A 576,716-nucleotide genomic window follows, 5' to 3' on the forward strand; every position below is an offset into this window, starting at 1 on the left:
GGGAGGTGGCTTGGGTGCTCTAGAGAAGTAGGAGCTGACCCAGGTGAAGTACAAGAGCTTAGGGCAAATGAAGGTTCAGGTGCTTGGAGAAATGGAGATCTGCAGTGGGGAAGGGCAATTAGGGTGGCCTTGGACCCTAAAAAGAGGGAGGAATGCTTCTTCCTCTTCCTCTCCATAGGGAATATACGTGGTCCCTCAGTCTCAACCTAAAACTTAGACTCCTGTTGTCATTCAACCACATTAGGGGTCAAACTGGCTTCCTTCCATAGAAAATGCTTTGCAACCAAATCCCTATTTATAACCTTGTGGTTGGAAGGAAATGCGTCTTGGGTTTCTAAGCACTGATTTATACAATTTTGAAGCATGACCTTTTCATAGATTGGGCACTGTCTATAAGGTATCATTTATACGCTATGATTTTGTTGGTGGGATTTAGTCTGAGCGAGCTGACCTGGAGAGTTCCATCATCAAGCAAACATTCATCTGTCACGCATGTAATTTGGTGAAACCCTTAATGATGCACAATGGCTTTTATCATGTCTGCCTCTCGTCTTTATTTAGTCTGACTGATTAACTGGCTCAAATCCTCTGCCTGTGGGGAGTACAGATAAACAAAGGTTTAACAGATTCATGGATGCCTTACACTCTCCCAGGACAATGAGAAAGCAGGAGCTTCTCTGAGGTCCCTATCAGGGTGCTGTCTGCTGTGCAAGTAACCAGAGGCTAAGTGGGAACGAGAGAAGTCAGATTACCCAGGGCAGGGGGGCAGGTGGTGGGCCCTCTGCAGAGCATTATATCTGTGCCCAGTGAAGTAAGACATCTTTCCCCTTTCCCTTAGTCTGTCCTCCTGCTCCCTGCCCTACCCAGGAGAGCCTCAAACCAAAAGAGGGAAGAACAAAAGAGAAAGCACAGACCAGTCCTCTTTGGTCCTCTTCTCTTTGAAGGGTCCAACCAGCCTAGGCCAGGCCTGTGCCTTTGAAGGGAAGGAGTGGAGGATGGAACTTTAAGCTGGACTGGATGGAGTGGTGTGTGTGCATGTGTGTGTGTGTGTGTGTGTGTGTGTGTGTGTGTTGAAAGTCTCAAGAAAGCCATGCCCCATGACAATTCTGAAATGTAAAAAAAAACAAAACTGCATGTCTTTTTTAGTTATCTTGTTGCTCTCTATTAATTTAGAAAACCTATAAAAGTTAAGAATATAGCCTAATGGAATTTTGATCTTAAATCATCAATATGGGCTAATCATGAAGTTTTTTAGAAACAGAAAAATCAGATGGCTCTTCGAAATTAAGCCAAATATTACTACAGTTTTGCAGATTGAGAATTTTTAAATGTCCAGTTATGACCTTAAGCTTTCTGTACTTCAGTTTTCTACATTGGCGCACACAGTAGATTTTGCAAATATAGTAAAAATGAAGAGCTCTTTTTGGCAGCTGGCATCTATGCACCCAAAGTGTAGCAGCAACATTCTCACCTGTGAAATGGGAGAATTGCATTATTCTCTACATGTAGCTCTAGCTCTGAACTCCACAAAACTTAACGCCACTAAAAAGCATGAGATTTTCACAAATGCTAACCTCCAGGCTGAGAGCAAATGTCCCATGGGGTCATCATCTTGTATTATAGTATCTTAGGGCATGAGAAAATAGCTCAGGTTTTATGTTGTTTAATGACTCATTAGCTGCTAACGGTGGAGTTCTCCAGGGTCACTTTTGTGTCAAATGAATACATAGCTGTCACAACTATGAACTGTGCCCTTATTGTGGCAGAAATTTGGTCAGCAGGAAGAGACAGACTGCGTGCACTTGGAGGATTAGAAAAGGACTGTTTAATGCGCTCCGGTGCTGGCCCAGTGGAGTGACCTCCAAAGGCTGAGCCCTGAACCCGGGTTCCAGCTGCCTTTTATACATGATAAGCTTCCGGGTATTTGGGGGCTTTCTAGTTCCACCAGGGGCGGGGTCACTGCACTGCCTAAGGGGATTGTCTGCACCTGACTTACCTTCTCACTCTGAATATATAAGCCATCTAGAAATAAATAACTTAATTTTACTGCTGGACAGAATAGAAGACATAGAACTAAAATATCAATAGGTGGTAATAAACTAAGTAATCCAGACACCCTTGACCTCATTAAGTCTAAATCATAAGGCCGACTGAATGACATTTCAGGAAATTCTATTGCCACCTATTTTTATCTCAGTTTTTCTAAATCATGTGTGTGTGTGTGTGTGTGTGTGTGTGTGTGTGTGTGCGGTTTAAGAATGCTGGAAAATTTAGTTTTGTGAAAAATGAACAAAAGACTTTGGTGTACTATTTTAATTGCTGGAACTTAAGATTTCATTTCAATAGAATGTATTTAGCACAAATCATTGTAGTTTTGCATTTCTACTAAAAGTTGATAAGACACAATATGCTGGGTTTGTTGGCAAGAAGCCTATAATTAATAGTTTTACTTTCCAAAAATAATTTTCAAATAAATTTGCATAAGGTCAAATTTCCACACACACACACACACAAAATGGCCACCTTTCCAAAACATTCAAAAAGGTGAATAGGCCCTGGTCAGTTTGGCTCAGTGGTTAGAGTGTTGGCCTGCGGACAGGGAGTCCCAGGTTTGATTCCTGCTAAGGGTACATACCTCCATTGCAGTTTGTCCCGGCCCCAGTTGGGGTTGTGTGGGTGGCAACCAATCGATGTGTCTCTCTCACATCGATGTTTCTCTCTCTCTCTTCCTCCCTCTCTCCCTCCCGCTCTATCTGAAACAAACAAACAAACAAAAAAGAGTGAATAGTGGTCCACTGAGATTTTGCTACCTGGTATTTGTTAGTTCAGGTTGGGAAGACCAATGATCTGTCTGGACATAGCCCCCCACGGGATGGATGTGAAGGCAGGGCATGGGTAGGACAAGGGGAATTTACTGACATTGAACATCAGGGATTTCTAATGATTAAAACCAATACCACTGTAATAACCTGGTTATTAATAACAGGAAAGAAGCAAAGAGAAGTCAGATAATACAGGTGTGCCATTTGTACAGCTTTGCCAGGAAGCTGCAGTTTAACATTCTCCAGGTCTGTTGCCCGCAGATTGCTGGGGGAAGGGACTGGAAAATAGACGCATGCCCAGTAAGGTCTGGGTGATGTGGGAAGATGCTTGCCTATCAGTCACACCTGGACAGGTAATTGGCCGGAATAGGTGTGGCCACTGTAAGAGAGGGAAGATTTGATATTTAAACTCCTAAACAAAGGGAGTTCGCTCTCTTGGCTCACTTACTGCAGGGGGCATGATCTCCTGCATTTGCCCACATGGCTCACAGCCATGTGGATCCCACACACCGTGCATTAATGAACTGCAACTATTCTGATGCTACACAGATCCCAGCTCTACCATGGAACAGAAACTTTGGACACTGGCCTTACTTCTATCTCTGCTGAATCCCCAGCTACACCTCTTCCAGGACTGGCTTAGGGAAATGGGACTTTGCAAACAGAAAGATATAACTTCATGTAAATAAAGCTTTTTACCACATCTCTTCCTCACATAGGGGCCTCTGGAAATTCTTATTCTAGCGGTGCCCCAAGAACCCCACTCCCACTAGCAGCGGAGAAAGGCAATCCATGCAAGTCTCTAATAACAAAACCACAACTGACACTGATCCTCAGTTCTGCTCCCATTTCAACCCCTAACTATTTTTAGGGCAAAGAACTTGAGACTTTACATCAGAGGTTAAATTTAGTGATAGATGCAAAATGGAAAGTTAATGAGAACTCTCTTCCCACTCAAAACACATCATCAGTTTTGGGTAAAATGCATTTACCTCAAAAGCAAAAAAGAACATAAAGAAATGACAATGAAGAGAAAAAAGAGGGCTAGTCTGCCGGCTGGATCTGATCCTTGACTGAATTCCATTTGGCCTGTGGGACAAGCTCCCAGATCTGACTTGAGTTAGAGCTGCAGGAGTGAAAATGCAATGAGATATCACAAACATTTAGTGGCGATGTTCTATATTAAAAGATGAAGAAAGGATGCTTTATAGTTCCCTAAGCATAGAGAGACACTTTAAAAATAAAAAAAAATAGTCAGGGTGACCTCTGTGTCCCAGATGATACCCTGCAGGTGTACATGCAAGAGGGAATGGGGACAGTAACACATTTCTGGCCTACCACTCCCTCAAGGCTAAGCGCCAGGATGCTGGGATATCCTGCTTCACCAACTTGGGGTGAAATTATTATTCATATCAGTCTTCAACTCTTCTGCTACTTGAATGGTTTTTCTCTCTCTGCAGGGGTCCTCCCATAACAAATCCAAGAACTCAGAGATGGTCTTAGTTCACAGACTTGCTTTCTCTTGCTTGGAGTCAAAACTCAGGTTCGCCCCATGAGGCTAGAGGAAAACTATTACTAGATATTGCTACATGCTGAAATAGTTCTGAGATCTCATCTTTGGTGACTCAGGTCTCTGTTTACACACACACACACACACACACACACTTTTTCACAACCTTCACTGTGCCCAGAGTAGCCCTTCCATCATAGACTCGAGGCCATGCTGTGGGCCCAGGTGACTTGTGCAAACCTCTCTTCCCTTCCTCCTCCCCCACCATTTCCACCAGGTGACCTTCCCTTGGGTCCCTCTAGTCTGGGGTCTTCCTGTCAGCTGACCTCAATGAGATCACTTTTGCTTATTTGATATGTTTTATAATTTTGGATAACTTCAAATGGTTAGGGTCTCTGTGTCTGCCAATTCAAGAAGCTCCTTGGACTTTATGCAAATTTTTTCACCTCTTCACCACAACCTTTAAGATCCACCTATCAGAATGTTGTATTATACCCTTCCTTGGAGCAATGGATGTCCATTTGCATATATCTGCATAACTATAAGAGACCACACAAATGATTCTTCCTAGGAGGCCTGCACCAAGATGACTTGCTCTCTCCACCGTTTTGACCCTACTGTATGCTTCTCCCAGCAAGATGAATACAGACCCTTAGAAGGGTGACCAACTTTTTCCAAAAATCCTTTCTCAGAGACTGTTAACTAGATAGAAGTTACATGATGCTTTGAGAGCATTTTTTGAGGCTGGGAGCTCCAGGAAAGTTATTGATAACAAATAAACATTGGCAGGCTCTATGTGATGCCCGGCTCAGAACCTGATGTAGGTGACTCACAATGCTGGTCATCGTCCTAGAGTCAAATGGGCAATGCCTTAGTCCTCTAAGTTTGAAGAATAGAGGCTAGTAATGACCTGGGGGTGATGAACTATCTGTGACCTAAGTTAGAAGCAGGGAATTTCGATTTTACCCACAAGGTAGACAGATTCCCCAGGCTGGGCCACCTCGTCTCCTTCTTCATCCCGAGTCAGGGCTCAACACCCAGCCACCCAGGTCTCTGATTCACATTCACACTGGGAAGCTTCTTGTTCCCACTAAGGGGAGTCTCCTTCCCACCTGAGCTTGAGTCTCTACAGTGGAATCCCAGGAGGGACTCTCCTACTCCCTTCCACATGGCAGAGTATAAGAGTGCCTGGCATGGACATGTCCCTCTCTCCTTCTCTGCTCCTAATACTGGTGGCCTTTTTGTCTTCTGTATTCTCTCCTCCAGGGTCTTGCCAGTCTGAAAGGGAGAAGGTGCCATGGATAACCAGTCTAACAGAGCTAGACTGGCTCGGCTCCCTTCCAAGGGAGCTTCAGCTTCCACATAGACAGGAGCCATTTGCCAGCAGCTGGCCCTGAAAGGCTGGGCCAAATGCCCAACCTCACCAACCAATCACATGTACCTTCCAGAAGTTTATGCTGAAAAACCTGAATTTAAATTTTCCAGGTAAGCCCCCAAAACTAGCTCCCTTTTGTGACTCTTTCTTCCAAAGCAACGTTAGTTACCCTTTATCTGGGCTGTCACAACCACATTTAAAACACTAACTGGCCCGGCTGGTGTGGCTCACTGGTTGAGCATCGACCCATGCACTAAGAGGTTGCTGGTTCAATTCCCAGTCAGCACACATGCCCAGGTTGTGGGCCTGATCCCCAGTGGGGGGCATGCAGAAGTAGCCAATTGATGTTCTCTCTCATCAATGTTTCTATCGCCCTCTCCCTTCCTCTCTCTCTAAAAAAAAAAAATCAATAAAGAAAAATAAAACACTAATTGCCTCACATCTAGATTAGAAGCTCTTCAAGGGTAGGTGCCTTATTGTGACTTATTTTCTCATCTGCCAAATGGGGAACATTATATACATAGAGTCCTTAGAATCCTGCTTGGCACAAGTGAGCTCAGTAAATAGTAGCCATCATTGTCATTATAATAATAGTTTAGGATAAAATTAATATAATTACTATGTCCCTAGCATCTAGTAGAACACCAATCATAAGTAGGGCCTCAAAAACTGGTTGTTGAGTAGATGATGTTGCAGAAAACCATGAGGACACAGGCTTGCTGGACTGAGGGATGCATTTCAGGAAGCAATGGGAAGTCAGCAGATGGTAGCAGGGGTAGGAGTGTGCTCCGACCCCTCTTCCCAGGGCCCATCTTACTCTGTGAGAGCACAGTGCTTCCTCTTCACTGCAGCCTCCAGGAAGGGAAGGATGGAGTTCCTGTTTTCTGACATTTCCACTATTTAGAAAAAAGTTGAGGTTTCAAGAAAAGTCCTTCACTGACGAACTAACTCATCGTCTCTCAATGCTGTGTTCCTTCACTAGGTACCGACAAACAATGCGAGAGAGCTAATGCAGATTGCAGAAGCACGATAATTAGACTCACTTCGGGAACAGGACTGGAGTGATGAACGGTCTGTGACCTAAGGTAGAAGCAGAGCATTCTATATTTGCAATGAGCTTTTGTTGGCACAGAAAATGTTTTTTTAAGACAATACATCTATTCAGCTCCATTTCTGGGTGTAAACAGACTACACACTAGTTAAAGAGGAACCCAGCATTTTTGTACATGAGAACTACACCCCTGCCCCTTGTTAAGATTCTCAGCACATCATAAAAGCAACATTTGAAAACTTACCATTTACTGAATTTAAACCTCTGATTTGAGGCAACACAAGCACAAACATTAACAGATACACACTGGGTGCATTGTCTCTAACTTGGCTATTGGAGGCTTATTTACCTCTTGTATAGGCCTAAGAAACAGTACCTCATAGTCCCCATCTGGGGGAAAAAAAGGCCAAAGGCAATTCTTGCTCATGTTTTGTATTGCTTGAGCCTACAACCTGGTCACAAAAGATTGGACTTCAGACTGGTACTTGGCCTATAGGCAGACGTGCATAGCATCTGGTGGTCTTGTATAAGAGCTTTGCTTATCTGAGGCATCTTTTTTTAAAAGAGGGCTGGCATATGCCCTGGCCAGTTTGGCTTGGCAGTTAGAGTGTCAGCCTATGGACCAAAGAGTCGTGGGTTCAAGTCTGGTCAAGGGCATGTACCTTGGTTGCGATTTGGTCCTGGCCCTGGTTGGGGTCGTGTGGAAGGTAAACAATCAATGTGTCACTCTCACATCAATGACTCTCTCTCTCTCTCCCCCCCCCCCCCGCACCCCCCTTCTACTCTATCTGAAGGTGAATGGAAAAATATGTTTGGGTGAGGATTAAAAAAAAAGAGGGCTGGCATTAACATTTATAGCAGCGGTTCTCAACCTGTGGGAGACAACCCCTTTGGGGGTCGAATGACCCTTTCACAGGGGTCGCCTAAGACCATCAGAAAACACATATTTCCAATGGTGATTCATAACAGTAGCAAAATTACAGTTATGAAGTAGCAACAAAAATAATTTTATGGTTGGGGGTCACCACAACATGAGGAACTGTATTAAAGGGTCGCGGCATTAGGAAGGTTGAGAACGGCTGATTCACAGCCTTATTCTGGTCAACCAGGGAGGGCCACAGTTGGTAGCAATGGTGGAAACCAAGAGACAAAGAGAGAGAAGGTGTTAAGCTGATGCCATGCTGTCATATCGTAGAGCAGAAATTAGAAAGGGTGAAAAGTAAAAGCAGAGGCAGTCAGAGACAGAGAGATAAACAGGACCAGAAAAGTCACCGGAGAGGGAACGAGGGACATTTTTCCTGAAATGACAGTCACTAGAGCTGCTTAGGCTCATGCACAACATGTTACAAACAAAGTGATGAGGGAAAAGGTGGGGACAAACCATAGACTATAGAATGCTCAAATCAGAGAGGGTTTGGTGGATTCTGAAGTTTTAGATGCTGTCTAGAAGGGGCTTGTGCTGCCTTCCCTACGGGGCAGCTCAGGTGTTCCCAGCACTGATTGTACATTAGAACCCCCTGGGAATCTTCGAACAGTACCGATGAGGAGCAGCGGCCCCAGGCCAGTTAAATCAGAATCTCCAGTGGTAGGACCCAGGCATTGGTGTTTTTTAAATGCTCCCCAAGTGGTTCTCAAACTGCAGCCAAGGTTGAGAACTATCAGCTTAACTGCATTTAAATGACTGTTTCTAGTTTCCTGCTAGACACTTTCAGTATCAGTTTCCACCGACATGGGCAACTCCTGTGGACAGAGAGGAGCTTTGGGGCACTGGGACCTAATATTAGCCCTTCTCCTCAGTCTTTTTCAATTACTAAAACTCTCTCCCTGCCTATGTTAAGATGATAGCTAATTATAGGTAATAATTCTCTCTCTCTCTTTTGCTACTAATTTTTGTTAGAAAGTTTCAGTTTGCTGTTAATTCTCCCACTTGAAGAGATTTCTGTAGTGGTTCGGAGATGTAATTCTTGAGATATACTTTCTCTGGGGAAACCCATTTATTTATAGGAGTCACAGGATGTGGTCTCCTTTACTCATGTAGGGGCCCTCCACTTTGATGAATGGAGTCACTCAGTTGTTTATGAATATTTCATAGATCCAAACACAGATTAGCAAAAAAGAGGTTTTCTCCTCTAAGGTACTGTATAGTACCTTCCTTTCCTTCCTCTGAGCACAAAGATGAGGTTAGGTACCTGATTACAGTTTACTGTCCAGGCTCACCTCGTTTTTTGTTGTTTCGCACTTCACTTTTTGCATTTCACAGGTGTTGCGTTTTTTTACAAACTGAAGGCAAGACCCTCCACCAGCAAAAGACTGACTCGCCTTATTACTGTGGTCTGGAACCAAACCCGCAATATCTCCAAGGTATGCCCGTAGTGTGATAAAATTTCAAAACACTAATAGATGCAGCTGAGCTACCTCTTACCTATCTTTCAGTTTGGTTCGTGTTGAAAATACTCTTTCCCAACTTTGCTGTTCTGAGTGTCACTCTAAACAGTGCTTGCCTTCTTGGTCTGTTTGTTCCTGTCTTCAGCCATTGACATACTCCCTCAAACCCTCCTCTTTTTTTTATTATCCTCACCTGAGGACATTTTTTCCATTTTTGGTTCAGATAGAGTGGGAGGGAGAGAAAGGAAGAGAGAGAGAGGGAAACATAGATGTGAAAGGGACACATCGAGTGGTTGCCACCCGCACGACCCCAACCAGGGCCAGGGACAAACTGCAACCGAGGTACATGCCCTTAGCGGGAACCAAACCCGGGTCTCTCTGTACCGCAGGCCGATGCTCTAACAGCCGAGCCAAACCAGACAGGGCTTTTTTTTTATCCTCACCCGAAGACATTTTTCCATTTTTTGTTCAGATAGAGTGGGAGGGGGGTAGAGAGAGAGAGAAACATCGACGTGAAAGGGACACATCAAGTGGTTGCCACCCACACAACCCAACCAGGGCCCGGGACAAACTGCAACCGAGGTATGTGCCCCTAGTGGGAATCGAACCCAGGTCTCTCTGGAACGCAGGCCGACACTCCAACTGCTGAGCCAAACCGGCCAGGGCAAACCCTCTTCTTTTAAGTTCTCTAATGGCCCGGCTGGTGCAGCTCAGTGGTTGAGTGTTGACCCATGCACCAAGAGGTTGCCGGTTCGATTCCCACTCAGGGCACATGATCAGATTGTGAGCCAAATCCCCAGTGGGGGGCATGCAGGAGGTGGCCAATTGATGTTCTCTCTCATCAATGTTTCTATGTATCTCTCCCTCTCCCATCTTCTCTCTCTAAAATCAATTAATAAATAAAAAAATTAAAGTTCTTCTTCAACTGGGCCCTAATCTTTGCTCCTGCATGTTGGAATTTCCCTCCTCTCTCTGGTTCCTGTTTCTGCACTGCTCACTTATAGCTTTTAGTTTCTTCTGGCACCTTTAAACTCTTAAATTAAAAATATCAAAAACATTTACATCTTAGCTTTTTAAAAATTATATAAATAAGTTAATAACACACTGTAGATACCTTTCAAACCTAAGTTGGATTCCTATAATTCACAGGACAACAGTGTTTTTCCAGTTACTCTTGAAGACCTCTGCCAATTGAGTGGTGTGAAAGGAACCCCCTTCCCTCAGCGAGTGTCCTAGAGCAGTCCTTCTCACAGGCTACATGAACATGAATTTCCTGAGGGGCTTCTTGAAATTCAGATTTTGATTCTGTGGGTCTGGGTAGAGCCTGAGATTCTGCCTTTGCAACAAGCTCTCAGGTGATGTTGATACTGCTGGTCCAGGGAAGCTCATGGGGACTTCCCAGCAGCTTTGGTGTTTGCCCCAGATGTTTTATCACCAAAGCTTTCTCTGTGCTTGCTAATATGTTCTCAAATCAACTCTTAGCCAACTGCTGAATTAAGATTAGGCCAATAGCCTGCATTATTGATGTTGGCTCTCTAATTGGACTTTGAAATTTTGTATTTTTGCCCTAGCCTGTGTGGCTCAGTTGGTTGGAGTGTCGTTTCATACACTGAAAGGTCATGAGTTTGATTCCTGGTCAGGGCACATATCCAGGTTTGGGGTTTGATCCTCAGTCAGGGTGTGTGTGGAAGGCAACCAGTAGATATTTAACTCTCATATAGATGTTTCTTTCTCTTCCCCCTCCCTTCTTCTCTCTCTAAAAAAAATAAATAAATAAATAATAAAAAATGTTGTCTTTTCATTTTGCCAATCAATCTTTCTAGTTTCTGGTACTTAAATCAACATAACATGTCACATGCTTCAACTCTTGGTCCTTAATCATTCCTACATAACAATTCATATGCGACAGTGGTCATATTCTATCTTCATTTTTAAAAATTTGCTTTTCTTAATAATAGACTGTCTTCTTTTAGTTCTTTTAAAAAGTTCACTGTTTCTGGATTTATCAGACATGATGGGATTAAGAATGTTCATAATACACCTCTAAACAAAGCTCTGTGCTGAAAACTAATAAACTAATGAGGGGTCAAGACAAAAATGATTGTGATCAATGAATAAAGCTATTTTTTTAGTGATAGGCAGAGTGTTTTTGTTCTGATTTGGTGCTTTGTTGGAACCCATGAAATTTAGGAAATTGGAAGTTTATAAGTGAAGATTATTTAATTGAATAAAATAAAAAAACAATTTCTTATTTCCCAGTACCAGAGGCATCTGTCTCTCTAGATTTGGTCATTTGATCACTTACCAGGTTGTTTTGGGGAGGTGGAGGAAGGCTCAATAAAGAGTACCCTTCTCTTTTACTTGTCTGAATCAACAGAGAAATAAGACAATAACATCATCAAAAAATGGCTAACACATTCATTTCTGGTAAGGGTGATGAAGCATATACCTTATATTCATGGGTGAGCAAACTCCTATTACTAAAACTTAGGTTAAGACTTGCCCCCCCAGTCACAGAAAGCACTGGGTCACCTCAGGCTCCTCCCCTGGCAGCCTGACCGTATAGTGAGTGCTCTTTGTTGGAAGTTTGCACTCAAGAAAAAGAAGCAAGTGTAGGCCCAGACTTCTTAGTCCCTAGCTTACTAGTCAGCAGTCACCTCTCCTCCACCAGGAAAAACCTGGCATGTTAGACTAGTGGAGGAACCTCCTCCACCTGGAGAAAACATCAAGAGTGGAGAGGTGTTCTCCCTAACCATAAGCTGAGTACTTTATCTAATTTAATTCCAGAACAAACCAATCAACAATGGTACATAAGTTTCTACTATGTACCATTTACTATTTTAGGTGCTGGGGACACAGAGCTAAATAAAACAGAGTTAAATCTTGACAGTCAGGGCAGTTTACATTAGCATCTGTACTTGTGCAGCCTACCCTCCTCACGTCATCCCATTCCAGCTCTATCAAATCCTGTCTTCGTTTAAAATTGTGATATTTTTTTCTTCACAGATATTTTTTTCAACTAACTTCAAAATTTGTAATTATTACATTAAAATATTATTCATCTTGATTACTGAGCTTTTCCCTTCCCCCTTAAATTTTGCATCAGAGGCGAATGAACGCCTTATCTGCCTCACCCTAGTCCCAACCCTGGTTTTAAAATACATGTGTAAATAGCCCTGGCCAGTTTGGCTCAGCGGTTAGTGCGTCGGCCTGCGGTCCGGAGAGACCCGGGTTCGGTTCCCGCTAAGGGCACGTACTTCGGTTGCAGTTTGTCCCCGGCCCTGATTGGGTTGTGTGGGTGGCAGCCACTCGATGTGTCCCTTCACGTCGATGTTTCTCTCTCTCTCTCCCTTTCTCTCTCTCCCTCCCACTCTATCTGTACAAAAAATGGAAAAATATCCTCGGGTGAGGATAAAAAAAAAAAATACATGTGTAAATAAATAACTCTTTCTTATTTTTTTTTTTTATCCTCACCCGAGGACATTTTCCCATTTTTTGTTCAGATAGAGTGGGAGGGAGAGAGAGGAAGAGAGAGAGAAACATCGACGTGAAAGGGACACATCGAGTGGCTGCCACCCACACAACCCAATCAGGGCCAGGGACAAACTGCAACTGAAGTACGTGCCCTTAGCGGGAACTGAACCCGGGTCTCTCTGGACCGCAGGCCGACACTCTAACTGCTGAGCCAAATCGGCCAGGGCATAACTCTTAAATAAATTATCAGATAGTGATGTGTACTAAGTTAAGAAACGGGGCATATGATAGGAAGTGACTGGGTGGGTAACTTGAATAGTCAGGGAAGACTATCTACAGAGATGATATTTAAGCTCCGAGCTAAATACCATGAACAACCAGCTATGGGGCATGTTGGTGAAAAGCTTGTGAAAAGCCTCAAAGTAGAAATGAACCTGGAATTTGCAAGGAACACACACACACAAAAGGTTGGTGTGGCTTAAACGTCAAGGACCCAATAGGTGAGTAGTACTTGCTTTGGATAGAGTATCAGGAAGGGTTCAAATTTCTGGATTTTGCAAGCCAAATAAAGAGTTTGAATTTTATGCTTACTGCACAGGAAGCAACTGAAGGATTCTAAGCAGGAGAGCAACACGATCTGATTGCTCTTTTAAATAATTTTATGTGTCTTCTGTGTCAGAAATGGTTCACAGGGGTGTAGGTGGCAAACGAGAAGAATCAGGAGAGCTGTCAGTGTTCCTGGTGAAAGATGGCAGTGCCTTGGACTAGGGTAATGATAGTGAAGATAGGAAAGGGGAACAGGTTCCAGCATTCAGCATTACTTTAGAAATAGAGCTGATTGGCTTGATGTATTAATACATAGGATGAGGAAAGGAGAGGAACCAGGAGTAATGTCAAGTGGCTTAACTTGAGCAACTTTGTGGATAGTGGTGCTATCTACCAAAATGGAAAAGATTGGAGGATGTGCAGGTTAGGAGGTGAGGGTGCAATCAAGTTTTCAATTTTGGGTATGTTTGAGAAGCCTACACATGCCGAGTAAACAACTGGTGTGAGCAGGAGGCAGGGGGAGGACAGGGCTGAAGATGGAGATTTGGGTAGCATCGTGTCTTGATATAATTTACAGCGTGGTTATGGACAGAATAATCCAGGCAGAGCGCACAGGTGGAGATAAGTGGAAGACTGGAGATGAAGCTTGGGAGCAACTGTTGAAATAGGCATGGAGCCGAAGGAAGAGTGCAAGCATAGTGTCCTTGAGGTCAAGAGAAGAAAATGTCTTAAGAATGGGGCAAGGAACTGCATTGAGAGCCACTGAGAAGTGGACCCAAAATAACCCCAAGCCCAAAAAAAGTCAGGGCAGATGTGTACCAAATGGCATGGGCAACATGGTGGTCACTGGTGACTTGACAAGGCAACCTCCTTTGGTGTGAAGGGCACCAAAGCCTGATGGGGTAGGTTTAAGAGAGAGTGGAACCACGATGTGGCTCAGTGGATTGAGGTCATCCCATGGATAGAGAGGTCCTGGTTTGATTCCTGGTCAGGGCACATGCCCAGGTTGTGGGCTCCATACTGGTAGGGGGCCTGCAGGAGGCAGTTGATCGATGTTTCTATCTCTATCCCTTCCTCTCTCTCTAAAAAATCAATAAAAACATATTTTTTAAAAGAGAGAGAAAGTGGAAAGTAAGGAGGTCCAAACAGTTGATTCTTAATGCCACTTACTGAGGCTCAGAACGGTTAACTAGCTCATCCAAGGTCGACGCCAGTGGAGTCAGACCTTGGACCCAGAGTCTGTGAAACGAATAGGTGTATGCTTTGCAAGAATTTATTCAATTCTCCTCCAAGCTGTAAAACCCAACATTGCACTCAAAAAAAACTCTCGAGTTAAAACATTCTTTCTCGATACCACTTCCATTTCAAAGAAAAAAACGGAGAAGGCCTTTATTGGGATAGAGAAAGGTGTCCCAGCCTCTCGCTTTCTCTGCGGGGAGAGAAGAGCCGCCCCTTTTCCGCAGCCCGAGGCGGCGCGGCTCACTGCGGCTGCGCGGGCCGGGGCGGGGCGGGGCGACAGAGCACGGCCGGAGCGCAACGCGGAAGGGGCTGCGGCGGGGGGCCGGGGACCGAGGGCCGGGCGGGGGGCGGGGCGGGTTGCGAGTGAGCGCGCGCGCGGTGACAGGTGCGCGGGGCCGAGGGCAGCGGCGACCGTCTGAGACCTCAAGGGAGGAGACGCGGCGGCGGCGGCGATGCTGGAGACCTTGCGTGAGCGGCTGCTGAGCGTGCAGCAGGATTTCACCTCCGGGTGGGTATTCGGTGGGGGACGGAAAGGGAGAGGGGTCCTGGGCCGGCCCGAGGAGCTGGGTGTCCGCCCGGGACGCCGCCTCGGCCCCCTCCCCGCACTCCGGTCCAGTCCTGTCCCGCGCCTCCCATCGCCGCCCCGCAGAGGAAAGTAAAGAACTTTCTGGTGTCGGCCTGGCGGCACAAAGTAACTTAGGTCCCAACGGGCTGGCTCTGACTCGCGCCCGGGGTCCGGGGGTTCTGGGGACACTCGGGACCCCTCCCGGCTGCTTCCGCGGGCCGGAGGAGGGGCGTCACGTGAGAGGAGCGCCCCTCCCCGCGGGACCGTGGCCTCGAGCCCCCTCGAGCCCTCGAACTCCGCCAGGACACCTGCCCGCCGGGCCCTGGAGCCGCCGAGGCCCCGGCCGGTGTGGGACCGCCGCAGCTTTACCTGGCCAGGGCCGAGCAGCCTGCGTCCGGCCTCAGCCGGCGCCCTAACCTGGCAAGGCTTGCTGCCTCTTCCCCTTTTTGCTTTCTTTCCCTTTGCCCGGGTTTTAGCGTCTCAGCGAAGAAACTCTTGGGCAAGACAAACAACAAAACTGCAACAATACTATTTATTAATGCCTAGTGGTGGTCGAGAGCGAAAACCAAGCGCTTCCCAGACTTGGCTTGGAATCACCTGGGCACCTTTCACAGTCCTGATGCCTGGGTCGCATCTCAGGCCAATTAAGTTAGACTGGGAATGAAGTTTTAAAGACCTCCCCAGATGATTCCAGTGTGCCGCAGAGTGTGGGAATCCCAGGTTCTTTATCACATAAGCAAGCATGTTTCTGCAAGTTACTCAGATTGCCTCAGTTTCCACCACCCTGCAACAGGGATAAAGGATTTTTGTGAGGATTAATTCGTGAACATGTAAGACATGTCACTACTGTTATTACTTAGTGCTTAATTCATTTTAATTTTTCCATTTCGTTAGAAAGGTTGCCACCTTTATAAAGGATCTGTCACCTTTAGCTCACAAATCCTTTGGAGAATGCTCTGAATAATGAAGGCATCTTGAGAATACTGTTTTAAATTTCTAATGAGAAAGATGTTAGCTAAAATTTTATCTTATTGGACAAAAATGTTTAGTATATTGTTTGCCTTTTGTGTGCTGAGTAGCAACAGTCTGGCAAATAGTTGAGCACTTACCACATATAAACCCTTTTTGGTAGATTTGATGTTCTTACTATTAATTATAGATGCTCTAGGAGTCATTCATTGATGGTGTGCTTGCATGTTTGCATTTTTCCTATTTAAATAGTAACTTCTTTTCAGAATTATTGAAAAATTTTGGTATGACGATGGAATGAATGGTCTACTTGTAATATAAGCATGGTACACCTCTGTTATCATGATTTCAAGTAATTCCTTGATGGAATAACAGCCCAGCTTTTGATAGTTACTATAACTCTCCTGGTTGTATGGTTGTCTCAGAACCCATTTCTATGCAAGACCTTTGCTTAAGAAAGTTAAATTTACCTAGGAATATGCACTCTGGACCAAAACCATCCTGGGGAGCTGGATAACCTGACTTGAGAGAAAGGTTTAAGGCGATCTGATTAGAACCTCATGGAAACTAACTTATTTTTTTTTAAAAAAAAACCTTGATTTTCTGCAAAGCCAATCAACAAGTGTTGGAGAGGAAAAGTGTAGAAGTTATTCTTGCATATTCGGGAACAGCAAGCACTTAGTTTGAGAAAACAAGAACTTAAAATTTTTTATCAAAGGCCACTTCTTGAAAGATGTCATAGATTGGGGCCAGTTTGGGATTAGACAGCCTGAGAGGGCTTCCATTCCATTTAGGCCCTCTGTTGGCTTTCTCCTCATACAGGTCACTCTCAGCTGACGAACCACTGGCTGCCAGTGTGTGCCTGTTACCTGGCAGAGAAATAACTTATCTCCAAGTGATAACTGTCTTCCAGTTGACTGGAAACTCTAAACTCTGATGTTCACTTTGATCAGATCTTCAAATTCCTATGCAATTCTTACCAGGAAAAACCCCACTACTTTATTTTAGTAAACTCTTACATACTTAACTTGAGATTCACCTATTTTTACACAATTGAATATTTTGCCTTGCTCAGGAAAGATGAAATTAAACACAGCACATGTATATTGCATGAAAGCAATGAGGGATTCAGAGATGAAAGGGACATGGCTCTCACTTCCCTGAATTATCAAATTGGACCTGGCATTCCTTTAGAGTCAACCTTCCTAATGCCACAACCCTTTAATACAGTTCCTCTTGTTATATGTGGGCGTATCTGCATGTGGGCGGACCTGCCTCTCCAGGACAGAGGAGCGGTGTCTGGGTTCCTAAGACCATTGGAAATATGTGTTTTCCAATGGCCTTAGGCGACCCCTGTGAAAGCCCCTGTGAACCCCAAAGGTTGAGAACTGCTGCTTTAGACCAATAGGTGTTAATGACCACAGAAGCCAGAGCAGCTCAAATAATTGGAAACAAACTTCAAGTGCTCAGGTTGCCTCAGAGAATCAATCAGAATTGTAAGGCCTGGTGCTTTTCTGAGCTGCTTCATTGTAGCCAATGTTGCCTCAGTCACCAAGAGCACCATCCTCATCTCAGTGCTCATTTTCAATTTCTGAACATTTATATAAGTGGAGCTTAAATATAGGAAAATTAAAAATTTTTAAGTAAAATAAGATTATTCTTTATTCTCACAAGAGAATGTCAGATTAGTGATTAAAGCATGTCCAATAAATACCATCAATTTCTACCTATCATTCAAACTTAGAATGTAACTAAATGTCATCATTTAAGGGCAGTGTAGAGATCGCTGGTGGCCTGCAAGGGAGTTGTCCATGGACTTGCAGCCTTTTTGTAAATTTTTATTCATAATAAAATTATGTCAAAATTGAGACAGACCTAGAAGTCATGTCCCTTTCTGACATAAGTGGGTGGCTAGCTGGTCTACAGGCCGTGGGATTGAGGGGATTGGTTCTAGACCTCACTCTTCCCATCACTGAGTCCTGATTGGATTTAATTTACTCAGAACTCTGAGAGTCTTTTGGAGAGTTCACATAGAACATGTGCTTTTTAGGGACTGGCTTGACCTATGAAGGAAACTTAGATATACTGAAGTACACTCTTCACATTCACCCTGTTTTGTTTTTTTAAATATTAAACAATTTATTTTAATTAAATATTCAGAATAATTTTTGATTAAATAATTTTGCCGTTAACAATTAAGTATTTAGGAACAGCTAGTGTACTAAATTATGTTTTACTTTATCAGTTGTGTAAACAATATAAATATTTAAGAGTGTTGTCTGGCCGGTGTGGCTCAATGGTTGAGCACCAAGAAGTTGCTGGTTTGATTCCTGGTGAGGACACATGCCCAGGTTGTGGGCCGGTCCCCAATAGGGGGTGTGCAGGAGGCGGCCAGTCAATGTTCTCTCTCATTGATGTTTCTGTGTCTCTCTGTGAATCAATAAAGGATAAAAAAATTTTTTTTTAAAAAGAGTGTGTTGGTTGATGCTAAAATAATATCAGTTACCCAATAAATGTTACAGATGAATGAACAGGACCTTAAACAGAGTGTAATTGTGGATAATCCTCCCACACACAAAAATGTCCCTGGACATTAATGAGTTCATCCACTGATTGGCAGATGGGCTATCCATTTTTTGACCCCCTGGCCAACAACCCAAAAAGGTTAGCTTTCTGCCACACCAGCAAAGACCCTCAGGACACCAGTTCTCGCTCCCAGCTGGGAATCCGCTCTGAGGAATAAGGTCAACAGACAGTGACGCTGCTGGGCCAATCTGGTCCTAGTCCCTCCAGCAATGTCTGCACTGAGCATTGCAGCTCTTGTAGAAGGTGGTCATTGGCTTGTCTGCAGAGCAGGTCTGAAGCTGAATGAAATAGTTACCTCGGTATTCACATTTGGGACATACCTTTGCTGTAGAGTCAGCTTTCTCCCAGGCAGCTGCTCCACCAAGTATATCATCCACTTCTTTCAGCTTTGCATACTTCTGATTTCTTGTTACCTTTTGGGTGGTAGTGTGCACATAGGGGCAGCTGTTGCAGGAAAAATGGTGGCACTGCTGTCCCTCCTCTGCAGTGTGACAGCAAACTCAGTCCCCCAGGCTCCTGCAGCCCACTCTGGTCTTTGATTTTACCTTTGGAGTGGTTATGATCAAGGGCCCCAGGATTGACTTATTCAGGCATGCAGAACTCTTCAGGGAACTGAAAATCCGATTTACTTGTGGTTTACAGCTGCCTGTCACTGGCTGGCATTTTCTGTTTGTAATGCTCTGGTTCTTGTAGATAGGAATAGAAAACATGTTATTACTAGGTACAACCAAGACCACGGGTATTTGCCCCACAAAGCCACCTCTGCCCCAACCTCCACCCCTGCCCAGTATGCTCATTCTCTCTTCTCCCCTCCTATAGTATTAAAACCTTCCCAGTGGAGAGGCTCTATTCATTTAATTCTCACTGTGGTAAAATGGTGAGGTTTTGCCTGAAATGTTATCTTTTCCAGGACTATTCACCTTTTTAATACGCAGAAAGCTATCTCAATATTCAACATGATCTAATAGATATTTACTGGATTCCTACCAAGTGCCAGACGTTAGCCTATGCACTCAAACTGTACTTTTATAGAAGCTTTTCCCATTTTATTAAAAAAAAAAAAAAAAAGATTTAGCCCTGGCCGGTTTGGCTCAGTGGTTAGAGTGTTGCCCGCAGACCAATAAGTTGTGGGTTCAATTCCAGTCAAGAACACGTACCCAGCCCTGGTTGGGTCGTCCGGGAGGCAACCAGTTGATGTGGCTCTATCACATCGATGTTCTCTCTGTCTCTCTCTCCCTCCCTCCTCCCACCCTATCTAATGATAAATAGAAAAATATCCTGGGGTGAGGAATAAAAAATAAATAAAGATTTAATTAAGAGGTCACATGCTCAGTTTTGCAGAGCCTTTGCTAAGCAGTGTCTATATATTGATCTACATCCTGGGGCTGCAAAATTGACTACAAGGTTTCTGCCCTCTGGATGTCCTAGATGGAGGTAATGTAAAGCAAAGAAGAGGGAACTGAATGTTAAAAATATACATGATGTAGTATGTGAGCCCAGAGGAAAGAGTCATTCATTCAGGTGCATTTGTAGAAGGCTTCAAAGAAGAGGTGGCTTCTAAACTGAGCCTTGTTGAATGAGGAGGGGTTGTGATAGATTTGGGCAAGGGCCTCTCTTTTTATTTTTTATTATTTTATTTTTTTATCCTCACTTGAGAACATTTTTCCATTTTTTGTTCAGATAGAGTAGGAGGGAGAGAGAGAGCGAAACATCGACATGAAAGGGACACATTGAGTGGCTGCCACCCACACAACCCAACCAGGACCAGGGACAAACCTGCAATTGAGGTACGCGGCCTTACCGGGAACCGAACTCGGGTCTCTCTGGACCGCAGGCCAACGCTCTAACTGCTGAGCCAAACCGGCCAGGGCTCTTTTTTTTTTTTTAATTTTATTTTTTGTTACAGATAGATGTTTCTCTTTTTTTACCCCATTGACACCCTCCTCCCTATCCCCCCCGCCCCGTCCCCGTCTTTGTTGTCCATGTCCATTGGTTACGCGTACATGCATATAAGTTCTGTGATTTATCTCTTCCCTCCCTCACCACCCCCTCTTCTGAGGGTTGTCAGTCTGTACCCTTCTTCCATGTCTCTGGGTCTACCCTGTTCCTCAGACTATTATGTTTATTATATTCAACAAATAAGTGAGATCATGAGGTATTTGTCTTTTTCTGCTTGGCTTGTTTCGCTTAGGATAATACTTTCCAGGTCCATCCATGTCGTCTCAAAGGATAAGAGATCTTTATTTCTTACAGCCGCATAGTACTCCATTGTGTATATGTGCCACAGCTTTTTTATCCATTCGTCTACTGATGGACACTTGGGCTGTTTCCAGATCTAAGCTATTGTAGATAGTGCTGCTACAAACATGGGGGTACATATATTCTTTCTGATGGGTGTTTCAGGCTTCTTAGGGTATATTCCCAGAAGTGGGATCACTGGGTCAAATGACAGTTCAATTTTTAATTTTTTGAGGTAACCCCATATTGTTTTCCATAGTGGCTGCACCAGTCTGCATTCCCACCAGCAGTGTACTAAAGTCCCCTTTTCTCCACACCCTCGCCAACACTTGTTTGATGATTTGTTGATGGCGGCCATTCTGACAGGTGTGAGGTGATACCTCATAGTTGTTTTAATTTGCATCTCTCTGATGTTAGTGATGTTGAGCATTTCTTTATATGTCTCTTAGCCATTTTGGGGTAAGGGCTTTTCTGAGATGGAAGCAGTTGTAAGAGATAAAGCTGGAAAGGAAGTTTAGTATCTGATAATAGAGGATCTTTAATGCTTTGCTAAGTTAATTCATTTATCAAATATTGATTGCCTTCTTTCTCTGTGACAGGTGCTATTCCAGGAGCTAGGGATATAGCAGAGAACACACCAGACAGCAAATAACGTCTCTGCATTCATTCCAGTGGCGGGAGACAAGTGTCTAGAAGGTCATATGTACTATCACTAAAAATTAAGTGGGTTAAGGGGGATTGGTAATGGAGTGATTGCTACTTTATATAGGGTTGTCCTAGCTTATTTTTAGGTTGACTGAATCTTTTGAAGGTTTTTGTGGATGGGAGCACAGCGTGAGCCTGTCTGGATTTCTGGAAGGAGAATTTGGGAGGCACTGTGATGGAGGACTAGATATGGGAAGCAGGGAGATTACTTAGAAGGCTGTCATTATGGACCAGGTGAGAGAGGATACGGCAGTGCTAGTAGAAATTTAAAGGAAGGAATGGACATGACAGGCTCTGGTCAAATTTGTAAACAGTGAGATGTAGGAAGTGAAAAAGGTGGAGAAATTGAGTATGTTAATTTTGGAATATCTTATATAAATATGTCATTTACCAACATAAAATAATTTAAAAATAATTTTAAATTAATTTTAAAGGAGCAGTTGACAGGGAATATGTTGTGTGGTAACTTGGCAGCTTGACATCCAAAAGTCAGTTAAGAAACACTCAGGAGAGCCCAGCTGATGTGGCTCAGTGGATTGAGCATTGTCCCAGGGACTGAGAGGTCCCCATTTGAGTCCTAGGCGGGGCACATGCCTGGGTTTCGGGCTTGATTCCCAGTAGGGGGCGTGCAGGAGGCAGGCAATTGATATCTGTCTCTCACATCCATGTTTCTATCTATCCCCCCCCCCCCCAAATTGGTAAAAACCCATTTAACACAAAAACACTCAGGGGAGAGGTCAGAACTCAAATGGTGTATTTGAGATTAATTAGAACGTAGTCCAAATTTCTCTCCCTTTCCTGAGTCTGTGCAGCTTTTATGTGAATCTCTCAGGGTCCAGAGCTTAGGGGGTCATATGTACTTTAAAGTATGATTGATGCTTTTGTGTTTCCCTGACTTGTTTAAAAAAAAAGAAAAAAATTGAACATTAATGGGAAAATATAGTAGATTGGATTTTTATTCATAAACAGAATTTAAAGTCAGAATAATGGAGACATGAACATGATTAAAGGAATTGAACCTAAATGATAAAATATGCTAATATATTTTGTGGTGTTTTAAAACAACCATCCTCACCTTTTATAATAGCTGATGAGGACAGACGTGTAAGAAATTGAGGTGCAAGTAAACAGAATGCCATCATGGTCACTCCATGCCATTGATCAGGTAGAGAAAGCACATTTTCTGTTCATCAGTCATTATAATGCTCTGTGTATCATTCTGTTGATCTACCTATTTTCAGACTTTTGTCTAAGCAGTTTTGCCGTTACCTCCATTTTGTAGTAAGATGCCTCCATGTTCTACAAAGCTTGAAGAAATAAATATGCTGGTGTCAAATTAAGGTTAAATCTTTGGGACAATCTAAAAATAAATTATTGAAGCACTATGATAAATTTGAGGTTTAATGCTTTGAACTCAAAAGAGTACATTAGTTACTTTTGGCAGAAAATAATTGTCAGGTTGTTCACTTAAGTCTGTATATTAACATATTCACACAGCAACACTTACGTCTTCCTGGGAGTATATGGAACTTCCACTTGATTTCACCTCGGCCCAGTAATGTAATAGTTTCTTTTCTTTCTTGATGGTGATCCTTTTTATTTGAATCAGCTCTACAGTTTACAGAATGCTGCCAAAGTCATATTTGAAAGTTTAATTAATTCTTGTGGCAAGCCATTATGGTTGGTCAGTAGAATACTACCATTTTATGTTTGAGGAAACGGGGGTATTACATCTAGACCAGTATTTCCCACTCAGCATATCATGACATTGTGTTATATTGAGTAGATTTTATTAGTGGGTTGTTTCTAGCACTGTGAGAAACTTAAGTAGAGTTATCCCAAAATAAAAATGGTAAGCCATTTTCAGTTGAATTTTGGCTCTAAAATATATTTCAGAAAGGACCTTTTTGCTTTTTTTGTTGCTTGTTAAATGTGTCTGACCTTATATTTTTTTCAACTTAAGATAAGAGTCATTGTAACCTTTTTTTTTTTTTTTCTCTTCTGAACTTTATTGACTGTTTCCCTCTTCCTTCTAGCTATTTTATGTTTTCTCCAACAGTTTCTGTTCTGAATTTTGGCACATTGATGGTTTATATGGAGAAGGTGGGTTGATAAAAGACAAAAAAATTTTTTTACAGTTTCAGACATACACAAAAATAGAATAACACAATGAACCCCATATGTCCATTGCTCAGATTCATCAATTGTCAACTGTTGCCCCTTATTTGTTAAGTAAATCTCAGACTTTTCTATTATATCTCTCAGACATCAGTTTGCATTTGCATAAATGCAAAGCCAGTATCATACCTAACAAAATAAACATTAATTCTTTGATATTATCAATTATCCAGTCCATAGTCAGATTTCCTGGTTCTTAATAAATGTCTTTTTATAGTTGATTTGTTCAAATCCAGATGAGATCAAGTTCCACAGATTACATTTGGTTAAAGACCAGTTTTTAACGCAGATGGTTGTTAAGAAGCCACACAATAAGGGGAATCTCTCATTGATCCCTTAAGCAATTTTATTTTCAATCCCTGTAACATTCCCTCCTTCTCTTTTATTCCAAAGTAGTTTATTTATTTTTCTGTGGGGGATCCCAAAGTTGATACATTACAAATGAAAGATTAAAAGTTTATTTTATTTTTAAAGTCATCTTTATTGAATCCTAACATTACATAGTAATTCAAAGTTCTGCACTTTTATTTATTTTTATTTTTATTTTTTTGCCTCACCTGAGGACATTTTTCCATATTTTGTTCAGATAGAGTGGGGGTTAGAGGGAGGGAGGGAGAGAGAGTAACATTGACGTGAAAGGGACACATCGAGTAGCTGCCACCTGCATGACCCAACCAGGGCCGGGGACAAACTGCAACCGAGGTACATGCCCTTAGTGGGAACCGAACCCGGGTCTCTCTGGACCGCAGGCCAACGCTCTAACTGCTGAACCAAACAGGCCAGGGCAAGTTCTCCACTTTTAAAGATATCTACGATAATAACATGGCCCTGGCCGGTTTGGCTCAGCGGTTAGAGCCTTGGCCTGCATACCAAAGAGTTTTGGGTTCGATTCCTGGTCAAGGGCACATACCTCGGTTGCAGTTCAGTCCCCAGCCCTTGTTGGGGTCATGTAGGAGGCAACCCGTTGATGTCTCTATCTCTCTCTCTCTTCTCCTCTTTCCCTCCTTCCCTCTCTATCTGAAGATAAATGGAAAAATATCCTCTGGTAAGGATTAAAAAATAATAATAATAAAATAGTAACATGACTGGGATTAATGGTTTACATTATGCAGTAAATTGACTGAACAATAATACAATATAAACATTTTATAAAAGTGCGAGTGAAGAAAAGATGTGACGTTCAATATTAATTACTTTGATTGATAAAATAATACCACGTTCAGTTTATAGGAAATGATTTGAGTTTACTAAAAGTAAAAGAAATAGCAATAACAGTGATGATTTTTCTCATTTCTTCATGCAGTATTTCAGACTTGTGGTTTATTCTCTTCTCTATGTTATTGTAGAATAAGTATATATATATTTGGTACTGCCAAAGTAGCCAGTCTGCCTAACTTTTTTCCAGTATTCTTATGTTTTACCTAACAGATTTGCACTACTTTATTATTATTTTTTTTATTAAAGTATACTTGGTACACAATATTATTAGTTTCAGGAGTATAACATATTGATTCAACATTTATATATCTTTGTATGTGCTCACCACACTAAGTCTCATAATCATCTATCTAGTAACCAACTGTAAAGTTATCACACTATTTTTTACTATATTCCCCTTCACTTGTTTCACCCATTCCTCCTCCCCTCTGGCAACCACCGGTTTGTTACTTGTTTCTGTGAGTCTGTTTTTGTTTTGTTTTGTTTCTTTGTTTGTTTTGATTTTTTTAAAATGTTTTTATTGATTTTTTTAGAGAGAGAAAGGGAAGGAGAGAGAGAGAGAAACATTGATGTGAGAGAGAAACATCAATCAGCTGCCTCCTACACGCCCCCTACTGGGAATTGAGCTCGCATCCTGGGCATGTGCCCTGACCTGGAATTGAACTGGGTCCTCTCAGTCTATGGGATGATGCTCAATCTACTGAGCCACACTGGCTGGGTTTTTATTATTATTTTTTGTTCAGATAGAGTGGGAGGAAGAGAGAGAGAAAGAGAGAGAGAGAGAAACATTGATGTGAAAGGGACACATCAAATGGCTGCCACCCACACAACCCAACCAGGGCTGGGGACAAACTGCAACCGAGGTATGTGCCCTTAGCAGGAACCAAACCTGGGTCTCTCTGGACCACAGGCTGTCGCTTTCACCGTTGAGCCAAACCGGCCAGGGCTGGGTTTTGATTTTTAAAAATTCCACAGATAAGTGAAATCATGAGGTATTTGTCTTTCTCTTTCTGACTTAGTTCTAAAAGGTTAGAAATAAATATTTGAAATATCAACCTAGATATTTGTGAGATCACGTAAGAGTAGTCCAAAGAGGATCTTAGCAGTTGCCTTTCAATATCCTTGTAACAGCTAACCATATGAAATTCTCCCGAATCACTAAAAATAATACTACAATGATTCTGAGTGTAGTGCACCACTGTGTGTGACTGACTAGGATAATCCTTCCTAGCATGTCGCAACTAAGTGTCTTTCTCACACTTTGAGGTGACAATGGTAGAGTGTAGCTATCAAGTACTTTTCCTTCGTTGTTGCTTAACCTACTTTAAACCAGACTTACTAGTTTCCAAAATATACTGGGAAGTTTTTATTGTTTCTTTGGGACAGGTTTGATTTTTTAAATACAATTTCCTAGACTCATCTGGAAAGATATATACAACTTAGTTTGTAGTAAAGAGATTGAGTCTTTTTAACATTGTAGATAAATCAGTTTCATCGATATTTTAATTTTGGAAAAAGAGCATAGAGTAATATAAAAATCTTTGTATGAGCCCTGGCCGGTTTGGCTCAGCAGTAAGAGCATTGGCTTGCGGACCAGGGAGTCCCGGGTTCGGTTCCCGCTAGGGGCATGTACCAAAATAAATAAATAAATAAAATCAATAAAGAAAAATTTTTAAAAAAATCTTTGTATGAAATTGGCATTCCAATTCATTAATGTCATTTGATCAGAAGTATTCGTCTGGTGTTTAGCCAGGCATTGTTGACAGAAAAGATGTAATCCTGTGTCAGGGTTTGCATGTATAGTTGTGTGGGTTACACACTGCACAACACAGGGTTGGGGCATTTGTAAAAGGGTCAGCTTGTATATCAGAAGAGTTTCTGGCTAATGGCAGGACAGTGTCTTGAGGAAGGAGCACTTAGTTGTGTTTTCACAAAGGCTGCGTAGAGGCTAACGGTACTGTGGCCTGTGCATCAGACTGTATTTAGAAATGAATATCTGTGGAAGTAATCAAGCAGAGCATGTACAGCAGTATCGCAGATGAGCTTGTATCATACTTCAGCATTTGCTTTTTGGCAACCTCAATAATATAGTACAGAGTCCATAGCCAAAAGAAGGTAACAGTGGGCGTGTGAAGTGAAGTAAATTATACAAAGTTTATGAACTTTGTATTTTACATATAGGAAAGCCATTTTTCATTTTATTTATGCATTTTTGGCCCATTTATTTGTTTTCCAGCCCAATAATTTAAAAAAGCAAGTAGAAGGGGGAGAAGCTGTATAGTTAAATAACTCATAGAAGCAGTATGTGATAGCTGATAAACAGATGGCCAGTGGTAGAGATGGAAAACTGAAATTTAAAATAAATAAGACACAGGATCCTAAACAAACTGAAAAACTAGTGTAGATTGGTATCAAGCTGGTAAATGATGAGGCATTTCTAACTTGGAAACATGTGAGGAGAGGACTGTTTTGTCACAAAATTCATCAGTGGTAGTCAATAGCCTGGTTTACCATAAAATGTTTAATAAAACATCAAGTCCTCTTTAATGAAAGAGTTTTGTAATACATTTTAGAAAGCTTTGTATAAACAGCTAAAATTTCACCAAGTATTGGTACTTAAGGGATTGGAGTGCCTGGCATAGCATTTACTTAATAAGAATGTGCTGCTTAGTTATCTTTGTTAAATCTACCAAGCTCACCTATGTGGACTTTTTCTAATGATGCCAGATAAACGAGGTTTCTCTAGTCCTATTGTTATCAGTGGGTGGAGTCTCTACCACTGGGAGTGGGCGAGCCCTTCCCCACTGGGTGCTGGGGTCTTGTTCTTACGATATCTTGAGAAAAAGCATTTTCTGAGACTAGCACAAGAGAATGATTTTCTTTTTCTAAATCCTTATCCAAGCCCTGCTGGTGTGGCTCAGTGGATTGAGTGTCACCCCATGGACTGAGAGGTCCTGGTTGGATTCCCAGTCAAGGCACATGCCCGGGTTGCGGGCTCGATGCCTAGTAGGGGGTGTGTAGGAGACAGCCCATTGATATTTCTATCTCTCCTTTCCTCTCTCTCTAAAAAATCAATAAAAACATACTGAAAAATAAATCAATAAATAAATTCTCACCCGAGGATACTTTTCCATTGATTTTTAGATAGAGTGGGAGGAAGGAAGGGAGGAGTGGGGAGAGAGAGAAACATTGATGTGAGAGAGACACATCAACTGGGTCCTCCCACATGACCCCAACCTGGGCTGGGGATTGAACCTGCAACCAAGGCACGTGTCCTTGACCAGGAATTGAACTCACGACTCTTTGGTCCCTGGGCAGGCGTGCTAACCACTGAGCAAACCAGCCAGGGCAAGAGCATGAGTGGTTTTTATTTGTGTAGAATTATATCCCTGGTTTTCAAAGACCCAGTTCCCTTAGTCCAGTCCAGAGAGGTAGCTGGGAATTCAGCAGAGCTAGAAGCAGAGCCCATGTCCAAAGTTTCTGTTCCATGGTGGAGTTAAGTCCGGTGTAGTGTCAGGCTAATCACAGTCCATTAGTCCATTGTGTGTGGGGTCCACATGGCCATGAGCCATGTGGGCGAGTGCAGACCATGAGAGCCCCACAGGCCAGGGGTTAGGTGTGAGCAGTGACAGCAAGAAGGGCCAAGAGTGGAAATTCCCTTTGTACATGAGCTTAAATATTAAATCTTGAGCTTGTAGTGGCCACACCTATCCTGGTCAATTACCCATTCTCAAGTGTGATTGACAGGCATATATCTTCTTCCCATGTCACCCAGACCTTACTGGGCATGCATCTGAACTGCCTTTGTCCAGTCCATTCCTCCATCGATGGGAGTGGAGTGGGGAATAGACCTGGAGAGTGATAAACTGCAGCTTTCTGGCAGAGCTGTATAAATGGCATGCCTATTTTTTTTTAAGAATATGTTTACATTGATTTTTTAGAGAAAGAGATATAAATGTGAGAAACATCAATCGGCTGCCTCCTGCATACCCCTACTGGGGATCAAGCCTGCAACCTGGGCATGTGCCCGATTGGGAATTGAATCAGGACCTCTCAGTCCATGGGGCGATGCTCAGTCCACTGAACCACAACGGCCAGGCTGGCATGCCTCTTTTATCTAGTCTCCCTTTTGCTTCTTTCCTGTTAATTACTAACCAGGTTATTACAACGATATCATGATCACACTTAGGAATTATTTCTAAAGAGAGAATTTGGAACAAGAAAAAAATACAGAAATGTTTGCTACAAATTTTCCATTTGTAGTTTCTCACATAAAGACTGTATGTTTGTGTATATATGTACTACATATTTTTCATTTGTGATATATAACATATAGTAAACACTGTGTTTCTACAAATATTTTTTCTGTAGAAGTGCTTAATTCTTGCTAAAAAATTAGTTTATTTGACCCAAAATATGAACAGCTGTGAAGTTTACCATTGAAAAAATTTGTTTAGCCCAGCTGGTGTGGCTCAGTGATTGAGCATTGACGCATGCACCAAGAGGTCACTGGTTCGATTTCCGGTCAGGGCACATGCCCAAGTTGTGGGCCAAATCCCCAGTGCAGGGCATGCAGGAGGCGGCCAGTCAATGTTCTCTTTCATCGATGTTTCTATCTCTCTCTCTCTCCCTCCCTCCTCTCTCTTTCCCTAATATCAATAAAGAAAAAATAATTTAAAAAAATTTTTTTTGAGCTCTAAGAATATTTTATACTTTTTGCATTATAGGTTGAAGACTTTAAGTGACAAGTCAAGAGAAGCTAAAGTAAAAAGCAAACCAAGGTAAGCTTGTGTTAAGATTTAATTTGCTATGACTTAAATTTCACCCAACTTTTGGTTGTAGTTATAATGGAATAATTACTTAATTGGGTTTTATATATATATAGTGCATCTAACAACAAAATGATTGATTCTAAATTTTATAACACTAGAAAAAATTTTGATAAAATTTTTTGTAAAATGATTGAAAAAATGGTGAAGTGTAATTGTTTTACTCAGACAATCATTGACCATTGTTCAATCACAATTAATCATTTTTATTTGCATACTAAGAGCAAATGAAAAGCCCTGCATTATTAAGAAGCAAATTAATAATGGAACAGTACCTGGCAAGAAATCGTCTTTAGCCCTGTTACCTGTTTTGTATGAAAACACTGGTGTCATTTTTTAATAAAGTAAAGCACATGACCAAATTTCACTTTCAACCTAGAGATGATGAGCTTTAAAAAAAATTCTTATTTTGCATTACATTAAAATGTTTATTATGTGCTGAAAATAATCTATAGGGCAAAGTGATTGTTGATACTATATTATAGTGTATTAATTTTGAAATAAAGCAATACGTTTCTCTAAAAGTTTAGGTAAGTTGTCATTAGTGTTTTAAAAATATTTTACATTACAATTGAATGTCAAAATTCTTATATGTAACTTTTTATTTTTAAGTTGGCCTAAATCAGAAATAGTTTTAATGAAAAAGTGTTTCTCTCGGCAGGACTGTTTCCTATTTGCCAAAATACTCTGCTGGACTAGAATTACTTAGCAGGTAAGTGTTTTTATTTAAGTAAGAAGATTATGCTTGTTTCATTGTCTCAAAATACTTTATAATTTTGTAGGTAGAAACCTTAAAACAACTAAATTTTATCTAAACATGGTGATTGGAAATTATTATTCAATTCTCAGAGGGGCTTTTACTTTTCACTGATAATACAAATTCCCTTAAGACTTTGAGCAGATTGATCAAATTTTATTTACTAGTCAATACTTTATTATGTATATTTATTATGCCTCTGGTTTCTTTGTCACAAGAAAGTTGATTCTGAATTTGAGTCCTCAATAATTTTCTCATTTTTATTATTAATTTTATATTATTTCTTTTCCATGGTTTTATAGATATGGTTTTCTTAGATATGACATCATAAGCATAAGTAACAAAAAAAAAATTGATGAATTGGACTTTATAAAAATCAAAAACTTCTACACTTCAAAGAACACCATCAGGAAAGGGAAACAACCTGGCTAGTGTGGCTCAGTGGTTGAGTGTCGACCCATGCACCGAGAGGTCATCAGTTCAGTTCCTGGTCAGGGCACATGCCCAGGTTGTGGGCCAAATTCCCAGTGCAGGGCATGCAGGAAGTGGCCAATTGATGTCCTCTCTCATCGATGTTTCTATCTCTCTCTCCCTCTCTCTTCCTCTTTCTCTAAAATCAGTAAAGAAAAAATAAATAAAAAGGAAAAAAGAAAGGGAAACAACAAGCTATAGAATGGAAGAAAATATTTGCAAATCATATACCTGATGAGGGACTTGTATTTAGAGTATATAAAGAAGTTTATAACTCATCAATAAAAATACAACCCAGTAAAGAAATAGGCAAGGATCTAAATAGACATTTCCCTAAGGAAGATAAACAGATGGCCACCAAGCATATGAAAAGATGCTCAAATCATCATTCATCAGAGAAATGCAAATCAAAACCAAAATGAAATAACACTTCACACCCATTAACATGGCTATAATAAAAAAGACAGACAATAACAAGTGTTGTTGAGGATGTGGAGAAATTAGAAACCTTGTGCATTGCTGGTGGGAATGTAAAATGTGCATTCTGCAGCCACTGTGCAGAATAGTTTAGTTGTTTCTTAAAAAGTTAAATATAAACTTACTGGGTGACCCAGCAATTTCACACGAAGAGAATTGAAAACTTATGTCTACATAAAAAATTGTACATAAATGTGCACAGCATTATTATTCATAAAGCAGTATTATTTATAATAGCCAAAAAAGTAGAAGCAGCACAAATATTCATCCCCTAATGAGTGGATAAACAAAATATGGTATATTCATCCAATGGAATATTATGCAGCCCCCAAAAGAAATGAAGTACTGGTACATGTTATTATGTGGATGAAACTTAAAAATATGTTGTGAAAGAAACCAACACAAAAGCCCACATATTGTATGATTCCATTTTATTTATTTATTTATTTATTTTATTTATTTTTTTTATCCTCACCCAAGGATATTTTTCCATTTTTTGGACAGATAGAGTGGGAGGGAGAGAGAGGAAGAGAGAGAGAGAGAGAGAGAAACATCGACGTGAAGGGACACATCAAGTGGCTGCCTCCCGCACGACCCAACCAGGGCTGGGGACAAACTGCAACCGAGGTATGTGTCCTTAGTGGGAACTGAACCCAGGTCTCTCTGGACCGCAGGCCAACGCTCGGTAACTGCTGAGCCAAACCAGCTAGGGCTGTATGATTCCATTTATATGAAATGTCCAGAATAGGTGAATCCATAGAGACAGAAAGTAGATATGTGGTTGCCAAAATTCAGGGGATAGAGGGAAATATATAATGATTGCAAATGCAAATGGATTTTTTGGCGGGTTGGGGGAGGTAATGAAAATGTTCTGGAGTTAGATAGTGGTGATAGTTGCCCAACTTTGTGAATATACTAAAAACTACTGAATTATACACTTTAAGAGGCTGAATTCTATGAGTTACATCAATAAAACTGCTAAAAAAATAAATGTGGTTTTAGTGTGTTATATACAGTTTTGTACTTAATGTGTCATCTGGCAGATAAGTGGTAAAGATGTATGTGTGCAGTAGAAGGTATGGTTCTTTTCTTTACCTGCATTTATAATCATCATCATCTATTCTGCTTTCTCTTTTCTCATTTTTTTTTATTGTTTCTTTTTATGGATGCTAAGTGTAGAGATTTTTTTTCTTCTCTGAAATGAAAAGTACTCAATTTGATGTTAATTATCTGCTTGGTTTTGTTGAGTGAAAAATATAAGTGAACCTGAAAGGAAATATAGTAAAAATTAGTCAGAAGTATACTGTTTACTATTTACATGTTATCTTTATTTTTTAAATTTAGTGATTTAATTGAAAGAACTTTATTGAAAGATTTAATTTAGAGGTGTAGAGTTTTGTGTGTTGTTTTTTAGGATGGGGAGTACATTTTGGGACTTAATATGAAAAATTTACAATCATAGGAAAGTGTTTATAATGTGTCCATTCATTGCACTGAAAGTATTTTCTCTTAAGAACCAATATTGAGCAGAGGAAAATCATTTTAAATAGCAGATATCTAAGGCATCATTTTTTAATGGTTAAAAAATTGTGATAAAGTACACGTAACGTAAAATTTACCACCTTAACCATTTTTAAGTGTACAATTCAGTAGTGTTAAGTACATCCACATTGTTGTGCATCCAGTCTCCAAAACTTAGTTCATCTTGCAAAACTGAAACTATTGGTTAAACAACAACTCTCCATTGTCCCCTTCCCCCTGTCTCTGGCAGTCATCATTCTACTTTCTCTTTCTATGACTTCGATTAGTACTCTTGGTCCCTCATATTAATAGAATTGTACAGTATTTTTTTTTTTTTTTTTGACTGGCTTGTTTCACTTAGCACAATGTCTTCAAGGTTTGTCTATGTTATAGTGTTTATGTCAGAATTTCTTCCTTTTCCAGGCTGAGGCTGAATAATACTTTATTGCCAAGTATACAGTCATGTGCTGCATAGTGATGTTTCAATCAATGATGGACAGCATATACAGTGGTCTCATAAGATTATAATGGATCTGAATTTCTTGTAAGAAATGGGAGGATATGTGGTTCAGGAGCAATTTTTTTTTTTTTTAACTCTGACTGGAACAGTATCTGTGGGGGGTGGCAATAGATTTCCTCTCATTCACAGCACCTTAATTTTGAGTGCACAGATTACATCCCAATTGGTTAGCCACTGACCTGTTTCAGCACAGAGAAGCCTGTTTCCCCAGTGCTACATATTCAGGAGAGGAAGAGCTTTCAACCTTGTACCACTGAATATGATGTTAGCTGTGGGCTTATCTTGTATGGCCATTGTGTTGAGATACGCTCTTTCTATACCTGATTTGTTAAGAGTTTTTATTATGAACAGATGTTGAATTTAGTCAAATTTTTTTGTGTCTATTGAGATGATCATACGATTTGTTTTCTTTCATTTCATTAATGTGATGTATTACACTGATTGATTTGTGGACGTTGAACCATCATTGCATTCTAGGTATAAGTCCCACTTGATGGAGAATGATCCTTTTGATGTGCTGCTGAATTTAGTTTGCTAGTATTTTGAGAGTTTTTGCCCCTATATTCATCAGGGATATTGGTCTGTAAATTTCTTTTCTGATAATGTCCTTTTTTGCCTTTGGTATCAGGGTAATGCTGGTTTCATAAAAGTAGTTTGAGAGTGTCCCTCCTTTTTGATATTTTTTTTGAACAGTTTGAGGACTTACATTAATTCTGTTTTAAATGTTTGGTAAAATTCACCATCTGGTCCTGGACTTTTCTTCATTGGGAGATTTTTGGTTACTGATTCAACCTCCTTATTAGTAATTGGTCTATTCAGACTTTCTATTTTTTCTTGACTCATTCTTGATAGTTTGTATGTGTCTAAGAATTTTTACATTTTTTTTTTTCTTTTTATCCTCACCTGAGGACATTTTTCCATTTTTTGTTCAGGTAGAGTGGGAGGGAGAGAGAGAGAGAGAAACATCGATGTGAAAGGAACACATCGAGTGGCTGCCACCCGCACAACCAACCAGGGCCGGGGACAAACTGCAACCGAGGTACGCGCCCTTAGCGGGAACTGAACCCGGGTCTCTCAGGACCGCAGGCCGACGCTCTAACCGCTGAACCAAACCGGCCAGGGCAAGAATTTTTACATTTTTTTTTTTCTAGGTTGTCCAGTTTGTTGGCATATAGTTAGTTCATATTAGCCTCTTATGATCCTTTGTATTTCTGTGGTATAAGTTAAAATATCTCCTTTTTCATTTATAGTTTTGCTGATTTGAGTTCTCTTTTTTTTCTTGGTGAGTCTAGTCAAAGGTGTTGATTTTGTGTATCTTTTCAAAGAACCAGCCCATAGTTTGGTCAGTCTTTTCTGCACTGATCTTTATTATTTCCTTCTGTTAGCTTCGTCTCAGTTTGTTGTTTTTCTAGTTCCTTAAGGTATAGTGTTAGTTTTTTTTTTTTTTTTTTTTTTAATGTTTTTATTGATTTTAGAGAGAGAGGAAGGGAGGGAGAGAGATAGGAACATTGATGAGAGAGAAACATTGATTGGCTGCCTTCTACACTCCCCCTTTTGGGATCAAGCTCCCAACCTTGGCATGTTCCCTGACCAGGAATTGAACTGGTGACCTCTTGGTGCATGGGACAGCACTTAACCAACTGAGCCATACTGGCCAGGTAAATTAGGTGTTTTTATTTGGGAGTCTTTCTTGATTCTTAATGTGGGTGTTTATTGTTATGAATTTCTCTCTTAGAACTGCTTTTGCTGCATATGTTTTTGGTATATTATGTTCCCATTTTTTTCTCTCAAGGTAACTTTTTAATTTGTCTTTTAATTTCTTTCTGATCCATCATTGTTCAGGAGGGAGGTTTTTGGTTGCTGATCCAATCTCCTTACTATGTATGGGTCTATTCATATTTTGTTTCTTTGGGATTCAGTCTTGGTAGATTTTGCTTTTCTAGGAATTTGTTCATTTCATCTATGTCACCCAATTTGTTGGCATATGATTATCTATAGTGCTTTTTTAAAAAAGTTTTTCACATAATTTTATTATATCCTTTAAAGATAGCACTAAGTATTAATTAAATGGTTTCATAGGTAAAATGTATTTTCTGGGAGTATTTTTGACATCTTTGTTTATTAAACTTGGCAGATACTAAGTTAGTCTTTTCATTTGAACCCCTTTAGTATGTACCACAACTTAAAATATAACCTAAAGATAAAGAACTTTGGTACTCCATGCCATCCTTGTAACTTAACACCATATCAAATGCTCTAGCATTTCATAAACTTGTTTCTTAAATATAAGTATGACTCTTGACCTTGATCATGGTTTCCATATTCACTTTTAGCTACTACATCCAGGATTTCAATGACTCATCATTTCTCTCCACCAGTCTCTCCTGGAAGTAACACTTGGTGTTCAGATAGCACTATTCTTATCCTTTTTATTTCTGTAAAATTGATAATATCTCCCTTTTTTTCCTAATTTTGTTTGAGTCTTCTCTTTTTTTAGTCTATCTAAAGGTTTAATTTTGTTAATCTTGGAGAATCAAATTTTGGTTTCATTGACTTTCTCTATTTTAATTAGTTATTTATTTAAATTACTATGAACTCATTGTTGTTGTTTTTTCATTCTTTGAGTTATAACCCATTACTATCATTATTTATTGTTTTGCTCAAATTCTCCCAGAATTGGCCATTGGAAGCTCCTTCAGGTTGACTTCTGTGTCCTTATAACATATCCCCATTATCTTTTTTCTTTTGAGCTTTTGTTTTTAGACACCATAGGATGTTCCAAATTCATGTTTGTTTGTTTTTAATCCTCACCTGAGGATATTTTTCTATTTATCTTCAGATAGAGTGGGAAGGAGAGAAAGGTAGAGAGAAAAACATTGACGTGAGAGGGACATATTGACTGGTTGCCTCCCGCATGATCCCAATCAGGGCTGGGGATGAACCACAACCAAGGTACGTGCTCTTGACTGGAATCAAACCCTCGGCACATTGGCCCACGGGCCGATGCTCTACCACTGAGCCAAACTGGCCAGGGCCCAAGCGCATCTTTTAATAGTATTTTTAAATGTCTCAAAACATTAACATTTTGAATTATTTTTTGCATTTTGAACCATTGTTTGCTTTTCTTAGGTATGAAGATACGTGGGCTGCACTTCACAGAAGAGCCAAGGAATGTGCAAGTGCTGGAGAGGTAGATTATTGGCTACTCTTACACTTGTGAGATATGCTGATTTTTAAGAATTTTAATTTGTATTTGTATTAAAATGTTTTGCAGGATATATGAAATTGAATTTAGCAGTTGATTATGAAACTCCCTAAAAAGGCACTTTTTCATAATATCTCAGTCAGCTAGTTTAGTTAGGCTTAGGGAGTTTGACTTTTATTCTCAAGTCACAAATATAAGTATTTAGTTCATCTAGGTATAATGCTGTAAATTTTGAGTCTGATGCTTTTGCATATGTATATGTAAATTATAAGGTATAATTTCTTTTTACCCACCATTTAAGAATTTCTTATTTTGGACAAAAGCTTAACTTCGCTCAGTCTACCTAAAATCACTAATCTGTTTAACAAATATGTGTACAAATTTCTGGAGGGATCAGCCTTAATTCACTTAGAATATCAGACTATCCTCTAGCACTATGTATAGATTATATAATAAAGATAAATGACTTGTAATTAAAATTATTTGGTACATGTACTTAAAGCTTTATGAGTCAAGATCAAATACTCTGTACTATTAATGTCAATCAAACTTTTTTTCCTAAAAACACTTTTGTGATTCTGATGTTACCATTTACCTAAATTACTGAAGCTGTAATATTTATGTAGAACAGAGTAATGCATATTAAATGTAGTCATTGGTGTTTGTCTGAGAAATTATTGAAAAGGGGGGAATGTAGGTTTTTGGCCCTAAGGTAGACCAGGTACTTTGAAAAGTCCAATAGATATAAAACACTTAAATCCTAGATAGTTTAAAAAAATGTTTTTTAATGCATGAAGCTCACAAAAATTGAGGGAGATTCTATCATGCCAAAAAAGTGAAAAGGGAACTAAAATCATAGTGGCAGAAAAAAACAGCCACAACCTGGAAGTTGGGGTCAAATGCTAAAACGAAAGCTTTAGAGATTTATGGGGATAGGAGACTTTGTCTGTGGGGAACTGAAATGACTCCTGCATAAAGCTCTTGGATTTTTGAAGTGGCTGCATCCCTCAGTGAAAGGTTATGCTGGGATATAAGAAAAGCTTCCTGTTGGCAGAAGGAGGCAACAAGAAAACCTGTCTGTGTTTATGACAACTTGGAATAAATGTAGTCTCCTTTTTGAGTTTGTTACCATGGTCTTGGCCTCACATGAGTGTGGGGCTCTAATTTATTACACTTCCTGCGTGGTCATGGAACCATTACATTAATAAATGAAAGGGCCAGAGGTGACTGTGTTTCTCGATACCCATCAGATACAAACAAATTCTAGATGGATGAAACTTTGAAAACCAAGCTCTCTCAAGATTCCTACAGGTTAATTTCTCACCACCACCTCCACAAAAAAAATGAGCAGACACATTACCAAAAGTTTGAGAGAGTCACTAGAACCAGAGTAAGATTTAGATCTACAAAGGACTTTAGATATTGCACTGTTGGATATAGACTATTAAATAGGTATATACAAAGCTTTTTTTTTTTTTATTGATTAATTTTTGTTACAAATGATTCTCCTTTTTTCCCCTACTGATTCCCCCCTCCCCCTTCCCTCCCTGCCCCTTCCCGAGATTGTTGTCCATGTCCATTGTTCATGCATACATGCATATAAGTTCTGTGGTTCATCCCTCTCTCACCTCCCCACTCCTTAGGGGATTGTCCTCAAACTGTTATGTTCATTATATTCCACAAATCAGTGAGATCATATGAAATTTGTCTTTCTCTGTTTGGCTTGTTTCACTTAGGATGATACTTTCCAGGTCCCTCCATGTAGTCTCAAAGGATAAGAGATCTTTCTTTCTTACCGCTGCGTAGTACTCCATTGTGTATATGTACCACAGCTTTTTAATCCATTCGTCTACTGATGGGCACTTGGGCTGTTTCCAGATCTTAGCGATTGTAAATAGTGCTGCTACAAAGATGGGGGTACATATATTCTTTCTGATTGGTGTTTCAGGCTTCTTAGGGTATATTCCTAGAAGTGGGATCACTGGGTCAAATGGAAGTTCAATTTTTAGTTTTTTGAGGTAACACCATCTTGTTTTCCATAGTGGCTGCACCAGTCTGCATTCCCACCAGCAGTGTACTAGAGTCCCCTTTTCTCCACACCCTCGCCAACACTTGTTTGATGATTTGTTGATGGCGGCCATTCTGGCAGGTGTGAGGTGATACCTCATTGTTGTTTTAATTTGCATCTCACTGATGGTTAGTGATGTTGAGCATTCTTCATATGTCTCTTGGCCATTTGTGGGCAAGAGCCTTTCTGAGGTGGAAGCAGTCGTAAGAGCTAAAGCTGGAAAGGAAGTTTAGTATCTGATAATAGAGGATCTTTAATGCTTTGCTGCACCAGTCTGCATTCCCACCAGCAGTGTACTAGAGTCCCCTTTTCTCCACATCCTTACCAGCACTTGTTGTTTGTTGATTTGTTGATGGCGGCCATTCTGACAGGTGTGAGGTGATACCTCATAGTCATTTTAATTTACATCTCTCTGATGATTAGTGACGTTGAGCATTTTTTCATGTCTCTTGGCCATTTATTTGTATGTCCTATTTGGAGAGGTGTCTATTTAGGTCCTCTACCCATTTTTTAATTGGGTTCTTTGTGTTCCTTTTGTTGAGTTGTATGAGTACTCTATATATTTTGGATATTAACCCCTTATCTGATGTATTGTTGGCAGTTATGCTCTTCCATATTGCGGGATCCCTTTCTATTTTGATGCTTGTTTCTTTTGCTGTGCTTTTTAGTTTGACATAGTCCCATGTGTATTAATTTTTTTCCTTTGTTTCTCTTGCCTTAAGCATTATATCAGTGAAAATTCTGATGTGTGTGATGTCTGAAATTTTGTTTCCTACATTTTTGTCTAGGATTTTATGGATTCATGAGTCACATTTAAGTCTTTTATCCATTTTGAGTTTATTTCTTTGTACAGTGTAAGTTGGTGGTCTAGCTTCATTTTTTGCATGTAGCTGTCCAATTTTCCAACACCATTTATTAAAGAGTCTGTCTTTACTTCATTGTATGCTCTTGCCACCTTTTTCAAATATTAATTGAGCATAATGTCTTGGGTCAATTTCCTGGTTTCTCTTCTCTTCCATTGATCTATATGCTTGTTCTTGTGCCAGTACCAGGCTGTTTTGATTTCAGTGGCTTAGTAGTATAACTTGATCTTGTACCTTGATCCCTCCTTCTTTGTTGTTTCGTTTTCAAGGCTGCTGTAGCTATTTGGGTTTTTTTTTTTTTTTTTTTTTCCATATAAACTTTTGGAGCATTTGTTCTAGTTCTGTGAAATATGTCATTGGTTTTTATGAATATTGCATTGAATCTATAGATTGCTTTCGGTAATATGGACATTTTACCGATGAATTACATGATGGTAATTCTTCCAATCCATGAACAAGGTATGTGCTTCCACTTTTTTATATCTTCCTTTATTTTATTTTTTTCAATGTCCTGTAGTTTTCTGCAAATAGGTCCTTTACTTCTTTGGTTAAGTTTATTTCTAGGTATCTTAATTTTTTTGCCGTGATGGTAAGTGGGATTGTTTTTTTAATTTCTCTTTGTTAGTTAATTATCGGTGTATAAGAATGCTTTGATTTCTTGATGTTAATTTTGTATCCTCCTACTGTGCTAAATTCATTTATTAAATCTAGTAGATTTTTGATGGAGTCTTGAGTGTTTTCTATGTGCAATATCTTATCATCTGCAAATAATGACAGTTTCACTTTCTCTTTTCCAATTTGGATCCCTTTTATTTTTTCTTCATGTCTAATTGCTGTTGCTGACTTCCAGTATCATGTTAAATAAGAGTGGCAAAAGTGGGCATCTCTGTCTTGCTCCTCTTCTTAAGGGAAATGCTTTAATTTTTGCCCATTGAGTATGATGTTGGCTGTAGGTTTTTTAATATATGGCCTCTATTATGTTGAGATATGGTCCCTCTGTTCCCGCATTGCTGAACATTTTTATCAGAAATGTGTGCTGAATTTTGTCAAATGTTTTTTCAGCATATATTGCTATTTTCATGTGTTTTTTTTTTAAATCCTCACCCGAGGACATTTTTCCATTTTTTGTTCAGACAGAGTGGGAGAGAGAGAGAGGAAGAGAGAGAGAGAGAAAAACATTGATGTGAAAGGGACACATCGAGTGGCTGCCATCCACACAGCCAACCAGGGCCGGGAACAAACTGCAACCCAGGTACGCACCCTTTGCGGGAACTGAACCAGGGACTCTCTGGACTGCCGGCCGATGCTGTAAACACTGAGCCAAACAGGGCATCATATGATTTTTATATTTCATTTTGTTTGTGGTGTACCACATTTATTGATTCACAAAATTGTACCATCCTTGCTTCCCTGGGGTGAATCCCACTTGGTCATGGTGAATAATTTTTTTAATATATTGCTGGATCCTATTTGCTAATATTGTTTTAAGGATTTTGGCGTCTATGTTCATCAGGAATATTGGCCTGTAGTTCCTTCTTTGTAGTGTCTTTATCTGGTTTTGGAATTAGAATTGTGCTGGCTTCATAAAAGTCTTCTTTCTTCTTGAATTTTTTAGAATAATTTGAGTAGAATGGGTGTTAGTTTTTGAATGTTCAGTAAAATTCCCCCGTGAAGCCATCCATGCCTGGGCTTTTGTTTGCTGGGAGTTTCATGATGACATCTTCAATTTTCTTAGTTGTTATTGGTCTGTTCCAGTTTTCTATCTCTTTCTGGTTCAGTTTTGGGAGACTGTATGATTCTAGAGATTTGTTCATTTCACCTACATGGTCCAATTTGTTGGCATTTCATTGTTCTTAGTAGGGCAATGGTTTAACCAAATGAACTACCCACCCAGGGTCTGTTGACTAGTTTAAATAAATTTTATGAACATAGACCATTGTTTCTAGCTTTAGTTTTCTGATGATTACATCACAGGTCATCTATGAAGACTGCTCAGCATTTTTAAATTTACTCTAAGGGATTATTTTATAACTGGTAGGCAATAGGCATTTTTAAGTATTTAAAATTTATGAAAATGCCACTTGAATAAAGCTTGGTGTCACTTTCCAGCCCAGTGAGGTTTGTATGTGAGAGATGATGTGGCTATTCCTGCAGTGTGGACTGAAAAACAATGGGGAGCTTGCTGGGTACAGGGTGAAGAAACTTTTTCTTGTAGCTTATTTCTTGAATTTCAATGTTGTGATTTTCCCAGAATACTATAGTGTAGAAACAAATAGTCTAGCACTATATGCAAATAATTTTACATCTTATTTTAATATTCCAATTCCTCTGAAGTTCTTTCTTTACTGAGATTCAGTAACAGTCAGTTGCGTTCATGTTTCAACTTGTGAAGATTCTGAATTTTGCCATCTTTATATTTATTGTACTATTGTGTAGGTATCTTTTACAATTCTTTTATATTACTGGCGATGTTTTCAAGAGATGACCTCTCCTTGCTCCTTCTAAATCTTATTCTAGGCTTTTTCCCCTCCCACCATGTTAAGACCAAAACAAAACTGGTAGAAACTGATGTCTGATGTCTGTCATTTTCTTTGCAGTCTTCAGGAAAAGAAGTAGAATTATTTTAGATTAGTCTAGTGTTACACCACCCTGCTGTTAGGAGTCTTTTACATCTGAATTACTTCTTTGTTAACATAAATCTTTTTTTTTTTCTGGAATTGATTAGTTGCCTCAATAATTTCTTCATATATAGGCACCATTTACCTTATGCATTGTGTTCCTATTAAATTTAAATTGAACCTTAATATATTCTAATTGCCTTAGGAAACTTTTCTGTTAGAAGAATTCTTTTTGTGAAGCAAATAATTACCTACTAATTATGTTTTGGTTGTTTTTGTTTGTTTTCTTTACAGTTGTTAATGGTAGTTTTTTGTTTTAATGTTCTAGATTTTGATTTTCAAATACAGGGTTTACTTAAAAATAGGTTATGCTTAAAAGCAATTTCTAAGGTCATTTTTGAACTTTCTCTTCTCTGAGTTAAAATGCACTGAGACAAGCAGTAATTTGAGGTTTTCTGTACTGAATATTAAGTTCTAAGAAAGTAAACAACTTCAGTCTTCTTTTGAGTGTCCTGTCACTTATAGTAACTAGAGGATTTTTACAGGTAACATCGACCAATTCTCATTATGCTGACTACAATTTCTTTGTGCTTAAAATCTGGTTTTACTTTACCTTCCCTCTTCTTTGTTGCAGCTGGTGGGTAGCGAGGTGGTTATGCTTTCAGCACACGGGGACAAAAGGAAGACGAGCCTGATAGAGCTACAGGAGCAGCTTCAACAGCTTCCAGGTCTGATAGCAGATTTAGAATCCACGACAGCAAATTTGAGTAAGTTTTATGTTCATATCTATATTTACATTTAGGAATGAAAATAATTAGGGCCGGACTTGGTATAATTTCAAAGCTTTCTAAGAATACATTAATTTTTTGGTTGACAGGTTTTTCGGAAAGTGGTTAAGTTCTAGTTAATTTCATAATCTGAGTGAGGATTAGACAGAAAAGGATTTAAATTGTAGAAATGGTTTCTAAAATATACCGGTAACTGTTTCTGGCTCAGTTCATCTCAGGAAATAGAGTTACAATTTTTTTTATTCTCAAGTGACTTAGGGTTGTCTTTGTGACATTAAGATCTCTGTTTAAAAGTATAAATATAGAAAATTAAAAGGGATTAGGGTGATTTTGTCCTGACTATAGTATATACTGTGGGAGTTGTTGCTTTTAAAATTAGGTCTGCTTAGCCCTGGCTGGCGTGGCTCAGCAGTTAGAACATTGGCCTGCACACTGAAGGGTCTCGGGTTCAATTCCTAGTCAAGGGCATGTACCTGGGTTGCAGGTGTGATACCTGGTCCTGGTCTGGGCGTGTGTGGGAGGCAACCAATTAATGTGTGTCTCTCACATCAGTGTTTCTTTCTCTTTCCCCTACCCACCCTTCGCATTCCACTCTCTCTCTAAAAATCAATGGAAAAATGTCCTTGGATGAGGATTGGCCACAGCAGAGAAGTTAGGTCTGCTTAGAAGGTCATGTCCTGCAGTGCTCTTTTTCCTCTTCAAACTGAAAACAGTTCAAACAAATCCAGTTAAATGAGCATACATGTTTGTCTAAATTTGTAGCTTGTGGACATTTATATTTCTTTATTGTGATGAATTATGCTGATAGTCTTAATTTCTAGAATTTGTATTTAGAAAATTAACTTTTATGTTTGACAGTGCCACATCTTAGGATAATATTGTGGCTTACTATTTTCTAACCAAGTTTGAGTTCTTAGTAAAGTAAATGTTAGGTGCTGTCAAAAAGATAAACTTTTTGAGCTAATAACCTGATCCAGTCTTATGGAGAAGAAGGTAAGAATACCCTTATCATATCTTCCTGTTATTCAGTATCACCTTTTTAAAATTATTTTTTAATCCTCACCTGAGCATATTTTTTTATTTATCTTCACATAGAGTGGGAGGGGGAGAGAGGGTAAGAAGGGGAGAGAGAGGAACATTGACATGAGAGGAACACATCAACTGGTTGCCTCCTGTATAACCCCAACCAGGGCTGGGGACGAACCACAACTGAGGTACGTGCCCTTGACCAGAATTGAACTCATGACTCATTCATCTGTGGGCCAATGTTCTACCACTGAGCCAAACAGGCCAGGGCCTTTTTTTTAATTAATTAATTAATTAATTAATTTATTTATTTATTTTATTTAAGCAAAACAAAAATGATTAACAAAATAAAGCAGCTTTTTCTGTGTAAATAAAGTTACCTGAATGATATTTGGAATGCTCTTGCTAATAACAGTACCTAATATAACCTACTATAACAAAACATCATCTTTAATCCTCCTATGAACCCTACAAAAGTAGTTTTATTGTCCCACTTTACAGATAAGAAAAATAAGGCTTGAAGAGGTTGTGAATTGCTTTTGGGTCACATAAAATGTGGCTCCAGGATCCCAGCCACAGTGATGATTCCCTCTGGGGGATGAGGCCTTTGGATGAGAGCTGTCAGTAGGCCTCAGGAACTGTGTTCATAGAGCCCTGGCTGTTACAGTTCTTTCTGATATCAGTGATTTGTTATTTCTGAAGGCAGGGCATGAAAAAGATGTCCTGGGTCTTAGGAGAAATGTGAAATAGCTGTGATTGCCCTCTGTATTTCTTCCTCTTGTGGGGGAAAAATAGCTTTCAAGATACTTTGCATTGTCTTCTTAGCCACTTTCTTTTTGCTTATGTTCTTGCATCTCTTGGAGTTGCTTGATTTTCATTGGTCGTATATTTCTTTGCAGAGACATTTTTCTATGATAACCCCCCCTCTTTTTTTTTCCAGCTTAAATTCTGTTTAGAAATGTTGTTTGAAACTACTCTGCTGATTAAATGCATTTGCCACAGTTCTAAATGTGACTTTTAGATAAGCCACATACACTTATTGGAATTAATGCTGATATTTTTTACAAGAGGAAAATATTTCAAAGCCAAACTTGGTGGGGTAGGTTGTATAAACATACCCATATCAATATAGTTTATAAATTTATTTCAAATGTTTGTTGAAATACTGAGTTACATAATTTTTGGGGGGTAGCCTTAAGATATCTCTTATCACCTGAATACCTTGAAATATTAACAAGGTTTAAATAGTCAAGCGATAATAAAACATTAAAATAACTTAGAAGAAAATAGTAAATCACCTATGTTTAGTTACAGGATTCTCTTAACTTCTTTGAACTTTTTACCTTTCCACTGTTGTATTTAATACCATATTCAGCCATTCCTTCCATTTGACAGGCTACTTAACTGTTTTAGTTTGGCTTTGTTCTCTTTAGAGTCTGCTCTTATCAAAGAGTAAAGGCTTTATATGATGTGATCAATTTGGACCTTGGATGATGCTTTAGCTGTGTTATCCTATGGCTTAAATATAACGCCTGCTTACTTAATTTCTTAGTAATTGTTGAAAATGGATAATCCATTCATGTTTTTTGTTTTTAGTTTTTTTTAAATGGGGTGTGATCCATCCAGTTTACAAAAGCTTGTGTAATAATTACTTGTAAAGCTTGTCATTAAAAAAAAAAGATAAAGGTATGGTTGGAACTGGAAAATAAAGGCTATGAAATAACTCACTGATCTAGGTTTGGATCCCAATCCCACAGCTTTATTTATTTAATTATTTAGTTAATCATTGATATGCAAGAATGCATTGATTGAATGTCTTCTGCACATGTCTTGACTGGGCTGGGGATTGAACCCACAACCCAGGTACTTGCCCATGGCCAGGAATCAAATCTGCTACCCTCCGGTGTTTGGGCTGACACTCTAACTGCAGAGCATACTGACCAGGCCCAACCCCACAACTTCTTTCTGTGAAATGCCAAGCAGGTTTCTTAACTGCTCCAAGCTTTAGTTTCTTCATATGCAGAATGAGGATGAGAGAACCTGCCTTATAGGGTATTTGTAGGGTAGAATGACAGATCTAAAGCACTCAGCACAGTGCTCAGTTCGTGTTACGTGTATGCTGGGTACCATGAGCTGTTTGTAGGCTCTGAGGATACAGCAGTGACTAAGACTGGGCACCTGCCAACATTCTAGTGGGAGTTTCTCAAGCCTTTACAGATTTACAAATTCATTGTTTGTTGACAGAGGGCTTGGATGGATGTTATGCAATTTAGCTTGTCTTGCAAAATAGTTTAGAATGCAAAACCATGGCATGAAATGTGATGAGATGAACAGTGTAGTCCTTTTTGCATTGAAAGGATAAATGGAAAATTGTCCAGATTCTAGACACTTTCTCATTCTCTGTAATTACCATAGTGTGTGTTTTTATCATAAAACTACTGAAATTTTTGAAAAGTATTTATTGAATTTTCTTAAACTTCCACTAGAGGGTAGTCAAATCCTATTTCTTTATGGAGATTTAAAGTATCTAGGGCTTGTCTGGATTTTCTCTATTGCTTAGTTTATTTTTTATGACCTACTTTAAAAAGACTGTTACCTTCATCTAGACAGAATATACTTATAGTTCTTTAAATAACACAATGTTGTAAGAAAATGAATTTGTAGCTTTTATTTTATTATTTGACCTAACGTGATATATTACTGTTTTGCTTTCTTCTATACCGAGTTTGAGAGAGCATCTAGCAGGGAGACTGTCACAGCTCTCACTGTTTCATGAACTAGATTATCTTATTGTCCCAGTTACTTTCTGAGATTAGACCCTCCAAGAAACACATTAACTCTCTTTAGATATTTCATAGTATGCTAAATGATCTAATTTGTTTTGTAATGGCTTTTCAAGGTAATTCACTTATTACCTTACTATCTTTACTGGATTACCTTATTAGATAAAAGGAGACCATAAGCATTTGAAAAATCTCGTGGTCTTTTAGTACCTGGCCTCTGTGACCTGTGGCTTTGTAGTCAAAGAAGATTTCTTTGTACCTTGAGGCTAATTATTTTTGTTAGGAAAGTACTCATTAAGTGTAAAATTACTAGTTTTAGCTGCTGCTTTATTTTTCATGTATCAGTGGTTACACTACATATAATAATATTGGAAACAAATGGCACAAAGAAAACTTCCAAACAGAATCTCTTTTCCTCTGGGACAGCCTTCTCACAAAGATTTGTGACGCTCTTTCCTGCACAGCTGTCATGCATTCCCAAATGGTTTTTCATAATAAATTCCACCAATCTTTTTCACTGATCACTAAATGAGACATATGCTGTTGTGACAGTGAGCAAAACAGTGAGATCTGAACTTCTTCCAAAGGTGTGTTAACATCCATGGAGGCCTGCTAGTGTTTTATGTACATGCATTTTAAGTTTGGTTACCAAATTTACTCATATGTGCAACTCATTTTGTAATACGACATGAGCAGGTTGTGACAGGGAAATAAAATTTATGAGCATTACAATTCAGTATAAAATATTTAGAATGTACATCATATATAGGCTTGTAATTATTATTTAAATAGATTTTTGAAGTTTTTAATGTATACAGGGAAGAAAGTTCATTTTTTGTCAATATAGTTCTTCTATATTTTATTGCTGATTTCAGCCTGTTATGAGTTAAAATGGAAAATTCCCATTGCTTCTATTGCTTATAACTCAGTGATAATGGGGGCTGGTTTGATACACTAATAACAAAATGCCATCATGTTGTTAGATGTTTTCTTTTTTAGTTTTTTTTTTTTAATTGATTATTAAGAGAGAGAGAAAGAGAGGAAGGGAGAGGGAGAGAGAGAGAGAGAAAGATCAATGAGAGAGAACATTGATTGGCCACCTTCTGCATGCCCCTCACTGGGGATCATGCCCATAACCTGGGCATGTGGCCTGACTGGGAATTGAACTGGCAACTTCTTGGTGCATGGGTCGACGCTCAACCACTGAGCCATAGCAGCTGGGCAGTTTGATGTTTTATACGTTCTCTGTTCATGCTCAGTTTGTTTATTTGCAAAATTGAGCATAACCTCCTAATATTTAAGTTAGATCAACATGAATCATAGATTTGCTTTCTCGGTTATTATTTTACATTTTAGAGTGATAGACTCATTTTGTCACAAGAAATCATTCCTAATTGAATTCAACAGACTAAGTATTATGGGATACAAAGATGGAAAAATACGGTTGTTACTCTTAAGACCCCTGCTGATTCCTGAGAGGTTGTAGTACACAAATAGGTGTGTAATGTCAGAATGTAAGCCTATGTAGTTTCAAAGATATGTGGCAGCACAGAAGAGGAAGAGAGCTCTGAGGGCCAGCACTGACCTGAGCCCGAGAAGGGAGCTCAGGGCTGAGCAGTGGAAGCCAGCAGGGACATCTCAGGGACAGGCAGGGCTCTCTCTGGATTAATGAATCCTGAAGCAAAGTAGAAGTGAGATTGGAAAAGTAGGTTGTGACCAGGGGCTGATAGGTCCCTGAATTCTAAGCATTGTTTTGTAATCCTCACCTGAGGATATGTGGCTTTTTTCTTTCTTTCTTTCATTTATTCTAGAGAGAAAGGATGGGAGAAGAAGAGGGAGGGAGAAAGGGAGGAAAGGAGAGAGGAAGGGATGGGGTTAGAGACAGAGAGAGAAACATCAATTGGTTGCTTCCCGTAAGTGCCTAGACCGGGGATCAAACCCAAAACCTGAGTATATGCCCTTACTGGGAATTGAACCCATGACCCTTCTGTGCACAGGACTGTACTCTAACCATTGTACCACACTGGCTAGGGCTGACTGTCACAAGCATTTTAAATCTAAATTTGCTGTTAAACACAAGAACATGATGCTGTTGGCCTATTCAGAAGGACATATACTTTGTTTCTTTCTTATTAGTAGTTGGTACTAAACTATTCATGTTTTCACCTGGTCCCCATTTTATGAACCAAAGTGGAGTAGGCCGGCAATTTCAGTTTGTACCTAGAACATGAAAAATTAATTAGCCTGCCAAGGGATCAACTTATTAGAGTTCCTGGTCTCCTTAGATCTGTAGTCAACCAACAGAGCTAGACTCTAAATGGAATTTGCTATCTGTCCAAATTTAAAAAAAAAAAAGATTAAAAAGAATATATGCATTTTCAAATGTAATTGACTCCATTAAATATTTTCTTTTTAGGAAAGTCATTTGAAATATAATCTCCCTCACTTACAAGAATAAGGGATCTTAAGTCTCAAAACAACCTTGAGTATTATTTACAAGTATATATGTTTGCCAGAAAAAAAATGAAAAGTTAATTGATATTTTGGTGTATTAGATGCATAGGTGTTACTTACAACATGATCATTACTGTTCTCAAAATTACTATTATTATTATTTTGTTATCCTCATTCGAGGACATTTTTACATTTTTTGTTCAGATAGAGTGGGAGGGAGAGAGAGGAAGAGAGAGAGAGAGAAACATTGACATGAAAGGGACACATTGAGTGGTTGCCACCACACAACCAACGAGGGCTGGGGACAAACTGCAACCAATGTATGCGCCCTTATCAGGAATTAAACCTGGGTCTCTCTAGATTGCAGGCAAATGCTCTAACCACTGAGCCGTCCTGGCCAGGGCTCAAAATTATTATTTAAATGACTTTTCCAAATGTAACTAAGCCCTGGCCAGTTTGGCTCCGCAGTAGAGTTTTGGCCCGCCGACCAATAAGTCTTGGGTTCAATTCTGATCAAAGGCACATACCTCAGTTGTGGTTCATCTCCAGCCCTGGTTGGGGTCATGAGGGAGGCAACCAGTTGATGTGTCCCTCTCATGTTTATATTTCTCTCTCTCTCCCTTTTATTCTCCCTCCCACTCTATCTGAAGATAAATAGAAAAATATCCTCAGGTGAGGATTAAAATAAAACCCAAAACTTAACTAATCTTTATAAAAATGTTTTTTACTTTTTTTCATAGTTTGACCATTAATTATTTATTTACTGCCAAGTGCTAAGTGAGCTACTTTACATACTTTGCCTCATTAAACCTTTTTGACAGCTTCCCAAGATGTGTATTTTTAGCCTTCTGTACACTGAGGAAGTATCTCATCTCATCTCATCTCATCTCATCTCATCTCATCTCATCTCATCTCATTTCATCTCATCTCATCTCTAGGGGGCAGAGCTGGGTTTCCAAGCTTGTGCTTTAAAGTCTACTCTTACCCAGTCCCCTTTATGCTGAGGATAAGTGCATGGTACTAAGGATAACATGAATACACCACGTAGCTTAGAGTTAAATGGATTCTATATTAAATTTAATTATTCTAGTTCTTGGCACTAATCAAAGTGCAATAGCCTTTTAAATAACCTATTAGCTAGGATCTTTTAAGACCCTGTCAAACTAGTTTTAACAGAATGAGCTGAATATTACTTCCTCAGGGCCAGTAGTACTACCTTCCAGGCTAAATCTCCCAGTTGTTTGTAACATTAAATGTAAAAACAAAAAATCTAAATAGCAACTAGTATAATCACATCATTTTTCTTGTTCCCCGCACATAAACTTGTAATATACTATTTATGACATTATTAAAAATTTTGGTACATTTTTAATAGTTTAAAATTTAGATTTTGCAAATTGTTTCAGGGTAGGCTTGCTATAATCAAATATATTAGCTGTTTTGTGTGGCCACTGAGGATAGATCCAAAACTATTATGAACTGCATTGTTATCAGCCGTTTCTAGACTCACCAGTGATACAGCAGTATGATCAAGGTCAGTACCTAATGACTTTGAGCAGGAGCGCTAAACTTGTCACCACGGTTGCTTTTCAAGGAAACTTTATTGCCCCCCCCCCCCATGTCTTGAAGCCCTAGACACTACCTAATAGGAGAGGGAGTTTTATAAGCCTACATACTTAGTAGAATTAAAATTAAGAATATTAGAAAATGTGAATGTTTCTGGATTTAATAAATCTTAGGATCAAACAAAGATTAATTGAAAACAGGCCAGAATTTGCATCTTAAGAAACCTAAAATTGCAAGTTAAAATTTGAGGAGATGCTACAAAAGCTAGTTTAGAAAGTCCTGTGAGCCCTGGCTGGGGTGGCTCAGGTGGTTGGATTGTTGTCCCATACACCAAAAAGTTGTGGGTTCAATTCACAATTAGGGCACATACAGCTTGTGGGTTTGATCCCCAGTCGGAGCACATACAGGAGGCAGCCAGTTGATTTTCTCTTTCACAGCTATGTTTCTCTCTCTAAAATCAATAAAAACACATCCTCAGGTGAGGATTAAAAAAAAGTCATGAAAATCCAGCAGATAAATGGAGGAATCTGACACACTGTAGTTGTATTACAGCTGCTAAGTGGAACTGAGGCTGGAAGGCTGCACAGCCAGCTTCCTCGCTGCTTCCCTGGCCTACAGGGTGGCTGTGACCTCCAGACCTGGGAGTCAGATCTCAAGTTGCACCTTCTCTTTCATCCATGTTAGATGCAGCTCCTCGAATCCTCACAGCACCTCGTGCCTAGGTCTTTCCAACTGTGTTGTCATTGAAATATGCTTCCCCTCTACTTTTTTAAAATCCTCACCCAAGGACATTTTTCCATTTTTGTTCAGGTAGAGTGAGAGGGAGAGAGAGGAAGAGAGAGAGAGAAACATCTATGTGAAAGGGACACATTGAGTGGCTGCCTCCCACACAACCCCAACCAGGGCTAGGGACTAATCCCAACTGAGGTACATGCCCTCGACTGGAATTGAACCCACAACTCATTGGTCTGTGGACTGATGCTCTAACCACCGGCCAGGGCACTTCCCCTCTACTTGAAACTCTTTGAGCACAAGGACTGGCTTTTTCATCTTTGTGTCGCAGAGTCCTCACATATGGTGAGTGTCAGGCCATGGTTCTGTTTTGAGTTCTAAAATCTTTGTCCCCTAAAACCTTTCTGTTGTCTAAGAAAGCCAGTCCTCACGCCTACAACTGTGAAGTCTGGTTTAATTAGCACCCTGTCAATTGGAACTTTTTGTCGTGTACTGTAGGAGGGACTCAGTTTTGACTCCTGACTGCCCTTCACTAGCTAGATGACTTTGGCAAAGCACTGAATTAATTTCTTAGGCTTTGGTCTTGAATCTTTTAAGTAAAGGATTTGACTAGATGATCTTCATGTTTCAGTAAAGCTGCAGAGCTCTGTGACCTAAAGGCAGAGTAGAGTAGTCAACGACTATTTGACTGGTAGACAGAGCTGAGTATCTTCCCACCGACCACTGACTGTGGTTACTGAGTATTTGTATATCTCTACAGTTCCCTGAAGATTAAGGTATACAATACGCTGTGGCAAAACAAATATTAAAGTGACTTTCAATCTTAAATATTAAATTATGTCCAGGCCCTGGCCCATGTGATTCAGTGATTAGAGCATCAGCCCGCACATTGAAGGGTCTCAGGTTCAATTCCCAGTCAAGCGCATTTACATGGGTTGCAGGTTTGCTCCTCAGCCCTGGTTGGGGTATGTGTGGGACATAACAAATCAATGTCTCTCTCTCTCTCAAATCAATGTTTTTCTCCCCCACCACACCTTCCACACTTTCTTGAAAAATCTATGGAAAAAATATCCTCAGGTGAGAATTAACAATAACAGAAAATGTTCAGTATAATTTTGTTAATTATATTTTGCTTTGTTCTCATTATTGGAAATTGATTATTCATGTGTGGTAAATGGGGTCATTGTGATATTATGTTAGACTAATCAAGATACCGTTTCCTCATCATCCTGGTTAATGTTATGGAAAGCTTCATCTTGAAAATATTTTAAATATAAAAATATACTCAACAAAGGTAATTTGAAGTATGTCTAATGTTGTTCAGTGTATTCTATTTTACTTCAAGAAAGTTTAATAAGCAGTATTAAATAAATGCAACAGTTTCCATTTTTAACTTTTGGATACTTTTTTTTCCCCATGATCAAGGATTCTAATTTTTGATGTTTGTTCTTTTGACGTTATATACTTTCAGCACATTTAGAAACTAGTTTTGAGGAAGTAGAAAACCACCTGCTGAATCTGGAGGATTTATGTGCACAGTGTGAATTAGAAAGATATAAACACACGCAGTCCCAACAATTGGAAAATTACAAGGAAAATAAAAGGTGAGTTTGAAAAATTGGTCACAATATTAATTTTCAATCTCAAAGTTTTTCACAGTACATTGCATGCTATTCTTTATATGTTTGTACAGATAAACGACAATTTTTTCAAACATAAAGCTTATTAATAAACTTTCCAAAACAAGGTGTATTTTTTTTTGGTACCATTCATTATCTGTCATTTTATGAAAATGAGTTCTGAAAACTAAGGACAGAGTCAAAGTGGAGGGGAGCAGAGATGTGGGCAAAGCTTTCCAAGAAATGAGTTGCCTTGACTTTGTTTTCTCCAAGTGGCAAATGTCTGAGCTGCTTTCCCCCTTTTACTTTTTCCTCCTTGCTACCAGAGCAGGTGGAAAAGGAACCTTGAGTTCAGGCTGTGGAAATCGGCTGGCTCTGTTGAGTTTCAATCTTGTCATATACTGGCTGTGAGACTTTAGGCAATTATTTAATCCACTTAGCTTCAATATCTCTAGCTTTTGGTGGTGAGGGCAGTACTGTACCCACCTCACAGAGTAATTAGAGGGATTAAATGAGATAATCATTATCAAATGCAATTAGTGCTCTGGTAGTATAAGTCATCATAGGGATTGTTATCGTGAGGCTGACCTGAACAGGAAAGGGAGGAGAGGTCTAAGGGTAACAGCCTACTGAACTATAACTGTGGCATGCCAACTTGTGCATTGACATTGTGGACAGGGTTGGAAGGTGCAGGGTGAGTCCTCTGAAGTCCATGGGAAGGTCCACAGTAGCTGGTGAGGGTGCCTGAGACTGTCCTGTGGGCAGAGCAGGAAGTAGAGGAGGGTTGATAGATGAAAGAAAATAGAACTCGTGAGATTGAAGTCCCGCTGAGACTGAAGAGCAGATTTAGTTGGAGAGGAAGAGGATAGGTTTGGCAGAGTGTACTTTTCATTTTAAGATGATTGATAAATTGAGTAGTTCTGGGTCTAGAGTGGAATAGGAGGAGTGGAATGCTGACATGAAGTGCTGGTCACTGGCTTATAGGAGGTTAAAAAAAAAAAAGTGAAACTAAGTCCTCACCAGGTGGCTCTGTTGAAACATCCACCATACACCAAAAGGTTCCCTGTCAGGATACGTACCTAGGTTGCTGGTTCAGTCCCAAATTCAGACAGGTACAAGACGCAACCAGTCGATGTTTCTTATCTCTTCTTTTCTCTCCCTTTCTTTCTTTTTCTTGCTCTCCACCTCTCCCTGCTTCTCCCTTCATTCCTCCCTCTCTCTGTAAAATCAATAAACGTATCCTTGAGTGACTGTTAAAGGAATACGTGAAGCTAAAATGTAGGTGCTGTGGATTATCACAACAATAAAGTATCCAGACTAATGCCAAGGGGTAGAGATGAAAACGAGCATTCAGAAATTCTCTGTCAGGTCCATGTGTCCTGCGGGATGGGTCTTAAATGTTAATGAGTCATAGAATCCCCTAGGAAGAATGTTTAAAATGTAGTAAATGTCAAAGTATTTTGCATTCAATTCTCTACTAAGATATTAGATGTGTGATTTAAATTGAAGTCATATTTTTATCTTGAAATGATTACTACTGATTTAATTAAAAATTATGAACAGAAATACAATTTGTTTTGGTTATTGTGAAAAGTCCTTGCTGATCTAAGCTTGAATTTCTTCTCTGCCACTTGCAACCTGTACGACCTTTCGCAAATGACCTATCTTTGGCTTTTCTATCTGTAAAATAGAGATAATGATACTTTCTTGCAGGGTTATGGAAGATTAGAGATAGATTTTTTTTTTTTAAGGGCCATATAAAAGCAGGCCCATTTAGCTCACAGAAATAAGAGGGGAAGAGAGAGAGAGAAGCATCAACTGGCTGCCTCCTGCATGCCTCACACTGGGGATCTAGCCTGAAACCTGGGCATGTGCACTGGACCAGGAATTGAACTGCCAACCTCTTGGTGCATGGGATGACGCTCAACCAACTGAGCCACCCAGACCAGGGCTAAAGTATCTTAGTCAAAGTACCTTTTGAAAACTATTTAGTCAAGCTACACACACATATGAATACATATATATGGCTGATTAATAATTGGTTAGAATAAAAAAATAATTTGAGTTGACAACACTGAGAAAGTAGAGCAGTTTTATTCAGTTAAATATAGATTAATCAAAAAGTATATTGTATTATTTTTACTATTTTCTTAAACTTATCTTTATTGTTGAATGTATAAAGATGTCCCTCCTTTTTCCCCTATTGACCCCTCCTCCCTGCTCCCACCCCTCTCCTGCCTTCCCCACACTATTGTCAGTGTCTATTGGTTATGCATTTACTTTGTGTATATAAGTTCTTTGGTTTATCTCTTTCTGCTTCCCTCCCTCCTCTCTTTGTGTTTTCTCAGTCTAACAACCAATTTGTACCACTTAATTCCTTCACCTTTTTTACCCATTCCCTCAACCCCCCTCCCATCTGGCAACCAACAAAAAGTTCTCTGTATCTATGAGTCTTCTGTTCTGGCTGTTTGTTTTGTTTGTAGATTCAACTGTTGATAGATATATGTTTACTGCCATTTTATTGTTCATATGTTTTATCTTTTTCTTCAGGAAGACCCTTCAACATTTTATATAACATTTGGTGGTGATGAACTCCTTTAGCTTTTTTTTTTGTCTGGGGAACTCTTTATATGGCTATTGATTCTAAATGATAACTTTGCAGGATAGAGTAATCTTGATTGTAGGTCCTTGTTTTTCATCACTTTCAATATTTCTTGCCTTGTTCTTCTGGCCTGCAAATTTTTTTGTTGTGAAATCAGCTGACAGTCTTATGGGAACACCCTTGTAAGTAACTAACTGCTTCTCTCTTGTTGCTTCTAAGATTCTCTCTTTGTCTTGAACCTTTTGCATTTTGATGATATTGTGTGTTGGTGTGGGCCTCTTGGGGTTCATCTTGTTTGGGGCTCTCTGTGCTTCCTGGACTTGTATGTCTGTTTCCTTCACCAAGTTAGGGAAGTTTTCTGTCATTATTTTTTTAAATAGGTCTTTGATTTCTTGCTCTGTTTTCCTTCTGGCACCCCTATGATGCAAATGTTGGCACGCCTAAAGTTGTCCCAGGGGCTCCTTACACTATCCTCATTTTTTTTTTTTTTGGTGTTCTGATTGGGGTTTTTTTTGCTTCCTTATATTCCAAACTGATGGTTTGCTTCTTGGCTTCTCCTACTCTACTACTGATTTTCTGTAAATTATTTTTTGTTTCAGTTAGTGCCTTCTTTATTTCTGACTGGTCCTTTTTTATGCATTTGAGGTCCTCACTAAGTTCATTAAGCATACTTACAATCAGTGTTTTGAACTCTGCATGTGTTAGATTGCTTATCTTCATTTCATGTAGTTCTTTTCCTAGAGTTTTGTTCTGTTCTTTCGTTTGGGACGTATACCTTTGTCTCCTCATTGTGGCTGCCTCCCTGTGTTTGTTTCTATGTACTAGGTAAAGTTGCTATGTCTTCTAGGTCTTGTATGATCTCCTTTTATAGTAGGTGTCCTGTGGCACAGCCTCGCTGATTACCCAGCTGTGCCCTCGAGGTGCACCCCTTATGTGGACTTTATACCCTTCTTTTGTAATTGAGTTTTGATTTGCTGTTGATACATTAATGGGAGGGATTTACTCAGACTGGTCAACTGCAAGGACTGGCTATGCCCACTGACCTCTGACTGCCTTAAGGATCAATCAGCTGTGCAGGGGCCCAGCACAAAGAGCAAGATTTACTTCATCAAGTCTCTGGTACACACTGAGTCCACACTTTGTGTGTGTCACTTGTGGAGGTGGTTGGGTGGTGGTGCTTCAACATGTTCTGAGGCTGTCCATTGAGTGTGCTGGCTCTGGGACCAGGTCAGCCACTGCCTGTGTTCTACCTGGTTGCCACCAGGCATAAGCTATAAAGTGATCTGTAGATATCTGCTTCTGGGCTTGGAGGTTCCCAGACAAAGCCAAATTGTGAACCAAGGCAGGTTGCTCCTAGTGCCAGGCCTGAGAGGTATGGGGACTTGCTGAGACCAAATGCTGCTTATTTGAGAGAATTTAGAAAAATCTGAAACAGGAGCCAAAACAAGCCAATCCTACAGTAAAGCCACCAGAAACAGCTTGGGTGGGCAGGAAAGTGGGTTGGGCAGGGCTTCAGGGAATCACCAGGGTAAACAGTATGAACCAGGTTGATGGAGTCCCAGATATAGTGCCCATCTGCTGGGCCCATGGGGGAAGGGCTCACCAAAGGAACAGTGGTCTCTGCTAGCATGTCTGTCTGGGCAAAAGCTGCCCTACAGTTCTCGCCTTGATGCCAAACAACTCAGTTGTTCCCATATGTCTTGGGTGCCTTTCAAGCTGCCTCCCCTATGCTAGAGCCTGGAGGTTGTGTGTCCCATTAAGTCTCTGCCATGGGCTCTTTAAGAGGAACTGCCTGGGACTCCAGAAGCCTCAGCCTCCCTCAGCCTCAGTTTCTGCTGGTTTTTAGAGCCAGAAGTTATGGGGACTTCTCTTCTTGGCACTGGAACCCTGAGCTGGGGAGGCCTGGTGTAGGACAGGGACCTCTCATTTCTCAGAGAGGACTTTCATAGCCAATTTGTACCCACCCTCCTGATTTGTATCTACCACACGTGGGTGTGAGACCAGCCCGTCTGCACCTCTGCCCCTCCTACCAGTCTCGGTGTGGCTTCTTTAATTTTATAGTTGTAGGACTTTGATTCAGCTTGATTTCAAGTGGTTTTGAATGATGGTTGTTCTGTATTTTATTTGTAATTTTGATGTGGCTGTGGGAGGAGGCGAGTACTGTGTTTACCTAGGCTGCCATCTTGACTGGAAATCTCAAAAAGGATCTTTTAAAGAATAAATCACATAGAACATTTACTATTCAAAGATGTCTTATTTACATTTTAAGCTCTTTCTTAGTTACTTCTACTCAATCTTTAGGTATCAAAACTGGGAATATGGGTAAGGTTAGTGCAGTGACACCAAATTAGTTTTGATTAATACAGAGCTTCATTTAACACAATGGGTTGAGCACAGCCACTGTCTTCACTGAAACTCTACTAAAATTATAATTAAGACCTTTCTAAAAGTTATAATTCATAGGAACAGAAAGATCAGAAGAGGGACTGCCACCCACATTTAGAATAAAGAAGGTGGATGACAAGTGATAGTGACTTAGCAGAGCAGAGGAGGCTGAGCCTGAGTTGAGACTCAGGTGCCTGCACAGGGCATGGAGCATGCTGACATATCCCCAGAACTCAGAAAGGCTCAGGATTTGAAGGCACCATGAACCTGAAATGGTAAAATGTTAGAAGTACATATATAGAGAAGTAGGCCACCTGGTTCTCTGTTCAGCCCCATGATTACCCCAACGCTAGGTCATTAAGTGACATTAGGTTGCACCCAAGAGGCTCCAGACTTGAAGAATCTGGACACTTTCGAGGGAAGGTAGAACCACTACTATCCTGAAAACATAGCAATTAAGTGAAAGTCTACATATTAAACAGTGAGGCTAAAAAACCTTCTTCTTCACTGGCTCCCAAACTCTGGCCTCCAAACTTACATCTCCTCTGCAGAATATTGGAGGACTCATCTGAGAAACTAATAAGCCGAAGGAAAAGACTTGCAGGTAAGGAATTTTGGGAGTTCACTGATGAAACAGCTGGGTCTTCATCTGAAGATGAGCCCCACACCTCTGCACATGACTTCTAATCAACTTTCTGGTGCCTTACTCTTAAATATGAATGGGCAGCTAAAGAGGAATATCCAATTGAGGAAATCTTTCAACATGAAATGGACCAAAATAAATAAAAAATAAACCAACAATATATACTTTTCAAACCCACAGAAAATTGAAAGACTGAGGAGAGCAAAAGAAAACTTAAAAGTTTTAGGTAATAGCCTCAGATATATGAGGCTATCTTGTAAAAGACCATTTTGCATTTATGAGACATGAACAGGATTCTATAGAAAAGGAATAATTAGAGAGTAAGAAAGCTCTCTTAGAAAGAAAATATAGCAGAAGTATAGAAAAACTGAACTGAAGCATTGCAAGATAATGTTAAGTGTTTATATAAGAGAACAAAAAGACTGAGAAAAGCTAAGAATGTTAAGAAAATTGGAGCATTAATTCTTTAGTTCCGTATCTATTAGGAGTTCAGAAAGAAAGGAGAGAAAAAGAGATACATTTATTAAATAATACAAGAAAATTGTTCAGAACAGAAGGATATGAAAGAGTTTGAAGGAGCCTACTAAGTACTTGGAAAAATATCCATTGTCAATACATATTTTTGTAAATTTTACTACTCTAGGAATAAAGATCAAACAAGGCTTTAGAAAGGTCTATAGAGGAACTTCAACTTTTCAACAATATGAAGTAGACAATGGTTTTTACTTTATTTTATTTTTGTATACTTAGCAAGATTTTCATCAAGTATGAGGAAATAGCCATTTCCACGCATACAAGGGCTCAAATTTAGCCCATGTGCACACTTACCAGAAAATTGCTGGAGGATGTGCTCTAAACACGAGAGAGTAAACCAAGAAGAAGGAAGGATGAGCCCAGAAGAGAGGTGAATGGCCCTGAGAGATCATCCAATTTAGAAAAGAAACAGAGGAAATTCCCAGAACCGTGGTGGAGAGCAGTTTCAGCGGGCCGGAGAGCAGGGCCGGTGCCATGAGCAGTGTTTCTAGGAGGGAAAAAGAAGCTAATAGATTGCCTGATATGTGTGACCATAGTAAGAGGAATTTTATAAGTTCTGATGGAGAGCTTAATGAATTAGTGAGACGTATGTTTTTTTTAAAAACTAAATAAACAAGTCAACTGTTAACACTAAGGGAAAACAAAGTTTTATAAAAAAATAAATATACTACATGGTTCAGTTATAAACAATATTTATATAACTTTTGTGATAATTAAATGTAGAATATGGATTTTAGCTAGAATTGTAATATAACTTTTTGGGAAGATGGGGTAATATTTAAAATAGAAAAAAATGAATAAATACTAGTGTTATTATTATATTATTTAGAAATATTATTATTTAGAAATATTATTATTTAGAAATATTATTATTTAGAAATATTATTCAGAAATAATGGAGGTAAATACCAGGAGAAATAATTGAAAGAATTGAATGTGGCTGCTTTTAAAAAAACAAAAAGATGAAGAGATCCAGGGCAAGGGACCAGTCTTTCATCATAAATAAACCCTTGTGGGCACTATTTGATTTAAGGAATGCACATGTGTTATTTTTGATAAACATAAAATTGAATTTAAAAATATTTTTATTAGATGAAACATTCACATGGAGTACTAGACTGAGGAAATAGCCACTAATAAAACACTTCATGAACAATTAAGTTTCAGAAACACTTTATCCTGTGTTTGCCTCCGGGAGGCAATACATGTCAGTGTATTGAGTTCTAAAAATTTCTGTAGTAAAGAAATTTGTTTGATTCAGCATTTCACAAATTACTTGCTTGAAGAGCCAATTTGCATGTAATATATATTAAAATTCTGTGACTAGGTAGTCTATGTAATACCATTTGAGAAATGTTCAAATATTGTTACAAAAAATTCAATTTGTTATCTGATCAAGGGAAAAGTTTTTAAAAATAAATTTTCTTCTTTTTTTAAAAAAGATGCCCTGCAAACTAAATGGATGATTTTTCTTTTCTCTCTCTGAGAAGATAATGTGTGAACAAAGGTTGGTTACATGGGTGTGTGTGTGTGTGTGCATGTGTGTGCACGCACATGTGTGTTTATAATGTCTGCACACACTGTAGCTTTCCAGAAAATCTGGGTAGACGACTGGATGGGGATGGGGAGAATGAAGGATAATTTCTCGCACACCTGCAGTGTGAGTAGTCTCTACAATAGGCTCCAGTGCATTTTCTCATTCAGCTCTCATCAGCATGTGGAGTGGGCAAGGAAGCCATTATTGAAGTTGAGGAGGAAATTGAGTTACATGAAATCATCTGGCTGTTTAGGGTCCAGCATCAGAGCCAAATGTTTAGACCCTCCGTACTTGTTTGGTTTTTTTTTTCTTCCACTTTTGAATGGAAACAAATTGAATCAGTCCCAGATATTGATATCAATGCACCTTTAGTTGTAAATGGAGATGTGATATTTTATCATACATTTGATGGACATTCCTGGCACAGACAATAGATTCCTACTTTCTACAAAAGGTGGGATGTGACCTATTCCCAACAGTAATGGTTGCTTATAATAGCAGTGGTTCTCACAGTGGGCAGAGGGAAGCATACAGCTTTATATATGTTCCTAGGGAAGAGTCTGATAGCACTACCCATTTAACATTTGAATAGACAGTTTACACCATTTATGCATTAAAGGGCCTCCTTCTTCAGCTGGTTATCTAATGAAAGTGATATATATTAAACTGTATAGTTGTAGGGAGAGAATAAGTATAAATAACTTTTCTATTAAGTCTTGTGCATATAAATGATATTACTATTACCAGTACCGTTTGTGGACAGGAATAGACACTGCCTTGATAGAAGGTAAAACAGAATAGTGGATCAAATGTGTCCATAGTCAGAAGACCACGTACTGATGCCAGTGGCTAAGTTATCAGATTGTTCAGAAGGTAATTTAACCATCTAAGTGTAACTCAAGGATTCCTTGCATAGGCTTTCATAAGCAGTAGGAGATACATTTTTCATCAAATAGATAGAGTTACTAATGCTAAGGAACTATACTTGTTTATGCTTTTGTTTTTTGGTCATGTGGACTATATATGTTTGGAAATTGTCTCATAATATTTAGTATATGAACCAAAATTAAGAACCTAAAACCATTTACATGGGTTTGCCTAGCTAGCAGTTAGAAATATGGATTTGAGATTTGAGAGTCAGCTCACATTTTTAGTCACAGGGTGTGGGGGAAAATTGATGATACATGTGTAATTTATAGAGGATGATTTAAGATAATTATATAAGCTTTGAAGAAAATAAAGCAGGATAAGGTTATCATGGTAAGGTTGGTGAAGGGCTGCTTTGACTAGGGTAAGCAGGGAATGACCTTCTGAGAAAATACATGAAAAATAAAGTCTGACAAAAGACAGCCATGTGAGGATCTAGGGTTATACAGTTACAAGCAGAAAGTACAGTAGGTGCAAAGGCGATAAATCTTGAACAATAAAGAAGTTTAGGAGAATGAAGTAGAGCTAAAAAAGAAATGTAGAATCTCAACCTTCTAAATTTTTAATCTTTCCAGTACTGCCATAACATTCCTTAGAATGCTTATTGAAATTCTCTCATAATAATTAGTTATATTGTACTTAAGTCAGACATAAATGTATAATTTAATGAAAATTTTATTTCCAAAGTTTTGGATCCTTCCTTTTCTCCTTCTGTATGCAGCATATTACCAGAATTTTCTGAAAATAGCTGCATCTTGAAGAACAGTGTGATTTTAGTAGTTCTTAATTATAAATGACTCATATTTTAACACAGTCTTTTCATTGGACTTGAAATCAGCTTAGAGGCATATTAAACTCTAAAAACATTCTCTTCTCACAATTCACTTAGACTTTGAAACATAATTGCTATCTCTGCCTTGTAAGTGGGAGTCACTGCTTCTATTTTTTTAATTTAATTTAATTTTCAATTTTATTTCTATTAGAGATGTTTCTCCTTTTTTACCCCATTGACACCCTCCTCCCCATCCTCCTCACCCCATCCCCAACTTTGTTGTCAGTGTCCATTGGTTATGCATACATGCATATAAGTTCTGTGGTTTATCTCTAACCCACCTCCGCTTCTTCTGAGGGTTGTCAGTCAGTACCCTACTTCCACGTCTCTGGGTCTACCCTATTTCTCAAACTGTTATGTTTATTATATTCCACAAATAAGTGAGATCATATGGGATTTGTCTTTTTCTGTTTGGCTTGTTTCACTTTGGATAATACTTTCCAGGTCCCTCCATGTCATCTCAAAGGATAAGAGATCTTTCTTTCTTACCGCTGCATAGTACTCCATTGTGTATATGTACCACAGCTCTTTTATCCATTCATCTACTGATGGACACTTGGGCTGGTTCCAGATCTTAGTTATTGTAAATAGTGCTGCTATGAACATGGGGTTACATATATTCTTTCTGATTGGTGTTTCAGGCTTCTTAGGGTATATTCCTAGAAGTGGGATCACTGGGTCAAATGGCAGTTTATTTTTAATTTTTTGAGGTAACACCATAGTGTTTTCCATAGTAGCTGGACCAGTCTGCATTTCCACCAGCATTGTACTAAAGTCCCCTTTTCTCCCCACCCTCGCCAACACTTGTTGTTTTATGATTTGTTGATGGCGGCCATTCTGTCAGGTGTGAGGTGATACCTCATAGTTGTTTTAATTTGCATCTCTCTGATGATTAGTAATGTTGAGCATTTGTTCATATGTCTCTTGGCCATTTGTATGTGCTGTTTAGAAAGGTGTCTATTCAGCTCCTTGGCCCATTTTTAATTGGATTATTTGTCTTCTTTTGTTGAGTTGTATGAGTACTCTGTATATAATGGAAATTAACCCCTTATCTGACGTATCATTGGCAATGCTGTTGGTATTTTGATGGGGATTGCATTGAATCTATAGATTGATTTGGGTAGTATGGACATTTTAATGATGTTAATTCTTCCAATCCATGAACAAGGTATGTGCTGCCACTTTTTTATATCCCATAGTGTGGGTTGCCTTTCCATTTTGATGTTTGTTTCTTTTGCTGTGCAGAAGTTTTTAGTTTGATGTAGTACCATGTGTTCATTTTTTCTTTTGTTTTTGTTGCCTTAGGTGATGTATCAGTGAAAATTGTGCTGCGTATGATGTCCAAAATTCTGTTGCCTACATTTTCTTCTAGAATTTTTATGGATTCATGGGTCACATTTAAGTCTTTTATCCATTTTGAGTTTATTATATCCATTTTGAGTTTATACTTGTGTATGGTGTTAGTTGACGTGGGTGGAGGGGTGTCGTTTCATTTTTTTGCACGTACCTGTCCAATTTTCCCAGCACCATTTTTAAAGAGGCTGTCTTTAGTTTATTGTATGCTCTTGCCTTCTTTGTCAAATATCAATGGAGCATAGTGTCTTGGGTCCATTTCTGGGTTCTCTGTTCTGTGCCACTGATCTATATGCCTGTTCTTGTGCCAGTATCAGGCTGTTTTGATTACATTGGCTCTGTAGTATAACCTGATATCTTGTATTGTGATCCCAACTACCTTGTCCTTCTTTTTCAAGATTGCTGTGGCTATTCGGGGTCTTTTTTGGTTCCATATGAACTTTTGAAGTATTTGTTCTAGTTCTGTAAAATATGTCATTGGTATTTTAATGGGGATTGCATTGAATCTATAGATTGATTTGTGTAGTATGGACATTTTAATTATGTCAATTTTTACAATCCATGAACAAGGTATGTGCTTCCACTTTTTTTATATCTTTCTCTATTTCTTTTTTCAATGACCTGTAGTTTTCAACAAATAGATACTTTACTTCTTTGGTTAAGTTTATTCCTAAGTATCTTAACTTTTTTGCTACAATGGTACATGGGATTGTTTTTTCAGTTTCTATTTCTGTGAGTTCATCATTGGTGTATATGAATGTTGTTGATTTCTTGATGTTAGTTTTGTTTTTGGTTACTTTGCTAAATTTATTTATTAAGTCTAGTAGATATTTGATGAAGTCTTTAGGGTTTTCTATGTGTAATATCAAGTAAACTGCAAATAATGACAGTTTCACTCCTTCCTTTCCAATTTGGATCCTTTTTATTTTTTCTTCCTGTCTGATTGCTGTGGCTAAGACATCCAGTACTATGTTAAATAAGAGTGGTGAAAGTGGGCATCCCTGTATTGTTCCTGTTCTTAAGGGAAATGCTTTTAGTTTCTGCCTATTGAGTCTGATGTTGGCTGTAGGTCTTTCATAATGGCCTTTATTATGTTGAGATATGATCCCTCTATTCCCAAATTGCTGAGCATTTTTATCAGAAGTGGATGCTGGATTTTGTCTAATGCTTTTCAGCATCTATTGACATTATCATATGTTTTTTATTCTTCATTTTATTTATGTGGTGTATCACATGTATTGATTTGTGAATATTGTACCAGCCTTGCATCCCTGGGATGAATCCCTCTTGGTCATTGTGAATAATTTTTTTTGATGGATTCCTGGATTTGATTTGCTAATATTTTGTTCAGAATTTTGGCATCTGTGTTCATCAAAAATATTGGCCTGTAGTTTTCTTTCTTTGTTGTGTCTTTTTCTGGTTTTGGAATTAGAATTATGCTGGCCTCATAAAACGAGTCTGGAAGTCTTCCTTCTTCTTGATTTTTGAAATAGTTTGAGAACAATGGGTGTTAATTCTTTTTTGAATGTTCAGTAAAACTTTCCCGTGAAGCCATCTGGGCCTGGGCTTTTGTTTTCTGGGAGAGTCTTGATTACCTCTTTAATTTTCTTAGTTGTTATTGGTCTGGTCACGTTTTCTATATCTTCCCAGTTCAGTTTTGGAAGACTATGTGTTTCTAGAAATTTGTCCATTTTGCTTAGATTGTCGAACTTGTTGCCATATAATTGATCATAGTAGTTGTTAATGATCTTTTGTATTTTTTTGTTGTCAGCTGTTACTTCTCCTCTTTTATTTTTGATTTTGTGTATCTGCGTTCTCTCTGTTTCTTGGTGAGTCTAGCTAAGGGTCCATCAATCTTGTTTATCTTTTTGAATAATCAGCTCTTTGTTTCATTGATCCTTTGAATTATTTCTTTGGTCTCCATGTCATTTATTTCTTTTCTGATCTTTACTATTTCCTTTCTTCTACTTGCTCTGGGGGTTTCTTTTTGTTTGCTCTAATTCTTTGAGTTGTGAGGTTAGATAGTATATTCGAAATTTTTCTTGTATCTTGAGGTAGACCTGTAGTGCTATAAACTTTTTTCTCAGAACTGCTTTTGCTGCATCTCATATATGTTGTGGTGTTGTGTGTTCATTTTCATTGGTTTCCAGGAACTTTTTAATTTCTTCCTCAATTATCTCGGTTACCCATTTATTGTTTAATAACATGCTGTTTAATCTCCATGTGTTCAAATGTCTTTGCTTGTTTTTGCTGCAATTGATTTCTAGTTTCATGCCATTGTGACCTGAGAAGATGCTTGATATGATTTCAATCTCCCCAAACTTGTAAAGACTTAGTTTGTGCCCTAACATGTGGTCTATCTTTGAGAATGTTCCATGTGCACTTGAGAAGAATGTGACTTCTGTAGTTTTGGGGTATAATTCTCTGTAGATATCTATTAAATCTATTTGGTCTAATGCTTCATTTAGAGTCTCTGTTTCCTTGCTAATTTTTTGTCTGGAGGACCTATCCAGTCATGTCAGCAAGATGTTGAAATCCCCTGGTGTGATTGTATTGCTGTCAATTTCTCCTTTGAATTCCTCCAGAAGATTTTTAATATATTGTGGTGCTCCTATATTGGGTGCATACATGTTTATGAAGGTTATATCTTCCTGTTGGATAGAGCCTTGCAATATTATGCAGTGGCCTTTTTTGTCTACAGTTATTGCTTTCATTTTGAAATCTATTTTTTCAGGTAAGAGTATTGCTACCTCAGCTTTTTTTCTTTCCCTTTGCTTGAAAGATGTTTTCCCATCCCTTCACTTTCAACCTTTGTGAGTCTTTTGTTGTGAGGGGGATCTCTTGTAAACAACATATAGATGAGTCATGCTTTCTTATTCAATCAGCACATCTGTGTCTTTTTATCTGGGCATTCAGTCCATTTACGTTTAAGGTGATTATTGATATGTACTTATTTATTGCCATATTTATTTAGTGTGGCTCTATTTTTCTTTCTATTTCTTCTACTAATAACAGAAGTCCTTTAACATTTCTTGCAGTGCTAGTTCAGTGCTAATGTATTCCCTTAGTCATTTTTTTTGTCTGGAAAACTCTTTATTTGACCTTCTATTTTGAATGATAGCCTTGCTGGTTAGAGTAGTCTTGGATTCAGATCCTTGTTTTTCATGACCTTGATTACTTCATGCCACTCCCTTCTGGCCTGTTGTGTTTCTGATGTGAAGTCAGCTGAGAGCCTTATGAGGTTTCTCTTTTGTAGGTAACCTTTTGCTTATCTCTTGCTGAGTTTAGGATTCTCTCTGTCTTTAATTTTTGGCATTTTAATTACTATGTGTGTTTGTGTGGGCCTGTTTGGGTTCTTCTTACTTGGGGCTCTCTGTGTTTTTGAACTTCAATGCCTTCTTCTTTGTTCAAGTTAGGAATGTTTTATGTCATTATTTCTTCAAATATATTCCCTAACCCTTGCCCATTTTTTTCCTCTTTGGGGACTCCTATGTTACGAATGTTATTACATTTATAGTTGTCCCGCAGTTCTCTTAAGCTATTGTCCTGTTTTTTAATTATTTATTCCTTTTGGTTTTCTGATTGGTTGACTTCTTCTACTCTGTCTTCTAATTCACTGATCCATTCCTCAGCTTCCCCTATTCTGCTCTTTAGTCCTTCCAATGTGTTTTAATTACAGCTATGTCATTCTTCATTTCCACTCGGTTGGTTTTCAATATTTCTATATCTTACTCATGGTGCTGATGTCCTTACTCATGCTGTTGAGGTTCCTCAAGATCATGGCTCTGAACTCTACCATTGATAATTTGCATAGCTGCATTTTATTGATCTCATCTTTGATAGAGTGCTTTTTTTTCATTTGGGATTTGTTTCTTTGTTTCACCATTTTGGCTATCTCAGTGAGTTTTGGAGCTTGCCAAATTTTTGCTGTGGGTATTGATGTTCCACTGTTTGTGGCTCCCTCTACTGGGTTTTGATGAGTCTGGATGGGCCCACGTTAAACACCACTGTCAAGTCTTAGTTTTCTGGGTAGATTTGCAAGCCCAGGAAAGGTTCAGTTATCCTCTAGCTTTTTCCTGGTGGCTAGTAGTCTCAGTTACTCAGCGCCTTGGAATGTAGCCCTGGTGTTTTGCTTAAGAGGATTTCTAGAGGGTGGGATAGAGGCTGGTTATTAATGAGCCTCAATTTGCATTTCTTTGCCTCACCTGGTAAAGCGTGAATCTCTGAAGGGGTAGGGGGGCTGCTGCTTTTCCCCACAGCTAGGGGAAGGAGCACACTGGCCATCATCGTTTGTGGCCGCAACTCAGCAAAAACTCTGAGTGCCTTCCAAATCTTGAGTGTCACCACAGAGTTCCAAACCAGTCTGCCCTCCCTCTGCCGTAGCCCCCAGGTGAGTGGCTGTGACTATTTTAGTGCTTTGTTCTGGCTCTCTGGGCTGTGGAGCAGGCTTGGTCTTTATTCCCCAAGGGCACTGCTCACAGCTAAGACTGCTGCTGTCCGTGGGCTCCCAGCCCCCCTCTCGCACCTCCACTATCCTACTAGAATCGAGTCAGTGTCCCTGGTTATATGGTCCTTGCGAGTTGCTTTTCTGTTGCTTTGTCCCATCGATTTGTCTTTATTTTAGTTGTAATTTCAGTTTGGTCCTGGGAGACAGTCTGTGTAGCTTCCATTCATTCTTCTGCCATTTTGGAATCCTGTCACTGCTTCTATTGATGAGATTTAGTCTCATGCATATTTTGAGAAAGTCATTCTTTTTGTTTTATGTATTACAGCTAGTGCTAAGAAAGTGTGCTCTTTTTGTTTGTTTTTTGGTCATGTGGACTATAGATATGTTTATAAAACTTTGTAAAAAAGCCTAACAGATTTATTTGAGATCTTATGGCATATCTTTAGTAGTATTTGACGAGTTTGTGTTCTAGAGGAGAATCTTCCAAGCTCCTGAGCTTTAAGAAATGACTGTCTAAACTCACCTAGACAAGTAGTGGGCCATAGGTCTGACCTGTACTTCCATTTCAGAAAGTTAAGAGGGTGGTGCTGGAGAGGCTTGGCAGGAGTATGGCACTTAGGCCTGGCTTGAACAGAAGCAACCAATGGCTTTCTCCAGGGTAAAGATGGCTTTGGATCCAAAGGAGGAGTTCCAAGGCCCTTCATCCAAGGGAGATGTGGAAAGGCGGTGACTAGGTTCTGCAGTGGAGGTCTGTTTGGATGCTGAAGGCAACGTAGATCTGGAGAATGTTCCCACAGGCAGTGCTTTTACAAAAAAGAGAGGACATTTTTATCTGCCAAAGATCAAGGAATAAGGACTAGATTTACTCTCCTGCCTGACACAGCCAAAAACCAGACAAAATAACTGAAATAACACTTTTTAAAGACACTGATCATTGAGCAGAGGAGACAAGTGAGCCCTGGTAGACAGGAAACAAATGAGGTGAGACCTGTGATTACCCTAGTATTCTGTCTTAAGTTTCTTGGCTATAGTATAGGGAGGAGGGAACTCAGGAAGAGCCTGGTAGATTCTCTGAGTTGAAGAGATAGAGTTGAGAGCCTGGGAAGACCAAGACGTTAGAGGTCACAGGACACAATGCCAGAGGGAGAGAGCTGTGCAGAGATCTACAGGGGTTTTCCCTTGAATATTCAGCAGAGTACTGATAATGTGTCTGAGGGAACTACCTGAGGCAGGAGGAAAGAAAACATCCAGAAGATTTAGTAAACAGTGCCTCGTGCCACACAGCGCCTGTTCCCAGACAGACTGGAAAACCTTACGTGATTCACAGGTCATTGGGAATTACATAATGTCACAGCACTCAGGAAGGTCCCTCGGTAGTGGGTATAATGAGCCTTGCTCCACACTTGCTTAACAAATTATAAAAGCAAACCTCTAAAAAGATGTTCTTTTGACTTGTTTTCAAGTAATTTACCCCAAAACAAAGCTCAAGAATATTTGTAGGAATACAAAAAATATCTAGCATCCAACAAAGTAAATACAGTGTCTGGCATTAAATCAATGATTAGGAAAACATATTGAGGAGATAACCAATCAAAGACAATTCAGAACTGACACAGATGTTACAATTAACAGACAAGCATATTAAAATCAGTTATCGTAACTATTCTATAAGTTCAAAAAATTAGCCCTGGCCGGTTTGGCTCAGCGGTTAGAGCGTCGGCCTGTGGTCCGGAGAGACCCGGGTTCGGTTCCCGCTAAGGGCACGTACCTTGGTTGCAGTTTGTCCCCGGCCCTGGTTGGGTCGTGTGGGTGGCAACCACTCGATGTGTCGCTTTCACGTCGATGTTTCTCTCTCTCTCTCTCCCACTCACTCTATCTGAACAAAATATTGAAAAATGTCCTCGGGTGAGGACAAAAAAAAAAAAAAAAATTAAGTAGAGATACAGAAGATAATATTTTTTTAAAAAACCCAAACTTGTATCTCTCTTCTCCATTTTGTCCTTTTACTGCTTCCCTGATTAGATGCCAGATTTTAGATGGTTCCCAGGTGGTTAATTAATAGTAAATTATATTGATTACAGTATAGTAGTCACACTTGCTAAGCCAGTGACCTCTTAATAAGAGACTATGAATTTGTTGGTTTCATGAATTTGTAATCACATCTTACATTTTCTTTCAGAGTGAAATCTAAGCTTATAAGTTGGCAGGGAATTGAACTTAACAAATTTCTTGTTCTAAAATGTTTGTTGGAGAATAAAGCTTGACTTTCAGACTTTATATGTAGTTATGAGAACAAATATAGCTAGAATATTTAACAGATTATTAAATTCTTGAGTTGACAGTAAATTGCCATCAATTCACAGACACCATTATGGTGTTTGGGGTGGGGGTTGGAGGTGGAGGAGGGTATAGAGGGGATAAATGGTAATGGAAAAAATCAAATCAAGTGAAGAATAACCATTCTAAAAATAACTCATAAAAAATTCATGTTCTGACTTAATTCTTTGTTTATTTGTTTTTTATCCTCACCCAAGGACATTTTTCCATTTTTTGTTCAGGTAGAGTGGGAGGGAGAGAGAGAGAGAAACATCGATGTGAAAGGAACATATCGAGTGGCTGCCACCCTTACGACCAACCAGGGCCGGGGACAAACTGCAACGGAGGTACGTGCCCTTAGCGGGAACCAAACCCGGGTCTCTCAGGACCACAGGCCGATGCTCTAACCGCTGAGCCAAACTGGCCAGGGCTCTGACTTAATTCTTTAAAAATAATAAATGCTCCTCTAATTTATTTACTGAACTTTTCCTCCCAGTTGTGTAAATACCTTTCTGTATATTGTGGTTCATAAAGATTTTTGTTTTCAATAGAGACAATAAAAACCTAAAGTGTATATTTGCAGTTGAGAGTTGTCAAGGCTAAAGATATAGCAACCTCAAGAAAGGTTTATTGAAATCCAGCAAAATATAATTATGATTATATTGGGTTTTAAAATAAAGTAATATTTTTTATTGAAGATAGATTGGTGATAGCTTGTACATTATAATTTACAGAGTGTGGAATAACTTTTAATGTCTTAGAATTAGTTTATTAAATTTGGAATAATATTTTATTTTGTATGTGACCCAGTACCACTTTGAAGTTTATTACTTTCTCATTGGTCACTGTTTTTTCAGAGATGCTTTCAAAAGTTTAAAATCCATTATTTTAGTCTTCAGGTGAGCATAGCTAAAACCATGGCATGGCCTTTTGCTTTTCTCTCTTTTCTGGTGTTCTTATAGGAGTCTAGAAATGGGACAGGCAGAGACACTCTTAGTAGTCTGCCCTACCTGCTCTGACATCAGTGACAGGAAAGAAGTATGGGAAACTCAGCAACAGGAAATGAAATGCAGCCCTCAAGGTTATATTAGCCCAGTTTTGCTGTGGCTAATAAACAGTCTCTTTCCTTACCTTCCTTCTGCCATTTCTACTCTTTAGTTCTGGGTCAGAAAATTGGCCTTAGTTGTTTCAAAGGGCATGTACTCCTTTTCTACTGGAGATTTTTGGTCCTGGATTTCAAAGAGGGACATTATCGATTTGGATTTTAAGAGAAGATGGTGGCGGGCAGGACCTGAGGGACGGTGAGTGTATGAGAGAGTGAGCTAGTGTGTGAGTGTGAGTGGACGTGAAGGTGGATGACCAAACTCGTGCAGTGCGGAGAGGCGGAGCAGAATGTTCCTGTGCTGTGGACGGGAGCAGCCGGCTACTGCGGTAAGTGGCTCTTCAGGGCGCTTCTCCCTGCACCATGGGAGGTTCCACCACTTTGGAAGACCCCAGGTTCCCTGGGAGGAGGCAGGAGGAGCACCAACATATATTAAAAATCTTCTGGAGGACTTCAAAGGAGAAATCAACAGCAATACAATCATAGCAGGGGACTGCAACACCCCTCTGACATTACTGGATAGATCATCTAGACAAAAAATTAACCAGGAAACAGAGACTCTAAATGAAATGCTAGATCAAATGGATTTCATAGATATCTACAGAGAATTATGCCCCCAAACTGCAGAATTCACATTCTTCTCAAATGCACATGGGACATTCTCAAAGACACAAGTGCACATGAGCATTTCATTTTCAAAGACCACATGTTAGAGCACAAACTAACTCTATACAAGTTCAAGAAGATTGTAATCATATCAAGCATCTTCTCAGATCACAATGGCATGAAACTAGAAATCAATTGCAACAAAAACATGCAAAGACATTTGAACACATGGAGGCTAAATGGCATGTTATTGAACAATGAATGGGTTACCGAGGCAATCGAGGAAGAAATTAAAAATTTCCTGGAAACCAATGAAAATGAACACAGAACAACACAAAATATATGGGATGAACTGAAAGCAGTTCTGAAAGGGAAGTTCATAGCACTACAGGCCTACCTCAAGAAACAAGAAAAATTTCGAATAGACTATCTAATCTCACAACTTAAAGAACTAGGAAACAAACAAAAAGAAAATCCCAGAGCAAGTAGAAGAAAGGAAATAGTAAAGATCAAATCAGAAATAAATGACATGGAGACCAAAAAAACAATTCAGATATCAATGAAACAAAGAGCTGGTTTTTTGAAAAGATAAACAAGATTGATGGACCCTTCGCTAGACTCACCAAGAAACAAAGAGAGAGAACCCAAATACACAAAATCTGAAATGAAAGAGGAGAAATAATAACTGACACCACAGAAATACAAAGAATCATTAACAAATATTATGAACAATTACATGGCAACAAATTTGACAATCTAAGCGAAATGGACAAATTTCTAGAAATGCACAGTCTCCCAAAACTGAACCAGGAAGAAATAGAAAACTTGAACAGACCTATAACAACAAAAGGAATTGAAGATGTAATCAAGACTCTCCCAGCAAACAAAAGCCCAGGTCTTGACCGCTTCACGGGGGAATTTTACCGAACATTCAAAGAACTAATACACATTCTCCTCAAACTATTTCAAAAAACTAAAGAAGAAGAAAGACTTCCAAACTTGTTTTATGAGGCGAGCATAATTCTAATTCCAAAAGAAAAAGACACTACAGAGAAAGAAAACTACAGGCCAATATCCGTGATGAACATAGACGCTAAAATCCTAAACAAAATACTAGCAAATCAAATCCAGTAATACATCAAAAAAATTATTCACCATGACCAAGAGGGATTCATCCCAGGGATGCAAGGCTGATACAGTATTTGCAAATCAATAAATGTGATACACCACATAAACAAATGAAACAAAATGAAAGATAAAAATCATATGATCATATCAATAGACGCTAAAAAAGCATTTGACAAAATTCAGCACCCATTTCTGATAAAAACGCTCAGCAATCTGGGAATAGAGGGATCATATCTCGACACAATAAAGGCCATATATGAAAAACCTACAGCCAACATCATACTCAATGGGCAGAAACTAAAAGCATTTCCCTTAAGAACAGGAAGAAGACAAGGGTGCCCACTTTCACCACTTTCTTATTTAACATAATACTGGAAGTCTTAACCTCAGAAATCAGACAGGAAGAAAAAATAAAAGAAATCCAAATTGGAAAGGAGGAAGTGAAACTGTCATTATTCGCAGATGACATGATACTATATGTAGAAAACCCCAAAGACTCCATCAGAAATTTACTAGATTTAATAAATGAATTTGGCAAAATAGCAGGATACAAAATTAACATCAAGAAATTGATGGCATTCTTATACACCAATGATGAAGTCACAGAAAGAGAAACTAAAAAAAAAACAATCCCATTTATCATCGCAGCAAAAAAATTAAGATACCTAAGAATAAACTTAACCAAAGAAATAAAGGACTTATTTGCAGAAAACTACAGGTCATTGAAAAAAGAAATAGAGAAAGATATAAAAAAGTGGAAGCACATACTTGTCCATGGGTTGGAAGAATTAACAATTAAAATGTCCATACTACCCAAAGCAATCTATAGATTCAATGCAATCCCCTTCAAAATACCAACAACATACTTCACAGGACTAGAACAAATACTTCAGAAGTTCATATGGAACCAAAAAAGACCCCGAATAGCCACACTAATCTTGATAAAGAAGAACAAAGTTGGAGGGATCGTATTACCAGATTTCAGATTATACTACAAAGCCACTGTAATCAGAAGAGCCTGGTACTGGCACAAGAACAGGCAGATAGATCAGTGGAACAGAATAGAGAACCCAGAAATGGACCCAAGACAATATGCTCAATTAATATTTGACAAAGGTGGCAAGAGCATACAGTGGAATAAAGACAGCCTCTTTAATAAATGGTGTTGGGAAAATTGGACAGCTACATGCAAAAAAATGAAACTCGACCATCAGCTAACACTATACACAAAAATAAACTGAAAAAGGATAAAAGACTTAAATGTGACCCGTGAATCCATAAAAATCCTAGAAGAAAATGTAGGCAACAAAATTTCAGACATCATATGCAGCAGAACTTTCCCTGATACATCACCTAAGGCAAGAGAAACAAAGGAGAAAATGAACACATAGGACTACATTAAACTAAAAAGCTTCTGCACAGCAAAAGAAACAACCACCAAAATGGAAAGGCAACCCACTGTATGGGAGAGCATAATTGCCAATGATACATCAGATAAGGGGTTAATTTCCAATATACATAGAGTACTCATACAACTCCACAAAAGGAAGACAAAGAACCCAATTAAAAAATGGGCAGAGGAACTAAATAGACACCTCTCCAAACAGGACATACAAATGGCCAAGAGACATATGAAGAAATGCTCAACATCACTAATCATCAGAGAAATGCAAATTAAAACAATGAGGTATCACCTCACACCTGTGAGAATGGCCACCATCAACAAATCATCAAACAAGTGTTGGCGGGGGTGTGGAGAAAAGGGGACTCTAGTGCATTGCTGGTGGGAATGCAGACTGGTGCAGCCACTATGGAAGACACTGGTGTTACCTCAAAAAATTAAAAATTGAATTGCCATTTGACCCAGTGATCCCACTTCTAGGAATATACCCTAAGAAGCCTGAAACACCAATCAGAAAGAATATATGTACCCCCATTTCATAGCAGCAGTATTTACAATAGCTAAGATCTGGAAACAGCCTAAATGTCCATCAGTAGACAAATGGATAAAAAAGCAGTGGTACATATACACAATATAGTACTATGCAGCTGTAAGAAAGAAAGATCTCTTTTCCTTTGAGACAACATGGAAGGACCTGAAGAGTATTATCCTAAGCGAAACAAGCCAAGCAGAGAAAGACAAATATCACATGATCTCACTTATTTGTGGAATGTAATGAATATAACAGTCTGAGGAATGGCATAGTCCCAGAGACGTGGAATTGGGGTACAGACTGACAATCCTCAGAAGAGGGGCTGGTGGGGGAGAGATAAACCACAGAACTTATATGCATGTATTCATGAACAGTGGACATGGACAACAAAGCTGGGGACAGGGTGGGGAGGGTGGTGGAGGGTGGTATCAGTGGGGGAAAAGGAGAAACATCTGTAACAAAAATAAATTAATTAAAAAAAATAATGAGGAACATTTTTTTCTCTCTCAGGAGGTTGCATATCATGTTTTATTTATGACCAATTCTTGTCCATATACTGTAATCAAAGAAGTGCATTATTGTCATAAAATAACACATTACTTCTTAGAGGAAGAGAAAATAGAAGTTGATATATAGGTATCAAGGATTAACTTAGTTAAAAATTTATCATTTGATATCAATATTCTATGCTTTTACATGTATTTTAAAAGTTGAAAAATATTCTTTAAATTTATAAAATAAAGAATGGACTAACTTGAGGAAAGTTAAAACACTATTTTACTTTATAAATGAACTTTTAAAAAGATTTATTAATGCAAATGAATACAGTTAAAGTTAAAATACTGTTAATAGAAAGGATTGTGTAAAGGTTGTATAATATGAAGAGACAGGTAAAGACCGATTCCATGGTGTACTTTAAATATTTAATCTGTAATCTTTTCTTAGCTTTTTCATAACTAAGTCTGTTGACAAATCAATCCTTATTTGCCTGACCTGTTGAAACTGTCCATTCTCGACTTTTATAACACTAGTATCCTTAGTTTTCTTCTTTACCTTAGGTTAGTTTTTATTTTCCATCGTAGATACTTTACTGTTGGTATGCTCTTGGATTCTTTTGTTGGTTATCACCTCCTCCCATTCTACACACCCTTCCTAGGTAAACCCTTCTGTATCCTTGGCTCATCTACTCTCCAGATGATGACCATTATCAAATCATTGTCTTCAACGTGGGTCTCTCTCTCTTAACCTTCAGAATCAGTTGCTACCTGGACATCTCTACTTGGACATCCCAACAGACATCTCAACAGCAGCATGTTCCAAATTATCTTTCATGACAAAATTTGACCTTTTCTTGTCTCTGTAAGGCATCACCCTCTACGATGTACCCACAAATGTGGGGATTGTCGTCTCTTTCTCCCTCTCCTACTGTCTTTACTGAGTTCCTAGTCCAGTCCAATATTTCTTGAGTCTGTTCTTGCTTTTCTGTCTTCACTGGTCATTTTGTAAGTTTAAGCTCACATCTTTGTAGCCTCAGATATATTGATAACTTAATTAGTCTTCCTATCTATAATTTTGTTCCTCAAACCATTTATATTACTGTTAGTGTTCATTTTTTCTAAATGCATATATAATTAAGGCTTCTCATCATCTTCAAGATAATAAATAAGTTGATGATGATGTTAATTGCATAACAGTAGCATTTCCCGAGCACTTACTATGTACCAGGTACTATGCTTAAAAATCTTAGTCTAAATTAACTCATAGAATTCTCATAATGCCCATTTGAGTTGATGTGCTCTCCTTTTTACCTCAAGAAAAATGAAATGAGAGATTAAATAATTTACCAAGAGTTGCAGAGCCAGGAAAGGGCAGAGCAACACCAGACCAATGTTTTTCTGACTTACAAATCTGTTCATACTGTTTATATTTTATTGTCTCCATACAAAACTCTCCATACTCTGGATTTGGATGCTGTGAAATATGAAAAGGATTTTGTTTCTCTTGGTGCATTGACCACTTCATCTCTTGTGATTGCTAATTGTAAAAATGACCAAGAAAAGCTTTTCAGAAGTAGTGCCACTGAATCAGGAATACATGTGGATGTGAGATGCATGACTTTTTTCTTTAATCTACCATCCACCCTACCCACCAAAAGCTCTCCACGCCTGTAAGCATATAGTTTCAGGTAGTGTGGCATGACTGTGGAATGCTGAGAAGCAACAAACCCTGCCTGGGTAATGATGAGTGATGGTGTGGTTTTTTTGTTTTGTTTTCTTAATCCTCACCTGAGGATATTTTTCTATATATCTTCAGATAGAGTGGGAGGGAGAGAAAGGGAGAAAGAGGAAAACATCAGTGTGAGAGGGACACATCGACTGGTTACCTCCCGCACAACCCCAACCAGGGCTGGGGACAAACTGCAATTGAGGTTCGTGCCCTTGACCGGAATTGAACCCATGACTCATTGGTCCATGGGCTGACGTTCTACTGCTGAGCCATACTGGCCAAAGCTGTTTTGTTTTTAGCCAATTAAAATTTTGAATATAAAAAATTAGTAACACAACGGTAACAGAATTCCTTTTATCATTTTAAAATAAATAATGTAACCAGTTAGTTTCTGTGGGTTAGTCACTGAACACTTCAGTACATCAGTGAGAATAAAGATACTTAACAGACTTCTTTTTGAAAATCATAAAATACCTTCCAGGGCATGTTGGGGTATCAGTGATGATGGCTTTTAACTTTCAACAGTTTCCTAAAAAGAATGTACTTTCACACAGCTGGGTGGACCCAGATGTTACCCGGAAATTTTGTGGCAGCTCAGAGTTTAATGTACATGACTCTGGTATTCAGTAGACTTGCTCTTCTATTTAGGTAACTCCCTGGTAGGGCTAAAATATCTCGAGTAGGTCACACTTGCATTTAGATAGGCTGCGTTTAGCCCTTGAACTACGTTGTGGATGATAAAGATTGCACACACTTGGAGTTAGAGGTGCGACTCTTACTCCCAGTCCTGTCACTTACTAGCTGTGTGGCTGTTGATCCTCAAGCCTTGCTTTCCTCATAGTAAATGAGGATGATGGTATCAACAAGAGGGTATTGTGGGTTATCATGTATGTAAGGTGCTTTGAACAATGTGTGGAATACAGTAAGAACAATAATAAATAAATGTTTCATACCCCTGTCTCATCCTTCTTTATCCTACCTGTCTCAACTACCTGCCTCCCCCTTCAAATCAAATAGATTTTCATGGAAAACAGGTCTAAGAAAATAATTTTCTTGCCGGTTAGGGGGGAATTTAATCCTCAGTAACTAAGTGCTGTCACCAATCAGCCCATTTCCTAGACCTTCATTATCTTTTTCTTTGCGGGAGGGAGGTCAGTTTTTAAAATTCCAAATCTTCTTTGTTAACATATCACTCAGATTATTTGCAATGTTAACTGCCAAGATTCTAGGATCCTATCATCTTATTACTTTCTAGGCTGTGCTTGCCCAAAGTAGATAAATATATGAAACTACACTATATTAATAGCATGATAAATAAAGACTTAGTACAGTTTTTACTATGAACTAGCTGCTTTTCAAGAAGCTTGTTTTACAGACAGTGTGTTTAAAATGTCTTGTTTTGTAACACATCCCCTGGACAAGATTTGTGTAAGAAAAAACAAAAGGGACTTTTAAGATGCAGACAGTTTTGAGAAAATTTGCCTCGAGCTGAAGGCCAACTTTGTTCACAGCCCCCACCCCACCTTCTGCCCTGGTGCTACAAACCCACCAAGCCTGTAGGCACGCATCTGAATGGCTGTAGAATGCTGGGAAACACCAGACTTGGTAATCGTAAGTGGTCGGTGGTTATTTTGTAAGAGGTCTTGTGAGATCTTACCTATGAACAAGTAGTCACAGTGATAGATTCTATCAGCCATAATGAAGGTCGCTCTGCAAGTGTGTTCTACACAAAAAGTATTGCTGATCATACTTTTAAAAAATGTTCCCCTAAACGTTTTCAACTGTGAAGAAAAAATGTTAGAGTTGATTTTGCAGTTGGCATTTTGAATGTGGTATTTTGCCCTGTAGAATCATTGTGTTAGCTTTTTAAAATGGATTTGTCCTAGGGAAACAGTTTAGTATGTAGAGAAAGTGTGCTTCCATCTGTGAGATGATTGTGTTTATGGGGACATTTATCCAGTGGTTCCAACCTGTCAGGTTCACATCTGTATGTCTGATGTAGTTGATGTCTACACATACACAGATTTAATATACTCCTTGCAACATTCCATAGATTTATTTATTAACGTGATGCCTTTTTTTATTCTGCCTCATAACTCAGCCCCTGTAGAGAAAATGATTAAATAGCAGTTTCACCCTTTAGAAATATTATTAGACTTTGAATCTGGTGTTATTTGTTGAATGCATTAGTTTCAGGGTTTGTTAGGCTAAATTTTGTAAAGACATTTGCTGAATTGAATAAAAATTAAAATATGGTAAACTCTAAAAGACGGCATTTCAATTATTTGTATTTGATCTTCTGAGAATAATATTAAACTGAAAAATAAGAGACTCTATTTAAAAAAAAGTGCAAGTGGTTCCCTGGCCGGTTTGGCTTAGTGGTTAGAGTGTCCTGTGGACCAAAGTGTTGCGGGTTCAATCCAGTCAAGAGCACATACCTCAGTTGTGGTTTGGTCCCTGGCCCTGGTCGGGAGGCAACCAATCGATGTGTCTCTCTGACATTGGTGTTTCTCTCTTTCTCCCCCTCCTACTCTGTCTGAAGATAAATGGAAAAATATCCTCTGGTGAGGATTAAAAAAGCCCAAAAAGCAAGTGGCAAACAAGTAATCAAATGAGATACTATATGACCAAGTGATTTTTGTTTGTTTGTTTTTTATAACAATAAAATTTTCGCCCTGGCTGGGTTGGCTCAGCGGTTGGAGCGTGGGCCTGCGGACCAGAGAGTCCCGGGTTCGGTTCCTGCTAGGGGCACATACCAAAAAATAAAAAGAATAACATTCTCTATAGTCACAGCAAGGGCTTCTTTGAAAAAGCAGACATTCTTAGTCATTCTGTAGTCACAGTACTTGATAATCATGATTTGCTGACTGTCTGTTGGAACTGACTCTGTGACTGCACATATATGAACAGGGCGGAGGAGATGTGATCTGTTCACTTCAGGAGCTCCGCACTGTAGTCGTAGGGATGACACCTGTATGGAAATAACTGCAGTACAAGGTAGTGCATTGAGGTGTTATACCACTGATAGAATTGAATGTTATATGAGTTTAGATAAGAGGAGATTGCTAGTTGGGTGTCAAGGATATCTTTTTGGAAAAGATGAACTTGAAGACTGTTTCACACTGATTATTGTCATTATTATTTCTAATAGAATTTGGAGAGTAACCAAAACTTAAAACTCCTGCTTACCCATGCCCTTTCATTTGGTTGAGTGAGAGTATGACATAATGGTTAAGAATGAAATATCTGCCATGTTCTTAATAAATATTATCTATCATCTCATCATTATCAGCTTTTCTTTGTTGCAAAAACTCACTGCAATCCTTGCTCCTCCAAGAAGCCTTTCCTATCAAACCAAAGTGTATGAGTTGCTCCTTTCTGTTTATTACTAGAGAATCCTCAACTTGTCATTACCAGAGCATTAATTTGTTACATCAATTTCAGATTGTTGCTTTATTTCTCTCTCTCACTAAAGTTCCTTGAAGTGATGGGATGTGTATATCCCAAACCTAGCATTATTCCTACTGCTATTCTTCACATTATTCCTAGTGTCTAAGGCTTAGTAAGTTTTTGTTAAATGATTGAAGTCAAAGATTACATTTGTGTAAGGAAATGGATATTAATACAAGGTTGATAGCAGTGATGATGGAGAGAATTGGAGGAGTGCAGGATAGGTTTTGAAATAGAGTTGACAGGATTTGTTGATAGATTTGGGTGTGGAGAAGGAAGGAGATGGATAAACCAAAGCATGAGGAACTTGGCAATGCCATTAGTTGAGATGAGGGGACTAGAGGAAGAATAGGCTCTGTTTGCAGATATTGTTCGAGATGCCTATGCCACTTTTGAGTAGAGCTATCAGATAGGCAGTTGCATGTGAATCGAGCTCAAAGAAGAGATCAAGACAAAAATATAGATCAGAAAGTCAGTAGCATATAAATGGTATTTAAGGTTACCTAGCAGGATGAAATTGTTTTGTGAGAAAATGTAAGCCAAGGAGAGACGAGGGCCCAGAGCCAGATTGCAGTGCTCCAGCATATAGTGGTCTGCAAGAGGTGGAGAAGCTAACAGGAGAAACCGAGGGAGCAGGAGAGAAACCAGAGGACTCTTTCTCAGGGAATTACCAGTTGGGTCATGTACTGCTTAAGGGATATAGATGAAAAGTAAGAAGTGATCATTGCATTTGGTAACCTGATGATTGTTGGTGACCTTGACTGTGCAGTGGTGGGGTCTGGAAGCCAACTGGAATAGGTTCAAGACTGAATAGGAAGTGAGGGTGTACAAATCTGTAGGAGCTAAATCCTTGAGTGGGCTGTAGGGATGGAAATTGTGTCTTTCAGCATCACCAGCCTTAGGTTTCCAACCTTCCAGATAATTTCATCAAATCCCAAACTGAACTCATGAAGCACTGCCCTCCAAAATCTTTTCTTCCTAAGTTTTCTATTATTAATGAACTCACCTTCCTTTCAGTGATCCAGACTAGAACCCCCATGGCTAATGTAGTCATCTCCTTCCTCCACTTATCTCCATGTAATTAGTTGCAATGGGCTGTTGCGTCTTCTCTGCAGCATTTTTCAGATTGGACTCCTTTTCACTGCCACTGCCACTGAAGTCGCTCTCGCAAGGCACTGATTAACTCTTCTTCAGACTCCTCTAATAGTTTCCAAAGTTCTCCCTGCTTTTATTCTCTCCCTTGTCAATACATCTATCCATCACAGCTAGAACATTCTTCCTAAACCACAGCATTGCTCATGTTATTCTTCTGCTAAAAATAAAACCATTTCCTTTTAGCCTGCCAGTCAGAACCCTCTACCTTTTAAACCTTATCTCCTACTACCTTCTCTTCATTCAGCCTGCTGCTCTGAAGTGTTTGCTGTTTCTTAAACGTAACTGGCATTGTTTCACCTCCACACCTTCCCTTTCGCCTCCCCTCCCTTCTCTTGTGTCTTCTGTATTTCCAAATGCTTATTTCCTCTAACAAATGATGGAGTCTGCCCTAAATATTAGGAAATGTCAAGGCTTTCAGTGCTACTGCTTTACTTGATCAGTTCTTTAAAGTTTTCCTAATACTGATTTTTACTTAGTTATTTGTACCACCACCATGTCAGCCAAGCTTCGTTTTTAGGAATTGGGTACAGATATGATTTACTGTCAGAAGGGAATTTTCTTGTAAACTTTACAGTTGTTGGTCATGATATTCTGTAGAAAATGTCTAGAAAAAGCCCTATGCTAGGCCTCTCCTCTTTTCTCAGTAGCAGCTTCCCACTGATTGTGATGAGGCAGCCAGAAGGAAAGGTGAGCATGTTACTTCAGATGAAACGCAGCTTTCTGCAATTGGGCGGGTACGCACTAATGTGCTACACTGGTTCTTTGTTTTATGGTTGCTGGTATTTGGGGGGAAGAACAGTGTCTGTGAAATTATTACTCTGAGTTTTAGCTTTTTTAAATGGGAGGTGCCATTTAGAAATTTTGCTCACTGCTACATATTCTTTTTTTTGTTTTTTATTAATTAATTTTTTTTTACAGATGTCTCTCCTTTTCCCCCCACTGATTCCCCCCTCCTTCTCCCTCCCTGCCCTTTCCCCAGCTTTGTTGTCCATGTCCATTCTTACATGCATATAAGTTCTGTGGTTTATCTCTCCCCCACCACCCCCTCTTCTGGGGATTGTCAGTCTGTACCCCACTTCCACGTCTCTGGGACTACCCCATTCCTCAGACTGTTATGTTCATTATATTCCACAAATAAGTGAGATCATATGAAACTTGTCTTTCTCTGTTTGGCTTGTTTCACTTAGGATGATACTTTCCAGGTCCCTCCATGTAGTCTCAAAGGATAAGAGCTCTTTCTTTTTTACAGCTGCATAGTACTCCATTGTGTATATGTATCACTGCTTTTTTATCCATTTGTCTACTGATGGACATTTAGGCTGTTTCCAGATCTTAGCTATTGTAAATAGTGCTGCTATAAACATGGGGGTACATAGATTCTTTCTGATTGGTGTTTCAGGCTTCTTAGGGTATATTCCTAGAAGTGGGATCACTGGGTCAAATGGCAATTCAATTTTTAATTTTTTGAGGTAACACCATATTGTTTTCCACAGTGGCTGCACCAGTCTGCATTCCCACCAGCAGTGTACTAGAGTCCCCTTTTCTCCACACCCCCGCCAACACTTGTTGTTTGATGATTTGTTGATGGTGGCCATTCTGACAGGTGTGAGGTGATACCTCATTGTTGTTTTAATTTACTGCTACATATTCTAAGAGAAGGAAAGCAGAAACTCTCTAAAGATTGTGGTCATAGAAAAAAGAATTACTCATTACAATAGCAACCTGGGTGATCTATCATCTTTTTCACCCATCAGTGACCTTAGGAAATTGCTACTAAGAAGTAAATTGAAGGTTATCTTTTCAAGATATTCTCTTATGATTCATGTTGCCTTTCGGTTAAGTATTTCAGCTTTCATCCCATTATTGGAATATAAAGTAGGTTTTAGGCATGTTTATTTTGCACCTAATCTTTTAAGAATTAAGTTGGACTGTTAGCTAAAGGGAAACAGTTGCACATGTTTTTTGAAAAGATGGGATTGAACATAACATTCTTTTTCTTAGTTAATGAACTATGATGCTGAAGCATTATTATGAAGAGTCAGTATTTTTAGAAAGAGAGGAGTGAGATGATCATCTGATTTAAGAACCTTTACTCGGCTGTTACAAGAATATGATCTGTTTGGCCTTTCAGTGGGCAGCTTGCTAGTCCTCCCTGCCAGCTGTTAATTGTAGTCAACTGTTTTGGAACATGAAGGCTGTTGTAGTTGGTAGTATGGAATACTGATTTGAAAATTCAGAATATCTCTAGATTTTTAGCAAAACCTAGAGTGCAAATAAAAGATAAATGTTTCATATTTTGAGTGGGATAACAAGTAAAGTTACCTCCTCAAAATTACTTCTTATTAGTACTAATAAGAAAAATATAATTAAAAATTTATGAAGGAAAACCTGAAAATAACTTGCTTTGACTTCTTTGTCAAAAATGTTTTGTTTTATGTTTGTTCATCTGTTTTCTCTCACTTTACATTTCTCCAGGAAACTTTGTAGTTCGGCATCCTTTTTTTTTTTTTTCATCCTCACCTGAGGACATTTTTCCATTTTTTGTACAGATAGAGTGGGAGGGAGAGAGAGGAAGAGAGAGAGAGAGAGAAACATCGACGTGAAAGGGACACATCGAGTGGCTGCCACCCGCACGACCAACCAGGGCCGGGGACAAACTGCAACCGAGGTACATGCCCTTAGCGGGAACCGAACCCGGGTCTCTCCGGACCGCAGGCCGATGCTCTAACCGCTGAGCCAAACCGGCCAGGGCTGTAGTTCGGCATCCTTAATTGACACTGACAAAATTGCCAACAACAGGATTTCCTGGAGGCTTGGCCCTTTTGTGTCAGGATGCTCTATGGACTTCAGTCTTTGATATGTGCTTCCCATTTTCTTAAAAGAGGAAATAGCCCTGCCGATGTAGCTCAGTGGATTGAGCATTTTCCCATGGATTGAGAGGTCCCAGTTTGATTCCTGGTCAGGGCACATGCCCAGGTTGTGGGCTCCATCCCCAGTAGGAGTCATGCAGGAGGCAGCCGATCGATGTTTCTCTCTCACGTCAGTGTTTTTTATCTCTCTCCTTCCTCTCTCTCTAAAATAAATAAATAAATGTTTAAAAATAAATAAATAAAAGAGGAAATAACTGCCCCTATTATGGATGATTTTTAATTAAAGATCTTAAAACTATTATTTAAAGTTTATCAGTGGAGGGAAAATTAAGTGCTTTTATAAACATTATTATATATACAAGATGGTTCATAGCTGGCATTAAAATGCTCTGTTTTCTTATAAGTGTTTCAGTATTTTAATAGCTAAAATTTTGGTAGAATTTCTTTTGAGTCATTAATCCGGCAATAGAAAAGCAGACAATGGTAAATGGTAGCTGTAGGCTAATTGTATTGGTAATTATAGTAAAACACTGGTATGTGAACATCCAGAGATATCACTCTGGGCATTTAAAGTTCATGAAAGTACATAAATGTTTATTATAATCTTAAGAGCCATTTTCACTGGGAATAGATTATTTTAAATTTGCATTCTTTTTTTTTTTTTTCCTACAGGAAGGAACTTGAAACCTTCAAAGGTAATTTTGTTTTTAATTCTTCACTTTAAAGTAGATAAGGATTAATTGATGTCAGATGTTCTTTCTTAATGATGATGAAAGAACTCATTCCTTTTTCTTTAAATCAGTTTACATAAAAAAAGTTTGCTTAATAGTATTTTGTCAATTTTATTTAATAACAAGTGATTCTGATATTCTCTTTTAGCTATAACACATGTACCAAGTGAGAGTTTCCACTAATGACCATCATAAGTAATGTGTTGGGACGGCACAGTGCTCACTTTGAGGCTGTTGAGAACCATAATTTAAGGCGATTCTGGTTTCTGTGGTGCAAACTCTGGACCACAAGGGACAGGTTATGGTGATAAAGATAGAGTTGTGCCCCTGCAATGGACCCCACAGTTACTTGAACCTGCTAAGAAGTGTTCAGGGCTGGATCCTACTCTGGGACTGTCTTGATTAGGATACGTCTCTTAACGTTTTTTAGGCTCAGTTGTTTTATCTGTAAAATTAAAAGCTCTGATGAACTATATTCTGAGATGCTAAAAGCATCCAGCATTGCTTTTTGCTTTTTTAAAAATCCTTACTGGAAGATATTTTTCCATTGATTTTCAGATAGAGTGGGAGGGAGAATGAGAAATATCGATGTGAGAGAGACACATTGATTGGTTGCCTCCCACACGACCCCTGCCAGGGCCAGGGATCAAACCCCAATTGAGGTACGTGCCCTTGACTGGAATCGAACCAGAGACTCTTTGGTCCAAGGGTTGACGCTTTAACTGCTGAGCCAAACTGGCCAGGGATCCAGCATTGCTTTTTAATTTTAGGGAATTTTTGAGGTAGAGCACTGAAGAATTCTTGGTCATGTTGACCCTTACTAATCATGGAGAAATACTAGTGAAAAATAGGGAAAACTACAGACTTTCCAAGCATTTCAAAGCCCTTCCAATCCGCTGGTTTTCAGTTACTCATTAGCAACAAAGTAGCAAAATGACTATTCTCAAAGAGACTCATTTCAGTTATATTTAACATATAAACTGGTGTTGACCTTTGGATTTACTGACTGATTAAAGAGTTTCTAGTATATTGTTTATAGTTTGTTTATGTGTGTGATCTGTTTGGATGTTTTAGAAGAAATGACTAACCTTCAAGACAAAAGGTATAAAGGCTTATTTCCACTATGACTATAATTGAGCAGACTTGTTTTAACTAGATTTCTGTTTAACTGACTACAGTTATAGTACATGATCAAGTTCATGGCCAGTTTGTTGAGGAAATGTTAAATGATCATGTGATATAATGTATTATCATGGCTATCATTATTCTTAATCAATTTGTGAACCATGACTCATGTATATGATTTTTTATCAGTGGTTTGCAAGAAGATTTGAAATCCTCATAAGATGGTCTTTTCCCTCTCAGTCTTTCTTTCAGTCAACTAGCATCTTCTTATATAACATCAGAAGAAAAAAAGTCAAGTTAATATTAAAAGTCAGAGACACTGATTATACAAAAAATGTCAACTTATGTCTCGTACTGAGGTGTTTTTTTTGTTTGTGTTTTTTTTAGTATAACTATTCAGAGAAAAAAAGGAGACCAGCAGTTTGCAAAAGGTTAGGTAGTGTTACATATTACCATATAGAATAATTCAATTTATGTTGGTATATCTTGTTTATACATACATCCCTAATTATGTACAACATTTAACAGTACATCCAACCCACCCACAGACCAGTTAAAGTTCTCAAGTTTGAACAAACCATAAATTGACTATTGTATTATATCAGTTTTTTTTAAATATCAATATTTATTAAAAATTATTTCCTCTTGAGTGTTTTGCTAATATTTTAAAAGTATAAGTAGCATATAATAAAAGAATAAATGTAACTGCTTTTCTGAGACATTATGTAGAAAATGAAAAAAAAGTCATTCAAACAAATTTTAACAATTTATTTTTGAACATTGTTGCCTTTGCTTTTATTTTTCCTTTATAATAGGGTGCAGGAAAACAAAAGGTATTACTTCCTCCAATTGTTTTTATTCCATTTATAGTTGTATTTGGAAGCTTTTTTCCAGATTATTGAAAAACTAACTTTTGGGGACAAAAACACAAAATTAGTAATCCTTAAAGTTAGTAATATAGGTCATTATCATCCACCGAGTTCTGCATTCTTCCACCGAGGTTAATGCGTCAAGTTCACCTTGCACTTATGCCACATGTAGCAAATCTTGACAGTATTCGTGAGACTAGTCATTGGTTGGTTACTGCTCATAGCAGGAAGGGTTTCAATATTCCTTAAATACTGCATTCCTTTAAACTTTCTAGTGGTAGTCACTTGGGTAACAGACAATAGAAAAAGGAGGGTAGCATCCTAAAAGTCTTCATTTTTTATTTTCAGTAGGGAAGGAATTCCATTATTGTAAGCACATGTAGAATGAATACAGACATACCTTGTTATATTATGCTTTGCTTTATGTCACTTAGAAGATATTGCATTTTTTTACAAATTGAAGGTTTGTGACAACCCTGTGTTGAAAAAGTCTATTGATACCATTTTTTCAAGCATTTTCTCGCTTCATGTTTCTCTGTTACATTTTGGTAATTCTCGCAATATTTCAAGCATTTTCATTATTATTATACTTGTTATAGTGATTTGTGATCAGTCAGCAGCGATCAATCTTGAGGCAAAATGGTTACAACTTGCTGAATGCTAAGATGATAGTTTAGATTTTTTTAAGCAATAAAGTAATTTTAAAATACATATGTACATTATTTTCTTAGATATCATGTTATTGCACACTTACCAGACTACAGTATAGTGAACACAACTTTTATATGCACTGGGAAGCCAAAAAATTTCTGTGACTTACTTTATTGTGACATTCGCTTTATTGCAGTGGTCTGTAACTGAGCCCACAATATCCCTGAGGTATGTCTAAGTTTTTCACATTCCTTAAGACATGTGAAATTGGCCATGAATAGACATGTCTATTACTTAGGAATTATCCATCGTTTTTTCCACTTTCATTTTAAAAATAGATTGTCCATGTATACATCTTGAAATCACTCTTAAGATTTTAAGTGTAAATCTAGAAATATTGTGCCAGTGAAGAGATAGACATAAGGAGATCTAAATTGGATATTTTTCTTACCTCTGTAAGATTTTTGACTTAACATGGTTTTAATATGCAGACTCTCTCTTTAACCTTTTCTTAAATGCCTTACCAAATTTAATCATCATACTCCATTTTCTCTGTAAAACATACTGACAGCCATGGCATGCTGAATGTTTGTGGCTGATAGGCTGCTCATCTGTATATCTTAATATTTTTGTTTCCACCAGATGCATTGAATGCTTACCCAGAGTTAATTGTGTTTGCTCTCGAGCTCATTGATACTTGTTATTGTGATATGTAGTTTAATTATCAGATAAAATGGTGAACCCTTTGTGTTAAGGAGAACTGTAAGAAAACTAAGTTGACTGTTTTGGAAGGCTTAATATAAGTAAGTAGCTTTAAAAATTGATGTAAAAGGTATTAAGAATTAGAAAACATTGGGGAAAAAATAAAAATACTGAAAGATTCTGTGCACAGATTGTTTCACATCTTAAATTCCTATTCTGCTTTGAAAAAACAGAGTGGAGATTTTACTCACTGCAGTATTGGTGGCTTATGCAAGAATTTTCAAATTAGTGGACCTATACGCAAAGAATTCATGAATAAAAAGTGTGCTTATATTTTAAATTAAAGTGACTTTAATGGATTTCTCTATTAACTGCTTTGTTAACAGTTAAATGAGCAACATGGGTTCCAGAGTATCATATTAGTAGAGTGTCCTTTGTAATCTCCTCAATATACAAACGCCCGGCCATGTCAGAAATGCGACTGGCCAGTGTGAAAACACGCTAGGATTTGGGAGTTGTTACGTCACAGCGAGTGGACCATCATGGGCATATGCGGAAAAGGACAGCAAAGGCCAACCTGATATGGTGGGATCACAGTTAAGGCTTAGCTCTGGAAAGCAGTGCCAGTGAAGAAGACAGGGCCATGGTGGTCAGAGAATCAGGAAAAACACCAAGACCGTTTAGTGACAAGGAAGGCCAGAGAGGAAAAGGTTAAAGGAGAAGTGGTTACCAAGGATATAAATAATGCAAAGAAGTTGAACAGAAAGGAGAAATCCCATTGGATTTGACAGTGAATAGGTATTTGGTGGCTGGAAAGCTATTTGTAAAGGGAAAACCCAAACTGAATGTCAAAAGTATATGAGAAGTGCCCTGGCTGGTTTGGCTCAGTGGTTTGAGCATTGGCCTGCAGACCAGTGAGTCGTGGGTTCATCCCCGGCCCTGATCCGGGTAGCGCGGGAGGCAACCAGGCAATGTGTCTCTCTCAAGTCGATGTTTCTCTCTCTCTCCTTCCCTCCCTCCCTCCATCCCACTCTATCTGAAGATAAAGGGAAAAAATCCTGGGGTGAGGATTATTAAAAAAAAAAAAAAAGTATATGAGAAGTTAGAAAATTATGATGTCATGAACTAACTACTCTTTCATGAGTGAAAAGAAAGAAATGAAAAGGTAACGAGATAGAATCAGAGTCAGGATCTGGGGAGAAGGTGAAATCAAGAGTGTTAAGGAGTTAAGATCCTAGAGAGGTTGGAAAGCAAGGATATTCAGTTAGGTTACCCTTGGAGAGGACCCAGGGACATCTCTTTTTCCTGAGACCTCAGAGAAGGAAGGGATGTCTGGTAATATGGGAAAAAGTTGACATGGAGGGAGGAAATAATTTTTTTGAGTCTCTAAAAGATCATCTGAATTTGCTGAGCTTGGCTCAGAAGTAGAAATTAAAACCAAAACAAATATACTTTGGTTAGCACAGAACTGGGGATGGGAAGAGCATATATGATGGATTAGCAGAGCATGGTCATCTTGGATGCTGATGAGAGCAGGATTAAAATGATTGGCCATGGAATTGAGGCTGGAAAGGAGAAGCCTGACTAGACCAGGAAAATAAGCAAGATTTATGAGGTACTGGGGATAGTGTGCACCCAAAGGTGAACACTTAAATAGTTGAGGTGGATCTTGTGGTCAAAAAAGGAATGTCAGTGAGATCTTAGAGGTGGAGCAGTTCCCAGTGATGATGATAACTAAATTTAAGTCAACATAGAAATTATAAGATTGAATGGGTTGTCAAATCTGAGCATTCTGAAACCATTAGGAACCTCACTTTTAGGATGACTTTTGGATATGGATTATGCATACTGCTGGCTTGGGCAGCCCTTAGTATGTTACAAATCCGAATATGGTAATAGATGGTAAAGTTGATAGAATTTGTTGGTTCAATTCAAGAGTTAGCTTAACTTCTAAGGCAAAACTGTTCAGCCAGCACTTGACAGTTGTTAAGTGTTGGAGACTCAGGTTGGATAATATAACTGTCCTTTGTCCTCAAGGATCTAAAGCACTATGGCAAAACTTATAGAACAGAAAGGCAAATGTATGATTTTATCCTCACCTGAGGACATTTTCCATTTTTTTGTTCAGATACAGTGGGAGGGAGAGAGAGGAAGAGAGAGAGAGAGAGAGACAGACAGAGAGAGAGACAGACAGACAGAGAGAGAGAAACATCGACGTGAAAGGGACACATCAAGTGGCTGCCACCCGCACGACCAACCAGGGCCGGGGACAAACTGCAACCGAGGTATGTGCCCTTAGCGGGAACCGAACCCGGGTCTCTCTGGACCTCAGGCCAATGCTCTGACCATTGAGCCAAACTGGCCAGGGCGCAAATGTGTAATTTTAATACATGTAAAAATATTGTGATAGAAATAAGCACTCTAAGGTAAGAAGAATTGACTATGTAGAGAAAAGCAGGGCACTTAAGCTGGATCTGTTCACCATGCTGGAAGGGGTAGTAAGAGCATTCAGGAAGAGCAAAGATGCAGAGATGTTTATTTTATTTCTAAAATACAAGTTAAATTTCAGCTTCTGGTTCAGTGAGGGAGCTACAGATAATTTGTTAAGGCTAAAGCAGATGGTGTGTGGGGTGAAATAGTGAGGGGCGAAATTGAAACGTAGGTGGGAAAGAAGTGATACACAGCCTTCTGTGTCATGCAAAGGAGTTTAGACTTTTTCCAGGAGTTTAGACTTTTTCCTTTGGGCAAGTAGTCTCCAAAGAGGGATGTGAGTATGCAAAATAATAGGAGTAGGGAAGAAAACTGGAACTTTTTTTTGCTTATTTTTTTATGTCATCCTTTTAAATTTTAGTTTTGTGTATATTATGTAATAAACTAGTACAGGAATTCATGTATGTACATGATATATAAATATACACATTTGGGGTACATGCTAAACGTTTTTGCTCATTGTGGGGGGTGCGTGGTCAAAAGAGCTTAAAAATTACTGTTGTTGCCCATAGAGACAGGGTAGGAGTGAGAGAACCCAAGGGGTTTTAATTAGGTGGGCAGGATTACATTTGCAATTTAGAAGACGTTTTCTGGGATCAAATAGAAGATAGATCGGAAAGAGTAGGTCTAGAGTAAGAGAAATGAGTTGGGAAACTATTAAAAAGATTTGAACTAAGGCAATGGTAGAATGGAGAGAAAGATCACAGATTCAAGAAACTAGGTAGAATAAAAAAGCAATTCTGATTTGTTTGTTCTTGAAATCTGTTGTTGTTGTTGTTGTTAATCCTCACCGGAGGATATTTTTCCATTGATTTTTAGAGAAGGGGGAGAGAGAGAGAGAAACATCAATGTGATAGAGACACATCTATTGGCTGCCTCCTACACAACCCAACCTGGGCTAGGGATTGAACCTGCAACCCAGGTACATGCCTTTCATTGGGAATCAAACCCATGACCCTTCAGTCCTTGGGCGGACCCTCTAACCACTGAGCCAAACCCACCAGGGCAAGAATTTCTGTGGTGTTTTTTTTTTTTTTATTTTGATCCTCACTGAGGATATTTTTCCGTTGATTTTCAGATAGAGTGGGAGGGAGGGAGAAAGAGAGAGAGAGACAGAAAAACATTGATGTGAGAGAGACACATTGATTGGTTGCCTTCTGCATGATCCCAACCAGGGCTGGGAAATCAAACTGCAACCGAAGTACGTGCCCTTGACCAGAATCAAACCTGAGACTCTTTGGTCTGTGAGCCCACGCTCTAACCACTGACCATTTTTTTATGATCCATTTGGACTTAATGTGATATAAATCTTATAAACCAACCAGGGCAAGAATTTCTGTTTTTGATGACTGTTGTGAGGAGTCTAGAATGACTCCTAGAATTCTGACTAGGGTAGTTTTTTCATTCACCATGATATATAATACAGGTAAAGGACTAGATTTGGGAGAGAATGGTAGTGAAATCTGCTGGGGTTTTTGGGAGGAGGTAGAAGTGTCAGTTTATTCATGATTGCAGGCAAGTTCCCAATAACTCCACAAAATTGCACAACTTTTTGGTATTAGCTAGATAGAGAAATGCTTTTTAAAAAGTTTTATTGAGGTTTGATTTATATACCACAAGATTCATTCATTTTTCAAGTGTGCAATTCAATGATTTTTAGCAGATTTCTAGAGTCACCATCACTACAGTCCAATTTTAGAACATTTTTATCACCCACAGCAATTCCTTTCTGCCCATTTGCATTCAGTACCTGCTTGCATCCCCAGCTCCAGGCAATCAATAATCAGTTTCTATCTTTATAAATTTGTCTTTTCTGGACATTTCATGTAAATGCAGGTATACAGTATGTAGTCTTTTTGCATCTGGCTTTTCACGTAGTGTTAAATTTTTGAGGTTTATTTATGTTGTGGCATATATTATAGATTGTTCTTTTTTTTTTTTTTTGCTGAATTAATATTCTGTTGTATGAGTGTACTACATTTTGTTTATCCATTCACCAATTGATGGGCATTTTGGATTGCTTCCAGTTTTTGGCTCTTGTGAATAATGCTGCTATAAACTTTCATAGGCAAGCCTTTTATGGATATGTTTCCATTTTTCTTCATTTTATAGCCAAGACTAGAATTTCTGGGTTATATAATAAGTTTATGTTTAACTTTCTAAGAAACTGCTAAACTATTTTCCAAAGTGGCTGTGTCCTTTTCTGTTCCCACCAGCAATGTGTGAAAGTTGCAGCTTCCTCCTCATGCTTACCAACTCTTGTTATTGTTAACTCTTCATCTAGGTATATGGTCTTTTTTTTTTATGATCCATTTTGACTTTATGTGATATAAATCTTAAGTTGTGTTTTTTTTACATACTGATATCCAGTTGTCTTGGAACTATTTCTTTCCTTTAAATTCCCCTGTAAGCACCATGTTAGCTGTGTCCCATAGATTTTATGTTGTATATTCTTTTTCTTTTTTTTGTTTCTATTATAGTTTATATTCAGTATTAGTTCATATTAGTTTCAGGTGTACAACATAGTGGCTGGACAATGATATACTTTACAAGTGTTCCGCCTAATATTTCCAGTACCCAACGGGCACCATACATAGTTATTACAATATTATTGACTGTATTGTTTATGATGTACTTTACATCCCTGTGACTATTTTGTGATTACCAATCTGTACTTCTCAATCATTTCACCTTTTTCACCCAGCCTCCCAAACCCCTCCCCTCTGGCTACCATTAGTGTATTCTCTGTATCTATGAGTCTCTTTCGGTTTTGTTTGTTCATTTATATTGTTCAGAACTGTTTTTTTAAAAGACTGTCTTTTTCCCACTGAATTGCTTTGGTAACTTTGTGGGAAACCACTGGCCATGAATGTAAGTTTGTTTCTAGACTCTCGATTTTGTTTCTTATTGTCAACACCACAATGCCTTGATTACTGTAGCTTTGTAATAAATTTCAAAACTAGCAAGTGTAAGTTCTCCAACTTTGGTCTTATTCAAAATTAGCTTGGCTCTTTTACATCTTTTTCATTTCTGTATAAATTTTAAGATCATTTTCTCATAATTTCTAAAAAGAGAAAAGAATTCTGGGATGTTAATAGGGATTGTGATGAATCTGTAGATCAATTTGGGGAAAATTGCTATCTTAACAATGTTGTGTCTTAAAATTCATGAACATGGACTGTGTCTTCATTTATTTAGATATTTGATCATTTTCAGCAATGTTTTGTTATTTTCTTTTTTGCTGGATTTATTTTCATTTAAAATTTTTTATATTGAGGTATAATTGACATATAACATTATATTAGTTTTAAGTGTACAACATAATGATTTGATATTTGTATACATTGCAAAATGATCACCATGATATGTCTTGTTAACATCCATTATTATACCTAGTTACAGAATTTTTTCATGTAATGAAAACTTTTAAGATTTATTCTCTTAGAAACTTTCAAATATGCAATACAGTGTTATTAACTATAGTTACTATCACCATGCTGTACATATTTCCATGACATATTTATTTTATAACTAAAAGATTTTACGTTTTGACCCTCACCCATTTTGCCTACCCCTATCCCACCTCTGGCAACCACCGATCTGTTCTCTGTATCAGTAAGCTCACCCTCCCCCTTTTAAAATTTAAATTCTACATGTAAGTGAGATCATATGGTATTTGTTTTTTTCTGTCTGATTTATATCACTTAGCAAGATGCCCTCAAGGTCTATCCATGTTGTCACAAATGGCAAGATTTCATTTTTTTTTTTAATGGCTGAATAATATTCCATTGTGTGTGTGTGTATACACACACACACACCATATATTCTTTAGCCATTCGTCTATTGGTGGACACTTAGGTTGTTTCCATATCTTGGCTATAGTAAATAATTCCACAGTGAACATTGGGGTGCAGATATCTTTTCAAATTAGTGTTTCATTTTCTTTGGATAAATACCCAGAAGTGGAATTGCTGGATCATATGGTAGTTCTATTTTTAATTTTTTTTTTTAAAGAACTTCCAGAACTTTCCATAGTGTCTGCATCAATTTGCATTTTCACCAACAGTATACAAGGGTTCCCTTTAATCTATGCAACACTAGTTATTTCTTGTCTTTTTGATAATAGCCATTCTAACTGGTGTGAAGTGATATCTCATTGTGGTTTTGATTTGCATTTTCCTAATGATGAGTGAGGTTAAGCATTTCTTCATGTTTCTGTTGGCCATCTATATGTCTTCTTTGAAAAATGTCTATTTAGAGCCTCTGTTCATTTTTTAATTGGATTGTTTGTTTCTTTGTTGTTGATTTATATGAATTCTTTATGTGTTTTGCATATTAACCCCTTAGCAGATGTATGATTTGTAAATATTTCCTTTCATTCAGGAGGTTGCCTTTTTATTTTGTTGATTTCTTTTGCTGTGCAGAAGCTTTTTGGTTTGACATAGTCTCGCTTGTTTATTTTGTTGCTGTTGCTTTTGGTATCAGATTCAAAATACCATTACCAAGACTGATGTGAAGGAGATTATCACCTATGTTTTCTTCTAGGAATTTTATGGTTTCAGATATTTTCAAGTCTTTAATCCATCTTGAGTAAATTTTTGTGCATGATATGAGATCTTAGTCTAGTTTCATTCTTTGCATGTAGTTGTTTTGTTTTTCTAACACACTTGTTGAAGAGACTATTTTTTCTCCATTATATATTCTTGGCTCTTTCATTGTAAATTAATTGACCATATATGTGTGGGCTTGTTTCTGTGCTCTCTATTTTTGTTCCATTGATCTATGTGTCTGGTTTTATGTCAGTACCACACTGTTTTGATTACTATAGCTTTGTAAAGTAGTTTGAAATCAGCATGTGTGATGCCTCCAGCTTTTTTTCTTTCTCAAGATTGCTTTTTTTGTCCATTTATTTTTAATTGAGGTATAATTGACATATAACTTTATAATAGTTTCAGCAAGTATACAACATAATGATTTGATATTTGTATACACTGCAAAATGATCACCACAATACGTCTAGTGACCATCCATAACTATACATAGTTATAAAATTCAAGATTGCTTTGTCTTTGGGATCTTTTGTGGTTCTATATAAATTTAAGGATTGTTCTATTTCTGGGGCTATTGGAATTTTGATATCTACATTGAATTTTGAAGATTGCCTTGTACATTCAATCTACATTGAATCTGTAGATTGCTTTGGGTAGTATGTACATTTTAACAATATTAATTTTTTCCAGTCCATGATCATGGAGAATCTGTTTGATTTTTTCTTCAGTTTCTTTCCATTAATGCACAGTTATCAGTGTACAGATCTTTCACCTGCTTGGTTAAATTTATTTTTAGATATATTTTTTAATCCTTACCTGAGGATATGTTTTTATTGATTTTAGAGAGAGAGAAAGGGGGAGAGAGAGGGAGAAACATTCATATGAGAGAGAAACATTGATTGGTTGCCTCCTATAGGTGCCCCAGCCAGGGATTAAATCCACAACCTAGATATGTGCCCTGACTGGGAATTAAACCTGCAACCTTTTGGTGCATGGGACAATGCTCCAACTAAACTGAGCCACCTGGTCAGGGCTATTCCTAGATATTTTAGGGTGCTATTGTACATGGTATTGTTTTCTTTTTTTTTCCTTTTTTTTTTTTTTTATTCTCACCCGAGGACATTTTTCCATTTTTTGTTCAGGTAGAGTGGGGGGGGGGGAGAGATGAACAGAGAGAGAGAGAGAAACATCGATGTGAAAGGGACACATCGAGTGGCTGCCACCCATACAACCGACCAGGGCCGGGGACAAACCGCAACCGAGGTACATGCCCCTAGCGGGAACCGAACCCGGGTCTCTCAGGACCGCAGGCTGACGCTCTAACCGCTGAGCCAAACCGGCCAGAGCTATGGTATTGTTTTCTTAATTTCTCTTTCTGATAGTTTATTATTAGTATATAAAAATGCAACTGGTTTTTATATATTAATTTTGTAGCCTGTAACTTTACTGAATTTATTTTATGAATTTTAACGAGGGTTTTGGGGTGGAGTCTTTAGGGTTTTCCCTAAATATTTTCTTCTTCTTGAGCGAATTCTGTCTTGAGCATATTTAATTTAAGGTGTCAATACGACATTACAGGTAGAAACGTCTGCCCAATGGGCTGCTGGGTCTCAGGAGAAAGATCTGAGCTAGATTTGGGCGTAGTCAGCATATTGGTGGGCTGGTGTTACCCAGGGAGAGCAGAAGAATAAAAAAGATGACAATGTATAGAAATCCAGGAATCACTAACACTTACTGGACAGGCATAAGAAGGGAACTAGTTGGGGAACTAGTTGCTTACAGTGGAGGCTGAAAACAGCCACAGAGGTAAGAGGAAGAGTGTGGTATCACTAAGCCTAGAACTTTGTTGTTGTTGTTGTTAATCCTCACCTGAGGATATTTTTCCATTAATTTTCAGATGAGTGGAAGGGAGGGAGGGAGGGAGAGAGAAACTTCCATGTGAGAGAGACACTTTGATCGGCTGCCTCTCACATGACCCTGACTGGGGCTGAGAGTTGAATGTACAACCCAGGTATGTGCCCTTGACTGGAATCGAACCTGCAGCTCTTCAATCCACGGGTGACACTCTAACCACTGAGCCAAACCAGCCAGGGCAAGCCTAGAACATTTAAAAGAAATGTCAAAGAAGCATGTCCTATTGTTGTGGAGAGGGCGAAGTGAAATATAGTCTGAGAAAGGTGATTTAATTTGCCAATTAAAAGCTAATTGTTGATGTTACTGAGAACAGTTTTAGCAGCAGGGTTATGTGTATGTGGAGTCAGGGTGGAAACCATACAGAGGAGAAGTAAGGAATGAATGGAATATTCTACCTTATTTGCCACTGTGACCCTGGGTGCGTGGCACTTTGGTACTTAGTAAATATTTGAATGAAGAAGGAAGTAGAGACAATGCTTTCAAAAGCTAAGGCTTGGGGAAGGAAAGAAGAGAAGTTGGAGAAGATTTACCTTGAAGAGAATAAATACTTCTTTCTAATGTGTGAGGAACTTGTTTACCTCCGTATGAAAAGGAAAAGAGACTGTGGAGAGGCAGGAGCTGAAGATAAGTGAGAGTGGCTGTTTGGTGAAGCTGTGATCCAGAACAGGCCGGAGGGAGTGGGATTTACAGCATATTATTTTGAAACAGAAAAGATGTGACAGGTGCTTGAAACTGTTGGAATTGTAATGATTTAAAATACTTATTAAAAATATATGTCACATTCCCAGACACTGGTTAGTGTTGCTAAATTTGAAGGAATCTTTAGACTAAAGCTATGTGAAAAATGAAGTGGGGGAAATTTAAAGATACCTATATGCTTTGAAATGAACTATATCCTTAATCTTTATTACTTTCAGATAGAAAGGTTTCTTCTCTCTTTTTGGTGTGTTGCTAATGCATCTTTGCACCTAAATGACAAATTCAGATGGATCTAGTATGTTTCCAGCCTTCCCCCTGCCTTTGAGCAGCATTTGGTATGGCCCTAGATCTGTGCATACATCTTTGCACACCAGAGCCCCCGAGAGCTTGCATTTGGCTTTTATAGAGGCAGTAGATTCCGATATTTGTCTTTTTAAGCCATCGGCAGAAAACTAACAGGCTTAATATAATTTATCTGGAAAAACCTGCTTCTGGCCTCAGCCTCACTTCCTTTGTTCTACATCCCAGAAGATGCACATCAGGGGAGCTGCCTAATAACTGGAGGTTCCACTTGACCAGCACTGAGCTTCTGTTTACTTGTTCAGTTCTCATATCCATGTCATCTCCAGGACTCAGCGAAAATAGTCAGAGGAATACCTGTAGGTGGAACTTTATGTTTTCTTCACTGCTTCTCTTTAACATTTTTATATCCTTGCTTGTACATTGCAGTATTTGCATGATATGCAGATGATATATTATTTAAAAGTAGAAATTAAATTTCAACTTGATTGGAACTTACAAGCACTACATTTTAATGACAGGATTAGTTTCTTTGTATTACCAAGAAGTACTAAATTAATACTCAAAACAATAAGTAAAAAATGTTGCATGGAAATCTAGAATTTTTGCTCTTATAATATTGTCTTATCATCTATTGGATGAAATTCACTAGATAGTCATTTTATGAGGCAACATTTATATTAAAAGATAAACATGAAATACCAGGAAAGTAATGTCAGCTATTAGAATAATAAGTGCAGTTCTTATGCTCCATAAAATTAATTTAGCATTCCTTTCTGCTAGTATGTTTATTTTCTGAGAAGCAGTTAATATAGTTGAATATGTGATTCATATTCAGTAACAGTGTAAAGTTAAAATTAATTCAGTGCTACTATATTGGTTTATCTAAAATGGCTGATTTACCAAGTGGATTTTGAAAATGTCATAATGCTTCATACAGATTAAAAATATATATTCTTTTCCTAATTATACAGAACTTCAGTGTACCTTATCACCTGTTGGCTAGAGGCTGTGGTTGCAGTGATGTCATATGTGACATTTTTAGAAATACATATACAAAGATATTGAACAGAAAAATTATACCTTAAAAGTTCATTGGTGGCTTATTTTGTTGAGTAATTTATTTTATCCATGGAGATAACTGAGGAATTATTTAAAATAATTATCGCATTTTTTTAAACTCCACATATACCTTTAAGGTGGCACATATTATGACATACTATATATCATGCCCTGTGAGGGTAGAAGCCATTTGTATTCATAGGAAAAAAATGAAAGAAGTACATGTCCCTAATCTCTTGCTCTGTCATGATTATTCTGTTTTTGAGATTACAAATTAGAATAAGGTACAGCAAACTTAAATTAAAGGGAAAGTTTCTTCTTCCTCTTGATCTCTCATATTCTCACCTTTCAAGCTCTTTAAGCTCAGGTAGACATATTAAGTGAAGCAAAAGATAACTGAGGAATTTATTATAACATTGGAGCATTATGGAGTGAAATTCTAACTTGAGGTATTACAATATTTTTTTTCATTATTAAGTGTTCATGAGTAAACTGATAAGAATGGAGGAAGTGAGAACTTTAGTGTTTATTTTTTAAATATTTTAAGGAATATATAATACCACTTTTCTCTCAGGCAATAGTGGTTCTAATAATAAGGATCTTAATATAGGTATAATCTGGTATTTAAAATTTTTTAATCATTCATTTAAGAAATTATGAAAATCATGATTTGTTGGTGAATACTGGCAAGATTTTCTGTCTGCTCTTCTTTTTACATCAATATGTCTACATGTATATTCCCTTTTAAAAAGCTTTATTATATAACTCAGTGTTTAAATAAAGTTAGTATCTATGTCCTGTAGTACAGAAATATTTATATCCTGTCTGTTAATTTTTATTCTAAGACAGATTATTTTTAAGACCTACTTGATTCTTTATTCTAATGCGCTGTCATAAGATGTCATACTGGCATGACCTGAATTCTGTAACATGATGTTTTGTAGTGAAGGGGAATTGGCATTCTAACAGCTTGTTGAACTATTAAACTACACTAATGGAGAGCCTTGAGATTTGGTCATGATGCTTAAATATTACCTTTCTGTGTTTTCTTATAATACACTATTATATAATAAATAATTATAGCAGTAGAATATTTTATAAATGTATCAGCACAGCTTCTTGCTGTGTATCATATATGTTTGCTATTATGAATAAATACAGCTATTCTGTTTCATTACCGTCTTGCTAGAACACGATATAAACGTGACAGCAAAAATTATAGCTTTCAGAAAACTAAATTCTTATACCAAAAAAGGAGAGTTTTATGAACATTTTATTTGTCAGGCTCAAAAACAGATTTTAGCTGTTGAATTCATATGGAGCTTCCTGATTTTGTCTCAGTTTTTTAGAAGTTTGTTCTGGAAGATAACCTATGGGATCTTGTAGCTCTGCTGATTAAACTGTTGCGGGCAGGTGATGGAGTTTACACCTTCTTCAAAGACTGATAGTGAAGTTGCCTGATGATTTTTATAGACTTCTAGGGCAAGGGAGCAGTGAAGTGGCCAGCTGCTCCCTAAACTCTCTTTTCTACTTAAATATTCATATGGCTTTCCTTACAGAGGTGTGCCAATACCACATATAAAAAATTTATATATGAAATTTGATTAGTTTGTCTATAGTTGAGGAATAAAACATTGTTTACCCTAAGATAAGGGAAATAACTAAAGAAACATTGGAATAGTATTTAGGGGGTTAATTCACTTTTCTGTTTTCTGAAGGACTATTTAAAGTATCTGCATAAAATAACAAAGATTAGTGTAGGAGCCCTGGCCAGTGTGGCTCAGTTGGTTGAGTGTCATCCTGTGCACCAAAAAGTCTCCAGTTCAATTCCTGATCAGGGCTCATGCCCAGGTTGCGGGTTCAGTCCTGGCCCGAGTGCATACAGGAAACAACCCATCGGTTTCTCTCTCACACTGATGTTTCTCTCTCCCTCTCCCTTCCTCTCTCTCTAAAATCAATAAAAACATATTTTTAAAAGATTAGTATGGGATACTTACTAATATGCTCTTCACTTTCAAGTCTCTAATTACAGTTTTGAAAACATACGAATAAGTACTGTGGTTGTAGATAAGATGGAATTGAATTGTCTGAAACATACTTTCTGAAGATAACTCATTAGTTCTAGTTATGTTTATTTTTATGGTTAAATTATATTTTCTTTTTATTGTTGATTTTTATTGCATATGTTCCCTATTTCCCCCCTCTTTGCCCTCCACCCAGACCCCACCCTCCCCTTCCTCTGGCCCTCACCACATTGTGGACTGTGTCCATGGGCTATGCATACATGTTCTGTGACTATTCTCATCATATTCTTTCATCCTGTCTAACCACCCACCTCCCCTCTGACATCTCAGACATGTATCCATGTCTCTGGTTTTATTTTGTCAGTTTATTTTGCTCATTACATTCCATATAAAAGTGAGATCATATGGTATTTGTTTTTTTCTCTTAGTGTAATACTCTCCTGGTCCATCCATACTGTCACAAAGGGTAAGACAGCTGCATAGTATTCCATTGTGTAAATGTACTGCAGCTTTTTTATCCACTCACCCATTTGGGTTGAGTTGGCATTTGGGTTGTATCCAGATCTTGGCTATTGTAAATAACGCTGCTATGAACAAAGGGGTACATATATTTTTTCTGATTGGTATTTCAGGATTCTTAGGATACATTGCCAGAAGTGGGTTGCTAGGTCAAAAGGTAGTTCCATTTTTAGTTTTTTGAGAAAACTCCATACTGTTTTCCACATTGGCTGCACAAGTCTGCATTCCCACCAACAGTGCAGGAGGGTTCCCTTTCCTCCACGTCCTCTCCAGCACTTGTTGTTTGTTGATTTATTGATAGTAGCCATTCTGGCAGGTATGAGGTGATATCTCATTGTGGTTTTAATTTGTATCTCCTTCATGATTAGTGATGTTGAGCATTTTTTCTTATGTTTGTTGGCCATCTTTATGTTCTCTTTGGAGAATTGTCTATTCAGGTCCTTTGCTCAATTTTTAATTGGATTGTTTGTCTTCCTGGTGTTGAATTGTATAAGTTCTTTATATATTTTGGAAAGTAACCACTTGTCAGATGTATCATTGGCAAATACATTCTCCCACGCAGTGGGTTCTCTTTTCCCTTTGTTAATTGTTTCTTTTGCTCTGTATAAGCTTTTTGTTTGATGTTGTCCCATTGTTTTTTTTTTTTTCCTTTGTTTCTCTTGTCATAGGAGATACATCAGCAAAAATATTGCTACAAGAGATGTCTGAGATTTTACTGACTATGTCTTCTAGGATTTTATGGTTTTGTGACTTAAATTTAGGTCTTTTATTCATTTTGAGTATATCTTGTGTATGGTGTAAGTTGGTGGTCTAGTTTCATTTTTTTTGCATCTACTTGTCCAGTTTTCCCAGCACCATTTATTGAATAGACTGTCTTTACTCCATTGTATGCTCCTGCATCTTTTGTCAAACATTAGTTGACCATAAAGGCATCGGTTGATTTCTGGGCTCTTTGTTCTGTTCCATTGAAGTATATGCTTCTTCTTGTACTACTACCAGACTGTTTTGAATATAGTGGCCTTGTAGTATAGTTTGATATTCGGTATTGTGATCCTTCCAACTTTTTTCTTTTTTCTCAAGGTTGCTGAGGTTATTTGGGGCCTTTTTTTGGTTCCATATAAATTTTTAGAATGTTTGTTCTAGATCTGTGAAATATGTCACTGATATTTTAATAGGAATTCCATTGACTATATAGATTGCTTTGGGTAGTATGGACATTTTAATGATGTTAATTCTTCCAATCCATGAACATGGTATATGCTTCCACTTGTTTGCACCTTCTTCCATTTTTTTTCTTCAATGTCCTATAGTTTTCTGAGTACCAGTCTTTTACCTCCTTGGTTAAATTTATTTCTAGGTACCTTATCTTTTCTATTGCAATAATAAATTCATTAATTAGATCTAGTAGTTTTTTTGGTGGAGTCTTTAGGGTTTTTAGTAAAATTAATGTGGTATAGAATACCAGTTGTACCACTGTGGGTATATGAGTATAATCCTGCTGTTTCTATTATAATTATAATAAATCAGAGAAAAGAAGGAAACTGCTACTTATTAAACATCTAAAATATGCTATTATGTGCTTTGCATGTTATAGTTAGTACCACAGTATTTCAATTAATCTACAATAACTTGTGAGATAAGAAAATTGAGAGCCAGAGAGGTTAAACAAGTCGCCCAGCCAGGGTGCATTTGAGCAAGGATTTAAACCAGGACTGTTTGGCCTCAAATCCTGTATGTTTCTCACTTCACCACAGTGATTCCAGGGGAAGTTCTGAAAAGTAAACAAATGAGATTTAGACTAATTTTCTGTTTCTGTAGTTTGCTTTATCTGTTTATTGCATTCTCCCATTCTCTTTAGTAGCCAAGTAGCTTAGTGACATTTCATCTTTAACTCCATTTTAACTGCTTACTGGTCTAGCTATATAGCTTTGTTTCACTTATACCTCACTATTTTAAGGACAAATACAAACCAAATACCAATGTAAGAAATGCAAGCTAATTGATGTTACAGAATCCAGAAAAGATTCTTAAGAATTTGGGATGTGAGCTGAGGCTCAAAGCAGGACTGAAAGAATGTTAAGGCCTCCAGATGCTGTCTCCATACCATGCCTAAATCTGGCATGTAATATTTTACTATTCTTTTCTCTTTTTTTCCAGTATGTTTTTATTGATTTTAGAGAGGAAGGGAAAGGGAGGGAGAGAGAGAACCATCAATGAGAGAGAAACATCGATTGGCTGCCTCCCACACAACCTAGACCAGGGCTGGGGATTGAACCTGCAACCCAGGTATGTGCCCTAATAGGAATTGAACCCTCGAGCCTTTGGTCTGTGAGCAAAACTGTGAGCAAAACTGACCGGGCGATATTTTACTCTTTTTAAAATACAAGGTCTTTTCTAGTTCAGATACTGATTTCTGAATAACAGTTTTTAAAGAATTTTAGACAATATCCCCTTTTTCTTCTTCTAGAATCATGTCTTAGGAAAACCTTTTAATAATATAATCCAACATCCTAGCCTATGTAGAATCCCTCTTTGGGCAATTCTGAAAGGTGTTTATCCAGAGCTTGTTGTACAGTCCTTACTCTCTGTTCATCTTCTTAAATTTCAGAGTCTTAGTTTCCTTCACCTTGTTTTTCATAATATCTGGTTGGAGATGTGTTATTCTCCTGGTCACCCATGTCTGAACACACTCCAGCGTTCCAGTCCCCTTATAACAATGGTGTCTGGAACCGCAGTGCTCCAGAAGTGGTGGCCAGCACCGCAGCCTTTCCACCTCTTCACCCGGTGAGCGCATGTTTAACACAGTGCCCAGGTCTGTTTAACATGGAAGTGCCCCTAATCTTGTTCTATAAAATGACTGGAAAAGCAGTCTGTTCCCATTGTAGGCAATTAGGAAGATACAAAAGTTACCAAGGAATAAATGGAATCACAAGTCAGAATAATTTAAAAAATTTAACACATGCACACACATTTATAGCGACATATCATCTGAAGTTGGAAGAGCATATAAGCTATTTTGTTTCTTGTTTTTTCACATTATGAGTATTGCTTCATGCCATTAATGACTTTTTAAAAAAATACCATTTCCTTTTGAAAATGTAGGTAGTTGAGAGTTTTGTGCTAATTATAAATTATGCTGTAATAAGCACCTCTATGCAAACATATTTTCTTAAGTTACTTTTTTAGAGTCTAAGGGTATTAACATTTTTAAGGTTTTTGGTATGCATTGACCATTAGCTTTCTAGAAAGGTTATTGTTTGAGGTGTGGTGGTGAGATTAAAGTTGATTTATTAGCCCTGGCCGGTTTGGTTCAGTGGTTAGAGCGTCGGCCTGCGGTCCTGAGAGGCCTGGGTTCGGTTCCCGCTAAGGGTGCGTACCTCGGTTGCAGTTTGTCCCCAGCCCTGATCGGTTGTGCGGGTGGCAGCCACTCGATGTGTTCCTTTCACGTCGATGTTTCTCTTTCTCTCTGTTCCTCTCTCTCCCTCCCACTCTACCTGAACAAAAAATGGAAAAATGTCCTCGGGTGAGGATAATAAAAATAAATAAATAAAAAAATAAAGTTGATTTATTAGTTTTTGTTGTGAACTGTTTTGTTCATGCTTCTGGCCACTTTCAGGTGGTGATTACATATCAAAACATTGTCATACTGCCCTGGCCAGGTGGCTCAGTTGGTTAGAGTGTCATCCTATGCACAGAAGGGTTGCAGGGTCGATTCCTGGTAGGGGCACATACTCAGGTTGTGGGTTCTGTACCCAGTTGGGGCACATACGGGAGTCAACTGATTGATATTTTTCTCTCTTTCCCCCTTCCTCTTGCTCTAGAATCAGTGGAAAACCATATCCCCAGGTGTGGATGAAAAGAAAATTATCATATTTATTGCAGATATTTTTCTCAACTGGTTACTTGTCTTTTGTTTGCTTTTTTAATAACACAGAAGTTTAATGTTTTTATGCATTCAACTGAATATTTTTAATGACATCCTCTATTGCTTTTATGTCTGAAAAGTTCTCTCCCAATCCTAAGAAATGTTAACTTGTAATTTCCTCCGGTTTTTATTCTAGCTTAATATATATTCACTGATTTTACTTTAACTCATCTAAAACTTATTTTGATGTACAGCATGAAGTAGCCACTCAAATCTTTGCTGTGTAGGTAATTTTTTTAATACATACTGTTGAATAAGTCTTTGCAGTTCTCTACCCCTGTTGTTGGTAAAGTTTAATTGCTTAAATTAAACTCTTTGCCTGCATGTTACCTGATCCTGAGCAGCTGAAGGAGGCTGGAAAAACTGTGCAGCCTTTCCCTGTTGTCTCACTTTAAATTTTGCTCAGAACACTAGAGAGCCTTAACACAGACTGGTAGTCTTACTACATTTTATTTCTACTCCTTTTTTTAAACTACCAGCATCCCATCCCTGTTCTTCATCCTTAATTGATTTTTTCTGATTTCACTGAGGAAGAAGCAGCAGTCAGAAGAGAACTTAGATGTGTTCCACTGACTCTTCAGGCTGCCTGTGTCTGCTTACTTCCTTGCTTCCTATCTGATGCTATGGGACTGTGCCTGTTCTAAAGCTACCCTCTTTGTGCATTGCATCCCATCCGTTCTCTCCTGCTTCAGGACTTTGCTTTTTCTCTTCCTACATCTTCAGTTATTACCTCTCTGCTTAATCATTACCAGCAGTTATTCTGATTTTCCCCATAGTTCTCATGTCTTGTTTTTAGTCTTCTTTGTGCCATCATCTTTCTCCCCCACCCCCCTAAGCAAGATGGTGAAGTGCTCTGCACTTGTCCTTGGACCTTCCCCTCACCTTCTGATGCCTCATCTGTTTCCAAGGCTTTAAATACCTTCTGATGTTAATGACTTCCAGATTAAACCGCTCCTATCCTGACCTCTCTCCTAAATTTTAGATTAGTATATTCAAGTCCCAGCTCAAGAGCTCTGCAGCTGTGCTTACAGGTCTAAACGTAACATGTCAAATCCTGAAGTCTTGGTTTCCCTTCTACCACCTTCCTGGCCTCTCAGTCTTCCTCCTTTACTTAGACACAACCATTCATCCCAGGGCTTAGGCCAAAACAAACAACAATAAACAAATAAAATGCTGCCTGATTCCTCTCTTGCTGTCATAGCTCACATCTAATTGATCAGTACATCCAGTCAGCTCTACCTTCAAACTAGGTCCCAAATCTAACCATTTTTTAAAAAAAATATGGTTTCATTGATTTTTTAGAGAGAGATAGAAACATTGATGTGAGAGAGATACATTGATTGGCTGCCTCCTGCACACCCAGCACTGGGGATTGAGCCTGCAACCTGGGTATGTGCCCTGACTGGGAATCGAACTGGGACTCTCAGTACACAGAACGACGCTCAATCCACTGAGCCACAACAGCTGGGCCACATCTAACCATTTCTTACTATCTTTTCCATTGCCGTCTAGTCCATTTTGACAGCTGCAGTGGCTCCTCACTGAGTCCCTGCTTCTGTTCTCACCCACCATACTCACAACACTCTTGTGCACTCCATCGTGCTTAGAATCCCATCTCATGTCTTGCAAGGTCCTTCAGACCCGGCCCCTTGCTCCCTGTCTGACCTTATTTTCTCCCTTTCTCTTCCTGGCCCCTTGTTTCTTTCTCCATCAGGCCCAGCATGCTCTGCTGTGGCTGTGGGTGTCTCTTCCCTCTGCCTGCATTGCTTTTCCTCCAGATAGTGACCTGGCCTATTCCTTCCTGTTGCCTTCTCAAAGTTATCCACATTTTAAATTGTACATTATTTTCTCTCTTTTCCTCTACCTGGTGGCTTTCTTTCTTTCTTTATTTTTGGTCTTATGTGCAAACCTGACACACGTTTATCTGGCTTTTCTCTGCTGTTTCCTGTGATGGTGATTGGCACAGGACTCACCGCAAGTTCTTTGGATGGGTGGAGTACTGTGACAGTACTATGAAAGCAAGCCATCTCCTTGCTTTCTGGCTTGGTCTCCCATCTAACTCTGTCTTCCAGATGTTGTCAGAGGCATCTTTTTAAAAATTCAGCTCTGACCATGTCACTGAATCTCGTAGTGGCTCCCTCATTCTTTCAGGAGTGTTTCCTAGACACTAGTAATGTGAGCTTCACTTTCACAATTGTTTTATATCCATGTACAATCTGTACTGTTTTTAACTGATTTTCTTTAAATCAACTCATTATAAAAAATGTATTCTAAAATATACTTATAAATGGAAAATCTGTGTCACCTTATATGAATAGAAACTAATTACAAAAGTAAATACATAACTATTAAAACCGTCTGTATCACCCAAATTGTCTTGCCTGCTGTACTTTAGAAAACTGAGTTTCAGGATTAAGTTCAAGCTTTTTAACACAATAGACAAAATTCTTGAAGGCCTGTGCTTGCCTCTCTGGCTTGTTGTTTGCTCCTCTGTGCCTCGTGCCTCCTGGTCCAGAAGCACTCGCGCACCATCGCGCTGCCGCCATGCCCGCTCGTCTCAGACTCCATTTGCTCACCCTCGCGCCCTCACCTGGCGATTACCTAGTGACCTCCTCTGGAAGGCCCTGCTCGACTCTCAGAAGCCAAGTTAGGGTCCCTTTTCTGCTTTCATTGCACCCGTAGGTGCCTTTCATCTAATTCACCGTATTAACTGCAGTAATCTGCACAGTGTTTTTTCCTCCTTGAGTAGTCTATGAGGTACCTACGGACAAGGATCCTGTCATATCCATCTGTGCAGGCCTCACACTGAGCCAAAGTTCTGTCAGTGAATAATAGGCAGATGGATGAACCTGGCCCTGGAGTGTGAGGCTTGAATGCAAGTAGGGAGAGTGGTAGGGCTTTTGGTTCATGGTTACTGAGATAAGATTGGCCCCTTTCCGAAGATCAGCAGACATTTCACCCAGTGGATGTGGGCAAGGAAGCAAAGCAGGGTTCCGGAGACCACTTGTGTTGTGGAGGCAGAAATGCTTGGGAAGGTGGGAGAGCTGCATTTGTTCTGCTTTGACGTTGCCATCACTGACTTGATTTCTGCAGATGCTGTATCCTACGGTGAGGGGCATGTGGAACTGGAGGTCAGAGAGTACTAAAACTCACAGACATTGGTCTGTTAAACAGAGAAAAAGGTTGGGAAGCATGTACAAAATCTTCCTAAGGAAAGGGAAATGTAGGGGAAAACATCAGATTTCAGCCTGGTATGTGCCCCCAGCGGGAACCAAACCCAGGACTCTCTGGTCCGCGGGCCGAAGCTCTAACCGCTGAGCCAAACCAGCCAGGCCAGAGTAGACTCTTGACAGCGATTTATATAAGCACTTTAGAGATGATTAGCCACAGAAATTTTATAGATTGGATAAATCAACATCTTGAGTTTATGAAATGATCTTTGATTGATTTATTTATTTTTGTAATCCTCATCAGGATATGTTTACATTGATTTTTTTTTTTTTAAGATAGGCACAGAGAGAGAGGGAGAGAAACGTTAATGTGAGAGAGAGAGAGACATCGATTGATTGCCTCCTGTATGACCCCGACTTGTGGCAGGGATCGGATCTGCAACCAAGATACGTGCCTTTGACTGGGAATCGAACCTGCAACTCTGGTCCTCGGGCTGACTCTCTAACCACTGAGCAAACTGGCCAGGGCTAGTTTTTGTTGTTTTTTAAATATATACCATGTATCAAAAATTTTTGTATGGTGATAAAGATGGAAAATAACAATATCTACTTTTGTAAATTAATGTTAACCATTGTAATTTAACTAATGTTGATATTAAAAGCTAGACTACAAAATATAGCTGGCAAAAACAGTATAAGTGAAAACAGTAACTTTGCTACTGTTTAAGGGATATACAAGGTTTAATTCTTAAACTGTGCAGTTCAGGTTGACCCAAGTATATGTGTGCCTATTAGGCATTCTAGCAGGTGATGAAGAGCATGGAATCTGGAGGCAGACTAGTAGTGCTGAAATCTTAGTTTTGCTACTTTTTAGGCCTCAGTTTTTCTCTCTGAATAAAGAAGCTGATAATAAGACCTACATCCTAGAGTTGCTGTAAGGATTAACTTAGTTAATATGGGTAAAGGCTTTATAGTGGTGCCTGATATTTGCATTAAAAAGTGCTGTATATAAGAGTTAGCTACTGTTACTACAGAGACTAGGTGAAAAGGTTAAGTGACTTGTTTTCCATTACTTGCTTTCTCTGTCTTGTAAGGTATAAAGATACAGGAACAACAGAAAAATTAAGTTTAAACCTCCTTGGGTTACAGAACTGAGTTTCCTGGGGGGTGGATGGGGGGCCATTAGAGGGATATCAACAGTTCAGCACACAAGCTGGGTTTGAGTTACCTTCATCACTCACAGCTATTGAGCAAGTGCCTTAACTTCTGAGTCTATTTGCTTATCTATAAAATGGAAGTAATAATACCTACCTCATAAAAATGATATGATCATTTCATTAGATGCAGAAAGAGTATTTGACAAAATTCAATTTATGATTAAAAACTCTTAGTAACGTGGGACTAGAGGGAGCATACTTTGACATTAAAGGTCATATATAGTAAGCACACAGCTAACATCATACTCAGTGATTCCTCTAAGATCAGAAACAAGACAAGGATGCCCACTCTCACCACTTTTACTCAACATGATATTGGAAGCCCTAGCCAGAGCAGTTAGGCAAGGGAAAGAAATAAAGGTATTCAAATCAGAGAAAGCCATCAACAAAATGAAAAGGCAACCTACTGAGTGAAAGAAAATGTTTGCAAATTATATATCTGATAAGGAGGTTAATATGCAAAATATACAACAAACTGAGACAAGTCAACAACAACAACAACAAAAAATAAACAGCTAAATTAAACAATGGTTGCAGGCTCTGAATAGACATTTTTTTCCCAAGGGAGACATACAGATGGCCAACAGATATATGAAGAGATGCTCAACATCACTGATAATCAGGGAAATGTAAATAAAAATCACAATGAGGTAACCACCTCACCCTTTTAGAATAGCTGTTATCAAAAAGACAAGTGTCATTGATGATGTGGAGAAAAGGGAACCTTTGTGTACTGTTGGTGGGAATGTAAATTGGTACAGCCATTATGGAAAACAGTATGGTGGATTTTCAAAAACTTGAAAGTAGCCCTGGTTGGGTAGCTCAGTTGGTTAGAACATTGTCCAGATACACCAAGGTTGCAGGTTCTATCCCTGGTCGGGGCACGTATAGGAATCAAGCAATGAATGTATGAGTGGGTGGAACAACAAATCGATGGTTCTCTCTGTCACTCTGTCTCCCTCTCTCCCTTCCTCTATCCCTAAAATCAGTCAATAATTTTTTAAAATTAAAAGTAGAACTACCATATGCTCCAGAATTCCATCAATTCCACTTTAGGTATTTATCTAAAGAAAATGAAAACACTATCTCAAAAAGATATCTCTACCCTGATGTTCATTGCAGCATTATTTACCATAGCCAAAATATGGAAACAACTCAAGTGTTCATCTATGGATGAATGGGTAAAGAAATTGTGGGGTGTAAGTGTAATGGACTATTATTCAGTCCTAAAAAAGAGTGAAGTTTAGTCATTGCCACAATATGGGTGGTCCTCGAAGGCATTATGCTGAGAGAAATAAGTCAGACAGAGAAAAGACATACCATTTGATGTTCTATATGTAGAATTTTATTTAAAAACTAAGGTCATGGATATAGAGAACAGATTGGTGGTTGTAAGAGATGGGGTGGGGAAAATGGGTGAAGGGTATCAAAAGATAAAAAAAAAATCATCAGATTTCCACATATAATTCTATTTTAAAGAATTGGTGCTTGTTGTCTTAAGCTCCCCACATTCTTTAAGTATTCAAATATAAAAATATAGAATGGGTATAATTCTTTATTAAGAAATGTTAATACATGTGATATTTGAGAATGTGTAGAAATTCCAATGTTAGAATTAACCCATTAGCTTGTTTTACTCTGAAGTCAGGAAATTTTAGTTCAAATAAATATAGTTACTGTTGAAAAAATGTGTAAACAATAACATAAAAGAGGTACACAGTGCATTTGGGAGACATTCAGCGGTTCTAGTACCAGTAGACTACAAGGTTAGCATGGCCTTGTTCAGGGTTACAAGGTGGGCCTGCCAGACCTAGAAGGTGGCCTAGAGGAAGTTGTCAGCATCCTTATAGTTATATCTCTCCAGTCCTGTGGAATTCTGTGCACCTGTCTTGTGAGTATATGAGTATCTTGGAAAAGATCCCACATGGCTGTTGAAACCCCAGGAGTAGTGGTTACAGTGAAACTAAAAGGGAGAAACAAGGAGGGAGAATTCTCCATAATTGGTGATGTGTACAGTCTTTTAAAAGATTAAAATGAGGTTTAATGTGACAGGCAATATGCTTTTTCAGTCTTTTAATTTACATTGATAGTTCTTTAAGTAAATATGAACTATGACTAGCTGAAATCTTTTCTTTGATCAAATAGGTAGTAAAAAATTATTATGCTTCCTCTTCCCTTTTTGTTACAGAAGTTTTAAAATATGTACAAAAATAGGATGAAAGCCCATGCCCCATCACCCAGCTTCAACACTCAGCACATGGCCAGTCTCCTTACCTTCTTACTCCTGCCCGCTACCTCCCTCCATTGCTTTAAAGCAAATTCCACATGTGATAGCATTTCTTCTGTATCTCAATGAATACCTCTAAAAAATACATTTTTTAGCATAACCAAAATACCATTATTATACCTAAAATAGTATAATTATAATTTCTTTAATACCATTAAGATAGAAGAATGTAATCCTAGGTTTCTTAGATTAATGAGTGAAATAGATGTTAAACTATATATTATATTTCTGTAATACCTAGTTTACTAATTTCTAGTTTGCTAAGAGAATATAGTTTTGAATTACTTTTTATTTTCATATTGTAGGGGTGAGAAAATATTTCTTCCCTTCTAGGGTCTTTGGCTGATGTAATAATTAAGTTGACATAGCACAGGTTAACAGGAGAAAAACACATTTAATTCTGTGTATACCAGAGCCCCGTAAAAGTATGAGACCCAAGGCAGGGCGAGGCTGAGGCTCGCAGGTCATCCAGAGCTGAGGAATGTGACAGGGCCTGGGCCCTCCAGAGAAGGAGGCCGAGCCACAGGAGGATCAGCAGAGCAGACCTTGCTAACCAGATGTTTGCCTCTGCCATGTAGGTCTTCCATGTAGGAAGGGTGTCTCTGGTAATAGCTCGCTCTCTGGGCCAGGTGCCCTATCTACATTCTTTTAGGGAGTTAATGGTGAGGTAAAAGTTCTTCCTGAGACTGCTTGGGTCTTGAGCTCAAAATAATACACGTACCAAAGTGGCACATTTTGGGCAGCAAATTTTGTTCACCTTTATATTGTCTAATATTCAGTCAACAAACTGCCTGAGTCACATTCAGATGTTATTATTTTATCAGAAACTTTTACCTTCTTTAAGTAGACATTTATCCAAAGAAGCCAAGAATATAGTCAACTTATTTAAAGCCCTGGAAGAAAAGACAAAGTAATAACTTTCTAAAGTAAAGTGTTTACTCTGCAAACAGAATTGGCAAATCTTAGGGGTCTGCTGGAAAAGGAAAGAACTTAATTTTTATTTGCTGGTGAGTACCTTGGTTTAGAAGATGGAGTTGCTGGTGGTGCTAGGCAGGTGCAAAAATAGGGCATCGTTGTCCTTCCTTACACAAGCTGACAAGATAACACCTTTTCAGGCTCCTCCTCTTTACCCTTCTTTGTTCTCTTGGGCATCTAGGTTAGGCTAAGGAGTGTTACCAAACAAAATCAGTGGGTTCGTTGCCCATCACCACAGAGTAGCCAAAGTCTGAGGCAGTAATTTTACCACAGAGAAAAGGGTTTTATTTGTCAGGTAGCCAGACAAGGAAACGAGAGACAAAGCTCAGACACATCTGTCCAAATAAAGACTTGAAACAAATGTAAAAAATAAAAGTAAGCTTCTGCTATTGATAGGGTTTTATTCTAACTGTAGTTCTGTAGTGAATCTTTCTGTGAGGGTACTGGATGGAAACAAAATGGTTTAAAAAGCAGGATTTCTTGTCCTGGCCGGTTTGGCTCAGCGGTTAGAGCGTTGGCCTGTGGTCCAGACAGACCTGGGTCCGGTTCCCACTAAGGGCACGTACCTCAGTTGCAGTTTGTGCCCGGCCCTGGTTGGGTCGTGCAGGTGGCAACCACTCGATGTGTACCTTTCACATCAATGTTTCTCTCTCTCTCTCTTCCTCTCCCTCCCTCCCACTCTGTCTGAACAGAAAATGGAAAAATGTGCTCTGGTGAGGATTAAAAAAAAAACGAAACAGGACTTCTCAGACTGAGACACACTTATTTGCAAGAGGGAGAAAGTATCCTCAAACTTAAACTGGAGGAAGAATTGTTTTGCTCCTGTGACGCGGTTCGTTCGGAAAGTGTTGCGGTGCTGTGCTAGCCATCAGCATTTCAGCAGCATTGCAAAGAGCATCTGAAATGGCCTTTTTTCTTGTGCATCTCTGTTTCTTAGGGCTTAGAATGTTTATTAACTCTGGTTAACTGTGTGAATTGACTTAAGAGAAAGGGGTATTTTGATTAATAATCTGTTCAGTACATCAAATTAAAACCATGACATAGCCCAGAGAAAGAATTTTGTACATCACCATATATTTTTTAATCTAACTAGTTTTTTCAGAAAAGTGATTTAAGTTCTAGATCTTTGATTAAGTCTTTGTATGGAAATATGTTCATTTTTATGGGTGTGTGTTTTGGCAGGTATGAATGGGGATGCTTTTTGGGGGACATCTTCTGTATTAATTTCAGTTTTTAGTTTATTCCAGAATATTATTTTAGTAAATCAGGAATTGATTTAGTCATTTTCTAGGCCAGAGTAGATCAAAGTGCTAAAATGTTTTTTGATGAAAATATGGAAGCATATAGCCATGTGTGTTTTCTTTTCAGATTTTTTTATTAGAAAATTATTTGGATTTAAATAACATACAGGTTGTAAGTGTATTTTATGAAAAGTGAAAGCTGGTTCTTTGGAGATGATGTAGGATTTGGCTTTCTGTTTCTTATTAACTGTTTATTTAAAGCATTAAAGTAAAACTGTATCATTTGCATATTGGTATCTGTAAAGGTTGTCCAAATGAAAATCAGATTTTTTGGTTTTTAATTTATCTTTATTGTTGAATGTATTACAGATGTCCCACCATTTTTCCCCCATTGACTCCTTGCTTCCCACCCACTACCCACAACCTCCACCCTGCCTTTACAGCTCTGTTGTCTGTATCCATTGGTTATGTATATACGCATGTAAGTTCTTTAATTCATCTCTTCCCGTCCCCACCTTGCCCCTTCCCTCTGAGATTTGTCAGTCTGCTCCCTACTTCCATGCCTCTGGATCTGTTTTGATCATCAGCTTATTTTGTTCATGATGTTCCACAAATAAGTGAGATCATGTGGAACTTGTCTTTCTTTGACTGACTTATTTCGCTTGGCATAATACTCTCCATGTCCCTCCATTTCATCTCAAAGGATAAGAGATCTTACTTACAGCTGCATAGTACTCCATTGTGTATATGTAAAATGGCTTTTTTATCTGCTCATCTACTGATGGGCACTTGGGCTCTTTCCAGATCTTAGCTATTGTAAATAGTGCTGCTATGAACATAGGGGCACATATATTTTTTCCGATTGGTGTTTCAGGCTTTTTAGGATATATTCCTAAAAGTAGAATCATTGGGTCAAATGGCAGTTGAATTTTTAATTTTTTGAGGAAACACCATATTGTTTTTTATAGTGGCTGTACCAGTCTGCATTCCCACCAGCAGTGTACTAGAGTTCCCTTTTCTCCACACCCTCACCAGCACTTGTTATTTGATGATTCATTGATGGCAGCCATTCTGGCAGGTATGATGTGATACCTCATAGTTGTTCATAGTTGTTTTCACTTGCGTCTCTCTGATGATTAGTGACATTGAGGATTTTTTTCATGTCTCTTGGCCCATTTGTATGTCCTCTTTGGAATTTCTGCCATAATCAGTGTTTGTTGATTCAATAAACATTTGTGCCTGTTTCTTTGTTAACCATTGGGAATTCAAAGTTGAAAAGATTCTTACATTCAAGGAGCTGACAATCTAGTAGGAAGAGATAGGAAAACAGTGAGGCAATTACTTTAATAAGAGCAATAAAGAAAGGAGTCTCTAAGTTGTCTTAAAGCTGTTGGGAAAGGTACTTGGAAGACTTTGGGTTAATGGTTATTTTGTTCTTTAAACCTTAACAAAAAGTAAATAATAGGATTGATTCATTTGTTAATTGCCCACTATGTGCCAGGAAGTGCCTGTTAGTAGGTATACCTATATATAATAGGTTCATACTTATATAATAACTATACATTTATGTGTACGATATGCATATATACATATACCCACATGTACAGACATATGAGGGGACATAAGAGATACCCTCATGGAGCTTGGTCTAGTAGAATGAGAGAGGCAGTTCACAAGCAATACTTACCATGGACACAGTTTAGATTGGTGAAGGGGATGGGAAAAGAGGGACTACCTGAGGTAGTGACTGTAAGTCTGAGACTAAAGGATGAGAAGAGAAAACCAATATGAATAAAGCGGGGAAGAAATATCTAAGTGGCAGGAACAATGTGTTTATAGGTTCTAAGGAAAAAAAGAACTTGACAGGTTTGAAACAACTGAAAGGCGCCTGTGTGGCCAGAATGTAGTGAGGCTGAAACACTGGCAGGAGCCAGACCCCAAAGGGCCTAATGGGGAATCATAAAGAGTTAGGTTGCATTTTGCAGTGGAAGGCCAACAAGGGATTCTGAGTGGTGTATGGTGGGGGAAAACATCTGATTGATCATTTTAAAAAACCACTCTTGTTAGGCATGTGGAAAATGGATAGTAGAAGGGCTAAATGGAGGCAGAGACTAGTTAGAAGTAGTATAGGGAAGGGGAGTAGGACGGAGGGAGTGGTGATGGAGAGAGGTAAAATCGCAGTCGAGATACTTTGGAAGGAGAATTGACAGGCTTTGGGGTAATTAGGTATTAGAGTAGTCAGCTTTGTCAACTTTTCAGTAATGTGAAGGTTGAAATATGTTCATTGGATTTGCAACATGTAGGCCATTGGTGACTGAGAAGAGCAGCCTCAGTGGAGCACAGGGAACATATGCCATGTTGTCTGTGTAGAGTTTACAGCAACCATCGTATTCTTGTCCCAGTTTTATTGAACTTGAGAGGTTTTAAGTAACTTTCCCAAACTACCCAGCTAGTAAGTAGTGAAGCAGGTGTCTGAATGTTATCTTTTTATTTATTTATTTTTTGTGGTATGTGCCCCTAGCGGGAACCGAACCCGGGACTCTCTGGTCTGCAGGCTGACGCTCAACTGTTGAGCCAAACTGGCCAGGGCGTGAATGTTATCTTGATTTCAGAGCCTGTGCGCTGTCTACTGCGCAAGTCGGCCTCTTATGAAAGAAACTAAGTGTTTGTAGAGGACTCTGCTTCCCCTCTGAGTGCCGGGTACGCGGGGCACTTCTGATTCAGTGCCGTAGGGGACCAGCATGTTCACATGAGGGTTTTTTCTTGTTTTTTTCTTAACATCTATATTGAGCTATAATTTATATATAAAATTCTCCTATTTCAAATATATAATTCAATGATTTTGCTAGTAAATTTATAGTTTTGTTACCATCAGCACAACCCAGTTTTAGAACATTTCCATGAGCTTATTTATTTCTGCCCATTTGCAATCAGTCTGAGCTCCCAGCCAGCTATTAATCCACTTCCTGCCTCTACAGATTAGCCTTTTAAATGGACATTTCATAGCAATGGAATCGTAACAATATGTGTAGTCTTTTATATTTAGCTTCTTTCACTTAGCATAATGTTTTTGAGGTTCATCTATGCTGCATGTATCAGTACTTGATTTTGTTGCTGAATGGTTTTCTGTTTATGAATATACCATAGTTTCTTTCTACACCCCATTGATTGTTTTTTGCATTGCTTTTAGTTTACAGTTATGAATAATACTGGTATAAACATCCAGGTGCAAGTCTGTGAGTGGATATATGATCTTATTTCTCTTGAGAAGATTTCTAGGAGTGGAATTGCTAAGTGATATGGTAAATTTATATTTAAGTTTTTAAACTAATTGTCAAACTGTTTTCTGTAGTGGCCTTACCATTTTACATTTCTACCAACAAAGTATGAAGGTTCCAGTTTTCATCCATGGCAGTGCTTGTTGTCCTTTTAAATCATTGTAGTGGTAGGGTGAAGTGATACCTCATGTGATTTTTATTTAGATTCCTCCTTTGACTAATGATGGTGAGCATGTTTTCATGTACTTATTAGTCATTTGTATGTCTTTGGTTAACAGACTATTGAAATAGCCCACCAGATGTGGCTCAGTGGTTGAGCATTGACCCATGGACCAAGCGGTCACCGGTTTCATTCCTGGTCAGGGCACATGCTTTGGTTGTGGGCTCAATCCCCAGTGGGGGGTATGCAGGAGGCAATCGATGTGTCTTTCTCATTGAAGTTTCTCGCTCTCCCTCTCCCTTTCTCTCTCTCTCTAAAAAATCAATAAAACATTAAAAGCAGCCCAGCCAGTGTGGCTCAGTGGTTGAGCGTTGACCCATGTGCCAAGAGGTCAATAGTTGGATTCTCAGTCATGGCACAGGCCCAGGTTGTGGGCCAAATTTCCAGTGGGGGCCATGCAGGAGGTTGCCAATCAATGTTCTCTCTCATCAATGTTTCTATTTCTCTCTCTCTCTCCCTTCCTCTTGCTCTCAAATAAAAAAAAATAAAAATAAGCATATTAAAACAACAACAACAAGAAGATTGAATATTTTTTCCATTTCTTAATTGGATTGTTTTATTGAGTTGAAAGAGTTTTTTAAAAAATATATTTTAGATATACATTTATTTCAGATATATGATTTTCCAGTATATTCTTTCATTGTGTGTTTTTTTCATAAAATTTTTTTAAATTTTAATTTACAATTTACATTCAGTATTATTTTGTATTTGTTTCAGTTGTACAGAATATACTTTATAAAGTGTTTTCCTCCTGATATTTCCAGTATCCAACTGGCATCATGTGTAGTTATTACAATATTATTGACTATATTTGCTGTGCTGTACTTTACATCCTTATGACTATTTTGTAATTTCCAATTTGTACTTCTCAATTCATTCACCTTTTTCATCCAGTCCCCCAATCTTCCTCCCCTCTGGCAACCATCTGTCTGTTCTCTGTATCTGTGAGTCTGTTTCTGTCTTATTTGTTCATTTATATTGTTCTTTAGATTCTACATATAAGTGAGATCATGTGGTATTTGTCTTTCCCTGATTGACTTATTTCACTTAGCATAAAAACCTCTAGGTCCTTCCATGCTGTCTCAAATGGTAAGATTTCATTCTTTTTAATGGCCAAACAATATTCCATTGCATATATGTACCATGACTTTCTTATCCACTTGTTTGTTGATGGACATTTGGGTTGCTTCTATAGCTTGGCTATTATAAATAATGCTGCAGTGAACATAGGGATACATATATTCTTTTGAATTAGTGTTTTGGATTCCTTCAGATATATGCCCAGAAGTAGAATCTCTGGGTCATAAAGCAGTTCCATTTTTAATTTTTTGAGGAAACTTCATACTGTTTTCCACATTGGCTGAACCAGTCTGCATTCCCACCAACAGTGCATAATGGTTCTCTTTACTCCAGTCCTCACCAACATTTGTTGTTTGTTGATTTATTGATGATAGCCATTCTGACAGGTTTGAGGTGATATCTCACTATAGTTTTAATTAACGTTTCTCTGATGATTAGTGATGTGCATTTTTTCATGTCCATTATTTATATGTCTTCTTTGGAGAAACATCTATTCAGGTCTTTTGCCCATTTTTTAATTGGAGTGTTTGTTTCTTTGGTGTTGATGTGTATGAATTCTTTGTAAATTTTGTTAAAATGTATTTTTATTGATTTTTAGAGAGAGAATACGGGAGAAGGAGAAAGAGATAGAAACATCGATATGAAAGAGAACCACCAATCAGCTGCCTCTTGCATGCCCCACTAGGGATTGAGCCTGCAACCCAGGCATGTGCCCTGACCAGGATTCAAACCAGCAACCTGTTGGTGCATGGGTTGATGCTCAACTACTGAGCCACACTGGCTGGGCATAAATTTTTTACATTAACCTCTTATCAGATGTGTCATTGGCAAATACATTCTCTTATTTAGTGGGTTGTCTTTTAATTTTGTTGATGGTTTCCTTTGTTGCGCAGAAATTTCTATGTAGTCCCATTTTTTTCCCTTGCCTGAGGTGATGTATCAGAAAAAAATATTATTATGAGAAATGTCCAAGATTTTATTGCCTGTGTTTTCTTCTAGGATTTTTGTGGTATTGAGTCTTATATTTAAGTCTTTAATTCATTTTGAGCTTATTCTTGTATATGATGTGGTGTAAGAAGTTGCTCTAGTTTCATTTTTATTTTTTGCATGTAAGTGTTCAATTTTCCCAGTACCATTTATTGAATAGACTGTCTTTACCCCATTATATGTTTTTGCCTCCTTTGTCAAACATTAATTGACCATATATATGTAGGTATATTGTTGGGCTCTCTGTTCTCTTCAATTGATCTATGTGTCTATTTTGATTACCATGGCCTTGTGTATGGTTTGATATCAGGTAGTGTGCTAGTACCATGTTGTTTTGAATATGTCTGTTTTGTTTACTATGGCCTAATATATGGTTTGATATCAAGTAGTGTGATATCTCCAGCTTTATTCTTCTTTTTCAAGATTGTTGTGGCTATTCAAGGTCTTTTGTGGTTCCATATAAGTATTTTGAATGTTTATTTTAGTTCTGTGCAATACGTCATTGGTATTTTTTTTCTTTATCCTCACCCGAGGACATTTTTTAGATATTTTGTTCAGATAGAGTGGGAGGGAGAGAGAGAGAGAGAAACATCGATGTGAAAGGGACACATCGAGTGGTTGCCACCCACACGACCCAACCAGGGCCTGGGACAAACCGCAACTGAGGTATGCGCCCTTAGCGGGAACCGAACCCGGGTCCCTCCGGACCACAGGCCGATGCTCTAGCCGCTGAGCCAAACAGGCCAGGGTGGGATTTTGATAGACATTTCATTGAGAGAGAAACATCATTTGTTTTTTTTTGTTTGTTTTTTTTTTTATCCTCACCCGAGGATATTTTTCCATTTTTTGTACAGATAGAGTGGGAGGGAGAGAGAGAGAGAAACATCGACGTGAAGGGACACATCGAGTGGCTGCCACCCGCACGACCAACCAGGGCCGGGGACAAACTGCAACCGAGGTACGTGCCCTTAGCGGGAACCGAACCCGGGTCTCTCCGGACCGCAGGCCGACGCTCTAACCGCTGAGCCAAACTGGCCAGGGCCGAGAGAAACATCATTTGGTTGCCTCCTGTACACACGCCCACAACCTAGGTATGTGCCCTGACCAGGAATCAAACACACAACCTTTTGGTGTATGTGATGACACTCCAAGCAACTGAGCTACCTGGCCAGGGTGATTTTCTGTTTCTTCTTTTTTAAAAAATTATTGACAGTAATACAGATGTCTCTCATTTTTTCCCTTTTTGCCCCCCTCCACCCAATTCTGGCCCCACCCTAGGCCTTCCCCATAGTCTGTGTCCATGGATTATGCATATATGCATATATGTTTTTTGGTTAAGCTCTTGCTGTACCCTCACCGAGATCTGTTATTTTGTTCCATGCATTCATCCCTCTGGACCTATTTTGTTAATTAGATTCCACATATAAGTGAGATCATGTAATATTTGTCTTTCTCTAGCTGACTTAATTCTCTTAGTATAATAGTCTCTCGGTCCAACTATGTTGTCTCAAAGGGTAAGTACTTCTTTTCTACAGCCACATAGTATTCCATTGTGTAAATATACCAGAGTTTTTTTATCCACTCATTTACTGATGGGTACTTGGGCTCTTTCTAGACCTTAGCTATTATAAATAACGCTACTGTGAACATAGGGGTGCATATATTCTTTCTGATTGGTGTTTCGGAATGCCTTAGGATATATTCCTAGAAGTGGGATTGCTGGGTCAAATGGCAGTTTCATTTTTAATTTTCTGACGAACCTCCATATTGTTTTCCACAGTGGCTACACCAGTCTGCATTCCTACCAGCATTGTACTAGGGTTCCTTTTTCTTTATAGCCTTGCCAGCACTTGTTATTGTTGACTTTAGATGGTAGCTTTTCTGGTAGGTGTGAGGTGATAACTCATTGCAGTTTTAATTTGCATCTCTCTGATGATTGGTGACATTGAGCATTTATTCATATGTCTGTTGGCCATCTGTATGTCCTCTGGAGAAGTGTCTGTTCAGGTCCTTTGCCCTCTGTTTCTTCTTGATTCATTTTTGGGAGATTGTATGTTTCTGGAAATTTATTCATTTCTTCAGATTGTTCAATTTGTTGGCATATAGTTGTTCCCAATATTTTCTTATAATCATTTGTACTTCTGTTGTGTCAGTTGGTACTTCTCTTTCACTTCTGATTTTATTTATTTAGGTCCTCTCTCTTCTTGATGAGTCTGATTAAAGTTTTAATGATTTTGTTTATCTTTTCAGAGAACCAGCTTTTGGTTTCATTGATTTTTTATATTGTTTTTTTAAAGACTCTGTTTCATTTATTTCTGCTCTGATCCTTATTTTTTTTTTTCCTTCTGCTCACTTTGGGCTTTGTTCTTTTTTTAGTTGCTTTAGTAAGGTTAGATTGTTTACTTGAGATTTTTCTTGTTCCTTGATATAGGCCTATAATGCTATGAATTTCCTTCTCAGGACTGCTTTTGCTCTGTCCCATGGATTTTGGGTTGTTGTGTTCTCATTTTCAAGGTACCTTTGATTTCTTCCTTGATCTCATTATTAACCTATTCATTGTTTAGTAACATGTTATTTAGCCTTCATGTCTTTGTGTGTGTGTGTGTGCTTCTTTTAATTAATTTTTAGTTTCATATCTTTATGAAAAGGTGAAGATGCTTGATATAATTTTGATCTTCTTAAATGTATTGAAACTTGTCTTGTATCCTAACATGTGGTCTATCCTAGAAAATGTTTCATGTGCACTTGAAAAGAATGAATATTCTGCTGCTTGGGGGTGAAATGGTCTGTAAGTATCAATTAAATCCATGTGATCTAGTTTGTCATTTAAGGCCACCATTTTCTTGTTGATTTTCTGTCTGTAAGATTTATCTATTGATGTCAATGGGATGTTAAAATTTTCTACTATAACTGAATTACTGTAGATCTCTTATGTTCATCAAGATTTACATATTTAGCTCTGGCCAGTGTTTCTTAGTGGTTACCACATTAGCTTCCACACCAAAGGGTTGTGGTTTCAATTCCTGGCCAAAGGTGCATACCTGGCTGCAGGTTCAGTCCCTGACCATAGTCAGGGCATGTGCAGGAGGTAACCAATTGATGTGTCTCTCTCACATTGATGTTTCCCTCTCTCCTCTCTACTTCCCCTTCCAGTCTCTCTCTCTTAAAAAAAAAAAAGTCAATGGAGTCCTGGCCGGTCTGGCTCAGTGATTAGAGCGTTGGTCTATGGACAAGAGAGATCTGGGTTCAGTTCCCACTAAGGTCATGTACCTCAGTTGCAGTTTGACCCTGGCCTCAGTAGGGGTCGTGTGGGTGGTAGCCAGTCGATGTCTCTCTCTCATGTCGATGTTTCTCTCTCTTCCTCCCTCTCTCCCTCCCACTGTCCCTCCCACTCTATCTGAAGATAAATGCAAAATTGTCCTTGGGTGAGGATAAAAAAAAGAAAAAGAGTCAATGGCAAAAATATCCTTGGGTGAGGATTAACAGCAACAAAAAGATTTGTTTTGCTTTGCGTATTTAGGTGCTCCTATGTTGGGTGCATAGGTGTATAAATGTTTGCCAGAGTTATATCATCTTACTGGATTGCTCCTTTTGTCATTATGTAGTGTTCTTCTTTGTCTTTGACTATAGCCTTTGTTTTAAAGTCTATTTTGTCAGGTTGTCAGATGTAAGTATTGCTACCCCAGCCTTTTTTCTTATTCATTACCATGAAATATCTTTTTCTATCCCTTTATTTTTGGTCTGTGTATGTTTTTCTTTCTGAGGTTCATCTCTTGTAGACTTTGTGTGTGTATGTGTATCTTGTTTTCTTATCCATTCAGCTAACCTATGTTTTTTTTTATTGTAGCATTTAAACCATAGTGATTATTGCTAGGCACATATTTATTGCTATTTTATTTTTTATAACTGTTCACTTTTTTTCCCTTGTTTCTTCTTAAAGAAGTCCCTTTAACATTTCTTGTTATACCGGTTTGGTGGCAATGAACTCCTTTAGCTTTTTCTTATCTCAAAAGCTCTTTATTTCTCCTTTAATTTTAAATGATAGCCTTGCTAGGCAGTCGTCTTGGTTGTAGGTTCTTACTCTTCACCACTTTGAATATTTCATGCCAATTTGTTCTGGCCCAAAATTTTTTTGTTGAGAATTCAGCTGGTAGTCTTATGGCCGCCTTCTGTATGCCCCCCACTGGGGACCGGGCCCACAACCTGGGCATGTGCCCTAACCGGGAATCGAACCAACAGCCTGTTGGTGCATGGGTCGGCGCTCAACCACTGAGCCACACCAGCTGGGCTTATGATTATCTTTTTATATTTAACCTTTGCCATTTTAATTATAATGTGTCTGGGTGCAGGCCTCTTTGGGTTCATCTTGTTTGGGACACTCTGTGCTTCCTGGACTTGTGCGTCTTTTTCCTTCGCCAAGTTAGGAAGTTTTCAGTCATTATTTCTTCAAGTAGGTCTGCAATCCCTTCTTCTCTCTTTTCTTTTTCTGGTACCCCTGTGATGTGGATATTGTTGCACTTCATATTGTCCCAAAGACCCCTTACACTATTCTCATATTATTAAAATCTTTTTTTATTTTTTATTTTTTTTCTGCTTTGATTGGGTGTTTTCTGCTTCCTTGTCTTCCAAATCACTGATTCAGTCCTCTGCTTCATCTAACCTAGTATTTATTTCTTCTACTATATTTTTTATTTCAGATATTGTATTGTTTATTTCTGACTATTTTTATTTTATGGTTTCTATGTCCTTTTTCTTACAGTTGAAGCTTTCACTAAGTTCTTTGAGCATCCTTATAACCATTTTTTTTAAATCCTCACCTGAGGATATTTTCCCATGGATTTTTCAGATAGAGTAGGGGTGAGGGGGAGAGAAACATTGGTGTGAGAGAGACAACATCGATTGGTTGCCTCATGCATGACCCTGACCAGGGCCAGGGATCGAACCGCCACTGAGGCACGTGCCCTTGACCAGAATCGAACCTGAGACTCTTTGGTCCACACACTGACACTCTAACTGCTGAGTTAAACCAGCCAGTGTCTTATAACCATTTTTTGAACTATATATTTGGTAGATTCTTGTCTCTATTTCCTTTTGTTTTTTTTTCCCCAGATATTTTTCCTGTTCTTTCATTTAAGGCATGTTTCCTTGTCTCTCCATTTTGGCTGCCTCTTTGTGTTTGTTTCTCTGTATTATACATAGATCTGCTATGTCTCTCAGTATTGGTAGGGTAGTCTTATGTAGTAGTTGTCCTGTGGGACCCATGGCACTGTCTCCTTGATCACCTGAGCTGGATGTTTCGGGAATGTCCCTTGTATGGGTTATGTCAACCCTCTTGATTGCCAGTAGCTCATTTGTTCATCAGGTCGACCTTCAGGCTGGCTGACTGTGAGGATTGATGCCAACTACAGGTACATTCTTCTGTGCAGGTGCTGACCACACAAAGTGGAATTCACTTCAGTAGAGTCTGATGCCTACTGAGAACTCTCGTTGGATGTACCACTTGTGTATCTACTTGGATCCTGCTCCGATGTTGTCTGAAGCTTGCCACTGGGTGTGTTGGTTCTTGACCTCTTGGTGCAGGTCAGTGTCAGACGCTGCCTATGTCTGGTCCTGTCCAATCTGGTTGGACCTACAAAGTGATCCACAGTTTGTGGCTGCCTCTGCTGGACCTGGTTGTGTGCAGGAAGAACCAGGCTCTGCACCAAGGTTGGCTTCCGCCAGCACCAAGCCCAGAGGAAGGTCAGCAAAAGTCCCAAGATACCCTGAGATCCACTTCTGCATGCCAGCTGCCAGTTAGGCTCAGTCACTGAAAGAGCCTATGGTGGTACTCAAGTTGCTTGAGGTAGGTTCTCAGGGAGTCACCAGGTAGGGGCGAGTGGTGTTCACCAGATTGACACAGGTTCAAACTCACTTTGCTAGTGCTGGGTTTGAGGCCACTCAGCAAAAGTCCCAAGGTACACCAAGGCTAGCTGCCACCCACTGGGTGCCAGCAGTCCTTTGCAGTGGGGTGGGGTCTCTGGGAGTCATCAGGGTGAGACCAGCAGAGTTTATAAGGCCTAAACAGACCTAGAGTGGGCCATGTGAAGAAAGGGCTCTTTACTGGTCTGGTGTGTGAAGGAATAATTGACCTCGTCCTAAAGTCACACAACTCAATCTGTCCTAGATGCTGCCCAACCTTTTGGAAAACCTGAGCTCAGCAAGGTGGGGACTCAGGGAGTTTGGAGAGTCAAGTTTGTGGATATCCTATGAGGGCATGATGCAGGTCAGGCTCTCGGGAAGGAAGGGGGAATGGCTCCCGCCCTAGAGCCACACAGCTCAGTCGCTGATACCCTTTGAGTCTGCCTGGACCTCTACACCCAAGATTCAGGCAAGTGACTCATCTGCAGGGTGCCAGCTGCATAGGGTGGGGCAACAGAGAGACCATAGGTGAGGTGGTTGCTTTCCCCCAGGCTGATGTCATGTGGAGTGGAGTGCTCTATCCAAGAAGGATGGCATCTGCAACGTGGGAGAGGGACTCAGTTCAGGGACCTTGTTGGCTGTTGCTTTAGTCCTCTCCCTTGAGCCACAAATCCCAGTCTCACCTCACACAATTCCAGTTTGCTCTGCCTTCCCTCCACCAGAGCCCAGGATGAGTGCTGCAAAGGAGATTTTGTGTGTTGGCCCTTTAAGAGGGCTTCTATGTCTCTAGCAATCTCCCATCTCTCCTTGGCAGACAGAATCTCTGCTGATTCTCACAGCCAGAAGTTATGTAGGCGCCTCTTCTCAGCTCTGGTGCTGTGGGCTTGGAGCTCGGTGTGTGGTACAGACTCCATGCTCCTCGGGGAACCTTTGCAGCCGAGACACTCCTCCGGAACCTCAGCCGCTGCAGGGGGTGCAGGGCCAGCCCTTTCCGTGTTTCCACCCTTCCTGCCAGTCTCAGTGTGGCTTGTTCTGTAAATCCTTGGTCATAAGACTTCTGTCCAGCTAGTCTTCAGTTGGTTATTGAAGTTGATTGTTTTATATTTTAGTTGTAATTGAATTTGGTCCTGGGAGAAGGTGAGTAACTTCTGCCTCCTGCTCTACCATCTTGGATCTCCTCTCATTTTCTTAATTGTATATTTTGAAGCACAAAAGTTTTTAATTTTGATGAAGTCCACTGCATCAAAATGATTTTAATGAATCCTGCTTTTCCTGCCATTTCCAAGAACTCTTTGCCTAACCCACAGCCATGATGATTTTCTCTTAGAAGTTTCCTATGAGCCCTGGCCAGTTTGGCTCAGCGGTTAAGCATCGACCTGCGGACCAGAGAGTCCCGGGTTCAGTTCCCACTAGGGGCACGTACCACAAAAAAAGAGAAGTTTCCTATGAGGTTTTATAATAGGTGGGGTTTCACCTAATTTTGGAGGTAACAGAATTTTGTGAGGAAGTGGTATTTATGCTGTAAATGGGATTCCTGAGACCCAGTTTTCAGTGAGTGTATATGGAGGCTTCCATGCACCAACAAGCAATTCTCCAACACCAGCAAGGTATCCAAGAATTCAAATTACACAGGAAAAGGGCTCAGCTCCACAAGACTGCCCGCTCCACCCTGCTGCCCTTTTTATATGCCGGTCACAGGCCCAGATTGTTACTCATGCTTCTGGCCCATTGACTGCAGATTGGAGGTTCCAAAACCTCTTCCAACTCAGAATGCCAAACACAAGTTCAAGTTTTCACTTGTACTTCTGACTGATTGGCTATATATCAAAGATTTTTATGACACCTCCTTAGGTTTGATTAATTGGCTGGAACTGTTCACAAAACTCAGAAAAACCCATTGACTCACTAGATTACCAATTTACTAAAAAAGGATATTAAAGGGTACGAATCAATAGTCAAATGAACAGGTACATGGGGTGAGGGCTCAAACAAAGATGCTTCCATTCTTGAGGAACTTGGGACCCAGCATGGTAGCACAGGGAAGTGTTCTGGTTTCCCAGTGTGGAAACTCCAAAAAAGAGCATTGAGCTATCCTTTTGAGTTTTAATGGAGGCCTTGTTACATGGTCATGATTGGCTAAGTCATTGACCACTGGCAACTGATTCAACCTCAAGCTCCTCTCCCCTCCCCAGAAATCAGGGGGTAGGATTGAAAGTTTCAATCCTCTAACCACGTGGTTGACTCCTCTGGCAACCAACACCCCCTTAAGTGGGGGTCCAAATTTTACCTCATTAACATAAGAGACACCATTGTTGTTCTCATCACTTAGGAAATTCTAAAGGATTTGGTAGCTGTGAGTCAGTAACCCTGGATGAAGACCAAATATTTCTGAGAAATATATTTTGGTCATCTGAATGACAAATATATATATTTTATATAAATCACAATATCATCTACTGAGATCTGAAAGTTGAGTAAGAGCTAAGAGGGGAGGGAAGAGATTTCAACTACAGGGAACAGCATGTGCAAAGCTCAAGGCTGACTGATTATGTCAGGTTTGAAGATGGAGGAGGAGGTCATTAGAGCTGGGTGGATTGAGTGCAGGTGGTGGTACATGATGAGCGTGGAGAGGTGATAGATCATTGAGCCCCTGTGAAGCAATCCTAAGAGCAGTGGAGTAAGGGAGGGTTTGTTAAGCAGGAGGTGACATCAGAAGCAAATCTGTCTGCTTTGTAGAAATGGATTGGAAGAGGGAGGGCCAGTGTAGATTTGGATTGACCAATTAGGAGGATATTGACCAGTTCGAGATAACAGCAGCTTGGACTCAGGGGAAATGTGAAAAAAGAATATTAGGGACACTGAGAGCCTGCCTGAATTCTGCATGGCTGAACTATCCAACCAGGAAATTATGGTAAGGTGAGTAAGCTGGGGTCTGTGGCCTCCCTCCGTTACCTAGCACACACCTGGCTTTGGTTCCGCTCGTTGAGTTTTGTTTTTTATCAGGAGGTAAAGTCCTGACAGCTTATACATGACAATTTTTAATTTTTATTTTTTGTTAATTCTCACCTGAGGACATTTTCCCATTAATTTCTAGACAGAGTGGGAGGGAGGGAAGGAGGAAAGAGAGAAACATCGATGTGAGAGAGACACATCATTTGGTTGCCTCCTGAACGACCCCGCCTGGGAATGGGGATTAAAACTGCAACCCAGGTACGTGTCCTTGACCGGAATCGAACCCGAGACTCTTCGGTCTGAAGGCCAGTGCTGTAACCGCTGAGCCAAACTGGCCAGGGTGGTAATTTAGTTTAAACATCTTCACTGCTTTCCTCCTCCTTCATAAGACTTTGGTGGGAAAATGGAAAGCAAGTTACCTGTGTATTAATACTTACTAAGTTAAGTACTTACTAATATGCCAAGCACTTGGCTACACACATAGAAAGTCATATGGGAAGGAAACTTCTTATGTAAAAAGTAGCTTATATTTTGGGGTTAAGTAGTCTAGGGTTGACCTACCTGTTCTGTGAATTCAGGAAGTTCTCAGGGGAAATGTAACTGTGGGGGAATATATCTACCCTTCTAGTTTCTTCCATTTGGTCTAATAACTCAATCAACACGAGAGATTAACAAGAGAAAATAACCTAATTTAATTACATATGTACCTATGGGAACCCCACATACTAAAGGTTCAGAGACGGAAAGGTAAAAGGAGGTATATATGACCCTCCGAGCTAAAGGTGGCGTACGGCACCTTGGGGCTTCGGAGGGGAGGTGGGTCACTGCAGGACGCGAGAGCAGAGGTTCAGTAACTAGATGCTTGCTCTGCCCTATAGATAGGTCATAAAAACTTATTCTGATGAAAACACATATGGGCAAGGCCCCCAATTTAGAATCTTCTGAGCCCACAGGATCTTGACTGCCTTCAGCAATCAAGTAGCACATCTTGGGGAGGCCTACTCTGAACCCCTTCATAACTGAGTCCAGTAAATACAAGAGAACAAGGAAAGTGACACGAACTGTGCACTCTGATCCACGAATTCAACAAAAGATGATTGAGAGACATTTTTCAAGCACTACAGTGTCAACTTAAGCTCTGAGCTTTTATTTTGGTTCTGAAAGATGAAATGTGGAAGAGTCTTTTCTGTGATTTTCCCAGTGTCCTTTAGTTCAGTGAATTGATAGAAGCAAGTTACTATTTCACAAAGGGTTTACAGTAAATCTAATTAGTTTTATCTTTCAAAATACAATAGAAAGCACTGGGATTTCTAGACTAATAGTAAAGAGTATCTTTCTCAGAAAACTAACACACGTTATTTTTACTAAGTGCTTTCTATCCAGTCTATGAAATTAAATTGATACCCGTCAACATACTTCCTTTTTTACAATTTTCTGAAGTACACCATGAGAATCAATGGTTTCTCTTGATTTAAGTTATAGAGAAAGAGTACGCAATGAAAAACTGCTTTAAAGAAAAGTAGAAGATGATGTTGAAATCCCTTTGCTGAATCACTTTAGCTTCTTAATGTTCTCAATGGCAAATCTAGGACCTTTTGCCTGTCAAAATTAAGAGTTTATAGTAAACTGGAAAATATTTCATCTTTTGTGTGTATGCCCATGATCATAAATGAAAGGAAATCAGTTTAGGAAAGGGAAGGGGCAAAAAATGAAAAGATGTAAAAATTATCAGACATCTGGGCTTTTTTTCTAAGGGATCCACGTGGGTTTTTATAAGTAAATTTGAGAAGTGGCATAGTTTTGTAAGCAAAAAAGACAAAGGTCACCTGTTCATTGTCATTAACTCCTTCGATCGTGAAGAATAAACAGATGTTTCTCTGCGTATGAGGAAAGGTGGTTAAAGGACACTGACAAGCCTAAAACAGTTTATGCCAAAATGCTAATCAGACCACCTCTGGAATAGTCTATCTGAACAGAATTTAAAATAGAATATATATGTTACACCGTGCCATCTCATATAACATGGCATTTGTGTGTTTAAGTGTTTAACAATCTTCTATCTTTAACCAGGGCTTAGCCTAAACATTTATTCTGAGTGGGTATTTCCTGAATGCTGTGCCTTCTTACTTCTGTGTAATTAGTCAGCAGTTTGCTCATTTCACAGTCACTTGAGTTCCTACTTTGTGCCTAGAACAGTGGAAAACCACTTAGTAAGAAAGCAATTTATATCTGCAAGCCTTTGTTCTAAGGTATAGTGACATCTGAAGAGTTCATGAAAGGACACTATTATATCATAGTTTTCAAAATATTGTGGTTCTTATTTTAGCTCAACTTGTAAGTTATACTTTTCTGTTACAACTAAAAAGGCTTCTTATATATGAATTACTGTAATTTTAATTGATTGCGTATAAGGAAATTCCCAAAATCTCTTGCATGTGTTGAACTTTATATGGAATGGACAAATATCCTTACAGGTCTGTGCTATTCTGAATAAACTCTCTATATTCTTTCATTTTCTTTGGCTGCTTTCAGTTGTTGTCAACCCCAAGGAAAGAGTCACTTCATCATTTTGTAAATATGAATTTTGGGGAGTGATTCAGAGGCTATATTTTGTTGATCATTTGTGGATGATTGATTATTTTTGGAATGCTATTTTAATGCTTTACAGGTTTCTCAGCCAACTTCTCATAGTCCTTGGGTAAGGGCATTGTGTGTATGTGTGTGTGTGTGTTTTAATTTATCTTTATTGTTGAAAGTATTACAGATGTCCTCCCTTTTTTCCCTCATTGACCCCCCTCCCCCACACCCTGCTCTTCCCCTGCATGCCTTCACTGCACTAGTCTGTGTCCATTGATTATGGGGTAAGGGTATTTTTGTACTAAAATGAATCTTGTTAAGCTCAGGTGGTTTTGAATATGTACTGCACTGATTATATGGATCAATTTAACATCATTGTCCACTGCCAGTCTCTGGAAGCCAGCTGTAGCCACTTCCTACACCCGCTTTTAGCTTTGAGGTTATTCCTGTTTGTTCTCAGCTGATATAGTGACAAGCCATTGTTTCCTGTCAGCCACGCTGCTGTTTCCTGAGCTGTGCGCTGTTTACCTTTTGCACTGCAGCATCTTGAACATCTGGCTGGCTGTGACTGCCTTGTGCAACTGCTGTTTCCCTGCCCCTGGACATTTGGTATTCATTGTGCAGTTTCCATTTTGTGATTGTTACCAGTTCATTCATCAGGCTTGTGCTGAGCATGTCATAGGCATTAAAGGCTAAGTTGCAAGTACAGGGAAGGAAAGGCTTTCTTCTCTGCTTAGGTCAGATGCCTAAAGCCCTGAAAATTACACTGAAAAAAGACAGATTAATAGGAGAAAAAGCATACAAATTTTATTTGATGTTAATATTCTAATTTTTACATATACACAGAGGCCTTTACAGAAAAGAAGTGAAGACCCAAAACAGCAGTTAGAACTGGGGACTTATATACCATTTTAACAAGGGGTGATGAATTTAACAAGGGGTGGGGAAGTAAGTAGACAAAGGAAGCTGGTAGTTGGGGACATCTAGGGGTGGTAAATATGTGGAAAAATAATGGAAGATAAGGGTTCTTTAGTAAGATTTGTCATGCAGGCTCAAGTTTGGTGCCTTCTGCGTTGATGAGTCATCCCCAGTGATTAAATCATCATCCTCTTCCTGGAATGGGGTAGGGAGAGACACCTTTACTGGTGAAAATTTCTATTTCCTTTACCAAGGGAAATTTATACCCCGATTTTAGACAGAAAAGGAAAGGTCAAAGAGCTTTTCCTGCACCTGCTGTTTCTGAGTTGCCTTCAGCTCAAAATAATCCTAAAGTCAAAGTGGCATATTTTGGTGTGGTGTATCCTGGTCCCCTTTAAAAGACATACTGTCTACCCCCAAGAAGCTTAGTGTCTGGTGGAGTGACAGGGGGCAAGCAAGTGGCTGCAGTGATGCTGTATCTGTTATGGTGGGAGCGTGAAGGAAAGAGAGCCTACAACTGCCTGCATTTGTCAGAGGAGGGCGACAGTGCAGCGGACCTGGAGGATGCACAGAAATTTGCTGAGTGTGGGTCTCTCAGCAGAGGCAAGTACACTCACGAAGTCGGGGCATGGGAAGAGAGTCTGGTTTGTTTGGGGACCATAGATGCTGGTTGTCATTTGTAACTGGGAAGGCAGTTTCTTAGGGAAACTTCCTGACTAGTGGTTTAGTTTCTAAGCTGTTCTTTCAAAAGTCTTCACTGCCCATTATGTAGTTGAAGAACCAGGAGAAAACTGGAAGAGCAGAGGATAAAAAAAAATCTATGGACACAATTTTGAATGAGGAATAGTGCATTTCCTCTTGTCTCTTTCACTGTCTGTTTCCTTTTCTGCCGGGATTATAACTTCATGTCCAGAGTCCCAGCTGAGGCCCCCACCCAGCTGCCTTCCCACTGTTCCTTTCTCCACAATCATGTGTCTTCCCTTTCCCCCCATGTCTCTGCAGCAGGGAATCTGAGAGAAGTATTAGGAGAAAGCAAGCAGAAAGTAATTCACTTCCTACACCCACATTAAATTTTGAATGTGAAAAAATGTCTTAAAGCTCCCAAATACAGTATTCTGATTGCTTTAAAGAGATATGTTAAAGCATACAAATCCCTAACTGGTGAAATTTCAGAAAACAGTATAAAGTGAAGGGAGAATATTCAGGCTACTCAGCATGCTGCCCCACACACCGACATTCCCCTGCTAGTCCCTTTTTCGTGTAACCCCTTTATCTACTTCTGACTGGTAGATCTGCTCAGGGACCATCTCCTGTCATCCCTGATAGCTGTACCACCAGCCTGCCTGGGAGACAGATAATCCATGTCTCATCTCCATCTCATTAGCTGCATGTGAGGAGGGACTGTGGTGGATGGAGGGAAGGGATCAAGGCAGCTATTCATAATACTAATTTATTCATAAGCCAGTCATTTATAAGCCTTCAACAGGTTGTCATTGAAAGTGATAAATCCCCATTTCCAAAATATTTTCTGGAAATAATGAGATTTCCAACAGAAATGGTCAGATTTCAAGCATGCTGAGATTTGACTGTCACTGAACATTTTAAAGGCAGTGTTTCCAACTTGCGGATGAGGACATTTATAATGAGAGGCCCTCGCATCCAAAAGCATGTTGAGCTTTGTGCCTTGTGTTTTGTCTTTGTATCTTATGTATCGTAAATGCATGTAGTATTCTGTTTTAAATGTATGTAAATGTTGTGGAAAATAAACTTCAGTCATTTTTAAAGTGCTACTGAATTCATAATAGGTTTTGTTGTCATATGTATTTTCTCAGTAAATTGTGAATAAAAGTACACCACTCTTAAACTTGAATAGGTTTGAAACCATTGTTTTAGAGTGCAATTTTGGACCACTTAATTTGAAATCACAGCAAAATAAGTAAAAAACGTCTTTAAAGGTAATTGTTTTGAATATTATTGAGTGTTTTTAAGTGATACTTAAATAAAGAAATCTAACATCTGAAATTAGTTTGTCAACATTGAGAGTCATTATTCTAATATGTGATCTTAAACTCAACATGATTTTGATTTCTGGCCGTTCCACAGAGGGATCATGGGAACTGCCTGCCTAAGTAGCTAGGTTCTCTCCCCTCAGACGGGCACGGCCAAGTGGGATTGGCAACGTCCCATTTTTAGCCCCTGCCCAAAATGATTAAGAGAGCAATTCCTGCTCTGGCCAGTTTGGCTCAGCGGTTGGAGCGTCAGCCTGCGGCCCAGAGAGTCCTGGGTTCGGTTCCCACTAGGGGCATGTACCAAAAAAAAAAGAGAGGGAGAGCAATTCCTCACTTAGCTTTATTCCTTGAGCTTTAAAGGCTTTTGGATTCTATAGTGTCCTAGTAAAATGCAAATGTTCAAGGGAAATACTAAACCCAAAAACACAGAATCTCGGCTCTGAAGAGATGAAAGGATCTTACCCTGTAAAAATTTTTTGCAGAGCTTAGTGGACAGCTAGCTGAGTATAAAATGCTGAGGGGGGGAGGTGACAACACAACCTACCGAGGGCAGGAAAATTAGCTCCAAGAGAAGAGGTCCAAGGTCACCATGGGGGCCAGAGGGAGCAGGGCTGGCTGAGAGGACAAGTCCACCCATCCCACTTGTTGCCCACACCCAGCTGCATGTTTCCAGACTTTCGTATTTCAGATCCCTTTTAAAAAGAAAAAAATCACCCTGGCCGGTTTGGCTCAGCGGTTAGAGCATCGGCCTGCGGTCCGGAGAGACCCGGGTTCAGTTCCCGCTAAGGGCACGTACCTCGGTTGCAGGTTGTCCCCGGCCCTGGTTGGTCGTGTGGGTGGCAGCCACTCGATGTGTCCCTTCACGTCGATGTTTCTCTCTCTCTCTGTTCCTCTCTCTCCCTCCCACTCTACCTGAACAAAAAATGGAAAAATGTCCTCAGGTGAGGATGATAAAAATAAAATAAAATAAATAAGTAAAATAATAAAGAAAAAGAAAAAAATCTTAAGTTTGTCTGAACCCTACTTCTATGTTTCTGGGTCTGTTTTGTTCATTATATTCCACAAATAAGTGAGATCATGTGATACTTGACTTTCTCTGACTGGCTTATTTCGCTTAGCATAATACTCTCCAGGTCCCTCCATGTCGTCTCAAAGGATAAGAGATCTTTCTTTCTTACAGCTGCATAGTACTCCATTGTGTATATGTACCACAGCTTTTTATCCATTCGTCTACTGATGGACACTTGGGGCTGTTTCCAGATCTTAGCTATTGTAAATAGTGCTGCTGTGAACATGGGGGTATATATATTCTTTCTGATTGGTGTTTCAGGCTTCTTAGGGTATATTCCTAGAAGTGGGGTCACTGGGTCAAATGGCAGTTTTTGTTGAGGAAACACTATAGTGTTTTCCATAGTGGCTGCACCAGTCTGCATTCCCACCAGCAGTGTACTAGAGTCCCCTTTTCTCCACATCCTCGCCAACATCCTCGCCAGCACTTGTTGTTTGATGATTTGTTGATGGCAGCCATTCTGACAAGTGTGAGGTGATACCTCATAGTCATTTTAATTTGCATCTCTCTGATGATTAGTGATATTAAGCATTTTTTCATATATCTATTGGCCATTTGTATGTCCTGTTTGGAGAGGTGTCTATTTATTATGTTCTCTCATATAGTGGGTTTCCTTTCCATTTTGATGCTTGTTTGTTTTGCTGTGCAGAAGCTTATTAGTTTGATGTAGTCCCATGTATTAATGTTTTCCTTTGTTTCTCTTGCCTTAGTCGTTGTATCAGTGCTTGGGAGGCTTGGGGAGCATAAACCAAAGAATTTATACATATAAGCATAACCAATGGACATAGACAACCATGCTTGGGGGGGAGGCAGGAGGTGGGTGTCAATGGGGGGGGGAAAGGAGAAACATCTGTAACAAAAATAAATTAATTAAATTTTATTAAAAAAGGGAGAGAGACCATCACTCTGATAGATTTCGAAGCATGGATTTGGTTTGGGATTGTTATTTCCCCATTTCTTTCTATATCTTAAACATTATTATATATTTATATAGTAAGCAATTTATTGGGGACACAGATTTCCAAAAAAAAAGAAAAAGAAAAAAATAATTTTTGTTCAGATAGAAACACTCAAATTATAGACTCTCAGATGCAGTGTTTTGACACATTCTTTGGGGTCAAACATAAAATTATAAGTGTTTCTGACTGCATTTTATTTTTATTTGACTCATGAGAAAGCAACCAAAGCTTATTTCCCATTCTGAAAGTAAGAGTAATCTCAGGGGATTGCTGTCAAATTAGTTCACATTTGTCAAATGGTTGCTTGTTCCTGAATAAGATACGGAAATCTAAATTTTTAATCAATAAAAGTTTAAACAGTATCTGTGTTTTTCTCATAATTAAAAAAAAATGCACCCATACTCTGTAGGCTTCAACACCAGGCCCAGTTACTACCAGTTTTTTTTATTATTATTTTATTTTCATTTTTTTTTTATCCTCACTCGAGGTCATTTTTCCATTTTTTGTTCAGGTAGAGTGGGAGAGAGAGGAAGAGAGAAAGAAACATTGACGTGAAAGGGACACATTGAGTGGCTGCCTCCTGCATGACCCAACCAGGGCCGGGGACAAACTGCAACTGAGGTACATGCCCTTAGTGGGAACCAAACCCGGGTCTCTCTGGACCACAGGCTGACGCTCTAACTGCTGAGCCAAACCAGCCAGGGCACCAGGTTTTTTGTTGTTGTTAATCCTCACCCTAGGATATTTTTCTCCATTGATTTTTAGAATGGAAGGAAGGTGTGAGAGAGAGAAACATCGATGCGAGAGAAACATGTCGATTGGTTGCCTCCCACAGGACCCTGATTGGGACTGGGGAATAAAACTTGCAACCCAGGTATGTGCCCTTGACCGGGAATCGAACTTGAGACCCTTCAGTCTGAGGGCTGATGCTTTAACAGCTAAGACAAACTGACTAGGGCCCAGTTGTTATTTTTTTAATATACATTGCCTCATTTTTAGATTTTAGATCTTACTGCCTTTTCTCCTTACTCCTCCAACTTTTTAGAAATGCATATGAGTTTAGTTTTTGGAGATTTCACGAGATTCTTTTATAAAATAGGAGCCAGTATAAGTTGCTGTTATAGGTACGAGAATTGTCTTACTGAGAAAATTTCATTAACACCACTTTGGTACTGAATTCCAAATGTTAGGAGCAAGGGGATGCTTTTGGTTTTGTATCCTTAAATTTTCTGTTGACAAAAAAAGTCATTCCTTCCTCCCAAATGTTAGATATTGTAAGAACTTGTTTTCTTAAGTTTAGAATTTAGGAATAGAAAATATTAATACGAAATCTAGGGGTAATCTGTTTTAACCCATGAACAGATTAACAGCCATGAATCCATAGCATGCTGAGCTTTTTAAAAACTTTTCAGTATGTGATTATTCATGTTGCATAACAAGCATGCTAGGTTTTCAAGGTTGGCAAGTTTCTGGTTAATGCAAACCTTTTACCTATTGATATTTACCATTTAGTCTGTCAAAAATTACCAATTTTCAAAGCTATAGAATGTCTTATGAAAGTTTCTAATAATTCAGAAAGGTTTTTAAATATTTTAATGCCTTAGGTTATCATTGCAATGAACTATTTAAACTATTGAAGCTCAAATATTTTGATTAATAAAAATTTCTGGTTGTAAAAATTCCAGTTAACGCTAGATTTTACTGTAGTATTGCTACATTAAAGTAGTATTTTAAATTGTGAATAAATAAGCTATAAGGAATTATAGGCACATAATAAGCATACTTATTAAATGTATTGAATAAATTAAATGCATGAATATCACATAGAATAAATAAATAAAGGAATACATTCATACATTGAATATTTTTAAATTAGGAATTATTTAAGTTTGTAATATCACTAAAAACAGTAAGGTATTGAATGTGTCACAATGCATATTATAGTTATTGGGGAATATTTTGTGTATAGGCTCTTATGCTTATTTGATTTTTTAGTTCTAAATCTATGTGATAACATTATAAAACGGTTATACCATTGAGGGCAAACAACTATCCACAATCTCACTATTTTTTCAGGAGTGCTTACTAGTTCTTTTTCATATGATGAGTTACACACATTTATCTTTTTATTCTTCTTTCACTTTTATCTATAAATATCTTTGTCATATTTATTAATGGCTACATGATAGCTCATCAGTAGATGTGTCATTTAATGCAGGAATGAGCTTCTTTATATAGGTAGCTCTTTTCTTCTCTTGGATTATGTAATTAGTATATATCTTTAGAAGAGGTAACATTAGGTGAAAGGGTATAGATTTTTTTAATGAGTTTTGATACATTATATCAAATTGCTTTTAAAGGGACTTTTAACAGTTTATACCATCACTAACAAAGAGTATCTCACCTTACTTGTTTATATATATTGGCCAATGTATTATTGGCCAAAAATGTTACTTTGTTTTTGATATATAGGGCTGAACATGTTTTCTCATCTGTGAATTATCTGTATTTTCTATAGAAAGGATTTTATTCGAGTCTTATCTTTTCCAACAGTTTGCTTCATTTTTTACTGTGGTAAAAATAATGGTTTTTTGCCACTTGTGGCACCTTTTTTTTTTTTTCCCTCAATCGGTCATTTCCCATTTTATTGTATTTTTTAAACATGCAAGAGTACTTAGTGTTTGTGTTCCATAAGATCTGTTGATCTTTGATAATCTCTTAGATAGTGTGGAAAATCCCTTATTGGTCAACTTTAAAGATTTAATTTTTTTTCATTTTATTTTTGATGTTTACTTATTTAATTCATCTGATATACCTTTAAATCGGTTTTATAATTGGCCAACTTGTTTCACAATACCATTTATTACAAATTATTTTACTTTTTCATTTGTTCTGATATTTCCTTTTGGCTTAATACATGATTAAGTCTGTTTCAGTGATATTCCATTTTAATGATCTATCCATCTCCTCGTCTTTTCTTTTAATTATTGTTTTATGAAGTGTTTTAATATCTGGTAAAGCAGGCTACCCTCTCTTCTACCTTTTAAAAAAATATGTGATCAAAGTTGTGATATCAGAATTACTGGGAAAAAATCTATTAGACAACTTTATATCCTTTCCCATATCTCATGATCGTTTTTTTGTTTTTTTTTAACTTACCTTTATTGTTGAATGTATTACAGATGTCCCCCACAGCCCTCCTGCCTTCCCTACACTATTGTCCGTGCCTATTGGTTATGCATATAAGTTCTCTGGTTTCTTTCTTCCTGCCCCACCTTCCCCCTTCCCTTTGAGGTTCATCAGTCTAACAACCAATTTGTACTTCCTAATCCCTTCATCTTTTTCACCCAACTCCCCTCCCATCTGGCAACCAACAACAAGTTCTCTGTATCTATGAATCTGTTTCTGTTCTGTTTGCTCATTTTGTTGTAGATTCAATTGTTGATAGATATGTATTTATTGCCATTTTATTCATATATTTTTTTCTTCTTCTTCAAGAAGACCCATCGACATTTCATATAATACTGGTTTGGTGGTGATTAACTCCTTTAGCTTTTTCTTGTCAGGGAAACTCTTTATATGGCCATCGTTTCTAAGTGATAGCTTTGCAGGATAGAGTAATCTTGGTTGTAGGTCCTTGCTTTTCATCACTTTAAATATTTCTTTTTATCCTCGTTCGAGGACATTTTTCTATTTTTTGTTCAGATGGAGTGGGAGGGAGAGAGACAGAGAGAAGCATCGACATGAAAGGGATACTTAGAGTGGTCGCCACCCGCACGACCCAATCAGCGCCAGCGACAAACTGCAAGCGAGGTACGCGCCCTTAGTGGGAACCCAACACGGGTCTCTCTGGACCACAGGCCTACGCTCTAACTGCTGAGCCAAACCGGCCAGGGTGACTTTAAATATTTCTTGCCATTCCACTCCTGGCCTGCAAAGTTTCTTTTGAGAAATCAGCTGACAGTCTTATGGGTGCTCCATTGTAGGTAACTAACTGCTTTTCTCTTGCTTTTCTTTTAAGATTCTCTCTTTGTCTTGAACCTTTTGCATTTTGATGATGATGTGTCTAGGTGTGGGCCTCTTGGGGTTCATCTTCTTTGGGACTCTCTGTGCTCTCTGGACTTGTATGTCTGTTTCCTTCACCAAGTTAGGGAAGTTTTCTGTCATTATTTTTTAAGTAACTTTTCAATTTCTTGCTCTCTCCTCCTTCTGGCACCCCCTAATGTGAATGTTGGTATGCTTGAAGTTGTCCCCCAGGCTTCTTATACTAGTCTCATTTTTTTGGGATTCTTTTTTCTTTTTGCTATTCTGATTGGGATTTTTTGCTTCCTTATATTTCAAATTGATGATTTGCTTCTTGGCTTCACCTACTCTACTATTGAATCTGTGTAAATTATTCTTTATTTCAGTTAATGCATCCTTCATTTTTGACTAGTCCTTTATCATGCTCTTGAGGTCCTCACTAAGTTCATTGTGCATCCTTATAAGCAGTGTTTTGAACTCTGCATCTGTTAGATTGCTTATCTCTATTTCATTTAGTTCTTTTGATGAAGTTTTGTTCTGTTCTTTCATCTGGGATATGTACCTTTGTCTCCTCATTTTGGCTGCCTCCCTGTTTGTTTCTATGTATTAGGTAGAGTTGCTATGTCTCCTAGGCTTCCTAGGGTGGCCTGTTGTAGTAGGTGTCCTGTAGGTCCAGTGGAACAACCTCCCTGATCACCCAGCTGAGCCTTCGAGGTGCACCCCTTGTGTGGACTTCACACTCTTCTGTTGTAATTGAGTCTTGATTGGCACATCAGTGGAAGGGTTTTACTCAGGCTGATCAGCTGCAAGGACCAGCTGTGCTCACTATCCACCGGCCTCTGATTACTTTGGAGGATAAGCTGTGCAGGGGCCCACCACACAGAGCAAGACTTACTTCATCAGGACTCTGGTACCCACTGAATCCATTCCTTGAGTGTGTCACTTGTGGAAGTGGTTGGGTGGTGGTGTTTCGATTTGGTCTGAAGCCGTCCATTGGGTGTGCTGGCTCTGGGGCAAAGTCAGCCTCTGCCTGTGTTCTACCTGGGGCCACTCAGCATAAGCTACAAAGTGATCTGCCGATGGCTGCTGCTTGTGCTGGGCTTGGAGGTGCCCAGGTGAAACCAAGCTGTGAACCAAGGCTGGCTGCTTCTAGTGCCAGGCCTAGGGCCACTTAGTGAGAGGTATAGGGCTCCCTGTGGCCAGATGCTGCTTGTTTGAGATAATTTAGGAAAATCTGAAGCAGGAGCCAAAACAAGCCAATCCTATGGTAAAGCAACTGGCAACAGCTTGGGTGGTCCTGAAAGTTGGGTGGTGCGGGCCTCAGGGAATCACCAGGGCGGGGCTACCAGTGTGAGCCAGGTTGCTGGAGTCCGGATATGGCTGCTGTCTGCCGCCCCAGGGAAGGGCTCACCAAAGGAACAAAGGCCTCCACCTGCATGTCTGTCCAGGAGAAAGCTGCCTCTCCAGCTCTCGCCCTGATGCCAAACAACTCAGTTCTTTCCTGTGTGTCTCTGGTGCCTTTCAAGCTGCCTCCCCCATGCTGGAGCCAGTCTCGAAGTGTCTTCTTTAATTTTGTGGTTGTAGGATTTCCATTCAGCTCAGTTTCAGGCAGTTCTGAAGGGTGGTTGTTCTGTAGTTTAGTTGTAATTTTGATGTGGTTGTAGGAGGAGGTGAGACCGCGTTTACCTACACCGCTGTCTTGGAAGTCCCCTGTCCATATCCCATGATCTTTGAAAAATTGAAAAGAATTTCAGTTTTTTCATCAGATTTTTAATTTTAAGAATATCAGTTCTTTTGTTAGTTTCTGTAGTATGTATAATTTTGATTCAAACTATTCACTTTATTGACATTTCAAAATGTGTTAGCATATATTTGAGCAGAATTTTCCTCAATCCTTTTAGGGCAGAAGCCTACAAATGTAAGTGGTTCAAGTTTATGTGATGCGGGGGCCTTCATATGGAAACGAAGACCTGAAGAAACAGACACATCTGAGTGTTGTTCTGGGGGTTGGATGGGGAGTGCGCAGTAGGGGAGGATGGGACAGGATATGGGAGACTTCACAAGGCCTATGGGCTCATACTCTCCTCAGAGTCCCTCTGTCTTGGGGATGAGGATGTTTCTTTCCTCCAGGTATGGGGAGGGACTTCTCACACGAGGGTCCCCTGTTTCAGAGGATAAAGGTGGCAGGAAGGTAGGAGTGACCTTCTGCCATTTTCTCAAACTTCTTTAGCTTAAAATATTTGCTATGTCAAGGTGTGCCATATTTTGGGGTAGCATGTTCTGAATGCCATTAATCTCATATTTTGACATCTCTTCTGCATCTGGATTGCATACCTTGTCTCATATCTCACTTTGGGTGTGTTTACTTTTTTCTCTTCTTTTTTTTTTTTTATACTCACCTAAGGATATTTTTTTTTTCATTAATTTTTAGAGAGAGTGGAAGGGAGGGAGGAGAGAGAGAGATGTGAGAGAGACACATGGATTGGTTGCCTCCCACACACGCCCCATCAGGGACTGTGACCCTTCAGTTCCAGGACCGACACTCTAACCACTGAGCCACACCAGCCAGGGCTCTCTTCTCTTAGTTTTCATTTGCATAGTTTTTCCTATTAGTTTTAAATACAAATGTAATTTTATGTTGTTTACATGAATGTCTAACTGAAGATGATCAGAAAACCTCTATATGTTGTCTCTGGAAATGGAGAGGATGAGAACATATCCTTGGTTAGACCTGGGGTTCAGAACAAGAGATTGATCTGGTCACCTTGTTTTTGTATCCTGCTGTATGAAGCCACCAAACCACTGAACAGGGACTGGCGGGGTTCTACAGAATGGGACAGAGCTGCTGTGGAGGGAACTGGCCCTGGGGCGCTGGTCTCTCACCAGTAAAGATGGCCGTAGGTCGTGCGTGTTTGTGATTATGCATTTTGGTGTTGCTGGAGATTTTCATTTTTAGATCATTTCATAGATATTTTTTAAAGAATATGGAGAGGACGTTTCTGTAATTTCTATGAATTTTGCCAGCTTCCCCCTTATATATATTTTTTCATTCTTAAAATATTTGTACAAAGTAAAAATTTGAATGAAGTGGGTGCCCAGACATAGTTCCCCTTGAGCAGTGGTTCTGAAATTCTGGTCCTGCAGTATCAGCATCACCTGGGAGTTGGTATACATGCAGCTTCTCTGGCCCTAGTCATTGAATCAGAAACCCTGGGCATGGGCCCGCCATCTGTGTCCCTCAGCCCTTGAGGTGATTTTGATAGCACTAAAGGTTGAGAGCCACTGGCCTACTTTCTTTATAACCCCTTGAATACATCCTTTAATGGTAGGTTTATACTGGTTTTCCCATCCTTTGTGCAGTAAAAAAATTTTTTAAAAGTCTTTGGAGTTTGAAAGGATTCCTGTAGAGATCTAACCCTCTTCCCTTCTCTCCTTCCCAAATAATTGTTATTGAATAGGTCCGAACCCTAAGTAAAATCAAGGAAAGTTTCAGATGTGACTTAAAAATGTTATAGGAAATGGGCTATTGTCTAAATATCCATAACACAGAGCTTCTAGCCTGGAATCTTTTAGTCCTACAAGACAAAAATGGAAACCACCCAACGAATGGGGTAACGTGAAATATGCTTCATATTTTATACAGCATTTTTATGTATTGTTTCTGGGGAAAGTACCTTTTGTCAACATATCACAGAAGAGCGCTTTCAGCAGAGGTGACCGCTGCTTGGTGCTGCGGCTCATCCTGTTTGTTCAGCTCCCTGTTGAGCCCTGTCGGGAGCACAGCAGTCTCCGCGCTGCCTGGACCCCTTTCAGGCCCCTGAGCTCTGCCGGCAGCCTTTGCTTCGAGCAGGTTGTAAGATCAGGAAGCTTCTGGCTACACACTGAGTGCATTTCTCACTTATCCATTAATCTTAAGTTTTTGGGTTCTAATCACTTTCTCAAGTAATTAAATGACCAGGAAAATGAATACAACTATACTTTCAGGTTTTTGTTAATAGTTAAATTTAATTTATTTTGAAATGTTACTAATTCCTTACTGCTAATGTGATTTTCATATAGTTTTACCAAAAAATAGATAGGATTTGGGATTACCTCTTCCTTCCCCATTGAAAAGTTAATAAAAATAGAAATATAGTATTTAAGAACTGGAAGTGATCTCATGGCTATCATCCAAACTCCTCCCCGCCCCCACCACCCTTGAACTGATGGACAGCCTGAGGCCTGGATGGTGACTGTGTGGCTCGGAGACCTGCAGCGACACCAGGCCATCTGGGCTGCCTTGACCCTCCCAGAAAAGATAAGGGACAGTTGAGCATTTTTGTCTTACTTTTTTCAGCAAACCTTGTACACGTTGTGTTTCTGCAGTATCAGTTTTGTTAATATTCTTGATAGTGGTCATTTCCTTCATGGTAATTGATAGAAATGTTTAAAGCGTTCCAGAAGTTTAGGCACTAGAAGAGTGTTTCCTGTGACATGGGTTTAGGAGGCAGCTGTGCAGTAGCTGCTCAGAAGCCCTGGACCTGGTGACGTCTCCTGAGGAGTTGCCGTGAGTTCTTTGTTATCTAAAAGTTACTTGTTCTGTCCGCACAACCTGCCGTTATTCTAAACCACATTTAGTAAGAACCATCCTTTCTCAGTTGCATGTAAAAGAAATAAAGTACCATTTGCTTCTTGATAAATGTGTGTAAGGGGTATGTGTGTGCACATGTGGTGTGTTGGAGAGAGGGTGAAGAAAAGTTTGTCAGAAGTCATTTCACTTTCTTTTATAAATGTGTTAACTTTAGCATGTACAGGAGAACTCATTTTTGAAATACTAGTTCTGAGGAATGAGGGCTCTAAAATACTTCAGAATACTCAGAAATAATATATGGTGTACAGTAACTTTAAGTCTGTCTTAGAAACTAATTGTTCATGAAAGCTCAACAGAAAACTTTTAAAAACTATAAATAATAGGGCACAGAATTTTATATTTTAAAAATCCATGTATAAAAATCCCAGTTCTAGAAAAATAATATTTTAATGTCTTTTTGGTTCAATCTGAGACAGTTTGTATTTGTTTTTTTAAGGTGGGAGCAGGAAATTGGGGAGACTTTTAAAATAGTCAAGTTTGTCTTATTTTGAAAAGTATTTTAAGGCAGAAATAAAACATAGCTGTTAAGTAGTAAAAGTACAGAATTGGTGGGTTTTAAGACTGGAAGGAAATCTTGTGTTGTATACCTTGTCTAACAGGTCCTCAGGTCCCCAGTAGAATGTTTTAAATTGTGTCTTACTATGTCCAAATGTAAAGAAAAGCAAAGTTGGAAAAAGAAATACCTGAAGGAACTAAAAGTACCCTTAGAAAAGAAGCAGTTATTAAAATGTGTAAGAGGAAATGGAAACTTGTTTCTAACAGGCACATACCCTGGGGAGAAGAAGGGCAGGAAGCGGATTTCCCTGCATCACGGTTAGTAGGGCTCATCATGGTGGAGATGGGAAATGGAAGAGCCACTTCGAACTGAACAGCACACTTACTTTATGACCCAGGAATTGCATTTTTGTACATTTATCTCAGAGAAATGACTTATTTCCATGCAAGAACCGGTACACAAATGTTCACAGCAGCTTTATTCACAGTAGCCAGTAGTGAGTGAATTAATTCAGTGAGGGGATGGCGAAACAAACTGTGGTATATCTGCACCATGAACTTCTACTCAGCCAGAAAAAGGAATAAATTATCAGTACATGCAACAACTTGGGTGAACCTCAAGGAAATTGTGCTGAGTGAAAAAGCGCCAGCCTCAAAAGGGTATATATACTTCGTGATTCCATGTATGAACAGTCTGTGAAGTAGCATAATTGTAGATCTGGAGAACAGGTTAGTGGTTGAGAAAGGGAGAGTATGATTATAGGAAGGTGAATGGGGCAGCCTAGTGGTGAGAGTACATTGGAATATCTGGATTGTGGTTATTACACCAGCCTGTACCTAAGACTGCAGAGAGCTCCCCCGAGCGTCCGCAGCACACACACTGGTGCATGGGAGGCTGGTGAGGCCTGAATGAGCTCTGTGGAGTGCACCAGTATCAGCTGTTTGGACTTTGATATTGTCCCTCCCTTGTATACCATGTTAGCACTGGGGAAGTTCACGATGGATGCACACTTCTTGACAACATCCCATGAGCCTACAACTGTTTCAAAGAAAAAAGTTAAAAACAACAATTCTGCCAGTGGTACCAAAAAATAAAAAGATTGAATATAGTAATTTCAGCTAGTTCAAGGGAAAAAAAACAAACCTCATGTATGGACACCCAAATGTTAGTTATGGTCATCTCTTTTGGTGATTTCAGAGATTTTTTAAATTCTGTCACACTGACAGACTTAGTATTGTCTTTCAGAAGTCCTGTAGTTTGACAGCCGGTTGGCAGTTAAGTCTTTACCAAAAACAGTTTGGAAAATACTTGTTTACTCTCTGTATTTAGAAATTTGTTTAGAAATCTAGAGATTTTCCATTTCTCCTTTGATCATGTCGCTTGTATTTCAGTATCATAAAATTCATACTTCCAACAATATAAAATCATCTGAACTGTAAATATTTAAATCATAGGTTTTAAGTTTGTTCTTAGTCTTGGTTATTTATCTTGGATGAAAAATTCTCTTAATCTTTAATATTATATAAAGATTACCAGAATTTTTCTTAACATTTAAATTCTGTTTCTCTTTTAGCATTGGAAAGATTTGCGTCAGCTCTTTTGCTGGAGGACTGTCCTCCCCGCCGCTGCGGGCCTTTTGCCTGCACCTCACTGTTCTTAGTCCTTAGCAGCCGTGCTAAAGGTTCAGTTGTGGGATAGGTTGAAACTGTTCCTAAAATTAGCTTGATGGATTTAAAAAATATTTTATATGTGTTGTGGAACCCTTTTGCCCCATTAAAACATATAATTGAGAATTGATCATGCCATCTTCACTGGTAATGGGATTTTTTATTGTTTTGGGTAATTTATCCATTTGAAATTGGTGGTGGTGGCTTAAGTGGAAGTTGCAGTCAGATAAAACTTGAGCAGTGGTCTGGAGCTGAATGAAAGGAAACACAGACCTGGGTGGCGTGGCATTAAATGATTGCTCCCAACTCCTGGTGGACACTGCTGCAGCTCTTTTGTGGCTTTTTCTTTGTAATCTTAAGGCTACGTTTGACGTTCTGTGCATCTTTGTGTTTGTCTTGCTTTCCCCAGTAGAATAAATGACATCTTAAATGCGAACAAGACATCATTTATTCTTGTAGAAGATGCTCCATACTTTATACTTTTCCATAGTCATTCTAAATTCACATGCTACTGAACCTCCCCATTTGAAATATTCCCTCAAATGTCCTTCCATCACTTCACTATTCCCAAATGTGGTTGGTTGTTGGCGGAAACTGGCGATGATTCCAGGACGAACAGCAGAGTTAGAACATCCTTGCTCAGAAGTGTAGCTGAGGGTGAACCTTCTCAGCTCCGAGCAGGACAGTGATCTAATGTGTGCCATGTGTTTTTCGTCATGAGCTGGAGTGCAGAGCTGGGTCGTGTGACTGCACCACTGTTCGGGGAGAGGAGCTTGGCGATAGCCCTGCGGTACCAGAGGGGCTCTGAGGCAGTGTGAGCCGGTGGGGGCCGTTGGAAATACTTCAAACAAGTGTGTAACATGTTTTAAAACTTAAAACAGTTATTTGCTTTCTATTTTTAAAGTCATTTTAAGTGCCCTAATCCAAACCTCCCTGTTTGTGAGGTTTGAGACATGAGGTTAGATTTCATTCCAGTACAGAAAACCTAAGATAAAAAACTATAGGACTTAAAATTGAGAAACATGAGAGAAATGAACTTTTGATGCCGAAGTCTTGAGAAGAATAAGTTTCCAAGTTACATAACTATGTCTCTTTGCCTCTAGATCTTAATTCAGTTCAAATAACACATTCTTTCATGAAAACCCCTTTGATGATTTCTGCATTGATCTTTGTTTTGGAGCTGCTTGTTCTGGACTTATTTTTTAAAAGATTAATTGAACTTTGTGTGAAGTGTTTGCAGCAAATCTACTTTAGGGTTGACTTATTCTAATGCACTTGGCAGTCATGAGACAAGAGCAGAGGAAAAGATCCTCTTCAGAGCTCATTTTGTCTGCCTTTGTGAGCACACTGAATTCCTGGCAGAATTTAGTCAGGGCACGGAGCAGTGGTGACTAGCTCTGAGTGGGGCCGGGTTAGGACGACTCTCAGCGTCATACTCATCCTGCCTGGTTCGTGGTAATGTTTCATATCTTCTCCTTTTCAAGAATCTGCTGCTTTAAATAATGCTGGTATTAATATTAGCTGTCAGCTACTGGTCAGTGCTGTGTGTCTGGTGATTCACGTGTTACCTCATGTAACCCTGACAGCAGCCTTATGAAATTGGTGTTTTACCTTTCTTGTACAGAGAAGGAGGTTGAGACACTGAGAGAGAATTATAGCTAGTAATAGACGTCTTGGCTTGGGCTCCTCTGGAAGCAGAGCCTGAGATACGGATTTTGCTGCAGGAAGTTTGTTTGGGAGGTGATCCCAGGAACAGGAGTGAGAGAGCAGAGAGAGCAAGCAAAGGAGGAAAAGCCAAAGAAGTTATTGTATTATTCAAGTTGCTGCCATAGCTGAGGGTCTGCAGCTCTTCCAGCGTCTCTGAGAAATGTTCAGAATGCCTCCTAGACTTGCGCAACCAAAGGATGGGAGACTGGGGCTTTGGTGCACTGACTTCTGTCACCCAATGGGTGAAAGCTGCTAATTCTGTAGAACTTCGGGGTTATGCTGGCTTGTCGGTTCCATGATTCAGAGACAGCTCTGACCAGAAAGTCAGAGAGATGCACAGGCATGGCCTTGAGGTGCGACCTCGTGGGCACACACAGGAGATCCCAAAGAGCTGCCTCCTGGAGTTGCAGCTGAAACCAGAGGTAGGTTGAGGGGATGTGGCTTTAGGTACCAGAGGAGTCTGCTAAAATGGACAGGACCCCAGCCCGAGTGATTGACAGATTACATCTCCCTGTAAACAAAGATATGAGATGGGTGTGTAAGTTAGGGTGACGTGGGCATACAGAGAATGCACATAGTGATTACACGAGTGTGAATCTCGTGCACATAGTCAATATTAGACATAGAAATCTGTGCTCGAGAAGATTTGCTTTCCTGTTTGTGTGGCTTTGGTTAATATTAATTGGTATTTCTTGCATATATGTAGACTAGAATAGAAGAATGCCCAGAAGATTCTAAGTATTGGAGACTATAATCAGTTTGGATTAAAAATATACTCCATTATCAAGTTTTTTAGACATGTCATGCCTACAGGATTAAATAGAACTCAGGAGCTGTGGAAGTTGGTGTTGGCTGTTTGTGGGGGAGGGCGGTGACTAAGGCAGATCAGCCGCAGGGGCTTGTAGACCACTGCTCATTGTGCGGACTGCGGTGATTGTTATTTTTTTGTTGTTGTTATTTAAAAAATGTCTTGGTAACATCCCAGAGGGTTTATAATTGACATATAATGTTGTGTAAGTTTAAGGCGTACAACATTGATTTGATACATTTATATATTGTAATATGAATACCACTATAGAGTTAGCAATGCCTCCATGACTTTACATAATTGTTTTTGTGTGTATGTGTGTGTTGAGAACATTTAAGATCTAGTCTTAGAAATTTTAAAGTATTTAATACAATGTTGTTGACCATAAGCACAGTGCTGGACATTAGATCCCTAGGACTTACTCATCTTCTGACTGCAAGTTGGTACCTTTGACCAATATCTCCCCAAGTCCCCACCACTCAGCCCTGGTAACCGCCAGTCTGCTCTGTTTCTACAAGTTGGGCTCTTAGATTCCACATACAAGTGCTTTCATGCAATATTTGTCTGGCTTATCTCAGTATAATGCCCTCAAGGCCCATCCATGTTCTCTCACATGACAGGATTTTCTTCTTTCTCGTGGTGAATGATATTCTGTTGTGTGTGTACACATCTTCTTTAGCCATCCATCCACTGACAGATGCTGAGGCAGTTTTCTGTTGTGGCTGTTGTGAATGCTTCTGCAGTAAACGTGAGTACAGCTAGCTCTCTTTGATATCCTGTTTGCATTCCCTTTGGCTAAATACCCAGAAGTAGATGGCTGGATCAGATGGTAGATCTTTTTTAAATTTTTTGAGGCACCTTCATATTGTTTTCCATAGTGTCTGCACCAGTTTTCCAGGACCACCAAGAATGAACAGACATTCCCTATTCTTCACACCCTTGCCAACTTGCGACTCCTCGTCTTTTTATGATTACCGTTCTAATAAGTGTGAGGTGCTGTCCCATGGTTTTGATTTGCATTTCCCTGATGATTACTGATGTTGAGCATCTTTTCATATACCTGTTGGATATTTGTATGTCTTTTTTGGAAAAATGTCTATTCTGAGCCTCTGTGCATTTTTTAGATCAGATCTTGTTTTAGGATTGCTCTGTTTTCTAGCTGTATGAGTTCTAATATCCCAAAGTTGTTGCCACTCCCCAGAGATGAGCCTGAGGGAGCAGTGCAGTGCGTTGGGTGAGATTATTTCTCAGTGTTTCGGGTCCCATATCTGTCCCAGGACAGTAAGGCAGCTGAAACTTTGTTCTCCTGCCAAACCCAACCAAGCATGGCGTCTACCTCAGTCTCGGTGTTGTAAAATGTTTAAGGTAAAGAATTCAAGTTGCCCTTTTCTCGATTCTTCAGCCTGTCAAATTTGGGCAGGGGCTGGAATTTATAGAAACACCTTATTTGGAGTATCCCGTCTTGGCGCATAATAGATCGCTACAAACTTAATGGCTTAAAACATCACAGATTGGTTCACCATCTATAGGTCAGAAATCGAGGCCTGGAGTGACAACTGGCTTCTCTGCTCTGTCTCACAGGCTGAAGTCAGGGTGTCAGCCAGGCTGAGGTCATTATTTTCTTACTTCCTCAGCCCTGTCTTGAAGGATCACTGCTCATTTTAATTACTAAGTTCTTTCACAGTATTTCATTTGAGTTTCGTATTAATACTGGGTTAATATTTCTGTCCCAAATTCTCAGTTGAGAAAGGCTAACTACTTAGCCAGGTTGCACAGTTAATAAACACCAAAGCCAAGACCAGACACTTTTCTGCTAGACCACAATGGCTACATTCTTGCTCTTTGAGAAACATTTGTTGAGTCCTTACTGTGTACTGGGCCCTGAGCTGGGTGCTAAGATATTAAAGTGAATTACATATGTGCACAGTCCTCCAGGAAGTCTGAGTCTTTACCTGTTGTACTGTAACGCATATGTCAGCCACAGAAGTTTGATCGGTGTCACGGAAACCTCAGGATGGAGTAGCAAATTCTACCTGAGTTGAGGGATTAACTGAGAAGTCAGTCTTGAAAGACGGGCATGTCTTCCTGGAGGAGTGGGAGATGTGTGTGGGAAGGTCATTCCAGGCAGAGGGAACAGAATGAGCAAAGGCAGCAGGAACAAGTGCAGCTGACTGGGGGAGGGGCGGTGGTTGTATTGCAGTCGGGCACCTGCCAGGGTTTGACATGGTCAGCTCAGGAGGCAGATATGAGTGAGTATTTATGCCCATTCCCTGTCTCAGTTTCTTCTCAGTCCTGACCCACATTATTCTGTTTCCTCAGCTGAACTAGATGCCGAGCACACCCAGAAGGTCCTGGAAATGGAGCACAGCCAGCAAATGAAGCTGAAGGAGCGGCAGAAGTTTTTTGAGGAAGCCTTCCAGCAGGACATGGAGCAGTACCTCTCCACGGGCTACCTGCAGATAGCAGAGAGGCGAGGCAGGTGGCGGGGGCTGGGGCAGGGCGGGCTTCTGGGGCGTGTGCAGATGTGTGGTGCTGCACCCCAGTGGGGCGTGGGGTTAGGTCCCCCAGAGTCAGAGTGGACGCATCGAATTTGTCTTGCTATTGTTTTTGCCTCTTTCTATAGTTCTGGGCTTTAGTTGAAGATATTTAGAAAACATAACAGGTTAGAGAAAAAAAGACAAAAGAAACATTACCCATAATTCTACAGCACAGAATAATTCCTAGTACACTTTAGAGAGGTTCTTTCCAGTCTATGTGGGAGAGTCCATTTATGTAATTGCTACCAAACTATACATCTGTCTGTCTTTATATCTACATTTTCTTAATACTGTGTGGGATCTTTCCCCAGTGTTATTAAAACTTCTTTTGGCAGGGTGGGTCCTAGCTGGACCTCTGTAACTGGTGCTGTGATCAAGTCCTAGAGGCACAGATGTTAGGCTGCATCTCATAGGTCCTCCCAGGAGCAAACTGAGGGGCAGAGCAGTAAGGGACGGGCTCCTCCATCAGCCTCCCTTCCTGGCCGAGTCGGGAGCGGCGGGCAGCGGGGCTGCAGGGAGCCCTGTGCAGCGTCCGCTTTCCTCTCCGCTGAGAGGCCGGCCAGACACCGTGCTGAAGCGTCTTCCTCGCGCCCCCTTTCTGTCCTCCTGGCACCTCCCCTTCTGGAAGCCCCTCCTCTCCCTGACCTCTCTGTGCTCAGCTGTCATAGTCTTCCCTGGTCTGCCTGGCCCTGGCCCTTGTCCTCTGTACCCAGGTCCTCACTGCAGCCCCGTCTGTCTGCTACCCTCACTCTGTTCCTCGTCGGTCAGTTGTGTGTCCACCCCCAGGAGAGGTTAAAGAAATCAAAGACGAGGAAGGAAAAAGTGTAGGGAAAACGAGTGGTAATGTAGATTTGAAGTGTAACCCCGTTATCTCCAGTCAGCTGTCCTCTGTACCCACTGATCTGGAGTCTGCATGTACAAGTCAGCCTGCCCGTGCCCTCCAGGATGGTCATGTTCAGGGTCTTCAGTGCTGGTGCTGGTGCTGGGAGCTGTCCCCGTTTGCTCTCAGAGCTGTGCTGTCATGGGCAGGCGCTGAGACGGACCGTCTTAGTCCACTCGGGCCGCCGTAACACACACCACAGACTGCGTGTGGCTGACGTGCGGAAGCCTATTTCTCATAGTTCTGGAGGCTGGAAGCCCCAGAGCAAGGTGCTGGCTGATTGGGTTCCGTCGGGGTTCTCTCCCTGGCTCCTCTCTCGCTGTGCCCTCACACGGAGAGAGCACCTCTCTGGTGTCTCTTAGGGGCACTAATCCCATTGTGAAGGCCCCACCCTCATGACCTCATCTGAACCTGATCATGCCCCAAAGGCCCCACCTCCAAATACTATCACAAGGAGGGTTAGGGCTTCGACATAGGAATTGAGGGGAGCACAGACATGCAGTCCATTCACACACACCCTGGCCAACCTGACCCTCGGGTTTGAGCATAATGAGACGTTACACCAAGAGGAGGTGAGACACTGAAGAGGACAGGAATAGAAATCCTTCTTGCTAAACACTTGAACTCTTCCCTTGTTCAGTTTAGTTCAGCCGACATGTCCTGAGCACCTGCTACACGTTCAGCACACTTCTAGGCCCAGAGGAGGCAAACAGAAAATGGCAGCATCTCTGAAGACGCTCCCCTTCTCAGGGAGACCCACGCAAAGCCTGATGGGGTGATGCCTAGCACGCCCGGTCTGGGAGCACCCGCTTCTGTTGGCAGTGAGCCCGACACGGGCCCGGGCGTGACGAGGGTCCTCGGGGCCAGCGCAGTGCAGCGCCGGGCAAAGTGCTCCTTCGCATTTGCTGGACGGGATCAGTTAAACATTAAGTAATTGAATTTTTTAAAATTTGGAACTCTTAAAAAATAATTTTCTTCAAGTTTTAAAGAAGTGTAGGGCTCATATTATTTTAAGGTAAAAGAATTAGAGTCGGAGACATGCTGCCAATGTGTGTGGTTTCAAAAGCATTAAAGAAGAAAATTGGAGGATGTGGGTGTTCAGCTTTCTGCATCAGCTAGAGCTGGGGAGACAGCGACACTCGGGCAGTCCCTCAGACGCCCGGCCGGGGCGTCACATCCCTCCTCACCGTGTGTCATCTCTAGGTTGAACATGGGGACGTTCAATTTTGAAGAAGCAATCAAAATAAAAATCTCTACAGTGAACATGGTATTTTGGACTCATTCTGCTAAATCAGAAATAGCAGTCTGAATTTTTCTCACTTTCCAAAGCATCATTTTTTAATTAAGACAGAGGCGTGGAGAGTTTTATCCAGAAAAGGATCCGAGTAAAGGGTGCAGGGACATCTGTGACCACTTGGACAGCGGTGAGCTGGAGGCCGCACAGAGCAGGGACGCTGTGTGTGTGAGGAGTAGAGGCAGCGCCGAGGACAGGGCCAGGTGCTGGGTGAGAGCCGGCCCAGGAGTAGAGGCAGCGCCGAGGACAGGGCCAGGTGCTGGGTGAGAGCCGGCCCAGGAGTAGAGGCAGCGCCGAGGACAGGGCCAGGTGCTGGGTGAGAGCCGGCCCAGGAGTAGAGGCAGCGCCGAGGACAGGGCCAGGTGCTGGGTGAGAGCCGGCCCAGGAGTAGAGGCAGCGCCGAGGACAGGGCCAGGTGCTGGGTGAGAGCCGGCCCAGGAGTAGAGGCAGCGCCGAGGACAGGGCCAGGTGCTGGGTGAGAGCCGGCCCAGGAGTAGAGGCAGCGCCGAGGACAGGGCCAGGTGCTGGGTGAGAGCCGGCCCAGGAGTAGAGGCAGCGCCGAGGACAGGGCCAGGTGCTGGGTGAGAGCCGGCCCAGGAGTAGAGGCAGCGCCGAGGACAGGGCCAGGTGCTGGGTGAGAGCCGGCCCAGGAGTAGAGGCAGCGCCGAGGACAGGGCCAGGTGCTGGGTGAGAGCCGGCCCAGGAGTAGAGGCAGCGCCGAGGACAGGGCCAGGTGCTGGGTGAGAGCCGGCCCAGGAGTAGAGGCAGCGCCGAGGACAGGGCCAGGTGCTGGGTGAGAGCCGGCCCAGGAGTAGAGGCAGCGCCGAGGACAGGGCCAGGTGCTGGGTGAGAGCCGGCCCAGGAGTAGAGGCAGCGCCGAGGACAGGGCCAGGTGCTGGGTGAGAGCCGGCCCAGGAGTAGAGGCAGCGCCGAGGACAGGGCCAGGTGCTGGGTGAGAGCCGGCCCAGGAGTAGAGGCAGCGCCGAGGACAGGGCCAGGTGCTGCGTGAGAGCCGGCCCAGGAGTAGAGGCAGCGCCGAGGACAGGGCCAGGTGCTGGGTGAGAGCCGGCCCAGGCTTGTCTCCGCGCCACCCGCTCCCGCTTTCTGCAGAAGCACGTCCCGGTCTCGTTTGCTTGCTGAGTGCCAGGGGTTGGCATTGCGGTTAGTCACATCCAGATCACTGTGAGGTGCCCTGGTCTGTACCTGGGCGTCCCCACAGTTAGCGCTCGGGGCCCTGTGCGTCTATGCTGAGCTGGGTTCAGCAGGGCCAGCCTCTGGAGCCGGGGTGCCCCTGGCCCTCACATACCGACTGCCCCTGGGGTTGCCGAGTGCACTCGCTGCCCGGGGAAAGAAGAGGCGATGTCGGGGCTGGTGAGAAAATTAAGTTAGAAGAGGTAACTTAATTGCCGGCTTATGATTTTAACTTTGTGTGATTATCTCCTCATGATGGTTTTATTTAGAACTTTGACGTGGACTGGTTTTTATTTTAAGTAGGACTTTTAAAAAAAGAACTGAAAGTAATGTAACATGCCTGTTTCCAGATTTAACGTTAATATTTTACCATATTTGCTTTAGAGTTTTAAAAAAATGTAAGAACTAGTCCAGACACATAAAATGGTTTGAGTTAGAAAGATATAGTATACATTTGATATGACTCCAAGTTACAAGAGCATCCTACTAAAAGTTTTAGATTTTTCATTTTATATTTGGCTCTTAAGTCCACGTCACTTGACTTTTGTTTATGTCATGAGGTAAGGATCGAATTTTAGTCTTTTTCCAAAGCAGGAACTGTTCACGCACCAGCATCTGTCCCTGCGTCATTCTTACCATTTCCACAGGTGGGGGTGTCCTGGGTGCTCCTTCTGTTCCAGGCTCTCCCCGGCCCCACGCCCAGAGCGCACCGTTGTAATTCTGCTTCTTCAGGCAGTGGCTCTCAGCTGGGAGCACTGTTGTCCCAGAGAGGACATTTGGTAATGTCTGGCGACAGTTTCGCTTGCCGATTGGGGCACCCTTCTAGTGGGTAGAGGCCAGGGCTGCTGCTGACACATCCTGTAGTGCAGGACAGCCCCTCAACAGAGAATTATCTGGTCCAAAGTATCAGTGGTGCTAGGTTGAGAACCCCGTTTGACAGCGAGGCCTGATGTCTGTGGCAGCCATCCCTGCACCTCTACACATTCACACATCCGTTTTCTTCAGCGTGGCCTTGGCTATTCTTGGCTCTTTGTCTTCTGTAAATTTTAATGTCAGATTTTCAAGTTCTGTGAGAAACCCTGTGCAGAGTTTGACGGAAATTGCCTTAAGTTTCTAGATTGAGTGAGAACTGATGGCTAAACAGGACTGGAATTTTCTGTGCACACACATGGTGGTCTCATCGTGTGTCTCCTGAGTGGTGGAAAGAAGCTGCCTCTGACAGCAAGACCCATGATTTCTGTGTGGGAAGAACTACCTGGTCCTTTTCTCTGGCAGTTAGTGACTTCCTGTTTATTGTTGATTTTAGCAAATTTTCCATGGAATTTGATCAGTGTGTCTTGTTTTCAAATATACTAGCATAACGTTATCCATAGTACTCTTTTAAGCTTTTGCCATATTGAAGGTTAGGTTTGCTTTTGCATTCCTCAAATTCTTAATTTGGGCCTTTCATTGCTTTTTTTTTTTTTTTGATGAATCTTAAATTATTCATTTTTAAATGTTTTCAACAGAGAATCACCTTTTAGTTTTATTCTTCCTTTCTACTGTATCTTTATTTCATTCTTCTCTTTAGTGGTGGGCATGTTCTGAGCTTTTTTCATTTAATTTTTATTTTTTTGATCTAATTTAAGTTGTACGTTTAGACTCAATTTTTAGACTTCTCTTAAGGTAGTCAAAACTATTAATTTTTCACTAGGGTACTATTTTAACATTATTCTACATGTTTTGATATATAATAGTTTCTGGGTATAATTTTCCTTTAAGATTTCCTATTTGACTTATGAACTGTTTAGAAGTTTGTTTTAAAATAATGTGTGAAGGTTTTTCTAGTTACCTTTTGTTAACCGATTTCTGATTAAATTTTAGTTGTGGTTGGAGAATGGGATATATATAAAATTCAGGACTTATTTTATGGGCCATTACAGATAATTTTTCTACATGTTTCATGTGTACTTGAGAACAAGATTCTAAATGATAGTCATGGGTTCTGTATGTGTCCATTTCATCAAGCCTGTTAATGAGGTTGTTCAAATTTCCCTATTACTATTTTTTGAATTGCTTAATTATCAGTTTTCAAAAAGGTATAGTTAACTCTCATGATCCTAGCCATTTTTATAGTCACACAGAAATTTTGAAATATCTTCCTGGAGAATTGAACCTTTAAAAAATCATTCAGTATAACTCTTTAGCCCAGTGTTGTTTTTGTTTCCTCTTATATCTGTTTTGTTTGATATACTATAGCTATTACATTGCTTACTTTCCATGTTTAAAAAAATGTTACTTGTTTCTTTTTGTTTTAGGAGTGTCTCCTATAAACAGAATATAGCTAGATTTAATCACTGTAATCCCGTTTTTTGTTTGTTTTTTTATCCTCACCCGAGGACATTTTTCAATATTTTGTTCAGATAGAGTGGGAGGGAGAGAGAGAGAGAGAAACATCGACATGAAAGGGACACATCGAGTGGCTGCCACCCACACGACCCAACCAGGGCCGGGGACAAACTGCAACCGAGGTACATGCCCTTAGCGGGAACTGAACCCGGGTCTCTCTGGACCACAGGCCGACGCTCCAGCCGCTGAGCCAAACCGGCCAGGGCTGTAATCCAGTTTTATAATCTCTGTTAACTGGCAAATTTGGTTCATTTACATTTATTGTGATTACTGACATAGCTGACTTCATTACCACCTTATTTGGTGCTATTTTCCTACTCTTTTCAGTCCATTTTTTTTCTCTCCTTTGTTTTAAAAGTTATACTCTTGCCCTCAAGAGGATAGCACAGACAGAAAAGAAGGGATCCTCTCTCCCTTTCAAAACTGAAATCAGAGCAAGGCCAGAAGCCAGAATGCCATGCTGATGGCCTCCATGGCCACACAAGGAAACCTGCGTGTCCCTCACTGTCTAGCAGCCCAGTACCCACAGAAGAGGCCCTGAAGAAGTTGCAGGATGACACTACACTGGTGTCCCTTGCATCTCCTCTAGGCTGTGAAGGTGAAGTAGCTCTGTGACAAGGTCAGTGCCCTGGTCAGGTCTGATGCAGAGAAGGTGGACTTGGCCTGGTTCCCGGCTACGCTGCTTTGGATATTGCCACTAAAGTGGGGTCATTAAACTATAGTAAACCTTCCCCCAGCTCAAAGTAAGAATTACGTACTATTCAACATTTATTTTAGTGCTGTACTTGTATGACTTTGTGGTGCCTAAAGACAATCCAGTTCTCTCTCCCCCAAATAAAACAAGGATCCTTACACGGCTGCAACCCTCATCGCAGCCTTCCACTCCTGTCGTCATCGCCCAGGCCTTCAGTTCTGCTGGAGTAAATCCCCCACATCGTACACTTCTGCGAGTACTTTATTCAAGGTTTTATAGTGACTCACAAACTTACAGACATTTTGCTGTTTAAAATTTCTTGCATCTCAGACCCCCTTCTGGGATTCACCACCATCTCCCCGGAGTGAGAGCAGGCAGGTCCTTCTGTCTGACATGCGGGTTGTCTTTCACTTGATCTTAAATGCTGTTCAGTGATAATATAATTTGAGAGCTGACGTTTATCTCACCTCTTTGAATTTATTATTGTCTTCTGCTTTTATTGTTCAGACGCTGTCAGTGTATTTTGTTGTCTCTCCTCCTCTGCCCTTCTCTTTTGAGGCCGTCAATTTCACTGTAACTGATGCTGGTCAGGGTTTCTTCTCCGTCTTGCATCCAAAATCTGGGACCTCAGGTCTTTCAGCAAGTCTCTGAAGATGGCTGCTCCCACACTCTCTCGTTTTGGAACTGTGTGAACTTTTGCATTTTTCATCTCTTCAGCTCTTTCCTATTTCCCACCTTTTTCTTTGCTGTATAATGGGGCATTTATTCAGTCTGTCTCCTACTTTACTAAGTTTCTCTTTGGTTCTCTTCTGCCCAGAGTTTAAGTTTCAGTAATCAAATTTTTCCTATCTGGAAGTTATTTGGCTGTTTTTCAAATGCCTGCTCTAAGTTTTATGCCTTGTTCACTTTTTTATTCCAGTTTTTATTTGATTCAGAAATACCTAGTCATTTAAAATTCTTGAGAAAGGATGCTAATACCATTTGTTTCTGACTTATTTGCATGCGTGTGCTGTAAATTTGGGATTCGATTAGAATGGATTTTGTGTTTTTACAGAAACACAGACCTGACCAGGGCACTGACCTTGTCACAGAGCTACTTCACCTTCACAACCTGGAGGAGATGCAAGGGACACCAGTGTAGTGTTATCCTGCAACTTCTTCAGGGCCTCTTCTGTGGGTACTGGGCTGCTAGACAGTGAGGGACACGCAGGTTTCCTTGTGTGGCCATGGAGGCCATCAGCATGGCATTCTGGCTTCTGGCCTTGCTCTGATTTCAGTTTTGAAAGGGAGAGAGGATCCCTTCTTTTCTGTCTCTGAGACCCACGGTTAAGGGTGTGTCCATCCAGAATAATTTGTATTTAGTTCTGCTAGGCACCGTCATGCCTGGGTGACTTAACTGGCTTGTGGTTTTCTGGACCACAGAGGTCGTTTAAATATGAACACCAGATGCAGGAGGCATCCCTCGCCTGGTACCTCGGCTGACAGACTCCTAGTGGTCTTAGTTTCTTTTTGCTGGTGGGCTGATGGCGTTCCGTCTTTGCTTTCACTGCAGGGAGCTCATGGCCCCGGCTCCCCGGCTCCCCGGCTCCCCGGCGCCCTCACATTGTCTGCTGTGGAGAGTGAGAGTAGAGAAATGGCACAGGGGCAGTGGAAACTTCAGCTGCAGTGCTAACTGTGGGGCAGTGGCGGGCAGAGCAGAGTGTGTGGTGGCAGCTTGTCAACCTGGCGCCGCTACAGGAATGTCAGCTCTTCCAGACAGCACCCTGCTCCCAACAGCCAGGAGCTGCCCGGTGCAGAGCGGTGTCTGCAGCACCTGCAGGCAGAGGGCTGAGGGTGAAGACCTCCTACTAGGGAAGGTGTGGAAGGGAATAGCCACCTAGTTTAATCTAGGATGGGTGTAAAGCACCAAACTGGGATGTGTCATTTACTATATTGCTCCTAATTGTTTTCAAAGTTAGAAGTAGCAGGAGGTATTTTATATCTAGGAAATACAGTGGTTAGCCTAGTGGATCGAAGTTCACCTTTTAGAGTGTTGTTGAAGATGATGTGTCCTTCCCTTCCCAGAGCCCATGGGCAGCATGTCGTCCATGGAGGTGAACATCGACATGCTGGAGCAGATGGACCTGATGGACATCTCTGACCAGGAGGCTCTGGATGTCTTTTTGAATTCAGGTGGAGAAGATAATGCTGTGCTGTCCCCCGTCTTAGGTAGGAGGTGACAGACTTGCATACACAGTCTCATATCAACATGATTCCCCTTCAGAGGGAGGACAACAGAGCAGAAATGTACATGTTCCTAAGCCAGTTAGCTGCCTGCTCCCCGCACCGGCTTCCCCGCGCCTGGGCGGGGCTTTCTCGAGGAGAAGTGCTGCCCAGACACCATCCCAGAGCAGGCCTCTCTTGACCCGCACCCTAGCTCCTCCGTCTCAGAATAGGAGTTTTTGTGGTTAAAGACTGGAATTTAGGGGAAGGTGGGAGCTCTCCTGTGTGGCTCACACACCTCGTGCTGGTCTGAGCATGAATTTGACATCTTTAAACTCCCCCCTCCTTCATTCAGCTGGTGTTTATTTCATCTCTTTTGTGAGCAAGGCCAAGATGTGTGTTCAGCATTTGGCTTATACTTTTTAAACAGGGTTGCAGCCCTGGGCACTTCACGCCTTCCCCAGAGTTCACATTCACTCAGCCAGTGTTTGCTGAGGCTCCAGACCTACCCCTGGGCTCCCTTCATTCCCAATTTCAGACTAGACTGGGGTGGGTTTCCTTATAGATGCGTCATGACAAAGAGAGTGTTGAGGTTTGCACACACACAGGGGAGGAGAGCGCAGCGCCCGGCCCTCGGGACGGCCCCCAGCTCTGCAGGCTCCAGGGCTGAGGTCAAGCCCTTAGCGTGCCTGCCAGCAAGTGCTGTTGGCAGCTTCTCAGCCCTCTTCTCCAGCAGATCTGTGAGAACAGTGCTGTCCCGGGAGGGGCACCCGTGCTGAGAGGCTGGGACGCTGGGAGTCAGAGATTTAGAAACAGTGACTCCATCATCTGCATGACTTTGATTCCTTAAGAACTTAATCTTTCTAGCATTTCTCTAATTTCATGAAGAGTAAATTTTTCTCCCAGCATTGCCTTCTCTGAATTACTCCCAAAGTCACAGAAGTGAGTCCAGGTTCCCGTGGGTGCGGTGCGCGCTGGGCCTGCGGCTCGGGATCCTGCTGGACACAGCGGGAAGGGTCCAGGGTCTTTCCATGTTGTGAGGGGCAGGGCCCGCTCAGGCCCCCGGATGACTCTGGGGTCGCCTAGCTTAGCCTCATTCTGCAGCCCCCAGCCCACCACAACCAAAGACCGACGCCAGCTATGGCAGCATGAGCTCAGACCACCATCTGCAGTGGCAAGTCTAAAGTACAATACTTTCATCACAGCGTTTTTCCTGTTTTGCAGGGCCTGAATCAGGTACTGGTCAGAATGAAATTACTCTTCAGGTTCCAAATCCCTCTGAATTACGAGCTCAGCCACCTTCCTTACCCTCCACCTGCAATGACCCAGCCACCCAGGACTGCAGTGAAGGTGGGGAGTCTCCCATCGTCCAGTCTGATGAGGAGGGCGTTGAGGTGGACACTGCCCTTGCCACTTTACACACCGACGACAGTGACTCCTAAGTCCGGCAGCCCCTTCTCTGAGCGCATTTAAGGAAGGCCAGCTGTGCTCAGAATCCCACTGTGAAGGCTCTTGATTGTCACACAGTTGCCAATAATTTGTGAGAAACTTGACAGAAGAAAAGCTAACAATAAAGTTTGAGGACTTCAAACTGAGAGGGTACATGGCCAGTCTGTACAGAAAAGGCCTCCAAACACACATCCTTCAAGCTTTAGAGCCCCCGAGGGGCCTGCAGGGTGGCTGGGCCAGGAGTCATCCCCTCGTGGGCTCAGCAGAAGCCCTTCCCAGAGAGAGGTCTGCTTCCCCTGAATGTAACTAGTCATACGTGGCTCTAACAAAACTTGGGTTTTCATCTGATCATTACAAAAGTATTAACAATTCAACAAATAACCCCTATTTTAACAGTACACACGTCTGGGCCTGAAGGAAGGGAAATAAACGTAAGCAAACCCATCTGCTACTCTTTCTCCTGACAAGGAGCTGGCCCCACAGAGTTGGGTCCCCCCTTTCAGCACCTATTGAGGGGGCGCCCCCTGCAGGCAGGACGAGGAGCCCTCCACCCAGCCAAGGGGCGGCTTCCTGGGAGAAGGGCCACTAGCAGTTCCCAGTGGCCCACAGAAAACAAGATGCAGGCAGCAGGCATTTGGCTTTGCTCAAAGGGGATCCAGCCGCCGGCAGATGGAAAGTGAGTGGGTCCAGGCTGTGCTGTCTGCGCCACTGGCCGAGGGGAGGGTTCGCGCCCTCTGCCCATTGACCGGGAAAGAAAGCTCATTTCATTCACTCATCTTCCACAAGACAAATGTCCAAAAAACTTTGTTTTTATTATTAAACCTTGTAGTACAAACCTGAAAAGTAAACAAAAAACTGGCAATAAACAACATGAAGTCTTCCCTCCCGAGGGAGGGGTGCAGAGCAGCGCTAATAAATTAAATGCCAAACTGTAAGCCGTAGGCAGAAGTTTACTGTCAAAGGAGGGAAAGTACACAGCAAGGCCATAAAAACCAGACAACCACATTGGAAAACACTTGACTCTGTTTATGTAATTGTTAAATATTCCAAAACAGTTCAGTCTTCTGCAACAACAACCAACAAAGTGGATCACAGGACGTTCCTGACAGTCCCACTGGCAAGCTCAGTGCAATATGGGTAGCTACGGGATCGATGAATCCAATTATGAAACAAAGAACAGCTTGTGAAAACAGTTTCCCTTCTTTATTCCACACAGACTGTACACACAACCGGAGAAGGGCAACAGCTACTCCATTATTATTTTTTTGTTGTTGTTCAGTGATGTAAGCAGCACTTATAAATGTTACAAGAAAAACCCTGTAAGCATCCAATCCAACCGATGAAGAAACTGAAATGTAAGGCTTTTCTTCATCTTGTCTTCTCACCCCCCTCCCCACTCCCACTGAGAAAAAGGCTCAAGTATTTAAAACAATTTACAGGCGTATGTACAAAAGGATGGGATTCTTTTTTTTTTCTTTTTTCTTTTTGTTACAACATGAAGAGAAAAAATAGACAAGATGAGCGCAAATGCGTTTTCACATTCAAAAAGAACTGCAGACCTCCTAGCGGCTCTAAGTGAGACCAACGAAACGACGTGAGAAGATTAATGCTGACGGTGTGGTGTGACAAGCAGTGAGATGAGATGGAATGTTAGAAAGATTGCACGTCTATGACAAGGAAGCACTTACGGCTCCAATCACGTTTCTCCTTTTTTTCCTTAAGGATGCTATTGAAGGGTTTTTTGATAAAGTAGCCAACAGCACCAAAAAATAACAGAATGGATTTCCTAATGAAATCAGGCACAGGTTTCCGCACGTGACCCCTCCAAGGCAGGCAGTCTTCCCCGCTCCGCTCTTCCTTAGACAGATGCATAGTGATGTGCTGGTAGAGAGAACCTCGGCACTCCGCTCGCCCCGTTTGCCCGTGGGTAGGAAACGTCTGCTTCAGCTGCCACAGCGCCCGAGAAACAAAGTGGGGTTCTCCGGTTTTAAAAATTACAAACTCATCTTGCACATGACTGAAGAAAAGACAGCCAAAGTAAAGCCATTTCTTTTCAAGTTTTGTGTGTGTGTGTGTGTGTGTGTGTGTGTGTGTGTCTCCTATCCCTTTTGCTCTCTAGAAAAATCTGCTCACATGACTGATGGTTTTAAAATTTGTTCTCCAAACTTCACCCTCTTCAAAAATGGGTTTAAAAGCCTTTTTTCCCCAACAGTTAAAAAAAAAAAAAAAAATCAAACAAAAAGGCTTTTGTCAGCCACAGGGGCGATACAAATTAACACGGCCCCTCAAGGGTTTTAAAACAGTGAATATACGGCAGTTTCAAAAAATCCGACTGCAGTATCTAGGTATTCTAAGTACAAAAAAAAGTTCAACAGTTTAATGCTAAAACAAAATTAGTTCTCTAAAACCAGAAGAAAATCTTCTTTAGAGCTAGTGCAAAGACAGCTTGTATCCTACAGCAAGTACTCCAAACTAGAATATAATAATTACAAAAAATAGATCTCAGTTGGCGGCGGCGGCGGCGGCCTCAGGACGAGCTGGCGGCGCTCCTGGATGAACTGGGCGGCAGCCGGCAGGGCGGCACGTCCACCGTCGCTCGCTTGCGGGGCCCCCTTTTTGGTGTCGGTTTACTGAGACAGTTCTCCATGCTGCCGTTCTTACCAGATACCTTGCCGCAGATCTGATTAACCAGACTGATGATCTGTTCCTGTTTCGGGTTGGAAGAAAGACAGAATTAACAAACCAGATGAACTCGGTCCCTAGAATCACCCGAGGGCCTCTGAGAGCAGAGCTGGTTGGCACAGCAGGGCTACCAGCCACCCTCATCAGACCACATCAAGATGCGGATTTCCGAGCCTTGCCCCAAGAGTGTGTTTCAGGAAAGCGGGGACAGACTTTAGAAATCTCCCTGATCGAACCTGAGATGGAGCGGGCTGGAGAAAGAGTCAGAGCCTTCTGAGGATGAGGCCCCTAACCGGGTACCTAAACAACATGCTGTCCTTGGGGGGCACCTCTGCCAGCTCGTATCTGAAAGCCAGCAGGCAGGCACAGGGCACGGCGCACGGACAGCCTGCCTTGTCCATCTCCGAACCTCCACTCCTCCTCCAGAGCTCGAGGGAGCCTGACAGCACCTCCTGGTGGCTGCAAGGTTTGGACCAACTAATGTGCTAAAGCCCTGAAATACACAAAGTCCTATAACTACACACTTATGTACTTGTTCCCTAAGAGCTGCAGCCAGACCTGGGTCTGCTCCGACCCGAGGTAGACTCCCTCGCCGTGCAGCCAGACGCCCCAGCAGGCCGACCACCAGGCCTCTGAGAGGCCCCTGCCGCCTCACAGCTCGGCAGCTGGCACCCTGGGCCCTACCTGGGAAGGGGGAGGGGTGGGGAGGGCTCTGCCGCCTCCACGATGAGCATTTAGGAGAAAAGTCCCGTGGGCTCGAGGCCCAGGTCCCTCAGCATGCTCCCTGGGGAGCTGCCGGTTCGCTGGCTCACCGGACACCCGAGCCTGTTCCCTGGCCTCGCAGACAGATGCAAACACTTGTCTAGACATATTTCCATAATTCCCCCTCCTCCTCTGTGACCGAGAGATGGCAAACAAAACGTGTTCTTATAGTTCACTCAAGAGAACCATTTATCTGTTGGTATCAAAAATACAATGGTTACTTTAAGTTAAACTCAATCATCTACTTTTGAAAGAAACCACAGGAAAGTATCAAAATAGCATGAAGCTCTGACAATAACCTTTTATAAAACCTGCTCTGGGCCAGGGATGGAGGGGACCACGTGGACACGGGGAGGGCAGGGGGCCTCGGATGCCCGCTCTCTGGCCTTCTGGACACAGCAACAGGAGGCGCTCGCTCATCATGTGGAAATGAAAGGCGAGAGGCAGAGAGTGAAAAGTGTGTGACAGGAAAGAAAGCTAAAGACGCCCTGGGAAGGGGCAGGGCCGTGCGTCTGTAAAATACCACCTCTGGGCATTTGAACATCAGACAGTAAACACGCTAACAAGCGACGGTGCATGGGACGGAGGTCACCTCCACAGCAGGATGGAGCCCACGCCCAGAAGGGGTTGTTTGCCGGGCACTCGGGGGCTCAAACGGGCTTGTGCTTGCAGGGCCATTTCTGAAATCCAAACTAGAGCTAGAAGTTCCCCCATTAAAAAAGTTCACTCGGCTGGTGTGGCTCAGGGTTGAGCATCGACCCATGCACCAAGAGGTCGCCAGCCCGATTCCTGGTCAGGGCACATGCCCGGGTTGTGGGATCCCCGGTGGGGGGCATGCAGGAGGCAGCCAATCGATGTTCTCTCTCTCATCGATGTTTCTCTCTCTCTCCCTCTCTAAAATCAATAAAGAAAAAAAAAATTTAAAGAAAGTTCAACTGCTGGCAGGACTTGCAGATTCTCATTCACTAACAGAGCAGACTTCTGAACACAGAAGACTAAGCTTCAGGCAACAGACACTATCTACGTACGTGACTCTTATTCCAGGACCTCAGCCATGTGAAACACCAGGCTACTGAGTGGGCTGGCGGCCGAAACTGACCCATACTTGGTGGAGCTTTGGAACCTGGTGGGAGGCCGGACCGCTGCCGAGGGCTCCGCCACTTACCAGAGCTGTTCTCACTCAGACACGGGGCTCTTTTGACCTGTGTTCTGACATTTGCTGTAAAAGTGAGGGGGCAGAGTGCTTACGGCCTTTGCTGAACAAGGTGCAGAGACCTGTTTTCAGCTTTCCAATCTTAGAATTTAGCCACAGGCTTGCACCAGGTCTGACCCACGGCTGGAACTGCAGGTGCTTGTCCCCCCGAGTCCTGCCTCCACACCTGGGTGTGTGACAGCCACAGGCAGTCACACTGCAATGGACTAACTCCAGGGGTGTCGAGGGGAGCAGGAGGGAGGCTCCAGGCGAGGCCCACGGCTATGCCCCCTGGCAGCCAGGACACCATGATGGCCACGCTGCAGATGCAGGCAGAGGCTTGGAGAAAGGGCCTGGGGCAGTGTGTGCAGCAGTGGGCCAGCCAGGGTGGGTGGCACGGTCCCCAGGGCAGCTGACGGGCTCCTCAAGAAGAGAGAGGTGCTCTCTGAGGGGCAGGGCTGTTTCAGGAAGCGCTGTCAGTTTACGTCTGAAAAGGCAACCGCACAGCAGCTTAGAAGCATGTGCGCTAACTGCTGGAGGAGGTGACAGACAGAGGTGAGAGCCTCAGATGCAGGGACCTCTCCCACAGCGTCCTCGGCTGAAGTTACTGCTTATCCAGGGGGAGTGGCGGGGCCTGGAGAGACTAACCAACTGGCGCAGGAAGGGCTTCAGACACCGCCCCTCTGAGGCCCAGGGGGTCTCAGGAAAGATGCCTGGAGCACAGGGGCCAGGAAGGGATGAAGGGAGGCTCATCCCAACTGGGTGGCAGCGCCTCCAGTGAGGGCAGAAGCATGAGAACAGGCTGGGCCCAGGGCTTGCTTGGAAGGTAGAACCAATGGGATTTACAGATTGGATACAGAACGTGAGAGAGAGGTTTAGGCTGAGGCCCTTGGGTGAGGGCACAGAGCCTGGTTCCTGCTGGAAGCAATCCCCTGCTGGGGGGGAGGGGGGGCTGGGGGCTGGGGGCTTCGAGAACGCCCCAGCCTCACGTGCCCCAGCCTCGCTGTGCTCCGGAGTGCCCAGCTTCAGGTTAGACAGCGCCTCCGGGAAAGGGAAAGGCCACCCGTGGTGTCTGCAGCTCCCGAGGAGAGGGAAGGCATCTGCTGGGTGAGGGCACCCAGACGCAGGCACAGCCCCGCCGTCCTGGCAGAGCGGTCGCTATGTGTGAGGACACAGGTGCCCCGCCAGCTATAGAGCCCAGCACGGGGCGGGGCTCCGGTGAGACGGAAAGCTCCCTCCCCCTCCAGGACCCGATGCGCAGCCATCAGCTGCACCCCCAGGACAGGGCCAGCACGTGGGCAGAGTTCACCACAGCAGGCTGGACTGTTCACTTCTTTACAGCTGAGACTCCGTGGGGCTGCAGCCGGGATGGCCCCTGGCCCTGTCCCTAGGCCCTTGCGACAACCTTCTGAGACCACAACCTGACAGACGGCTCTGAGACCCTGGAAGCAGCTGCTGCAAGTCCACACAGCTGCTGGCCTCGGGGAGGAGGAAAGGCCTCCTCTTCTGTCGCTCAGCTAAAGAACCAGCCCCCTTCAGCTGGGCTCCGTCCTGTGATGGGCCTGCACGGGCAGCCACTGTCCCTCCTGGACCTGGACCCTGGCTCTGAGGAACAGCATGGTCCCCCAGACAGTGTGGCACTGGGGACACCAGCACCCAGATCCTGGAACCCAGGCCCTTGTACACGGAGGCCCGGGCCAGGAATGCTGACGGAGAAGCCGTCAGGGCTGGAGCAGGCGAGGCGGCCGCCCTGCACGGGGAGGGAGGCTGTGTGGACAGGGCTCGCGTACCAGGCTACGGTGAACATGGAGGAAACTGGAGTGAAGCCAAGTCTGGGAAAGTAAAAGCTCCACAGTCCCAGTTCCTGGGTTTCTCCAGGTCAGGCCAAACCTCAGTTCCCCCTTCTTGGGACAGCTCTATCCAGCCAAAAAGAGCCATGCAGGACACACTTGGTCTTAGGCAGTGACAAACATCTCGAGTTGGGGGATGACAGGCCCACTGGCCCACAGAACCCCAGGGCAGGTGACACGGGGACCCCCCTGCAGCAGCCCCTTGCTCCTGGGCACTCAGGACACCAGACCCCAGAGGCTGCTGTGGGCAGGGCCTCCCCCAAGGGCCGGGACTGACCTCATCATAGCGGTACATCAGCTTCAGTCCGCGGCAGGACTTCTGCTTCTCCACGTGGCGCAGGGCACACTCCAGGCAGAACACCACGTTCTCGTTCTCCTGAACGACCTGCGAGGAGACACGTTCCTGAGGCTCTGAGGTCGAGGACACTGCTGCCAGGGCACGCGCCCCGGGAGGGGCACCGCGGGGAGGCCCCAGGGACCGCCCGGAGGCCTGTCCCTGACAGCTGTCCAAGCTAAGGAGTGTCCACTACTCGAAATCACTGGAAATCAATGAAAATAAATCCCCTGGAACAAGATTTTCAACTAGGAAATGAGTAACTGAAAGGTCGCCAAGTTGCACCTAAGGGTGGCCCCGAGTCCCGTCCAGACTTCTGCGCTCTCCTGTGAGAGGGTCTCAGGCTGGGGGAGATGGGGAAGTGCGGACGCCTTTGCACAAAGATTTGAGGGCAGACCCAGGACTCCCGGTCTCCAGGGTTCCAAGGCAAGGCCGAGAGCACGCACTGTAGGAGGAAGTGACGCGGGGGCAGACGGGCGGGCAAGAATGTGAACCTAGTGAACAAAAGTGCACAAACATACTAGGTGTCCGAGTAATGGAAACTGTAAGTATAAACAAAACCTCTGTGTGCACCTATGAATTTAGGGTACATGCTTTATAAAGCTACGTTCGGCTGCTAAGAAACGCCTGAGGGCAGCTCCGAGGTGCGGCTTCCGAATGCCGGGGTGCAGAGGCGCAGGGCGCTGTCCTCGAGCCCGCGGCGGTGGGCTGGGCCGCGCACGGAGCTCACGGGGAGCAACGCAATGGTTCTCTCCCATGGGAACAACCCATGCCGAGGGAGGAATGGACACAGAACTGTTAGGGAACTGACAAAATGCTATGCCTTCTCCTTTAGAAGACAGCATGGTTCTCGATTATGTCTTTTAAAAAGAAGACCAGATAAGAAGCTGTATAGTTGTTATGGACAGAATCATATCCACAGACACCGTGAATTCACAGGCTGAGGAATGTGACTATCTGCAGACGGGTGAGGAAGAGGTGACGGAGGTGAAATGGGCAAGTGCGGGGTCCAGCCCAGCACGACGGTCCTCGCCAGACGAGGGGACGGGGCATGTGCAGAGGGAAGACCACCTACGTGCCAGGAGGAGAGAGGCCTTGGAAGGAACCAGCCTGCTGACACCTCCCTCTGGGACTCCCGGCCTCGGCACTGGGCGAGACCGTCCGTCTGAGACCCCACCCACGGCCTCAGCCCGGCAGACTGATACGGGAGCTTCTGCCCTTCTGTCAGCGTCCTGAGCTCCCAGATGTGACAGAGCATCTGACTCCCTCAGGGACGGCTGTGTGGCCCCTCTTCTCTGCAGGGAGCTGGGCGGGGCCAGGCAGCGCAGTCAGACCTGGACACGCTGCTGCTCTGCATCTAGACAACCACGTGTGCCTGGCGGGGGAGATGCCGCCATGCCGGGCTGGGGCGGGCACTCACTGACCTCGCCCGAGGAAGAGTCCACACCGGCACTGGAGGCCACCCGTGCCAGACTGAGGCAAGTGGTGTGGGGAGCATCCTGCATGGAAGTTGGGGCACCCCACAGACCTGTCAGAGCAGCTTCCTAGTGGGAGGTGAGGCTACACCAGCCTAGCTGTCCACTCAGCCCAGATTCTGCCCAGCCCCTCCAGACTGGGGTGGGGGTCCCGCAACTCGGACACAGTCACAGGCAGGGCTGAGGCTGCAGCGGGCCTGAGCCCGAGCACTGTGGGAACATCCTGAGAGCAGGGAAGCCAGCCTGGGCAGACAAGGCAGGAGAAAGAGCTGGCTCAGAGAGGCCACTCTGACCAGAGACCAGAGAGTGCTGCTGAGGAGAAACATTCCTGTTGGCCAGAGACAGATTTCCGAGCCCCGAGGGGCAGTGAGCTCAGTCACACAGCCAAATGGAAACTGGGGAAAAGCCAAGGTCAGATGAGGCCCGGTGTGGACTTGGGCGCAGAGTGAGGGCAGCCCAGCCCCGCGCCAGGGGATGCCTGGAGGCCAGGGCGATGGCCGGGAGGAGGCCTGCTCCCCGCAGACAGGTAACCACAACGAGGAAGACCCTGCGGAAGAGGACGGGCAGAGCAGAGCCCACCCCACACCTGGGGTCTGCTCTCGGTCTCTGACCTGGACGCTGCGGAGGAGGCGCCTGACCTCTGAAGGTCAGGAGCCTGGCCAAGGTCCACAGCAGGTCCAAGGGCGACTGGGCGCCCCCTGTGGGCAGGCGTGGGTAGGAGCAGGGCGGGCCAGGGCTCACCATCGACAGGTAGCACAGGTGCTGGCAGATCTGACACCGCCTCTCCGAGGTCTCCAGCTGCAGCCACTTTCGAGGCTTTTTCTTCCCATCCGCCACGGTGCTGCTGCTGTCGTGGCTGCCGTAGCGGGCAGAGGAGTGGAGGCCGGCCTCGAACAGCTGCCTCCGCTGCCGCAGCTCCGTGTCCCTGTCGACACAACACAGGAGCCCGGCCCTCAGGAGGCTGGCACGGCTGCCTGGCCGGGTCCCCTCGCCTCCAGAGGGAACATGCGCGCCCCAGCCAACTGCCTCCCGTCCTGGCACACCCTCCTGTTGGTAGGGATGGTGAGATGTACATGCTCACCTTCCCTGGCCCCCAAGTGGGGACCCGTGGTCTTTAGTCAAAAAAAAAAAAGCTCAGACAACCCCCACAGCTTCCAAGGCTGCTCTGCTGACTGGGCCCTGCCTACGGTTAACAGGAGCACAACACCAGGGCACACAGGCAAACCCCTCACTGCGGCGTAAGGGGTGCCCTGCCCTGCAATCCGAGCCAAGAATGGATGCAACAAACTATTTGCCGGTATCGTCATCAAAGGTTCGACCAACACCAGTCGAAATCCGTGTGCTGTCCGTCAGCACTACCGAGTCTCTCCCCAGAAGGGAGAGATCACGAGGCTACATGGTGGGAAAAGAGAAGAGGGTTACACAGGAAGCCAAGCAAACAGTGACTTCTCAGCTTCTGTCCCGATCTGCTTCGGCCCCGGGAGGACTCCTGCGACACTGCATGACGGAAGCTGGGTGAGGGCTCGATGCAGGACGCGTGGCCAGCACAGGCCCCAGGGAGCTGCAGCCCACGCAAGCCGCCCAGCGGCCTCTCCCCCACATCATGAGCAGGCTGGCAAGAAAACCACGGGAGGGCTCTGCGGCCTCTCTCCGTGTCCACCCCAACCTCCAGAAATGAGGCTGCGGCCACCTTTTCCTCCCTGGCAACGTGCTGCTGGAACTGGGGTGCCAGGTACTGGAGCCCAGCTCCCGGCCATTCCCACAGGGGGACCTTTGCATCGGCACATCAGTAAATTCTGACTCTAAATGTCCAACATGAAAACAGGAGGGTAAACTTATATTTAAAAAAACAGAAAAAAATACACTCGAAAGGTTTCACCCACCTAGCCAAGTGGCAGGGGGCCGCAGCCCCACCCCGCAGAGCCCCGGGGTCTCTGGAGCCTGGGTCTGTTACCTGAGCTCATCCAGAAGGGCCGAGATGGCGCTGAGAGTGGGGCCGTTCTCCTTTTTGGCTTCTGCTTGTGCGATCTGGTAGAGGAGCTTCTCCATGGAAAATGGCTTAGCGATATGGCGACGCTTCATTTCCTGAAAGAAGCCGTCACGTCCCCTGAGGGTAGATTTTCACTACCCCCCAGACTTTTCTTTACTGGACAAAGGATGCTTTCCGAATTTTCAAATTTGGAGTTCCGCTTTGTTTCAAAGCAGCTGAAAATCATACAACTGATCCTTTCTGCCTGGGAGGGAAGCACCAGACACCAGGAAGCGCCACTGCTGGGCCACCACGCGGCAGGGCGCCACCTGGAAACAGTGCGACTCGCTCCCCGTGCCAAGCGTTTACCTCCAGCACCATCAGCCCGGTCCCCTCGATGTCACAGCAGACTCACAAGGGGGCCCAGAACCTTTCCTGACACAAGTAAACCCCTAGCAGGTCCTCTCTCCTAGGAAAAGCTCTTGGCACTGCTCAGAGGTTTCAACGGCATTTTCTGAAATTAAACACATCTAAAAAGGGACAGACAGGCTCACGCAGAGACATGTGCATTGTGTGTGTCCGTACATGCACGTGTACCACTACCTACCTTGGCCGTCTCGAAGCCCATACTTGTCCACTGGGTGGTGGCAAAGTGCACGGTCTCAGAGACGCTGTAGCCGCAGCACACTTTGGACACAAAGGATCCTGGGAAGCAGACGACGAACTGGCCGCTCTGCTGCACGGTCCTGTGCACCTTGATCCCCTCCTTGCACAGCACCTCCGGGGAGATCTGGGGAGGGAGGCCGGGGCTGACACATGCTCGCAGGACTGCACTCCTGGCTGTCAGCCCCGTCCTCCCGGTGTTACGAATAAACCCCTAACAGATCCTCTCTCCTAGGAAAGCATCCTGGCCACCTCTCAGACCCACTGCCCCACCACTGTAGCTGGCTCGCTGGGCGGGAGAGCCTCCCTTGAGCGCCAAGAGCTGGTGACTCCCAGCAGGTGTGCCACCACACACCCCGAGCCTCCAGGTGGGGCACCAGGACTGGAGAAGGGGCACATTCATGAGGAGATGGATTACATTTGGTATTGAAGATTTTTTGTTTCTCATTTAAAAAATAAAGATGGCTAACTCCTAAAACAACAAGGAAGATCTCAACTGATAATGGCCCAAGAGTGACAACAGAGCCATCCAGGTGCACAGCCACTATGAGGACACAGTCCTACACACCACACTGAGCCCTTCCTGTCCCCACTCAGCACTGCCAGGGTGTGAATAGGAACAAGTCCCAAATCTGGGAGGACCACTGGGCTGTCTCCAGAAACAAGCAGAGCCACAGGGGTACAGACCAGGGACCTTAGAACCTGCATCCCCAGAGGGGCTGTTGCTCAACTTCTGAGCCAGATCAGGGGCTCAGAAGACACAGGTAGCCCAAGGAGGGGTCAGCAATGGCCAGAGAGGCCTGAGCTCAAGCATCAGAACACAGCTCAAGGCTAGAAAGACTCCCAGGAACTCAACAGCCCCATGACTTTCTGAAAATGGGCTCAGCAGGTGGGAATAAAGGCACAAGCAGACCTCAAGTGTCCACCCAAAACCAGGACCTGCCCTGCCGTACACTCTAGTCTCCATGCACAAAACCAGCCCTGAAACAGACTCAAAGGCCATGCGCACGAGCCCAGCGTCCTCTGCAGTCTGAGGAAAAGACCTCTTTTGTTTGGTTTCCATAAAAGAGGACATTCGGTTTGGAGGATGCCTTGAGGATTCATTCTATGTTGTCCGCTTTGCCTCTGCCCCTGCGCCCGTGGCCCAGGTACACACCATGACGTTGCTCTCCAGCATCTGCAGCCCTGGCGTCCCGTTGGCTTGCAGCAGGGTGTGGACCACGTCCTCGAGCTTGCTCTCCTCCTCAGCAGGAATGCAATACCTGGGTGGTGAGGAGACAAGGCAGAAGCAGAGACTCGACAAGGACCCTCTGCCTGGGAGCACAAGCTGAGCCTCCCCTGCACCGTCCCTCAGAGAATCGCGCAAACACAGGCCTGAGAGTGGCCTCGGGTGCAGGAGAGGAGAGACAAACTCAGAAGAGGGACCCAGCCCTGGCGTCGGTGAGGTACCCCAGCTCGGTGACAGGCTCCATGGTTCCAAGGCCTGTGTCCACCCTACTCCCCGGCAACACCGCCGCAGTCAAACCACACACTCATCACTTATGCAGATCGGACCTATACGTGGGCCAAAAGCCTTCGAATCAAAAACAGATGTTTAAGCTCATATAAATCAGATCCAGGCACATCTGCAGACTCAACGAGCCCCTCGTGAGTGCTCTAGGCCATGTCTCAGCACCAGCCTGGCATCTGACACTGCTCTGTAGCAGGAGGCGCTGCAGGACGAAAACTCGGCGCTGGAATGCGGGTCCTCCGCCCTCTACCCGGGCCACCTCATGAGGGCCTGACCCTGCTCAACTTTCTGGTCCCAGAGCCAAGGGCTGGGGTAATCCGGAAAGGTAAAGAACCCCCCAGTTCTCCAAATGCAGAGAAAGTCAGGGCAGGAGTCGAGCCTGTGAGCACGGGGCCACCACTGCAGCCTGCGGATCGAACAGGAGGGGCACCCGGACCCAGGCCCCACCACGCGGGGGCCGTGCACATGGAGCCAGCCAGCCCAGCATCAGCGGGCAAAATACGCGGGACAGCCCGCCCCGCCCCACACGCCACCCCACACACCACCCCACACGGGGCAGGACAGCCCGCCCCGCCCCACAGGCCTGAGTCAAGGGAGCTGAGTGAGAACAGGAGCCGGGTGGAGGAGGCAGCCGCAGGGTGAGGCTGGGCCGACACACACCCACTGGGCTGGAGCTAAGGAGCTGACAGGGAAGACAGGGTGGGGGGAAAGCTGAAAGTGGGGGAGACCTTCACTGAGGGAAACGTCTGGAGCCTTACTGCAGTCACGGGAAGTGGGGGAATTACTGACGTCCCCAGAAGGAACATCTACAACATGAAGTCCAGGTGCCAGGCGGCCGGCACACGTGAGCTAGCTGTGCGCGGCCTCCTCAAGGCCTCCCTCCGTCTCCCCGCCCACGGTGCCAGTGGCCATGGCGGAACATCTGGGCGAGGTGCCCTCTGAGACCACAGCCCACCCTCCATCCCCAAGGTCCTCACAGGACCTGGGCCACAGAGCACCTGGAGCCACCCACCCAGCGACAGGCAGGCAGGCTGGGCCGGCCCGGTGCGGTGGCGACGCTGACCGGCTCTCCTCACTCTGGACAGCTGTCCAGCCCTCAGCCAAGCTGCAACCTGGCACCTTCCCACAGGCCTGGGCGGGCAGGCTGCCTGATCTCAGCCGCACTGAGGTGTCTGTGATGAAATCCTTCACTTAGAGGCCAAATCCCATTTCAGTTGCTTCACTGAAGTGGTTTTTATTATGCTCATGTTATTTCAATGCCAACATATTGTGTTACTGATTCGTGATTTACATCCAGGGCTTCTAACCTAAATCACATGTTCTAGGAAAAACCACAACCATAAAGTTCTCCAATCACATCCCGGCCTCCTCTTTATTCCCCATCAATGAGGTGCAGGAATGAGTCCTCAGAAAGCCCAAAGACTCATGTCCCTCCCTCTAATTCAGCCATTACTCCACCTTGTCCCCTGCTAGCTGTAGGTCCCCGCACACCAGGCACTGAGGGGTCTGCAGGCGAGCTGGCTCTGGGCACAGATCTCGTGGGATTCTGTGTACCCCCAGCAAGGCCTGGCATTGCCCACATGAGCTTCTCCATGAGAAACAGAACAGAGGGTCTCCCCAAGTCCAAGCAGCAGCACTGTCCCTGAATGAGAGCCAGCTGCTATCTTGGCTGTGCGGTCCCCCGTGGTCGGCCCCCAGGCCACTGTCTCCCAGCCTCCCACGGCCGCAGCCACTCACAGACTAAGGGTGCTGAAGACCACCTTCCTGCACACACAGGCGCCCAGCGGGGCCTGCACATCCTGCTCACTTCAGCGCCAACTGTCACTCACTGTGCTACGGCCGGGAGGCAGGGGCATCATAACGAGGCTGCCGCAGACGCTGCTCCGAAGAGCATGGATGTCAGTCCTTAGCCTTCATTTTCACGGAGAACGCCTGATCGCCCCATTAGGACAGTAAACACAGTGAGTGAGAGATGATCATGAAGCCCATAGACTATCAGTCGACAAGACATCTGATTGTTCGAAGTAATTTCCCATCTGCCACTATAAACAAAGAGCCAGCCACAGACCAGGCCTGGTTGGGGGTGACAGCCAGGCTCACAGGTGGGCACTGAAGCAGAATGCTTCCCACAAAGCAGACAACTATGTGCAGGGAGTCAGTATGTGCGTCGGACACAAGACAGCTCTGTCTCCCATACGACCTACTCTCTCGGCAGTGTTGGGGTTGGGAGGCACCACTCTGAAGGGACACTGAAAACAGCCACTCGCAAGGCCAGAGAGAGGGCCTGACATGGGGTGGGGACGGCTAGGCATGGCCACCAGTCACGGTGACTCTTCCTGCTCCCCACTCCCAGTGTGAAACAAGCACTTGGAAACCAACAACAAAAAAATAGTATCTGAGAAGGAAAATCAAACCGAAGCAGGCAGCTGACAAAAAAGAACATGCATGGCCTGCAAGTGCGTGGAGAGAAGCTCGTCATCAGAGCAACTGAGAGGTTCTCCACCACCTCCAGCGGAGGCAGCAACGCCCAGGGAGCTCAGACACACCGAAGCTCTGGAAGGCTGCCAGCCAACGAGGTGCTGGGAGGGCACCCCCACTGCAGCCCTGCCCGAGGGCTGTGTACTCACCAAATGCAGTCAGCACCAGTGTGTAAGTAGTCGATGTAGGGAAGGTGGTTTTGGTCTCGAGACCAGCATGAGGTAGAAAAGACCATGCCAATATTTAGCCAGGGAATTGTCACTCCTGAAACAAAGGGAGAAAACGGCATTCAGAGGGATGGCAGCAATGTCTCAGAGGAACAGCCATCAGAAATACTTTCTTCTCCCCGGATAACAAGAGAAAGAAGAAAACGGGAGTTAAAACCAGACAGACAAACCCATGAGGAGCTGCTTGCTCCCTCCCGCTTGCTGTACAGACTGGAAGCCAAGACGGACTCTGCTACAAACAGCAGCAGCAGAGCGTCTGAGCTCAGGCAGCAAGATGCCCCCAGGGCCGTGGCCACAATGACTGTTGGCAAAGAGCCAACAGCTGCTGGCTGCACCCCGAGGCTCAGAACAGACAGCAAACCTGAGCCAGTGTGCTGGAGGCAGGAGCACCAAGCCCCCCGAGAGACCTAGGTGTGGAGGGCCCCAGTCTTCCGTGACCTGAGGCCCCAGGACACCTGGCTTTCCGAATACCTGCACGGAATCTATCGCTCAGGAGCCTGCAGTAGTCCTAAGGAGTCAGGACCTCAGCTCTGAAAATACCAATTTCAAAGTGAAAAGCTGGCCCCTAAGCACCTGCCCAGCTTCTAGAGGCTGTGATTCAGTTCACCTTTCCACATATTTACGGACTTCAATTATGAACCTGTTTCTCGCTTTCCTGCAAATGAATGTCTTGAACATATAGACTCTATACCATAATCCCGTCACTGTCAGCTGTGCTCAAGAGGAGCTGCCCAGCCCCAGTTCCCCATGGGTGATGCTCAGTTTTCAAGCTGCCATGGCAGGGACCTGAGGACCCAGCTGACAGCAGCCACATCAGACTTACCAGGCACAGCACCGAGGTGACGCAGGATGGAGCCTGTGTTATTGGGGAGGACGGTGAGGTTCCATCCATGCCTACAGAAGAAAGAAGAGGGGCGTCACAGACTGATGGGAGGAATGCCCCCTAGTCCCCAGAATGTAGACAACAGAGTCCGACTTTACCTTGAAAATGGTTCTGACTTCCCCACAGGGAATCCGCTGCCGTGAGTGTTGGTGTCCACCTTGCCACAGTGCACAGCCACGTGGCAGTCCTTCTCCTCCACCAACCTCCAGTACTCTTGCTGTGGGGAAGAGGCAAGAGACAGTCAGCCCCTCCGCTGCGCCTGGGTCACAGAGCACAGCGCAGCCTAGCAGCAGGGACACTAACGCCCAACAGAGGAGCCCGTCACAGGGCAGCGATGCTCCCGAGACCTCTGCAGGCAGGTCCCAGAACTGAGAACAGGGCTCCAACAGACAGCTGCACACCCAAGTCCCTCACAGCACTGTTCACAACAGCTCGAGTGTGGAAGCCATCGTGTCCATCACAGATAAGTGGGAAGTCAGCGGGAACATCCATATACTGGCAACTATTCAACCTTCGAAGGAAGGAAAGTCTGACACGCTGAACAGGAGGCACTCAAGAACATAATGCCAAGTGAAATAAGCCAGTCACAAAGGACCAGTACCACATGACTCCACTTAAAAGAGGTGCCTAGAGCAGTCAGAGTTACAGACTAAAAGCAGAATGGCGGCTGCCAGGGGCTGGGTGGACAGGGTCATGGGGGTTGTTGCATAACAGGTACTGAGTTTCGGTTTTGCCAGATGAATCGCATTTTGAAGACGGATGGTGGTGATGGTTGCTCCAATGTGAATGTACTCACACCGCTGAGCTGTACACTTACATGGGCTAAGTTTTGAGGCTATCACAATAAAAAAATCATTTAAACGAAGGGGGTGGGGAATGAAATGATAAGGAGGCTGAAGACATGCCACTGTGGTCCTTAGACTGAAATAAATACAGCCTCCAGCTCCAGCATCTCAACAGATGCCTCACACACTTCTAGTAACCAGCCATCCTGACTTCTACGCAGGAGTGAAACTCATGTGCACCCATGCTGTGCCAGCACTTGAACAGACTGAGAAGGCGGACACAGCAGCCAGGGCAAAAGGCTCTAATGAGTCCAATCTAAACAAGTTTGGGGCAGAGAGCAGTCAGGGGCGCGCATTACTGACAGGTGAGCAGGTGTCCCCAGCTTACCTTTAGGCAACTCCCCACACTCAGAGGCATTTTTTTATTTTGTTTCAATTATCATTCCAGAATCACAGCATCACGTTCCCTAATTCTGGCAAAGCCCATTAAGCTGGAACCAACTTTTGAGAAGGACTAACCAATCACCACTCAGCGTCACAAAGCACAAGCCCACTCCGAGTGGGGCTGCCTGTGATGACACCACAGGCGCCCCCGGCACAGGGCAGCTTCTGTGGAGGAGGGACCAGCCTGGCCGGTTTGGCTCAGAGGTTAGAGGCCTGCAGACCCATGAGTCTCAGGTTCGAAGCAAGTCAAGGGTACGGACCTCGGTTGCAGTTCATCCCCGGCCTTGGTCGGGGTCGTGTGGGAGGCAACCAGTCGATGTGTCTCTCTCTCATCGATGTTTCTCTCTCTCTCCCCCTCCCTTCCACGCTATCTGAAGATAAATAGAAAAATATCCTCTGGTAAGGATTAAAAAAAAAAGGACCAGCCAGGGGTACCAAAGGCACCAAGCCAAAAATAAATTCAACATCATTAAGAGCCTGGATTTCTCAAACAGACTTCCTTGACTGGAAGGAGGAAGCCATAGTCTGACTGAGGGGCTGGTGACAGCTCTGGCCCTGCCCCCCAGGTGCTGGGCTGATGCGACCTCTGCTAGGTGAAGAAAGCCATGGGGGAGGAAGGGGACCCACTGCTAAGTGGAGGCCAGTCCAGCTGCTGAGCACTGGCCAAAGGCAGGCCTGACCTTCTTCGAAGGACCCAAAAGATAGCTTCAGACGAAAAGTTTGGACTTTAGAAAATCTTCCCATCATATTTAAATATTATGTAACTGCTAAAGCAACAGGTGGACTTTCAGAGAGAATGAATTCCCAAGTAGCAAATGAAAGTGAGCTTCCCTCGAGCTGTGGATGGCAGTGGACGCTGCACCGTGGGGACGCCCAAGAGGACGGGTGCTGTGCAGAGGCCTCTGTCCCACAGTCACGCTCTTCTCTTTGGGTGTCTCTGCCCCCAATGCCACGAGCACTTCGGAAGCAACTGTGATGGCCACACGTGTCCCAGAGTCAGGGCCTGGCTGACACTGTGGCTTTGGCAGGACCAAATTGGGGGGTGGGGGTGGGGCAGGGGCAGGCCACGGCAGCACCCAGAGCACAGAGCGGGGGCAGTGTGGGCACACGGCAGAGACCCCGGCCCTGAGGGCATGCAGAAGGCGGTACTGAATTCACCAGACTGGGGACGGGCCTGAGGCCCAGGCAGAACCACCCGGCCTCCGGCGATGGCTGTCAGCCGTGGGGCACCATAGGCATCGGCGTAGGCGGCTGGGGTCCTGCTTTGGCCTAGACTGTCCTGCAAGCCCCACTTCTGGGGAAACTTGGTCTGATCAGGAAGGCTGGATCCCCAGAGGTCAGCCCGGGTTTTATTCAGAAGACATGGTACCGCCGCTGAAGAACATTAGCATGGTCTGGAGCCTGTTACACACCACCAGACAGGCTGCAGTGACACCACCTGCTCCCCCACCGCTGCCCCGAACACAGGAAGCTCGGCGCCTCACCGGCAGGGCCGCACCTGCTGAGGGCCTGCGCCTGCCGATGGCAGCTCAGGGGCACTGGCCTAGGAGAGCGAACCCCAAGGCCTGGTTTCTGTCCTGGAGTGCCCCACACAGACCCCTAAATGGTCTGGACACAAAGGTGCTCACTATCCTTCCGACCTCACACTACCTCAAAGAACAGAGTTGGCAGAAACACAAAAATGGCAACCTGCCAGCCCCACTAAACCACCCAGAGAAGGCACAGCACACCTATGGTTTCCAGGGGTGCCAGACACCCTCCAGCTGAGGGGACGCTCGCTCCACCGGCCATATCTCTCTCCCTCTGGCTGGGTAAGTCAGGGACAGGCTGGGAGGAGACCCACTCTCCCCATTCTGCCTGGTTTTAACCTGAAGAAGTTTAGAGCAACAGGAGTTAAAACATTCGGCTGCCGCTCAAGTCCTCTCAGGCCACCGGGCCCTAAGGTCAGGGTCCCAGCAGGCGGGCAGAATGAGCTCAGCTCACCTCAATCTCAGCTGGTGCAGGCTCCTTGCTGAAGCACATGTTCATGATGTTTCTTGCTGTTCGATAAAACGTTGTTAAAGAAACAGACCTTCCCTGGAAAGAAAACAAAAACAAGCAAGTCCAGCTTAAGCAACACAGCTGAGCCCTAAGCCCACACCAGCCCCAGCCACGGGCTTTGCTGGCACCTCCCCACGGCCGGGGGTGGCTGGTTTATGCCCGGAGTTGGTACAAGCAGAGAAGGCAGGGAAGCACCCTCGAAGCGGGCTCCTCGGAGCCGCCAGAGGCTGGGGACACACCGCACTGCGGCACCAGAGAAACAGATCGGCCTCTATAGGAAGCGGGCTGTGCACAGGGGCCATGGCAGAACCAGTACACGTGAAGCCAGTATACGTCCAGGTGCTCTTTAAAAAGCAGCTTTCACTTTCTGGAGAACTGGGCAGAGTTCCTCAGTTTACCCAGTGAAGAAACTAGCCCCAAGAGTCCTCGTCACAGAAAACCGGCCAGACACACAACCTCACCTGGCGGATTCGAGAGGATAGGAGTAACCTAGTGACAGGCAGTGGCCCGAGGGTGCTAAGGGGCCTAGAGAACACAACCCTGGCCCACAGCACACAGCAGCCACAGAGCAGCACCCGGCCATCAAACTGCCCTGCAGCCCAGCTCATAGATTTGTTGTGATGAGATCTAAAAATACCCTTTACAAAGCAGGTTTTCAAAAAAATTCCAGCTTGGACCAACTCATTCTCATAAAATTAGCCTTCTTAGATACAAAGTAACAGAAGTAGAAAATATCTTATTTCATGTGTCGGCTACTCAGAGTCATGGGACTTAATCAGTGGTTCCAGCTGAGGAGGGCTTCGCAGGCGCACAGCCAGGAAACACAACCCAGAGCACTGCGTTTATAGTCCATGGGCCACCTTCTCCTTTTTCATAAAACAGTTAAAATGTGAAACAGAAGAAGATCATCAGCAGGCTGCAGGCAGCCGCTCCCAGAGCACCATCTCCGCAGTGCATCGCGGATGAAGCAGGGACCCTGAACCCTGTGTGTGTCCAGCGTAAGAAGCCGGGCCACACAACCTCCTCCCAGAATGAAGTGTGAGGGTGAAGGCCCCACAGAGGAACACGTGGCAGTGGGCGGCCAGCGGTGCAGCTTCCCAGCACGGGCTCAGAAAGGGAAGAGGCACAGTGGACACGACTCCCAGGTTCCCTACATGTGTGCAGTGGACCCAGCACCCAAAGTCCACACCGACTGAACCAGGAGGGCACACAGGCCAGGGCCTGCCTCCAGGCAGCGAGGGGAACCTGGGGGAGTGGCTGAGGGTGGAGAAAATCCACAGCAGATTTTCAACGTAGGGAGCCACCCCACCCCCAACACACACACGCACACGCACACGCACACACGCGCGGTCATGAGGTGGGAGCGGGGTTGTTGAGCGAAGGCAGCCAGGACCCTTACAGAACACTTCCGTCCTGATAAACACAAAACAGAGACACCAGGTGCAGCCTGTGCACCCCTCAAAGCCCAGGCTATCCAGCAGCTGCCTCTCTTAGCTCTGCCCTGGGTGCCCCACTCGCCCTGACAGACAGGAGGGAGGCGGCCCCAAGCCTGGCTTTAGAACCATCCAAACAGGAGGCCACAGTCGCCCGGATGAGCAAGGGCAGGCGGGCTGCCAAGCAGGAGTGTCCGAGACTCTGCCTCACATCTCTGAGGAGCAAGCCTTGCAGGACAGCTGGTGCTGCAGTGTGCCGGGCAGACTGGGAAAAGGGTGCGAGCTTTGCTGCCAGCCCTCCCCGCCTCCTCCCTGCAGAGCTTTAACGGTGAGGTGCGAGGGGACAGCTGTATCAAGGCCTCTCTCCAAGGGAGAGACTGGCCACGCAGGCTAATGGGTGGTGGTGGGCTATGCAGAAAATAACCAAGATGGCAAAGGAAACCAGCACTCCAGCCCACAAGGGTCTGGGCCGTCACTGCTGGAGAACCGCCAGGCCTGACTGGGCAGCTCTGCTCCTCCAGGCTGAGATGGGCGTGCTCAGAGAGCAGGCTCAGAGGAGAAACTGCATATGCATCCTAGGTACTGTGTCTCTGGCACCCGGGTTCAAACTTGGCTCATTCAACAAAACGGAATTCCAAGGCCTGAAGTGGGCTCACTGCTCCCAGGGGTCAAGTCACGGCCTGTGCAGCTGGCCAAATACGTGAGGCCTGGTTCCTGAGCACCCAGCCTCCCCACAGACTGCAGACACTTCTCATTATTACGTGTCCCAGAGAAAGCAGTCTGGTGGCTCCAGGACCCCCAGAGGCCATCAGGGTGGCCAGCCCCTGCCCAGCTCTCTGGGAGTCTGAGGGCCCCCTGCTCACCCCACACCCCGCCTTACAGGGGCCCTACCTTATATATACACTTGTGGAAGTCGCTGAGGACGCCTTTGTCCTCCTCCTCCTCTTTCACCACTTCCTTTTCCTGAGCAAAGAGTCGCCGCCGGCCTGTCTTGAGCTGGGCCTGGCCCACCTCCTTGAGCTTGCTGCGGAAGCCGTTCCTGGGGGCCACGCCATTGATGAGCCCGTTCTTGGGCTCGAAGCGGGGCAGAGGGTGGAACCGGTAGTCATGCTCCGTGTGGCCCTCCAGGGGCCCCTTCCGCTTCTCCAGGATCTCCTTCTCCATCAGCACCTCCTTCTCCAGCCGCCGGTGCTCCTCGGGGGACAGGGAGTCATAGGACAGCAAGTACTGGCAGTAGGCCTCCTGGAGCTTGGCCAGCCGGTCCTGGGCAGTTTTGGGGATTCGAAGCATGTCTGCTAGTTTGTTCCATTTTTTGAGGTCAGTCACTTGCTGCATGCCACCCATCTCGTTAATCAGCCGGAAAAAGCAAGCCAGGTCAAGCTCGCAGCCTCCTGGGGTGGTGAGGGGAGAAAACACAGGGACAGTTGGTGAAAAGGACCATGAACAAGACCTCTTTAATTCAACTAACAGTCCACAGATGCCCACAAGGCTCTGGGGTCAGAACAGCAAACAGTCACCTCTGGCCTTCAGGGAACTCAGTCTGTGCAGACAGACCTTTAAGACAATCTTGGGCACTACGGGGACACATAAAGCTGATCGAGGGGTGGAGAGTAACAGGGCCACCGTCTCAGATGGGATAATCAGAGAAGGTCTCCCAGAGGAGGTGACCTTTAAGCAGAGGCCAATGGTAGAAGAGAGCAGGCATGCAAATCCAGGGGGAGAAACTTTCCAGTGTCCCCTCAAACGGGCAGCGCGCACTGGGAACACCCTTCTCACACACCCAGAGGCAGGTGCAATGAGACCAGGAGCAGTGGCCCATCCCTGGTGAAGGAAGGCAGGGGCCAGCTGTGCCACTCAGCTGTGCCCACGCCCAATGTCACCTGGAAGAGCTATAATGTCAGCAATCATACAGGCACGGCATGTGCTGCCCGTCCTAATTCCCCTCTAAACACACCCCCCCACACACACACCCACACCCCACACACACATGCCCAACACACATGCATGCTCAAAGTGTCTTATTTTCACTCCCACAGTATTTCCAGGACAACAGGACGTGGTGGCAAGTTCTCACTGCAAATGGACTGTGAGATGCATGTCCACTCAAGTATGTTGGAATGTCTGAACAGTAACCTAGATGCGACCTTCTGGCCAACAAAGGGGGGAAATCTTCCAGAATAAGCATCCACCGTCTGTTAAGAGGTAAATGCACAACAAAACGCTAAGTGAGCAAAGTGGAAAGGGAAAAGTTTTAGGTCTTTGGACAACAGGGACATATTTCCATCTAGTAACAAAAGGGAAAGCAGCAAGACTGCATGAGAACAGAACTCCGGAGGTGGGCAGAGCATCCCAGGACCCCGGATGCATGCCTGGACCTCAGGCACACTGCGAATAAGATCAGAGGACGAGCATGCAGAAGATGGTTGTTTGTGAGCAGAACACCAGAGTGAAGGGACTTCCCGGGACATCAGCCAGATTCCTGGCTCACTCTGCTGCCTCTCAGTGAGGAGACTGCGGGGCTGGCAGGCAGCAGCCCTCTGTGCACGGGCAGAATGCGAAGTCAGTTACCCCGCGTGCCACAGAGGTTCAGATCACAGGTCTCACAAGAGGGGAGGCCAGCCACACTTTTTGCCCTTTTCTCTGAGATCATTATAATCCAACAGCACTTAAAAATTTACACAGTTCTCGCAAATCCATTAGACTCCTCATCGGCCATGACCAGCCCGTTCACAGGACCACCTCCCTCACTGAGACTGTGCTGACGCCATTCCCTGCAGCACAGCCGTTTCCCAAGGGTCTGGGGTGCTCATCGAATTTTGGTGAATTCTGGGAAACTGCCTCAAAACTATTAAGTCCCTTGCACTTCCAGACACCTGAGCTCAGACCCACAGCCCCAAGCCTCTGTCAGGAAAGGGCCAGGTTAGCAACCCTCCTGGGTAGTGACAATGCTTCACACACCACAGTGACGTGTGCACTTGACTCTGGCTGCTATGGGAGGGAGTCACGGTTAAAGAAATCCTACTCTAAACAAAAGTTGGCTGGCTGGCATCATGACATCACATCTGAGTACTCTACCTATCCCTAGAAGGCCACTGCTCGGAGTGAGTAGTGAGACGGGTCATCTGACTACAGCTCTAGGGACCTGGTGCTGTTCTGAGCCCCCAGCAGCCCGTGTGCGCACAGGGCACAGCCGAACCGAGCTCCTGAGACACACTCCCCCGCTCGCCCATTCCCACACCCAGGTCACTACAGCACACGCCATCCCTGACAAGGGACCACAGACGGAGAAGTCTTTCCAGTGCAGTGCCCTCACAGGCATTACCACTGGCAGGCCCCTGCTGAGAGGGATAATAGAACCTCCATCTCACAAGGAATGCATCTTACTGCTGTTAGATGTCTCCCTTTCTCCCAGCCTCTGAAAAATCAGGCTCTCCAAAATGGAGGTGGGAACATGCTGTTTCCTTCCATGGCTCTAGAGATGAAAGTGAAGTGAATGACCTTACCCAGCTGTCCCCCAGGAAACCCCATTCATCCCTGACAGAGTGAGTTAATCCTAGAAGTGCAGGACCCAGGGTAGAGCGGACAGGGGAGTGTGATGCCCTGAGAGTGACGCTCTGGGCCCAGGGCCCTTGATGCTGGGATGTGTGCCCACTGGAGCCACTGAGCCGAGTTCTGCAACCATCCCAGCCACAGCTGGGCCTGCTCTCGGGAGAAATGTGCATGTTCCCTGACCTGTGGGCTCCACGGGCCAAGCTGGTCACCACAGAAACAGAGGCTCAAATAAAAGCGAGGAGAATGAAGAGACAAAGGTCAGACAGAAGAAATGGATTGGGGCTACAAGAGCTCCTGGGTCGAAATGTGTTGAATTCTAACCCCCAGTACCTCAAACCTGACCTTGTTAAAATGGGGTGAGTCTTAACCCAGGTGAATAGTGTCTTCACAACAAAAGGAAGAGACACCAGGAGCAGGCACACAGAAGAATGGTGATGTGAGGACACAGGGACAAGCAGCCCTGGACAGGTCAAGGGGAAAGGCCTCAGGGGACGCCATCCCTGCTGGCACCTTGATCTTGAACTTCCAGCCTCCAGAACTGTGAGCCAATAACTTCTTGCTGTCTACGTTCCTGAGTCTGGCACACTGCTAGGGCAGCCCAGTAGATGAACCCACAGGGGCAGCATCCCACTGCCCAGGACTCTGCTCTGGTCCCTGCGGGCAGCAGGGGACCACTCATCTGGGAGAACCCAGGCCGAGATACCACTAACGCCCAGGAGCTGAAGAAAAGGGGCCTGCGCTCCTCCTGAGCAGTGGGCGAGCCCGGAGAAGCGTGTCCTCCTGTGGAAGGGGAGAGAGGCTAGCGCCACGGGGCGGGGCGGTGGGCAGGGAGTGGTCTTACCTATGAGCGGGAGCTCATCCATGGTGATGCCCTGAGATCTGAGGTGCTTCTTGATGCAGGCCAGCCGCTGCACGTTGGGGCCCCAGCGCCGGCCCAGCTTGTGGATGTGCTGAATCTGCGTGACGAACCGCATCTCGTCGTTGAGCTTGCACTCGGGCCGCCAGTCCGGAGGGGGGATGACCCTGCACATGCCGTACTTCTCCACCTGAGCGCGCACCGACTCGATGTAGACGAGCGGGTCGTGGAACTCCTTGGCCGATGGCCTGAGCACGGGGATCTCGTCCATGGCCGCCCACCCAACCCGGCTGGCCCCTTTCTCGGGCTTGGCCGCTGCCTCCTGCGGCTTGTGCAAGGGCTCTGATTGCGAGGTAGAACGATTTTCACAGGAGGCGCCGTCCGCCTTGCCATGTGCTTGTCTGCCCGGCATGCTCCTCCCAGCTGCGGCCCGCTTGGGCCGGTTCCTCTCCAAGCTCCGCTCGGGCACTTCCTTCTTCATGTGTCCGTTCAGCAGAGCTCTCTCCACCGGGGCCAGGGATGGGCTGGGGGCCGGGGCCGGGGCCGAGGCCACCACTGCCGCCTTTCTGCCAGGGGCTTCGGCAGAGCTGGCCAGCCCTTTCATCTTCTTAGGGGGTGACTGCGGCTTCTCCACCTGGTGTGCCTCTTCCAGTCTCCTCTTGGAATTCCGCAGCCCCTCCCGCAGCTGCCGCCCCCCCACCTCCTTAGTGCATGACTTTGGGTTCAACCTGCCACTGACCTTGAGGCCATTGACGGCGGGCCCGGTGGACTTGGACGCCCCCCCGAGGGATAGCACCTGTTTGCGGGTTTTTGCATTGCTACTTTCGGTTTTCCCTGAGATTGTGTGGTTGACAGCTGAACTGGGCTTGTGGTGATTGGGTTTGGTTTCCTTGACCAGTTCTCTCTTGGCTTTGGTGTATGTGACAGTCCCCTTAGTCACTGTTGCAGTGTACTTCACAGTTTTGGACGGTGAAGGTCTGACTTCGCGCATCTTTTTGGCACTGGTTGCACTTGTACCCAGAGATGACATTCGAGTGACTCCGTTTACCTTCGAAACCTGGGAGGCAGCAGGAAGGGCAGAGGGCAAAAAAAGCAGAATCAGCACTGGCCAAGAAGGCAACCTCCACCACACACTGTAACTAGAGAGAGACAAGGGCTACCTACAAAGGCAAAAAATATACCGCCTCGAGCTAAACTCTGGGGTGCTCAGTATCAGAATTTCTGCACAATTCCTCACCCACCCTCCTTTTCCTGGTGTGTCCTAACACGCATGCCTGTCCCCAGGGCCCTTGCAGGAAATCAGGTGCTTCACAATAAGGACCTTTCCAACATGCCCACCAATCACCTATCACAGGTTAGGAGCACTTCTGATAGGCAGATCCTGCCCATCTAGGGGAGAAAGAACATGTACAACACTGACCCTTGAATAATGCAGTGGGTTAAGGGCACCCAACGGCACCCAACCCGAACCTCTATAGTTGAAAACCCACAGTGACTTTCTGATTCCCCAGACACCCAGCCATCCCTTGGTATCTGTAGGGAATTGGTACCAGGACCCTGTGAACACCAGAATCTGTGCCTGCTCAAGCCCCTTATATAAAATGGCTTTAGAGCGATGTACGCAGCCAGCCCTCCACACCCAGACTCCCAATAGCGGTTTAAAAATACTGGGTTTTTGCTTGTTCTTTTGTTGTTATTCCTCACCCGATGATGAGAGTGGAAGGGAGGGAGAGAGAGAGAGAGAAACATTGATGTGAGAAACACATCGATTAGTTGCCTCCAGCACAACCCCAAAGGGGACTGGGAATAAAACCCAGGCACATGCCCTTAACCAGAACTGAACCCAACTGAACCTGCAACCTTTTGGTGTGTGGGCTGACACTCTAACCACTGAACAACATTGGCCAGGGCTGAAAATACTGTTCTTAATCCATGATTGCTTGAATCCAAGGATGTAAAACCCAGGAATATGGAGAGCCAACTGTATATATTTATTGAAAGAAAGCCATGCATAAACGGATAAACGGGCACTCCCAGTTCCAGCCAAGTCAACTGCACACACATGCGCGCGCGCGTGCACACACACACACACACACACACACCCCTCTGTTCTAAGAAAAGACATGCTTGTTCTGTGTGCTAAATAAAAACAAAACAAAACAAAAACGTTATGGAAATAGAGATCAACAGCCCTCTTGTGGTTCAGTTCCAATGCAGACATGTTGCTGCTGCCTGTAGCATCTCCTCTCGTGTTTCAGACTGGCCCCTGCAGTGCACTGCTGGATGCCAGGGGTGGCTACCCCTCTTCTGCATAGGTGGCTCCTACTTCCCCACCCTCAAAACACTTCCACATCCAGTTCCACAGGAACTGGGTCAGGAAGCAGCCTCTGTAAGGGCCATCTTACAGCATGGACATCACGATGATTCCATGACACACACGTCACTCTCGTTTACAAAGAGAAACCAGAGTGATACCAGAAATGCATTAACTCCACAGGATGAGGAAGGGCCCTCCATAGTAGCTGCTGCTGGGTCGGCAGGTTTGGGGTGAGCACTGAGTCATCACTCTGCCTCAGTGACCTTGGACATGTCATTTAACATCTTGGGCATCAATTTCTCATTTGCAACATGAGTTAAAAAGACTAAAAAAAAAAAAAAAAAAAACCCACAATTCCTGGGAAACAAGAGCAGAAACAACAGCTCTCTTTCCTCATGAAAAACCTCGAGGAAGGGGGTGGCGGCAGAGGGAGCCTGCAGCAGCCCTCTCTTCCCCCACCGTGGGCTGTGTGGATGGCTCACCACCAGAAGCGGAGTTCCCAAGTCCAGGGTCTGAGCCTCAAGTGACCTTTGCCCTATGCCCAGGCCCAGCCCCAGCCCAGGAACAGGAACAGCTTGCTTAAGTGGGGAACAAACACAGAGATCACACTGTCCCACAGGCGTCCAAACCAGTGGTTCTCACTGAGCCCCCACCCCCGAGCTTCCTACCCAGTAGGTCTGGGATGGGCCCCAGAATCTAATTTGTAGCGAGGTGCCAGGAGATGCTGGGGCTAATTTGGGGATATACTTGGAGAATCACTGAATCAAATTATCGGCAGAAAGTTCCAAAGTTCCATGCAGAAAATGTACTCTGCCAGCCGGAGGTCAAGTGCCCTGAGAAGCTGGAATGGGTGGACTCAAGGGCCCTGAACTCTTTCTGAGGTAGAATCTGAGAGATTCTGCAAGTTCCAAAAGCAGAAAAAGAAAAGAAGCCATTGAGATCTGTATTTCTTTAGTTGCCACCAATTTTACACAGTCCAATGACAGCCTCAGATTCTTGGTAGGAGAGCAGGCTCCATGAGCCAGAGCCGAGTGTTATGAACGGGTTGTGATGAGCCTCCTGCACCTGGACTCAGTGAGGTGCCAGGCCCCACTGGAGGCCGCAGGGGAGGCCCAGGAATTACAGCCTGGATTCCCCACTGCTTTCCACCCTACAAAGAAGCCCACCCAGGGTGCCCGTGTTTCATGGTGCCCCCAGTGCACGATACAGCTGACAAGCTACCCCAGGCACTGAGTGGTCCCACCAGCTTGCCGTGTGCCCTAAAGGGAGGGACAACACAGAACCAACAACCCAGGACCCTCCTGCTGACACACAGATGCCTATTCCTTGGCCACGTACTGTCTCTAGGGGCCCAATATTTAATTGGTACCAAAGAAAACAAAGGAATGGAAGAAGGCACTGTTGCTGCTTGCTACCTAGGTCCCCCATCCCCACCCCCACCCCCGCCACATTATCAATCAGTACAAAACACCAACACTCGGCAAGTGCACCACACAGGGTCTGGTATCACTGCTGCGCATCCTGAGGAAGTGCTCACTGTACACGAGAGAGGGGTCATCTTAGTTCACCGGAGGATCAACACAAAGGTGGCTTATTGCAGAGCCCTCCAAGGTGCCATAAAAACACGTAACTTCAGGTGTCTTCAAGTGCTTCCTCCCCTCAGCTCTGGTATGGATTTCTGACTTTGCATCCTTCTTACCCCAACTCTCACCCAGATCTGCTGGAAGTGGGTTGTATGCAGCTTTTTCTCCGTGGCCCACCTATACACCCACCTGTCACCTGTGGCTCGGGTTACCCCAGGCACACAGCAACCTGTCCAAGTCAAAGAAGCTATCTTCAGTTCAACCAGAAATTCGATTGTCAAGCTGTTATTCCCCACTAGAGGGAGCCATTGAGTCGGCGCCTCAGCCTACCTGGAGAAGAGCAGGTAGGGAGCGGGAAGAAAAACGTTTGTTACTTGAGAATAGTCCCTTTGGGCTTTTAAAGCTTGAATTAAAAAACAAAAGAGCCTAAAATATGCTAAACTCTACTGGACAGGCCATGAATTATGGAAGAGGAGGGAAGGCCTGCTAGTGTGGCAAGCTCCTCGGTTAGAGAAAGGGTCTAAAGACCTAAGTTAATGAGCCGCAGGACAAGGCAGAAGGTAGCCCCACTCTCGGAAAGGAACCCCTGGGTTCTGCTGGAAGTCCCTAATTCTTTTTATAACACCTGCTCCCACTACAGGCAACTTACCCAAACCAGATACCACTTGTCAAATGTGCAATTCGAGCCACCATGCTTTCAGCCAAGGCAAGTTCTGCCTCTTCTACCGGGTGCTCATGTTTCATCTGTCGGAACTGGGAGAACAGTCCCAATTCCTCGGTCTGAACAGAGCTGGACCTCTCAGAATCTCACAGGCCAGGACTCTGCAGCCGCCCCTGTGAGACCTCTCCTCAGAGGGCAGCACAGCCCCGCTGACAGGTGATGGCCTCCGCACGACAGCTCGGCCTGGTGCCACAGCGAGCAGAGCGAGTGCCCGTGGTCAGCCTGACATCTGCATCCTCTTGCAAAGCACTCGTATTTCTGTCCAAGCGAAAAAAACCTCCTCAGGACGCTACTGGAAAACTAACATTTCGAAACCCTCTCTAGGTGCAAGCTCATCTGTTTTCCATCCTGAATGTCTGCCTTGTACTGCACTGAAACTGAAGTGCTATTTTAAGGAAACAAAGAATAGCTTTCGCTCCTTTGTCAGACACCTACCACACCTCCAGATTATTAGGGGGGGGCAGTGCCCTGCCAATCCTGGGGCTGCTCTATACCACAACCTCACATAACGGAGACATGTGTTTGGAGTGGCCCCTCACACCAAGGGAAGGGCACAGGTCAAGTGCACTCACACGCTCTGGTCTCAGGGCCGAGGGCCTGTAAGAAGCTTACAAACCAGACCTGGAATCGGGCCAGGCAGTGGGGAAAGTGCAAGCTCCAAGCAAAGTGTGAGCTCAGATCCTGCCAGAGCACACAGGGCAGCCTCCTCGGCAGCACCCCCAACACTGGACCCCTTCAATTGCCCACCCACACTTCACAGAATAACATGTAGCCTTCTCTTTCAGGCTGACATAAAAAATTATAATCGTATTTGAAATTAAAGATCAGTGTACTCTTTGGGCCTCTATCTTTTAGTCACTTGAAAGAAGAAAGGTCAGAGTCTAATAATTTGCATCAGGCAGCTATAAAGGAATCTACAATTCACTTTTATCGACCTTATTTCTAGAGTAATTAACTAACAGAATTTCATAATTTCAAAATTATCTTCATTCCTCACAATATCCTTGTGAGGAAAGTTGGCATAATTGGCTCCAAAAGAACAACATGGCCCAGAAAAGTTACATATCACATCTTAGGTCTCAGAGAATGCCATGGTCAAAGCCAAATTACAACTGGATGCCCTGGGCCAATCCATCCGGGTTGACGGGGGGAGAGGGAGTGGGAGAGGGGGACAGGGAGTGCGAGAGGGGAAGGGGTGATGGGAGGAAACCCCCGAACATCAGCATGGTCACACCCCACCTGCAAAGATGTTAACCGCAACAAAGCAAGCCCAGCTCCTGCACTTACTCAGATGGCAGGAGTCTGCTCTGTCAGGAGCACCCAGATCTCTCCTCCAGTTCTGAGGCTGCGTGTGAAACAGGCCACCCATGCATTCCCCAGAGCAAGGGGCAGGGTGATCCCAGGGCAAGGGGCGCCTTCTGCTCCCCTCAAATCTTTTTTTTTTTTTTATCCTCACCTGAGGATATTTTCCATTTTTTGTACTGATAGAGTGGGAGGGAGAGAGAGGAAGGAGAGAGAGAGAGAGAGAGAAACATCGACGTGAAGGGACACATCGAGTGACTGCCACCCGCACGACCAACCAGGGCCGGGGACAAACTGCAACCGAGGTACATGCCCTTAGCGGGAACCGAACCTGGATCTCTCCGGACCGCAGGCCGACGCTCTAACCGCTGAGCCAAACTGGCCAGGGCGCTCCCCTCAAATCTTACCTCCATTGGTGCAAATGCCCGGTTCAGTAATGAAGGGAAATGGTGCACTCAAAGACAAGTGCTAAGAGCTGAAGAACTATGACCAACTGACACAAGAGGTTACTCAACCCAGCCTCATACTCAAATGTGACCAAGAAGAGTGTGTGTGTGTGTGTGTATGACCCCATGTGAATATAAAGTCACATACTCATCCCTTACAAGCCCTTCATTCCTGCCCCACAGAGGGGTCCTCACCTTCTCTTGGTCCCTTTTGAACTGTTCTCTTTCATAAGCAAAACATCTGTGGGAGAGCTCTACACAAGTGCCTGTCGGACCTCAGCTTTGGAAACGGAATGGAAATTCTTCCACAACATCGAAACCAAGGGGAGGGTGGCGCCCTATTCTTTGTGCCTCTCAATCCTGAAAACAGGGCACCCAGAGCCTGGGGGCCAATTCCACAATCATAATCATGCCCAGCCATTCTAAGAAAACGAGAAGAATGTTTAAAATACGCTAAAACCACTTGCTTAATCTCAAGATAACACTGCAAAGGATTGAGTGGAAACATAAATATGAGGATTCTTGCCTTGTCCACCCCACCCAACTGAAGAGCTGGGTAATATTTAAAAGCCATATGTTAGCCCTGGCCGGTTTGGCTCAATGTTAGAGTATCGGCCTGCGGTCCAGAGAGACCTGGGTTCGGTTCCAGCTAAGGGCACGTACCTCGGTTGCAATTTGTCCCCGGCCCTGGCTGGGTTGTGTGGGTGGCAACCACTCAATGTGTCCCTTTCACGTGGATGTTTCTCTCTCTATCTCTCTCTCTCCCTCCCACTGTATCTGAACAAAAAAATGGAAAAATGTCCTTGGGTGAGGATAAAAAAAAAAAAAAAGCTATATGTTAATACCAAGAACATGTGTATGTATACACACACTCCTATGTATGAATATAGTCAGGAGAAATAGGTAACATTATTAAGAATGAGAAAAGACCACAGTAAAGAATTACTCAACAAAAGGAGGAATTCCACTCTCTTACCATGACAGTGACCATGTTCCAGTCCTTCTGGAATACTGCCAGCTAAGAAATCTCTTCAGTCCACCCAAGCCCCACCCTGAACCAATCTCTAAAGACAGAGTCTCCAGTCCATTCTAGGGGGAAATTTAACTGTGTGATAAAAATCTCAATGCAGGCAGGCACATCTATGTTCCCCAGGGCTCACGAACTTTAAAATGGAGTGAGAATAGGAGCAGAGGGGTCAATGAAATGCCACTCACCTGGGTGGGACAGCCCTTCCCTGCACTGCCCGGGGCACCTGCCTTCATCCCACCTCCCTCCCAGGGCCCCTAAGGACAAGAACACTGTGACTGCAACAATGGCTGAGCCCTGAGGCCATCCTTTAGAGCTTCCCCGACAGGATCTGTGTTTTCTGATCTGACTGAAATGGGGGCAGTGGGCAGTGCACACTTGCCCTGAAATGCACTCCGCGAGTCAGTGTCCCCTCGCCCGTGCCCCATCACACGCACACAGCTCAGTGGTACAGGAGGAGCCCAGCACATCCTCTGGTCCCGAGCCCTGGTGGAGAGATGCTCACCTGCCATGTGAAGGCAAACAGATGAGCAGTGCAGGCTCGTCCACTGGCAGCGGGCAGTCTGCAGACCTGTTTCAAGGTGTAACTCCTCCACTCTTAGCCTAACCAACAATGGCCCCCAGGACTCTGCAACTCATCTGGCACCAAGGGGTTCCTATTCCAATCTGTCCCAACATACAAGATTCAACAGATCGTGGCATCTGGCCATTACAGCATCCTCCGGGGGTGCATGCGAGTCCACCATCAGCCCTGTGTGACTGACCTTCACAAAAGGAGAGGTGTGCCCTCACACTCCTGAACACAGGTGGTATTTCTCTCTCCCCGCCTCTCCTCTGAGCATCTCCTTTCTGCTTTTTGAGCCCTTGAAACATGGATTTCCTAAGGTTACTACTCAGATTTTCCCTTCGGTTACCATGGTGACTGACATGGGTGGTGGCATCTGACAGGCAGGCACCCTCTGGGCCACACGACGGTCACCTGTGTGGCAGGGCCGGGCTTTACCTGTTTCCGTAAGTCCTGAGCCGACCGATGCAGAGGGTGGTGGTGGTGGTTAGCAGCGGGCCCCTTGGTGGAGGAGCCCGTGGAGGGGGCTGTGGGGGGCTGGTTCGCGGGAGCCGGCTCCCTCCGGCTGTCGGCCCGGTGATCACTGTGCTTCTCCTTGCCGGGAGTGGCTTCTTTGCTCTTGTGTTTTTGAACAGGTTCTTTCTCCCGTGATGACCTGCTGGAACCGTTGAAAACTAGGAATAATGGAGAGGGAAGAATAGAGTCACGACACTGAGCATGCTGCCATGGAACCTAAACTTCTGACATCACTCTGCACATCAAGTCCCCCCACACTAACAAGGGCAGCCCAAGTCAGAACACCAGCACCAGAACACAGAGGCACACTGAGAAATTATAAGCCTACCTTAAGAATTATTTGCTTTGGTTGAAATGAATGAAAAATCCATTTTTAGAAATCCCTATCAAAACACTGCAGCAGGCCCCAGAATGTCAACATCGCGCAGTAAACACGGAGAGAAATCGAAATGAATAAACGAACACCCAGAGCCACTGCAGGAACAAGAGCAAGTCGTGGGTAAAGATACAGGGCGTCTAGAATAAGATGATATAGTCTCAGATTTTTTTTTATCCTCACCAGAGGACACTTTTTCCATTTTTTGTTCAGACAGAGTGGGAGGGAGAGAGAGAAACATCAATGTGAAAGGGACACATCAAGTGGCTGCCACCCACACGACCCAACCAGGGTCGGGGACAAACTGTAACCGAGGTACATGCCCTTAGCGGGAACAGAATCCGGGTTTCTCCAGACTGCAGAGCCAAACCAGCCAGGGTGATATAGTTTCAGATTTAAAGTTATGCAGTTTAAAGCAGAAGCTCTGCCAATGAATATGGGTCAGGGGTGCAGCTGCTCAACCTGGCTCATCAGTGACCACAGAGGAGGGAAGGGGCAAGGGGGCTTTGAGCCAGACCCCTTTCTACTCCAAAAGTCATAGCAGCAGCAACAGCTAGCACTAACATGTGTCCCCCACGAACCATGAAAATGATGCTCATGCTGGGAAGTGCACTCAGCTTAGGCCATATTCTGGTCATGTTGGTTTTATAGATGAAGCCAGCAGGCATGGAGAAGGTGAGCGCCTTGCCTGGGCCATGCTGTCTGTCACCAGCACATGACCACAGTCTCCGCTCTGACCTCACAGTGGCTCTCAGAGTCCATCACAAATGTGCACACTGGATCCCACCCACTTGGGGGGGGGGGGGTGTCAAAAGAGAACAGCAATGCTCAGGGTTTTCACAGTTCACTCCAAAGAGGCTGCTGTTGAGCTTTCCCTGCTGTATAGCTAGGACTTGCAAACCTAGACAGACTCATCAGGTCCAGGCATCAGGGAGCCTTTCCTATCTGTTCCCCTCACACCCACAGGTCTCCCCCAGGCCTTGTCTGCGCTACCCCACCAGCTTTAGGCAGAGCCATATGGGAAGCAATAGCAAACCTCTGTCGCTGTCACTTTTAGACAGCTCCTGGTGCATTTCCTGACAGAGAAAGCCTCAAAAGGTCACTGCATCTACCCAGCCATCGGGCACCTCCACCTCTAGGCCATGCCCTTCTCCCTAGCAGTCAGGGCCTTGTAGAATTTCAGGCAGAACTCGCTACCTGGCCAGGCAACTGAAGAGAGAAAATTCTTCCTCCTCTGAGCTGAAATCTTTTCTTACTGGCTTGAAGAAGCAGAAGTCAAAGTCTCCAGCTCCTACCTGCCCTTGGAGGCACTCACACAGACAACTTTTCCCTTTGGAGGCTGCTCTCCTCAACTCGTATCCACAGTTCCTTCAAAACGCTCTTTCACCCTGCACCTCGTTTAAGTGTTGGAAATATTCTCCCTCTTGTTATTTGCTTTTCCGTCTCTTGTGCTAAGTCTGCTGCCCATTTTTCAGTTTCTTTCTTTGCTTTTATGCCTAGAAAGCCCTTCCATATTTTCAAATGGTAAAATAGTCCTCTAAGTCTCCTCCTAATTGTTTTTTGACTCAATTGGTTAGATTTACTTCTGTCATTACTTTGTATATGGTACACCACAGACTTAGATTTCCCACATCTGGAACGCATGTGGACCCGATCCCTGATGTTCCTCCCAGCCCCAGTGAATACATAGATTCTAATGAGAAGTTTAGGACTGAAGTAAAGACCATGCCACATCAGAATATAGGCTGTGAGCCTGTGCTACTAGATCAGCGGTTCTCAACCTGTCGGTTGCAACCCCTTTGGGGGTCGAACGACCCTTTCACAGGGGATGCTTGAGACCATCAGAAAACACATATTTCCAATGGTGATTCATAACAGTAGCAAAATTACAGTTATGAAGTAACAATGAAAATAAGTTTATGGTTGGGGATCACCACAACATGAGGAACTGTATTAAAGGGTGGTGGCATTAGGAAGGTTGAGAACCACTGTCCTAAATGCTCAGTTACAGAAAAAATGGGAGTTTCAAGTGGTTGGCATTTATTCTAACTGTAAATAACAACACATTGTCAGGAAGCATCCATCATACCCAAGCTGGGAGTATCCGTGCTTGCTTCAAGACAAATTAAAAGCAACATCTGTAAAGAGTCATACTTCAATGTGATTAAAAATCAAGCCAAAGAACATGAACGTAGGAAATTCTTGACCGTTCACCAATTTTCTACAGCAGTGAACATAGCTCCTTTATTGGAACATGGCACAAGAGGTTGTGTTTTGTGTTGTTGTTGTTAATCTTAAATATTCCACAGTTCTCTGTGCTTTGTTATGGACACTGAGATGTGTATCAAGGTACAGCCTGCTATTAAAGAAGTACCAAGTCTGTAAAGACTTATTTTTGTTCAGATTTTAAAACAACAGTCTATGGGGTTTGTTCCCTCTTCATGACACTATATGAGCAGTTAAATTCCCAGCCGTACTGTTTAACAACTGGGCAAGTTATTTATACCCTCAGTTTTCTCCTCTGTACCTAGGATAACAGGTGAGCTCCTAGCTTAGTGTCTGTGGCTCAGGAGGCCTTAACATCTGGGGAAAATTATCACTGCGTATTTACAAGGACCATCATCAGATTGAGGCAGGTTCTCTTCCTGCCCCAACCTCCCTACAGATACAGTATAAAGAAGGGTTCCCAACACAGACAGATGGGCTGGCCTGAGCAGGGCCTTCCCCACCTCTGCTTGAACCCAGCTGCTGCCTCAGAATATCCATCTCACGGGAAAAAGAGGTGCTGCTAATGCCCTGCCCATGCAAGAAGAAATGCAATGCTAAAAACACACTCCCCCATCTCTACCAGCTTAATGAGTGAGTTGAGTTTTGGGAGGGGTCCCAGAATCGCTTTCAGGGGATCCTCTATGTCAAAATTGTTTTCATAATTATCATAAGACATTATTTGCCCTTGCCCCACCATAATGATATTTCAATGATGGTGATGGCTAACAGTGGATTAGCTGTCAGGGAAATGCAAATCAAAAGAACATGAGATAGCCCTGGCCAGGTGGTTCAGCTGGTTAGAGCATCATCCCCATATGCTGAGGTTGTAGGTTTTATCCCTGGTCAGGGCACATAAAAAAATAAAAATCAACCAATAAATGTATAAATAAGTTGAACAACAAATAAATGTTTTTCTTCCTTTCTCTCCCCCCTTCTCAAACCAATTAAAGAGTGCATGAGATGCCACTCTACGCCCGTGAGGATGGCTATGCTCAGAGAGATGAATGATGGAGTGGTGGTGAGGACCTGGAGAACTGTTGGTGGGAATGTAAAATAACGTGGCCACATTGGAAAGCAGGCAGAGCAGTTCTTCAGAAGGTGAAACAGTTACCACGGGACCCAGCAATTCCATTCCCAGGTAAGTATATAAAAGAAAATTTTTTTTTAAAGGTCCACAGAAAAACACTTGTACACAAAAGATTGAAGCAGAATTATTAAAAATAGTTCAAAATGTGTGTGTGGGGGGGACGCAAAGGTTGGATGAACTTGCTACTTAAGAGAAACAAGTGGGTACTATCCGTCCATAAAAGGGTTCTAGTACCGATGCACAACGTGCACGGACCAGACTCAGAAAGAACCTGGAGACAAAGGTCACCTGCCACATCCTTTGATGCACATGAAATAACCGAGCAGACCAATACACAGAGACAGGAAGTAGCCTGGCGGTTTCCAGGGACTGGTAGGTTTGGGGAAATGGGAGTGACTGATAATGGGTACAAGTTTTTTGGGGGGAAAGGTGCTAAAAAATGTTTTCAAGTTAATTACAGTGAGGGTTTCACAACTGTGTGAATATACTAAAAACTACTGAATTACACACTTTAAATGGGTAAGTTTTATGATAATATGAATTATATCACAATAAAACTATTTTTTAAACAACAACAAAAGGTGGGTAAAATGGCTGGTGCCTTAACACAAATTAGCGCAATGGACAAAACTATGTTAATAATTACAGTCCTCTTCATAGCAGGTTAAAAACAGACAAAGCCAGCGTCGTTTAAGGATGCAGTAAAGCAGTACAAAGTGTTAATAGTATTAAATCTTAACCCTTGAGTACACATACTTTATGTGATAAGATAACTACAAATAAAGCACTTCTCCTACATACCAAACATGACGACCATTTCCAAGGACAAGTACTTGCAAGACTGTTTAAATTGCAAGCTAGCTGCTTTTTTATGGAATGCTATTTTTTATTTGAAAGAACCACCAATACAGTTATTTGTCAGCCATTTTCTCCAAAATGAATAAAGTACGCCTGTCAAGGAAAATAACTAATACTTATTGCTACCAGTGATAGAATGCACAATTTCAAGCAAAAATTTACAATTTTGAAAAACCTTTACCTACCTGCCACCACGAGTCTGGCAGCCTCTCAACACGTAAGGACGTTTCTGATGAGGTCGGGGGAGCTGTGGGGTTCTTTGATACCACACATGAAAGGTGCAAACATTTGGAAGAGGTATATAACTCAATGAACCGTTATTTTCAAATGGTCACTACCCGACATTACAAAACCATGTGTGGATAAGAGCTCTATTCAAAGTGGAAGGCAGACCAATGAGAAGTTCACCGATACAGGTTCAGTTCCCTATAACAACTGGCATTTAAGAAACTAGCACTGGTTGAGTAGAGGTGGGCTGTCAAAAAATAAAATACAGTAATCTGCAAAGGCTCCTCTCCTTTCCAGCTACTTATCTGTCTGATTTTTTCCACACATACCAAAACCAAAACAATACTGTGAGACCAAATGTAGAAGCAGACAAGAATTGACTTAAATATCTTGTACTAAGACAAACATTTGGGGGGGGGGGGGGGAGGATAAACCACAGAACGTCTATGCATGTATGCATGACCAATGGGCACAGACAACAAAGCTGGGAATGGGGGGGGGGGGGAGGAAGGTGTCAATGGGGGGAAAAGGAGAAACATCTGTAACAAAAACAAATTAATAAAAATAATTAAAAATAAATAAATAAAAAATACAAAGCTAAAAAAAAAAAAGACAAACATTTAAAGAGATTTGCAAAAATGTAACACAATGCAACTCTCCTCACTATATTTTGGTTTTAGAATCTAGTTACTTTTCATAAAATTGTTATCCGTGTTAACATGTAATGGGCCTCTGTTATTTTTAAGTGAGTAAATATTTTTAAATTTCCACCGCTATAACTATAATGTGATAAATATCAATAAATACAATCCACATCAATAAAAGCCTTTCAGTAAATATGAAGGGGTCTTGAGACCAAAAAGTCTGAAACTGCTAGGCTGGACTACCATTCCCAAGGTTAGTTACACTGTGGTTCCCAGAGACTTTGATGGGCCACATACTTGTATCTATACCTGTCAGCCACCCAAATGCTCAGGCTATGAGACAATGCTTCCTAAATTTGAATCTGCAGAAATTACTTGCTAACTATTTGACCTTGAGCTGGTGACCTACCTGAGCCTTAGTTTCTCCACTGACTATCCATCTCATAGAGTTGCTTTGAAGATGTTCATCTAGAAAAGGGCTTCAGCAGGGCAGGAAGCAAGTGCCAGGTAAGTGTTAGATTGTCAGGATCACCACACTACTTCCAAAGGCACCAATGGTCAGACTACGTGGAGCAAAGCAGTGACAGGAACAGAGCAGTGCTCACAGTCCCACATCCCTCCTTTCCAAATGAACACAGGGCAAGGCCAGCTGCAAACTAGGACATCAGGGAAATTCATTAAGAGTGGCACTGTGGGTGGCCAGCAATTATCTTTCTGAGATCTTGAGGAGTGGGGGTTACCCAGATCCTTCCTCAGCATTATCTGCACCTGAAACAAATGCACAAGTCTTGTTCTACTCTACACCTTGGAGGGGACGGCCCCTCACAAGCACTGTATCAACTCCACAGGAAAATGCTCTGGAAAGCAAAGCCCTGCAAATCAAAACCAGCACTGTGGGACACCATGATGACAGACAGAAAGGGGGAACCAGAGGAGACAGGAAGGCAAGTGCCATTAACATCACACACCAAAATGGCTGCTCTGTGAACTGCAGTACTGTGTTCTACTAAAGACTATTTTGATCAGATAATCAGAAAAATACAAAAATGAAAAACTGAGTAAATTAACTTTGATTTTAATTTAAACAGTGAGATAGTTTTCAAACAAATCCACTTTCTGTAACCATCTTATCTTGCTATTTTATAGGAGTGATATACCCAAATGGCAACACAGCCAAAAAGTCAAATTGTGTGTTAAATGGGAAGAAAGGGGGAGGGGAGGTCTGGGCAAAGACGATGGAGCCAGAGAAAAGGTATATTTTGTCCTCAACAGCTCATTAATTTTAAGTGTCGTGGGAACCTGCCAGTTTTACCCCTCCAAGTAATTATCTTTTGTCTTCATTTGTAAGATTCTCAAGAAGGGGAGAGAAGGGAAAACAAAAAAAAAATGTTCGCTCTCACAGGGAAAGACTAAACCCTGTGAACATAACAGACAGGAAGACCGAGGAAGGTAGATGTATAGAAGACCATGTATACTGTCCCCAATTAGAGGCAATAATCGGACTCGTTTCTTTAAGGGAGAGGAAAAAAGCATTTATCACGGTTAACCACACTAGGAAACTAAATTGTACACAACTATGAATAGTTCTTACATTAAGGAACAGAGATAAATATACTGATTTGTACACACATACTCTGAAAGTTAAATGGCCTATAGACAAGTGTTATCACAACACAGCAAGCAAAATCTTTAAATCCAAAGGATGATATTTTCATTTAGGGTCACTTCATGCCTAAGACTGGCTCCCAATAAGAGATGAAAATGAAATGAGCAAGAGACGTTACTTGAGAAACATCTACCTGCAGTCCTGTGAACACTGGAATGGTGGAAAGCTACACCTTCCAAGGAGGAGCTCACAGTTACAGCTCCAGGGCGTTTGTACTACATGATGTTCCCCTATAAGCTCAGTTCACAGTTAGGTCACAGAAGTTTCCTGGGGGAGATCCACAAGGCAGTCTATGAAAAGATGGTCACAGGTCTTTAAAACCCTCAGTACAGACACAGCCTCTTGAAGGAACGTGGAGAGCTTGGTTTTGATTTCTAGTTCCCAGATCACCATACACAGCTGTGCCTCCGTTTCTTGAACAACAAACCAGCTGCCTCCCCTGATCTGCCCTCCAGGAATCACTGATGTATTTAAAATAAAGTATATAAAGTGCTTTGTGTTCTTCAGAGAAAGAAGTTATGCAAATACAGTATAAGAAGGCTGATCTTTTTAAAATCTCCTGCTGCAATGGCGGAGACAAGACCTCTTCTGAAAACAGTAATTCCTTTAAACAGAGCCATTTCCGCCTGCCTCCATGACCTGCCCACACCCAGGCACTCCGATCTTGCTAATTATTGGTGTTAATCAAGGCACCTTGTCTGAACACCAGGAGATAATCCTGATGTTTTTTATTAGGTGAGTCTTGCTTGGCGTGTAACAAAAGTTATATATCTTGAGATGACTCAGTGTCTGACCTGAGATAGTAAGGTTCTGAAGCCTTCACCTCCTTAAAAGAGAAACATGGACAAGAATCATTACTGAAAGAAAGCTGGGCTGAGATGTCTGCTAACAGACACACAAAGGACAAGAAGGAAATAATGAACACAAGGCCGGAGGACAGGACTAACCCCAAAATTACATAAAATAAGATGTGCTCCCAGTCCCACCCCCAAAACAAATCAAAGGGACAAAAAAAGAATCATTGTAAATAAAGAAGAATGTGTTACAGAAAGGAAAAGAGAAGCCCGCCAAGTTTCTGATCTTGAGCCAGATATTTAAATGTAAGCTTCATGTCATTACAAGGCGTCCCGACTTGGGGAAGACAGACTCCATCAATTGGCTGGCATTAAACCCGTGTTACTGTACAAAAGCCGCACTTGCTCCCTGGAGCCAGTTCAACTTTGAGTCACTATTGTCTGAAAACAATGGAATGTCTGCCAACCTGTGCCAGCAGTTCCAAAGGATTTTAATGCAGCCTGTGAGAGTGCTGTAACCCAGTTTGCCCTGGGCGAACACAGCTCCACTAAAGCAGCTACCACATGTAAAGCAGGGGAGGCAGCAGGACTCGGTTAAGACAGCAGAATGCCCCTTATGATCTCGCAGCACAGTCCACCCACTCTGGGCACCAACCTCAAGCAGAAATGCATGAGACCAAGCATCCCTGACTCCAGCATCATATGCCTGTTCTACTGGTTCACATGGCATTTGCAAATCCAAAACCTCTCTTGAATTCCTACACAGTGAAATCCTAGCTCTTTGGTTATACATAAAACAGGAAATAAATCTATTAAAAAAATTTTTAATTGAATTTTCTTTTCTATGCAAGAACTTAAATTTTGTATGTCATAAACTGTTTTTTTTTTTTTCCTTAACTCAAAATTTGGTTGCCACTGGCCCCAGGTCTAAAATTGTGAATTCATTTTGTGCAATGATGTAAAATAACTACCAGCATTGGATAGAATTGGCATTTAAACATGTTTCTTACACATGTTCTTAATAACTTCTGATACTCAAGTTTAAACGGGCATATGATCTTTATGAGAATATAAAGGTCAGGGCAACAGAAAGAACATAAATCAGGATGAATGGTTTTTGTCACTGAAAAATGGTTTCTTGGCCCACTTGGCCCCCAAAGGAGCTGAGGGAAAGGATGAGACTGATAGCTGGTGACTAGTCCTGCGGCTGGTGCTCACATCAAGTTGGCTATAAGGCATTTGCATTTTCCAAAGTGCTGGGCGGGGGCATCTGGGTAAATGGCCTTTGGGGATGGCAGGCAGTGGGCAGAGGGATCTCCTGCTTTATCACTCTCAGAAACAAGACAAAGAGCACAGAACAAGGGGTTATATGCAGAGGGGACATGCATTAACTCCTGAAGGACAAGTGAATAAAGTGTTCTGCAGTCTGGGGTTTCATAAAACCCTGTACTCAAGGGGATGGCCAACACATCTGAAGTAAATGGCTTTGGCCCACCTTTGGACTTGAACAAGGACTGTGACTGTTCACAGCACACTTGAAGAGGGACACCTTGAAAACGTGTTAAATTGGAAAGCATCCCATATACACATGGTCAATTACACAAGAAGAATTGGTCATTTTCAGAATAAAAGTCTTTTACAGAAAAACTACAGAAATATTTGCATTGTAATAAAGACTGTTTTCTTTTTTACTTATTTATTTTAATCCTTACCTGAGGACACTTTTCTATTCATCTTCAAATAGAGTGGGAGGGAGGGAGACAGAGGGAGAGAAAAGGGAGAGAGAAACATTGATGTGAGAGGGACACATCAACTGCTTGCCTCCAGCACAACCCCCGATCAGGGCCAGGGACAAACCGCAACCCAGATACATGCCCTTGACTGGAACTGAACTCTCGACTCACTGGTCCGTTGAGCCAAACAGGCCAGGGTAGGACTGTTTTCCAGGTTCCCCAAATAAATATCAGGGTCCCACTATTCTATCACATACACTTCCTCCCACCCTCCAGCCAGGAAACATAACTTTCAAAAATTCCATGAACACACTGTACAGTCTCTGGAAACAACACAACTTCCCAAGTGACAAATGATTCCCGTAAGCCAGGCTAGATCAATTTAACTGAAAATATTAAATATTGAGCAGTTAGGTGAACAACTCAGCAATTTAATTTACAATGTGTATGATATAAACATATCCCAGCCAACTATGTACAACAAAACTGATTCAAGATTCTAGGATTCTAACACATGATACTAATTTCTTCACACCTGCAGGGTATTATAGTTCTTTAGAATAAAGAGTCATGGGCATGGGCCCAGTGACAGGAGAGGAGGCAGCGCCCCTCTCTGGGAACTCGCCAAGTGTAGGCACTATGCATGTTACTCATTTAGTCCTAACAGATTCTTGTTTATCTCTAATAAACTGTAATGCACACATCATGTAATTCGCCCAATTAAAGTATACTGCCCGACAGGTTTCTGCATACTCACAGAACTGTCCAACCATCACCATCCTATAAATTTAAAACGTTTTCATCACCTCAAAATGAAATGCTGTGGCCATTAGCGGCCACTTCCCATCCCCCCCCCACCCCCCCAGCTCTAACCCTAACGGAAAAAGCTGGTGTTATCATTTTCCAGAAATGGAAACTGAGGCCTAAAGGGGCTGAATAACTGGCCTAATGACACCTGGTTAGGAAGACGTATGTGAGCCAGGAGCTTCTCTTTCACCACCAGGGGCACACATCACTTAGTCCATCACTGAAATCTGCACAGCATCTCACTACAAAAGAGATGCCCATACACTAAATTCTGAGGGGCACTGGCCTACTGGGGTGTGTGTATGTCCCAAAGAGCCTACTTGGATCAGTAGAACAAATGCTTAAGGAAAATAAGCAGAAATGGGGACAGGTAGATTGTCCCAATGGACAGCTGTTACGAGGGTCCTTCGACCACACTTGAAACAGCTTGGTCTGGTAAGGTCAACAATGTCACACACTCACAGTGGTAACAGTCATCTCTCAGCCCTCACTGTGTCAGGCATTTAAACACACTAACCTTCAAGGATTCTTTTATCAATTTCAAGGTTGTTCTGGGCCTCCCAATCTTTTCAATCACATGTGGTGTTAATGATAATAGTCAACGAGACACTCTCAACCAGCACGCACTGTTCTAACAAACATTGACTCATTTGAAAAGGCTCGTATTATCTCTTCTTTAAAGTAAGAAAATTAAACCACAGAAAGGTTGACCGAGGTTGCAGCTGTGACTATGTGGCCCCATGTGTGGATGAGATGGACAGTTAGGAACAAATACTTTGTAACCTGATTCTCCATGGACTGTTCCTCTTAAAAACAAACTACTAGCCCATATTCCAACTTTTTAAAATATTCACTTGTGCCCTGGCCAATGTGGTTCAGTGGTTACAGTGTTAGCCTTCGGGATCAAAGGGTCTCAGGTTCGATTCCCAGTCAAGGGCACATACCTGGGTTGCAGGTTCGATCCCCAGCCCCAGTCAGGGTCATTCAAGAGGCAATCTATCGTGTCTCTCTCACATCAATGTTTCTCTCTCTCTCTACCCCCACTGTCTGTCTCCCTCTCCATCTTTAAAAAAAAAAAATCAATTGAAAAATGTCCTCAGGTAAGGATAAACAAACATAAATAAATAAATAAATAAATAAATAAATAAATAAATAAAATTTACTTGCCTCTGAAGAAAAATAAATAGATAATAAATAAATTATAATTAAAAAGGAGCTGCCAGAGGTTAAAAAAAAGTAAAGAGGCTAGTGCATGAAAATGCCAATTGAAGAAAAAAAGCATCTGTCAGCTAGAGAGCATCTCCTCATTTGCACAGAGCTATGGTGGGACCCTGGCCCTGCACACCCGCCCTTTGCCACCCAGACGAAGGAGCCTAGATGCACCTCGGCAGCAACCACAGTGCAGAAATGTGGTAAACTCAGTCCAAATGATTGCTTTTTGGCCCTCATGCAACATGCCCCCAGTGTGAATCCAAAAGCAATTAAATCATTCCAGCTGGGAGTCCAATGACATGTTGTTTAAAAAGTCTTCTGAGAAATGTCCCTGTTCAGAAAGAGATGAGCACACAAAGGAACAATGGTCTCTGCTATTCTATTTTTCATAAGTGCAGAAAAGCATTTGAAAAATATACAATACGTGGCTAATGTGAGCAATGAACTTTCACCAAGTTCTCTCTGCAAAGGATGACGAATGCTTCACCACAATGACAATACTGAGGAAAAAACAAAGCCAAATTCATTCCAAACAAATGTATTAATTCCTCTGGTCTACCTCACTTATCCTACTGAAAAGAAATAACCAACTATGAGAACTTTTCAAAAACTAAGCCATTTCGAATATCAACTTCCAACACCAATACCCACAGAGCAGTATTTTGATTGTGTAGTTTTGTTTCCAGATAGTGATTTCCTCCCATAAGGGCTCTACCATTAGGATCATTTGAGGTTCTATATATTAAAAGAGTATTTCGAAAACTCTGAAACTCTGAAGAGCTACTGAAACAAAAGTTGCTGGGGGCATTGTTATTGTAACACTTAAGTGTGAACCCAAGGTTTAAAGCCCGGCTCATGATGTCCCTGTCACTTCAGATTATGAATTTTAATATACAAGCCCATTTCCATCAGGATGCTCAGTGGATTGTAAATGAGAACGTTAGAATCCTGTGTCACGTCTGTGAAATGCAGCATCTGCCTGGGGACAGGCTCTTGCAGGAGACGACTGGGTGAGTGCTCTCACTGCAAGGAAGAGGGTGCTGCCCAGACAGGCCCCGCCAGGCATGACTGCAGCACCGAGCTCACGGTGAGCTGGCAGGGTCTGTGCCGGGCTCCTGCTCTGAAGGGAACCCAATGCTTCACTCAGCTTCAAGTTTTGGGGACACACAAGATAAAGTGGGACACCATCGGCAGTTTGGTTTCCAGTTTCTTCACGTTTACACAGCCTAAATACAACCGTTCTCCTGGACGTGTGGTCCAATCAGAGTATCTGGCCAAAGCTGCCCCAGGAATAATGTTAAGTTTTCCATATTTTGTTTTCTGTGCATTTCTTTCCCCACGTTTCAGTGAGGGTGATCCTCCTGAAGGAAGATGCTGGTGTTGCTAAACTTCCTGACACAATTCAACATCCCTAAAAACAAAGTGGGGAAACGCACCAGGAGAAATCCCACCACAGAGAAGCCTGAGAAAGCAGCTCGCTCTCCACTTTCTTGTGTGACAAAAGTCAACAAGTCTGAGGCCCTGCTTAACTACACAATTATTATGTCCTCATCCAGGTTATTCTTGTTAGAAAATGTATTTTAATTTTAACACTTGTACACCCCCAAGTCAGAAATAAAAAGAAAATGGAAAACTGGGCAGGACAGAGCCCTGGTCTCTCACAGACTGCCCCACCTATTCTTTCTGCACTGGCAGAGAACTCATTTTAACTCAAGAACAGTGCTGATGCTCATCAGGTGCCCTCTAAAACCAAAGAATGATGGGTGAGGGGTAGGAAAAGTACAGGATGCAGGACAAGGGCATCAGGGGTCACCTGATGGTAGCAGGTGTCATACGCTGGGCCCTCTAACACATTCTGGAGAGGGGCAAATCCAGCTCTCACCGGCACGGCATGGCTTTGGTGCCCTCTGAGGCCAGCCACTGTTCATTAGGAGGCAACTGGGCATCAGTGCCTTCAAACCTAATCAAGCTTGGAGCTCAGCAGGTGCTCTCAGAAACTGGGACAAAGGTTCAGTTTTCTAAACAAGAAGAAGGCCTCCCTTGAACCTCAGAGAGAACAGAGAGTTGGCTAGAACAGGTCCTGGGTAAGCCTGGGGTCTAACATGATTCTCATGTACAAATTCACCTACCATCTTTCCACTTTCTTTAAAGATAAAAAGCACTGGTCCAAAGCCAGGTCAAAAGACTAGGTAAACACCTTGTGTACTCCCACAAGAACTTTCTATCACAAGTGAACCATCTAAAGGAGTATCTCTTTCATTGTTGTCACATATCACATTTAAACAAACATCCCCTGTTAAAATTCATGGGTACCCATTACAAGGAATTTCAAGGAGTTCTGCTCCACACGGACAAAGAAATGGGTCTCAGCAAAAGCAAAGCAGGAAAGACAACTTCTAGCTGCCATGGGAACTGCTGCCAGCATTTGTTGTGTATGTCTGACAATGACAGAGTCACTGCAAAGCTATCCTCTTCCCTGAGATGAGCACTCGGTCAATTCCTTGACCCTCATCCCACCCCCTTCACATAATCCCTATACCGTGCTTCCAGGTACGCACTGCCCCTTCACATCATTACCCTGCAGCTCATGTCAAGAAAGAAGTAAAGATAATATTATCCACGCACACAGAAGATGGTAATGTTTGAAAATGGAAGTTGAATCTAGGAGAAAATGGTCTAGTCAATCAGCAAACTCTAATAAGCTGTACAAGGGGGACCTAAGCGCGACTGCGAGCACAAAGGGAATCGACTCACCTGATTAACACAACTAGGGATTCCCGACCCAACCAGTCAGAGAATGAGAAGCAGTATCTCACACACCCATTCTGATACAGTATTCGTGAGTATCCGTCTATCACATGGATACATGGATACTAACCGATATGAGTCTAACTTCATGTTTTGTTCATATTTACTCATGATTCATATTAAACCAAATGTAAAACTGTAAGATTAAATACCTGCCCAAGAATTTTTTTAAATCCCTACAAGGCTCCTTCCTGCTTCATTCTATCTCAGGAAGTTCATGCATTCTGACTGCTTCAACCAGCAACTCCGCAATAATAAACTCCCAGTCTGTTCTCTGTGGTTCTGCCTTTCACCGTCACTCCAAACTCAACAGATAATGAAGTTCCTAACAACCCCAAATCAAACCCCTCCCTGATTCCTGAGATCACCTTCAACCCGCCTCTCCAAGCAGTTGTGAAAGCTGACCATTTTTGCTTCAAAATGCTCTTACACTCATCTGAATCACTGTATGACCTCAAGTCCAGCCTCTTATCTGCTCTTTCCTGGCTGAAATCCTTGGATTCTCGTCTTCTCTCCTTTTACTTCAGACTGAACCTCGTTGCTGGAGGAATCATCTGAACCTGATCTGTTTCATCTTATTGCCACATCTAAAATCAGTACCACCTCCCAATGCTCTACATTTGAGTTCTTCCTCCTGTCTAGGACATATGTTATCAACGCTATTCTGGTTCCCAGTTACCCTGAACTACACCCCTATACTGTGTCAATGTGCTACCATTCCACAAGTTATGTGTAATTTCACAGGTCATCTCTACACCTGTGCCTGTATTTCCACACACATATGCAGCTCTTTCAACTATCTAGATTTTCTGATGACCACATTGCAGATTTAAAAAAAAAAACAGAAATGTTTTCCTGGCCCTGGCTGGGAAGCTCAGATGGTTAGAGCATCGTTCCCATACACCAAGGTTGCAGTTTGATCCCTGGCCAGGGCACATACAAGAATCAACCACCCTCGCTGGTGTGGCTCAGTTGGTTGAGCGTCATCCTGTGAACCAGGAAGTTGCTGGTTTAGTTCCCAGTCAGTCAAAGGCACATGCTTGGGTTTGGGGCTCGATCCCCAGTAGGGGGCATGCAGGAAGCAGCCAGATGTTTCTCTCTCCCTCACCCTCACTATAAATCAATAAACTATTCTTTAAAAAGAATTTGTTTACAGAAACCAACCAATAAATACATAAATAAGTAGAACAAATCAATTGTTTCTCTCTCAAAATAACAAAATAAAACTTTTTCCTGAAAGGTTAATAAATGACCATTTTGTATTATGCTCTGGGATGATTAACCCCATAGCCCCAACTAAACTTTAAGCCCTTATAACGTAGTTCACATCTTTACCATGTGTATGGACTACCTAAACACAGTCCTAAGCCAGAAGTGGGACAGATGAACAACCATTAAATTGACAAAGTAGAAAAGTCCAACAACAATGAGAGGCAGACAGACTCCCATCATGTCTAAGCTATGCTTGTCTGGAACCTCTATTTCCCAGAGTCCAGAAAGACAGCTCAGTGCACAGCCGTGGAGTGAAAACAATGAGACGCGCTCCTTTGCCTCATCACTACCAACAGCACTGACTTTCTGCCAAGCACACAGAGGGACCGACTTCTGAGTCTCGTGGGAAACGCAGAGTCTAGCAGAGCACCTGGGAGGAGCCTGGGAGGAGCGTGGGAGAAAACAGTCTCAAGATCTCCCTACCCCACTGTCATCGCTTCGCTCTGCTTTCCTTACTTTCTTTCCCACACTCCATGCTAATTTTGCTCTTCATCAAATCCTCAACACCAACCCCATCCTTCTATCTGTACCTCCTCATTTTTGTACTGATACCCCCATGATTTATATTACCATGACCAACTTTTAGTCCCTTGTTATCCCTCAACAGGCGATTGCCTACAATGGCAGCCTTCCAATGTGTTTCCTCTTCTTCGAGTCACTTCCCTTTACCTAATCCTCATAATCAAGGTCAGCCTAATCTGTTCAGAACACATCTCTAATTAAGTCACTTCCTTGTTGAACCACCACTGGGCACTTTCCACTCGAGTCAACTTACATAGTTCCCTCTCTCTGAGATCCAGCCTTTTATCTTCCTCCTCTCCTCCTCTACTATAGTACTCCAGGAAAAAGTCAGCCTAGTTCATAATATATATGCATTTACCTGATTTCATATGCTGAATGATGGTTTCTTTTCTACACTAGAGCTCCATCTGCTGAAATCACAGTAAGTTGATCACAAAACTTTCTTCATGAAATCTTAACACCCCGTGATTAGACAGAATCTCTTCTGATGCCTAGTACCTGCAGCTCTTATGGAATTTATCATCATCTCCACAACATAACAGTATCTATCCTCACCTTGACAATCTAGTTACCTAGTAGACTTGATTGTACTGTTATACTAATCTCTTTGCTCTTAACAAGCTATCAGCCTGCTTTCATCTTCAGCTTCTCAACAGATGAACTGTTCCAGCTCTTTGGACTTTATCTTTAAATATCTATCTCTATCTCTATCTATAGATATATTTTAGAAAGAGAAGAGGGGAGAAAAACAGACAGAAACATTGATGTCTGCCTCCTGCATACTCCCTATCAGGAATCGAGCCTGCAGCCGGGCATGTGCCCTGACTTGGAATCAAACTGGCAACCTCTTGGTGCGCAGGATGACACACAATTAACTGAATCACATCGGCTGGGATTTTATGTTTTGTGGGGCTTTTTACTCAAAATCAATACTGAACCCACCGTGCCCATTGTGGACGTGCTTGTGGGTTTTTCCTTTCCTGGGGGTTGACTGGCATGAAGATGAAGCATTGTTGGTGGCTGTTTTGACGTCTTCTGTCTCATCATCTTCCTCCTCGACATCCTCCTCATCCTGAGAGCTTCCAAAATACACCATGCTGTTGGGCAGCGCAGGAGAACCTGGGAGGTTTAAGAAAGAGTGTTCATCAACACAGGCTTCCAGAAGGAGCACTTCAAATAGACATCTATTAAGTTTCAAACCTAAACCCACATGACTGAGCAGACAAAACCAAATATTAATCTCTACTGCACTTTTTACTTATTTTTCAAATCCCACACCCCCGAAATATCCTCCATGTCCTTTTGACAGATATCAAGCAAAACTTCCTCAGCAGGAGGATGATACTGTCCACCAAACATAACAAAGCAAAAATTTTTTAGGTCATCTGAAGAGTTCAGGGGTGGGGGAAAGACCACCAAAGACTGACATGAGCAAGAGAAAAAAAAAATCAATAATAATTATATATTTATTTATATATATATATATATATATATATATATATATATATATATATATATATCTCCACAGTGTTAAGCACATGAGACTATTCTGGGTTATTGCCCACAACAACTTTAATCTTCTTTCTCATAAAATATTTCTGGGAAAGCTAATACCAACTGGCAAAAGAAGTAATAAATATGTGAAATTCATTTCCTCTCTTGCCCACTTTACTGTAAATGAACTAACATATGGTCACATCAATAAAGATATAAGTAACCTCCCAAATGGAGATCTCACAATGCAGTCTTAAGTTGAAACCATTCCTGTCCAGTTCAGAACTACATGATCCAAGGAGATGGCACTGAGTGAGCACTCCAACGGCAAACCAAATACTATCTGCAGAAATGCAGCAGAACACACACCGTCAGTCCCCTTCACTTTTCACCGTCAGTCATGACCTTCCAATATGCAAAACCTCCAAAGTTATGAGGGGCTCACCACTGGTGGAGATGAAACTCCAAGGGGATATATGTGGCAAAAAAAAAAACACAAAAAAAAACACACCTCAGTGGATGACAGAATTGGATCCAGTCTGACAGAAGACATTTACAGTGATTTGGTTCTTCGCCCTCCCTTTTGATCACGTCCAATTACAGACAGGTTTTCAACAGAGGAAAGGTTCTTAAAATGGACAGACTTTGGTGGAAATCATTTAATCAAATAAGAGTTAGAAAGGAATTATCTAGCCATATTCCCACTGGGACAACTTGTTCATTCTTGTTCTAAGTGGTATTACAATTAATATAAGACTGAGGATGACTAGGAAAAGGGGAGACGTCACCGTCCCAGCTTCCTAATCAGAGCGTTAGGCAGGACGCTCACGGGTAATATACCAACACTGCTGGGGCTGTCTTTCCTAAATCTAACTTTACAGGTGCTTAAGAAAAAGCAGGAGAACTTTTGTCATTTACTCAAAAGGAGATTTGAATTAAAAAAAAAAAAAGAAAGAAATTTAACCATAGGCTGCAACTCATCTTAGCATGTAACATAACATAAGCAATACATGTTACATGCTATCAGACAGTGGGAACTTCAACACTTGGAAGTTATGAACTCAGCAGTTACATTTCTCTCTGCAGTAAAATGACCGGGGATAGGTTACATAATCTCTTCAAATTCATTCCAGATCAAAACATCCACGTCTAATTTCTTCTGAAGAAGAGCCTCCCTACACTTGACCTCAAACACACTAACTAGTGACTGAAATCAGAAAGCTGGGTCAGCATCAAAAGAGCAGGTTTCGTTCACCCTGGCGGGTTTGGCTCAGCTGTTAAGAGCATCGGCCTGCGATCCAGAGAGACTGGGGTTCGGTTCCCGCTAAGGGCACGTACCTTGGTTGCAGTTTATCCCTGGCTCTGGTTGGGTCGTGCGGGTGGCAACCACTCGATGTGTCCCTTTCACGTCAATCTTTCTCTCTCTCCCCCTCCCTCCCTCCCTCCCTCCCTCCTACTCTATCTGAACAAAATATGGAAAAGTGTCCTCAGGTGAGGACCTTAAAAAAAAAAAGAGCGAGCAGGTTTCTGTGCAGACCCTGCAGTCACCCCTGCCACCGACTGCCATCTATGGGAGGGAAGCAGGGTTTTGGCATGTCTTTCAGGAAGAAAGCCATTATCCCTCCAGCCTTCTTCTTTCTCCCCTCCGCAGAAAATGCACTAAATTCTGCAACTGGGGTCATTTAGGAGTGATGTGAAAATAGGGAAAAGTAAAACTCATAAAAAATATCCTGTCCCAAGAGAATCAGGTAAAGTCCACCTAGAACACCTGAGAAAGAAACAAGGAAATAACTTTCCTTTACAGGATCTGTTTAGGATATATATATATTTTAAATCTTCACCCAAGGATATATTTCCATTTATCTTCAGATAGAGTGGGAGGGAGGGACGGAGGGAGAGATAGAGAGAAACATCAACATGAGAGACACATCAATTGCTTGCCTCCCGCACGAGCCCGAACAAGATTTGGAGAGGACAGGGGAACATTAAGTTTATGTTCCAAAGAACTAAAACGGAGGAGAAAAACGTCTAGAAGCACAGTTCAGCATCCAAGTTTCGGTAATATCCTAAAGAAAGTGTACAGGGTCATTTCTTCAACAAAAGCAGAAAACAACTAATCTTCTAAATAGATCTGTTTTACCAGCTTCTCAGTAAACGTAAATAAATTGAAGCAAACAGCTAGGTACTCTAAAAGAAAGTAAGAGACTCATATTAGGAAGGTTAAAGGAGACAGATGACCACTAAAGAACAGAAGGGACTTTGAGGGAGTCGCTCTTTGACAGAAACTCAGAAGACAAAGTCCTCTGATGGAACTGGCTCTGCAGTCAGAAAGGACACAATTTCTTCTAAGTATGGGGCTCCAAGGGACAGAACCCCAACTGCCTTTCACTAACAGGTGATTTGGGTTCTATTCAGGTGATGAACATGTTGGACTGGACCTAAAGGTAAAGCACCAACCAAAAAAAACAGTAATGAAGGGTTCTTAAAGCAGATGAGAAGTAGAAAGGCTAGTATGATACAGGGAAGGAGGAAAACTCCTGGGAGAAGGGATAAGCGGAGGAGAAAGATCACTGCTCAGTAACAATGAACTTCAGGTGGGGAGGTGAGTTGACTACTAATAGTCCTTAGTTCAAAATATTAGGCTGGGACCCATTCTTCCCTCTGGCAAGTGCCACTCTTCTGAGTATGGTTAACTCTCCTTCCAGGTTTCATTTCATTCAGAAGCCACTGCCAACCCATAGCCTGCCTACCAGGAGCAGCCTCATGAACTGTTAGCTTCTCTGCACAAGAAATAGGCCTCCAGCACTTGAATGAGCCCCTCAAACCTATAATCGAACTAAAGCAAGTAGAAGAGACGCCAAAGCTCTGTAACCAGGTAGCAACTGTAAACCCTCTACGACCCCACGGGCACATACACTTGCAAAGTAATGGAGAGGCCAAGCTAGCAGCCCAGGCCAGGCAAACACACAGCCCTGCAAAAGCAGTATCTCTCCTCCTCCTTGAGACAAAACCATTTAGATCCGCTCATATTTCTTAATCAAGGCGACAGAGAAACATTGACTATTATATGCTAATACCTAGAAAATAACTATATAACAGCTTCAAATATATAAAACAAAAAGCAACTGAGAATCCAAACCTAGTTATGACATTCATATGGAATGTATTCATTTCTTTCTAGCTAAGAGCTCAATCATCTAATTTACAAATAAGTTTAGAAGAGGAAGAGGGATGTGCTCAACGCACACAGGAGTGATGGAAAGGATATTCTAAGACCCTAACAGGACACAGAAGTCTGGGCTATTTATCACTGGCAAAAATTATCCCACATTCCTCACTACAGAATGGGTCATTTAGGGTATATTAATTACATAATCATATTGATGCCAAGTCAACAGAAACTTAAATTCATATTTAGTATCAGAAAATCGAAGTGTGTGTGTTTTTCATTAAAAATTGTTTGCAACTTACAGATCCTGGAACATAAGAGGTAAACTTCATCTCTAGAAAATTTATTTCCTCCTAATGTCAGATGAGGCAAACATTTGAAAAGCTCATTATGGGTTCAGCATTCAGGAAAACGAGAATGTAGTTACGAGAAAGCAAGAGAACTAGAGAACTGGAACAGAGGTGATCCACAACTTGAAAATGCTTCCTAAAAAGAGACCTTCCCTTTTGACAGGAGAGCTCAGCTACCACCTGCTGCAAAATACCAGCAAAGACTGAAAACAAGGGCAGGCCTCATTTTGAACCTCACCCTGGTGTTCTCAGGATAGACTCTCCCTGTTGAGAATGAACTCAGGTGCAAGCCCTATTCATGACAGCAACAGAGGCTGACACACAGAATTACCTGATATGTTTCCTTTACAAACTGTAGATTTAGAGAAGTCACCAGTGAAAGGTGAGTATCTTCACAGGGTTCAGGATTGCGGGGGGTGTTCCTTATCCAGTAAATTATAAAAGTGTATCTAGTATATATAGTTTTCTATTAAAATTACAGGCAGATTTTTCTCTCCTGATTATTCAAGTGCATTAGCAAATGTGAAAAAAAAAATCTGAACTTGGATCAGATAAGTAGAATCGGGAGTGAAGAACGCGTCTGCGCTTTGCCAAAACCGTATTTCATACTTTTCAGAATTAGCTGGCAATGTCTCCACAATATTTACTGAAGTGAAAACCAAATGTTTTCATCTGGACAAAAATCAAACTGTGGTATGTTACAACCACAACAGAAATCATCTTAATCCAAAAGCTTGCTTTCTCTAATTTGCGCTGTGGTTTCTATAAAATTTGATTCTTCTCCATGAATCATGTACACATACAACCCTCCTTCCCATTATCTTCCCTCCCTGAACCAGTTCATTATCTTACAAGCTAAACATAGCTCAGCTCTATTTTGTAAAGACCCTAAAGGGACTCCCTGGCACATTGTCATTTGGCTGGGGAGTCAAGTTCTGGAGCTTGACCTCATAAACTCTGGGAGGGCCCAATGAGTTGGCATTTTCATGACTGATCTTTAGGGTACACAAAGAGAGTGAGAAGTAATGAGCCCTACTATCACAGTAAACTGAAAAACAAGACTTTAAAGTGAACTGGGAAGGTTGGGTAGGGGGAGAGAAACATATTAATTGACTTCCTAAGTTAGGAGAGGAGGGCTCCATCCATTGAAAACTAGAGAGCCACAGAAAAAAGCAGTTGCAACAACTGCCCGACTTCATGAATCCAGCCCTCCCTGTATGTGCCAGGCACTGCCGCAGGCACCAGGGACTCACACAGACCAGACGTCTCCACGCACCCTGTGCATTCTGCAAACAGTACCTGACAGGCTGGCTGCCGGACAGCTGTCACACTAGGATGGCATCTCCCCACCTCTTCCAGGTTGACCCTGACAGCTTACAAGGAAAGGACAATTTGCCACAGGACTTCCCAAACTTCACCCACTTCCATACACCCAAACATTATTTGTCATATCCAGATAAGCACAGGCTTCTATTTTCTTTAAAGTAATTCCCATTTATGACTCACATGCCTTGTCTCCATTGTAAAAGAAAGTTTATATCACTTGCCTTAAAGAAAAGGTAATGGTGAAAATCACAACAAAACTTTACAATGTTCAGCTAAAGTCATTTCTGACACCACCAGGAACACATGCAGCAGGACATGGGGAACAGCCCAAGGGCAAACACAAAGAGAACGCCTATTCTTTGCAGGAGAAGGGGCTGCCTGTGCACTGAAGCCTATCCTGGGTTTGCAATTCCTTTCTCTGTGCCTATGTCAAAAAAAGATGCCAACCACTGAGGAGGACTCTGCGTGGAACCCCAAAATAGGATAAAGCACCGGCTCTGCAGTCAGGCTTGCTTATCTCATGACACTCAGTTTACTTGTCTATACCATGAGCATGATGTCTTCAGCCACAAAAGCTGGGAGGCAACATATGCAAAAGCACCATAAGCAACTCACTTAAGTGATGTTGTTAGGCTAAGTAAGTCATGGCTTCAGTGACAAAAGCCTCGTAACTATAAATCCACTTCACTTAAGCAAGAGCAGAGACAACCTGTTCCCAAATGCTTTCCTAAATGGGAAGAAAGTAAGCACACTGGTGACAAGAATCTAGGGAGGTGTGGAAATACAAAATGAACTCAACAGTTCAAATCTCTGGAAACTGGGATAAGCGTGGGAGTAATGCCTCGTGAGTTAGAAACCTTCAGCCACGTAAGTTTCTTTCAAGGAAGAAAGAGGAGTGAAGTAAAACCTCTTCACAGCATGGCCAGTCTCTCCTCAGCCTTCCTCCTCTCTTCAGGCACAACACTCGGGCACTGGCCTCGGCACATGTGCTCCCAGATGTGTCTGCCGATTCCACTCAGGAAATTCCCCACATCAGGGCACCAGTTCTGTCTGCAAGAGCCCTAATCTGACAGACACAGTAAGAAGAAGGAATCACTTTCCTCCCAACAAGCTCAACACCCATGCTAACCTGGCTGACACCAGTGAGAGCAAGTATCCTGTAATTAATAGCTGGAATATACCCCTGACCATCTTTTCCAAGCATACACATCCCATCAAATACAAGGGGATCTCTGGATCTCTTTATCTCAAATGAATGCATAAATTACACCACACAGCAGGTTTAGAAGTGGAACAAGATAGAAAGTAACTTCCTCAAAACCACACAGCCACTCTCTGAATACCAAGGCTGTGTTCTCCTCACCATGCGGTATCCACAAATCATAACAGAGAAACTGAATACTGGGGGTAAGGTCACCTTGCCTCTGGGACATGGATACCAATAACTGTAGTGCTGTCAGAATACTGACACCTCAGGACTGCCAGCAAGATGCTCAAAAAACAAAACAGGACTATCCCTACTTCAAAGTTGTTTTCCTCATCTACCTTCTCTACGTGGATTTCAGAAAGGCCTGGAAAAACTAAGGGAATCTCTATAAAGTGGGGAGAAAGCCAGAGAGGACTGTGAGCCTGTGTCACCAGCCACTGGCAGGGAAGGGGCCTACTTTTTCTTCAGGGAGGGCACAGCTTGGCCAAAAGCCAGCTGGCCTGGGGTAGGGCTAATCCTTGGAGCAAAATGTCTTGGAATCTTAACTGATCAAGGTCTTAGAACAATGAAAAGGGATCCATCCTTCCCCTCCTCCACACTTAAAAATTCCATGGTTTCATATTTCTTCATAACTGCCTGATAAACTCTCCTGGCAAATAACTCACTCGCTCAGCCAAACTCAGCCTAGTAACACAAACTCCACAGAAAAAGCAAGCACATGAGCAACACAAAGCTGGTTTGATTTGGAACAAAGAGGGTGGCCACTGAAACCCTCAAGGTGCTGGGTAAGACACCGTTCTGGAGCAAACTTTTACTGCAACCATTCTCAAAAATTAAGATGCAGCACCACTCAGAAGGATCCACCAAAGAAGGTTGTGCACCACTCAGACCCTGTCCTTCCTCCCCGAAGAGTTCATATAATGTAAAGCATTTGCTCACGGAAGTTCATTATTAACACCATAGTGTTTCTTGAAATTGGAGGATTACTTAATTGCTTTATAGCATGTTAATCCCCTTTCATTCTGTGACCTCTAAAGCATCCCAGGCTTTTGCACTTGCCCTACTTAGACTTTATCATCTTCAATACCCAAAGTCAGTACTCTATCAAAATATGTGTTCTTTGCCAACAAAGCCAGCAACTATCTTTAGAGAAAATGCCACTCTTCTAGTACCTGCAGTCTATTTATCGGGTCTTTTAGATGGTTCCTCTTACATTTCAATTCAAACCCTGCCCTCCTCTCTGGTTCTACGTCTGCCTAAGCTCACTGGGAAACAGTAAATAAGTGAGGTGTGCTGGGATGGCTACCACCTGGGCCTGTTGAACTCCACAACCACTGTATGCTACAGACACTGCATGCCCATCTCACACATGGGGAAACCGGGGCTAAGGCTGCAGCCTCCTGCCTGCATTCCCACAATAACCATGCTGGGACGGCTTCCTGCAGCTTCAATCCATTCTCGGCTCAGCTGCCAGATCATCCGACTAAATAAAGGTTATATTAAGTCACGTCTCAGCTGAAGTACCTTGGTGGTACCCTCATATCTAACCCAGGGCCCACATCTGACTTCCTGGTTTTAACGTGGGGCACTCCAACCAACACACCCCAACACTAACCCATGCCTGGGCAGGGCTTCTGCAGATACCCTTCCAATCCCCAGGCCCTTTCTACAAAGCAGCACGGGGTTGCTTCCTGGCTGCAGTCTTCCCCCCAAGGCCCTGGGCACAGTGCCACTTCCTTCCTGCCAGCAGTGTGCACATCTCCATCCCGCACTGTCACGTGCTGACTGCTATGGTCCCTTTCACCTACCACAATGATACTGCTTTCCTGTTTCCAGTCTCGGTTTTCTAGGTGTCTGGCATATAAAAAGGATTCAATAAAAGCTTCCTGAATTAATTAGCAATTGAATGACAGCTCATCACTGAAGAGTCTCTCAGACTTGGGAAACAAAAGGCAGGCGGTCCCAAAACAGAAATCACTGCCTCACAAAGGCTGACAGTGCGGTTCTGGACTGGGAATTCCCACCCCAGAAAAGCTCGCTTCATCCAGCAGTGTGGAACTGTGGCACCCAAGGTCAGAAGAAGGAACTGTGTGGGTGTGTTTGTTGCAGGAATCCCATTTGGGAATCCACCTGGTTTGCAGGGCACCATAAAAAGAAAAATGTAAATAAGAGAATCATTTAACCTGCCACTGCTCTCCTGTATTAAGCTTTTTAATCTGTTAATAAACACAGTCAGAACAAAGAGAAGACGACAGAACTCATTAAGAATGACAAGACTAGGGACAGAAAACAGAGCCGTGGCAGGAATCACTGCGTGCAGCACGCCGCACATACCCCTTCTGCCTCTTCTCTGGCATGTACCCGCAAAAGATAATAATTATGCCTCTGGCAAGAGACAAATGTGGACCCCCTTCAAAGCAGCTATTTAAAGATAAATACACTGCAGGCAAACACTGCTAGCCCTGCCACACTATTCACGCCTTCTCCTTCCCTTTAGAAACTTAAGGTTATGAGAGGAAAGGAGAGAGACTTGCCAAACTTAGCCAAAAGGTCTCGCAGGGGGCCTTAAAACAGATTTTTTAAATCTCTAAAGCTTTTTCATCCTTGAACAACTGACTGGCTAGTGTGTTTACATGCCTACACTAATCTCAGTATTATTAGTGATATATAGAGGGTTTTTTCCCCACCCAAGGTTTTTGTTGTAGATACTGAATGGGGTTGTTGGAAGAAGGCATGTCTTGGGCTGGCCAGGTGTCCTTCCCAATGCCTCAAGATTTATTCTCTTCCATATTCCAAATTAGTGACAAGGCGATTCCAGGTAATAGTTGGGGAACTGGAGAAAAGAATAATCTGTAATCCTTAGCAACAATACCACTTCCAGGTCTTTGATTTGATTCCAGACTTTGTTTCCTATAAATACTGAGCTTATTAAAAACTGCCTTCTTTACTCCTGACAGTGTCTGCTGTCACCCAAGGGTGATGGAGTGACTGAACTCTTTCATGATGAACATGAAGTTTGGAGTTCTGACAAGCTTTATTTGGTTTGGAATTCACACCAAAAAGGAAAAAAAAAAAACATAATTAGAATGCAGGTTATTATAATGGTAATTGAATTCCCAACTGTCACCTTCTCCTGAAAGACTTCAGGAGGCAAAGACTTGGGTGAAGACATGCATCATCAGCAGTTGATGTAACTGAGTGAGAAAGACATTCAAGCATAAATACGAAGTTAGATAAATGACAAGGCAGTCACAAAATGGAACTGGCATCACATGTTACTGTTAAGTCATATGACACTGGAAAGTCAGAGTGCAAAAATCAAAATAAAATGCACTTCCAATTCAGGAAGTGACTCCCATCATATATGTACATAGGCGGCTTAGAAATATTCCCACCAAGGAGGTACTTGGCAGTGGGTGTCTCTGGGAGACTGGAGGAAAGGTATTTTAAGTTTCTTTTTCTTTTTTGTGACTTAGAGAGAGGAATGTCAGGTGAAGGGTAGGGAAGGAAGGGAAGAAAGACATGAAGGGAAAGACTGACAGACAGACAGAGATATCAATGGGCTGCCTCCAGCACGAGCCCTGAGACCCTGGCCAGAGACTGAACCCTAACCGTTTGGCATGCTGGGGGATGCTCCAGCCAACTGAGCCACACTGGCCAGGGTGAGTTTATTCTTTTGCCTACTTTTCCATCTTTTCTGCTGATATTCCCAAGAGGAACATGAAACATTTTTATAACAAACAAGCAAAAAGTTAATATTTTACTATTAATTTAAAATTGAAAGAAAATTATTGAAGTACCACTACAACAGGGATCATCTCCTTAATCCTATCTCTTCAAACCTGGAGTTGTAATTGGCTTAAGCAATTATATATCAAAATATGCCATCAGAAGCCACAAAATCCATCAGATTTCCAGGATAACAAAAGCACCACACGAATCATCAATCGTGTTGAGCTTTTAGAGCTAGATCCAGTAAACACACCTGACCTCATAAAAACATGATTTTTAAAATAAAGCTAAAAATGACCCATCCTTTTAGTACCACAGATCTAAAGAGTATAGAAGAGTAAGAGTGCAATGCTCTGCAAATCCTTAATGTATATCAGCTAAAAACAAATAAAACCTATTTTACTGCCTGCATCATATACATAGGAAGGCAATTCCTGTGCTCAGAGCATTTCCAAAATTGTTTTAACATATCTTAGGTGTCACTTATTAAAACCTTTGTTGCAATGCCTTCAACTTATGAGTAAGAAAAATAACAATTCAGGGTGACGCCGGAAGCCTCACTGCTAATGTGAGACAACTGCTTTTTAAAATAGGTTTTTATTGATTTTTTTTAGGGAGAGAGAGAGAGAGAAATGTGGATGTGAGAGAGAAAATCAACTGGCTGTCTCCTGCATGCCCCCCATCAGGGATGGAGCCCGCAACCCGGGTTAGTGCTTGGGCCAGGGATCGAACCGAGACTCCTCAGTCCACAGGAGGACAACCAATTCACTGAGTCACACCGGCTTGGCAGTGAGACAAATTTTTGAGCCAGTAAATGTTGCCCCTAAGGTGACTTTCCTACTTTGCGGAATGCCTGGGAGTCCGATCTGCTCATCCCTGGGAAAAACAAACAAACAAACAAACAAACCACCTTTGTTCCCTCTGACAACTCAAAATGCATTATGGCTGTGAAAAAAAAATGACTCTTTGTGTCTAGTCTTGAAATGTCAAAGCCGGGTTTCAGATAACATTTTCACTAGATGATATATACTTGAATAATAAGGACACCTCTCTAAATAAGGTCCTCTCTGAATTTTCCCAAACCAAAGAAAATATGGCTTTTAAAAATAATGCCTATATAGGAACAAAGACACACACATTTTTCTCTAAAAATGAGTCATACCCACACTCCATAGTAACCACTTTTATAACTTAATTTCATAATTAACAGAGCAATCTTCTGACATCCTAATGGAACAAGATTAGTGGATCTTAATTGCTAAAGAAAATTTAATAGTTAAGTTATGACTTCAAGTTAAGTCTGGCTCCAACTGCATTAAAAAGCCATGCTTTGGCCATGGCCGGGTAACTCAGCAGGTTAGAGTGTTATCCCTATATGCTAAAGTTGTGTGTTTGATCCCTGCTAAGGGCACATTTCAAGAATCAACCAATGAAGGCATAAATAAGTGGAACAACAAATCAATCAATCTCTCTCTCTCTCTCTCCAGCACCCCCCAAAATAATTAATTAATTTTTTTTTTTTTTAATTGTGGTCAAAGGCAAAAGACAACTTGATTTACCAGAACCATCTTGCTGCTAATGACACTGTTGACTCTTCAAAGATTCCTTCTGAGTACCTGGTTCCACTCACTCTCCATTACTGATACCACACCACACACTACCAGCCTCACAGCTGGTCTCTTATTCATACCTTTCCTCTTCCCTTCATCTTTCACAGTCAACCCCGCACTTCCTCTCCCATCTTCACCCTCAACACCTACACTCTTGTAGCATGTAGAAGGCCCAGCTACCTCATCTTCCCTTAGTCAAGGCCAAGTGATTTCCAGCTGCTAAAAAATTTCTCACTGAAATACAATTATTCTCCTTCATGTCTTGAAAGTCTCTGAGGACTATCAATAGCCCATAATGTCAAACATAAACCATAACTCTTCATTTTCCCTTCCCTAACAACTCAGACCTAAAGCAGATCAGTGAGAGGGCAACTGAGAAAGGGAGGGAAGGAGGAGTGACCACGGTGGCCCAGGTGGGTGTCAGAGCTGAGTGAGATTAGAAGGGTCCACCTGGGGGAGGAGTAGCAGCAGAGATAGAGGAAAGTGGGTTACACTGGAAAAGACTGACCAAGTAAACAAATTCATTACAGACAATAGCTGCCTGGTTTCTCAGTGTTCCGTGGAGAGTGGAAGAAAATCAGAACAAACACTTTGGTTAGTTAAAACTGGAATTGAAAGTACTGGTGCTATTTCACAAATTTTAATAACACAGAGACATAGATGTACATCTAGGCATACTAAATGAGCATGTGAACATGTGCACATACATGCGCCACACATATACATACATGCACATGTGCACACACATGCAATGTAGGTTCACAGAGCACTGAGGAAAAATGATACTCCAATAGCTATGAAGTGAAAACACCTCAGGCTCATCAGATCTTGGCTTCTAAAGTGCAACTGTTGCCCTGACCAGTTTGGCTCAGCGGTTAGAGTACCGGCCCGCAGTCTGGAGAGACCAGGGTTCGGTTCCCGCTAAGGGCACATACCTTGGTTGCAGTTTGTCCCCGGCCCTGGTTGGGTCGTGTGGGTGGCAACCACTCGATGTGTCCCTTTCACATCGATGTTTTTCAATCTCCCCCTCTCCCTCCCACTCTATTCTGAACAAAATATCGAAAAATGTCCTCGGGTGAGGATACAAAAAAACAAAAAACAAAATGCATAACTAGATTCTAATAATGAGGAAACAGTAAACAACCCAAATATAGGGCACTTCTGCAAAATAACCAGCCTATAATCTTCAAGTGTCATGGTCATGAAGACAAAAACGAAGAAACTGTTCCAAAGTCAGCAGACTAAACAGACAATTAAAGACCACACCCAAGCCCTGGCCAGTTTGGCTCAGCGGTTAGAGCGTCGGCCTGCGGTCTGGAGAGACCCGGGTTCGGTTCCCGCTAAGGGCGCGTACGGTTGCAGTTTGTCCCCGGCCCTGGTTGGTCGTGCGGGTGGCAGCCACTCGATGTGTCCCTTCACATCGATGTTTCTCTCCTCTCTCTCTGTTCCTCTCTCTCCCTCCCACTCTACCTGAACAAAAATGGAAAGGTGTCCTCGGGTGAGGATAAAAAAATAAAAAATAAAATCAATAAAAAAAAAAAAAAAAAAAAGACCACACTCAATTCTAAACTGGATCCTTCCTCTCTAAAGGTGGACATCACTAAGGCATCTGAAGCAATCGGGGGGGTGGGGGGGGTGGGGGGGGTGTCTGAGGATTAGGTGGTGGTAATGTGTCATTGTGAAGGTCCTAATTTTGCTGGTTATAGATTGTCCTTATTTTAAGAAAATGTACACTAACGTGTTAAAGGAGCAATGGGGCATCAGGTGGAAATTTTCTCTCAAGTAGTTTAGAAAAAGAGTTTTTTGCAGTGTACTTAAATCTTGCTATAACATATTTCAAAAAAAATTTTTTTTAATGTTCATAACCCTGAATGTCAAGCCAATGACCAACAGCAAGGACTCTCCCTCCTTCTCTCAAGTAACCTCACCAAAGGAACTCTCTTAGTCCATGGCTTTCTAAAGCTCTTCTCCATAATTCCATTAAGAGACTCCTCAATCTCTTTGCCAATCTTTTCGTGTTCTTGCCTCACAACTGTGAGAAAACTTTGTTCCTATAGTAAACACTTTCCAAAATACAGCTATGTAAATCCAAACCCATCCTTTATTACAAAAACTTATCCTCACCTTTCACTCTGTTAATTGGTCCTGTTTACATACATCAACCAATACTTTCACTGTTAACTACACTTAGAAATTAAGAATCAAGCAAAAACAGAAGGAGAAATACTAAGACTCAAGCAGCGGCCTTTCTCCCTTTAAACTCAACCTCAAAGCAGGCTGGAGAACTGGAAGAAGCATGCCGCAGAGACCAAACCAACATCCTTTCCTATGTGTAGTTACGACTTTTTCTTCCAACTAGGCTGTTCTTTCCAAAATCACTGGTGCCCTGGCCAGTTTGGCTCAGCGGTTAGACAGTCAGCATGGGGTCCAGAGACCGGGGTTCGGTTCCCACTAAGGGCATGTACCTCGGTTGCAGTTTGTCCCCGGCCCTGGTTGGTCGTGCGGGTGGCAGCCACTCGATGTGTCCCTTTCAGGTGGATGTTTCTCTCCCTCCCCCCCCCCCCCATCTGAACAAAAAATGGAAAAATGTCCTCGGGTGAGGATAAAAAAAAAAAAAGACTGGTAACAAAGGCTTACCTCGAAGGCAGAGAAAGGTAAGAAAATCTTCTGTCTTAGGCTTCCTTTTAGAGAGGTCAGAAATTTGAGTAGCTGGAGGGGGTAGCAATGGCTCCACTATCTTGACTGGAGTTGTGCTGGGACTATTCGGCTGAGATTGAGCAAACTTCCTTTGTGCTTGCAGCCTGGGCCTGCAAAAGCAAAAGAAAATAAAAATAAATTAAGCAGAGACTGAAGGATACAGAGCTGCATGCAGCAATAATATTATGACACAAAAGGGGAGAAAGACCCCATTTCAAGCAAACTCTTTCTAATTAAGGTTCTATCTCTCTCACACTCTCATAAACCACAGCCTGCTTTAAAGGGCAGTAAGTTTGTTTAAAGGGCTATATTTTACATACTGATGTAAAATATGCGCCATGAGCGTGCGTACCAGGGCATGCCTGTGCATAGACCACTGTGTGCCTGCGTAATTCAAAAACTGCGTGTGGTGTTTGATGACACTTCTGATTTACTCACAGTGATGAGGAAATGCAAATCACCCTGCCTTATACAGCATTCTGTTTGTTAGCATGCTGCTGTCACAAACACACCGTGCCCTTCATCCTGGGTCCTCACACTCACTCCACCGTTGCTATCCATCCATCCCTGACCCATTCCTGCATCCCACTTCTAATCACGTATAACTCCAATTAAGCCACAGACGTTTACTACACTAATTTAAAACTTGGAACACAGGAAAAAATATGTATTTTCCTAGACTATCCAAAACCATTCCATCTGTGCCAAATTACGGATTATGCTCTGCCTATAGAGTAAACCCAATGCCCTTAGTTAGAAATTCAAAAAACTGCCCTTAATCTACCTTTCAGGCCTCTTCCTCATTACAGTCCTACCTAGATACTGACCCCAACTTATCCACTTAGTGTCAATAAACCACAATTTCACCCAGGCCAGTTTGGCTCAGCGGTTAGAGCATCCTGCTGCAGAACAAGGAGTCTCAGGTTTGATTCCAGTCAAGGGCAAGTACCTCAGTTGGGTCTGGTCCCTGGCCCTGGTCAGAATTGTGTGGGAGGCAACCAATCAATGTGTCTCTCTCACATCTCCCTCTCCCCCTCCCTTCTTCCTTCTCTATCTGAAGATAAAGAAAAAAATATCCTCGGGTGAGGATTAAAACAAAAAACACACAATTTATAGAGTTCCTTCACTAGACATCTTTCATTTACAAAATCTTACGTAAGACATACCTTTCTATCAACTTGAATACTAATGAATCTTAGAAAGCTTTCTTTCCACCTTTCCCAAAACCACAGCCAACACCATAGCCGGTAGTTAATTTCCCTTTCTCTGTAAGTATCCTAACATATTTTTGCTTCATGTGTAACTAACCATTTATCATAAATTATCTCATAATAGCTCTTCCTTTAATTGTAAGGATCTCAATCCATAATGGAAGTAATTATCTCTGAGACCACTTAAAACTGTCTATCCTGCCCTGCTCATACAGATGCTTAAGAAACAGTTTTTGGGTTGTCGTTTTTTATCCTCACCCGAGGACTTTTTTTTTTTTTGCATTTATCTTTAGATAGAGAGGGAGGAAGAGAGAAAGAAAGAGAGAGAGAGAGAGAGAGAGAGAGAAATATTGATGTGAGAGAGACACATTGAATGGCTGCCACCCACATGACCCCAACGGGGGCCGGGGACAGACTACAACCGAGGTACAGCACTTAGCAGGAACCAAACCCAGGACTCTCTGGCCGCTGAGCCAAACTGGCCAGGGCCTTCTCTTTTTTTGTTTTTGTTTTTTTGCAAAAGAGTTGTTCCATATCCTTATCAACATTTGGTATTGTCATTATTTTGAAATGTTGGCCATTCCCACTCTATCTCATTGTGTTTTTCATTTGTATTTCCCTGGTAACTAATGACATGAAGCTCCTTTTCATGTGATTCTTGGCAATCTGAATATCTTCTACTACTATAAGTAACTATTTGATGTTTGCCCTTTTTTATATTGACTTGTCTTTTATTATTTATTTGCAGGAGTTTATTGATTCACAACACGTGTGTGTGTGTGTGTGTTTATACTGGATTCCAATCCTTCATCTCACAGATTATGTATTCTGAATATTTTAATCTAGACTATGATTGCCCTTTCAAAATTTTGAGTTTTTGTTTTTTTTATCCTCACCCGAGGACATTTTTGCATTTTTTGTTCAGACAGAGCGGGAGGGAGAGAGCGGAAGAGAGAGAGAGAAACATCGATGTGAAGGGACACATCGAGTGGTTGCCACCCGCACGACCCACCAGGGCCGGGGACAAACTGCAACCGAGGTACGTGCCCTTAGCGGGAACCGAACCCGGGTCTCTCAGTACCGCAGGCCGAAGCTCTAACCGCTGAGCCAAACCGGCCAGGGCCAAAATTTTTAGTTTTAATAAAACCCAATTTATTGTATTTTTTCCTTTAATACTTAGTATAGTCTTTGTGTCCTGTGTAAGAAATATCTTCCTGCCTCTTTATACAAAAATAATCTACTATGTTTCCTTTAGAAATTATCTTATTAAATGTATTGGGTAACACTGCTTAATTGGGTCATATAGGTTTCAAGTGTACATTTCTATGATACATGACCTATATATTGCACTGTGTGTACACCACCAGTCAAATCATCTTCTGTCAACATATATTTAGTGCCCTTTATCCTTTACTACCTCTAGCCTTTTCCTTCTGGTACCCACCACACTGATGTCTGTGTCTCTGTGTTTCAGTTTTTATATCCCACATGTGAGTGAAATCATATGGTTCCTTAGCTTTTATCTGATTGATTTATTTCATTTAGCATAATATTCTCAAGGTCCAGTATGGAGGTGGGAGGAATGACAAAAAAGAACCAAGAATCAGCCATACAGAATCCCCAATTAGACTCAATCATTGTGTGAGACTGATAATGCCAGCTCAACTCAAGGTTGCTTTGAGTATTACACAAGAAATAAAAAGAAATCTGATATATTTGTAAAGCATAAACAAGTCAGGCTTCCCTTAACTATTGTTGGGATTAAAAATAATAAGTATCTTATTGAAAATAATAAGTAGCTCAGTAGATTGAGCATCATCCCATGGACTGAGAGGTCCAAGTTTGATTTCCGGTCAGGGCACATGCCTGGGTTGTGGGCTCGATCCCCAGTAGGGGGAGTGCAGGAGACAGTCTCTCAATGTACCTCTCTTTACATGGTAAGTTTCTATCTCTCCCTTCCTCCTTCCCTCTCTCCCTCTCTAAAAATTAATAACATATTTTTTTTAAGTAGAAAAAAATTTCTTAAAAAATTTAATAAAATAATTAGTATCTTAAACTAATACTCAAAATACATATTTATTTTATTTTTTATTGATTTGAGAGAAAGAAACATCGATTTGTTGTTCCATTTATTTATGCATTCATTGGTTGATTCTTGTTTTCGTTTTTAACTTTTTTTTCTTTTTATTGATTGCAGGGAGAGGAAGGGAGGGAGGGAGGGAGGGAGAGAGAGAGAGAGAGAGAGAGAGAGAGAGAGAGAGAAAGAAACACAGATGAGCGAGAACATCAACTGGCCACCTCCTACATGCCCCGCACTGGGGATTTGGCCCACAACCTGGGCATGTGCCCTGACCGGGAATCGAACCGGCCACCTCTTGGCACATGGGTTGATGTTCAACCACTGAGCCACACCGGCCGGGCCACTGGTTGATTCTTGTATGTGCCCTGACCAGGATTGAACCTGCAACCTGGACATAGCAGGATGACACTCTGACCAACTGAGCTACCTGGCCAGGGACCCAAAATACATAACACTGTAAATTAACTTTCTGGTATTTAGCAAAATGCACACAACCAGTTTTCTCCTTTGTAAAAAGTAACACCTTTAAATTTAACCTCCCTTGAGTCCTGACCAATGTCTCTACTCTTGCCTCCCCTAACACCCACCAAAGGCACTATTTTATAGATTATATTCTCAAAGCAAACTGACATTTGATCAAAAGGAAGACAGTGGGGACCACTTTATACTTACTGGGCAACCATCAGCCCTTAAAATTCTGCAAACATCACAGTTGATCAAAAGCACTTTGGAATCCAGGACAACCAAAGTGAAACAGCCACAATAACAAAGAACAGGCAGAAATTTCAACAAGTTTAGCAATCTCCCAAATGTTATCAATGGTAAGGGAATAAGACAATGCCACTGTTCATTCCCATGTTACGGGAAACAAAGAGCCTTTTTGCAAACAGCTGACTACCTGTATATAAGACAAGACAGACCATAAGTGTGTGCAGAGGAAGCCACTAAGCCCAAAGAAGTGATCTTCAAAGGCAGACAGTAGAAGTTCAGATTTGGGGGAGAGGGCAGTTGGGCTTCTGACTTCAGAGTGGGGCTTCTCAAACTATCTGAGATGAGGACCAGTTTTGTGTTTAGTTATTTCCCCCCCCCCACCCCTTTAACTTTTCTGCCTTTTGCAAACAGATCATTTTGTAATCTAAGGCAATCAAAATTGGGGAAGGAAGAGATAAAATTTAAAGACAAACAGCCAAAATTTATTATCAGATTCAACAGACATAAAATCACTCCATCAAATCTCACTAAGTTTCTAAAAAGCTTGCTCTCAGAGAGTGGTCCATACCTGGAACAGCACTGCTGCAGAGGAAACACAAGACTAAAAAACTCAACTTTGTTCCAACAGCCACAGCCCTGCAGTGCAATGTCACCCACAGGTGGACTGGCCCAGCAGAACCACTGCCTCCCAATAAAGCTTTCCCTCTTCATCATCCACCCCTCCCAGTTAAAAGAAAACCGGGGTCATTTCATCCTCCTAAAAACTTTTAATTGGTGATTTTATAATCTGTACATTTTCATGTAAATGGACACAGCTTGCAATCAGAGCAATTCAGGGTTTTACAGAAATCCTAGTGTATGTGAGCAGGATGTTCTATGTTTATTGCTTTTTCAAAAGTCAGCAACAACAAATGTCACACATTATGAGAAGACAGCACAGGCATAATGAAAAACAAACACCAAACACAGACAAGGAGCAGATGACAGAGTGGGACACGGTGAGGTATTTTACAGTCTTAGGACCTCAAAGATAAAGTGCTCCTACCAATGTTCAAATAAAAGGACTTTTTGCCTGATGACTTTCTCAGTGAGACTATGAAAAATAAGGCAATAACAGATTAAAAAGTGGCAGTAAAATAAATTACCTCTCAGAGGAATAAGCCAAGCTCCCAAGTGATTAAGTATTTGTGAGAGCCAGATGAAAGCAGGAACAAAAGAACAAGACAAACCAATCTCTTTTTTAGAGGCCAGAAGAATCTGTACTTTGCAAAAAGGGCAGATCTGCGGTTTGGCTTCTCCTCCTGCAGTCCCAGGAGGATTACAAAGGTGTTGACTTTGCTTTGCTGGCCCCACACAACAAAAGAGTTTGAATGACACAATTTACAGGCCAAATCCATGGAACAGGCACTCAGCCACACAGGTATGTTTGAAGGATCGGTGATTCATTGCAGTGTCTGATACAGGGAGCAGAGTGTGTGTTGTCTTAGATCAGGGGGAACGTAGATGTGCTGAAGAACCAGAACGGCTACCTTTGGAGATGTTGGTGCAATCTGAGGGGCAGGCAGGTCAGATCAGACACTCACCACAGGCTGAAAAAGGAGGTGAGGCTCCAGGAGGAGCATCTGCATTCTACCTGATCATCTCCACAAGTAAGCAAGGTGGTATATCCACCCACTGCAGCATGTGCTTCACTCACCCCTTCCATTAGCTGACTGGCATTTAAACCAGAAACGCCTTCCATCCAGTTACTAGAGCAAAAATGTTCTAAAATGGAAATATTGTTTGAACTAAGGAGATTGAGCCTTCAGGGAAAAAGAGCATGGGGTTCCTGGGGTGGAAGGAAAAATAGCATGTGTGGCCTCCGAAACCTTTCAGCCTTGAGTTTAGCCAGGATAGCCCTTAGTACCCACTGGTAATAATGCACAGAGATGCCAGAACACAGACCATACAGAGGGTGTTTGTCCATAGTGCAAATGACAGAAGAATCAACTAAAGCACAAATGTCTGACTTTTACTGATCAAGGAAAGTTTTTCCTCTACAGAAACCTCCTTGATGCTAAGAATTCTAGATGTAGCCTTGGGTCAATGAAATCAATCAAACTCTCAGCAAGCCAAGTAACACAGACCAAATAAACATAAACCAACTGAGGAGGTAATGAATAAACATATTTATACATGTACAATTATATTGAGGGTAACATTATTTACAGAGCTAAGATCTAGGACTGGGGGCATTAGGGCTGAGGAAGAGAAGTGATTTCAGATCCAATCACTGCTGTCACTTACCTTCCTCGGTGTAAATATGTACATGGGCGTGAAAAGACTAAGAAATGCAAAGAACCAGCTCAGAGACTGCAGATACAGTGTTATATCTATTTGTTGTTTGAGACAACTGTGTAACAACAAATGGCCTTAATTTTTGGAGGGATCTTTAACATCACCCTCACTACAAAGATGGAATCAACTTAGAGAAGGATGAGACCCGCCCATGAGTCACACAGTGTGGGTGGCAGAAAAAATAAGCCCAGCCAAACCCTGGATCTTCAGGTCAAAGTTTTCTCTGTCACATCATGATATGTGCAAGTGGGAGGTGAGGCACAGCTTCATCATGGGCAAAGAGCCATCTGGGTGCCCCATCTCTAAAAGCTCTTGGGTCCAGGAATTCAGGCATGACAAAAAAAAATCAGCCATAATGGTGTGAATGCCATTTGAGCTACAATGTCCTGGAAGGGAATAAGATGTACTAAAATAAAATTAATTTACTGATCTGATCCCACAGAGTATCCCTCTATGTAGAAATAAATGCCCTAAGATAGAGGCAACAGTCAGAGGGGACGTTGCTTACTCAACATTGCTCTTTCCATCTGGAATGCTCTTCTTTATCTTGCCATGGCTGACTCCTTCTTATCATCCATTAAGGGGAACATTTCAGGCCTGTCTTCTTATGGAGGCCACTTCTTTCACTTCTCTGTTCAAATTTCCCCTTCTCAGAGACACCAAACCATCCTAAACTAATATGTCCCCTATGACCTACCGCTTAACCCCAATTCTGTTCCTCTGACAGAGTAGGCTCTATTGCAGTCTCCTCTTTATGACCTATTTCTGCATAGATGTGTTACTGTGTATCAAAGACAAGCCCTCCACAAGTACTGAGAAGGAAGAGCAGAACACCACACTGCTGTACCACTTACAAACCACACAATTCATACTCATTGTTTAGGAACCACACAATTAAACACACGAATGTTTCTGAGCAGAGGGGCAGACTGAATGACAATCCAGAGATGCCAGGGAGACCTGGATGGATCTGAAGCAGACCAATAGCAACAGCAGAGGAAAAGACAAGGTGCTGTGCCCCTGGGTAAAGTTACTGGCCATCCCAGTGTAAGTATATCCAAAGGTCAACTGACACTCAGTTTCATGAAGAATCATATTCCTCTACTAAGCATCTGCCCACGTCATCACAGTTTCTACCATCACCACAGTTATTATTTATGAAGACTTTAATGAGCCACTTGCCCATTATCAGCTTTGTCTGACAAAAGCCAAATGAGATCTGGTTCTGGCTCTTAACCATGAAGCACAAGATGCCATCCCACCACTAGGCATGTAGTTGTAGTCCATGCATCCTCACAGAACAAAATTGTTCATGGGCCACATCTGCTGGAGCCAGCAAGATGGCCGTGCCACACGCCCATGCACACAGGCCCACCACATAGCAGAGATTATTTACACCTTTCGATCCAGCTGCATGGCAGGGAGGTGGGGGTAGGGGATTTGGAGAGGTCTTCTTCTTTCCCTTCCACTCCCTAAGATACACACAAGAAGGCATTCTTTTTCTCCTGAGATCTCTCACTTAGAGTTAGTTAGTATGGCCAACAGCCAAAAGTTACCTGATCACTTAAAATTTTTATCCAAAAAAACCTTCAAATCATATTTATTTAGGTTTTAGAGGGTGGGAAAGGGAAGGGGGGGGTCAATGGGGGAAATGGGGGCATCTGTAATAGTTTCAACAATAAAACATAAATTAAAAAATGTACAGCACTGCCCTGGACAGTTTGGCTCCGCAGTTGGAGCATCAGCCCGAGGACCAGAGAGTCACAGGTTCGATTCCAGTCAAGGGCACATACCTTGGTTGAGGATCAGTCCATGGCCCTGGTCAGGGTCATGTAGGAGGCAACCAGTTGATGTGTCTCTCTCACATCTAATGTTTCTCTCCCCTCCTCCCACTGCTCCCCCGCTACCCCCCCTCCCTTCCTCCTTACCTCACTCCCACTCCATCAGAAGATAAATGGAAAATATCCTCGGGTGAGGATTTAAAAAAAAAGTATAGCACCTTTACAGGAACAAAGAAACACACCAAAATAAACACTGGCATTATTTTGAAAGTTAGCAAGTAAACTGCAAGGCAATGCCTGTAAAAAAAAACTCCACTGATGAGCTGACAAGGTCTGATGCCAAATATTTTTCGTTTTGTAATAATACCCTCTGTGTGTGTCCCCTCCTTCCCTCCTCAAATCATGCACACAGAAGCTTTCCGGGCCGTCTGCCATCAGAAGCCTTACAAGAGGGTGGCACTGCTCCTCCAGGTTTCCTCTGGGGTCATCTACAGGACAGAGTTAACCGGCTTATTGCTATCTCTGCCCTCAATCTCTAGGGCAGCCCCAAATATGGCACGAAAGCAATTTCTAGGTTAATTAAATTCCATTTCTGTCCAGGATTTCTGATAGTTTACAAACTCGAGGAAGACAGTATATGTGTACAACTTGCTTGGAGAAAGCAAAAGCAAGAGGGACTGGGCGATTTAAAGGAATGCCTCGCTGGTCCCTTGTGGAGGGACGTGTAAGCCAAAACCCCATTTTATTAACTCGGTGTTCCAATATTAATAACGTAATCTGGTAATGCAATTATTTAGATTACATCTCAATTCTAAACAAAGAGCAAGGGATGGGTGGGAGGGGAGGATCTGTCTGTTCATTCAAAAAAATAAAACACCTTGAGTCTGCAAATGACCAGCATGCCTGCACTCTTTGTACTGGTGTGGGACCAGGTCCTGAAGCTTTGCCAACTCGCTGAAAGGCCTATTCAAAAATTTTTTCCCTGTGTTTCCATCCCCAAAATAATTACCCACTCTATTCTAACCCCCCGCCCCCGACACACACCCTACAAACCTGGCAGCTACTCAAAGAAACAAGAGTGTGCCCATGTGTGCATTTGCGAATGAACACACTGGAGATTGTGGGGGGTCTGCAGGGGATATCCCCTACCTAGGGCAAGCTGCCCACCAAATTCAAATGCAAGTACAGTTGCAGAAAAACCAGACAGGATGGTTGTAAACATCCTGCATAGTAAGAAGAAAATAAACACATCCTCAAGTGAACCCAGAGGCTAAGCACAGACTAATTCATACCAAACTCTCCAGCAAGAAGCACTGGCAATTAACTATATATGCTGCTATGTTCATGCTCCACCCTGCTCTATAGCAAAAATAATGTATCTATCAGGTTGTGAGGATATCAAACAATGAAGATCACGGCCCAGGGGGTCAGCTGGCTCCAGGAGAGTTGTGCTTCACAGAATGCCTGCTTCATGGTATTCTGCAGACCTCATATTGGTTGTGAGGCCTCGTTTCTTGCTTTATATGTGAACAGATGAAATAGTTTGTTTATGCTAAAAACCACAGGATGTTAAATATTTGCAGCACTTGTCTTAATTAAATTACATGAGGCCATTTACAGTAGAAGTTTGCTATTAAATGGATTTACCTGAAAGAACTTTTTTGGTTCAATCCCCTTAAGATGAATCCTATGAAGTTTTGCTTGGTCAGAGAGATACAAAAAAAAAACAAACCAGTGTGTCATAAATCTGGGCTTTAGTGCAACTAACCTATGATCTAGGCAAGTTGGGCATCTATTTCCTAATATTTTAAAAAAGGTTGGGGAACTATGAAAAGGAGAGAACTACGGCTCCCTCTATGATCAACCTCCTCTGACTTCATATGTAAAACCTAAATATAGTAATTCCTGTAATAATGTCTTTGCATATATGATTTCATTATTCAAGATGAGACACATTGATCTTTTGCCTGTGTCCAGTGGGAAATCAGTCTTAGATCTCAAAAATGCCTGTGTCACTAAGCTACAGATTCCCAGCACCAACTTCCTAACCACACCTTGCCAAGCAAAACAACCTATCTGTAACATTCAGATTGTGAGATAACTATACTTACTGTCTGTCACTTTAGAAGATGGGTGTGTGTGTGTGTGTGTGTGTGTGTGTGTTAATATTCATAACATTATTTTTTAAAGATCACAATTCCAAAAGTTGCCCCATAATTCCCTTAAACTATTAAATAGTAACAATACTCTCTATATTCTTCTTTAAGATTCAATAGTTCCAATTAGGAATAATAATTCACTCATCTAGAGACACATTAACATCCTTCAGAACCCCAATTCATCCTTAGGAACTCTAACACAACTACTGATAAATATATTCAGCTCTACCCAAGGAGAAGGCAAGCATAGCAAACCCAAACGTCACCATCACCTCAGGAAGATATTCCAAGTGCTTACAAACACTACTACCTCAGAACTTTGGCACTGAAAATCAGGCATCAAAGAGAATGGTGAGCCTTTATTTTTCTTCCATTCAGAGTAAAGAATCAGGGGATAGGAAGGGCAAGAAGATATCAAAAGTCAATGACAGCACTAAATATCTATATGTGGCGTCTTCCCAAGCAAAACATTACTGGGGCACATAAATCTCAGGCGGATGGGGCAATACCACACAAATGGTATAAAAACAAATATGCAGCCCTGGCCGGTTTGGTTCAGCGGTTAGAGCGTCGACCTGCGGTCCTGAGAGACCCGGGTTCAGTTCCCGCTAAAGGCGCGTACCTCGGTTAGAGTTTGTCCCCGGCCCTGGTCGGTCATGCGGGTGGCAGCCACTCGATGTGTTCCTTTCACATCGATGTTTCTCTCTCTCTCTCTCTCTCTGTTCCTCTCTCTCCCTCCCACTCTACCTGAACAAAAAAATGGGAAAATGTCCTCGGGTGAGGATAAAAAAAAAAAAAAACGAATATACAGCATAGCTTTTGATTCAATTTATTTATTTTTTTTAATCATCCTCACTCGAGGACATTTTTCCATTCTTTGTTCAGATAGAGTGGGAGGGAGAGAGAGGAACAGAGAGAGAGAGAAACATCGATGTGAAAGGGACACATTGAGTGGTCGCCACCCGCACAACCAACCAGGGCTGGGGACAAACTGCAACCAAGGTACATGCCCTTAGCGGGAACCGAACCCGGGTCTCTCCGGACCGCAGGCCGATGCTCTAACCGCTGAGCCAAACCGGCCAGGGCGCTTTTGATTCAATTTATTAAAAATTATGCACTTATAGCTTTTTCAAAATCTTATGTGGCATCCTGCAATGTCAAAGAACCAAGGCTGCCTGGAAATCCTGACTCTGTCATGATCAAGGAAATATCTGACATTGACTTCTTCTGTATTTTAGAAAGCCACCATGTCAGATTTGAGAGGGAGCATCATTAATCAACAATTAAAGCTGCAACAAAGCCCTTTTGTTCTGTCAGTCACAAATGCCACATGTGTTAGAGTTTACCACCTATGAAAGCTGCCTGTTTTGCCATCCCCAGGCAGCATTACCCTCTTATTATCAGGGCTCCAACTGCAAACCCAAGACCTAAGAGCCAAAAATGCTCCTCCCCACAAAAACGGTCAGTTTCAGGTCAATCTTTAAGCAAAAGCTGTATCTTACAGCAGAAGAGAGTGAAGAAGGGTAACAAGAGTCAGAAGACCAGCACGTGGAAGTTAAGGATCTGGCCAAAGAAATTCCTAATACATTATTACAGTTACAAGGTGTGAACAAATTATCTAAAGCACATTCAGCTTTAAAAGCCTCAAAAAACCAGTTAAAATGGTAATCTGCCTTCCACTCTCTCTTGAGGTGGGACTGCCAATTTTGTTTTTAAAATACTTCCACCAAAACCCCAGCAGTTTCTCCATTAAGTTACTCAATACCAATTGTGAATTGCCAGAAATCTCCACAAATCCTGGCAAAGATGATGGTTGGATAAAGAGAGTGAATGATTCTGTGAGGCAAGAATCATGTTTTACTTCCTTCTTTCCAGGAAAAATGAAAATGTATGAAGAAATTACATCCTACAATGCTATACCGCTCCCCTTCATCAAAAAACAAAAACCCAGCGCAATCCTAAGGGTGTAACTGAAAAGTCGATCCTGTAGACTTCCCACCAGAAACATTCTCGATTGAGCTGTACGCTGGATCAGATTCTAAGCTCCATCAGCACTTGAGAGAGCAAAGCACAAAGGCAGTGCTAAGAATGCATACTAGTCCTGACGGATGACTAGCCCTGCAATAATCTGGAGTAGGCTTTGGCTTCTCATATATATCCTCTGCTTCTGAGACAGTATATCTGCTAACAGAGATCTGCTTTATTTAAAGGGTGACAAACAGAGAGATTCTAAACAATTTCCCCACCCACTGGAAATCCCATGCAGTAGCCAACAAGCACCAATAGATGGCAATCAAGAGTCTTCAGACTTCAGCTCTGGGATCACTGAGGAGAAAAAAAACTTCTGACACTCGTGGATTTATGACGAGCCCCAACATTAACCAATTTTTAGGACCTGTGCTGAAATCTGATGCCAACTAAGAAACTAGCCACTGTTTATGGAACATAGTATATAAATACTATTAGCAATATCCTTTCATCCCATCAGCTCAATTACAATTCAAGCTCCTTGTTTGCATGAAAAATACACAGAAATTCACAATCCATCATTTTATACAACAAAAAATATACCTGAGGCAAAAATCTACAATATGGTTTTCTGAAATACACCCCTTCCCAAGTGATTTTTACAACCAAAGAAAAAAAAGATAAGAAAAGGCAAAACTAAAGTAATGTACCACAGTTTGCACATGTTTCCTTCATCTTGGGGCTCTGACAGAAATGTATTCAGTAGGCTGAAACATAATCAAGTGCAATTTTCAAAGTATGGGGTGCTACTTAAGCTATCACCAACCAAAACAGTGAGTGCAGCCTGTTTTGTAATAAAAGAATTCATTTACCTCAATTCACACATTGTCTCTTTCTGAACATAGGATAAGGAAACATGATCATAATTAAAGAATCTGCTAATAGCTAATGAACATAAGAGCAAGTACCCTCCTTTCTACTGTTTGTGCTTTGTGATCCTGGAGTCAATGGCACATTTTCCTCCGGAAACACGGGAGCTCGTGCGGCACTATCTCAGACTCCCTGTCACTGGCAGCTCCCATGACAGATCTAGGGGGACACACCAGTGTCACGGAAATTTAAATAAAAACCAAGAAAACTCTATTAATTCAAAATAGGCAAAAGGGAATCAAGGCATGAAAATCATCCCTTTCCTTTTCTTTTTTCCTAAGGGTTTTAAGAATATCCCTCAACAGAAAAGAATATAGTGTTACCTCAAAAAATTAAAAATTGAACTTCCATTTGACCCAATGATCCCACTTCTAGGAATATACCCTAAGAAGCCTGAAACACCAATCAGAAAGAATATATGTACCCCCATGTTCATAGCAGCACAATTTACAATAGCTAAGATCTGGAAACAGTCCAAGTGTCCATCAGTAGACGAAAAGCAGTGATACATATACATAATGGAGTACTATGCAGCTGTAAGAAAGAAAGATCTCTTATCCTTTGAGACTACATGGAGGGACCTGGAAAGTATCATCCTAAGTGAAACAAGTCAAACAGAGAAAGACAAGTATCATATGATCTCACTTATTTGTGGAATATAATGAACATAACAGTCTGAGGAATGGAGTAGTCCCAGAGACGTGGAAGTGGGGTACAGACTGACAATCCCCAGAAGAGGGGGTGGTGGGGGAGAGATAAACCACAGAATTTATATGCATGTATGCATGAACAATGGACATGGACAACAAAACTGGGGACAGGGCAGGGAGGGAGGAATGGGGGGGGGGGAGAACATCTATAACAAAAATTAATTAATAAAAAAATAATAAAAAATAAATAAAAAGAATATCTCTCAACAAGCAACACTAAATTTTTCTTGCCATTCAGAGTTGCACGGCGTAATTACATGTCAAGCCAGGAAGCAGAAACATTTTTCCAAAGGGCATTCACCTAATCAAACCAAACCAAGTGACCTCTTAAACTGGGCCAACCAGGGGAATGGAGCAGGAGGTGGGGGGTCAAGGCATACCTTGTAATTCACTCAGGACAGCCCTGGGCGGTTTGGCTCAGCGGTTAGAGCGTCGGCATGTGGTCCAGAGAGACCCGGGTTTGGTTCCTGCTAAGGGCAGGTACCTCGGTTGCAGTTTGTCCCCGGCCCTGGTTGGTCGTGCGGGTGGCAGCCACTCGATGTGTCCCTTTCACGCCGATGTTTTTCTCTCTCTCTTTCTCTCTCCCTCCCATTCTATCTGAACAAAAAAATAGAAAAATGTCCTCGGATGAGGATAAGAAAAAAAAAAAGGACAGTCTACTTCATTTACATTCTTAATAACCATCCCCCAACCTAAAACACCTCTAAGCAGTACCTAGCCCTCCCACTTCTTCATCAGCCACCAGGCAGGGCCAGTCTAACTCTGCAGCATGAGCCCACTGGCCATCTACCTGATGACAGCAGTAATGACAAGCAGAGTTGACTCACTGAACATCTGTAGAACATACATGTCCACCATAATCTTGCATGTCTTAAATGACCCTGAAATGGGTCTGGGACGAGAATATTTTCTGACTAGACCTAACTTACAATATGAAATGAAAAATTTTCCAAGACAAGAAAGTCGTTCTGTATAAATCACAAGAGGCCTTGTCGTCAAATACTTTACTTGTCTTATAGCCATTTCACCAACAAAACCCTGCTATTAATAAAACAAGTGACTTATTGCTCCTTTCCAGAGCTATCGTATTTGTATTTCCTGGGATGCTACAAAAATAGCTCAATGGACTTCTTCAGGAATTGAGCAAAGCATGTGACAGAAACTCCCAGAGGTTAGAAGGGAAGTAGGCAGAAATCCAACCAAGCCTACCTCTTCGCCCAGTGCTGTACCTGACTGTGACCCCCTTTCCTTCTGAGCACTGAAGCTCACTGATCATTTCTGATCCCCTTTTAGTTCCAGAAAAACAACCTGAGAAAAGTCCAACTGCTTATGGGGATCCAAAATAAACACCCAAGCTATAAGCATCCCTTCAGCAACTCTGAAGGGCTGAAAACTTCCTGTTCAATTAAGCCCTTCATTAATCCCTGCTGTGAAGCCTATTTTCTTTGTTCACAAACAGGAAATGATAAAGCCACAAGGTCAGCCTCCTTGGAGGCAGCTTATACCCTCCAAAGAAGGCCCTGGATCTGTTCTAGGTGCTGTCACAAAACAGTCAGTATTGCCTAGCTCCACTCACTCCCAAAAGAGAGGGTAGGGGGACAGAAAGTAGAGAAAAGAATAGAAGAAGTGGAAGAGAACCCAAAATGTCTACATGATCTTAATGGGGTGTTAGAGGAGAAGGAGGGTAGAGATCCATGTAGCAGACATGAACCTTCACTTGTCAATCACAAATATAAGCTAGAAGTTTAAAAAGTGACTAGCCACCAAAATCTTATTATTATTTTTTTCCATTTTTTATTGTTTTTGTTCAGATAGAGTGGGAGGGAGGGAGGAAGAGAGAGAGAGAGAGAGACATTGACGTGAAAGGGACACACTGAGTGGTTGCCACCCGCAAGACCCAACCAGGGCTGGGGACAAACTGCAACCGAGGTACGTGCCCTTAGCGGGAACCGAACCCAGGTCTCTCTGGACCGCAGGCCAACACTCTAACCACTGAGCAAAGCTGGCCAGGGCCAAAATCTTATTTTTTAACCTTCATCCTCAAACCTAGCTTCAATGTCTCCTTCCAATTAATTTTTGTGATGCTTCTTACAGGCACATTGTTTTCCCATGGCCCATTCTCTGCTACTGCACGGGCCAGCCCATCAGAACACGCTGCTTCAATGGAGCAGCTGAAGCACTCTGTCAACGGAACCATCTTCACGGCCCTTTCCAAGCTCTGCTGCACACCACCACTACATACAAGCCACCTCTGAAGAGAAAGAACCCATGGGGTATTTTAATAAAGGGTACAAAGTAGGGACCACAATGAAGGGGGTGGAACTACTAGTAGGGAAAAATTGCCACATTTTCCCAAATGACCCGAAACAATGACAAGCCGAGGAATTGTGGAAATAAACTGCACCCTTCTCTCCTCTGCAATCCACTAACTCCAAGAAACAGAAGCTAAGTGGGTGCATGCTTCCTCACAGCTAGCTGGCTTCAGCACAATGCTATGCCAGCACAATGGGCAAATCCAAATCATGTTCACAAAGATGTGGGTGGCAGGTACTGAGGGCCAGGGGGTGCATAACTATGCTCTGTATAACCAGTCTCTTCAATTCCGCCAGCCTACACATGCCCTAATGGTGTCTGTCTTTGATCAAAGAAACATCCATCTTTAACTCTGTGGACTCCTTGCCAAACACCACACCCCCAGCCACAGGTTAGTTAGTCCTAGGCAGGGTTTCCAAGGCCCCATCTCCAGCAATATGTAAATAAGCCTGGAAGGAGGATACTTCCAGCTGCACACTTAAAGCCCCCTGTCTCCACCACCATCTGAAATACCCTCAGAGAGCAGCTATAATCACCTCACACCCAGAAAAGGCCCCTAGACACTGACCCTGAGGGACTACTGGATTAGGAAATTTAGAGTAATTCACATTCTCAGATTATTCCTTCAACTGCTCTTTTTGTTTCATCTCTTATTTTACACAATTACAGGTGTCAAAGGACACTTCGTCTGAGATGCAGAGTACAGTAGTCTAACTTTACAGCCACCCCCAATTACTGTTTATTTTCTATTTTATGTTATATGATTTTATTTTATTTTTTTCTTTACTGATTTGAGAGAGAGACGAGGGGAGAAAGAGATAGAAACATCGATGAGAGAGAACACCGAATGGCCGCCTCCTGACTGGGGATCAGGCTCACAACCTGGGCATGTGCCCTGACCGGGAATCAAACCGGCTACTCTTGGTGCATGGGTCAATGCTCAACCACTGAGCCACACCAGCTGGGCTATATGATTTTAAAAGCAAAATATATTATAAAACTAGTACTGCAGGTAGAACAGGATGCACTGCTGAGGCTGTTGGTGCCACCAGGTAAGTGAGATCTCCCTGCTCTAGATCTCCATGATGTCTCAGTTCTAGGATTATCAAGACACCAACAAACTTGAGTTGGGAATAAAAAAAACCCTACTCAGTGAAAGGTCAGTACATGCACTGCACAGAAGAGAGAGGCAATGACTGAACAGGAACTGACTCAGAGAACTCAGAATATCCATCTTCTCATTCAGCTCTGCTTTGACAAAGAAGAGGATGTGGACAAGCCCAGTAACTATGTCACTATGCGGGGAGACATCCCAATGTAAGCGCAAGCAAGGGTGCAGTAGAAGAAACACCTGAGGCAAAGATTCCATGGAGTGACCCAGCTGGGCAGAAAAGGGGCCGCAGGAAACGAACGGGCAAGTGAAGGACAGGCAGGTGAGCCTTAAAGAGATGCATCTGACTTGTTACAATACACATCACAGGTCCAAAGACAAAACCTTAGGTTTCAGGAAGAGCAGTCTGAACCGGTCACAGCAAGACAATAAAATATGACTGAGGCTACACCAAAGAGTGGGTTGGAACTCCCATGTTTGTCATTCCCTGCCAGCTCCCGAAACAGCTTCCCTCTGGGCTAGAAAAGGGTTGGGAAGCAGTCACTGACCACTAGAGACTTTCCAGGAAAAAAGGTACAATTTATTCCTTCTTGACCCGACCTCCCCTTCTCAAAGCAAACAACTACAAAGATAGCCTCACACCCCATGGGCTTCAATGCTGATCAGCTCAACAATAAAACAATAAAACCACCAGCTGGAGAACAGGGTGTGGCAAGAAGCTAGGCTCCTAGTGGGCCTGGAAAGGTTGGATGGGTCCACTAGGAGCTAAAGCCAGACCTAGAGGCACCACATACAAGTGAGAAATTACATGCCAGCTCAGAGGAACACAGACCACTAGAATCCTGTTCTCCATGAAATGAACTCATTTGAAATGAATGTCAAAATAGAATGTAAATATCATAATAAGAAAAAACTATGTGGAAAGAAGAATATAAGTGCTAGAAAGGATATGGAGAGACAAGAACCCTTGTGTACTGCTTGTGAGAATGTAAACTGGTGCAAAAACAGTATGGAGGTTCCTCAAAATATTAAAAGTAGAATTACTTTATAATCCAACAATCCCATTTCTGGGTATATATCCAAAGAACATGAAATCACTTATCTCGAAGACATCCCTGCAACCCACGTTTATTGCAGCATTATTTACAATAATAGCCAACACATGGAAACAACCAGCAGTCCATCAGGAGACAGATGGGATAAAGAAAATATGCTATAAGAAAAGATGAAATACTGCCATTTACAACAACATGGATGGATCTTGAGAATACCATGCTAAGGAAAATAAGTTAGAAAAAGTTAAGAACCATATGATTTCACTCCTATGTATGATAAAAAACAAAGCAACAAATGGAACAAAGACAAACAAACAAAAACTCATAGACACAGACAACAGCATGGTTGTTACTAGAGGGAAGGAGGGTGGGTGGTAGATAAGGGTAAAGGGGTAAAAATAAGGAGATAGAAGATTATTTTACTTTGGGTGGTGGGCACACAATGCAATATATAGATTATGTATCATAGAATACATAATGCAAGGTACACTTGAAACCTATATGCTAACCAATGTCACTCCAATAAACGCAATAAAAATTATAAAAAGAAAATGTGGTATAAACAAACAATGGAATATTATTCAGCCATAAAAAAAGAAGAACATCCTGGCATTTGCAACAACATGGATGGACCTTGAGGACATTGTTTAGTGAAATAGGTCAGAGAAAAATAAATTCTGTGTGGTCTCACTTATATGAGGAATCTTTAAAAATAAATAAATAAACTGACCTAATAGGAACATAAGAGTAGATAGGTGGTTGCTTCTACGTGTATGTGTAAAGGTGGTCAAGTACAAATGCCCAGTTATAAAAAAAAAAGTTCTGGCGATATAAGGTACAGCCCAGCGGCTACATTTAATAATGATTGTTGTATATGTGAAAGTGAATAAAGACAGTGAATCTTAAAAGTCATTCACCACCACAAAAAACAAAACAAGCCCTGGTCGGTTTAGCTCAGCGGTTAGAGCGTCGGCCTGCAGTCTCGAGAAACTTGGGTTCGGTTCCCACTAAGGGCACATACCTCGGTTATAGTTTGTCCCCAGCCCCGGTTGGGGTCGTGTGGGTGGCAACCACTCAATGTGTACCTCTCATGTCGATGTTTCTCTCTCTCTCTCTCCCTCCCACTCTACCTGAACAAAATATCAAAAGGTGTCCTCGGGTGAAGATAAAAAAACAAAACAAAACAAAACAAAAAACCGGTAACTATGTGAGGTGATGGATGTGCCTTATTGCTGCGATCATTTCACAATAAACATACACCAAATCATGAGGCTGTACATGTGAACAAAAAAGGGGTTCTATGGAAAGTACCCTTACAGAGTGATCTCATCATAAATCCCTAACTGGGCGTGTCCTGGTGGACAGTCACACCCAAGACACAGAACTTCTTTGGTAAAAAGATTTAAGCAAGCCCTGTCCATTGTTTGTGTACATCTAGGTAAGCACACCTTTGAAATGCCTCTTTTTCTAAGTAACCACTCTCAAGAGAGCACATAATCTTGTTAACTATCCTTAATCCAATCCCCACCTTGCTCTCCCAATTTCATGGAATCTTCCTTACTTTTCCTCCTTAATTCCAAATGCAGAAAAGAGGCTGCAATCTACCATTATCTGGATAATCGAAGATCTTGCTTACCAGCCACTGTCCTCAAATAAACTCTTACAGCCCTGGCCAGTTTGGCGCAGCGGTTAGAGCGTCGGCCTGCGGTCCGGAGAGACCCGGGTTCAGTTCCCGCTAAGGGCATGTACCTCGGTTGCAGTTTGTCCCCGGCCCTGGTTGGTCGTGCGGGTGGCAGCCACTCGATGTGTCCCTTCACGTCAATGTTTCTCACTCTCTCTCCCTTCCTCTCTCTCCCTCCCACTCTATCTGTACAAAAAATGGAAAAATGTCCTCGGGTGAGGATAAAAAAAATAAAATAAACTCTTACAAAAAGTCTCTGAAGGTATATATACCTTAAACTTTACACAATGTTATATGTCAATTTATACCTCAATAAAACTGGGGTGCAAGGACTAACATGCAAAGGTAACCTAACATCCAGGAAGTCTATACCAGCCATAATGAAAGATTTTACTTGGTGGTAATTTAAAACATTTTTCTATTAAAACAAACCCAAATCTATTTATAGAATATAAAGTAAGAATGTCATGAATTAACACAAACCACAAGACTTCAAGGAAATGACCCACCACAGGAAAGCTCTTTCAGAAAGTTAAGAACACTGTTGAACAGAGAGTCATCCTCAGGTATCTGGGAAGATTGGTTCCAAAACCTCTAAGACACCATACTATGAAGATGCTCAAATCCCTTATATAAAATGATGTAATATTTGCATACACCCTATGCACATTCTTGAGTATGTATACTTTAAATCATCTCCTGATTATTTATAATACAATACAGATGTTATGTAAATAGTTGTTATGCTATATTGTTTAGGGAATAATAACAAGAAAATTGTCTGTACATGTTCAGTACAGAGTACACATAAGCAACAACATAACATTTTTTTTCCATCTACAGAGTTCATTGAATTTGGGGATGCAGAACCAGAAAGACGTGGAAGGCCAACTCGAGTTAACCATCTTTTCTTCTACCTCTAGACTCTAGAGTCCAGAGATAAGGAACTAGTAGCTCAAGAAGGATCGTTGGTGACTTGAGCAGGATAACCTACTATTGAATACAATTAAAGAATGTACAATAACATTCTACCAAAACACTTTCTAACAGTCTATGGCATTTACACAATGGAATATTGAAATCCTTAGACAAATGAATGGGTTCATACTGTGTGTTGGGGGGGGGGAGCTTTTGTTGTCATGACAATGGTAAACCAATGCATTCCCTGCCACACTTCACTGTGCTTAAAACAAATACAGATAAGAGCTGACCCTGTTTGCCCTTGCAAGAATTTAGTGAAAATCTCTCTCCCCATCAGCACCCAGAGGGAACTGGCTCCATCACCGTCTCTGTGCAAAACCCTCTGGGAGATACCACCACCCCTAAATAACCCCATAGGCTAAAAATACAACAAATTATATTTTAAAAGATAGGTCACAGAGAAAATGTTGATCAGTACATGGAATTGTTCTTTATAGCGAACACGACTACAAGCATGAATTTGTGCACCAAGGGACAGCTATAGAGTTATTTAGTGCCATCTTCTCCTTCTCTGGCCTCAAACAGCATGCTTTATAAGACACAGAAACTATTAGGCACATAGTGAAAGGTAGAGATAAGACTTATAGAGGTGTATGTACTTTATGAGTAGATTCCCCTGCTGGGTATAAATTAAATGCAATCTTATGCAAGTTGGAACCTGTGAAATCGGGGAAAGAATGAGAGGTACACTGGCACATACATATGTAAATATTATCAACCCCATCCCACCTCTGACACACACACACACACACACACACACACACCCTGGAAAGGGCTGTGGGGAAAACTCTTAAGGCCTGGAAAAATCATAAAAACAGAGATGTGATGGATATGAATAACTTGAAGTACCTTGCAGGGATACAGTATTGTTTTGTGCAGGAAGAACAGTGTGTGTGTGTGTGTGGGGGGGGGGGGGAATGACATATCAAGTGTGGAGTTTGAGTGCATCTTCCTAGCCAAAGGAACCATCACCTACTGCTGTTACCAACAGGGAGGTAGGAATAATCTTACAGATATGAATTAAAGCCAGCCTATGACACTCCCTTGCAAAGGTAAGCTGAGATTAGTTGTTTGCAGCAGGAAAATACTTCCACTTACATGGCATGCCCTTAGGTAGGGCATACTGTACCGAAGCAACTAAAATTCTAACAGAAAAGAAAAGTTGGGGGATGGGGTAGAGGTGGCATACAGCCAGTGACTGGTCTATAAATAATTTTAAATAAACCACAAGGGAAGGGAAGACATTATTACACTTATGCTTCTGCACAAGGCAGATGAGCAAGCCAAGGAAGGAAACATTGGGGGCCCACAAAGAAAAAGGTTTCAAGAGGCATGAGAGTATCTGCTAAGGTCTAAACTCAAACATTTATGAAGGGAAAAGGAGGGCAGAAATAGAGGAATTTGTACCACACTAAGTCTGAGCAAAGGTCTGTACGAGTAAAAGAGAACACGAACCAGAAAACAACAAAATGATCACACCAAAGAAAACAAAAAAAATCTACTGAGCTCATTTAAATTCTTACCTGAGTCACATAAACTATTAAGCAGAAATAAGAAAATATTCCTGTGAGATCAAGCACTTGAGGAGTAAAGCTACATCCATCAGATAAAGGCTAACTGGCCTCGAGAATTCTTCACCACAGGGACGGCCACTGTCCACTGACACAGTGACTGTGTAGAGAATGGATATTTATTATTTACTGAACAACACTAATACGCTAGGCGCTTTAAATCATATATAGCAGTGGTTATCAAGGTGTGATCCTCCAAACAGCACATCAGAGTCACTTGGGAACTTATTAGAAATGCAAATTCTCAGCTTCACCTCAGACCTACTGAATCAAAAACTCTGGAGATGTGGTCCAGCAACCTGTTTTAACAAGTTCTCCAGCCCTGGCCAGTGTGAGTCAGTTGGTTGAGTGGCATCCCATGTATCAAGAGGTCGCCAGTTCAATTTCCAGTCAGGGCACATGCTCAGGTTGCAGTCTCAATCCCCAATAAGGGGCATGCAGGAGGCAGCCAATGGATATTTCTCTCTTATGGATGCTTCTCACTGTCTCCAAAGTCAATAAAAACATTAAAAAAACAAAAATTAGCCCTCTAGGAGACTCTAAAGTGTGCTCAGGCAGGTGACTACTGGGTTAAAGCCAGGTTTATATAAAGTATTACATTTGCCATTTATCAAAGAAATGGAGGCTCAGAGACTGTAAGTAACTTCTAAGAGCAGAAATACAATGCAAAAAAAAGGGGGGACAAAGCAACTATCTACCTTATTCCAAAGCCTGCATTATAGGGACATTTTGTCCCTGGAGTGGATGGACATGAAAACGGGATGAGGCAAAGATTCCACTTTATATTGTAAATTAACAAGAACAGATTCAATAATTAAATTAATAATTCTATATTTGTACTCCCACTTTTTGATAAACCCTACTTCTAAAAGTAGCACCATAAAAGGGTGTTAAACTGGTGCCCTATGAATTGTAGTTCCTAGTTTGCTTAACCAAAACATACAGGCACCGCACAGCAGGCTTAGCCTGCTTACCCAGCCAAGTATGCCCCGGGAGCAGGCTCCCTGTTGGTTTCATTTAATAAGAAAAGTGTGTACATTCCCAGTGGCATACCTTTAGTGGTTAATGGTATAAGGGAATTTTAATGTTCTCAGAATAAGGGTTAACACTGGAGAAATAACTGCTTTGGAAAATCCATGGTGTCACTATCAATCTGACAACTGTAAATTTTTTTCTGTTTTGTTTTTTTTTTTTTAGGAAAGAGAGGAAGAGAGTGGGAAAGAGAGGAGAGAAAAAAAAAAATCAATGTGAGAGCAAAACTCACATCATCTATTGGCTGCCTCCTGCACGCCCCCTACGGAGGGTAGAGCCCACACCCTGGGCATGTGCCCTGACTGGAAATCGAACAGGCAGCCTTTCAGTGCATGGGGCAATGCCTAACCAACTGAGCCACACTGGCCAGGGCAAATTTCACTTCTTAAATTGCTCCTTGAAAGAGTAAGTTATATTGACGGTCTTAAAAACTTTATGTCTACTAACTTCATTTTTTAAAGTATGAACTTAAAAATGTATACACGGGCACATGTGGGAGAGTAGTAAAGATAAGCCTTTGTGGCTAAGGACCACAGAAGGCCAATATTTTATTTTCAAATCGGTATAAAAGTTTGTCCTGCCCATTTGAGGCCTGAACTAAGAAATCTGAGTAACGTGGGGAAAAATCACTTACTTACACCAAAGGTAGTGGCAGTAGAGGTCTGGTGGTGATGAGAAGGGCAACACAAAAAGTTACAATTGCAAGCCTTCAAGGAGTATGCACATTGTCATTACTCTTCATGACCTTCAAAATAAATAGATCTCCAGCAGAACGGAAAAGCTGCACTTGCCATGCCCTCCTCCCCCTTCAAACAGCCCAAATTCACACAGCAGGAGGGCATCTTTTAGGAGACATACGGGTTTCAGCTGTATGGAAAAGGTCAATGTACATTTTGATTCCTAAATCATTTCAAACATGACTAGACATTCTTATCATAAGGATCCACAGCACCCCATTCCTCTCTAAGCCTTAAATTTCTCATCTATGGGATAGGATGATCTCACATTCAGATGCTCTATAAGGGCTCTATTTATCCCAGCCTAGTTCAATGAGGCTGAGCTGTAGGAGGCATAAGTAATGAGAATCAGAAGAGAAATTATGGCCAAGGCGGCTCAAATCTCTAACAAAGGGAAATAAGTGCAAGCTCCAGAAAGGCCAAGTGCCAGTCCACATCACACAAAGGCATTTGCCAGAACAACAAGCAGATTATAGCCCAGCAGTGTACCAATAGTCTGCAGGCTGTCACAATGAATGCAAACATATTTCTTGGGGGCAAAATAACAGGCTGCACAAATTTGTAACTATGTTCTAGAGGGGAAAAAAAATGACTCTGAAAACAACATATATTTTAAAACTGCTAAAATATCATCCAGCACAGTTCCAAGTTGAAAGAATTTCTTTTTAAAAAGTAAGTTAGTGAGCCCTGGCCAAGTGGCTCAGTTGGTTGGAGCATCATCCCGTACACCAAAAGGTTGTGGGTTAGATTCCCAGTCAGGGCACATACTTAGGTTATGGGTTCAATGCCCAGTCATGGTGCATACAGGACCAACCAATCGATGTTTCTCTCACATGGAGTTTCTCTCTCCCATTCTCTCTCAAAAAAAATTAAAAAGTTAGTGATTATACAAGTTTATCACATAGTACACCCCAAGGTTGGCCTGAATCATGCTCATGGTTACTTAATCATCATCCACAGACCATATACTACCCAAGAGTTTGTAGGAATTAAAGTGGCTTTTGGCCTGGAAAGAATGCCTATAGTCCACCCCACCCAGATAAGTAGACAATGACAAAAAATGGTCTTCCCACAAGATTCCCAATAATCAATGCATAGATCTGTGTCATACACATCAAAGCCAATGCTTACTTAAGAGTATTTTTTTAATTATCAGAGAACAAATTACTTCACTCAGTAAAACATCTGACACAGTATACTATTATATGTCATCGATGTGTTGTTCCACTTATTTATGCATTCAGTGGTTGCTTCTTTTATGTGCACCAACCAGGAATTGAATCTGCAACCTTGGCCTCTCAGGACAATGCTCTAATCAACTTAGCTACCCGGCCAGGGCTCATTTTCCTTTTAAATGTTTTCATTCTTTCTACATCTTGCCTATGGTAGACAACATGAATTAACGTTAATGTTAACTCTACATAACTGAAGCTTTCTATTAAATGGTCATATGTGCTATTTAAACTGTACAGAAATTTTCTTCCAAAACTAAACTCCAATAACACAAATAAGCAAAAGCTAGGTCTTCTTCTACCTCTGGAAAAAAACAAAATCTGAGAGTATGTGATAATGGGGTGAAAATGCCAGATATGTTTATCACCATCACTATGAAAGAATAAGAGTTATTATCATGGAGTTAGAAGCTCAGGTAAAATTTTAAAAACTTTTAAAGAGGCCAGAAAACCAGAGACAACATTAAGTTGGCACTCAGGAAAAATGATAGAGCCTTTAGGCAAGAAGGCATTTTTTTCCCCTACTCTTGGCATCACTAATTAATGATGGATGATGGAAATTCAGGGACCTTATACTCTGGTTTGAAGACTCCAGAATCTTCTGTGAAATTAAAAACAGGCACTTCCTTATAACCTAATTGTGTCATGAGATGTCTCAAGGAATAAGTTTACAAGTTGTATTTTAGTTTCTATACAGATGAGTATTGAATTTTAGACCCAGGGTATTTATGGAATACCAGACAGATGAACAGAGAGGAGGAGGAGAATGGAAACAAGTTGGGGGTGGGTAGGCATATTACTACCATAAAGCAATTTGTTCAGTTCTTTTCTGATCCTTTTTAAAAAAAAAAACAATAAGTACGGGTAATACTTCAAACACACACACACACACACAGAGAAGTACACATGTACATACATCCCTACATTCCAATATGATAGAAAGTATGAAAGATCTGGACAGTTCTAAATAAGATATGTGCCTCCCAAATATAGTGACTCCTCAAGGAAGACTTCCTTTCCTTAAACTTTATTTGGTTGCTCTTAGAATTTGTTTACATTCCCAGAAACAGCCTGTACAGTGTGGCTCAGTGGTTGAGCATCAACCCATGTACCAAGAGGTCACTGGTTCAATTCTCATTCAGAGTACATGCCTGGGTTGTGGGCCAGATCCTCAGTGTGGGGCATGCGGGAGGAGGCCCATCGGTGTTCTCTCTCACACTGATGTTTCTATCTCCATCTCTCTCCCTTCTCCCTTCCTCTTAAAATCAATAGAGGAAAAAAAAACTACAAACATGCAAACATGTAACATATACCAGATACTCCTCCGGCCATTGCAGGCATAAAGATAAATAAGGACTTGCCATCTCTGAGGGCATTTAGGGACAAATTTTTTAAAGGCTTGACTGTCAAATCAGCATAGTCTACTCAGTGACGATTGCCCAATTCCCACCTCACCCAAACACACTCAAGAAAAAGTCACACACTGATGATGACTCTACACCTACTCTGTAGATGGGCTTTCAGCTATGGGACAAAACTGCCATGGCATTTTATGAAGATTACACTTCTTAAAAGGATGTCTTTGCAAGTGAAAGCAATTGAGCCGAAAGCAAAATAAAACATTCTTGCTTGATATTTACCTTATTCCAAGGAAACAAACAAAAAACCCACTTATTATTACAATCTCCTCTTTAAATTTTTAATAACAGACATGAACCAAAATCTCTCCCCTAGCAAGTCATTTAGGTCACTGCCTTCCCTCCTTAGCCTCTCCTTTAGATCTTTTCTAGCTGACCCCCACCCCATCCCAAGCATAAAAATAAAAGGGGAGGAGAGAGGAAGGGAACAGAAAGAAGCTATGGGCTGTGGTAGTAAGAACACTCTACTCCCATCTTAATCGCAACAATGTGCACTGCATTCAACTGAGCTACTAAGCAGGCTAGTGAGGTACTGGCATCAAGGAATGTTCTGCATAAGAAGCCATACTGAACAACCCACACACACAAATGGCTGTCACCACCTTCACAAGCAAGTGATGTGACTCCAAACCCTCACAAATCCAGCATGTCTGGAGAACCAGGACTGTGTTTCCAGGAAGGTCAGGTACCACTGAAAACATGAGTTGTTTACATCTGTCCTTTGTGAGTGTAAAAGGCAAGAAAGGCAAAAGCACGTGACAAAGACGTTCATATTTAAAGACTAGGAAGAGCTGTGACATAGGAGGAAGGGAAGAAACTGGTTGGTACTCAGTTTCCGTGGCAACCACAAAGCATGCTAGACCATAATTTGCATGGGAGATGAAGTGATATCCCCTGCAATCAGATCTCTAGGTAACAGAAAGAGGAAATGGCCACAGCAGTAATGAAACTACCTCCAAGGAAGTTCTACTCATTTTCCTTATGCAAATAAACATGGCAGATCTGTGAGCTTACCTTAAAGCAAATTATGGGGCAGATGCCCATTCCTACAAGTGTCTAAAAATTCGTCCTCAGCGACAACTAATGACCAATGAAATCAAAGGTGGTTTGCCAATCTTTTTCCCTGCATAGAACACACATGCTCTGGGTAAACCCCATGTTTCCTGTTCCTTCCTTCACACTCAAAACCATGGGCACTGACCTCTTAGGACCATGGTGTGTGTTTATGCAGAAGAAGTGAGCATCCACACAGACTTTTCCAGACAGAATCCCAAATCTAGCAGAAAAAACATCTTGTTAAAAGGAGCTCAGTTTGGTCTGGCCGGTGTGACTCAGTGGTTGAGCGTCGACCCATGCACCAAGAGGTTACCAGTTTCCCGGTCAAGACCCAGGCCCAGGTTGGGAGCCCACTCCCCAGTGGGGGGCATGCAGGAGGCGGCCAATCAATGTTCTCTCTCATCGATGTTTCTGTCTCTCTCTCTCTCCCTCTCATTTCCTCTCTCTCAAATCAATAAAGGGGGGGCGGGGAGTTATTTTTAAAGGAGCCCAGTTTCACTAATGAAAAAGTTTCATACACAATTCCAGGAAGTTAACATTAACAGTAAATTTCAAGATAAACTACACACAGCCAAAAATAGTGGCCAGAAAAGATACATCTCGCCTTGCTTTAGATGTCTACACAGTATTACTCCACATACATCAAAGGTGCGACCCTAGCCCAAATTACCCAGGCCAGATATGTGATGCTTTAACACACACTTAACTTCCATGATAATTTTAAAACTCAAGACAGGATGGAGCCAGTGTAAATTTATACTAAAAGCCTTCTGATCAAAACCAGAAAACAACAGTGATAGCTTTCAAATAGCACAGTCCTCCCGAATTCCTCTTAATTAGCCAAGAACCTCTTATGTTTAAAGCCAACTCTTCCTTTGATATAAAAAAAAGAAAGAAATGAAGATTTGGCCTTGTTTTTCAAAAGTGAAGACAGGGGCTCTCCTGTTCCTTTTTATAATAGAAATCAGCTAATGCTGTCTTTCACCATGTAGTCAACAAATATTCAGTGCCTCTAAGCACATCTGGGCTTAGGCTGATCTGGGGACCACTGCTAAAGCATATCAGGCTTGCCCTGGCCGGTCTGGCTCAGCATTTAAAGCATCAGCCCTTAGACTGAAGGGTATCAGGTTTGATTCCTGTCAAGGCCACATACCTTGGTTGCAGGTTCATCCTCAGCCTGGTCAGGGTAGTGCAGGAGGCAACTAATCAATGTCTCTCTTTCTCTCTTCCCCGCCCGCCCCCTCCCTCCCTCCCTCTATCTTAAAAAAAAAAAAAAAGTTAATGGAAAAACATCCTTAGGTGAGGATTAACAATAAACAACAACAACAACAAAAGAAAGAAAGCATACCAGGCTCCTATCTAGTGCTGAGAGGTTATTTCCTTTAATTCTAAAACCCACTTGGGTTGTTGGTAATTCCAAGTCTGCAGAGCTAAGCTGGTCCAAATGAAAGCCTGCACAGGCCCCAGCCCACGACACAGTCCCTGTAGACCCTGTCACCAGAAAGAGATGGTGACAGCACGTGTGGTGCAGCCTGCTCTCACTTACCATCAACTACAAGAAGACTGTGTCAATTCTGAGGCTTCTACAAGACAGAAAACTGTACTGGGACCTGTTAATTTTCCATCAACAAATATCAACTAACCCTTATCTCTTGAGCTCACCATACTGGTAAAGAAGAGTTATTAAAAGTAAACCCTGCTCCCTCTCAGCCCTCTGGTGAGGTTAGGCAGATAATGCTCTGAAACACACCAGGTCCTCCAGAAGCGGCCTGCACAAAGAACCACTTCAGGGCTCAAGGCTCAGCACCACCCACATATAACCAAGAGGCTTAACCTAGCTCTGCAGGTCTCCCGCTGTGGTGGTCTCCTCCCATGGGCAAGAGGCCCAGCCCCCAAGATGCTCATCATCTTATCAATGCATCTCCCCAGCATCCAGCTACCAGGTTGATAGAGCCCCAGGCACTGGGCCTGTCCCTCATAGTTATTTTGGCTGAGGAGCCAGCAGCTGGCTCCCATCACGCTATCCGCTGTCCAGAAGTCATGAGGAAATCCACCATGGAACCTAGAGTACAATAAGAGTAAAAAGAGTCTCCTCTTCCTTCACTCTCATTTACCTCCCACAGAAGGAAAAACCAAGTCACATGTCACCTTACTGTAGATGCCCTAACTTTCCTAGACACTCCCTAGTTATTCGACCTCTGCATCCCACAGAGGTCATGTCACATCTTCTATGGCACTCTCCACACTGCATCTGACATTATTTGCTCCTGTTTCTTCTCCCTGGAATGGAGATTTCCTGTACCACAAAATCAGACTTAAAAAATAATATTCTAGATCCATCCCAGCAGTATCTAGCAAACAACTGGAAGTTTGATGAATAAATTAGCACCCCTGGACACACCTTCCTTGAGGGTCCCACTCCTTACTCTGAGAGTTACATAAATGGGATCACTTTGACCAGCCCTCAGAATTCTCAGGACTCTCAAAAAATATCTAAAAATATATCACTTCCATCTCTCTTCATCATCAGTACTCCACAGTGGTTCTTCACTAATCTACTCAAGGTGAACAGAGACCATTTACCGAGCTTTAGCTCTTGGGCAAACTGCAGTCATCTGTGCTTTACTTTTCTCATCTATAAAATGGGGGTGGATAATAAAAGACCTAAGCCCAAGGGTTTGCTGTGACAATTTAATGGGCTAATATATGTGAAGAATTTAGAACAGTGGCTGGCATACCACCATGTAAGTATGTAAGTGTTTATCACAGCCACTTGACAAAGGTTCTTTTGGGGGGCTGACTCTCACATAGAGAGTTAAGAGAAAAAACAGATTCAAACTCAGTCTATATGATTACACCTTTAAAATTTTTCTCCTTCCCCACAATTTCTAATCAGAGACCTCATTATAAGATTGTGCCAGAAAAACACGTTCCACCTAAAACCATCTAATTCTGAGGATCACTCAGGGATGTCTCCCATGTTGGTGTTATCTGCTTTGAGATCAGGAAGGAGGCTGCCAGGTGTGGCTCCAAAACAGTCTACAGAGCCTGTGTGCCACCCAGGGACTCGGAGTCACTCCAAGAGTGTAGTGAACCTCATGTATACCAGGGCCTTGAAAGGCTGTCCACCTGTCTCAAGAAGATTGTCTCATGGACTGTGTGGGAGCCCCCTGTACTTGGAGTGACCTGTCTATTCCTGGCAGGTCAGGTGGCTCTGAGGCCCCAGGCCTGGCCCTCTTTCTGGGGATATATCTACTGCACAGTGCCAGGCAAGAGGCAAAGTCAGGAACGTGGGCTCAGAAGGCTAGGCAACATGCCTTGGTCATGCTACCTGGAAGGAGGGAAGACTGATTCCTAGAAAAGGAGAGTGAAGCAACAGAAAGGCTCTCCAAGGAGAGGAAGTGCCTGAGAAAAACACATAAGGAGACTCCACCCGAGGACAAGGAACATGGAAAGGGACAGCAAGCACACTGCCAGGAGCCCTGACACTATGGGCCTCACCCTATCTCCAACATGTCTATAAGGAAGATGAAAGTCCAGAGAGTCAAAGAGTAGAGATGAGAAACGACAGCCTTCCCCCAGCTCCTTCATCACTGATATCCAATTGAGGGTAAAATGCAGGCACTTTTAGCCCAGGGTACAGTCAACCACACAGAGGCACCTCTCGGCCCTAAATTCCCAGTCTGCATAGCTAACAACATGCCTTTGCTTCAGCTAGAGGCTCAGGGTAGAGGTTGGAAAGACAACATTCCAAAAGAGACCTGCAGCCCATCCTACCATTAAGCCAAACAAGTCTACCCATGTATGTTCCAGCTTAAGTTTGTTCAATCACCTAGGAACCTCTCTGCCATCCACTTTCATATTCTTCCTTCTACAATGTCAAACTCCACCGCCAGCTTTAACCTTCTGGACTTCACTCTTCTAACAATTGCATTCCACCACCCCCACCCCCACCCCAAACCACCCAGACCTCAGCTCTCTTTCCTCTGATAGGTGGCTGGGTTGCATAATTAGGCTTACAGCCCTGGCCAGTTTGACTCAGTGGTTGAGCATCGGCCTGTGGACCAGAGAGTCCTGGGTTCGGTTCCTGCTAGGGGCACGCACCACAAAAATAAATAAATAAATAAATAAATAAATAAATAAATAAATAAATAAATAAATAAGTAAGTAAGTAAGTAAGTAAATAAATAAATAAATAAATAAATAAATAAATAAATAAATAATAGTCTTACATAAAGGGAGCTGCCAGGTACCGTTCAACACTATTCTTGTACATAGTCAAGTAGAAAGAAGACATAGATGGACTTAACAAGATGCTTCACTAACTAGAAAGAAGGATCACTTCCTGTAAACCAAAACAATGCAAAGATTGTTTTGTAAGCCCCAAATCATGCCACATAAGTAATAATCTGCCAAGAATTAAAATTCCAAGACAGGAAGGGGCAATGGGATATGCTATAAACCTCCCATAAATAATTTCATGTGCACCCTGGCCGGTTTGGCTCAGCGGTTGGAGTGTTGGCCTGCGGACCAGAGAGTTCCGGGTTCAGTTCCCGCTAGGGGCACATACCAGAAAAAAAACAAAAAATGTTCATGTACAAAAGCAGTCAGACATTGTGTTCATTACAGCTGTTTCCTTGGCTCTACAGATAGTCATGGACAGGCTCTATTTCACCATGGGGGGCGGAAGGTTCTCTTCATAAAGACAATCAGTACCTTGGGGAGGGGAGGGGAGGGGAGCGGAAAGAAAGGGAGGGAAGGAGAAGGGAGGGGTGGGGGAAGGACTCCTGAGAATTACCAGAGAGGTCTGAACAGAAGTCTGACAGATTTGGCTGCAGGGAAAAAACCTAAAAATGAGTGGGTGAGTGGCATGTGCCTTCCAGCAGTAAACAGAAAGCACATGTGCTTCAGCCAGTGAGAACCTCTGGCACAATCAGAAATGCTCTCATAGCTCTCTGCTATCCAACTTGAGTCATCTGTTCCCTGTTTCACCTTGGTCACCATTTATCAAGGTTAAGGTATACAGAGCTGAGGGATACAGACTCCTCTCCCAAACTTGAACAGCCGGAAAGGTGACGTAGATCTGTAAGCAGGCACCATGAGGTAAATCAATCCTTTCACCCTTCAAAACCCACTAACTTGTCAGCTAAACAAAAAGTGAAATAAAAGGGTATTGTCCCAGAGGGACTAGAAACAACCCACTGAAATCACAAAGTAATCACAGATCTATTTGGAACAGCCACCTGAAATAGAATAGTCAACCAGATGCTAAGTGTTCTCATATTGAGGATAAATATCTTTCCCCAGTGCCCTTGTTCATGAAAAGCATGACCTCTAACCTCTAATTCTGGAGGAATCCAGAGATGTTTTCACAAGCAAAATGTGCTTTGATCAAGATAAGTTAAGTAACATTTTCCCCCTTTCTATCTACTGCTTGGTTTAGAATGAAGAAAATAATTTTGTCTATTTCATTAAAGAAGGAATACAAACCCTGGAAGAAAAGAGAATATTTGTAGAATTATATGATCTGAGCACCACACACAGGTGCTCAGCTGAGGGGGTGAGTGGGGTTGTGATCTGCCACATTCCACTCACCAAGTCAGGTACTGCTGGCCTCAAAGGAGCGCCCTTCTGGAATCTGTCTGCCTAGGAGGTACATGAAAGAATAAGACCTACATCTGATACCCCCAGTGGAAGGTGATGTGGTATAATGGAAAAGTCTCGCATTATAGGTATGAAGACTTGGGTTCAAATCCTAACTTTGGTACTTATAAGAAATGTGTTGTTGGTAAGGTATATTAAACATTTGCTGACTCGGCTATAAAACAAGAACAATAAAACCTTCCAGGCGTTTCTTGAAAATTATGCTAAGACTTATTAGCACAGTGTGTTATATTACTAAGAGGCAGTTCTTTTAGAGACAGAGGTTCTAGAACTTCTTGCTCTTCCGTGGAGTGAGATGTCTTCTATTTATAGATCATAGTTTCCTTAGTTTGAAATTGTCTTTTTTATTGCATTAGGACAACGCAATTCACAGTTTTCTCTTTTAACGACTAACAAGATTGAATGAGCAGGTTATGACTATGACTATGATAAAGTGCAAACATGCTACAGTAGCCCCTCCTCATCAGCAGGGTCTATGTTCAGGGAATACCTAAAACCATGGGTAATACTGAACCCTCTATACACAGTATATTTTTTCCTGTACATACATACAAACCTTTTCACTTAGGAAACTCAGATATGCTCTTCAGCATATATGAATTGCCAGCATCACCACTCTTGCAAGACAGCACGAGGTTCTGCCACTTGACTCAGAATGGCACACAATTTAAAACTTATGAGTTGTTTGTTTCAGAAATTTTCCATTTAATGTTTGGACCATGGTTGATAGCAAATAACTGAAACTACGTATCAGGGGAACTACTGTAGTTACATTTCCTGGTGGTATGTTTTGCTCCCCCTCACTTAGCATTCAAAGAACAGGTAGAGACTTTTGCTTCTAAGACAGTAATAGAGACAATTCCTGTCCAAAATCCACACTAGACAATGGACATCACATAACAAAGCACTGTTTCCCAAGAGGAGGAAAGCAGCGATTGCTCTGCTTACTACTGGAGTTTCCCGGCCGGGCACAACAAGAAATTCAAATGGGGTCTAGAGCAGGGGTGGGGAACTTTTTTTCTGCCAAGGGCCATTTGGATATTTATAACATCATTTTCAGGCCATACAAAATGTACAACTTAAAACGTAGCATGCTATATTTGATCAAACATTTAATTAACTCACCCCTAATGTGATGGCTGAAACTGCTTCTCTTTGGTGAGGCGTGTGATGTTAAATGGTATTGATTTCACAGGCCTTATAGGGCCTGTGAGTCGGACATTCCCCAACCCTGGTCTACAGGAATCTGAGTTGAGGAGAAGGAGTTAAGAGTTTGGGGAGGCCAGGGATTGCACAGAATCTGTCGGGCAGAGTACAAGAAAGCAGAGTGTCAAATGGAAAAGTCTGGATCTGCTGAGGGTCCTCCTCAAGTACTTGCTGTGTGTGAAGGAACTACCCAAGGAAGCACACAACAAGAAAAGGTTAAGGGAACAGTCCCTGAATCCACACAGAGCCAGCAACAGTGCCCCTACACCTGCTGGCCAAAGTGGTAAACATCAGGATTCACAGGGCAAAGCAAAGTCCTCATCTGAGTTTTACCTGCGTAGTGAGAAAACTTTAATCCTACACCAAACAGTGTTCTGGCCCTATCTAACAAAGCTGAAAGCCAAGACCCAAAAGGATCAAACTGCTTCCTAGTAACTTAATCATACCCTAGAGAAATGGTCAAAAACAGGTAGAGAAATACAAATATATCCAGCACCCAACAAAGAAATATGTATAATGCCTGGCATCCAGTAAGAAATTACCAGACAAACAAAACAGCCAAAAGACCATATTGAGGAGGGACATCAATCCAAACTGAACCATAAATGACAAAGATGACAGCATTAGTAGACAAACGTATTAAAACATATATTGTAACTTTTTCCATATGTTCAAGAAAGTAGAGCAAGTCACAACATATTAGGAGAGACACTGAAGATAATACAAAGATCAAAATCTTAAAAGATAGAAACAATCTCTGACATTAAAAAAGTACATGTCCACAGATTTAGAGCAAAAACTACTTAAAATGCAACACAGGGGGAAAAAACAGACTAGAATAACATTAACAGGGCATCAGTGACCTGTGGGACAACTTCAAGGAGCCAAATATATGTACAACTGAAATCCCTAAACGGGGAGAAAGGAACATACCAAAAAAAATTACAAAAAACCTATGCCATGGAGCACTTCATGATAGAATAAAAGAAAATCTTAAATTTACTGGGGAGAATGACAATAAACTTCCTGTTGAAAACAATACAACCAGGAGACAGTGGAGTAGAGCCCATCTTACATTTTATGTATGTGGGTGTGTGGGGGGGGGATGAGAGACCTTAGAATTCTATGCCCAGAAAAATTATCTTTTAAAAATGAAGTTGGCGCCCTGGCTGGTTTAGCTCAGCAGTTAGAGCGTAGGCCCACGGACAAGAGAGGCCCAGGTTCGGTTCCCACTAAGAGCATGTGCCTCAGCTGCAGTTTGCCCCCAGCCCCAGTTGGGGTCGTGAGGGTGGCAACAGGTCAATGTGTCTCTCTCACATCAATGTCTCTCTCTCTCTCTCTCTCTCTCTCTCTCTCTCTCTCTCTCTCTCCCCCCCCAACTCTATCTGAAGATAAACGCACAAATGTCCTCAGGTGAGGATAAACAAATAAATAAAAATTTTAAAAAATATTTTTTTTTAAATGAAGGTGACCTTTCTTACTGCCCAGCCATCTTGGTGGCTGCTCTTGGTTGGGGATCGTCCTGTACCTAAGGCAAGAAGATGGAAGCTGCAAAGAACATGAAAAAGTTGGAGTGGATCAACTCTAGGCTCCAACTAACTGGTTATTAAAAAGTGGAAAGTGTGTGCTGGGGTACAAGCAGACTCAGAAGATGATCAGACAAGGCAAAGGGAAACTGGTCATCCTTGCCAATAACTGTTCAGCCTTGAGGAAATCTGAAATAGAGTACTATGCCATGTTGGCCAAGACTGGTTGCTCATCACTACAGTGGCAATAATATTGAATTGGGCACTGCACATGGAAAATACTACAGAGTACACGCACTATCACTGACCCAAGTGACCCTGCTATCATTATAAGCATGACAGAACAAACTGGTGAAAAGTAAATCATGTGAAATGTTTCTTTAATAAAACTGGCCAGAGCTTGGTTTAAAAAAAAAATGAAGGTGAATTTCTTACTACTACATTGGATTATACAATTCTCATAAATAAAAATTTTTTTCTTTAAATGACGGTGAGAAAAACCTTTAAAGACCTTTCCAACATACAAAAGTTGGAAGGTTCATCCAACTCCAGCAGATCTATATTAGAAATGTCAAAGTCCTTCAGGAAAAAGAAAAACAAAAATGATACCAGATAGATATTTAGATCTATACAAAGGGAAGAATAGCAACAGAAATGGCAACTATTTACATAAATAAAAAGAGCAGGTAGGCTGGACACATCTACCTTTATTTTATATTTAATTCCACAATTATTTTCTGTGGTTATTAAAGGTATCACATAATATTCCATTCCTCAATTTTGCCCTGCAAGTAAAGACTATGTTTCCATTGAGGTAGCTCCAGAATTTAAAATTGTAATAGCACTAATCCCTAACTTTGTAAAATACTCTTCAAAGATGTAACAACATAATAATCTGTAATAGCCTGGTGAGTGAAGGCAAATAAACCTAAATAAAAAGTTAAGAGAAATAGCCCGACCAGTGTGACTCAGTGATTGAGCATCAACTCATGCACCAAAAGGTCACTAATTTGATTCTTGGTCAGGGCGTATGGTCTAGGTTGTGGGCCAAATCCCGCCCCCCACGCCCCAGCGGGGAGGGCATGTAGGAGGCGGCCAGTCGATGTTCTCTCATTGATGTTTCTATCTCTCTCTCCCTCTCTCTTTAAAATCAATAAAGGGGGAAAAAAGAGAGAGAGGGAGAGAGAGAGAGCTAAGAGAAATAGATCTAAGCTGTGTATTACTTGCTTTGAATTCTGGCAATAAAAGCCAAGTGCATTTAACATTAAACTATACCACTAGTGTTTTTTGTTAAAAAGAAATATAAAAATTATTTAGGCTCTTCAATTCTTAAGAATGTTCACAATGAATAACTCTAATTTGTAACAGTGCATGCTGCCAAGCAATAATCTTATTTATGTGGGTCTATCATCTTTTCAAATTTGGGGATATAAAAGTATTTTATATCAACAAAGTGACACAGAATAGAAACAATAAGAAAAACATTTATACTGGCAATTCACCTGTGGGGGAAAAAAAAAACCTCTTAAAAGCCTAGAAGAAATATCACTGTTTTCAACATGTACTCATATCCAGAAATTGAACTGCACTAAGTCATGACATCCTCACCCTTAAAACAATTCACATTCTAAATCCCTTCTACTGGAAGAGGACTATCTTTTAACTCAGTAAGTCTTTTTTTTTCTTTTAATTCTCACCTGAGAATATTTTTCCATTTCTGTTCAGATAGAGTGGGAGGGAAAGAAAGGGGGAGAGAGAGAGAGAAAGAGAGAGAGAGAGAGAGAGAGAGAGAGAGAGAGAGAGAAAGAGAAAGAGAGAGAGAGAGAGAGAGAGATATCAACATGAGAGGGACGAACCACAACCAAGGTACATGCCCTTGACCAGAATCAAACCCGCTACTCATTGGTTCACGGGCCTATGCTCAAACCAGCCAGGGCTAATTAAGTCAGTCTTATACTGTCAAAGGCTTAACTAAAATACAGCAGCTCTGTTTATTTAACAGAAAGAAAACAGTTATGTCCCTACAGAGGCATGCACAGCCTGCACTTTTTACTCTCTTGGAGTTTGTTTTTAAAAGTGTGTCAGGGATCTTAGCATTAAGTACTGGCAAACTAGGGGCTTCCCCCCATGTGAAGCAACGACTAAACACCTTATCTTCACAAACTTCAACCTCATCTCACTTCTGCCTGCTCCATGCAAGCAAATACCTGGTCACACCAAGCTCTGCGAAGGAAATTTCATGCTGTACAACCACAAAGATCCTTCCTATGACTCAATAACTTCAAAAGAGGGACACGCCCACACTGTTCCATCTGCCCACAGATGGCTGTTGACGGTGGTGCCATGGAAGAAAGAGAGAAATCACAATTTGTATAAATCAAAATTGCTGTAACCCACGTTTGAAAAGTCTCTAATGAATGTGCATATTCACATGTAGCAATTCATGTACCACATACGCTCTGATGATAGGTAATGATATCTAGCACACAGTGCTCATTATACACAAGAGCTCTATTCATGAATTAACTTGTTCAGCACACAAAACCACCATGAGATGGTTACTTTTGTCATAGACATTGTACAGGTAAGAAAACTGAGGCCCAGTAATGTCACAGAACCTGCCCGAGAGCATATAGCAAGCAGATGGTTGAGCCACATGTTTGGCTCCAGTCCATACTTTTAACCACTGTGCCACATACAAGGTCCCTATGACATGTCCCTAAGAACCACAACGGTCTTTACATTTTTCCCATCTATTCCCTCCACTTACCCAAAAATACAATAAAATACACAGTTAATTTTGCTATGTATTTGAGTGGTCAGTTCACATGACCCCTTGTGGACCATGCAGTTTGGATCTTCCACTTACTTACACCTAAAAATATACCATCGCCAACTTCTTTGTACAACACCTTCTTTTCCATCACCCAAACAGATAACCTCTATCCCCATAACAACCATTCCAGTTTCTCACAGTCAGTCCACACTTGACAGATAAAATCTGTCCACTCTGGTTCCTGAAAATACTGATATTTCTTGCAGGAAATACAAATTTTAAAACAATCAAGTATAATGGGCTGGGCAATAGTAGTTAGGGAGGAGGGTAAGGAGCTAGGCACGGCCACCATCAAATTCAGAAGAGCCTATTAAAGGCTGAAACTCAGTTTCCATTATAAACAGTAAAAACGACATTAATCTATAATTTTAAAAATGATTTTAAACACCTACCACAATGATTAAAAAACAAAAACAAAAACCTAAGAACTGCCACCACACTAAGTCCTTCAGCTCTTCAATGGCCGGGCAGCCCTGTCCATCAGACAGGCAAAGTGTTTCTAGAAAGGTTGCCTTTCCGTTTACAAAGAGTGATTTTAGATGATGGCTTTTAATGGCTAAGTAAAATGATACCTTTTATTTGTACCTCAGTAAAGAATAATAAATGCATAAACTCTGGATTCTATTGTTTTCTGTGTGCCACAAAACTCCCCAAATTCATTTAAAACCAATGGCATCAAGTACTTAGGGCAAAACATAGCTTAGGGGGCTTCGTATAGAAAAATAACACTTTGTAAGCACATGGGATGTTCTGACTGAGGGCTTGAAAAGCATCGCCAGAAAATGGAATTGCTTCAATTTATCAGCTGGAAACTCAGAGCAAGGATGAACTAATAAGATTAGCATAAGCTCCAGCTCAGACTTTAATTTTTCTTAAAGAAGTCAAACACATAAATTCCTTTCATCCCCCTCCCCACCAAGACAACAGGCATATTAACTGTAAATTATGACCCTGGATTTTTACAATTCAATGTATGACTGTCTAAATGACAACAGAGATTGCAAATGGACAATCATAAAACATGCTCTTCCCATGTATTTATGAAGTTTCAGGGAAATTTAGACACAGGTTAAAAGTAGCATCTAGTCAACAATCCACCCAATGCTTGAAGTAACATTTTGAAATAACCACTTTAAATAGTTACTCTGGATTTGACTTGTCATCAGCAGAGACAGCAAACTCAGTCAGTATTAGAAAAGATACAACGTATGTAAAGTGAAGGAAAGGAGAGCATCTCTGCCTGAACAGTGCAGCAGCGATTTTCAACCTGGTATGCTGCAAGAATCTTTAAAACATGCAATACCTGACTTTTTATTCAGGAGCACTGACATCTTTATCCCTTAAAAAAAAAAAAAAAATGACGACAGCCATCTGGTGTGAATGAATCAAAGATATATCATTTTTTGGAGTCAGATTTGCAAAAGGAATACTTTTTGGGGTGTCACAGAATTTTAGTAATGAGTTTATGTAACATGGGATGCAAAAGGTTGAAAAATCGCTGCAGTATACTAACAAAGCCCAAAGAACTCAGGTTCTAGTTCACACATTCTGCCTTAGAGGACAGAGTAACATACCAAATTACTTAAACTAAATATTCATACTAAGTACCAATGAGGGATAAAAAATGAGCAGAAAAGCATTAAAAGTTACTCTTTTGTACTTAGTATGTACCCTGCAACATTGTGAAATGTATGCCCTCACTACACTACCTGTGTGTAAATTACATAGCCCTCTACCTGTAACACACACTACGACAGACCAACCCTAAATCTAGCCTGAGACCAGTCAACTCTTTATCTACAGTAGGTCCCCAGTGGATTTCACTAGCTGAGTTGCGATCACAAACAAATAAAATGCTACTATGAGTCTGTAGTTCGGTAAAACAACATGTTTAGCACACAGATAATTAGAGCAGATTAGCAATAGTGAAATTCGCCTTAAGTTCACCTTGAACAAAATTTCTCTTTTCCACTGGCCTGGAGAACTAAAGCTCAATAACTGTTTTGCACACAGGTGCCTCACGACACCAATGTGAGGAGCCTGGGACAAAGAGCCCCTCTAAGACAATGATGCCTACTGATCTTCATCATCACACTCCCACGCTGCCTGGGTCTTACCACAAGTGAGGGTGACAGACAGCTACACAACACAGCTAAAGGACTGGGTGCTGTCAGTTCCAACCACAGAGTCATAGAATTTTGCTCCCCAAAAGGAGATGAAAGATTATGCCAGATGCATGACCACCTCTACCCATTTTGGAAGCATGGATAGTATTACATTTTCCAATATATTTACTGGTGTGGTTTAGCTCATTCTGAGCTCCCTCTCGTGATGATGCAGTTCTCAAACTGGAGCAGAGCAAATATTTGTTACAGCGTATCTAAAACATAATAATAAGCTTGTCACTGAGACACTCACCAAAGTGTCCTTAAAAGGAGTAACATACAACGCCCAGTATACTGGCAGTATACTTCTTATATATGCTTGCTAACAACAAATCCAATGGCATCTAAGACACAGTGCTAAGGATTAAGAGTAAAGGAGGATGGAAGTTAATTCAGACTCTGTATCATGGACCTTTTTAAACAAAGACACAACATGATGGATAAAAATAAACTAAGACTTGGGGTGATACATCTCAAATTTCAGATCTAAAGTACAGTTCTGTTAAGGATTTTGATTATCCACACAAGGCTAACATTGTCCTTTCCCTCTGATTTGCTACCATACCCAGTTCTTCATTAGATATAAACATCTAGACAGTTTCCAAACAGTAACTATAATTCTGCAGAAAGAGTAAACAAAGAAGACCAAACCCGGGGAATTTTTTTTCCTTTCCCCAACCTCTCAAACTAACAGATTCTAAGAAAACGTCATTAATCTAGTCATCCAGGAAAACATCAAGTATGAGAACGGAAAAAGAACAAAATGAACTATAAATTCTAAATGAGGGTAAAAAGGGAAACAAGACATGACATATGAAATAAAGTGGATAACTAGCAAGGAGTCTTTAAAACACCCAATTAAAAGCATTATTATGTAACATCACTGCCACTGTTTGACCATGAAACCACAAACTCTTAACTACCACAGCCAACTTCCTTATCCAACTATCTTACGTTTATTTAAGAAAGTCTTTTTTTTTTTTTAACTGCTGATAAATTAAAAGTTTTAAGAACTGAATCCCAAACTACTAACCTGGTTAAACATCAAGTGGGTTTTGCTTTCCTGATAAGGGTAAAAAAGATTTTTCAAAAACACCACATTTAATTCTTCAAATTCTTATAAATATTTCTCTTCAGGAAAGGGAGAATACCATCTAATATACTCAAGAATATTAGTGATGAAACTCTATTAAAATGAGCAACAGTTTGATAGGAATTACAAGTTGGTGACTCTGGCCAATTGTTATGGCAGGAACGTGTTTTGTTAGGTCCATACCATTTTTTGTGTATTTAGTTTTAGTTATAATTAGTGGGCAATATTTAGAAACCAGGACATTCGATATAAAAAATTCAGAACTCTGACTCCACTATGAAATATCAGGAGGCTGGGTGAATGGGCCCAAGTTTGTTCCCATGTGGCAAAAACTGGCACCTAGTTTGCAGTCCCTGGTTTAAGGCACCAGTACTTTCAGCCTTGGGTACTAACCTTTTCCTCGACGGCCCTTCTTCAAAATCTGAAGAACTAACATCGTTGCTAGTAGAGGACACTTGGGATGCATCATCCTTCTCATTCTCTGACTGTTCTGATGCTGGTCCTAATCCCTTAGACTGGCCATTACCAAGGAGCCCTACAGGTGAGAAAAGGGGACAAACACTTAAATACATGACATCAGGAAGAATCACTTTACCACAGTTAACCCTGCACAATAGCTAGTGATGGATAGAAAAGAATTTAAAGGCAAATATCCCTTTTGAATAGGTATGTGGGGGGGGTCCCCACACCTCATCTACTTTGAACCATTTACAGGAGTGAATGCCTAACAAAGAAACAATTTTAATAGTAATAAATTCAAGCAGAAAATTTTAATTATAGTAATGTATGATAGGGTTCTTTTTCAAAGTACATAAACATCTTTTAGGGCTGGGAGTGGAAAGGAAGAAAGACATCTGAAATATTACTGATTCAAACTACTTATCCTTCAAGAGCTAAATATTTACTACAGAAATACTTAAGTCCTTTTTTGAATTGTTTTCAGGAACCAGTACCTGCCACAGAAGAGAAAATGTCATTACTTTATAGCCGTATCTTAGTTATTAACTAGAAATCCTACTATCCAACTTCCTTTTCATAGCAATCCATTATATCATACAGTCACCATATTTGCCTTTGACTGTTTCCAAGGATAGACTGTCTCCAAGGATAGGCTGTTTATGACTGAAATTATGGCACCATGCAGAAGAGGGAGCCTTGGAAGCCCAGGATGTATAACCAACCACACTGGAGATGGGTCCTAGGGAAGGGTTTATGCCATGTGATATGGAAGTATTTTAACAAGCAGCAAAGCCACACTAATGGGTGACAGTTGAATAAAAGCCTGGTGGGTCTTCTAACACTCATGTGTCTTTGCATCTATGGTTCATAATACAACTTAGGTTCTACCTATGAGGAAGAAGCTTATACCGACACCACTGTCCACAGTGACTGGCCTCTAATTTCACTGTTTAGTCCACAGCCTTGGGGGCACCAGCAGGAATACTAGCACAGTATCTGTAAAACAGCCATAGTGCTTGGCTTTTAATGGAAGCCAAATGTGCAGGATGACTCCTCGATTTTTGTTCTTTCAACCTTTCCACGATGTAACCACTTAATTTGCTGTATTAAATCTCTTTTTGGTTAAAAGAGTGGTTCCTGTTAGTTGCACTAAACACTATGTAGAATACAGTATCCAGTATATTGGGTAAAATTTTCTGAAAGAACACAGTACACTGCAACAAAGCCCTGGGACTTGACCTGCTTATGCATGCATTTCCCCAGTTATCTTTTTTACATCATTTCAGAGAATTTGTAATAACATAAGGTTAGAAATCTAATATAGTGCAATAAATACAATCCCATGGTTGTCACTGAGATATGTGGCTTTGGGAGTCATGAATATAATATGTAAATGAAAATATATATAACTTTCCAAAGAAAGGACAATGTGGGGAGTTTGCACTGTGAGTCAAAAAGGAGATATAATTGTATGCAAATCTTTAAGGCTATGGGTTGAACTGTGCCCGACATTTCAAAGATCAGAGCTATGCTACCCATTACAGTGGCCACACTGAGTATTTGAAACATGGCTAGTGTGGACAAGGAAATACATTTTTACTATTAATTTAAAACAGTGTAACTAGCATTTTATTAACAGTTTTATATTAATTAATTCTTGACATATTTGGATATATTAAGTCAAATATTCTCAAATTAATCTTACCTGCTTTTCATAGGTAAGCAGGTAAGTTCTTTTTTTTTTAATCCTCACCCAAGGACATTTTTCGATATTTTGTTCAGATTGAGTGAGAGGGAGAGAGAGAAACATCAATGTGAAAGGGACACATCGAGTGGCTGCCACCCGCACGACCCAACCAGGGCTGGGGGCAAACTCCAAACAAGGTACATGCCCTTAGCGGGAACTGAACCCAGGTCTCTCTGGACTGCAGGCCGATGCTCTAACCATTGAGCAAAACCAGCCAGGGCAGATAAGTTCTTTTAATGCAAGTTCTAGAAAACTAAAATTACATATGTGGGTTGAAATCACACCTCTATGTATCAGCGCTAAATTAGAGCATTTTAATAATGTCACATTGTGGGGAGCGGATGCCAGTACAACCAAACAGCCCACCAAACACTAGGAAGATTCAGATAATACTTATCCCAGTTAGGAAGCTGGCCCAGGGACATAAGATAACTCATATTTGTAAAAACAGATCAAGATGGATGAATTGCCACACTTGAAAACAATAGAAAATTCAAAGTAAAATTACTGGTTACAAAATCATGGGAAATTAATAAGAATAAAAACAGATACGCATTTTAAATATGTATACTCCTGATTCAGTTCTAATTTTTCAATAGTACATAAAGAATAATAAAGCAGGAAAGAAGGGAAGGAATATAAATTCATCCATTCGTTTTCTTAACACTTCTCATATGCCAGGGAGACAGGCATACCAAACAAAATCTACATTCTAGTGGGAGGAGATATATCGACAAACACACATAGATGTACCAGTTCGTAGTGTGTGCAAAGAAGAAAGTTTGCACCCATTATAGGGCAAGAAAAAGCGACAGGTGAGGGTGATGAATATGAATCAATAGATCCTGCAAGCAAGCATGCAATATATCAGCATAAGAAGAGCCAAGTTGGCCCTGGCCGGTTTGGCTCAGCGGTTAGAGCATCGGCCTGCGGTCTGCAGAGACCCGGGTTCAGTTCCCGCTAAGGGCATGTACCTTGGTTGCAGTTTGTCCCCGGCCCTGGTTGGTTGTGTGGGTGGCGACCACTCGATGTGTCCCTTTCACATCGATGTTTCTCTCTTTCTCTGTTCCTCTCTCTCCCTCCCACTCTACCTGAACAAAAATGGAAAAAGGTCCTCGGGTGATGATAAAAAAAAAAAAGAAGAGCCAAGTTGGAATTTGAAATATGCCTAAAAACAAAATACAAAAACCGGTGGAGGAGGAGGAGGAGATGAGGTGTTTGTTTTGAGGTTTTTCGTTGTTGTTTTGCGTGCCTCAATTTTTATTTTTAATTGTTGACACTATTACAGATGTCCCCCATTTTCCCTCCCTTTTGTCCCCTTCCACCCAAACACCACCCCAGTCTTCACCACATTGTTTTGTGTTCATGGGCTATGCATATATGCATATATGTTCTCTGGTTAATCTCTTCCAGTCCCATCTACCGTCCTACCATCTGGGATCTGTCAGTCTGTTCCATGCATCCATGCCTCTGGTCTTTATTTGTTCATCAGGAAGAAAAAGAAAGAGGTTCTGCTTCTTCAAGTATATTTGGATCAAGGAGGAAATAAAGAAGAACTAGATGCTGCTAGGTGAAGGTGGGGAAGAAATGCTGCTGTATCCTTTGTTACATAACAAGACCTTAATTATTTGCTCAGAGTGAGGAAGCAGTGAGTGAGTGAGTGGATAATTTAGCAGAGAAATGTTAAGCTATTCAATGGCAGCTATAAACTTGTCCTTCTAACAAGAATAATCTCCATAGACTACAAACAATAGTAATGATTCTCAAATTTGAGCATGAATCAGAATCACCTGAAGGGCTGGTTCAAACAGTCCCCTAGGCCTCAACCCCAATCTACCCTATTCAGATGGTATTGATGCTGCTTTGGTTAGTCCAGGGACCATCTTTTAAGAACCACTGCTGTAAGGGAAAACAAGGTTCAAACCAGTAAGAGACCTTGTTGACCTAAAACACTATATATAAAGCTATGGGCAAGTGTGAATGAAATCCCAGGAAATCAATTATGATTGCACAAACTATCACCATGCATGTAACTCACAGTGAGGCACCCAGTCCCAAAATTCTGTGTGGGCATTATTCCGTCTGTTATCAATAATATGTGAAGTGAAAGAAGGTTGCTTACAAAACCTATCACAAAGCTGTAAGAGTCACCTAATGACAAATACTGACTTTTAAAAAGTAACAGGCTGAGAAAAAGTATTCATATCTAAGAGAAACCAATATAAAAAGGCACATAACGTTTCTTCCCTCCAAAAAAAAAAAAACCCAACTGTCCAAGGACAAATGCAGAGAAGTTGGATTATAAAATTTCAGATGAAAAATGCAGAATTTTAATGGACTAGATGTGAGCTCAATGTGAGACAAACAGAGGAGGATGTTCTGAAACACTTAGTCAAGACTGAGCTACACCATTGTCTGGAAGCCCTCACCAGACAGATCTTCCAAGAGCAATAAAATTTCCCCCATTCCAAAGATTAACAATGACTGATTACCTCAACTACAAGAGAGGTAGTTTGTGGACTGACTTTCCAGATTAGGAAATGGGGCCCAAGCACAGGAAATTGATTGCCTGTTATGTAAATTGAAGGACCTTAGCTTTCCCTACCCTTTATAAGAGGCTGGTACTGACTTGTTCTGCATATAATTGACTTTTTCAATTCCAGTACTCCCATCCTGTATATGTCAGCACAAAGAAAATTTACATTTATTTTTAGTTAGTCTACATGGCTGGATAAATCTGGGCCTTTTCTTTTGTACACACACACACACACACACACACACACACACGCACTTTTATATCTCCAGTACACTGGCTATCCCCTTTCATTGTGAATGTTTTCACCCAAATCGTACTGCCTGAACCAATCCAGAAAAGCCAGGTCAGCAAGATGGAATATGATGCCACAGGGCAGAATACCCATTATTATAACATTAGACAAGCTAATGGGTGCTGCCTTTTCCTTCCCCTAACAAAGCACTGCCAACAATTTTTTAAAAAATTTTAGTCAATGAGAAATGATGAAAAGGCAACCCTCTCCTTCAAACACAAACTAATTTTATTTTTCCAACCCCTCCCCCAACCCGCACAAACCTTTGTTGGGGAGAGAAGGTTAAAGAGAAAAAACTAAATGACCCAAAGATTCAGTCTTCCCACATTAGCATTTGTTCTCTTCTATTAATATTCAGTAGGTTGAAGTTAAATTAAACCACATCTATTGTGTTTCACAAAAGCAATAAATATGAGCTGAAAATTCCAAATCACTGCAGTAAAGGCAGCCTGGGGACTGCCTGCAACCTCGGCTAGTCACCATCAGCTGACAGGAGCGGCATGTCACAGGCCCGCGACCGTGTATCCACCACAACAGCAGTGCTTGTTCTTACAAGCTGAGAACCCCAAGGAAATCTGATACTGCAGAACCCTGCCATCAAATTTAGGAGCTTTTCATCCCATCTTCCAAATTAGCAAGAAATGAAAAGGTAGAAGGCCATACACTAAAACAGTCTTCTTTCTAAGCCTGGAACAGCAGCAGCAAAGAGGAATAAGAATTCCTGTTCTTAGAGGCTGGAGATACAAAATCTCCTTCTTGCCTTAACGAAAAGGGGGTTGGGAAAATTGAAACACAAATGAGGTCAAAGATTCCTTTAGCTGATGGAACTTCAAATAGGCAAGTGATGAGAGCCACAGATTTCAGAACACAAATGTATATATAGAAGGTAATTCTTTACTAATATCTGAAAAAAGAACTAGACTTACAGTCCTTATAATTTTATGTTTTAGACACAAAGACATTTCACTACTCCTCCCATTAGCTACACATACATGACACTATAAACCTCCCCCCCCCCCCCGCCCCGAAAATCTAATGCCTCTATTTCACAAAAGCCATACTTAGAGAAGGGTTAAAAAGAAGAAAAACAAGGAAACTTTGAAGCTGTTCCCTAGCTTCCAAAACATCTGGAGCACACCAGACGTATTTCCATATTAGGGAGAGTCAATGTATTTGGCTTTGCTGTAGAAGGGATGCACAAAAGGCAATTCTGTATTATAGAGCCAATGCCCGTCTGTCGCCCTGTCACTGTGAGACAAGGTATCACATTACATATTAAACAGTCAAGCATCCAAAGAGAGCTTTCATTTTCAGCAGCTGTGTGCGTGTGCGCGTGTATTGGGGGATGGGGACTGGGATGGCTACAGCCCTCTGAGTTGAGAGAAAAATTATAAATGCAGTCCCCTTGGTCGAGGTAGAACCCTCTCTGAGGTATTCAGAATGCATAGCTTGCTGCCATTGCTAGAGAAAAAGAAAGACTATTTCACTCAAATTTTGAGAGAATTGGATTGTTTGCTTTCTGCATTTGGATGCCAGGGAAAAAATCTTTCCCGGGCCAGCTTCACAGGTTCAACTGTATACATTCAGGTCAGCAGCTAAGCTTTTCGATCTATCCTAGAGTTCCAGGAAGGGGGTGAGCAGTGCAATGATGGCAGCGAAGCCGAGCCCGGGCTGGCCTACTGACATCCTCTCCATATCAAAACAGTGAGAACAAATGACAATTGTGAGGCATGATGTCACTGTCACACTCATGGTCAGCAAAGCGCAAATGAAAGAGGTTTAATACCTAGGCTTATGAAAAATAATTATCCCTTTCCCTCAGGAGAATGGCCCCTAAGCAGACCAGGACTCCCCTTTGTCTACTCTCAAATAGCTAAGGAGATTTCCCATTCCAACCAAGAAAATGCAGTCCAAAAAGAGCCTGGGGTCAGAGTCCCAAGACACACAGGGGCAACATGGGTTTTTGTTAGTTTAACACCCAAAAAGTAGGTAGGTAGGAAGATGGAATCAATCAATCCCGCAGTATCCCTTCACAGCCACCAGACCTTCATTCCCCACAAAACCTTCTTGGGGATTCTAAACCTCCTTTGCATGCTCAATTTTTGAGAAAAATTATTAGACAAAAACATGACACAGTGATAACTAGTAACATGGAAAAGTTGGGCCACTGGGTAAGCAAGAAGAACATCTGACCCTCTCCCTTTTTTCCTATTTCAGAATCATGCAAATAGCTAAATTTGAGAGTCAAGCAGGAAAAGAAAAAGGCAGAACCCTTGAGCCCAGAAGGCATTCCCTCACCTTCAGGCACAAAGGAAGAGCCCAACAGACATGTCACACATACACACAGAAGGAAGGGTGATCAGATCACTGCTATTAGGAAAACAGCCCTATTCTAGCTGTATAAACCTCCAATGAATGAAGATAATCAAAAGACAAAAGATCTCTCCTTTCCAAGTCTTTACCAGGAGTCACAAGAGCAGAGAAAACACTGGTCCTGGAGAGAAGGATAAAAAACAACCTCAAAGACTGAACTTCATTCCATACAAAGATCACTCAATGGGAAGGACCCATGATCTCTAGGAAAGATTTCTGGGTCAGCCCAGAAGGTACTGAAACTCTCATGATCACTATACTGAGCAAAACATACTGTGCCTTTGGGATTCATTCTCATTCATTCATTCTCTCTCTCTCTCTCTCTCTCTCTCTCTCCCCCCCCCCCCCCACCTTTTCCCTCATTCTTCAGCCTTAACATAATTTTTATAACAATCAGGAGAGGTATATATCTTGAGTAATTATTATTAAAATACAAACATCCACATTGCTCTACAATGAGTTGTTTTTTGGCATTCAATCATTGTAACTCCTTTAGGCCCAGCCCAACCCTTATTTATTTTATACAGGCAGACCAGTCAACCGCATGCCTACCAAGCAACCCAGTCATAACTGTCCATCGAAAGCAGGAATCCTTGGAGTCCTCTAGTACATACAACTCAAGCTCCCATCTGCTAAGTAAAAGGGTTCTACTGTACAGATGGTCCAGTACTGAACACTCCCAAGATCGAAGACAGCCTTCCACATTAAAAAAAAAAAAAAGTGATTAAAGACATGTTGGTGGGAAATGAGCTGCAGAACAATGGCGTCATTGCAGAGCATGTTAGAGGTAAACAGGGGGCCTTTTTTAAGAAATTATTTTAGATAATGAGACCAACGTGTTCAAAGTTTTATGTTCAGATAACATGCCAAAATTCAATTTTACAAATCATGGAATTAGCACTTTCCATATACACAGCATGTTCTCCGATAGCTAGTGATGTCCTCAGAGAGCTAGTGCTAGCCTACCTTTAAGTTCATTACAATGTGTGTGTTTATCATCTTTAAAGCTTCACATCATCATTACCTTTTTACACACACAAATATAAGTTACTCAAAGAAACAGGCTCTCTAATATTATTAGCAAGTCTCTACGAAGTTAAGCAAAGCTGCCTCCAATGCAAATCAACAAATCCCATCAGGTCACTAGTTTGTATACTGGTCTGTAATGATAAATGGGCACACCTCAAAATAATTTGTGTCCTGTAAATAGCCACAACCTTATTCCCAAACCTCTCTGGCTACCTTGATTCCCTAAGACAATATAAGTGGACCCCAAATAAGTTCTACATTGTTTTGTCTGTAGCATGACTGAGAGGAGTAGGTTTCCAGGTATCTTCATTACCTCACTCACACACAGGCCAATCAACTGCATACCCACTTTTCAGATGGATATGAGAAAGAATTAAGTAGGCTATTCAAAGTAAAAAAGTAAAAAATAAAAAATCTGCTGACAGCAAACAAGTTCAGAGAGGCCTCCTGCCTCCCAGTGCACCATTCTTTCCCACAATGAAACTGAATGGAACCAGAACAGGAAGCACAGCTCCAAGCATGTGGCCACAGAATCTGAAAAGATTTGAGACATTAAAATTCATTCGTGTTTTTATCACATAATACAAGCAGAGGTTAATGCATAAAATATGGTAGAAGAATCGAGAACACTGTAAGTTTTAAAGCTCTAAGGTCTAACCTAGAGTCACTTACTATCTGTTTCCATGCCTCAGTTTCCTCCATTTTCAAGGAAAAAAGATAGGAGGTAGAGAAAGAAAATCTGAAGGGAAATAAAACCATCATGCTGTTTATAAAGAAAACCAAAGCTATGGTGAGGATGAACTAATTAACTTTAAGCAAACATCTATTTTTAAATGCTGGGAAATGATCACATACATTGGCAATAAAATAAAGGGACCAGGCATAGCTGGATGGCATTCAGACCCCAGATAGAAACGTCTAAATTCATACAAGCCTGGCTGAAACTGCAGATTTGGCCAAAATGGTCAACAGAGCTGAATGCTTTAAGAGCGACATTAATTCTCTCTTGTAAATTTCCACAGTGCCTTTGCAGGAGCCACCATTGCCCCTAGGGAGGATATCAAAGCTAAAAGAATGTTAATATTAAGCAAATCATAACACTTTTTACATGCTCATATACATAGCACCTTGCCATCCATAATGGATTTAATCAGGACCCCAGCAGGGAAACCCACAAAAGGCCTATTTTTCCAACAAAAGCCATACCAGCCTGAAACAAATCTAGAGCTATTTGGTTTTATTTTATTTATAGGAACAGACCTTCTATCCCAGGTTCCTCAAGATAAGCCACCAAAAACTGCACCTGACAGACCCGTGGAGCAGCCATCCTCAGAGCCGGATCATTGCAGAGAGACAGAGAGGAAGGAGGACAGAGAGAGAGGGAGGGAGGGAGGGAGGGAGGGAGGGAGGGAGGAAGGAAGAGCTCGGAGAGGCAGGCTCCAGAGCACTTGTCAACAATCCTCCCTGTACGTAATAAGCAGGCGGCAGTGCAGATTCCGGCAGTGCTGATTCCGCGCAGCAATAGGACGGCCGAGCGGCACGAGGGAGGGGGCTGGGGGTGTGCTCACCAGGGAGAGAAGGTTATTTATGTGGATGGGAGGGAATATGACACCCAAGAGGAGGGGTCTGGGGCTTTATTATCCCCACTCCTGATAAATTAAAATGGAGAAAAGGAAAAGAGCAACTAGCTTTTCATCCTGCAATTCCCCCAACCTGCAATGCAGACAAATCCTTATTTTAGGATTTAGGTGGGGGGCCATACCTTTGATAGGGGCAGTCCACACTTCTGTATGGCCAGTCTGTCAGACCCCACCCTCATTCCATACCCACTGATGGTGGGGTCCGTGGCACATTTTCAATGGCATCCCTTTTTAATATCATAATCTGTATCATCCAGCACTTGCCTTTTATTTATTTTTATTTGTTTTTTTGGCTGGAAACCTGGGCAGCTCTCCAGACAGACTGCAGAAATCTCTTTCCACATGCTCCTCCTCCAGCCCACCCTCCTCCTCCCTCCAATTCCAGCTACCAGGGTGCTTCATTACTTATGTGAGGACAGCATGGGCCACAGCTGCCCTCCCCACCCCAACACATGGGCACCCTCCCCCAGGCACATAAATTCATCTAATCTAATAAAATAGAAGCTGTTTTACCTCATTGTTTCTTGAGGATCTTTCACAAAACAGGGTCTGTGGCCTGGCAGCTGCGAGAAGGGTGAAAAAGGCAAGAATCCAACAAGGCTGGCCAGCTCCCTGGCCTCAGATAACTGGAGCTTGCATCTCCTTTCATAGGGCATAAGCTTTTTAGTTTTTAAAGTCAATTCTTTTGAAGCTTTTAACTTCAGCTGGCAATTATAATTTCCAACACACATGCTCTGAACACCATCCCACACTTGCCTCTTTATGCTTTTCCAAAGGGGAAAAAAGATAGTGCAGGGCCCTCAAAGAACCCACATGGCATGAAAAGTTTGCCTCACAGATTCATCCAAGGGAATTGGGAAAAGAATGGTCCTTACTATTACTTTTCTGTTGTTGTTGATTAACCAATGAGTTATTTCGACTCACAAATCCCCTGAAGACAGATTTTAGCTTTGCTCAGGGCATCTAGCTGACAAATCACCAGGGCATATCTATCTGCCTCACTTCTAACCAAAAAATACCAGGAGGCAGGTGATGGTCTTCCCTAATCTCTACTTGGTATCCACCACTTTAAAATCAGAATAACAAATAAGGCCTTAGGGGCAATCTAATACAATCCCTCATTTTACAGGTGAGTAACCAAGGCATGTGTAGGTATGGTTCTTAGACAAGATCACAGAGCAAGTTCCTTTGATGGTCTTAATAAACAGAAGGCTATCCATGAATCCCGTGATGTTTGCGGACAGGGACAAGTAACACACAGGAACAACCTTATTATACAATTCCCTGTGGATCACAGGGTTGGAAAATGCCTCTCCACTCCTTCCACTCCCAGTGCAAGCCACAAAGCAGGCCCTCACTGACTTCTCTCCACGGCAGTATATTCCTATCATGTTGAACAACTGTTTGGCATGTGTCCCACTGAAGCATAAGTCATACACAGTCAATTAAAGGACATTTAAGGGATGACTATTTGGCTTTTTTTCCCCCCTCTTTCTGTTGAGACCTGTCTTTTGGCATCTTCACTAACCAAAAGCACCCAAAACAGAACTGGAAAGGAGGTATGAAACAGATATTTGAATGTACGGTAATTCTGAGGAAAGGTTGGTAAGAAAGTAGAAATCACAAGACATAAACAACTGGCCAGAAATGAAGTTTGAGGGTCATCTGTGGATACTTAGCCCCAGTCTTCTGACAGGAGTGTGCACAGGCCATCAACAGTACTCTCCCTGACTTCACTGCTGCTGCTGCTTCCCATCAACTACAAAAGTAACAAGGTATTTAAAATGAAAAAGGTACTTCCTGGCTAGTTTGGCTCAGCAGTTAAGAGCAATGGCCCGTGGACTGGAAGGGTTGTAGGTTTGATTTTTGGTCAAGGGCACCTACCTGAGTTGCAGGTTCAATTCCTGGCCCCTGTCAGGTCTGTGCAGGAGACAACCAACTGATATCTCTCTCCCTCTTCCTTCCTCTCTATCGCTCAAAATTAATGGAAAATATCCTCAGATGAGAATTAATAAAAGAAAAAGAGAAAGACCTAACAGGATGTTGGCCTCAGGCTGCTTTTACTTCCAAAACCATTATCAGCATCTAACTGCTGTCAGTATTTCCTAAAATAGATGCTTAGATAGCTCAGTGTGTTCAACTCTGATCTGTGACCTGCTGTTGGGTCAGGATGGAGAGTTGGAAAACTCTTGCCTAAGGTCAGTAGGTTTTGGATTGTTTAGATAAAATGCTGGTTTACCAAAGAGGAAACCTATCAACAGTACCGGACAGACTAACACCCTCCTCTTGGAGCCGCACAATAAAATTGAGAGCTAGGTTCAGTGTAAGAACACCAACATAACCCTCACTATTTAAAATCTTGAAAAGATGCAAGAGTATAAAAGGTGAGAGTGGCAAGGACTATTTCTTTGTTCCAAGTTGGTATGACTGACAGTACCACCAGCTAAGCTTCAATGGTCAAAGCTCAGAGCAAGTCCCAACTCTAAAGTAAAGACTTCTCAAATATTATCAACTTCAGTCTCCCATTTTAATTTTTAATAAAGAATACCTGCCAGCCCATAACCAAACCCAGTTACTAAAACATTACCTATGTGCTTCCCCCTTTCCTATTTAATTATTTTTAAGTTGCAGCACAAATATGTATGCCTAAATAGTGTATTATTTCACTATGCTTATGAACTTCACAAAGAGTGTCACTCTGTGTTTAGTCTTTTGTTTTCCCCCCAGCTCAACATTAGGTTACTAAGATCCAGCCATGATTTTGCTTATACTTTGCCCATTCATTTGCATTACTATTTACTATACTCCATTGGATGAATATCTACAATTTATTTTGATTCTCTTGTTGTAAAGTGTTGCCAGTCTATTGCTATCACAAATCAAACTGCAAACATTCTTCTGCTTGTCCCCTGGAAAGCTGACACTAGACTTTCTCTGGGACACATACCTAGGGTGGGATTATTCTTAAATATGCAAAAACTCAAATTTACAAGTTAATGACAAATTGGTTTCCAAAGCAGGTGTCAATTTTTGCTTGTGCACCAGCAATGTATCACTGTAATCTCTAGATGTTTAAATGTAAAGACCTCCTGTTACTCATGACTCCAGAGAACAAGGCACTCCAACTGCTTACTTCAGAAGAAAACAGAATTTCAGAAAGGATCTCCGATCGTAAGAAATGCAGTGCCGCCAGCCAGGTATATAGCTGCCATCCCACCTAATTATCACCTAAACACCAGGACATGTGAGGACATATTTTGCTGGTAAGAGCCTCAGAATTAAGGACCTACCTATGTGCATAGCCATTTCATCATTACCTCTTAGTTGGGCCAACTCCAGCAGCCCACTGGCTGTACTTCGCATTTTAAAAATATATGACTAGAGCAAACGGCAATCTAGGACTTAAATAAAATGTGAGAGAGCAATTCATCTGCACATCTTAATCAAATTTGGATATCTAATAGTACCCTCTGTTGATTAATTAAAGAACCTGCTGCCTCAGAAGCATTAGGATCTTATTTAATTCACGTATCAAATCAAGGAAGTTAGTGCATAGTGAGAGCTAGGACCCATCTAATAAAGGAAAGACAGGCCTTACAGAGCTGGAGCAAGTCACGGAACATTCCTTATCATTCATGATACGCCTCCAAAAGCTCCAATTTCCTACTACCTATACAAGTTACTGCATACAAAGGTGGCACCTTAGCATTTGGGTTGTATGAAACTCATAACAGTTTCCCCCCAAAATGTTTATTATTAAAGAGAGGTAGGGGTCCAGTGGATTGCCCTGTGTGAGAGAAGGACATGAGGTTTTAGAATCTGAGAATTTCATATAGGAAATAAGAGAATTTTCATGATCACATTGCATTAGCCAGGTTTTCACAAAGATATTTGTTATTTGGTCTGAATTACATAGTATTGATCAAATCACATAGGTCTGCTAATATTTGACTTGCAAAAATATTAAAGTGTGGGTACTTTACAGCAGCCGTCATAATACTAATAAGCATTGCTTGTTAGAATATTTAAATGAAAGTTAATACACTGGCAATATACCAAGCAGAATTAGGTACACATGGAGTCTGGCTTGGATTCTTTCCAAGAGGGCTTGGTAATTCCTGAAGCACCAACAGCGCTCAACTAACTGTATAATTCATGTGACTGGCTCTATAGCCAACCTGACTTCTAGGCCACACTATACAATTATAAAATAATACCAATAATTACATGAACACAGTAGGGAGATGTGCACTGGGTGACTGTATATTACCTGGCGAAAAAACTTGGTACAGTCACTAATACCAATGAAATCGCACTACAATTAAACCAGAAAACCTCAAATTAAGAAGCTATCAGAAAAGACAATGTCCCATCAGATTTTTTAAATTAAAAAAACTGGTTTATTTGGTAAGCATCGAGTACTAAGAACCTTAGTGGTTCACAGCACACACAGAACAGTACAGGTGAGGTTGCCTGGTTCTAATCCTAGTTTAATTCATCAACTATATAATCTTTAAGGAGAATCACTAAAAGTGCTATGCCTCAGTTTCCTCATCTGTTAAATGGACAAAAGGACAACCATGGTTGATTTAATTAAAGCCGACAATATATGTAAAAAGGTTCGTGGTATATAGTTAAGTGCTACCTATACAATATGTCTTGATAAACTTTGGTGCTAATGAATTACTCAAAATTTTTGTTCAATATATACTTTTTTAATCTTCACCCAAGGACATTTTTGCATTTATCTTCACATAGAGCGGGAAGGGGGGAGAGAGAGAGAGAGAGAGAGAGAGAGAGAGAGAGAGAGAGAGAGAGACATTGATGTGAGACACATTGACTGGCCGCCACCCACAGAACATCATGGGTCTGGGGACAAATTGCAACCGAGGTATGTGCCCCTAGTGGGAACCAAATCCAGGTCTCTTAACCACTAAGCCAAACCAGCCAGGGCCAATATATACTTTTAATTATTTGGTTATTAATTTAAAAAATAATATATATATATATATATATATATATATATATATGCTGTTAGTATATTTTTTAACGATTCAGATAATAAATTTGAAAAGGTAAACACAGAAATGATGCCAAGTTAAAAAAAGATTATCAACATTAAGATTATTCTAAAAACATGAGCCATAGCAGCACAAAGTATAATTCAAACAGAATCTCAACACTGTAATTTTACCTACTTGAAAGCTAATAACTAATGGGAAAAAAAAAAAACTTGCCCTGGCCGGTTTGGTTCAGCGGTTAGAGCGTCGGCCTGCGGTCCAGAGAGGCCCGGTTCGGTTCCCGCTAAGGGCACGTACTTCGGTTGCAGTTTGTCCCCGGCCCTGGTTGGTCGTGCGGGTGGCAGCCACTCGATGTGTCCCTTTCACATCGATGTTTCTCTCTCTCTCTCCCCCTTCTTCTCTCTCCCTCCCACTCTATCTGTACAAAAAATGGAAAAAAATGTCCTCGGGTGAGGATAAAAAAAAAAAAAAAGAAAAAACTATGTTTGAAAAGTACTGATATGAAGCACTGACTCAGGTCACTATTGCAAAGTAGTTGCTCACCTTTTCAAACCTCTGATTCTGACTAAACCTGCATTCCCATAAACTGCTAATATGGTAATAAATTGATCAAATATTTCTAGAGAGACACTTGGTAATATGTGCCAACAATTATTTAAAGTTTGGAATTCAGCATTTCACTTCTAGAAAGTAATATTAAGAAATTAATCCGAGAAACAAAGGTTTTTGAACAATGATTTCAACAGTTTAATTATTTTGTTGCTTCTTTTACTGGCTTAAATCCTACCTGTGTCTATTTTTAAAAAAATTTCTTCTGTGTTAGCTTCCTGAGCCATGCAATAAACAACTAGCAATGCTATGGGTTTTCAAACCTGACTAACACTCCATGACAGACAGTCCATAGAGACGCTGGGGTAGCTGGCTTGGGTTCTGCATGCAAATGACACATTCTCATAATTATTTGAACTCTCAAACCTCAGTGCCTTTGCAAATGCTGTTCTCCTTTCAGAATATTATCTCCTTTCTGTCTGCCTAGAAAGCTCATGCTCCTCATTCTGGTCAGCCTTCAGTGACACATGCCACCTGCACTACAGGTGCTACTTCAATGCAATACCCACAATGACAAGCTAACGTTGACATGCCATGCTCCATAACCAAGAGGATTTAGTCTTGCTCATCATAATGACCCTCAAAACCTAGTCCATACATAAAGAAATGACTGAGGCCTAATAAAGGCTGTTGAAAGAGTTAAGCTGTTGCTAAAGGCCATTTTAGACCTTTAAAAGCCTTAAGTGTCCTACCTCAAAGGCCTCATTCTATGACTTACCAATTATTCAAAGGTACCCCTTTTTCTTCCTGGAGAGAAAAATGGTTCCAATAATTATCTCTTTGTGTTTAAAGTATTTGGCTACGAATAACCTCTGTGATTTATAATAAACTGACTTCTTGGAATTCACTGATCAAAATTAGAAATTCTTGGGAAACAGCCTTCAAATTTTCAGGTGAAATTAGGATGCTCATAAACCTAACACTCAACAACCTTGACATTATGTTTTCTAGAAATTTAACCCCTTTAACTTTGAAGTTTTCTTTGTTCTGAAGTCAATGATTTCTTTGTCTATAAAGCTGTCTTGTATCTTCCTCAAAGTATTTACCCTTTTATATCCTACTTAAACTCAATTTGTTACTAAAATGTTTAAATGAAAGCCAAAATGAACTATAGCCCTCCTATCTTTTTTATAAAGTCAAGTTACATCAGTCACTTAATTCTGTGTGTATCCTTCACAGTATTTTTTTTTTAATTCTCATTTACCATACTGAGACTAATGCTAAATATAAAGCATAATTTGTTAAAATTATTACACACAATGTTTTTTTAAAAATCACATATTCAAAAACTTACTAACATGAGAAAAAACTCAATATTTTAAACAGCAGAGATTCTACTACACATAATTAAATTGGGTTTTTAAAAATGTAAGAGTACAGGAAAGCAGACCAGAGGAAATAAAACAAACAAAAAACAAATAGAAACAACTATATTCACTCCAGTGGCAGTCTTCACAATTTTCTGAAATTCCTAAATTATTCACTATTAAATAAATTATTTTAAATAGGTAGTTAAAAAAAAAAAAAAAAAAAAATTTGCCATGGAGCTAACAAAATACCTGGATATAAGTGAGAACAGTAGACAAAGACAATTGTGAAGCCAGCAACACATTGCTATATTGAAGTCAAGGATAATATAACTATCGTGACATTAATATCATGGGCAAAAGTATTCTGGAAATGTACCAAACACTGAAAAACATTTGAATAAATCATTCGTTTTTTCACATTGTTAGCAATGTGTACATAACATATCATGAGGGTGGTTAAAAACAAATGTTTCTGAAATGATGTACACTGGCTATCTACAAAGGCCTGACAAAAACAAAAGATAGATCATGAGGATAAAAAAGAATTTCACCACTATGCTCATCATGACTCTAGAACAGCACTGCCTAAAATTTGGTAGCCCCTAGCCACATATGGCTTTTTAATTAACTAACACGAATCGGACCAGCTAGGCATCAAGGAGTCACGAGTTACTAGTGGCAAGTGGCACCCATAAAGGACAGCGCAGACAAAAAACATTTCAATCACTCCAGAAAGGTCCACTGGATACCACCGATCCATAGATTTTTACAAATGTAATCTCAAGACCTGTCGCCAAATCTGCAGGCAACAGCAGCCTCTCTTGCCTCTCCCCTGTCCTCTGCTAGGAACTTAGACCCAAAAGGGCAAGTCAGACAGACGGTGACTTCTTTTCAGGGGGCATGGGAAAAAGGAGAGGAGGGGCAAACGAAGCAGAAGCTGACAAATCCCCTACAATTCAGCAGCAGATGGCTCCCAGTGTAATCAGTCTAGCTTTTTAGAAGAGCTGAGAAGGGAAACCAGAGACTGGAACATTAAAAAGCTATGAGTTTATTCAGAAAACTAAAAAGTAGAAAAACTTGCTCTTTATTTGCAAAGCAATTATCCCAAAGGGTGATTTATATAATAAAGGGTTTTAGGTGATCTTGATGTAGTTTGTGGGTGAAAGGTCAGCAATCATCAACTAAGACTCATGAACAAAGTGCCACATGAAATTATTCTGACTATCTTCAAGCCCAAAAGTACAAAGAAGTGTCACCCCACATACAGGTGACACTTGGCTCACAGTCTGAGTTCCTAGACACACAGGAAACCTCCATCCTGTGTGCAGGTGAGACTGGGGAATGGAGAAGGATACACATAGCATAGGCGACAAACAGCAGCAAAGGAAGACACATTTCCTCTTGATTACCTCCTATCCATTTCTCCCCAAATTCTGCAAAAGCATCCAAATGTCTAACCAAACAGCACTAGGAACCTAGCAAGTCAGAAGAACATGACGAGTCATAAGCAACAGTATATCACCAATCACTAAAAAACAAAACCAAATGGGAACAAGGATGTGTTGTTTACATAAGGAGGAAACCAATGAAGAGATAACTGCTCACCATGATGCCCATTTACTGGTACAACTAGAATTATAATCCAATGTCAGTGCTCATTACAATGCATCAATTTTTTATAATACATCCAATATTGCTTTAAATGGAAGGAATCCAGAAATTTTGGTTTCATGATTCAACAGTCTGCCATGTGAATGGTTATACAACATAGCCTCCATCACTTTCTAAAAAGCTGCTGAAAATATACAAGCCCTAAGAATTTTCTTTCCTTGACCCGAACCCAAAATTTCACTGTTATCCTGATGTACTCCAGTCACTCTGTCCTTCTGCCTGCCTCAGGCTGCCCCTCCAGCCCTTCTGGCACAGATCCATCCTCTTTCCCTCCCAATGCCAGCTCAGAAAGCTTTCTCCCAGGATCCTCAGAGACTACAGAATCAAGTGCTCTGCACACTGGTATGGACGTCCCACCTACAGAAACCTCACTCCTACTCTTCCCATAGGCCAGGTTTCCCCAACACCACTGAGGGCTAACCTGCTGGGGAAAACAAAACAGGAATCACTTCCTTCAAGCTCAGTGAGAGCTTCTGCTCCCCAAGGCCCAGGGTGAGGTCTAATTACAGGACACTGGCGTCCAGACCCAGGGAAGAGGGCAAACTAGTCCCATAAAGTGTGCTGTTTTATGACACAGCTACAGCTTTTATGGGAAGCAGTTAAGTAATGTATATCTAGAACCTCAAATAACAATTACCCTTGAATGCTTATTTTCTGCCAGGTACTAAGGACTTTAAATAAACCTAAGACTACCACCTCAGAGAAAGAAATGATTCAGAGCTGGGAAACAACAAACAAGAGCCAAACCAAAGAGAATGGCCAAATCAGGTTTGGTAGTTCTTTTCACCCTTGGTAGGATGATGAGGCCATCCCTTTTGGCCAACAGCATGTTTCTCCCTGCCGATTTCCACAAGCTGATTTGGAGGTCTCTGGCCTACTGGCCCAGACCTGGCAGGAGAATGAATGCCTAACAGTGATCTCCAGTAGGCCTCTAGATCACCTGCATTCACGGCTCCAGAGCCCCGAGCTCTGGCCACTGCAACTAAGCTTGCCTTTAGTCAGTCCTCCCTGGAAGGTGTAGTCTGGGTTCACATAGGTGCCCTCTTTGAGGATTTACAATATAGGGATATCCTGAACTCTCTGTGCCCACCCCCCCACCCCACCCCAAATACACAGTCAGTTCCTCGGAGAGAAAGCACTTGAGCTTGATCATTTTTCACAGAGGGGCTAAGTAACTGGAGGAGAATGTACGTGGAGTGGGCCAGCTGGGGTGGCCAGCATCTACCATCCACTACCAAGAGCAGCCACTTGATGGCAATCTTAACCTATTCCCTTGGAATTCTTCCATAAAGAGAGACCCCAGGAGGGTAGGAGCACCAAGAGTGGGCTGCACAATGTGCACAGTGCTAGAAAAGGCATCTCTGCTTGACCTGTGCGTGGGGAGGAAGGGGTGTAAAAAGATAGATAAAGAAAAACTATGCCAACATTCTCCCCTGGGTTACACTCCATGACTGGACCTCACTGGGGGCCTCGGTGGAAGGAATAATATAGGGTCTCCAGTCAGACAACTCAGGAAGATGGAAATCTCTCAGGCCCATGGCACATTCACATCAGGCTTTCCATCAACAGATTGAGGTGTAAGGCAGACAGATGGTAGCAAACAGGATAATAAATCAATGGCAAGCTCGTGCTTCTTGTCTCAGCACCTTGTCCCCTGAAACCACAGAAACAGAGCCAAAAATGAAAAAAAGGCAACTTTACTCAGTAGAAGATGCAACACCTGTTGAATGGAGAGGCCCAGTGCTTTCCTTCCTGTGTGAATGGTAAAAGGGGACACACAAAGGAAAAGCTGTATGCACCTTCTGGAGTAAAGGCTCTCCAGGAAAAACAAGAGTACACTGTAAACTGCATCATGACACACTTCTATTTCCAGTGGCAGGAAGATTAACATCAGAATGTGGAGGGGAGTATTACTATCAGAAATGGCCTTAGTCATTCCAGTTCTCCCACACAGTTCAACCTGGCCCTGTACAAGGGCTTCATAACTCTTGGCTTCTCAATTAATAAGAAGAGTTCAGGCAGAGAGTGGAGAGTTTGCCAATATTTTCCTCTGAGGGATTCAGAAAGTGCCAGCTGAGAGCCTTCCAGCTCACCCTTTAACACTTTCCAACTGAGTAAACTAGAAAGGCCCTTTTCAAACAACACTAGTAGTCGGAAGTTGGGTAAGCTGCTGGGTGAAGACAGGGTAAAGCCAGTAGGGTACGGCTCCTGCAATTTGCAATTTGCAATGTAGATCCCTCCAGAAAGTACCAGGCCTCCTGCATACCAAAACAGTAAATATGAAATATTTCCACGGGTATGAGTACATCTGAAGAGGGTTTGTAGACTTTCTAGAAATCACTCTAGAAGGTAAGATGCAAGTTTCAAAAACATGGATTCCAAACTCTGGGTCCTTCATGAACACCCCTAACCATATCTGAAGGAAGAAGAGTATCAGAAATAAAAGAATTAAATGTTTCCAAAGTAGAGACCTGCAGCTGCCTTCCTGCATGAGAAGGCAAACATAACACATTCAGAGCCATGGAAAATTGAAAGGAAACTGCCACTTCAGACAGCACCAGAAACTGGCGTGGGAGTCTCAGGCCCAGATATCTCTGCCTATCATAAAGACCGGGTGCCAAGAATGATGAAGGTGCCCATCTACCTGCCAAGGGAAATGTGGATCTGGTTAAGGCATAACCTAGAAGACAGTGGTGGGCAGGTCACACAGGAAGTGGTCCAGTGTGCAAAGAGCTGAATCATTAGCTCCAAAATGTGAATGAGCCAAGAACACTGATGAAAGGTCAGGGAACGGTGCAGAGAGAGGAGAAACGGGGTCTGGAGACATCAGGCATGAAAACCCTAAAGCTGCAGAGATGAGAGGGCCCTAAAGCTCTCCTTGGCACAACACAGGGAAAGCCTGGTTGACAGGCTGGGCTGACATTGCTCTCCTTGATCAGAAGGTCTAAGGTTATAAAACAGCTCATGTTTCTCCCTTCTTGTCCTCAAACTTCCTGTACTGTTTTATGATCTTTTGAAAAGAACTTATAAGAAAGCTGAATTTGGGACTCTGCAAAAGTATCCTAACGACTATGGAGAAAGCTGGAACAGCAGGTTATTTGGCATCAAAACAGCATCATAAATTAAGGGATTTATAAACTGTAGTGTAATTTCCCCCAAAACAACTCTAGTTATCAATCATCTGGTTTTAAAGATATACCATACAGGACTCTTAAACATTTCATGTGGCTCAAGTAAGAACAGGTTATTTCCAAAAGCTAAGTAAAATACCCTCTAAATTTGGGGAGAAAGAGATCTAAGAAATTCACAAGCAAAGCAAAACTGCACTAGGCAATGAATGGTGAAAAATCTGCTAGTAATTAAAGCTCCATAAATATATCACAGAATTCAAATCATGAAATGGGTCAGATTGAGAAAACACATGAGGCCCTTATCCAAGTAGAAGGAAGTGGGTGACATTACCGTTTACAAATGTGAACACAGGTAAACCAATTCTGTGCATCAGCAAGTCACCTCTGGCTGAGTGCAGGCCTATCTGATTACCACACAGGGTTTTCACCTTTTTATATATGCATGCTGAGAAGTGAAAATGATTGGGAAGCACTGCTCTAAATTACATTCACAGCATAATATTCAGGAAAATAAGATGAATTCGTGCATAATAAATATGATACCCTCAACCGGAGAACATCCCATGATTTGGGAGATTGACAACAGAAACATCCTTCAAGGACCATCTCAATTGCCATTACCCTCAAAATTCTCAGGGCCTCTGATTCACCCCACTTGCCCTTTTCTTGGCCTTCTGTTGCAGCAACCTTTGCACATGAATCATGTTCCAATCCCCAATGACGTATGATATTGGGGTTAACCCAGGTAGTCTCAAAAAACAGGCACTCAAGTGCAAGTTTAACTCCATCCAAGTGGGAGGAACAATAACTTCTCTACAGTCAAACAGTTCTTAAGGTTTCTTGATGTAACAGTAAATTGTCCTAATATCACTGAAGCACAAAAGGGACCATGATGCAGATTAGCAAGGAAATTAATTTAATCTAAAAATAAAACAAAATATGCCCTGGCCAGGTAGCTCAGTTGGTGAGAACCTTGTCTCCATATGCCAAGGTTCTATCCCTGGTCAGGGCACATAGAAAAATCTACCAATGAATGCATAAATAAATGGAACAATAAATTGATGTTTCTCTCCCTCTAAAATCAATCATTCAATAAATTTTTTAAAGTTAAGACAAAATAAAATCGTCACCACCTAAAATCCCTGCCAACTACTAGACCCTTATGGACTGGATGTGTCCTCCACCCCCAAATTCCTATTTAAAGACCTAATAACATCCAGTGTGACTGTGTTCCCAGCAAGAACTTGTGAGGAGGTGACAAAGGTTAAATGAGGTCATTCATAGGGTGGGGCCCTAATCCATTAGGGCTGTGTCCTCCTAAGAGAAGACACCAGTGCACGCCCTCAGCCACGTGAGGAGACAGCCAGGATGCAATCCCTCCCCATAAACTGAATTGGCTGGCACCCTGGATCGTGGACTTCTAGTCTCCAGAATGATTAGAAATAAAGTTCTGCTGTTTAAGCTGCCTATCTATGGTATTTTCTTATGGCAGCACAAGCTGACTATTGACTTTCACCACAGCCACAAGAAAATGGAGAGAAATTAGCGATCTGACCATGCTGCTGCTACATTTCTGCATCAAGGCCATCACACAGGAATAAATCTAACTGAAAACACACTGTAAGCAGAGAAGGGACATGACTTTTTTTTTTAAAAAAATAATCCTCACCCGAGGATATTTTCCATATATTTTCAGATAGAGTGGGAGGGAGGGAGAGAGAAAGAGAGAGAAAGGGGGGTCAATGTCAGAGACACATCGATTGGCTGCCTCCTGCACAACCCCGACCAGGGCCGGGGACCAAACTGCAACCAAGGTACGTGCCCTTGACCAGAATCATACCCGAGACTCTTTGGTCCACGGGCCAACCCTTAACTGCTGAGCCAAACCAGCCAGGGCGAGGGACATGACTTGATGCCTCTTCAGCTTTCCCTTTGGAGAAAAGCCACGCCTGACACCCCAGTTCTAGAATATTTTTAAAGGGAGAGAGAGAGAAAAAGAAACATTGATTTGTAGTTCCATTTATTTGTGCATTTTCATTGCTTCTTGTATGTGCCGTGACCAGGGATCAAACCTGTGACCTTGGCCTTATCAAGATGATACTCTAGCCAACTGAGCTACCTGGCCAGGGCCAGAATTTCTTAAATTATATATCAAGGCTGCAATTTCTTAACACTCACAGACTAAGTGCAGTGCTGCAGGAGGAGAAAAGTGAAATGGAAGAGGATGCAAACTACTGTTCAAAAGCCCGTCTGTGGCCTGGACTTGCACAACGGCTCAGAACCAAAACCAAGATGCCAATTTAAGACAGAGCATCTGACTCCACAGATGTCACCATGGAATGATGAATGTCATTCACGACAATGTCCACCCATGGGGCTCTTATTCAAACACTGGTTGATGCCTTCCTAAGCTGGGGCCTCCAGGAGCTGTTCACTGGACACACACAAGCCCATGGCTTTGAGGCACTTCCAAGTCTCAGCAGACACTCTCAGACATCTGGTACATTCTGGGAAAACACCGTAAACCCAAGTACAGTCATAAAAGCCTCTAAAAACTGAAACAGTCATGTTGACAAAACCCAAAATGAGCACAAACTTTAAAGAAATCAAATGAACTAGAGGGAACTTTTCTGGGATGATGAAAAAGTCTTTCATCTACGCTGGAGCGTTGGTCAGAAGGGTATGTGCATTTGTGCGGTTTTTGTTGGTTAATCCGCACCCAAGGATATTTTTTCCCACTGATTTTCTTTCTCTTTTTTTTAAGAGAAGAGAGTAGAAGGGAAGGAAGGCAGGGGGGTCAGCATTCATATGAGAGACACATCAATTGCTTGCCTCCCGCACGAGCCCCTATCAGGGCCAGGGATCGAACCTGCAACCCTTCAGTGTGCAGGACAATGCTCTAGACACTGAGCAACACCAGCCAGGACAGTGTATGTCCATTTGTAAATTCACTGAATTGTACACTTACAACATGTAAATTCACAAAGACTAAAGTTTTCTTCAATTTAAAAAAAAAAAAAAAAAAGCCAGATCTGGAGTCAGAAGTCCTAGGTTTAAATCCTTTTTTTGACCACCTCTTAGCTCTGTAGCCTTGTGAGACCCACTAAACCCACAAAATTATGACAGTAATAGAGTAATTATCATAATGTTGTGAGAATTAAAAGTGGCAACTTAGCCCTGGCCAGTGTGATTCAGTTGGCTGAGCAGCATCCTATGCACCAAAAGGTCACCAGTTCGTTTCCCGGTCAGGGCACATACACAGGTTGTGGGTTCAAATGGGAGGCAGATGTTTCTCTCTCACATTTATGTTTCTCCCTCTCCCTTTCTCTCTCTCTCTAAAAATCAATAAAAACGTATTTAAAATAAATAACTAAATAAACACATAAATAAAAAATAAAAATGGCAACTTAGCAGGCCCATGTAGCTCAGTGGTTGAGCATCAACCTGTGCACCAAGAGGTCGCCAGTTCAATTCCCAGTCAGGGCACATGCCGAGGTTGCAGGCTCAATCCCCAGCAGTGGGTATACAGGAGGCCGCCAATCGATGTTGTTTCTCTCACTGATATTTCTATCCCTCTCTCCCTCCCCCTGCCTCACTCTCGGAAAAAAAAAAAAAAAAATCAATAAAAACAAACTATTAAAAAGTGGCAACTTATTTTTTCTTCAAAGACCAATTTTAACTTAAATACCAAGTAATGTCTCTTGTACCTAAATCGGCTTTCAAAAAATGTGGTTCAGATAGAGAGGGTACAGGGTGACCCAAGTCTAAGAATCTCTGTGATGAGACTTATAATTATGAATGAATGTGCACTTTGGTGACAGCAAATAGCATGGGCTGTGATCTGGGGGCCTAGAGTTCAAGGTGTGTGCATTTCCCAAATAAAATCTGAGTCAGATGTGGGACACCTCTACCCTGAACAGAGAGGATACCCATCATCCACATCATAGCCAGTGTGCACACTGGTTCACACAGCACACGCTCTACAGAGCACCCAGGGGTTGTGCATGCAGCAGCAGGCAAAAGGATGAAGATTTTCTCTTGTGGAATTTACAAAAGACTGTGGAAAGAGAGCTTATAATAAATAAACAACAATGATTCAGTGTTAGGCAGTGGGAAATTCTATGCAGAAAATATTACAAGGTAAGGAGCTCAAGGGTGACTAATAGACAAGGTCATAATTTTAGTAAGATGCTCAAGGAAGGACTCTCTGATAAGGGTACATTTGAAGAGGAATCTGAAATACAGAGAGAGATCAAGTCATACAGGTAACTAAAGGAAGAGAGCTCTAGATTGAAGATCAGCAAGCACACGAATTCTGGGGTGAGAGAGTATACTCAGTGTGTTTGGAACAGCAGGAAGATCAGACTAGATAACATAGAGGGAGGTAGATAGTGGTGCCCACAGCAAGTGGCCGTCTTTCATGCTGAGAGACGGGAGACCCTGTATTTATAAAGGACCATGCTTGCTACTGCCTGGAGGGAATAAAAAGGTAAGAGAGCATTATGAGTCCCAGCCGAAGCTAGAGGTGGTGGACTAGTGGCAGTGGGGCAAATTCAGATACAGAAGACATTGTAAGTTTAGAATAAACAGGTTTTGCTAAAGAATAGAAGACAACCCATGGAAGAAATAGCAGTAACAGATAACTTCAAGGTTTTGGCCGAAGCAAGCAGAAGAATGGTTGACATTGGGAAGCTGGGCAGGGCAGATGCAGATGAAAGAGAGTGGATATAGTTAGCTTTGGCACACCTCAAGTTCATGAGGCCTATCAAGATATCAAAGTGCAGCCCTGGCCGGTTTGGCTCAGCGGTTAGAGTGTCGGTCCACAGACTGGAGAGGCTGGGTTCAGTTCCCACTAAGGGCACGTACCTTGGTTGTAGTTTGTCCCCACTCTGGTTGGGGTTGTGTGGATGGCAACCTGTTGATGTGTCTCTCTCATATTGATGTTTCTCTTTCTCTCTCTTCCTCCCTCTCTCCCTCCCACTCTGTCTGAAGATAGATGCAAAAATGTCCTCAGGTGAGGATAAAAAAAATATCAAAGTGCAGAAGGTAGGTGAAGTTTGTGAGAGGCTCAAACATGTCCAATGCTGCCAAGTGGACAACTACAGCCACACTGACTGAAAACTGGATCTGGAAACCAAGGTCATTATTAACCTTGGTAATTGGCCTGACTCTCGGGGTTCAAAGAGAATGAGTGGGGAGAGGGTATTTACATGAATATGAATAGAAGAGGGAGACAGACTATTTAGACACTTCCTTTCAGAATTCTGCGTTAGAGAGAAATTAATAGCAGGAGGGAGATAAGAGATCAATGGAGGGTTCATTTTATTATGGGAGAAATTACAACATGTTTTGTTTACTAATGGGAATGATCTCGTAAAGAAGTAAATAAGGATGAAGGAAGGAATAATTTCCAGAGAAATGTTCTTGTAGAGATATATGAGAGAGACAGAGAGAGAGAGAGAGAGAGAAGAGAGAAGAGAGAGAGAGCGCGCGCGAGCCCTGGCCGGTTTGGCTCAGCGGTTAGAGCGTTGGCCTGTATTCCAGAGAGACCTGGGTTTGGTTCCCGCTAAGGGCACGTACCTTGGTTGAGGTTTGTCCCCGGCCCTGGTTGGCTCCTGCGGGTGGCAGCCACTCGATATGTACCTTTCACGTCGATGTTTCTCTCTCTCTCTCTCTCTCTCTCCCCCCCTCCCTCCCTCCCTCCCTATCTGAACAAAAAATGAAAAAATGTCCTCAGGTAAGGATTTTTAAAAAAAAGATGAGAGAGAGGAATCTGGTGTACAATGAGAAAAGTAAGACTAGCGATAAAGAGACCATTATAAATGCAATAACTTTAAGAAACATTCCAGCCCTGGCTGGCATGTCTCAGTTGGTTGGCATTGTTCATGCACCAAAACGGTGCCAGTTCAATTCCAGGTAGCAGGATTGATCCCCAGTGGAGGGCAAGTGGGAGGCAGTCAATCAATGTTTCATTCTTACACATCAATGTTGCTCTCTCTATAAAAAACCAAAATTCTTTGAAACAAACAAACAAAAAAAAGACAGAAAAGAAACATTCCACACCACGAAGGATTTCCATTCTCTTGTTGCCCACAACCCTCAAAGCTGGGTTTAGTTAAAAACTGTGACAGGCAGGGAAACTGTGCAGGATGATCTCAAGCTCAGACATCACATACACACATCTATCCTAGCCATCCACTCTCTCCCCTCTCTCTCTCTCAGGTGACACTACCTGTGTTATATGCCCCTCCTACTAAACAGGTCCACAATTTGATGAGGATGATGACATAATCAGGGAAACAGCCCAGAGTATACAGAATCAACACAGGCTGGCTACTGGGGGCGCAGTAGGCCTCAAAGATAGGGTGATGGGAAAGAGGAGCATACCACATTAACCTCCACAGGCACCTCCATTCTTTAATCTCACGAAACCCTTGCATACAGCCATGCCTACTGGGAAGCCTGGCACCTCGAGGTCAGTTAAATTGGATTTCTGGTTCCAATCAGTCTTCAGCATGATCCATTCCTTTCAGTTAAGCTCATCATCCAGGCTCAAAATTCCTCATCTGAAAAATGATGAGTCTGACCTACATATCTCTAAAAGTCCCTTCCTGCTCTAGCAATCCATAATTCTGCAGTCAAAGGGGCTGCCGTTAGGCTCGCCACTCCCTCGGTGACAGAGCAATACAAGGAGACCAGCCACAAAAACCTGTCCAATATCTATTTGCAGGTCCTCACCTCAGCCCCCAACATTACCCCATCTGAATCCCCTACCCTTTGAATGTAACTTCATGAAACTTTTCCTGAAAGCTCCACACTAGACCATCTACACCAACTGCCTCCTGCTAGCCTCCTCAAAGTACACCAAACACAGTAACACATTTCTGATTTTTAAAGCATTTTTCCTACTGTATTTTGTTCTGCTTCCCTGATTTCAGGACACATCTTCTTCTCATGTGGAAACATGCATATCGAAAATTAGAAAGCATCTTATAAATTATGATGGCTTACAATTATAATTGGAAGCAGTCTTTTCCTTTCTTACTGAAACATAAAATCATGGTGTATCACTCAATGACATTTTAGATGGAATGAAATAAAGTAATCTGACTCCTCCAAAATAAGCAACTAGAAATACCTCCTATATCCAAAAACTCTCTCAGGTACTGACCAAATGGAAGCTCTATCAAGAAATGCCCCATCTGCATTACTTGGGCCATAAACTGTAAGCAAAGAGAAGGAACTTCAAATTTCTCAACTCGACTATTTTCCAAGATAGATGTAGCTTTGCTTTTAACGAAGAATAAATTTAAGTTTTTTTCAATTGTGGGTATTGACCCTCATTTCACCCAGCTTTTTTTCATATGGCATACTGTCTCACAGGTCAGGGGACATAGGTTAAAGGAAACTTAAAACCCAACCTTCAGCAGCAGCTCTGAAGCCTGACAGCTTACAGAGGACATTAGCACTTCTATACCAGCAGTTCAATGTGGACAAAGCAGAGGGTAAGCCAATTCTGGGGGTTGGGGTGTACGAGAGGTCCTTCCTGTCACAGTAGGAACCATTTGTAGAAACTGAAGCCTCAGGCTGAGGGAAGTCAACCATACAACCATGACATTCATTTCAAACATGACTTCATAAATAAACTTCCATTCATCAGGCAAGGTACCCTGATTTTTATCATTTTGAATGATAAGTCATTTTTATTTTATGCTGTGAACAATGAACTTGCAGGATTTGGGCCCATGTTTCAACCCATAAGCATCAGGAATCTTCAAGAAATATTTTGTTATACAAAGTCCAAAATTCTACTCCTTAAAAAGGAGGGGTGGTGGTGGGTTGGTCTCTCTATATCTACACTTCCAACTCTGGTCCTTGGCTACAAATTGGCAATAGTTGCTGGAAAGGCCACTGCCCCTCTCTCACCACTGCAATGAAAAAACAGATGGCCATCTGATTGCCAGCCTGCTGGTTTGACAAAAGTATTAAAAGTAAAACTCTCTACCTCTAGTTAAAGAAGTAGAAGGAAATGAATGTATGTATGTGCCTGTGACTGAAGTAAGAAAGGAAACCATCAGGAGTACAATATTTAATTCCCTCTATTAAAGTACAAGGTCTAATAAAGCCTAGAAACGTGCTCCCAATAAGAGTTCACTTACTGTCTCAAAGAAACTGCTATGTTTAAAAAAAAAGAGAGAGAGAGAGAGAGTCTGACTACAAATTCTTATTTTGGGGGGTCTTTATGGAGGGTTCCAAAGTTATTTACCTGGGCAGTGGCTGACAGTAGGGGAGTGTTAGCACCAAAAGCTGGGTTAAGTTCTGGCTCTGCCCTACCGTAGTTGTGTAGGCAACTTGCTAATAATACACTCTAGTGTATCACTTCCTCATCTATAAAATGGTTTGTACTCAAGATTAAATAAGTAAATTATAGATAAACAGCTAGAATAGTAAGTGGCAAATAGTAAGCACTCAACAGAGCTTAGTTATTACAACCAGTGTCCACTGGAAGAGTCTAAGAAAAGAATACAGCTTCCCAAGATAGTCAAGACTCAAGTAGGACAGAGGGCTTGCTGGATCTCAGATGCCGTTTACAGGAAGCAAATGAAACTCATATACAGCTAATTGCTCCCTTCTCTTACTGTACAATTATGAGTGCTCATTATTTGTAGAGCATGTTATTTAAGGGTCCCTAATTTCAGCCCCAGTGGGCTAAGAGTCTTCAAAGAGTGGCCATGGCCGCAGCCTTTGCCTGCCCTTTCCTAAGCTTTTGTCAATGTATTACAGCCGGAAAAAGTAGCATTATCTATAGCAGGAAGTAAACAGTAGAAGACTCACAATCAGCAAAAATGTAAGCACTGCCTCCTAAGTCTGGCTATAACTAACAAGCTGTAATGATGGGTCAGTTCCAACACAGACCATCCACGAGACCATTCAAGACTCATATTCACGACCTCAAAGGACAAAAAAATTTCATTCCCTGTCATTTTAAAACCACAAAAGTAAGATTGATGGCAAACATGAATTTTACTATCTTATGTCTGCTTGCGTTATTACTACTACACTAGATCTGCAGAAATGGGGCAGCTGAGCTCAGCTGCTCAGATACAAGCTGCCACTGCTTGAACACTGTTAAGACATACCAGACCCCTGACCAGCCTCACATAAGAGGGAAGCACAAGAGGATGCTTGTTCAGATCCTAGCATGTTAGTGACTTAGCAGAAGTCATGTCAATTCCAATCAGATACTAAAGTATGTCAAGCCCATTCTATTGTTATCGCAAAATATTATTTTAAAATGGAATTTTCCTAGGAAACGGGTAGGATCAGTCACCGAGAAACATCTTAGTTTAAAAAGTAATGGGAGGAAGGAGAGATGACAAAGAAAAACAAACAAACAAACAAACAAACAAACAAAAAACACCTTGCTTTCAATACTAATGGCTGCAAAGACATGGTGTAATTTTAATCCGACATGTGTTCTAAAATAAAAACTTGATTCAAAGTTATGCACCTTGAACTGCGATTCTAATTCTGCTACTGAGACTTAGTAAAGCCATTACCACACACAACACAACACAAAGCCCCGGGTAGACATACTCAGAGATATGTTACTACCCAAGATCCTCAAATGATAAAGTATGAAAAGGGGAGACAGAAGCAGAAGCCCCCCACACCAATCTGGGGAACAGGTACATGCTCTGACTCATGTGCCATCCAGTTTCTTTCCTTCTTTCTTTCTTTTTTTTTAATGGTTAATGAAGTTTTATTGGTGTGGGGGGAAAAGTAAGAAAACTGTGTATGTATATAGTCATTTATAAGGTTCTGAATTCCCTTATATTGCTCCTTCGAGTCCTTGGATATACATGATCGCAGAGAGTCAAAAGTATGCATTTCTGAAAGATACAAGTAAAACCTCCCATAGAACTTTCATTGCATAAGGGCCACGGCCTTGAGCCTATAACAAAGTGGAGTTGAGGGTTCAATGAAGTGGCCTAGTGTCACACGAGCCATACCTTGTGATCCGGTAATATGAACACGAGTGGCGTGGCCTTGTCATTATTATTCTTTTTTTTTTTTAATTTATTTATTTTTGTTACAGGTCTTTCTCCTTTTCTCCCCACTGATTCCCCCCCACCACCCCCCTCCCTGCCCTGTCCCCAGCTTTGTTGTCCATGTCCATTGTTCATGCATATATGCATATAAGTTCTGTGGTTTATCTCTCCCCCACCATCCCCTCTTCTGGGGACTGTCAGTCTGTACCCTATTTCCACGTCTCTGGGGCTACCCCATTCCTCATACTGTTATGTTCATTATATTCCACAAATAAGTGAGATCATATGATACTTGTCTTTCTGTTTGGCTTGTTTCGCTTAGGATAATACTTTCCAGGTCCCCCATCCAGTTTCATACCCCACCTTCCAGCAAAGGCTCTCTCTGTACTGGACAGTTTCAAAATTTTTACGACCCACCAGACAAATTCATGTTACAATTAAAGGACCAGTGGAATTATTTCAACTTTTAAAAAGGAACCTTAAGGGGTTGGGGGACTAACAATAACAAAAAATAAATGAGAGAAAAACAAGCACCTTCTTTGACTGTTAAAATCACTCTCCCTCCACTACCTTACCTTCACTTGCCGACAATGAAGAAACCCAAGATTATATGCTGTGATGTACAGTTTAAGACAGAGTCACTCTTTTGTATAGTATATGAATGATGATCTAATATAAAACACCCATTCAAGCTCAAGTGATACACACACACAGACATTCATAGAGAACACTGCTTACGATCATCCCTACTCCTAACTTCATTTAGGCAAAAGAAAAAAAAGTCTTGAATGCTCCCTGCTATTTCAGCTCATTCTGGATCACACCCTCCTAGAGAGCACTTCTGAGATTCTGAGAACTACAGGAGTTATTCCCATGGTAACGAGTCTGTTTTCCTGCTCTTTCCAGTAGCCCCCAAACAGGAAAGCACACTGTAACATGTTAGCAGCCTTTCAGAAAAATTCTTCTTAAAACACACTTAAGTTCTGAAACAATAAGATAGATGTGTTTACTCAGAACTGCTATTTGAAATGCAATATACAGAATAACAAAAAGGTGGCCTTGGAATGGTCCTGCACAAACACCAACAAGATCCAGAAAAGGGCATATTCACAGCGATTTCACAACCAAAATGAGAAGTGTTTTTTTTTTATGTTGTTTAAAAAAAAAGACAAGTCCGTCTTTATCAGGGTGAAAGGCAAACTAACATGACAAAAACTACCTTTTCTTTATGAAGCTGGTACAAGAATTACTTAAAGCTTTCAATGATCCCAATAGAGATGTCTTTGACAACTTTTCTTAGAATTCTTTTCTTCGTATTGTCAAGCCCTGGACTATGCCAATAAAAATGAGCCACATTTAGCCAGCTACCTGGCAATACTCAGTGCTTCTTGAATGACTTACTTTAGTTTTTGTTCTTTTACCCAAATTGCACTTTTACTCAATCCTGGACACCTGGCTAACTTTTGTCCTAAAAGTGATTTCCCCCAATTAGGCTGTTCTTTTAAATTAAGAGATTCCAAGAGCATGTAAAGCACCACCACTTGTGATAGCACAATGACAGCATTCTTATCACAACACTAAGATCTGAGGCCATAATAGCCACTGCTGTACTCAACTCCAAGATTCGATATTCTCTCCATTACCCTCCCCAAAATCATAATCAAGCAAAACACTGCTCCTCAGTTTATTTTCACTGTGGTTACATTCAAGTAAGATGTTTTCAGTTTACAATGGGTTTAGTTGAAAAGGCATTTAATACACCCAACCTGACACAGCTTAGCCCAGCCTACCTTAAATGGGCTGAGAACACTTTTAGTGTCCAGTTTGGCAAAATGTTCTAACAAAGTCCATTTTATAACAACGTGTTGATTAGCTCATGTGATGTGTCATATGCATCGTTAAGTTGAAAAATCGACTAAAATCATCCTAAGTTGGGGGACCGTCTGTATTCAATGTGAAACGATGATAAGAAATATCACATCAAATGTTCTCCAAACAGACCCAGGGCACAATATAGTTTACTGTATATATTACAGGTGGCCAAGGAATAGATGGGGTCTCTGTTGGAGATCCATGGGGGTCCAAAATGTCACTTGTGCCAAAAGATTTCACTAATGTTACTTTTGCAAACATGAATTAATTTTAAAAAATGGCTTTTCCCATTACATTTTGGCTCAGAATTCAGGGGGTTCTTGTTTCAAATTAAACAATACTAGAAGAGAGAGAAAGAAGTGGAGTGGATGTCAGGGAGGTCATCTCATCAAATCCAACCACGGCCCGTAGAAACAAAGATGTTGCAGGTCCTGTCTGTAAGCACTATTTCCAACAAGAGGCTTCCAGACAACTTGCCTTATAGTTAAGCAGGCTGGAAAGAAACTAGAATCCTAAGTGAACCTGTCACTCTGCATGCACCTGCATGGAAAGCTGTTAAGTACCCAGATATGATAATTGTTACCCAAGACCAGAGCAAAGATTCTAAGAAAGAACAGAATCTCCTCTTCCTCATCTCCCTGCTCCAAGCAAGTACAAACCAGAACATGGTCAATTCACATTACATCTACTTCTAAGAGAGTGGTTAAGTACAATAGAGACTATGGAATGCTACCACAGCCACATCCCCTGAAAAACCAAATGTTAGTTCTGAAATGGTTTGCATGGAATTATTTCATCTGAATCATAATAAACCCCATTAAAAAGAGACATCAAAATAAATTCAGAAAGGAGCAAGCTTCCTTGCAGGCGTCAAGTACCCTTTTTTTTAAATCCTCACCCCAGGACATTTTTGCACTTTTATCTTGAGACAGAGCGGGAGAGAGAGAGGGAGCAAGAGAGAAATATCTACGTGAGAGAGACACATCGAGTGGTTGCCACCCACACGACCCCAGGGACAAACGTGCCCTTAGTGGGAACTGAACCCGGGCCTCTCTGGTCTGCGGGCCGACACTCTAACCACTGAGCAAAACCGGCCAGGGCTCAAGTACCCTTTTGATAACTGTACAAAAAGAGTTATACTTCTGGATCCACAGAATTTCTATGCTACTGTGTACTTGTGCTGGGTGGCAATTTGCCCGACCTGATCAACATACAAGGAAGCAGGAACTTAGGAGACTGCTGAACCAGAGAGCAGGGAGGCAGTAGGCACACCTTAGATTTAGGCTGCTCCCTTTACAAAGTGGGGATAAGAACCAAAGGTTCCACCTTGCAGCAAGATCATCAAAGACTTCTGCTGTCATACTTGGGTATGAAGCAGATAGCCACAGAAAACCCAGTAAAACGGGCTCCACATTCAACCCAGGATTTAGTAAAAGTCAATTTGCAGCCCTGGTTCTGTGTACAGGGGACAGACTAACTACTTGCCAATTATATTGTGCAGCACATAAAGAACCATGAAAATAAATCTATAAACCCAACAGGGTGTCTAGAAAAACTGCCAGGAAGGACCTAACTTTAAAAGCTCAAGTTGCAAAAAAACACATCCAATTCAGAAACAAGGCGGTGCCCAGAGATTCCAAAATATATTCAACTCACCATTCACTGTTTTCAGGCTCCCAGCAATGCCTTCACCATGCTGCCTCTTCTGGGCATTCTTGAACTCCTTCAGAGACAAGTAAAGGACTTTGCGTACCACCCTTTCTTCTGACCATGGAATCCCATCACTGTCATCCTGGAGAAACAGAGAAATGCAAACAAGGGGAGTTACTTAAAAGAAAGCGGGGGGGGGGGGGGGGGGGGGGGGGGAGCAGGTAAATATTAAGAATTACAATAAACATTTAAAAAAATCGAACAAGTGTTGTATGCCCAAGACACAGTCTAGAGATCAATATTACAGCACATGGCAGAGAGACAGCACTAGTCCTTCTACTATCTGGAGAGACCTCAAGCAAAAAGCCAACCCACAGTCCAAGGGACTGAAAGAAAGACACAACCATCTCACTTCCCTTAGAGACCCACATGGAAGGCCTTCATTAATGGGGAATATGGGAGATTCCTGTCAAAGTTCACGGAGAGCAGTTATTACACTCACAGCCCAGGAAGTAACGATGGGGTTTTACAGTCAGCCGTGCCAGAACGGTCTTACAAACATGTGCTTCACTGTTCTGGGAACTTTTGTTGTTGTTGTTGTTGTTGGGAATTGGTGCTACCTTCAAGGAAATTTACAGTTCAGTCAGACTAAATAAAATTGGATCAGCAACAGGCTCTTAAGGAAATAAGTCACAAAACAAGGAGAGGGGGGAGGGAGCCAAACACCAGTGTGGAAAAGGGCATTGGATTGGGGGGTAGGCGGGGTGGGCAATGAGATAAGAAGAAATACACACAGGTTAATAACAGGTCTTGAATGTCTGATTTAAAAGTATGGCTCCCTATGTCTGCTGTATCAGATCCAATGCAGGTTCTTGAGAGGGGAATGAACAAAATAAAGCCCAGGGTGGAAGAAGGTGGGGTGGGGGAATCAAAGAACTAGCAGCCAACCCAGAGACTGGTCCAGCAGCAAAGATTAAAACTGAAGAAGCAAACACTAAGGGGAGAGGGGGCATGGAGGGGGAGACACACAAGCAGGAAACTGAGACAGAACAGTGCCAAGTCTGGAGGATGGAGATAGCTGATACGGTGACTGAACTGAGACAACTGTTGTAGGGGAACAACAACAAGGTTTTTAAGGTTTAAAGGGTAGACTCATACGGCTCAGGACATTCACAGGTTCCTCTGTAGATATCTATGCATCTTGCTTATCTAAGAAACCCTCACATTCTCATACCTGCTGCAAGACTTAAGCATTTTATAACACAGTTTGATTTGGAGACACAAATATTTGAGCTTCTCAGATATTTTGGGCCTCAAGAGCACAAGGAAAACATTAATACCCTAGGTAAAAACAGTGTTTTGGATATTCATGTTCCTTCTGTTCAAACAGAAACCCGAATATCTCAGAGTCAGACTGATGCTGTTGTACTGGACGTCCAGCATGTTGGTGTTTACTCCCTAACACTAGCTCATGACATAAAACCTCCATGGGACTCAATACATGAACTGGGATGGCTGAGGTGTTTTCCATCTTAAATTCCTAAACTCTGCATAAACACAACTACATCTTAGAAATCCAACCACATAGAAACTCTAAGCCCTAAATAAATTAAGCGGCACTCTGGTTAAGCTTCCAGGATTTCCTAGAATGAGAGTAATTCTCCATCTTCTATAATAAGAGGAAGAGAAGCCCTGGGAAAGAAGGGAGCTAGGATTTCCACCTTCCCGTGCACACCCTTCACTCCTGTAGACCTGCCAAGCAGAGATTTCCGTTACTGCTAGAGGAAGAAGGCGCATCCTGTCTTTCTAGTTACTCTCCTGAGAGTAAAGGCATCTACTAAGCAGGGTGGTGGTCAAGATTCAAACATAAAGGTTAAAAGCAGCAGCAAACCTTGCCTCAATCTGACAGGTGGAACACACACACTTTCTTACCTGCTACTTGGTATAAGTCACTAGAGGCCTTTCAATTACATGATTAAAAACCATAAAAATGAAGTACTTTGACCAGACCTATCTGGGCAGCCCACATAACTAACCTGAGTAAAAGGCAGGTGATTTAGCTATGCAACACATACAAAGCACATCACAGTTGAATTCACTCTTACAGCAACTCCTTCTGTTTGCATGAAAGCTCTCCTAGAATATTCTTTGCAACTGAATGGCAGTCTTAAATGCAGGAGGACTTAATGCTTATTAGACTGAAGTCCACCTCTTCAGCTTCCACAGTCAGTCTATGTAATAAAGGCTGTGCAGCAAAATTCTCTTCATCACCACCAAGTTCCTGTTCTCATCGTTTGCATCTCTGCAACAGTGATGTGATTATAAACTATTATTTCCTACATACACAAAGGTTATAAATTATAAATAATTAATAATTAGCTTTCAATGTAAAATTCCCATGATGATTTTCTGCATCCTGTTTGGGCTGGTACCATCATTCTGACTTCAGCCCTCTATAAGAGAGAATCACACCCCTACAACTAATGTCTAATTAAAACAAACCATGTGAGGTTGAAAACTCCTGCATTTAAGGTTTACTTACTAGCACAAGAGCAGCTTCATTACACCTATCAAGTACTTTAAATACAGGGGAAGCACATCCATGACACAGATTACGCGTTTTTAAATTTCAGACATTAAAATCAAACTTTTTATTTTATTTTATTTTATTTTTTTGTTCAGGTAGAGTGGGAGGGAGGGAGAGAAACATCGATGTGAAAGGAACACATCGAGTGGCTGCCACCCGCACAACCGACCAGGGCCGGGGACAAACTGCAGCCGAGGTACGCGCCCTTAGCAGGAACCGAACCCGGGTCTCTCAGGACCGCAGGCCGACGCTCTAACCGCTGAGCCAAACCGGCCAGGGCAAAATCAAACTTTTTTCTAAACACAAGTGTTCTTTTATAATATGAAGTGCTGGTCAAGACTTGTCACCACTATCAATGCCAATGCAAGACACACACCTAATTAATGGGTGACGACAGAGGTAGGTAACAAGTTGATTCCTCTATTTCCAAAATTGTGATAGGTAGGCAATAATTCAGAAATTAAAAATTAAACTGCCTTTCACAGCTGCAGAGTCATGATGACTCACCCTACATTCAGCTGACAGATCAGGGTGCCAGAACCCCTCTTTAGTGGAATGTCAGATGCAAAATCAAAGGTGTGCACCCCACCATGTGGCAGCACAGTGCTCTCCAAACTGAGTGTCATGGAAGGCTAGAAAAAAAGGGACTTCAAGTCTAACACTCATTCTGCTGTTCAGAACAGCCAAGAACTGGATGCTCTGAAAACCAGCCCTGACACCATAACTGTCACTGAAGGGCAGGCAACTCGAAATGCAAACACCCCTCAAGGTCATATGACCTCTAACTACAGGGTTGCCTTTTAATTTTCCCCTTTTCAATAACTGTCCTATTTAATCAGACATTTAAACAATGTCTGTATGGGGTTAGGAAATTGTATCTCCTGTTCACCACTGTTATTCTAGCCCCTAAAACATACCTGATAGCGTAAAAGTTCAGTGAATATTTCTGGAAACAATAAAAACTCAAATTCAATCTCACTGTGCCCACCTACTTTTACCCATACTTGGCCTGTCAGTGGCTGACCTTACTAGCATCCAGGATGTTTTAAGTGAAGCACCTGAAATCACTACAATTTTCTTGACAAGTCACTGCTACCGCCATTAAACACTCCACACACAGTGACCACAGTGACAAATCCCAAAGGGCAGGGATACAGCACTCATTCTCAGCAGTAAGCTTGGCAACTTACTACACAGTGGTTGCACCACCCCTTTCTCAACCACCTAGTTCCCTGTAAAAAACAAACAAACAATGCCTGCACGGTCTTATGGGACCCAAAGCTAATGACTTTCTCAGTCTCTTTACTTCAGCTAAATTCGGACCATCTCCTTCACAAAATGCCTCACTGTTTGTCTCCATTCCTCCCTCACTACATCTGTTCATGTTCCTTTTCCTCTGTATCTCATCATATTTCCCCCACCCTCTTATATTCACGTATTCATTCCCAAATCACTATTTTCACATCAACTCATGCCTCAGTTTTCAAAGAAATCTAATTATCCCCTTTGACCTCCCTAGACTTGGCTCTCCCTCTCCTCAGGTGGAATCATCAGAATCTGACTTGACAGTGCAACACTGAATAGAGAAAGATCCTTTTTTGGCCTCCTCCAGAATGTTCCCATAAACCAAGCACCTTGTCCATTCTGGTTAACTGGTCAGGTTAATAAAGGAACATATAGGAGGCGTTGTAGTCACTGATATCAGAGTCCAGCAGCTTCATTATGATGTAAAGTCAATTGCCAGTTCTCATGAATTTCATTAAAGATTAAAAAACAGCTGTTGCCATTTGGAGTTTCAGTTAAGACATGTAGGATAACAGAACATCAAAAATTTGAAATGCACAATTCAAGCTTCCAGAAAAATGCACCCCCTTTCCTCATTCCCACCCCACATTCTCTTACTTATATTTCCCCAACCTCAAAGCAAAAAAATAAAAATAAAAAAATTTATTGACTTCAGAGAGAGCAAGCGAGCGCACTCAAAAGCAAGAAAAAGCAGGGACACCCAAGTCAGTTAAGCTTGCAAAACAGATGCGGGGCAGAGGATGATGTCCTTACATTCCTACAGGAAGCATATAAAAAAGTGGTAATGATTCTAACCACAGCAAACGTTTGCTAGGAGCTCACTATATGCTAAGGCAGTGAAATCAGCACTGACAAGCAAGGAATGTGCACAGTTTTCTGCTCAGACCTGACTACAAGGTCTACACCACTGCTTTCTCCCTTTCAGTTTAAAGTGAGTGGGAAAGGAAGTAATCATGAAACTCTTATTTTTTAGAGGTGAGTTTCAGTGCCCAAAAGTCCTGCAGTTGGAGATATAAACAAGAGCTGGTGCTGGCCATCAGGTAGACAACTGGCTCAGCAGGTGCCAGTTCTGGAATCAAATTTCAAAACTCAGAATTTGTTACTAAAGAGGAACTGTCGAATGTGTAGCTCGCACTGACGCCTAAATGAAAGCAAAATTATAAGTACTAATTTCAAGAGGTGAATGTAAATGTTATATGAAAAACAAAACAACTTGCCCTGGCCGGTTTGGCTCAGCAGTTAGAGCGTCAGCCCACGGACCAGAGAGTCCCGAGTTCAGTTCCCCCTAAGAGCACGTACCTCAGTTGCAGTTTGTCCCCAGTATGAGTGGCAACCAGTTGATGTATCTCTCTCACATAGATGTTTCTCTCTCTCTCTTCCCCACTCTCTCCCTCCTGCTCTATCTGAAGATAGATGCTAAAGTGTCCTCGGGTGAGGAAAAAAAGAAAAACAAAACAACTCAAGAGCAACAGCTCTAGCTAGAGACAAGCAAAAGGGGCAGGGGAGGGAAGAGAGGGGGAAGGAAGGAACTTATCTTACCGGCCCTTCCAACAACCTTGTGTGACAGAATATCAATTCTAAGGACATGGCTCAAGGCATCCTTATGCAATTTGTCCATATGTGGGTTTTTATTATGGTTTCAAATTCAGGCCATCTTGATGTAGGAAAGGGAAAACAATGGTGAAAAGGCATGGGATAGAGAAGCACATTTCTAATCAGTTTTTTGTTTTTTAACTTTCCAACAATTATAGCTATTTTTAAATTAAAAGAACCCAATGGAAGATAGTTAATTTCCAATCCTTGTGAGCAAACTGCTAAGAGGCACATGCATCATTGTTAGAGTGACTAAGAAATTTATCATCCCAACCAACAGCACTGTTAATAACAATGCAAGATAACTGGTGGAAACTGGGATTCAGGTGAACCACTGGTACTAGGTCCCTTACAGCAAATCTAAATCCATTTTTAAAAGGTCCACAAGACCACAAATCATTTTTTATTGATTTTTGTTTACAGAGAGGGGAAGTGAGCGGGAAACATCAATCCAATGCCTTCTGCATGACATCTACTGAGAATGGAGCCCAAAACCTGGGCATGGCCCTGGCCGGTTTTGCTCAAGCTGTTGGAGCGTCGGCCTGCGATCCTGAGAGACCCGGGTTCGATTTCCGCTAAGGGCACGTACCTCGGTTGCAGTTTGTCCCCGGCCCTGGTGGGTTGTGCGGGTGGCAGCCACTCGATGTGTTCCTTTCACATCGATGTTTCTCTCTCTCTCTCTCTGTTCCTCTCTCCCCCTCCCACTCTACCTGAACAAAAAATGGAAAAATGTCCTCAGGTGAGGATAAAAAACAAAAACAAAAACAAAAACCTGGGCATGTGCTTGGAATGGGAATCGAACCATTGACCTATTGGTGCACAGTACAATGCCAACCAACCAGAGCCAGAGATAATTTTTAATCAAATCACCAAATAAAAATAAGGCAAGCCCAGCCGGTGTGGCTCAGTGCTTGAGCATCGACCCCATGTGCCAAGAGGTCGCAGGTTCAATTCCCAGTCAGGGCACATGCCCAGGCTGTGGACCTGATCCCCAGTGGGGGGCATGCAGGAGGCGGCCAATGGATGTTCTCTCTCATGGTAGTTTCTATCTCTCTCTCCCTCTCACTTCCTCTCTCTCTAAAATCAATCAAGAAAAAACATTTTTTAAAATAGTGATAAATAAAAGCAAAATCCAAGAGTGAAGTGTAATACACACCAGTGTTTTAAATTGAAATCCAGAACCTCACACCAATGTTTTAAATGTCAACCTGCGTATTACAAAGAGGGATGGGGGAGCAGGGACAGGCACAGAAACGCATTACATTCCACAGAAAAGACTCTTGCTTCCATGGAGGGGTCACAGCATCAAATGGTCTTCACTGCCTCCTGTAAGTACAACAAGCAAATGGGGGAGTAGTGGTTGGAAGGAAGACAATGTTCAATTTCACAGTAGGAAGTCCTCCTACATACAGCCTCTTTACTGAAATTTATACAAGTGCCAAGATAAACAACAGTTATGTGTCTGAATTACAGGAGCCACTAGATGAGTTGCCAATACCACCACATGCACATATCTATCCTATTTCCACTCACCCTGACACAGCCATAGGAGTGGAGGATCAGTGACTTTCCAGCCTCTTAAAAAGAAAATGAATTGCAGTGCCCAATTCCAATGTTCACTCCCTACCCTAAGTTTGATTAATAGGAGTGGGAAGGAGGGCTGTGGTATGATTGACAGCTGCACAGAGCTGACTGATAAGAACACAAAATTTGAAAGACTGGGTACATGAGCAAGGTAGAGACAGAGAACTGAGGGCCCCTTTTGGAAACCTCTGCATAAGTGTCTTTTACTTTCAAAACAAGTTCATATATACCTATTGTTAAATCATCCTATTTAATGCAATTGGTTGCTGTCCAAAATGCCAGTCACCTCCATCAACAGTTTAAGGAGAAAACAATGAAAACATCAAAAAAAAGTTTTGGAGATGTTGATTCTTGGCATGGATTCAATATAAACAAGAATTTACAGAGCCAAATAAATAAATAAGGGGAAGAGAAAAGAATATTGAAGAAAAATGTGAGAGTTTCACCTCAGATTTAGGTTAAAACTACTGTTTCTTCCCTTTTAACAAAATAATATCTTCACCATTGGAAATCTCTCCAGTCAACTCAATGCTAATCCATTTTTCTAAATTCCATAAAATGGTTCAACTATCAATACTCGAACATGAAAAGAGAAATCGGGGGAATACTCACACCTAGAAATAAGATAAGTGGCCAGGAAACCAGACTTATGAACTTGTAAATGATATTCCTTTGCCTCGATTCTAAATTAAAAGCAGTTCAAGCAGCAAATTTCCTGAGACAGACATGCTTCCCAGGATAAAGTAAATGGTCTGAAAATGCTTATACAAGGAGAGTTTTACTTATTCCAAACTCCCACTAAATAATGTGTACTTATCTTTGATTACCGCCTATTTAAAAAAAAAAAAAATAGGCTACAGCTGAAATTGGATTAAGAACTTCTGCTGAAAACGATTTATTGCATAACACAACTCTGACAGCCTGAATCTCCGGCCACCAACTGAGCCTTTATAAAAATCTGCTGGGCAGCTGCCAAGTCAGCTCTTTTGCGTCTGAGCATGTCAGACGTTGCTGTTGTCAAGGCAGCAGCAACATGGGCTGCAACATCCACATGTTCATGGTTAAACGGTGCAGTCAGGGAACAGCAATGAGGGCCATGCAACACAGTGTTCAGCCCTCCTGCAGCTCTTCAGCTGACAGTGTGTGGTTTCAACATAATCAAAAAAGACCCAAGATCTACATTAGGATTATCTCTAAGATTCCAGCAGAAATCTTGATTGGTGATCTACCTTCAGTGGAGGGTTACAAGGAAAAAAATTTTTAAAAACAATCATAATGAGGGATGATCCAGTATCAGCAATGTAAACACGTGACCACCCAACAACTTCATTTGGGAATAAATTATTAACAAGTAGGTTCCCAAAGATATCTGAATCCTTTTTTATGTTAATCAGAATACCCCCCAAAACCCACAAAAGGCCAATTCCAAGATGCAGTAATCAACAGATAGCCATTAGCCACATGTGGCTATTTACAATGAACTTCAAGTTTTAAAAGTAAGTTCCTTACATTGTACTGGACACATTTCAAGTACTCAATAGCACATGTCTCCCAGAATGTTTCCATCATCCCATAAAGTTCTATTAGACATCAATGTCCTAGAGCACATGTTTGCATTTAATTGGATAGTTTCAATTGCCTGTGTGTTACTTGCTAATGCATTTAATTATGTCCCCAATATTCTTCAAAATATGCACTACAGCTTTATGCTCCACTCAACGTAGCAGGAAAATTCTGGAGTAGCTCAATACCTTGCACAAGAAAATAAGAGTCTAAAGCAGGTGAGAATTATCTGAATTACAGATACTCACTCACACAAGGCTCAGGAAAGTGATTCCAGGCCTCTGCTACATCTATCTGACCTATCAGTTTCGTGGGCAATATGCAATTCTGAGGATGAAGCATAAGGTTCTTCACTCCACAATCAAGTCCTTAAGATACACACTGCATTAGTATGCCTTCAAAACATTTTATAAGGAATCCTCTACAAAATAAATCCTCCAGGATTATGACCAGACAAAAGCCTGCCTTCCACCAACCAGCCTAGCAGGGTGACCCAAAACATTAAGATTGACTGCTGCCCCACCCCCTGCCAGGGCTACTCAAGGTCATTGGTCTGTAAACCATAGCAAAGGATTTGGGCCAGTTTTGCACTTCTGTTTCTTGCCCCAACCCAACCCCAGGACACTGCTGGGGTCCATCCCGCTGGCTTTTGTGGTTCAGCACTAACCCCCAACCACGAAATCTGCATAAATGTATATGTATACATTACCAGGGAACTGGCTATATGATTGTGCTATATTATAAAGTATTGCTTTTATTATTGGTGATTTTAATGAAAAATTTCAAATTAAAGTATACAAATAAACCTCATCCTTGGATTTACCATAAACTGACTTGTCCCAATGTGCCTTAACCACTTTTCTCATAACCTCCAGCCCTTCCAAGTGTTAAGGACCACCCTGGGATTGGTTTGCAACCTGTCATTATAGGTTTGGGTCTCTAGAAATAATTTTAATGTCTTTTCCCCCTCCAAATGACACTCTCCACTAAGACGAATGTAGATCATTGTGTAACAGGTCACATACTACTTGTTTCTTGTATAAAGTCTCTACATTTCACAACCATGAAGAATGATGACACAAACATTTCTAAGCGACGAACCTGAGGTGCTGAGACAGAACTACCTAGCATCCCAACTAATCTGTGTGACTCCTGAGTTCCTGCCACGTGACTCGTTTGCCTTATTTTCCATAACACATAAAGAGCACACAGTAGGCACTCAAAAACATTTCATGCGAGTAAACACATATAAACAGGTGTAAAGAGAACAGTGGCTATGAGGTAACAGAGACCTGGATTTTAATTCTAGAATTCTGTTTCTTCAAGTGTAAAACAAATAATCTCACGGAATGGTTGGCAATTTGTACACTCCTGAGAAACAACTATAGGGTTTGATAAACCATGCATTAAGGGTCTCACCCCAGTTGCTCCCAGGTGATTTGGGTCTTCAGACCACACCTTGAGAACTGCAGGTATACACCAGCCTTACAATGGATGTCACTCCCACCTTGCCTTTCCATGAAAACAATTCTCACTGCATGTAAAACATAAATGGCAAATCTAATGGGAGCTTTTTACTGGCAACCTGACGCTCCCCTGGTTTTCCTGTTTCCTCTACCCTGCCACCTTATTTCCTTCCCAATCTCTAATTAGGATCTAAATACCCATAACTACTAAGTCATTTTCTTGACAATCTCCTCCTTTCCCCTTCCATGCCACCGTGTGTAATAATTCTATCTCATTTAATCCTACTGCCACCCTCCAGGCACCATGGTTTGGAATCCTGAACAGGACTGCACCTCCTTTCTCATTGTTCACATTCTCTCTGTAAATCAGGTAACGTGGTCTCGCTCTCCAGTCCTTGGAGACAGATAGAACAGGCTCTCCTCTTCTGTCTTACAGAAGAAGCCTTCCAAAATGACTGTCACCAACTAATTCCTATTCCAAATATCCTCCTCACACTGTTTCTCTAAAAACACAGTCACATTGCAATGAGTTACTTTCTAAAACCATGGATCCATGTCACTCCTTCCCCTACTCAAAAGCCTTCCATGGTTCCCAAAGGCTACTACCCAGCCTTCAAAAACTCTTCTAGAATCAGCCCAACTTACCCAACAAGCTTTAATCCCCTCTACATTGCCCAACACCCCTAACTGACAAGGGATGAGCATCTCAAGTAGAGGCAATGGCTCTCATCTTCATACCCCCATCTCAAAACAGATACAAGGAAATAGGACTATGTCACTGCTAGAGATATGAATACAGCGGGTAATTCAAAAATCAAACTTTATGTACCCTAATTAACTGAAGGGCAAAACAATAGAGTCTTCCTATTCATTTACAAGTTGTACTGAAGTCAGAGGAGGGCTGGCTGACCTGAAAAAGTCCACTTACAGCTAATGTTTTCGGAGTCTTAAGAAAAATGATGCTTTAAAATAAAGAGAGATTGCCCAGCTGGTGTGGCTCAGTGGTTGAGTGTCGACCCATGGACCAAGAGGTTCAATTCCTAATCAAGGTACATGCCCGGGTTTTGGTCTCAATCCCCATTGGGGGGTGTGCAAAAGGCAGCCAATTGATGTTCTCTAATTGATGTTTCTATCTCTCCTTTCCTCTCTCTCTCAAAATCAAAAAATATTAAAAAAAAAAAAAAAAATGGAGAGTAAATAAAGGCAGAAGACTGAATGTGGAAGGAACAAAAGGAATGTGTCCCTTACTCCAGAGTCAGTCTATACAAATCTGTATTTGACATCGCAGCCCTAACTGACAAGTGATGGAGTGTCAATAATGTAGCAATGGAGGCCGGAGCAATCCAATTCACTGCTCAGCATAGGAAATGCTGTCCATCAGTTGCTGCTGGTAAAAAGCTTATTTGGCCAGGTGAGGTCATAATTCAGTCACTCAATTTCTATCTCTTTGTCTCTGTCTCTGTCTCTCTCTCTCTCTCCTTCCCTCCCCACCCCCCCACACAAACACACCCACACACACCCCATAAACATCCTTTCTTATATGTAGGCTTCACATGTAAGTAAGAAAATGACTGACATCCACCCGTAGAGAGAGGGGTATGATTGAGGACACACCAGCCTTAGGCCTGCTCTCACAGGCAGTCAAAATATGCTCAAGATACCACATGGACCAACAAGTGTTCAGGTGGTCACAAATCTAAGGTTTGTATGGTAGTGAGACAAACTGCAACCTGTTTCCAGTCACTCCCAAAAGGAGCCAGAGCAGCTACTGCTGGCTGCCAGCTACTGGCTTGGCACACAGACAGAAAAGCTATCAAGACCAAAAGGGCAGAGAAGCAGAGTCCAAAGAAGTAAACCCTAAGACTTGGAGAAAGAATACAGAAAAGAATTCCTGCCACATAATCAAGTTTCCTTTACCCACCTATATATGAGTCACACCCCGCTGCCATACCCTTTCTCTTCACGTTTCTCCTTCACCAGACCCGGAGCTCCTGCAGTAAACGTTCTCTCTCCTTACAACATTCTTCACCAGGATGACCAGACACCCATATTCCTATCTTCCTAACAAGTTCTTCTCATCTCTGCTGCTGGGGATTCAAATTCAAGTTTTAGCAGCACTAGAAACACTTCTCTAGAATACAAGTTGTCAAGCGTGGCTGCCCTGGAAATCCCCTGGGGAGCTTTATTAAATACAGCTCTCACACCGTTCTGGTGAACTGGTCCAGGGTGTAGGGTATGGCCTGAGATTTTGATAAACTCAGATTTATGGCTCCAGAACTGAGTCCTGACCTCCCATCTCGTGATCCTCCCACTCTACAGGGGACCACAGTCTCACTACATTACAATTATATTCTGAAAACTCGATAACATCGAGCCTGGTACACAAAGTAACTGTTGAGAGAATGAATCTTGGGGGGGGGGGGGGGGGGGGCCGCAATATATTTAAGTAACCAAGGAACTATTTAAATAGAGGGCACAGACTAAACATATTTTTTATTTTATTGACAATATTTTTCTAGAACAAATAATTCAATATTCTGTCTAAAGTCAGGAAAAACAAAGAGTTTCAGTTGACAATAAAGCTTTCTTTCCCTGAAACATAAAATAGCACCTACTGGGTTCAAGAAATGAAATCAAATTCTATAAACTTACTCAAAGTTTCCATACCTCAAACTGAACAAGGAAAACCCTCATGTCTATGAGTCAGATAAGTTCCGATTTACCAATAATAAATAAATAAAATATTGTCTCCATACAACAATGGGAAACTAGGATATGATTGCTCACTGGTTTAATTATATCAGGAGGGAAAGGTAGATCCTGTTTGCTGGCTGTGTCCCATCGTTATGAACTAAGCAGGGGAAACCCTCTATATCAGCAGTTGTCAACCTATGGGTCATGACCCCTTTGGTGTTCGAACAACCCTTTCACAGGGGTCACCTAAGACATAACAGTAGCAAAATTACAGTTATGAAGTAGCAACAAAAATAATTTAATGGTTGGGGATCACCACAACATGAGGAACTGTATTAGAGGGTTGTGGCATTAGGAAGGTTGAGAGTCTGTCTATATGTTCGAGTTCTCCTCATTTACCCAAAACTCAAGCTACTGCAGAATGATGCAGCCGAAGCTTTCCTTCTTGTGCCATCAGAACAAGGACTGTCAGGTTCTACCTGTGCAATCTCCCACCCACTGTAACACATGAATCCATTTTTGTTTCCAGATAAGTGAACCTCTACAATACCTCATGACTGAGCTGCCTGCTTGCTCCCTTTTAAAAATGTTACCAACATTCTCAAGTTATAAAGGTAGCAGCTCAAAAAGACCTTCTCGGGTGGGGTGGGGGGTGCCAATGGGGTAAAAAGTTAAAATATCTGTAACAAAAAAATAAATAAAAATTCATTAAAAAAAAAAAGACCTTCTCCACTCCACACACCAGAGAAAACAGATGTAATGAACAGACTTTATCCTTAAAATAGATGGAGAAATGTTTAAAAGAAAAAGGGCAGGGGGATGAGGGACAGATTCTATACAAAAAAAATTTAATAGCCAATTGGGCTGTGACAAACTTTTCAGAGCGTTTTACAAAAGCCCTGACCTCAAGGAAAACACTTTCCAATTTTAACATACATGCCCACACAAAGAAACACACAGCAGGCACTCCCCAAGACCCAAAATAAAATGCTCTCTAGTAATTACCATAAATAGACAAGGAGATGGGCTTCCTGATTCAGAGTACAGAGTAGGAGAAAAATCATCAGCAACAAAAACATCATAAACAAAATTACATGGCCAACAATAAACTGGGAGGAGAGTGGAATTGCTTTTCAGCAAGATGCAAGAAAACATCTGGAAGCTGCTTAAAAGAGAGAAGGGGCACCCATGAGCCTAAGAGGATATAATGTGCCGGTACATTCCTTAAACACGAAAATAGAACCTGATGACAATACAGTTTCTGTAGCACAAACAAAAAAGTTTCTGAAAAATCCAACAAACAAACTGTAGCTTAATGTTTGAGACAGAATTTATTTCTCAATACTCTGGATATTTATTATTTCCCCTAAATTTGGCCCCAAATTTCCCAATCAATTCCAATTTCTTAGAAAATTTTTTAAATCAGTAAATATAATTTCTTAGAGAGGCTGTCCCTTAAAAAACGACTTGAGAGACTCCAACTACCTCTCAAACACATAAGTAGCTGTCCATCAGCTTCAACCAAACCTCCCCATTGTGATAATGATGTTATCAGTTTCAAATTATGATTCAAGTTCATTGACATGTACTGTTTAAATCACATCCGTAAATGAATCTGTTATTAAAGACAGGAAGCATAGAAAACATTAAATAATAAATGAACAGCAAAAAATAAGTCTTCTATTTGCCTTATAATCCTCACTGGTCTGTAAAATGTACTCATCTGGCCAAGAATGTTCTATTATAAAAAATGATAGTCATTACTGCAAAATCCAGTACAGTATCTGTATAGTCAGCCCTCTGTATCCATGAGCTCCACATCCTCAGATTCAACCAACCCCTAAAAGAAAATACTCAGAAAAAAGAATGTTACGTTTTTACTGATGTGTACTATGAGGTTAAGCCGAAGATGTCTATATCGGTGACTAAATAGGTCAAGACTTTTATCTTGTTATTATTCCCTAAACAATACAGTATTAACAACTATTCAAATATATTTACATTGCATTAGGTATTATCAGTAATCTAAAGAGGATTCAAAATATGCAGGAGGACGGGTGTGCCTTATATGCAAATGCTATACCATTTATACAGGGGATTTGAGCATCTGTCCATTTTGGTATTGGGGGGAGGAGATTAGCTGGGACCAAATACCCTGAGGATACCAAGAGACGAATGTACTCATCGGTCTTACCATATTATGGGAAGCTTTCTAAGAGGTTTACTTGAAATAGTGCATTGATGAGGAAATAGACGGCTGGCCTGAGCATAAAGGTAAGAGGAGGCAGCTCTGGTTATCTGGCTCCAGCACTTAAGACATTCTGAGGCCTGTCTCCTCAGTGATGACCTTTCACTTTGCAAGAGCAAAAAGACACAGAACAAACAGCAGTCTGAAGCCTTCCTATTCAACTTAACCTTTAGAAAAAAACTCTGAAAAGCATACACTGTAAGATAATGAATCTGGTGAATTTTCCAGTACATGAATTTTACCTCAACAATAACAACAAATTCTTATATGATGGTCAATTTACTAAACTCCAAACAACTGCTACTTAAATTTACCTTGAGATATAGAGCAAAAATAAAGAAATGATGAATATTTTATTCCCATGTGAAAGCTCAGGAATAATATACCACTGGCAAACAGGGTTTGAGATTTAAAGGGGGGGAAATGCACCTTGTAAATCATCCAACTGTATGTAAAAAAGACTATAATCACTTGATATTGATTTAAAAATTAACAAGTTCTGGCCCTGGCCGGTTTTGCTCAGCGGTTAGAGCATCCGCCTGCGGTCTGGAGAGACCCGGGTTCGGTTTCCGCTAAGGGCATGTGCCTCGGTTGCAGTTTGTCCCCAGTCCTGGTTGGTCGTGCGGGTGGCAGCCACTTGATGAGTCCCTTTCGCATAGATGTTTCTCTCTCTCTCTCTTCCTCTCTCTCCCTCCCACTCTATCTGTACAAAAAATGGAAAAATGTCCTCGCATGAGGATAAAAAAAAAAATTAACAAGTTCTGGATACAAAATATATCATTAACACTGCAGCCTAAGTGAAGCAAAACATCAGCCTATTTATTTTTATTTTAATCATGTTTGTTAGAAATAGCTAACAATATGTTATAATTGAACTTAAAAAGCAACAAAATGTAGAGGGAGACAACTCATTTACAATTTGTAACTACTATTTTAGAGGACAATAAACTCCCTATTCACAAAAGGCAGCATGGGAGTGTGTGGTGTTTGGTCCTCTCTATACCCAGAGCCTTTGCCTGACAAATAGTGACCAAACATACAGAAAAGGACAGAGTGATGATTCCTATCATGCACTGATACAGTGGTCTCAATGAACAGTCTTCATTTTCAGTATTTCTTTCTTTGAATCCTTGCTAAAGTCTGCAATGGTTTAACCCATAACCTAAATAACTCTTCTGCGCTTGTTTCCTCCCTGTAATTCTCTCCCTTACTACAACTCATTTCTGAATCAAATATCACCTTCTCAATGAAACCTCTGACCATATCTCTGCTCGATCTAAATAACTTTTAACTTTCTTCACAGCATTTATCACCCATAAAATTCATACTTGTTAGAGCATGTATTATCTGATTTCCACACTAAATAAGGCCAAAAAATAAGAAAAGAAAAAAGAAGAAAAAAAAAAGCCCAAAGTTAGTAACAGGAAAGAAACAACGGTTAGACAAGAAATAAACGAAATAAAAACTAAAATGAAATGAAACTAAAGTGGTAAAAATTAACAAGTGGTTCTTTGAAAACAGATAAACAAAATGGACAAAACTTTAGCTGGACTCACAAAGAAAAGAGAATGTAAATAAATAAAATCAGAAATGAAAATGTTACAACTGATACCACAGAAATACAAAATAATATAAAAGACTACTAAGAACAATTATCCATCAACAAATTGGACAAATTCCTAGAAACATACAAGCTACCCAGAATGAATCATGATGAAACAGAAAATCAAAACCAACCAATTACTTGTAAGAAGATTCAATCAGTAATAAAAAAAATAAAAAAAAACCTCCCAAAAGCCCTGGCCAGTTTCACTTAGCAGTTAAGAGTGTTGGCCCGCAGTCCAGAGAGACGCGGGATCAGTTCCCGCTAAGGGCATGTACCTCGGTTGCAGTTTGTCCCTGGCCCTGGTTGGGGTTGTACGAGAAGTGGCCACTCGATGTGTCCCTTTCACATAGATGTTTCTATCTCTCTCTCTCCCCCTCCCACTCTATCTGAACCAAAAAGGAAAAATGTCCTTGGGTGAGGATTGGAAAAAAAAAAGAGTGTTGGCCTGCAGACCAGAGAATCCCTGGTTTGATTTCCGCTGGGGGCAGCACATACCTCGGTTGCGGTTCGTCCCCAGCCCCGGTTGGGGTCGTGTGGGTGGCAACCAGTCTATGTCTCTCTCACACATTGATGTTCTTCTCTCCTTCTTCCTCTCTCCCTCCTGCTCTATCTGAAGATAAATGCAAAAATGTCCTCAGGTGAGGATTAAAAAGCAAAAAGAATAAAAAACCTCTCAGTAAACAAAAGTCTAGTACAACCAGACAGTTTCACTGGTGAATTCCACCAAGTAGTCAAACAGTTCCAAAAAATAAAATAGGAGTGAACTCTTCCAAACTCATTTTACAAGGCCAGCAGTACCCTAATATCAAAAACAGACAGGAATGCCACAGAAAAATTACAGGCCAATATCCCTGAAGAACATAAATGCACAAACCAAATTCAACAACACATTAAAAGGATCATACACCTCAATCAAATGCCAATTATTGCAAGGATAAAAGAGTGGTTCAACATTCACCAGTCAATGTTAATATCCACATTAACAAAATAAAGGCTAAAAGTCATGGTAATTTCAATAGAGACAGAAAAGGCATTTGACAAAATTCAACATCCATTTATAATATAAACTCTCGACAAAGCAGGTATAGAGGAAATGTACCTCAACATAATAAAGGTCATATATGACAAACCCACAGTTAACACTATAAACAACGGTGAAAAGCTGTAAGCTTTTCCTCTAAGATCAAGAACAAGGATGCCCACTTTCACCACTTTTATTCAACATAGTCTGGGAAATACTAGCCAGAGTGATTGGACAAGAAAAATAAATAAAAGACATCTATATTGGAAAGGAAGAAGTAAAACTAATTACATGCTGATGACACAATAGTATGCATATAAAACCTGAAAGACTCCATCAAAACAACTCATAGAACTTATAAATTCCGGAAAGTTGCAGGATACAAAATCAATGCACACAAAAAAAGTTGCATTTCTCTACATTAGTAACAAACTATCATAAAGGGGAAAATACCATGTATAATCTCATCAAAAGAGAATAAGATAATCTAGAAATAAATTTAGCAAAAGAAATTAAAGACTTATATGAAGACTAAAAGACATTAAAGAAATTGAAGAAGATCCAAATAAACAAAAAAATACTCCATGCTCATGAATTGGAAGAATTAATATTGTTTAAATGTCCATACTATCCAAAGCAATCCACCAATTCAATGCAATACCAATCAAAATTCCAATGACATTTTTTACCAACGTAGAACAATCCTGAAATTTGTATGCAACCACAGAAGACCTTGAATGATCAAAACAATGTGGACAAAGAACAAAGCTGAAGGCATAACATGCTGATTTCAAAGTATATTACAAAGCTATAACATTAAGAACAAGTACGGTACTCACATAAAAACAAACACATACATCAGAGGAACAGAAGAGAGAGACCAGGAATCAACCCATGTATAGATGATCAATAAATTTACAGCAATGAAGCCAAGAACATACAATGAGGAAAGACCACTGCTGTCAATAAATTGTTTTGTGAAAACTGAACAGCCACATACAAAAGAATGAAGCTGGAACACTCTCTTACACCTTACACAAATATCAACTCAAAATGGATAAAGGCTCTTAGAGGAAAACCAAGGGTCCCAGACACAGGTGACAATTACTGGAATTTGACACTGAAGGCAAAATATAAAAGTGGGACTACATCAAACTAAAATGCTTCTGGAAACCATCAACAAAATAAAAAGGCAACCTGCTGAATATGAGAACATATTTGCAAATCATATAACTGATAAGAGGCCAATATACAAAGAACTCATAAAACTCAACAGCAAAAGAAATTCTGATTTGAAAAATAAGCAGATCTGGCCGGTTTGGCTCAGCAGTTGGAGCATTGGCCTTCGGCCCAGAGAGTCCTGGGTTCGGTTCCCGCTAGGGGCACGTACCAAAAAAAAAAAAAAGATCTGCCCTGGCCGGTTTTGGCTCCAGTTAAAAGTGTCAGCCCACAGACCAGAGGGTCTCTGGTTCAATTCCCTGTCAAGGGCTTGTGCCTGGGTTGCAGGTTTTATCCCCCGCCCTGGCTGGGGTTGTGTGGGAGGCAACCAAGTGATGTGTCTCTCTCACACCGCTGTCCTCCCTTATCCACCCACCACCCCGCCTGCCACTCTATCTAAAAATAAATGAAAAAAATCCCTGGGTAAGAATTAACCACAAAATAAATAAATAAAAATAAAATAATAAATACTAAGCAGATATGAATGGGCATTTTCCCAAAGACATACAGATGCCCACCAGGTGCATGAAAAGATGCTCAATTTCATTAATCATCAGGGAAATGTAGATCAAAACCACAATGAAATATCACCTCCTATCTCTTAGAAGTGCTATTACTACAAAGACCAGAAATAACAAATATTGATGAGCATGTGGAGAAAAGGGAACATTTGTGCCCTGTTGCTAGGAACGTAAATTGGTATAGCCACTATGGGAAACAGTTGTGGAGGTTACTCAAAATATTAAAAATAAAACTACTGCTCTTGTCGGTTTGGCTCAGCAGTTAGAGCATTAGCCCAAGGACCAAAGAGTAGCAGCAGTTCGATTCCAGTCAAGGGCATGTACTTCAGTTGCAGTTCAGTCCCTGGCCCTGGAGGCAATCAGTGGATGTGTGTCTCTCACATCGATGTGTGTTTCTCTCCCTCCCTTCCACTCTATCTAAAGATTAATGGAAAAATATCCTTGGGTGAGGATTTATAAATAAACAAACAAACAAACTACCATCTGCCCCAGCAATTCCATTTGTAGTTATTTATCTAAAGAAAATAAAAACACTAACTTGAAAAGATACCTGCATCCTCATTTTCACTCTACAGCATTATTTACAACAGTCAAGATATGGAAACAACCTAGTGCCCATATATAGATCAATGGACAAATTAGGGTATACATAAGTCATATCGTGTGTGTGTGTGTGTGTGTGTGTGTGTGTATTAAAATACACACACACAGTATTACTCATCTATAAAAGAGAATGAAATACTGCATTTTCAACAACATGGCTGGATCTCAAGGGCATTGCGCTAAGTGAAATTAGTCAGACAGAGAAAGACAAATATCGTATGATCTCTCACAAGCAGAATCTTTAAAAAGTTCACAGATGAGAGGGAGAAGTGGGTGAACTGGTTTTTTGTTTTGCTTTTAGTTTAAATTAACTGAATAATTTGTAATAAAACTAAGTAACTGTTAACTTTCTTTATGGCATTTATCACCTGTAAAATTCTCATTTTTGGAGTATGTATAATATGCTTTCCTTACTAAATCAATGACTGTATTTAACAAATAATGTGGCAAAAACTGCATATGTAACATTCAGTATATTTAACACTTGGCTTTCTAGAGGGATACAATTCATTTTTTTCATCGTACGGAATAATAAAGGTCAAAGAAAGAAGTTAACTCTCGTAACTAACAAATTCAAGCTGAACCCTTAATCCCCCTATAAAACCTATTGATTAAAATCGTGAAGTCTGGAGCTACTTACTACCAGTGTGATCTTAAGGAATTGACGTTACCTGTATATTCCCGTTTCCTTAACTGTAAAACATATACCCATGGAATATATGACACTGTGTCTGTCACATAAAGTTTTAACGAGTGTCAACAGCAGCAGCAACATCACATCTATATCCCCCACCCCAGTTAATAAGGGACAAAGGAACAAAGAAAACATTTAGCCTAGTTTCCTATTGTGGCTGTTAACAATGACCACAAACTAGTGTCTTAAAAAACAAATTTGTTCTCTTACAGCTCTGGAGGTCAGAAGTTCACAATCAGTTTCTTTGTGCTAAAGTGGAGATGTTGGCAGGGCCAGTTTCTTCTGGAAACTCAGAGGGGAGAATCCAATTCCTTGCCTTTCTCAGTTTCTGGTGGCTGCCTGTTACAGGCACGCCTCCTTTTGTATTTTGCTTTCTTGCGCTTTACAGGTGTTAACAAATAGAAGGCAGCACCAGCAAAAAGACTATGACTCATCGTACTGTGATACTTGCTTGAAGGCAGTGTCATGGAACCAAATCTGCAATATTTCTGAAGAATGGCTGTATTACTTAGCTTGTGGCCCCTTCATTCATCTTCAAGGTGCCATCATTCCAATTTCTCAGTTCTGTTTTCACATCTTTTTCTCTCCCTCTGATCAGCCTATCTCTGTTTGATGAGGATCCTGTGATTACATTGGGCCTACCTAGATAACCCAGGATCATCTCCCCATCGGAAGTTTCTTAGCTTAATCATATCTATAAAGTCCTTTTTACCATATAAAATAACAGGTTCCAGGGATTCAGGCATGAATATATTTGGGGATCATTATACAATCTACCAGATAGTACATAGTGCTATCTTCTCCACCTTTGAGTAAGAAAGCAATTTACTGCAGTTGAAATACTTCGTTGCTGACCAGTGTAATACATATTGGATTTTGCTTGGACATAAGGAATGCCATCTTAAATTATATATAGGATGTTGAAGGAAAATGAGTGACAATTTTTTCCCATTTGTTTTTCTTAGTGTGGATAATACACAATCAGTTCCCTGAGTCTCCCACTAATGAAGTAGGAACACCTGAGTAGGTCAACAAGCGTGGGTGGAACTCTGTGGCTGATGCAAAACAACCATCTCTCAAAGCTTATTATGTTACCCTAGAAACAGAAATATAATTGAGTGTTTTGATTGAAAAGATATTTTTTCTGTAGTAAAATCATGGGGTAGGGGAGCGGTAAAATGGTTGACGGATTTTACTATTGCTCTAACTTCTCAATAAAGAGGAACAACGTGGAATATACATTAGGAATGAGATCATTATTTTTGACAGGTTCTTCCTTTCTAAGCCTGCTATGAATGAATTGCTGGAAGCTTAACTGTTAAGTGGCATTACATTTGAGGGTAGAACTTTGTAAAATTGTTTAATTTTTTAATTCAAAGACAGCCCTTCCTAGTTAATGATTTTTATCTTTTTCTAAACAAAGATTTTTTTTTTAAATCTTCTCTTTTCTAAAGAAGCACTAAAGTAGAAATTTAAATAGGAAAATATGAACCTTCCTTATTCAATTTGTTTAGACTTTATTAAAACTGTTGAAACTTTCTCAGAGGTAACAGATGACATAAATTAACGAGATTTCTACTCTCTAAGATATACAAATAAATAATAAACATAAAAATATGATTGACAGCATTAATCCTTAGGGAAATAGAAATAAAAACAAAATGAAATACTACTTCATAACCTCTAGGATGGCTATAATCAGAAAGACAGAAAGTGCTGACAGGAATGTATACAGATTGGATTCCCCACTACCATTGTGGTGATAATGAAAAATGGTATAGTGGTTTTAAAATATAGTCTGGCGACTTCCGGTCAAGATGGCGGCGTAGGTAAACGCGGTATCACGTCCTCCCACAACCACATCAAAGTTACAACTAAACTACAGAACAACCATCATTCAAAACCGCCTGAAATCAAGCTGAATGGAAGTCCTACAACTACGGAATTAAAGCAGCAGCCACATCCAGACTGGTAGGAGGGGCGGAGGCGCTGGCTGGTCCAACACCCACGTGTGGCGGATAAAAATCAGGAGGACACCTCGGCTGGGAAGGTCCTTCCTGAGGACTGAGGGGTCCCCGTCCCACACCAGGTGCCCCACTCAGGCTTCCAGTGCCAGGAAGAGAGTCCCCATAACTTCTGGCTGGAAAAACCAGCGGGAACTGAGGCTCAGGGAAGCTGAAGCAGCTGGAGCCCCAGGCAGCTCCCTAAAGGGCCTGCGCACGGACTTATCGGACTCTCTCCCTCTAAGCTCGGAGGGGAGGCAGCTCGAGGGGCGCCAGAGACATACAGGGAAGAACTGAGCTGTTTGGCACTGGAGCGATGGCTGGAGAGGGGGCTTTCTCCGGGACAAATTTGCAGTAGAGGCCTTTGTTCCTTTGGTGAGCCCTTCCCTGGGGCGGCAGACAGTCGCCATATCTGGGACTCCAGCAACCTGGCTCACACTGGTAGCCCTGCCCTGCTGACTCCCTGAGGCCCCGCCCCACCCAACTTTCAGGCCCACCCAAGCTGTTGCCACCTGCTTAACCATAGGATTGGCCTGTCTTGGATCCTGCTTCAGGTTTTTCCTAAATTCTTTCAAACGAGCAGCATCTGGTCTCAGCGAGCCCCATACCTCTCATTAAGTAATACACTGAAACAAACACAGGGAGGCAGCCAAAATGAGGAGACAAAGAAACAGGTCCCAAATGAAAGAACAGAACCAAACCCCAAAAAAGAACTAAGTGAAATGAAGATAAGCAACCTAACAGATACTGAGTTCAAAATACTGCTTATAAGGATGCTCAATGAACTTAGTGAGAACCTCAGTGAACTTAGGGAGAGCCTCAAGAGCATAAAAAAGGACTAGTTAGAAATCATGGATACACAGTTAGAATTGAAGGAGGCATTAAGTGAAATAAAGAATAATTTACACAGCTTCAATAATAGAGTACGTTAATTCAAGGAGCAAACCATCGATTTGGAATATAAGGAAGCAAAAAATGCCCAATCAGAAGAGCAAAAGGAAAAAAGAATCCAAAAAAATGAGGACAGTGTAAGGAGCCTCTGGGACAACTTCAAGCGTGCCAACATTCGCATCTTGGGGGTGCCGGAAGGAGAAGAGCGAGAACAAGAAATCGAAAACCTGTTTGAAACAAGAATGGCAGATAACTTTCCTAACTTGGTGAAGGAAACAGACATACATGTCCAGGAAGCACAGAGAGTCCCAAACAAGATGAACCCCAAGAGGCCCACACCAAGACACATCATCATCAAAATGCAAAAGGTTCAAGACAAAGAGAGAATCTTAAAAGCAGCAAGAGACAGGCAGCTAGTTACCTACAAGGGAGTTCCCATTAGGCTGTCAGCTGATTTCTCAAAAGAAACTTTGCAGGCCAGAAGGGAGTGGCAACAAATATTCAGAGTGATGAAAAGCAAGAACCTACAACCAAAATTACTCTATCCTGCAAAGCTGTCATTTAGAATCGATGGACATATAAAAACTTTCCCAGACAAGAAAAAGTTAAAGGAGTTCATCACTACCAAACCGTTATTATATGAAATGATGGAGGGTCTTTTTGAAGAAAAAGATAAAATGTATGAACAAACAAAATGGCAATGAATACATATCTATCAAACAAAATGAACAGGTAGAACAGAAACATTCTCATAGATACAGAGAACATTTTGTTGGTTGCCAGTTGGGAGGGGGGGTTGGGGGAATGGGTGAAAATGGTGAAGGGATTAAGAAGCACAAATTCATTGCTAGACTGACAAACCTCAAAGGGAAAGGGGTTGGGGGGGTGGGAAGAAATAAACCAAAGAACTTATATGCATAACTAATGGACACAGACAATAGTGTGGGAAAAGGTGGGAGGGGGGCGAGAGTGGGGAGGAAGGGCTCAATGGGGGGAAAATGTGGAACATCTGTAATACATTTTACATCCAACAATAAAGATTTAAAAAAATAAAAAATAAAAATAAATAAAATATAGTCTGGCAATATTCCTCAACAGGTTCAAAAGGGTTACCATATGACCCAGCAATTCCATGCCTACCTATATATTCAGGACAAGTGAATACATGCCCACATAAAAACTGCTACACAAATATTCAGAGCAGCATTATTCATGATGGCCAAACGGTGTCACATGAACGTGCTATATCCATAAATGGAACTGTTCGGCAATAAAAAGGAAGCATGATACATCTCAATAAAATTGCCTTTTGCAAATAACCTCTGCCGGGCTACACTACATTTATTTCCAAAACTTACTCCACTCTGTACATTCAATGATGATTTACAATGAATTTTGACTTATAATCATGTCTGAAAGAGAAAAAGTTTGAGTTACATGCTACCTTTCAACTGCTATGCAAGCTGGAAGCACGCCACCCATTGTCTGTTCCCTGCCAAGCAAACTCCTTAATAGACATTCAGACAACTTCATGTTTATTTACAGTAGGCACAGCAGGTTGACAGAACGGAGAGAACTAAAGGGGGAGGGAAAAAACCCGAAAGTGCCTCAGTTTCTTCTGGATCCCAGACACAGAGGTCCCACACCATTCACTGATTCATGAATATGAGGAGGGCCAGGTGTGTGCCTCCTCCTCAGGGCTGCTTCTTTAGGAGTCTGTATCTAAGCCAGAAAAACTTATTTCTCACCTACAGTGACAGTGCATGTGTTAATAGGAAAAGACTCAGAGACAGATCACTAATGTTGGGCAAGGGAACTGGGAGGAAGAGAATTTAAAGAGTTTCTTTTTAACAATCCCAAGAGCTGTACTTGTTTAAATCTACAGCCTCACAGGAATCTCAACTAAGCATGATTACTCAAGATTTACAGCAGCCTTTAATGTTTTCTGTTACAAAGAACTACATGTCAATAAATTGAGTGTAAGAAACAAACAGTATTTCAGGGAGGATGGGAGCTGGGGAGATAAGCTAGCAGTGAAGACAAAGGTTTATGGGAAGGATGGCTGCCTGGACTGTCCCATGAGGAGATAGTTCCTTTGCTGCCTCAGAGAGAAATGAGTAAAAGTATTCATTTAAAAAAAAAAGGAAGAAGAAGGTTAAAGGAAAACCAACATGGACTTTAAAAAACCTCATGGCCTCAGATTCAGCTCAGTAATTTTCCTTTTATAAAGGGTTATATACAGGACGATCAGCTCCTTTTTACAAACTCTCCAGGCAAGCCCAAACTATTTTGTAGAGAGGATCTCCTGGGATGTAATCAGCAGAGGGAAGTGAAGATTGGTGAAAGCTTGGAAGAGTCACCAGGGAAAGTGACTCAGGCTGTCTATTTCCCTGCCAAATGAAGCATCTACCAATGCCAAAACATCCCATTTATAATGCTGCACAAAGTGTGTGCACAGAGGGACCACACAGCAACTTTTCAGAAGCCTAGAATAATTTCCAACTTTAACCCATACAGTGGTCACTTCAAAAAACAGCAAATGTAAAAGTAATGGTGAATAGGGTTGGCCCTCAGAAAATCACTGCTTCTCCCCAGCTACAGTGTATCAGGCTGTGTGACAGAAAAGCACCTCCTGCTGCTGCCAGAACACTACACACTTGAACCAAAATTTTACATATGAGGACACTGAGACCTAGAAAGCCTAAATAATGGTCATAAAGGCTTGTTTGGGACTCAAGTTAGAAGGACAGGTATGAGATCCAGAGCAGAGTCCTGCTTCATTTCTCAAACATCTTTCCATGACATGACACTGTCCCATGCTAGAAGAAAGGTTTTCTGTGACTAGTTAACGGAACAATCCGCACCTGGTAGCTATCCATGAGCACAAAACTGAAGTTTTGCCCACTCCATCAGCTTTTCTCCTAACTCATATTTGCCATTCAAAGATTGACTGAAAATGTGTCTCTTCGCCTCAGGAAAGTTTTCCCAAACTGTTACAGTATTTGTATGTTGTTCACCTATCAGAACAACATACTTACTCAAGGACTGTAATCAATGATTGGTTCCCTCTAAGATGAGCTCAATTTTCTTCCTGAGGAGCCCAGCAAATACTCATAAGCAATGTTTCAACACCCTGTTCCTTCACGAAAAACGTTCGTTCAAGTAATGGTGTTGACAAGTATGAAATTCAACATTCTATTACATATCTCTAAGACTGAAAATAGTGTCAATTAACCAGACAATCCCATAATAATGCTTCAAGATACCAACATTTTGCTTTGAATTTTCTTTGAGTCCAGTGCCTCGGCCTTCAGGTGCCCTAAAATAGGCAATCGTAGTGGACCTCATATAACTTCATCTATTTGGAGACCATCTTTCTTTTTTTAGGTCCCAAAAAAAACCTTGCTAGTTAAATTGCATAGAAACTTGACATTTTGGCAACAACAGATATTTGTTTCGCCAATATCAAATTTACAGCCTGCTGCTTCATTTCTGTGCCTTTGGGTCGTTCAAAATAACTTTACAGTATGATTTGGCATTGAAATGGAGTGTTGTTTTTTTAATCTTGTTTAAGTAGGAGTTACTTGCAATATATGAAAAATTAACAATGCCTGTAACTTTATTGAAGTAATGGCAACATGAACAACCATGACCAAATTCATTCATGCTCAGACTATGGAAAATATGTCACAGGTGCCACCTAGTTATTTATTTTAGGTTCTTTAAAACATAAAAATCTACCCAGTACCACTGGTCAGAAACACCAAATTTCCACCACTAATTAAATGGTCTCCACATTATTAACTATGGCATACCTGTCAGGTAGACACTTAAATGTTTTGATGAAAGTTGTCCAGACAGAAATACAGAGAAATTGAGTGAACTACACCAGAAATATGTGGCCTGTCTTCATCATGGATACAACCAAATATAAAATTGTCACTTCAGATGCCTAGTCAATAAGCAGCACAAAACAGCAAAGCACTCATATATAGTGGCCTTCTCGCCCATTCTGCCACATTATGGATATGTGCCTCGGCTCAATCTCCCCAAATTCTAGTCCTGAGTCAGAACAGGTATAATTTATCCACAGATTCAAACAAATAATCCAGCATACCTACCTAATATTTAGCTCTCAGATACAGTGGGCCATCTCTAAACCAAGTTCTGAAACTGTTATCATCTAATGGATGTTATAGAAATAACATGACCAGATTTGACATCTGTGACAAAAAGATCAGGAATCACATTGTGAGGAGAAACTTCCATCGTTGTAAACATGTTGAAACGGTGGCTTGCTGTGACTCCAAAACACAACAGGCAAGGATTTTAGAAAAGATGATGCATACATCAAGATGAAGGCCAGAAAAAGAATTGCTGGGTTTGATCCACCAGATCCTCGGCTTCCCCTCACTCCCATTGATATAAACAAAACTACAAGCCTAGAGAGGGGAACGTGGGGTCTTCCTGTTTCCTCTCAAGCTTAACTTCCATTTATGGTATATCTTCTTTTTTACTCCAGTGTTTCCTCAGGAGCTCAAGTCTGGAGAGCCCAAAGCAATCATGATCTTTCGCCAAAACTGCAATTATCAAGCTAAGCTGCCAAGGCCAAAACCCAATCCCACTTCTAAAAACAGTGCTCTTTAATTTGTAGTCTACCTCCACACTGAGCAACCCTGGAAATAGAAATGGGAATTTTCCAACCTGGAAATAGTTCTGAGTGAAAACTTCTCTCTACTCATTCTCTTTGGATAACCCAGCAAGGCCCACTTCACTCACTCTCACACACCTAATTAGGGTGCACAATGTGGTTGTCGCAGTAGATGGAGACACTAAAAATTTACCAGCCCACAAAATTCCATTCTCCCATGAAACATTTTTACATTTCTGTTCAGTGTCTCCCATCATCAAAAGTAAGCTACCATCTTGGATTACAGAATAAAAGCTAAAATAACAATTTAGGTGCTTCAGAACTAATCGGACTAATCACATCACCTAAAAAGGTACTGTGACCTCATGGTTGAAATCTACCCTTTTGGGTTTTTTTGTTTTGTTTTGTTTTTTAAACTGATAAGCACAGCAACATAAACTGCAAGTCAATTTACATTACAGTATGGTCTAAGGAATCTAAATGAAAATGTTTCCATCCCTAATGCATAAACTATTAAGTTTAAAAAAACCTTTGCAACTGTGTGCCTGGATTTCCCTTCATGGCCTTAATTAAGGAGTCTTAAACTTCAACTTCCACCCCATATGCTTTAGATGACATACTATGCCCTGCCTCTTCCACTGATACACCTAAAATTTCCCTACCCAATTAACTGGATTAGCTCCCTCCTGCCACCCGCCCAAGGAGGCAGTAAATAGTGAATGCTGAACCTCAGCAGCAATGCAAGTTCTGGTGAGCTCTTCCCACTCTGACCCTCCTGGTACAGCTGCTTCTCATCTAGCTAGCTGTTCACTGTTCCTGTCTGCAAAGCCTTGATTGTGGGCTTTTTACCCTCTAATGGTTTCAATGAAGAATAAAGGATAACTTTGAGTTTGACATTTTTATACTTGAGAAGAAAGCAAGAGTAATTCTTTCTACCCTTTCAAGTATAACTAAAAAGAAAAAGAAAATCCACTTAGCATCTGGAACAATATATTAAATCTAATTAAAAGTTTAAACCATTCTTGTGAGCTTATGAAAAGTTTGAACATTTTAGAAAATGCTGACTGGCTCCTCCCACCCAGTAAGTTACTACAATGAAAATTCAGAGAGAGAAAACAGCATACTCATGAGAAATAATCCAATTTCCTTGTCCTATAAAATGGATTTCAAGCCACTACCACCAACATACACAAAGGATAAAAATTTTAAAACAAACAGAATCATATTTTTTAACTAGTCATTGGTGTAACTGGTGAAGAATGTCTCATTTTCATTCACATCCTCAAAAAGAAAACATTACCTGATATACCCAGGAATCTAAAACACATACAATGGAAACAGAACCAATTTCTCACAAATGTTCACCAGCCACATGGATAATCAGGAAAGGCAAGATGAATTCTGAAGGACTAAAAGGTTAAAACTTAGATGCTTGCCTCCTTAAAATAAAAATAACCGTTTCTTTTATGAGCCAGCATCTGTGCTCTTCTCCCTCTCTCCACACCACCCAAACACATCTTCATCAACATGTCCCCTTTCTTTCACCCTAAAATAACATAGGATAGCATACTTCCCCCTCTTCTTTCCCTCCTATCTTCATTATCCATATAATTGATAGCCAACTTCTCAACCCCAGATCCTTAAATATAATAGGTACTGAATGTTTACATGCATAATGTGTTCTCGTGTACTCAAATTGCTCAATCATCTAATATCTCAGGATAGAAGAGTCCAATAGTGCTTTCGGAAATCACTCTACCTGGCTTTTTTCTGATATAAAAATAGTTCAATTACATAACTTTGACCACTGTCTTTGAAATCTCCTTGGAATTAACAACATCCAAATGCTTACATCCACAGTGGCATATTTAGTACAAATGAAATCAAGCAATGCTTCATTTGGTTCCCAGAAAGGTGTTTTTAAATGATGGCTCCACTCTCCTCTGTCCTACAGTACGGACAATTCTTTTCTTTCGTTATGTACACAGGTGCATCACCAAAATGGAGAAAAGCAGGAAGGAAGAAAGAAAACAGCCACACAAAGCTGACTAATCTACCCTACAAACCAAAGAACTATCCGCATGTTAATTGAATCCAGAATCTGGGGAAGCCAAGAAAAACTTAAAAGGGGTGCAAACATTTATAACAAAAGGAGGCGACTCATGGATTTAATTACTTCCATGATACATGACAATTAAGAATAAATGATGGAAAACCACAAGACAGCAGACAGTGAAGAAAAAGCTAAATGTTGATTGCCATTAGTGTTAACAACAGGAGTTTCTAACACCTGCTATAAGCTACTGTGTAATAAAAAATGAATTACTCTTCCAGTGAATAAATGAATGCATTAATGTAAGACAGGTTCCTTGGAAAGCACATGTAAACTCCTTTAAACCACTAAAGTAACATTCACCAAATAGATGCTCCAATGCACATTTAACATGATGGAAAGAATTTGAACCTCTTCAAAGTTTCCAGGCTACATCTGACAACAAAGCACAGAATGTAGTATTACCAGACAGGAAATGTAATTAATAAAAATTTATCATTTCAAATACAAACAGATGAATAACAAAAACAATAAGCATTTATTGAATATATTTTACATGTATCACCACAACTAATTCTCAGAACAACCCCATGAAGGAAAGACTAGCCTGACCTAGGCTGTTCAGTTAGTAAGTGGCAGAGAAAGTTCAACCCCAGGCAGTTCCCTTCCACAACAACCTATCCAAGTGAGCTGCAACTCAGCCTCCTAGTCCAGTCACAAGGCTCATTGAGATCCAAACAGCACATAACAACTGAGGGCTAGATTAAACCAGAACCTCACCCATGCTACTCTAAGAAAACACAAGAAAATGAAAATCCTATTCAGAAAATTTCTATCTAAAGGGAATAAAGTCAAAATGTATATTTTAAGAGAGTAAACTTATAATGTCTGTAAAATGCACAGATGGTCTTATTTCATTCCCAAAACACAGTATTAATAAAATGCCAACTATGTGTATTTAATTTCAGTTGAATCATAACCCCCCCACCAAGAGCTTGAACTACTTTCTAGTACACTAATTTATATCAAGGGCTCTTTCTCCATTACACAAGCAAAAGACAAGAATACAATGACTAAATAAAAATAAACTGGTCAGATTTTCAGTCCAAAGACAGACAAATTTACCAATTCTCAAAATAGGATACAACTCCAGTCATGAAAGCAGGGTTCCACTCTAGTTATTCCAAGCCAGACTGGTGAGGGGTAGAGTTCACAGCAGTGAATTTCTCTAGTTACACAACAATTCAGATACACATCCCTGGTTAAGAATGTGAGACCATACTGCATTCCTGAATCTACCCTAGCCCCTCTTTAAAAGGCTTTTGAAGGAAACCTGTCTAAACATATAGATGATAGGCAGTGTATAAGTCTCTAAAGCTTAGAAAGACAATAACCTATTCTAAAAACTTCAGACAAGTGTAGCAAGAAAGCAATAAAAACAAACACTATCATCCCTAAACCTGGGAAACTGCTGCAGCTACAAAAAAAAAAAAAAATTACCAAGCGTGGTTCTACAGAGAGAAATCACATTGGACGAGCATTTTATGATTTTTTCAATAACAGCAAATTCATTTTCTAATTAAATTTGGCTTTGCCCTGGCCAGTTTGGCTCAGCGGTTAGAGTGTCAGCCTGCGGTCCAGAGAGACCCGGGTTGGGTTCCCGCTAGGGGCGTATACCTCGGTTGCAGTTTGTTCCCGGCCTTGGTTGGTCATACAGGTGGCAGCCACTCGATGTGTCCCTTTCACGTTGATATTTCTCTCTCTCTCTTTCCCTCTCTCTCCCTCCCACTCTACCTGAACAAAAAAATGGAAAAATGTCCTAGGGTGAGGATTAAAAAAAAAAAATTTTGGCTTTGTCAAAAATAAAAATGTAATGTATCCTCAACTATCCATGCTAAAGATGGAAGATGATCATGTAAAATAGTAATTAATCCAAATCTTTAAAAATGTATTGTTACAGTGGTAGCATTTTTACAACTTAAGTTATTGATAAAATTATGTATATGAATGTCCAGAGCATTGCAACAGTTAGGGAGCTAAAACAATTTAGAGCTAATGAAGAGTTGAGTGTTACAGAAAACAAAACAGGACAAGGCAGACAATGAGGGATTAAAATTTTTCTGCAGAGAATATATAAAGCAATGAACCTAAAAAGCTATGCGATAGGTAGGATATAACCCACCAAAATACTCCAATCAACAAGAAATAATCTATATTCATGGAAAGAAACAGTTATAGATAACTTATAAAATCAAAGAGGCTGAGGGCTGTGAATGTTCTGTAATTAGATTATGGTAATGATATATCAACCTTATAAATTTACTAAATCGTTGAATTGTACACTTTACGTGAGTAGATTGTATGATATGTAACTTATATCTCAATAAAGCTCTTTAAGAAAACAGCAGAGAGCCCTGGCCGGTTTGGCTCAGCGGTTAAAGCGTCGGCCTGCGGTACAGAGAGACCCGGGTTCGGTTCCCGCTAAGGGCACGTACCTCGGTTGCAGTTTGTCCCCGGCCCTGGTTGGTCGTGCGGGTGGCAGCCACTCGATGTGTCCCTTCACGTCGATGTTTCTCTCTCTCTCTCTTCCTCTCTCTCCCTCCCGCTCTATCTGAACAAAAAATGGAAAAATGTCCTCGGGTGAGGATAAAAAAAAAAACAAAAAAAAAACAGCAGAGAGCTCATCAGACTTTCATACGAACCTCTTTCAAAAAATTCTATTTTTCATTATAACACCTAAGTCAGCCAGAACTACACAGCTCCACACTTACTCCTAACCCCAGTGTGGCTAGGGAAATCTCTGATTGCCAAAGTGTGCTTAATCTTTGTTACAGGGAACATGACAGAATGGAAGAGAGGAAATTATATGCTCAAGCACCACCCACTAAATAAAAATAACCGAGGATCAGTGAACAGCTCCCTCCTTTCATCTACTTTCCAAACTACTTTAGGATTGACCACTACTTTATAGTCAACTATGAAAGTGAGTTTCACAGCCACCATGGAAACTATAAAATTACCACTCACTCCCTAGTGTGATAGAATATCAGGTACTTCCCCTAAAACTTCAGCAAACTTTGCATTTGATTCTATAATCCATATGCATTAAGTACACATTAGGTTCAACTTAAGCTCCAAGACAAGTACCAAACAGTGAGTTGTCATATAGCTATAAAAACAACCTAATGGCCCTGGCCAGTTTGGCTCAGAGGTTAGAGCGCCGGACTGCGGTCCAGAGAGACTCGGATTCAGTTCCCGATAAAGGCATGTACCTCGGTTGCAGTTTGTCCTGGGCCTGGTTGGGTTGTGCGGGTGGCAGCCACTCGATGTGTCCCTTTCACATCGAAGTTTCTCTCTTTCTCTTCCTCTCTCTCCCTCCCACTCTATCTGAACAAAAAATGGAAAAATGTCCTCAGGTGAGAATAAAAAAAAAAAAAAAAAGAACCACCTAACGGCTAGTTGTCTCGGTGACCTCCCTGGAGGTTTAAAAGGATGTCGAGCACTAACGTTGATGCCCACATCAGCAAGGTCAGCAGCATTCAGCTTAACACTTGGAGGCTATTTAAAAGGTCATCCCAGGTAACTCTAAAAACAACATGTATCAGAATAAACAGCTATAAAATAGGTCAAGGACACCAAAGCTATTCTCCAGTTATTAATTGCTTTGTTTTTTAATCTAACAATACACCACCAGCTTTTCCTTGTCTAGCTGGCTTACAGTCTTCTGATTACTATGCAAAGATCAACATGCATTAGTTTAAACAATCTGATCTTAACCAGACCCTGCTTCTGTCAAAGATAACTGAAGGGCAACATTAACTCAAAGCACATCTGCTAACTGTTGGGGCACAGTGACAGGATATCAAACTGCCCTTCCTCCCCCTCCAAAGACACCAATGGGACCATACTCTGCCCAGGCCTCTTTGATGTACAATAGTCTAATCTTACCGGAAAAGATGACCAAACTCTCAACACACATCCAACTCTTTAATGTAACCTCAACCCAGCTTTGGAGGAGTTTTTTAAATATGATATTCACCCATCTCTGAATTCCACCAGCAATAATACTGCCACCAAAATTATGAGGCTGATTTGGTTGCATTTGAGGAGAACTTAATGATACCCTTTCCTTTGAAGTTAAGTAGAAAAAATAACCCAGAAATCACAAAACCAAGGTTGAAAAGCATTCATGACAACACTTTTAAAATCTTAAACTAGGGCTGCATAAGTAAATCAGCTTTTACCAAATAATTCTCATTAGCTTACCTGCCTAGGACTCAGTTAAGGCATCTTAGAAAGTGGATATAAATAGACTCTGAAATCAAAGCACCTAGGTAATGATTGTTGAACTTAGTAGTAGTACAACATGCCTAAATAATGGGCAGATAAAGGATACAAATTAAATACTGGGGTACAGAAAGGTGACAATACATAGTAATGTTCATTTTGAAGCAGGAGAAGTTACCTAAATAATCCTATGAAAACACTTGATCAATAAAAAGCATCTCCTAAGGTTTTTTATTATTTTTTTTTTTTTTATCCTCACCCGAGGACATTTTTCTATTTTTTGTTCAGGTAGAGTGGGAGGGGGAGAGAGGAAGAGAGAGAGAAACATCGATGTGAAAGGGACACATCGAGCGGCTGCCACCCGCACGACCAACCAGGGCCGGGGACAAACTGCAACCGTGCCCTTAGCAGGAACCGAACCCCGGTCTCTCGGGACCGCAGGCCGACGCTCTAACCGCTGAGCCAAACCGGTCAGGGCTCCTAAGGTTTTTTAAAATAATTTTTAACAAACCAGAATTCAACACAAGACATTATCTCCATGAGGGTGTTCACCTCATCCCCAAGCCAGATATTAAGAAATTCTAGCACGCATCACAGCACAGTGGCTGAGCTGGGCTAGCTGAATATTTGGGTGTCAGACTACCCGAGTCTGTGTCTGCTCTACCCCAGGTTCCCACATCCACACTTAACCCTCCACGGTTGGGGTTCTTCCAGATATTAATTTAAATAAGCACAATAAGCGGGTGTGGGGGCACAGAGCTTATAGGGATTCAATTCAGCTGTACTGTGGAACTCTATATAAGCAGTTACAAAGAAAATGCAGAAAAGTATCTTACTACAAGATGAAGAGAAGCAGCATGTGCAATATTCTTTGAGGACTGTTTTCTTTTTTGTTTCTTAAGGTTCAGCCTACTAGTTGGTGAAAATAAAAGAAAATTTGATAAACACAAAATAATCATCAGAGTGATACAAATTTCACTATTTTTTTATGATCATCCAGAGTTGCTAAATGTTTTAAGATGAAAATAAATTATACTCGTAATACAAAAGAGTACTTTAAATAAATCAAACACAAAATAGAGTATCAAACTGTACCAAATTATACTCTTCCTCTTTCTGCAGTTCTAACTTTGACATTCTCAGTAGCATACCCACCTGATAGTATTTAATTACATATTTTCATTTGTTGAGACATTTATTGAGTGCCTATCAATGGAGGTACTATGAGAAGACTGTGATTCTGCCAGAGACTGGGCACTATTCCAAACCCAGCCTTTCATCAGTGTTATTTCTCATCTCTATTTACTAAAGAATAATGACTAATCCAGCAATCACGGGCAAAATTAATTGGCGTTCCTTCAATAATTCCTAGAATACAGTATGACCCAAAGAAATTTTATATGTAAAACAAACTTTTCTGGTGAAAAAAAATGGAAGGGCCAGTCAATAAAAGTATGCAAGTCTTGTTTATTGAGCACCTACGAGTGGGCAGGCCCACTACACAGACAAAATTTCTGGCAAATGTGAGATTTGAAGCTGGGATCTTCCCCAAACTGTGACCACTTACCTATCTGTTTGAGAGAAAGTAAAAGACTCTACAAAGGCTTAAGGGAGACCTTACAGATCTTACATCTGTTTCCAAAAAATAGAAGCTCTATTTAAGAACTTTTTTTTTTTTTAAATTAAAGAGAGTAAGGGAGAAAGAGAGGGGTAGAAAGACAGAGAGAAACATTGATATGAGAGATACACTGACTGGTTGCCTCCTGCAGGACCCCAACCAGGCTGGGGCTAGAACCTGCAATCCAGGTACATGCCCTTGATCAGGACTCGAACTCATGACCCTTCGGTCCTCAGAATTATGCTCTAACCACTGAGCAAAACTGGCTAAGGCTTGAGAACCATTATTTAATTTTCCACTCAAAATATGGATGAGTGGGAAAGATATAAGGGATGGAGAATTACTCATGGAATTAATAACTACATATAACAAAAGAAAAGAAATAGACCCAGGAGAGGGTATTAGTTGTGTATAACTATTTCATACATGTCCATTGGCAAGGAAAATATCTCAAAATTATACAGAACAAACCATCAAGAACTTCTACATAACAATGCAAATAGTACTTTTTCTAACACCTCCTGGAGAAGAAGAATAGCATGGGTATAGAAGAAAAGACTTCCTGTTGCAGTCTCTTTCCTTTCACTTTTTTAAAGAGATCAAGGCCATTGGTTTCATGAAAAGTACCTTAACACTGCAGGCCTGCCTCCTGCCTCAAGAAGGTTGAAACACTGACAGGGTTAAAATTATCATGGAGAGACAGACATGTCCTAACACATGGCTTAGTAGCAAAATTTCGCTAACATCCACATGTGACTTCAGGATTAGATGGGTCACAAGATCATCTGAGACCTGGAAATGTCATCTCAAACCATCTTACATTCACACTCCAATGTCCCACTGAAGAGGAAACAAGACAGATTTCTGACCTGGAAGGAACTAAGGACTAGAATCAAGATCATGATATTAAAAACAAAAATGTAACTCCTCCATCATAGCTAAAATTGTAAGAAATATACAGGAATGGAAGTCTGTCTGAGGTAAATCAAAAGTTTTCTGCATATCAATTCAATAGTTCTTTCAATACTCATCCACAAAAAAAACACCAAAAGCAAGGTGGGAAGCAGACCTCACAGCCCGGGGCGTTGGCAAATCCATGCAAGGAATCAAAACTAGCACCAGACTGAGTGCTCAGAACTACTCCCAGGTACTGGATAAATTACACACCCAACTAATGAAAAGCAAAGTGTCAAAAGTACCATTTGTGTCACCTAAATCATAATCAAAATTAAGCTCAGAAACCAGCCTGTGTGACTAACTGGGCAGGGCAGCTGCCTTCATGTATAAAGTAAGAACTGATGAAAGGAGGCAGGTACAAAGAGGAAAGGGCATACCAGGCACTGCATGGGCACAGCAGATGAGCTCCCTTACTCTTTGACAATTTTATAGCTATGGCGTCAGAACACAGGATCTCCATTAACAGAGATAACACTAGAATCTGGAATACATATATGAGGGGTGATTAGAAGTAACAAAGTGGTTTTTATATGTGACCTACTTACTGAATGACAGTCAATACCAAAAGTGGGTTAATCCTTGCCGGGAAAGAGAAATTTTGTGAAAGTCAGGGACTAGTTCCCAATCCTGACTGCATATTAAAATACATAATCCCGGTCATATTTTAAAAATGCATTAAACTTACACGTAATAATTCTATCTATCTATCTATCTATCTATCTATCTATCTATCTATCTATCTATCATCTATCTATATTTTAAACTATAATGCTCAAACAGAACACTGGAGGGGGTGTGTTTTTAATAAACTCCAAAGAGCAGTTTTCAACATATGGGAATTAGTACAAAAATCTGTCCCCAGGCAAAACGGTTTCCTTACAAAAGCCTTAGTATCTACCACTGTATGTAAGAATTTACAAATGTTGTTTTAAATGTATGCTTAAAATTTATAGTACAGTTCCACCTAAATGGTAGCTATTATTCAATTCTGAGGTTGTCAAAAGTTCATTCCAAAATTTGAAAAGCTAAATGTTTAATGCTTGGATTCCTATTTTTAACAACAATATACTGAAACTATAGAAAAGAAGCTAGAATAGACATACTTTCCCTTCCCTAACAGAGACAATTTACCCACTGCCCCCCATTCCTAACTCGTTTTCAGTCTCCAGGTCAGAAGCCAGCCACTTCAGTAGTGTTCATTGAACAATCTCTACTGCTCCAGGATGATGAAGAGGCCATGCTTTTGAACAGCCACATCTACCAAAAGGAGGGGGAGGAGAACATATAGAGACTGTTCTAAGTGCTGTTTAACAAACAGAACAGTGGGCATGGCTGAGGCTTAGACAAAAGGTGTGAATAGAGAATTGGGGGTTCTTCAGACACTCTTGCAAGGACAGTGGACACAGCGAGTAAAGGAACGCTCCAAGCCCTGGCCAGTTTGGCTCAGCGGTTGGAGCGTCAGCCTGCAGACCAGAGAGTCCCGGGTTCGGTTCTCGCTAGGGGCATATACCAAAAGAAAAAAGAAAGAAACGTTCCAATCAAACAACAAGTGTTGGTAAGGGTGTGGAGAAAAGGGGACTCTAGTACACTGCTGGTGGGAATGCAGACTGGTGCAGCCACTATGGAAAACACTATGGTGTTAGCTCAAAAAATTAAAAATTGAACTTCCATTTGACCCAGTGATCCCGCTTCTAGAAGAAGCCTGAAACACCAATCAGGAAGAATATATGTACCCCCATGTTCATAGCAGCACTATTTACAATAGCTAAGATCTGGAAAGAGCCCAAATGTCCATCAGTAGACAAATGGATAAAAAAGCTGTAGTACATATACACAATGGAGTACTATACAGCTGTAAGAAAGAAAGATCTCTTGCCCTAGCCAGTTTGGCTCAGCGGTTACAACGTTGGCCTGCGGTCCAGAGGGACCCGGGTTCGGTTCCCGCTAAGGACACGTACCTTGGTTGCAGTTTGTCCCCGGCCCTGGTTGGTCGTGTGGGTGGCAGCCACTCAATGTATCCCTTTCACGTTTATGTTTCTCTCTCGTTCTCTCTTCCTCTCTCTCCCTCCCACTCTATCTGAACAAAAAATGGAAAAATGTCCTCAGGTGAGGAGAAAGAAAGGAGAGAGAGAGAGAGAGAGAGAGAGAGAGAGAGAGAGAGAGAGAGAGACGGAAGGAAGGAAGGAAGGAAGGAAGGAAGGAAGGAAGGAAGGAAGGAAGGAAGGAAGGAAACAGACTGACAACCCTCAGAAGAGGGGGTGGAGGGGGAAGGAAGAGATAAACCACAGAACTTATATGCATGTACGTATAACCGATGGACAGGGACAACAAAGCCAGGTATGGGGTGGAGAGGATGGGGAGGACGGTTGTCAATAGGGGAAAACATCTGTAACAAAAATAAATAAAAAAAATTATTAAAAGAAAGAAAGTAAAAGAAAAAGAAACGCTCCAGGCCCTGGCCGGTTTGGGTCAGCAGTCAGAGCGTTGGCCCACGGACCAGAGTCCCCAGTTTGGTTTCTACTAGGGACACGTGCCTCAGTTGCAGTTTGTCCCCGGTCCCAGCTGGGGTCATGTGGATGTGGCTCCAGTCGATGTGGCTCACACCAAATGTTTCTCTCTCTCTCTCTCTCTCTCTCTCTCTCTCTCTCTCTCTCTCTCCCTCTCCCTCTCCCTCTCCCTCTCTCTCCCCCTCCCTCCCTCTCTAACTGTGGATAAATGCAAGAATGTCCTCAGGTGACAATAAAAAATTTTTTTAAAAAGACAGAAACGCTCTGGGACTCCAAAGGGCAAGCACAGGAAGAGGAACTGTAACTAGAGAATGGTTAGAGACAGAAGAGAAAAGGTAAGAAAATAATGGTGTTCTAAATGCAAAGAAAGGAGAGTGAACTTCTAATAGGAATAGTCAAACATGCCAAAGGCTGTGTTATACATAGGCAGCACTACAGAATAGAAAGAGTCCTGCCCCAACACATGTGGGTTCAAAGCAGACCTATACCCTAAGCAAGTAGCCCTGATGTCTCCAACATTATATAAAAAACAGGAGTGTAAAGGCAGTAAACACTGGACCCCCTCCAGTTCTACAAAGCTAAGATGTACCGACTTTTGGTTACCATTTGTAAGACCAAGAGCTGCCGATGTTTAGTAGTCTGCATCAAGAAGAAATTAAATATACCCCACTGGTTTAATACCATTAATTTTTGAAAATTAATCCAATGAACATAAATTAATAACAACATTCATGAACCTAGGTAGTGTCATAAGCTATTATATTCCAGTTCTTTACTTGGCATTGGAGTCAGTTTGAGCATGAACTAGAATTTTCCCGGCCCCACATTGGTTTATCCGTTTCTACAGTAATATACTATCGTAAATATTACAGTTCTAAGAATCTAACTTGATTTGGGGTGGTGAACACACAATACAGTGTGTAGATAATGTGTTGTGGGATTGTACACCTGAAACTTTTATAATTTTGTTAACCAGTGTCACCCCAATAAATTCAATTAAAAGAAAAAAAAGAATCTAGAAAAAGGGCATACAAGACAGGATATGATGTATTCCAGATGCTCACTGGTAACAACACTAATACCTGCTTAACCCATCTGGTAGTCAGTGGGCTCCAAATGCTGACAGAAGGAAAACCAAAGGAACAAGCACTTTATCGAACGAAAGTACAAAAACTGCTGAGGAGTTAGTTGTCAATCCCAAACCAGCTTGAAAATTAGAAGGGGGTCAGAAAATAAGTGGCTGAGAAAATAAACAGGGAACGAATGGAAAATTCCATTTCCTTTAATGTATATTAAATGTTCTCACATTTAAAGTATGTATCCACATTAAAAAACACCTTCATATAAACACAATTACCAGATAGCATTCTCTAAGATCTGAGTTACTCCAAAGTAACTCAAGTGGGGCTCATGTTCACCTCAGTGACTGACAAGAGCCATCACCTCATAGGAACCCCCTAGATTACAAGGTTCAATTTTGTTCCATTATGCAGCACACTGACAATGCCTCTTCAGAGACATGATCTGTTAATGTATGATTTATTGTAATTAAGCAACACAGTTTAATGTCATCAAGAGGCTTTAATTAGAGAAGGCTGCCGTGTCTTCACGCTGTCAGATCAATTCCTGTTTGCGCATCCGTACAGACTTACACATGCTCTGAGAACACCTCTGCTTGTACAACACCTCTGGGGCTATGGACCTCCACACTGTATAACCAGTCTTAAAAAACAGCACCCCACCCCCCAAAAAAGAACAAAAACACCCCGCTCCTCTCTTCTCCAGAATATCCTACCTGCATGATAACTGAGTCCTTTGGTACGTGTTTGAACTCTGACCTACCACCTCAGTCGTATGTTTTCCTTGACCCAAGATTCCATGTTCATTTGCATGTTATGGCACCAACTCATTTTTGTTAACACAAAACTCAACCTCCATTACCTTTCTCTTTCACCTCACAATCCTGAACAAATATGAATGCTGTACTAGCCATAATCCTTTCTTCTAATACCAAAATGAATTCAACGGATTTGTGAAGAAAAAGAACACCCAACATACCCCTAATTTCCTTGACAGCAGGAAACGGAATTATTTGTAAATAATACATCATATAAGGGACATGTATCCACAATATAAAAAATTCTTGCAACTCAACAATAAAAGAAAGCACAATCTAAAAATGGAGAAAGGATTTGAATAGACATTTCTCCAATAAAGATGTCAATTCCACTTTTAGGTACATGCCCAAGAAAATTGAAAACTTACATCCAGACAAAATCTTGCACACAAATGTTTATAGCATTATTTACACTATCCAATAAATGAAAACAACTAAATGTCCATCAACTGATGAACAGATAAATAAATGTGGTACATTCATACAATGGAATATTATGAGAGATAAGAAAGAATGAATTCAGAAAAATCAATAGCAATGATGATTGCAAAACAATGTGAATGAGGTCAATGCCACCGAGTTGTATTCCTAAAAATGATTAAAATTGGAAATTTTGTTAAATACATTTTATCACAAACTTAAAAAAATAAAATGGGGTAAAAAAATAAAGTACTGATTCATAATACAGCTTGGACTAACCTCCAAAAATTATGACAGATGAAAGACGCCATACACAAAAGGCCACATATGTGTGATCCCATTTATATAGACTAGGCAAATGCATAGTTACAGAAGAAACATTAGTAATTGCCAGAGCCTACGGGGAGGGCAGGAAAGGAGTGACTGCTAATGGGTACAAGATTCCTTTTAAGGATGATAAAATGTTCTGAAGTAAGATACTGGTGATGGTTACCTAACTCTGTGAACATGCTAAAAACCACTGAATTATGTACTTTAAAAGGGTGAATTTTAGCCTGGCCGGTGTGGCTCAGTGGTTGAGTATGGACCCATGCACCAAGAGGCCGCCAGTTCGATTCCCAGTCAGGGCATATGCCCAGGTTGTGGGCCCAATCCCCAGTTGGGGGCGGCCAATCGATGTTCTTTCTCATCAGTGTTCACTCTCTCCCTCTCCCTTCATCTCTAAAACTCAATTTTAAAAGTGTGTGTGGGGGGGTGAATTTTATAGATTATATCATAACAAAGCTGCTATTTTGAAAAGTAGTGAGAAGAAGCTTTAGGGTGTGTGTGTAAAAAGACAAGAATGTATGGATTGAAAACCATTTCCCCAATTTAGATTTGTTTGTTTTTCAGGGCAAATTCACACAAAGAATTGCTCCATTTCCCACACCTGTGGGGTCAAAACAAGTGAAACCCTCAAACCATGCCCCAAAAGCTGAAGGTCTCATACTGGCAGTAGACCAAGGAGACCCACAGTACCTACCTAACAAGCATCCACCAAGGCAGCAAGCCAAATCCTTTTTCACACCATCATCCCTTCTGGATTAGTATGGGCTTTGTCACTATAACAAAGATTCCTTTAGAAGTATAGAAACATTGTGGGTAATTTGGAAGAGGGGTTTTAAATTTTGCTCCTTCCACATAATAAAACTGTTTCTGTACAATGCTGCTTTACAAGATCTGCCAGTTTAATGCAATGAAAATAAAATATTTAATTTAAACTTTGAGTATTTTATGTTAACACTACTGCACAATGTATTTTAACTCATTAATGAAAAAACTGTGTAACAAGTTTGAGCTCCAAATACTGTTCAGACATATCTTAAAAATTATAACTCATGAGGTAAATTGAGAATTTATTTTTCTGAAATAATCATGTGATTGTCAATGAAGTATTTTCTCATGAATAAATTCATTATTCTTTGAAGGCATTTTTTCATAGCCCATTTTAATCCTCCCCTTCTATACTCTGATGTATGGCTTAGAGCTACTGGTTTTTACTTTAAAAGTGCTGCTTCTTACCAGTCTTTCCAAAAGTTTCAATCATGCCCAGACTCGGGCTCCTATGCCAGTATGTACACTTGTGATGGATTACTCCCAAATCTCTTGGGTATTTTGTCCACTCTCGCTCAAAGAGACAGGTTTCAGTGTTTGTTTATTTGCTTGTTTGTTTTGGGGGTGGTGGGAGTGTTGCTCTGCTTTCCTTTCCCAATATCAGCCTATACATTTGTTTTGCCTTTTTTTTCTTTATTGATTTTGTCAGAGAGGGAGAGGGAGAGAGTGAGATAGAAATATCGATGAGAGAAAATATCAATTGGCCACCTCCTGCATGCCTCCCAATGTGGACAACGCCCACAACCTGGGCATGTGCCCTGACTGGGAATCAAACCAGTGTCCTCTTGGTGCATGTGTCAACACTCAACCACTGAGCCACACCGGCCAGGCAGTTTTGTTTTTTAAATAGAGTGGGGAGGGCAATGTTTCAGAACCACCAGTGATTTCAAAAGACAATGAATATGTAAGTGAATGTGTAAGCACTATCATAAGAGGCAATTTACTTAACTACAACACCTAACAATATCTCATAGTACTTGAAAAAAGTCACCTTGTAAAATCCTGCTTTGGTCCTCCCAAGCAGGGTAGAGAACTGAGGCAAGATTTTTTTTTTAAACATTTTAAGAAATCTCTTGGTGATTACCACTTTCCTAGTATTAAACAACATTTCTTCGCAATGCTTACATCTTTCAGCTGACTCACCAAGTCCCTGACTATGAAACTGCCATTATGTGGAGTGTTCAAATGTGTTCTGAATACTTTTATATTTTACCAATTTTTTTAAATACATGGCGTCCCTTTAATGACACCGTGCTCTGATCTAAGACTGTCAATCTAAGCCATTTATAACCATATTTCTGTTGAAAGAAAAATACACTTAATTAACATTATTGGAGATTAAAACAAAAAAGAAGAAAAACCCACACACTGACACCACATTTCCTCTGGTAATTTTTCGTGACCACTGTGTTGTATCAAGCGCTGGCCACACAAGTGGATCAACTTAACCATTCCAGTGCTGGCGCAGGATGTGGACACAGTGGTATTAATGAGAGCGTGAGCTTACAGTGTAACTTCACCAGACCAAATAACCTCCTGGCCACACAAGTAGAAAATAATTAAAACAAGGACGATTCCAATTTAGTTTTGTAACCAGATGGTGAATAAAAAAAGCAGACAAAGACTCATTTTGTGAATAACCTGGAGAACAGCTCCTACAGTTTCTTTTAAAGTTGCAGTCTGACTTGTGAAATAAAGGGGGAGACCTCTTGGGGGAGGAGGGGAGAACACAAAGCAGAATTCACTCTCAGAGCACACAAACACGTCATTTTCCCTAGGTCATATGCAAAGAAATCACAACTTATTCCTGAAATGAATTCCAATTTTAAGTACAGCAAAACCCAAAAACTCAGTAAAACTTAAGCAAAGGCAAGATGCTGCTAGACATCTATGTCACAGATCACCATAGAGCTGTACATAAACAATCACACAAGGTAAAATTTTCAAATCACCAGGACTATGAAACAACACAAACCTCCACCACCAGTCTACATTGGTATTTTTCCAAAAAATAAATAAAATAAAATAAACATTTACAACCTACCACAGGACTCATGTTCTTTATTTTCCTCCCCCAAGAAAGATAAAGGTATTTCATGGGTGGGCAGATAAAGAAGACATCATCAAATAAAACCCAGTAACTCTGCAAACACTGTACCATGCTGACCTCAATCTCCAAAAGGGAAGATGAAATACAAATGGCTGGCTGGCCTTCACCAGCTAGACAGAGTGCAAGTGGTTTAACCTCATATTAAAGAGGGATGCTCTTGTTCATAAAAGAGAGACTCATCTGGGCAGCCTCAAATGAGGATGGAAACAGCAAAAGAGGCCATCAGCGTGCCCAGTACATTCTATCCACAGGTGTGCATGCACGCACGCGCGCACACACACACATTTACCGCGAGCCTGCCAGGAGTTAAGAGACAAAATCTTTATAAAGGAGTTCATTTCAGCACATCATCACAATCATTTAAACTCTCCTTATGCACCCTACCTATGGACCACTGACAGCAGCCAATGTCTCTAAATCCAGCAAGCCCATGCTTCCCACCCACTCTTCCCCTCCCTGTTTACCCTGCCCCTCCCCCCTCCACTTCCCCTTGGCTTTCCCTCTCATCCCCTTCCCTCCCATCCCCTTTCCTCAAAGATTAATCAAACCACTGAGCAGAAGAAGCCAATCCCAAGGGACAGGAAGATAATGAAGGAGGTTACTGCAGGGCTAAGTGGACACCAAAATAATGCAAACAAACATATCTAAAGGACATTTGTTTCTGCACCATTAAATTCAAGCACGGATACACAAACTTCTCTGGGTTCCTATATTCTGTTTCTGGCCTAGTTTGCTTCCTTGAGCCAAAGGATCTATAATGGGTACACACATACTCGTTTGTATGAATGAGTCAAGACAAGAAACCTAGCAAAAAGCCCATCTTGAGGGTAAACCGTTTGGAGGCATAGTTCTCACTTCTCTGGCTTTCACTGCTGGCCACTGCATCTTCTTGAACAAGGGGTGGGCTGAGAGTCCCAGGGCTAGGGTCTCCAAAGCTATCAATCTAGTGGACAGCCCTTTACAACTCTGCACACCTAATGAGTCACCTTTCAGCAGCAATAGCTGACATCCACAAAACACATGCTGCAATGTTATAAATAGTCACTATGGATCTGCCTGGCCAGTGTAGCTCAGTGGTTGGGCGTCAACCCGTGCACCAAGAGGTTGCTGGTTCGATTCCTAGTCAGGACACATGCCCAGGTTTTGGGCCTGATCCCCAGTGGGGGGCATGCAGGAGGCGGCCAATGTTCTCTCTCCCTTCTTCTCTAAAAATCAATAATAAGAAAAAAGAAAAAAAAAAGTCACCATGGATCTGAAATGGGGTAAGGGGTTTCTGACACTTTGAATCTCTTGCTTTGAGGTCACAGGACACAGTATACATTATGATTGTATGTGTGTTCTGAGGTTTAAATTAAGACAGACTCCAGTCCTGGCTTTAGCACCAAGTTGTTACACTGGACAACTTTGATGAACATTTTTCAAAACTCTCTTCCATAAAGCAGGAGTAAACATTCAATAAACGTTGGCTTAGTTCTAATCACTGTATCTGTATTATCATTTCATACTTCCAATGATGCTAAATAATAATGGTTTACTATTACACTCAATTTATAGCATTTCTTTAAGTAAGTTGCCCAGTTCCTACAAGCAGAAGGTAGTGGAGAAGAAACAGTGACCTGCAAGCAGTCACAGTGACCTGAACTGAAAAGAAGACAACACAGAGTGCTTGGTACATAGAAAGTGCTCAATAAAAAGTAGTTACTTAGGGCCCAGCCTAGTTTGGCTCAGTGGTTGAGCGTCGGCCTGAGGACCAGAGAGTCCTGGGGTCGGTTCCCGCCAGGGGCACGTACCACAAAAACAAAAAAACTAAATAAATAAAATAAAGTAGTTACTTAGTTATGATCACTGATGATTTTTTGAGAGTTTGGAGATTCTGGTGCAAGTTCTGAGCCATCTGAATTTCACAAGGTGCCTCTGAAGGCATGTTCTTGTGCGGTTAGTTAGTGTATTCCAACCTTTAGGTCAGAACCTTTGAGGGCCCACATCATGCTGAAAAGCCTCAACCGGGGTGTTGCAGGAGGCTGTCTTTACCTCACTGCCAGGTATTTTTCCTTCATGAACTCTCATTCCAGGTAATTCCTTCAATAGATCAATTTTCATTGAACAAGTACCTATGCTGGGCCTGTGGTCAATATTCACCAGCAATCTGCTAATAAGATGGATCAAAGGAAACCAGGGCAGCACAGACGGGAAAGATACCTCTGAAAACAAAAAAAAAGATCCTGTGCAATGTGTTTGTGACAGAAATATGAATGAGTGACACAAATCTAATTGGGGGGAGGGGCAGCTTCACCAAGGGAAAGATATTGAATAATGAAGGATGAGAATGTAAAAACAGAAGGGTAGAGACCTTGCTTAGGTCCTGTTCTTCTCTAAGCATTCATTTAAGTTTTATAAAACCTGCTCTAGAACCAAAATTCTATGTTACTACTGGAGCTTGCTTGTAAGAGATCCTCCCTTTGGCTTCTTGAGGCCTTGATCCAGTCCCTGACTCCTGGTCTTTTCTCCTCCCCAGCACCCCACAGCAGTGCAGGTCATGGCAGGGGTGGCAGCTGAGTTCAGCATCACTGCCATTTACACCTACCTAAGACCTAGGTTAGAACTCACCCTCGGGCTTCACTAAATGTTCGTTTCTCAGGCAATTATGATTTCACATTCCCATACTCTCAATCACGCTGTGTACCCTTGTGTGAAGGCACTCATAGACTCAAGCAAGGAGGCAAGGATCTTGCAGAAGTTTCCAGGTACCAACTGAACACTGCACTAACCGTAGATTTGCAACCCTGAAAAAGTGCAGGTGAGGGGCTGAAATACAATAATGTGCACATGATAGGATAAAGGCTAGTCAAAAGGGAAGAATGAGATGTGAAAAAAATAAGGTTGCTCTCTCTCTATCTTCAAAGCAAAACCCTGTAACCCTATCCCCAATACTGCTGCAAATCAGCCCACACACCTGTGCACTCAAGGTTGTGCCCCTCAGGACAAATGACCCCATTTCTTCAAAAATTTCAAATTGCAGGGGCGGGGGTAGGGGATGGGTTGTTAGATTAGTAACAAACTCATGCTTTTAATCAACCAATCTCAAAATACGAACCTTACTATACACACACACACACACACACACACACACACACACATACTTTTTTTATTCCCTTTATTGATTTTAAAGAGAGAGGAAGAGGGAGAGAGACAGAAACATCGATGAGAGAGAACATCAACTGGCTGCCTCCTGCACACCCTCTACTGGGGATCCGGCCCACAACCTGAGCATATGCCCTCACCAGGAATCCAACTGGTGAACCTCATGGTACATGGGTCAATGCTCAACCACTGATTGAGCCAGGCTGGACAGGCTGGACCTTAATTTAAATCAACCTTTTAAAAAATGAGAAACAGCCCGGCCATTGTGGCTCAGTGGACTGAGAGGTTCCCGGTCAGGACACATGCCCAGATTGCAGACTTCATCCCCAGGAGGCGGTATGCAGGAGGCAGCCCATTCATGTTTCCCTCTCACGTCGATGTTTCTATCTCTATCTCTTCCTTTCTCTCTTCCAAAAAAAAAAAAAGGTATTTTTTTTAAAAATGAGAAACAGGCCCGGGCCGGTTTGGCTCAGCGGTTAGAGCGTTGGCCTGCGGTCTGGAGAGACCCAGGTTCGGTTCCCGCTAAGGGCACGTACCTCGGTTGCAGTTTGTCCCCGGCCCCGGTTGGGTTGTGTGGGTGGCGACCACTCAATGTGTCCCTTTCACATCGATGTTTGTTTCTCTCTCTCTCTCTCTCTCCCTCCCTCCCTCCCTCCCTCCCTCCCTCCCTCCCTCCCTCCCACTCTATCTGAACAAAATATCGAAAAATGTCCTCGGGTGAGGAGAAAAAAGAAAGAACTAAATAAATAAATAAAAATAAATAAAAAAAATAAAAATGAGAAACAGGAGAAATCTTAACACTAGCTGTTGATCACTGAAATTATTTATGCTATCACGGACATGTTTTCATTAAATAATATCCTCACCTTTTAAAGATTAACAATAACAATATTAAATAGTAACTGCATGACATAATATAAGTATTTACATTACAGTAAATAATATAAATAATTCTATCACATTCGATGTTTGAGATTTGCTTTACTACATACAATCCAAGGAGTGGACGTAGAGAAGCATAAATGAAACAAAACTGATCATGAGAGTGGTGTGTGGCAGTACACGACATTATTTTCACTACTTCTGCATATGTTTGCAATTTCCTACACGCAGGTACAGCAGCAATTCTCAAAGTCTAAAGATCTCTTTGAACTCCAAGGACTCAAAAGGGCTAGTGTTTACATGGGATACACTGATATTCATAATACAACAAACTGAAACTGAGAAAAATTTAAAACATATATTAACTCATTTAAAAAACAGCAAAACCATTACATGTTAACAAAAATAACATTCTTAGGCAAACTATATTTGCCAAAATTAATTTAAAAATTGCAGTGGAAAATGTGAGCATGTTTCCTGGTTTTGCAAATCTCTTTAATGTCCAGCCTAATAGAAGTAGCTGAATTCTCATAACTGAATTCAATCTATTGTGATATCACACATCATGTAGTACCTGGAAAACCCCACTCCCCACTACTGAATGACAAGGGAAAACATAACTGTGGCAATACTTTTTACCTTGCCAACTCCCAGAAAGGGACCCTGATAACATCATGAATACCTGGGTGACACCTCAAGAACCACTTAGATTAAGGAGATTGTATGTGTGTGCGCGCCCCCTCCCGGGGGGGGGGGGGGGGTCCGCACACGTGAAGCCTGGCCTGGCAAGGATCCCCTCCTAGTCCCCTTTATCATGATGTAAAGTGAAGTGCAAACTTTAAGAGCCCAGAGTTGGCTAGAAGACCACTATGCCCCCTCTAAACACCATCCCACTCATAGCACAATTATGAGCAAGGTGGTAGTGACTGGTGGAAGTACCTCTAAATATTCACATATATAAGTCCAAGACAAGCTGTGAATATCCATGAAACACTTTTTTCTGTATTGTTAACCCCTAATAGAAAATCAATATACTGGGCTTTATGCCATGAGTAAGGTGGACTTACACTGAGGTATTGTTAGCATGTGGTAAGTCACCTATTCTGGGTTTGTGGTTCTATGAAATTGGAGAAATGCAGTCATGTAACTCATCACTGCCAAATGCCCCTCTGTAGTTAATCCTCCACATCCACTGACTTCTTTTCTAGATTTTCTATTGTTTTTCTAGAATGTTTTAAGTGGAATTTTACAGTATTTAGACTTTTTAGTGTAGTTCCTTAATGTATTTGAGATTCATTTATCCATGTTGGTATTAGAAGTTCATTCCTTTTTATTACTGCTGAGTGGTACTTTGTTGTACAAATGTACCCCAATTTGACTTTCTGTCCATCATTTCATGGACATTTACTTGGTCTAAGTTTCTGGCAGTTACCAACAGAGCTATATATAGATTTTTGTGAGGTTATGGTATTCACTGCTAGGCATTCATTGTCAGTGTATGTTTAACTTGATAAGAAAATACCAAACTTTTCCAGAGTGACTGTACTCTTGCATTCCTTAAGTAACGTAGAAGCGTTCAGTTTTCTCCTGAGGGTTCATTTGTATTTAGTATTGTCAGCTTTTTATTTCTAGCCATTTTAACAAGTATGTAGTTAAAGCTCACTAGTTTTAATTTGTATTTTCCTAGCGATTGATAATGTCAAGCATCTTTTCATACATATTATTTGTCGATTTTTAAATTGGGTTGTTTTCTTATTATCGAGAGATCTGTAAAAGATACGTATAATGCCCTGGCCAGTTTGGCTCAGTAGTTAGAGCATCAGCCTAATGAAAACACATTTTAAAAAAAGAAAAGAAAGGAAAAGCAAAAAAACAATAGAGAGCTACTCTACACAAACTCCTACACAATTCAGATATGCTTAGTGGAAAGCAACACAGGAGAAATGCATTTGGAAAACCAGGCTGTGCCTGAATGCCTAGCAGGGAAAAGCCCACCACCCACACAGATCTAAGAGGTTCCTTACCACATCCCCAAGGAACAGAACAGAAAAAAGCCATAATGATTCAGTTAGAAAACATAACCACTATGCTGCGGGGGGGAAAGTAACCTACAAATCTGGTGCTTGCTTACTTAACATTGAAGTAAACTGCATTTCTAGAATGAGCCTGCCACTATGACCAAATGGCATCCAGTCCAATCTTAAATGAACCAGATAATTCAGAACAATTTGAAATTCTTCTCTTTGGTTCAAGAGTATGCTGTTCTGTTTATATTATGGTTATGTCTGATATTCTGGAATTCAAGGGAGAAGAAAGCTTTGTTTGAAGACATAATCTGGAAGTAGCCAGGAAATCATCTATCCTCTCCCTCTGCCAATACCCCCAATGTTACAGTTATCTCATACAGAGGATTACCCCTATCTTTTTTGATAAATGACAGAGAGAAAGCTTGGTTCAGCCAGGGGCGTTTAATGCAGATACTGGCTGAAAATACTGCCCAGGATTTGTGTTTAGACAGATCCCAGAAACATTTCTTGAACATTTACAATATATGCCAGGCACTAGCGAAAGCATTTCTCATGCAATGCATACCTAACCTTTACAAGGTAGGAGCTGTTGTTCAGTACCTCCCATTCTGCAGAAAGAGAAAGAATTCAAGAAGTAAAGAATGTTACTAGAAAGGCACATACCTAGGCATATGTCCAGACCTTCTTGGGCACAGGGAAATACCCTGGGTGATGAAACATATTTGTAAGCTGTTGCAAATCAGCACTAACTTAGTCTGGTGAGTAAGGAATACATAGCTCTTATATTTACACACCTGTTCTTTAACTAGGTATAAGATCAGAACCACAAGTGCCCACACACCTTCTCCTTGTTCGTCTATCGTCCCTTGAAAACTAAGGTCCAACACAAGGTCACTGCTTCTTGGTAAGTTTGAAATTACAGTTACATGTTTTTCATTGAACCAATCAGGACCTATGACTTGCCACATTTCCATCAACCTAGACATAACAATTTTAACAGTTAAGAAACCTTCCTTTTATAAAATTGAAGTGCTTTTCTAATTCATTCTTTACTATTATTGACTAACTTTTCATATCTTCAAGGAAAGTATTTTTGTTGTTACTTTGTTTAGCCACTGACCCCAAAGACGAGGGCAGCACTTAGTCTGTAAATACAAGTAGTCATGAGATGCTGAAGAAAATGTGTCTTCTGCTGACAAGTTATGAAATACTTAAGTCCCCTGACAAAGTCTTTGATAATGAACAAAGAGCTTGGTTGTACTGCCTCCAATACCTGAACACAGAAACACAGCAAAAGTAATAAAGAGCTACAAACCAAATGTCTGATGACCCAACCAAAAAGATTTTCACGCTTGTTAATTTTTTACTGGTCAGACATCATACTTAATCCCTAGGTCAGCATGCACTTTCACGTAACAAAATGTGTTCTATGGCTAATATTCTGAACACTAACATGGGCACAGTAAGCCTCAGTTAGTAATCAGAGTGGGTGACTCACAAATAACTATTCAGAATTAAATGTCCCAACAATGCCCCCTTATGCCTACAATAAGGTAGCTGATTATATTGGTGATATTAAAGTTTCTGGTATTTTTAACCTTCTCACAACATGCAACCAGTCCCAAAATACTGGCTTGTACAATCAATGTATTTCTTGAGGGAATGTTATTCATTAGGCTACATTGCCTCCCCTCCTCTACAGCATACTACAATTTCACAAAACTGTGAACAAGATGGGCAAATGTACCAATACCACAGGGTTATTCCAAGCTGTAGGTCATGTTTCATATGCAAATTTTAAAAAACAGAATATCATATTCTTGTGCGCCCTTGGCTAAAAATATTGTAGACTGCTCTTTATTGGTTTTATTTCCATATGCAATATATGTAAGTAGAGGCCATATGGTTAACTTCACAAATGAAATATAGTGAGTAATTATTTCCTGTATTATCCATTCTGAAATAACATCTACTCTAGCTGCTCAAGAACGATTCCTGATTAGATAAAGAGGAAACATTTTATGTCATTAGCTATACGGTTTCATCTTGTTTAGGAACTGCATTGTAATGAATGCCAGATGAGTTTAAAGTACAGCAGGTTTCAAAACCTCCAAATCACATTTATGTAGCCTTCTGATAGTCGACATTTCACCTCCTACTTCAACCCGTTCACCTCCCATTTCAACCGGCTTACATGATAGCGCCCGCCCCAGATACCAATCTACTCTAAATTAGTAAGTAGAGTACAATCACTGAGCTTCATCAAGTATTTTTTCCGTTTTCAGATACATTCTATGAGCTGCATAATTAACATTAAAGACTTTCCTTTTTCCTTCTAAATCAGTTATGGTGGAAACAAAACATGGTTAACGTAGCTTGGATGACTAGTACATTACAGAGACTTTCCCTGCATCTTAAATATTAAGCACTGGAATTGTGAGGAAAATTAAAACACCAATGCACTTTCCATTCTCTTCAGAAGCCTCTCAGCCACAGTCAAGTTTATTCCAGTCAGCTGATGTGTCTACTGATCAACACAAAAGCAGAAGCTATCAGTGAACTATGCTAAGGGGGTGACAACAATGGCTGAATTTTTTAAACATATTTAAGAGAAAAAAACCTGGCAATCAAAGAAGCTGGTGAGCTCAGATTAACCAAGTTCTAATAATATAGTTGTGTCTCCTTGAGATTAAAGTACCAACTTATATTTACATAGATATACTCTCTGACTGGGTGTGACTGAAATATCTCAGAGCTTAGTTCCAGTTCAAATAGGAAAGAATTATAGGCTGAATTTCTCTGAAATCAAAAGGTAAATAGTGCACTGGAGCAGGAAGCTTGATTACTGTATCAAATTTACATAATCTGCCACTGTTGATTAGGTAGTTTTTCCTCATAGAAAGTTAAAGGGCCATACTCAAGTTAAACTTTTCCTACTACTCTTAAGCACAGACCCCATTTCACAATTTTGTTCCAGAACCAAAGGCAGGTAAGTGCATCTCCCTCATGCACATAATGGCCAGTGCAGAACCATGCAGAGGAAAAGGTTACAGGTGACAGCGTGTCTGTCAGAGCCATCCTTTCAAAATTATGTTTAAGGCAGCACCCCCTTCATTCGTTCCAATTTCCCAACAGAATGAAACATCTGTGTTTGCATATTATGAACCTCTTTGATGACTTGTAAGATTCCATACATATAGAAAGGGAATAAGCCATAAAGCAGTCGTCCTGTTTTTGAAATAACCAAAGGCCTGATCCACACACACACCCACCCTTAAGCTCAGAAGACTGATTGGAAGTGAATGTCTAGGCTGCTTCCTTATGCCCTTTTAATAAAGCCAACCACAGCAAAGAAAACAGAAATTAGTGGCAAGTACAGAGCTTTTTGCCACCGGGATCCACAGCAGCCTTTGGACAAGCCATTAGGGTTGTCTGGCTCCAGCTCTCTTCTCAATAACCACCACCCTCCAAGATCAAAGGCAGCACTTACTGTTTATAACATCCTCAGCAATCCGGGAATCAGAAGAGGTTTTTGTTACCTTTCCCATCCCTTGTTGTCTCTGCTCCAAAAAAACTTTTTCTAATGAGGCAGGCCAGCCCTGGCACACTCTGACATACCCTGGCATACCTGTGAATCAGGACTGCCCCAAATGCTCTTCTGAGATGCCCTAGGGTGTGGAAAGGGTGGGGGCTGCCTCTGGTGAATGTCAGAAAGAGCTCTTCAAGAGTATGTGGGTCCCTGCCTCTATTTCCCAGTAACTAAGTAGCTAGAGGGCCTGCAGAGCAAGCTTCTCTCCTTGTAGGCAGGTGGCAAAAACCACCAAAATCGAGAAACCCACAAAAGTCCTTGCTGGATATGTAAAACATCCCAGATATCCTACCACAAAAGCCTGTGTGTTTCCCTGCAGACATCAACAGGCCTCTTCCAGAGGGGATGGTGACTGTGGGGAGAACACCATAACCTGAGCAGCAATGCCAGGGCACAGCTCCAGTTATATCTTGCTCCTTTCCCGCTGCCTTCTCTATTCACCTTTAGACCCTAAATGCTGGCTATATCCATCTGTTGTCCTGCCAGGCCCTTCACTTCAGTTTTTTCTTTGCAAACCCAAAGGCAGAGCAAGAGCTATGTCTTTGTAAGCCTTCTTATTCTCTCAAGCATCATGTTAACTTTCGGGGGCATGCTCAGCGCCCAGGACCATCAGCAAATCTCAGCACCAGAGAAAACAGACTTGCCTCTGCCTCCCTGTGCATCCTCACCTCATCTGCTCAGCCAGCAGCAAACATGGCAGGAGGAAGGAGGCCTAAATACACACGTTTTGTGGGAGCAGGACTGGTACTGAAAACAAACTCAACAGGGACCACCTCACCTACTCCTGGACTTGGCCACATCTGCACATCTCCGCTTTGTGTGGTCCCTTGAAAAAATAAATGCCCCCCGCCAAGGGTACACCCATGCTGGGGGTAAGGGGTTGGTATTTGCCTAGAGCACATACCCAGGCAGGCTTGGTATTTCCTCAGATTTGAAACTCTCAAGAGAAACTCATTCAAGCTAAATCCCAAAAAAATGCATTCCAAGCAAACAGCTCAGGGCCTCAAAGGACATGTTCTGTTTTCGATTCTGGGCCCATTTGATTACAAAATAAGCAATCATGTAGGTACCTTTGGAAAAACACCTTTATTGATCTTATAAGCAGGGCAAAGTTGAAGTTCAAAAGGCAAGACTCCAAGTTTACTGAAGTAAAAGGTAAAAATTTCCTAGGGGGTTTTGGGGGAAATTTCTCTTAGTGCAATATTTGCTAAGTATCTCAGATTTCAAACAAAAGTCTATCTTTACTTACAAATCCATGCATCACCTTTAAATGACTCCAAAAGTGAGACTTACATTTTCAAATGAAAGAGAAAAGAAACTGACATGTTAATATTGTCTCTATATTTTATACAGATTATTTCTGAACTGGTTCTAAGAGCTGTTTCTTCCTCTTTCTGTAGGGGGTTTCACGGGAGGGGGATTATTTCTGTCTAAAAAGTTATATTGCTAAATTGATAGAATCAAGTTAACAAGGAACCATTTCTGATTATAAATAACTGGTAGGAGAAGGAAGTATAAAATCAAAATTACTAATACTAAGAGTGTCTACAGGGACTCATTCTAGACTTAACACACACTCATTTAAACCCCACAGCAACCCTAGTCGAAGGTACTATTGTTATTATCCTCTATTTACAAATGAGGAAAATGAGGCACAGACAGCCTAAATTACTTGTCCAAGGCCATTCCAGTAGAGGCAAAGCTGAAGTTCAAACCCAGAGTGTCCAGCTCAAGCCATCAATCTCTTCAAAGGAGTATCATGCTAAGTGAAATAAGCCAATCAGACAAAGACAAATACCACATGATCTCACTTATTAGTGGAATATAACGAACAAAAAAGCTGATGAACAAACAGACCCTGAGACATAGAAAAGAGTGTGGTTCGGACTGACAAACCTCAGAGAGGGGTGAGGGGAAGGGATGCTAAAGAACTTGCATGCAGCCCTGGCCAGTTTGGCTCAGCGGTTAGAGCGTCGGCCTGCGGTCCGGAGAGACCCGGGTTCGGTTCCCGCTAAGGGCACGTACTTCAGTTGCAGTTTGTCCCCGGCCCTGGTTGGTCGTGCGGATGGCAGCCACTCGATGTGTCCCTTCACATCGATGTTTCTCTCTCTCCCTCCCTTCCTCTCTCTCTCCCTCCCACTCTATCTGTACAAAAAATGGAAAAATATCCTCGGGTGAGGATAAAAAAAAAAAAAAGAACTTGCACGCATGTATGTGTAACCAATGGACATAAACAACAATGCTGGGTGGGGGGTGCTTATCTATAACAAAAATAATTGGTTTTAAAAAGGAACAGTAACTGAGTTCTTTAAAGAGACTGATGATGGCCCTGGCCGGTTTGCCTCAGCAGTTAAGAGTGTCAGCCCATGGACCAATGAGGCGTGGGTTCAATTCCAGTCAAGGGCATGTACCTTGGTTGCGATTTGTCCCTGGGTCCTGGTCTGGTCGTGTGGGAGGCAATCAGTCAATGTGTCTCTATCACATTGATGTTTCTCTCTGTCTCTCTCTCTCTCTCTCTCCCTCCCTCCCACTCTATCTGATGATAAATGGAAAAGTATCCTCAGATGAGGAAAATAAATAAATAGACTGACGATGCTGCAAAAGTGATGATGGATGAATGGATGGATGGATGGATGGGAAGGAGGAAGCAAGGGAGAGAAAAACAGACTTTACAGTGAGGGAATTCTTCATTCTCTGCAGTCTCTAGGAGACTCTGATTTCAAGTAATATCAATAGCCCTATTGATGTTACTTGGCCTATTGATATTACTATGACCTAAGGTTCATCCCAAATTCACTTGGGGTGCTGGTCTGAGAGAAAGGCCGCACACACAGTTCACTCTCATCAGTATTCTTCTCCCTCTTTTTCTGTTGACGTGCCCGTGTGCACAGCAAACTCTAAAATACATGGTGCTTCTCTGTTGGCACTAGCAGGTAACTCCTATTACTTCAAAAGGGAAACAGGTGGCTCTCCTCTTTTCTGATGCCACTACTGTTACTGGCAAGAACAGTCCAAAATGCCTTTACTTTTGAGGGATGCAAAGCAGAAGAATTTCTATCATCCTCAGCAAAAAACCTCAAAGTTATTAAAGAAATAATATTTTAAACTATGTTTTTATTAATTTTAGAGAGGAAAGGAGAGGAAGAGAGAGAGAGAGAAAAAAAAAACATTGGTGGGCTGGCTCCTGCACGCCCCCTACTGGGGATCGAGCCCAAAACCCGGGCACATGCCCTAACCAGAATCAAACCTGGAACCTTTTCGTGCACAGAATGACAGTCATCCAACTGAGCCACACCAGCCAGGGCAAATAAGCAATCTTTATAGTAAAATATTCCTAACTGGTTACCTCTGCTGAACAACAACAGAATCTGTATGTATAAAACATGTATAGGTCCCACCTTAGTTCTATTATTAGTTGAGAAAATACTTAACAAAATAATGTTTGTGGAACAAAAGAATGTAGGCCCCCTATAAATGAGTTATGTTCTGAAGATAAAAAGATTAATTATTGAAGCATCACCTTCTTCTTTCATAGATGTGGGAAACAGTTTTTTTAAATCATATTTCAAAAGTCAGAAATAGCAAGTACTGAATATATTTGACAGCACACCGGGCCCAGCTGACACACACCACAGGGCCTGCTTTGTTAAAGCAGGTTTCCAGTTCTGGTTGTAACCAGTATTAGACTGAAAACTCAAACTGAATTAGACAGGAAGAAAGAACTGGGCACAGACTGCACTCATTTCTTTCAGTGACTTGAGACCACCATAATTAATGGGCCTACAACTGATCTGAAGCAGCAGAAGACACTTTCCTTGTTTGGCCATATCCCAACCTAATTGTTAAGATTTTCCAGTTGCCCTCAGACACACTGCAATTCCTAAATCCATGACTGGTGTGGGTCAAAACACCAGACTGCACTCTTCACTCAAGGGTTTACTAACTCAAGAATGATTTCCCAGGCTAATGATCAAAGCTATGTTTGAAACCAGGCTTCTTCAAAATAAGGCTACAAGTCACAAAGTCATTCTTATGACCTTTGTCATAAGACAACTAATATTGCAGGGGGAAAAGTGAGGCATCAGCTGCTAAGTCACCCATAATGGAGTCAAACAGCATTCCAAGCAAGGGACCAACATTACAGTTCTGACCTTCTGGAATCCTACAGACTGTACACTAGCTGGTGTGTTAAGAGATGTTGACAATGAAAACCTGTCTAAAGTCTTCTGACAGAATCAATATACCCAATAATTTTTGGACAAGCATGCCACATTTCTTCTGTTTCCTGCGAAAGGACTTTACAATGGCTGCCAGGACCAAACTAGGTCATGTGTACATATTGTCTGCTTTACCAAAGAGGTCTGGAAACCAAGAAGAAAAATTCATTAATAATTCACAAATTATTCCTGTCAATTCACCTCACAGCCCCCAAAGTTTTACTCCAAGACCTACTTGGATAGTTGCATTCCATCAATTCCATTTGCCATTTTGCAAATTCAACCTTCCCCTTTCCAGCTACTCCAAGGCCTCTACGATATTTCTAGGGCGCTGTTAGCCTCAACACACAAGCAGCAAAATATGAGTTAAATCTCAAGTGTGGATTTTACTTAGTACTCAACATCATTTATTGAATTAAAGCCCTCTCTGTGAGAAATGTAACACAAGAAGTCAGAATCTGAACTTCAGCAAATGTCAAGAGCTATTTACTCATTTATCCCTTCAGCAAATCCAAATTAACAATTGCCAGGCAATGTTTTAGGTGCTTGTGAAAAACGTGTGAGCAACAACAACAAAAATCCTGTTTTCATGGAGTTTACATTCCAGTGGAGAAAACCAAAATCAAGTAAATAACAAATAAGGTGTTAGAGGTAGTGGTGAATGCTGGAAATAAAAGGGCAATGGGACAGAATGTCTGGCAGGAGGAGCAACTGAAGTGGGGGAACGTGACATGAGCCATGCACAGAGCCACAGCCACACTCAGGGGAGATCAAGACCAAAAATTCCAGTCCAGCCTTGACATTTGCTACCCAACTTACCTAAGAACAATCCTTGACTACCAGAAGCCTCACAGGTATCCTCACTTGTGAATAATATCACCTGAATAACTGCCATCCTGAAGTAAAATGACTTGTCTTTGCTAGTTCTTGGGCCCAAATGCAGTATTTTCTCCACAAACAAGGTAAAAAAGAGAAAACAAAAAGGGGTGCCTCCATGAGGGCTTCAGGGACAGCCAGAGGCCAGCAGACAGGTGAAGGCTATTTTAGGAAAGACAAACAAAAGTAATTACAAACTCCCACCCTATTAGGCCCAGGGCATGCGCATTAGGAGAAAAGTTTAGATGACTAATGTATCTGAGATATTTCTTTGTCTGAAAAAATCCCCGACAACTTTCTAATTATCGGTTCTTAAAATGCTATAAGTCAAGTTCTTATACATCAGCAGGGAATGTGTCCACCACATCTAGTTTCAGACTTTTAGTTCCCCAGATCTGCAAATGAAAAAACCAGTGCTGCAGAGAAAAACACACCGTTTTTGAGGGTTCATGAATCACTCCACGATTTAAACAGAGGTGGTTCCCAACAATGTACCTGAACACATAACATTCTGCTCTAGCACTAAAGACCTGCACTCTTTATTCAGATCAGTAACATGTGTTGTTTCCGTTTTGACAGATTTCCCTGAAAAGCTGGCTCTCTTCAAAATGTGAAGTCACCAATGAGGTGGTACAAATGCAAGACCTATGAGTACTGTGTTCCAGTTCCTGGTGTTTGTGCAGAGCCTCTAGGTCAGGAGGGGCCGGGACACTTGGTGAATCCAAACCCAGGCCACGCCCACCGCCCCAGACTACACAGTTTTCTCAACACAGCACTTTCTTCCACCAGAAAAAAAATGAGAATTTATACTGTCCACTAACCAGGCACACAGATCCAACAGAATACGACTTTCTCATTAATGAAAACTACATTGGCAGAGATTATTAGATATTTTCCCGCTTACTTAAGCTGTGGTTCCTCACCGTGTGGAACAAGCATGCTTCTTCCTATCAAAAGGAAGATATACAAAGAGGCAGAGACAGATACCCAGCGCTCAAGTCGGTGAATTCAGCACTGCATTTTTTTCCAAAAAAATAATGAAGTTTCAAAACAATTAACACAATTAAACAAACAGCTCACATACTTTGTGGAAACTGAAGTTGCAGCCTGGTCTAAGGGAAAGACTCTGAACTGAGTCAGAACTCCACCACAATCCCAGCTCTGTTACTGCAGATCAAAACTTGGGTCTGCTGATATTGTTTGCCCCTTTATCTAGAGGGATGAGGTTAGAACCTAGCTGGATCATCTCTCTATCACTTGGCTTTCTGAGTCTGTGAAAGATAAAGGTTGCTTTAATGCCCAGTTGAAAATAGACACTACAGGGAATAATGGAAGGACCAAGCAATTTGAGAGGAGAGAAAACAAGACATAAAAAAAAACATAGAAAGGTAGAAAGAAAAAGATTAAAAGACTAGTTAGCCATAAAAGGAAGAAACAAACTGTTGAGAAACAGAGTATGGATGAATCTCAAAAATGTTATAATGAAGAAACCTAGACATAAAAGTGCTTCCATTTCTACGAAGTCTTACAACAGTGGTAGAAACCTGGTTGGTTTTGGCCCAGGACTGTGAGAGTGGAAGCAGGGGAATGACTGCAAAGGGGCGTAAGAAAACTTTCTAAGGCGATAAAAGTGTTTGTTGTGCACCTTAATAGAAAGGCAATAGCCAGGTATATGCTATTGTCAAAACATATCAAACTGTACACTTGACTTAGCCAGAATGAATATAGCTTATTTTTTAACCTAATAAATATATTTTAATTTCAAAAGAAACTATGCACTTGAAATGGTTGCATTTGTAACTTTTACATAAATTTGAATTTTAAAACATCTGGACTTAAATTGTTTTGTTTGTTTTTAAAGGGGGTGAGGAGTACGAAGGTAGAATGAGTTGTGACAACTTATTAGGTTACAGTGATTTTTTTTTTTCTGGAAAGTAGCTGCCCAAATTAAATACAAGACAATGCCAAAAGTCATACCTCTGGTGATACAGTTCAGGGAACTGCTCCAAACGTGGAAAATTCCCCGAGTTTCATGTTATTAAAAGTGACTTATTGCCCTGGCCGGTTTGGCTCAGCGGTTGGAGCATCGGCCTGTGGACCAGAGAGTCCCTGGTTCGGTTCCCGCTAGGGGCACGAACCAAAAAAATAAAAATAAAAAGGTGACTTATTAAAGACATATTTACAATATAAACTTCATTTCAAGGCTTCAGAAAGTTTTTTTTTAAAGGTAGATTTTATCTTTAAAAAAAGTAAAAGATGAAAACTAAGAAGTCATTTTTTTACAAGCTGAGTCAGCATACCATTTGTGGATTGTGTTAAGGGATTGGCTTCTGTCTTATGCAGAAAAGCAAATCCAATACTGACCTGTGGATAGAAAAGACTTGCTCACAAGTTTTCATACTTTTTCAAACCCAGAAATTTACATTCCCGTGCCTGACATTGGCTCACCACACTCAGGATTCACACAAGGTGGCAGGAAGCAAGTGATGATCACTCCTGGGGATGACCCCCAGATTTGGGGTGGGGTTTGAATCCCCTGTCCCAGTCTAGACTCCACATATAATAGTCTCTGAGCCCAACAGTTTGTTGTTAAAGAAGTGTGACAGGAATCATTACATCACAGTACAAAGAAGTGATGTGATCCAGAACCACAGCATTGGAACTCACTGTCAGCATCCCGAGGGCCCAGTGCTTTCCTTCACAATGTCAAGAACACCCTAAGGGTTCTCGCAGGGTACCATAGGCAGGTACAGTAAATCAGAACACACTACCAGAATCAGAATCGGCAGCTCACAAACCAAAGTCAGCTCAGTCCGTGGCACAAAATTATTTACAAGTCATCCTGGCAGGGGGCACATCCAAGAATTATTTTAAGACAATAATCTTGATCTGTATCGCCACTTCCAGAACTGGACTACCCCCCCCCTCCCCCCAGAGGTGAAAGGGTGCTAGCTATTTTCTAGGTTGAAATCTCATCTCCAAGAAAGGCCAGAACTCAGGTCCTTTACCTTTTAGCACCAGCAGAGGTTTCTGCACATAGCTGAGGGCATCCCAATCTCTCTACAACTATCTGGCAAGAAATGCAGAGCATGGGCCAGCAACTGGGGAAGGCAGTCTTAGTATGGCTTGTGCCTTCTTGAGAATCCCTACACAAGAATTCATCTTTGTTTCACTTACATTGTGTTTTGCTATGTAAATCACTGTTTCAGTTTTGCTGGGGAGGGGTAATCTGGGAGGGGGCATTTACAGAGCTATCTGCCTATGATAAGCTCAACACACAGTTATTTTCCACTGTGACTAGTCATTTGTAAAGAATGCTGATTTTCTTAATTTTATTCTGTAAAGTTGCTATGGCAGGAAGCATCACTTTTACATGTTCTGCAGGGTTCTGATAAAAACTAATATTCATGTATTTTTACATAAATCACATGCTTGTTTGGCTCTAACAAGTAGTAGGAGGCAAAGGCATTTAAGCAGCACTTCTAGAAATTAAATTAGCTATCTGGTGTTCATCTATTTTACCAGAGATGCCCATCCCATCCCAGCAGTCTGGGAAAACCTCCCTCGCCTCCATCCACAGCTGGGGGAGCTGCTTCTCCTTAAGAAGACATGAGGCACCCACTGTTTTCCCACTGCTTCCCTGACTCCCTCTTCTTCCCCAGAAGAAGATTCTAGATAGCATTTTTTTTAAAATATGTTTTATTGATTTAGAGAAAGGGGAAGGGAGAGGGAGAAAGATATTGAGTCCAGCCGGTATGTGTCAGTGGTTGAGCAACGACCCATGCACCAACAAGAGGTTGCTGGGATGTTTCTCTCTCTCTTCCTCCCTCTCTCCCTCCCACTTTGTCTGAAGATAAAAAAGCAAAAGTGTCCACGGGTGCGGATAAAAAAAAAAAAGAGGTCGCAGGTGCGATTCCTGGCCAGGGCACATGCCCAACTTGTGGGCCAAATCCCCAGTGGGGGGCATGCAGGAGGCGGCCAATTGATGTTCTCTCTCATCGATATTTCCATCTCTCTCCCTCTCCCTTCCTCTCTCTCTAAAATCAATATAGAAAAAATTTTCAAAAAAGAAAGGAAGTTATGGAATCATTGGTGAGAGAGAAACATTGATTGGCTGCCTCCTGCACACACCATTCCTGGAACCAAGCCCACAACCCAGGTATGCACGCCAACTGAAATCGAATCGGTGACTTCTTGGTGCATGGAATGATGCTCAACCAACTGAGCTACACCAGTGGGCTAGATACCATTTTTGAAAATTACATTGTATTAACATATTTCTTGGAGAATATACAAATAAAGAAGGCTTATCTCCTGAGCATCCCTCCCTCTTCCTAAACTTCATGCTATTTCTCACCTGGAACCTTACACTTGACTCTAAAACACTCTGCTCCCCATCCTCACCTGCCCTCCAAGTTGCTACACTGTGAAGTCCAGAAAGTCTTCTTTCATCCCTTCACATATATCAGTTGTCCCAAAGAACACCCACAACATCCTGGACACTTTGTCTATCAAAGAACTTGTCCCTCCCTCTATAATAACAGAATAGCCACTGTTCACCACTAACTGAATGCCTGGCATTCAGCACATGCCAGGTATACAGTAAAAGATCAACAAGTATTTCTCAGATAAACAAAAAAAATAAAATAAAACAATTTATTTTGACCACTCAGAGATAAAACACTGTTGGTTTTGGTGTATATATATCCTTTTATAGAACTTTTGCTAAACAAATATATTTTTTAATTACTTTATCCTCCACCCCAAAAAGATTATACTGCACATACTATTTTCACATTTGCTTTTTCTACTTACTGCATTGTCATTAGATAATCTTGCTACCATATCATTTTAGTGACTGCATGAAACAGATGTTCCCTAATTTCACCAATCCCCTATTGGTTAGCATTTTTCACTGCGATAGCCAGTGAAAATACACTTGATAAACAACCCTGTGCCAAATCTAAGCCTATTCCTTGAAGCAGAGTGGTTGAGACAAATGGTACGTAAAATATTATACCAGTTCTAGTATACACTTAAAATATGGGTTATCATTTGTTAAGGATACTGGCAGGATCTCCACAACCAGAATAATGAGGCCCCTGAAATCTTCATTTAAAGAAATGGCCAGGGGAGCAAAGGGTTGTTCAGCCCAGAGAAGATGAACAATGAGCCTGCTGGATGGGACATAATATTTCACTACTTCTGAGGACAAAACTGGAACCAGCTGAAAGAGATACTACTCGGTTAAAATCCAGAGAATGGAATTCCCCAAAAGAATTACACATATGGACCTTGCAGTTATTTTTAAGTATTCAGGCTGAAGCAGGCAGGAATCCTGATTGGGTGGAGATAGAAACACAGAAAGGTCAGTCAGTCATCCAAAAAGGTCAGCTGTGTTCAACTACAGTATTTCAACCCTACAGAGGGCTCCCCACACTGCATTCTTTAAATGAAACTGGAGAAAAGCCATGATTAAATTTTCCTGTGTTAGCCTAAGTACTATAGAAGCACACAGCAAATCTACTGCACACAAACTGCTCGTGAGAACCAATTTCACCAATAAACAAAAAGTCACACTGGACCAAAGGGTACATTCAAGTCACTGGCCACAGCACAGTTACATGTTTTACTGTGTAAGCCTCATATCTTTTCAAAATGGGAAAGGTCTGACTTAACCTCACAGCTTATTGACCTCACTATACTATATGTAGTAAGAATAGATTAATGATAACATTTCTTTTAATTGCCTGATCTTCCTGTCATTTTTTTTCTTTAAAGAAAGGAGGGTATTAAACAGGTCAACTGTCAATATCTCTTCCTCAATTTTTACCAATGTTCACATGTAAGAAAAGTAAGTTTCTAAAAGATAATTTGTCTTTTTAAAGAACAGTAAGGGGTCCTGGCCGGTTTGGCTCAGCAGTTAGAGCGTTGGCCTGCGGTCCTGAGAGACCTGGGGTTCAGTTCCCGCCAAGGGCATGTACCTCGGTTGCAGTTTGTCCCCGGCCCCGGTTGGAGTCGTGTGGGTGGCAACCACTCGATGTGTCTCTCTCACATTGATATTTCTCTCTCTCTCTCCCTCCCACTCTATCTGAACAAAAAATGGAATAATGTCCTCCAGTGAGGATAAAAAAAAAAAAAACAAGAACAGTAAGGGGATGACCTGGCCAGTTTGGCTCAGTGGTTGGAGCATCGGCCTGCAGACCAGAGTCCCAGGTTCGGTTCCCACTAGGGGCACGTAGCAAAAAAAAAAAAAACAAAACAGTAAGGGAAGGGGGTAAATAATTCTGCATTTCCACTTCTATGAAAATCTAGTTTCTTTAGAAAGCCAGGGGTTACTAAAATGGCACACTGAGCACCTACCATCAAGTCCTTGCGGGCTAACGAATGAGGTTCAGAAGCCAGATGCTTGTGAGTCTGGCCCCTCTGCCTTCTATGTCTACACCTCTGACATGGAGTAACCTATGCTGCCATGGTTGGTATAGGAATAAATGAGTTAATATATGTAAAATGCTTAGACTAGTCCCGGGCACACAGGAAGTGCCATTAACTGCCAGACTCTTATTTTCACCATCAATGTCAATTCCACGTGTACTTTAAAGAGGGGTGGAAAGCATGATGCAATAAGGGCTGATGAAGAGGTTCTTTTAAAAATATAAGCAGAATCAAACTTCAAATAGTCCAACTTTTAAAAGTTCATTAGCCAGCCACTTAAAACTAAGAATGCCTTTCATCATAAGAAAAAATGTTTCAAATGGTGATAGAGCTCCTAAACCAACACAAAGGAGTTAAAAAAAAAACACCTCACTAGGATATTAATTTTTTTAAAGGGAAAAGATTAAGGAAGATGGCTAGAATCTGCTAAGAGACATTATGCGGGGGGGGGGGGGGCAGAATTCTCTGTGTCAGTCCAGAATACTGGAAAAAGCCAAGGAGAAAGCACTGTCACCACCATGCCGTTGCATGAACATTGGAATGAAAACTCAAGTTTGAGTGAGCAAACCCAAGTCACAGTCTACAGTTTAGCAAGTGCTTGTTTTAGTTGTCACTTGGCTGGTTCCAGAGAAAATAATTAAGTGTTAAAGCTACAGTGGCTGGGAGTCTAGATTTCTTGGACCTGATGAATTATGCATTATAATGAACTCTACAAATTAACTGAAACCAGGCTCTACTATACTAGCAAATTTGAGCAAGGAATGTATTTCTCATTGACTACTAATAATAGGTCTGAAATTAAACTAATCATATATTAAAGGAGAAACAGGCGTTAAGTACAGAAATATACAAAAATTTCCCCCATAAACAAAAGTGTTCTCGATTTATAGAAGTGCATCATCAGACAAGGAAAAACATCCAGAGTAATTTCCAAAGCCTCGAATACTATATAATGAAAATCTAAAGCGGACTGGTCATACATATTTCTTGGTGGGTTAAATGTCTTTTTTAGAAGCCACCATCCCTTCCCCTCAAGCAGAACTCTGAGGAATTTTAAAGTTTGAATGTAAATGTTAATTGCAATCTACTATAAAGTGAACAAAGAAAACAGGTACTTGAACCTCAAGGTACAGGAATGATGTCAGGAGAAAAGATAGCTGTCAATCTTCCCCACCTTCCATTAGTTCCCCATTCCACTTAGCCCACCTGCTTTTTACTTCTACAGTCCCATCACCACTTTGCGCTTCAGCTTTCACGGCTTCACTCTAGGCTTTTTTTTCTATGCTATTAAAAACCGCGATAGAGTTGAAGCGGGAAGTGGCGAGGGACGACTATATAAATAAAGAATCCTACTTCGCGGAAATTAATTTATCTCGGTAGAGTCTGAAACTGATTAATCGCGATAAATGAGGGCCAACTGTACATTCCTTGAATACTGTTCTGCCCTCCTCTTGTGAAACAATTCAAAAGTAAAGTATGGTGGTGAAGATAGCTTCTAAAGAGGAGCCGGTAAGATTCAGTTTCTATATCTAGGTTCTAGTTAAACAGGTGTCTTCACTTTGTGAAAACACCAACTGTACATTATGATTTGTACACATTTCTACATATGTTACTCAACAGAGTTTAAAGATATTTTAAAGCACCTGAAAATAAGTTTAAAGATGACAATATTCTTCTCATTTTCCCCAGAATTTGAGCATGATGGCACAATTCCTAAAGGAGAAATATTGCCAACTCTACAACCACTGCTTCATTGTTAATGAGAAAGGAGGCAAGTGGGTGAGAAACCATAACCAATATTTCGTTGCTGCTGCAGGCACCGATGCACTCAACTCCAGAGAACACAAAAGCACCTAAGTCATCTGCCATATGTGACCTCAACATATGAAAATTGACATTACTTCCCAGCAGAAGCCCAGGAGCTGCTCGTACAACTCTGAAAAACCTGACATTTAAAAAAGACAGACGTGGTCCCACATATGGGCCTCTAGAAATGTAAATTTAGCTTGTCTTTACATTTAAAAAATTGTAGCCAAAACCACAATAGTGAATGCTTCCTTTGAAAAGTTCAGAGTAATGTATATATACATATATAGTGAAATGGTAAAATCCCTTTAAACATTCATACACTGTCCAAGTAATTCCTAAGACTTCATTTGAACTGGGGTAAACACATCTCTTACCTACAGAATACTAGATATGAAAAACGTACTCCAAAGGGGGTGGGGAATGGGGACAACAACAAGAACCCTTAAGACCCCTTTAATTCCACTGATTTTCAGTCAACAAGGACATCTGCTTCTGCCTTTTGCCCAAATACAAGGTCACAATGCACAGGGTAATAAGTGGCTTTACTCACACATTAGAACCCCATTCTAAGCTGGAACTTAAACTCATCCACTGATGGAAACAAGAGAAGTACCACCAGAGAATAAAACCAATTTTAACTCTTAAGCTGACCAACATTGTGGGATAAGATGATGGTAAAGAAGAATAGAATTTAGGGTGGTGAAATCTGTAAGTCAACAACCAAGGGCATCCAGCTGGTTTGGTGACTATCAATAGTGGGGTTTTACCCCTCTCCAAAGTGGAGCGATAGAATTAGCCAGTGTCAGCACCCTCCTGCATCCCTTCTCCCAACTCAGGTCCTAGGACTGCAGCCTGCGGGGTGAGCCCAGATGTGAACTGCTCTCAGAATAGGAAATCCCCTCAAACTTAATTATACAGGATGGGGTTTACAATTGTTCATATGGAAAATAAATAATACAAGAATAAACTCTGTGTCACGTACTCACAACTGTAAACCTAATTTGCCCCACCCTATACACATAAGGGGGCAGGGTTCAAGATGACCAGCCAACAGAAGTCTTCCATGGGCTTTGTTTAAACCCTTCCTCACAACAGCTGCAACAATGCTAGCACTCTGATCAACATGCCAAAGATAGAAGGCCTTACAAAAGACCATAGCAACTTCCTCATTGCAGTTCAGTTTCCAGCTGGGAACTGCAGGCAAGAAATTGTCTAACCAAACCCCCGGCTTGTGCTCACTTCCAGTGGGTGCCACTCCCAAATGCCAAGGGGAAAATCAATTGTGGTGGCCCCAACCATAACACATTTCAGAAGGTCAGTCATAAAAAGCCTTCCTGCTAAGAGAAGAGGGCTAATAAAAAGGATGAAACACCTGGTGACTGCTCAGCCACTGTCTTCACCACATCAAGGGTGAAGATGACCCTCCACAAACCTTGCACTGGGCAGCTCCCCTGCTAACACGTGCGCACGCGCACACACACACACACACACTCAACTCTAGGAACAAAACAGACTGCTTAGCTCCTGGCCACAATCTAAAAACAGACACCAGAGAAATTGGCCAGGGTTAATGTGTGCTCCCTGGATGAGAGCAGGACTCAGGTCAGAAATCAGAGCAGTCTTGTGGGCCTACAAGGAAACATTCAATAAATACTTGTTGAATGATTTTTTTAAAAGAGATAATTAAAGGGTTATAGGGGGAAAGGTCATGGTACAAGGGTCAAAGGTAAAGCATCAGTCATCTAGAAATGGGAGTCTGTGAAGGACCATTTGACAATGGTCAGGCCACTACAGAGAGGGCTGTACCCCAACAAGCTGGCTTCATTGTAATGTCTGCAACTGGAAGGACTGAGAAAGGCTGCCAGGAGACTGGGAATACTCCTGCATTAGAGTCCTATGAAAAATGAATCAATTATCACTTCTCTGCAAAGTTACCAAAAAGTGCAGGTTAATGGACCCAAATTATAGTGAGGAATCAGACACCATGTCCATTCTCTACCACCAACTCAAGAAAGAAAGAACTGGAGTAGAAATAGGCCAGAACAGCTCCAGTTGGGAGTAGGAAGGCAGAGATTCAGAGCAGAGGATCCTGGTTATTGGGGCTGACTATCTGGGGAAATAACCACTACTGCCTGCGATTATTCTAGTAATGCTTACAAGCAATAGGCACTTATTAACTCCCTTAACTACCCCACAGCAACTCAGTCAGGAAGACACTATGATCATCTCAGTTGAAGAAACTGAGAGAACAGAACATAAGCAACTCACCCAAAGTCACACAGCTGAAACAAATGGCAGAGCTGGGGTCTGAATCCAGTGCTCTTAACCATAAATTATGCACTAGGTTTAGTGCTGGGTTCAAGGCTACCTATTACTAAACCTACAGCCAGGCAGGGTGCATCCCAGGTGAACTAAAAAGACACCCAATACTAACTAACAATAAAACAAAGTAACCCCTGCACCTGAAATACCTGTCCAAGAAAATTTTGAAAGCTTATATTCACTTCAAATACTGCCATGTTCAACTAGCTTACTTTGTTTTTAATCCTCACCTGAGGGTATCTTTATTGATTTGAGAGAGAGAGAGAGAGAGAGAGACATAGATGTGAGAAACACTGATCAGTTGCCTCCCCTAAGCACCCCAACTGGGGATCAAACCCAAAACCTGGGTATTGGGTCTAACCAGGAATCAAACCCAAAACCTTTTGGTGTACAAGACAATGCTCCAACCAACTGAGCCACTTGGCCAGGGCAGCTTATACTGTCTAATGGCAATTGGGTTTGGGGTTTTTCTTGGTGACAGGGTGTTGAGGACAGTATTAAAAACATTACCAAATGATTCTAATCATAAGGATTTAAATAATAACAAAAGAGGGGCAACGCTTCTCACATTGTCTTATTTGACCGGCAAACAGAGCAACAAGCATTTTGAATAGTGCTTCCAATAAATTAGTAGAAAACAAATAAACTGCTGAACTTTAGGAAATCAAGTCCTAAAAACAAAAAGCATCCTAAAAAGAAAAGGCCAGCAGCCGCTGCTGCAAGTGGACAAGTGAAGCTATGGCCACTGACCCACTCCCACTCCCCACACCCACTGCTGATGACCACCTGGGAGCTTCCTTGAAATGTACGCTCTTGGGCCCTAGCCAGTTTTGCTCAGTGGTTAGAGCGTTGGCCTGCGGTCCAGAGAGACAGGGGTTCGGTTCCCACTAAGGGCGTGTACCTCGGTTGTGGTTTGTCCCTGGCCCTGGTTGGTTGTGCGGGTGGCAGCCACTCGATGTGTCCCTTTCACATCGATGTTTCTACGTTTCTCTCTCTCTCTCTCTCTCTCTCTCTCTCTCTCTCTCTCTCTCTCCCTGCCACTCTTATCTGAACAAAAAAATGGAAAAATGTCCTCGGGTGAGGATAAAAAACAAAAGGTACACTCTCGGGCCCTAATACTCTCAGGCCCTATCCAGACATACTGAACCAGAGCAGGCAGTTCAACATCCCCGGGTGATTCCTATGTAAGTTTGAGAAGTGCTGCCTTATCATAGGTATGCCTTAAGACATGATCCTACCCTTACCAGAGAGCAAGTGGAGCTAGGGAGGTAAATGAACCAATTGCTATAAGATTGTCAAAATAAGCCTCAAACTTCCATCACTTATCTTTAATAATTACCAATTAGAATTAGCATTGTATTCTAATTCCTGCCATCAAGCATGAATAAGAGGAAATTTTTTGAAAACATCTTATGGTTCATAACTGTCAACTATTTTGAAAATTAACCACCAAAAATACTGTGATCGCAATAAATTTATTATTGCACAAGATTGTCTGTTATCCCTTCTGTTAAAAGTGTCCAACCTGGGGTAGTGGGCAGGAAGCTGTTTTGGATACATAAGAAATTCCCAGTTACTAAAAATGGATCACTATGACATCAATGAAGCCAGCAAAACAAGAAAACATGGGAAAGAGAAGAGACTAAAGAAACTTGAGTACAGTAACCACACTGTAACAGTATAAAGCATATACATAAACCATCCTGAATATCATCAAGGCCAAAAAAGAACTTACACCATTAAGTTTCTAGCTACTAAAACTTCAGTGAACAGCTTTCTTCATCCTTCTTAAAGTAACACATTTTTAATAATTGTGAAATGAAAGATTTGGATGTCATGAATCATCTTTCATACAAAAGATCAAAAGGTATCACCTTTCCTCCTATGTAGGAGGAGCTAAAAACTACTTTTCCCTTCAAAGATAGGATATATTCATTAATCACCAGAGACCAAAAAGCACATCAATATAAAATCCACCAACACTGACCATATAGATCAAAATTCTAACTACTCCAGAAAAAAATAAGAAACTCTCCATATTACAACCCAAGTCACTAAACCAGACATTGCCTTCACAGGCTAATAATAAAATGTGTTCAACACACCAAGAAGGCAGCCTCATTTCCTGATATGATTTTAATACACAAGTATACCTGCAATTTCCCTCATGTTTCATATACGTGCAGGACAGCTGTAGTTCTGCATTTATTCTTCTTATCAAACCATAATAGGAAAGAGGATAGACTCATCCTACACGAACCAATCATAAAAATTGTCAGGCAATACGAGTTAATTCTATAAAAGAAATAAAATTTGGCCAACATCAACCACTTAATGTTATACTCTCACAATGGGAGATGGATTGCAATTATCCATTAGTGTAATCTAGCCTCCATAGTCAATAAATAAATGTCATTTCCAGTCACTCAGATAAAACCTGGGTGAGAAGGCTAGAAAGAAATAGATATAAACAAGATTCTGTAAACATCTAAGAAACACACTGATGACTGATTTCAAGCCAAAATGTCTAGAACTCATGACAGAAAGTGATACGTGCATGATTTATATGGTCTTACTTCTAAATGCATTAAAGCTATGCTAACACTCTCTCACCAGTCTCTGAAAGGAGAAACAATTTTAAAGTTAAAAAAGGGCTCAAGTTCCAACTGCCTAACTCAAATCACACCCTATCATTGTGTAGCCTCCGTTCTTGGCCCTGCTGTTCCTTTTGAAATTTTAAAGGCCTGGGATTTGAGTAGTTAATAGCCATTTCAGAAATAGTTACTGAAAACTTAATAATCTATACAATACTTTACATGTTTGTCTTTCAGTCTTCAGTTTGTAGAGAGACTCTGTAGGGAATCCTGTTCTTTTATACCCAGAATATTCTCACCCCAATATTTTCTGCTTCCTGGCTACCAAAATTCAATCACTTGAGCTAGCTACTAACAAATGAGAATTATAACCCTGACAGTCTCAGTAACCCTAACTCTTCTGTAAAAATTATTTCAAATTAAGAATGCAAGCTTTGGCCCTGACCAGTGTGGCTAGAGCGTTGACCCACACACCAAAGGGTCTCGGTTCAATTTCCAGTCAAGGGCATGTACCTGGGTTGCAAGTTCGATCCCAACCCCCATGGGGGTATGTGTGGAAGGCAACCGATTGATGCTTCTCTCTCTAAAAAATAAGAAAAAAGGAGAAAATATACTCTGGTGAGGATTAACAAAAGAAAAGAAAGGAAGGAAGGAAGAAGAGAAAAGAAGAAGAAAAAGAGAAAAGGAAGGAGGAAAGCTAGCTTTGGGAAACACCAGGGGATTGCCTGCTCCCTTCTCTTCCCCACTTACACACACACACACACACGCAACAGCAGTAGTAAAAACAAGGGGGCACTTGGTCTTTGCAAACAGGCTCCACCATCTGGTAATTGGCTCATAAATTTCATTCATAACTTGAAAGAGAAAGGGTCCAAAATGAGCGATCTGTAATTTTAAATGTTGTCATTATTCTCCTGGCTGCAAGCGGTTAAAGGCCTTCCAAGCTCATGAATTATGGGTGCAGTTTATTACTCTGAATGAGCTCAGAGCAAGCATAGTATCTCAGGAAGCTGGAGATGAGAGGGGAAGAAGGTCATTCACAAACCCTGATGCTTCCGTGGAATTAACCTTAAAAGTCACTTATCCAAACAACAGTGGAAGGATCCTTTTTGCTCCTAGGTCCTTCCCCTTCCCTAACTGCCAACAGCACACCTTTAAGGTGGAGAAACTTTCTACATTATGCATCTTCCTTTAAAAATATATTTCAGAACAGGATTCTTTAAGGACAGGATTTTAAATGCTTATGAGAGGAAAGGAATAGCAGTCAAAGAATTAAGAAAGACATAGATTCAACCTTCACCGTTGAGTTTTGCAACGGATTTCAGTCTGCATATAACAGTTCCACATCATTCCAACCCCAAACGGAGGGATTAATAAACACACTCTGGATTCAATGATTTAGTCTTACAAATACTGGACTAATTAGAAATCACATTTCAGACAAATCTTCAGTACTGAGTATCTTACCCATGTTCACGCCCACCCCTTTGAAGTGGGGGAACTGGCAGAAGTTGCCTCAAAAACTCCGGGCACAATGAGGATTGCTCTGAAAACTGCAGTGGGTCCACCTGTGTGGCCCCCAGGCTGCGGTGCAATGGGGAAAAAGGGAACCTGAAGACAGACCACAGGTTTTGGCAGAGGTGGGAGGACTTGTTCTGTTTCCCCTTACAGGCCTAACTGAATGCAGACCAACTAGTTTTCAATCACAGCTCCACTCCCCCTATCCAAACTTTAAATTCTTTACTCTAGAACAGGTAGTAATATCAAGTTCTGAGAGCTTGAGATAAAGCACAAGAGAACATGACAAAAATGCTAGGACTCAAAAAATGTTCTGGCTGCCTCTAAAACTAATTGCCTGGCCCAGTCCGTGTGGCTCAATGGCTTGAGCATCACCCCATGGACTGAAGTGCCAGCTGGTTCCCCAGTCAGGGCTCATGCCCCGGGTGTGGGCTCAAACCCCAGTAGGGGGCGTGCAGGAGACAGCCCATGGATGTCTCTCACATTGGTCTTTCTCTCTCTCTCCCTTCCTCTCTCTCTTAAAATAAGTAAATAAATAAATCTCCTTGCCCCCACTATCCTTCCCAAAGAAAGTATTTCAGCAATATGCAGACACTCTTCCTCATAACCCACCCAAGGATCAATGCCATTTTACAAATTAGTTGTGAGCAGAGGCATAATTAGAATAGTCAATGCTGTTTACACTGCTTTGGGCTTTCCCAAAGGGAATTCCAGAGAACCCTAGGTCCATGATATCACTCAAAATTGTGGATGACTGATAAGTTTGAGAAATGTTAAGTTTAAACAGGTTTATTTCGCCCTGGCCGGTTTGGCTCAGCGGTTAGAGCGTTGGCCTGCGGTAGAGAGAGACCCGGGTTCGGTTCCCGCTAAGGGCACATACTTCGGTTGCAGTTTGTCCCCGGCCCTGGTTGGTCGTGCGGGTGGCAGCCACTCAATGTGTCCCTTCACATCGATGTTTCTCTCTCTCTCCCTTCCTCTCTCTCCCTCCCACTCTATCTGTACAAAAAATGGAAAAATATCCTCGGGTGAGGATAAAAAAAATAAAAAATAAAAAAATAAATAAACAGGTTTATTTCCTTTAGGTGTGGTTCATGTTCACAGTGATTCTCCAAGGAAAAACCCAACCAAGTACCCAAAATCATATGACCACTGAAGCTTCCTCCCCCCACTCACCCCAAAAGTAGAGTATCTTTTCTCAGAACATACTGAGACACACCACACTACCTTGTCTCACTCAATTGTGCTGGCAGTTTGATTCAGGTCTTTATTGTGATTGGGGGGGAGGGGGTGTTTGCTAAGTAAAAACTAGGGAGTACTGAGTATATACAGGGTAAAAATATGAGTTGGTTTCTTTCCTACTGCTCAGAGAAACTGAAAAGTTATCCTAATCCTCTGAGGCTATTTTTATACAAACAACAGATTATTATTAACAAAACCTAACTTGAGAAACTCATGGAATATCAAGTTCTCATTGTAGTGGTGAAGTCTTAGGACCCTAAGCAGAGCTATCCCTTTATTACAAATTGTCTAACAAAAACTAGCAGTCAGTTTTTAATAAAATACTTTGTTTTATTTTTACTATCATTAAAGATACTCAGAAACAAGGGGGGAGTCCTGAGAAGCTATCTAATAAAGCAAATTAAAAAAATGAAAAACATCACTTGAGCTACAATTCAAATACAGTTGTGATTATATTTGACTGCACTCTGATTACATCATTTTCTGTTGGTATATTTGAAGAAAAAGTGGCATTACCTTTCTCCCCAAAATGTCTTGGTTACTAAGTTTCTGCTAAAGAGTTCCTGAGGACAGTCGGTAAAGGGAGAAAACTGTCTTAGATCTGTTTGTGCACACATTGGGATTACTAGAAGAGAGCATTAAGAATGTATTTCCCCAGCCTTTTTCTACTTTCTGAATTTTCTGTACTACATATAACTCCTTTCAAAAGGCAAAACACTAACACATAACATTTATAGAGAAAACACAGGGTTCTCTAAATAATCGAATACTTGATGTTTTCCAACTGTCCTAAATCTTAAGGACCTGCGTGAAAAGGATTCAAGGGCAAGTACCTGTCACAGCCATTGTCTCGAGGAAAGGAAAAGAGTGACGCAAACTTACCAACCCTGGTGAGTGGGGACCAAATGCCCTAACTAACCAGACTGTGCACTGTATGGACAGGAGATTCTGGGGGAAAATGTGACTTATCAAAGCCTAAGCAGATAATTAGTAGATGGATGACGCTTGAAAAAAAATACTTAAAACATCAGGTTGAAACAATGCCTGTAAAGATGCCTTTGTTTAACTTGGTTGAGGAAGTCATGGTCATAGGATATAAGCAGGGAGCTACAATATAGACAAAAGCCACTCCTGAGGTGCTATGAATACTGCACTGTAAACCAAAATGGAAAATGAAATTTAATTTAAAGAAAAAAATCTTTGTCCAGCCAGTGTGGCTCAGTGATTGAGCACCGACACATGCACACCAAGAGGTCGCCAGTTTGATTTCCAGTCAGGACACATCCCACAGGTTGTGGGATCCCCAAGGGGGAGCATGCAGGAGGTGGCCTATCGATGTTCTCTCTCATCAATGTTTCTCTCTCTCTCTAAAATCAATGAAGAAAAAAAAAATTTTTTTTAGAGAAAAAGAAAAAAATCTTTTACAACACTGCAAAAACCATGAAATGGTCAAGATATACTAAGGGGCTAGGAATGTACAAGATGACACAGGAAGCACTCAAGAAATGATGAGGACAGTGAGGGACACCAGAGACAGCTTAAAGGGCTTCTGGTATTCATTTCCTCACTGATAACTGTACTGTTTTTTGTTCGGTTTTTTTGTTGTTGTTGTTTTGTTTTGTTTTTTTCCCTAAAGAAAACATTCTTATTTTTAGGAAATATACACTAAAGTATTTGGGGATAAAGGGGAACTATGTTTGCAACTTATCTTTAAATGGTTCAGAATTTAATAAGCATGTGGTAGGAGAGGGACATGATAAAATGTTAAAAATCATAGAAATTCTTTGTACTATTTTGGTAACATTTCATTTAAAAATAAGTTTTAAAGCATAACAGAAACTAAGAAAGAGAAGCATAAAGGAGAGGGAGGGAAGCCATCAGGAGTTCTGAGAGCTATGAGAGGATATCAGAGTATCATCACTGCTCTATAAAGATTTGCTGCTGCTGTCGTCTCTGGCAAAGTCTGCAGGCTCAAGTGCTCCAAAAATGATACCATTAGAATGTACACTACAAAAACGCCCAAAGGTAGGCACTTATGCCAAGAATAATAAAAAAATAACATTCACTTCAAAGTAATAAAAATGTTACTGACAAAGCCACTTACAAAGCTGCTACTGACAAAGACATTTCTATTTTTAAATTAAAGGACAGAAGAAAATTCTTTTTTGACTGAAAAGAAGCAAAATCAGAAAATGAAGTAGACTGGCAGAAAAACACCTTTCTACATGTACTTCTAGCCTCACAAAAGGGATGAAAACCACAGACCCTACAGAAGGGATCCCTCTTTTGTTTTGGGGTTGTGTGTTTGTTGCCCAGGGTGAAGAGATGCAGGCATTCATCCTGTATCTCTTTTATTTGTTTGTCCCAATTGTTGAGAAGTTTATCCACATGTCAAGTCTCTCTTACTTTTTGTTTTAATTTTTAACTAAAATAAATAAAACATAGATCATCCACTTCTCCCACCCCCACCAACCACTTCTTGCAACCATTAATCTGTATTCTGTATCTATGAGCCTGGTTTATTTGCCTTTTTTTGGTACACAAAAGATTCCAGATACATGAGAGATAATACAGTATTTGTCTTCCACTGTCTGACTTATTTCACTCAGCATAATGCCCTCAAATACCATCCATGTTGTCACAAATGGCAAGATTTCATTCTTTTTATGGCTGAATAACACTCCATTGTACGTGCACCGTATCTTCTTTATCTATTCATCCATCAGTGGACACTTAGGCAGTCTTCATTTCTTGGCTATGGTAAATAATGCTGAGTAAACATGAGGGTGCAGATACCTTTCAGAATTAGTTTTTGTTTTCTTTGAATAAATACCCAGAAGTGGAATAACTGGATCATATGGCAGTTCTATTTTTAACTTTTTTAGATACCCCCATACTGTTTTCCATTGTGGTTTCACCAATTAACATTCCCATCAACAGTGGTCCACAGGCCTGGCAGAAGTGGCCCCTTTTTTGTATCTTTATGTGAGACTAAAATGTGTTTTTAAATATAAAACCATAAACAACCAAAGAATTATTCATTGATGAAACTATTATACTATTTGTCATCAAAGGGCGATCTCCTCACAACCAAGACTTTCAGCAATAAGAGTATTATTTTCATTACGCCACAAAGCCAGCACACCAACTAATTAGTGTTCAACTACATAAGCTGAGAAGAGTGTCAGATTGCATGCCTGTCTCTGGTATCCTGCAATCAGTCATCAGTCAGTTTAGTTAATTAGATCACACAATCTTCATTTAAGGACCAGAGTAAAATTAACTAATTTTTTTCCCCAATTAAAATGGTCCTGCCCTGGCCGGTTTGGCTCAGCGGTTAGAGCGTCGGCCTGCGGTCCTGAGAGACCCGGGTTCGGTTCCCGCTAAGGGCGCATACCTCGGTTGCAGTTTGTCCCCGGCCCTGGTCGGTTGTGCGGGTGGCAGCCACTCGATGTGTTCCTTTCACATCGATGTTTCTCTCTCTCTCTCTGTTTCTCTCTCTCCCTCCCACTCTACCTGAACAAAAAATGGAAAAATGTCCTCGGGTGAGGACAAAAAAAATAAAATAAAAAATAAAATGAAATGGTCCTGAAGTGCTATTTCTTCACATTTCTGAAAAATCTCACTATTTATATAAAATTACCTTTATAACATTAGAAATGACACATCTGTCATACCAATATTCTGCATAATACAGAGATAGTTCTATACCTGGAGAATTCACAAAAAACCTTGCTGGGTAAATTCTAGTTACCTGCCATAGTGCTTTCCAACTTTCAAAATCCTTTACGCAATTTTAGGTTTCTTCTTCCAAGAAATTACACTGTTGATCCACCATAAAAGGTTCTCTGAGTCCATTACATTCTCTCCTAAGACAACTTTTGCTCCAGGATCCTCCCTCTGTCCCACGCTCCCAGATGTCCGCCAGATGACACTCCTTCCCCTGACTCAATTCTGTTAGGAAAAATCAGGCTGAGGCCCTAACAATAAAGCCACCACTACACCAGCTTAAAAATCTTTTGTGTATGATTTATTGACTTTTGATTACTAACAGGAAAAACTTCTACCTCTCCGGCCTCACCTCCTCTATGCCCCGCACTGACCTCTCTACTCCAGCAAGTGTACACACTGACACTGACGCAGACACACTCTGTTCCAAGCCCTGTACTTTCACTCCTCTCCCCTGGGCCTGCAATGTTCTTCTCTTTTCTTTTTTTTTTTAATCCTCACTGAAGGACATGCTTATTGATTTTGGAAAGAGGAGGGAAGGGAGAGGGAGGTGAGAGTTAGAGGAAGAGAAATATTGACATGAGAAACATCGATCGGTTGCCTCCTGTACGCGCTCTGACTGGGGATTGAACCTGCAGCCTAGATATGTGCCTTGCCCGGCCGGTGTGGCTCAGTGATTGAGCATCAACCCACGTACCAAGAGGCGCCGGTTCAATTCCCAGTCAGGGCACATGCCCAAGGTTGTGGGCCCAATCCCTAGTTGGGGGCATGCGGGAGGCGGCCAATCAATGTTCTCTCTCATCAATGTTTCTCTCTCTCTCTTCCTCTCACTCTAAAATCAATAAAGAAAAAAAAAATTTTTTTAATAAATAAATATGTGCCTTGACCAGCAATCAAACCTGCAACCTTCTGGTGTATGGAATGACACCTGACCAGGGCTACAATGTTCTTTGGACCCTGCTTCTCTAACCAATCAAGTCCCAGGCCTTATGCCTGACTAACTTCTACTTATCATTTATAAGAAACTGCCTTCCTCCAGAAAGTTCTCCCTGAGCTCTCTACCTCACTCTTAAATGTGGTTAGGCACCTCCTTCCTGGTAGCTTCCATCATGGCCTGTGCATTTCCCTCAGTTCACTGACATTATAGTCCTAAATTTGTGTACCTGTCTCCTCTGCTAGACAGTGAGCTCTCTGAGATAAGGGGAAAATCTTACGGGAAAATACTAGGAAATGTTTACTAAGTAAACAAAAGAATATTGAACAAGGCCTCATCACAAACATTTACAAGGTCCATTCATAAGTAATACCATTAATCCCTTTTTCTGCAAAATATTTGTCCCTTCAAAGAACTAGAGTGGTTTAAAAATGGATTCTAAAATAATTTATTAGTAGAGCCCTGGACAGTGTGGCTTAGTTGCTTCTGCATCATCCAGTGCTCCAAAAGGTCGTCAATTTGATTCCCAGTCAGGGTACATACCCAGGTTGTAGGCAACCCATTGATGTTTCTCTCTCACATCAATATTTCTCTTTCTCCCTCTTTCTCTCCTTCTCGCCCCTTCCTCTCTCTAAAATCAATAAAAGCATATTTTAAAAAACAACAATAAACTTAGCAGAAAGTTTAACAGTATCAACATGTATCACAATTTAGGTAAGAAAAAGGAAATGGGATTATCCTTGAAATGTGGACAGATTCCCATAACAACATGAATTCATAATGCCCTAACGAGGTTTGCTATTTCTACCGATCAGCTCCTAAGATCTACAGGGGGAGAAATGCACATAGACCTAAATCCAAACACACATCACTAATAAAAAGGGTTAGTAACACTTTAACACACTCCCCTCCAGGGACACCCCTGCCCTCGGGAACTGGTAGGCACAGGTTCAAGAGCATCATTAGGCATCGGGACCTGGAAGGGAAAGGCATCTCCTTTCAATGAGAGCCTTCAACTTTTTCAAAATCGTGTGTATTTGTAGGATGAAATAAGAAATTAATAAGACTATGCCCTGGCCGGTTTGGCTCAGCAGTCAGAGTGTCAGCCCGTGGACCAGAGAGTCCCAGGTTCGGTTCCCGCTAAGGGAACATACCTCAGTTGCAGTTTGGCCCCAGCCCTGGTTGGGATTGTGTGGGTGGCAACCACTCGATGTGTCTCTCTCACATCGATGCTTCTCTTCTCTCTCTTTTCCTCCCTCTCTACTTCCTGCTCTATCTGAAGATAAATGCAAAAATGTCCTCGGGTGAGAATTAAAAAAAAAATTTTTTTTAATTGAAAAAAGAAATTAGGAAGGCTAGATATCTAATCTTCTTTTAACTGGTCACATTCTTAGATTATTTTTGGAATACACAGTTTTCTAAACGCAAACTATTCTCAAAGCTTGAAGTCAAGTAACAGTCCTGAGTAGCTTCACCAAAACACTTTTTATCCTTGTCACCATATATGAAAATTTTTCTAAAATGGTGTCCTACCTTGAAACAAGAAAATATTATAACCTAACTTCCAGGTAACTCTGAATTACATCACTTCAATTTTAAATACTCCTCAGGACTCTGGGGCACTACAGTGAAACAAACCTTCTCAACCTTACTAGGAGCAGCAGTTACATTTCCAGTTAATCATTTGGCAAAATACAACAAGAGGCTTTAAGGTGGCAGTTTCTATTGACCCAGGAATTCTGCAATGGGAAATGGATCCTAAAGGAAACAATAAAAAGTTTACTACATAATACATAAAGGTGATCACACTTATCTAGCGTTATCAAAACTCCAAACAATGTAAAACCTTTTAATATAGTGGAATGGAAAAATAGCAGTTGTACATTCATAAGATATGTAGCTAGCTGCCCATTAAAGTGGTTATTGTGGAAAAAAGAAAGAACAAATTCTTTTAAAGCCTCACTTAACAGGGCTTGCAAACCCCCTAAGATTCACTCATAATGAAAACTTAAAGTGAAGGGGTAGTTTCAGAAAAGAAAAAGGTGGCAATGAGGTGGGGTACAAAATTGTTATGGAAAATCTGCAATAATATAAAATGCTTAGGATACTAGCTAGTGGAAAAAACCGGAAGAACAAAATTGTACATATAGTAGGATTACAAAAAAAATATTTGCATAAAGGGGGACATCTGTAATACTTTCAACAATAAAAAAAATATTTGCATGGAAGGAAAGAACAGCTGTAAAAAATAATAATAATAATACAGCAAAGTGCTTACAACAGTTTTGTGTGTAGTGGAGCTAGGGATAACTGCTCCAGATTACAATGATTTGGGATGTAGCTTTCTCCTACATCCTTCATTTGAGGGCCAATATGCTCCTTCCTCCATTGTCTAAGAAACTTCCTTTCTTGACTTAAGTGCTACTTCAAGTCTGATACAGGTTGAGAAACCAAACCAATATGTCACTTAGAACCAATTGTAGGTGAAAATGGCAGACTGTGCCTATAACAGCTCCCTTGCTTCACTCAATAACAAAGGCATACCACAATTGAAAAGCAAGGTTTTTTTAAATAGTAGAGCAAAACTTCAAGAAGAAGTTGATCGAACTCAAAACCTAGGTACATGCCCTGACCAGGAATTGAACCCTAAACCTTTCAGTGTATGGGACAACACTCCAAACCATTAACACCCAGCCAGAGCACTACTAAACCTCTTTTTTTTTTTCTTTTTTATCCTCACCCGAGGACATTTTTCCATTTTTTGTTCAGAAAAAAAAAGGGGGGGAGGGGGGTGCTTGGACATGAAAGGGACACATCAAGTGGCTGCCTCCCACACGACCCAACCAGAGCCAGGGACAAACTGCAACTGAGATATGTGCCCTTAGCGGGAACCGAACCCAGGTCTCTCTGGACCACAGGCCAACACACTAACCGCTAAGGCAAAATGGCCAGGGCACTACTAAACCATTTAAAGAAAGTAGTGTGATTAACAATACTAAAGTTGTCCAGCCAGTGTGGCTCAGTGGTTGAGCATCGACCCATGCACCAAGAGGTTGCTGGTTCAATTCCTGGTAAGGGCACATACCCAGGTTGTGGGTCAAATCCCCAGTGAAGGGCATGCAGGAGGCGGCTAATCAATGTTTTTTTTTTTCTCTCTCTCTCTCTTCCCCTTTCTATAAAATCAATAAAGGGGAAAAAAAAATGTTTAATAAAACCAATACCAAAGTTGACAAGGATGGGAAACAACTGGAATGCTCAGGGTTGAAAAATGGTGCAAACACTCTGGAGAACTGTGTGGCAGTTTCTTATAAACATACACTTACTTTACAACCCAATTACACACCTAATGATTTACCTCTAAGAAATGAAAACTTATGCTCTGGCCAGTTTGGTTCAGCGGTTGGAGCGTCGGCCTACGGACCAGAGAGTCCCAGGTTCGGTTCCTGCTAGGTGTACGTAGCAAAAAAAAAGAAAGAAAGAAAGAAAACTTATAATTCCACATGACCTTGGACTCAAAACCTGAAATAATCCAAAGTCCATCAAGTGGATCAACTGCAGCATATCCATACAATGGAATATGATTCAGCAATAAAAAGGAATGAGCTACTGATAAATGCAATACCACCAATGAATCTGAAAAGATCATGCTGTGAAGAACAGGTAATATTTATCTTTAGTTACAGGAACCAAAACAGCGGCTGAGAGGAAAAAGAAGAAAATAAATTGGGCATACGGAAACACTTTCAGAGTGATCACAATACATAGGGTGTCCCCACAAAATGCATATACCAAAAAAAGTATTACCTATAAAGCCAGTGTTTATTAAAATATATTTCATTTTCAAAATGTAATAGAATCTACAGTCATCCTGTGTACATTTTTTGGCACACCCTGTATTTTAATTAAGGGATAGTTACATGGTGGTACATAATTGTCAAACCTCAAAAACTGTACACTTAAAATGGGTGTATTTGACTGCATGTAAAGTATATGTCAATAGACATTTGTTAATTTGGCTATTAGCAAAACTATAAAATAAAAATTAAGATAAAAAAATTAAGTCTCTTCTCCCTCCCTCTTTCCATTAAGATAGGTGGTTTAAATTTATCTATTTTTTCCCCACAACTAATGCAGTACTTACCCCATTTAAGTCATGTTTTTAAAATATGTAAGAGTAAAATAATATTCAGCTTTATAGCAAAACAAAAGGCTTTCTTTTTAGATGTTACCTCAAAAGAAGTATACCAGATTCACTATTCTAAATATGCCATGCATTGATCACTCCTTCTTATGCTTCTTGTTTACCTTAGTCCCTCCCTTACTCAATCACAATCACTCCTAAAGGCCCAGCTCAAGTGCCACCTCATCAAAGGGAAGTGTTAACTGGGTTTCACTGACCCCCAGTCAGGATCATTTATTTGTCTATGCAACCAAATGTTCCCCAAGAGAACTATCCCTGGTAGTGTCTCTCTGGCCTCTCTCCTCCTTCCATGGCTTAGACAACCAAACCTGCTCTGTGTCCCAGTCCCTCAGGCTGAGCCCCACTATCAACTAGTACAGACTCCACTGCTCCATAATCAAAAGAACTAGCCTTATAAGATCATTGGCTTGGGTGCCAGGGCAATTAGTATGCAAAAGGCTCTAAGGTCCTTCTCCTCCCATTCACACTTAAAGTTCCATTCTTACTATCTTCCCCCATGCAGAGGGCAAAATACAAATCTGACTCACCTTTGTAACCCCAGAGGGCTTCCTTAATGCCTCACAGTAAATTCTCTATAGAGGATTAAAAAAACCTTAAATAGAAGCTAAGAAGGAGAAGGAAACAACTTCATTTTTTCAAATGAGCAAGCTATGGCCCAAATCAGTTACTCATTCATATATTTAATAGGCATTGGGCAATACTACACGCCAGGCACTTTGTAAGGCAGTGAGACTAACATCCTGTGTTCGTGTAACATACATGAATACATATATAAAGTACGTTCATGTGCAATGTACATATACAGATGTGCGGATCTTACATTCCACTGAAAGGAATTCAGACAAACAAGTTAACACATCTGTATTCTTTCCTGGTCATATTCTACTTCACCTCTCATCATATCCAACAATGTGCCTTATACATGGGCCCTGGGTGGTACTGCCTGGGATTGTTTACACCCCTAAGCTTTTCTCGCATGGTGTGTTTCCTCTTCTTAAGGTGCTATCTATGTCATCAAAAACAGAAATATTTAACAGGCACCTATGATGCTGCACGAGGCAGTCACTGCACCCCCAAAGCTCACATAGCCACTGAGCTCCCACATGACAAGTAGGGATCATATAAATGATTTCACAATGCTGCAACTGAGAGTACAACATGGGCTGTTAACCTAGAAAGGCCACCTTGAGGAAATGAAAGCCAAGTAAGGCTCCACCTGAGAACAGTGACATGAAGAGGGCCCCAGGCAAAGGAAACAACTGCAGGAGGCAGGAAGGGAGTACAGGGGGTTCAGGAGAAGATTCACAGAGATTCTTAAGACTGTGAACTTGAATAAGAAAAGTTACATGTTCATTTTCATTATTTTCTCACAGAAATTTAGCATTTCCTTCCACTATGAATGTAGGCAATAAACCAGAAATAGAAGTGCCTATGAGTTTCAAATTAAAAAAACTGTAAATACTCATATCTTATTACAGTGGTTGCAGATAGCATGAAATAATATATGCTATCATCACTTTGAAATTACAATAATGAGACCCACTGTTGCGGCTTGTTATTTAATAGAGGATACAGAAGCACGTATTACCGTATCACTAATTTGCTTCATAATATACTGATGGCTGTATTTCAATGTAATGGGTTCCCTTTAAAATCCTGGGTGTTTTATTTTAAGCATTTGGAAACATTTTAAGAAAGGGGTCAACAGATTTCACCAGATTAAAAACGTTAAAAGTACCTATGGAATAAGGAACAGGATGTGTGGTGTCAGCAGAGACAAGAACAAAAACCAGAACAGCTCAAGACTTTCTGTGGATTGGGGGGCTGGGGGTAGGGGGATGGCAGGGTACAGAGTTAACACAATCTAGCCAGAATGCCAGGCTCACATTAAGAACAATGGGAGGTCCCTGGAGGGTTTTAAGGTGGTAACAGATTCCTTTCACTGCTATCTGAGAAAGGGGTAAAGGACAAAGGGACAAGCATCCAAGATAAGGTAGGTACAGGGGACAGGAACTGACAGGCTAATGCTTTCCAGTGTCAGTTAAGGTTCTGGTGGGCTATGCTAGAGAGGCAGCATTTTTAGAAAACAGTCATTTGAATTGAAACACTGTACTAAAAAGAGAAACTCCAAACTTAGTATAACTAATATGTAAAGAATAATCCTAATTATACTTCTTAAGTTGCAAGTTGCTAAGTAAACCAACAGAAATCTGCTCGTCTTTCATTAAGTGGGTATTACTATTCAAGTATGATAGATAATGCATGTTTTATGCCAGCAAAAAATCCTTTATAAGAGAATCCAAAGACTTTCCAAATTGTTTTACTGCCATATGAATTTGATGGAGGCAAAGGGTTATAAACACAGAACACTGCCTCCTTTCCTAGAATTCAGTTATCTTATAACCTCACTTATTAGGGAATATATCAGAGAAGTAGAAAATAAACGAAAGGTCTCTGAGGAATCAAAAGCAATTTCAAAGTTCATACACAAAAACAACGCCACTTATCACAAAGGCCTAGTCCCATAATCAGGGAGTTTTTAGCTTTACTGACACAGTAATAGCCTAGTTAACTGGTTTCCCATATTATAATTAATTAGATGATGAAAATATACTTAAAAACACATTCAGAGTTAACACTAAGTGGCAAGTGGCAACAAAATTCAGGAATAACTTGAGTTAAGTGGTGGGGGGTGGTAAATAAAATGCTTTTAAAGTAGTTCTACCCTTTAAAAGAAATCTGATGGATGGTAAATATGTACAACAGATAAAAGGCAAGCTATACTGAATACAATCGAGGCAAAGGGCTCAGAGCCAGTCCTAAAAGTGACTTACCCATGCAAATCTAACCACAATGAAAGCTATTTTATCCTAGTTTTATCTGTTAGTTTAATCCATTTTCTACCTTTGATGTATGTAATAGTACAATAGATGTAGCCCCCTTTATCTCCAGTTTTGGTTGGTAGATCGAGATAAACCCTAAGATATCCATAAAATGTGTTTGTGAGAAGTCATTATTGGAAGATTCCGGAGAGCTGAGGTTTCATACCATTTTAGTGGCTAATGTGAAGAATGCGGAGAGGATTAAGAAATTGGAGGGTGGAATTTAACTAGATGGGAAATAACAAAGAGAATTTCTTAGAGAATATTTTCATACTCTTGAGGTCAGGAAAGCATTCCTGAGCAAGACGCAAAACCCACAAAGGAAAACCAAACTGAACTACAAAAAATTTTAAACTTCTATATAAGAAAAGACACTGTAAACACAATTAAAGGATAAAGGAAAGACTAAGAGGAAAATATTTGTAATTTGCTGAATTAATGTCCCTGCAACCCAGGTACCTGCTCTTGACCAGGATCGAATCTGAGATCCATCAGCTCACGGGGACCCTCTCTCTAACCACTGAACCAAACACAGCTCTGACAAAGACTAGTAAGAAAACGACAAACAGCCCTGGCCAGTTTGGCTCAGCGGTTGAAGCGTTGGCCTGCGGTCCGGAGAGACCCAGGTTCAGTTCCTGCTAAGGGCATGTACCTCGGTTGCAGTTTGTCCCCAGCCCTGGTTGGGTCGTGTGGGTGGCAACCACTCGATGTGTCCCTTTCACGTTGATGTCTCTCTCTCTCTCTCTCTCTCTCTCTCTCTCTCTCTCTCTCTCTCTCCCCCCCCCCCCCTCCCTCCCTCCCTCCCTCCCACTCTATCTGAACAAAATATCGAAAAATGTCCTCGGGTGAGGACTAAAAAAAAAAAAGAAAGAAAGAAAATGACAAATAAACCAATATAAAAATGAGCAAAGGTTATAAACAAAAATAACATGGATGGTCAACAGACCAACAAAAAATGCTCAATACAGAGAAATGCAAATTCAACAATGAGGAGTCACATTTTATTCACTAGCTAAAACTAAAGAAGCTTTATAATACCAAGTGTTGGCAAGAAGGGAGAGAAATAGACTTTCATATACTACTGGGGATGTAAATTGATTAAACCTTTTTGGAAGGAAAAAAGTCCCTTCCTACTATAAAAACTGAGCACATACCCTTGGACTCAGTACTTCCAATTCAATCATATGCTAATATGCCTACATGTGTGAAAGATGTACAAAATTTGTTTTTAAGTAAACAAAGCAATGGAAACAACCTAAATGTCTACTGACTGCAGGCACTCTTCTAGGAAGCAAAGCATAAGGAAGTGGTTAAATACATTACAGCACACTGGTGCTGCTACTATGCAGCATGAACAAGAACAGCATGGGAAGACAAGGTTAAGTGAGAAAAGGCTAGTCACACATGACCCCACCACTTCATTTATAAAAACAAGCCAAAAAAGTAAAAGAAAAACCTATATATTTATCTCCATAAATATGACTATAAATACACAAAAAGTAGACTGAGTGGGAGTGCAAGGGGACAAAATGGAACTTCATATTTTGCTCTGAAAACATAAGGATTTGATCTTGAATTTGAATATATACCAGTATGTAGTCACATTATTTTTCTTTTGGACACAAAGTTATTTCTTAATGGTAGCATTGAATCAAAATGCAGTAAAAAGTGACAGACAGGCCCTGGCCAGTTTGGCTCAGCGGTTAGAGCGTCGGCCTGCGGTCCGGAGAGACCCGGGTTTGGTTCCCGCTAAGGGCGCGTACTTCGGTTGCAAGTTTGTCCCCGGCCCTGGTTGGTTGTGCGGGTGGCAGCCACTCGATGTGTCTCTTCACGTCGATGTTTCTCTCTCTCTCTCTCCCTCCCACTCTATCTGTACAAAAAATGGAGAAATATCCTCGGGTGAGGATAAAAAAAAAAAAAAAAAAAAGTGACAGACAGACAATCTGGGGAAAACCCGTATGGCTCTGCAGGTCACCTGGCCAAACTACTTACTAACTACAAGGGGTTTTATAAGGCCATGCGCCCTCCAAGTCCTTTGTGCAGACTGATTAGAAGCCACCTCCCAAATGCAAAGTACATTCAGCTCTGCCACACTGACAAAAATCAAACACTGACACACTTAAAACTCTCTAATATACCCTCAAGGCAGTCTTCCAAATGCCAGGTAATGCATAATAACAACAACTGAGTTATCGTTTACATGGTGGCACGACTTGGTATCACTTGTATTTCCAGGCAATGCAGAAAAGCAAAACTCGCACATTAAAACCAAAGTGTTGTAGCCCTCTACTTAATTATTTCCCCCTACACCTCACCCGAAGATATTTTTTCCACTGAGTTTTAGAGAGAGTGGAAGGGAGAGAAACATTGATGTGAGAGACACACATCATTACCCATTGCGTGCCTGATCGGCTGCCTCCCACAAGCACGTCCACCCCAACCTGGCCAGGGATGGGCCAGGGATGAAAACTGTAGCACAAGGTCACCTGTGACCAGGAATCAAACTCAACACCCTTCACTGCAAGGCCCAAAGCTCTACCAACACAGGCCAGGGTCCTGTTCTTAGTATTTTATGATTCAGAAGAAACTGTGCCAAATTAACTACCCTCAGTATAGGTTCAAATACCCTACCTGAAGATTATCACCAAGAACCACCTCCTATAATTCCTGTACAATCGAATCTGTCTCTTCCACTAACAGCTAGTACATTATCCTTTTCATAGTTTAGGAGGAAGCGAGAACCAGGAAAAGGATTATAGGAACAAGAGTATCCAAAATCTGCCCTGGTCAGTTTTGCTCAATGGTTAGAGCATCCCCCGTGAACTGAAGGGTCTCAGGTTCGATCCAAGTCCAGAACAGGTACCTGGGTTGCAGGTTTGATCCCCAGCCCAGAGGCAACCAACTGATGTGTCTCTCTCACATCAATGTTTCTTTCTCTCTCCCCCTCCATTTCCTTTCCACTCTATCTTTAAAAAACAAAAAACAAAAAAACGGCAATGGAAAAATATTGTCAGGTGAGGATTCACCAAAAAAAATATATAATTTTTCCTAAATTGGAAGGGGGAAAAAAAACAAGAAACTAATTTCTCAACTTGGCCCTGCTTTAGTTTAACTCGAACAAATTGAGAGAAGCTACATTACTACAGCTGAAAGAAAGCCAACATTTACTTTGGCAGAAATAACCAAACCCATTGAAGTTATTTTTTATTACTAGTGAAATGCTACAACAGGAGAAGCAGCATGTTTATTTTTACCCTTTTTCAATAGATATCTAAGAGCACCATTACAAATTTTCCAAACTCATCGATCTAAGGGGAAGAAAGTAAACACTGGGTAATGGACGCACACAACATGTTAATTTCTGAATCCAGATGATGTTGTCCACGTGTTCCTCATACTGTTCCTTCACCTTCTCTATGTGAACATTTGCATAGTATAAGGAACTGGGGAGCCCTGGCCGGTGTGGCTCAGCATTTACAGAGTGTCAGCCCTCAGACCAAATGGTCTCGGGTTCAATTTCCAGTCAAGGGTACCTACCTGGGTTGCAGGTTTAATCCCTGCCCCTGATCAGGGTTGTGTGAGAGGCAACCAATCTATGTGCCCCTCTCACACGGATGTTTCCATCTCTCCATCTCTCTCTCTTTCTGCCCCTGCCTCTCTCCCTCCCTTCTCCTCTATTTAAAAAAAAAAAAGGAAAAATGCCCAGCCCATGTGGCTCAGTGGTTGAGCATCAATACCCATGCGCAAAGAGGTCGCCGGTTCGATTCCCAGTCAGGGCACATGCCTAGGTTGTGGGCCAAATCCCCAGTGGACGGCATGCAGGGGGCAGCCAATCAATGTTCTCCCTCATCAATCTCGCTCGCTCAATCGCTCGCGCACGCTCTCTCTCTCTAAAACTCAATAAAGAAAAAAATTTTTTTAAAAAGGAAAAATATCCTCGGGCAAGTATTAAATGAAATAAAAATAAACTAGTGTTTGTAAAGGCTTTTTATACATTAGCAAGAAGGGAGATAAAGGGTAATACAGTTGATTTCCAACAACATGGATGGATCTAGAGGGTACTGTGCCAAGTGAAATAAGTCAGACAGAGAGAGACAAATACCGTGCGATTTCATTTGTATGTGGAAACTGAAAAAAAACAAAACAAACAAACAAACAAACCAGAAACAGACTCAGATACAGAGAAGAAACTGATGGTTTGCTAATGGTAAAATTCTACCTCCACACAGCCACCCAACCCTAGAACTCCTTCAACTATCCCAGGGCTCAGTATGTGACAGTGCCAAATCATTTGGGACACACTGACAGTGATTTACATAATTCCCTAAATGCACTGACAGATATATGCTTTGTCTCTCCAGGGACACTTCACACTCCTTCTGGACAAAGATCATGTCTCCTACACCCTGTTAAATTTCCCAGACCAGACCACGTAGAATGCTTAAGCATTTTAACAGGCATGCAAAATCTGATGGTTCTGCACTGCCCTGGTTTTTAGTCGAGTCAGCCAAAATTGGACACTCCAGGAGAGGAGAGGGACTAACACATAATTAAATTAAGTAGGACATTTATCAAGTCAAACTTTTGTCAAGTTAGGTACCTTAAAAGAGAAAGAAGGAAACATCCCTTTACCTCCTTCCCTCCAGCATAGCCTCTTTTCCTCATTAGCATGATAGAGAAAGAAATGCAAGGCAATTTTCCCTCTAACTTTTCTTTAGAAAATTAAGGCAGTTTTTTTCCTACAAGCTGCTTGTTGAATTCTATATCTACACTGTAGCACTAAACAGCCTTACCATAGCACTTGTAAACTTTTTTTCTTCTAAGAAAATATCCCTACTGCCCCAAAGCCCCACTATTCATGGTTTAATTTGCAAACCCCATTTAGACAAAAAGTACCAGAAAATTGTGCTTCCCATTTCATGCAGCACCTTCCCTATAGCAATGACACAAGCAATTAAGCTAATATGCCTATGTCCCAAGAGGATGAAAGGGGACAAAAGTCTCAACTTTTCTAAATGGAATGAAATTTTTCTCCACTACAGAAGCAAGGTTCAGAGGGTGAGAAAAGGGAATTGCAAGGCAGTTAAATTCACTATTTAATAATACAAGACTATAATGAACTGCAAGTCCTTGAACTTCCATTATGCCTTTCTACTGGGATGCTCATGTAATTTCAAATGTATTACTGTAAAATCCTGGTCACTGGAGATGCAAGAGACTGGGGGGATAAAATGGACTTTAATTAAAATATGAATAATCCAAGTCCAGCTAATTCAAAGCATCTGACTCGAACACCTAGTCAGCTGGGAAACAGCAGCTGCTTCCAATTACAAGTGATTTTGAATTAACTGGTATCAGTATCTAATGAAGAAGCTGTGTATGCAGGAAATTTTCCAAATCAGCTGTGCATAGCACATGGGGGGGGGGGGGGGGGGTCGGGGTCCAAAGGCCTTTCTGTATGACCTTATTCTGGGTCAGGGCAGTTTTTCAGCTTGTTCTTGTCTTTGCCTCTGACCCCAAAGGCCAGTCTTTCTGTGGCCTCTTGTATTGTGCTTCCCAGTCTCAGATTCTGAACACAGACACTTCACAAGACAGATGTGACAACTCTTCCTGCTGCCTGCACACCTTCTGCCTCTCTCTTGGCACCCAAGGATGTGACCTCAAGTCAGAAACCCAGGCAACCCAGAGAAAAAAAACATTTTTAATCCTAACTCAAAATGGGAAGCCTGGCCCTGGCCGGTTTGGCTCAGCGGTTAGAGCGTCGGCCTGCGGTCCTGAGAGACCCGGGTTCGGTTCCCGCTAAGGGAGCGTATCTCGGTTGCAGTTTGTCCCCGGCCCTGGTTGGTTGTGCGGGTGGCAGCCACTCAATGTGTTCCTTTCACGTCAATGTTTTTCTCTCTCTCTCTCTGTTCCTCTCTCTCCCTCCCACTCTACCTGAACAAAAAATGGGAAAGTGTCCTCGGGTGAGGATAAAAAAAAAAAAAAAAAAATGGGAAGCCTGAAGGCCTCTTGAAGTCCGGTGGCCTCTCCAGGAAAGACAAAAACTAAAGGCCTAACCAAAACCTCCTTCAGCCTGGGGACTCATACCAGCCTCCTATGAAAAGAACATTCCAGAAGTCCATCCAGCTTCTAACTGCAGGTGGAGCTTTAGACCATCAGATTCTCAATAGCCTTTTTCCCCCCAAAAGCTTTTTAAGGGTCCCACTGATGTGATCGGTGGGACAGTGAAAAATATAGGAAAGGGAAGTGGAAACCTCTAACATCTCCTTCTTAGACACAGCAAACACTAAAGGTGCCAAGCAGCAGAAAAATCCAGAATCAAAAGTCAGACAACAAAATTGCTGGCTCGGTCTTCTACTAAATCACCCTTTCACACATAAAAACTCAAATTCTAAAACCTCCCTGTCTTCTCCTGTGCTGCTATCAAATAAAACACTCTGGGAACATCACTTACTAACGTTGTGTTAAACTATCTGAATGAAGGCAAGTTTATTTGGGTCTGAGAACCCGACAATGTTTGCTGAAATGTCCTTTCCCCATACACGTCCTGTTTTACAAATAGAATATGTCAGAATGTGTTTCTTCAGAACAAGTACTAGATAATACATAGAAACCTTTAGCTTTTCTGTGAAAATAAGAATCACTTCATTTTCTAGTTAACAGGCAAAAAATGCACCAGTTTCTTCTTACATCTGTACAGAAACACACAAAAACATTAAGGACACGCCCCCAAATTCTCATAAAATGCAAAGAAAAATATTTCTTAATGTAAAAAACCTGGTTTTTAAAACCTAGGAAAGGAAAAAGACACAAACAGGAAAACTTAAGAGAGATACAGAAGGGGGAAAAAAATGAAACCAATATATTCTTCAGGGAATCTCCCCATAGAATTAGATTGATCTTTAGGAATGTAAAACCAGGATCCTATTAATTTACATTATTTCTACATATCATCCTTCAAAAAAAACTCTTAGAAACAATTTTTTAAAGAACACAATCATTATTTGTAGATCATTTCTTTACTTTTGTAAGTAAGAGCTTGTACTGTCCCAGAGGCACAGTGGGGACATCTGCAGAAGAAAAGGAGATAATAAACGCACATCCATCCCATTTATAGATCTTTAATCATTTGGCTATTCTACTCAGTGTTATGTTTACAGAGAACCCACTATGTGTATTCATTATTGTTAGCAAATGAAAAATATTTTTTAAAACAGTTTCAAGACAGCAGTGAACATTAGTGTGGGAAAGACCAGGACATGTAGGTACTCTTAATATGAGGAAGCTGCAGTGTTTCTAGGCAGGATCTCTCCCCACCCCACACCCGCCAACTGAACGAGTGAAAAATAAAGACCCACAAAATCCAGTAAGCACATCTATCAGAACATAACTCAGTAGAAAGAAACAAATATTCAGGCAATCTTAGATCTTTCCTTCACTTATGCATTCAAATTGAGCCCCTACTCTGAACCAAACAGTCCACTTTGTTCTCCATAAATAGCAACTTAATAGGTTTTATTTTGTATGCTGATAACAACATATAAATGTAATATCTTAACCTAGTATGATCCCCTTTTAACTTGAGAGAAAAATCATTAACATTCTGCTTTTAACACTTGGAAGAATAATGTTTTTTTAAATTACTGGGGGGTGGTGCAGAGGGGGAGCTGGGTTTATAAATTCAGTGGTGTGTGGCAATAATAAAATCGTAATAGAAATCAAATGTACAGGAAGTGCCAGACATTCCAAATTAATTGCCAGAGATACTATACTTAGACGCCCCCATCTTACAGGTAAGGAAACTGAGTAAATAGGAGATTAAATAAATGACAAGAATCAGAATTGAAACCCAGGGATCTGGCTGCACAACCCTGCACAACTGCCTGCCAGGATGGGGAAGGCAGCACAATCCTTCAAAGTGAAACAGCATCAGGATTCAAATCTCAACTGGGGGGAGAGGGAGGCAAGTCTAACCCTGCCCCTTTGCCCAGCCTTGTTTCCTCAAGTGCAATTTGGGGGGGAAATGCCCACTTCACAGGATTGTTGTAAGACTTGAATAGGTAAAATACTGTATATAAAACATTTCCATGGGTATGTATTTGATCCAAGTTCTCAAACAGAGAACTTTCGTGTTTTTTTTTAAAGACAATATAAGCATAAACTCATCATTTCAAGATGAATTCTGGATAGAAACCAGCAAGACAGCAAGAAATCCCTGAGACTGCTCTGTGTTTACCAAATGAGACATGACAGAGTTTGGGGAAATGTATAACACTACACAGACAGTGCATTATAACTAGTTGTCTATAAGGAAACAACACCAGGCTTCCTTCCAGAATAAGAAGTGAATGGTCCTCAGAGGAGAGAGCACACAGGACACTGGGCCAAAAGAGGTTTCTTCAAGCAATGCTTAGGCTTTACAACCCATCACTGTGGTGTTGTTCTTCCCCCAGATGCTTGTCTCCAAGACCTGAAACTGAGAGCCACCAGTCAGTCAGTCAGCTATGTGTCACTGGAGCTGCTGGAGCACTGGAATGGAACCCATTAGCCACAGCCAGATTAACAGGTCACGAACAGTGCTCCCCATCACTGGTTTTAAATATCATTCAATTGTGGGAGAACGACTACCACGGTCTTCATTCTCTCCTGGTTCAGAAAGCTGGATCCCCTAAAATAATCATTTTCAAACATTTTTCAGTAGCGGAGATATTTGGTAATGAAGTTGTCTGGGTTGGAACAGAGACATGAGAAGCAGGAACCATTGCACAAACTACCCACAATAAAGTTAGTCCTAAACCCTTGCTATGATACAGGAAGATTCCCTGAGAACCTGAGAGAAATGCAGAATCTCAGGCCCCACCTCAGACTACTAAATGAGAAGCTCCCCTTTAACAAGATTCCTGTGTGATTCATACCCACGGACCTAAAGCGCTCTGGAACCATATTTGGTCTCAATCCTGGATCCTCTCCCCATGTTCTTCCCACAACTGGAGTAAAAGATATACATATAATTGAAGAGATACACAAAGTAGAAAATAAATACCTGTGGAATTAAAACTGAATAAAGTGAAAGGGAAGTCAGGTTACCAAAAAAAGGGAAGTCTAGGAAGACAGAACTCACAGTATTCTGGAGGGGAACTCTGCTCCAATCATACACTACAACTTCAAAACTAAAGAAAACTCAACTGTGGAAAGGTCAGGTAACTAAAATGCAGTCCCACAGCTTTTCAAAGCAGAGCAAACACCCAAACCAGAACCCAACACCTCTACAACACAGTCACTATCAAGTCCAGAGGTACCTTTTATTCAAGCTCTAGCTCTACTACATATTAGTCTGACAGGACTCAAAATCAATCATCTTCTTAAAAGTATCAATTCCATACCTGTGAAATGAGAGAAGGAGATGGTCAGACTTCCTAATAGATGATTAGGATCAAATACACGAATCCCCAAGATCCTGAGGAAATAATTTCCTCAGTTTAAAGAAAGAAGTGCTAGGATCTACAGAAGTACTACAGAATAAGTATGTTTTCTTTGTAAATATTCCTTGCGTTAAGAACAACAAAACCATCCGCACAATTTCTATATAACCTCTCAGGAAAGAAACAAAAAGGTTGCAATGAAGCTAAACAATCTCCTTGCAAAACTCAATTTAAGGTCATGTCACCAAATATTAAATTTACCTATCTTCTATCTGTGAGGTAAATCATATAAGCACCCTTTGGGCTGACAATCCGGGCCTGAAGTGCCCACAGTTCAGTCTGGCCCGACTGGGCGCCGGTCTGTTCGTCGCTGCAAGCACTTCGGACATACATGAGTGCTGCCTGAACAACAGAGAGCACCCTTCCCCTACAGAGCCACAGCAGTTATCTGTGACCATCCAATACCAAGAAACCAGTTTAATCACCCAAATGTTCAGGGGTATCGCCAGAGTATACCAAAAGATTAAAATGCCAATGTTAGAAGTCAGTTATCAAGTCAGAACCTGCACTTTTTAGATAAGTTTTATAGCCTAGTGGCTTGGTCAGGGATTGGGGATGGAGCCTGGGGTGTGGGGCATTTAGATTGGTTTGGGAAGACACAGAAAGCTAATTAAGGATTTCCCTCCTTCAACAAGGAGGCAACCACCTAACAAAGTGGCAACCATTTCTGGGCCACCAAGAGATGTTGGCTCAGCACACGTTTTGATAAACTGTAGGATACTCCCTAAGCACAAACCATAGAAGGAGCCTTAAATCTCCTTACCAGGAACAGCTGCTGGCACTTTCCACCTTGCCTGCCCCACTGGCACAAGCCTTGACTTTAAGAGATTTGACTAAAGAGTTATAGCCCCCAACTTCCTTGACTTTAATTAAACTTGGCTTCCACTTCTAAAAAATCCTCAAGTTTTAATTTTGTTTTGTAGTCCCACTAATGCTTTTAAATGAGAGATGCTGTGAAAGAGAGGAGCAAATTCTTTGCAGCTGTGTTTGAGCATCCTGCCAACTGAAGCACAGGAAGAAGCTCTCCCATGTTAAAAATTTCCAACTGGGAGATTTACAAAACAGCAGGGGAGAGTGGATGGTGGAGAGGAAGACTGTGCAAGGGAAAGATCTGCAAAAGGCTCCCTTTTTGTTTTTAAGTCCCAGGAGCCTTTGGAGGCTGTCATGCTTCAGCGATTGCTACCTCCTCCCACTCTACCCCCTTTCTAAAGCCACCGTCCTTTCCATACAGGCTTTCAGGGAGAGGTACACATTCTGCAGAACGACTTTTTAGCTGTTCCTTTATTTCACTCCCATCTCCCCAGGCCTCCCCAACAGTCATTCTGTCACAACTGGATAATGCAAAGAAGCTTAACAGGGAGGTAGCAACCATTTTCCTCTGACTAAATGAAGTCCTGGAGTTAAGCTGCACTCCTAAGAAGGAAATGACAATCATTTTGGCAAATGAACTTTTTCGTTTCTCTTAGCAGCAGCAAGATAACCACTGTCAACAATAGTAAAAGCTCAAAGATGCGTTTTTCAGTTGTGTTGTTAAAGCTCTTATGCAGGAAAATCTAGCTACACCATTATGAAAAGGTAATTCAGGTCAAATGTGCCATCTGAGAGAGTTTGGAGGTTTTGTTTTAAATGTCTGTATTGGTAATGGGTATGCTTCACAGAGAAAGAAAAAAGCAGTGGTCACCACTCCTTATCACAATTTCCAGTAAGTAGGTAGGCAGGCGGGAGCAAAGGTTTCATTACCATCCACCATCCATCCCCCCTTGCAGGTGGGGAGCAGTCCATACACTATGGCCAGAGAATGTAAATGACTGATTTCCCTCTATAACTCTGGTGTTATGTTCTGACTCATTAGCATTCTGGGAGGCTGTGTCAATGTGCACTCAATGGAACCAACTTTCCTCCAGCTGAACCCTTAGCAGACCCTAAGTAACACAACATCTTCAGGGAAGTAGGTAAAATATATAGCCCTCCAGGGATGAGGATGCACACAGCTTAATAATGCCCTATACCATATCTAGATGAACGTACAGTAAAACAAAGAGCTATCAGACTGAGAGACAGGAGGTCCTCTAAGGTCCTCAGTAATGAGACCAGGGTAAAATCTCCTTCCTACATCACAGCAGATTTTTGAAGACAGGAAAGTCAATGAAAATGTCCTCTCATAAAGTTTCAACAGCATGGGCTGAAACATTAACCAGAAAACTCACCAGAACCACCGTACTCCATTCTCAGAGTATTCCAAGTCTGTCTCCATTTTACTATCATTTGAAACTTGATTCTAAGAACAATCTTCTACCTGGACTATTTCATAACTGACAACCTTACAGCTGGTTAGGATTCAGGCGCTCCTTTCCCAGGGGCTGGCATCCCCAGGCCTTTTGCTTCCCCTCAAGCAGATCTCTGAAGCAGACACCTCTACGTCTATGTGGGGAAAAGCACACTTGGTTCTACATAGAATGCTAGTGAGCTGCTTGCCCAAGTATTTTGTTTGTGTGTGTTTTAATGGGTGGAGGACACTGAGGTCAGGAAAACGACACTCCAGGAAGCTCAGGCTCTCTGTGGACACATTTTTTTATGTTAGAGTATTGAGATCACCATCTATCCTTACAGCCAAAGGAGAACAAGTTAATTAATAGTTTTCCATCCAGCATTGGCCTGCGGTCCGGAGAGACCCAGGTTCAGTTCCCGCTAAGGGCCCGTACCTAGGTTGCAGTTTGTCCCCGGCCCTGGTTGAGTCGTGTGGGTGGCAACCACTCGATGTGTCCCTTTCACGTCGATGTTTCTCTTTCTCTCTCTCTCTCTCCCTCCCACTCTATCTATCAAAATATATCGAAAAATGTCCTCGAGTGAGGATAAAAAAAAAATAGTTTTCCATCCAGCAAGTTGTAATGTGTATTATTCTAAACTCTCCCTCAAAGCAGCTTAAGAAAGAGACACTGATGTGCAGATGGAAGGGAATGCCTACCATGTACTGGGCACACATATTAAACACCTACTCTTTGCTCAGGGGGGCTCCTGCATCCCATTTTATAGTGGCAAACACTGAGGCTGCCTTTAGATGAGGTCCAGTGATCTTCTAGGCACTCAGCTAGGAAGTGGCAGGGTGAACATTCAGTGGCCAGCTGCCGTCCTTATTTAGAGCAGTAAGTCCTTATTTCAACAATAAGTTTCCAAGGGTCATGAGGTGACATTCACGTGAATGAACAAACATACACACTAACACAGACCACGTGCATACCCACATACACTTGCTTGAATATGTATTCACAAAACTGTTTTTAAAACACTGAGAATACAGTGCTTTCAAACGAACTAAAAAGAACACGTTTTTGCTTCAGGAGAACCCAATAAAAGCAGAAGGGCCTTTGACAAAAGATTCCTAAAGCTTAAAATATACAACACCCTAGCCAGGAGAAGTAGGTTGGGCAAAGGCGTTTCCTGAAGCGCAACCCAGCACTGCTAGGTGGAGAACAATGACCATGAAACTGCTGTTTCCTTATGAGGCCCTGCAAATTAGTCTTTCCCCCAGGGGGAGGGGATGTGAACCTCGCTCTTTACTATTTTCCTTTTCACTGCTACTATTCCAGGGTGAGTGTTTGTGATGGTAGTGGGATGGTGTTAAGAAGAAAGTAAAAAGTCTAAACTGGTACTTGTATTTATTCTTTGTTGGAAGTTCACTGTAAGAAAGAATTAAATACATTTATTTGTCAGAGACCATTCTCTCCCTTCAAAAGAACTCTTTAAAAGAGACACACAAAGATCCCCAAACTATGCTTAATCAGCACAAATACCACATGGGAACCATTGGACCCATTTGTCCTTTGGGGCTCCAGACACTTTGCAGGGTAAAATGTGCAGACAGAAAGGAATGAAGAGCATGTGTGACAGTTACCTGAGATACAGCTGATCAGTACAGACCTATAATTTGGAGACCCTGCACCTCATGCCATCTTTTTCATAAATATTCATCCCCATTTGCTGAGAGATCTGACAAGCTCCACGTAAAACCTGAACATACTGGCCACCATCAGTGCCCTCTAGCCTCCATGAAGCATGATTATCAGAAAGACCCCTGAAGCTGACAAGGGTGCTGGAAATAAATTAGGTTAAAATAAAAGGAAAGCTGGAACAATTCCACACGACCCTGTGAAAGACCATGGATATAGGTCCCAAAAGCATGGGTGCCCAGCCCAAAAGAGACGGCACATGCTGCCATGGCTACACCAACACTCACTGATGGGCCTTGCAGGGCACCCCCCTTAATTGATTGGAGAGTGACTTGTGTAAGTGGGTCTTTCTGCAGCCAAGAAGTAGCCTTAACTTTTGTATCCATGGGTAGAAATGAGGGCAATTCCCAAAGCAATATCACTTCACTAAATAAATCCCACAGAGCTGAATCCAGAATGTTACTGTACAGCTATTTAAAGTCCCAGCTGACAATAGTATACCTATTTGGAACAGGGAGGATGATTAAGGGTTTAAAATTCAATTACAATTACAGAACTCTAAATATATTACTAAAAAAATTAATGCAGACCTACATTTGAGATGCAGAACTAAAGAGACACAAATTCATCGCCGCCCCCACCTTGTCCAAAAGAGGGTCAGTCCCACAGCACAGACTGGATCAGTGACTGTTAAAGACAAGGGCTGGGCTGGATCCAGCCAACATTACAAGGACAACCAACTGGTCCTGTTCCTTAGTCTTGTGCTTTTAAAGGACGGTCAATGTGCCAACTATTTTAAAGCTCCAACACACTAATTCTGTAAACAATAATGGCTACAGCCTGCACACTGCGCACTGGAATGGATTCCTCAACTTGGCCTCATCACTTATGCAGCTGATGAAACAAACACTGACAGCTTTTTTGCATTTGTAAAGGCCCCACAGCAGCTGTGGTGATCCCACCATAGAGCAATGAATTAAGCCTGAAGCCCAGCTGGGTCTGAACAGAAGCCTTTTTTGCACAATACAGCAAGACTATCATTGTTAACCTAGGCATTATTGGGAAATATTCTGCATTACATTATAGGGCAGTTTTAACTCAATTCTTAAAATTAGCTCTAATAAGCAATTTTAGTCGGAGGGATGTGGCATTTGCTTTTGAAACAGCACAAGTATGTGTACAGGTTATATGGACACCACACAAAGGCAGCTCAGCAGAACAGAACACAGATTTCCAGTTAAACAATGCAAAGTTTAAAACAGTAACTCCTTAGATATGAATACACACATACACGCACACACACTCACTCACACCTACCTCTAAATTGAGGAAGGTATATAACCTTGAAAATTTCTGTTTAGTTGACCACTACAGAAAAAATATGGAATATAGCTAGCTCCCCATTAGGTAAGCCAAATCAACGACCTGAACAAGAGTCCATTTGGAACAGAATGCTATACCAGAAAAACTGAAGAAAGTGACAAAGCATGATTAATATAATTAAGAAGGGCAATTTTTGACACTGAACTTGAGAGCACTATGTAATAAATAAGATTCCAAACACTGACAGACACATTGGCTTTCAATCATCACCAGGAACCTCGAGAAAAGGCCTGGACATCCATACCGAGATGTTCACTCCCAGAGATGTAGTAAGTAGAGCAGGCACTCTCCACTTCTCCAAATGCTTCAGAACACCCTCGGGCCACTTTCCCTGAACACTTAAAAATGAGCAAAATGCACCTGACTCAAATAAGAGGCCAATCTCATCTCAACTATTTCACACCAACTCAGGAAAAATAAATCTGGTAGAATTCAGAAAATCAAAATAAAACATGGCAACATCCCTCTTCCTTAAAAGAATTCCATTTCTTAAAGGAATTATGAAGGGCCTTCTTTGTTCATTTTTTTTTTCTTTAAGTATTTTTTCATTTAGGTAAAGCAGGGTTGGATCGAGAGGGGAAAAAATCAGAATTTCTAGGTAGATAGTGGTTCTATTCCCCATAGTGCTTTGCCAAAGAATGTTAACATAGGTATCCACAAGAAAGTCAAAACTGAAGGTAAGGCAGGAATATAGTTCCTAGTACTTCTCTGCACTCCTGAGAAGCCGACGTTTTTAACTCTACCTCTCCCAAAATTACGTGGTAAATACTGTGTGAAGATGCAATTGAAGACCCATAATTACAGTCAAAAACACCTGAGCACTAACAAAAGGTACTCATCCCTTGATAAAATTCGAAGTCCCACCATTTTTCCACACTTAAGCAAACGGATCATCTGGTTCTAGCTTAAATGTGTGAACACAGTGTTTGCAGTGTGCAAAAGGACAGAAGTAAGACTACTCTTGGGCGCGCACACACACACACACACACACACACAGTGAAGAGGGGCAGGCAGGCAGGGAGGAAAATGAAAGTGAGCCTCCTAAAGACAAGGCAACTGTCCCAGAAAGGGAAAGCTCAATGGAGCACTGCTGAACAGAACACAGAAGGCCCAAAGACAAAAGCTGAGAGTTAACAGCTTAGCAGGTTAGTAAAACAGCAGTAAATAATTTAGTAAAAATGCATATGTGCAGTTTTCTAACTGAATGTATTACAAGAGCAGGGCAAACATCATCCTCACAAAAACTTGTACACAAATAGTCAGAGCACCATTATTCTATTCATAATTGCCAAAATGCAGAAACAAACCCACATGTCCATCAGCTAATGAAAGGATAAACAAAATGTGGTATGTCCATACAATAAAATATTTGGCCATAAAAAGGAATGACATACTGACACATGCTACAACATGAACAAACCTTGAAAGCATTATGCTAAGTAGAAGCCAGTCACAAAAAGCCACATATTATGATTCCATTTATATGAAGGGTCCAAAATAGGCAAATTCATAAAGGCAGAAAGTAAATTAGTGGTTGCCAGAGCCTGGGGGAAACTGGGATGAAATGAGGGGTGACTGCCAACGGGTGTGGAGTTTCTTTTTCAGGTGATGAAAATGTTCTAAAATTAACAGTGGTAATGGTTATACAACTCTAAATATACTAAAAACCACTGAATTTTTAAGGGGGGGGGTTGCATTCACATCCAAAATCACTCAGGGAAAGACTGAGATGCCTAAGATGCCTTCTGTCTTGAACTACCACTGAAACGCCGAAAGAAAAATATTTGAAGAACTGCCAAAAACCTGGAATAAGTTGAAGATATAAGAGAGTTTTTAAAAAAGAAAGGCTAAAAAGAACTGACACTTTGCTAAAGATATAGCAGGAAGGATGTATGCCAAGAATATACACACATATATATACTGTAGATAGACTTTCAAGTGCCATGAGGAAGAATTTGAATCTCCCAAAAAATAAAAATGCAACTTTAGCCTTCCCATTTCCCTAAAGCTTAGTGTGGGTTTTAAGAGCATGAGAATCTACCGTTTAAATATATTTATTCAGTGTCACTGCCAACTCAGACAAGTTCCTTAATTAGTTTTAAATCTATCTTTGAATTCATAAATTGAGCAGAAAGCAGTTAGAAGAAACTCCAAAGGCAAAGTAGGTATTACTTATCAACTTTAAAAATCTTTTAACATTCAGCAGAGGATTATTTGCTATTGGTGGAAGAAAACAAAAGCAACCCTGAAGCACCATCCCAGCCCTTCCCTAGATCTATATCATATATATACATATATATAAATAAAATGCCTGTCCAGAGAAACAAGCAGTTATGCCTGGGCAAGGTATTCCCTTCTTTATTGAGATGACCTCTGTGTACAAAACTAAATTCCTCTTACAATAGGTACCATTAAGGTCTTCATTTGTATTAAACAACTGTAAGCAAACAATGTTTGGCTGTAAAAACTTTTACAAGGCAAAGATAATGGCTAGCCTTGCTAGGTAAACTGACTGTCTTTTATAATCATCATTTATACTCCCCCAAGAGGCTTTGCCTACTGCTCCAATAAATTCTGCAAAGAAATAACATGACAACCACAGCAAATCTCATAGAAGGAGGAAAGGGAAAAAGGCCAGTTGAGTAGAAAATGTGTTTCAGTCTAGGCCATGTAGATGTTGGAGTAGCGATAGTATCACTCATTTGGAGCCAGGAGTAGAATTAGAAGGAAGAGGGGAAAACACACACACACACACACACACACACACACACACACACACACAGAGCCCTTTTTAGCCCTGTCCAGTTTTGCTCAATGGTTACAGCATTGGCCCACAGACCGAAGAGTCAGGGGTTCGATTCCAGTCAAGGGTGCATGCCTCGGTTGCAGTTAGGTCTCGGTCAGGGTAGGGGTCATGCAGGAGGCAACTAATCAATGTGTCTCTCTCACATCAATGCCCCCCGCCCCCAACTCTTATCTAAAGATAAATGGAAAAATATCCTAGGGTGAGGATTTGGGGAAGGAAAAAAACATACTTTTCAGCTTCACATATTTCCAAAGCAGACCTATCCTCCCCAACTCGCAAGCCCAGGCTTTTCAGCCCACCAGGGCCATAAGAAAACCCAATTTAACAGCATCATTAGAGTACATCTGATTTATCACAAGTACATTAAAGTGTGCTTCTCATCTGGACAGGAACTTGATATAACATGAAGCTTTGAAATCCGTATTTGTAGCAGGAATTTTTGCAGGACTATTTGATAGTGTTTATATTGAGCTGGGGGGGGGGGGGGGAGACACTTCAGTAGAATTGAAACAAGTATTCCTCAACCAGGAGCCTTGGCCCATGGCTCAGATATGCCCAGAGCACAGACTAGAGGACAATCAGGCAAGCCAAATCTGTTCTTTATTTTAGAGGAGGTTTCTATGCACTCTGTCAGCCACCTTTCAGATTCCAGCTAAGTTTAAACCACAATGGTCTGGAATCCTAACAGTAGTTTTGAAGATTACGATACAGAATGAGTATTTGAAAACATTTTTAAAGACACAGATCGTTGACTCGTGGCCCCCACCAAAGAACTTCATTATTAAATCCAGACCGTCCTTGGTCCCCTAACACTATGGAAAAAAGTGATACACTGTACTGGCATTTAAATAGAAATCTGATCTCTGCAACTTGGGGATGTCATCACCACTGGGAATTACTTTCATGCATCTTTAAAATTCTTTCAGATTAAAAATTCTGTCAGGGTGTCAATACCAATACTACTTAACAAAATTTGCCTTTAAGTTTTAGGTCAAGTTTTCAAAGCTAAAAACAACAGGCTACTCAGCCCAAACACTGCTGGGTTGAGGAGGACAAATGCTCACTGTCCATATTTTAATATGGTTGTCACTTTTTGAATTTAGAAAGTGAACTTAAGTCAGATCAAAGCAAAAATTATTTGCTCCACGGATGACTATTCATTAGGGCCTTAATTCCTTTTTGGAATGAGGTGTGGAATACATAAGTAAATATGTAAAATAAACTGCCCTCAAAATATTGCAACCGACTACTGAGTCCCGGGAGAAAAAGGCTGTAGAGTGGGTATAACTGAATGTTAAACAAAACCACAGTAAACTAATCAGGCTCATAAATAGGACTGTGTTTCTTCGTCCCCCACCAAACCCCTATAGCTCCTTTCCTAAATGCACAGGAAGAACTCTATATAGAGCTTTACCAAACACTTCCTGATGTTCAATGGCCTTTGCCACTCAAAATCATCAGTTTGAAAAGTCCTGTGGCATGTGCAGAGGACCAGGTTTTGTGGTGTGGTTGTAGACAGCTCTAACAAGATAACACAACTATAGACAAAAAGAGGCCACATGCTAACCTGACAGACTCAGGGAAGGCCCGTGAGGTGGCCTTGCAACCTTAAGAGAGTTGAAGTAATCACAAAGGATGGTCTGAAATTAAAACTTTTTAACTAAAAGCAGTTTATGGCAGGTAGTCACGTCCTAGGCTAGAATCTTCCCTGACAAAGTCAATCTTTACCAAAACAGAGCCTTCTATTGATTGTTGCATCTTCGATAACATACCTTTGGAATGTCAGGATAACTTTTGTTTTTCCAGACTCCTCAGGACACAACCAGTGCACCAGAGCAGAGACTACAAATCCCCTCATTATTGGGGTTTTTTTTTGTTTTTTTTTAATCCTCACCTGAGGATATTGTTATATTTATCTTCAGACAGAGTGGGAGGGGGGAAGAGAGAGAAAGAAACATCAATGTGAGAGAGACGCATTGATTGGTTGCCACCCGTAAGACCCCAACCAGGGCTGGGGATGAACCACATCCAAGGTACATGCCCTTGGCCGGAATCGAACCCAGACTCTTTGGTCCACAGGCCGAAGCTCTAACCACTGAGGTAAATCGGCCAGGGCTGTTTTTATCATATTAATTGTGGGCTATTAACTATCCTGTACTCACCTATATAAAAGATGTATATGTCTATCATTTTACTTTTTAGCCAATCCCAGAGGTCCCCCCCACCCCATTTTGCTTTCTCACACCTCCTTAATCTATCACCAATGGATTTCATGTAACTCGCATCTTCTCCTTTGATTGTAATGTATAAAATAAGGTGCAAAACTGCCATTCTCTGGAGCATTATCTCAATCCATTGAGATTTTGCTTCCTAGCAATTGTGGACAGTTTGGCTCAAATAAACTCACAAAAATTCTTCACAGGTTTGAATGCTTCCTGCATTGGCACAACCAAAGCCCTTTAAAGGCAGGTGAAAAACATGTGCCACCAATTTAACTGGGACTTCAGACCACGGCTCTGTATAAAATGCCTTCAACTCATGTTGGCTCTTTCATCCTTCAACATCAAGATATTACAAGCTCAAAATAGAATATAGAATTTTAGTGCTCTGGACGGCATAAGAATGAAAAAGGAGCAATTTGGATAAAACCAATAAACATTAAGTTTTACCTCTCTATAAGGACATCTTGACTAAAGAATTAAAAATTAGCCCTGGCCAGTTTGGCTCAGCGGTTAGAGCGTCGGCCTGCGGTCCGGAGACCCGGGTTCAGTTCCCGCTAAGGGCACATACTTCGGTTGCAGTTTGTCCCCGGCCCTGGTTGGTCGTGCGGGTGGCAGCCACTCGATGTGTCCCTTCACATCGATGTTTCTCTCTCTCTCTCTCTCCCTTCCTCTCTCTCCCTCCCACTCTATACAAAAAATGGAAAAATATCCTCGGGTGAGGATAAAAAAAAAAAAGAATTGAAAATTAAGGCAAAGAAGTTTATCCAAGAGTACTCTCTCTCTCTCTTTTTTTTTTATCCTCACCAGAGGACATTTTTGCATTTATCTTCAGATAGAAGGGGGGAGGGGGGAGAGGAAGAGAGAGAGAAAAACACCCATGTGAGAGACACACATCAACTGGTTGATACCCACACAACCCCGACAACCCCAACAGGGGCCAGGGACAAACTGCAACTGAGGTACGTGCCTGTAGCAGGAACCAAACCCAGTACTCTCTGGTCCACGGGCTGATGTTCTAGCTGCTGAGCCGAACCGGACAGAGCTAGAGTACTCTTAAGCACCAAAAAGGAATGCTTCTCAGTAGCACTGGGACAACCATCTCCTCCCCACATACCAGGGGTTAAAAAAGATAAAATTCTATCATTTAAACAATCAAAACACATCTACCTATAAAGATCACACTCCATTTTTCCATAAGTTAGGAAGAAAAAGCAAACCTTATAGTGAAAGTAAGTGCTGAGCAGCGACAGTATTTTCATCCCTATCCTCTTCCTCAGACAACCAGGATATGCAGTAATCAGCAAAGATGACCAAGAAACACCATGAGCCCACTTCAACCTTGAGGCTAGAGAATTACAGCCACAAAGACCTGTGTAACTTTTAGTGAGAATAATTCAATCAGGGATAAGGGGATTGGGTGAAAAGGGTGAAGGGATTCAAAAAGAAAAAAGAAAAAAACCTCATAGACACACACACGAAAAAGAATTACACAGTCTAGCCTGGCCAGTGTTGCTCTGAGGATTGAGCGACGTCCCACGGACTAAGAGGCTGGATTCCAGGTCAGAGCACATGCTCAGGTTGTGGGTTCGATCCCCAGTAGAGGGCGTGCAGGAGGCAGCTGATTGATGTTCCTCTCACATTCATTATTCATTTTTTCTCTCTCCAAAAAAAAACATAAAATAACTACATACAGCCTAGTTACAATTTACAAAGCACTTCATATGTTAACATGTGTCTCCCCCGAAATGACCTTGAAAGACCAAAAAAAAGGTATAATTCTCCCCATTTTATAGATGAACAGACTTAGAAAAGTAAAGTGAGTTATCGAGGTTACCCACTCTCTTCCCAATGTTTTGCATTTCTGCTGTCAACTAAACTATAAATTCAAAGGACAAGGGCAAGATCTTGTTTTCTAACATCTTAGACAGTGCCAAAGCCTGGTAAGCAACCAGAATATATTCACTGTATTTAACAGAATGGTCCTCTAAGCCAGAGTCCAATGAAATCTTTGTAACCATATAACCTCCACCCACACCCCACAAATAAGGCTAAAATCACAGTAAGAAAACAATTAATATTCTGGGTCATCTTATAGTCCACACAAAAAAGCATTCCATAAATATAAAATATGTAACTGTACAATTATACAGACTCTCTCTTCCCTTCACCACTACACTCATCTGACTAATAACACATTGTGTGCTTAACACAATTTTACTTTACAAAGTGCTTTCACATATTTTATCTCATTTAGTTCTAATACTCAGAGAGGACGAGGAAAGAAAAATAGAAACTTAAATAAAACCCAACTGATATCTTTACTACTCGTTACAAATGCTTTTGTATTGTGTTTTGTTTTTTAATCCTCACCCAAAGACATTTTTGCATTTATCTTCAGAGATAGAGGGAGAGTGGGAGGAAGAGAGACAGAGAAACATTGATGTGAGAAGGACACATCAACTGATTGCCACCCACGCAACCCCAATGGAGGCCGGGGACGAACCACAACCGAGGTACATGCACATAGCGGGAACCAAACCCGGGACTCGCTGGTCCACAGTCTAACACTCTAACTGCTGAGCCAAACTGGCCAGGGCTTTGTATTGGTTTTTAAAAGCCAACAAACAAATCCTCTGGCCTCACTTGTACTACCTCTGGGATTGTAAATTAGTAGGGCCTTTCTCCAAGAAAGCAATGTGGTAAGAGGATTCTAAAGGTAAACATGGGCACTTCAGTAATTCCACTTTGAGTAATTTGAAATTACCTGTCAAAAGACACAGGTAGCCCTGGCCGGTTTGGCTCAGCGGTTAGAGCGTCAGCCTGCGGTCCAGAGAGACCTGGGTTCGGTTCGCACTAAGTGCACGTACCTCGGTTGCAGTTTGTCCCCAGCCCTGGCTGGGTCGTGCGGGAGGCAGTCACTCGATGTGCCCCTTTCACATTGATGTTTCTCTCTCTCTCTCTCTCTTCCTCTCTCTCCCTCCCACTCTATCTGAACAAAAAAAAAAAAAAAAAAATGGGAAAATGTCCTCAGGTGAGGATAAAAAATAAAAAAAAGACACAGGTAGCCCTGGGCGGTTTGGCTCAGCAGTTAGAGCCTCCGCCTGTGGACCAAAGGGTCAAGGGTTCAATTCCGGTCAAGGGCACATACCTAGGTTGAAGGTTCAATCCCCAGCCCTGGTCCAGGTGGTTCAGGAGGCAACCAATTGATGTGTTTCTCTCTCATCGTTTCTATTATCTCTCCCTCCTTCTTCCTTCCTTTCTAAAATCAATTTAAAAGACACAGGTAAAGCATACTGCACACATCATTTTATACAACAGCCCCCAAACTATGAAAAGGCCAAGAACAGACAGGGCAAGGAAAACTGTCCGGTAAACAGTGTTTTGAAGGCATTAAAATAATGAAGAACTAGCCCGGCTGGTGTGGCTCACTGGTTGAGCATTGACCCATGCACTGAGAGGTCACTGATTCCATTCCTGATCAGGGCACATGCCCAGGTTGTGGGCCCAATCCCCATTGGGGGGCATGCAGGAGGTGGCCAATCGATGTTCTCTCCCATCGATGTCTCTCTCTCTCTCTCTCTCTCCCTCTCCCCTTCCTCTCTCTCTCTAAAATCAATTTAAAAAATTTTTTTAATAAATGAAGAATCATGTTTTGGTAACAGATAAAATATAAATGCAAAAAGCACACAACAGAACAGCACTTGAGTATGAGCCAACATATATAAAACTATTTTTCTACAAGTACAAGAATATTGATGTGCAATTACCATGGCTCTTACCTTTGTGACATTGCCTGGTTTGAATGATTTCTTATAAAGCAAAAAAATTAAAAATTTTTCAAAAGGAAAAAAGCAAGATTGGTCTAATTAGGTATGAGGATTACCTGTAGTTTTTACTTTTCCATGAAAATGAATCCACCACTCCAGTTACCATGGATAACTGAGAATTCACCTGGCAAAAAGAAACATCTCCGAAAGACTGAACCACAGCCCTTCTACTGTATCTGGGGCTTGATTTCATGTCCTGGTGTGTCACTGATAAAACATGCAATCTCAGGCAGGTCGCCTAACAGTTAAGCCCTGGCCTTTACGGCTCAGTTGGTTGGAGCACCATCCTATACACCAAAAGGTGTGGGGTTCAATTCCCAGTCACGGTACATACCCAGGTTACAGATTCAATCCCCAGTTGGGCATGTGAGGGAGGCAACTGATTGAAGTTTCTCATGTCGATGTTTCTCATACCTTCCTCTCTAAGACCAATAAAAAAAAATTTTTTTAACTCATTAGTTGAGGAGACAGCTCAACAGAGAAAAAGGGCTTGGCTCTGCCTGACTGAAGGGGGTGGTCAGCTGTCCAGTTAAGCCTCAGAAGGGTAGGTTTGCTCCTCAGGCAATCTGTTTGTTCACTGAGCAAAGTGAAGAACCAAGGGGTGAAAAGACTGAGAGGCTGAGCTCAGTGGAACTGAAATGAGGGGCAGGATAGACCCAGGTAGAGCTAGTAGGGTTTTTTACGCTGTGCTGACAACAAAAGTTGGTTTATACTTTACCCTGAAAGCCAGTGAAGGAATCATGATCAGATTTTCAATATCAAGGGTTATTGTCCCAAGATCCAGTTTCAACATCTCTGTGCAGACTCAGTGCCACCTGAGTTGATTCTCACTTTCTAATTCACCCCTAAGTCAAGTATGCAAGGCAAGTGATGAATAATACAGAAGAGATTTGGGGGGTTGGAGGGTTGGAAAATGGACGGTCTTTTGACCTTGTGTTAAGCACTCTCAACCTTGTGTTAATGCATTCTCAGAATCCTAGCTGGGGGCTGGGGGGGTGGGGGGGGCACTTGGCCCAGGTGTACTGGGTACGTCATTTGAATGTGTATAAGGGTTTGTTATCTTTTGGCTTCAAGGTATAAAGCAAGAGACAAAGTTAGGGTGTATGCAGTAATGCCATCTCAAGGATATAATTTACTTAAAAACACTTGTAACCTGGGGGTACCAATCTGCAAATAAATGGGAATGCGCCCAGAGATCTGGAGCATTTGCTACCTTGCAAATCTCTCCCTCACTCCAAGCAGCGTGTGCTTGTAGTTTCATTGCGTTGCACCCATCCCAGCAGGCCGAGGGATCAGGCTGAGAGACTGCAAGATTCAATAACCAACAGAGGGGCCCTGGTCAGGTAGCTCCAGTTGGTTAGAGCCTCATCCTGATATGCCAAGGTTGTGGGTTCAATCCCAGTCAGGCCACATACAAGAATCAACCAATGGCCCTGGCTGGTTTGGCTCAGCAGTTAGAGCATTGGCCTGAGGTCCCAAGAGACCCAGGTTCGGTTCCCGCTAAGGGCATGTACCCTGGATGCAGTTTGTCCCCAGCCCTGATTGGGTTGTGCAGGTGGCAGCCACTCGATGTGTCCCTTTCACGTCGATGTTTCTCTCCCCTCCCCCCCTTCCACTCTTATCTGAACTGAAAAATGGAAAAATGTCCTCAGGGGGGAATAAAAAAAAGGAAATCAACCAATGAATACATAAATAAGAACAACAAATCGACATTTCTCTCTCCCCCTTCCGCTCTCTCTCTAAAAGCAATAAATGAATAAATTTTTAAAGCAGAGGGTAAGGGTGGGAAGCAATTACATCATCTTCTAACCTTTAAAGTGTTGTTCTATATCCCAAAATACGTTTTAGAATATCTTGCTATAAATTTGGTTTAAGAGGCAAAGTTCAACCCTGGCCAATGTGGCTCAGTTGGATGAGTGTCATCTTGTGCACCAAAAGGTTGCTGGTTCAATTCCGAAACAGGACACATATCCAGGTTGTGGGCGCGTATGAGAAGCAACCAAATTGATGTTTCACATCGATGTTTCTCTTTCCCTTTCTCTTCCTCTCTCTCTCAAAAAAAAAAAAAAATCAATGAAACACACACAACACACACAAGGCAAAATATAAAATTAAACTGATTCATTTATTTCTGAGTCAGCTAGGAGGGCCTTCTGCAGGCCCGATGTCTCCAGATTGGTGATTTCCAACTGTGTAGTAATACACTGAGCATTTGTGCAGTAGTATGCAGTTTATGAAGTGCTTTCACATCAAAAATTTCACTGGCTCTCCCAGCAACAAGACTGTGAGGTACATGAAAAAGTTTTTCAGATAAGCAAGCAGCTCAGCAAGGTTATGTGCCTTGCCCAGGGTCACACAGCCAGTGCGCTATAAGGTCAAACCTTGAACTCAGCTCATATTCCCAATCTTGTCCATTACCACAGAGGCACTCGATAAACAGGGTAGGACAAAAGTAGGTTTACAGCTGTGAGTTCATAACAGAGGGTTTATTCTTGTATTATTAGTTATTAACTACTGTATTATTTTCCATATGAACAACTGTAAACCTACTGTTGCCTCACTCTGTATTCAAAAGAAGCCTGTTCAAATCTGAGGCATTGCGTTTCTGAAGCCCATGCTCTGGTACTAAGACATAAAACACAAAACTCTTCAAGTTTTAATAATGTCTATATCCAACTTCTGCTTAACAGAATAAGCATTCATTCAGCCCCCTTTCTGCAAACCTATGGAAGGAATAAATGCAAGAAACATATGCTCAGTTCTAATCCCTTCTCATTTCCTCCTGGCACCTGTTTCTGCCCCCACAGGCACCAAACATTTTAACAGCTGGCAAAAATGAGAACCAAGAGATAACACATTCAACCATTGTAGATGAAGCCCTAACCAAAAATGTGGTTAGGAAATAATGAAGAACCACCCAGACGTAAAAAGAGGACAATAAAACAGGGCACCAAAAGGTCTCCCACATTCTAGATGATTCCGTCATTACATACCTGGGCTGGTGTCCCAGTAAACCAGAGGGTCTCCTGATGGAAAAAAAGACACACAAAACCCACCCCTCTCACTCTTTCCCTCACCTCAAAAAAATTTTGCTGGAAAATAATTCCTGGTTGCATTGGAGAAAATATGTGCATGAAGAAAAAGATGTACTGGGAGCAGGGAAGGGCAAAATTGTGACAACTGTATGTAGTTTATTAACTTTCTAGGATTCATGGTAACTAAATACTGCTGTTGATAATATTTCAAAGCTCACTGGTCTTCCTCTTCATGGGTGGTGGAGCCTGACCGACTTACAAAATTAGAACTTAAAATCCAATTTAGGCTTTTTAGGCTGCACCAGCTCTCAAGAACTTCTGCCAGTAGGGCTCCCCCTTTCTAACACCCTCACACATCCTATGAATATGTGAGTAATTATGTATAATGTTCCCATTACTCATGCTGCCTCATTAACATATCTGGGCAGCCTTTGTTTACCAGAAGGCCCAGACCCTGGTAAGGATTTGAGGGCAAATGATTTCCCACAGTGCCCCATGGTCCCCTAAGCAGCAAAGTGAGGGGCAACAATGCAAATGCCAAAAAAAGTATCGAAGCTGATTTGTTACAGCCTGCAAAATCAAATGGGTTCTCAGAAGCCTAGAAACCTAATGCAGCGCACACTGGTCCTCAGGTACAAGGGAGAGGGTGGGGTGGCAGCCACTTATAAAAATACAGAGCACCCACCAGCCAGTCCCATGGGGTCCTGGGATCTCAGCTCCTTTTCCAATGAGGACTCAAGGAGACAGCCATCTGGGGATGAGGGGGTAGCTCCACCAACTGGTGTTTTAAAAAAACAACAAACACAAACATGCTCTTGAGACCGATACACTCCTTCTGTTCCTGGAAGCTGACAAACTGCCTTAACTTCCCCAAGCAAAAAAAACCTCTTCAGGGGCTGCCAGAGCCCCTATTCTGGCCTTGAGAGGCTACACTGATCATTCATTTTACCTCTATTTCATCTTAACTAAACAGTGGGAAGAAGATACAACTTTTGCCTATCTAGCCAATCCCTATTTGCTTCAGTCTTCTTTTCTGTAAAATGGACTTAGCCTCTTTCTCTCAAGTGATCTCATTATGAAAACAAATGTGGATGGTTACTGCAGAACTGACTGGGTCTTCATTGAGGATGCTTTCAGGAGGGGTGGCTGTTGCGTGGTCATCTAGAGTGCTTTCTACCATCCAAGCTCTTGTGGCATTTCTTTAAATGGCAAAGAGAGCCCTAGGAGAGAGGGCAGCATCCTCACCAGAACAATACAATCTGTGGGCAAGACACACAGTGATAGAAAAAAACCCAGAGACCTGAGGTCCTGGGTTGTAGTCCAGCTGCTCACTCAGGTGACCTAGACTTCACCCTCTGGGACAGGACCTACATATGTAAAACATGGGCCATTTCCCATGCCAGATATCCTAAGAGAACAAGAAAGATAAAAGCCACCTGCAAGGCAGGATAAGAAGAGGAAGTCCTGGAAGCAGGAAGGATTACTGGACCAAATGCAACAGGGTGTCCTGCCAGTGCTGCCACTTTCTACAAGGTTCAACTCTACTTTTTTAACAATTTTATTCTGAGTGAGAAATGAAGGAAAACCCCATTTTAAAAAATAAAATGCTGCCAGAAGGTTAATAGGATTGAAGTCCCAGGAAAAATTAAGACCTAAAAGGATAAGAAAAATCTCAAATTGTCTACAAAAAAATAGTAGACAAATAGCAATACTACATCAAAAACAAAGTCATCAGTTTCCACTTCCTGGAATGAAAAAAAAGAGTGCAATGATGAGGCAAGTATGGAAAAAGCTTTAAGGACAAAAGGAACCAGAGACTCAAAGACTGGGGCCTGGAGAGGCAAATGAGGCTTATGGGGGTTGTCATAGGAATGAAGAGAAGAGGATAACTGATTCCAACTAAAAAAACAAATTCAATTGGTCTCACTTCCATTAACAGGTAGGCTTACGGATTTGAAATAGAACAGACCTTCAGCAATATCTCCTAAGAAAATAAAGTTGCTGGATTACAAGATACAGACTTCTGAACTCCATATAAATTGGGTGTAAAATCACTAATCTCTCTGCCCCCTACCGCCCAGTGAATGGCACAATTGTTTTTAACTCTAAAAGTAATACAAATTTAACTCAGGAGAACCACTCTGAGGTATGTTACATAGCGTGAGCTAGATAGGGTGCCTAGTTTAATATTTGGGGATTAAGGCTAAACACAAGTGAAACACACTTATCAGAGGTGATAGGGACCAGATATTGGTTAGCTAATGTAGACTCTGTCTGGCAGGAAACCTTAAAAAAAAAAAGTGTGTGTATGTGTATAAACAGTTTAACTTAAACTGTTTAAATGCACTTTTTATTTTGTTGGGAAGGGAATGTGGACATAAATGAAGTTTGGTTCTTAAAAAGGAATCACTTGCAAAGCAATGTAAGTGCAGAATCCTGAACAGATTTTTCCTCAAGTCTTTTCAATGTCAGTCCCCACATTTAATTTAATAGCCTTATTTTTTAGCAAGTCACTTGTATCAAGTGTTCCCAAAACATTCATCTTAAAGTTTTCATAGAAACCACTGTCTTTTCACACTCATTCAAAGGATTACATAATATTTAACTGTAATTGCAATAATAAGACTAACTGGAATAACCAGATTGGAAACAAACAACTGACACTTGGCAAGCTTTCTATGGGTGGGAGCCAAAGGGGACACAGGCACACACACCCCAGGGCTGCCCAATGGCCAGGAGATTCAGAGCCAGGATGTTCTGCAGCCAACAGGGCAAGTAGGTTGGAAAGGTAGTGGTTAGCAGAGCTATTACTTTAATCCTGGGGGACACTTACATGTGGATCACTAACATTGGGAAAAACACTACAGCTAGAAATCCAAAAACTACTTTTCTTAGACTGCAAAACCTTTTAACCACTCAGATAAAAATGTCAGGGGTCTGGGTCTCCAGACCATCATGAACAAGGGCAAACCACTCAATTAAAAACACTCCAGCTTTGCCCTGGCCAGTTTGGCTCAGGGGTTGGAGTGTTGGCCTGCAGACCACAGTCCCGGGTTTGGTGTCCACTAGGGGCATATACCAAAAAAATAAATTAAAAAATACTCCAGCTTAGCCCGGCCGGTGTGACTCTGTGGCTGAGCATCGACCCATGCACCAAGAGGTTGCCAGTTTGGTTCCTGGTCAGGGCACATGCCCAGGTTGTGGGCTCAATCCCAGGGGGGGGCATGCAGGAGGCCACCAATCGATGTTTTCTCTCATTGAGGTTTCTATCTCTCTCTCCCTTCCTCTTTCTCTAAAATCAATAAAGAAAAAAATTTTTTTTAAAAAACAAACTCCAGCCCTGGCCGGTTTGGCTCAGCGGTTAGAGCGTGTCGGCCTGCGGTCCAGAGAGACCCGGGTTCGGTTCCTGCTAAGGGCATGTACCTCGGTTGCGGTTTGTCCCTGGCCCTGGTCCGTCGTGCGGGTGGCAGCCACTCGATGTGTCCCTTTCACATTGATGTTTCTCTTTCTCTCTCTCTCTCTGTTCCTCTCTCTCCCTCCCACTCTACCTGAACAAAAAATGGAAAAATGTCCTCGGGTGAGGATTAAAAAAAAAACAAAAAAAAAACTCCAGAGCCCTGGCCAGTTTGGCTCAGCAGTTAGAGAGCGTCAGCCTGTGGTCCAGAGAGACCCGGGTTGGGTTCCCGCTAAGGACACGTACCTCAGTTGCAGTTTGTCCCCGGCCCTGGTGTCCCTTTCAGGTGGATGTTTCTCCCTCCCTCCCTCCCACTCTATCTGAACAAAAAGAGAAAATGTCCTCAGGTAAAAATTTAAAAAAAACAAACTCACTCCAGATTAGCCTTTACCGAGTGTTTTAACGTACTATAAGCTTTCTCATGTCATCTTTGAAAGAAAGAAAAGAAGAAACAGTTCTATTTTGAATGTAATACACACCAGTCATATATTCAAAAGATTTTCTCTTTCTGAAGAAGTTTAAAATAACCTTTGGGCCCTGGCCGGTGTGGCTCAGTTGGTCGAACGTTGTCCCATGCACTGAAAGGTCGCCAGCCGAATTCCTGGTCAGGGCACATACCCAGGTTGTGGGCTCCATCTCTAGGTCAGGGATGTGCAGGAGGCAGCCAATCAAAGTATCTCTAACACTGATGTTTCTTTCTCTATCTCTTTCTCCCTCCCTCCCTCCCTCCCTCCCTCTAACACCAATAAAATCATCTTTTAAAAAGTACAATAACCTTTGGAGCAGGGTCTATATTAAGATTACACTGGCCCTGGCCAGTTTGGCTCAGCGGTTGGAGTATTGGCCTGCGGATCAGAGAGTCCCAGGTTCAGTTCCCACTAGGGGCATGTACCAAAAAAAAGAAAGATTACACTGGAGTTATTTCCAAGACACTTGGAAGTGAGTCAATAGCCCTCAGCCCAGCAATAGGAATTGGTTTAACCTAACGAGAGAAGAAACAGCTATTATACCATTAAAGTACCAAATACTTCTAGTTGGCTATTTGAGCCAATGACTATGGGGGTCACACAAGTCAGATACTTGTCTACACCAAAGTAATAGTAACCCAAATAACAGTTACCTCAAATTGGATTATATTTGGACATTATTTTTTCTTTCAAACTTCAGTGACACACTTTGGACTCTTACCTTAGTATTCCTTCCATAATCAAGCTGCTAAGTTCCTCTGCCCTAGACTTAGGTGACAAAGAGAAATGTTTTCCACTTCCAGACACAGGCAAAAACAAAACCACATGAACAGTCCATGAAAGGAAAAAGAGCAGTTAAATAATGTGTACAAGTTTTTTACCTCCAGAACTAACTGAAAAATAACCCAATGGGGTGTAAAACAAGGTTGAGGGGAGAGAATGCTCATAAATCCTACCACTATACTTTGGTGTATTTCTTTCTTTTTTCTTTACAAATATATGTAATTGTAATTACAGAAAACCCTGCTATTGAATCTTATATCACAAACTTTTCCCAGTTTTTTTAAATCATGCTGTACTTTTAAATCAGAAAAATAGATACGTATAGCTTACAGCCTACTGGTACAAATTCTGCTTGAGCTGTCCTAGAAATCAAACTGGTAATTTGTTTTCATGCTAACTACATGAATTATATCTTCTTGTGGCAGAGACTTTAATTTCAAATGTACACCTGCTATAAAGCATCACCAATCAAATGGTTTTGAAGCTTGGACATAAGTTTTATTCTTCCTAGGAATAACCAACTACTGGAGTAATGAGCAGAAAATACCTACAAAGCAAAACTAGTAACAGTTTTTTTTTTATTATCCAAATGGACTGGGGCTTTGAAAAGCAAATGTTTTCAGTTATTTAAGGTATTGTAGTGGAAGTTGTGCCCAACACAATTAAGAGAGGATTACATTGCAATTTATGAGCTTCTCAAGGATGTCATTTAATATGAAATATAATAATCATTTCTCCCAAAGCCTGCTATCTACAATCACACCCCCAAACTCTGCTTTGCTAAGGCAATAAACTAAATGGCAACTCGGCAGGCATCTAAGGATTTTGAGAGCAATTGCAGGAAATGTGCTACCTTCCACCAGCTCGAGTAATAATGCCACCTTACACAGAAAGAGTATACTGTTTTATATCTTTCATGTACATAATCTCACGTACCTAATCTCAAAGTAAAGTGGAAAAGACAGGTATTACTTTCTCCATCTTACAGAAATGTAAATACTCAGAATGTGAACCTCTTCTTCTCAGGTTCAGAAGAACTAAACCTGGAACATCTTAAGACTTAAAGAGTCCTGTGGCGGCTCTTCCAATCACACTGTATCAATGATAAGTCTTCCCTCATCTGGCCCCCTAAAAAATACTCAATAGGCAGAGAGCTGGCACAGCAGAGAGGCTTCCCTCCCCGCCCCCAGCCCCACCCAATGATATTGCAAGGCTTCCAGAAAAAGCAATAGTTGCTGCTGTGCAGCATCACCCAGAAAGGCATCCCGCCACATCCTGCACAAGGACTAGGCTGAACGTGACAAGGTAGTCGAATCCACAACATGGTCCTCCTACAAAACAAAGCTTTCCCTGAATTAAGTTCCCTTGTTTATCTAAAGCATTGGTGAGCAGACCCAACTACCACAGTAGTAATGCCACACCATCCGCAGACCTGCAAACAGAGGTAGCAAAAAAATTTCTGCAGAAAGGAGGCGTCTTCTCCCTGTTCCCCACCTCCTGAATGGATCAGAATCACTGCTAGGCGGGGGCACTCGTTTGAGGGCGACAGCCTACCAGCGCTCACCTGGAAGGCAGCGCAGCGTTCCTCGGCAGAAGGCAGAGGCCAGAGGCCGAACACACCCTCCTCCAGCTCGCCCTCCTCCGGAGTGCCAGTCCCGCCCCGCAGCGGCCTCCCACCCCCTTCCTCCGCAGCCCCACAGTGCGCTGGAACCTCCCGCCCGACTTTTGACGTCACGGAGGAGGAGGAGGTTCCACCCCCGCCCGTCCCTTTGTGACATCACAATGACAACAGAACATGGCTAGGAGCGTCCGGGAACCGGGCACAGCAGGGGGCGGAGGGAGGAAGGGGAGGCCGGTGCGTTGCGGGGGAAGAACCCGGGACAGGGAGGGGGCGTGCTGACGTCTCACCGCCTTAACCTGTTGCTCTCAAGACTGAGCTGGAGCAGACTAGTAGGGCCGCGGGGAGCCACTGGAGCCGCCGGACCGCCGCCGCCATGCTCGGCCATGCTCTGCCGTGCGCGCCGTGGGGGGCGCTCGCTGCAGCTGTGCACCCGCGCCCCCTCCAGGCACGCCCCCACCTCTCCCCGCACCTCCCACCTCTCCCAAGCCAGAGGGTGCTGCACCGCCCCCAGGCCCCACCCGCGGGCCCAGGCCGCCTGCCCCAGGGCCGCCTGGAGCCCCGAGTGCGGAACCCAGAGCCTGGAGCCCGCCCCCTACAGGCCGCGTGCGGCTGCCCAGTCTCGGCCCAGCCCACCGAGACCCCCGTACGTCCTCCCCTTCGCAGCCGTCTCAAGCTCCGCACGAGCTCTGCTCCCCGAACCTTAAGTCTGTGCTCTGCCTCCTGCGGCCACCGCCAGCCACGAGCTTGCGGCCGGACGCCCAGACTCGATATGATCCGCTGATCGCCAGCAACAAAAAATCCCACCCCACACTGCTGTCCAACTTAGTGAGGTCTGGGATGGGGGTGGAGGGGCGGTCCTTGTCCAAGTTCTACCCCATTTGCTTTGTCGCAGCATCCGAATCGGAAGAACCCTGGGAAGGCGTCCACGCTCCAGGCAAGGGTGTCTCCATGCAGTTTCTACAGCCCGAGTTTAAACTAGTCCTTTGCATTCTACCCGGCCCTCTGCAATGCGGATGTATTTTAATTCTTAAAATTTTAAGGGAAAACCTTTTTAAGTAAGGCTTGATTATTTAACCTTGCATTTCTTTCTTAGTTTAAGTTTACGTGTCTGCGTTAGGATCAGCCCTCTAGAAAAAGGCATCCAGCTTTTCCATTAAATATATTTTTTACAAAACCCGTGCCCCAAAGGTCATCTCACATTACACACATCACACTGCTCAAAAAGGGAAAATATTAACACCAATTTGTCGACTAGAGTTAAATAAAACTTTCTCATAACGTGCATTATTTCTAATGTATGTTAATTTTGCCTTCTTTTTAAAAATGGGTTCTTTGATTTAAAGCACACAGCTCATCACTGATCACTCGAGTGCATATTTGGTTAATCCCTCGGTTCCCCCCTCCACCCTCCTTCCCCCCAAACTTAAAAAAAAGCAACCACACACAAAACAAAAACAGTCCCTATGCCAATCAAAACGTAGCTGTACTATGCAAAAGACAAATTTAACTATTCCAAATCATTTATATCTATGAATGATCACCCAATTTCAGAAACCAGTTAACAGAGAGAATTATTTGTATTCACTTACATATGCATTCACATGCCTACTTAAAAACATTAGCTATATTTGTATGTCTTTTCCGCTAAAACTGGAAACCATGAATTTTTAAACAAAACCAGTCCCATTATTAAAGTCAATCCCAACAAATTCATTCCCTGTAACATGATTCCCAACTGGTTTATGTTGCGAACAAGATAAGCCAAAACGACCACATACATTAAATTTGATGTTCCAGTGGCAAGGAACAAGATCGCCATAATCGGACCCTCGACTGCAACTTAAAAGGGCTTCCAACACACACACTACACGATTTTCGAAAAACATTAATAATAACACAGGCTCATTTGCATGCAAAGTGCAATATGGGGCCAAACCCGCCCGAGAACGCAGTTTAGTTACACTACCACAGCCCCCACCCCACTCCCAAGCTCCACCAAAATCCCTTGCCTTTCATCTAAAACTAGATTATGGTTGTGTCATTCGAGGTCAATTTATTCACTTGAGGTATCTCTACACCAATCTGGTTTTTCATCAAAACTAGGCAGACACGACTTTGCTTGAAAAGCCCTCTTTCAGAAAAGAAAAGAAATAGCCTTATCGGACGCTGTGTTTAAAACCCTTCAGCTGCAGAATTATCTATAAACTTGACATTCACAGCCATTGCTTAAAACTGCAAGTCAAAGGATGTGTTGTTAGGAGCACTTACGTATTTCTTCTGAATGATATTCCTCTTGGGTCTTTCCTTGCTCATTCTGAGATCCAAATGCTGATTGCAAAAGGGGACAATTGCTTCATGAATTTAAAGCCGTCAGAAATTTGCAAAAAAATATCCTGGTGGTTTTTATTGTTGTTGGTGGTGGTTGATCTTGTAATCCGACTTTTCTTCCTCTTCCCCCAAAGCCCGATTCGCCTTGAAATAAATCCGAAATTGAGAAGGAAAAAAAAAAGAGCCAAAGACGAACGAAGCAAACAAACAAACAAAAAAAAATTCACTTTAGTAAAACACCCATAATGGAAAATTTCCCCCGAAACACACACACACACACACACACAAAAAAAGAAAACCGACGCCCTTCACTTCCCCCCCTTTTTCCTCCAAAAACTACATCAGCGAAACGTGAAGGTCCTTAGTGTCTGATCTGTAGTTACATCTTGGAAAAGAAAAAGGAAAGATAAATTAAAAATGTTGGAAGTCACGTTTATGCTGCAGCAGCAGTGCGAGCAGAAGAGTCAACTCCAGCAGCGGCGGCAGCACCACAGCGAGGGCTCGCCGAGTCTCTTTTTTCCAAGCCCCCTAACCAATGAGAGAGAGGCTATCCAGCCCAACTTTAAATGGACTCTGCTTTTATACAAGTTAGGGCTCCTCGGATAATTCCCCGCCGGGTGCTAGCCGAAAACTCCCACAGTGGAGCCACCAGGCGCCCGCCAACCCCGGCGCCGACCGCCCCCGGCCCGCTCAGGAGGACCCCCGCAGCCTCGTCGACTAGACACACCCGAGAGGCCTCGACGAACCCTTCCCGGGAAACCCCTCAGGCATCTCTCCCACGCCGAGCCTAGGAGTGGAATTGAGAGAGGCTCCCTAGGTCGATGCATGGCACGCTCGGTCGCTCCACCTCACCCCCTTTCCCCAGCTTGCGGCTCTCCCCACAGCCGCCAGACGCTAGCCCCCGCCATTGCCCTCACGTCTACCTGCAGCCAGGCTGCTTGGTACGAGTGCCCCAGGACGCCCGGCCCGGAGAAGAGCCGCCTATTCCCGGGGCACCTTAGAATCGTCCCCTTGATCTTCTGGAAGTTGTAGTCCCCCGACTACAAAATGGCTATGGCCACGGGAGCGAGGAACTACAATTCCCAGCCTGCCCCGCCATCCTGTCACTCAATTCCCCTCCCTCCTCCTCCTCGCCCCCTCCCCCTCACGGGCCCTGCCAACAAACGCTTGGACGTGTCCCGCGTGCGACACTGCTAGAGGCTGGCTCGGGAATGGCCCGCAGAGCGTGTGGTCCGCAAGCGAGGAACTCCCCACGCCGCCCGCCCTCGGCCCCGGGTCCGGCCCCTCTCTGGCGGTGGCGCCCGGCCCCCTCCCCGCGCGCCCCGCCCCCACCCGCGGAGCGAACCGCCTGTGGAATCGAGGAATCGCGCGCGCCGGGCCGAGCCGAGCCGAGCCGAGCGGCGGGGGAGGGACGGGAGGCTTCCCCGGGGAAGGCCTCGGAGCGTGGCGGCGCGGGGGGCGGTGTCAGCGAGGGGTTGGAGCCCGTCCTAAGGAAAACTGGGCCACGCACCAAGAGGAATCCTCGGTGTGAACTAGTTGATCGGCGGCGCCTGCTGCCTCTGCCGCGCCGCCGGTGTCACCTCAGGACACCGCCTCGCGTAATCGCATGGAGCGTGCAGCGGTCGGGCCCAGGGTAGTCTAAGGTCACCTCTGCCGGCTACCGACCGCCGCACGCGCCCGCACACGCGGGGCTGAGCGCGGGGCGGTGGGGAAAGGCCGCCTCCCGGCGCGGCACGCGGCCCAGCGCGAGGACAGCTTCGGGGGTGGCCGCAGAGGGACTCGGGGCGGCTGCCCCCGTCAGCAGATAACCGGCTGTGGAGAGAGAGCTCGAGCTTCTCTTCGGGCGCGTCGCGCGGCCGGGGGGCCCGTGAGCGAGACACGCTGAGGTGGCAGCGAGGGGCGCGGAGGGCGAGCGCCCGGCCGGGCGGACTCCGGAAGCGCCTGGAGCGCCGGGGACGCCGGGCCGCCCGCCGGCCCGACCGGCTCTGCCCCGCGGCGTGGCCACCGAATGGCTGCGCGAACGCAAGCCTCGGGCCCTCGTGTAGCTCGCCGGGCCTTCGCCTGCTGAGCAACTTCGGCGAGTCTCTCCCAGCCATTTTGCATTGTTAATTCCTCACTGCGAGGGAGGGTTTAGAGAAGTGCTGCTTAAATTACCTCCTCGCAGCCTGCCTCGTGCTCCCTCCCAAACACTTCCCGCTTCCCTCTCCCGACAGTCCCCCCGAGCTGAGGACCCGAGTGGCCCTGTTGGGTCTGAAGAGACAACCAGGGTGCACAGCCTCGAGGCTGCAGGCCAGGGAGCTGGATTCCCGCCGCAGGCCGGCCTCCCCCGAGCCCGCACCCAGGGCCTCCCCGAGCCCGCCGGCTCCTCCGCCGGTGCATTCGTGCGGGCCAAACCTTGCGGGGAGGGTTGCATCACGTCAGTCCAGCCGAGACCGAGACGTGGTATCGAAACGTTCAGTGAGTGAAATAAAATGCGTTTTCATGCTGCTTTGTCATGAGCGCTTGACAGTTTAAAAACTCTCAATGCTTTCCGAACTCAAATAATTTTGTCTTAGGTTCATTTCCCAAGCAGAAAAATACATGACCTCCTGTGCCGTCATAGTGGCAGAACCTGCCGGTGCCATTGGCTAGGAAGGACCCAACCGAACAGAGCACTTTTCGGGCCGGCCACCCAGGTGACTTCGTGGTTGGGTTACAACCAGGTGTTTCCAGAAGACCTGATCGTGCCGACGTGTATCCTGGAGCTCTCCACTCGCCCATACTGTTAGGGTTTAACTAACTTTCTGGACACTGAATGTCAGATCTGTCATTCCCCAGGCAAAATATTAGAGGACAAAGGTGGGTTTCTCAGTTCCCTCAGCCGGCCCCTGGGGCGAGGGCTCTCTGCCCAGGCAGGGCCTGTGAACCCCTGCTGGACTAACAACTCCAAGTCACCAATATGAAAAACCCTCCTCCTGGGTGAGACTGGAGGGCAGGGGAAAGAAAGGAATCTGCTCAAATCCAGAAGATCTGGATAACTTCAGTGTTGTTTTTCCCTAAAAAAGAAAATAAATTGGCCTTTTCTGGCGTTGAAAGCCTTTCCTGATGAACTTCCTTTTCCTGCCATCCTGGCAAGGCAACATATGACCTTTCCTTTCTTTTTCCTCCTCCTTGTTTATTTCCTAGAAGCCTAATTCACTCTTTCTCCTGATGATTTTAACTCCTCGCAGCACATCTCTTGACCTCGAGTCCAAGGTGAGGGATGGGCGGTTGGAGGGAAGACCTCACTAGGTACATTGCCTCTTTAGGTCCGACGTGCCAGCACTGTGCTCATCCCTGAGGACACTGATAGCCATTAAGTCCACTAAGAAACACAAAGTTCAGCCCTGGCCAGTTTCACTCTGCCCCGAGGACAGAAGGGTCACAGGTTCGATTCCCCGTCAAAGGCAGATACCTGAGTTGCAGGTTCGATCCCTGGCCCTGGTCAGGGGTTGTGCGGGAGGCAATCAGTTGATGTGTGTGTCTCACATTGATGTTTCTCTCTCACTCGCTCCCTTCCTCCCTTCCACTGTATCAAAAAAAAAATTTAATCAATGAAGAAATATCCTCAGGTGAGGATTCACAAAAAAGAAACTCAAAGTTGAGGAGGAAGAACATACTTTACAATCCATTGTGATATCTCTAACGTGTTATGTTAACGATAGGGGAAAGGTGCCAAAGGGAACACAGCTGAAGTCACTAGGAAGTAAGGAGTTTTGAAGGGCAAGAGGTTCTGCAGTTTGAAGTAAGATGAGCAACTTTCCAGCATGAAAAAAAATCGTGAGGCCTGAAAATATTGTATACCTGTCGATGGGATTCAGTTTTTGTTTGGGAGTGACTAAAGATGAGACAGAGGTAAACCAGAAGGGTTCTGTATGTCAGGCAAAGGAGTCTGGACTTTGCCTGTAAGCTAAAAAGAACCTTTGAAGGGTTTTCACTAGAGGTATAAAAGCTGATACTTATTTTTGAAAAGTAATTCTAATTGTGAGACAGACTAAAGATAGGAGAAGGGAGAGACAAGAAGCAGAAAGACCTAGAACCAGTTGCAGTGTTACTGAAATAATGAGGTGAGAACTGATCATAATCTGAATGCAATGGCATTCAGAGGACAAGTTGAGAAATATTAAGAATGTCAAAAGTGTATAGGACTTGAGCCCTATGTGTGGCTCGGTTGGGTGTCGCCAAAAGGTTGCAGGTTCAATTCCCCGTAAGGGTACATGCCGGGGTTTGGGGCTCTATCCCCAATCCTCAGTAGGGTATGTACGGAAGGCAGCCAATCAATGCTTCACTCTCGAATAGATGTATGTCTCTCTCTTTCTCTCTCTAAAATCGATAAAAAAAAATTTTTTTAAAACAGTTTATAGGACTTTGGAACTGGTTAGCTGGAGGGAATGGTGACTGATTCCTTAATCTGACCATTTATGCTGTTTTAATTAGATCAGTTATTTACTCTAGGAAGAATGGGAACGTGATGGAGGTGAAAGGAAGAGTGGCGAATTATCAGACACAAATGAAAGCAGGCACTACCTATTCTGGGTTCAAATCTATATGGGCAGCCCTGGCCAGTTTGGCTCAGCGGTTGAGCGTTGGCCTGCGGACCAGAGAGTCCAGGTTCAGTTCCTTCTAGGGGCATGTACCACCAAAAAAAAAAATCTGTATGGGCAATCATATTTGTATTTTAGTGCACCATTTAATTTACTATAAGAAATGACAAGGAAAAAATTTAAAAGTTAGTAAAGATTAATAAAAGTTAATAAAGAGGAATAATCCACAGTCCTATGTTATATGCATATTGAAATTTCCCTATTATTTCAAGGGATAACAGGTTATCACACATGCTTCCAAACAGCACTCATATCCATGGTTCCCCTAAGAAATAAAATTCATCTTTTCTAGAAATTCTTCCTTAAGGGCACATATTTCACCCCTTTGTGTTGTATACTTATTTGCTTACATTCTCCAGTGTTGTTTTATGTTCCCATCTTCTCGCTCCAAATAAAAATAATAATAAGATTTCTAAAGTTGGAGATCATGTCTACTTCTCATATCCTCCCCAAAGCTCCTGAAAAGTCATAGAATTTGGAAGTATCCAGTAAATGCTTATTGTTGAATATTTCACCAAAACCATAATGCCCAATTATTTAGACTATTGCCAGCCATTTAGTCTGTTACTATCATCTCCAATTCAATTTATTAGAGCGCAGCTATATATTTTCCCCTTGCAGTATCCAAATTCAATAGTGTTATAAATTCTTCAAGGCCCCAGATAGGTCCAATCCCATCTCCAATTCAGCCTGGCTGCTTGGCTTACTCATTCCTGAATTCTCATTGCCCCTGTTACTTCAGACACATTTTTAAAAAATAAAAATTGTATATATTTAAGGTATACAACATGATTTCTTTAAACTGATTTTTAGAGCGAGAAGAAGGAAGATAAGCCCTGGTTAGAGCGTGATTCTGATACGCTATGGGTGCGGGTTCGATCCCTGGTCAGGGCACATATAAGATGCAACCAATGAATGCATGAATAAGTGGAACAACAAGTTGATGTTTCTCTCTCTAATCAGTCAATATATTTTTTTTAAAAAGGGAGAGAAACATCAATTCGTGATGTTTTGATATATTCATTTTGAAATGACTACATTTGAGCTAATAAACATATTCATCACCTCACCTAGCTACCATCGGCCACATTTTTTGAGCTTTAAAATGTTGTTCCATGTTGTCTTGATTTGTGATTATGTAATTTGTATATCTTGTCTCTCCTAATTAGATCAAGCATCTCATGGGGCCATGATTTGTCTCATATCAAGGCAGTCCTTGGCAAGGAGGCCAATCACTGCATGGGAATCAGATGTTTCTAATATTAACTCTCTGAGGGACCTTAAGCCATTCGTTTGACCCCTCTGTATCTCACCTTGATCGTCTATAAAGTGAGAGGGTTCAATTCAATTATCGCCAAAGACATTTCTGGATCCAACGTGCTCTAATCCTACCTGGACCTTTTGTGCTTCCTTGTTCCCCTCTCAGTACTGGTCCCTAACCAGACTTAATACAGTTTTTGATTAAGGATTGCTAGAATAAGTTTCTTTATTCTTCTAGATTGTTAATTTCCTAACATAACCTTATATCGCAGACCCTTGAAGGAGGCGGGTTCGAACTGCGTAGGTCCATTTATACCGGGAATTTTTCAGTTGACTTTCGCAGAGCCACGTGATTTGAGGGTCAACTGGCGGTTGGGGTGGGGTGGGGGTGGGGCTGAGGTGCAGTGGGGGTGGAGAGGGGGAGGGGTGGGGGCCGATTTAACGTAAACTCGGAATGTTGCTCCTGACCCCATCGCGGGGTAACCGACTCCCTCGCGTGGTAACCGACTTCCTCGCGTGGTAATCGGTCAAGTAACTATATTTCTCTTTGATATCTAAAGATATCTTTCCTTTGTATAACTTTTTAGTGTTTAAAGGACAGCCGTAATATCGCTTAATCCATGAAACAAACCAAGATTTACATAGGTCTTGTCCTCACTCTGCCAATGTGAAAGTAAAAGGTTAAGAGGCTGTGATTTGCTCAAGGTCATACAATGAGTAGCGTGGCAGAGCCAGAAGTCAAACCCAGAGCTCCTGACTCCACATCCCTTGTCCCTGGTTTTCAAAATGGGATCCAAGACATTGTTCCAAGAAATGTTACTGGATATGGCTGGAAAGCAAAGAATGCTTTGATGAAAGAGATTTGGAAATTGCTAATTTACACCAAGATAACCTGATTACTTTACGGTAGGATTTTTAAAATCCCAAAGAGGCATATTGTTTTCTAAATTTATTTGGCCACAGAAGCCTTTTTTAAGAAGGAGCTGGTATCCACAGAATAGTCTTAGAGACATGCTTCACCCAATATGATGAATTTATGCTTCGTAAATGATTGCTGACTGACAATAATTCTCACCTAAGTGACTGAACACTTTATGTGAAGTTCCTGATTTTATATACGTCTATCTCCATATGTTGGGAGGAGGGATGTAAAAAATAATTCTTGACTGGCATCAAATTTATAAATAACTATGAGCCTGAAGATGGGGGATTCTAATGAAAGAAGGTAGAACAGCTATTTCAAGCTGACTGAGATTTGCCAGAGTATTTTAAAACACACTAGGAGATAAACTCAGATGTAAACATCCTTCTTAAGAGTGTGTGATGTCAAGGAGACATTCGTTCTTTTTGTTATTCACTGCTGAGACATTAGTTCTTTTTGTTATTCACTGCTTCCTGTCCCTGAATTTATAGTCTTATTTGTCGAGCTTCACTAAAATGCCACACCACAAACCAGATACAATAAAATGTTGTTCTAAATCCACTAAATGACTGTGGACCTCGTTTATACAAGTCACTGAAAGTCCCTAGTTCTTTGGATTATTTAAAAATTTGAGGGTCAGCATTACTATTCTGCTTAGATGGTGTCTTGTGTTACTGAAAGAGAGCTGGCCCTGATTCAGAAACTCTGGTAAGGTAGCCAAGACGGGAAACCTGCAGTTCCTAAGAATAGAAGTTACTGTTTATAATACTACTGTACTCTGTATTGGTGGGGAAATCATATCAGTGATCAACTAATCCACAGGGGATCATTATGAGGAAACTGAGGCACCGGGATGACAAGACTGCCTTGAGTAGGAGGACACCTTCCTTTGCAAGTGAAAGAAGCGCAAATGAAAATGACTAATGGGCCCCAACCAGTTTGACTCAGTGGTTAGAGCATCAGCCAGTGGACCAAAGGGTCTCAGGTTCGATTCCTAATCAGGGACACGTACCAATGTTGCAGGTTTGATCCCGGACCCTGGTTGGGGTCCTGTGGGAGGTAACCAATCAATGTGTCTTTCTCATATCCATGTTTCTCTCTCTCTCCCTCCTTTCCACTCTCTTAAAAAAAAAAAAATCAATCAATGGAAAAATATTGTCACTAACAACAACAAAGAAAAGAAAATGACTAATGGAAAACGAAGGGAAGAGGGGAGGGGTGGTTCACCTGACTGGGAAATCCAGAGACCTAGTTTCAGTGCTACAAATGGTACCATCATCCTTCCCTCCCCCCTTTCTTTTCTTTCTCTTGCCATTCACCTTAGATTTCTTTCTTCTGTTAGTCTATCCATGCAGCCAGCAAAGATAGCCCCAAAGAAAACTCTTTCACACCATGAATGGGGCGGAACAGAATTTGTCATCTGAAGGGGTGGGAGAAAAACATTCTGGGCAGCAAAAAAGCAATAATAGCAAGCACAGTCCATCACAGAAGTTACTAGTGCTTCAGTCTGTCAGGGCTACAGAAATGAGAAGGGCAGGAGAATAGTACCCTTTCACCGATCAGACGCCCAACGATTCTTCCATTCCAGACCCATCCAGTTCAGTCTGGGCTACACTTTCATTCATCCCAACTTCCACAGTTTGAGGTTTTCACAGACACGACTGATGGCCAAGATGCTGGTTGATCTCCATATCAGACACTACTGCCCACAGCTCCCATGTATACCGTTCAATGGAAACACATCCTATCTCCTGTAAAATTGACGTCTTCAAAGTTCATATTGTTTTTTTTCCGAAACCTTAATGTTTCTGAAACCTCCAGATTCACCTACACTTTTACATAACCCAGCACCATCCTTCTTTCTGATTCTACACACTAGAGCAAAACAAAAGGTTCAGAAATCAGCAATTACACTGTGACTAAAACTTAGTGGATTATTACTTTCTAGATGTTTGTCTTTCTCAATTGTCAAGCAGCGTTCACTGAAAACAAACAAATATTTGTTGAACTTTTTTTTTTTTAACTCTTTTCCCCCTTTATTGATTAGAGAGATAGAGGAAATGAGAGGGAGAGAGAGAGAGAAACATCAATGAGAAAGAACATCGATCGGCCACCTCCTGCATGCCCCCAACTAGGGATCAGGCCCACAACCTGGGCATGTGTCCTGACCTGGAATCAAACTGACAACCTCCTGGTGCATGGGTCAACGCTCAACCACTGAGCCACACCAGCCGGACTGTTGAACATTTATTAAAGGTGTAACATTAAATAAAACATAGCCTGGCCAGTGTGCCTCAGTGGACTGAGCATTGCCCCAAGGACTGAGAGGTCCCAGTTTGATTCCAAGTCAGGGCACATGCCTGGGTTGTGGGCTCGATCCCCAGTGGGGGCCATACAGGAGGTGACCAATGTTTCTTTCCCTTTGCTCTAAAACAGCAGTTCTCAACCTGGGGGTCGCGACCCCTTTGGGGGTTGAACAACCCTTTCACAGGAGTCACCTATGACCATCAGAAAACACATATTTCCGATGGCGATTCAGAACAGTAGCAAAATTACAGTTATGAAGTAGCAATAAAAATAATTTTATGGTTGGGGGTCATCACAACATGAGGAACTGTATTAAAGGGTCGTGGCATTAGGAAGGTAGAGAACCACTACTCTAAAAGATCAATAAAAACATATTTTTAAAAAATTAGCCCTTGCCTGTTTGGCTCAGCGGTTAGAGCATCCGCCTGCGGTCCTGAGAGACCCGGGTTCAGTTCCCGCTAAGGGCGCGTACCTCGGTTGCAGTTTGTCCCCGGCCCTGGTCGGTTGTGCAGGTGGCAGCCACTCGATGTGTTCCTTTCACATCGATGTTTCTCTCTCTCTCTCTGTTCCTCTCTCTCCCTCCCACTCTACCTGAACAAAAAATGGAAAAATGTCCTCGGGTGAGGATTAAAAAAAAAAAAAATTAAATAAAACATAGACCCTGTCCTCAAAATGTGCACACAAAGCACTAACAATTTTGCCCTTTGCGAAAGGAATGTCAAGGAAAACAGAAAAGTGAGAAGATATTCTCAGGTAGAAGAGAACTTCTAGGCTCTACTCATCTCAACCTGGCCAGGAGCCCTGGCCGGTTTGGTTCAGAGGTTAGAGCGACGGCTTGCGGTTCAGAGAGACCCGGGTTTGATTCCTGCTAAGGGCACGTGCCTCTGTTGCAGTTTGTCCTCGGCCCTGGTTGGTCGTGTGGGTGGCAGCCACTCGATGTGTCCCTTTCACATCAATGTCTCTCTCTCTCTCTCTCCCCCTCTCTCCCCCTCTCTCTCCCTCCCATTCTATCTGAACAAAAATGGAAAAATGTCCTCTTGTGAAGATAAAAAAATAAAAATAAATAATAATTAAAAAAAAAAAAAAACCTGGCCAGGAGCTGCTCTGGTCTTGAGCCCCACAGCAGTTGCAGAAGAGCCCCCCATTTCTTAACTCCAAATCTGTCTACCCATCCTTCGGCCCCAAGACTCAAGATGGCAAGGATCCAAAATGTCAGCCCCTACACCATTTTTTTTTCCTTTTTTCTCCTCTAGCTTTTATTTGTTCCTTCTTTCTTTCTTTTATTCATCCAAAGAGCACCCAGTGACTGCTTACAGTTCTCCCAATTCTCTACACTCTCCTTTCTTTGGATCTCTGCAGCCCTCTGAGTGAGCACTCTGGAACTTCTATTGCCTTAAGGCCCAACAGTCCGCAGATGGAAAAAGCAGTTGTGGTAAAATGGGAGGAGGGACTGACTCTAGAAAGTCCAAAGAACCTGGGACAAGGCAAGGAAACCTGGTTGTCAGAATCTGCCTTTGTCATTACAAAATGGCAGTGTGTATAGATGTCCATGTGTGCATGTACCTAAGATAAGGGTGCATGGTATCTAGAGAATTAGGGCATTTATGATTCTTAGATAATACACACAGTGCATGAACTATGGACAGATTTTCCCAAGTTACAATATAGCAGATCCTTGGAGATTTCTCAGCCTGCTCAATGTGCCCGCAGCTGTCCCAAACTTCCCCAGGGCTCAGATATAGATGATAGGACTCGCATTCCTCATACTCCCCATCTACCCACTTACGAAATACCTAGCACTTACCTAGCAAAGGATCTATTGCACAGTAGATGAATGCTTCATAAATAAATGATTGGAATGTGGCACTGTGCCAATTATCATTTTGTTCACAAATAATTCTTTGCATCTGGAGTGCTCTTTCAAATAGGTCAGCTCCCACCAAGGAGTTGCAATTATTGAGGAAGTGAAACCGTTTGACAAGTGGCACTTAAAAGATCTCCGTTTTGCTTTCCAGCCAGCACTTCTCTTATGAAATGTCCAAAGAAAGAGGACAAAATGAAAAATTTCCTGTTACGTCAGTAATGTAACAGGCCCAGACATTTTCATATAGTGAGTCTCAAGACCAGTGTGGATATATTCATCTGACAAATGATATTTGTCTGCTTCTGTTATGGATTGAATTGTCCCCACTCTAACCCCAAATTAAAATGTTGAAGTCCTAACGTTCAGTACCTCAGAATATATTTGTATTTAGACATAAGATCTTTAAAATGGTAATTAGGTTAAAATGAGGTAATTAGAGAGGACCCTAATCCATTATGATTGGTGTCCTTATAGAGGAAATTTGGACACAGGCACAAAAAGAGGACACAGAGAGACAATGGCCATCTACAAGCCAGGAAGAGAGGCTTTAGAAAAAAACAACTCAGCAGACACCTTGGTCTTTGACTTCTAGTCTCTAGAAATATGAGAAAATAACTTTCTTGTTATTTAAGCCACCCAATCTTTGGTACTTTGTTATGTATGGCAGCCCCAGAAAACTAAGGCTTTGCAAATTTAACCTTAGAAATATGAAAATGAAACTGACCAGTGGCCAAAAAGGCCTTATGTTGAGTTGTTTTTCTAGTAATGGGAATAGGCCGTATGGATCTATTCTCACATTCACTTCCCCTGTGACATGAATTTGCAAGATGAAGTCAGTGAGATTAGGATCCTCTATAGATGACACTCCCAACCTTTGGTCTCTTAGTTATGGTCTGGATTCAAAGATTTACAGCTTCCTGGGGGACATGAGCATGGGGAATGAGAAGAAGGGTGGAGGTGGGTAGGAGATGAAGTTCTCAGTGTTGTGGCCCAAGGATGGGACCAATATCCACAGCTGGGACAAGGACTTCCCTTTAAAGAAAACTAGCTTGTTCCTCTCCAGCTTTCATCCCAGGTTCCTGCTTTTCCCCAAGAACTAGCATCATCAATTGACTATTGGAAGTTTTTTTTTTCTCCTAAAGAATAGGGGGGAAAAAGTTTCAAAAAGATAGACAGTCTTTCTCTGCCTAAAAAAATTTCTCCCTCCACCCCATTTAAAAATAAAGAAGCAGCCCAAGTATTTGATTTTGCTGGGTTATACTGTATAGAGTATTATTTAAGCACAATTTAGGTTTTTATGACAGATGACAATAATTTTAAAAGCCCAACATGAATGGCCTTTACAACCCCAAAAGTAACTAGCTTGTTATTTATGCAAAGCCCAAATTATTATCTAGGTAAAGAGAGGCACTTAATAAAATATCTCCTTTTTTCTTTTTTCTTAAATATCTTCTTTCTTAAATCTACTATTACAGTTGACCATAAATAATTTGCTGCCCTTTTAGGTGGTTAATTGGTTTACTAGTTAGAGTTCAACCATTAGAATATCATTCCTACAAGGCACTACAAGATCTGGGGACCTATTTTTAAATAAAAGTTCTATGACAGAGTTATTAAACTATTATCAGGCATTAATATGCTAACATGAATTAAGTATTAGAGATCAGTAAGCAAGGTCTAAGGAAACAAAATGAGGATGTTTTGATACTGTGTAAGGTTGTTAAACTTTAGAGTAGTCAGGCAAGAATCTTTTAGGGCACTTGTTTGAAATGCAGATTTTTTTTAGCCATTAACCTAGAATTATGCTTTAGTAAATCAAGGGTGGGGTCCAAGAATTTACCTTTGAACAAGTAATCCAGGTGTTTCTTACGCTGTAAATCTTGTCATCTACACTTTTGAGAAACTCTGGCCTACATGACGCCCCTCTGGTTCTGTCATGTGTCTCCCAGGTCTTTCACAGATGGATCTCCTAAAAGCCTCATTTGATCATTTAAGGAGATCCCTGACTTTTAATGTCCCCAGGATTATAATTATTCCCTTTGGACCAAGCATGCTGCAGTGACCCGAACTGTGTTGCTTACTAACATCCCCTACCACTCAGTTCTGAATGAGCTGGCATCTCAATTATAGAACCTCTGCACTCTGGCTAGACCCTCTGTGAAGAGGATACTCTGAGCCAGATACAGAGTCTGGGTCAGATGCTGCCTGGGGAAGGCTAGCTTGGCTATTTGGGAAACAAGCATTTGGAGGATTAGGATTTGAGGAGACCAGAAAGGGAAGGTAAATGAATGCCAGAGAGCCTTTCTTTTTCTTTTTTTTAAAATATATTTTTATTGATTTTTTTAGAGAGAAAGGAAAGGAGAGAGAAACATCAGTATGAGAGAGAAACATTGATGGACTGCCTCCTGCATCCCCCTCAGTGGGGACTGAGCCTGAAACCTAGACATGTGCCCGAACTGGGACTCAAACCGTAACCTCAGTCCATGGAATGATGCTCAATCCACCGAACCACACCAGCTGAGCGATCCTTTCTTTTATGTGAGTCCTGTTTTATAGACTGCACTATTCTTACTCTTTATTATTTTCTGGAAGGTACAATATATTAATAGTATAGTTTATATCAGCTTTCTTCTCAATAAAATAGAGACGTTATCACATATTCTAGTATGGATTTTGATGATAAAAAATACTGAAAAACATATAAATCAACTGAAAGGAAAAGCAGCAGAGGAACACAGGTATCATTATAGATACCCTTCAGTATGTGAACAGATATCTTTCTGAAATTTTGATTATGAAGCAGATTCTGCATAGACAACTTAATTTTCTAACTTCTCATAAGAATACTCAAAATGTGTTCTTCTGGAAAATGATATCTGTATAAACATTTGCAATAGCCCCCTCATGTTTGTTATTTTTAAATTTTTTTTATTGATTTTTAGAGAGAGAGAGAAACATGGATATGAGAGCAAAACATAGATCAGCTGCCTCCTATATGCCCCGTACGGGGATCAAGCCCACAGCCAGGCATGTGTCCTTACTGGGACCTGAACCGGTGACCTTTCAGTGCACTTGATGACGCCCAACCAACTGAGCCACACCAGCCAGGTGCCCCCTCATATTTAATCTCTAAGCACCTGGTCTTCCATTCTACATACCATGGTCTCCTGTCCTAAAATACTCATAACTATTCCCTTCTTAAAAACCTGAAATTGTGCCATAACCATTACAAATGTGTGTGAACCACAAGGCTCAGCATCAGGTGACCAGAACAGGTGTTTTGCCACCCTTCTGTCAATGCCTTCAGGTTGAAGACCAGTCCAACAGACTGTTCCTTTGCCTTCCCTGTACTCTGAGTTCTTCAGCCAGAAATTCATCAACTCAATACTACTGTATTCTTTGCCTTGGCTGGTGTTTCATTTTCTCTGTCTCTTCTTCTCCCTTCCTCTCTCTCTAAAAATCAGTCAAAAAATCTTTTTAAAAAATGCTGTATTCTTCAAATTTTCCACTTCTTTTACTTTGAAAGTGATTTTTTTTTTAAATAACCACCGGCAGTGTGGCTCAGTGGATTGAGTATCATCTCATGGACTGTGAGGTCGGGGTTCAATTCCCAATCAGGGCACATGCCTGGGTTTTGGGCTCGATCTCCAGTGGGGGGCTTGCAGAAGGCATCCAATCAATGTTTGTCTCTCACATTAATGTTTCTATCTCTCTCTCCCTCTCCCTACCTCTCTCTCTAAAATAAATTAAGAAGAAAAAAAACCTCCTTTCTACAAAAGCTATTCTTTAACAGAGTTGCTAATAAAAAAGTATATCTTCCTCTCTTTCTTACATTCAGTTATCTTGATTTCTATCTAGCTTTTCTCTCAACACCCTGTATTTTCAAAGCTCAAAGCCATATATGCTGCCACTAGTGGCTACCATTTTCAACAGCACATATCTATAGATCCAAGCAGAGTAACTTACTATTTATGCACTCTTGAACCCAAGTTCATGAATGGCAGCCACCACCAAAAAATGTGGGGACTAGGTAAGAGTCTACCTTTTGGTGTGTCTGAGATTTTCCCAGTAATAGCAATGAGAGTCCCACATCCTTTAAACCCCTCAGCCCCTCAGTGTTGGACAAAATATCAAGGTTGGTCAGCCAAGCTTAGAAAGATATTTGAGACTGCAAGTTCCATGAGAGCAGAGCCTTTGTTCCCTCCTGACTGCTCATCCAAATGAAGGGCAGAACAAGCTCTCAATAAACATTCTTGGAATGATGGAATCAATGAATGTCCACTGACCGTAGACTGCTCTCATTGTACCCATTCCTCTGAACACTTGGAGAAAAGGTTAGCAGAAATCCTAGACACCAGTAGCCTGTAGCATTCATTTAGCCCCTAGTACACCAAAGAGTCATCCTCCAAACTGCATTATCTTTTCAGAACCCCTAGGAAATCCTTCCAAGTCTTGCCAGTCTTATCCAAAAGCATAAGTCTCAGTACAGACCCAGAAGCAAATCTTTCAAAGCTGAGATTTTAAAGCCAGCTGCAGTGAAGAATCATGGGAGTGGTGCAACTTCCAAAACCCAAGGTTAATAGACTGTGAATTGCCACTTTCTTCACTCATTGTCTGTGCTTCAGCAGTTCCTTTAACGTACTGTCACTCAGCTTAGGGAGAAGAAAGTGGGACTAGCACCAGCTGTGAGGGGGCAGCAGACAACAATACTCTCTCCTCCCTTTGTCCCCACCCTTCCCACTCCACTTGCCCCCCAAAAGCATCAGACACTCATTTATACGGTAGATATTTAGGTAGATATTTATACAATACCAACGCAAATTCCAATTTATTTTCCAAGTCATTAGAGCCAATTACTCACCTTTGGGCCCTGTAATATCATTTGTTCCCTGCCAAACTGACCATTTTCCTGTCGAAAATATGATAAATCCTGCATAGGTTTTGTTCAATCATGTTTAAACTGATTCAGATTGTTGCAGGGTTGGGATGAATGAATGACTTCACTGAGTCATGCCAGGTAGAGTTTATGGATGATTCATTTAATCTGAGAATAATTCAGTCCTATAGGGGAGAATTGGATTACTTAGAAGGCAAAAGTATGAATACCAATACTATTTTTCTCCTTTAATTTGGCCAAAACTTGAAAGAATGCAAACATTTTCTTTTGCCTTTATTTTTGCCATTAAGGACCCGATTTTCTTCTCTAGCTTTCATAGATGTATTGAATTGCACTCTGAGTATAATACCATGCTAAAATTTGAGGATTTGGGGAGGTTAGAAAAACAATGACAAAATAGTTCCTGTCCTGTGGGACACTGAAGTCTATTGAAAGAAAAGATAGACACACAGGAGGAAAAAAGTAGCAACAGATTACTCAATAATGTCCGCGATGAGATTCCAAAAGAGTTCAGTCTTGTGCTCCCTCAGACAAGCAGTATGGAGTCACCTGGGACCTGTGAGAAATGCAGATTTCTGGCCTCTACTCGATTCACTGAAAGAGAAATTTGGGGGCAGGCCTCAACAATCTGTGGATCTGTGTGTTTTTTTGTTGTTGTTTTTTATCCTCACCCAAGGACATATTTTGCATTTATCTTCAGACAGAGCGGGAGGTAGAGAGGGAGGAAGAGAAAGAAAGAAACATCAACGTGAGACACATCGAGTATTTGCTACATACACGACCCCAACTGGGGCCGGGGACAAACTGCAACCGATGTACGTGCCTTTAGTGGCAACCGAACCCGAGACTCTCTGGTCTGCATGCCGACGCTCTAACCGCTGAGCAAAACCGGTCAGGGCTGTGGATCTGTGTTTTAACCAGCTCTCTAGGGGATCCTGATTCTCACCAGGTTTGAGAACCTCTGGGGTAGAGGTTTAGTTCAGAGAAGGTTGGGAGAGGGATGTGCAAACTGGAAAGGAACATGAGTTCAGCCTGACAGTGCCTCTCTTGACTTCAACTTTCCAAATTACCTAGTAAATCTCCATATAAATAACTCTTTTTACAACTATAGTTCTTTTAAAATCACTTGTATTCATTGGCATTTACTTGTGATTGTCTTAGCTTCCTCCCTTCATTGAAATGCAAACCTCGGCTGCCATAAACAAATCATCAAACAAGTGTTGGAAAAGGTGTGGAGAAAAGGGGACTCTAGTGCACTGCTGGTGGGAATGCAGAATGGTGCAGCTACTACAGAAAACAATATGGTGTTAGTTCAAAAAGTTAAAAATTGAACTACCATTTTTGACCCAGTGATCCCACTTCTAGGAATATATCCTAAGAAGCCTGAAACACCAATCAGAAAGAATATATGTACCCCTAAGTTCATTGCAGCACTATTTACAATCGCTAAGATCTGGAAACAACTCAAGTGTCCATCAATAGATGAGTGGATAAAAAAGCTGCAGTACATATATACAATGGAATACTATGCAGCTGTAAAAAAGAAAGATCTCTTATCCTTTAAGACAACATGGAGGGACCTGGAAAGTATTATCCTAAGCAAAACAAGCCAATCAGAGAAAGACAAATATCACATGATCTCACTTATTTGTGGAATATAATGAACAAAACAAACTGATGAACAAAATAGACTCAGAGACATAGGGTACAGACTAACAAACTTCAGAAGAGGGAGGTTGGGGGAAGGGAAGAGATTAAACACAGAATTTATATGCAAGTATGTATGCATAACCATGGACATGGACAACAATACTGGGGATGGGTGCGGGGGTGGGATCGGGAGGAGGGGCAATGGGGGGAAAGGAAAAACATCTGTAACAAAACAAAACAAAACAAAAAGAGTTTAAAAAAATGACCCTTGCCCTTAGAATGTTGTTGGACCAAAAAATATATCCTCAAGAAAAATTAAATAACAGCACACGGTTAAGTACAAATAAATGATTTAGATTAGATTATTGAATGCCATAGGATTCAGAAATGAGGTGGAGAGAGATTCAGCTGGTTGAGAAAGTTTCCTTAGAAGTGGTGGGGCTTGAGCAAAATTTTCACAAAAAGGCTGAAAGGCTTAGGCTGGCCCAGAACAATGAGGAAAGGGAGAGGAGGACAGGAACAAAGGAGACTGGGCAGCTGAAAAAGATAGGTAGCATTCGCCCTGGCTGGTTTTGCTCAGTGGTTAGAGTGTTGGCCTGTGGCCCAGAGAGGCCTGGGTTCAGTTCCTGCTAAGGGCACGTACCTCGGTTCCAGTTTGCCCCCGGCCCTGGTTGGGTTATGCGGGTGACAACCACTCGATTTGTCCCTTTCACGTCGATATTTCTCTCTCTCTCTCTCTCTCTCTCTCTCCATCCCTCCCTCCCACTCTATCTGAACAAAATATGGAAAAATGTCCTCGGGTGATGATAAAAAAAAAAAAAAGGTAGCTTTCAAGGAGCCTTAGAGTGACAGCCCTACCACAGAGGTGCCTGTGCCGTGGGGAGCGGGTTGGAGTGGAGAATGGAGAGTATGTAGCCTCCAGAGAGCGATAAATGCCAGATTCTCTTAGAACTTTTCCCTTAACTGTGTGCTTTGTTTTGATGGCAAGGCAGATCATGAAAAGAAGGGTAGATTGAGAGCCTGGTGCAGATGGAATTGCGAGGAAAAGAATGTTCAGACAGGACTCTTGTAGTAGGCTCGGTTATTTAATCCCATTCAGGGGTGCTTACTCTGATACCCTGAGATAGAAGGGAGCAGCTCTTCCCTGAGGGAGCTCACAGTCCAGTGACGGGAGACAGAAGATTCTAATGCAGTGCCCCGTGAACACTACCATAATAGAGTGGGAATTCCCAGCCTGGGCTTTCAGGGAAAGAGTCTCAAAGAAAGGGACACCAGAAGGACTAAGTGGAGTTAGCCGGGTGCAGAAGTGGGGGAAGGGCGATTCAGACAGGAAAGCATGTGCAGAGGCACCCAAGTGAGAGAGAATGGGCATTGTAGGAACTGTAGGAAGACTGGCTGGCTTTGGGCAAAGGTGGATGTGAGCAAGTGACCAGAGATGGGTGGGACTGAGATCATGAGGGGCTTTGGCAGGGCATATGGAGAGGTGAAGGGTGCGGGCCAGACCCTGGGGGAGAGGAGGACTGTGGGAAAGTCACGAAGCTTTGGAGGGAGAGAACCGGCGACAATGGTTATGTGGGATGAGGAACAGGGAAAAGCATTTTAAGAATTCACTTTTTTTAAGCTTGGGCAGCTCAGAGAATGCTGTTACTGTTGAAAGAAATAGGGAAGTTTGGAGGGGAAACTGGTTTTTGGAGGGGAAACTGGGGGTGGAGGGAAGATGATTATTTCAGTTTTGGACACATTGTTTTCTCTCTCGAGCTGCTTTGTTTGGTTTCTATAGTTGTTCCTTCTTCCCTTAAAACTTGGTTTCAGTGTGTAGAGAAAAAAAAAAGCCCAGTTTTGTGTCTTGCGCAAGATCTAGGTGCATCTATTTATACAACCTAAAATTACCCAAGAGCCTAAGGGATCAATAGACAACTGAGTTCCAGATTTTTCCGTGCCAAGTGCCCAGGTGAGGAGGTGCGCTGAGAGAGGCTGTTCCACCCAGTGTCTCATTCTTGTCACCCCTGACTGCAGGTGAAGGGAGATGTGGGAAGCTCACTTTGTTGGGCAGACTTTCATTTTTCCGTTTTTCCGAGGAATCCTTACTCCAAGAATCAGGGCTTCCTGACGGACCTGTCTGACTAGAATCACAGGTCTCTCATCCCCGACCATCCTGGCTCAGCTCCCCTAAGACAAAGCTTTCTAAACAGCTTCTAGATCTCTGGGGACAGGAACTAAGGTTTCTGCAGCCTTAAGTATTTTAGAGTCCTGCTCCAGCTGGGGGCTGGGCTACCTCTCAGAGAGAAAATAGGTCAGGCTGACTCTCCTGACTGCTGAAGTGAAGAAAGTCCCATGATGTAGGGTCAAGAGGGACAGAACAGCTGAGCCTGACCTTGGCTTCTCTCCATGGGGGCTACAGGAGAAGAGAGTTGCAATGGAGTCAGCTGACCTCTCTGCCTCCTTTATAAGCCACCAGCCACATTGTCTCCTTGACTAACACAGGGATGTGATGTCACTGACTGACCTGTTTAAGTACAATACGTTTAACTTGGATTTCTTGGAATCAAAGTAACCCTGCTTGAGTGACGTCCTTAGCACAATTAAAGCCTTGCTGAAAGATAAAATGCATTGAGGAATAAGAATGACTTTCTTAAGTTGTGATCTGACAGAACTAGGCGGAGATGTTCTGAAATCAAGGAAGAACTCTGGTATTCTTGACTCTTCTCTCTCCATTCATCTGGCCCCAACTGCCAGTCACCTGACTCTTTTATTTACTTCTCTCCATCTTCACCACCAAGCCTAGACCTTTAACGCTTGCCTGTTCCACTGTAATACTCTCCAAACTGGCCTTTCTGCCTGCACTGCTGCCCAACTACAGCCGTTCTCTGCAGTGAAGAGAGATTGGTCTTCCCACAATGCAAACCTGGTTCTGTCCTGTGGTTGTCTGCAAAGGTGGCGCCCACAGTTGCTCCCAACCCCATATGTGCACTTTCCCTTGAAGAGGTGGAATCTATTTGCCCTCTTGAATCTGGGCCTTTTGATTTGCTTTTAGCAACAGAAGTATAAGTGGTTCAGAACCCAGCTTCTGTTTTCTCTCTCTTGGGAGTCAGCTGCCACAGAAAGTAGTTCAGGCCAGATTATTGGATAAGAGAGCAGATAAAGAGATAGAAGACCAGCCAACCCCCACATGTTGCAGCATTAAATTAGTGAGGCCATATGAACATTCCAGCCCTGGAGATCTTGAATTCCCCAGTCCCAGTCAAGCCACCCCAGCCAGCAACACGTAGAGTATAGAAAGCCACCCCTGTCAAGCCCTAACCAAATTGCAGTACCATGAACAGATAAATGGTTGCTGTTGTTTTAAGCCACTAAGTTTTGGCATGTTTTGTTACACGGTGAGAGCTGAAACATGTCCTACTCTTAAAGTCAGTTTTCCTTACAGTGATGCTGACCCAGCCCTTACAAATTTATTTAATTTTTTAATTAATTAATTTTTGTTACAGATGTTTCTCCAGCCCTTACATCTTTACCCTCATTTCTCATGAGAAGCATGTTGGAATGGGGCCAGCTGACCTCTCTGCTTCCTTGTCTTCCAATCTAGGCCTTTGAATACTTATACCACATGTCTCATCTCCTCCTTTGTCCCACCTACTCATCCATCTGTCAGGGAAACATCACTTCTTCCAGGAAATCTTTAATTTCATGAGAATGGGGTGGGCGCCCTATCAGGCTTTTTGTTGAACCCGTACTTATTTTACTGTTGCACTTAGCGAGTCATATTGCAATGGCCTGGGTATTCATTAGTCTCCACCATTATGCTTTTAGCTCCATGAAGGTGGGGACTATCTATCTTTTTCATAAGTGTATTCCTTATCTGCCACAGTATGTGCTATTTAATGTTTGATGAAAGAATAACTGAATAGCCAATGGACAAGGGATTACAACTATGAAATATTCTTTTTAGATTTGATCATGTTATCCTTTCCTTTTATCATCCCCAGCAGATATTATCTTCTAAAAACTCTGTTTCAGATTCTCTGAATTTTAAATGTCTCCTCTCTATCTCAGCTGTTCCCAAAGGGACAGTAACTGGTATTCATGATGCATCCTGGGATATGTTAAAACCTTGAAGTGATGAATTGTGAGAGACTAAAGTATAGTTTTAATTTTGACAATTTAGTAAGCCAATTTATGATAATCTATCTCTGTAACTTCATCAACCCTAATGTTAACAAAACTCCCCCAAAACTCAGCCTAACTAGTGTGGTTCAGTTGGTTGGGAATTGTCCCCTGGTTGGGAATTGTCCCCTGCACCAAAAGGTTGCTGGTTTGATTCCAGTCAGGGCACATGTTCGGGTTTGGGGCTTGATTCCTGGTGGGGGGGAGAGTGTGCAGGAGGCAGCCAATTGATGTTCCACTTTTTATAGATGTTTGTTTCTCTCTCCCTCTCCCTTCCTCTCTCTCTAAAAATCAATTTTAAAAATTTTTTTTAAATGCCCAAATAACTCAAATGTTTGTCCATGCTGAGGGGAAAAAAAAATCCTTGCTTTTGTAAATGTGTTTACTTCCGCAGAGGGAATGCCATATCTTCATCCACTTCATTTCGCCAGTTTATGAGATGAATAGAAGAGGTGATGGTGGTAGCATATTTCTATTTTGCAGGTTTGGAAGCAGAGGCTACATGGGCATCCAAGGCCATGTGGCTGGTTGGTGATACAAGTGAGAAAGGATCTATTCTGCCGATGACAGACAAACTTGCTGCTTTTGTCCTGTATGCTCTCTGTGACAGTGGTAGGAAAGTCCAATTTATTGAATAACTGTAAGTTGTACTTGACAAAAAAGTTGTACTATTTTTCTTTATAGTATTTAGTTATTAAGATTTCCTTGCTATTCCTTTTTATTTTTTTGCAGGAACAGAATTTTATTCAGGGCACCTGCAAAGCAGATGGGCTGAGTCCAAAATGGCCTCAGCCTCGAACTGGTGGGGGCTTGCTGCTTATATGGAGTTTTAGTCGGGCTTTTTTGGCAGATTTCTCGGGCGGGTACAAGAACAAAGACCAGGCAAAGTAGATGTCGGTTGCTTAACAGTAACGGACCAGTGGGGGATGTGGGGTAAGGCAAGATGAACAAAATGTCCCGATACATAGAACTAGAAAAAGCCATAGCTACAGAGGCACTCCTGCAGTAGGGTGCTTTCTGGCCTAACACAAGTCTGGGGATGTTGAGACCCCTCCACCCGGGTGAAGGGGGCTCTAAGACTTCTGGAGAAGAAGCCAACTGGGAAGAAATAATCTGGGAGCCTTGGATACCTATCCTTGAGGTGCCCACGCTGCGGACTCAGCAGAAGGGCCTCCCCGAAGCTACTGTCTATCCTAGGGTCCCAGCTTTCCCCGGGGGCCGGAACCTAGGGTGGGGAGCGGGATGCAGAAGGCTCCAAGGGAACATTGGGGGTGCCCGGGCCCCGGGCGGGGTGGAAGTGGGCTGCGGCCCCACGCACAAGTGGGAAGGGCGGTCAGACAGACAGACCGCCAGCCCGGTACCTGAGTGCCCAGTGGGGGACGCCTTACCTCTGAGGGAGACCAACCAGCGGCAGCGGCACCGCACCCGCGTCTCCAGGGCGCGCCCATTCCTTTTTAAATTTAACTTTTTATTATGAAAAAAATTTAAATATATATAATATAAGAATATATGACAGTATAATGAACCCTCATATACCATGTGGCCCTGGCCAGTTTTGCTCATATACCATCCCCAAACTTTAACAATGATCAATATTTTGCCATTCTTATTTAGTCTATTCTCTCTCTCTTTGACTTTTTTTTTTTTTTTGAGTACTTAAAAAGAAGTCCCAGATAGCATTCCATTTTACCCCTAAATAGTTCATTATATAGATCTAATAGATAAGGGGCCTCTTTTCTGTCTAAAACATAACCATAATACCACTTCACACCTACCAAAATCAGCAGTAATGCTTTAATATCATCTATATTCAAATTTTTAGGATTATCTTTTGCAATTGGTTCATTAAAATCAGAATCTAAACAAGTTAAATTTATGTCTTTTTTAATCTCCTTTTTTCACTCTATTACAAATACTAAACACTTCCACATTCAGCAAATATTTGTTTGTTTTTTAATCCTCACCCAGAGGATATTTTTCCATTTCTCTTCAGATAGAGTGGGAGGGATGGAGAGGGAGAAGAAGAGAGAGAGAAAGAAACATGACATGAGAGAGACACATTGACGGGTTGCCTTCAGCATGACCCCCGACCTGGGGACAAACTGCAACTGAGGTAGTGCCCTTGACTGGAATTGAACCTGCAACTCATTGGTCCCCAGGCAGACACCCGAAACTGGCCAGGGTCACATTCAGCAAATCTTTATTGCGCATCTACTCTCTACTGGTTTCTCTTTCTAATCTCTCAGTTAATGGGTAACATCTCCCACACAAGAAGCCTTGGTCAGATCTTGGCCTTTTTGTCTCCTCTATTTCCACATCATAGATCTGGCCATAAATCCTGCTCAACAAACTCAAACTTACCACTTATTCTCTTACTAAGTTTCTACCATCAGTACTTGAAGATCTCAACTCAATCTGAATTCCCACAGTGGACTCCAGCTAGATTGTAGGCTTTGTGTAAGCTTAATGTACTTTGTCCATTTGTTTACCAGATAATTAGATAAAGATATGCTTATTACCGCCCTGGCCGATATGGCTCAGTTGGCTGGGCATTGTCCCATGCACCAAAGGGTTGCCAGTTCGATTCCTGGTCAGGGCATATGCCTGGGTTGTGGGCTAGATCCCTGGTGGGGGACATACAGGAGGCAGCTCATCGATGTTTTGTGCTCACATTGCTGTTTTTCTCTCTCCCTCTCCCTTCCTTTCTCTATGAAAATCAATGAAAAAAAAAAGATATGCCTAGTATTTAACACATTTTTCTATATACAGACAATAAATATTTGTTAACTATGACTGAATAAATGAATTTCTTACCTCCAGTTATATCTAATCATATCTTATCCAATGAGAACACTTAGACTAGATTCATTCATCTTCCTAAAATATCATCATTCCTCTATCTTTATTGAGCACATTCTAGGTTCACTGGTGAGCTGGAACCAGTTCATCTTGCTTCACAAGAGCCAATTGGTTTTGTTTTTTTAAATATTTATTGTTGAATGTAAAATGTATTGCAGATGTTCCACATTTTTTCCCCATTGACCCCCTCCTCCCCACTCCCACCCCCTCCCGCCTTTTCCCACACTATTGTCTGTGTCCATTGGTTATGCATATAAGTTCTTTGGTTTATTTCTTCCCAACCCCCCAACCCCTTTCCCTTTGAGGTTTGTCAGTCTAGCAATGAATTTGTACTTCTTAATCCCTTCACCTTTTTCACCCATTCCCCCAACCCTCCCATCTGGCAACCAACAAAATGTTCTCTGTATCTATGAGAATGTTTCTGTTCTACCTGTTCATTTTGTTTGTAGATTCCATTGTTGATAGATATGTATTCATTGCCATTTTGTTTGTTTATATATTTTATCTTTTTCTTCAAAAAGACCCTTCATCATTTCATATAATAACGATTTGGTGGTGATGAACTCCTTTAACTTTTTCTTGTCTGGGAAAGTCTTTATATGGCCATCGATTCTACATGACAGCTTTGCAGGATAGAGTAATCTTGATTGTAGGTTCTTGCTTTTCATCACTCTGAATATCTGTTGCCACTCCCTTCTGGCCTGCAAAGTTTCTTTTGAGAAATCAGCTGACAGCCTTATGGGAACTCCCTTGTAGGTAACTAGCTGCCTGTCTCTTGCTGCTTTTAAGATCCTCTCTTTGTCTTGAAACTCTTGCATTTTGATGATGATGTGTCTTGGTGTGGGCCTCTTGGGGTTCATCTTGTTTGGGACTCTCTGTGCTTCCTGGACTTGTGTGTCTGTTTCCTTCACCAAGTTAGGAAAGTTTTTTGCCCTTATTGTTTCAAACAGGTTTTCGATTTCTTGTTCTCGCTCTTCTCCTTCTGCCACCCCCAAGATGAGAATGTTGGCACACTTGAAGTTGTCCCAGAGGCTCCTTACACTATCCTCATTTTTTTTTATTCTTTTTTCTTTTTGCTGTTCTGATTGGGCGTTTTTTACTTCCTTATATTCCAAATCGATGGTTTGCTTCTTGGATTTATGTACTCTACTATTAAGCTGTGTAAATTATTCTTTATTTCAGTTAATACCTCCTTCAATTCTGACTGTGCATCCATAATTTCTGACTGGTCCTTTTTTATGCTATTGAGGCCCTCACTAAGTTCATTGAGCATCCTTATAAGCAGTATTTTGAACTCAGCATCTGTTAGGTTGCTTATCTCCATTTCGCTTAGTTCTTTTCTTGGGGTTTTGTTCTGTTCTTTCATTTGGAACCTGTTTCTTTGTCTCCTCATTTTGGCTGTTTCCCTGTGTTTGTTTCTGTGTATTACTTAACGAGAGGTATGGGGCTAGCTGAGACCAGATGCTGCTCGTTTGAAAGAATTTAGAAATAACTGAAGCAGGATCCAAGACAGGCCAATCCTATGGTTAAGCAAGTGGCAACAGCTAGGGTGGGCCTGAAAGTTGGGTGGGGCGGGGCGGGGCCTCAGGGAGTCACCAGGGTGGGGCTACCAGTGTGAGCCAGGTTGCTGGAGTCCCAGATACGGCAGCTGATACGGCGGCTGTCTGCCGCCCCCGGGAAGGGCTCACCAAAGGAACAAAGGCCTCTGATAGCACGTTTGTCCTGGAGAAAGCTCCCTCTCCAACCCTCACTCCAGTGCCAAACAGCTCAGTTCTTCCCTGTATATCTCTGGCGCCCCTTGAGCTGCCTCCCCTCCAAGCTCAGAGGGAGAGAGTCCGATAAGTCTGTGCGCGGGCCCTTTAAGGAGCTGCCTGGGGCTCCAGCCGCCTCAGCCTCCCTGAGCCTCAGTTCCCCCTGGTTTTTCCAGGCAGAAGTTATGGGGACTTCTCTTCCTGGCACTGGAACCCTGAGCGGGGCACCTGGTGTGGGATGGGGACCCCTCAGTCCTCAGGGAGGACCTTCCCAGCCCAGGTGTCGTCCTGATTTTTATCCGCCACACGTGGGTGTGGGACCAGCCAGCGCCTCCGCCCCTCCTACCAGTCTGGATGTGGCTGCTGCTTTAATTCCGTAGTTGTAGGACTTCCATTCAGCTTGATTTCAGGCGGTTTTGAATGATGGTTGTTCTGTAGTTTAGTTGTAACTTTGATGTGGTTGTGGGAGGACGCGATACTGTGTTTACCTACGCCGCCATCCTGACCGGAAGTCCCCAATTGTTTAATTTTAAGGAATTTTGTGAGCTGACTGACATTACTTTGATAGTTTGAAATGGTACATGATGAGAGTACTGACACCACAGAAATGGGCAAGTCCTACTAGTCAGGGTTGTCTTTCTGTTGTTCAGAGAACACAATGATAAACATAGTCTCAGCCTATGTTTCGTACTCACCACACAAAACCTATATTAGCTTCTGCCATCATTTCTAAATGCAGGGAGTGCTCAGCTTGTCTCTTTTAATCTATTATTTGGACTTATCTAATGTATCAAAAATTTTTTTCTATACCCTCTACACACGAACCATCCAGATGAACTCTGTCTTCAGTGCCCCATATCCCAACAACTAGGCCTCTTCTTCTTAACTCTGAGCTTCTTTAGAACAGGTATTCATTTTTGTAAACCAGTTTCTAGCACAATGCTTGGTATATAACAACAACTAACATTAATTGAGCACATACTGTGTGCTGTCTTTTTATTTTAATTAACCCTCATCATAGGTTTATGAGGTAGGTACTATTATCCCAACTTTACAAATGAGAAAACCAAAGAACAGATCTGTTTCTCCTGCAAAAACTTTTCAGCTCCTAACCTCCATCTCATGAAATGCCATCACTTTCCATCCAGTTGCTCACAACATTAACCCATGAGTCATCTTTGGTTCCTCTTTTCTGTCTCCCAACAGTAATCCATTGTCAGGTTCTGTTGTCTCTATCACCAAAATGCACCCTGAATCAGAATCTGTCTACTTCTTTCAATGCATGTTGCTATTATCCTTGTTTAAGCTACCATCACCTCTTAACTGGATTACTGCTTTCCTTGTTGGTACTCTCCCCTTTATTATTCCACTGATGGTCAAAATGGTCTTTTAAAAATGTAAGTCAGATGATGTTATTCCTCTGAGTAAAATTTACCATGACTTCCCATAGCCTTTGTTAAGGTAACCAGATTGGGCCCAAGATGGAGTTAGTCATGCTAAGCCCCACATCAGCAAATCAAAACTTAACTTTCTATGCTTGGCTCTCCTAGAAAAGGAAGGCCTGCCTGAGTCAACAAATCAGTACTGTCTGCTCAGCACAAGTTACCTGACCAGGCTCCAAGAGTTCCCTTTGCTCCATATAAGGATAGTAAATCTGCTTTAACCAATGAGCAAATGCCCAGTATAACTTTCTTATTTCTGTTCACTTTGGTCTATAAAGCCCTCTCAAATTGTACAACTCCTTGGAGTTCCTTTCTATCTGCTATATTGAATGCTACCTAATTCATAAATTGCTGAATAAAGCCAATAAGATCTTTAAAATGTACTCAGTGGAATTTTGGTTCTTTAACACATTTAAACTAAAACTTTATCTTCTACTACCTGTTGATGTAAGAAACCTTTAAGCCTGTAGAGAATTTTTGAGTTTTTATGAGCCAAACTGATAACATTGCCGGGGAGCAAGAATTCAAATACTCTGGAGAATATCAGTTTTGCAGCTTCTTTATTGCATTTGAAATTAAGAAGTTTACGTGAAGGTGGGAGAAATCAAGGCGGGGATTGGATTACAGGATAGTTAAAATTATTTGCTATCTTGAGGGTGGTTACAACTCTTAGAGGGGTCTAAAAGGGTGGTGCATGCATTAGAAGGAGGGGTCTGAAAAGGCATTTCAAAGGTGTGTTCACAGATGCACAGAAACAATGGACAAGGCTTGCTTAAGGCAAAGATAAACTTTTTACTAAATGAATTATATGCCTGGGGCACAACTATTCACGGTGACCTGCCCAGCTAGAAGTTTATGATCAGATGACCCCGGTTACTTTCCATAGAGCCCATTTTTTTTTTTTTTTTTTTTTGTCCACATACCTCTCCTTTGCTAATAAGCTCCAGTCACCTTTCTGCTTGTAGTGGGCCAGATTCCTTGTATTTGCATTGGCCATTTCTCGGAATGGTTCTTCTGATATTCCCACATCTGAGACCTTCATTCAGATCTTAGTTCAAATGTTACTTTCTCAGCAAGACCTTCTCTGACCTCTATCCCACTTCTCACACATTACTCTGTTGAATTTCTTCATTGCAGACATATCTTATTTCTTTGATTATTGTTGGTTTCCTTCACCAGAATGTAATGTGGATGAAAAGGGGCCACACACTAACCTGACAAGCTCAGGGGATCCCTGCATGGCGAACTTACAAACTCAGAGACCTAAAGTAACCACATAGAATGGTGTGAAATTAATTAAAAGCAGTTTATGGCAGTTAGTCATGTCCTAGGCTAGAATCTTCCCTGACAAAAGTAAATCTATACCTTGATTAAGCCTGTGTTGTCTTTCTGCATCTGCCAATACTATTGTAACTTTGGAATGTTAGGGTAACGTCCCCTTTTCCAGACCCCTCGGGGCAAAGTAATGCTTCAGGGCTGAGACCACAAATCTTCTCATTGTTATTGTGTTAATTGTCGACTGTTAACTCTCCTGTACCCACCTATGTAAAAGATGTATGTATCTATCATTTTACTTTCTCATCTAATCCCAGAGGTTCCTTGCTTCGCTTTCTCCTGCCTCCCCAATCTATCACCAGTGGATTCATGGAACCCACTTCCATCTTCCCTTTTGATTGTAATGTATAAAATAATATGCAAAATTGCCATTCTCTGGAGCATTTTCTTCCCGGCCATTTTCGGACGGTTTGGCTCAAATAAACTCACAAAAATTCTCTACAGGTTTGAATGTTTCTTACGTTGACAGTAATTCCCACAAGTGCAGAGTCTTTGTTTGTCATGTGGACTGCTATAAATCCATGGCCTCGAATAAATGCCTGTACATTGTAGGTGCCTAGGCTGATTTTTTAAAAATTAATTAATAAATGAGGAAAATAAATGATCGAAGACTCCCATCCAGGCTCCAGAGCTGAGCATTTTTGTTAAATGAATAGCCTTGGCTCAAACCAAGGAACTCTGGCTTCTGGAGGCAGTTGGACGGGGAGGTTAAAACTATCTCTAGAGCCCGAGCCAATTTGGATCAGCGGTTGGAGCATCGGCCTGTGGACCAGAGAGTTCCAGGTTCGGTTCCCGCTAAGGGCATGTACCTTGGTTGCAGTTTGTCCCTGCCCCGGTTGGGGTTGTGTGTATGGCAACCTGTTGATGTGTCTCTCTCACATTGATGTTTCTCTCTCTCTTCATCCCTTTCTCTCTCCCACTCTGTCTGAAGATAAATGCAAAAATGTCCTCAGGTGAGGATAAAAAAAAAAAAAAAAGGGCAAAACAAAAACGAAAAGCAGCCAACATTAAAAAACAAAACAAAACTACCTCTAGAGAAACATCTGTAACAAAAATTAATTAAATTAAAAACAAAAACAAAAAAAAACTACCTCTCTACCTACCTATGAGTTCCCAAAGTACTTCTGTTTTCTAAAGGTGGATGCCTGAAGGGTGAAGGAAAGGGAGGGCAAACAGATGTGACACACCTACCAGGAGTAGGAACATTTTGGAGAAAGTTCAGTTTGCTTTTCTGGAAAAAATTTTAGGAACAATTGAAAATTGAAAATAGTGCCCTGGCTGGTTTGGCTCAGAGGTTAAAGCCTCTCCGGACCCCGGAGAGACCCGGGTTCGGTTCCCGCTAAGGGCATGTACCTCGGTTGCAGGTTGTCCCTGGCCCTGGTTGGGTTCTGTGGGTGGCAACCACTCGATGTGTCCCTTTCATGTCGATGTTTCTCTCTCTCTCTCCCTTCCACTCTATCTGAACAAAATATCGAAAGATGTCCTCGGAAAATGTCCTCCGATGAGGATTAAAAAAAAAAAAGTACAGCAAGACTAAAAGTGTTTGAAGGTGAGGTAGGGAGGGAGGTGAATTGTTTATCTTTGGGAGGGTTTAAGATAAAAAGAATAGTTTAGAATTTAGATAATAAACCATTATTTTCGGAAAGAAGTCCCCAGGCTCTGCCGTGGGCCAAAAAGGGAGTATCTACCGAGAGGCAAAAAGGGAAGAAGGAAAAAAGAGATTGGGGTTATCAGCCTTTTGGATAATGAGCTGTTGGCCACGGAACAAGATATTTCAGGGTTTTTTTTTAAATTTAATTTTGTTTGGTTTATCATGAAATTTGCTAATCTTAGAGACTTCCCCTTCTTTTGAGTTTTTATTTTCTGGATATTTTGGAAAAAATTTTAAGAATATCAACTTCCCAGCCCCAATTCCTTGAATTTTTTCATGAAGTACAAATAAAATCATTTGGATATACTGTAATCAAAGAGAGGAAAGGGCAGTTTCTTAAACCTAAAACGGACTTTCTTTTTTCTGTGTGGAGGTTCAGAGTCCTTTAAAGGTAATGGGAGGACCCACCGAGAAGCGGGGTTGGTGATGGAGGGTGGCGTTGAAGGTGATGGTGTGGATGTTAAATTCAACAATGGAAAAAATTGAAGCTTGATCAGATAATAATACTTTAAATCCCACAGGATTTGACATTAAACAACTCATTTTATAGTAAAATGTTAAGTACTTAATCTTTTATTTTTGTTGCTGGTCATTTTGCATGGTACCCCAAAGCTATTTGCTCTTAGAACATATGTGCATATGCTTATTAGGTTTAACAATCCACTGCATACAGTCAGCAAAGGGGTTAGGCTAACCTAACTTCCTTGAATGAATAATCCTCATTTGCACTTGTGGTGACAAAAACAGTTCTCAAACTGAAAGGATGAGCTGAGGCTGGAGGAATAATATGAGTAATGCTGAATCAATCCTATTCCCCCTTTTATGTACTTCATTTTCCAGTGCCCCTGTGAGTGTGGACTATTTTTCCTAAATGTGTTTAAATTTGAGACTGCTTTATTACCTACGAAGTAATCAAAGCAGTTCTAGAACTCAAGCCAAATTGCAAAGCTAGTAGCTACTCAGACCCCCTTCTGCATCTACCTGTCTAAAGGGGCTTTTATTGATTATTTGATTGGGTAAACACCCAGAAAGAAGGGATATAACTTGGTCAAAAATTAGTGTTATTTAATCCATTCTGCTGATTTGTATCTGTTCAGAGGAAATTTGATTCATTTTCCTAGGCCAGGAATAATGTTCGAATTTTCTCTCTCTCAAAAAAAAAAAAAAAAAATGTTTTGGGGGGGCCAAGAGCTGAATCATGAGTTTAGTAGGAGGTGGTCCCACCAACACAGCTGACTAACTGGCCTCAGCTCCTCCACCCACCTTGTGACAGCCCTTCTGTGGGACACGAGGGTGAAATGCTGGGGCTGAGGCCCTCTCTCAGTCGGTGAAATGCTTCGTCATTGCTGTCATCATCGGCTGGGGCGAAGATGCACCTTCAGTAATAACTATAATTCCTCACCCCCTGGCTATTATTAGTCATGATTCATTTCATGGAAGAGGGAACAAAAGCCTCCTACGGCCAAAGCACATCTGAACTGGGAGGATTTCAGGTTTAGGCAGGTGAAGTCTTTTCCTTCACAAAGGGGGAAATGAGAGTGTGCTCCCTGGGGAGGAGGAGGTCTGCTCCAGCCAGCAGAGAGCCAGCTCTGCCTCTTGCTTGGGAAACGTCTTATTCATAATCAGGAGAAAATAAACTTAGCCCTTCTGACTCTTCATTAAAAATCTGTATTGATTTAATATTCTACAGTTATGTTATTTGCCATTTTTTCTGCTTAGAAAACAAGACATGTCCAAATGCCTTGGGCTATCTACCTAGTTCTGATTTAGCCTGGAATTATTTGGGGATTATTCATGCTTGCTAATGAATAACTCCCAGGACTACAGAACTGGAAGAATTCATAGAGATTATTTTATAGTTCATTTCTGTTCAAAGATAAGGGGGAAAGCAGGTTGATAAGATTTACAGAGACCTGCTCAAGGACACTACTACTTGACCTCAGAAGAGAGGCTAGCTCCCAGCGCTTCTGGCTCTTAAGTCCTGGGTTCCTTCCCCTGCAATGGAGCTTCAGCTGAGGGATAGGCTGTGGAGAGCTCACATGTCACACAGGAGTTCAGTTAATTATTAATAGAGGAGAACCTGGCACATGGGTAAGATGTTACAGGATTGAGAACAGGCTTTGGGAATCAGAGGACCCAGGTTCAAATGAAGATGATGCCATTGTTTGCATAGTCTTGGGCAAACTATATATATATATTTTTGGTATGTACCCCTAGTGGGAACCGAACCCGGGACTCTCTGGTCTGCAGGCCTATGCTCCAACCGCTGAACCAAACCGGCCAGGGCCAAACTACTTATCTTTAACAAAACTTAAAAAACTACAAACCTCAGTTTCTTTATCTATAAAATGGGCTTAATAATATTTTCAACAAGCAGTGGTGGTTGTAAAGATTAACGTAATGCCTGTGAAGTGCTCAAGCATCGTGCAAGGCATATAGTGAGCACTTGGTAAACAGCAGCTTGTATTGCTGTTTATGTTCATAATAAAGAGGTTTCCTTACTGAGGGCTAAAAGAAGATTAGGGGGTAAAGAGTAGGCAAATTTTCTCCTAACCATGTCTTGGCAGGACACTTTCTTTCCTTCTCAGTGGGCCAGCTTTCTCAGCCAAGGAGACCCTCTGCCTTTTCTGCCCCCTGCCCAGCAATGTTAAGGATGCACACAGTGGCAGTTCACCCACTCTTTTTTTTTTTTTTTTTTTTTTTTTATCCTCACCCGAGGACATTTTTCGATATTTTGTTCAGATAGAGTGAGAGGGAGAGAGAGAGAGAGAAACATTGACGTGAGAGCGACACATCGAGTGGTTGCCACCCACACGACCCAACCAGGGCTGGGGACAAACTGCAACCAAGGTATGTGCCCTTAGCAGGAACCGAACCCGGGTCTCTCCGGACCACAGGCCAACGCTCTAACCGCTGAGCCAAACCGGCCAGGGCAGTTCACCCACTCTTGAGAGAGAAGGGGTTCATGTCTGTCCTTCGCACAGCTCAGGCCCACCTTCAAAAGGCTAGGCATCAGGGAAGGCTGGTAACAGCTGCTCCTTCCCCCACCCCTCCTGTTTCACATTTCTTCTCACCTCTCTCCTCCTCCTTTCTTTTCTTTTCCTCCTCTCTGTCTTCTCATCACTTGCTACCACTAATCCAGCACTGGGAATACTTCAAGTGTGTGTGTTAAAAATGAATTTGTTTTCAGAGACAAAACAGACTTGAGAAGCACCTTGAAGGAAGGCTGGACTGCAGGGCTGAGAGCCTCCAGCCGGCTCCACGAGGATCCATCTCAGCTTGAACTAGGCTTCTCGGGGCTGCCTCCCTACCTCCCACCCCCAGCCCCTGACCCTGACCAAGCACATGGTACTGGGAAGGCTGGGCTATTTCTGCCCCCTGAGGGATTCGTCTGCCTGGGCACGCTTTGCTCCAGGGCTCTGTTGGGTTGGCAGAGACTTAGTTACATCTTCATCCTGGTGTGAAGGCTCCCCCATCCCATCTTTTTTTCTACCTGTTTTCTTTTACAAGTATTTCCTGTGAAACCCCATTCCAGCTCCTGCTTTCCAGAGAACCCAAGAAAATATGCTAATCAGCATCAACCCTAGGGCCATATGTATAGGACACATGCGTGTTGGAAAGGAGAGCAGATGACATACATGGGAAAAGGTCTCAGAACAGAAGAAATATCTGAGCCCCAGTTGCATGCTGGGCACTGAACCAGGCCGTTTGTATACAGGATTTAATTTAGTCTTCATAATGAAACTGTGATGTAGGTTTTATTATCTCCATTTACTGTCAAAGACACTAAGTCTCAAAAAGATTAGTAAACTTGTCTGAGGTCACCTGTTACTAAGGGTGGAGCCAAGATTTGACCCTGGACAGTTTGATTCCAGTGTTTAAGCTCCTTCTGCTATGACCAGTGGGTAGAAGAAGGTAAGGCAGCACAATGAGCCCTGCTTCCTGCCTGAAAGCCCCAGAAGCCGGTGGCTTTCACCAATGCTTAGCAACTCTACGAGAGCCGGAGAATCACTCAGGTGCTGTGCAGGGGAGGGAAGTTAGAATCCTTCACCTCACCCTGCAAACACCTTTTGAATCTCCTACTCTGATCCACTCCTATCCTCATATCCAATTTCAGACAAAGAGCTCAGCCTAGCAAAAATAGAAATCATAATAATTATTATAAAGTAATGATAATATAAAGTTAGCTCGCACTTCATATGAGAGCTCTCATGATACATACCTTTTCATTCACACACATCCACACATTTTCTTGGTTAATATTTGTTCTTCCATCTGCCTTGCAAAGAACTATCTCCCCTTGTGAGTGTTCTTGCGGGTCTGTCCTCCTGCTGACCCTGAATTTCAAGGAGGAGGCAGATGCTCAGCTGCTGCTCAGCCCTCTGGCTATACTTTGAGCCTCAGAGAGACAAGCAGGTACATGATTTTCTGCCACATTACAAATAGGGAAACATGAAGGAATAACTTGGGTTGTATGTACGATGTAGGATGACTATATGGGACATGATGAATTCCTGTGCTTGGCTCAAAAGAAATTACAAACATTATTAAGCATTTGTTATACTTTCTCATGGGAATTTCATTTACCCTCTTGTTAGATCTGACCTGCAAGAAGAATGTTAGTACCACTTACTGGAGATTTACTGTGTGTCAAGCACTGTGATGGGCACTTTACATGCATTTGTTCTTTCACAGAGTTTGCAGTAGGCATTGTCCCATTTTACTTCTGAGCACACAGATTTAGGGAGGGTAAGCAACTGGCTGAAGATCACACAGCTAGTTAGAGGCAGACTTAGATTCAAGCCTAACTCCTTGTGACTCCAAAGGCTGTTCTGGGCATCATGCTATGTAGCTTTGGGAAGAAATAGGCTTATGATGCCCTAAAACATAATATTTTAAAATAGATATTGAAGTCCCTGGCCAGGTAACTCAGTTGGTTAGAGCGTCGTCCCAATATGCCAAGGTTGTGGGTCCCTGGTCAGGGCACATACAAGAATTGACCAATGCATGGATAAATAAGTAGAACAACAACTTGGTGTTTCTCTCTCTCTCCCTCTCTAAAATCAATAAATACAATTTTAAAAAATAGATATTCAAGCTATTTGATATCTGTTGTATCCTCAAAATAATTTAGTGAGATAAACAAAAATATTTTCTATCCTAAGACAAAAAATATTTTCTATCCCTTTTTACTCTCCTTATTCCTTCTCTGACTACCCCTTTCAAGGCCCACCTTCTAAAACAAAATGAATCCTCACACCCATTCTCACCTCAGCACATCTCCACTGGGCTTCCATGCTCCCCTGATCACGAACCAGCTCTTGGCATGGTCCCTGATGACCTCCATGTCGCCAAACCCACTGGACTGTTCTCTCCCCCAACCCCTATCTTTTCCTGATTTTTTTTTTATCCTCACCGAGGACATTTTTCCATTTTTGTTAAGATAGAGTGGGAGGGAAAGAGAGGAAGAGAAAGAGAAACATTGACGTGAAAGGGACACATCGAGTGGCTGCCACCTGCATGACCCAACCAGGGCCGGGGACAAATTGCAACCGAGGTACATGCCCTTAGTGGAAACCGAACCCCAGGCTCTCTGGACCGCTGGCCAACGCTCTAACCGCTGAGCCAGACCGGCCAGGGCAATCTTTTCCAGATTTGTAAGGAATATTTGACCCAGTTGATCCCTCCCTCCTTGAAAAAAATGTCATCCCTTGGTTTTGAGGACACCACACATTCTCCTTGTTTTACTTTCCTCGCCACTCCTCACTCCTTCGTGGGTTTTTATCTGCTGGGGCGCGTATTCCCAGCTGTTCATGCAGCAGCCATTCCTTCCAGCTTCTCTAGGAATGAAACATCAATGTGCCCAGCTGAAAATACTTTCTTTTCTGGACTCACTTGCAGTTAGGGGTGGAAATGTGTCAGTGTTACTGAAAGGGGACATAGCCCTTGGCAGGTTGCCTAGGGTTCTTGACTTTGGGCAGGAAAAACTTCACAACACAAGTCCAGATGAATTTTAGAGGATGTTTATTTTTTTATTTTTATGATTTTAAAAGATTTTTAAAAATTGTGTTTTAGAGAGAGAAGAAGGGAGGGGGGAGAGAGAGAAACATTAATTGATCGCTGCCTCCTGCATGCCTCTCACCAGGAATTGAGCCCATAACCTGCGTATGTGTCCTGACTGGGAATCTTTCAGTGCACAGGACGGCACCTAACCAACTGAGCCATACTGGCCAGGGCTAGAGGACATTTATTATTAGAGGCAGTGAAAGAAGAAAGGGCTGGGGAAATGAGCCTAGGCTGGTCTGCTTTGGCTCACTAAAAAGTCAGAGAAAAGGGGGGTTTGCCTGTGACAAGCTGCCGCTGCCCATTGCTGCCCTGGTTGCAAACCTCTTGGGGTCCCTTAGAGTTTAGGAAATGGATGCTGGTGAGGTAATGACAGGGGGCGGGGGGGGGGGGGGGCGGGGAGGTGCGATTGCTCCAGGGAGGGAGAGTGCACTCCGACCTTTGGCTTGGGGTTTTGAAGGCTGGGAGTTTAGGGGAAGTCTTAGGGGAGGATCTCAATAGAATATTCATCAGCTTTATGCTGATGAACCAATATGAGATTTATTACTCTAACTTCATCTGTCCTTGGGTGTGGTTGGCAAATGGCACTAATTGGATTTCAAGCTGTCTCCCTGGGTAGGTGATTTAAGCCATTTAACCTCTGGTTGAGGAGGAGGAGTGCAGACTATTTACTCTTAACTATCTGGTTTAGGATAGATAGGATTTACTAGATGGCTGCAAACTACTTGGCATCTAGATTTTTCTAGATGGCTACAAACTGCAGTATAACTGTCTATCTCAGTTTCCCTATTCCATTTTTCCTGGTTTACTAACTTGTCTCAATAGTTCTGGACAATGAAGAACTCAGTTGAACTTTGGCTGGTGTGACTCAGTTGGCTGGAGCATTGTCCTGTGCACCGAAAGATTGCTGGTTCGATTCCAGGTCAGGGCACATGCCCAGTTTGCAGATTTGGTCCCCGGTAGAAGTTTGTGTGGGAGGCAACCAATTGATGTTTCATTCTCTATTTGATGTCTCTCTCTCCCTCTCCCTTCATCTCTCTCTCTCTCAAGTCATTAAAAACATATTCAATAGCTTTTTGTCTTGAGGCCCAGCCATCTTAGTGGCTGCTCTTGGTTGGGGACTATCCCGCTGCTAAGGCAGAAAAATGGTGGCTACAGAGAAGACGAAAAAGCCGCTGGAGTTGATCAACTCTAGGCTCCAACTGGTTATGAAAAGTGGAAAGTACATGCTGGGGTACAAGCAGACTCTGAAGATGATCAGACAAGGCAAAGGGAAACTGGTCATCCTTGCCAAGAACTGTTCAGCCTTGAGGAAATCTGAAATAGAGTACTATGCCATGTTGGCCAAGACTGGTGTCCATCACTACAGTGGCAATAATATTGAATTGGGCACAGTGTGTGGAAAATACTACAGAGTATGCACACTGGCTATCACTGACCCAGGTGATTCTGATATCATTAGAAGCATGCCAGAACAGACTGGTGAAAAGTAAATCATGCGAAATTTCTTTAATAAAACTGGCCAGAGCTTGGTTTAATTGAAAAAAAAAAAAAAAAATTCAACAACAACAACACAAAAAGAAGTTGGTTGAGTAAAAGCTTCTAGAACCACTTTTGTTACAAAGGGGCTAACTTGCCCTGTGCCCCCCACTTCCTACCTGAACTGTGGTTATGTGTCTAAAAGTGCAACTCCCGTCTTGTGACCATGAAGCCACAGCTCAAGAATAGAGGCTTACATGTAAAGATGGCAGGAGGGGAGATTAAAGAACTTGGGTCCCCAAAAGTATCATTGGTCAGCTGCACCATCCTTGGGCTGCTCAGCTCCAGACTTCACGTTATATGAGAATACACCAGCCTGTTTTAGACATTCTACCAGTATGTTCTATTATTTGCCATCAAATACATTATGAATTGATATACTACTTGGTCTCTGAATGTTAGAAACAGCCAGGATTTAGTCATTGGACTCTCTTATCTTTTATCTTTTCAATAATATATAGATACTGGGAGAATGAAGCTCTCACTAGGTGACTTGGTGCATTCCCTTAACTTTAAATAATAATTGGACCTCATTATTCCTCTGCCAAAAATGCTCTATATCAAATGCCTCCCATCTTCACCTCTCAGCCTCACTTTAGTTTTCAGCTGTGGCCAGGGTGGGCAGCCCCAGATGGGCTTCAATTCCCGGTCAGGCACATGCCCAGGTTGTGGGCCCAATCCCCAGTGGGGGGCATGCAGGAGGCAGCCAATTGATGTTCTCTCTCATTGATATTTCTATCTTCCTCTCCCTCTCCCTCCTCTCTCTCTAAAATCAATAAAGGAAAAAAAAATAAGGTGCTGACTTGAGTTATTTCTGGCAGTTGCTTAGTTTTCCTGGGTATCTCCCGTGTATATATGTTATTAAACTTCTGTTTTTCTCTTGTTAACCTTTTTTTTATTTTAAATATATATGTATATTTAAATATATATGTATATGTGTGTGTGTGTGTGTGTGTGTGTGTGTGTATGTGAGTATATATTTTATCCTCACCTGAGGACATTTATCTTCAGACAGAGCTGGGAGGGAGAAAGGGGGAAGGAGAGAGAAAGAAACATAAATGTGAGAGAGACATCGAGTGGTTGCCACCCACATGACCCCAACCAGGGCAGGAATGAACCGCAACTGAGGCACATGCCCTTAGTGGAAACTGAACCCGGGACTCTCTGGTCTGCCAGACGACGCTCTAACAGCTGAACCAAACCGGCCAGGGCTAAATATATATTTTTATTATTGATTTTTAGATAGAGAGGAAGGGAGAGGGAGAGAGAGATAGAAACATCAGTAAGAGAGAAACATCGATTGGCTGTCTCCTGCACGCCCCTACTGAGGATTGAGCCCACAATCAGGGCATGTGCACTGACTGGGAATTGAACTAGTGACCTCTTGGTGTATGGGATGATGCTCAACCCACTGACCCATGCTGGCTTATTACCTCTCAGACATAGAACTTAGATGGGTATATAAAATTATTTTCTTCCCTCTTATTTGGTGAATTTCAGCTGGAATTTATTCTGGCGGGAGAACTAGGGTTGTCCCTCTCCAGAATAAGTAGGTACATTCAGGAGATGAAGGCTCAGTCTGGAGAGTGCTTGAAGAGCCAGGAATGAGAGCAGAGGGGAGAAGGAGCACCAGACCCTTAGAGGGGAAAGAGCCTCATCCCCTCTTTCCTCCAGGGCCCTCTCTGTGTAACTTGCAGCCCTTTGGAACAGGAACACTCCCTCGGTCAGCAAAGGTGCACTGGCATTCCTTTCTGTGTTCGTTGCGCAGGACTCTCTTCCATCTCTACCAGGTGGGACCTCCTCCCTGCTTCCATTGTCAGGACAACTGTGTCTCAGCTGTATTGCAGTTAATCACATTATAACTTGGAAATGGCACGTATATTCGTGTATGTTTCATGTGGGTTGAGACATATCCTAGTTTCCCTGATGAAAACTGTAGATTTCCTGGTTTTATCAACAACATAATTCTAATTCATTTTAGTAATTTTAATCCCTCATTTTCAAATTAATACAGTTTCTTGTGGAATGTTTGGAAAATACAGAAAGTGTAAAGAAGCAAACAGACAAACCAGAATTCCACTAGAAAGAAAATAGTTTGGTATATGTACACAGACTTTTTCCTATGCATGAGTTCCCTGTACATAAAACCGCCAACATGCTTTAAAACTCTCCAGGAGCTTGGGTGACTTGCATGGATGACTGCTCTCATCCTGGCCCCTCTCAGGCCTGCCAGTTACTCTGGCAATGGGAGTGGGCACATGACCCAAGCAGGTCCAATCAGAGTCTTTCCCTGAAAATGATATATGGACTCTGGGAATAGGGAGCTTCCTTTTGCTACTAGAACTGTTAGGCTGGGATGCAAAATGACTGGCAGTGTTGGTGGACATTTTTCTTATGATAGAAGAAGCCTATTGTAGGGAGAGAATGAAACAAATACACAGGATTAAGAATAGCCTAGAAATGAAGAGAGAAAAGGAGAAAAAAGAGCAAGAACTGTTGATCATACATGAGCACCTGTGTATTTTCAAGCTAGTCATATCCATGGACTTTCCTTTCCCCCCATTGACCCTCTCCTTCCCACTCCCTGTCTCTGTCACTTTTATTATTAGGATATCCATTTTCCGTCCCCCCACACACACCCTGTAAAAGGTCTGGCTTAAATTTAGGAACTGTAAGATAGGAAATAAAACTTTTTCCTGTACCTTCTTAGGTCCAGTATTTTGGGACCTGCAAATTAAACTGACAAAAGTCATTAACAGGAGACTAAAAACAGTTTGCTTACACATGCTACACACCTACATGTAGAAGAACTCAGTGACGAATAACTCAAGGGGTAGTTAGAATATGGGGCTTATATACCATCTTAACAAAGGGTGATAAATTTATGGAGAAGTGACAAGACAAAGGAAAGAGTCTGAGCTCCTAAGGGTAGTAAATTGTACAAAGGTGAATATGCTAGGGAAACTATCAGAAGGTAAGAATTATTTTAGTAAGATTTGTTTAGGAAGACCTATCTTGGTACTAACTCTAGCGATAATGGTTGTTTTGCTCGTCCTGTATGGGAAAGGGGAGGGGGACACCTTTACAAAGGAAAATTTATGACCTGCTTTTAAGCAGACAGGAGAAAAGGAAAGAAAAGAAAAAAAGCTGCTTCTGCTTTAGCTATGCTTAATTGCTTTCAGCTCAAAACAACTCTTTGCCAAAGTGGCTTATTTTGGGGTAGCATGTTCTGATCCTCTTCAAAACAAGATAACCGATGAAGCACATACATTATGAGTATGTTTCTATCAATATAATTATAGATTTCTACAGGTGAAAGGACTTAAAAAACGATTCCTGCCCAACTGGTGTGGCTCAGTGGTCGAGCGTCAAGAGGTTGCCTGTTTGATTCCTGGTCATGGCCCATGACCAGGTTGTGGGCCCGATCCCCAGTGGGGGGACATGCAGGAGGCAACCTCATCGATGTTTCTATCTCTTTCTCCCTCTCCCTTCCTTTCTCTCTAAAAATCAATAATAAAAAAAAATGTTAAGCCCTGGCCAGTTGGGCTCAGCGGTTGGAGTGTTGGCTTGCAGACCAGAGAGTCACGGGTTCAGTTCCTGCTAGGGGCATGTACCAAAAAAAAAAAAAAAAAAAAATTTAAAAAAAAAAGGATTCCTACTTACTTTTTTAGAGGTGAGGCAACTGGGGCCCAGGGACATCAAGAAACTTGCTGCTATTATTTGTCTCTTGCCTCATACCCTTGATGGCTCCTCCTCATTACATACAGGTTGGGGCCAAAGTAGGTTTACAGTTGTGAGTATGAGAAAGAGTTTATTCTTATATTATTTATTATTATTTTTAATACATCATATGTATATTGTATTGTATGTTCACCACTGCAAGTCACTATTTACTGATTATTGTAGAATAAATTCTAAACATGGCATATAGGTTCTTTAGGTCTTTCTGCCTTTCCAGATTCATTTCCATCTGTTTACTCCACATTTTTGGTTGCTCACTTTTTTAAAAAAAATTTTTCTTTATGGATTTTTAGTGAAAGAGAAAGGGAGGAGAGAGAGAGAGAAACATTGATGAGAAAGAACATCAGCTGGCCATCTCCTGCATGCCCCCACACTGGGGATTAGGCCCACAACCTGGACATGTGCCTTGACTGGGAATCAAACTGGGACCTCTTGGTGCATGGGTTGACACTCAACCACTGAGCCACACTGGCTGGGCATGTTGCTCTCTTAAAAACAAACTTCTTGTAATCCTTCTGTGAACATCATATTAGTTTATGTTTTGGTGGCTTTGTCTATGCAGGTTTTCCCCTGACTAACCCTTACTCAGGTGTCAGCGTCTCCCAGAAGCTTTCTCCAAACCTCTAGGTCGCTCTAAACACCCACTGCTCTACCTTCATGGAACTTTGTGCAGCCATCTATAATACAGCGATTGCTCTGAGTATTGAAACTAATGGGATCTCTCAAACTATAAGGCCCGTTAGCTCAGGGATCATGCCACATTTATTTTTATGACCCCAGACCGAGTACAGTGTCTGGCACGTAATAGACACTCAACTAATGTTTATTAAGTTAAACTGAATGGTTTTTACTCACAAATTAATGAAATAATTAGGACAGTTATTATGCTTTATATACTCCATCATACTGCAGTGTTAAAAATAATTTTTGTTCCAAAATCCAATTAATATTAATAAAATCAGTGGGTAAACATTTCTTCCTATTTTTTTCAATTACTAGGTTGCCTCTTATTTAAGAACATGCAATTTCATTCTTAAGCCTACAGATCAGCTCATTAGGTTTCTCTTTCATGCATGTGTGTGTGAAGGGAAGCTTGTTTCTGGCCATTTCTAATTGGTTTACAACACAGTTCAGGCCTACAGAGCACACACCCAGGTGGGGAACATCAGAAATTAGTAAGAGGGTTCCACTGTTTTTGATCATTTTATGAGGAAACTGCTCTGTCTAATATTTCTTGTAAAGCCATGGTTTAGAAGCAGAGAGATCTTATTACAAAATTCCCCCTCTTTTCTCTCTACTTTATCAACAGCTAACAGCTACAACATAGGAGATGAACTTACCCTAACTACTGACAAAAAAAAAGCACCTAAAATCCCTGCTTGACTAAATCCCACCATACTATCAATTCTAGAAAGTACTTACTGTTCTGAGATTTCAAAAGCTATGGTAGTGAGAACGGGTAAAATAAGCACACAGTCTGAATGCTAACAAATTATTGAAATCTTAGTTTAAGTTCAAGTAATTAATTTTTTATTCCTATTTTAAAATAACTGCTATATTTTTTTATTTTTAAAATTATTATTTTTTTTAATCCTCACCTGAGGATATGTTTTTATTGATTTTAAAAAGGAAGGGAGAGAGAGAGAGAAAAATCAATTGTTTGCCTCCTGCATGTGCCCGGACAGGGAATCGAACCTGCAACCTAGGTATGTACCCTGACTGGGAATCAAACCCACAACCTTTGGTGTATGGTATGACGCTCCAACCAACTGAGCCATCCAGTCATGGTCAAATCCCACTTTTTTATATTATTTTATCACAAGTGCAAAGATATGCACATGAAAGTTTATTATTTTAATTTCTTTGTTTTTTATTTTTATTAAAATTATATATGCACATAATTTTAAGAGTTAATTAGTTCTACAAGGCTTGTTGCTAAAAACAGCAAACCCTGATCATCCCTACCCATTTCCTGCTCCACAAATACTTTCAACACTTTGGTTGATTATTTTAGTATTCATCTTCATAATTTTAAATAATAAGTTACATGTTTATTTCTTGAGTTTTCCATTTCAGGAATCAACAGTTGATTTCCCAGTAGGGGACTGAGACCACAGCTCACTCTCACAACCCACTCCAGGACACACACATGCCTCGCCCTTCTCAGCTCTCCAGTAGCTTTAAACCATCATTTAGTCTGGATCCGTACTCAGTGTGTACATTATTAGCAATATTAGCAATATCTAAAAGCTAATTATAACTCAGTCATATGTTCGGCTGGTGTGGCTCAGTGGCTGAGCGTCGACCCATGCACCAAGAGGTCGCTGGTTCGATTCCCGGTCAGGGCACATGCCCAGGTTGTGGGCCCGATCCCCAGTGCTCATTGATGTTTCTGTCTCTCTCTCCCTCTCACTTCCTCTCTCTCTAAAATCAATAAAGGAAAAAATACATAAAAAAAAAAATCAATGAAAACATATTAAAAAAATAACTCAGTCATATGATAAAATGTAATTAATTTTCATTCCTTGCACAAAGTTTTGCTTTTCCTGTTAATAATTGTTTTTTCTTCCCCTCTTTATTTTTGTCTCAAACTTGCTTTCATTAGAATGTACTCGCAGCTTGGGGAAACCTCACTGTGAGCACATTGGGGGGTGTAGCTGGAGTCCCACACATGCTGCAGACTCTGACCATGCAGTAAGGCTGCCTCAGAGGGCACAGCAGTGGTTCCAAGGAAGGGCTTGACTTCTTGTTCTTCCACTTCCCAGCTAGAAAGTTATTTTACCTTGTGAGCCACGCTGCAGTCTCTTCACCTGGAAGATGGTGATGAAGTCAGCACCTACTTTGAACTTGTCCACCCGAGGACATTTTTTTTTTTGCATTTATCTTCAGAGAGGGAGGGAGAGAGGAAGGAAGAGAGAGAGAGAAACATCAACGTGAGAGAGACACATTGACTTGTTTCCACACACCGGGGACAAACTGCAAGCGAGGTACGTGCCCTTAAGTAGGAACTGAACCAGGGACTCTCTGGTCCATGGACAGATGCTCTAACCGCTGAGCCAAACCAGCCAGGGCCTACGTTGAACTTTTATTGTGAGGAATAATGATTAAATGAGTGGCAGTGTTGGACACTAAGTAAATACTTATTAAGAGCTGTTATTTTAATTATTTTATGAGAGTAAAAGTAGTAGGAATTTAGGAGGCGAATTTTCATCTGGAAATTTATTACTAATATTTTCCCCTTAATCTTTTTCCTGATTAAGCAATACGTACATATTCATCAATAGAAAACCTGAAGAGCACACTAAAGTATAAAGAAACACAAAAGAAAACTTCTACTTATACCACTATACATAGGCAACTGAAGTTAACCTTTGGCGCGCGCGCGCGCACACACACACACACACACACACATATATTTAATTTTTATTCATTAATTGATTGATTTAAGAGAGAGAGGAAAAAAGGGGGAGAGAGAGAGAGAGCGAGCAGAGAGAAAAAGAAACATCAATGTGTTGTTTCACTTACTCATGCATTCATTGGTTGCCTCTTGTATGTGCCCTGACCCAGTATCGAACCTGCAACCTTGGTGTATCAGGACGACACTCTAACCAACTGAGCTACCCAGCCAGGTTTTTTGGGCATATTTTATACCAGTTCTTTTGTTTGTTTGTTTGTTTGTTTGTAAAAACTATAATTTACATGGTTACAATGATACTGCTTATACCATTTTGAATTCTGTTCTTTTTGTGGCATAATATGATATTAAAAAGTTTTGCTGTGTGATCGGTGTGGCTCAGTGGATGAACATTGACCTATGCACCAAGAGGTTACTGGTTCAATTCCTGGTCAGGACACATGCCCAGGTTGTGGGCTTGATCCCCAGTAGGAGGCATGCAGGAGGCAGCTGATTGATGTTGATGCTTCTCTTTCTCATCGATGTTTCTATCTTTCTCTCTCTTCCCCTCTTCCTTCCTCTCTATCTAAGAAATCAATAAAAAAAGTTTTGCATATCATTAAAACTTTTTTCTTTGCATACTTTAAAAAATTTTGTTTTCCTTTATTGATTTTAGAGAGAAAGGAAATGAGAGGGAGAGAGAGATAGAAACATCCATGAGAGAAAACATCGATTGGCCACCCCCTGCATGCTCCCTACTGGGGATCAGGCCCATAACCTGGGCATGTGCCCTGACCAGGAATCAAACCAGTGACCTCTTGGTGCATGGGCAATGCTCAACCATTGAGCCATACCGGTTGGACTATTTGCATAGGTTTTTTTTTATCCTCACCTAGGGACATTTTTCCAATTTTTATTCAGATAGAGGGAGAGAGAGAGAGGAAGAGAGAGAGAGAAAAACATCAACGTAAAAGGGACACATCCAGTGGCTGCCACCCGCACAACTCAACCAGGGCCGGGGACAAACTTCAACCGAAGTACATGCCCTTAGTGGGAACTGAACCCGGGTCTCTCTGGACCGCAGGCTAACCCTCTAACCGCTGAGCCAAACTGTCCAGGGCTGCATACTATTTAAATGTATTGCTATAGGGTGATGACAACCATCCTGTTTGCCTAGGTCTGAGAGGATTCTTGGACACAGAACTTTTATTGGAAAGTCCAGGGCAAACCAGGATGGAGTTGGTTGTCCTACTTTTACATACCCTTTTAACTGGATAATTAGGTTTTTTCCCCATTTTCTAAACCTTATAAACAGTACTGATGTGAAATTTTATAGCACTTAATGGTCTTTAAAGTTGTTTTTATAATAACTGCCCTCCTCCAACTTCTTGAGGGCAAAAGAACTTATCTTTTGGCCTAGATTTTTCTGTTTATTCCACAGGGCCTGGAATAGTTATGTAGATCCTTAATTAATTTGGTACCAACCGACTGAGGGACTGTTTATTATTGTTGTAGGTTGAATTGTGTCTTTCAAAAGATGTGTTGAAGTCCTGACCCCTGGTTCCTGTGAGTGTGAGCTTTGCAGATGTAATTAAGAAGTAAGTTAAGAGGAGGTCACAGTGGATTAGCATGGGCCCTAAATCCAATGTTTGGTGTCTATATAAGGAGAAGTAACACAGAGACAGAGCACACAGAGAGGAGAATGCTATGTGCAGAAATTTATTTATCACAGTTCTGGAGACTGGAAGCCCGAACTCAGTATGCCAGCATGGCTGGGTGAGGGCTCTTTTCTGGGTCACAGACTTCTCATGTGTCCCCACATGGTGGAGCCTCTTTTATAAGGCAGTAATCCCATACGTGAGGGTTCTACCCTTATGACTTAATTACCCCTCCAAAGGCCCACCTACTCACTCATATTATCACCTTTGGGGGTAGGATTTCAACATATATAGATTTTGGAAGCACAAATATTCAGACCACCAAGCAACACCAGTTATTGCTGGCGGCTACCAAAAGCTAGGAGATAGAACATGGTCTTACTGACACCTCAGTTTCAAACTCTCGGCTTCCAGACTGTGACAGAATAAATTCCGGTTGTTTTAAGCCAGTCAGTTTTGGAATTTTGTTATGGCAGACCCAGAAAACTAATAACATGGGTGCCTTGTGTGAAAATGGAAGATGCCAGTGTCACGAGCCTGGCAACATGCGTGTGACTGTGTAAACGGAATGTCCCACATTAGCTGGTGTCCTAGTCCATTTATGCTGCAGGACACCATAGCCTGGGTGGCTTATAAACAATAGAAATTATTTCTCACAGTTTTCAGGTGCTGGCAGATTTGGTGTCTGGTTAGGACCTGTGTCCTAGTTCCTAGATGGGCAGCTGTCTTCTCACTGTGTCCTCACATGTCAGAAGTGGGGGGAAAGTTGTAGGGCGTCTCCTTTACAAGGGCACCAATCCAATTCATGAAGGCTGCACCCTTATGACCTAGTCACCCCCCAAAGGCCCCATCTCCTAAGACTGTCATCCTGGGGAATAGGTTTCAACATGTGAATTTGGGGAGGGATCTAAACATTCAGTCTGTACCAGTTGGTATTTTCCATTTCCTCCTTTGTTCCTAGCCTCTGGTTTAGAGGAGTTTCATGTCTGCTCCTATTGAAGTGGCTCTTCCTAAATGAGGACAAAAACTAATTAACTTCCCTTGTTAGACTTCTAATATTCTAAAATGATTTATGACTTTTTTCCTCTGGATGTTTCCTTATATTAATTATGAAGGCTTCCCAAATATTGCTAGTCTTATGGTTTTGTATTTCATGAGTGACCATAATGGATGGGTCCTATGGGTATTGGTCATGTTCTGGAAGCTTTTCTCAAGGTAGCAGTGACAGACATTTCCATTCTGATAAATTCTATTAGCATCCTCTTGCTTTCCCTGAGCACATTTCAAGTGCCTCTTGTTCACATCTCATATATGGAGTCTTATTAAATAAAAGCTAACATTTTGGGCCTATCTTTAAAACTTTGATAAAAACATGTTAGAGAAGTAGATAAAGGGGGACTATTTTTCTTCCGTCTTGGAGACCATCTCTGATCATTCACTTTAATATCTGAATCTGGCTACTTCTCTGATATTTGTGTATACAGAAATACCACAAAAACACAACTTAACCTCACCTTTGTGGTCTGCTTTAATTTTTAAATAGAACATTCATGCTAGACAGTATTTCAAAGATGTGGTCAAGACCTCTGACCAGGACATCTGAGAATGTAAATCATGCGAGGCATGTGGTGCTCTCAGGGGATGGAGGTTCTGGAACTTTCCTCAGTTGCCTATTCTGGTGTTAAATGACCATCACTGTTAGTAGGGCTAATCTGTTTTATTACCATCTTTGTGGAATTTAAAGGTGTTTCTTGTTTTTATCTTTGCTTTATTAGTTCTTTATTTTAAAAATTATAGTTTTGTAACTTTGGAAGGGCAGAGTTGGTGATTGAAGTCTGGGGAGAAGGCAGGAGAAATCAAAACACTTGGGAGACATATTAGTTACATTATTCTTTGGTTTAGAATATTGTGGTTTGCATTTTCGTTTCTAAGAACAATCAGAGATTAGAGCTTCAATTGTTTAAGAATTCTTGCCATTCTCTGAAACAGCACGTGTAAAACATAAATGATTCCTAGAGACAAAGAAAACACTGTGTGAGGACTGGATGCCAAGAGTACATGGCCTTCTCTGACGAGGTCAATTATGTTTTAAAAGCAACAGAATATTTTGTAACATTTGTTTTTCTAATGTGTACCCTGACAGAACCAATCCAGGATGTACACAATCATTTTTAAAAAGCAGCTGTATTAAATTTGTCAGCAAATGGATTATGTAAAGTATTTTATCCAGTCAGGATTGTAGGGAAAATGCCCTGGTCGCCGCTGATCAAAATAATAACATTAATCAGTAGTAATTTATGTGATGATCAAGATGCCACTTCTTCTCCAGGAGGAGCAGATAAGCAGCCCCCCCGTACAAAGACCAACACTATCCTCCCAGCTGAGCTCAAAGCAAAAATCCTATCTCTGTACCTAGATAGCATAGAACTTCTCCCCCGCGCCCATCTGACACTTGACCCTGTGTCTTCTAAGAAAAGGGATATTCTTCTCTTTAATCACAATACCATTCTCATATCCAAGGTCATTAACATTTATTTAATAATTATTATCTAATATGTAATCTATATTTAAATTACCCCAATGTAACACAAAATATCTTTTATAGCTTTTTGTTCCTGATCTAGAATTTAAAGTTCCCATATTACATATGATTATTCTTATTTATTTTAAACATCAAAATGAGTTTAAGCAAATTGTTTGCATCCATGATTGAAAATCTTTTTGTGAACATCTTGACTTTTTCTGAAATAGGACCTCCTTGGGTTTGGAAACACAGCACTACGCTATCGCAGGGGAAAGAGAACTGCACTCAGCATCAAGCACTGTGGATTCCAAGCCTTGTCCTGTCACTAACTGTCTGCACAGGATCAGGTAAGCGACTTTGTCCTTTGGGGCCTTGTTTTTTCACCTGTAAAAGGTGTTTGGTATGATAAGAACATGAGTTTGGAGACCCAATTTTGGTCTTGGTTCTGCACTAACTGTGTGACCTCAAACACACTTCTTGCCTTCCCACTCATTTATGAATTGATTTGAGAAATTTGCCTTGTGGGCTTCCCAGGGGCCCATGTGAATCATACAGATTCAGTTCCTGTCCTCACAGAGCTTAGAGTGTCATTCAAGAGGCAAACATTACACACATAGTCATATCCATGGACTTCCCTGCTTTTAGGAGCCAATAAATTCCTTTTTTAAAAAAGTTAATTGCCCTGGCCGGTTTGGCTCAGCCGTTAGAGCCTCGGCCTGTGGTCCAGAGAGACCCAGGTTCGGTTCCCGCTAAGGGCATGTACCTCAGTTGCAGTTTGTCCCTGGCCTTGGTTGGTTGTGTGGGTGGTAGCCACTCGATGTGTCCCTTTCATGTCGATGTTTCTCTCTCTCTTTCTCTCTTCCTCTCTCTCCCTCCCACTCTATCTGAACAAAAAAATGGAAAAATGTCCTCGGGTGAGGATAAAAAAAAAAAAAGTTAATTAAAGCCCTGGCTGGGAAGCTCAGTTGGCTCGAGCATCATCTGGATATGCCAAGGTTATGGGTTTGATCCTGGTCAGGGTACATACAGGAATCAACCAATGAATGCATAAATAAATAGAATAACAAATCGATGTTTCTCTCTTTCTTCCTAAAATCAATCAATAAATAAAAATTTTAAAAGTATTAAAAAAATTGTATTTAATTTTAGCCCTGGCCAGTGTGGCTCAGTTGGTTGAACATCGTCCCATGAACCAAAAGGTTGCTGGTTTGGTTCACAGTCAGGGCACATGCCCAGGTTGCAGGTTAGATCCCCAGTCAGGGTACTTGTGGGAGGCAACCGATCTGTTTCTCTCTCACATCAGTGTTTCTCTCTCTCTCTCTCTCTCTCTCTCTCTCCTTCCCTCTCTCTCTAAAATCACCAGAGACATATTTTTAAAAATTAATTTTAACTGGGTTTTTAATATTTGAACCAAGACGCCTGATTAGCACAATGCTTGTAGATCATCTCATTTAATCCTTTAACACTCTGTGAAATGCATTTTAGCCATGTTTTACAGGTAAGACTAAAATTAAAGGAGGTTAACTATTTTTTTTTTTTTTTATCCTCACCCGAGGACATTTTTCCATTTTTTTGTTCAGATAGAGTGGGAGGGAGAGAGAGGAAGAGAGAAAGAGAGAGAAACATTGACATGAAAGGGACACATCGAGTGGCTACCACCCACACAACCAACCAAGGCCAGGGACAAACTGCACCCGAGGTACATGCCCTTAGCGGGAACCGAACCTGGGTCTCTCTGGACCGTAGGCCAATGCTCTAACCGCGGAGCCAAACCGCCCAGGGCGGAGGTTAACTATTTTGCTTAAAATTCCTTGAGCAGAGAATTTATCTGATGCTAAGCCTGAATTCTTATTCTTGTTATGTTATAGTTACACTTTTATTTTATTTTCAAGTAATTGTTTTTAAAGTTTCAGTTTTGTTGATTAAATTTATTTGCTGCTGCTTAATTAAAATGCTAACCAGTCCCTGGAATAATGATACCTCCTTTTTACTTTATCAAAGGGTGCTGGGGTGGAACAAGACAGGCACCCTCTCTGGGAATATTTGAACAGTGCTTGTAGACATCACCTCGTTTAATCCTTCAATAGTTCTTGTGGTCTTGTGATGAATATTGGCCATTGGAAGTGTCATTTCTGGGATGCATGTTTACAACATCCTTATACTTTCCTCTACTCCATGGCTTGTAATGAGAACCTGGCAGTGAGCAATCTTTGGCCATGTGGGCAGGGCAACATCTGGTGGGGGGAGTAGGATGGTAACAGGGGCCCTCCTCCATCCCCTACTGCCCATAGTTGTGCTTATATCTGACAGAGAAATAAACTACTGTCCTGTTTAAACCATTTTGGACTGGCAGCGTGGGGATAAGATGAATTTCTGTTATATACAGTTGAATTTAAATCCTAAGCAACACAGTGTGACTATCAAAATATTCAAATTGAATAAAAGGGAATATAATAAAAATTAATTCTTATCATGCACACACCTCAGAGTTGTTTTGTTTTTTCCTAAATTTTATTTTCTTTATTAATTTTAGAGAGAAAGGAAAGGAGAGGGAGAGAGAGATGGAAACATCAATTAAAGAGAACAACAATTGGCTGCCCCCTGCATGCCCCCCAGTGGGGATTAGGCCCACAACCTGGGCATGTGCCCTGACCGGGAATCAAACCGGTGACCTCTTGGTGCATGGGTCGACATTCAGCCACTGAACCACACTGGCCGGACCAGAGCTGTTTTTTTTTATCTTCACCCAAGGACATTTTTTTTTTTTTTTTTTGCATTTATCTTCAGATAGAGCAGGAAGGAGAGAGGGAGAAAGAGAGAGAGAGAGAAACATTGGTACGAGAGAGACACATTGAGTAGCTACCCCCCACATGACCCCAACTGGGGCCAGGGACAAGCTGCAACCCAGATACGTGCCCTTAGCGGGAATTGAACCCAGTACTCTTTGGTCTGTGGGCTGATGCTCTAACTGCTGAGCCAAACCGGCCAGGGCAGAGTTGCTTTTAAGACATCATGATAACTAGAGCTGAACACCAAACTTCAAGTGTAACCTAACCACACCCTAAAAGATTAAGGCCAGACTGTTTTGTGCTCTGGTCATTGCATCTTCATTAGTGTATTTGGGGACATCACTCACTTGGTAGGCCCCTAGTTCACATTGCTGACTTTTTGTATTCCTCTGTGGCATTAAGGTCATTTCACACTCTACCTCCATTGACCAAGCCATGTTGTAGGATTTCAGGTCCAGAGCTCTGGTTTTATAGAATTCGTGAATTTGTGAACCATCTTACCAAGCAACAACTAAAGCAACCAAGCTCGCATAAGCCCACCTTCCTGCACACTGCCCCCCACCCCCTCGCAACCACCACCACATAAACAAACCAAACTCTCATTGGATAAATTACTTATGTAGAAAAATCAATATAGTGGTTGTTGATTGTTACTATTATTTTATATTATAAATAAAAGGATAAATGTGAATACCAGAAACATTAAGCAACCTGAAGAACACACAGACATTATTTATGGATCCCTCTTGGGAGAACAACTTGTCACCAAAGTGTTAAAGTAATCAACACACACGCATGCACACGTGTGTGTGCGCACACACACACATACTGCCATCTAGTTCTCTAGAATGTAACTGGGTTTACATAGGATTAAAACTCTTTACAGGAGTGAATAGATTTTGGGTTGTATTGTCATAAAATCATTCGTATCTGTGTGAGCCCCAAGTTACCTGGCGCATTTTCACCTCAACTGAAGGGATTCATCCTGTTTTACAGAGAAAGCAAGCAGGAGTGTTGAATGCAGACTCTTATAATTGGATTTGTGCTCTGGCTTAGTTGATCTGAAAATAATTCAGTCAATACATTAGAGAACATTATTTTGAACAAAAGGTTTTATAAAATATCGTATATCCATTGACCATAAATAATAAGTCATTTGAATACTCCATTACTATTTATTTAACATCTGTGGAGTGAGGGGGACTCTTGTGGGGAAAACATAAGACTGGAGTCACACAATGTATATATCATCTAGTGTTATTTCCACCAGGGCCCAAAGTCTTTGCTGTGAAAACATTGTTTTTGAAGACTTGCTTAAAATTACGTTGAAGTGGACCCTTCAGGAATATCAGTGAAGACAGGAACTCGATCTGAGTTCTGCTTTTAGCTTCCACTGTGCATACCCCATGGTAAGTGAGGCTCCTGAAGGCCTGCTCTGCCTCCTTTCGTAGCCTCACCTCTCAGCACTTGCTGCCTCTGCTCTTCAGCTCTGTGCCTTTGTGCACGTTGCTCACTCCTCTTGGAATGCTTGTCTTTTTCTTTTTGCCTGATTCTCATTCTTCAAGACTTAATATAGTACATATTCAAAAGAATTGACAGCAGGGTCTTGAAGAAGAAATGTTTGTATACCCATGTTTATGGCAGCATTGTTAACTAGAACCACAACGTGGAAGCAAACCAACTGCCCATCGACAAATGAATAGATAAAAATGTGGTATATCCACACAGTGGGAATATTATTTATCCTTGAGAAAGAATGAAATTCTCCACCAGCAAAACAAAACAGCCTACTGAATGGGAGAAGATATATGCCAATGATACATCTGATAAGGGGTTAATATTCAAATAGACAAGGAACTCATACAACGTAACATACAAAAGCCAAACAATCTAACTAAAAAATAGACAGAGGACCTGAATATGTACAGCATGAAGAATATAGTCAATAATATTGTAATAACTATGTGTGATGTCAGATAAATACTAGACTTATTGGGGTGATCACTTTGTAAGTTATATAAATGTCTAATCATTATGTTGTACACCTGAAACTAATAATCTAATATTATATGTCAACTGTCATAAAAAAAAGAATAAAATAGAATTGGTGAACGACAAAAAAGGAAGGAAATTGTGACACATGCTACCACATGGATGAACCTTGAAGACATTATACTAAGTTAAATATGTCCGTCACAAAAGGACAAATAGTATATAATTCTATTCTTATGAGGTATTTAGGGTATCCATATCCATGGAGACAGAAAGTAGAATGGTGGTTGTCATGGGCCGAGCGGGAGAAGGTGGGGAATATTTATTAAATGGGTACTAAGTTTTAGTTTGAGAAGATGAAAAAGTTCTGGTGATGGATGGTGGTGCTGGTAATAAGGTGAATGTACTTAATGCCACTAAACTGTGCTTAAAATGGGTAAAATGGTAAATTTTGTTGTGTATATTTCACTACAATTAAAATAAATTAATAAGCAAAGACAGCACAGACATTGTCTCCTTCATAAAACCTTCTCTGACCCTCTCAATCTGGGACAGTGTTCCTCCTGCTTGACCCCATAGCACACTGTCCCATGGTTTTCTCATATTGGAGGGATGGACAAGATCAATGTGAAACATTTAGCATCTTATTTATTTAGGTATTGCTCAGTACACAGTTATTAAGATATTTATCAGTTGTATGGTGATCTTTCTTACTAGTCTGTCTTTTTCTAAAAAATTTTTTTTCTTTACTGAATTTTTTTTTAGAGAGAGAGGAAGGGAGAGGGAGATGGAAACATCAATGAAAGAGAACAACGATTGGCGCCGCCTGCATGCCCCCTACTGGGGATTAAGCCCACAACCTGGGCATGTGCCCTGACCTCTTGGTGCATGGGTGGACGTTCAACCACTGAGCCACACTGGTCGAGTTATCTTTTTTTTTTTCCTAGGTGTTACAAACTTTATTTCACACTTTATGAAGCAGACAGCCTCCACTCAGAGAATGCTGGTCTATATTTCTAGATCATAAGCTCCTTGAAGACAGGAGCTGTCTCCTCTCTGTCTTCAGAGCCTAGCAAAGTATCTGGCACATGGGTTTATTGAGAAATGACATGAATGATAAAGGAATAATTCCTGGACCCCAGAATGGGAAAGACACTTTGGAGTCTTAGCAGAACATTGCATCCACCATTGTGATGACTGAGATCATGTGTATAAAGTGCATCACACACTTTCTGCACATGTAGGCATTTGGTAAATGCTAGTTCTTTCCCTGTTCCCCTCATTTTACAGAGAAGGGAATCGAGGCCCACAGAAGTGAAATATTATTGGCTCAGAGTTAAACAGCTTAGTCACAGAAGAGACAAGCTCTGCTTCTTCTGGTCCAGTGAATCCTTTTTTCCGTAACATTGGAATCATGGGATGTGGGAATGACCCTTGACCCTAATAGTAATAGGTTTACAAATAACTTTAAAAAAAAATTCAGATGTACACAAAAGTACAGAGAATGGCAGTATAAGCCCTATGTATCCATCACTAAGCTCCAAAAATTATCAACTCTTTGTCAGTCTTTTTTCATCTATATCCATCTCTATCTCCCTCTTCCCCAGAGTATTTTGAGGCTAATCATAAACATCTTGTCAAATTTTGACTGTTTTTTTTTTCGTACGTGCCTCTAATGGGAACCAAACCCGGGACTCTCTGGTCCCCAGGCTGATGCTCCAACTGCTGAGCCAAACCGGCCAGGGCCTGACTGTATTTTTCACAAAACTCTTTTCATGTGTTTAATCTCTAGAAAGGGTGGGAATAAAATCCTAAAAGCACCCCGATATTCACAGGCTTTCAGAATCTCGCCGAAGTGTGTATGCCGAAACATAAATACCATCTGACTTGCCTTCATCTCTAGAGATCAATAGGTTTCCTCTCAGTTTTATATCTCTGCTGGGTTTTCATGCCTCTGTACTGTCATTTCTAACCTGTCTCAATCACTCCTTCTCCCCAGCCCTTCACGGCAACCTTTGTGCTTTTCTTTGTGTAGTTTCACTTCCTTGATTGCCTTCTTTCTTCCCAAATCCAGCAGTCCTTCAAGACTCATATCAGGAATTTCATCCTACATAAAGCCATTTTAGATTATTTTACCCTTGGAATGTGCTGGAGTTTCTGGTCACAGCACAGTGTCACACTCATTTTTATGTAATTGCTTCACATGTATCAATTTTACCTTCTTAACAAGATTGCGGGTGCCTTGATGGCTAGAATTCTGTCAGAACCTTTAAAAATATAATTTTTTCCCCTCTCATTTCTTCTGCCTTCTTCCCAAGGTTACTGTCAATGGGAGCTCATATTAATTTGTCATTAGTTTGTTGATTAATCTTTGTGCACTCACATTTTGGGTCAATCACTCTGACAGTGATACAGTTGAACCCAATGCAGTGGTCTTGCCAGAAACATCAAATTTAAATCTGATCTGTTTTTTCTGATCCAACTTCCAATTTCCCAGAAGACAGAGAACAGAGGACTCCACAAGGGTGCAAACAGCAAAATCTGGTCTGTGGAAAACTATAGGAAAAGTTTCTTCAATAAATAAATTGCAGTGAGGGAAAAACAGATGGAGGGAGAACATATAGAATTAAAAAGACCTGACAACCAACCACAGGGTGTGAACCTTATGTGGATTCTGATCTAAGCAAATAAATGGAACAGAATTTATGACATTTATGTGATAATTAAACACTTTGTAAATAGTTTATGATGTGAGAGTTTTATTTTTAATTTACCATTCAAGAAAGTGTGGCAAAATACATACACTTAACATAAAATTTACCATCTTAACTATTTTTAAATGTACAGTTCACTGGTATTGAGTACATTTATACTGTTGTGCTACCACCACCACCATCCAAACAGAACTCCATTCATCTTGCAAAGTCAAAACTGCCCCCATTAAACAATAATTCCCATTCCCTCCTCCCCTAACCCCCGGCAACTCTGTTCCACTTTTTGTGTCTATGAATTTAGAACTCTAGGAACATTGTGTAAGTGGAATTACATATTTGCCCTTTTATGAATGGTTTATTTCACTTAGCATACTGTTCTCAAGGTCCATCCATATTGTCACATGTGTCAAAAGAGTCTTTTTTAGGGGAGTAATTGTTTTGTATTTGGTAATAATAAAAAGAACCCTTATCTTTTAGAGATACACACTGAAATATTTATGGATAAAATGATAGAAAGTCTGAGATTTGCTTCAAGACAGCATAATGGCAGGGAGTAGATGGGGTACAGTTGAAATAAGATTGGCTCTAAGTTATTAATTGTTGCAGCTGGGTAATAGGTACATGAGGGTCATTATAATATTACCAGGGGTCATTATAATATCATGTCGATTTTGATCTCTGTTTGACAGTTTTCATAATGCATTGTTTAAAATTGACAAAGTATCAGTCAGAGAATATGTTAATTCTTGGGCACTTCTCTGTCCTCTCTTGCTTTCTTCTCTTTGGCAATGGGGACACTGTGGTCCCAGAGGACGACGACCTCTGTTCTCTGTTGGCCAGGACTGGAGCCTGTGCAGGGCTGTAGACACTGGCACTTTGTGCCCAGTGATACACTGCTAAGGTTGCATGTAAATCAGGTATTCCTCAGCCACTCTTGCTGATAGATTGATCTGGCTGTACTGTTAGAATCCAGGGAGGTGTTTAGAATCTAGACACACAAAGTCAGGGGATTTGTCCTTGTGCTTGTTTCTTGCATGTATGGATTTACTCAGCATTACCCAGTAGCCTTAGCTTACAGGGGCCCCGCATGGAAGAATGCGAGGTGACCCTCCCAGCGCACCCCATCTTGGGCTTGTCAACTGTCAGGGGGCTTTCAGCTTGGGGAGTGGAAGGGAGGGCTGGTATAAAACAGCTTCATTGTATTAAGCTCTTTAAGAGGCTGGCTCATCCTCCTGGGGAATAGAAAGTAAATTGCTTCCCTTTAGGAGTTGAATTAACTCTTTCAGGCCAATAGAATTAGTTTAGTAATGACTATCCCGTTGCCTTAGGATTTCCCCAAATGGCATTTTTAATGAGCTGTATCTACCCATTGCTACCAATACCACAATTTAACGGAATTGACTGGTAAACTCGGGCAACAACAGGTTTGACATTTTTTTTCTCAGAATACACCAGGTGTTCTTGTGAAGGGATCAATTGACTGCTTGTTTCAGAACTGAGAAGGCACAACCTCATTAGAGGCCGCCAGTAGATGAGCCCTCTAATCCTTATTCATTTTCAGAGCAAGGATTGTAGTTTCTCCTACCCAAGCCCATCAGCGGGTCTTTTGTGTTGCTATCAAGTCTTAGTTCCTTGTTTCCAATTTGCTACGTAATTTCTCTTCAGGCTTGTATCTTCAGAGAAAAGGAGAAACAGTAAGCAAGTTTTAACTGACAGGTTTTGAAACCTGAAAGTTAAACATCTAGACAGGTTAGCAGTTGCATTGAAAAAGCTTTAAAGAAGATTGCAGTTGATTTCCAACTTTGCAGGTGGCAGTGTTTATAATTGAACAGCTCTGAAATGTGAAGAAAAGGTCTCCTTTTATTTGCAAATATCTCATCTTCCCCAGCAACACAGAAGGTTGGAGAAATAGGAAAAACAAGAAATAGTATTTTTTCATTAAAAGCAATCTTGGAGAGTTTTAAGGACTTCTCCCCACGTTTTTTAAAGCAGAAAAGTAATGATCTTGTCTGCATCTGGCCTTTTAAAGAAGAGCTGCCCATTTGAGAGATTCACTTATTCTGTGAGATCATCGGGGTACCATTTAGTAAACTGGAGAGATAATGAAACCAAATATTAAACCCTTGAAGGAGTTAAAACTCCCCTCTTAAGGCCACACAGTTTTATTGATTTTTTAGAGAGAGAGAAAGGGAGAGAGATAGAAACCAGGATCAGCTGCCTCCTGCAACCCCCACTGGGGATGAAGCCGGCAACCCTGGCATGTGCCCTGACCGGGAATTGAACCAGGACCTCTCAGTCCATGGGAGAATGCTCAATCCACTGAACTATGCCATCCGAGCCATACAATTTATTTCTAGAGAGCAAGTTGTTATTTGTCTCAGCCACCTCCCCCACCCCAGGACTCAGCCCTGTGTCCCAGGTCCTGAGCAGAGGCTGTGCCTCTGGAATCAAACACGTGGGACTTCCAAAGAATTAAGTGCCTTCAGAATCACAGTTCCCCAAAGGAGGATGTGTGTTGGATGTGAGCACAGATTTGTCATTTGCACAGCTGCCGTGTGCTGGTTAATTCTTTTTTCTATTAATTAATTTTGTTTTTACAAATGTCTCTCCCTTTCCCCTCCTTGACACCCTCCACCTCGCTCCCACCCTCCCCACCTTCACAGTACTGTTGTCTGGTTTATCTCTTCCCTCCCTCCCACCCCACTTTCCTCTGGGGTTTGTCAGTTGGTTCCCTATTTCTGTGTCTCTGATTTATTTTGTTCATCAGCTTATTTTGTTCATTATATTCCACAAATAAGCGAGAGCATGTGATATTTGTCTTTCTCTGATTGCCTTATTTCACTCAGCATAATACTCTCCAGCTCCCTCCATGTAGTCTCAAAGGATAAGAGATCTTTCTTCCTTACAGCTGCATAGTATTCCATTGTGTAAATGTACCACAGCTTTTTTATCCACTCATCTACTGATGGACACTTGGGCTGTTTCCAGATCTTAGCTATTGTAAAGGTAGTACTGCTATGAACATAGGGGTACATATATTCTTTCTGATTGGTGTTTCAGGCTTCTTAGGGTATATTCCTATAAGTGGAATCACTGGGTCAAATGGCAGTGCCATTTTTAATTGTTTGAGGAAACACCATATTGTTTCCCATAGTGGCTACACCAGTCTGCATTCCCACCAGCAGTGTGCTAGAGTCCTCCTTTTCCACATCCTCACCAGCATTTGTTGTTTCATAATTTGTTGATGGCAGCCATTCTGGCAGGTGTGAGGTAATACCTCATAGTCATTTTAATTTGCATCTCTCTGATAATTAGTGATGTCGAGCATTTTTTCATATGTCTCTTAGCCATTTGTATGTTCTGTTTGGAGAAGTGTCTATTCAGGTCCTCTACCCATTTTTTAATTGGGTTCTTTGTCTTCCTTTTGTGGAGTTGTATGAGTACTCTATATATTTTGGAAATTAATCCCTTATCTGACGTGTCATTAGCAAATATGTTCTCCCATACAGTGGGTTCCCTTTTTTTTTATCCTCACCCGAGGACATTTTTTTATTCAGATAGAGCGGGAGGAAGAGAGAGAGAAACATTGACTTGAAAGGGACACATTGAGTGGCCGCCACCGGCACGACCCAACCAGGCCTGGGATAAACTGCAGCCAAGGTATGTGCCCTTAGTGAGAACTGAACCCGGGTCTCTGTGGACCGCAGGCTGATGCTCTAACCACTGAGCCAAACCGGCCAGGGTGGTTTCCTTTTTATTTTGATGCCAGTTTCTTTTGCTGTGCAGAAGATGTTTAGTTTGATGTAGTCTCATTTATTAATTTTTCCCTTTGTTTCTCTTGCCCTAGGCTATGTATCGGTGAAAATTCTGCTACATGTGATGTCTGAGATTTTGCTGCCTGCCTTTTCTTCTAGGATTTTTATGGTTTCATGAGTTACATTTAAGTCCTTTATCCATTTTGAGTTTATTCTTGTGTATGGTATAAGTTGGTGGTCTAGTTTCATTTTTTTGCATGTAGCTGTACAATTTTCCCAGCACCATTTATTGAAGAGATTGTCTTTACTCCATAGTATGCTCTTGCCACCTTTGTCAAATAGTAATTGAGCATAATGTCTTGGGTCAATTTCTGGGTTGGCCTTCTGTTCCATTGATCTATATGCCTGTTCTTGAGTCAGTACCAGGCTGTTTTGATTATAATGACTTTGTAGTATAACCTGATATGTGGAATTGTGATTCCTCCAACTTTCTTTCTTTCTTTCTTTCTTTCTTTCTTTCTTTCTTTCTTTCTTTCTTTCTTTCTTTCTTTCTTTCTTTCTTTCTTTTTTCCATTTATTGATTTCAGAGAGAAAGGAAGAGAGGGAGAGAGAGACAGAAACATCGATGAGAGAGAACATTGATTGCCTACCTCCTGCATGCCCCCCACTGGGGATTTGGCCCACAACCTGGCCATTTGCCCTGACCAGGAATCGAACTGGCGACCTCTTGGTGCATGGGTCGATGCTCAACCACTGAGCCACACCAGCCGGGCCCAACTTTCTTTTTTAAGATTGCTGTGGCTATTTGGAGTACTTTTTGGTTTTGTATAAATTTTTGGAGTATTTGTTCTAGATCTGTGATATATGCTGTTGGTATTTTAATGAGGATTGCATTGAATCTATAGATTGCTTTGGTAACTATGGACATTTTAATGATGTTAATTATTTCAATCCATGAACATGGTATATGCTTCCATTTTTTATTTTTATTTATAAATTTAAAAAATGTTTTTATTGAGTTTTTTAGAGAAAGAGGAAGGGAGAGAGAAACATTGATGTGAGAGAGAAACATCAATTGGCTGCCTCCTACATGTCCCCCCATCAGGGATCAAACTCGAAACCTGGGCACATTCCCTGACTGGGAACCGAATTGGGACCTCTCAGTCCATGGGATGACACTCAGTCCACTGAGACACACTGGCCAGACAGCTTCCACTTTTTTATAGCTTCCTCTATTTTTTTTCTCAATGTCCTGTAGTTTCTGGGAACAGGTCTTTTATATCCTTGGTTAAGTTTATTCCTAGGTATCCTAAGTTTTTTGTTGCAATGGTAAATGGGATTGTTTTTTTAGTTTCTCTTTCTGTGTGTTCATAATTGGTATATAAAAATGCCAACAATTTTTGGATGTTGATGACTAATTCTTCTTTTTTCTCTTTAAAAACCTTGACCAGGATTCAAATCCTTGACCCTTTGGTCTGCAGGCCAACGCTCCAACCACTGAGCCAAACTAGTCACAGCAATGGTTACTTCTTTTTTTTTTTTTTTTTTTTATCCTCACCCGAGGACATTTTTCCATTTTTTGTTCAGGTAGAGTGGGAGGGAGAGAGAGGAACAGAGAGAGAGAGAGAGAAACATCGACGTGAAAGGAACACATCGAGTGGTTGCCACCCGCACAACTGACCAGGGCCGGGGACAAACTGCAACCGAGGTACGCGCCCTTAGCGGGAACCGAACCCGGGTCTTTCAGGACCGCAGGCCGATGCTCTAAAGCAATGGTTACTTCTTAATAAAACCATATGTCTATAGCCCCAGCCCTGTGGCTCAGTCGGTTGGAGCATCCTCCTGTACACCAAAAGGTTGTGGGTTTGATTCTGGGTCAGGATTCCTCTCTCTCTAACATCAGTGAAAACATATCCTCAAGTAAGGCTTAAAAACAAACAAACACATATGTCCATAAACCTGGAGGCCACCTGGGACATTCTTTGGAACTTTGGCTTTGGAGTCAGGCACGTTCCGGTTTGGATCCTAGCCTTACTTACTGGCATGGAGTGAGCTCTCAATCCGTGTCAGCTATTGTCATTATTACTGCTATTATTGCAAAGTCCCTTCCTCTTTGGGCCCTATCTCCTTCTCCCCTCAGATGAAATCCTCCATGTTTTTCTGTTGAGTCTCTACAGAGTCCCACTCACTAGTTCCTATCATAGTTTGTAGGTGACATTGTTAAAGCCCTTAGCAAATTGTATTAAAAATGCTTGTTACCCTACATGGACAGTTGTAGGAATTAAAGTAATGTATGTGTTTGGCATAGAGGAGGCAATCAATGAAGTGTGACTTCATTTTACTTGTGAAGTATCTGACTTCAGTAGGCATAATTTTATCCAACAAATGTTCACTGAATGTCAACTATAAGAAACTATCTCATATAATCCTTATAACAATTCCAGGAAGTAGATCCTCTTACCTTCCCATTTTACAATGGAGGAGGAAGTTTGCAGTGGTCAAGTAAGTTGCCCAAAGCCAACTAAAAGTAAGGATGTAGAGCTAGGATTCAAACTCAGGTCTGTCTGTGAGAGCTGGGATGCTATGTCATCCATCTTTGCATTCTTAGCACCTAGAACAGTTCTTAACACCTGGTAAATGCTCCATACACATTGCATGACTGCGTTGGGGTCAGCTATCATTCTTCACCCTATCAAGCTAGAGAGGACCCCAGTGAGTTTCAGTTCAGTCCTCTCTGCTGATTATTTGGCTAGTTGTTCTCAGATCCAGTCCCTATACTTCCCTGTTCTGCTCTGGATTATGCACAAGGGGCTGATTTGCAAATGGCATTTCCCAGACTCCCTTGCCAACTGCCTTCCAGCTGGGTTCAGCCAGCGGGAGGCTGCCCTGCAGGAGCTGCAACCATGGAGTTGGTGCAGTCACCGCCAAGCATGTTGCCTAAAATAGAGATGAAGGGGGAGAAACATTCAGACTTCTCTTTTCCTCCTGCTTTCCAATCTCTGTCCAGTGCCTCCCATTGACTAACTAGCTGGATGCCTGTTGGCAAGGAGCTTGAGAAATGGACTTTGCAACAGGCTAGTTGCAGTAATGCAGAACAGAGGGGCAATGAATGGATCTGAGAACAATCAGACAAACTCTTCCACCTGGTCTCTAGGTCACAGTTTCTTCCAATCAGAAACTTTGCTCAGGTACAGAAGGTCCTAAACTGGGAGAGGCTAGTTGGAAAAACAGATGGTAGATGTAGGGGTGGGGAGCAGAAAACCTGTCATTTTGTGTTCTGTTATTGGCATATATAACCTTTGCTTGTTGATTGGGGCTTGTGGAGCAAGTCAAAGTATATCTTAATATGTGTTTTTAACTTCCACATTTAAAAAGCTGCCCTGTGAAAAATGGCCACTTATCTTGAAGATATATTCACTTAAGACTCCCACTAGAGTGGCCACGGGAATGTTGTTCATGAATTTATGGCAGAATGAGACTTGTCAATAGCTTGCTTAATAAATATAGATTATAAGGATATCCAATATCTGCCTTAAATCCACAAAGGAATATAAATTTGCAACAAGAGATCAAGATTCTAATGAAGGCAGCAGGAGACGTCTTTAAAGAGAATTCCCTGTTGCAGCTTGATGATGAAAATCAGTCTTAACTGTGCATTTAATTTCTTTAGTGGGTTCAAAGCACATCCCTAAAGTTTTATTCCAGGAAGGTTTATCATGATAGTCTTTGGAGCTATAAAGCTTCTAATACTGGGTAGAGTTAGTAAAAGATACTATGTGAATAAAACATTTTGCTTATTTTAAGCAAGGTGTTAAACAAAAACAAACAAAATAACCTGAAAAATTACCATCTTTGTAGAAACCCTTGAAAAAACTAATGTTGGAAAATATATGGGATTCATAAGTATATCACGTTTATTTGTAAAAAAAAAAAATATCCTTTCTCATTCTTCACAAACACATATTTTCTTAGCAAAATTCTGTGCATTGAATAGGGAAAGGAACTTTTTATATAAAAAGCAAGGAAAGAAAAAAAAGGAAGGAAGGAAGGAAGGAAGGAAGGAAGGAAGGAAGGAAGGAAGGAAGGAAGGAAGCAACAACAGATCTCCTTCCTTGATGAGGTGGCAGAGACCTACTTAATGCAGGACAACATTTTAGAGGCACATGGCAGGTCCATAAAACTTGTGCACTATTTCTTTCCTTTTTTCTCATTGATTTTCCTTTTTGGCCTTTCTCCGTGCCTCCAAGACTGGCTTAACTTGTCAAACAAGCCATACTTCATGAGTGTTTGCCGTTGATTCCACACACAACCCCAATCCCACACCGTCTATTTTTGCTTTCCCTTTATTTCTCTCTAGCTCTAAGCCAGAAATTCTCACACTTCACTATGCAGAAGGATCAAATAAGACTTTGTTAAAAATTCAGATTCCTTGGCCCTGGGAAACCCAGGATTCCAATTCAGTGATCGGTATTGAGTTCCAGGAATCTGAGTTTTACAAAACACCTCAAGTATTTCTGTTAGGTTATCAGATAAGACATGACCATTCACTGGAGTATTTTCATTTTGTTGAGAGAAGAATGAATTTTGTGTGTGTGTGTGGTCTGTGCCCCTAGAGGGAACCGAACCCGGGACTCTGTTCCGCAGGCCGACGCTCAACCGCTGAGCCATACTGGCCAGGGCAAGAATGAATCTTTAATGGTGGAACTATAGGCATCAGCCGTCCTTGTGTCTAGAGAGTTTCTCTGAGGAGCATAGCTTCCAGACAGATCCTGTTGTCAGGCCTGCGGTTTTTGCTTCTTCTGCTGCTCCCTGTGCCCCTGTAGCAGTGGGGTGCAGTGGACCCCCGCAGGTCTAAGGGGATCATCTGTCTCTGGTTTGGAATTCAAGGATTTGGAGAGACAATGACCCTTATTTTTTGGTATATTACTTTCCAGTTCTGTTAGGATTTAAAAATTCAAACCGAACTGAAAAGTAGTCAAAACCTGTACTCAGAACCTGCCTCACATATAAGAAATTACTTCTGTGGTGAATTGAGGGAACTGACTTCAGTTTCAAAAATGGCTTTCCGCCATCTGCCAGCGTACGTAGCTGAGATTCTGCCCTGACAAGTGACAAGGGCCTGTGGATCCTGGGAAACTGTTAGGCCCAAAAGCTGCTGATACAATGCACATACTTCTGGGTCAATGTCACCTTAAATTGGAGACAGTGAGCATTTTGGTGATATTCTCAAATGATTGAAACCAGGGACCAAAAAAATAAATACATAAATAAAATGAGGAGCGGGTTATGAGAAAGGAGAGTTTTGCTGGAGGCTGGCTCTGCTCCCAGGTGAGAAGAAAGTCACCCTTTCCCCTGTGTACTGCAAGCAAATAGGAAAAATTAAATTGAAGGGGGAAAAAAAACCCTAACAAGTAGGAGTGGCTCTTTGGATGAATTCCAGGCAAACTGTGATAATCCCTACAACACTGCAAATCAACCTTCCAAAGCCTGAATATATTGAACAGTGGAAATGTATTTTTATTTTGTATGTTTCTTGACATCAGTATACAATAAAATAACGGTAGACATATTTTTATATGACATAGCACAAATTGAAATCAATTTGAAACGTCGCTTTAAAATATTGAAGGCCAGTGTATTATTTGAAACATGAGGTGAATGTATTCAATATAATTTGAAATTCTGAAATGATAAAGGGAAACTTTCAGGTTAGAAGTATGTACTTGAGTCTTGTAGTTGTATTAAATTATGCTAAAACTTTCTAAGACTCTGAAAAATGGTCTCCTTGTGAACAATTATAGAAATAAATTCTTGGAAGAGTCACAGGTCAGCCTTCATTTTTTTTTTTTTTAATTGATTTTTTAGAGAGAGAGGAAGGGAGAGAGAGAAATATCAATGTGAGAGAGAAACATCGAATGGCTGCCTTCTGCACACCCCCTACTGGGAATTGAGCCTGCAGCCCAGGCATGTGCCCTGACCAGGAATCAAACCAGGACCTCTCAGTCCTTGGGGGGATGCTCAGTCCATTGAACCACACTGACCTGGCTCAGCCCTTATTTTTGTCTTTATTCTCCTTCGAGCTTATTTCTCCACTTAGTTCAGTCAGCAGATTCTCTACAAAAGTTGCTCCTGGCATGAGAGCACACATGACGTCTGAGCTGAGGACGTAGACAGACTCTCAGATGAGCTTGTCCTTTAGGGGCCTGGGGCTGCTGGTGGCTCAGAAGAATCTTAGGATCTTGGCAAGTTAACTTTGGATGCCATGATTTCCCCACCAATAATGTGGAGATAACAATGCCCATTATGCAAAAAGAATTCATAAGATACCATCTATGAACTTTCCTGAAGTCTGGGATAAGAGTATTTTATTTTTTAAATTTTTATTTCTTTATTGATTTTAGAGAGAGAAGAAGGAAGAGGGAGAGAGGTAGAAACATTAATGAGAGAGAACATGGACTGGCTGCCTCCTACATGCCCCCCGCTGGGGATTTAGCCCATAACCTGGGCATATGCCCTGACCAGGAATCGAACCAGTGACCTCTTGGTGCATGGGTCGACACTCAACCACTGAGCCACACTGGCCGGGTGATAAGAGCGTTTTATGAGTGCCATTGTTTTTGTTCTTATTAGCATTATGTATGGGGACTGTAATTTGGCTTAAGGTCCTCTAGTATGCTGCTGTTTTATAAGAAGAGGTGGGTTTCAACATTACTCTGAGACAAGAGGAAGGGAAAAGAAAGTACCCCTCTCAAAAAAAAAAAAAAAAAAAAAAGTCAAAATAAGAACTATCTTATAGCAAACTGAAACTTTCTGTTAATGTTATCTTCAACTTTAGTGAAAATCATTTTAGTAAAATCTCCTCTTTTGATAGTTTGAAATTTTTGTGTATAATTAAAAGAAAATAGGAATTATATATATTTTAAAGACAGGAAAGGGGGGAGAGAGAGAGAGGAACATCAGTTGGTTGCCTCCTACACTCACTCCTACAGGCGATCTAAACCCACAACCTGTGTGTGTGCCTTGACTGGAATTGAATGCAACACCTTTTGTCGTGCAGGGACTACACTACAACCACTGGCCAGGGCTGTATCATTTTTAACTCTACTCTCTAGCACTTGTTTACATTGACACAAAAGTTGCTAACCTGTAAAATATGTTGAGAATGGCCAATTCTTATTTAAGAAATTAAGGCTGCAACAACTTGAGCTAGGGGTGTTGCATCTAATCAGATAGGAGTCTCCCCCTGAAGACTATTTAGGGAGCTTGCTTTCTCATTGTTTAGGCTCTGAACTATGGCAATAATAAGTGCAAACAAGTGTTAACCTTGGATACGTTTCCTGATACTCCATCCAAATCCCCCAGTGTGTGCATTTTGCTTGGAGAACTGCACACTTTGCAGCAGGCACTTGCACATTTATACCCGTGCACGGCCTTAATGGGAAACATTTGAGTCTGGTTGCAAAGATTTGCTCAGTGTGAAATCTGTTCCTAACACAATGGTCAGATTGAAAGGAGTTTCATTACATGGCTGGGCATTTCTTCTTTCTTTGGGGAATATAAAAGGTGAATGCAATACTTTCCAGTTTAAAGTTACCACAAAACTTCATAATCTTAACCTCAAAATCTACTCCAAAATTTATACTGAGAACCAGAGGCCTGGAGCTGGCTGCAACTGCCTGTTTGATCTTGGTTAAGTTCCAAAAAGCCAGGGAAAGTTCAAAGCAGGGCCAGGGGCAACTCCACACTTTAATCCACGCTCCCCTTTTCCTTCCCTCTCTACTCGCTCTCTGCCCTCTGGTATGAACTACAGTGTATATACATTTCAATAACCCTGGACACTGTAGGTTCTAGAACAATGAGGAAAGCGTCTTTCCTTATTGATACTGACAGGACCTTTGGTCAGAAAATGTCCCTCAACAGATGTTAGAGAATGTAGTCATAAACCAGAAAGATATCTGTTACAACTTTTAAGGCTGTTTTATTTCTAGCTCTCTAAATTCCACTGGATAAGGTTTAATTTTTTTCCCCCTTTTTCTGCAGAAACCCCTCTTGAGGGTTCAGGATACAGGAAAAGGAGATAAGTTACTGGCCTTGCTTTTGCATTAGTCACCCCCTCCCCATCTTCCCAAAAAAGAAATAAAGAGAGAACATAAAGAACAATTATGAAGCAATACCGGTAATAAAACAAGAATGCATTCTTTAAATGTGTTATTCAAGGTACTGTATTTGGAAATTGAATAATGCCATTTCGTTCTCAATCTAAGCACTCTGGATGTTATTTTAGTCCAATCATATTGTTGGAAGAGGGTTTTAGATTATTTTAACTCTGGGTAATGAATATATCCATTGATATTAAAAATAATTGAATTGCACCCTGACATCAAGGGCCCAGAAGTGTATTATTGCCTTAGTACTGACCTAGTCTGAAATTCACTTTCTAGCAAATGGGCCACCCAGCACAAATGAATTTAGCTTAAAATTCCTAATGATGTCACAAGCATTGTCCATAAATAAATGAAACTGGATTTTGAACACTGTATGATAATGTCTTCTTTCCCAAGAAGATTTATTCCCTATAACAAACCAAACCAGTATGATAAACAATGAAGACGAGGAGCACAAAGGAACAGGAACAGTATGCTGACACAGGCGGTGGACGGTGACCACGGTTGTATGTGGCTGTGCTCCCGTCACCCAGAGCCCAAGTGAGTCCTCTATTCGATGAGAAGAACATTCTCAATGGCCCACTTTGCACCCCCCAGCGCCTCTGGCCCCTCTAGTTCTGAGTTTTGACAAGAGTGGGAAGGAGCGCCATCCTGTTCATAGTTTTGTTGCAGGGCGCCTGTGTACTGCACAAAAGATGTGAAGGTTAGGATGGGGGTGGTTGATAACGTGAATGCAGGGGAAAGTCTGAGTGTTATGGCAGACTGTATTTTTCCAAGAGGTATATACATAGGCATCCTCTGGAATATATAATATGTATAATATAATATTATATATATAATCACCCTACATGTTCTTTTTGCAATACAGTGTTGACATTCCTCTATTGAGAAGGTATGCTTTCTACCTTTGAACTTGGGGAAATCTTTGTAACTAACTCTTTTTTTTTTTTTTATCCTCACCTGAGGACATTTTTGCATTCATCTTCAGATAGAGTGGGAGGGAGAGAGGGGAGAAGAAAGAGAGAAACATCGATGCGAGAGAGACACATCGACTGGCTGCCACCCACACAACCCCAACCGGGGCGGGGACGAACTGCAACCAAGGTATGTGCCCTTAGTGGGAACCTAACCCGGGACTCTCTGGACCGTGGGCCGACGCTCTCACCGCTGGGCCAAACTGGCCAGGGCTTTGTAACTAACTCAACAGATAGAATAATGCTGTGGACTTGACATAGTTTGGTCTCTGAGGCTAGCTCATAAAAGGCACTATGACTTCCTCTCTCTCAGGATGCTCACCTTTGGAACCCAGCATCACGCAGTGAGGAAGCTTGGCCACTTGGAGAAGCCACCTGTAGGTCACCAATCCACAGTGTTAGCTAAGAGGTGCTCCCGGGCAGGGGAAAGGTGGGAATACAAGGGCGGCGGAGAGGGGAACAGAGGGGAGAGACCTGGCTGCGGCGCTGCTCAGTTTCGGGCTCTCCTCACTCGTTCCAGGCACCCTTCTGGAAACTGGGATAGGCTATGAGCAAAACAGACAAAAATAGCTCTGTTCTTAGCTCTTTCTGTAGACTCTGTAAATTTAACTTACTAGCCTTCTACAGCTGGGAGAACCAAGCTCAGATTTTACATAATCCTGACCAAACTTTGACATTATAGTGAATATATTTCATGGGAATTGATTTGCTCTTTGAAATCAAGTTCCCCTTTGTTACAGGTGAATAAACAAAACCTAGGGAAGCTGATGGTGATTCGCCTTCATTTGACTGTTGAAAATGGCCCCTAAGTCTTTTTTTGCCCCCATGTTTTATTTTTCCATGAGTCACCAGGGGCGTGCCCCATCACAGATAGCAGAGCATGCCTAGTTAGTTACATGGCGGGCTACCTGTCCAGAAAGCATGTAGGTGGAAAGATAAGAAGAATCCTGACCACTGCCCCAGCCTGCCTGGGTGAAGTGCCCCTCTGTCCCACAGCCCTTCTGCGTGCATGTCTGCCTACCCCCACTGAATGGATGGTCTTTGAGGACAGGGACAGTGTGAGTCTCAATTCTGGTTCCACAGGGCCCAGTGGAGTACTAGGTCCAGTATAAGCGCTCAGTGAATGTTGGGAGTGATGAAGAGCAGGTGCTTGGGTGGCCATCCCCTCCCTGACTCCGTTCCCCTTCAGCACAGTGTGCTCCATTTTCTTGGCCACTGCTCCTCAGGAAGCATGGACTGCACTAACTAGCTCCCCTTCAAGGAAAGTCTGCTGTCCAGCTACAGGGGGTGTGGTAGCAAGAAAGCCTTCAGCTGTCTGCTCCTTCAGAGTCTGCTGTATCTGCAGAGAGCCACCTTGCCCAGCGTCATGCACACTGGAGCATTCTAACTCCCATGACTGATGCAGGGAGGAGGATATAGGACTTCGGCCATTTTTGCCCAGTGGGGGCTGACTCAGATGGGTGATATTGCTCTAAAGCTCCCAGCACGGTTAGCTACTTTGTTGACTCTGCATCACACTTCAACTTCCCCCTCTGCCCATTCCTTCTTCCCCTCATCCTTTCACAGGTGTCCGGCCCTAATAAACAGTGGCTCCAACTTCATCTCAGCATCTGCTTCTGGGGAACCCAAACGGTTCCTTTGTAAGGCTCTTTACCTTTGCTTGCTAGACGGTTCATCAAGGTAATTTACAACATTTATTTACTTAAGGCTTTAACATACTCATTTCTGATTATAAAAAGATTGACAACTCCAAATGAAGGCCACACATATCATTAGAAACTTGATAGTGCTTTTCTCATTGATGCTAAATAATATATATTTGGCCCAAACCAGACTTATTTTCCTGAAATCACTGCATCAAATGATAATGCACAGATTGCTGATTTTCTGTTTTTCTTGACCACTATTCTGCTGTTTTGGATCATCAAATGCCTTGAAGAAAAAAAACCAAAAAATTGCTTCAGCTGACAAATATCAGATTCTCGTCTCTCCTGAATTTTGCTCCCTCGGGTGCCAGGTGCTAGGTGCTGGTTCCTCTCTGAGGCTTTCAAACTGACTCTTCTCCCCCAACTCCACCTTCTCCCGTTGTTCCTGGTGGGGGGTGGGGGTGGGGGATGCCGCTGTCACAACTTAATCTGCCACAGCTGGAGGCAGAGTCACCTGGGATCACCTTCCCTCTAACTCATTCATCCCAACCAAAAGAGTGATTTGAAAAAGTCGATGTTATCATTCAGCAAAGAAGAGAAAAATTAAAAGATTGTTAAAGATTAAAATGTTATTAGAGAAAAAAATAAGATTGAATAGATTCTGGAGAAGCATGTGTTGCTATTTCAATAAGAATTGTTCCTTAATTCATCCTTAATTAGAAAAGCATGGCTTTCACTTACCCGTAAACACATTCAAATTCTAATTCTTCCTGTTATTAGTTTTTGTTTCCTTTTGTTAGTTTTAATTCAATCATTTAAATTACGCTTAACCAAAAGGAAATTTATCGTAAGTTAAATTTTTAAGAATTTAAGAATTCATTTCTTTATCCTGAAAAAACTTTGTCTCCAGTTAAGTCCCAATTATTTTACAATAAAATGTAGTGGTTTTTTTTTTTTTTTTTTTACCCTTAATTTAAATCAATGAATAATTAAAAATTTTTTATTGTTGGCTTTGAGCGCAGATCATATTTTGTTTGTTAATGGTTTATCTTCCTGATTATATTTTACTTAAACAAATATATTGAATTTCAAATCTATCTTTCTCGGCCAAACAACTATTTCTTTTCACCGTGTGTGTCAGTATCTACATGTGCTTTTAAGATTGCGTACATCCTTCTTCAGTTATGTGGCCTTCCACAGTCTCCATAAGACACCCCACAACAATTAATTATGGTAATTGGAGTCCTTTGTAAATATTGATGTTTTCAGATGTGCATGCAGTTAAAATTTCTTTTCCTCCTCAGTGTTCATTGTGTTTGTTTGACATTTAAGGAATTTAAGAGGCTCATCCGTCAGTGCCAAACCCCTGATGGCTAGTTGGTGAAGATCTCTACCATCGAGATGAGTCCTCAAAGAAAAACACACTCACACACAGAGAAGGCTCTCTGGGCAGATTAGAGCAGAACTCAGTCTACTGATAAGCCCGCTAGAATGACCTTCCCCCAGGCGCCTGCTGGGTGTCAGAGCTTTTGAGAAGGAATTGGAACAAGGGTGATTAAGTTAGGCCTTTCCCATAAGGAGAGTCTCACTGCTACTGTGATAGGAGAACAGTTTACCTGGATCAACTGCCTCTAACTCTTTAAAATTTTTATTTTTTAAAAATATGTTTTTATTGATTCTTTAGAGAGAGAGGAAGGGAGAGATATAGCAACATCCATCAGCTCCCTCCTGCATGCCCCCCTTACCACCACCACCCCAGGGGATCGAGCCCAATACCCCCGGCATGTGCCCTGGGCATCGAACCGGGACCTCTCAGTCAATGGGACAACACTCAATGCACTGAGCTACACCAGCCAGGCTAAGGTCTTTATTTATTTAAAAAATTGTTTCTTTATTGATTTTAGAGTGAGAAGAAGGGAGAGAGAAATAGAAACACTGATGAGAGAGAACATCAATTGACCACCTCCTGCATGCCCCTCACTGGGGATCAGGCCCACAATGTGGGCATGTGCCTTGACTGGGAATTGAACCAGCAACCTCTTGGTGCATGGGTTGTTGCTCAACCACTGAGCCACACCAGCGGGGCAGGTCTTTATTTTTTAAAATCTGAAGATACCATGATTTTTCTAACTTAGAGTCAATTTATGTCGTTTTCTCATTCATTTGTTCTTGCATTCATTCACAGATTTATTTCTCTTTGTAGGTGCTACTCAATTGCCAATGCCCAATTGTACACAGCATACAGAATCTTCCCTTTTAAGACCCTCCCTTTGCTTCCTTCTTCCTTGACCAGTGTAACATCCACTCACCAGCACCACATCAAATCCTTGGGCAGAAGACTAATGATCACTCAAGAAAGGAAAGGGAAGGTCACTCCAGAAATGACTTCCATCTGACTGTTCTTGGTTCTCCAGCCTCTGTTTCAATTTGTTTTTCAGTCCATAGTCTGAAAACAGACTTTAATATCTGTGCTTGGCCTTGTCACTCCATATAGAAATGCATAGAGAGAAGTGAATAAAATGAAGAGAGTTGGAGGAGAAAATGTTTTTGTTCTTCATTTCTTTTTTTTTTATCCTCACCTGATGCCTTTTTTTGCATTTATCTTCAGATAGAGCGGGAGAGAGAGAGGGAAGAAGAGAGAGAAACATCAACGTGAGAGAGAAGAAACATCAAGTGGTTGCCACCCACACAACCCCAACCGGGGCCAGGGACAAATTGCAACCAAGGTATGTGCCCTTAGCGGGAACCGAACCTGGGATTCTCTGGTCCGCGGGCCGATGCTCTAACCGCTGAACCAAACTGGCCAGGGCTCTTTTATTAGAGATAGAGGGAGGGAGGGCGCTAGAGAGAGAGAGAGATCGATTTGTTGTTCTGCTTATTTATGCATTCATTGGTTGATTCTTGTATGTACCCTGACCAGGGATCGAACCCACAACCTCTGTGTATCAGGATGATGCTCTAACCAATTGAGCTACCTGGCTGGGGCTGTTCTGCATTTCTTCTCTGCTTTAAGCAGTGAAGATCTTTTTAGAAAACTTCTAAGTGACTCTGTATTTCAGAGACAGGATGGTAGGGAGAAGTTATTGGACCATATCGTATCCTCCAGCAGGCCAGGGCAGAGAGGGACTTTGGTCATAAGGAACAGATGGTAGTGATAGGATAGGAGGTCTAGGGCTAATCCTGGGACCATCAGAAGAAAATAAAAGGCTTGTGGAGTACCATCTGTACAGCTCACACACACATGATCTAATTTAGTGTTTCCAAATGTCTTCCTTGGAACAGTAGTCCCAGGAGATGTTCTATAAGAAAAGCCACCTGAGTTGAAATATGCTTGGGAAAGGCTACATATCACATTCCTATCTTGAAGAAGTCCTGCAATAAGAAGACAATTTAATCTGTCCCCTCCATCTCATTAGCAGGATTGCTGTATCAAAGGATGTGTGCATTAAAAATGTTGGTAGACATTGCAAATTAGCATATATTTGTATGTCCATCAATGACCCAGCATTGTGACCCAGTACTTCTTATTTTGGTAATACCGATTAATATCCTATAAAACTGGTGTTCCAGAAAATACAGGTTGTGTTTACTGGTCAATTTTTAATTCTTCCAATCTGTGTACAGTGTACACTACTCTCTTTTTTTCTGTGGACGAGGAACTGAGGCTCAGAAACTTGACCACTTCTTGTGAGGTTGACTCTACCTCCCACCTGCTGGGAACACCCCTGTCTCGCCCTGGGGCATAGATGCCAGCAGAGCCTGTACTTGGAGAAGCCTCTGCTCTTCTGCTGGGGGTTAAACTCTGGCTATTGTCCTCTAGAAGTGTTGTTAATGTATGATGGTTAGGTTTCTATGGTCTTTTTATTTTAATTATTATTATTATTTTTTTTTTATTTTTATCCTCACCCGAGGACATTTTTCCATTTTTTTTATACAGATAGAGTGGGAGGGAGAGAGAGGAAGAGAGAGAGAGAGAAACATCGATGTGGAAGGGACACATCGAGTGGCTGCCACCCGCACGACCAACCAGGGCCGGGGACAAACTGCAACTGAGGTACATGCCCTTAGCGGGAACCGAACCCGGGTCTCTCCGGACCGCAGGTGGACACTCTAACCGCTGAGCCAAACCGGCCAGGGCTTAATTATTTTTTTATTGTTATTTCTTAAAATCCTCACCTGAGGATACTTTTCTATTTATTTTCAGAGAGAGTGGGAGGGAGAGAGAGGGAGAGAGAAACATTGATGTGAGAGGGACACATAGACTGGTTGCCTCCCGCACGACCCCACCAGGTCTAGGGACAAACTGCAACCGAGGTACGTGCCCTTGACTGGAATCGAACCTGTGACTCACTGGTCTGCAGGCTGATGCTCTGCTGCTGAGCCAAACCGGCCAGGGCAGGTTTCTATGGTTTTCTACAGCACAATTCTTTTTTTTTAATCCTCACCCGAGGACATTCTTTTCGATATTTTGTTCTAATAGAGTGGGAGGGAGAGAGAGAGAGAGAGAAACATCGACGTGAAAGGGACACATCGAGTAGTTGCCACCCACATGACCCAAACAGGACCGGGGACAAACTGCAACCAAGGTACATGCCCTTAGCGGGAACCGAACCTGCGTCTCTTTGGACCGCAGGCTGATGCTCTAACCGCTGAGCCAAACTGGCCAGGGCTATAGCTCAATTCTTTGTTTCTGGTAGATTGCAGGTTATTAGCTACGATGGTTTCCCCTGTGATTCTCACTGTCACATCTAGTAGGTTTTTAACAACAGGAATAATGGCCATCATTTACTGAGCATATACTGCGTGCCAGGCACTTGGGAGACATCCTCATTTGTCACAACAATCCTGCAATAGACATACACTTCTGAGAAGGTAACATCATGTGCGTTTGAGGCTGGGAGAAGTTGTTACTTGCTCAAAGTTATGTGGAGCCATGATTCACTCAGTTTTGTCTGACTTCTCTGAATCATAATGCCTTTATTTGAGGAGGCATTTTCAGCCCCAAGCAACAACTAATGTTTGGAACACACCTTATTGCATAATTTGAGACTACCCTCATCCCAAACCTCATTGACGATGATTGGCTGCCTCTGTCTCCAGATATGACACTTTTGTGCTATTTGCCTATTTGATTAAGATCTCCTTTGGTTTAAACAGAGTTAAACTATGAGATTACCTGCTGTGGGGTATCTCTTTACTCTTTTCCTCTCTTTCGTGGGTCCCACTGTTTCCTTCCTTCTTTGATTTTTCACAAGGCTGGTGAGGTTTTGTCTTCCCTCAGAATATAACACCTTTGACGTCTGCCCTGTTGGACATCAAATAAAAAACCTTGTGAAATAAATCAAGAGGGGAGGGAAACGTCAGTGATTCCAATGTTTTTATCCTGTAACCCTCCTTCTGTCACCCTTTCTCCTCATTAATTCCATAACCCATCTCTTCCTACACCTTCCTTCTCCTTCTTACTTCCTTGTTCCCCCCAAATGGGGAGGTATTCCTTTGAAGGGGTGAGGGATAGGGAAGGATGATAAAGGCACAGAGAAGACCAGGGTTGGGGGGGAGGGGAGGGGACATTCAGGCAAGGCACAAGACTGGGAGTGAGAGGGAAGGTCTTGGCATTGCAGGGAGGGTTGAGGATGTGCTGCTGAAAGCTCCGCAGTGGCCGTGGCCGAGCAGACGCAGGGAAAGAGCAGCAAAGGGGAGGAGATGGTGATCTGATCAGAAGGCTGGCACGAACAGCCTGCAGTAACAGTAAAGCAGAGGTGCAAACAGGACCAGGTGGAGGCAGGTGACAACACAGACATTTTGGAGAACAGAAGGGCATTCAGGGAGGAGAGCCAAGGCCACATAGAGCCGACTTTTTTTAAGGATTAAGGATGAATCACTGTTTTCATAAGCATCAGTGCACACGCCATATGTTAGGTGTTGCTAGAGTGGAAAACACGTTATGCTGACTTAGAACAGGCCCGACAGCCTTGCACTCTGCCCTGTCGGAGGCTTGGGAGAGAGCCCCATGGGTTTAGATTCCCCCAGGGATGAGGTAATGCTTCTCAGGCGTCTCTTAGTGCATGACCCTCATCCCCTCCCTCCTATAAAGTGAAACCCAAACCAACGTAAACCCTGTAAACCTTCCTTGACTGCTCACGGGTTGAAGAGAAGTGGAGGTTAGCTGTACCACTAATGACAGATTCCATGGTAAAGGCTCAATAAACACTTGGTAATTAATTACAGAGAAAAGAGGAACAGGATACTAATTTAGGTCACAGACTTCTTTGAAAATCTGATGAAAGCTATGGACCCTTTCCCCAGAAAAAAGCACATGTACATGCACACTCTCAACTTTATTTATAACATCAGGATGCTCACTAGAATCCTGAGGCCAAGGCCGATGGGGGTCTTGGAGACCTATACACTGAGGTGGGGTGATTTTCACCCACATCTGCCCACAGAAAATTTGGAACCTGCTGTTAGGAAGACAGAATTTCTATTTTAATTTAATTTTTTAAGAAAAGGGGACAATTAGATTGTACTTCTTTATTTTTTGAGTTAATAGTACATTTCCCAGCTCTTTCTTTTACACTCAAAATAGGAGACAGGGAGAATATCTAGTGACTTTGAGATCCAGTGAGAAACTACCCATGATGGAAAATAATATTAAAGTGACTGTACATGTTATATGCGTAGAATATTCATCTTCCCCTTGTCAGAAAACCTACTTATCATAGGGTCCATGTGTGACTGGATAGCAAATATGACAGGGAGCAGAGTTGATAGAAGCCCCATAATGCAATTGGACATATCAATTGTGATGCTATCTAGGTTGTCAGTTCTAACCAGTGCCCGGACAGGCAACATTCCAGCCACTTGCCAGTCTGAAAACTCTTCTTGTCAAATGGGCCATTTGTCCCCTTCAGGGTTTAATGATGGAACCATGTATGCCAATAACTGGTGAGTCATGGAGAATGAGAATGATACTGCATGGAAGCTTTATTTCATTAGATGATGAGCTAGTGGGAATTTATATATTGTTTTATTGGAATCTTAATAGTCCCCCCCCATTGGAATATCCCTATTATAACATACTGTATACACAAACTTCAAAAATTTATAGCTATAGCCCTGGCCGGTTTGGCTCAGCGGTTAGAGCTTCGGCCCACGGACCAGAGAGTCCCGGATTCAGTTCCTGCTAAGAACATGAACCTCGGTTGCAGTTTGTCCCCGGCCCTGGTTGGGGTTGTGTGGGTGGCAACCAGTCGATTGATTTTTCTCTCTCTCTCTTCCCCCCTCTCTCCCTCCTGCTCTATCTGAAGATAAATGTGAAAAAGATTTATGACTAGAGTAGTAACTCTCAATATATTATGTGCATAAAAATAACTCAGGATGCCCTGGCTGGTTTGGCTTAGTGTTTAAGGCATCGGCCTGCAGACCAAAGAATCCCAGGTTTGATTCCGGTCAAGGGCACATACCTCGGTTGTGGTTCCCAGCCCCAATTGGGGTTGCTCGGGTGGCAACCAATCGATGTGTCTTTCTCACATTGATGTTTCTCTCTTTCTCTCTCTCCCTCCCACTCTGTCTGAAGATAAATGTAAAAAAAAAAAAAAAAAAATTCTCGGATGCTTTTAGAAAACTCCTGGGCCAAGAAACAAGTGTTGGTGAGAATGTGGAGAAAAGAGAACCCTCATACACCATTGGTGGAAGTGTAAATTGGTATAGCTACTATGGAAAACAGTATGGAGCTTGATCAAAAATTAAGAACTCCCAGATGATCCAGTTATTCTACTTCTGGATATTTATCTAAAGAAACTCAAAACACTAATTCAAAAAATATTTATACACCTTTATGTTCATTGAAGAATTATTTACAATAGCCAAGATATGGAAACAACCTAAATGTTCATTGATAGATGAATAGATAAAGAAGTTGTTGTACATGTTTACAATGGAATATTATTCAGCCATAAAAAAGCATGAAATCTTGCTATATGTGACAACATGGAAAGACCTTGAGGGTTTTATGTTAGGGGAGATAAGTCAGATGGAAAGAGACAAATACCATAAATTTTTACTTATATGTGAAATTTAAAAACAAAACAAATAAACAAGTCAAAACAAAACAAAACAAAACTCATAGATACAGAGAAAAGATTGTGGTTACCAGAGGGGGAGAAGATTGGGGGAGGCAAAAATGGGTGAAGGCGGTCAATTGGACGGTGAAAGATGGTGACTAGGCTTTTGGTGATGATCACTATGTAGTGTATACAGATATTGAATTCTAGTGTTGTACACCTGAAACTTATGTAATGTTATATACCAATTTTACCTCAATTAAAAAATAAGTAAAAGAAAAACCTCTTAGGTCCCAAGGACTAGGCTAAATGCTTCATTCTATAGGTCAGAGATTGTGCTAGGGGTCTGTGGTATGAGAAGTTTCAAGAGTGAGTTTGTTGCAGGAAGTCTGAGGATGTGTTTTGAGAAACACTGATACAGATGATTAGAGAGGCTCCTAGCCTGTACTCTGGTGTACAAAGGCTCATACTGCAAGTCCTGCTTTATTGTTTTACCCCCCTCTCATCAAGAATGATGAGCTCCTTGAAGGCAGAGATAAATACAATGCCCACGTTTATATTCCTGGGTCTTGGCATAATTACTGGTTGTAGACTGAGTGAGAGAACAGAAATAGTAGTTGAAATGTCAGAGGATGAATATTAATATGTTGAGGTATTTCAATTTAACCCCACGATCATGAAAAAGAAATCTTTATTTAACCAATAGAAAACTGCTACACCATAAAATCCTAAAATGAAGGAATCTCGATTGTGCATATTTTGGTAATTCACTGCTTTCTTATTTTCACCCTACTTTCTGGATAAACATCTTCTTGAAGGAAGACATTTTCTGCCATTTGGAAAACAACAAGAGTATATAAGCACGCCTTTTGTATGTAGGTGCTGTGGCAGATAACAGAACAAAAAGGTTTGGTTCCTGCCCTCTAAGAGAGTACAACCTGGTGGGGAAACGTGATGTGCACAAGCGTGCAGGGTACAGTGAGGGCCAGGAAGGGGAGGGGATCTGCTATCTAGGTTGTCAGAATTGCCTGGGGGTGGAAGATGTCCTTCCAGGTTTGAGCAAAATCAAGAATATGAGTTTGTAAACACGTGTTCATGTTTTGTCAGCCCAGCATTGCTTTCCTTTTTCCTGGTGACAGCACCTCCTTTTACTTTGGAGGACTCCCCATTTCTTCGGCATGTGGTCTAAGTGGTGTTGGCCTTTCTCTGGATGAGGAGTGACATCCATTTAGACTAAGCAGACTCTGTTCCCTAAAATTTGGAACTTGAATCCAGAGTTTTTGAGATAGAAAACCCCTGGACCTGATTAAATTTGATGGTAAAATACTAAAAACTGGTGTTCCTGTGGCCTGGATCCCGGTGTCTACCCTTCACAGGGCCTGAGTCTTTACCTTTTCCTTCTGTTCTTCCCAGCAGATTTCTTGCTTATTAAGGTAAGGAGTTGGGATCTGATGCTTGAAGCCGAAGAATCCTAACTTAATGGATGTAGAGAGCGAGAAAGCGGAAGTTTTATTCAGGGTACATGTGCAGCTCGTGTTTGGTGCAGGAAAAGATGGAGATGAGGCTGCATACATAAGGCGAGACAAGCCTCAAGGGACATAAGAGCTTTGGGAGGTAATGGGATCCACGTTATTGGAGGTATTCTGGTGTTGGCTAGAAGACCATTTGGTAGGGATGTTACCTAGGAGATTCAAGCATTAGATAAAATGACCTTGAAGTTCATCTTTAACCTAAAATTCTAAAACTCTTGCTAGTCATCTACTGGCAGTGACTAAGGCCCGTAATTTATATCCTGGCACAGTCACAGCCCATAGTGATGAAGAATGCACAGATATGAGTTGTCCCAGGACTGGCTGTGGTACCTTCTACAGGCTTCTCAACTGTTACAGAACCCCAGTTCTAAACATGTAAACCACACCATAGGATTTGGCCGAGTGCACATCTACTTGGAGAAATATAATTTTGCTTTCCCTACATGAAGAAATCATTTGTAAGCCATATGCATTGTGATTGGCTTTTAAAGCAGCAGTCGCTGTAAAAAAAATTCAACTTATGGGAAATTTCAACTGTGTTTCTGCATAGTTCTTTCATTCCGGTGGGGTTTGGCTGGGGTTTTGAGAAAGAAGGAAAATTTCATAGTAGTAGTCATTTAAAATCAAGCTGTTAGAGCATAGTCATGAGTGAGGTTGGGGTGAGAAGCAGGAAATAACACGATGAATTTACGATTGATTTCAATGGCCTTCAATTCTCAAAGAATGTTTAAAAAACATATATATGTTTTTACTGGATATTAACTTACCTATCCACAAAGGTTGTTGCTGTGTGCTCCTGCACTGAAAAAGGCAAACATTGCCAGGGTCTATTTTGAACCATTAAGGCTCCTAGTGATGGGTTACATTTACACGCTGCAATTTACAATCACCTGCCCAAGAGAATTAGGAGCAAACAACTTTTTTGTTTCAGCACATTGGTGAGGACATAGGCAAAAATATAATCTCTCAAGTTTCTGTCAAGATGGCTTGTCATTCAGCAAGCGCATAGGCATAAGCATTTGCTGTGTGCTAAATGTGGTACATGTTAAAATTTGGTGGGATGTCTTATAAATCACATGGCTTCTAGAATCTATTGAATGTAAAAATGATAAAGCATGGAGCTAGTGTCAAAATTTATTCAATGAACATTTATTGAGCACATATCATGTGCTGGATTGATAAATAAACGTGGTCCCTACTGTTGAACAACTTAATCCTGCCAGAGAGACCAATACATATAGACAACTAATTATAATTATAGTTGGTTAGAAATTCATATGTAGAGTCTGAGAAGCAATTATTATTAATCATTCTTTTTGCTTAGTGTAAAGATGGGCATGCTAGTGATTTCTAATAGGAACTGAAATTGTGTAGCATTCACAGAGAGGTGGGCAAGAGTACTTGTAAACAGAAGGAATAATATTTGCAAAGACTTGGAGGTACAACTATGTGTCTTTTTTTCAGGGATGATGGGTAATCTAGAGCATTGTTACTCAGAGTGTAGTCCCCAAACAAGCAGCATTGTCATCACCTGGGAAAGGCAGGTCCTTATTTAGCACACCTGGGGAGAGGCCCACGCTTCTGCATTTCTTACAAGTTCCCGGATGATGCTGACTCTGATGGTCCATATACACACTCCCAGTAGCAAGGAATTAGAGCATCTGAGCATGAGGTTTGTGACATGGAGTTACAGGACCCAGATTGCAGCCATCGTCCATGCCATTCTGTGGAATGTGGAACTGATCCTATAGGCAATGTCTTTGGGGTAAGGACACCTGAGTTCTATTTTTACCTTTGTAATTCCATCCCTTTACCCATAGACATCATTTCATAGGACTGTTAATTATCGTCCCTCACCTCGAACTACTTTGAATTCCCTGGCTAAGAGGTATTATTGAATGGCTATGAGTATGCTGGTGCTTGGGAGGTTGGAGGGAGTTAAGAGAAATGACAAAAACAAACACCATAAAGTGTCAAAATACAAAGCAGATGGCCTGTGTCCTAGCACACTTGACAGTGCCTAAACCTGCTGGAACAATTGTTCACTCAAGTATTCAAACCTGTGCCTAACTCTATGAGTACTGGGGGCCTTGGAAGGCGGTTGGTGCTGAGATGGCGAGGAAGGGAAAAGGGTCCATTTTGACCTGTATTCGAACCCAGACTTGGAAAGCAGCTTCCTTCAGCCAGATCACTCTGAGACAGAGCAAAAGAAAAAGCAGGATCTGGGTTACATGTAGGATTTGATTAATTGTAGGATAGGAGTTCAATATAGGGGACTGATAAAATGTCATTGAAATGTAGATCGATGAGATACACAATTATGGGCAAACCACAGTCTAAATGTATACTTTCTGAGCAGTATTCAAAGCACTACCAGGGATCATCTAGATCAGACTTAGTATGAACCAGACATGGCCCAACATACCATTCCGGAAGAATAACAAAATATTAGCTTAATCCATACGTGGCCCAATTTACAATCTTAATAGTACAAGATGGATAAGATTTATTATCATTATTTTAATTTTTTTCTTTATTGATTTTTTTAAAGAGATTGAGGAAGGGAGAGAGAGAGAGAGAAACATCAATGAGAGAGAACATCGATTGGCCCCCTCCTGCATGCCCCACACTGGGGATTTGGCCCACAAACTGGGCATGTGCCCTAACTGGGAATGGAACTGGTGACCTCTTGGTGCATGGGTCGACGCTCAACCAGTGAGCCACACCAGTCAGGCCATTATTATTATTATTATTATCATCTGGCTTTTAGCCTAAGATGGAAAGGACCTGAAAGTTTGCCAGAAAATGGATTGCTAGCTGATGGAAAGAGAAATATGAAAGTGATTGGGCCCTGGCCTGTGTGACTCCGTTGTTTGGGTGTCATCCTTGTACTAGGAGGTTGCTGGTTTGATTCCTGGGTCAAGGGCACATGCCCAGGGTTGCTCAATCCCCAGTGGGGGATGTGCAGGAGGCAGCCAATCGATGTTGTGCTCTTATATCGATGTTTCTCTCTCTCTCTCTGCCTTCCTCTCTCTCTAAGAATCAATAAACTAGTCTTTAACAAAAAGTGATTGGGACTCCCTGTACCCATCACTTCACTCAGACAAAATATAACAGGAATAAAGGCTAAAATCTTTTACCCTGGGATAGGCCTCTCATTCACTTATTGGGCCAGATACTTTTCATAGGATATCCCAGAAATTCTCAAGCAGCCTAATGATTAGCTGCCATTACTAATATTTTACAGTTAAATAAGTTGAGACTCAGAAAAATAAAATAGCTTGCCCAAGGTTTCACAGCCTGTTAGTTGCAGAGTCAAATTTGGATTTAGGTCTCCCTGGATACCTATGCTACCTGCCTTCTGGTACAGTGGCAATCTGTGCCAGGGTCTTCAATTTATCTTGACAGATATACAATCCAAAATTAATGATTTTAGGCATAAGTCAAAGTCCTTGTACTAGAGGACCTAATGAAGTCATCTATGTCAGGGATGAGAGAAATTCTCAGTGAATTCCTGGGGAGAAATTTTTTTTTTGGAAAAAATTTTAAATGAGAATAATAAGTACTATCTTGAATCCCCATAAGGATTTTTATCCCTTTAGGAAAAGGTAAGACTTGGTAGTGTCTGCAGTGTCTTAAATCCTAAGGAATGTTCAGCCCTTAGGGATGGAGCATTCTCTGTTAGAGAAGCTTTTACAAAAGGATTGGAGATGGCCCATGAAACTTTCATTAAAATCTGGAAAACTGAGCTGAATCAAAGATCTTGAGCCTTAGATTACAGTCTTCCCTTTTTTGGGAAGACTCTAAATAGATGTTTAGAGGAGGGTAAATTAAGCCCCTGGCACAGAATGTTCTCCTATTTTATTTGGAAAAGATATGATGGTCCTTTGGGAAGTAGTCTATAGGAGTATGACCCTACAGGCTATCTGTGGAGTTGGGAGAAGGCTCAGATATAGCGTAGTCTGGTACAAACAAACAAACAAGAATAGCTACAGAGCAAATAGACTTCAGTCTTTAATTTTCAGTTCTACCACTTAGTACCAAGTGAGCGTGAACAACTTATTTAAACTCTCTGAGAATCAATTTCCCCAGCTATAAAACGAGACTAATAATACCTACATTTTATGGGGGATAATGAGATGATGTCTATGTAAAGAGCCTAGCATGATGTCTAGTATCTCCCAGATGCCGAGAACATGGTGCTACAATGGAAGATTGTTTACCTAGGAATTTAAACTTTGAAGTAGCAAACAATAAAATTATGAAGTGGTTCTAAAAAGGTCATTCATTAAGCCCTGGCCAGTGTAGCTCAGTGGTTAGAGTGTTGGCCTGAGCACCAGAGGGTCTGGGTCAAGGGCACGTACCTGGGTTGCAGGTTCAATCCCTAGCGCTAGTCAGGGCGTGTGTGGGAGGCAATCAATCAACATGTCTCTCTCACATTGATGTCTCTTTCTCTCTCCCCCCCCCCCTTCCCCACCCTCCCCTTCCACTCTCTCTACAAAAAAAAAAAAAAAAAAATCAATGGAAAAATATCCTTGAGTGAAGATTAGAAGCAACAACAACAAAAATAAATAAATAAAAGCACTATAATAACTGAATGAAGGACCATTTGTTATGAACTTTCAGTTAAGAGCCCTGGCTGGTGTGGCTCAGTTGGATGAACATCATCCTGTGCACCAAAGTTCACCTGTTCAATTCCCGGTCAGGTTTTGGATTTGATCCCTGTTTGGGGTGCATATGGAAGGCAGCTGATTGATGTTTTTCTCTCACATAAATGTTTCTCTCTCTCTCAAATCAATAAAAACATATTTAAAAAAAGATGATGGTGAGGTAATGAAGGGTTGATCTATAAAATGCACACAGCAGATGATACACTAATGTCATAGAGACCGGGTACTTAAATGAGAGCTGGTCCTTGATGAGTAGTCTATTTGGATAACAGCTGTTTTAAAGCTTTAAATTACTAGTGGGCAAGCATGTACAGGAAATAAATTTGCCCTTGCTTTACAACACATGGATGCAGGAAATCTCACTTATTTAATTTTTCTAAATCAAATTAAATTTGGCTTCTTGGCAGTTGTCCACGGTGGGCTTCTCCATATCCCTTGGTTTGTATAAGACCTCTCTACCTGTTATGAACTGAGTGTCTGTATTTAGCCCAAATTCATATATTGATATACTAATCCTCAAGGTGATACTATTAGGAGGTGGGGCCTTTGGTGGTTAGATCATTAGGGTGGGGCCTTCGTGAATAGGATTAGTATCCTTGTAAAAGAGACCCCAGAATGTTCTCACTCCTTCTGATATATAAAGACACAGCAAGAAAAACCAGGAAGTGGGATCCCACCAGACACTGAATCTGCCAGCACCTTGACCTAGGGCTTCTCAGCCTCTAGAACTATGAGAAATAAATGTCTGTTGTTTATGCCTAGTGTGGGGTATTCTGTTTCAGCCATCTAAACATACTAAGCTATTACTCCAAGTGTGGTCCTCAGAAGCTTGTTAGTAAAATAAAATCTTGGGTCCACCCCAGACCTACTGAACTGGAATTTGCATTTTAACGAGAGGCTCAGATGATTTGTATGCACATTGTAGTTTGGGAGGCACTGGTGTGAGAGACTTGGAGGCCTATGCAGTCCTGAAAACTTAAGGCGGGCCCATTGGTCTTCAGATGTTCATGATGATTGCTGAAATAATTATTGTCCAGTCTTTTGAAGTTGATTAGAAGGTAGGCATTCCCACTTCCTCTTGCCTTGCATTGCTCCATCAACGGAGCCTGTGTGGGCAGATCCCTGCCACACTCAAGGCACCAGCATCTATTTCCCACCTTTTGAGAACCATCACACCCTTGACATTCAGAGCCAACAATCTCCTCCCACATCATTCATTATTCTCGTTCTTAAGGAGGGAAGGAAGGAGGATGTGCCCAGGCAGTGCCCTACAAAGGCTGATTTCTCAGCAACCTGCCAGACACACTTTTCTGCTGTGTAATGGGTCTCAGGTGTGGTTGGCCAGTGACTTTCCTTAGGAGGAAGGACATGTGAACTGAAGCCAGAGGCTCCTCTACAACATGGGAAAACACTAGAGGAAGTCAGTCCGGACTCAGGTTCAAGCTGGACTAGGGACTAGGCTGTGTTTTTGTCCCATGAAAGAATTCAGTGGGTGGGCCACTAAAACTCTTTCTCAAGGCCAGAGCAATGAATATTTCCTGAATCAACATCAAGACAGGCTTTCTAACACAGGGTTTTAGTTTATTTGGATGCTTTCCCCCGCCCAGAATAAAGAACTAAGAATTTCTAGGACATTTTAATTATTGTGAAATGACAACAGAAAATTTGGAATTACGGTGATTCAGGAAATTCAAAATGTGAGCCTTTTTTTGGGAGTGGGTAATTGATGTTTTGGGAAAAATAATTTGATTAGAACCCCTAATCTACCTTTATTGTGATTGAAAATAACAAAACAGAAGCTGTCACCATAGTGTTTGACTAAGCTTTTGGGAATTGATTTATTGTTACAAGGCAGCACATTTTAAAAGAAAAAAAAATCATTACAAAAACTTACATGAAATAAGTTTCAAGATAAATATTCATTAGGTTCTAGGTTTTATTATCTTTTTGCAAATAAAAGTAAGATCTTAAAAATTAGCTTGAGCCAGATCTCAGGTGAATTGTGCCCAGATCTGCCCTGCTCTAATCTCCCCTGACCTTTTGTTCCTGTAATGAGAATCACTGCCTACATCACTATTAGCTAAGGAGAACTAATATTTAGATAGAGTTGTTTTAAAATTGCTATTAAATTGGGTGCAGTCAGGTTCTCATGTGAGCTCACAAGTCTTCAGTTGCAGGGTGAAGGCTGTTTCTCATTTAAACATTGTCAAACTAAGAAGGATGATTCGATTGCTCTTGAGTTTTGCATAGTCAGCATAGTAGAAGCTTAGTCATGCAAATCCCTATTACTTAGCATGTCCCTAGCCCAGAAATACAGAGCTATGTTTCCATATTTTATCTGTGTTTGTAGTTGAAAGCATACTTTCTATTGAGCTTTTAAAGAACAGATGTCAGGACAATGTTTAAAGCACATAACCCGAGTATTGAAAAATGTTTTTTCTGCTTTAAAAAAAAAAAAAAAAGAATCTACAATAATGAATTCAGTCTGCCAGTTTGTATTTTCAAAGAATATTTTAACTGTTGAGGGACTTTCCAGCTCCTACCCTTTAAATATTGCCCTCAAACTGCCAAAAAAAGGGCAAAGCCATCTTGAACAGTTTCTTTTGTAGACTCATCAAGGCAGCAATATATGTCAGCTTTTCAAGGATTGAAACTCTCTTAGAACTTCTGGGCTCTGCGTTACGTTCTCATTTACTGGGCAAACAACACAGGAGGGAAGCAGTGATGGACACACCTACTCTGAAGACCTAGATGAGGATGGGCTGGGGCAAGTGAGAGCTCGGCAAAGATTGGTTACCGGGCAGTGAGGGTTGAGGAGAGATGGATGCAGAGGAAGCATCACTTCTCTGGGGAAAATGGTTGGTGAACCAGCAGGAACTGAATGAGTAATGGGTGGAACAGATGGTCCAAGGTCAGGAATCAAGTTAGCTTCTGTGTAGGGTGGTGACGAAGGCCACTGAGACAGGGAAACGGAGCAGTGGGCAGAGCACACCCAACAGGAGGCCATATAAAGGTCACCACCTATTTGCTCATACCTGGCAACCTTTTGCAGCCATTTGTCTGGATGCAATGCATGCTAAGATTGGAACAGTTCCCAGTAAGGAAAGGTAAGGTTCCACCTTATCTCACAAGATAGAGTTTGGGAGTGGAGGGAGATAACAGGCAAGTACACTGCAGTCAGACAGGCATGGTGCTGGAATAGACTGTTGAGGTCGACTAGAACAATTCCCTCTTTTGGAGGTGAGGGATTAAAGCCTAATTTAAAAGGTAGGTTATTAAATGTTCCAAGGCCTCAGCTTGTCATCTACAAATCAGAAGTTTCCATTAGAAGGCAGTCACATTGCTAAGGTAGCTGCAGGACCCAGAGTCAAACCCAGGTCACTCCACTGGACTATATTCACACTTTACTTATAAGACTGTTTTGCAAATTAGTACTTACCTGTAATAGGGGCCTGGAAGTCAGATGTGGTCTATAAGATATGAGGCCATGAAGAAGCAACAGATTAATACCTTTAGAAAGAGGCTCTAGACTCTATTTTCCAATTTATCTGGGTAGTCAGGTTTGGGAGAAAAGTTACGAGAAGGAGCAAACCCAGGATTGGCGCTAGAACCTAGTGCTGGTGCCCTTAATTCTTCTTTGACAAGCAATATCTGCAGATAGATGTGAGAATATGATTATGGAATTCCTCTAGCCAGAAAAACAACATAGCTCGATCTTTGGCCCTTCTCACAGTTTTTTTTTTTTTAAACAATTTTATTTTATTAAAAAACTTTTTTTTTTAAATTGACTTTAGAGAGAGAGGAAAGGGGGGGGAGAGAGAGAGAGAGAGAAAGAGAGAAACATCGATGAGAGAGAACATCGATTGGCTGCCTCCTGCATGTCCCCTACTGGGGATTTGATCCACAATCTGGGCATGTGCCCTGACAGGGAATTGAACTGGCAACCTCGTGATGCATGGGTCTACGTTCAATCACTGAGCTACACCAGCTGGGCTTCTTGCAGTTCTTGATGAACAACTCTTTTTTGTTTCTGTTGGCAGTGGAATGAAGCAAGTGATTTCAGGGGCACTCAAATGAATCACTGACCCGGTAGAGACTTGTTTCAGGAGCAAGCTTCATAGGGGCAGGTATGCAGGGCAATGAGAAACGCACCTGGTTGGCAGCACGGCCATTTTTTTCTTCTGTTATGTCTTCTCTGGACCATTCACTCATTCAGCCAGAAAGGGTAACAGTCCACCCACTCCATTAGCAAAAAAAGGGTAACATCGCAGCCTCTGGAGCGCCCCACAGCTCGACTGCAGTTCAAAGCACATCCCTGCCCTTAAGAAACTTATGCTCTACAGAGAATCCAAAACATGCATTCGAAGACCCTGGGAGATAATTACAAGGTAACTCACAGTTTCTCCTCCCTTAAGGTAAAAGATCAAAAGGGCTGGGTCACAGTCGTGTTGGTGCCTGTTTGAATTGCCCAAGTGCTCCGGAGGCTTTTGGACTGGAGGGGAAGAAGGGCCAGGACTCGGTTTTAATGGCTCTTGACTTTCCCACTCCCTGCCCTGGGCCTGTTTCCTCACCAGGAGCCTGGGAATTGCAGCGCTGGTTCTCTGACTCACCAGGATGTTGTAAAGATGAGGAGACATGGTCTGTCTGGCTTTCTGTCCTTTGACAGCAGGGCTCTTCTAGAGATGAATAGAGGGTGTTACTGCTGAAGATAGAACTTCTGATTTGCATTTCCATATGCTAGACAACCTAATCCACCCTGTCTAAACAGGGAAATCCCATAACTCTGCCCAACTCATCACTCCATTAATCCACTTAACCTCTGGCCAATGCATAATCTAAATATTTAATCTTGTCTATTTGTTATCTGTGTTTATTCCATGTTAATTCATGGTCGGAATCTCCTTTCTGTTTATCCACATTGGTGGAGTCTAACTTCAGCTGGGAACACTGCAAGCCGTGGGGGAGCGAGTCTTATCTCTTCCTTTTCTGGTACCCAACACTGAACTTGGTACACAGTGTTTACCAGTTGTTTGATATTGAAGGGCAAGAAGTTCTCAGGGTAATTGGTCTTTTTTTTTTGTCATCTATAAAGGAATCTTTTATTATCGCCGTGGAAGAAACTTACTGTTTCAAATGCCCACCAGAGTGCCTGGCACTTAGTGGGTATTCAGGGAGAAGCTGGGTGAGAGATCTTGGGTCCTACTGTGGATGCAGGAGAAGATGAAGAGGAGGACTGCTCCAGAGGCAGGGACTTGGAATCTGTCTTTGGTTTTGCAGTGAGCTGGTATATGAAGTTGGTTAAGCCCTTTAAAACCTGTAGTCTCAATTTTCCTATCTGTCACATGGACGGATGGGATTAGGTGAACTCAGAACTGCTTTGACTCTAACACTTGGTCTAGGAGCACATCTGGGTGTCATGGTACAAGGAGAGGCACGAGGAGGGGTCACTGCATGTTGGAATGAGCACGCCTTCCCACTATGGGCACTCAGGAATCAGGGGACGGGGCAGGAAAACGGGGTGCCTGTTCTTTTCTAAGCCTCCTACTCACAGTCTGGGCTCAGGACTCCAGACATCTGCTCATTCCATCTGCATCAGCTAATGTTTATCCAGCGCCCCTGGATGCCTGGGCCTGGAGTCACCTGGGGAAGGGCATGTGCAGAGGAGGCCAGAGTGGGTCTTGATTACACCAAAGGCTCCATATGGACTGTGGGAGGCAGAAGGAGAATGAAGGAGATCCTAATTTATTACTCAGTGATGTTTATTTTTACTCTGGACTGGTTAGGGGCATTTTTCTTAATGTATTAGGGTCACAATTTTATCAACTTCAAGGATGCTTGAAAGCTGTGTGTGTGTGTGTGTGTGTGTGTGTGTGTGAGAGAGAGAGAGAGAGAGAGAGAGACTCCTTTATTTTTCTCATGAATTTTTTCCAGTACAATTTTGATTTTTTAAATAATTAGCCCTCCCAGCTAAATTGATTTGCTTCTCACAGATCAGTGCACCCGTCACCATTCCATCATGATTAATTTGCCTAGATAAAAAAAATTAGGACCTAATTTAGTTATTTTTAAAAAGCTTCCTTGAGAGGAGCAGCAGCCATGGCTCCATGCTACCCCGTGGCCGTGGCCTCAACCAGGGCCACAAGGTGACCAAGGCCGTGAGCAAGCTGAGACCCAGCCGCCTCGGGCGCCTCACCAGGCACACCGAGTTCGTGTGGACATGATCCGAGAGGTGTGTGGCTTTGCCCCTATGAGTGGGGCGCCATGGAGCTGCTCAAGGTCTCTAAGGACAAGAGGGCCCTGAAGGTCATCAAGAAAAGGGAGGGGACACCCATCCGTGCCAAGAGGAAGAGAGAGGAACTGAGCAATGTCCTTGCAGCCATGGGGAGAGCAGCAGTCAAGAACTGAGCCCACCTTCAGAGTGTGTAATGAAAACCGTTCAGGAGAAAAAAAGGCTTCTTCTTCCATTTCCTGCAGGAATCCGCACTGCCGCGTTCCTCGGTGCCCTTTAAGAACGCAGCACAGTGCTGGCTGCTCTTTACCAGGCGCTGCACCGGCCTCATGTCAGTCACCACACTGTTGAAAATATTTCTTGTTGTTTGTAGTAGTATATTTTACTTTTCACAGTTAAATTTTATCAAGAAAGGTGGGGATGATTTAATTTTTGGTGAAAGAACATTTATATGAGGGGTTGTGTTTCATTATCCCTATAGATACACATGTAGAGAATGGTTCACTACGTTTGCTGGTATTGAACATGTAGTGAACCGTTAATACTAATGGGTGATATTAAAAATTGGTTCTAAGACATTGGTGGGAAATTTGTTTGAACTACATTTAGATGTTTATTTTGATTTTGTGAATATGGGGATAGTTCTGGGGGACACTTGGCCAAAGGAATCTGACCCATATTTCTTCGTGTACAGAGCATGCTGGGAGACCAAGCAGAAACTTGTCAGCATCAGCAGGGCCCATGACCTAATGAGAGCAGGAGCTTGGGGCTCATTTAAGAAATACTGATGAAGTAGCTGCTATGTGCCAGACATGGTAGGTTCTTGAGAAATTATTAAGTAATTGTTAGGCCAACTGACACGTTTCCCCTCCCAACCTGCCCATGGACAAGAGCAGGACTAGGTCAGTGATTTGTTTCTGTGAATAACAGTCACACTGTATTTTTGAGAGCTTGGACCTATTTTTTTTTTTAAATGTTCTTTCTTTGAAGTGCAGAAAGAATTTTCTTTTCAATTACATTTTACATTCAATATGATTTTGTATGAGTCTCAGGTATACAGCATAGTGGTCAGACAATCATATGCTTATCTCTGGGCCTATTTAAAGATGGCTGAATGTCACTTTAGGACAAAAATGTGGAGACACATGTCAAAGCCTTTAACTTTGGTAGACCCATCAACTCAGTAATTTTGCCTCTAGAATTTATCCTAAGCAAACAATTGTGAGTGTATTCAAAGTTGCAGCTGCAGGGATGGCTAGCCCAGCACTGTTCAGGATGATGAAATCTGGAAACAACTTAAATGCCTAGCAGTAGAGGTTTGGTTAAATAACACATGATAGATTCATTCCATGGGGTGCTATGATATCTTTTCACGTGGTGCTGAAGTACTTGTGACATGTTGACAATCTACTGTTAAGAAGAAAAAGACTAAAAATATGCATATGATTATATTATCATTAAAGAATGAATATTCATACATTATGTGGTGAAATGTTAATAATTCTGTTGGGTTGGTGAGATTATGAGTGACATTGTCTTATTTACTTATTTATTTTTTTAGTTAAATTTTTTTTATTTAATTATTTTAATGTTTATAATGATCACATTTCTTTTTTTAAAGTTTATTTTTTATGGTTGACTTTATTACAGATGTCTCTTATTTTTCCTCCACTTCCCTCCTCCACTCAGCCCCCACCCCACCCCAGGCCTTCACCACACTATTGTCTGTGCTGATGGGCAATGATGATCATATTGCTTTTATATCAGAAAAACAAAACAAAAATCTACTTTAAAAAACTACATGGAGCTCTGGCTGGTGTGGCTCAGTTGGTTGGAGCATCGTCTCTGTACACTGAAGGTGGTGGGTTTGATTCCTGATCAGAGCGAATACCCAGGTTTCAGGTTCGATCCCCAGTAGGGGCACATGTGGGAGGCAGCTAATTGATGTTTCTCTCTTACATCGATGTCTTTCTCTCTATCTTCTCTCTAAAAATCACAGTTAAAAAAAAAGAGAGAACTACATGGGAAAATATTAAGTGAGAGTCTCCTTTTAAATGATAGCACAGAGAAGCGGTTTTATAATAACTCAAATGGGGATAAAGTGCAAGGAAGCTGTTTGACCTTGGGGCCTCTATATTTTCTAAAATCCAGAGTTTAGTGCTGACTTAAAACAAAAATGTTACCTAGAAACAATTTTTCCTTGCTTACAATTCTGGAAAGCACCCAGGAATTAACTCACCTCCAATCGGACAGGCAAATGGTCATGCATGCAACGGTCATGATTACATCAAGTGCAAATACAATATATGCAATATGATCAATGCTAACAGGGAAGGACAGAAAAAACTTTGTTGTAACAATCGTGCTATTTTATTTCCCTTATCTTCAAGACATGCAATAGTAATCTTCCCAAGAACTTCTAAACAGAGATTTTTTTTCTGAATCTACTATATGATTCTGATGTTAGATTTCATGAAAAAATATTTTAGAATGCATCAACTGCTAAGCCAGCATTAACGGATTTATTATGGTGAGAACCTCTGACCTCTTTTGTGTCCCTCAGTGGGGGTTGCTGGCAGTAAGGGAGGCGCAGAGGCTCACAGGCCTTTCTGGTCCTGCTGGGGGTGATTATACCCCATGCTCACACCTCACTCTAGTTAAGATTAGTTGTGGTTATTGACTAGCTAGCTGAACTAGAAGAATAATGGGTTATGCACTGATATAATAGCTAATATTTTTACAGTACTTTTGCTTTTATGTAGATTATTACATTCAATCTTTTTTGGAACCTTGTGAATAATACTATTTAGAAATGAAAAACAGTGACTTAGCCCTACTTAGCCCTGTAAGTGACATGGCTGAGATTTGAACCCATGTCTCTGAAACCAAATCCTATTATTTTCCACAACTTTGTGCTAGTTGGAGTCTCATTAGTGACAATGTATTACTTAATATTTGTTCAGCAATTTCCTGGATTAAGTGGACATGATTAGCTTTTATAGGTTAAACAATAATACAATAGAGATTTATTTTACATGGTATATTTTTAAATATTTTAGATGTTTTTCCAAATATTTATTTATTTCTCTTTTTACATTTTTGCTCAATCCTTCCACCCCTCTCAAATGTTTATTTTACATTAGCTCTAAAGGTAAATATTAATGTGATATTACTTTACAATATGAACAAACCTTTTAATTTACAGTATCCCTAAAAACAATTGCAAAATTCTCAATAGAGTGAATTTTTAATCCCTCTTGCAATTTGAGAATCTGAAATGGGATAAATAGGTAAGAGTTTGATGGCAGACGGCAGAAGTAGAAAACATGACCTTGAGTACCTAATTCCGTGTGAGCAATTATCTCTTTGGCAGACTTGCAACAGATTTTCTGTGATGAGAGAATCAGTTTGGATATAGATTTAGCAAGTGGCAAGTTAGAAGTTCCATTTGGAGTTCTTAAGAAAATCTGACATCGTTAACATCCTTTTTGAAATGGATTCCTTTAGGGAATGGACACGTTATCTCACTACTCTCAACATTGCCTTTGAGGGTTAGGTAATCCATTTGTATCACTTATTGGGGAGAAACTGAGGCCCCACACTGAGATGATGTGCCCAGGGCCACATGAGTGGAGAAGGCTCTTGGTGCATCCTCTGCATGAGAACATTTAGGACCCGGATGGGGGAGATAACTTAAGCACTAATGTCTTAGGAGTCAAGGACAGACTCGAGTAATGGCCCTCAAAGTTTATGAGGGTGAGGACCCCTTGTTAATATCAAAGAACTGAACGAACCTTGTGTGATTATTGTTATACCATTAATTATCTTGTTGCTGGAAACGACTGGGTGTAAGTATGGATTTGCAACCTCCTTGTTATTAACCCCTGGGAACAGTGGCCGACAGGTAGGAAGGAGCCACTGGAGAGGAGCAAGGAACCTTGGCTTTTTGAGCCCCACCTAGATACTAACCCTCCAAATTCTTGCTTTCAGCTGCTTCTCTCCTCTTTCCCTATACTCTTGGCTCTGAGTGTCTGGGATTAGGACTATGAAAGTGAGTTTTCTAAATAAACCTCCTGTCTTGTGCATCTGAAGCTAGCCTCCAAGCATCTCTGAATGGCTTATTTCACTTAGCATAATGCTGTCCAGGTCCATCCATGCTGTCTCAAAGGGTGAGATTTTCTTTCTTTTTATGGCCAAGTAGTATCCCACTGTGTACATGCACCACTGCTCTTTTATCCACTCATCTACTGATGAACACTTGGGCTGTTTTCTGATCTTGGCTACTGTAAATAGTGCTGCTATGAACATAGGGGTGCATATATTCTTTTGATTGTTTCAAGTTTCTTCAGATAAATTCCCAGAAGTAGAATTGCTGGGTCATAAGGCAGTTCCATTTTTACTTTTTTTTTTAATGCTCACCTGAGGATACTTTTTTTCCATTTTTATCTTCAGATAAAGTGGGAGGGAAGGAGAGAGAGGGGGAGAGAGAGAAACATTGGCATGCCTCCTGTATGACCCCAACCAGGTCGGGAGAACTGAACTGCAACCGAGGTACGTGCCCTTGACCAGAATTGAATCCATGACTCTTCGGTCCATGGGCTGATGCTCTACCGCTGAGCCAAACTGACCAGGGCTATTTTTACTTTTATGAAGTAGCTCCATACTGCTTTCCACAGTGGCTGCACCAAATCTGCATTCCCACCACCAGTGCACAAGGGTTCTCTTTCTCCACATCCTTGCTAGCACTTGTTTGTTGATTTATTTTTATTATTATTATTTTTGAATTAGTTTTATTTATTTTATTTTTTTCCTGTTGATTTATTGATGATAGCCATTCTGACAGGAGATACTTTTGTGATGAATTTGATCTCCTTTGTATATGTGAACTTTGAGCTAGTCCTTGGAAATCTTGCCAAGTTATCTTTTGAAATAAATTATGCAGAAATATAAATTAGTTTCCAGACCTGGTGACAATTTTTTTCCTCCTCTTACCTGTGTTTCCTAAGTTCCCCAAACCATGTGTAGTATATTTGTATAACAAAAATGAATTTGCCCTGGGTAGGTAGCTCAGTTAACTGGTTAGAGTGTTGTCCCTGATATGCCAAGGTTGCAGGTTCAATCCCCAGTCAGGGCACAGGCAAGAATTAACCCATGAAAACATAAATAGATGGAACAAATCAATGTCTCTCTCTCTCTCTAAAAGCAACCAAACAATAAAAAAATTAAAAAAACATTTTTTTTTAAGTATACCAACTTTAATTTCTCTACCTGGAAATCCATTTATTTTTCTTCCTGCCATTCTGTGCTTCTTCGGTGACTAATAGAAACAAGCATGCTACTAGTTACGTTTTTTAATGTAAGACCACAGTGGCCTGGAGAAGGACTGTGTGCCCTTAGGGTATGCTTGCGTTTAATGGGATAAGACTGGAGAACATGTTTGTGGGTTGTTGGATGTTTTGGAAACTGTCTACCAGACTGATCTGGATTGTGTATAAGAACAATAATTTTCCAGGCAGGGCTTTTTGTTGTTATTGTTATTGTCTGTCAAGCTCAGTAGTGGCTCAGCATGAGCTTTGCCATGATAAGAGTGGCTGGCCATAGGATAGAACAGGGGACACCACCTCTGCTGTGCTGGCTCTGTGGGAGGTTGGGGCTTGTGTGGCACTGCCCTGATAATCAGAAGTGAAGGTTCACCCGTGTGATACAGATACTCTATCGGAGCTAGGCTGGTTTCTGTCTCTTTGAAGGATAAATTAAGCTGTTTATTCTTCTGCTGTTTATTGGCTTTGCCTGACCTGATTTCCATCACCCAGAACATGGAAACTTGGTGTCTTAAGTTCTCTGGCTGAGGAGTCACCATGTCCTGAAATAAACATTATTTCACATGAGTCTCATTTTGTTTGATTTATAGCACTTCAGAGCCGAGCACGGGAGGGGGGGTGCCAGCACGCTTACTCTGTAGGCCGAGTTCTGTCTACCGTGGCCTTTTCCAGACAGGTCATGGATTTGATCGTCCAGCTGTCCATTTCCTTCAGGAAAAATACTTCTAATCGCAGAAGAGGCTAGAACCAGAGAAGGCTTCCAAGTGTCTGGCACTAGTATCCAACCTAAGTTGTAACTGGTTATTCACTGACATCACTAACCCGAGTGTCTGTAGGTCTCATTGGCTCGTGGGCATCGGGGAAACCCTGCTGGCTCCGTTGCTCTCACTTGCCTCATAGCCAAGGTTGCCACTTCACCTGCAGGGTGCCAGGAGGCAACAACTGAAGATCCCTTGGGCCACTGCCACTCCCCACACTCCTCAGCCTCTGGACTTGTCCGGGGAATATGGCACACCCACGGGAAGGCAGGATAACTTGCTGGTTAAAGGCACAGCCCTGTTTCAGTCCCAGCTCTGCTACTTAGTAGCTCTGTGAGCTCCTTTCCTCATCTGTTGTGGCACATTTTCCTCCTGCAGTTCCAGCTTTCCAGTGGTCCTTTCTGTCCCATCAGTAGAGAAATGACTTTTCCTTTCCCTTTGTTTTCTTTAAAGGGCTCCCACAGCAGAGTGGCCAGGGCCTAGATGGTGCAACTGTCGTAGCTTTTGCCCCTCTAGGTCAGCCCTGTCCAGTGTGGTGCCACCAGCCACAGGTGGCTACTGAGCACCTGCAGTGAGGCTGGTCTGATCTGAGATGCACTGCAAGTATGAAATGAATGCTGGAATGTCAAGACAAAGTTGGAGAGAAATAATGTAAAATACTGTATCAATAATCATGCTGATTTCATGTTGAAATGGTTTGTTTTAACTATGTTGGGGCAAAGAAAATATATCATTAAAATTAACTCCCCCCCTCTCCCATTTTTAAAAATGTGACTACTAGAAAAAAAATATTGTGGTGGCGAAATATACATAAGATAAAATTGAACATTTTGATCATTTTTAGGTGCACAGTTCAGTGGCATTAAGTCCTTTCTCATTGTTGGGCAACTATCATCTGTATCTCCAGGACTTTTTCATCTTTCCAAACTGAAACTTTGTACCAGTTAAACACTAACACCCCATTTCTCTCTCCCCTCAGTCCCTGTAGCCACTATTTCTACTTTTCATCTTTATAAATTTGACTATTCTAGGTAGCTCATATAAGTGGAATCACACCATACGTTAGTCTTTTTGTGTCTGACAGTACTTATCATAATGCCTTCAAGGTCCCTCTACGTTGTAGCATGTGTCAGAATTTCCTGCCCTTTTAAGGCTGAATAATCTCTCTCTCTCTCTGTATACACAACATTTTGTTTTTCCATGGACATTGGGTTGCTTCCACCTTTTGGCTATTTTGTGAATAATACAGAAAAATTTAAATTTCATATATGGCATGTGTTGTATTTGTATTGGCAGCGCTATGCAAGGGTGTTTATAAATTGTCAAAGGGGGCCTTGGGGTGGCTTCCAATAAGTGCTTGGAAACACGGCCCTAGTTTGCTCCTCAGGCTGACTGCTGATCCATGGTCAGCCACTTGTCTTCTTCCTGCTCTCCCTGGGGCCCGCCGTTCTCTCTGCAGTGTTGCTTCTCTTTGGCCCCTTCCTTCTGTTTGCCTTTGTCTGCCCCCAACCTTGGTTTCTGTGGAAATTCTTCTTAAGAAACCCTGGACCTCAAATGGGGGACTTCTGTAATACTGTCAACCATAAAAAAAAGAAAGAAAGAAACCTTGGATCTCAATATAAGTAACTGCAAATCCCTGGATTGGAGAGGAAAGCAGGTGAGGAGGGTTTTATCTCCTCTCCCAGAGTCAGGGCCCCGGCCTCGACGCTGAGCGGGCTGGGGCGGGGCTGCACAGGGCTGTGAAGTAGGAAGGACAGTCTAACTCCATCTCACAGATAAGGAGACACACTCGGGGGCTGGGGCTTTCCCATGGGTACGCAGCTGGGACACGCAGCTGGGGTCTGGGGTCCAGAACTGGAGTGGGGTCTTTTCACATGGCAATTCAACCACAGGAATTTACCATTTTTATTTTTTACATAAATCAGTGTTACCTAAGGCTAACGTTCTCTGGTTTCTGAAATGCTTCAGAGCCCACTTTGGTCAGAGTTAAATGCGGTCAGAACTATGTGGGGAACCCAACACCATTTCTAATTGTTGTGAGGTTGAGGACTGACAAAATGGTTCAGCTTGGCACATTCTTTTTGACTTCAGGGCTTTTTAGCAAGTAAACGTGCATCGTCCTTCTCTCCCTGAAAATATTTTTTATCCTCACCCGAGGACATTTTTGCATTTATCTTCAGATAGAGCGAGCGAGAGAGAGAAATCGACTGGCTGCCACCCACATGACCCCAACCGGGGCCGGGGACAAACTGCAACCAATGTACATGCCCTTAGCGGGAACCGAACCCGGGCCTCTCTGGTCCCCGGCCGATACTCAAACCGGCCAGGGCTTATATTTTTAATATGAATGAAGAGCTGGAATCTGACCTAAATATACCTTTCTTTTATGTGTATTTCTCCTTTTTAAAAAACTGCTTTAAATATTTTTGTTAGCCCAGTATCAGTAAATAATTTGGCATGCACTCTCAATATCTATATATCTGTGTGTTGTACTCTCAAATCGAATAACATATTAGTCAAATTAATGTCATTATTTTTACAAAGTGAAATAGAATGGAGTAAATACAATGGAAGTCTTGCTGTTTCTTTCCTGGTCCTCTGTGCATCAGCTTGCACACCTTCTGGGCTGCAGGCGCCTCACTCTGGAGTGAGCAACACACTTTGCAAAGTGGAAGAATGCAAAATCCCAAGAGTGTAGGCAATCTGTTCTGCTCTGATTAGTGGTAGGGCACAATTATTACTGCAGCTGAAACTATCAATTTACTTAAACCAAAACTTGCAATGGTATCAGAAATATTGTAAATATTGTATAAGAATTATATGAAGCTGGGGCTTTTTTTCCCCCAGATGAATATTACACTGGCAAAGTGACAAGATGTTGACAACATACATTGTTTTCATTATATTTCTCAATGAATACACTCATTTACTATCGTTAATAATCATCACTGTATGAAACTTCTAGGCTGGCAGCATCACGACACCAAAGATTTTCCTTCAGACTGTGTTCGATGGCAAATGTACAAATTGTGGCCAAAATGAGGGGATCCAGGCATGTGGGTTACTTGCAAGGTGTTGGATACATAATCCCTACATAGTAGAAAAAGATGGAAACCTCTCTATGTCTGTCTATCTGATATTAATAAATTGTACTTTTTAAAAAAAGACAGGACTCACCTAGGAACTTTTCCAGATTCCAGAAGATGCAGCCCTCTGCAGGAAGACCTTCCCAGACCTGGACAGGATTTGCTCAGAAGGAGAGTTACACAACTGGAAGTGGCCTTTCTCTGCCGCTCTCCGCTTGTGTGGGGGATTAGTGTAATTAGAACCTGTGCTTGAACAGCACTTTGACATTCTCACATAAAAAGTGCTAGACGAGCGTAAAATTTTATAACTGTAATGGAATCCAAGCAAATAGCATTGTAATAAATGGGTCCCGCTGCTGATACTGCATTTAAGAGTCGCCTCTTTATTATCTCCTGTTTACTCTATGTGATGAACTGAGGTGAATAATAACAACGATAATAATTACTCCTATAGCATTTTATGCTTTCAAAGGGCTTTACAACTTGTTCAGTATGTAATCTTTAATCTTCACAGTTGCTACTGTGCTAGGTCAGTGTTGTTTAAAATTTTTCATGGAGATGAAGAAATCGGGAACAGAGAGGGAGGCTGAAGTTTTCAAGTCCACACAACACAGCAGCGTGGGGCTGCTGGATTTCAATTTGGAAAGTCAAGCTGTGTAATGAACTGGAAAAGAGGATGACGAGGGAGGGGGAAAAGGAAGGTCCGGGGAACAGTGGTTACCACATGGAGCTAGTTGGCAGATCACGGTGGCCTGGCTATGAGGGGCTGAAGCAGGCTTGGTTAAGCTAAAGCAAAGGGAAACTTGATTCAAAATTTGGAGACTGAGGTTCCCACTGCATGGCTCCCTCTGTGAAGGCCTGGAGCTCCAGAGGAATCCTGTGTAGCCTGTGTTCATTCAGCTGCTACTTTATACCTGGTCAAGGTTGATCAAGGGGAGCAGGGCTTTATGTGGCAGCTAATTGGGTGCTATAAGGAACAGACCCCCAAACTGTAGTGTCAGCAACTGTGCATTGCATAATTAGCTTCTGCGAATGCCCATTTGGGGATTAGACCGCGATAAGCGAGCGCTGGAGGGATCTGCGAGACCAGCAGTGTGTCAATTACACCGTGGATGGCCAGATTTATGTGCTTTTTGGCAGTGCCGCTGAGCTATTAATCATGCCTCATGAACAGGCCTATGTAAACCAAAAGCAAGTGGCACATCTCCTGGACCATCCCAGCAAAAAAAAGTCATGTTTGCCCCTATATCTTCTGCTGACATCTACACACTCAAAATGAGAATGGACGCACAGAAACATCAAGCCATCACCAAGTAGACCTACTGATTTATTCTCTTCCTTTCCTTTCTTTTTTTCTCTTCCCTCCTCTTTTTTCTTTTCTTCCCTTCCTTATATTTTTTCTTTAAAAAATAAACACCAAACTCCCATTTTCTGAGCTGAGGAGACCAAATTCCTAGTTAGCACCTGGAAATAGCTTATTTCACATAAATATGCACCCGTTATATTTTCTTTTAATGACAAAGTGAGAGCTTCATGGCTTTCCTTTCCTTTTATTACACTGTCGTTTAGATGGGCCATACATGTAGATTTCTTATTACTTGCTAAGCTACATATGTCATAAGGTGCAGTATATCTAATGTCATAATTAAACGTCATCAGGCTAATGTGTATGAGTGTTTTGAGTGTTATCACTAATTGCTGCGTTAGCGTGAATTAGACGGTGAAGTAATTAGAGGCCCCGATGCATGTGTGTCATGCGGTGCAGTTTCTGGGGCGGGCTGTGTGTGTACTATGTGTGTGCTATGTGTGTGCGACCGTGTGTACTATGCTCACCGCTTCTGCGCTCTTCCCCCTTCTTCCCCACTGCGCAGAAGTCTGAGACCAAGTCTGCAACGGGGGCCTTTGTCTGTAAGAGGGATCCTACGTTTCTTTAAATAAGCAATTTTCTGTAAGCAGTCAGCAGGGAAGACAGGCTTTTGGGTTTAAAGAAAGCGTGTTCCTCTTCAGGACCGATGAGCTGGGTTTGGGTGTGCATGTGTGTGTTAGGCACATGCTGGCTGTTGTATTGTGGAGAAAGTAGGATGACATTTGTTTTTAGCCTCAGATCTTTCTAATCTCCCCACACCCATCACATCCGTAAGGAAACATCCTGCTGACCATGTGACAGCTGACTTTTCCTCTACCTCCTCCCCTTGCCCCCCACTCCTTGGTTTTGTACTAAAGGGGAGTTAGAGGGGAGGCCTGTAAAAATCACATTCTGGCTTCCAGCTGCCTCCCCGGGGAAGTAAAGGGCACAAGGCGAGGCCTCATCACCAAGGCTCTGGGTCCCAGAGAGCCTGACCCCGCCCCGGCCTCCTCCAGCCCCGGGCTCCTCCGCCACATTTCTTTAGTCCACGGACGTTTCGTGGTTAGGCGTGACCGTGTCCTGCGCGGCTCCGTGTAATCCACCGCGGAGCTGAAGTGGGCAGTGGAGCAGCCTCAGGGAAAATCTCCTCTGATAACTTATCTGCCAGAGAGGCCATTGCCACCTGCTCGATTTCTCAGGCGATTTTAATTCATTGTTGCCCGGCGATAGGAAATCTGAGAGACAGAGTCCTTCAGCCTGAGTTACCACAGCCCCAAGATCCACGGTGCGCTTCGCCCGTACCTGGTTTATCCATCCAGATCGTTTTCACATGACGGATTCAGGCGCTGACCCCGCTGATGTCGGAGCAGCTTCGCACCGCGGCTGTAGCTCTGGACCTGGGAGGGCCGGCGGAGCCCACGGAGCTGCTCCCCTCCCGTGGAAGGAAGAGAGGATGAAAAAGCCCTGCCACTCTGACAGTTTTGACAAGCCTTGTCAAATCCGCATCCCCAGAGGTGCCTCTTGCCCATTAGGAGGCTGATTGCTTACTGGGGAGCCTCCTGAATTCCAACAGAGACAAGATCAAGGCCCAGTGCACCGCGCTGAGCACGGGCCTCCCTCTCCTTGCCCAACAAATTCTGACAGAACGGCTTGTCAACAAATAGGCCTGAGGTGGGAAGATAAAGAGTTGTCATTTAGAAATAAACGCTGTTATTTCTCTCCACAATTTGTAACCTCTTTTTCAACTCTGTTCCTCCCCCTCCCCCTCCCCCTTTCTGTCCCATATTTTGACGCCCACAGAATGCCCACGCGGCTGCGACCAGACAAGCCTTCTGCGCAGCGTGCACTGGGGGCTCCTGGGGGCTTCTTGCTCCTGACCTTCTTGAACAACTTTCTCCCCACTTTAAAAAAGTTCCCTGACAGTGTGAAAGCATGTCAGAGGCAAATCACAAAACCCATGGCATGTGTTTCTAAAATGGGCAAGAGATATCTTTATTTTCTTTATTTTTCTTTATTGATTTTAGAGAGAGGGAGGGAGAAGGAAAGAGAGAGAGAGAAACATCAATGAGAGAGAACATCAACTGCAGCCTCCTGCATGCCCCCCCCCCCCCCCACTGGGGATTTGGCCTACAACCTGGGCATGTGACCTGACCAGGAATCCAACTGGTGACCTCTTGGTGCATGGGGTCGATGCTCAACCACTGCGCCACACTGGCCAGGTGCAAGAGATATCTTTAATTCCTCACTCTTTGCTTTCATGTTCGCCATTCCTTTTATATTGAGCAATTCCTGATTTAAATAATTTATATTTAATATAATTCCATGAACTCTGCTTCACTTGGCTACTTGTCTTTCTGGTCACACGTGTTGTCTCCACATGCTCTTTCATTATCCTGCAGTCCCCCCATCAGAGTACTTACCACCTTGTGCTGCCATTGGCTGTTTTTTGGTCTATATGCCCCATAAAATTACAAGCTTCATGAGGGCAGGGCCTATGCTTCTCTTGTTCATAGTTGTATGCCAATCTCTGGCATTAGACTTGGCGTACAAATAGTGCTCAACAAATACTGGCTGAATGAACGCATGAATGAATGCATGCTTTGTTATGCACAAGATACTGTGTGCAATTGCTGCAGGACTGACTCTGATATTTAAAAATTTATTGTGTGGGAGGGCAGATGAGACCCAAGTTTACAAATCCGGATACTAAATTGCTGCATAAGAGAATTGCCTTATGAGAGAATAAAATAAACCTCTAATGGCAGTGGTAGTGGAAAGAAAAGAGGGGAACTGGAAACGTTTCTTGGAAGATGTGGAGTTTAAGGTGGATCTTGAAGGATGGGCGGGGCCTTAACAAACCAAGATGGGCAGAATGGAGGCATGGGGGAGGAGGAGTATGTGGTGGGCATTAGTTAGTTCTGTTGGGCCATCCCAATCTATTTACCTCACTTTCAGTAATAGTTCTTGGTTTTCTTTTGGATGTCCACCCCTGATGCCTCCATGGGTCTAGTGGGGCTGATGATGCCTTGGAGGTGCCTGGTTCTAGATTTGGCCAATGAAATTCAGGACTAAATATGCAATGGCAAATAAGTACTTGAAAATATAAGTAAAACCAGCCCTGGCTGGTTTGGCTCAGCAGTTAGAGCATCAGCCCACAGACCAATGAGTCATGGGTTTGATTCAAGGGCATGTTCCTCAGTTATGGTTCATCCCTGGCCCTGGTTGGGTCGTGTGGGAGGCAACCAGTTGATGTGGCTCTGTCACATCGTTGTTACTCTCTGTCTCTTTCTCTTCTTCTCTCCCACTCGATCTGATAATAAGTAGAAGAAAGAAAGAAAGAAAAAAAAATATATATAAGTAAAACCAGTGGGGTTCCACCACACTTCTACTAGAATAGAAGAATTTAAAAGACGAACATACCAAATGCAAGAGAATATGTGGAAGAACTGGAACTTTCACACTCTCAGAACTTGCTGATGGTACAACTAGTTTAGAAAACTACTGGCAGTTTTAGTGTATATGTCTCCAGCAATTCTCTCTCTGTACCATGGCTCACTTTATCACTATCTTTCACCTATAGTCATTTCCTAACAGAATGATGTCCAGGTTTCTAGCTTGGGTCACTGAATTATTGTCCGATGACAAATCGAACCTTAGTTATAGTGCCTTATGAAGATTCAAGTACATAAATATAAAGTTAAAACAGCTAATGGCAGTCCATTTTGCAGGTTAAAAAATTTTTTTCCCTTGATTTTTAGAGAGGGAAGAAGGGAGAGGGAGAGAAACATTGATGAGAGAGAACATCAACTTGCTGCCTCCTGCATGCCCCACTCTGAGGATCGGTCCCACAACCCGGGCACGTGCCCTGACCAGGAATCTAACTGGCAGCCTCTTGGTGCATGGGTCAGTGCTCAACCACTGAGCCATACCGGCCGGGTCATTTTGCAGTTTTTAAATGGGTTTTCTAGATTAGCCACAAACCCAAATTCACTTCTGAATCTCTAGTTTTCTTGGTCTCCATACTGGAGTCAAAGGGACACATATCCATCATGAAGTGAATTATTCCTTGGCATGTGTGGGGATAGCTCAAATGATCTCACAAATGCTGTCAATCTCATTTTAATTTGTGGGACTAAAAAAATACCTATGTCAAAGCTGTTAAATTAGCATTCACGAGTCCCCAGTGCCTAAGAGCTGTAGGCTTATAGCTTAGTGTTTGGCTTGATTCTCTCTTACTGAAACTTCTTGCTTCTGTTCACCTACCCATTCTGCAGAGAGCTTGTGACCTTGAAACTGAATCCTTTCTGTCTTTTTTTTTTCTGGTACGTGCCCCTAGCAGGAACCGAACCTGGGACTCTCTGGTCCGCAGGCCAACACTCCATCCGCTGAACCAAACCGGCCAGGGCTGAACCCTTTCTTGTGTAGAATTCTTTGCCTGCTTGTCTCCTCCGTGTCCCTTTTCCACCTCTTGGGACTCCTCACTCCATATCATCTCTGGGGAAAGCCATGCTCAAAAGAAAGGGAAGGAGTTGACTGTCCCATTATTCTGCGTCATGTGCTTGACATAGGTTTTCTCATTGAATTACCATGGCTGTCCTTGGAGATCAATGTTGCAGATTTCTACTTTACTGAAGAGGAAACTGAGACCCAGAGAGTTAGGTAAGCTGCTCATTGTAGAAGTGGTTATTCAAATAGTAGATGTTTATGGTCTGAAGATAAAATAGCAAGTCCAATCTTGTGCTTATCCCCACGGTAGTAGCCCCTCCCTGGAAAGGCCCCCGGGCTCCTGCAGCAGGAGATAAGATGCCACAGTTTTCAGCAGACCTGCTTAAGCAAGAGCAATGTCAAACAGCAGTGTGTCTGGTGGGCAGGCGCCTGAGAACAAAATACTTGTGAGGCAGGCCGAGACTTAGACCACGTCCTCACTCATTCATTGTCTTACTCCTCCACCAAACTGTGGTTTTACCAAGAGGCCTGCATTTCTACAAAGTTACTTTAAAATGAAGAGGAAACAGCCGACTCTCCATGCTGCCATAGCTTGTTCCTTTGAGCTGTCCCTTCACAGTGAAGTGATGTATTTTTTTAATAGGACGTTAGAATGATGGAAGACTTTAGAAAGGGTCAGGCCAAACTCAGAGAGGGGAAGGGACATACAGAGAGTTTAGTGACAGTTGCGTGTCCAGATTTCAAACTTTCCATCCCACATTTCCTAGAAGGGGGCTAAGTATCAGAGACCTCTTTGGACACCTTAGGTCTTTTTGGGTGTGTTTCAAGTGATACCTCTATCAATTATCTTCCTGCCGAACCTTTGCCTCCCTGCTTGAGACAAGCTGAGCTCCCTAACCTTCCTCACATGGAGGGACACCTTGGAAATGATAACACTGGTGAGGGCTGCTCTTGGGGCGGTGACAGCCCGGGACCCTGGCCACGCTAGCTCCGCCGTGCTGCCCCGAGGGCGGAGGGAACCATTGTCTTCACTGTGACCCATGCTTTCTTTTTTTAAATAAAGTTTTTTTTTTTTTTTTAATTTATTGATTTTAGAGAGAGAGGAAGGGAGAGGTAGAGGGAAAGAGAGAAACAGAGAGAAACATTGACTTGTTCCACTTATTTTTGTATTTGCTGGTTGATTTTTGTATGAGCCCTGATCAGGGATCAAACCCGCAACCTTGGCACATTAGGACGACACTCTAACTAGTTGAACTACTCAGCCAGGGCTGTGACCCATATTTTCAACACGCTGGTTTGAAACTGTCGAAAGTAGCAGCAGAAACATTGCAGGTACTACCTTAGCCTTAGGGTGAGTGGTTTCTGTACACAATCCGATGGTAAACTTCTGAGGTTAAGAGATGTGTCTTTGCAATCTCTCTCTGTCCCTCCCCTCCTGGAATATTAAATAGAAAACTCATTTTGAACTGTCATCTTGGACTCACAATCTTATCTTAGTATTGATGAGACTACTATCAAGTTGGGGAGGGAAGAAGTACAGAAAGACTCAGAACCAGAAAGAGGAAGGCAGATGAAGAGAGAAATTGCATTTTGCCAGTACTATTCAGAATCACTTGTCCATGAATCATAAACCATTGAAAAACTTTCTTGGAACTGTCCAGCCTTACATAATGATCTGGGCACCAGTAACAAATCCAGTATCTAAGTTGATTAAGAAAATAGGCAACAACGTGAAACAGTGTAGCATGAAGAAAGGACGCCGGGGTCAGTGAGATCTGGATATGAATCCCAGTATTGCCGTTAGACACATCCAAACCTGCAGGGAATTTTTATGAGTTTATTTGAGCCAAACCTGATGACAATTGCTGGGAAGCAAGATCTGAGCTGCTGTGGAGAATAACAGTTTTGCAACATTTTTTATGCATTTGAGATAAGGAAGGAACATAAGGAAGATGACATGAAGGTGGACGAAAGCAAGGTGGGATGGATTACAGGACAGTCAACAAGGTCGTGTGTCCTCTTGAGGGTGGTTACACTGTAGAGGGGTATTACTTCTGCCATCTCAAAGGTGTGTTAACCTAGACACACAGGGACAGTGGACAGGGCTTGCTTAAAAACCATGCGCTAAGGAAGTTATAGGCCTGCTGAGTTAGGAATTTATGATATAGTACAGCACTCCTTTCTCATCCACATCAGCTCCTCCACCTGTTAGTTTCGTGACCGTGGGAGTTGTTGAAACTTTCTGTAAAATGGGGATAATAATAACAACCTTCTGAGGCTATTCTATTAACTGAGTGAGTAAGGCGTGTGAAAGAACTAAGTGCATGCATTTAATGGGGTGCCCAGCCCACACAAATCCTCTGAGAGGTAGCTTTATTCTAACACCGCCTCGTGCTGTGGTACTGGCCTTACAGTGAGTTCCTCTTGGCACTTTGGTAATGGCTTTTCAAATGGTGTCCAGAACAGATTCATCTCACCGAAAATTCTATGGTTTAACAATCAGTTTTTCTTCAAAAAATTTTTTTTCCTATATTGATTATTTTTAGAGAGAGAGGAAGAAGAAGGGAGAGAGAGAAAGAAAGAGAGACATTGATGAGAGAGAACATCGATTGGCCGCCTCCTGCATGTCCCCCACTGGGGATCAGGGCCACAACCTAGGCATGTGTCCTGCCCAGGACTCAAACCGGTGACCTTTTGGTGCATGGGTCGATGCTCAACCACTGAGCCACATCGGCTGGGCAACGATCAGTTTTTCAATAAGGTATAACTTGTCAGTGTGAGAGGGTAGAAAGTGAAGGGGTCATATTTGTAACTGTGGGCAACACACATTGCTCCCATGAACGCATCTGTTCATTTAGTGGTTCGTTCTGTAAGTGAAAAGGGTTCTCCATGAATTCTTGAATCTCATGACATTCTCATGTTACAGATAGAGAAACTGAGGCTGGGAGAGGGAAGTGTCCCAGGTGGCTCTGTAGTGAGTGGCAGAGCTGGGATTGCAGTCAGCTCTTTCTGACTCTGAAGCCTCCCCGTTTTTCAGGCTTATGGACGAACACACAATTTGAATACAAGGGAATAATGCAGACAGTCCTTACATCTTACTGTGAAACATGACATTGCGTGGGAGTCAGATGATGTTTTCCCTTCTTCCCGCTCTTTGGGTACAATATTTAGCCTGACAGTTGAGTATGCAACACCCTTTCTGATCTTAGTTAAAATAGAGACTTAGTGCAAGAAGAAAAAAGAATAAAGCTAATAACATTACCCACCTCTGGCCACATTAACATTGTGGCTCACATATAGTTATTACAACTTTTTTTGTTTGCTTGTTTTAGAGGTAATTTTACTATTTGCTAGCAAGTGACAAATGGGACAACATGGATGTCAGGATCTTACAAGGTTCTTACTTCTTTATCCATGACTGGTTTTCTGACTCCATTTCCAGATGGGATTGAACCACCAACCCTCAACCTTCTGCCCCCACTTCTGGCCCATTGTCCCTGGAGTGCACCCCTCTTCCTGATATCAGCAGGAAGTCACCATCTTGGCTTACAGGACACACCCCTTACTTGGCGTCTCTGAGGACCTAAAGGCTGGAATTATTCTTCTTTTTTTTTTTTTTTATCCTCACCTGAGGACATTTTTGCATTTATCTTCAGATAAATGGGAGGGAGAGAGGGAGGAAGAGAGAGAGGGAGGAAGAGAGAGAGAGAAACATCATGTGAGTGAGGCACATTGAGTGGTTGCCACTCACACGACCCCAACTGGGGGTGGGGATAAACTGCAACCTAGTTGCGTGCCCTTAGTGGGAACTGAACCGGGGACTCTGATCCGCAGGCCGACGTTCTAACCGCTGAGCCAAACCGGCCAGAGCAAGGCTGGAATTCTTGTCTGCCCAGAAACCACTCCTCTGGACATTTCCTGGGAATTTTCTTTTATGTAAGCCATGGAAGAATACAATATATTTCAGAAAAATTCCATTCAAACAAATATTTAAAAGGATTTGGCTTTAAAGGGATAGGTATTCTATATCTGAAAGGTTTACTGATGCAGAACATCTCATTCCCAAGCAAAGTCAATTCACTCGTAGAATAAGAACAAGTCTGAGCTTTGTGTCCAGACACCTGAGTCTGGTGCTCCATTCAAGGCCTAGGAATACTAAGAATGTCCCTAAACTGGTCTGCCTGTTCCTCCATCTTCAAAATGGGCTGATAACATGGATCTGAGAGAGCTCTGAGGATTAAATGAGATGCTGAATGTGGAGCTCTTACTGCCTCAGGCCCCGGCAACTGCTCCAAAGACGGTCTCCTCTCTAATCAGAGCCAGTAATTCCGAGGGCGAGACTGGCCATTGTCTCTTGCTAGGAAACACTTATGTCTAAGTGTCTGAATGGTAATCATTCATTATTTAGCTCTCCCTGGAGCACCGTCCAACTGTGTGAGTCTTACATTTGTTCTGCAGAAAGGACGCGGAAGAGTTAAACAGGAATCCAGTTTTTACGCTGTTTTGGAGTTTTTCCTCTTTGTTTAACATCAAAGTGGTCTGCAGTCCATTTTGCCAGTTTATACATATTGTTGTACTCAGGGAAAGGCTTGGAGGAGCTGAGCTGGCTGCCTGATTAGCTGTGACTCCCTTCTGGCTGGCTTAGGAGACCAAATGGATTCGACCCCTTTAAGGTTTTAATGATAAGGGGGTAGGTGAGGGGGGGAAGCTCCCTCCCTTTCCGAGTGAGACTTTGTGGAGGCCCCAGTCATAAATCACTTGTTCCCTGTAAATGCACTCTAGCATTCACATAGGCACACACTCAGATGGTTCCCACTTGCAATTTCTCATCAACTGCAAATAGCTCCCAGCCCAAATGTTGAACTGCTTTCCAGCCTCCTCTTTGTGAGGAGGTTTCGGCTGTGACCAGCCCTGGGGACTCACAAGCTTGTGCCTCCCAGGAAACAAAGTCAGAGACTCCCTTTGTTTTCACCCCCTCCCCCACCTCATCTTCTTCTCCTTCCCCTCAACTCTGAATAGAGAAGAAAACCAGCAACACCAAGACCTGGGAAGCAGGGCCTGCTTGCCCGCCCGGTAGCCAGTCCTTGGAGCTGCCTTCCACGGGTCCTGAAGCTGCCCCTCTGCCCGGGAGGCTGCCCTGTGGCCGCTGGGCCGGTTTGCCCGGCTAGAAGGAAGCTAGGCTCCACGACAAAAGGAGCAGCAGGAAGTAACTTGGCTGGAGAGCTGGGCATTCAGCCTGCCTGAATCTTGTTCTGCTCCCCCTTATTCTCCCACCTGGCCCGGGGAGAGCTGGGGGTGCCACGTGGCCACTTCTGGGTTGGTCTCCCCCGGCACTGCCTCCCTGTCCCTTCCATCCAGCCCGGAGAGCTGCCTGCCCACTGTCAGCTGGAGTCACCCGGAGAGTGCCAGGCTCTGTCTTCGTACAGGTGTGCAGCCGGGATAACCCATGATTAATGCGTGTGTCTGGTCGGGCCTCCAGGGTAATTTGATTTGCTTGATATCTAGAGTGATCACCCCTCTTTCCTGTCTCCTCCCTTTCTTTTCCTGAGTATGTGGCAGTGTTTACCTTAGTTGGGTGTTTTAAGTTGATGAATGACACTTGTTCCTGGTGTTTGTTTCCACCCAAGTTTTAATTAAATTTTGCATGAGGCTTCTGTAATTACGGATCTGGGTCTCTCTCCCTCACCTTACCTCTCAAAAGTTACTCAGCGTGCAGAACTTTCTCCGGTTTTTCTCTCTCCTCCGCACCATAGAACCCTGGTGCTGATGGAGCAGCAGGAGGCCCCCATTGCTGCAGCCATCACCTCTGGGTTGTATGGTCTGAGATGGCAAAAGCCACATCCTGCTTCTGAGGGAATCCATTAGGCTGGAGGAAGGAGCAGGCTCCCAGAAAGATGAACTAGTCGCTGGCGGAGAGCTGTGCTCTGCCCTCGGCAGAGGCACGTCTGAAACCCGCCCCCCAGCAGCTGCTGCAGGGGGGGTCAGTCTCCATAAAGGGTGAGGTGGAAGCTGAGTTTTCTTTTTCCCTTTTCTCTGAGAGTTATGTGTGTGGAGGAGGAAGCAGCCTGTGTATGTTCCGATTGAAGGAATGCTCACACAGCCGGGGCAGCCAGAGCAATGGATTAATGGCCTAGGAAAGAGATGAACTAAACCAACCCAGGCTTACTATCTGCCTGCAAAGTTGAGATAAAATTAGAGCAAGTACATCTGGTTCAGTTTATGGTGGGTCCACAGCTAGGGCCAAGAAGTAAACTGGACATGCTTCTGAGGTTGCAACAATTGGCCAAGTTTCTTCAAATATATTATCCACCTGCTTTTGTTTTGTTTTGCCTAATTCACTCTTAGAAAACTCATATGGAAGATATCCTGAATTGGAAGAGGAGAAAAAGATCTTACTCCTAAGAAACTGTTAAGAGAAATTTTAGGCCCAAGTGAGTAAGGGGATGACTTAGAAACACTTCAATGATTTCGACATGGACTTATGAAGACTGTGATGGGTGTTATGAGGACATGGTAGTCTCGGCCTGGCCTGATGTGGCTTCAAAACCCTGTTGGGGACAATATGTTATACACATTTTGGAAAACAGAGGCAGGCTGGTGCTATGGAGAAGAGAATGGACTAAGGATCAGGCTAGGGGCTCTGTTCTCTCCTCTGCCCCTAATGAGTGCTGGGACTTTGGACAAGTCATGATTCAGGCGTGGTGTCCCTTGCTGCAGATGGAGGGGGTCAAATGAAATAATCTCCTAAAGTTCCTTAGAGCTTTAAACTTCAGAATCTAGTTGCCATCACCAGTAGATCTATTCTCAAACCAAGCAATAAGGGAAACCATGCAGATGCAAGATGCTATGAGACCGAGTTCAGAAGAGGCTCGTGTCACCGTGACCAGGAACTGCTTGAGGAGGGACTACTGATGGGCTGGGACTCAGGTTGGACTTTGAAAGGTGGGCAGGAGATTTCCTGGAGAGGAATCTCAAGGTGTGTTTGGAGAATGGGGAGAAGGCCGAATGGTTGGAGCAGCTTGCAGAGGTGCGTAGTGAGAGGGAAGGTGAACAGTCGGACTGGGCCACATGGGGAGGGTGTTGGACTCTGACCTAAGAAGTTAGAACTTGAGCTTGTGGGCAAAAGGCAGCTGTGATGTGACAGAGGGGAGGCTGGACAAGGTGTGTATCTGGGACAGTGTGGAAATAGACCAGCCTTCACGATCGACACTGGTACTGGCCTGTCATTGGTTTTAGAAGCTTTACCTCACCGCTCTCCACTGGCTACTGGACGGGGCTCCTCCTCAGCTAGGCTGTGCTCCGCCCATCACCAACAGAGGACGAGGTCAGAAGGAGGGGAAAGGCAAGTAATAGCCTGTGGGAGAGTGATACTGCATTCATTTTTTTTTTATTGTGTTTAAACACATATAACATAAATTCAACCATTGTAGCTACTTTTAGACATGCAATTTGGTGGTATTAAGTAAACCATCATCAGTATTCATTCCTGAAATTTTTCATCATGCCAAACTGAAACTGTATCCACTGGACACTAACTCCCCATTCCGCCCTCCCCAAGCTCCCGGTAACCGCTATTCTACTTTCTGTTTCTAGAAATTTGCCTCTTTTAGGTACCTCGTATAAGTGGAATTATATATTTGTTCTTTTGCGCCTGGCTTATTTCACTTAGCATAATATCCTTGAAATGCATCCATGGTGTGACATGTATCAGAACTTCATTCCCATCGAAGGCTGAATAACATTCCATTGCATGTGCCACATTTTGTTTATCTGTGCGTCTGCTCATGGACACTGGGTTATTCCTACCTTTAAGCTATTGTGAATGATATTGCATTTAACATTTGAAATTTTATTGAGAATACTTTTATTCTCTATAAGGCATGCTATGCATTAAAAATTGTTTTTCCAGCCTGGCCAGTGTGGCTCAGTGGGTTGAATGTCCCATGCACTGAAAGGTTGCTGGTTTGATTCCCGGTCAGGGCACATGCCGATCCCCAGTAAGGGGCCTGCAGGAGGCAGCCAATTGATATTCTGTCTCACATATTGATGTTTCTCTCTCGCTCTAAAAATCAATACAATTTTTTTTTAAAAAACTGTTTTTCCACAGAGCCCTTTGAGCAGCTGAGGTGCTCACAGATGACTCAGGTTAGTTAGATGACTTGGAGAATCAGATCTGAGGGCTGGAGGGGGTGTGGAACTAGAATGGCTTTTCTTTTTTTTTATCCTCACCCGAGGACATTTTTCCATTTTTTGTTCAGGTAGAGTGGGAGGGAGAGAGAGGAACAGAGAGAGAGAGAGAAACATCGACATGAAAGGGACACATCGAGTGGCTGCCAGCCTCACGACCCAACCAGGGCCGAGGACAAACTACAACCGAGGTACGTGCCCTTAGACCAGGGCTAGAATGGCTTTTCTTACAGCTTCTCAAAACTCTGAATAAGATTATTGGAGAATCTCTCGGCAGAAGCGGGGAAGCCAACTCTGGAAGAAGGCAGGGAGTCAATCTTCTGCCCTCAGTACCTACCCCTGGGTTTCTTCTCTGTTTCCTCTCCTGTCCCCAGTCAAATCTGCTTGCAAAGAAGGATTAAAGAACAGGCACTGACTAAACTTAAACCAATGAGTTGTTTTTTTCTTGGAACATTTGCATTTTAAGTGTCATGTCTGTTAGGGAACTAAATGAGATTTTGTTGATCATGGAATGGTCCCAGCCTTTGACCTCAGATGGAAGAGGTGTGTGCTGACCTTGCAGTAAACCTGGATCAGGTGCTCTTCCACAGACACCATTTGGGCTAGAGGAAGAAGGTCTCGGCCCTTCTGGGAAGGAACTAGAAATCCCGAGGGGAGGAGCAGTCCCTTGCTTTTGCTGCTTCTTTTTACTACCTTTGCTGGGGAGAATCCAGGCATTGCTCCAGGGGTCTCTGCAAAACCGTGCAGTTTCTCAACTGTTCTGGGATGGGGTAGTTGAGGGCATGACTCCCTTTCTTTGGGGACTGTCTGGGAATATTTTCCTTAGTGAGTTTCACAAAGGGCGACCTGTGTGAATCAGGGACACCCCAGCGGTTTGCGGGCACAGCTCTGTGTGATTCAGAAACCTGCTTCTCTGTGCACTCTGAATACCAGCGTGGCCTTCTGCTGATGAGGGTCACCTCAGGGCTTCCCACTCTGCCCCCACGTGCCCGACCCGAATGCAGAGGAGGCTGTGTCACCCCAGGTGACCTCACAAAGGAGTGGTGGCAGCAGCTGGGGTTGCCGGAGCTGCAGCATGGTGGAGCCGAAAGGGAGCAGCTCACTGGGAAGCAGCTACCGTGCGGGGTGTGTTCCAGGAACTGACACAGGGTCCTTTCTCTTTGGATACCCAACAAGGAGGACAAAGGTTGTGGGACGATGATCAAATATTCAGGCAGCCAGCCAGTCAACAAACATTCATTGAGAACTTCTAAAGTTCTGGGTGTAGGAGCTACAGAGATAAAAAGTCTGTTTTCTGTGTGCAGTCAGGGTGAGGAGGAAGGCAGGTTCATAATCAATCCTAATAGAGTGTGGAAGATTGTATTTCCCCCAAATGGCTATAATAATTGTTCTACAACACAGTGTATTAATAGAAAATGTGAGGTAAAGTCAGGCCAACAGATCAGGAGACAATGACCACTGAAAGGGTAGCTTGTTGTACTCACAGATCCCAAGAGGGGGGCATGGCTCGCCACGGGGGGCCACGCGGGGAGGCACCATGGTCGGCCAGGAGGCGGGGGCGGGGGGCTGTGGGCAAGCACCTTTCTGCTGGTTTCTGCAGGAAGGGACTGTGAGGCAGGGTAAGTGGTGTAGAACCGGCCACTTGTAGCAATTTTAGTGGCTCTGAGACATAGGAGCTGGTGGCAAGGGAGCTGGACTTGGGGTGATTAGGACGGGGAGAGAAGCTGAGTATGAAAACCCAATTAAGACGTTGGTTGGGGTGTGGGCTCCAGATCGGTTGGTTTGTATTTGAGAAGTGTGCTTGTGGGTAAGTTGTTCATTATCTCTACTACTCGGTTAACTCCGGGAGGGGCCGTTCCTTCAGAGTCAGCAAGGCCCCAGATGTGGAAGAATAAGAAAATAAAAGACACGGCTAACACAGTAACATTTCTGGCCCCACCTGCTTTCCTGGAACCTTGCCACTCGTCCTCCTTTTACCTTGAGCTTGGAGGACCTTCGGAGCTGCCTCCATGGGTAGACTGTAGGAGTAGCCCTGCGTGGCTTCCAAGGCTAGGTCATCAGAGGAGACATGGCTTCCACTGGGCTCTCGTTCTGTTGGGACGCTGCCCTTGGAACTCAGCCACCATGTTGTGATGCGAGGAAGCCCAGGGCACATGTAGAGGCCACATGTCTGCAATCTGATCAGGAGCCCCAGCTAAGGTCCTCGTTGTTAGCCTGCTTCAAACGGGCACGTGATTGAACATGGCTTTAGCCTTCGAGCCAGCTGGTGCCAACTGGAGCAGAAGAAAGCTGTCCCTGCTGAACACCCCACTCCCCAAGTGCAGATCTGTGAGCAAAATAAAGGTTATAATAGTTTTCAGCCACTAGCCTTCGGGTGGTTTGTTACACAGCAGTAGAGAACCGGGCACAGGATGACAGGAGGAAACCGGGTCCGGGAGCACAGGATGTTTTGAGTCCTCGTGGGGAGGGTGGGGACAGGGACAGGGATGAAGACAGGTTGGAAAAGGCATCCCAGGGATAATAGGAGCCAAGTTTGAGAGCTCACTTCACGCCTAGGCACGAAGTAAGCACTTTATCTGAACAGTTTCTACACTTCTGACAGCAGATGTGTGGGACTTTCCTCATACCTTCTAGCTTCCAGCTGGGTGTTCTACAGGTCAACTCAGTTCCAACACGGGCTACTGGAGTCAGTGCAAACAGCACAGGTCCCACAAAATGCCTCCTGCCCCCGCTTAGATGCCAATTCCAAGTCCCATACTTCTGAACAACCAGCTAGAATGGCTCGAACAACCCAGAAAAAGTGCTTTTACTTACTGTTACAAAGGCTACAACTCAGGAAAAGCCAAACGGAAGTGATGCATGGGGCAGCGCTGGGGGTGCGGGGCATGGGGACCTCCCATGCCTCACTGGGTGGGTAGTCCTCCCAGCACTTGGAGGTATCCACCAACCAGGAAACTCTCAGAACCCATCTTAGGAGTTTCCATTATGTAGGCATGATGGATTAAGTCACTGACTACTGGTGACTGAACTCACTCTCTAGCCCCTTTTCTTCCTAGGAGATTGGGGGTGGGGCTGACAGTTCTAACCCTGCAATCACATGGTTGGTTCCTCCGGCAACCAGCCCCCATCTGGAGGGGCTGCCAGTGTCAACTTCTTAGCACGAACTCAGGTATGGTTCAAAGCAGCTTGCTGTGAATAACAAAAAATGCTCCTATCACTCAGGAAATTCCAAGGATTTTAGAAGCTGTGTGTCAGGAACTGGGGAGAAGACCAAATATATATCTATCACAGTGCATTAACTCATTTACCTTCATAACAACCCTATGATATTAGTGCTATTCCTGCTGGGACAAGAAAATTAAACTCAGAAAGTCACACAGCGAGAGGAATGTCTAGAACTGGGATTTCAGTCAGGTAGCCTGTTTTTTACTGCTAAATTATGTTGGTTTATTAATTCAACAGCCTCTTCCTTTATCTCGGAAATAACAGAGAACATTTGCTTACTCACTTCATGAACGTTTATTGAGTGTCCACTTTGTGAGGCAGTGATATACAGGCTGATTCTGAAGAATGAAGAAATTTTAGAAGGTATGTGTGAAAATGATAATATATACTCTTTTTTTTCTTTTAAAAATATTTTTTTATTGATTTCAGAGAGAGGAAGGGAGAGGGAGAGAGAGATAGAAACATCGATGAGAGAGAACATCGATTGGTCGCTTCTTGCATGCCCCCCACTGGGGGTTTGGCCCATAACCTGGACATTTGCCCTGACCTCTTGGTGCATGGTCGATGCTCAGCCACTGAGCCACACTGGCCGGGCAATAATATATATTCTAACAAGAGACATAAAAACGTGAGAGAACTTGATGCCTTTTCTTTTAACTTTTTATTTTGAAATAAAGGTCAATTGACAGGAAGTCGTAAAAAGAATGTACAGGGCGATCCTGTACACCCATCAGCCCTCCTCTCCCCAAACTGGCCTCTTGTGTAATTGCACAGCCTCAGCACCGTGGAACTGATGCTGGTACAATCCACTGAGCTCCTTGCGTCTTCACAGATCACACATGCCTTCATGAGTGTCTGCCACTGTGTGCGTGCGTGTCAGCTCAACCTCGTGTGCCATCTTATGTAGCTACCACTAGGATCCAAATGCACAACTGTTCACTCTCACGTGCCTGGCACATCTAGTGGGACAGGGACAGAGCACTGGTGGAGCAGAGAGTGAACTGGTGAGAGAAGCAAGTAGAGGCCACGCCCTGGAGGACTTCTTCCCATTAGGGGGTGTTTAATTTTGTTCGGAAGCTTTTGCACAGTGATAAGGGTTCAAGTGGAAGTACCTTTAGAGGGAGCCAGTGGAATGCCTTACATTCACCTTGCGGTATAAATATCTAACTTTTGTTAGAACCTATTCTGAAAGTGGGCTTTCAGAGCTGAGAGGGAAGAGAGAGGCTGTGGACAGTGGGTGACAATGTGTGGATGTGGGTAGGGGGCAGGCGAAGGTCACCTTGACCTGTGACAGACCAATGACCAGCCCTCTGCCAGTCTTCCTTTGCCCTGTATGGTCACTTCCTCCAAGCTGCCTTCTGATCGACTCACTCACCAGCTCTGTTATTTAGTCCCTCCACCCACCCTCCTGCCCACCTGACTCTAGGAACAACTGCAAAGGACTAGTGTGTTTTGGGTTTTTACATAATTTGGAATAAAATATAGAGCACACTTTTATAGTTTGCCTCATTTTCTTCCTGTCTCCAGAGCAAAACGTAAAGAAGAGGAAAGTCATTTTACAGTTGCTGCAGCAGCTTCTGAATTGAGATTGGAAAAAATGATTTGCTTGAGCAAAGTGGCAGTGAGATAAATCCCATGAATTTGTTTCTTAAAAAAATGTTTGTTAGACAGAGGGCTGTCGTCTTATTTTCTGAGGGTGGGTCCCAGGAACCTTGGCTCATCTGGAAGGTGTTTTGTAAGTTTGTGTACAACTTAAGAGAAACATTGGGATAATAATAATTAAGAAGATCTTTTAGCCTAGCCAGTGTAGCTTAGTGATTGAGCATCGACCCATGCAACAAGAGGTCACCAGTTCGATTCCTGGTCAGGGCACATGCCCAGGTTGTGGACCAAATCCTCAGTGGGGGACATGCAGGAGGCGGCCAATCGATGTTTTCTCTCATCGATGTTTCTATCTCTCGCTTCCTCTCTCTCTAAAATCAATAAAGAAAAAAAAAAGGTCTTTCAGCCCTTTAGCATGTGATAAAACCCTGACCTTTATTATGGTCTCATTTAATCTTCATTATGAGATGGATAAGGTAGCATAGGAGTATATTATCTCGTTTATAAAGAAAGAGAATGAGAGATGAACCTACAAACGCACAGCTAAAAAGGAGAGGGTACATCTCTCAGCTTTTAATTCTTCATAAAAGCTGTGGATGAAAAAGAGGTTCTAGTTCAGTGGTGTGGCTCAGTGGTTGAGTGTCGACCCATGCACCAAGAGGTCGCCAGTTTGATTCCCAGTCAGGGCACGTGCCCAGGTTGTGGGCCCGATCCCCAGTGGGGAGTGTGCAGGAGGCAGCCAATCTATGTTCTTTCTCTTCGATGTTTCTATCTGTCTCCCTCTCATTTCCTTTCTCTCTAAAATCAATGAAGGAAAAAAAAATTAAAAACAAACAAACAAACAAAAAAGGGGTTCTAGGGAGTAACTTCACAAGGTGATCTAATCATAAATTCCTAACTGGGCAGATCACAGTGGGTGGCCATCCCCAGGCATGTAGCTTTTTGGTAAAAGGTTTATCTCTACCTTAAGCAAGCCCTGTCCATTGTTTTTGTGCATCTAGGTTAACACACCCTGGAAATAAGTGTAACCACCCTCAAGAGAGCTCGTAATCTTGTTACCTCTCCTGTATAATCCAATCCCCACCTTGCCACCTACATGTCACCCTCCCTAGTTTCCTCCTTATCTCAAATGCATAAGAGAAACTGCAAAACTGTCATTCTATAGAGCATTTGAAATCTTGCTTCCTGGCAATTGTCAGTTTGGCTCAAATAAATTCTTATAAAAATTCCCTGCAGGTTTGGATGTTTCTTCTGTTGACAGAGCCTTTGCCATTTGGGTGATTCATTTAAATATATTTGGTCCAACTGATTTTCCGATGAGTTCACACTTGAGAAGCAGAGAAAGACACTTGCCATTTATTTTGTACTCTTTTTGGGCCAGAGACAGGGCAAGGTGGCTTACGTTGGTTATGTCACTTAATGAGAACAACCAGAACCCAGAGCAAACAACGGCTTTCTCCAGGCTGGCTTTTCATAAAACTGGAAGTGAGCTCAGCTGCTTTTGGTGACCCTGGCTTCCTTTGGAGGAGGTTTTCCATGGTGTGTCCTGCCTGCTTCCTGGAGGCGGGAGTCCCATTCCTGTGGCTATCTGTTAAATCACGGCCGAGGCATTTGTCCTGTGGCCGTCTCTGCAGGCTTCTGCAGCCCCTGGTAGACACGGGGTCCTTGTTACTGCAGCTACTTGCACACCATGGGCCCCTGTCCTCATAGGTTCACCGGGACCTCCAGCTCCTGTAGAATCTCCACTAAGTATTTCTGAGAATGCTCAGGGGTGTCCCACAGGCACTACCAACAGCCTGTCCCCACTGCCTGCTCTGCCTCCTCCCCATGGGGGTGCCAAGCTCTGGGTATCCACGCCACACAGTTACCCGTAGAGGGGGTGGAGGCACGCACTTGCTCCCCTTCATGTTTCACCCCATTGCAGGGTGTCCAGTCTGGGCAGCTTGTACCCTAGTGTATCTCAGAGTTTCAGCAACAAAGCTCTCGGCTCCTCACAGAACTTCTGGTTTTCTTAGGACACAGTTACAAAGGCCGAACTCCGATCCCGGGCGTGCTTGGCGCACACACTTCTGAGTGACCTCAAAGGACTCAGAGTCAACTGGTCTCTCTGCAGATGACCATGGCTGGTTACTGGGTCAAGCTCAAGGGCCTGACTCAGTCTCAGCTCTGGGCGAGTTCTCTCAATATAATAACTAATAAGGCGAGTGTCAGTTATTTGTACTCTCCCACCCCCATTTAATACTAAAATGTGAGTCACTGATAAAAAGCAGTTAGCAGTTGTTGATTATTCACACTCATGGAGCCAGCCACTGTGCTAGGCCTTTATGTACCTTATCTCCGTTTAATGCCCAGAACAACCCTGAGACTGCGTAGCTACCTCTGAGAGGTCAGAGGTCATCAGGAACTCGAGAGCGCAGGTGTAAGATGTTGCCCAGTGTAAGGGGCTATACTTTTCTGTGCCTTAGTCCCTTATCTATAAAATGAGATAGACCATAAGTTCTTTAAATTCCTTTCTGACTCTAAAACTCACTTCTGTTGCTTTTCTAAGCAACATTGGCAACCTAAGAAAAGGCAAGATTTAAAGTCCCCAAAAGATGCAGGACTGAGTGTAGAAACGCATCTATAGTTATATGTCCATGTATCTGTCAATGGGTTATTATTCTGAGGGGGGAGTTGTTTAAAATTATCAGTTAAGGTTATTACCTTTTATTTATTTATTTTTGTGTTTTCTTTTCTTTTTTTTTCATTTATCTTCAGATACAGCAGGAAGGAAAGAGGGAGGAAGAGAGAGAGAGAAACATAGACATTAGAGAGACACAGCTACTGGTTGCAACCCACATGACCCCAACCGGGGCCGGGGACAAACTGCAACCGAGGTACGTGCCCTTAGCGAGAACCGATCCTGGGACTCTGGTCCATGGGCCTACACTCTAACCACTGACCCAAACTGACCAAGGCTAGGTTATTACTTCTTAAAAAATTTCAAGTAACTGCTGGGTGAATGTAGCTCAGCGGATTGAATGTCATCTCATGGACTGAGAGGTCCCAGTTTGATTCTTGGTTGGGGCACATGCCCGGGTTGCGGGCTCAACCCCTACTAGGGCGCGTGCAGGAGGCAGCGGATTGATGTTTCTATCTCTCTCTCCCTTCCGCTCCAAAAAATCCATTAAAACATATTTAAAAAAAATATATAAATAAAATAAAATAATAATTTTAAGTAACAGAAAGCTTACCTCAGACTGGGCTAGTGAATTAAGGAACTTACTGGCTCATTTCTGAAAGGCCTAGAGCCGACTGTGGGCTTTTGCTCTTTATGTCTATAATTTGCAGATGTTGCCTTTGCCTGTGGTTCACCTTTGTCCTCAGGCGGTGTTCCTTCATTTGCAGGAAGGTTTTCCAGGTGATCGGGGCTTGCCCTGCTTTCTGTAATCATTGACTGGTTTTTACTTTCACTCTGCTTGGCTCACCTCTAAACAAATACTAGGACTTAGTTGGCCTAGGTTGTGACCCTTACTGAAACCAGTCACTCATGCCAATATGGGTCTGTCCCTTAGAGCTGGGGGGTAGATTCAGTCCTACCTAAGACTGCTTGAGGCTGTGCAGATTCTCCAAAGGAAATTCTGTGTCGTCAGGTTGGAATCGGTTATGCCACAGTAATAAACAAACCCAACATCGTAGTGTTTTGAAATAATAAAGACATTTCTTGCTCACGTTTGATTCAGGTCAACAGGAAGGCGCTGCTCATGGCCGTCACTCCGGGGACCAGACTGACGGAGGCTCCACTGTCAGCACCCACTTTCACTGTAACTGTGGCGGGGGGAGAAGGCTGGAGAGACTAGCCCAGCAGTAAAATGCTTCCAGCTGGGAATGACACGCACCTCTTCTGCTCAAATTTCATTGGTAAAAGCAAGTCAAATGGTGACGTCTAACTTCCAGGGGCAGGAAAGGGCAGTCCTGCATGCCCGGGTAGGACAGGGGGCTGGGTCAGTGGCCAGCGATGATGTCCGGCACGGCAAGCATATGCAGATGGGTATCAACAAAACTCGAGGCGAAACTTCTGAAATCCTAGCAGAAGGAGGTGGGAGGTAGCTGGGAAGAACGGGAAAGAACACTGACTTTGAGTTAGAACTTCCAGATTGGAGCATGAAATCTACTAGTTATTCCTGTAGGCAAGGAATCTGATCAACATGTTTCTCAACTGTAAAAATAGTGGTAATGGTGTTATTGGTGTTATGGTGGAGGGTCTTTATGCAGTTTGATGAAATAATGCACCTGAAAGTACATTGTATCTTTGTAACCTTTGTATGCTGTGTGAGTTATTTTATTTAACTCATCTTTTACTCTGATTCGTAAAGAACCTTACTATCAACCCTCGTCAGTTCTGGGGCGAGCCTTTGGAGGCAGTGGCTGACTCTGCCTTTGATCTCTGTCCGTCACTCTGCCCCTACTCTGCTATCCCCAAATGTAGAACTGTGATAGAAATGGTTCTGATTTTTCAAATAGAGGCATTTTTCCCCAAGGAGACTGCCATTTGTGCTTTCATTTCACCATCATGTCAGTGGTCCATTTACTCATAGGTGATAATATAGAAAGGTTCTGGTAATGTGAGCTTTCTGAATTACACAAGAGGAGCGGAGGGACTGCGACATGGTACAATGGCAAATACTCCTTCCGTGAAGTCCGAGGATCTGGGTCTGTACAGGGCTCTGCTACTTGTAAGCTGTAGGACCCCGGGCAAGTCTCCCAACAAATTCAGCCTCATTTTGCTCATTTGTAAAGTCCAGGTAAAAATTCCAACCACTGCCCAGCTGGTGTGGATCAGTGGATTGAGCACCATTCCATGGATTCCCGGTCAGGGCACATGCCTGACTTGTGGGCTCGATCCTCAGTAGGGGGCGTGCAGGAGGCAACTGGTCGGTGTTTCTCACATAAATGTTTCAATATCTCTCTCCCTTCCTCTCTGTCTAAAAAAATCAATAAAAAACACATTAAAAAACAAAAACAAAAAACATAAAAAAAAATTCCAATCCCATCTTCCACAGAGGGTTTTTAAGGAGCTAAAGGAATTAATATTCCCATTATACATCCACAAATATGCATAGAATACTTTCCAGGTGGGAGCAAGGGCTGAGCCAGGTGCCAGGGAGAATCAGCTAATTGGATGTGCAAGCTCATGTGTGCGTCTGTCTGCGGGGAGGCTGGGGCTACCCTGGGAGGCAGAGCTCCTGGCTAGTCCGGGTACTGAAGACACCGAGGCCATATGTAACGTGGGAAGCTGGGAAGAGTTCACGGGAAGATGGGTGCCTCCAAGGGGATCACACAGGCCGCTCCCCTCCGGTGACACCTTTCCACTTTTGGTGGCCCATCAAGAGAAGTTGCAAGTAGGTGGTAGAACGGGTGGGTGGACACAGTGATGGAAAGGAAGAGTGTGAGTATTAGTTTTAAGTGCCCTGATTGGCAGATGGTGGTGTACCGGGGCTGCTGACTTATCTGTGCAAGAGGTGAAGGAACACACCTTCTGGGGTTTTGCAAGTCATTCTTTCAACCCAGCTTTCCAATCCTGGGGAGAGCAAGGGGAGCGTTTTCAATAGCCATTTCACTGGAAATGGTGCCAGCCCACCTCCTGAGTAAGTGCCCTGCCTTATGCCCTCACAGAGCCCCAGCCTGTCTCTGCCCCCTGATGGCTTGGCTGGAGCAGGGCTTTGGGTGAGGGCTAATTAGATAACGTCTGGGAAGCACTTGGAGTTCCTTGGAGACAGGCTCGCTCTCGGTGAATTATATTAGTAGTGGTGAGCATGGTGTTTCCAAACAAAGCTGGTGCCTGCTTAAATACCCAGGGTGGGGGCAGGGAGGGCAGAGGGGAAGGCTGGAGGACAGGACCAGCCAAGAGAGTCCATCCTTTGGGAAGGCCTCAGGCTTGTCATGTGACCTGCAGGGTTGGGGCAGAGGGCAGCGACTGTCATTACGAGATGGAAACTTGTGGGGCATCCCTTCCACAGACAGCACTTGTGTGAACAACATGAGCAGGACAGACTGCTCTGTGATGGTGACATGGGCGCTAAGGAGGGAAATCAGTTGGCCTGAGTCCCACTAGGCTGTGCCCCACTCAGGGTACTGTGGCAGCTTCCAGGAGCACTGCCTGAGCTGGCCAGCACTCCCCAGAGAGAGAACCCTTTGCCTTAGCTGGCTCTGTGTTTTCTGGATCACCCTCACCCCTCCCAAAGGTTGGGGTATACCCCATGCAGATTTCAGTATCAAATGGCTGGGTCTTTAAAGGACTAATTTGGGGTATCCATGCCTGTGTCAAAGGTTGTGACTCTCCCCTTACTGGGGATTTAACTGGGAGAACGTGCACTCTTGTCTCTGCTGACCCCTGTAGCTGTGCAGTGGATGGATACCCGGAGCAGCTGTTGCTGAAAGACATGTTGAAGTCTGTTATGGATCATATGTTTGTATCCCCTCAAAATCCATATGTTGTGATGCAGGCCCGAGGTAGGCTGGGGCCTGGGCAGAGGGGGCCATTGTGGGGAGAGAATAGGGGACATCTGTAATACTGACAATTAAAAAAATCCATATGTTGAAACCTTAACCCACAATGTGCTAATGTGTAAAGATGAGGTGTTTGGGAGGTATTTTGTATAGATGAGGCATGAGGGTGGGGACCTCATGATGAGAACAGTGCCCTCATAAGAAGAGACACTAGAGAGCTCTCTCTTTGTCTTTCTCTACCTTGTGAGGACACAGCAAGGAGGCCATCTGCAAGCGAGGAAGAGATTTCTCACCAGAAATCAAACAGGCCAGCACCTTGATATTGGGCTTCTAGCCTCCAGAACTGTGTGAGAGGAAAAAAAGTCTGTTGTTTATAAGCCACCCGGTCTGTGGTGCTTTGCTATGGCAGCCTGAGTAGACGAAGACAAAGTGTTAACCTCCAGTCCCTCAGAATCTGACCTTACTTGCAAACGGGGTTATCGCAGATGCAATGAGTTAAAATGCAGTCATACTGGAGCAGGGTGGGCCCCTAATCCAATCTGACTGGTGTCCTTACCAGAAGAGACAAATGTACACAGAGAGAAGACATGTAAAGACGCACAGGAGAACATCATGTGAAGGTGGAGGCAGAGACTGGAATGATGAGTCTACAAGCTGAGGGGTGCTAAGGATTGCTGGCAGAGGAAGGCATGGAACAGATTCTCCCTGCAGCCTTCAGAGAGAGCAAGGCCCTATCAGCGCCTTGATTTTGGACTTCCGATTGGCAGGACATTGAGAGAATAAATTTCTGTTGTTTTAAAGCACCGGGTTTTGGCTTTCTCTTTTTCCTTTTTCTCTCAAGCCACCCATGCCTTCTTATGTTAGGTGTTTCTCTTTGCTTTCTTTCTCCTAAGCTACAAGGGCCTTTCTTTTGCCTCTGTAACTTGTTTCCTGAGCCCATGCAGCCCAACTGGCTCACTTCTTCTACTTCTATGACTTTCTAAATAAACTTTTGCTTGTAAAAAAAAAAATAATAATAATAAATAAAGCACCCAGTTTTGGTACTTTGTTATAGCAGTTCCAGAAAACTAATCCTCTAAGGCAGCAATTTTCAACCAGTGTGCCCCAAGAATCTTTATAACCTACAATACCTGACTATTTAAACAGGGCACTGACCTCTTTCCCCTTAGAGTGTCAAATAAAAAATGAAAACAGCCAACACAACAATAGCTATCCAGGTGAATGAATCAAAATTATACTTTTTTTTTTTTTTGCAAATCAGCAAAATATATATATTTTGTAGTGTGCCGCAGAATTTTAGTAATTAGTGTATGTGTGCCATGAGATGGAAAAGGTTGAAAATGGCTGCTCTAGGGTCTAAGGGTGTGCGATCTCTCTTTCACACTGACCACAAACACCTCTACTGCCTTAGAAAGCCAGCCAAACCGAGCAGGCCTCTGCTTCTCTTTGTTTTTCTATTTCGGGAAGTCTGTGCGCTTGGACTCCCAGGTTCTCCCATTGAGCCCGGGCCTCCTGCTGCCAAGTTCTCACACAAAATGTTCCATGATACAAAAGAGCTCAGCAACCCAGAGGCGTGGGGCAGTAGAAAAGCAAAGCTGTTTTCCTGTTTAGCAAAAGGACAAGCGTCTCTGAATGTCAAAAATCACAAATGGTTATTTCTCCTTGTGAATGAATCATCAGGTGACATTTTATTAGTGGATACCCAGTCTCATTGTAGGTTACTCCCATAAATTACCACGGGGAAGTGGGCAGGTTTGGTATGAGTTAGTAAATGCTCGACATGTTAGGTAACCTGGCAAGTTCTGGCATTGAAACATCTTTGCTGCACCTGTCACCAACTGGCCTCCAGGAATGGACCTTATAGAGCTACCAGTGTCCCCTTTCCCCCTCACCCTTACCTCCCAATAATTCCAGATCAAAGGGCCAATAATAGGTAACTTTTAGGTGCCCAAACCCCAGCTTCTTTTTGTCATGTGTATGAACAAACGCAATAAAACATATCATGTTACGAAAGCCAGTTGTACCATGTTATTTAAACTAGTAATTAAGAGTCTTAAAGCCGGCGTTTCTGCAGTGGCTTAACCACCAGCACCCCTTTCCCGGTTCTGGGCAGAGGGGGAGGCACAGTGGGGGAAGCTGGGCCACAGACACCTGGTACTCTCTTGGGTTACATCCCCTTTCAGAATAAGCATAAACCTCTAGTGACCTCAAGACCAGAATCAACCTCTAGAACTTGTTCAATATAGCACCCTCAGGCTGCGCCTTCGTAGGGGTGCCCTCCCCCACTGGCACCCTGGCATCGCTGGGAGGAGCTGATACTATTAACCCAGAAAATAAAGCCTTCTTTATTTGAGTTAGTTAAGCAGTCCTGTTGCCTCACACCAACCAAGATTTCTGCCTCCAAATGTTAGCAGCTAGTATAATTTAGGTTGAGAAGAGATACAGAAACTGTGTGGGAGAAACTAATCTTTAAACGTGGGCTGCCAAAGGCACAATGGTTCCAGAGTCATGATTGCTTGTTATTAAAAATGTTCTCAGGGTCTGTGGATGCTAATATAAACCAGTGCCAACGTTAAAAACACAAGTATTAATTAATGTGGGGAGATAAGGGTTTTATTTAGAACAGACAGCCTGCCCAGGTTTTTGCTGGGTGTGGGCATTTAAAGTGTTCAGTGGAGGCATGAGTGGGGCTGGTCCTTGGAAAACTTGGGGGAGGTTCATTAATGGGGCAGACTGGTTGAGGTGGCTACCGTGGGAGAGGCCTGGTGCCAGGCACTGAGGGAGATGAATGGGGCACCGTTGTTACTAAGGGCAAGGGGGAAAGATGGACTTCTGTGGTGTATCTCTTAGGCCCAGACAGTGCCCTACTTGTGTTGTCTTATTGAATCGTTATTATTCCCACTCAGCCATGGAATCACTTGTTGAATTCACCCAGCCAGAGGCCCCGGCTGCGATTTAAATCCAAGTCAGATTAATTCCAAAGGCCTGCACACATGCTAACCCTAATATACAGCAGACTGATATAAGTGGTATACAGCTATCCAAAGAAAGCCCGGGGAAGGAGAAACTGATTCCAAATGGAAAATTCAGGTAAGATACTGTGATAAAGATAGCCGCTGAGCTGGTCTTTTAAAGATAGGGAGATTGTGATTGGCAAGATGATCAAGGGTTATTCTCAGCTGAGAGAAAACAGTTTCTGCCCAAGTTCCAGAGGAGGCAAGTATGAGTGTAGCATGAAGCATGGGAATAACCTGGTAGGACAGATCTGAAGAATGTGTGGTGGAGACAGTCTGACAAAGTTCACGCAGTAAAGGGCCTTGAATGCCACTCTAAGGGATTTGATTTTATCCTGTTGAGCAAGGGATACTGAGTAGAGACTATCTAAAGAGAAAGATGTGATTAGAGCTGACCTCTGGGAAGATCATTTTGATAGCAGGGTGGTTGATGGGTTGGCTGGAACAAGACAGACCCAGACAAACCAGTTGAGAGGCTAATGCAGTAGGAAGGTATGAGCTGTTGAGAGCTAGAACCAGGGCGTGGGGAGTGAAAGGAAGACAGAATCCAGCCGGAGTTCAAACGGACAAGACCAGCCCAGTTGCAAGTCTGGGGCAGGGCCAGCTTCATGGCGTGCGACCTGGTGAGGGCCTGCATTTGGTCAGATTCTCTGCTGTTGTGTCTTGAAATTCTTGGTCATTTTGAACAAAGGGCCCCCCTCATTTTTATTTTGTACTAGTTCCCACAAATTTTGTAACTGGTCCAGCTAGACAAACTCTATCCACGCTCTATCTCTTCCAGGCTATGAAGATTTCAGCAAGTCACTTAACTTTGTGACCTCTCCAGTGTCCTTGTCTGTAAAATGAGAATAATAATTATTCAGTGGGTTCTCCTGAAGATTGGAGAAAATTATGTTAATAACTATAATTTTTGAGCACTTGTGTGCCAGGTTTTGGGCTAAGCACCTTTATATCAATGGCAAATTTAATTGTTATGACACCTTAAGAGTTGGGTGCTATTTTTATTCTGATTTTACAGGAAACAGACTCAGATGGGGTCATGCCTCTTCTAATAGGTGGAGCTGGGATCAATTTCTGGTCTGCCTACCTCCAAACCCTATGCTGGCACTATGCTCAATTATGTCATTATCACCGTTATTGTCATCAATATTAATGGGTGTAGGTGAGGAAGAGGGAGAGCAGGGAGGCAGAAGTGAGCTGGGGTGACAGAATGGATGGAGCTGCCGTTCTCTGCTGAGCAATGGTAATAATGGTAATAATGGAATAATGAACTTGGCTTTGGGCAGCCTGCCTTGGGACATTCTGGTTTTTCTTTCCATGCATTTTCTCTTACTCCCTCACAATAACTCTATCTTTTAGGTTTTACTTGTTATGATTCATAAGGTATGATTTGAGTCAGCTTAATGGGTAAACCTTCCAGGGACACTTCCTGTCACGAGGGTGATTGGGAAGATCAAAGTGCCTCCCAGAGGAGGAAATGAGTCTTATTGGTAGAAACTGATACCTTCATATGCCAGGAGACTTGTGTGATTCCCATCATAATCTTTTATTTTTTTTGTTAATTCTTACCCAAGGATGTTTTTCCGTTGATTTTTAGATAGAGTAAAAGGGAGGGAGGGGGAGAGAGAGAGAGAGAGAACATTGATGTGAGAGAGATACATTGGTTGGTTGCCTCCTGCATGACCCTAACCCCATTCCAACCTGTAGGAATCGAACCTGTAACCCAGGAATGTGCCCTTGACCTGGAATCGAACCTGAGACTCTTCATGGGCCTCTGCTCTAACCACTGAGAAAAACTGGCCAAGGGTCCTGTCATAATCTTATACCATGGCTGGTGACTGGGTCTAGCTGTGTTCCCCCCCCAAAGACATCTAAGAAACAATAAGTGTTAAGCTGCATAGTGGCGGGGCACACAGTTCGTCTTCTCCATCTTTCTCTTGAGTCATCATTTACGGCTCAGTGAAACTGAACTTACAAGTTTCTCTCTGGAGAGCAGGGTGTGAGAAGCTGAGAGCCTGGATGAAAGGTGGAAGGCCCAAGGATTAAGGTGTGTTGGGGTCAGTGGGGAGGTGGGAGCAACATCCCACCAGGACAGGGAGAAAAGATGACCTGTTTTCTGACATCACCACAGTGAGCAAGGCTGGCCCATGTGACTAGAACGTCAGGGAGCTGAGGGCATCTGAGGGGCATGACTGACGGAAGAGGAAGTGTGCCCAGGGATTGTCATATTCCTTTCTGAGGCTTCTGCAGGTGCAGTGGGATCACCCTTCCCTGCCAAGTGTGTATGTGTTTTTTAATTTAATTTAATTTTTTAGGTGCTCTTGACTAGGAATCGAACCCACAACTCTTTGGTCCGAGGGCCAATGCTCTAACCACTGAGAATACCGGCCAGGGCCCAAGTGTGTTTTTGGATCATTCAAAATACAGTCTTTTTCACTGATTTTTTGCATGCTTGCCCTGTGGTGGGTGAGTAGGATGTATGAGGGGAGCATTGGGAAGGACTGTTACTCCTAACGGGGTAGGTCTAGGAATGCTGCCCAGGCTTTGGAATGGGCCAGAAAACCGTGTGTGAAAGAAGAGTAGTTCTTCATCATCAATCCCTTGTTCTGATCTGAAGGGGCAGGGGCACGGACTTCTGAATGCTTATTAAACAGATGAACCAGTTTCCTTGAGAGACAAAAAGAAACTTTCCCATGCTCTGCGAGTACACAGTGTAGGAACACACAGTGTACATAGCAATGTCCCGGTTCGTCTCCCCTCCACCCCGAGATAACCACTAACTTACTTTGAAGTGGGAAGTAGGCCTCTTACACTCTGTAACGTTGAGTAATTTACACTTGATTTTAGCCAAAAGGCTGAGAAGCCATGTGACATTAAGTAATTTAGGAGGATTCTTTTGAATGTCAACAAAATAAATGCCCATAGAATGACACAGAATTTGGTATAGTAAAAAAGGCACTGGACTAAGAATGAGGTCTCGGTGCCTAACAAGATTCTGTCACTACCATGATGTCTCACTGGCTCTTTAGGACCTCAGCTAGACCCATTAGGACAGATTGGGATCGCCATTTGGGAGCCTAGTGACCAAGAAAACCACTCAGGCCCAGCCTCACTGCATCTCACAAGGTATCTGATTCAAAACCCGTTTAACCATCTTTCTGTTTGGATATTGACATTTTTCTGCCTCTAGGATTTTAGTACCTGTGTCATCAGCTACTTCTGACAACTTTCTGAGTATTGGGTTGGCCCACTTTCTTTTTTTTTTTGTTATTTTAAAATTTATTTATTGTTATTATTATTTTCTTTATTGATTTTAGAGGGAGAGGAAGGGAGAGAGAGAAACATCGATGAGAGAGAACATCGATTGGCCGCCTCCTGCATGCTCCCCACTGGGGATCAGGCCCACAACCTGGGCATGTGCCCTGACCAGGAATCGAACTGATGAACTCTTGGTGCATGGGTCAACGCTCAACCACTGAGCTACACTGGCCAGGCTGGGTTGGCCCACTTTCTGATTTGATGCATTTGAGCTAATCTAACAGAACTTCCATAGGAAGTCTGTGTTAATTTGGGCAAATATCTATAAAAAGAGAGGTTAGATAACAATTGTGACCACTTACTGAGCACGTGTATCATCTAGGCATTATGTAAGTGTTTCACATGAGCTATCAATTTGCTTCTCCAAACATTCCTATGAGACAGGACTTAATGAGTTTAACAGTGAGGGTGTTTTGGCTGCAAGTAATGGGAAATCCAATTCAAAGAGCTTTAAACAATAAGAATATTTCTTGGCTCACATAACTCACAGGAAGTTCAAAGGCAGAAGGGCTTTAGAGTTAGTTGATCATTTATCTATAAGAAGGACTTCAAGGACCCAAGTCCTTTCCATCTCTCTGCACTGCCATCGACAGTGTGGCCTTCAGTCTAGGGCTGGGTCTCCTCCTGGTTGAGGGCGGACTGTCAGCAACTGTCAGGGCTCCTTACTTTCTTTCTTTCTTTTTTTTCATCCTTACCCAAGGATATTTTTCTATTTTCTGTTCAGATAGAGTGGGAGGGAGAGGAAGAAAGAGAGAGAGAGAGAAAGAGAAACATCGATGTGAAAGGGACACATCAAGTGGCTGCCACCCGCACGACAACCAGGGCCGGGGACAAACTGCAACCGAGGTACATGCCCTTAGCGGGAACCAAACCCCGGTCTCTCTGGACCACAGGCTGATGCTCTAACCGCTGAGCCAAACCGGCCAGGGCTCCTTACTTTCTTCTTTATGTTAAGCCTCAGGGAAGGAATTGCTTATGGAAATTCTCTTAGAGGAACTGTCCTAGAGACTCTGGGCAAATTCCCCTGTGCCTTATTGTCCTGATCTGTAGCATGTATCATGAACTGCAGAGGAGATAAAACCATTTTGATTGGTTTAAATAAATCAAGACCCACTTCCAGAGCTAGAGAAGTAGGTAGGTTCCCCTGAGTCCCACTGGTCACCCGATGAAGAGCAAAATCAGGGCTCCACCAGGAAAGAGGAATAAGGGACAAGGATGTTGGATAAGTTGAGGTTAACTAATTTGCCCATGATTGACCTTGGGTAAGTTAGCCTTGCTCTTAACTGCTGTACCATATTGCCTAATGTCCCTTCCATCTCAAGCATTCCATGTGTCTAAATCAATCAGAAACCTTTCAGCCAGTATAAGGAAAGAATGTAAATAAATGCTGTTTTAATACCTAGACACATTTAACTTCTCTAGATAGCCATTTTTACAAAGAATATTTTATAAGTACCCAGTTAATGTGAAGGAATATTTTGGCATAAGATATCTGACTGTCAGTTTATGAGTGGGGTATTTCAGTTTCAAAGTTCCAGATCTCTTTCTGATTCCAAAATATGCAAGTGTACAGATTTCATTCCAAACAAGTAATAAAATTAAATAGTTGATCCATAACAAAAGCTAGGAAAATAAAATCACATTTATCTTCCCCTGAGCTCACATTTAAAGACAAACTTCCCCAATTCACCTTAAATTGGGAAAAAGAATAAAAACCAATGTATCAGGCAGTTATCAGGTTCAATGACAGCTCAAACTGACTTAAATAATAAATAGAATATATTGCCTTGCATCTATGGAAAAACTCAGAACTCAGCAAGCTTCTTTTAGTTCAGTAATGTCACCAAAGATCCTTTTTATTTCATCCTCTTCTGTCTATCTGTCTATTGTGGTTCTGTTTTATTTCAAAACTAGCTCACCTCAGGGTCACAAAATGGCTGCCCTTTACTCCTGGACTATATGCTCCCTTAGTCACATCTGTTGACAAAGGGTGTCACTCAAAGAATGAGGAACTTTATATATATATATATATTTTTTTTTGGTGGCACGTGCCCCTAGCAGGAACCAAACCCGGGACTCTCTGGCCCGTAGGCCAATGCTCAACTGCTGAGACAAACTGGCCAGGGCAGAATGGGGAAACTTTATTCCCCAAAGTTTCCAGCAATGTCTCCTTGAAATTCATTGGCTTGAACCAATCTGTGTGACCAGGTGGAGTGAATGGGCTGATTCACTTTCCCTACATCCTATACCCCACGCCAAGAGTTGATCCTCAATGACCAACTTAGACCCAGAGCCAACAGGAAAGGGAAGGGAAAATGATGCTGTAACGCACACAAGTTGACTGTAGTAGCTACAGGAATTAGTGTTTGCCTTCAGTTGATCAGCTATTCCTCACAGACTTCAGAAACAATGTTCTTGGTGGTCGTAGAAGAGGATGGAGAGAAAGAGAACAGTAATCAGATTATAGACATAACTTGTTGGGATATCACAAGAATTCTCCAGCCAACCCGGTGTCTGTGGGTGGAAAGTTGAAAATCATGTCCTGCCCTGGCCGGTTTGGCTCAGCAGTTAGAGTGTCGGCCTGTGGTCCAGAGAGACCCGGGTTCGGTTCCCGCTAAGGGCACGTACCTCGGTCACAGTTTGTCCCCGGCCCTGGTTGGGTCGTGTGGGTGGCGACCACTCAATGTGTCCTTTTCACGTCGATGTTTCTCTCTCTCTCTCTCTCCCCCCCCCCCACTCTATCTGAACAAAAAATGGAAAAATGCCCTCGGGTGAGGATTAAAAGAAAATCATGTCCTGACAAGGCTTGCTGAGTCGTCCCTACCCCAAAGCCTCCTCTCTCCTTCCTATTTGTAGGGCATTCTTTTCCAAGCCTCCCTGAGAGCCTCAAACTCAATTTAATTTTTAAATGTTTATCTGAAGCTCTAGCTGGACCTTCCTGTTTTTGTTAATCCTCACCCAACAATATTTTTTTCATTGATTTTTAGAGAGTGGAAGGCAGGGAGGAAGAGGGAGGGAGATAGATAGATAGATAGATAGATAGATAGATAGATAGATAGACAGACAGAGAAACATCGATGTGAGAGACACATCAATTGATTGCCTCTCACATGCACTCAGACGGGGACCAGGGATCAAACCTCAGACCTGTGACTCAGCCCTGGCTGGTGTGGCTGAGTGGTATGAGAGCACTGGCCTGTGCACCAAAGGGTCTTGGGTTCGATTCCTCATCAAGGGCCTATGCCTGGGTTGCAGGGGTTTTTTTTATCCTCACCTGAGGACATTTTTCCATTTTTTTGTTCAGATAGAGAAGAGTGGGAGGGAGAGAGAGGAAGAGAGAGAGAGAGGGAGAGAGAGAAACATCGACATGAAAGGGACACATTGAGTGGCTGCCACCCTCACGACCCAACCAGGGCCGGGGACAAACTGCAACCGAGGTACATGCCCTTAGTGGGAACCGAACTCGGGTCTCTCTGGACCGTAGGTTGACGCTCTAACTGCTGAGCCAAACCGGCCAGGGCTGGGTTGCAGGTTTAATTCCCAGGCCTGGTCAGTGTGTGTGGGAGGTAACCAATCAATGTGTCTCTTTTACATTGATGTTTCTCTCTTACTCTCCCCCTCCCTACCTCCCTTCCACTCTCTCTAAAAATTAATGGAAAAAAATATCCTTGGGTGATTAACAAACCTGCAACCCAGGTACGTGCCTTTGACTGGGAATCAAACCTTTGGGTCACAGGCCAATGCTCTAACCACTGAGGACACTGGCCAGTACCCAGAATCATTTTAAGCAGTTTTTCCTGAGTTCACAGAAGCCTACGAATAAGAGATACTCTAATCCCAGAGGCCCCACAGCTGTTTTGTTCTTCAGTTATTCATTCAACTTCACTCACTTACTCATTTCTTCAGTGATTCAATCATGTTACAAGTATTTATTCAGTACCTACCATGTACCAGGCATCATTTTATGCACTGGGTTTATAGAATTAAATAAAATTTTCAAAATCTGTCACATGAAGCTTCATGGTAGTGGAAAACATAGAAATTTAAAAAAAAATTTATATTAGAAGGTTAGGAAATGATAAATGCAAAAAAAATGAAGCAGGATAAAGACAAAGAATGTGTGCGTGAGGTTGTTCTTTTCGAAAAGGTGATAAGGGAGGTTCTCTCCGAGGAAGAACTAGCACACAGTGCCTAACAGTGTTCAAGACACAGAGGAATCTTTGAATAATTAGTTAATTAGCTAACTGGTTCAGTAGGCCCAGAGTTGGGCCTCTTTCAACCCTGTCCCCAGAAGCAGACCTGTTTTGTTCAGTCACGATTGCATACAAACACTTTGGTCTCCAAAAGAGGGATTAAGCAAGTTATTCTACCTTCAAACTGAAAGGGTGACAATGCAGATGAGTAAGAATATAAATACCACTTTGCCTTTGAATTCTTTGCACAATGACAGATAGCTTTATGAGTGGAGAGGTGGTCCTTAGGGTTCATCTGCCTGTTTGCAATCGAACATTTTCCCCAAATAGGCCCAAACGGACTATCTTCTCTCACTCGAGGGCCAGTTAGTGAAGCTTGTGTGGATACAGGGAATGAAAACACCAATTCGACCCAAGCATTCTTTGACCTACGTGTTTATGTGGGGATTAAGAGTGGAATGAATTGTCACTGAAAACATGTGCTTTGTGTATTTAGAAGATAAGTATTTTTTTATTGCTAATTAGTGTTGGACTCACATGCATTTGTCATGTTGGTATGTCAGATTCATTTGTCCTTTTAAACCCAAGTGCCGTAATTAATCTTTTTCCATCCACTCTCTGTTACAGTCTGGCTGTAACTCAGACTGCGAGGCTCCCTGGTAATAGGTTTTCTATTTAGGAAACCTTGATTTTTAAAGTGAAATTGAGTTTGAATCCTGTTAAAGAACACACCATTGGGTAATTCTAAGAATTAGCCTCACCAGAGTGAACCCATGAAACGGGGAGATGGGGAAATATTACTCATTGTTTTCTTTTTTTAATCCTCACCCGAGGACATTTTTCGACATTTTGTTCAGGTAGAGTGGGAGGGAGGGAGAGAGAGAGAGAGAGAGAGAGAGAGAAACATCGACATGAAAGGGACACATTGAGTGGTCGCCACCCACATGACCCAACCAGGGCCGGGGACAAACTGTAACCGAGGTACATGCCCTTAGCGGGAACCGAACCCGGGTCTCTCCTGACCGCAGGCCAGCGCTCCAACCGCTGAGCCAAACCGGCAGGGCTATTCAGTGTTTTCTAAGTTTGCCTGAGTGTCATTTTCTCCATGAAGCATTTCCTGAATCCACCCTCTCTCTCTAAGAATTGGGCAACACTCCCTCCTTTGTGCCCAGGTAAGACCTTCATACATAGGTATGAGAGCATCTTTGATTTGATGTTTATTTTTACTCTATTGCAACTACTTTTAACTTATCTCTCCTCCCACCAACTCTCTTCCACCACTCAGCTTCCCTGCTACAGGAATGGTCCCCTGTTCATACGTGTGTCCTCAGCACTCAGTATCTTGCCTGGCAAGATGTTCTTGTGAAATGGCACAAAAGAGCAATTCTTAAAGCACAGAATGAAATACTTACTAATTTTAAATCAGATCTCATTTGATTCATAGAACTATGAAGACAAGCAAAATTGGACCCCAATGTTTAAGAAAACCTAATTAATGATGAATTTAGTATTGAGAAAATTCTGTCATTGATTGAATTTTTTTCCCTGTGAAGTGAGAAAGAGTGTCATTGTTTAATTTTAATAGCAGAACATCTTTTGGAACATTAGTGTCCCCTGATAATACATTTGAGAAGTGTTGCCTTAACAAATAAATATTCCAATTTAAATAATATTCTGACCTAAAAATTAATAATAAAAACAATGATGACATTTGTATATCATTTTACTGCTTACAGGGGCTATCATATTTATACTGTTATTTGACCCTGAAAAGAACTGTCAGAAGCAATTATTATAATTATAACCATTGAAATGATGAAGCAAGTGAGAATAAATTAGATTGTTTCAGTGCACATATTTAGCAGGTAGAAGAACTGGGACACGGGCTCACGTGCTCTTCTGTGTGTGTGTGTGTGTGTGTGTGTGTGTGTGTGTGTAAGGGGTGGCTCCAAAGGATGGAGAAGAGACTGCTGATGTCTGAGGTTCTTCTCGATGGCTGACCTTCAGGGAGTTTCAGAAGTTCTAATGAGCTGTGAGAGTATCTGCACACCTGAGCTGTCTGGGGTATGATGTGAGGCAGGGCCGGGAGGTGGAGATTTCACATCCTTCCATGTCTCATCTTCATTATAATTCCATCTGCATTGGTCATGGCCATCTCCTTGCTGATATGAGGCCTCTGGTGGATCATGGTGATAAGGCTGAGACCCAGGGCAGGGGAGGGGTGAGGCCACAGGCTAGTCTGTAATCTTTGTCTGACTAGGCTTGTTTAAGTTGCCTGAAACTGGTTATTTTACCTACCTCTGACAAAGATTTTCTGGTGACCATAACCAGGCTGCTCCCACAAATGAGCTCCAGCTAAGATGAATGAATGCAGCCCTAGGGAACATGGTCATTAAAAACACCTGCCGCAGGATCATAACAATTGCAGGCCCACAGTCCCACATCCAAAATTTGGGGGGCCAGATGGGTTTCAGGACACAGAATATTACCTAACACCCCTCGTGGAGATTCTTGCAGCATTGTGCAATCAGGCATCTTATTAAATCTGCAGCCAAAGGGAGGGATTGCACACTGAATGAGACCAAGACTATAAATAGGCTCATATTGGTTCAGGTCAGGCCTTGACACCTAGCGAGTTAGGGATTAACTCATGGTTTGGAGAGCTTCTTACATTTCAGAATCGTGGATAAGAAATAACAGAGCCTGTCCTCCTTACGCCCTCACCACTCCGTGTTCTCCTTACTGTTCATCTCAAAGACAAAACATATGCCCGGGCTGACTGGAGGTGACAGTGGCCAGTATTAGGTTTCTTAGAAAGATGTTCTGTCATCACCCTCTGGATGCATCTTCATCAGCAGGCGAAGGCCAAATTTTTGAGCCTGAAGAATTGCCTTTCGATGTTAATAATTAAGGCTGGTTTACAGAAGTTTGGCAAATGAGAAGATTCTCCAAGAATGTTTGGAATGAGGGCGCTCGGGGCAGTCCCTCCTGGGCAGTTCCAGCGGGAGCCTGTGAGGCTCCTGGGAGGAGTGTTCACTCTGTATAAGGGACAGATGGGGACAGGAGGGCTGCAGCACAGGCTTCATGTTGGGAAGAAGCGATTGGAGCTGAGTTACCAAGGGCTGAGATTCTAAAACAAAAGATATGAGTTGTGGGTCTTAAGTCATGAAATCACTGAAATTTTTGAGCAGAGACGGAAGGGATGAAAATGGAGCCTAAGTAACAAACTGCCCATTGTTTGTGGAATGTGCCAGCCCCTGCCAGTGTCCGGAGCTGAGCTCCTGCTCTGTCCTTTGCCTGCAATGCCCTTCCTGGGCTCCTTCCTGCCCGGGCACACTCCCACTCATCTTTCAGGACCCAGCTCAAATGTCACCTGCTCTGTGGAAGCCTCTCCCTGACCCCAGGAGTGTTAACTGCTCCTTTCTCTGTGACCCCACAGCGTTCGCATGCACCTGGCAACACTTCTCTCGGTGCCCTGCAGTCTGTCCTTGTCTCCCCATGTTGAGAGGTCCTGCAGGGAGGGCACTGTCTTTTTTTTTGGATTGGTACCTGCCACAGTGCCTGGCCCACCAGAATTCTAAGCAATTATTAGTTGAATAAATGCTTGTGTCTTCTATTATTTCTTAATATTCTCTCTGTTCCCTGTTTTCCTTTTAAACTGGTCACATCTGTGTAATTGCAGTGATACATCTTATATGGATGTAGGAGTAACCACCGTCCTCCAATAAAGAACCACAGGATTCCAATGGACACAGACAACCGTACAGTAACAGCAGGATGGGCGTGGACAGCAGTGGGGTAGAGGGTGTCAATGAGAGAAAAAGGAGGGACATCTGTAAAACAATTAAAAACAAAAACAAAAACATGTGATTGTGTGAAAATGAGACTTGTGAAAAGGTTGAGGTGAAGGTTGTTGGATGCTGTAATGAGTTGAACTGTATCCCTTCAAAAGATACATTGTTGTCCTTAAACTCTAGTACCTGTGAATGTGACCTCATTTGGAAAAAAGGTCTTTGCAGATGCTATTGAGATAAGGATCCCATGATGAGGTCATCCTGGACTGGACTGTAAATCCAGTAACAAAGGTGTTGATAAGAGGAAGGAAATGAGACAGTCAAGCAGGGGAGAAGGCAATGTGAGGGTGCAGACAGAGATTGGGGTGCTACAGCTAAGCCAGGAACGCCAAGGATTGCTGGACGCCCCCGGAAGTGAGGGGAGACGTGTGGAGAGGAATTCTCCATCAGAGCCTCCAGAAGGGACCAGCTCTGCAGACACTTTGATTTTGAACATCTAGCCTCCTAAACTGTGAGGGAATACATTTCAAGTTTGTGGTAATTTGTTACGGCAACTTTGGGAAACTAGTACAGATGCCATGGAGAGTTTCAAACAGTGTCACCTAATGGCTGACAGGGACATTGAGAAACAGTGTAGCATCAACGTTAGGGACTCAGGAGTGGAGTCAGACAGTCTGGGGGTAGTCCCAGCTCTAACCTCTGAGCCTCAGTCCCCTCATCTGAAAAATGGAGGTCATGATATAGTAGTGCCTACTGTAGATGTCTCTAATTAAGACAATTGAGACATTAGGAGTCACTAAATAAATGTTACTAGTCAATTACTAGATAGAGGCTAGGGAATAATTTACTGGCCTGCAAATGTTACCAGCACTATAAAGGCGATATATTGAAAGTGGGATTCAACCCTCAAACTGCTGAGAACTAAAGCAACTCGTTTTCCTTAACTTTCTCCAAGGTGTACAGCCCGCTTCCTTGAGGTCGGGTGTTGGTGCCCATTTGCAGGCATCTGTCAAGTTATCAGAATGATTGGATTTTAGGGTTTATTGGTCATCAGGTGAAGTGTTCTCCACCTGGGCCCTGAGGGCTCGAGTCCCCGAGTGTAGCGGTGGCAGCCCCCCGAGCTCGTCTCAGTATTGCAGGCAGTCCAACAGAAACAGTGTGTCATTCACGTGCAGACAGAAGGCACAACAAAACAAAAGAAAACGTGTTTTTTCTTTTTTTACTGGAATGATATTTGCTCTGTTAGGTTAACACTGTTGATGTCATGAAAAATGAATTACATACGCAGTTTGTTTCAGATTTAAATATTACAACATATGGAAAACACAGGAAATAACCACAGTGTCTTCCTAATTGTGCCAACCACGTCACGCCTAGGACCAAATGGCAGCTCGAAGAGGCTCCGCAAACTGTCTGTGGTCACAGTGATGTAGTGGTAGAGACAAAATGACTACACAGGATTTTGACTCTCAGTCTAAGACTCCTAGTAACTCTGATTTTCCATGTTTTCTGAGCATTCTGTTTGGTCTCCACTACAATTCCTTTGTTTGACATACAAGAGTGAACTAGGCCGAGCTCCCGGCCTAGGCGGGGCCATAGCCATAGGGTTTCTCCTGGGGCCGCAAGCAGTAGAAACCCAGCTTTAGCAGGAAGGGATTCATAATGGAAATCTTGGGGTACCTCATGGCACCCAGTGGCAAGGTTGGGGTCAGCTGCGAGGAGCACCGGAACCAGGGACTCCCACTGTCCCAGCTGTCCTCTGTCCTTTGCCTCTGACCTTCTCCAAGTGTCTGCTTCATTCTCCCCTCCCCCCCTTTCTCTCTCTTCCTCCCTCCTTCCACCTTCCTCACTCACCTCTCTTTCTCAAAAATTGGCTTCCTCCAGCTCTGGGGTCCTCCAGGTGAAATGCACAGCCAATGTCTGCTCCAAGGCAACCTAAAAAAGGTGAGGATTTTTTGGTGGGGCTACACAGAGTGCTATTTAGAGCCAGGAAAGGGGCATTTAACTTAGGTCTGCGCTGAGATCTGAGGTATGGGTCCAGGAAGGCAGAGGGCAGGAGCAGGGAGAGGGAGGAACCGAAAGCAGAGCAGTAGGCCTGGAGGGTGATGTGCAGTGGGGGTGGGGAGGCGATGGCTGAGCCCGGAGAGGTACACAGGGCAGGGTCACTCTGGCCCTGTGGCCATTTAAGTAGAGTAGCTGCAAGTATTTAAGTTGGGACAAGACATACACCAATGACTAGATTTTACTTCCTGCAAAAAGTTTGTAAGACAAACTCTTGGTAGAACAAAGGATGAAAACAAACCACAAAAATTGAGTCCTATGTTCTTATTGGTTCATACCATGTATTTTGTAGTTATGTTACCATGGAAGAAAATATTAGGCCACATCCAATTACTATTTAGACCCTGCTGGGTGTCAAGGGCAAGGACCACTAGCCCACTGTAGACAGAGACTCAAGGTGTGTAGTCCCAACTTGCTGCTTTCTCCTCAAACATTCTTGGTCCTGATCAACAGAAGGACTCGCTCTCCATGGAGGTGAGGAAAAGCCCCTTATTCTGCAGTCTGCCTGTTGCTGTTCCAGGATGCCAGCTGCCACCAGGTTCAAGGATCCTGCTGCACCAGGGAGGGTTCATTTTAGTCTTTCTTGGTTTTCCATGTCTGAACAAAAGCTGTGCTCCTTTCCCCTTCTCGGATCTATTCCACCATTTGATCAAGTCAGTCTATGGTATACTGTTCCTTTATTATTATTATTATTTTTAATAAATGTGGTATATACCACATTTATTTTCTTTATTGATCCCAGAGAGAGAGGAAGGGGGAGAGAGAGAGAGAGAGAGAGAGAGAGAGAGAGAGAGAGAAACATTGATGAGAGAGAACATTGATTGGCCGCCTCCTGCATGCTCCCCACTGAGGATTTGGCCCACACCCTGGGCATGTGCCCTGACCGGGAATTGAACTGGTGATCTCCTGGTGCATGGGTCGATGCTCAACCACTAAGCCACACCGGCCGGGCTGTATACTGTTCTTTTAAGTGACTCCAATTGATTTGTAATACTGACAGTAGTGCTGCGGCATCACTGTCCCTTTGAGGGTGGCAACTTGGAAAGTGTATACCAATTTTACAATTATTATGAGAAATCTTTTTCAAAGTCATTCATTCATTAGAACTTTAAGTGTACAGTGAGTAAGAGCTATTTTTTGATGTTAAAGGAACAGGTTAAAAGCCTTCTGTTAAAGAATATTCCCCACACTGGCCACTGGCCAAAATTCCCATATTAGTCTTGTCTTCTTCTCAGGCACAAAAGCCACCATGCAAATGCAATTTATATTTTAGAAGAATAATCCATACCATCATCTGCCATTACATTTAGGTCATATGTGGTTATTGGTTTGGTCCCTGTCCCCCCGAGCAGTCCGGCTCCCCCATGTTCCCTCTCCAGGCTGTAAGCATTTCTTCTGTCTGGTGGTATGAGAGTCAACGGCTTCCCTTTCTTCTAAGCCCAGCTGTTTGCTTCTCCAAGTGAGAAGGCAAAGGCTTCACTTTACCTGAGGGGAAGACAGGTGACCTGCTCACTAGTTTGGCAAGCTCAAATTGCCAGCTCAAGCCCAGCAAGAAATGCTTCCTGCAGCCTCTTCTTCAGAACCTTGCCCGGGGGTTCTGCAGATCAGCCCCATCGCAGAGTTGGCCCCAGAGGGGAGGGTCCTGGAGCAGCTGGGCTGGGGAGGGGGAGTGTCAGAATGAAGGGAGTGGGGCCATTGCAGGCCTCGCCTATTGTCACGGAGCATCTTTGGGTCAGAGGAGCCCGTATCAAAACAAATGGGGCAGGTGTGGGAATGCAGAAAGGTGGAGAGGGAGGACAAACCTCCCTTTCTCCATGACCTTGTCCCTACCAGCCTGCATTCATTTACACATGGATTCATTTGATACATTCTTTCCCCACACTGGAATTCCAGGCAGGGGGTTGTCTCACATTTGGAACTATACACGGTTGTATACCACATGGATGAGAAATGACCTTGAAGACGGAAGCTTTCTGTTGTCCTGGGTGGACAACGTTCTGCAACCAATTTATGAAGTTTCAATGTCCCCTTCTGTCTGTCCATCCCAACTCACATTTCTTTTTTATTTAGTTTTTTAATTTTAAGAAATTATTTTTATTAATTTGTTTTGGTTACAGATGTTTCTCCTTTCCCCCCCATTGATACCCTCCTCCTCATCCCCCCTCCTCCTTCCCCAGCTTTGTTGTCTCCAACTCACTTTTCTTTAAACCATGTTTTACATGCTAATCCCTGGAGTATTCGACACTATTTTTTTAAGCCTGAAAAAAACCCCACATTCTCTTTCGTCTTTACTTTTAGTTATCAAAGCATGGAAGCATTTGATTTAAAAGCAAAACAAAAAGCAAACACACGAGGCCAAATTATGCCCTCCACGAAAGGAACTGTGCATGTGGATTAAAGATCTGAGTAGAATCACAGGAAGAAAATGACATGGATTTTTTAGAACAAACAGAGAAGAAAAGTAGGTCAAATTTTTCAACTTCTCAACCCTGTCATTGTCCCTTTTAAGCTCTCACTGTCAGTGTTTGGTGAAGTCTGTGCAAAACCATGGGTACTGAACTCATGCTCTGGTAAAATAAGGAGCTTAGCATTGGAGAAAGTGTGGGAGACACTGTCTCTCCATAAAGACACGATAAAGGAGTCGGTTACTTTTATTTCTGTATTTCAAAATCAAGGCTAATGGACTACCAAGTAACACGTGACCATTTTGGTTGCCTTGTAATATACAGTGGGAAGAAGTCAAATTTGATCATAAGAAACTAGGGTTTAGAAAAATATTTTAATGAGATCATCTCTTTCTGAATCAAAGCTTGTAGAACCAAGGAATGGTCATTTAAACAATTCTGTTTTTCCTCCCACAAATATCAGCAAAGTGTCTACTATGTGTATTGGTTTCCAATATGTGCTTGTAACAAATTACCACCAATGTGGTGACTTAAAACAACGTAAATTTATTCTCTCGCAGTTCTGGAGGCAGAATCCAAAATCGAAGTGTCAGTGGGGCCGTGCTCCCTGCTAAGGCTCTAGGGCAGACTCTTCCCTCGCGTCTTCCAGCCTTCGTGGCTCCACATGTTCGCTGGCTTGGGGCTGCCTGAGTCCAGTCTCTGCCTGTGTTCACACAGCCTCTTCAGTGTCTGAGTCATCTTGTCTCTTATAAGGACACTTGTTATTGGATTTAGGCCCACCCCGACAATCCAGGATGATCTCATATCAAGATCCTTAACTTAATTACATCTGCAAAGACCTTTTCCCCAAGTAAGGTCACACTCGCAGATTCTGGGACACGGACGTATCTTTTTGGGGCCACCATGTAACCCACTACAATGTGTAAGACACTGGGTCTGGTACTGTAGAGTGAAAAGCCTGTGTTTTCCAGGGTCTATTTGCTCAGGCAGCAAGAGCAAGAGGACATGCATGAGAGTGAACTTGGGGACAGATAGAAACATGTCTACACTCAGGAGCAGGGCATGACCTTTCTGGATGGGCTTCTCTCGACAGAATTTATAGGAAGGATGTCAACAGATCCGGGCCTTAGGTAGTATTTTTGTTCTGTTTTTTTCTTCATAAAAAAATGTGTGCTCAATGCAGACATTTAGCAGTTACACATAAGCAAAATCAAGTCACTTATATTCCCACCATTTAAAGATACATTCTGTAAAAACCTTCTAGAATTTTTTCTGTCCGTGTAAACATATTTACAATATATTTCCCA

The 576,716-nt window shown here is 42.2% G+C and overlaps 3 protein-coding genes, 1 non-coding gene and 1 pseudogene across 16 annotated transcripts; 3 read left to right on the forward strand and 2 right to left on the reverse strand.

Annotated features, from left to right (window-relative positions):
• The first annotated feature begins 14,795 nt into the window (after positions 1 to 14,795).
• DTNBP1 (dystrobrevin binding protein 1) lies at positions 14,796 to 164,484 on the forward strand. Its single transcript, XM_036257250.1, has 10 exons — positions 14,796 to 14,910; positions 29,589 to 29,642; positions 30,352 to 30,402; positions 36,566 to 36,626; positions 42,825 to 42,957; positions 53,011 to 53,143; positions 99,465 to 99,595; positions 153,254 to 153,409; positions 161,983 to 162,126; positions 163,345 to 164,484. Exons 1-10 carry the CDS (start codon positions 14,855 to 14,857, stop codon positions 163,560 to 163,562), a joined length of 1,137 nt encoding a protein of 378 aa, XP_036113143.1. The 5' UTR covers positions 14,796 to 14,854; the 3' UTR covers positions 163,563 to 164,484.
• On the reverse strand, positions 164,397 to 430,941 carry JARID2 (jumonji and AT-rich interaction domain containing 2). Of its 13 annotated transcripts, none has more exons than XM_036257239.1 (21): positions 430,920 to 430,941; positions 429,937 to 430,140; positions 313,639 to 313,808; positions 312,429 to 312,543; positions 307,004 to 307,139; positions 271,999 to 272,140; positions 228,982 to 229,151; positions 214,399 to 214,575; positions 197,104 to 197,339; positions 188,690 to 189,761; positions 185,188 to 185,687; positions 182,807 to 182,899; positions 179,693 to 179,811; positions 179,535 to 179,605; positions 178,634 to 178,748; positions 175,653 to 175,758; positions 174,441 to 174,623; positions 173,819 to 173,949; positions 172,606 to 172,789; positions 170,333 to 170,440; positions 164,397 to 166,276 (listed from the first exon to the last, which is right to left on the reverse strand). In XM_036257239.1, the coding sequence occupies exons 4-21, from the start codon at positions 312,474 to 312,476 to the stop codon at positions 166,097 to 166,099; spliced, it is 3,771 nt and encodes a 1,256-aa protein (XP_036113132.1). In that variant the 5' UTR covers positions 312,477 to 312,543; positions 313,639 to 313,808; positions 429,937 to 430,140; positions 430,920 to 430,941; the 3' UTR covers positions 164,397 to 166,096. The 13 variants fall into 13 exon arrangements, with proteins under 13 accessions (XP_036113132.1, XP_036113130.1, XP_036113131.1 ...); XM_036257237.1 differs by lacking the exon at positions 430,920 to 430,941 and adding an exon at positions 403,941 to 404,024 and having other exon boundaries at positions 429,937 to 430,540; XM_036257238.1 differs by lacking the exon at positions 430,920 to 430,941 and adding an exon at positions 430,428 to 430,523.
• Positions 265,527 to 265,873, forward strand: LOC118627081 (annotated as a pseudogene).
• On the reverse strand, positions 403,097 to 403,223 carry LOC118627414. The gene has a single exon (XR_004959159.1). It is a non-coding gene; the product is annotated as a small nucleolar RNA SNORA54 (small nucleolar RNA).
• Positions 430,942 to 467,925: 36,984 nt separating the features above from the next.
• On the forward strand, positions 467,926 to 468,297 carry LOC118626947 (60S ribosomal protein L30-like). The gene has a single exon (XM_036256999.1). It carries the CDS (start codon positions 467,926 to 467,928, stop codon positions 468,271 to 468,273), a length of 348 nt encoding a protein of 115 aa, XP_036112892.1. The 3' UTR covers positions 468,274 to 468,297.
• Positions 468,298 to 576,716: the final 108,419 nt, after the last annotated feature.

Source organism: Molossus molossus, unplaced genomic scaffold, assembly GCF_014108415.1.
Source record: "Molossus molossus isolate mMolMol1 unplaced genomic scaffold, mMolMol1.p scaffold_m16_p_12, whole genome shotgun sequence".
NCBI classification, from domain to species: Eukaryota; Metazoa; Chordata; class Mammalia; order Chiroptera; family Molossidae; genus Molossus; species Molossus molossus.

What these genes read in the sequence shown, in the direction of transcription:
- JARID2 (XM_036257239.1), bottom strand. Translation starts at nt 312,476, where the DNA reads ATGTCCTTAGAATTGATATTCTGTCACACAAGGTTGTTGGAAGGGCCG. An exon ending in AAGTCAGAACCATTTTCAAG is followed by an intron (nt 179,606 to 179,692) that starts GTAAAGTCGGAC and finishes TTTCTTCTGTAG; the next exon opens with GCATGGATGGAACCTCACCG. An exon ending in TGATGTACCGCTATGATGAG is followed by an intron (nt 166,277 to 170,332) that starts GTCAGTCCCGGC and finishes AACCCGAAACAG; the next exon opens with GAACAGATCATCAGTCTGGT.
- DTNBP1 (XM_036257250.1), top strand. Translation starts at nt 14,855, where the DNA reads ATGCTGGAGACCTTGCGTGAGCGGCTGCTGAGCGTGCAGCAGGATTTC. An exon ending in CAGCAGGATTTCACCTCCGG is followed by an intron (nt 14,911 to 29,588) that starts GTGGGTATTCGG and finishes TTTGCATTATAG; the next exon opens with GTTGAAGACTTTAAGTGACA. An exon ending in AAAGTAAAAAGCAAACCAAG is followed by an intron (nt 29,643 to 30,351) that starts GTAAGCTTGTGT and finishes TTCTCTCGGCAG; the next exon opens with GACTGTTTCCTATTTGCCAA.
- LOC118626947 (XM_036256999.1), top strand. Translation starts at nt 467,926, where the DNA reads ATGGTGGCTACAGAGAAGACGAAAAAGCCGCTGGAGTTGATCAACTCT.